This window comes from Castor canadensis, chromosome 10 (genome assembly GCF_047511655.1).
Source record: "Castor canadensis chromosome 10, mCasCan1.hap1v2, whole genome shotgun sequence".
Taxonomy (NCBI): Eukaryota; Metazoa; Chordata; class Mammalia; order Rodentia; family Castoridae; genus Castor; species Castor canadensis.
In genome coordinates this window covers 67,700,253-68,276,968 of record NC_133395.1, presented here as the reverse complement: position 1 = coordinate 68,276,968, position 576,716 = coordinate 67,700,253, and the positions used below count along the sequence as shown (strand labels likewise).

The window sequence follows — 576,716 nt, the reverse complement described above, 5'->3', positions numbered from 1 at the left end:
GTATCTTCAGTTTTCAAGACTGTTTTAAATAAGAAACTTCTTGTCAGAGTGATCTTCCAAATATGCAAATGTGCTCAAAGCAAGATAGCTGCCTAAAATCTTTCAGTATATTTTTATTACTCTTGGTATTACGATTAGATTCTGACAGGACATATATGTTTCTCATAAACTAGTCCTGCTTTTTCCTTGATCTCATCTGTTATGTCAACCTCATTATTCTCTTTAAATTCCAGCCACACAGAACTCTGTGTTAACCTTGATTTCTTTTCCCCCACAGTTTCTCATGTCTGTAGAAACATGATAAATGCTGTCAACTCTGTCTCCAAAACTCGGAATCAAACATGCAATCACTCTTTGTCCTCTCCTTGGCTTCCACTGTAGACCAAATTACCATTATCTCTACCCTGGATGACTATTACAGGCTCTAATTCACTTCCTTGCCTTCATTGTTACCTCTGTAGAATCCTTCAAGAGTAGAGCTAAAGTAATTTAAAATGTCGAACATTATATACCTCTCCCGTCTAAAAAGCCACTATGGAAATCAATATGGAGGTTTCTTAATAAACTAAAGCAACTACCATATGATCTTACTATACCACTCCTGGGCATATATTTGAAGGAATGCAAGTGAAAATACAGTGGACATACCTGCACATGTTTATTGCAGCACTGTTTAGCTGAACTATGGAATCAGCCCAGGTGTCCATCTGTTGAGGAAAAGATAAAGAAAATATGGTATATATACAGAATGGAGTATACTATCCAACCATAAAGGAGAATGGAATTATGTCATTTTCAGGAAAATGGGTAGAACTAGAGGTCATCAGGTTAAGTGAAATAAGCCAGACTGAAAAAGACCAATATTGGAGTCGAGTCTTCAAAAAAATTATAGGAATGTAAAACAGATTTTGTTGGGGATGGATACCAGCAGGAGGGTAAAAGGAGAGGGTTTCGGGGGTTGAATATGGTTGAGGTATTATATAAACATGTATGAAAATAGAACAATGGAATCTGTTGAAGTTGTTTTTGGCAGTATTGGGCTTTGAACTCAGGGCTTTACACTTGCTAGGTAGGTCCATTACCACTTGAACCATGCTTCCAGCTCTTTTTGGTTTTGCCTGGGCCAGCCTGGACTGTGATACTTGGGAACAAAGTAGCTGGGATGTCAGGTGTGTGCCACTGCACCCAGCTATTGGTTGGGATGGGGACTTGCAAACTTTTTTCTAGGACTGGCCTCGAACCACAGTCTTCCTGATCTTAGCCCTCATGTAGCTAGGATTACAGGCCTGAGCCACCACTGAGTGCCCAATATGAAATTGTTTTAAGAAAGGGAGAAAGGGAATGAGGGGCAGTGATAGAGTAGTTAATTTAATCAGAGTGCATTGTATGGATGCATGGGAATATTGTAATGAAATCCTTTTGTACAACTAATATAAGGTAATAAAAATGGGGGAAAGAGAAAGAAATTCTTACTCTTATTAATAAAGTCCTGTAGCGTCTGGTTCCTGTCCATGTGTCCATATTGCATAAAGCCACCCTTCTCCTTGGCAAAGCATTCCAGCCACTTGCACAATTCTTTGTTCCTCACACATCTCAAGCTTTTGTAGTTTCTCTTCCTTGAATGTACTTGGCTCCACCAGAATGTAGACAGATGAGCAGAGGACTTGTCTGTCTTGTCCATGGTCTATTCCCAGTTGTCTTAGGGTTCAATAAGTAGTCGTCAAATAAATAAGTGAATGAATTTCTTTTTGGTTCCTCAAATGTGCTGAGTTCTTTTCTTTAGTTCTTGCCTAACATGACATCATTCTCTGATTCTATATCACAATATATCCCACCTTGGCTAGAAATGTTATTATCTACATATTAGTTTGATTTCATGCTCTGGTCAGCTTCCCTGAGCTGCAATCTTCCTCGTGGAGTACTGGGCCTAAGAGTTCCTGATATGTAACCTTGGATGCCATGTACACCCCTACTTTATTGTTGTCCATGGTGCATGTTTGCATTCGCTGTATTTAGCGCTGTGCATTGCTCAATGTGTAATTACGCCTCAATATCTGATAAGTGAATGAAGGAGTGAGTGAATGACTAAATCTACTTTGAACTCCCACATGCCTTCTATTTCCATTTCTTTCTTTTGTCTATGTTCCAAAATACTAGTAGTATATGAAAAATAACCTGTAGTGAGCAGATTGTTATATTTTAATGTTTTTTATCCAAGAATTTCAGAGAAGTTTAGAAATATTTGAATAGTCTAGGTTTCTGACTTTGCAGTTTATTCTTTTTCTTTACTTTTTATATTTATATTTTACATATGAGTATAATTGTTGTTAGGAAAATATTGAATGCTTCCATGGAACTAAAGTACTAATCTCTGACATTTTTAATCCCTCAGCAACACCAACCTTTTAAATGCCTCTAGACTGTCCTAACCTTTGGATCAGTGAGCAATCTTGTTAGAGTAAATGATGTACAAGTTTAGATCAGCATTGCTCTGAGTTTGATATCATTCCTGTATTACCTGAAAATTTTCTCTAGTTTGATCCTGGCTTCTTTCCTTCCCCCTGGGTTTATACTCTCTTGTTTCTCTGAGTGCTCCCGCTTACTTATCTGTTGAGGATTGTTTTAAGACATTTGTTCACTTATCACTGACTCTTGTTTCTTACACTCAAGCTTGGAACTCAGCCATTGTTATTTTCTATTCCTCATAAGGCAATGAGTTTTCCAAAAGGAAAATGAAAAAATATTTTAAAACCTACATTTTAAGAGCTATGTCTTTTTAACTGTTACTTTTATAAAATTGACTAAACAGTTACAGTTTCAAAAATCTAAATAGGAAATGTCCCATGGCAGTTTTGTATAACAAATCACGCTCATCTTGGACCTCTGAAGAGTTTATATCAAAATGATTATAGATAGATCACATTTAACAGTTAAATAAGAAGGATTAACAAAAAGAATAAGTTGGCAATTAGAAAGAAACTGAAAATCACACAGAACTGTGTGAGAAAAAAATTATTTCTAAACCATTTTCCAAATCAAAAAAAAATGTGAGTTCAGCGATGATGACTAACTAGTGTGACACTTGTTTATGAAAACAAGTTTAGTCCAATTAACATTTTGCTTTCTTGACATGTTCAAATATGGCATGCTGGGGTTGTTTTTACTTGGCTTCAGCTGAAATTGTTCTTTCCAAATTCAAAGTTGAAATATTTGCCAGGAAACAGATTCCACAGCCCAAGAAGTTTACTTTGACCAGTGAACCAATTTTTCTTTAGCTTAAGTAATATTTTACAATAATATTTAAAAAGCACAAAATTTGTTTAAATTGCTCCTTTTATATTTTACCGGCCTAACAAATTTACCTCATGTTATAAACTAGGTTAGCCTGAGAATAGATTCAATATAAGCTTTTCACTTTAAAAATTGCCTACTGGTCTAAAATGCAGTGGTATATGATTTTCAGCTTAGGGGAGGTGAAGCATCAGAGGATATAATTTGCTCAGAAAGTAGTAGCAATCCTTACATCATTAATTACTGTTATTCATTTTCTTTAATTGCTCAATAAGTAGTAGCTATTGCTGCATCATCAACTACCATTATTCATTTTCTTTAATGGCTGTCTTCCAGCTGAATTTCCATAAATAAAGTTTCTGTAAGTAGTTGCATTTTGGTATTCATATTTGATAAATGGATAGGAAAAATTTCAAAATCATGCATACAGTTGAAGCACCTGCAACACTTCTGTGTCAGGGGTGGAAAGAAAAGCCGAATAGAAAGGGGCAGTAGAAATTTGCATTTACACAGCCATTTTGGCAGAGTGATTGGGGAATGATGACTTCAGCACATGAAAATAGGTAGCCGAGGATGGGTTTTTAAGAAATTACTTATTTATCCATTTTATTAGTGTGTATTAATTATATGAAGGGGTTTCACCATGATATTTCACACATGGATGTAGTGTATTGCACTTTGATCACTCTAATTCCCTTTATTGCTGTTTTCCCCACCCCTCTCCTCTCTAGTTTTATCAGCTTTCAGTGGGTTTCCTTTTGTTATCTTCATAACAAAATGTATTCTAAGAGTATTCGTCTCCCATCATTCTCTTTTTCTTTCCCCTTTCTCCCTGGCCCCCACAAGCAGTCCTACAATTACATTCATTACACACACACACACAATCACATTTTAGGTGTGGATCTGTACATGAGAAAACATGCAAACTTTGTCCTTTTGAATCTGCCTTAACATTCTCTCCAGTTCCATTCACTTTCCTTCAAATGACATAATTTCATTCTTTTTTTTTTAAGATAGGAAATGCAAAATCCTGGAGAGCATTGATCCAACTGTTCCATTTCCAACGTCTTTTGTCATTGATCAACTGAAAACAATTATAGGGACATTTAACATCAACATAATTTGTGTCTTCCTTCACCTATACTCTGACTCTTGTTTTCTACATGTTCTTAGGGCATTGTTTCATGGATCATTATCACTGTGTTCTGTATCTGAAGCATCTTTATTTTTATAACTTTGTTTCAGATCATAGGCATTGTTAATGTGCCTCCTACCAAGTAAACTTTACATCAACAAATCCCACTGTTTTCCTTTTCTCCTTTTTCCTTCTATTTAGCTCTATCTTCTCTTTTTATTTGTTTTCCTTTCAAGTTCAAATGTAGTCGATTCTTTGTACCCAGAAGTTTTAAATCTGTGGATTCAATTCACTATAGATCGAAAATATTTTTTAAAATGATGTCTGTACTGAAAATGTATAGGGTGCTTTTCCTTGACATTATTCCCTCAACAATACAGTAGAACAAGTATTTGCATAGCGTTTACATTGAGTTAAGTATTATAAGTAATCTAGAGATGATGTGACGTATACAGGAAGTTAAATATGGATGGATTATATGTGAACACTGCATCATTTTATATAAAAGACTTGAACATCCTCAGACTTTGGTATCTGCAAGGGGTACTGGAACTGATCTTCTGTAGATACTGAGGGACAAGTGTACCTTTTGTTTGCTTTGTCTTGTCTTATTGCATTAGCTGGTATTTTGAGTGTGAGGTTGAATGGGAGTGGTGAGAAAGACGTTCTTGCTTTGTTCTTGATGATAAGAGGAAACCATTTAATTTTTTGCTATTAAATAGTATGTTAGCTGTGTGTTTTTTCTTTTTTTCAGTGAAACTAAGAAAGTTCTATTTTCCTAAGTTCACTGAGCGTTTTTAACATGAATTGATGTTGAAGTTTGTTGAACTTTTTCTCAGGATTGATAAAAATCATATTGTCCTTCTTTAGCCTGTTGATGTGATGGATAACATTAATTGATTTTCTCATGTTGAACCAGCCATGTGTACTTGGAGTAAAGGCAATTGGCTGGGCTGTACAATTCTTTTTACACGTTATTGTATTCTATTTGCTAATATCTTTTTGAGCATTTATCTTTATATCTATGTTCATAGAGATATTGGTCTGTAGTTTACCTTTCTTTAAAAAATAGAACTTTCTCAACGAAACCCCAGCAGCACAGCAACTAAGAGATAGCATAGATAAATGGGACCTCCTCATAAAGCTAAAAAGCTTCTGTTCATCAAAAGAAATGTTCTCTAAACTGAAGAGAACACCCACAGAGTGGGAGAAAATATTTGCCAACTATACATCAGTCAAAGGACTGATAACCAGAATATATAGGGAACTTAAAAAACTAAATTCTCCCAAAACTAATGAACCAATAAAGAAATGGGCAAGTGAACTAAACAGAACTTTCTCAAAAGAAGAAATTCAAATGGCCAAAAACACATGAAAAAATGCTCACCATCTCTAGCAATAAAGGAAATGCAAATTAAAACCACGCTAAGATTCCACCTCACCCCTGTTAGAATAGCCATCATCAGCAACACACCAACAAGTGTTGGCAACGATGCAGGGAAAAAGGAACCCTCTTACACTGTTGGTGGGAATGTAAACTAGTACAACCACTCTGGAAAAAAATTTGGAGGCTAACTTAAAAAGCTAGACATTGATCTACCATTTGATCCAGCAATACCACTCTTGGGGATATACCCAAAAGACTGTGACACAGGTTACCCCAGAGGCACCTGCACACCCATGTTTATTGCGGCACTATTCACAATAGCCAAGTGATGGAAACAGCCAAGATGCCCCACCACTGATGAATGGATTAAGAAAATGTGGTATCTATACACAATGGAATTTTATGCAGCCATGAAGAAGAATGAAATGTTATCATTCTCTGGTAAATGGATGGAATTGGAGAACATCATTCTAAGTGAGGTTAGCCTGGCCCAAAAGACCAAAAATTGTATGTTCTCCCTCATATGTGGACATTAGATCAAGGGCAAACACAACAAGGGGATTGGACTATGAGCACATGATAAAAGCGAGAGCATACAAGGGAGGGGTGAGGATAGGTAAGACACCTAAAAAACTAGCTAGCATTTGTTGCCCTTAATGCAGAGAAACTAAAGCAGATACCTTAAAGCAACTGAAGCCAATAGGAAAAGGGGACCAGGAACTAGAGAAAAGGTTAGATTAAAAAGAATTAACCTAGAAGGTAACACCCACGCACAGGAAATCAATGTGAGTCAATGCCCTGTATAGCTATCCTTATCTCAACCAGCAAAACCCCTTGTTCCTTCCTATTATTGCTTATACTCTCTCTACAACAAAATTAGAGATAAGGGCAAAATAGTTTCTGCTGGGTAATGAGGGGGGGAGCGGGAGGGGGTGGAGTGGGTGGTAAGGGAGGGGGTGGGGGCAGGGGGGAGAAATAAACCAAGCCTTGTATGCACATATGAATAATAAAAGAAAAATGAAAAAAAAAACCATAACAATCAAATATGTCAACTAACTCTTCTTGGGTTGAACCCCCTCAAGCATTTAATCTTAGATGTGGTCTAGGGATTTGTTTTAGCCAAATGTTCTATAATAAACAGATAGAAATTTAAGATAGTATATATCATTCATTGCTGGTAAAAATTTACTACAGAACTTGCACAACTGTGTTAGTTTTCTATCACTGTGATAAATGCCTGAAATAAACAACTTCTAAGGAGGAACATTTTATTTTGTCTAATGGTTTCAGAAGTTTTAGTCCATGGTTGGTTGACTTTGTGGTGTTTGGGTTTCTGGTGAGTTGGCATATCATGATAGAACAAGTAGTGGAGCAAAGCTGATCACCTCATGGTGCTGAGATGCAAGGAAAGTACAAGGAGCTGGAATTTTATATCCCCTTTGATGACATGCCTGTGATGACTTAACTTCTTCCCACTAGACCCCACTTCTTAAAGCTTCCACCAGCTCCCAATAGGACATAAGCTTGAGATCAAGCCTTCAACACATAGCCCTTTGGGGGACCACTAATTCAAACCACAGCAACAAAAAACTTTTTTTTTGGTATCACATTTCTTTGGGTCATAAACCTTGGAGTTGCTTAGTTGCAAGTTCTGGCCCAGAATCTCTTATTGTATTGCAGTCAAGGTGTTGGCCAGGGGTGTGGCCATCTGAAGTCTGAAGATCATCCAAACTGTGGGTGGGTGGAGTCTTTGGTTTCTGGTGATTTTTGTTAGGAAACCTCAGGTACTCACCATGTGGGCCTCTGCATAGGACAATTCAGAACATGGGTGACTTCTCCCAGAGCCAGGAGAGAGAGAGAGAGAGAGAGGGAGAGAATGAGAGAAAGAGAAAACTATGTCTTTCATGGTCTAACCTAGGAGATGACATGTCATTCCTTCTGTATTATATTGCTCACAGACCAACTCTGATACAGTGTGTGTGTGTGTGTGTGTGTGTGTGTGTGTGTGTGTGTGATTGCAGAAGGCAGGGATCATTTGGAACCACCTTAGAGGCTGACTGCTATATGTTGTATGCATCTGTATCCTTCTTTTCCTTCTGGCATTGTGCTTTATACCATACAAGGCAGAGATATTCATCTATTAGTCACTGAAAGATGGACATGTAGCATGAAGAAGAAATAAATCAGCTTTGTTTTAAGACATTGATATTTTGACATACTATTTATTGTTGTATAATTCAGCCTGACATTCCTGTCAGATTGTCTTCGTCGCTTATTCAATATCCGTCTTCCCTTTCTTCTTAAGTATAGAACTGCCATTTTTTTAGCTTAGAATATTACAGTTTGGTAAAGCCTTGTAAATATGTTCTGCTCAGCAGAATGCAAACTAAGAAGTTGAATGACAGTTTCCTAAAACCTTTGAAAGAATAACTGGCACACCTTCTGCTCCCATTTTCTTCATTCTGCCCTCTGTCTTGCTGCATGGCATGTGCTTGTGATGGTTAGAACTCCACCAGTTTTAACCATAAATATCACATTTTCTTAATCCATTCATCAATGGTAGGGTATCTTGAGATACAGAATAGTTGGCAAAGACTAATACACATAGCTCCCACTTCCTCTCAGCTAATAATATAGAATTTAAGAGCAATGATATGACTAATTTAACAGGAACAAACATAGACAAACCTCTCAGTCTCCTTTTTAGCTGATGTCAATTTCCAGGAAGATAGCATCCTACTGAAGTTAGCAAAAAAATCTACTTCTTGCACTGCCCCTGCTTGACTTTATCATACAAAACAAGTCTAAGTTAAATTGTCATTGCCAGGATACAAGCTTTCCTTTCTTGCTTATAATGTAGACAAGACATTAAGATATTTAGATCGTATATAGTAATACACCAGGGGACTTGTGAGGACTTGAAACAAACCCAAAAAAGAATTTATGGCAACTGTTTGCCATATGATTATTTTAAAATCATGCCTATATTGTTAGGGGGTAGCTATTTAGTATTTTTTGAAAACACTTATCACTATTATACTCTTATCAAAGTCACTTGTTTCCTGTCTTATTAATGATATGAAAAAAACATAAAGTTTTCTGGAAAAACAATTTATGTAGTTGATTATTAATTTAAAAATCTTGTCTGAGTGGGGAGTCCAATTAGATATTCTTATTTGGTAAATGAGTTTTAGAAAAGATTATTAGAGAAAACAAGGATCAATCATGTTTGTTGTGCTTTACTGTTGGCATTTTTGAGATATATAAACAGAACATTGTTAGAGTGTAGGTGGAACACTTTGATGTTCCAAAAGAAAGTCAGAGGCATGAAAATATCCAAGGAATTACTTAATAGAATTCCTTTTAATTTTAATTTTTTCATGGCTTCACATGTCTAGGACTCAGCATGGTGCCCTTGAATAATAAGAACTTTTATCTTTATGAATTGAAAAATGCACATATACTAACCAAAGTGTGTGAATTCATATTTTGAGAATACAAATATATTTTGATGTGTTTTTTGAATGTTTAAAAAATTTTAGCATATACTAATTGTATAAAGTAATAGGTTTCATTATAAAGTTTTCATGCATATATATAATGTACTTTGATCACATCCATCCCCCTATTCCTCCCTCTCATCTCCCTATCCCTACTGTGTCTCTTCCTCATCCCTAAATTCCTTTCTACTTTCATGTCTTTAAAAAAAAATTAAGACTCCGCATATGAGGGAAAACATGAAATATGTCTATTTTTTTGAGTCTTGCTTATTTTGCTTAACATGATGATCTCCAATTCCAGCCTTTTTCTTGCAAATCATTATTTCATTCTTCATTATGGCTGAGTAAAACTCCATTGTGTATAAATACCACATTTTCTTTATCTATTCATTTGTTGATGGGCACATATGCTGATTCCATAGCTTGATTTTACTGTGAATAGTACTGTGATCATAATGGGTCTGCAAGTATCTCTGTTGTATGCTGACTTTGATTCCTTTGAGTATATACCCAAATATGGTGGCTACTTCTATTTTTAGAACCAATATGGTAGCTATGGTAGTTTCTAGTATGGTCATTCTAGTTTTAACTTTTTGAGGATTTTTCTATACTGATTCCACAGTGACTGAGCTAACTTACATTCCTACCAATAACAGATAAGGGTTCCTTTCCCCTGAATCCTCAGCAGCATTTATTGGTTGTTTTCTCTTGATGATAGTCATTCTGACCTGAATGAGATGAAATCTCAGTATCATTTTTATCTGCATTTCTCTGATGGCTAAATATGTTGAGAAATTTTCATGTATTTATTGACCATTAGCACTTTTCCCTTTGAGAATTGTATGTTTAATTCATTTGCCTATTCATCAATTGGATTATTTCTTTTGGTGTTTAACTTTTTGAGTTCTTTATAAATTAAGGATTTAATACCTTACTAAATGAATAGTTTGCAAATTTTTTCTCTCATTTGGTAGGCTGTCTCTTCATTTTGATAATTGTTTCATTTATTGTGCAGAACCTTTCCAATTTTATATCACCCTTTTGTCAAATCTTGCTCTTATTTCCTGAGCCATTGGAGTCCTGTGATTAGGTATAAGATATTGTAAGGTGATTTTATGAATTTGTTCAAATATAGGGTATAATAAATATCAGAACATCAGTATCCAATAATAATCCATATCCCTTTTCAAACTTGGTACCTATGCTTTCATTGTTGTCATGACTTGAATGTTCAGGTCACTCAAAATCATACATTAAAATCTTACCTGCCATGTGATGGTATTTGGAGATGGGACCTTTATGAGTTTTGATGGAACCCTCAGGAGTAGGGTCACTGTGCTTATTATAAGTGCTGGGCAGTTAGCTTGGTCTCTTTCTACGATGTGGGGACACAGACTGTGGACATCTACAACTTGCTTACTAGAACCTGGCCATGCTGGTATTCTGATCTCAGGCTTCCACACTTCAGGATTGCGAGAAGTAAATTTCTGTTGTTTAGAAGTTACCCAGTTTATGGCACTTTGCTAAAGCAACCTACACTAAGATAATTTAAATTCATTAACTCACTCACGTATTAACTTTAAAACTATTTCTTTGAAATTGCATAATTTATTAGTCAACAAAATCAGAAATATGAAAGAGCAATACACTAGTTTTGTAAAGAAATGGACTTAGAGAACCACAGTTTGGTAAACATTTAAAAATGATAATTTCATTATGTCTTCCCTGTGCTGAAACCTTCCTGCAGTTCCATTGCTTTAGGATAAAATGTCATGTTTTTAACATGACTTCTAAGTCATCACATGATACAACTCTTCCTTTCTTCCTCCTAACCCTGCACTCCAGCACTGAACTACACTCTAAGTTCCTTATTATGTTTTGGATACAGGACACTTTTCAGGGATTGCTACATTTGGTTGATGCACTGGAGTACTCTCTCTTCTTCCCCTGTCATATTTCCCCTGACCTCAAGATTCTTGCTTTCTTGAGCCCTTGGACCTCTATCTTAGCCTTTGAAGAGTCCCAGATTGTATGACTTTCTCAGACAGTTCAGTGACCTCCAAACTAAGCTCAGTTTCTCTGTGAGATAGCCACATAATATTCCTTATTTATCCTTTCTGCATCATGTTTCACACTTAATGATTATATTCTTTGCTATGTTATAAACACAGTATGGGCTAAGGCTATCTTCCTTGTTCTCTGTGATTTGTCCGGCTCTTAGATAATGTCTAGCACTTGGGGCGGGGAGTACAGTCTGTCACAGATTCAACAGTAGGAACTATGCCTGCACTTCATACATATTTCATTTAATTTTTGTTACAATGTCATGAGTTAGATGATATTTCTACTTTGTAAATGAAAGAATTCAGAGTCTGAAAGCCAAGAATTGGAAGCTATGATTAGAAAATCCAGATTGGTTTGGATATATGTTTGACTCTACTTCTTTGAGAGATTAAATAAATTTGGGAAGTAGTTGGAAAAATTGTTTTAAAGAAACCTGGGGTTAAACTTCAGGTTTGAGAATAGTGGTAAAGGTCAAGGTGGCATCTGGAGCTGCAGAGAAAAAAGATGTCAAAGAATGGGTAGAAGGATTATCTAGCAGTTTGGAAGGCCTCTTTGGTATTAGAAACTACAGTTTTGAAATGGTATCAGCCAGGTCATCAGGTGATATTCTCCAGGAAACTCTGGCAGTTTAGGAGCATGATACCAAGAACCTTGTGTTTATAGTCCAATCCTGGCTGGAAATAGGTGAGAGGGTGACTTGGAAAGAGTACATAAGAAAGAATGGTCATAGATTCAGGTGATGTAAGGAGTAAGAATAGGAGTGGAGGGGTTGGGAAAGTATCCATGAGCTTGGAGATATTCTGAGCTTGAAACATTGTTAATAGCTCCATAAATATCATCCTTTTGTTCAAAAACCTTAAAAAAATTTCCTCAATTTTAATAGCATTATAATATCTAATTCTTTACCTAACCACACTTAAACACATTTTGGATTTTCTTGAGGTTACCCCGGATTAGGTAAATCCAATCAGTATTGGCTTGTTAGTTTATGAGAGAGCTAGTTGAAAAGGGAAGGAATCTCTCTAACTGAGAACTGGCCCTTGTAGAATTCTCGCTCATTATGTCTAACATGGAACAAGAACTATAGATCAAATAATTAGATCAAGGATTTCTGACTTTCTGTGCTACTATTTATTCATGTTTGTGTCTTTGATAAGGTTGTATATAAATGTTCATTTGAGTACTAAGTTATCAGATTGATCTTTAGTGCAAAATATTCGATAAACCATACCACTTTGACTATATATGTTTATATATTGTTTTGAGAAAATAAGTTTTAAGTTGAATCTTATCTCTTAAAGCCTTTGGGAATTTAAAATGAAAGGAGAAATGCATTTAGCAGCAGAAAAATAACATAAAACCAAAACAAAGTTAGCATTCTTAGAAAGATATGGGAAATAAAGTAAAATATTTTAAAAGTGTAAGTAATAAAGTGGACCCTTATCCAAGAGTATACTGAGCTTTTCACAGTTTTGCCAATAATAAACCATGCTCAGTAGAGTAAAATAAAACATTGAGAGACCACATTCATATAAATTTTATTATATTATAGTTATTTTTGCTTTGCTACTAGTTTTCATTAATCTCTTATTGTGTCCAATTTATAAATTAAACTCTGTCATCAGGATGTTTGTATAGAAAAAAACTTTACATTAAGAGTTCAGTACAATCTGTAGCAAACAGTCCTCTGGGATTTTTCTTTGGCAGAAGAGGGACTACTATACTGAGTAAAATGAAGACATTAAGAGCAAGAATGAAAAATTTAGTGAACTTTGGAAGACATTAAAGAAATGTCTTAACTAAAACAAGAAGGCCAAGCCAGGGAGCCTAACATTCGACTAATCATAGTTTCAAAATGAAAATAGTTATTGTGGAGAGAAACAAAATTCTACTTCTAGTAGTATTAAACATAACCTATGCCATGAGTTTTGAGGTTGAGTGGTCATAGCAATGATCTGGCATAGCAAGTGAGAAACAACTTGTGTTGTACCTCATCCTTGTAAAAGTCCAGAATACCAAGGAGAAAGAGAAGATTTTAAAACCTTCCAGAGAAAACCAAAACAGCACACATGTACAAAGAAACAGAAATTAGGATGACTCAGATTTCTTAAGAGCAATGTTGGTAATGAGTGGACAAAGAATCAAATTGGTAACAGCTAGGCAGCAGGGGTAGATGACAACAGGCTGCAGCAGATGAGACAGTTCTGGAAAAGCCAAGGAAGATAAGGTAGAACCCATAGATTAGGATGTTTGATTATATTGGAAGGCATTCTATAGTTCTATTGGAGAATTTGGGAATGAATTAGTGCTAAGCATACAGGGAAAAAAAAAAAGAAAAAATTGGCAATTAGTTCCAGGAAAAATAAAATTTGGGTATGGTATGGGTTAGCTGTGGTTGATATTTGAGTTCTAGTGAAATGAGCTCTGAGAGCTGACATCGTGACAGTGGGAAGGATAGTGTCAGGGAGGGGAAGAAGGAGTTTGTGGGAACATAAACCAGTAAAAATCCTTATCTTTCATAAAAGAAGACTGATAGATAATATCTGAAACTATCTAGTTAAGAGGAGATACGTAAGTCTGTGATTTAGAGAGAGAAAGAAGAAATATGTATTCTTTTAACATGTATCAGAACAGATAGCTACAAAGAGTTGAAATTGGTTCCCTCTAGAGAAAGCCCTGGGATGTCTGAGTGGGTGTGGTAGGAGATGCAGGATTTTCTTTATAAGTTTTCCAGTATTATCTTTATAAAACTAGGCATGGAGATAATCTTGATATTTTTTAAAACAATAAAAGATTGAGGGCAACTTGTAGGTTGTTGGTCTGTGTTTTGTTGCCTCTGGTAAAGTCTCTGAGCTTGTGTGGTGGTTGATTATTGACTGGTTTCTTTTTCTTCTTTTTTTTGGAGGTAGTGAGATTTGAACTCAGAACTTTGTACTTGTTAGGTAAGCACTTGCTTACTTGAGCTACATGTCTAGCAAATGGGTGGTTTCCTTTAACACTCTGCCAATGAAAGAGAGGGTTCACAGTGTAGACTCTCCAGTGAAATTTGGCTCTTCTATATTCTGCATGACATTGTCATGCATGAGGTGTAACTCTCACCTCAGACTCACATCCACAGGGAAGTGGTATTGCACTGTGGCAATAAAGTGACACAGAAAATATAGATTTGTTATCTACATGGGTAGATCTATCCAGTTGTGAAAAGTATGGTTATGTTCACTTTAACACCTTTTCCTCCAATAACACAGGTCTTACTACTTTGGGAAGTTATTTGGTATGAAATGAGCAGGCACAAAAAGGAACTAATCTTGCTTCAGCACCCTGGTGTGGAGTTTAAGTGGTGTGCTGGACGCAATGCATGAAAACTGTTACTGGTTAAGAAAATGATGTCTTCTATTTTAAGCAGAAAACTGATCAAATTACCACCACTAACTACAATCTGGAGCATTGGCCTGATGTCCCAGGTTAAATGCACAGTCACATTGTCAAACTGCCATTTTCTTCTATAGCTAGTACTTTTCAAAAGGGGCAAAAAGTCAGTAGGAGAAAGGTTGGAACTACATTTTCCCAGTAAGTTGTTCTTTTGGCTGCTCCCAGAAAATAAAAGTTGAAAGATGCTCCCAGATTAATATATTGTAGTAAGTGACTGTGATTCATAAAATTGAGTTTTAATATTGGTCTGAGCTATTAAAATGAATAATAGAGATAGTTGCTAAAGCTGGAAGCAAATGAGAGAATGCCAAATTTTCCAGAGTTCAGATATCTGGTGATAGATAAAGGAGCATGCATCTGAACCATCTTTTCTTGAAATTAAAATGAAAGTGTATCCAATTTTTTTTTTTGAGGCAAGATCTTACTGTGTAGCTGAGACTGGTGTTGGACTAGTGATCCTCTTGCCTCACCCTTCGGAGCAAAAATCTAAAATTTTACCTTCAATTAGCAAATGATTACTGCATATCTTGAACATTAATAGAATTTAAAAGATTTTTTGCATTGTAAAATTAAATTTTCATGATGAAAAGAAGCAAAGAAGAAATCACTTCTAAGTCATGAGTTCAGATATAATCACTAACAGAATTATACATACATATATATATTTAAAAAACTTCATTCTAGAGGCTTGGAGCAAGATGGTGGCTGAGTGACATTATCTAGCATTTGTCCCCATGGACATACTGTGTTGAACAGCTATTCTCACACTAAACTCCCTCTAGAACTGCTAATGATGTCAGGACTGGAGGCACAGTAGATTTGATTCCATCAGCATCCCTCAAGTTCACTGGTAGGTGCTAGCAGGGGCAGATCCATAGACAATGAAGTGTGGAACTGTACACAGACTGCAAAAGTGATAGGGAGAGAGCTGGGGGAGGGAAACTGATGAGACCACGCCAACCACATCACGGAAATCCCTGCAAGAGAAAAGATAACATCCTGAGGACAAGCATTACCCTGCTATTAGTCATAGCTGGCTACGAAATCTTGGCAGTGTGGACTGAACCAGTTAATCAAGGGGAATGCCACAAACCCAGAACACAGTAATAAATGACCTGAGTACCTAACAGTGCCTGGCTAGAAGAAAAGATACTATCAGATGGTAGGGGCCTGGGAAATGGAGGATTCCACATGTTGGGGGGAAGGGGGTGTTTGTGAGCCCAGATTCCAGAAGACACCAGCTTTTAATCACAGCTCTACGTTTACTGCCCTGGGGGAAACAGCAGTGGAATTTGAGCATTCTTACCAGGTTGCCTTTACTAGACTAACTAGTTCAAACTTAAAGAAAAAAAAAATTAAAAAAAATAAATAAAAATTAAAGCTGTGTTGGAGAGCAAAGAAGAGTACTGATTATTTTAGGGATTTTTTTTGTCTTTATCTGTTTGACTTTTGTTTGTGTCTGTCTTGGGTATTTTGTCTTCTCTTTCTCACTTTCTTTTTAGTTCTGCTTTTCTCCCTTTCTTTTTTTCTTGCAGTCATTATATGCAAGTCACAGAACCTGCCTTTCAATATTAAATCTTCAACCACATGTTCACCCTCCCTCTCCTATCACCAATTTCTACTTTCTTTCCATTTACAATTAGAGTACTTCTCTCACTCATTTTTTCTCTCTCTCTAGTTCCCTGTTCACAGTCTTTCTTTGTTGTAACTACCTAGTTGGTAGTTGAATTGCCATATCATTTTTGGTTTGTTGGTTTGGTTTGGTTTTTCTTCCTTTTTTTTCTTTATCTTTCCTTTCTCAATATATTTTAGCCAGATATTTTCTACCTATCTCATTCCTCTTTCTTATTAACTCACTCAATTGACCCTAATCACCTCCCTTGCCAGCTTTGTAACACCTCATGTCTTGTATTGTTTATTAGATTATCTCTCCTATCTTCTTCCTATTGCTACCCTTATTAATTAACTAAGGTCTTTCTGGTTCATAAAGTATTATTTTTGCTTATTTATTCCTGAAAACATTCTGGAGTAGTGACAGTGATTTTTCTTTAATAGGGATTGTTATATCCATGGTGGGTGTGGATTAACAATGATGGCTTTTATAGTTAAGTTCCCTCTTCCTGAGTGGAATAGGGGATGGACCCAATGTCTTGAACACTGTGGTTGAATGACTACTGAACCATTCCCCCAGTCTAGTTACAAGAATATACCATCAGCTATTATCCAATCTTGCTTAACAATGTGAAAATACCAACTTAAAAGGCACAGGGGATAAAACCTCCAAACAAAACATTTGGCTCATATATGTAAATCCCAATGCAGAAATGCAAGTATATATAAAAAAAGACAACATGTCTCATTCAAAAGTGGACAAGCCCACAGTACAGAACTTAAATAGCAGTGAAGTGGATGAAATTGCAAACAACGAACCCAAAAGAACAATGATAAGAATAATCAATGAAATTAAAGAGAACCTGTATGAAACCTGAATAAATTCAGTGAGGACACAAATAAACAGCTGGATGAATCCAAAAAGAATACAAATAAACAACCAAAATAAAGAAGACAATGCAGGGTATGAAAAAGGAATAAAATAATGGTATAGGAATACTGAAAAAATCAAACTGAAATACTGGAATGAAGAAGCTAAGTAGCTCAAATAAAAAACACAGTTGAAAACCTTACTAATGGTGTGGGACAAGTAGAAAAGAGATTGAAGACAAAGTAAAGAAATTAGATCAATCAGACAAATATAAAAAAATAGTAAGAAAGTAAAATTGAAAAAAGAAAGACCCTTGGGACAGCATCAAAGGTCCAAACCTATGAATTACAGGTATAGAAGAAAGAGAGGAAGTACAAGCCAAAGGCACAGACAATATATTCAATAAAATAATAGTGGAAAACTTCCCCAATCTCAAGAACAAGAGGGTCATTTAGGTACAGAAAACTTTGAGAACAGCAAAACGGCAAGGTCAGAAAAGAAATACACATCAGACATATATTATAGTTTAAGCACTAAATATATATAATATTAGAATCTTCAAGAGAGAATGCAAATCCATCATAATAATAGCACAGTTTTCAAAAGAAACTCTAAAAGTAAGGAGGTAATGGAATAATATATTCCAAGTGCTATAAGAAAATAACCTATGTTACTATATACAGCACATGCATCTTTCATAATTGAAGGAGAAACAAAAACACTTCATGATAAAGAAAAACTAGACAAATTCATGGCCACTAAACCATCATTGCAGAACACACATAAAGGAATCCTATACACAGAAGAGGAAGAAAAACACAACCCAGAAAATACAGGAAACCGTAAATCACACCAGCTGAGTAGACTAACAAATGAGGATTAAGAAAGAAGCAAGCATCACAAAAACAACAAAATTACAGGAAACATAGATATATTTCAACAACAGTGACTATTTATGGACTTAATTCTTTAATCAACAGATATAGAATGGCAGGTTGGATTAAAACAAGAATTGATCATTGTTGCCTATAAGATTGGCTTAGAGTAAGAGGATGGAAAAAAGATTTTCCAAACAAATGCATCCCGAGCAGGTAGAAGTAGTTACATTCACATCTGACAAAAAAGAGTTCAAACCAAAATTAGAAGAGACAAAAATGCCACTTCATATTAATGAAGGGAAAATCCTTCAAGTGGAGGCAATAATTGTTAACCTATACACACCAAACATTGGCACATTCAATTTCATAAAACAGACATTACTATACATATAAGTACAGATAGAACCCAACACAGTAATAATGGGAGATTTTAATATTCCACTATCACCAATAAGCAAGTCTTCCACACCAAAAAAAAAAAAAATCAACAAAGAAACTTCAGAATTAATGACACTATAGACCAATGGACTTAATAGACATTTACGTAATATTACATCCAGAATCTGCACAATACGCATTCTTCTCAGCAGCCCATGGAATTTTATCTAAATAGATCATATTTTACTACATAAAGCAAGTCTGAACATATAGAATAAAATTGAAATAATCTCCTGTAGTCTATCAGTCCACAATAGAATAAAGCTGAAATCAGCAGCAAAAACTGCAGAAAATATTTAAACAGATGGAGACTGAAAAATATACTGTTGAAAGACTAGTGGATCACTGGAGAAATAAGGAGGTATAAAAAATTCCTCAGATCTAATGAAAACTGAAATACAACTTACTGGATGCTCTGGAATACCGTAAAGGTAGTGCTAAGAGGAATGTTTATAGCTGTGAGCACCTAAATCCCCCCAGAAAACCCCCTAGAGATCAGAAATAAATAACCCAACAATGCACTTCAAATTACTAAAAAAAAAGAGCAAGCCAAACTGAAAATTAATAGTGGAGAGAAATAATAAAGATTACAGCAGAAAACTAATGAAATGGAGATGAAAAAATACAAAGAATCAATGAAATAAAAAGTTGGCTCTTTGAAAGGATAAATAGAATTGATAACACCTTTAGTTAAACTAACCAAAAGAAGGAGGAAAAGGACATAAGTTAATAAAATTAGAGAAGAAAAAAGGAATATCCCAACAAATACCAATGAAATCCAGAAGATTATTAGCAAATACTTTGAAAATTTATATTCTAAAAAACTGAAAAATATAGAAGAAATGGATAAATTCTAGGTACATTTGACCTACCTAATCCAACTAAAGAGATATAAAACACTTAAACAGATCTATGATAAGTAATTAGATTGATCTTTCAACTAAAAAAAGGACCAGACTGATGCACTGCTGAATTCTACTAGACCCTCAAAAGAACTACCACTAATGCTCCTCAAACTATTCCATAAAATAGAAAGGAAAGGAAAGCTACCAAACTCATTCTATGAAGCCAGTATTATCATGACATCAAATCCTAATAAGGACACAATGAGAAAAGAAAGTTATAGACCTATTTGTTTAATCAATATAGACACAAAAGCTCTCAATAAAATACTTGCAAACTGAATTCAACAGTACATTAAAAAGAACATACACCATGACCAAACTGATTTCATTTCAGAGATGCAAAGATGATTAGACATATGCAAATCAATAAATATAATTCAGTACCTAAACAAAATCAAGGACAAAAATCGCATGATCATCTCAATAGGTGCAGATAAATTCTTTGACAAAATTCAACAGTCTTTGACAAAATTCAAGCTGTGAAGAAACTAGTAACATAATGGATGTACTTTAACACAGCAAAGACTATATATGACAAACCTCTAACCAACATTATAGTAAATTGAGAAAAGCTGAAATCATTTCATCTAAAGTCAGGAATGAACAAAGGTGTCCAGTCTCCTCATTCTTACACAACGTAGTGCTTGAATTCCTAGGCAGTGAAATAAGGCAAGAGCAAAAAATAAACTGTATACAAATAAGAAAGGAAGAAGTCAAAATATCCCTCTTTGCAAATGATATGACCTTATGTTTAAAAACCATAAAGATTCAATTAAAAACTAGTTCTGATAACCACTTTTGGCCATATAGCAAGATATAAAATCAACTTATAAAAATCGATAGCTTTTCTGTATACCAATAATAATCCAGATGAGAAAGATGACAGGAAAATAATTCCATTCACAGTAGCTTCAGAAAAAAAAATACCTAGGAATAAACTTAACTAAAGAGGTGAAAACTATAAAACTGTGGTGAAAGAAATGGAAGCAGACATCAGAATATGGAAAGATCTCCCTTGTTCATGTGTTGACAAAATTAGTATTGTGAAAATGACCATACTACTGACAGCAATCTACAGATTCAATGCAATTCCCATCAAAATCCCAATGTCATTCTCCACATAAATTTTTTTTAACATTTATATGGAACACAAAAGATCCCAAATAGCAAAAAATAATCCTGAACAAAATGAGCAATGCTTGAGATATCGCCATACCAGACTTCAAATTATTCTACAGTGCCATAGTAACAAAAACAGCACGGTGCTGGCAATAAAAAAACCCCCAAAATCAACCCACACAGCTACAGTCATCTGATTTTTGACAAAGGAGAAAAGCATACATTGAAGAAAAGACAATCTCTTCATCAAATTTTGCTGGAAAAATTGGATATTTACTGTAGAAGATGGAATTACCAGAATGAAGAGACATTCCACATAATGGGAGAAAATCTTTGCCAGCTCTTCAACAGATAGAGGATTAGCAGAACACATAAAGAATTCAAAAAATTAAACACCAAGAGAAAAAAATAGTCTAATTAACAAATGGGCCAATGGATTGAACAGAGAGTTCACAGAAGTACAAATGGCTAAGAAATACATGATCTCATGTTTAACATGAGTTCTAAACAACATTGAGATTTCGTCTCATCCCAGTCAGTGATAGGATGGAAAAAATTCTATTTTTCCATTGCAGAATATAGGCCTAAAATGATAATAGTAGTAATAATAATGAAACTCACAAATACTGTTTGTTTGAAAAAGGGGAGGTGGGGAGAGTGGGTTAGGGAGAATAACAGAGGGGGTGAATCTGTTGAAGGAACAGTGTACACATCTATGGAAAATCACAATGATCCCCTTTGTACAATCAATGAATGCTAATAAAAACTATCCTATTTAACTAACCAACTTTTTTCAAGATCTATGCATGCTTATGTAACATTGATTATCTTTTTTACTTTTGAATGCCAATTCCATTCTTTATGGATAACCATTTCAAATGTGATTCAGGTAACTAAAATGACATCAACGATTTATTTATGAGGTTATTTTTCTTGTGCTGCTTAGAGGAATTTTCTTTTAGGATGGAACATATTTTTTTGTAAGTTGTAGTACAGCTAAGTTGAGAGCAAGAGTAATTTTGCAGAGTATCATTGCAAACATAAGAAAGTTTCTGAAGCACTTGTGATACCTAATTTCTGTAACTCACTTTGGATAGCTTACTGATTACCCAGATTATAAACCCATATTCTCTATTTCTCAGTGGAATCAACTGGGTAAGAATATTTTTAATCTGAAAAGAAAATTTTCATGTTAGGTATTGAAAAGATCTGTGCATTCTACATTCCCAACTTATGTTTAACTTTAAGAAACATGAGGTACTGTAATGATGTCATCACTGGATGAATATGCTCTCTAAACAGCCCTTTCCTGAATACCAGGTATCCTGGAATTAAAAAAAAATCATAAAAATATGTTGACTCAGAGTTTTCCTGATAATCCTCCTTTACTTTTATCCAAGAGGTTCTATAGATATGGTTAGATATCCTCTCTCTCTCTCTCTTTCTCCCTCTGTATGTGTGTGTAACATTATTAAAAATACTTCTTGGGTGATTATTGTCTCTTGTGTTTTATTTCCTTTCTTTCCTTAAATGTAGGGTACTTGGTCATTTAAAAGAAGTTACTTTTTTATCCTCTTTGCGCAAACCACCTCTCTTTCTCTATGCATCAATTAATGAGAATCACATGCTATCATTCATTTATTCAACAAATATTGACTGAAGGCTATATATCTGGTGACCAATACCACCAAGTAGAAAGACATCACTTTTAATGCCTCCTCTCCTGGAGAAGATGAAGAAAGAAGTGCTTGTTTATGGGAAAATTAGAGCAGAAATTGACTATGTGAAAAATTTCTTTATTTTATATTGGTAGCAGCAAGAAATAATTTGAAATAACTTTTCTTATACTAATGATATTCTAAGCTATAATGTAATGGGATGTAATGCACTAATGTCTTTTGGACAATATTGTGATCAAATTTTGTGTGTGGTGTTATTTATTAATATTAAGTATATCAAGGAATGAGTTTATTCTTTTTACTTAGTTCTTACACACTTATTTTTTTTCAAAAGTCTTATTTCTTGTGATGTATTAGGATAGGATGATGATATCTTGTACACTACTAAAATGCTGTGGTGACTTCAGCTCATATGTTATATGATATTTGCCCTAATTCTTAATATTACTATAAATTAAAAATAATGAAGTCAAGTTATCTTAGAAATTTGCAATTCACAGCACACATTTTCTTTGGATGGTTTTGAATTTTGCAACATGAGAACATAGGTCCAGAGGGAGCCAGAAAAAATATATTAGTCAAAGGATGATGGAATATTGGATTTTAAGTCCATGTAGATTTCAAATCCTGATGGCAAAAAGGGAAAAAAAAGGATTATCCCATGTATAGGCCAAATGTGAGGTGTCAGTGACACTTAATGTTATGTTAAATAACAAATTCTTTTGCACGACATTTAATGTCCTATCTTACTCTTCTCAGAAGTGTGAATCATTGCTGGGTGAGTCCCTAAATTGGGGCAATGCCAGGTCTCAGTCTACCTGCAGGGAAGTCAGCAGCCATGTAGTGCTAGCAAACCTTTTTCCCATTGCTACACCGTTAACAAACCTTGTTTGGGTGGTGGATGGATAGCAAGCAGATGGGGAGTGGGTTGCTGCTTGCCATCTATTGGTACCATGGGAGTAAGTTATACATTCTACTGCTGCTTATTTCCTTGGGTGTCCTACCAAGGTATTTCTGCCTGAATCCACTCAGGCCAAAGATTCCATATTAGAGGGAAATTTATTTTTCAATAAATTACTGCACTTTTTACTGGATTTCAGCTCTGTAACCACGCTAGAGAAGGTTGTACATAAGGGTCTCCATTGACTCCTCTTCCTCTCTCTGTAGATCCACCTTTAATAATATTAGTTCCATGAACTCCCTCTTCTCTCTGTTACTTGCAGTTCTTTTGTCTTCTGACTGAGAGTCAAACCAGAACAAGACAATGTTTAAACTTACTAGCCTTACTATTTCCAAGACTTGGTTGGAAAACGAAACTTGCATCTGTGGTTAATTTCTCTATTGGTTTTTCCTTCACTCCAGGTCTCAGGACTCACCTGGGGAAACAGCATAATTTTCAATAGGCAGTAGGCTGCACAGGAAATGGCAACCAGTCTCACACCCTGAGGTAAAGCTATGAGAACAGGGAAGTGCAGGTGTAGACCCACTGACCTTCCTCAGAAAGGCAGACCTTGTGCTTTGACAAATGTGCTTTTTTTTTCAGGAATTCTATTTTTTTCATAGGATTTTATCCATATATCACCTTTTTTTGTATTTTTTAAAATTATTGTTGTGCTCGGGTGGGGGGAGTCCACCGTGATATTTACAAAAGTTCTTAAAAGATATCATAATTGAGTTCACCTCATCCCCCATTCTCCTTTGTCCTCCTCCCTTGAAAAAGTTCTCAATATGTGGAATACTTAGGTGGAAGGAAGACAGTGACCTCATCTTGGGGCAGGCTTATCTCTAAAGGCAACTGGAAGGCAAAGGTGGAACAATTTAGATCAGCTCCTTTTCTCAATGTTCTCAGTTGGATTAGTCAGTTCTCTTGAATGCAGGAGTAAGCCATGTGTTGATGAAGGGGAAGAGATTTGAAGCCACCCTTCAATACCTTTTTGTGATCTTTCCATTTTATGGTGAAAAATCATGTAGAGAAGGAAAATGAGGTGCATTTCCATATTATATTCTTCAATCATCAACTTATGTTGGGCTCTACAGAGTGTACAACTGTTGTAATTGCATTTAATGTTACCCACCAGAGTAAGTGTGCTTGTAGAAATATGATTGTGTCACTTTCCCCAATAAAATTTCTCCATTGGTTTTTGGCAGTTGTTTGGGTATAATCCGAAAATTCTTGCTATCTTGCCATAGCACTTTAGGCTTCTTTATAATCAAGCCCATGATGAAGTATTCAGTCACATTTTTCATCACATTCTTAAGTCAACTTTTGCTCCAGGTTTATGAAACTCTTTGCTCTTTCTCAAATATCTTTGTCTTTCCCTACCATTTTCTTTTCATTTATTTCTGTTCCTTTTTTGAGAACTACTTCATTCAGTTTCTTTACTGAATCTTCCAGACTCAATTTAGGAATAATCACATCCTACTGGGCACCCTCACTGGATTATTGAGCCGTGCCCATTCTCAACATGGATTAAGTCCATTCCAATGTGTGTCATAGAATTTCAAGCTTTTATGCTGAAATGGAAAATGCATCTTTCAGATCTGTACATTCATACTTAGTGTAGAGCCTGGCATATAGTAAGTAATTAATAAATACTGCTAGCATCTCCCACATTGCTTCTTTTTTAAAAAAAGCCATGTTTTTGATATTTGTTAAGCTCTAAATGTACATTACAACATGAATGGGCTTAATTTTGATAGAAATAGACATACAGATCCTTTTTTAAAATAGCCAGGTGCTGGTGGCTCATGCCTGTAATCATAGCTACTCAGGAAGCAGAGATCAGGAGGATTGTGGTTCGAATACAGTCTGGGCAAATAGTTTGAGAGACCCTATCTTGAAAAAACCCTTCACAAAAAAGGACTGGTGTTGTGGATCAAGATGTGAGCCCTGAGTTCAAGCCCCAGTACCACACACACACACACACACACACACATACACACACACACACACACACAATCTTGAAGATGGCTGATTACTTACAGGCACCACTTCCCTGTTTCTCCATGAATCTGAAATAAAACCTCAAGTAGCTGGCTTTGAAGGGAGGTGGGAAAATTAGTATGCTAAAAAAGGGGGTGCCAGTATGAGGACACACAGTAGCTAGAGATACCAATCTTTAAACTTCTAAAAGCATAAGTACACTGTAGGCGAAAGGGCACAGACCTGGACAGGCTACCAGGGTCACTAGACAGAAGCTGACCAATGTCTGTGCACCAACATTTGGTACAATAAAAGAAATGCAAATCAAAACTACACTAAGATTCCACCTCACCCCTGTTAGAATAGCCGTCATTAGAAACACCACCAACAACAGGTGTTGGCGAGGATGTGTAGAGAAAGGAACCCTTATACACTGCTGGTGGGAATGTAAACTAGTACAACCTCTCTGGAAAACAATTTGGAGGCTTCATAAAAATCTAAACATAGACCTGCCATTTGATCCAGCAATACCACTCTTGGGGATATACCCAAAGGAATGGGACACAGATTACTCCAGAGGTACTTGTACACCCATGTTTATTGCAGCACTATTCACAATAGTCAAGTTATGGAAACAGCCAAGATGCCCCACTACTAATGAATGGATTAAGAAAATGTGGTATTTATACACAATGGAATTTTACTCAGCCATGAAGAAGAATGAAATCTTGTCATTTGCAAGGAAATGGATGGAACTGGAGAATATCATCCTGAGCGAGGTTAGCCAGGCCCAGAAGATCAAAAATCATGTGTTCTCCCTCATATGAGGACATTAGATCAAGGGCAAACACAACAGGGGATAGGACTTTGATTACATGATAAGGTGAGTGCACAGAAGGGAGGTATGAGGATAGGTAGGTAACCTCCCCCCCCCAAAAAAAAGATAGCATTTGATGCCTTCAATGCAAAGGAAGTAATGCAGAAACTTTAAAACAACAGAGGCCAATAGGAGAAGGGGACTAGGAACTAGAGAAAAGGTTAGTTCAAGAAGAATCAATTTAGAAAGTAACACATATGTACATGGAAGCAAAACTAGGAATCTCCCTACATAGCTATCCTTACCTCAACTAGCAAAACCCCTGGTCTTCCCTATTAATGTTTATACTCTCTCTTTAACAAAATTAGAGATAAGGGCAAAACAGTATCTGCTTGGAAGGGAGGGGGTAGGGGGAAAGGGTGGGTGCGGGGGAAGGGGGGAGTAATGACCCAATCATTGTATGCACATATGAATAAAGGAAATAAACAAAAAAAGAAAAAAAGAAACACTGGAACGGAAACCTACCAGATGGGCAAACCAGTTTCAGTTCTGAGGCACAGGCCAGCTCATTATGCAGTAGCAAATACTTCAACCCTGGAGAAAACCTTAGTCTCAACAGGCTGATCACACTTTTGTCTAAACAGGCCCTCACACTTGTCCCCAGATAGCAGGGTAAAAGTGAAGTCATGCAAAAGTTAATACAGTCACTGCTACCACTGAGGGCCACTGCTCAGCCAAACCCAGTGTGCAGACAAAAACATCTGACCCCTGAGGAAATTTTTGGCTATGCAGGCTGATTCAAGTCTCCTGGAGTCGGGTAAAGATGTTCAGCCCAGGGTCTCTATTCAAAGGAGAGGTGGAATGTGAACAGGCTAGTTGTCTAGAGTTTAACATCTCAGTCTCTATTCTAATGAAGTTGCTAAATGAGCTAGCCAGAGTCTTTAACCTACCACCCAACCCAGCAGTGTACACACACACAAATGGCAGGGCTATTTGCTCCTTATTCCTTACATTAAACTTGAGGCCAAGGTGGAAAAGGTGTAAAAAAAAACCCTCACAGTGGATAAGACAGAGCAGCCATTGGATTTCCTGAACAGGGAAAAGTGCAGGCTCTGCAATCAGCAGAGTGCTTATGACTCACCAGCTATGTTTGGAGACCCCACCACCTACCCCCCAATTGCTACTCAACATGCCTGGAACTGCCTCACCTCACTCCAGCAGCTGCCCTAATCCTGAGCACCCCCTTCCCTGTCCCCCCACCTAGGCAATCAGGAGAACTGCAGACAAAAACTGAGGACAAGAAATTATATAGGAGCATTCAGTGTACTTAGAGAGAACAGAAGACAGTCTCCCTTCTCTTCAACAAGGAAGAAATACTGACTTTTTCATTTTTTAAAAAGTTTTAATTTGTTTATCTTTTTGATACTGTCATTTTCTTTCCTTTTTTTTTTTCTCTTCACATCTATCTTATTGTTTATAAGCTATTGTTTTGGGGGGTTTTTATGCTTCTTTCTTTTATTGCTCTTAACCTTTCTATCCTTTTGCAATCCAATAATAGCACTCTTTTCTACAGCAATTGAGCTATTTCCATACACACTAATGTTCTGCCTGCATGCAGCCCCCACATTTCATTCCCCTTCTCCCTATTTTTCTTCTTCCTTATTTCCTCCCTCATGCCCCTATTTTTACAGTCTAAGTTTTAACTTCTATGTAAAGAAGATTAATTTATAGTTTGTTTCTGCAACAATTTGAGGATAAGCTGGAGATAATTGTGAAGATACTGTGCTGTTACAATAACTCTTGTATATTTGGTAAAATTATATTTTCATATATTATTGCAGTATAATTGTTGAAATCAAGTAACTTATCATTAGTGCAATTTTATCTAATCCACAGCCCATACTCAAATCACATCAATTATCTCAATAATTTCCTGCAGTATGTACTGTTCTCTGTGTTTCCAGCCTGCTGGTCTGTCCTGTCAGTTTCTATAATTGTATGTCAGTTTGATAAAATAAATTTATCTTTTTCTCTTTGTACACATATCTGTACCTGTACCTTTCTTTATCTTTATCTATATACACTCATTGTTTCTGTTTCTCTGGAGAACTCCAATATACCTTTCTGGCCTAAAATTCCTAAAACATAGTTTCAGAATTGTTAATCCACACTGCTGTAAAAAGTTACTCTCTAACTCTAGAGTTAGCATTTGTTTATAGAATTTTTAAGAGGTAAAATCCCAGAAAGTCAAATGCACAGATCTTCAGAATGCACACGTGCATGTGCACACACACACACACAAACACACACACACACACACACACACTGTGACAGTAAAGAAGAGTTTCATTGCCTCAGAAAGTTTCCTTAAGACCTAAAAGCATATATTAACTCCAACACAGTGGTCGTGGGAGACTTTAACACCCCCTTATCATCAATAGATAGGTCATCCAAACAAAACATCAATAAAGAAATCCTAGATCTAAAATATACAATAGATCAAATGGACCTAGTTGATTTCTACAGAATATTTCATCCAACTTCTACACAATATACATTCTTCTCAGCAGCCCATGGAACCTTCTCCAAAATAGATCATATCCTAGGGCACAAAGCAAGCCTCAGCAAATATAAGAAAATAGAAATTATACCACGCATTCTATCTGATCACAATGCAATAAAACTAGAACTCAACAACAAAAATAAAGACAAAAAAACATGCAAACAGCTGGAAACTGAATACTCATTGCTTAATGAAAAATGGGTCATTGATGAAATAAAGGAGGAAATTAAAAAATTCCTGGAAATCAATGAAAATGAAAACACAACCTACCAGAACCTATGGGACACAGCACAGGCAGTCCTGAGAAGAAAGTTTATAGCCATGAGTGCATATATTAAAAAGACTGAAAGATCCCAAATCAATGACCTCATGATACATCTCAAACTCCTAGAAAAACAAGAACAAGCAAATCCCAAAACAAACAGGAGAGAAATAATAAAAATAAGAGCTGAAATCAATGAAATAGAAATCAAAAAAACCATGCAAAGAATCAATGAAACAAAAAGTTGGTTCTTTGAAAAAATAAACAAGATTGACAGACCCCTGGAAAACCTGACTAAAATGAGGAGAAAAAAAACCCAAATTAGTAGAATCAGGAATGCAAAAGGGAAGATAAAAACAAACACCATGAAAGTCCAGGAAATCATCAGAGACTACTTCGAGAAACAATATTCAAATAAATTCAAAAATCTTAAAGAAATGGACAGATTTCTAGATACATATGATCATCCAAAACTGAACCAAGAAGATATTAATCACCTGAATAGATCTATAACACAAAATGAAATTGAAACAAAAATCAAGAGTCTCCCCAAAAAGAAAAGTCCAGGACCTGATGGATTCTCTGCTGAATTCTATCAGACCTTTAAAGAAGAACTGATACCAATCATCCTTAAGCTGTTCCATGAAATAGAAAGGGAAGGAAAACTGCCTAACATATTTTATGAAGCCAGTATTACACTTATCCCAAAACCAGGCAAAGACACCTCCAAACAGGAGAACTATAGGCCAACCTCCTTAATGAACATTGATGCAAAAATCCTCAATAAGATAATGGCAAACCGAATTCAACAACACATCAAAAAGATCATTCACCATGACCAAGTAGGCTTCATCCCAGGAATGCAGGGGTCATTCAACATATGAAAATCAATAAACATAATAAACCACATTAACAGAAGCAAAGACAAAAACCACTTGATCATCTCAATAGATGCAGAAAAAGCCTTTGATAAGATCCAACACTATTTCATGCTAAAAGCTCTAAGAAAACTAGGAATAGAAGGAAAGTACCTCAACATTATAAAAGCTATATATGACAAACCTACAGCCAGCATTATACTTAACGGTGAAAAACTGGAACCATTCCCTTGTCAGGAACAAGACAAGGATGCCCACTATCTCCTCTCCTATTCAACATAGTACTGGAATTCCTAGCCAGAGCAATTAGGCAAGAAGAAGGAATAAAAGGAATACAAGTAGGTAAAGAAACTGTCAAAATATCCCTATTTGCAGATGATATGATCCTATACCTTAAAGACCCAAAAAATTCTACTCAAAAGCTCCCAGACACCATCAATAGCTATAGCAAGGTAGCAGGATATAAAATGAACATAGAAAAATCATTAGCATTTCTATACACTAATAATGAACAAAGTGAGGATATATGAAAATAATTCCATTTACAATAGCCTCAAAAAAAATCAAATACCTAGGTGTAAACTTAACAAAAGATGTGAATGACCTCTACAAGGAAAACTATACACTTCTGAAGAAAGAGATTGAGGAAGACTATAGAAAGTGTAGAGATCTCCCATGCTCATGGATTGGTAGAATCAACATAGTAAAATGTCGATACTCCCAAAAGTAATCTACATGTTTAATGCAATTCAAATCAAAATTCCAAAGACATTCATTAAAGAGATTGAAAAATCTACCATTAAATTTATATGGAAACACAAGAGGCCATGAATAGCCAAGGCAATACACAGTCAAAAGAACAATGCAGGAGGTATCACAATACCTGACTTCAAACTATATTACAAAGCAATAACAATAAAAACAACATGGTACTGGTATAAAAACAGACATGAAGACCAGTGGAACAGAATAGAGGACCCAGATATGAAGCCACACAACTATAACCAACTTGTCTTTGACAAAGAAGCTAAAAAGATATGATGGAGAAAAGATAGCCTCTTCACAAAAACTGCTTGGAAAACTGGTTAGCAGTCTGCAAAAAACTGAAACTAGATCCATGTATATTACCCTATACCAATATTAACTCAAAATGGATCAAGGATCTTAATATCAGACCACAAACTCTAAAGTTTGTACAGGAAAGAGTAGGAAATACTGTGGAATTAACAGGTATAGGCAAGAACTTTCTCAATGGAACCCCAGCAGCACAGCAACTAAAGGACAGCATAGATAAATGGGGCTTCATAAAACTAAAAAGCTTCTGCTCAACAACATAAATGGTTTCTAAACTGAAGAGAACACCCACAGAGTGGGAGAAGATATTTGCCAGCTACACATCAAAGGTCTGATGACCAGAATATATAGGGAACTCAAAGTAAATTCTCCCAAAATTAATGAACCAATAAAGAAATGGGCAAGTGAACTAAACAGAACTTTCTCAAAAGAAGAAATTCAAATGGCCAAAAAACACATGAAAAAATGTTCACCATCTCTAGCAATAAAGGAAATGCAAATTAAAACCACACTAAGATTCCACCTCACCCCTGTTAGAATAGCCATCATTAGCAACACCACTAACAACAGGTGTTGGTGAGGATGCAGGGAAAAAGGAACCCTCTTACACTGTTGGTGGGAATGTAAACTAGTACAACCACTCTGGAAAAAAATTTGGAGGCTACTTAAAAATCTAAACATTGATCTACCATATGATCTGGTAATACCACTCTTGGGGATATACCCAAAAGACTGTGACACAGGTTACTCCAGAGGCACCTGCACACCCATGTTTATTGCAGTACTATTCACAATAGCCAAGTGATGGAAACAGCCAAGATGCCCCACCACTGATGAATGGATTATGAAAATATTGTATTTATACACAATGGAATTTTATGCAGCCATGAAGAAGGTAAATGGATAGAGTTGGAGAACATCATTCTGAGTGAGGTTAACCTGGCCGAAAAGACCAAAAGTGGTGTGTTCTCCCTCATACGTGGACGTTAGATCAAGGGCAAACATAACAAGGAGATTGGACTTTTAATAAATCTTAGAGTCAGCAATTATGAGTCCTTCAAATTTGTTTTTTTATAAGATCATATTACCTATCCATTTCCATGTAAATTTGAGAAGCAGTTTATCAATGTATATTTAAAAAGTCCACTATGTGCTATTTCTGAGTCAGTTTGAGAAAGACTTTCTAGCAATATGGTGCTCATCAATCAATAAACATGATATATATCTCCTTTTATTTAGATCTTTAAATTCTTTCAGAAGTGTTTTATTGATTGCTTAGAGATTTTATTTGTATATTTGAAATTCATTTTCAAATACTTTTATTTTTCATCATGTGTTAAATAAAATATTCAAATTTTGTTTCCTAAACATTTAATGTTGGTATATATGAATATAATTATATTTTATGTTAATCAGGTATCTTGCATTCCTGTTAATTCACTTATCAGTTTTACATGTCTTTTAAATTCCTAAGAATTTTCATGTTATCTTTAAACTGAGAAAGCTTTATTTTTTCTAATCTCAATGTCTTTAATTAGTGAGCATAATGTTGCTTGTAATACTACTACCCTTACAGTATTTATAAAAGATCTATATTACCAGCTGCATGGATGTTCGCATTTCTTTCTTTTTTCTTTACTAATCTTTCAAAGGTTTTATAATTCTTTCAGAGAACCAACATTGTTTGTTTTCTATTTTATACAATACTCTATTGTCTTTCTTCTGTTTAATGAGGGTTTAATTTGCTTTCTAATTTCTGTAAGAAGACACTTAAGTAATAGATTATAAACTTTTCTTCTTTATAAAATTAGCACTCAAATCTACTAATTTCTTTCTGACTTAGCAGCATCTCACAAATTTATGAACACATACACAATTTCTTTCATGATTTCTCATCTCAAAATATTTTAAATTTTCTTTTTTGACTTATGGGTTACTTAGAAATTAATTATTCAAATTCTGAATGTTTGGGAGATTTTCCAGATATATTTTCATCAATAATTCCTAGTTATTTTTGTTGTGATTAAAGAATGTGGTCTGTAAAATTTAAATCTTTTAAAATTTACTAAGAAGTATTGTTGAGGCTGAGGATGTAGTTCAGTGGTAGATTATATGTTTAGCATGTGTTAAAGTTTTGTTTCAGTTCCCAGCATCAAAAAACCAAACTCAAACAAACAAACAAAACAACAACAACACAAAACAAGAAGAAGAAAAAAATCCCTAAATAAAATAAAACCCAAAACAAAATTGCTCTTATTTTGTAGTTTAACACATTTCTATCTTGCTGAACATTCCTTGTACACTTGGATAATGTGTATTCCATGCCTGCTGGATGTATAAAGCTGTTATTTCATAAAAGTGATAGATTTTATATCCTAATGTTTTTTGGTTTCATTATCCAATAAATTACTGAATATTTTAATTTTATTTTTTTAGAACATAGTCCTTTTTTTTTATTGTGCTGGGGGTACCTTATAGCATTTATAAAAGTTCTTACAATATACCAAATATATCATAGTTTAATTCACCCTCTCCATCATTCTCTTTATCCCTCCCCTCCTCCCATAGAACATAATTCTTGTGTGCATGTGTTTGGTTTGGTTTTGGGGAGGGAATTTTGAGGGCAGAGGCCTAGATCAAACTCATGCTAGGCAATCACTCTACCACTGAGCTACACCCTTAGCCCTTCAATTTTTTTAAAGAGAAACATTCAAAGTTGAGTCCAATGACAAACATTTAAATGCCATATAAGTCAGCTAGTATATGATTATTTTAAAACAGATCTTAATGTCTACTGACTTTCCTTTTGACAGAGACCATACATTCATATTAAAAATTATCTAGAATATCTTTAAAGACTTCATCTATTACTATTGATTTATCTAGTTTCTGGTTTACAGTTTTTTAAAATATGACAAAATGAGTATTTTATGGAAATGTATGGTGGCTTTTAGCATTGTTCATACAACAGACAGTGGTTAAACACATTAAACACTGATGAAACACTCCATTGTTGTGTCAGTCACTGCATTCATTTATACATCAAACCTTTTTAGAACATCCTTTGTGGCAGGGCACGTGGTAGATACAGGTGACACACATGCTACCTACCATTGAGAGCCCCTCTGCAGACAGATAAGAAAATAATGTAAACTCTGAAATACAGTGTAATGTATTCTACAACAGAGCAAATAATCATTACAAAATTTAATAATTATATGTCTTTAAGTAAGTAATCTTTAAATAACTCTCAATTTATTCTAAAACCAGAAACAAAGCTTAGGCATCACATGTCTGACATACAAGAACTATCTTAATGTTATGGAAATGCTACTGGACTTGGGGTCAGTGCCAAGTTTGAGTGCAGGCTGTCTCACTGGTTGTTTACTGTGGGAAGTCATCCGACTGAGTCTCAGTTTCCTCAATTATAAAATGAAGCAAATATTAATGCATGTGTGAAGTAGTTTTTAAGATTAAGGTAAGATTGCTTAAAAGTTCTGTGTAAAGTGCTACCCAGTGTAAGGCATTATTGATAATCGTTAGGCAGGTCACTCTATAGTAGTTTCAATTCACAGGCTGTGAACCGGTTTATGCATTAATAATACATTGTTTATAGCTTTACTCTTTACTTTGGCTTTAAAACAATAGATAATTAAATAATATACTCAGATAAAATGTGTACTGTACTGAGGTGATTAGGATTTGGCTGAGCTGGTGATGAATTTAGCATTGTGTGCTAGAGCTGAGGCTTCTAGAGTTAGGAGAAACATTAGGGACAATATATTTTAGCTCCTTCTATATCAAATAATGAACCAGACACTTAAATCTCTTAAGTGACTATCCACATTTTCACAATTAGGTAATGTAATGTCTAGTAGTATAAGGGTAGGTATGACCCAGATGTTCAAATCTAAGACCAATGAGATCTTCAATATACAATTCTATCTTTCTGATTTGTCAGTAATTATAAAGTATGTTAATAGTGTTGCAACTTATGTGACAAGCCTAAAACTCTGGGTCAAGAGTCTTGTATTGGTCTACTTTCATATTAAGAATTCCAGAAAATGGCTATGAATGAGTTTGAAGTGTTGCCTGGAAATATACTAATTGAAACGGAATGATGAAAAATGTCAAAGTACTTGTCCATCTGCACGTGAAACGATAATGATCTCAGTTGTTTTGGATAAGACTTCTAGTTTAACTGGAAACATGTAGATAAGGGATAATTTACAGAGTTTTTTTTAATGACTTGACAGCTCAATTTGGATACAGCCATCATCTTATCTCAAATTTAATGTACCCGAACTTGAACTTATTATTACAGCCTTTTAATTTAGACACTTTATGATGTATTTGATTTTCCTTTCTCCTCTGGTCCCTAGACCTTTATTTTCCTTTTTGCCTTCATGACCTACTCTCCATTCTGAGGACTGCATTTTGAGTGAGGCATTCCATCGTGTTTCCTCTGGATTATTCGGGCATCATTTATATTGTGCTCTTAGAATTCTCCTCTGAGAAGTATTTCACTAAAATTTTGCTTTCACCACTTCTCTTAAAAAACTCTTGTTCTCCTAGAGTCAGTTATTTGGCTTCTGGGGCACTGAATAATCTGTGCTGGTCTTACCTATTCAATAGTATTTTCTATGATTCCCCAACACCTATCCTCCTGATTATCTTCTGTTTACACCACTGCTTACAGATACAGTGATGCCCTGTCTGAGAACAACTTCTGACCACTGGCAGAGTCTTGTCTCCAGAGCCTTTTTATCTTTCTTATTCATCTGTGAATTTTCTCAGTATTACCCAGGACAATATTCAACCAGTGATTAGGCCTAAAAATCAGTGCAATATATCCAATCCCCCATCCTTGGTGGTAAGCAAATTATTTTGAAGTGTTTTCATGTGGTATCTGTGACCACAAAATAATAGCTCATCCAGAAATATCCATATCCTAAGCCTCCAAACCTGTGACTGTTGTTACTTTACATGGCAAAGGGGACTTTGATGATCGATGCAATTAAATTAAAGATTTTGAGATATGAAGAATTATTTTAGTGGTCCCAGTGTAATCACAAGGATACTTATAAGAAAGACATATGATGATTGAAACAGAGTGATGCCATTTGCTAGAAGAGGCCACAAGTCAAAGAATGTGAGCAACTTCTGGAAGCTGGCAAAGGCAAGGAAATGAATTTTCCCATACAGCCACTATAAAGAATACATGTCTGTGGACACTTTGATTTAGCTTTTGAGAACCCATTTTTTTATTTCTTGTATTCAGAACTATATGATGCTAAATTTGAGTTAGGTTAAGTTGTTAACTTTGTGGTAATTTGTTGCAGCAGCGATAGTTAACTTATACAGTGTCTCAGGGACTCCAGGAGAACTGACCTTCAGTCAACCACAGTGGTTTCCCACTCATTCTTATATACTACTTGGCTCTTGTTCCTTCTCTGTGTCACTTTCTCTCCTTCCTCACTTGTGCTTCCTGGAATTATATGCAAATAAACTATTTCTACTTCAAGGTCTGTTTGTGGAAAAATCCAAACTATTAAGACACCATCATCATTGGTGTATAGGGAATCTTTTTCTTCCCTGTTTGTGAACTCATTTTCTTCTCTCTCATTCCAGTTCTGTTGTCTTTAATGGCAAGTTAAGAGGCACTTCCTTCTCTGTGAGGCTTTACTCTACTTTATTTCACAGGCCCTTTTCTTTTCTTATCTTGCTTTGTTCCTGCTATAAGTATAATCCTTATTCTTTCAGTCCATATTTCAGATGCTGAAAGTCTCATTTTTGTGAAATAGACTATGTTAGATGAGTGAGGTTTCCTGGACTGAATGACAACTTTGGTTTACACCCAGACAGGCAGGTAAGTATTTGTTGCAGGCCTTCTGTGCTTTCCATTGCTGGGACAAAAAAGGCCCTTCCCCAAATCCCTGTCCATAGAGAACTTACAAATTGAATGTGCATGTAAGAACATAGACAACAGCTAAATATATAGGGCAAATGTACATTGGATAGTGATAATAGATAAAGAGAAAAATGAGGTTAAAAAATTATAAAGATTAGGCATGTGGGCCAAGGGAAAGTAAAGACTTGGAGATAAGGGAGAAAACTGAGAGAATATCTTAGAGAATAATGTTTAAGGCACAGAATGGATAAAGAGAATGAAGTATATATACACAATGGAGTTTTGTGTATATATTTATACTCATCCATTAAAAAGAATGAAATTATGTTGTTTACTGGAAAAATGAATGGAACTGGAGGTATGTTTTCTGTCATATGTGGATGTTGCAGGGGAACCATACAAACAAACAGAGGTCATGAAAATAGAGGGTGGACTACTAGGGAGGTGGAAGGGAAAGGGAAAAGGGGAAAGAAGAGGAGGTTATAATGAGTAATAGTAATGTCATCAAAGTATACTGTACACATGTACAGAAAGTCATAATGAAACCCCTTACTATGCAGTTAATATGTACCAATTAAAAAGAGAAAGAAACCATAGATGAGATGGTGGAGATTGAGGAACAAGGGGATAGAAATGGAGATTTGATAGATTTTCAAATATTGGTAAAAGCAAGTTCTAGGTTATGACCATAGGAATGAGTGGTTGAAGTAAGGAAACAGACATGGTCATTGTGGAGGAGGGAGTCAAGGACCTGAAAGCCAGTGTTGAAAGGACATCTACTGCCACACAAATAGAACTAAAGTCATGTTTGAAGATCTCTATGCTGAAAAGAAATGGAAATCAACAATAAATACTCTTTGCTACAGACTTTAATTGTAAATATGATTTTCGATGTGTTATTCAAATGCCATCTGTAGATAAAAAGTGTTTTAAGTTACAAATGAGGGATCAAGGGAGATGGTACGGTGTAGGATTAATTTTTGTGTCAGCACAATAGATCAGTCAGTAAAATATCCTCTATAATTAACATGCATCTGTACTGGCTCATTATAGTTTTCCTTTAAAAAACCTGGCAGCAAAAACATAAGAAGGATTGGGTTTAGTTTTCCAGAGTAGTTGCATACTATGATTTCATTTCTAAGCAGACTGCTCTGACAAGTTGGAAAAATAAGCATGGCATTAATAAGTAGACTGTGTTATGGGAAATCATGACTATTGTAAAGGTCAACAGTATCTTTTATAATTTATTGAATTACTGCATGCAAGATTAATGTGTTTCTGCAGCATTATGTTACCATAAACAATGTCCGAGGTATGTTCATCCTCATTTGGCTGATAAGCTAGATAAGTTTCTCCATGATTCTCTTTTTCTAAATTACTTATTTATTTAATATTATTTATCATTTAATAATTACTATTAATTTAATAATTATTTGTTATTTAATTATTTAATAAATAAGTTATTTTTAGCAGTACTAGGGTTTGAACTCAGGGCTCATGGTTGCTAGACAGGCACTCTACCACTTGAGCCACACTTCCAGTCCTTTTATGTTGTGGTTAAGGGAGGTAAACCAGACAGACAGACTACAGATGACAGAACCAGGGGACAGGTAGAGACCAGGATAACTTTTAGGTGTATAGCTTTTGTTACTGCATGGAGAATGGTGTCATTTTTGAGATGGAAAACATTGTAAGAGGACCAGATTAGTGTTCAGGATAGAGCTGTGTTAAACTTGGGAGGAGAAAATGGACTTTCACTTTTGGACGATTAATTTTAAGGTATTTTTGAGAAAATCACATATACAATTAGAGGTCTGAATATCAAGGAGGGGTGTGATGGTGAATATGAGTGAAATGCTATTCATCTATTTGTAGATGGTAATTGGAGTTGTTAAAAAGTAAACTGAACGGAGCTCCAGTGGCTCATGCTAGTAATCCTAGCTACTTGAAGGGAGGCTGAGATCAGGATTGCAGTTCAAGGACAGCCTGGGCAAATAGTTCACAAGACTCTATCTCCAAAATAACCAGAGCAAAATGGACTAGAGGCAGGCTCAAGCAGTAGAGAGCCTGCTTTGCAAGTGCAAAGCCCTGAGTTTAAACTCCAGTCCCACAAAAAAAAGTAAATGGAGGCACAACAAAATATTAGAGATTGTTTAAGAATGACTCATAAATTGGGAAGCTCCAAGCCAGAAGTGGTTTGGGAGCTCCATGGTGGGAACGTGAGGAGGTGACTTATAACAAAACACTGAAAATACTCAGTTGGTTACAGTTATACAGTTGTCTTATTTGATTTCTCCTATTGAAAAGCCCCTATTATATAAGTTTTGGTCTACTTTAGATTGAGCTTAAATTCTGTTTTTCTTTAATGTAGGAGTTTATAAGAAAGAGCTCAAGTTAATCATCACTTATGTTTGAAAACCAAGCAGGAATAAGGTGATTTATGAGGGCCAAATTTGTCTGTTCAGGGATTCTTTAGGCTTGGTTCTCCACTTTACTTTGACAAAGTCATGGACATGGATGAACTTGCCTAAGAGAAGTTCCATAGTTCAAAGAGAATACACCATTCAGTCTTCAGGTGAATCAATATCTCAAATATAACAAGGCTAAGCACTCTTATTGTTCCCAATGCCATACAAATTCTGGTCTAAATTGCAATATTCTCTCATCTGGTTTACCATTAGTCTTTTAAAAAAATCATCAGTCTTAGTCAGTTCAAACCTCTGTTATAAAAATACCATATCCTGTGTGGCTTAAACAAAGAAGTCTATTCTTCCCAATTTGAAGACTGAGAAACCCAAGATCAGGGTGTTGGCCAATTCAGCTTTTGGAAAGGGTCCTACTCCCGGTTCACAGATGGATGTCTTCTTGCTATGTTCTCACATAGCAGATTGAGACAGCATAGCTCTGTGTCACTTCTCATAAGGTCTCTAATACCATTCATAAGGACTTTACCCTCATTCTGAAGGCTGAAGGCCCCAAAGGCCCCATCTTCAGATACCATCGCACTGGAGATTAGAGTTCTAACATATGGATTTTTTGGTGGGAGGTTGTAAACATTCAGAGTATAACATCATTCCTTCTGCATGCTGAGTATGTATATAAATCATCATTTGAGACAGTAGCAGGGAAGTAGTTATCTTCAGACAATTAAGGATAACATGGAGTTGGGGGTGGAGAAGCTAGGAAAAGAGTTAAGGACTCAAGGGATTTTTTTTTTAATCTGTATAAAGGCAATTTCTGAGTTCCCAGTAATTGGTTTTGTAGGTGAGGTTGGTATGATTTCAACTTTTTTTTTTTTTTTGCAGTGATACTGGGGCTTGAAATCAGGGCCCCATACTTGCTAGGCAGGCACTCTACCACTTGAACCACTCCACTGACCCTTTTTTGTTTTGGGTTTTTTAGAGATAGGGTCTTGTGAACTTTTTGGCCAGGCTGGCTTTGAACCATGATCTTCCTGATTGCTGCCTGATTGCTGGAGCAGCTAAGATTACAGGTCTGAGCCATTGGTGCCTGGCCTAATTTGAACTTTTGATGATAATCGATGAAAATAATAACGAAAGGGACCGTGACTTAGTATCATCTTCTCCTTTGAGAGGAAATACCATGCTTATTGCCCAAATACCGTTTTTGGTGGTAAGTTTGAATGTAATTCTTTTAGATTTTATACATGGGATTCCAAAGTCATTAAACATCTACCAAGTAACTTTTCTGTTAGCAGTTATAAAACCTTAGTATGCTTAAGAAACATATGGGAAGCTTATTAAAGCTATAGGTTTCTTTGATCCACCTAAAAGTTTTTATTTTAAGGTCTGAGGGGTGAGGCTTACAAATGTGTAGCTGTACTCCCTGTGTGATTCAGGGTGGGTAGTTACACAGTTCTGGGAAGCAGGCACTATATTGAATCTGGTATTACTCATGTGAATAAAAATGTTTCTTTCTCTCAAAGGACTTAAATAATTTTAATATGAGGTGATATTAAAAATCTTTCCAATATTTCAAGTGAACCCAGGAAGAATATTTATTTTGAATTAAAGATAGTTAAAATATGTCATGTGTAATACAATTATTTGTTTTACACCTGTGTAAACTTTCCTGCTACAACTTCATTTTTAAATATTCTATTATTATTTCTGGTGTTATTATGAATATGGGATCCTGTCACCACCTGATTTTTTAAAGTTTTGGATATTACTACTAAACAAACTTGGCATTCTGCATTTAGTGCCTGTTCCATTTTCGTGCCTTTTGAAAGGGACTAATTTGTGATTTGTATTTGCTTTTTGGTTGGTTTCTACTTTACACATTCTTTTTTTGTGGTACCGGGGTTTGAACTCAGGGCCTTGTGCTTGCTAGGCAGGTATTCTACCACTTGAGCCACACCTCTAGTTTATTATTATGTAAAATTTTCAAAAGTTAAAGAAAATCTCACTTAGACATGGCTATGTTACAGAGACAGACTAATAAAGAGTAGTTTAAATTATTTGGCTTTCTTCTTCAATAAATTAATTAGCTACCTTACCACCTGGAATTAGGTCATGCTAATGCTAAAGGAATCGTCTACACACGTTAGTGGAGGAAGTTTTTTTTTCCAGTCATGACTCATTCAGATTGGCAAATGACAGGATGAGAAATTTCAAACTAAATGTGGTTTTAAATGTTAATCAGTTTAAATTCCTTGGAAAAATAACTCTATTCATTAGATAGAGATGATTTTTCTCATCATTAAAATAATTTCCTTACTGGGAAGAAAAAAAATAAACAAACTCTAGTTCTGAAGAATTCTTCATTTGAATTTCTCATGAGAGGACCCAGGAAACAGACGGAAGCTGGATAAACTGAAAACTGACTGGGGAGTAAATGAGGAGGGGTGATGATGATAAATGTCCAAACATCTGGACAAATGTGTCTGGGAAATGAGAGAACTCATATAATGACAATAATAATTTGGAGTATAAGAAAGAAGAGTTGGTAGGGACTGGAAACATTTTTAAATCAATTAACTTCATTTTGATGAATATTACATTACTTTCAAAGCATGTTACTTTTCATGAGAATGGTGTTACTTTCTCATGGTAGAGTTGGCCCAGAGATAAGAAAGAGGCCTGGACTGTGGCCTGACTGATATCAGGATGGTTTGAGCCCAGTGAGTTAGTTATGGGTGAACACAATTGACATTTAAAAACATACCTTCTGCAGATAATTTGGAGGTGATTATAACATGAGCTATTGATGCATAGTCTCAATGAAAAGTTAATGTGATGTGTTTCATTAATTGGAAAACTCATTACTAAATTGTCAGTCATTACTACTTAATTGACAACTTCACTACCAAAGAGGGAATGTTATGGGTATCACACATATGGAACTCCATTCCTCTCTCCTCCGCACCCTTCCCCATGTCTGGTTCTAAGACTCATTAGCCACACAGTACAAGTCCATTACCAAGTAGTCCCTGTTTTGAGCACCTCCCCAGAATGTGTTACTTGCTTCAAGCATCAGTGAAAATGATTTAACAAATCTTTGGGGATGAACTACTCTCTTAGGACATTATTGCTAGCCTGATGATCTTCTTATTTTTACTTTATGGAGAGCTTGCCTTCCTTTAAGTAATCCCATAGCAGAAACTTCAAATTATTTTTTAAGTCTAGGAAAGTTAGCTAACATAAATATTAGGTTATTATAATATATTTTAGGCTGAATGTTACATTAATATAAATTTACCTTTTTGAATGAAGCTATCTAACTTTTCAAGTTTGTCATTTTCAAGAGTTTAACTTCATCAATATTTCCAAAACAAGGCAAACTGCAAAAAGCCAAACAAAAATCAAAACATAATACAAGGACATTCCATTATGCAATGGAATTTTTATTACAGGAGAGTCTAAAAATCTCTTATTGACTATGAATGTGTATATGCAAACTATATACCCGTGCTGTTTAATATATACTACAGTGGCAAGTATATCAACCACTAATATATGTTTTGTACTAAAATAGTTTTATAATCTTGTACAGGTCTCCTGTGAGAAAAAAGTTAAAAATCAATCATTCAGACATTTCTTTGTTTCTTGTTGCCCATACTTTGCTGGGACAAAGATTTAAAATTTTTATGTTTATAATGGACTTTGAGAAGTTTTGAAATACAGTAAAACTAATTATATAAAAATACTTTTATGAGGTTGCTCTGAAGGAAACAGGCTATATGCTGACAATCTGAGATTTTAACTCTTCTTCTGAATCAGAGTCTTGTACACTTTTCTATCTCTATTCCATGGAGCTCTCATGAGTTTTATGAGTTATCAAATAGTCAGTTTAAGGTAAAGACATGGTACTTATGTTACTTCAGATTCACAGATAAAAACCCATTGTTTTCTAGGAAAAGACATTGGTTATTGAGTTCACCATTCTGATCACTAATTGTCCTGGTAATTCTTCTAACATTCTGGGGTCCTTTCTTTAAAGTATATCCTGATGGATCCTGAGTTTCTTTTGTTAAGGCAAAGGGAAGTCCCTTTTTCTTCACAGAGGTGCTATAGGGAGTCATTTATTATGTTTGTGCCTTTAAGAATATTGGCATTTTAGCTGGACACTAATGGTTTATGCTTGTAATCCTAGTCACTTGGGAGGTTGAGATTGGGAGGATCATGGTTCAAGGAGAGCTTGTGCAAATAGTTTGTGAGACTCCATGTCCAAAATAATCACATTTTAGACTAGAGGTGTGGCTCAAGCCATAGAATACAAATCCCTAACTCAAAACCCAGTCCTATCAAAAGCAAAAATGAAAACACAAAGAACACTGGTGTTTTTCAGCCTGGGGTACATAGTGACATAACATAGATATTTTAAAAGTAGACAGAAGGAGGACACTTTTTTAAGTCACTGACAATGGTGGAATATCAGGAAGATGAAGACTATTGGGCTAATTATTATTTTTTTTGTGAGGGTTCTCCAAATAATATCAAGTAGGCAAATGAGTTATGTAAGTCAACACTGCTTGATGTGTAATGATTCTGATCAGGAAATCTAGAACAGATGGAGAGCAGTACAATTAGTTGAAATAAATGAGAAATATACATTACTTGCTATATTAATACCCATAAGTTGCTTGTATCAGCAGCCACAAGTTACAAGGATATGGCAGCTCGTCTTTCTTTATGAGTTATATTCTTAGGAAATGATTTAGATATGTAATTCATTAACAATTCGAACCACCTGTATTTAATTTTCTATAGGAAAAGAGAATCAGGGAAATAAGCTACATTCTTTTCCCATCTGTGAATGTGTTGGCATTCTTAGTCTCTGAGGCTTGCTTGTGGTTTTGCCAGAGCTGCATTTCTGATAAATCTTTAGCCACTATTCTCAGACAGCGGCATGTATTTTGGAAGCAGAGCTTTGTACACCATTCAGATATTTGTGGATGTTAAAACATTCTTTAAGCCTTTTTGATTTTTCCTTCCAAACTTTGTTGTCATTTTGGGTGGCTTAGGGACTGCAGCTAACGTTGGAATAGGAGAGTTTGGTATACATCTGTGTTCTGCAACTGCAATCTGTCTTTATCCCATCCAAACACTTAACATAATGGCAATTCTATGAAAAAATGAAAACAGACACCAGCACAGTTGCAAAAAAGATTTGAAATGGCAGAATTTATTGAACAGAAGTTATTGTTTTATCTGGAAGCATTTTTTGTGTGAAGTAGTTTAAAAATATATATATTAGCATAATTTCAAAACAATTTTTCAAATGGATTTTATAAAAATTCTGTTAAAAGTTTGTACATATATTACACACATTTCCATTTTGTGATGAGAAGGCACGCAATGTGTTAAACAGACAAACCCCATAGGAATGATTGTGAAAGCTTGGATCCAGACACATGTGGGCTTACTTATGAAACCTGTGTTTTGCTGAAATGTTTGTTTGCCAGAATTGTTATTATAATTCTCTTCCTTCAGTTAAATGATTTCTAGGCAGTCCGATCTGGCATTCTCTAAAATTTTAACTTTACACCTAGCTCCTGATAGAAGCCATAGCATCCTCTCCTCTTCCTTTATTTAAAATCAAGAGCTCCATCTTATCTTTGTTTCATTTTAGCAATGACAGGGCAGGAGCTACATTCAAGGGCTCTGAATCAGGCAGCTGGAGACTGAATTTCAGTTTGGTCTTTTATTACCTATGTCACATGGGGAGGTTATTTGATTTTACCAAAACTGAATTTGCCCATCTGTAAAATGTAGCTGGCAACAGTTTTTAATTCTTAGAGTTTGGTGCGAATCAAAGCATTGCATATAATGTAATGTAGTGATTGGCAGATATAATTCAACAAATGATATTAATCTTTAATGATCATCTAAATTAGTATATTAACACTGTTGGGTTATTTTCAAATTTGTGGGAACTATATGTCATTACATTGAATTTGTTTAGAATGGTAACAGCCAGTGGCTTACAAATGAAATTGTGACACATATGCCATATAATAATAATACCTTGTTCTTAAGATTTTATAATAAATGGACACATCGAAGCTTTTATTTATAATTTTCTAATATTGAGCCATCTATGAATCTGAAATTTAGTAAGTAGTACACAACATTTATTTTGTCATTATATTACTGCCTTTGTCAGGAAGGGAAGAATGAAGAGAAATTATCTGAAGGCTTAAATGAACATTAAAGTGATTTAGTCAACAAGTTTAACCTAAAGAAGTAAATGGAAGAAGAGTTGAATAATTATCTTTGAAAACAGAAATAAGCTTATTTTTTTGAATTCTCAAGTTGTGTTAGCTACTTTAGTAACTCTAAAGACATTAGTGATACTGTTGACCTCTGCTAACCAGACAGGACCTTGCCATCTCCATTTTACTTTCCTAAGTTGAAGAGATTTGATTGAACAATTAAATTCCTGTTTCAGATTTGAGTTTTCCTTTAGGGAAAGAGGTTGTATCCATACAACATGGTCAGCTACCACCCTCTAAGTGCCTTACATTCATTGTTGAATGAATTAGTAGTGGAGTCTAAATTTTTGTTAAATATTAAAAACCATTGTAAAATTTAAGCTAAATCATTTCAAAAAAATGAGTTGTATCTAATAAATATAAATAACTTTCATCAGTAAAAAGCAATAAGTTAAAAGCCAGCTGAAGATTTTTAAAAATTAATTAAATTAATTAAAACACTGGTTATTTAGATCATTTAGGGAAATCTTAGATTAAGTACTTAACATCTGTCTGGCTTGTGTGACAGCCAATCCTTCCAGGAATTGTACTTCACAGGCAATTGGATTTTAAAATCTATAATGAATAAATTATTGCAAAATGATTATATTTTGGTGGATGGTGCTTATTTATACCAACTGTATTTGCAACTTGAGTCATAAATACATTGTAGTGTGATTCATGTTCTATTAAAAAATACTTCAACCAAATTCTGTTTTCTTACAACAGGAAAATTATTTCCTTGACATAGTTACAGGTGATATGTTGGGTAGGTCTAACTTATGTGGGCTGAATTTGTGCTCCTTCTTGAAATGAAGGAATATATATTTTTGTAACTATGAATTTTATAAACATTTTGCTTGGTTCAGATACAGGAAGTCTGTTCTGTGAGACTAATGATATATTTATAGTTTTAGAGTTTACCAGTGTCTGTGACAGATACCGGAGGTTCTCATTTTCTAGGTCAAAGCAAGGTTCAAATCTCCTCTGCTGTCCTCATTTCTCTTATTTATGTGCCTGTTTTTCACCCAGATTCAAAATGATAAGTGATGCTCCCATTTTATTATCTCTTCTTCTCCCATTCTGTCCAATAAATTGATCCTGTTGAGAGATGATGTGTCCTATTCCTGTGCTCTCCTCCCTGGGGAGAATTGGGATGAAACAGAAAATAACCACAAATTATATTAGGGTCATAAGTGTTTTTTTTCTCTCATTCTGCCTCTTTCTTCTTCCCTCTTATCTTTGTCTCAACTGCATTTTCCTCTAAGAATCAGCTTCAGCCTTTGCAACTACTCATGGCCTGCCTCTGAGAAGACTGGAAAGGTGGCTGCTCTCAGTTCAACCACTCCAGGAAAATCTGTCATTCAATATCAGAAAAAAAATCACTTTCAAGGAAGCACCTCATTGACCTACTGGGTTACATATCTATTCTGAGTAATTGCTGCATGTAGGGAACCCTGTAGTTGAGCACCCCTTGTCAAACCAGAGAGATTTCCTGCTGGTCTGTGTTTGTGTGTGTGTGTGTGTGTGTGTGTGTGTGTGTGTCTGTGCGTGTGTGTGCGCATATGTGTGTGACTTTACAGCACACCAAATAGTATTAGAGAATATGTATATAAAGTCAAAGCTGAAGATAAATATTTTGTGTTCCACTAACTCTTCGAAATAGTTTTGATAGTAATTTATTATGTGTGAATTAAAAATAAAAATAATTTGACATATGCCAGTGGTATTTAAGGATAAATATCAATTTATTATAAAAGTGGATACTCAGTTATAGTCATACAACTTACTGATCAAGGGTACAATTACACTAAAGAAGTCTTTTCCAGGAAATGTGCTTGGGAATATAGTGTAGGTTACTATAGAGAAAGGGAAGACTCAAAAGTTCTGACAGGTAATCTTACTCCAATTTATAGGAAGAAAATGTCTCTGTGGATTAACACTTAAAGCAAAACAAGTTTCATATACAGTCATGCATATCTTTTCATGGAAGTGTGTTTTATTAACATTTAAGTTTTAGATAGCAGGACATCTAAAAAGTTTGGGGGAATTATAGCTCCAGATTAGGATTGCAATTATTATTGTGGCTTCTCGTGCTAGAGCTGTTTTTAAAAATGAAACCTTCTTCCTAAGAATGATTGCTCACAATACATAACTGCATTGTGTAAAGAGAAGGAGGGTGTTGGTCAGCATTCTAGATACTGATTTGTATGTTGGAAATAGGGTTTGAAAGGTTTTTAAGTTGTCTTTTAATACAATACTTGTTTCAAATTAATGTCATAAGTAACCAAGTTGGAAAGTTTTGAGGTGATCTCAATAAGATGAATGTGGCATGACCTTTACAAGCAGGAAAACAATAGATCATGTAAAGAAACTAAAACTTTCCACCACTTTTTGTCAAGGCATGATATTTTCCATGAAAAACGATTCTCAGCCATGGTTAAGAAGATGCTAGAAAACCAAACCTGAAAACTAGACTGTCCTGGAGAAATCATTAGACTATTGTAATTTTGGCTAGTTGCAATACAGAGAGCATTTTTTTTGTCAAAATCATGTCTGGACTGTCTGACATATACTGGCAAGGAAAGGCATCTACATGTATAAGCAAGATCCATTCTTTTGAGCAAGATCCATTCTTTTGACTTAAGACCGTGGGGCATCATCTGGACTTATTTGAAAAACAATTCAAGATATAGTACTAATTTGCATATGTTTAGATATGTATTTGTAATTTCATACATTTTTAGTTGTAAGAATATTTCATTAATAATACTTTTAGAAATCCAATTTTATTGACCCTATAATAACTAAAATATATGATATACACATAATTCCTCTTTGGACTGATTGCTATTTAATTATACATTAACATATTTTAGTATAATTGTATTCTCTTATAAATAATACTATGATAAAAAACTAACAAATTCATTCATTGAACAGATTGTGATATTCACAATGAATATATATTCAGTTCATAATATTCTATCAAGCATTGTTCTAAAAAAACCCTGTAAAACAAAAATATACCTATGATCATGGAGCTTTGATTCCAGTGTGCAGAAAACAACAAATGATGCCTTTACAAATATGTAGCACAAATGGTGATCATTGATAATTAAAATCCTGCAGTGTAAAGAGATTAAGAGACCACCCACAAAGTGGGAGAAAATATTTGCCAGCTACACATCAGACAAAGGACTGATAACCAGAATATATAGGGAACTCAAGAAACTAAATTCTCCCAAAATTAATGAGCCAATAAAGAAATGGGCAAGTGAACTAAACAGAACTTTCTCAAAAGAAGAAATTCAAATGGCCAAAAAACACATGAAAAAATGCTCACCATCTCTAGCAATAAAGGAAATGCAAGTTAAAATACTAAGATTCAACCTCACCCCTGTTAGAACAGCCATCATTAGCAACACCACCAACAACAGGTGTTGGCGAGGATGTGGGGAAAAAGGAACCCTCTTACACTGTTGGTGGGAATGTAAACTAGTACAACCACTCTGGAAAAAAATTTGGAGGCTACTTAAAAATCTAAACGTAGATCTACCATATAATCCAGCAATACCACTCTTGGGGATATACCCTAAAGAATGTGACTCAGGTTACTCCAGAGTCATCTGCACATCCATGTTTATTGCAGCATGATTCACAATAGCCAAGTGATGGAAACAGCCAAGATGCCCCACTACTGACAAATGAATTAAGAAAATGTGATATTTATACACAATGGAATTTTATGCAGCCATGAAGAAGAACGAAATGTTACCATTCGCAGGTAAATGGATGGAACTGGAGAACATCATTCTGAGCGAGGTTAGCCTGGCCCAAAAGACCAAAAATCGTATGTTCTCCCTCATAGGTGGACATTAGATCAAGGGCAAACACAACAAGGAGACTGGACTTTGATCACATGATAAAGTGAGAGCACACAAGGAAGGTTTGAGGATAGGTAAGACACTCAAAAAACTAGACAATATTTGTTGCCCTCAAAGCAGAGAAACTAAAGCAGATACTTTAAAACAACTGAGACCAATAGGAGAAGGGGACCAGGAACTAGAGAAAAGGTTAGTTCAAGAAGAATTAATTTAGAAGGTAACACACGTGCACAGGAAAGCATAGTTATTCTTATCTCAACTAGCAAAAACCCTTGGTCCTTCCTATTATTGTTTATACTCTCCCTTCAACAATATTAGAGATAAGGGCAGAATAGTTTCTGCCTGGTAGCGAGGGGTAAGGGGGGTTAAGGGGGGGAAGGGAGGAGGTGGGGGGAAGGAGGAAGAAATGACCCAAACATTGTATGCACATATGAATAAAATAAAAATTAAAAAAAAAGAGTGGCCAGCACCACAAGCCTTTGCCTGACAGATTATCTTCTCCACAGGCAGGCAGCCACATCCAGACTTTGATGGGATCCCAAAGCCTTCAGCATCGCAGCCGGGAACAGCAGCCATATGAAGGAAACATAAACAAAGTGACCATCCAGCAATTTCAGTCACCATTGCCTATTCAGATCCCCTCTTCACAGGCCACCCGGGGACCTCAACCTGGACGGTGCTTAATTCAAACTAAAGGGCAAAGAAGTATGGATGGATATCCAGAGCAGTTTTGTGTGAGAATAGAAAAGAACCCTGGCCTTGGATTTAGTATCAGTGGTGGAATTAGTGGACAGGGAAATCCATTCAAACCTTCTGACAAGGGTATCTTTGTTACTAGGGTTCAGCCTGATGGACGAGCATCCAACCTACTGCAGCCTGGTGATAAGATTCTTCAGGCAAATGGACACAGTTTTGTACATATGGAACATGAAAAAGCTGTTTTACTACTGAAGAGTTTCCAGAACACAGTAGACCTAGTTATTCAATGTGAGCTTACTGTCTAAATATTTTTTATAAATAGTGAAGATACATCTAGCCAGAGCTAATGTTCAAAAATAAATTTATACATAGAAACTAATTTTGCCAATTGCTGGACCAATGGCAAACATTAGTGCCAAATGTATAATACCATATGTTAGCACTGATCATCCTTAAAAATGTTAACTCTATAAATATGATGTTCATGTGGTTATGTATTAGTTTTAATTGTCAGCCTCTGGCTGTGCATTGGTGCAGTTTTGTTTTTGTTTTTGTTTTTTAATCAAATAAGTTTCTTCTCAAAGTGGATTTCACATAATTTCGGAGCACAGAAGCACACACAAGCTCTTTACAAATTCTGCTCTCCATCAGAAACACTGCCTCAAAGTTGTATATGCCTTTATATAGAAAATACAAATATAAAGAATTGTAATTCCCATTAAATATTTCTAGCACAAGGTATATGTTGGCATATATACAAAAAAAGAATATAGAGAAAAAATATTTTCATAAACTAAACATCTTAGATTGAGAAAGAAAATATATCTTAAAATAAGACTTTACTATAATGAATCTTTTTCAATAAAAATTACATGATAATGCCTTATGAAAGTAACTGTATATATGGTATAAAGTGTTTATATCTGGTTCCATATTCATTTGCTAAATTCTCATAACACAGAGTGAAATATTTCAGAAATTATCCATTTATCTCTGGGACCTGAATAAAAATAGTACAAACTAGCTTGTTCAATGCCTTTAGCTAATTACAATACAGGGAGAGGTAAGAAACAGACTAAAGGTCTTTATAGATAAGTCTTTCCACCACAAATTTAAGCAGTGAATGATGGGTGGCAGGAAAGGTATTGCTTTATTTATTTCAAGTTTATGTTAAGTATAAACTTGTAGCCCCTGTGATTTCTTTATTTGTAAATGTGGAATTTCTTTGTGTGATGCTTTAGTTAATTTGCTACTTTTAAGTCATTTAAAACAAATTTGAGGAACTGATAAAATTCATTATTAAGAAAGACTTGTTAGAAAGTTATGGTGGATGATTTAAAAACTTTGGTATTTAAATATGAAACTTCAAATATGATTTCTCAGAGCTGTGTACTATCTGTACTATTAATTTCAATGCCTGTTTTCTTAACAGAAAGAGATAAAATACTTTTTTCCAAAAAAAGGTTCAAGGTATATAAAATTCTGAATGCTGTTTCACTAGAGAGAAAATTAAGTGGAGTCAATGTAGAATTATTTACTTTTACATTAGAACTGTTTTCCTCTATAAGTGATCAAAATTCATTTTATAATCCTTTGAAGTATTTCTTTATATTAGTCATTAAAGATTAAAATATTAATTTGAAATTCAAAAAAAAAAAAGAGTGACTTGATGCTCTTTATATAGAGTGATCTGATGAGATGGGACATGAATTCAATGAACTACACCAAATTAGCATCTGGGTGAAGAATGTGTCAGTTGGAGAAGAGAGGAAGTACAATGATGATGAGGCAAGACCATTTTTGGTGGATTTGAAAAGCAGCAAGGTGGTTGATCTGACTGCAGTAGAAGGGAAAGAGGGCATGAGGGCATGAAGGGATATCTGAGCACTACTAGTAAGTAGATTATGTAGGACTTTGTATATGATCATAAGAATTTGTAGGCTAAAGTTATGGAAACAGCCAAGATGCCCCACTACTGATGAATGGATTAAGAAAATGTGGTATTTATACAGAATGGAATTTTATGCAGCCGTGAAGAAGAACAAAATGTTATCATTCGCAGGTAAATGGATAGAACTGGAGAACATAATTCTGAGTGAGGTTAGCCTGGCCCAGAAGACCAAAAATCGTATGTTCCCCCTCATATGTGGACATTAGATCAAGGGCAAACACCATAAGGGGATTGGACTTTGATCACATGATAAAGCAAGAGCACACAAGAGAGGTATGAGGATAAGTAAGACACCCAAAAAACTAGATAGCATTTGTTGCCCTCAAGGCAGAAAAACTAATGCAGATACTTTAAAGCAACTGAGGCCAATAGGAGAAGGGGACCAGGAACTAGAGAAAAGGTTAGTTTGAAAAGAATTAACTTAGAAGGTAACACACATGTACAGGAAAGCAATGTGAGTCAACTCCCTGAATAGCTATCCTTATCTCAACTAGCAAAAGTCCTTGGTCCTTCCTATTACTGCTTATCTGTCTCTTCAACAAAATTAGAGATAAGGGCAAAATAGTTTCTGCCTGGTAGTGAGGGGTTGGGGGGGTAAGGGAGGGGGTGGAGGGGTAAGGGAAGGGATGGGGGAAAGGGGGAAGAAATGACCCAAACACTGTATGCACATATGAGTTAAAAAAAAAGAGTTTGTGGGCTAATTCAGAGTAAGATGGAAAGGAATGGGAGGAAAAAGTGTGATCAAAATGTCATCTGATTTAGTTTCTGCAAAGCTGCCTATAGTGTGGAATGGGGGTGTGGAAAGCAGAAGTTGGATAAAAATATGGCAGCAATTGCAATAGTTAAAACCAAGAAGAAAATTTCCTTGAGTTAAATGATTAGTGCTGGAATGAGATGAAATCATTGGATTCTGAGTATACTTTAAAACAGAGCAAGAATATTTGCTGAAGACTTGGATATAGGATATGAAAGAGAGGAGTCACAATAACTCCAGGATTTGAGTTGACATATGAAGTTATCATTTGCTGTTATGAATAAGAACAAAGAAAAGTAGTCTGTGGGGAAATGATTAGGTCAGTATTTCATTTTGGGTAGGCTAAATTACAAATACTCAGATTCAGACAATCCAGTCTTTTAAGTTGAAGTCTTTGAATAAATAGTTGGGTTTGAAAGTCTGCAAATTCAGGGAAGAGGTCCACCTAGAGTGGGAGTTGTCAGTTGATAGGTGGTATTTAAGACTTGGAACTAGATTAGGTCACTCAGAGGTCAGAGAGCATGATCTCAGATGATAAGTCTAAGTAACAAAAAAGTATGGAAATAATATGCTATCTCAAGGACTCATTCATTCACTCACTTCCTCACATTTATTTAAATATATTTAATGTCTGGCCAGACTCTGTGCCAGGTACTAGGAACACAATAAAGTCAATTAGGACAGAGCCAAGGTGGCTGAATAGAGTGTCTTGCATTAGCTCTACCACAGAGCAGAGTTAGGGCAGCAGAATAAACTGTATTTTGAGGACAGTAACAGATGGAGAACTCTGGAAACTAGCAAAGAAGTGGCAGGAACCCAAAATAGCATGGACAATCAAAAAGGCAAAGTAGAGGAAATAAAAAGCAATTTGCAACTTCAACTTCTGCTCTCTAACCAATACCGCTGCATAAGGTAAGTGGGGAAATGTCAACAACCTGCTCATAGTAGCTGACTAACAGTCATACTACAGATTTCCACAGTACTTATAAGCATTAAATCCAGTTCAGAGAGCTGGCTAGTTTATAAGCAGCTCCTCTGCCTGAAGAAGTTACTCACTTTGGATCTCTTCCAACCCCTGATACTCAAACTACTACTACAGACATTGCTAGAAACCATCTTGACATAGGGAACAGCAGCTGAACCTTTGACCTGGTAAGAAGCTTGGGACCATAACACTTTCCCTAGGTGAAAGACAGCCCCCTCTGCATTGTGCAGTTTCATGGTCAGTGGTGGTCATAGCCACAAGCCCAAGTCCCATTCATGGTTGCCCTGGTGAATCTAGGGAAGATACTCTTCTCATTTCACAAACTTGAGACTGTAACTACTGTTGTAAAGTCCTTGCTTCACCATGCTTGTCCACTGGGGGCTAGAAAAGCTCCAAGTCCAGCCCAGCAACTCTAGGGATGAAGTCACCAGTAGCCCTAACTTCTGACAACAACTGTGGTTACTGTGTGGGAACTAAGGAAGGTCTTCTTCCTAGGCTATGACCTTGTAGCTACAGGCCCCAAAAGTCTCAGCTTCATTCAAGCTTGTTTCTAGGGAGCAGGAAAAGGGACTAAATATTCTTCAGTTCCAGAACTTGTAACTACCAATGCAACAAGCCTGTTTCTACCATAAATTGCCCTGTGTGGCCTAGGGGCATTTTTACACACACTCTGTAGCCACAGGACTGCAATATCAAAGTCACAAGATCAAACACTGCCCATGCCCAGCCCATGGGACATAGGGGATGCTTGTCCCATGCCCTGCACCAAAAGAACATGGATATCAGTACTGCAGACCAAAACTTACCTGGAAGACCAAATGCCCTGGAAAACTTGTGAACATTCTTCAGGCAACAGCAGTGATACCAAAAAGTTCTGCTATCATTTATTCTTGCTGTTGGGAAATTCTTTCCTCTACTTGATCTAGTCAACAACCATAAGATATTTTCAGTGGATGCATGTGCTGGTTTTTCATCATTGTGACCAAATACCTGAATAATCAACTTAAGAGGAGAAAGGTTTTTTTTTTTTTTGGCTCATGTTTTCAGTCCATAGTCCTTGCCTTCACTGCTTCTGGGCCTATGGTGAGACACAGAACATAATGGTTGGGGCATGGTGTAGAGCACAGCAGTTCCCCTCATGGTGGACAGGGAGAGAAAAAGGGGACTGGGACAAGATACAACTGCCAAGGACTCCCCCAGTGACTTATTTTCTCCAATGAGGTCCTTACCTCCTAAAGTTTTCAGAGTCACTCAAAATAGATACCATCAACTAGGTATCTTCAACAGTGATCCTGTGGGGATCATCTAATATCCAAACCTTAACAATGTAGAAAAACTCTTTGCTATAATAAAATATCCCATTATGAAAAAAACTCTCACCAAATCAGGTACAGAGGAACATATCTTAAATTTGGCCATTATTGTGCCAAATGGGAAAAAAATTAAAAGCATTTCTTCTAAGACTGGAAACAAGACAAAGATGTCTATATTCGCCACTTTTATTTAATATAGTAGCAGAAGTCTGAGCAAGTGCAATTAGGGAAGAGAAAGAAATAAAGGGATTCAAATTGTAAAGGAAGAAGATAAATTAACTTGGTTTTGTATATAGGAAAACTTAAATACTCCACCAAAAAGCTGTTAGAATTTATAAATGAATTTAGTTAGGTTCCAAGATACCAACATATGAATATATCAACATATAAAAAGTCCAAGCATTATGTAACCAATAGTGAACCTGCAGGAAAAGATGGTAGATGTGGACCACTGGCACACAGTTAAGAACCAATATTCTCAAAATGACTGTATTATCCAAAGTGGTGTACGGATTCAATGCAACACCCATCAGAATACCAATGATCTTCATAGAAATAGTAAAAAAATCTAAAATTCATATGGAATCACAAAAGACCCAGAATAGCCAAATCCTGAGAGGAGGAGGAGGAGAAAAATAAAGCAGTAGGTATCAAAATATTTTATTTCAAAACATACTACAAAGATATAGTAACTAAAAGAGCATGGCACTAATATAAAAACAGACACAGACTAATGGAACAGAATATAGAAGCCATAAATTAATTCACATTTGTATAGCCAATGAATTTTTTGACAAAATCACAAGAACATACAATGGAGAAATGGAGGGTCTTTCCATGTTGCTGACACAATTGGGTACACACATACAGAAAAATAAAAATAGATCCCTTCCTCTCACTGATCACAAAAGTCAACTCAAAATGGATCAAAGTCTTACATGTAGGAGATTATAAATTACTATCAGAAAACATAGGGGAAACACTTTAAAACAAGAATGTAGGATCCCCAAGGCACAGGCAAGAAAAAACAGACAGGATTATGTCAAACTAAGAAGCTCCACCACAGCAAAAGAAATAATAAGATACAGAGACAACCTACAGACGGAGAAAATATTTGTAAACTTTTCATCTGATTGATTTATATTTAGAACATATAAGGACCTCAAAAAGCTGAACACCAAATAACCAAACAATCAAATTTTAACTTGGGCTAAAGAAATAAACAGATACTTCTGAGAAGAACACAAATGAATGGCCAAGAAAAAAATGTTTGATTTCATTAATCATCAGATAAGTGAAAATCAAAACCACAATGAGATATTATCTCACACCAGTTAGAATGGCTGTCATTAAACAGATATAACAAATGGAAAAAGGGGAATTCTCACTTTTTTTTTTGAAACATGGTCTTGTTATGTAGCCCAGGCTGGCTTGGAACTTACTATGTAGCTCAGCCTGGCCTCAAACTCTCCATCTTCTTGCCTCAGCCTCCTATGGGCTACAATGCCCAGCTAAAGAAACAGGTAAACCTCTGGGGTCTTCCCTCCTTCCTTCCTTCCTTCCTTCCTTCCTTCCTTCCTTCCTTCCTTCCTTCCTTCCTTCCTTCCTTCCTTCCTTCCTTCCTTCCTTCCTTTCTTCCTTCCTTCCTTCCTTTCTTCCTTCCTTCTTTCCTCTTCCTTCCTTCCTTCTTCCCTCCCTCCCTCCCTCCTCTTCTCTCTCTCTCTTTTTCTTTCTTTCTTTCCTCTTTCCTCTCTCTTTCTTTTTTCTTTCTTTCTGGTGTAGAGGGCCTCATGCATGCTGAGTAACATCCCCAATCCCACACCATTCATGGAAGTATAAATTATTATAGCTGTTATGGAAAATAATGTGAAGATTTCTCAAAAAACTAAGAGTTACCATCTGATATAGAAATTCCACTATGGGGTGTATACATAGGAAAATGAAATCATACCAAAAAATACTTGCACAACCATGTTTATTGCAGCACTATTCTCATTAATTAAAATATGGAACCAATCCAGATGTCCTTCAGTGGATGAATGGATAGACAGTGTGGTGTATATACATGATGGAATTGTATTTGACCATAAAAAAGGCAATCCTGTTATTTGCAGCAACATGTCAAGCAAAACAAATCTTATACATAAAGACAAATACTATATGTTCTTACTCATTTGTGGAAACAAGTCAAGCTTGTAGAAGAACAGAATGGAATAGTGGTTATGAGGGATAGGGAAGTGGGTGATAGAAAGAAGGGCAATATGGGACACCAAAATACAATTAGAGAAGAGGAATCAGGTCTGATTTTTCTTTAGCACAGAAGGGTAAAAAAAGTCTATGATATGTTTCAAAATGTCAAGAAAGCAAGAATAGGACATTCCAATACATAAAAATGATTCACGACTGAAGAGGTAGAAAGGCTTTAACTTGGATTTGTTTATTACCCATGTGTTGAATTACCATAATGTCACCCATAAAAATGTAAAAATACTATACCTGAATAAAAAATTAAATTGAAGAAGAATGCAGTGAGGAACAGCAGAGATGCATTTATTTGGACAGTTCTGTACTATAAAAACCATCTATGGTATACTACAAGGTACCAAGACCATCCTACCGAGGAGTAGTTTTAATGCATATTTTTACCTATAATTTGTATTTCTTGCTGTTAATCTAAAGAATGGTTATAAATAACATTTTTAGTTACATGATGTGTGGCTCTACATGTTTGCATATACATATAGGATACAGTGGAAATCAGATTTTAAAGACTCATAAGGCTGAAACAGGACTTTCATTAAAAAATGCCCTGGTACTCTCAAGTATTAGAAAATAGAATATATATTTGTTGGTCTCCCAGATACAGAATGCTGAGTTGGAATCCTTGGCTAGTATTAATTGAAATAAAATTCAGGGAAAAATGGAATAATCCATTGTATATAGTCCAGGAATGAGTGAACATAAGTTAACTATATTTTTCCATATAGTTTGTAAAATATAGTTTGATGACTTTAGTAAGTCCATGGGGTTGCATAAAATGTGAGTTTCTAAAAGAAATGGGGTTATGGCAATGAAGAAATGTTAATGATGATGTTTATGTAAGTATAAAAACCTGCGATATTCTGGTTGAGACTGACCCAAAGCCTGGTCTTTTTTCTCTTGTAACATGGTTGTTTCCTGAGTGATGGCCACGCTCAAGGGCAGAGTCTCCCCAGTCATACTGTTTTTTTTTCCCCTGGCTTCGAGACGCTGCCATCCATTCCAGTCCAGAAAGTGCAACATTTATGGTTTTCACTTGAGTAGTTATAAAATTACTGGAAAGAGAAATTGGACAGATGCTCTGGCTCTTTTCAGACATTTACAAAAATGAAGTGCCGTGAAACATCTTCAACAACAGGGCCTTTACGATCAGTCAGAAACCACCTCCATCTGATTTCAGCTACAGGCCATGTATCCCTTGTTATCTGCCATTTTAATCAACCCAGGCATCCAAGCAGTCATTGCAGTATGTCAGAGAGAAATAAGGCGCACACACAAATAGAAAAACAAACAAAAATGGTCAAGATGTTTTTTGATTGAATTGCTTGGACATTTACTTAGGCTCAAGTCTGTGTTGTGAAGGAGGTAAGGAGGTCGGCAGTCTAGTCCAGTGGGTTCTGCTGCTGGGGAGTAGGGTTCTGGTGTTTCTCCTATCTGGATGATTTTGCAAATTCTGCCAGAATAATGATCCCAGTTTGTCCCCAACCCTAAGACACACAAGCTAAGAGCTCTTTACTATCTCCCTGTTGCCTATACAGTAAAGATAAACATTTTGGTTCAGCATTCAAAAAACTCTTTACAAGGTATCCATTAAGTGCCTCTTATTTATTTTAAATTTTGGCATCATGCTTATGCTGGGTGTAGAGCAGTGAACTATGGTGACATGTCCTCAGGAGACCCTATGTTCTCTTCTGAGAAGGCAAGCATTCAACAGTCACTCAAATGATTAATTACAAAGTGAAAACAAGGACATGTAAATAAAATGGAGAGGGCCCTCAGCCTTAGCAATTAGGTCATTGACTTTAATCTTTTACGAGGATTCTTTGAGAAGAGGAAAACCAGTTTTAGTAATATAAAGAAAAATCTAGAAAACACATAGTCTTTAGGAAGATAAGAGAGTGAACACTGGATAAACCAGTGCTTGAGTGATTTATAGCTCAGTCCTGGTTATTCCTTTTCATTTTCTTTTGCTATAGCACTCACCTTATAGTCACCATTTTGTAGTTACACTAAAAGGATCAGCATTCTATAAAATGGTTTCAATGTGGGACAAAAACAAATCTACAGTCTTTCTGTTCAAATTGTTGTGTTGCAGAGACTGTGATCGCCCAGAAACCTCAGTACCTGGAATACTTAGTTCCCAGAATTGTCCTGTGTTCTCACTTGCCTTGGGTCAGATCATTCAAGATACACCCTCTTAATTCAGTGATTCAAGTACTTTGAACATTGGTAAGGAATACTCTTGATGCTTTAGACATTTTGGGCAGCTATAGCAAAATACTACAAACTGGGTTGTATCAAGCTACCACCATTTTTTATAAGTCTGTCTTTAAAGGTTAACGTTTTGGGAGATGGTTTGCAAGAAAATGGACATGGTAAGTACTTTTGTTGAGTAAATTGTATTACAATCTATAGTATTTAACCAGTATCCTACTTTCTAGGTGATTGAATAGGTTAATCTTTCTACTCGTTTGTATACAAATTTCTTAAGATAGGATTTTTCCATTGGTACTTCTAAGTGCTGAATATTTGTCATGTTGTGAAAATATTTTGGAAAAATATTTGAAACTTTTAAAATAAGTTGTCATCTAATAAAAGTGTGTGTATGGCATAAATTCTAGGGACAGAAAATTAAGTATCTTCTGAGTGGGTAAAGCCTGGATCTAACTGGAAGAGTTTTTTTTTCTTTTTCTTTTTTTTTACATTGCAATGCTATAAGAGTTGTGTCCATGATTATAATAATAATAAAATTGTATTTGTCTGCCTTAGAGGAAAAAAAGGTGCAATTTCCACTGTTAACTAGAAGGCTTCATTTTATTTTTCAACCTTTCTCTCCCCAGTGACCCCACATAGAGTTGCAAGTGTACCTCCCATCAAACTCAACCTCAATCTAGTTCCAGATACTGGAACTAGAATTCAGAGTTACTGGGATGATCCCTCGTCACTTCTTTGATTTCACTACATTTCTCCTTCTCATTCTATTTTTATTCTAATTGAAGAACAGGTGCTTATTTGTTCATTAGGGACTCGAATCCTGCCTAACTTTTCCAGTGAGCCTATTATTTTCTATTACCTCTTTTATTGGACCAGAGTCCTTCATGAACTTACTCTTGAGGCCAATATTCTCCCTATTATTTTCCTTAGTGCTTGACTCTTGAATCTTCAGGGCCGCCTTGACTGGATTAGATCCTCTCAATATTAATAATTTGCAAACCATATCTGAATTCAAACTGTGCCAAACAGTAATGGAGAGTTCATTCTACTCTCTTTCCTTGATTATCTCCTAATGTTTCTAAGGTAGCAGAATGCCTTGTTTCTATGCTCTGGAAGTTGAGGGAGATACTCTAGAAGTAATCAGTATCAGAGTATACCCAGAATTTCTAAGGATTTTGCAGATGTGGGATGGGAAAAATCTCATTGACGAAAGAGATAAATGATAAAAAGAATAAGGGAGTTAAAATTGTACTGGTAAATGAATTTGTAGGCCCTTGGTGGTCAATGTGTTTTGGTAGCAAGGCAAAAGCTTTGCTATGAGATAGATCTGGGATTGAATTTCAACATAGCCAATTTCTCATTTTGTGACTTTGACAAGCTACTTTGCTACTCTGAGCCCTAATTTACTCATCTGTCAATAGGAGGCTTATCATGGCTAGATATTATGACTTAGAGGAAAATTAAATAACATAGCTCACAAGTTCTAAGCAATTTTATTGCTCCATATTTGTCTTTTTGCTAATCTGGAGAGATATCACTAGTGATGAATCAGGCTTTGGCTATAAATTTGCTCAGTATTTTTACCAATGACTTACATGAAAGCATGCTTATCACATATTTAGATGATATGAACACATGGTTAACAAACTTAGACTGGAATAATGTCATATAACTGAAGGAACAGAAGTCTTGGATCAAGAAAGAGAAAGGAGTGGCATGGTTTATTTGTAAGTAAATTAATAATATAGTGAATGTATTTAATATTACTGGTTTGCTGAAGGTTTTTCTTTATATAATCCTTCCTTGGTATCTGTGAGGGATTGGTTCCAGGGCCCCCATCAGATAACAGTTTCCGTAGATACTCAAATAAGTCTTTTATATAAAGTGGAATAATGATTGCATATAGTCTGCACATATTCTTCTTTCTTTAAATACTCTCCAGATTACTTATAATACCTACTACAACACAAATGCTATGTAAATAGTTAATATACTATATCGTTTAGAGAATTGTGACAAAGTAAAATGTCTCTACACATTCAATACACATGGTTTTTTCTTTTTCTGAATATTTTTAGTCTGCAGTTGGTTAACTATGCAGATGTGGAGCCCATGAATGTGTAGAACTGACAGTATACCTTACACGTACAACATGAAATGCATTTGTTTCTCCCATTTCTGACATCCACCTCTATTTTTCAACCTCTTTACCTTCTGTTGAATAACAGGTCCTGTAAGAGGATTCTGTATAACAGCACATATGAGTAACAGTGAATTGCTCGCTTAGAGAAGTCCAAGAAGGTTCACTCTGTCAGGAGTGTTGAGAAGTGTTACATAAATTAGGCAAAGATGACCTCTGTGTACTGACCTCTAAGTTGTTAACTTCTTCGTGGTAGGCTTTCAGATGTTAGCTTAACAGCCCATCAGTTCCTGGCTCAATTTTTATCCACATTTAATGATTTAAAAATAGCCAAACTAGCAGATTTTTAGCCATTTAGAGCCTGCTTGTTTTGTTTACACTGCAAAACCTCACTCCACATTTGGTAGCTATGGATCAGCCCTAGGCCAGAAAGATTCTGACTGCTACTGGAACTCTGCTCAGGAACTCTGGAATTCAGAGATTTTCCACCATGTTGCTGAGTACATGTAACCCAGACACATAGCCCTCTGTCCAAAGCCTCCTCTTTCTTAGGGTTCTCTTTTCCTCTTCTATTTCTTCCTGGGATGCCTATGCCATAGCATAAGGACAGACTGCTACTGGGAGGGACTTCCCCACATATGGACCTGTCCAATAAAGCTTTATCTAATAAAGCTTGTCATATGCTATTGCCTCTCCTAATATCTTTTTTCCTTGATCAGCTCACAAATCCTTCAAACCTCCTATGGGAGGTAAGGTTAGAGAAGAAACAGATGTTAGCTTGTTGAAGGAACCTCTATGGTAAGATGTGGGGATGTTGTGATTTATAGAGACTATAAACAAAGGAGGGACATGTTTCTCTTTATATTTTAGGAGAACTCACTCTGGCTTTAGGAGGGAGAGTGAGTTGAAAGGACCAAGAATGGAGACAGAGATGCTGTGGTCATAATCGAGGAAAGTAACACTAAAGATAAGCTCTAGGAAGAAGCAAGGCGTGAGGCTTGGTGACTGACTGGAGAATGAGGGGTGGTGGATGAAAGAGAGTGAAGAATCAAAGTGACTGTGACATTTCTGACTTGGGTATCTAAAATCTGGTGTTGTTATTAAGTCTGGCAGGGAAAGAGCAGGTGAGGTGAGAAGAATGACAGGTTCAGCTTAAAGAACCTTAGGAACCTTTGGAGCCTAAGATTTCATAGAATGAGGATAGCTGAAGTTTTGGAGTGAATGAGTCTTCTCAGAAGAGTGTGCAAAGCCAGATGTTAAGAGGACAGAAGACAGAAAATTTTTGAACACTGGGAATTTAAGAAGCCTCCAGAAGAAGACAAAGAATCCACAAGAGAGGCTGCAAATAAAAAATGTGAAATGAAGGAGGGAGTTCAAGGTACTGTGTCGTTGCAGAAGCCAAAAGTATAACATTTCAAAAAGGAGCAACAATCATAGTCAAATGCTAGAATTCAAGTCACAGAGGACTAGGAATTCCATGAAACTCTGGCAGCCCTAAATTTTTCTGGACATCAGAGAAAGAATTCATATCTCTTATTACATCACCTTGAAAGAGATATATGATTAACATTCATGAATAAAGAGGGATACAAATAATTATTAGAAAATGGGCTATTTAAATGATTACATTAGTTATAGGAAGCAAATATACCATATGATGATAAGTTTACACATGTGTAATTTCTTGCATCTGAGAAAAACAACACAGAACTTATTTGAACTTTGCATTTGACCTGATGAATTAAAAACTCCATGGAGATACTAGGCAAGATGGAAAGTATGTTGTTTTTTTTTTATGTTAACATATGTGCCTAGTTATGATTATTGCTATAAAATATGTTTGAAATAAGAATTTTCCACAAGAGTTTATAATATTTTATGTCAGTACACATAATAACTGCTGCTATAGCTATTTAGTTTTAATAAAGCGATTTCAACTTTTTACACTTAAGCAATGAAAACTACTTAATATTTTTTCTATCCAGTACTCACTGCATTAAGTGAAGTATTTACACAGATTCATATTGTGTCAAAAGATATTATAATGTGTTTTTTTTCAAAGAACAGTATGTAGACACCATCTCCACATGGTGCCTTATCATTGTTTGTCATGTCTCACTCAGAAATTTGATTATATAGTAGTAAATATCCCTCTGTACTTAAAAATCTATGGTGGGTGTTGTCTGTGTGTTAGCTACAAATCACATATTAATTCTCATTTTTCTTCCAGGGGAGAAATTGAATCATATAAACTAGAAAGATTAAACCAAAAACACTTGATAAACATCCAAGTTGCAAGGGAAAATAGTCCCAATATCTGACTGGAACATCCTCTGCATGTTCCACCATTCCTCACTCTTTAATTAACAAATCTGCATTTCTTATTTAAGAAGACAACACTAATGTTCCGTTTCCTCTGTAGTACCTACCTTGTCTCACTCAGGTGGTATAAGTTGTCCTGTCTCTTCTGTTACAACACTTGCCCTTGTGTGTCTTAAATTCCTTCACACTGAGATTACCTTGAGGGCAAAAGTGTTGTATGTATCTTTGTGTTTTCTTTCTTTTTCTTAAGTACTGAGGATTAAACTCAGGGCATTATTCTACCACTTGAGCCATACTCCCAGTTCTTTTTGCTTTTTAGTTTGTTTTACAGGTAGAGATTCATACTTTTGTCTGGGCCAGCTTCAGACCATGATCTCACTGTCTTTTCCTCTCAAATGACTGGGATTATAGGCATGTACCACCATTTCCAGATCACATTAGAGATTTTTATCTTTGGTAAACTATTTCCATATCAACTTGGGGTCCAAGAATTTGGATAGGAAACGATGACATGACATCTTTATTTTCACTCATCTCTAACCTAACCTTGCCATTCCCTTTGATGATAAATATAAGGAAACAAACCACTAAAGTTAGTAGAATCTGTGACTTGTTACCTACAAATCATTGGTAATGTCATTTAACATCACTGTTGTTGAAGCTATCTTAAAATATTATTTATGCTCATCACTCACTACTTTGATGTTATGGAACTCATTAGATCTGTTGCTAAACTCTTATGTAATGATGGGGACATGTTCTGAAAATGCATGATTATGCTATTTTCCTGTGTGTGGACATTGATGAGTATACTTACATAAACTAAATTGGCTATGATGTCTCTAAACAATATAATCTGAGTGTACCACCACATATGTTGTTCATCGTTAACTCAAATGTAATTATGCATTGCATTACTATACTAATTAAGGAGCCTATATTTTATTTATATTTGTTTATACTTAATTTGTTTACTATTTTTATAGCATTATTTCATTATAAATGCTTTTTAACTTTATGTATGTTATTTTCTGCATTTAAAAATATTATTCCAAGAAGAAGGACAGATGTTACAACATTGTCATTTTGACACTGCTGTATGGTAACATGACTGCTACGATGGCAAACCATCATTATATTTCTTCGTGGTGAGTTAATGAAACTGGGAATGTGCAGTGAAGGCTGTGATATGCCACTTAGATTTCTTATCACAGTGGTATGTGTGTTATGTCCTTTGACAGGGCAACAGCTCTCAGCCAATGCTCCCAAGAGTGGTCCTTACTTGAAAATGGCATTTGGGCCAACAAATACACACTTCCTGGAGAACCTGAATCCTATAACTGTCTGGTGAAAGGCTGTAAGTGCCCAGTCATTCCCTCCCCAAAAGGAGGACAACTCTGAGGTGCCACCCTGGTTTTAATAAAGGCATTATTATATCTAGATGCACTAACACATCGTTAGTCTAGGAATTCAGTTTCCACCTCTGCCGATCTCTTAAGTGTTCTGCACTCTGGGAAATATATAATATGGAGAATGGTACTGAGGATTATACCAATGCCTTGGTAAGAGGTAACAGATTGAGTATATTTAGAGAACATCTCACATTTCCATGAAGGCTTTGTTTTAGCTTAAGTTACAGAGTGACTTTTCCAGAGAGTATGTGGCTGGAGCAGAGGAGGAAATGAAATATTGAAGTTTGGTGGGAGTGATAAAGCTTTGTGACTTCCAAAATGTAAAATATGAACTACTATTTTAATATTTTAGGAGAACAGCCAGGACATATATTCAATAAGATAAATGTAGCCTACTTTCTCTGAAGCCAACATTAAAAAAAATTAGTTGTGAAATCAAACAACTCTAATATGCTGCTTCCTGTCACAGACTCAACAAATGGACCATAATGATAGCCTCTTTGTTTTTAATGTTGTTGCAGACTAGTAGAAGCTTTCCCACAAAGAATGTCTTACCAAAATGTGTGTCAAAACCTACCAAAGTAAAAAACAACAAAAGTCTATCTAATTAGTTTAAATCATATATTTTGATCCAATTGGCTTTGTGACTTTTGACAATGGCACTTGTTAAGTGATAACAAATAAGCTGACATTTAAAATTCAAGAGTAATAGATGACTTATGTACTAGTCAAGCACTCAGTTTATGACCTTCATTCTGAATCTGAAGAATAATCAATATTAAGTTTCTCATAATTATGTTTGGTGATATTTATTTCTAGAAGTAGTTTTCGATGTGTTTCTATATCAAATTGGCTTGTGGAAAAAAGACTGAGTTTATTAATATACATTTATTTTCAGTAGACTTTTTTTGGATCTAAATGAGTCAAGGTATTATAATCACATTTATAACTCTTCTTACACTATTTACTTTGTGGTGATTATTTCTTCCATATTTCCAATGTGGTTGGACTTACACCACTGTGATTACTTGGTCCAGAAATAACCCCAGGTATTTAACTTTTTGCTTGAAGGTGTTAGGACCTGAATACAGAAAATTCTTTCACCCATGACCTAAGGTGACAGTGAAATATATCACTGTTAGATAGAATGGATACATTTTAAAAGAAAAATAAAAAGTACTATCCCAGATTCCTAGAAATAAAAGTGTAAAATTCAGTAAGTTGAAATATGCAGAATTGCTAAGTGTTTGTCCACCAACACCCATTTTTCAGACTGGGGTAATGATCTTTATATTTCAAAAACTGACATTTCTATTCAGCCAACCGTCCAATGCAGTTAGTCTTCAAAACATATGACTAGTAACCCAGAACTTTTCTGTTATAATATAACAGCAGAGGAGTTTATGTAAATTCTGAGGCATGAAAAGGAACAAATTTAAATATTTCAATTTTAAAGGCATGTGGAATTCATTTACCAGTTCAGCAGGGTTGAGGTTGGAGCCCTAAAGAGAAACTTTTTTTTTCTTTATTCATTTATACATATGTGCATACATTGTTTGGGACAATTATACCCCTGCCCCCTGCCCCCCACCCCTTCCCTCTCCTCCCCACCCCCTTCGCTTCCAGGCAGAACCTGTTCTGCTCTTTTCCCCAATTTTGTTGAAGAGAAGACATAAGCAATAATAAGAAAGACATAGCATTTTTTGCTAGTTGAGATAAGGATAGCTACACAGAGAGGTTCCTAGCATTGCTTCCATGCGCAAGTGTGTTACACTTGTAACACACTTCATCTCTACCTGACTTCTTCACTACTTCCAGGTCACCTTCCCATATTGACCTCTGTTGCTTTAGGGTTACTGTATTAGCTCCTCTGAAGTGGGGACATCAACACTTTCATGTTTTGGGTTTCCTACCTTTCCCTATTCCTCCTGTATGTGTTCTCCCCTTAGTGTGTGACCCAAGTCTAATAATATTACTGCATTTGTTTGAGATCTAAAGTCCACATATGGGGGAGAACATCAAATTTTTGGTTTTCTGAGCTAGGCTAACTTCAAGTAAGATGATGTGCTCGAATTCCAACTATTTACTTGCAAATGATAAGATTTTATTCTTCTTCATGGTTGAGAAAAATTCCATTGCGTATAAATACCACATTTTCTTAATCCATTCGTCAGTGGTGGGGCATCTTGGCTGTTTCCATAACTTGGCTATTGTGAATAGTGCTGCAATAAACATGGGTGTGCAGGTGCCTCTGGAGTAACCTGTGTCACATTCCTTTGGGTATATCCCTAGGAGTGGGATTGCTGGATCATATGGCAGGTCTATGTTTAGTTTTTTAGGGAGCCTCTATATTGTTTTCCAGAGTGGTTGCACTAGCTTGCATTCTACCAGAAGAGTATGAGGGTTCCTTTTTCCCCACATCCTCACCAACATTTGTTCTAAGTGGTGTTTTGGATGATAGGTATTCTAACACGAGTGAGGTGGAATCTTAGTGTGGTTTTGGTTTGCATTTCCTTTATGGCCAGAGATAGTGAGCATTTTTTCATGGGCTTTTTGGTCATTTGAATTTCTTCTGAAAAAGTTCTGCTCAGTTGCCCATTACTTTATTGGTTGATTGATTTGGGGGCGGGGAGTTACTTTTTGAGCTCCCTGTATATTCTGGTTATCAGTCATTTGTTTGATGTATAGGTGGCAAATATTCTCTTCCACTCTGTGGGTGGTCTCTTCACTTTACAGACCATTTCTTTTATTGTACAGAAGCTTTTTAATTTTATGAAGTCCCATTTGTCGATTCTTTCTCTTAGTTGCTGAGCTGCTGGGGTTCTATTGAGGAAATCTTTCCTTATACCTATTGCTTCCAGAGTATTCCCTGCTCTTTCCTGTACTAACTTCAGAGTTCCAGGTCTGATATTAAGGTATTTGATCCATTTTGATTTGATACTAGTACAGGGTGATAAACATGTATCTAGTTTCAGTTTCTTGCAGACAGATAACCACTTTACCCAGCAACATTTGTTGAAGAGGCTGTCTTTTCTACATTGTATATTTTTGGTGCCTATGTCAAAAATAAGGTGGGTATAGTTGTGTGGCTTCATATCTGGGTCCTCTATTCTGTTCCACTGGTCTTCATATCTGTTTTTGTGCCAGTACAATGTTGCTTTTATTGCTATTGCTTTGTAATACAGTTTGAAATTGGGTATTCTGATACTTCCAGCATTGCTCTTTTTGATGAGTATTGCCTTGGCTATTCGTGGTCTCTTGTGTTTCCAAAAGAACTTTGGGGTAGATTTTTCAATCTCTGTGATGAATGTCATTGGGGTTTTGATGGGAATTGGATTAAACATGTAGATTGCTTTTGGTAGTATAGCCATTTTTACTACGTTGATTCTACTGATCCATGAGCATGGGAAATCTTTCCATCTTCTATAATCTTCCTTGATCTCTTTCTTCAGGAATTTGTAATTCTCCTTATAGAGTTCATTCACATCTTTTGTTAAGTTTACTCCTAGGTATTTGTTTTTTTTAGAGGCTATTGTAAATGGAATTGTTTCCATATATTCTTTCTCAATTTGTTTGTTGCTGATGTATAGAAAAGCTAATGATTTTTGTAAGTTGATTTTGTATCTTGCCAACTTGCTGAAGTAGTTTGTGGTGTCTAGGAGTTTTAGGGTAGAATTTTTTGGGTCTTTAAGAAATAGGATCATGTCGTCTACAAATAGGGATATTTTGACAGTTTCTTTACCTATTTGTATTCCTTTTATTTCATTTCTTTCCTAATTGCTCTGACTAGGAATTCCAGGACTATGTTGAATAGGAATGGGTAAAGTGGGCACTCTTGTCTCCTTCCTGATTTTAGGGGAAGTAGTTTCAGTTTTTCACCATTAAGTATGATGTTGGCTGTAGGTTTGTAATATATAGCTATTACAATGTTGTGGTATATTCCTTCTATTCTTAGTTTTCTTAGAGCTTTTATCATGAAGTATATTGGATCTTGTCACAGGTTTTTCAGCATCTGTTGAGATGATCAAGTGGTTTTTGTCTTTGCTTCTATTAATGTGCTGTTTATAGATTTGTGTATGGTGAACCACCCCTGCATCCCTGGGATGAAGCCAACTTGGTTGTGATGGCTGATATTTCTGATATGTTGTTGGATCTGTTTGCCGTTATTTTATTGAGGATTTTTGCATCGATGTTCATAAAGGAGACTGGCCTAGAGTTCTCTTTTTTGGAGGTGTCTTTGGTTTTGGGATCAGTGTAATACTTGCTTCATAGAATGAGTTAGGAAGTTTTCCTTCCCTTTCTATTTTGTGGAACAGTTTAAGGAGAGTTGGTACTGGTTCTTTAAAGGTCTGATAAAATTCAGCAGAGAATTCATCAGGTCTCAGACTTTTCTTTTTTGGGAAACTCTTTATTGCCACTTCAATTTCATTTTGTGTTATAGATCTGTTTAGGTGGTTAATATTCTCTTGGTTCAGTTTTGGATGGTTGTAAGTATTGAAAAATCTGTCTATTTCTACAAGATTTTCAAATTTATTAGAACATAGGTTCTCAAAGCAGTCTCTGGCGGTTTCCTGAATTTCTGTGGTGTTTGTAGTTATTTCCTCTTTTGCCTTTCTGATTTACTGATTTGGGCTTTTTCTTTCCTCATTTTACTCAGATTTGCCTGGGGTCTGTCAATCTTATTTATTTTTTCAGAGAACCAGTTTTTGTTTCATTGATTCTTTGTGTGTCTGTTTGTTTGTTTTCATTTCATTAATTTTGGCCCCTATTTTTGTTATTTCTCACCTTCTGCTTGTTTTGGGTTTTGCTTGTTCTTGTTTTTCTAGCAGTTTGAGATGTAGCATTAGACCATTGATTCGAGATCTTTCTATCCTTTTAATATATGCACTTATGGCCATAACTTTCCTCTTAGGACTGCCTTTTTGTATCCCAGAGGTTCTGGTAGGTCGTGTTTTCGTTTTCATTGATTTCCAGGAAACTTCTTTTTTTCATTTATTCACATGTGCATATATTTGTTTGGGTCATTTCTCCCCCCTTCCCCCCACCCCTACCTCTCACCCCCATCTCCCTCACTTCAAGGCAGAAACTGTTCTGCCCTTACTTCTAATTTTGTTGAAGAGAAGACATAAGCAGAATAAGAAACACAAAGCATTTTTGCTAGTTGAGTTAAGGATAGATATACAGAGAGATTCCTAGCATTGCTTCCATGTACACATTTGTTACAATCCATGTTGATTCATCTCTAACTGACCTTTATACTGGTTCCTGATCCCCTTCTTGTGTTGAACTCTGTTGCTTTAAGGTTTCTGTATTAGCTCCTCTGGAGTGGGGACATCAAACACTTTCATGTTTTGGATTTTCTACCTATGCCATACTCCTGTATGTGCTCTCCCCTTGTCATGTGACTTAAGTACAACAGCATTGCTGTATTTGCCTTAGATCTAAAGTTGCATATGATGGAGAACATATGATTTTTGGTCTTCTGAGCCTGGCTAACCTCGCTCAGAATGATGTTCTCCAGTTCCATTCATTTACTTGGAAATAATAAGATTTCATTGCTTTTCATGGCTGAGCAAAATTCTATTGTGTATAAATACCCCATTTTCTTGATCCATTCATCAGTAATGGGGCATCTTTGCTGTTTCCATAACTTGGCTATTGTGAGTAGTGCTGCAATAAACATGGGTGTGCAGGTGCCTCTGAAATAACCTGTGTTGCATTCCTTTTGGTATATCCACAGGAGTGGGATTGCTGGATCATAAGGCAGATCTATGTTTAGTTTTTTAGGGAGCCTCCATATTGTTTTCCAGAGTAGTTGCACTAGCCTGCATTTCCACCAGCAGTGTATGAGGGTTCTTTCTTCCCCACATCCTCGCCAACACCTGTTGGTGGTGGTGTTTTTGATGATGGCTATTCTAACAGGGGTGAGGTGGAATCTTAGTGTGGTTTTGATTTTCATTTCCTTTATGACTAGAGATGGTGAGCATTTTTTCATGTGTTGTTTGGCCATTTGAATTTCTTCTTTTGAGAAAGTTCTGTTCAGTTCAGTTGCTCATTTCATTATTGGTTCATTGATTTTAGGAGAGTTTAGTTTCTTATGTTCTCTGTATATTTGGGTTATCAGTCCTTTGTCTGATGTACAGCTGGCAAATATTTTCTCCCACTCTGTGGATAATCTCTTCAGTTTAGAGACCATTTCTTTTGCTGTACAGAAGCTTTTTAATTTTATGAAGTCCCATTTGTCCATCTTTCTCTTAGTTGCTGGGCTTCTGGGGTTCTACTGAGGAAGTCCTTGCCTATACCTATTACTTCCAGAGTGTTTTCTTTTCCTTCCTGTACTGACTTCAGAGTTTCAGGTCTGATATTAAGGTATTTGATCCATTTTGAGTTGATACTAGTACAAGGTGATAAACATGGATCTAGTTTCAGTTTCTTGCAGACAGATAACCAGTTTTCCCAGCAACATTTGTTGAAGAGGCTGTCTTTTCTCCATCGTATATTTTTGGCACCAATGTCAAAAATAAGGTGGGTATAGTTGTGTGGATTCATATCTGGGTCCTCTATTCTGTTCCACTGGCCTTCATGTCTGTTTTTATGCCAGTACCATGCTATTTTTATTGCTATTGTTTTGTAATATAGTTTGAAGCCAGGTATTCTGATACTTCCAGCATTATTCTTTTCATTGAGTATTGCCTTGGCTATTTGTGTTCTCTTGTGTTACCAAATGAACTTCAGGGTGGATTTATCAATCTCTGTGATGAATGTCATTGGGCTTTTGATGGGAAATGCATTGAACATGTAGATTGCTTTTGGTAGTATAGCCATTTTTGCTATGCTTATTCTACCATTCCATGAGCATGGATGATCTTTCCATCTACTGTAGTCTTCCTTGACCTCTTTCTTCAGGGGTGTGTAATTCTCCTTGTAGAAGTCATTCACATCCTTTGCTAAGTTTATTCCTAGGTATTTGATTTTTCTTGAGGCTATTGTAAATGGAATTATTTCTATATATTCCTTCTCAGTTTGTTCGTTGTTGGTTTATAGAAAAAACAATGATTTTTGTAAGTTGATTTTGTATCCTGCCCCTTTTTATAGCTATTTACAGTGTGTAGAAGTTTTTGGGTAGGGCATTTTGGGTCTTTAAGGTATAGGATCATAATGTCTGCGAATAGGGATATTTTGAGTTTCTTTTCCTATTTGTATTCCTTTTATTTCTTCTTCTTGCTTAATTGCTCTGGCTAGGAATTCCAGTGCTATGTTGAATAGAAGAGTGATAGTGGGCACCCTTATCTCGTTCCTGATTTTAGGGGAAATGGTTTCAGTTTTTCACCATTAAGTATAATGTTGGCTGTAGGTTTGTAATGTATAGCTATTACAACGTTGTGGTATAATCCTTCTATTCTTAGTTTTCTTAGAGCTTTTATCATGAAGTATATTGGATCTTGTCACAGGTTTTTCAGCATCTGTTGAGATGATCAAATGGTTTTTGTCTTTGCTTCTATTAATGTGCTGTGTTACATTTATAGATTTGTGTATGGTGAACCACCCCTGCATCTTGGGATGAAGCCAACTTTGTCATGTTGGCTGATCTTTCTGATGTGTTATTAGATTTGGTTTGCCATTATTTTATTGAGGATTTTTGCATCAAAGTTCATTAAGGAGATTGGCCTGTAATTCTCCTTTTTGGAGGTTTTTCTCTGGTTTGATGAGAGTAATTTTGGCTTCATAAAATGAGTTAGGTGGTGTTCCTTCTCTTTCTATTTTGTGGAACAGTTTAATGAGGGTTGGTTTTAGTTCTTCTTTAAAGGTCTGATAGTGTTCAGCAGACTATTCATCAAGTACTGGACTTTTCTTTTTTGGGAGACTCTTTATTGATGCTTCAATTTAATTTTGTGTTATAGATCTATTCAGGTATTTAATATTCTCTTGGTTCAGTTTTGGATGGTCATTAAGTATTGAGAAATCTGTCCATTTCTTGAAGATTTTCAAATTTATTAGAATATAGGTTCTTAAAATAGTCTCTGATGATTTTCTGGATTTCTGTGGTGTTTGTTGTTATCACCCCTTTTGCATTTCTCATTTTACTGATGTGGGTTTTTTTCTCTCCTCATTTTAGTCAGGTTTGACAGGCATCTGTCAGTCTCATTTATTTTTTCCAAGAACCAGTTTTTTGTTTCATTGTTTCTTCGTATTTTTGTTTGTTTGTTTCTGCTTCATTGATTTCAGCCCTTATTTTTATTATTTTTCTCCTTTTACTTGTTTTGGGATTTGCTTATTCTTGTTTTTCTAGCAGTTTGAGATGTAGCATTAGGTCATTGATTTGAGATCTTTCTGTCCTTTTAATAAATGCCCTCATGGCTATAAACTTTCCTCTTAGGATTGCCTTTGTTGTGTCCCATAGGTTCCAGTAGGTTGTATTTTCATTTTTATTAACTTCCAGGACCCGACCCTTTCATTATCCTCTTTTATTTCATCAATGACCCATTGATCATTGAGCAATGTGTTGTTTAGCTTTCAACTATTTGCATGTTTTTTACTGTTGTTTTTGTTGTTGGTTTTTAATTTTAATGTGTTGTGATCAGATAGAATCATGGGATTATTTCTATTTTCTTATATTTTCTTTGGCTTGCTTTGTGTCCTAATATATGATCAGTTTAGGAGAAGGATCGATGAGCTGCTGAGAAGAATCTATATTGTGCAGAAGTTGAATGAAATAGTTTGTAGACATCAGCTAAGTCCATTTGATCTATGGTGTGATTAGTTCTAGAATTTCTTCATTGATTTTTTGTTTGGCTGACCTATCTATTGGTGATAGGGAGGTATTAAAATCTCCCACAACCACTGTGTTGGAGTCTACGTGTTTTTAGATCCTTCAGAGTATGTTTGATGAAATTGGATGAACTGACTTTGGGTGCACATAGGTTGATAATAGTTATTTCCTTTTGGTGAATTTCTCCTTTTATTAGTATGGAGTATCCTTTATCTCATTTGATCAATGTAGGTTTGAAGTCTACTTTGTGTGAGATAAATATTGCTACTCCTGCCTGTTTTTTTTTTGGTGGGGGCACTGGCTTGGTGTGTCTTCTTCCAGCCTTTCACCCTAAGCCAGTGCTTGTTTCTGTCAATGAGATAGGTCTCTTGTAAACAACAGATTGTTGGATCTTCCTTTTTAATTAAGTTGGCCAAAAAGTGTCTTTTGATGGGGGAATTAAGTCTGTTAACATTCAGTGTTAATATTGATAGGTATGTTGTGATTCCTTTCATTTAATTGTTTTTGTTGTTTAACAGTTTGATTGTGTGCAGCTGAATCAACGTTATTCTGATTCCTTGTCTTTCCTTCTCTTGTGGTTTGGTGCTGCGTGTCCTCTCATGGTTTTGTTTGCTTTCATTTTTTGTGTGCAGAATTCCTTGGAGATCTTTTGTAGTGGTGGCTTTGTGGTCATATATTGTTTTAATTTCTGCTTATCATGGAAGACTTTTATTGCTCCATCTATTTTTAATTATAGTTTTGCTGGGTAGAGTATCCTAGGGTTGAAGTTATTTTCATTTAGTGCCCAGAATACCTCACTCCATGTTCTTCTTGCTTTTAGGGTTTCCATTATGAAATCTGCTGTGATTTTGATGAGTTTACGTTTGTATGTTATTTGTTTTTTCTCTCTTACAGCCTTCAATATTCTTTCTCTATTCTCTGTCCTTGTTTTAATGATAGTATGTTGTGGTGAAGTTCTATTTTGGTCAAGTCTGTTTGTTGTCCTGGAGGCTTCGCATACCTGAATGGACATAACTTTCCCTAGATTTTGGAAAATTTCTGTTATTATTTTATTGAATATATTACAAATCCCTTTGGCTTGGACCTCTTCTTCTTCAATGACCATGATTCTCAGGTGTGGTTTTGTTGTGTCAATGAGTTTTTTCATATTCCTTTCACAGGTTTTGAGTTGTTTGGATAATAGTTCTTCAGTTTTTCCTTTAATTTCCATTTTATCTTCAAGTTCTGAGATTCTGTCTTCTGTTTGTTCTAGTCTGCTGAAGTGGCCTTCCATTGTGCTTTGTATTTCTGTTTCATTCTTTTTTCTGAGGTTTTCCATATCATGGGTCACTTTCTCTTTAATATTGTCTATTCTCATATTTAATTCATTTATCTCCCTATTTACAGTGTTCTTTGTTTCACTTTCATGTTTATTTAGGGTGCCAATGAGTTTATTTATTTGTTTTTGTGTCTTCTTGTATTCTTTATTTTTGGTGGCTTGTAACTTCTTGAGTGCCTCTGGTATGTTTTGGTTTATTGTGTCTACTTTCATGTCCATGAAATTCTCAGTGATTACTTTCAGGATTTCTTCTTTGAGATTGTTCTGTGGACATTTTGTGGTCCTTGGTATCATTTATCTTTGTTTTGTTGGAGTCCAAAGCTGGGTATCTGTTTTCTTCATTTCCCTCTAAATCATGTATTGAATTATTTTGGGGGGAAGAATGGTTTCCATCCCTTTTTCTTCTTTCCATCACTCCACTTTGTATGTGCAACTATGTTCTTGATAGGCTAGTTGGTGGTTTCAGGAACCTGTTTTCTTTCCCTTGATTTAACTTTTTTTTGTGGCTGTCTTGGGATTTTAGTTAAGTGTGTGTGTGCTATTTCTGTCACTGGTCTGGGTGTAATTTAGTATTGACTATTTCGCAAGTTTAATACCTGACCAGTAGTTTATGTGTTCTACAGTAGACCCCTTGGTAGTAATATTTATAAGCTGTGGGAGTTGGTGTGTTAACATTTGTAATGCTAACTACAGAAATTTGGTGAGTTGGGTAGGGTGGCACTAATGGTAGAAATGGGAAATGGGGTAGATGAGTGGGGAAAGCAGTGTGGGGGCTGCTATTTTTGTGCTCCTTGTGTTTGTTTGGGTATATTTCTGCTGTGGTAGAAGAAGTTGTTAGTGTTAGGGATTTCAGGGGTTTGGGGTTGTGTAGAGTTGGTATAGTAGGTTGTTCACTGGGTGGTGAGTGTAAAGGAGGGAGGGTTCATCTGGTGACAGGTTAAAGGAGAATGGGAGGGGAAGGTGAGGGCTGGGGGAAGAGAGTAGCTAGACAGGGCAGAATGAGTTGTTGGATAGGAGAGCAATGGGTTTTAGTGCAGGAGAAGGATGGAGAGTAAAGGGGGTGAGAGCAGGAATGAGAGGATGATGATGGTTAAGTATAGAAAGAGAATAGAAAAAAACAAAAATAAAAGATACTAGGAGTAAAAGTAAAAATAGAAAACTCTCAATAATAAAACTAACAATAAACAAAACAAAACAAAAAAACCCCAGAGAAACAAAAACCAAAAAAAAAATCCAGAGAAATCAATGGGGAGTGATGAACAAACAAACAAACAAACAAACAAAAAAACTCCAGGTTCAGGAACAATAGAATTTCAGTGTTAGTTTAAGTTCTGGTGTTACTTCTCCAGCATCCAGTCCTGGTGTTGGTATTTAAGGAGAAGCTCTGTCATAGTCTCGCCAGGTTGGCTTGTGGGTAGTGTGTTTTTCTTCTGTGTTTCAGTTGCAGCTGCTTGGTCAGCTCCTCTCTCAATGAGATGTGGCAACTTAAGTTTGCATGTTGTCCTCAGGTTCAAGAGATCAGCTCTGTAGTCCACCAGCTGTCCTGCTTTGGAGGTGGCTTTTCACTGTATTTGTTTACTGGGGGCTTGTTTCTTTGCCTTGCCCCCTTTCTTTGGGGCAAGGTCAGTGATCCATCAGCCAGCCCCCTGCCGTCAGTGTGTTGTGATGGTTTGCTGTTTGTTTTTCAATTTTGCAGTGTCATTTGACTTTGGATGTTGCTCACTGGCTCAGGAGATGAGCTTTGTGGATCACTACCTTCCCTATTTCAGGCAGTGACTTATCACCCACCTCTCCTGCCTTTCCAGCTGTTTGTTTACTGAAAGTTTGTTTGGAGATTAGCTCCTTGCCTCTTCCCCCTTCTCTGGTGCACTTTCAGAGTTCCTGACCCCTCTGCTGTATGCTAGTTTTCAGTTTGTTGTTTATTGTTCAGTTTTTTTTTTTTTTTTTTTTTGCCAGTTGGGGGAATGGTTCAGTCTGCCCAGTGGGTTATGTTGGTTTATCCTAGGGGTGGTTGAGGAAATACCATATGATTCTTGGTGCTTACCTGTTTGGTCTGCTGAATGTCTCCCAAGCAGTTTTGGAGCCAGAGGTGGCAGTGGCAGCAGCTCACCTGTTTTATCTGTGTAATGTGGCATGGAGAAGCTTTCTATGGGCTTGGGGTTCAGGGTGTTGAAGTTTTGATTCTCCTTGGTGCTTTATTTCCACCAAGGGTGGCTCCAGCATTTCAGCAAGGTTTTGGAGTCACAGATCTTGTGCTTTCTGGTTCTGTACCCTAGTCACCATCTTGGATACTGCCTAAAGAGAATCTTTATATCATCTCAAGTCAATGACCAAGATACATTTGTTATGAGTTGTAAATAGGAGTATATGGGTATGTGTGACCAATTTCCTCTCTCTCTCCTCTCTTTCTCTTTTCTCTTTCTTATATAATCCAGTAAGATAACATATTTGATTCTAATGGAAGAAACAATAACTTAAGCTAGAAATAGAAGATGCAACCTTAAAAAGGTAGTGAGTATAGAGTAAATGATTAATTCTTGGCCCAACAAAGAAGAGCAGCCTTGGTGTAAGATGTGACAGAATGTTTACACCTTTCTTTCCTGAACTGAGTTCTGACTTCCAATGAAAACTAGTTTATTGTTGCATGGATTATGCCTGAAGATCAGGGACTTTATTTGGTGCTCAAAAGTTTACTTGTAAATCTTTTAAGGTTCAGGTTGAAAAAAATGAATGTCTTAAAAGAGAAATGAATTAATGTTAAGAACAGTTTTTTTCTAATCCTACTAAGTTTATGATATTTTAAGATATTTGATATAATATATGGTTTCTTTTATGAAAGGAGTATTATAGCAGATGGTAAAGTGTTTGTAGTTTCTGCTACTCTTCCTCATTTTCTCTTTCTTCTTCTTGATTTATTTTATTTGTTTTTGTATGTCCTAACATGGAGAAATTTACATACAAATATAAATTTAACAGTATATATATATATATATATATATATATATATATGAAGTATATATATATATATATGAAGTATATATAGTTCATAAATATTCATTGTTTTCCTTTCTTTAAATACTGGTTCATGAAATTTAGAAGCATAGAAAGCTCTGATCTATTCTTAACAGCATAGGTTTCTGATAAATATTAGTTAGACTTGTTGATCTATACCTAATTATTTATATGGAGCTAGGCTTATTACTTTAATGAAAATAAGTTGTCAATAAAAAAGAAAAATATTTGGATAGATTAGTAGAAGAAACAGATAAGATGACATTATAAAGTACTTAACATAGTGTGTGGCTCTAGGTAGTTTTTCAGGGACTTTAGTTTCATTTCCTTCTTTGGAAAGGTGTCAGAAGCAGTAGAATTTCCTAATTTGTTAGTATGTCTAAGTACAACTCCCCTATACCAAGGAATTCTAAATGTAAACTCACTAATGACTAAAAGCATGAATGTTACTTTTAGCTTAAATGCTGGCTTAATCCCTTCCCCTTCTTGTTGCATAATCTTGAACAAATTATTTAATTACTCAAAGCTTTTTCAGAGTTCTCTAAAAAAATGGAACAACAATAACATTCATTTATAGAACAAACAAATAATTTTTTTTATCTGAATCAGGACCAGCTCTGTTTTCTTCATAAACCAACTATCTTTGGAACAAATTACCTCTTTCTGACTCCACCAATGTGCTTTTGGTGGACAGTATGAAGCAGAACTTTGCCCTTAAGCTTATGCTTCAGACTACCTAGTTGTAAAATTCTGTCACTTTGGCCACAGGGATATAATGGAATCCCAAGCAAGGGCCAAATTATACATCTTTCTGTGGATTTTTCTACACAGAGCTAGTGAGAAAAGGTACTTGGAATGAGATGTTGAAGAATGGCATTTTGGAGGAAACTTGTGTCTACATTCTTTATAATCTTGAGAAAGTCAAAAGAATGAAAGAAAAACAAAAGAAAGAAAAAGGAAGGAAAGACAAAAAAGAGAAATAAAAAGGAGGGAAGGAAAGGAAAAACAAAGAGTAAAAGAAGGTAATCTACAGAAATAGTGAGAAAGCAAGAGAGAGTGAACAGATAGAGGTGTAGTCCTTCTTGTAGTCTTCAGTTATTCAAAGTGACTTGTGTTCCTATGGCTCTTCCTCAAGTTCTGTGAACTCTAACAGCACCTTTCCCACAAGCCCACATGTAGGCTAAGCTAGTGCTCCCTGAATTTTAGGCATAGGCCCCAAGATTGTCCAGACCAACAAGTGCTAATTTTGAGGATTACATGGTGTAATGCATACATTGGACAGTAGATGTTCCATGATGGGAAAATGAAAGGACAGTGTAGTGGTTAAGAGTAGAGATTTGGGGACAGACTATCTGGGTTACAATCTTGGCTCCACCACTTACTAGGATATGTCCTTGCCCTATTTACTTCATATGACTATGCTTACTTTCCTTATTTTGAAACCAGTTTATTGATAGTATCTACTTCATGGTTTTGTTATGTGAATTAAAGATCTTTTAAAGCATCTGCATAGTAGAGAACATAACAATATGTACTGAAATCTTTTGAATAATAGGGGGTAGCAGGGAAAGAGTAAGGGAAAGAAATAGAGGATGTTGAACTGACCAAAGTAAAGTATATTCACAGCTGAGATAAATTGAGAAACCACTTTGAATATTGACTTTGGAATTAAAAATGGAAGACAGGAGTGTAAATTCAATACAGTATGTGTGTGTGGGTACTTGTGTGAGGAAGGAGGGTAAATGGTGGAGATGAAGATAAGGAATATGGTTGATGAGTTTACATACATATGAAATAAAATGATGAAACATCTTGCAATTGCCTTCAGTGGGGTGGGGAGGGAACCAAGGGGGAGAGATGGTGGGGGCAAAGGAACCAATATACAATGTAAGGCTACTTGAAATTGTCACAATGAATTCCTACTATACTATGAATATATGCTAATAGAAATGGGAGAAAAGCTTCTGCATGGCAAAGAAAGCAACAGAGTGAAGAGACCACTCAAGGATTGGGAAATAGCATTTGCCAGCCATACATCTGGTAAGACTATAGAAGGAACTCAAATAATAGCAAGAAAACAAACTAATAAAAAACTGGGCAAAAGATCTGAATAGACATTTCTCAAAAGAAGATACAGATATGAAAAATTGCTCAATATTTCTAATTGCTAGGGAAATGTAAATTAAAATTATAATGAGATGCCATCTTATTCTTGTTAGAATAGCTGTTATGGAAGAGATGAACAATGACAAGGCTGGGGAGGAAACAGAAAACAGGGAACACTGATACATTGTTAGTATAAATGCAAATTAGTGCAGCCATTTTGGAAAACAGTGTGGAATTTCCTTAAAAATCTAAAAATAGAACTGCCATTTGATCCAGCAATCCTACTTCAGGGTATGTATCCAAAGCAATTGAACTTGGTGTGTCAAAGAGCTCTACCTTGTCCATGTCAGCACTATTCACAATAATATGGAATGAACCTATGTATTCATCAATAGATAAATAGATAAAGAAAAAGTAGCATATATAAACTATGGGATACTATATAGCCTTTAAAAAGAAGGAAATTGTCTTATTTTCAACAACATGGACAGAACTATTAAGTGACATAATCTGGGTGCAGAAAGACAAACACCACATCATCCTACTCATATATGTAATCTGACATTGTTCTCATAGAAGAAACAGAGAGCAGACAGGTAGTTACCAGAGGGGGGGAGTGAGAGGGTTGGGGAAAAGAGAGATAGTAATAAAATTCCACTTAGACTAGAAGAATAAATTTTAGTAATCTGTTGTACTGTAAGGTGACCACAGAAAATAATAATATACTATAAACTTCAGAGTTGCTAAAAAAATAGCTTTTAACATTATTATCAAGAAAGAATGACATTTTGATACTATGGTTTGGATATGGTTGTGTCACATGGGTTCATGTGTTGGAGACTTGGTCCAGAGCGTGGTGAAAGAGAGGTGGTGGAACCTCTAACAGGTGGGACCTACTAAGATGTGCTTAAGTCACTAGGGTACTGCCTTCAAAAGGGATTAAGATTTTTTTATGAGATCCCTATGAGTTCTTGTGATAGTGAGTTGTTGTAGAAGACCAAACTTGACCTGTGAATTGCTGTGTAGGTTTCTATATCACTATGACATGTCTGTTCTCTATGGGCTCCCGCTATTCTGGTACCATCCACCATGAGGGATTCGCCAGAGTTGTCAAAGAGATGCCAGTGCCATGCTCCTGAACCACCAGAAGTGTGAGCCAAATAACCTTTTCTTTGAAAAGTATCCAGTGTCAGGTATTTTGTTACAGCAATAGAAAATGGGCTAATAGTGTTGGTAAGGTAATAGATATATTAAGAAGTTTGATTTAGCTTTTTATAGCATATATGTAAATCAAAACATCACATAGCACTCCATAAATATATGCAATTATTATTTGTTAGTTAAAAGTAAATAAGTGGAAATATTTTAAATGTTAGTATTTATAAAGTGTTTATGACAGTGACTATTAAGTAATAATATTAGCTTATTTGTTAAATAAATTACTAACATAATGATATTAAAGCAAGTAACCAAGTGACTAGTGCGTTGTGAAAACTCAAGGTATTATAGCATGCATCCTATTTACAGGAAATGAATCAAATGGTTTCATTTCAATACAAAGGTTAATTTAGAAATAAAGGTAAGGAAATAATGAAAGGCACTCTACAACTACAAAACATTTTTTTTACAAACTTTCAATTTGAGTCTTGTGTGAGATAAGTTTCTTTTCAAATTTCTCATCTCAGAAAAGGAGGTAGTAATGAAAATTTGCTTTCAACTCCCTCCCTCACCAAATAGAACTGTCCTGGTCTTTTTGAGAAATGACCGTAAGGTGAATGTGGCTTTTAGAAATGAGGTTTTGCAGACTTTGTAAAAAGTAAGGGCCATTTTATTATGCACATGAGTGAAAAGATGGAAAGAAAAAAGAGATGTTGAGAGAGTTTATAAGTTAATTTTATGGGCATAGGTGAGGTTGGGAGATAAACTTTATAATTTTAATTTATTTAAGACATGTAGTGCCATGGTAGCTAAATGAAAAGTAGGAAAGTGTGGAAAACCCCTTCATGCATTCCCACAGGAGCTTACTGCCTGTGTTAGCTTGAAGTTTTCCATATATGTGGCTCTGGCCACATTATCTACAACCTGTTTTGAACCACTCCTTTAAGTAGAAATCTGTTAAGAATTCAGGTCACTAATATAAATATTTAGAAATAAATTAAATAGAATTCAAAAAAATTAGAATGCTTAAATATCTAGATTTATGAAGATAGTTAACTGTCATTTACTGATCTTGACTCCTTTGGGAAAACTCCACAGCTAACTGAAAAGACAAAATGAAAAAAAAATTATTTTAATGTGAAAAAGTGTTTATGCATTCCATCTCAACCCCAGACTAAACAAAACAAGGAAACAATGAAAGTAAGCAATTTGAAAGTAAATAAAGACTGTACATAAAACATCATATAATCAGAGCTCATTGGACTCTCAAAGGAAGATGCAAATATGTATCGTTATCTTGGTTAAGTCTTCTTTGGGTTGTCTGTTATGTTATTCTGCTATAACAAATTGTCACAGTTAGTAGTTTTATATGAAACAAATTTATACACCTATAGTTCTACAAATCCGAAGTCCAAAATCAAGGCTGTCAGTAAACCTGCAATACCCCTGGAATATTCGGAAAGAAAATCTATTTCCTTATCTTTTCCAGCTCCTAGAGATGGCCCAGATTCCTTGGCTCATGGCCATGCTCCATCTTCGAAACCAGCATTGACTTATCAAGCTTTTCTCTCACTGCATCATTCTGACATTCTTCTTTGTGGTAAAATCTCTCATGGCCTCCCTTTTATATAAATCCAATGGTGACCACCTTATGATTGCATTGGGATCCAGTTTAATGTCTCTCAATGTCTTTAGTGAAATCACATTTGTAAAGTCTCTGTTCTACATATTTACAGGTTCTGGGGATTAAGTTGTGGGCGTCTTTGGAACACCTTTATAATTCTACCAATCTTAAGGTTCTCTTGCACTCAAATATCTCTTAAAGAAATTACAGTATTAAAAAAATAAAGGCTATACATGAATATTCTCTGATATTTCTTTTTTTTTTATGGTGGTGGTACTGGGGTTTGAACTTAGGGTTTTGCAATTGCTAGTCAGTCAGTCTACTGCTTGAGACACACCACTAGTCTCTAAAACATATTTAATGTGATGAGACTCAAGAATTGCATGTATACAAGACAAATATCTAGAGTCCATCACAACAGAATATGATTGAATTTCTTTCCATGAGATATCCACTAACTAGATATTTTTATGTGAATAAATTGGTTGGTCTTTACCTAAATATATCATGTTGAACTACTTCTTTCATACTATAGTTACTGAATATAATTTTTTGTCAAAAAAGTCATTATACTGAAAAATGAGTACTGCCAAAACTTAGTCTAGCTTTCCAAATACTCTTTTGATGAACATATGTAAATCGGTCAATTATTAAATTAACTCAAAATGTTCAACTAAATACAAAAAGCAATCCAAACAAACACAGCAGAAATAGTATTGACACTTTATTTTAAAGCTCTTAAATATGCTGTATTTTCAAATCACTATTGCATCTGTGATCTGTAAGGAAAAGTCTTTATAGCATTTTTATGGGTTTTCAAAAAGAATTCTAGAGATACAAACCTTTACCTCCAACAGTGCAACCCACATTATATTCTAAGCAAAATTCTCAGAGACATCTCTCCACAATTCCTGTGGAATGTACTCTAATCTCTATGACCATATCCCTTCCTGTTCTTTGCTTACAACTGGTTGGAGCAAAGGATGAAGCATAACCTAAATTAGGGCATTATGTTTCTTTTTTTTGCAGTACTGGGGCTTGAACTCAGCCTCACCCTTTCTAGGTTTGCTAGGAAGGCATGCTCTACCACTTGAGCCACTCCACCAGCTCTAGGGCTTGTATTTTCTTTTCCAAGAATTTGAATTGTAGTTTGGAGACATTTGGTCATTTTGTTGTGGGCATAGGACTTACAAGGATTTCTGAGTAAAGATGGTCATATTTAGGGGCACATGTTGATAAACAAATCAGTAGGGCTCTAGAAGTCAGAAGAAGAAAAGAAGAAGGAGGAGGAGGAGGAAAAAAAGAAGGAGAGAAGAAGAAGAACAAGAGAAGGAAGAGGAGGAGGAGGAAGAGGAGGAGGAGGAAGAGGAGGAGGAGGAAGAGGAGGAGGAGGAAGAGGAGGAGGAGGAAGAGGAGGAGGAGGAAGAGGAGGAGGAAGAGGGAGAAGGGGGAGAAAGGAGGAGGGGGAGAAAGAGGAGGGAGAAGAAGAGAAGAGATGGTAAGAGAAGAGATGAAACATTTGATTTCAGAGAGTGAAAATGAAAACTAAATACCTTGGTTTCCAACAATCTATTTCCTGGTTCCATTCCTTGTGCTCTTGCTGAAGTTTACTTCTTCAGATTCTGTGAGACACCCATTTAATCTTCCAATAAATGTATTTTTATATAGATTTATGTGAATTCAACCATCTCCTGAATAATATATACAGGAAATCTAAAGTCCAGACAGGTTAAGTATTTGGAAGGTACAGAGCAAGCTATTAGAAGATCTGGGAACAAATCCAGGACTTGAAGCTTATGTTCTTTGAATTCTATGCCATGGAGTGGTTGGCAGGATTAGGGGCAGGGAAAAAATTTCTCCAAGCATCAAACAGGCCCTTTATGTAGAGCCCCTACAGAATTATTTGAATGATATTTATGAATGCATTTTCTCACTGATATGTAAATATTTGTAGATGTCTATTCCTCAGGTTGTTATTCTTAGAGATAATTTTGTAATGGAGATAAAATGTGTAATCATAAGAACAGATGCATTCCTCTCTTTAGTGTTTAAAGTATGTATATTCCTAGCATTAGTGAATAAGAAAAGGAACATCAAAAATTAAAAATGTCTATTATATAAGGAAATTTTTAATAATAGATTCTGGCATACTCATATATCTCTGTGTATATCCTGGTAAATATATTTTGATATATAAAACATTTATTGGAAAACAAAGTGGATATTTTGGAGCATCCAAAGAAGTAAAATATAGCAAGAACTGAAGGATTGACACCAGGAAATAAACAAGATATGGTAGGTTTAGAACAGTAAAAGTAATTTCTTTTACTGTACTTTTATATGTAATATTTGCAGTTTCTTTAATATGCATTCCTGAGATTTTCCATATTAAAATAAAACATTAAAGCAAGGCAAAATTCAATTAGTCTATTTTTCTTTTACTTATTAAAACAAAGTCTACTAGGCTAATTAAAAAAATAGCTACCATCTGAATTCCTGTTGAGGTATTTAAGAGTAGTTTTAAAAATGAAAGTGTAATAAATGTACTATTGAATCTGAAAAATAAACATGTAGAAAAATAATTTATTCAGGAAGAATTTATTTTTCCAAAAACTTTTTCTAAAATTTTTAATAGCTCATAATAATTTTACATACTTATAGAACACAATAAGATAGTTCAGCTCAACATGTAATGAACAGATGAGGGTATTTGGAATATCCATCCCCTCAAGCATTTATCATTTCTTTGTGTTAGGAACATTCAAAATCCTTTCAGCTATTTGAAAATATAAAATTAATTATTGTCAACCATAATTATCCTACTGTGTCATAGAACATTGGTAACTTTTTCTACTATCCATCTGCACCCTCCATACCAGTTAACCATCCTTTACTAATCCCTCCTACACTTAAATGTTTCCCAGACTCTGATAACACTATTCTATTCACTATTTCTGTGAGATCAATTTCTTAACCTCCTCATATAGGTATGTGAGTGTTCAGATGCAGAATTTTTCTTTCTGTGTCTGGCTTATTTTGCTTAGCATAATGCCCCCCCCCCAATTACATCAGTGTCACAGCAAGTGACAGGATCTCCTTCTTTCCACAGCTGGATCATATTTCACATTATTTTATCCATTCATCCATCAATGGAAATACCTTGGTTGATCCCATATCTTGGCTCTTGTGTACTCTGCTGCAATAAATATGGGAGTGTGAGTATCTCGTAGACATACTGGTTTCATTTCCTTTGGATATATATACCAAAGTAGAATTTTGGACCATATCCTGGTTTCTAGTTTTCTGAGGAACTTCCTCACTGTTTTCCATAATAACATACTAACTTACTTTCCCACCAAGAGTGTATGAGAGTTCTCCTCAGAAAGCATTTCTTAAGAATGATTAGAAATGTGCTTTTAAAAGTCAAAATTGTAAAAATCAGCTAAGAGTTTTGATCATTTCTTCTTTCTGAATTAGAAGCTTAAAAGTTGTTTCTTTCCATTTGTTTGCAACTGCCTGTTGAAAAAGTTAGCTCCTCATTCAGAAAAATACCATTTTTCAACCATATTACAGACTTCTTCCTATTTCTCTAAGCTATATGCCTATCTCTAATGAAATCTGAACAAAATTTGATTTGACATTAAATGTTTCAAGCATTAGTAGAGTTTTTGTATTATGTTTTCTATTTTTATGTCCAAATTCTTCTTCCTCCTCCTTTTTTCTCCTTTTCTTCTTCTTCCTCTTCCTCCTCCTCCACCTCCTCCTCCTCCTTTTTTTTCTTCTATCATCATTATTATTATTATTTCAAAACAGAGTCTGACTATGTAGCCCAGTTGGCATGGAACTCGCTATGTAGCCCAGGGTGGCCTTTTGGCTCTGCCTCCCAAGTTCTAGGCTTGCAGTCATGAACTAGCATACCAAACTATTTAAAATTAACTGTCACTGATTTTTAATTTTAATTTAGTAAAGAATAAAGAAGAAAAAATGTTTTACATAATCCTATGACCTGGACAAATCTACTTACATTAAAAAATCAATTTAAGTTTATGACTAAAAATTCCAAACAGTTCAGAATGAGTTCATACATTTCAAAACTCCAAAAGGTCTGGACTTATCCATATTAAGCTAACAAAGTTTAAAAAAAAAACTATGGGGAGATTCCAAGATGGTGACTAGAGGGAGGAAGCAGAAATCGTGCTTCCTAAAGTAAAACCCTGGAGAGATGCTGGAGATACACCTTACAGGAAAACCTCTGAAAAGAGGCAAAACTCTGACTCCTCTGATTCCTCCATACCCCCAACCTGTGCAAATGGAGAAGCCAGGAGGGCTCCTGTGCCGCCAGATGCCAGCTCCTCATCTGCTTCATAGAATCAGACCTTCAGGTGAGCTAAGCAGCACGCAGAACTCCCACAGACAGCCCTGGGCCAAATCAGCATAGCCCCCTGGACAGACTGACCCCCACCCAGGGAAAAAAGAGAAAAAAACAAACTGAATAATAAACTAGGAGCTGAAAAAAAAAGACATGTAGCAAAGAGAGTGGGTGCCCTGAGCTCCAGAGAGTGGGGGAGGGCACTCCCCACTCGAACTGTAAATAAACAAGTCGGCAGGAGAAGGCAGGTAGCAGGGGCACCTGCCCAGCAACCTTGGAGAGGGGAAAGCTTGTAACAGTGACTAAAGTGTGGCATGCTCCACCAGGGGAGGAGGGGCACTCCTTCACGTGAACTGTAAACAAGCTGGCTGGAGAAGGCGGATGTGGCGCCACCTCCCCCAGTGTGCTTGGAGAGAAGAAGGCTTGTAACAGTGGCTAAAGTGTGGCACACTTCACCAGAGAGTGGGAGAGGGGCACCTCCCCATGTGAACTCTAAATAATAAAGACTGCAATTGCAACAGGTGGGTAGGGCTGTATACTGGAGAAAACAAAAGGGTCACATGTCCAGGAGAACTCTAAATAAACAAAGCCTGCAGGGCTAGGTGAATGTAAAGCTCACTCCTGAGATCTGCATAAATAAAGGCTGCAGCAGCAGATGCTTGACAGTAAGTGGCAGGTTAGCTGCAGCCTAACATAGACATTCACAAAGCTGTCTCCAGACTCTTTTTTGTTTTTGTTTTTGTCTTCCTTTGATGAGACAATGACAGAAATTCTTCTCAGACACCAACACCAGGACTGGAGCATGAAGGACTAACATCAAAATTATTAAGACTGAAACTTTATTGAATTTGAACTTGAGGATTTTTTTTATTATTATCCTCTCATGTCTCTCTAATGCCTGTTTAGCTCACTGTTGATTAGTACACTATCTCTCCCTGCTTATTTCTTTGGCTCTGTTTCTCTCTCTCTCTGTGTGTGTGTGTGTGTGTGTGTGTGTGTGTGTTTGGTTTGGTTTTTTTCTTTACCTTCTTTGCTTTCCCTAACCTCTCACCCTTCTACTCTAGATATCAACATTGTTATTATTACAAGCTAGACAATACTGAATTACACACAGTACAGCAACACTAACAATAGCAAGGGCAATAATGGGAAGATAGAAAAAAGAGGGAAACCATTTTCCCCCAAATAATAAATTAGTACAGGAACCAGAGGGAAATGAAGAAAAGAGATACTCAGATCCAGACTCCAACAAAACAGATAAACTATGCCAAAGAACCCAATGAAACCAACAAAAAGACTCTGAAAGAAGAAATCCTGCAAGTAATCAATGAGAATTTTATAGAGATGATACTGGATATGGTCAACCAAAATGTACAGGAGACACTCAAGAAATTACAAGACAACAAAAATAGAGAATTTGAGAAAGCACAAGAACAAATAAAAGAAACTACAGAAGCACTGTATAAACACCAAAGAGAAACAAAGAACATGATAAATAAAGAGCTACTAAATGAACTGGTGAAAATAAACAATATTAAAGAGGAAGAGACTCAGGATATGGAAAACTTCAGAAAAAAGAATGAAACAAAAATACAAAACAAAATGGAAGGCCAATCCAGCAGAACAGAACAAGCAGAAGACTGAATCTCAGAACTTGAAGACGAAATGATAATTAAAGATAAACAGAAGAACTATTAGTTAAACAACTCAAGACCCGTGAAAAGAAAATGCAAGAACTTACTGACTCCATCAAAAGACCAAACTTGAGAATCATGGGCATTGAAGAAGGAGAAGAGGTGCAAGCAAAAGGAATGCATAATATATTCAACAAAATTATAACAGAAAGTATCCCAAATCTAGAGAAAACTATGCCCTTACAGGTACAGGAAGCCTCCAGAACACCAAACAGACCTGACCAAAATAGAACTACCCCCACGCATATTATCATTAAAACAACAAGTACAGAGATTAGAGAAAGAGTACTGAAGCCTGCAAGAGAGAAAAAACAAATAACGTACAAAGGTTAAACCCATCAATACCACAGCAGACTTCTCCACAGACACATTAAAAGCAAGAAGAGATTGGAATGAGGTCTTCCGGGCACTAAATGAAAATAAATTCAACCCTAGGGTACTCTTTCCAGCAAAACTATAATTCAAAATAGATAGAGCAATAAAAGTCTTCCATGATAAGTAGAAACTAAAACAATATATGATCACCAAGCCATCACTACAAAAGATTCTTCAAGGGATTCTGCACATAGAAAGTGAAACCTAATATAACCATGAAAGGGCAGGCAGTACCAAACTACAGGAAAAGAAAAAGCAGGAGGTAGAGAGTAACATCAATTTAGCTACACACAATCAAACCCTCAAACAACTATGACAGGGATCACCACATACCTATCAAAACTACCACTTAATGTTAACAGACTTAGTTCCCCCATCAAAAGAGACTGTCTGACAAACTGGATTAAAAAGGAAAATCCATCAATTTGTTGCTTACAAGAGACCCATTCTATAGAAATAAGTATAGTCATAGGATGAAAGGCTGGAAGAAGATTTACCAAGCCAATGGCCCCCCAAAACAGGCAAGAGTAGCAATACTTATCATGGACAAAGTAGACTTCAAATCTACATTGATCAAATGAGATAAACAAGGACATTACATACTAATAAAAGAGAAACAGACCAAAAGGAAATAATAATTATCAACCTATATGCACCCAATTTCATCAAACATACTCTGAAGGACCGAAAAGCATATATTTACTCCAACACAGTGGTCATGGGAGACTTTAACACCCCACTATCATCAATAGAATAGGTCATCCAAACAAAAAATCAATAAAGAAATCCTAGATCTAAAATATACTATAGACCAAATGGACCTACTTGATATTAACAGAACATTTCATCCAACTTCTACACAATATACATTCTTCTCAGCAGCCCATGGAACCTTTCCCAAAATAGATCATATCCTTGGGCACAAAGCAAGCCTCAGCAAATATAAGAAAATAGAAATTATATCATGTATTCTATCTGATCACAATGCAATAAAACTAGAACTCAATAACAAAAATAAAGACAAAAAACATGCAAACAGCTGGAAACTGAATAACTCATTGCTTAATGAACAATGGGTCATTGATTAAATAAAAGAGGAAATTAAAAGGTTCCTGGAAGTCAACAAAAATGAAAACACAACCTACAGGAACCTATAGGACACAGCAAAGGTGGTCTTGAGAGCAAAGTTTATAGCCATGAGTACATATATTAAAAAGACTGAAGATCTCAAATAGTGACCTAATGATACATCTCAAATGCCTAGATAAACAAGAACAATCAAATCCCAAAACAAATAGGAGAGAAAAAAAAATTAAGGGCTGAAATCAATAAAATAGAAACCAAAAAAAAAAAAAAACCATACAAAGAATTAATGAAACAAAAAGTTGGTTCTTTGAAAAAATAAACAAGATCGATAGACCCCTGGCAAACTTGACTAAAATGAGGAGAGAAAAACCCAAATCAGTAAAATCAGGAATGCAAAAGGGGTGATAACAACAAACACCATGGAAGTCCAGGAAATCATCAGACACTACTTTGAAATCCAATATTCAAATAAATTTGAAAATCTTGAAATGGACAGATTTCTAGATACATATGATCATCCAAAACTGAACCAAAAGGACATTAATCACCTGAATAGATCTATAACACAAAATGAAATTGAAGCAGCAATCAAGAATTTCCAAAAAAGAAAAGTCCAGGAACTCTTGCATTCTTTTTTGAATTCCATCAGACCTTTAAAGAAGAACTAATACCAACACTCCTTAAACTGTTCCATGAAATAGAAAGGGAAGGAAAACTGCCTAACACATTTTATGAAGCCAGTATTACACTTATCCCAAACCAGGCAATGACACCTCCAAAAAGGAGAACTACAGGCCAATCTCCTTCATGAACATCAGTGCAAAAATCCTGAATTATATAATGGCAAACCAAATTCAACAACACATCAAAAAGGTCATTCATCATAACCAAGTAGACCTCATCCCAGGAATGCAGGGATGGTTCAACATATGAAAATCAATAAATGTAATAAACCACATTAACAGAAGCAAAGACAAAACCACTTAATCATCTCAATATATGCAGAAAAAGACTTTGATAAGATCCAACACCATTTCATGATAAAAGCTCTAAGAAAACCAGGAATAGAAGGAAAGTACCTCAACATTATAAAAGCCATATATAACATACCTATAGTCAGCATTATACTTAATGGTGAAAAACTGTAACCATTCCCTCTCTAAAGTCAGGAACGGGGCAAGGATGCCCACAATCTCCACTCCTAGCCAGAGCAATTAGGCAAGAAGAAGGAATAAAAGGAATGCAAATAAGTAAAGAAAATGTCAAAGTATCCCTATTTGCAGACGATATGATCCTATACTTAGGAGCTTTTGCTCCTAAGACACGATCAACAGCTATAGCAAGGTATCAGGATATAAAATCAACACAGAAAAATCATTAGAATTTCTATACACTAATAATGAACAAAATGAGAAACAATATATGAAAACAATTCCATTTACAATAGCTTCAAAAAAATCAAATACCTAGGTGTAAACTTAACAAAGGATGTGAGAGACCTCTACAGGGAAAACTGTAAACTTCTGAAGAAAGAGATTGAGGAAGACTATAGAAAGTAGAGAGATCTCCAATGCTTATTGATTGTAGAATCAAAATAGTAAATATGTCTATACTCCCAAAAGCAATCTACATGTTTAATGAAATTCCCATCAAAATCCCAATGACATTTACCAAAGAGATTGAAGAATCAACCATTAAATTTATTTGGAAACACAAGAGGCCACCAATAGCCAAGGCAATACACAGTAAAAAGAACAACGCTGGATATATCATGATACCCGACTGCAAACTATATTACAAAACAATAGCAATAAAAACAACATGGTTCTGGCACAAAAACAGACATGAAGACCAATGGAAGAGAATAGAGGACCTGGATATGAAGTCACACAACTGTAACCAACTTATCTTTGACAAAGGTACTAAAAATATATGATAGAGAAAAGACAGCCTCTTTAACAAAACCTGCTGGGAAAACTGGTTAGCAGTCTGCAAAAACTGAAACTAGATCCATGTATATCACCCTATACCAATATCAACTCAAAATGGATCAAGGATCTTAATATCGGGCCCCAAACTCTAAAGTTGGTACAGGAAAGTGTAGAAATACTTTGGAACCAATAGGTATAGGCAAGAACTTTCTCAATGGAACCCCAGCAGCTCAGCAACTAAGAGGTAGCATAGATAAATGGGACTTCATAAAACTAAAAAGCTTCTGCTCAACAAAAGAAATGGTCTCTAAACTGAAGAGAACACCCACAGAGTGGAAGAAAATATTTGCCAGCTACACATCAGACAAAGGACTGATAACCAGAATATTATAGGGAACTCAAAAAACTAAATTCTTCCAAAATTAATGAACCAATAAAGAAATGGGCAAGTGTACTAAACAGAACTTTCTCAAAAGAAGAAATTCCAATGGCCAAAAAACACATGAAAAAATGCTCACCATCTCTAGCAATAAAGGAAATGCAAATTAAAACCACACTAAGATTCCACCTCACCCCTTTTAGAATAGCCGTCATTAGCAACACCATTAACAACAGGTGTTGGTGAGGATGTGGGGGAAAAAGGAACCCTTTTACACTGCTGGTGGGAATGTAAACTAGTACAACCACTTTGGAAAAAAATTTGGAGGCTTCTTAAAAATCTAAACATAGATCTACCATTTGATCCAGCAATACCACTCTTGGAGATTACCCAAAAGAATGTGACACAGGTTACTCCAGAGGCACTTGCTATGTTTATTGCAGCACTATTCACAATAGCGAAGTGATGGAAACAGCCAAGATGCCCCACTACTGACAAATGGATTAAGAAAATGTAGTATTTATACACAATGGAATTTTATGCAGCCATGAGGAAGAATGAAATGTTATTATTCTCAAGTAAATGGATGGAACTGGAGAACATCATTCTGAGCGATGGTAGCCTGGCCCAAAAGACCAAAAATCGTATGTTCTCTCTCATATATGGACATTAGATCAAGGGTAAACACAAGGGGATTGAACTTTGATCACATGATAAAGTGAGAGCACACAAGGAAGGTATGAGGATAGGTAAGACACCCAAAAAACTAGATAGCATCTTTTGTCCTCAATGCAGAGAAACTAATGCAGATACTTTAAAGGGACAGAGTCCAATAGGGGAAGGGGACCAGGAACTAGAGAAAAGGTTAGTTTGAGAAGAATTAATTTAGAATGTAACACATAGTACAGGAAAGTAATGCGAGTCAACTCCCTGTGTAGCTATCCTTATCTCAACTAGCAAAAACCCTTGTTCCTTCCTATTATTGTTTATACTCTCTTCAACAAAATTAGAGATAGGGCAAAACAGTTTCTGCCTGGTAGCAAGGGGGCAAGGGAAGGGGGAAGAAGGAGGGAGAAAGGACCCAAACATTGTATGCACATATGAATAAAAGAAAAAAAAACTACGACTGAATATAAAAAGAGTTGAAAAATGTAATCCTGGATGAAGTCATTTCTGAAATAAAACAGTGAGAAGATACACTTATTAGTAAGTATGACAATATCTGTTTCTTTCAATTGGATCATTTAAATCACCATATTAACAACTTTTAATATCCTATTATAGGTTAAATTGTGGCCACAATAAAACCCTATTTTCTCCACACAGATTTTTCTGGGAAGTCACCCTCTCTTTGCTCTGAGGTGCCTCGAGGTTTTCCCAGACCTGTGTCTTCCTTCCCTTTCTGCCATTCACACTTCATCCAGGCTGGCCCTTGTTTTCTCAGCATGATTCAACACAATAAGTTATGCTCTTTTGTTTGAAACCTCTCTTACCCTCAGAGGCACTCAGTTTCCTGGTATTTATTTTCTAATCACAAGTCTCTCCTTCATAATCTCCTTTGATTTGGTAGAGTTTCCTCTTCTACCAAATGCTAAATGTTGGAGTTCCTAAGAGATTGTTTGTGGGTATCTTCTTAACCTCCTCTGTGGTGACCTCGCCCATTCATATAGTTTGATTATTAATATATCCTGAATTCACCAAAATTTTGTAAGTGCAACAATTACTTCTGACCTCAGGTCCAAATGGACATATTTAATTGCTTATCTGGCAGCTCCCTGTAGGAGTTTTAAATTTAATTTGTCCAAAACAGAATCTTTGACTTTCTTTCCCCAGTTATACTTGGGGTAAATCTAGTTTTTTCTGCTTCAGTAAGCATCCTCATTTATTTAAACCAAAAACTTGGAATTTTTCTTTGAAACTTTCCTATTTCTCACTTCTCACATTAAAATATTTTAAAAACTTTATTTTTAATTGACACAATTTTTTTGTATTTTTCGTGTATAGCATAATCTTTTGCTGCTTGTAGACATTGTGGAAAGGTTAATCTAGCTAACTGACATAAATTTCCTTACACAGTTTTCATTTGTAGTGAGAACATTTGACCTCCACTCTCAGAAGTTTCAAGAATACACTGCAGCATCAACTATAGTCTTGAAGCTCTCTCCTCCTGTTTACGTGACCTTCCGTCACTCCCTTAAAGAGGACCATTGTCCTCTTTATTAGCTTTCTCTCTTTATTGTGAGAGAATACCTGCAAGCAACCTAAAGAGAGGATTTATTTCTTTTGGATCACAGTTTCAAAGGGGTCAGTACATGGTTGCTTGGTCCTATGTGTGTGGGCAGTGTATCATGGAGGTGGAAGAGATGTGACAGAGGAGCTTCTTCACCTCACTGTGGACAAGAACTAGAGAAAAAAGGTAGGAAGGGACCAGAGACAAGATTCTCCCCAAGCAATTCTCCCCACCTATTTTGGGAGTTTCCAAACCTCCCAAAATAGCACCACCAGCCTGAGGACTTAGGCTTGAAAACAAGCCTATGAGGGACATTTTACATTAAATCATAATACACTCTACCCCAACCCCTGGTAACCATCATTCTACTCTATTTCCATGAGACCAGCTTTTTTAGATGCCATGTCAGTGTGGTCATGTGGTCTTTATCTTTCAGTGCCTGGTTTATTTCATTTAGCATAATGCCTTCCAGTTCATCCATGTTTTGCAAATGTCAGGATTTCCTTCTTTGTTATAGCTGAGTAATATCATATTTATTTGTTTATATTTTGGGGGTTTGAGGCAGGGTCTTACTATGTAACTCAGGTTGGTCTTGAACTTATAATCCTCCTGCCTTAGTCTTGTAAGTGCTGGAATTATAGCTGTGCATCTCCACATCTGGCTAATATCACATTTAAATCTTAAGAGTTACTTATTAGCCAGCAACATATACTGATTCTGTCAATTTCTCTCTACTTCACTGCTAGCATCTTGTTCGAATGAAAACCATCTCTCAACTAGAATATTGGAATAGATTAGGTTACCCTATAATAATGACCCTGAGGGCTTAGTAGTGTGTGACAATAAAGATTTCTTGGAACATGCTTATGTTCCATTATTAATAGGCTGAGGCACATCTTTTGACTTCAGATCCTGGGGAGGGGGGCAATGCATCAGTTATCATACCAAGCATTGCCAGTTGTTGTGGCAAAGGATAAAAAAACAATCCTGGATGGTCCCACATTGGCAATTAAATACTTCAGTGTGAACAGTGTCACACTTTCTAACCAACTTCCCATATAAGAATTAATGTATTTAGATCCTGTTTATCTTCTTTGTCTTATCACTAACTGCTCTCTACCTCCTTGATGATGCTCTCACTACACACTGGATCTGTTCCCAGTCCTTCCCTCCAAGGATGTGCAGAAAAGGATATCCTCTGCCTGACTACTTCATCATGTCTGTCTTCTAATCCTTTGTTCCTAAGCTTAAATGTCACTATTTCAAAGACACCTTCTCTAAACCACAATTGGATCCCATGTATTTCCTCTGAGACACTGCTCTGCCTTCTGAAATTATTTTACTTGTGAATTAATGATCATCATTGCTGGACTATAGCAGTAAAATACCTCTGCATCCTTATCACATAGCACCGTAAGTTGTATATTTTTATTAGTTAAATGAATAAATATATTCACAAATTCTAAACGTATGAAACAGTGATATTGGCCTAAGAGACAGTAGAAAGACGAATGGAAATAGAGTATGTAAGGTCTCAGGTCCCAAATCGTATTCTACATAGGTTAAAATAGAATAATTCAGAAAATACATTAATAAAAACTTTATGTTAAAAAGCTGTTAATGTATAAGAGAAACTGAAATGGAACATTAGATATCATCATATAAATAATTTCAATCTAAAAAGTACAAGATCAACAAAGGGCAAAGAACAAACCAAAAACTATTTCTTAAAAAATGATAAAAATAGTTGATATTTTATATGTATGTATTATTTACACATATTTTGTATGAATAATTTTTTGATGTATTATATATATATATGTATTTTAAAATATGATTTTTTTTCCCACTGGAAAGTTCAAAGACAAAAGAACTATACAAGCTACATTTATTACACTGTCCTTCAGCTAGGACTGTAATTATGACCCAGGTTTAGCCCATATGGACATTGCCATGATGACAGTCCTGAGTAAAATATTCTGGAAAAAATGGAGGCAAAGGAATTTTGTTGCTGGGCTTGAAGGAATAGCTTCCATGTTTGACTGCTTTTTGATCTCAGGGAGGGTCATCACAGCAGCTACTCCTTTTTTGGTTTATTTATTCATTTATTCATATATACATACATTGTTTGGGCCATCTATCCTCTACCCTCCCACCTCCTCCCTCTTCCCCCCACCCCCCTCACTTCCAGGCAGAACCTTTTCTGCCCTCTTCTCCAATTTTGTTGAAGAGGAGACATAAGCAATAATAAGAAAGACAGCATTTTTTTCTAGTTTGAGATAAGGAAAGCTATATAGAGAGATTCCTAGCATTGCTTCCATGCACATGTGTATTACAACCCAAATTGGCTCAGCTCTACCAGACCTCTTCACTACTTCCCAGTCACCTTCCCATAGTTACTTCTGTCAGTTTAAGATTAATATATTAGCTCCCCTACAGTGGGCACATCAAATACTTTCAAGTTTCTGGTTTCCTACCATTCCCTATTCCTCCAAAATGTGGTCTCCCCTTAGAGTGTGACCCATGTCCAATTATATTACTGCATTTGTTTTAGGTCTAAAGTCCACATATGAGGGAGAACATAGGATTTTTGGCCTTCTGAGCCTGGCTAACCTTGCTCAGAATGATGTTCTCCAGTTCCATCCATTTACTTGCGAATGATAACATTTCATTCTTCTTCATGGCTGCCTAAAATTCCATTGTGTACAAATATCACATTTTCTTAATCCATTGATCAGTAGTGGGGCATCATGGCTATTTCCATAACTTGGCTATTGTGAATAGTGCTGCAATAAGCATGGATGGGCAGGTGCCTAAGGAATAACCTGTGTCACATTCCTTTGGGTATATCTCTAGGAGTGGGATTGATGGATCATAGATCAGATGTACGTTTAGTTTTTTAAGAAAACTATACAAACTCCATATTATTATCCAAAGTGGTTATACTAGCTTACATTCCCACCAGCAGTATATGAAGGTTCCTTTTTTCCCCACATCCTTGCCAGCATTTGTTGTTGTTGGTGGTTTTGATGATAGCTATTCCAACAGGGGTGAGGTGGAATCTTAGTGTGTTTTTGATTTGCATTTTCTTCATGGCCAGAGATGGTGAGCATTTTTTCATGTGTTCTTTGGCCATTTGGATTTTTCCTTTGAAAAAGTTTTGTTCAGTTCAGTTGCCCACTGCTTTATTGGTTCATTGATCATTGATTTTGGGGGAGTTTAGTTTTTTGAGCTCTCTGTATATTCTGGTTATCAATCCTTTGATGTGCAGCTAGCACATATTTTCTCTCACTCTGTGGGTGGTCTCTTCAGTTTAGAGACCATTTCTTTTGTTGTGCAGAAGCTTTTTAATTTCATGTAGTCCCATTTATCCATCCTTTCTCTTAGTTGCTGGGCTGCTGGAGTTCTATTCAGGAAGTCCTTGTCATACCTGTTGCTTCCAGAATATTCCCTGCACTTTTCTGTACTAGCATCATAGTTTTGGGTGTGTTATTAAGGTCCTTGATCTATTTTGAGTTGATACTAGTACAGGGTGTTAGAAATGGGTCTAGTCTCAGTTTGTGCAGGCGTATAACCACTTTTCCCAGAAGCACTTGTTGAACAAGCTGTCTATTACCCATCATATGTTTTTGGCACCTTTGTCAAAAATAAGGTGGGCATAGCTGTATGGATTTTTATCCAGGTCCTCTATTCTGTTCCACTGGTCTTCATGTCTGTTTTTGTGCCAGTACCATGCTGTTTTTATTGCTATGGATTTGTAATATAATTTGAAGTCGGGTATTGTGATACCTCCAGCATTGTTCTTTTTGCTAAGTATTGCCTTGGCTATTCATGGTCTCTTGTGTTTCCAAATGAACTTTAGGGTAGATTTTTCAATCTCTGTGATGAATGTCATTGGGACTTTGATGGGAATTGCATTGAACATGTAGATTGGTTTTGGTAGTATAGCCATTTTTACTATTGGTTGATTCTACCAATCCATGAGCACAGAAGATCTTTCCACTTTCTATATTTTCCTCAATCTCTTTCTTCAGAGGTTTGTAGTTCTCCTTGTAGAGGTCATTCACATCATTTGTTAAGTTTACTCCTAGGTATTTCATTTTTTTTCCTTTGAGGCTATTGTAATTGGAATTGTTTTCATATATTCTTTCACAATTTGTCCATTGTTGGTGTACAGAAAAGTTAATGATTTTTCTAAGTTGATTTTGTATCTTGCCATGGTGTCTAGGAGTTTTTGGGTAGAGTGTTTTTGGTCTTTGAGGTATGGGATCATGTCATCTGCAAATAGGGATATTTTGACAGTTTCTTTACCTATTTGTATTCCTTTTATTTCTTATTCTTGCCTAATTGCTCTGGGTAAGAATTCCAAGAGTATGTTGAATAAGAGTGGGGAGAGTGGACACCCTTGTCTCATTCCTGATTTTAGGAGAAATGGTTTCAGCTTTTCTCCATTAAGTATGGTGTTGGCTGTAGATTTGTCATATATAGCCTTAAAATGTTGAAGTACATTCCTTCTATTCCTAGTTTTCTTAGAGTTTTTATCATGAAGTGGTGTTGAAGCTTATCAAAGACTTTTTCTGCATCTATTGAAATGATCAAGTGGTTTTTGTCTTTGCTTCTATTAATGTGTTGTGTTACATTTATATTTTTGCGTATTTTGAGCCAGAACTGCGTCCCTGGGAAGAAGCCGACTTGGTCATGGTGAATGAGCTTTCTGATGTGTTGGATTCAGTTTGCCATTATTTTATTGAGGATTTTTGTATTGATATTCATTAAGGAGATTGGCCTGTAGTTCTCCTTTTTGATTGTTTCTTAGTCTGGTTTTGGTATGAGTGTAATACTGGCTTCATAGAATGAGTTAGGCAGTATTCCTTCTCTTTCTATTTCATTGAAAAGTTTAAGGAGAGTTGGTATTCTTCTTTAAAGATCTGATAGAATTCAGCAGAGAATCCATCAGGTCCTGGACTTTTCTTTTTTGGAGACTCTATTGCTGCTTCAATTTCATTTCAAGTTTTAGTTCTATTTAGGTTCTCTTGGTTCAGTTTTGAATGGTCATAAGTATCTAGGAATTTGTCCATTTCATCAAGATTTTCAAGTTTATTGAAACATAGATTCTCAAAGTAGTCTCTGATGATTCCTTGGATCTCTGTGGTGTTTGTTGTTATCTCTCCTTTTGCATTTCTGATTTTACTGATTTGGGTTTTTTCCCTCCTCATTTTAGTCAGATTTGCCAGGAGTCTGAATGACAAATACTATGTGATTTTTAAATACATTTCTTGAGCTATTTTCTCAAAATTTTATTTAACTTTGAAATTATCATACTATTTTCATGTTCAAAAGTTTTTTCTGCCTTCTCTAGGGCAAGGATCAAGGTCTACAGAGCTCTGCACCCTCCCAGAAAGCCAGGAACTTGGACAATGGTTACCTGGAAATTTTAAGCAAATTAACATATGAGTTAATAAAGGATGAAGATACGAGAGAACAACAATGCAATAATCTGTCATTTTTTACCTAATTTTTGGTAATCATCACAATTTTTTTAAAAATAGTACACATAAACTTACCTAAAGTTGTTTAAAATATTATATTTTAAAAAGAATTGCATATTTTGTTTGCTAGGCTGGTTCTTTTTAGCCCAAATTTGTCAAATTGATCTACAGGATGTTATTAGAAATGGAATGGATTACACAACCATATTTTGAAGAAAAACCAGCAGGAATGGAGAAACTAGAATTAAGGAAAAAAGAAATAGACAGGGTTAGAGAAAACTATTGAACCCTATCTGACTTACATAACCAAATCCAGGTAAAATTACACATAAATCATTTTAGATTATTTAGAGTATGTTTACTTTTAAATAGATCCAACAAAAGAAACTCTGCAACATCTTTCCCAGCAAATCCTAGATTTGCAAAATGTCACTAAGAATGGTTTTCCAGTATTACATCAAAATTCCTCATTGTGGTAAAAGTTAAATGTGACCAATGGTACTATAAATGCCTTGGATTGATTGTTTCATTTAGTTTTCAAGGTGTTGTATCCTAGGAAGAAAAAGAGAAATCTACAGGTCATACTCTAAGGGGAGACCACATATTGGAAGAATAAGGAATGGTAGGAAACCGGAAACTTCAGAATGTTTGATGTGCCCACTGTACAGGAGCTAATACAGTAACCTTAAAGTGACAGAGGTCACTGTGGGAAGGTGACTGGGAAGTAGTGAAGAGGTCTGGTAGAGCTGAACCAATTCAGATTGTAATACACATGTGCATGGAAGTAATGCTAGGAATCTCTATGTATAGCTTTCCTTATCTCAAACTAGAAAAATCACTGTCTTTGTTATTATTAAGCACCTTTCCAAAAAATTGGAGAAGAGGGCAGAAAAGGTTCTGCCTAGAAGTGAGGGAGGGAGAGGATAATGGGAGGGGTCCAGGGGGGCAGGGGGGAGAGATTGCCCAAACAATCTATGTACAAATGAATAAGTGAATAAATGAACTAAAAATTATATTTATCCTTTTTCTTTCAAAATAATATGAATAAACACAAGAATAACCACAGCTTATTTGGCTCAGTCATACTTAGTCATCTACTTCTTTGGTTTTGATATATGTGGAAGTTCTCAAGACACAGATTTAATTGAATAGAATAGTTGCAAAAGTCCTAATACTACTTCTCTCAAGATGAAGTCACTATACATGAGGTGTTTGAATGGATTAATTTGAGGCACAGACCACAAGACTGATTAATACCAAAAGCAAAGAGATACATAGTGAAAAATATAAGAATTGTTCTTTGGAGCTTATTAACATTTTCTCTTTTGTTGGTGGTCATGGTGAGTAAAGTTTGATAAAGCTGTTTATCATCATGAAATAAGATAAAATGAAAAGTCATAAATGCAAAGTCATCAATGCAAAGTAACATAAGATTAGTTATTTTAAAAATTATGTCACCAGGCTAAATGTATGTGACTACCTGTGAGTCCTATGTCAGGTATGACTAATATCACAATGCAGGTGATACATTTTTTATCTTCAAAGAGGTCACAGATATTCAAAACACAGTACAACAATTCACACAAAAACAATTTTATGTGTTAGATGGTGACAAGGATGAATTTAGTGTGTGGTTTGTATAATATTTCACAGAGAATAAGTTATCTTATGCTTGAAGGAAGTCCTTAGGACTCTTGTTTCTGTCCATGCCTCCTCTAATAAGAATTTACAAGTTCACAGGTGCTTATGCTGCTCATGGCATAGATTAAGATACTGACTTCAGAGATCCTTACATAATAAACATGCGTGATAAAACTTCAAGGGTTATAATTCTAAAGATAAAGAAAAAGAATAAACTACATGTCTGTTTAAAAGGGGAAAATGGGATGAACAGAGGAAAAAGCCCAGTTAATCTTAAAATAGTAAAGGGAGAAAAAAGAAGCAACAATAGAAATCAAGAAAGAAAATAGTAGAACTTAATCACAATATACGTACATGTTCTCAATTTGGCAGTTAAAAGGTGCTAATTATCTTATGATAAAGTGCAAATTATTGTTATGTGCTACATTGAGAAACACACTTAAAAGAAAAATAAATTCTAGTGCTGATGTAAAAAATGAACAAAAGATTTTCCAGGGAAATGCTAAGTAAAAGAAATTCTGATTAATTACACTAATGTGAGGAAAAATACAGACTTCGTGATTAAAAGCATGCTACTATATGCAGAGACATACTATTTAAAAACAAACATTTTAATTCACTAGAAATGTAACAATTCTAATAATACGTTATTAAGAAACTATCCTCAAAATGTACAAATTAAAAACTGACAGAAATATCCTGGAAAAGTACAAATCTACTGTGATAGTGGGGGATTTCCACATATCATCTCAATGTTGATAGCTTATAGAGACAAAAATTTTTACAAAGATATAAAAAAAATACAAATTGAGAAACACTTAACAAGCATATATATATGTATATATATGTATGACACAAGGCAAATCATACACAAATGTACAGAAGTGAAAATGATAAGATTAATGGCTGCATGTGACAAAATGGTGGCTTTAGAACTCTAATGTTAACAGAGTTCCTGTGAGAAGACTACTTATATTATGATCCTGTTTTATAAAACTTTAAAATAAACAAAACTAAGACTATTGCTACGGTTACATTCATTTGATGAAGTTCTGTTTTTTAAAAGGCAATAGATAGTATAGCAACCTTGGAAAGTTGTTTGACAGTTTTTCATAAAGTTAAACAAATACTTATCATATTGCCAGCAATTTACATCTATGCATTTATGTAAGAGAAGTGAAAACATTCAGCACAAAAACTCAAATTCAGTGGTCATAGCAGTTTTATTCATAGTAACTTCAGTGGAAACAATCCAAATTTACACCAACTGATGAATAGATAAATGGTGGTACACTTGTACAGTGGAATACTACTCAGCAATAAAAGGGTGCTGTGGATAAACACAACAACATGGGTGAAACTAAAAATCATTATGGTAAGTGAAGTAAATCAGATATAAAAGGCTATATACTATAAATTACATTTATGTGAAGTTTGACAAAAGGTTAAATGATAATGACAAAAAATAAGTGTGTTTGCCATGTGCCAGGGGGTTAGGAGAATAGTGCAAAAAGGAAAAGAGATCTTAGTACAAAGGAAATATTTCTTATTATGGCTATGTTGGTGTATAAAATATTTGCCAAAACTCATCAAATCAATCTGATGCATTATATTATGCATAAAATTACTGTGCTAAACTTAATGAAAAAGAAAAAAATCGGATAGCAAATACAAAATTCAGAATAGGGGAAGAGACGGTAACAGAAGGAAAAAATAGTGATGAATACCCAGGCAGATACAATATTCAATATCTTGAATTGAGTAATGGGTTCTCAAGTATTCAGTTAATTATCCATTATGCCTCATAGCTAATGTATAATTTTTGCATCAGAAAATATTGCATAATAAAATTTTTGTAATCAAATTTTAGCTGTATAGAATGAATTAAAGTCTGTAGAAAAAGAAGGTGATAAATCCATTTAACAAATTATATCCTAATAGTAATTACGTTTTTAAACTTCAGTATGTATTAGATACATACTTCTACTGGTGAATCATATGTAATAAAGAACTTTCATCTGAAATATATAAAGAACTATTACAAAATTCAACAATAATAAGTACATAATCCAACTTAAAACATGGGCTAAAGACAAGTAGGCATTTCAAACATTTTGTTCTTTGGGAATTATTTCATGTAATTTGTTTACAAATAGCACACAAATAAAGGTACAAACAGATGTAGGGAGTTCACTGTTTACTACACAGAGATAAACTCATGAACTATTTCCCGTGATCTATCCCATGTGTTTTAATCATTTTTCCGTAAGACACACAGATAGTGTTGACTAACACTGGGTTTACCCTGATACTTTGGCATTAAGAAGGAGACGTTTAAGAAGAATTACTTTAGGATTAAAGTGATGTTGATGTAAACTTATAAACTTTCTTCATATTATCTATACTCAGGTCATGAAAGTGAAGTCAGTAATATGTTGAAAGAGAATGAAAGAATGAATATAGATTTCTGCTTAAGTTTCTCCATGGAAACCAAAAATATTCCTTGACTCAAAAATTTAATATACAACTCAATTTTCATTTATTCATAAATTCCAAAGAAAGAAATTTTTAGACATGGGTGGAATAACAACTTATAACCCGGATATGGTAAAAGATGAATAAATTTAACATCTCAAGAATCGAGAAGTGTACAATTAATGAATATGTATGCAAACATTGAAACTGAATGTTCAATGAATGCTCAACATTGAAGCTGAATTTATAAATGCTTAGTTAATAATTAAAGAACACAAAAACTTGCAGTTGACAATCCCAGATCATATGAATAAGCACTGTACAGTAAGACTAAGTGATTAGTCAAAGTTCAAAGAAGCAGAACTGAGAAGTATTCCTCTCTCTCTCTCATCTGTCTATGTATCTCTTTATGCATCTATCTGTGTATTTATCTATCATCTATCTATGTATCTATGTATCTAGCTATCTATGTATCTATCATCTGTCTATCTATCATCTATAATTCATCTATCCATATTAAAGGGTTTGACCTTATGTGATTATGGGAACCTCTAAAATACTTTGTACAAAACTATTGTCTTCTTGTCTGATGCTGGAGTTGATATCCAAAAGGCAAGTACTTGGCAAGCAAAGATTTATGTAAGTGAGAGAGAGAGGCAGAAGAGGTTTTAACAAATGTGCCATGTGAATTCAGTGGGTGAAAGGGTGGGGTTTTCAACAAGTAGCTCTAGAAGAACTAATGCAAAACAATAAACTTCAGTACTTACCACAAAATAAAGCCTGAAGTGGAACATAGAGCTAAATGCAAGAGATGCAATCTCTGAGAAAATGCATAGAAGAAAATCTTTATAAATTTGGTTTAGGCACAGGGTCCTTTTTTAAAAAAATTGTACTGCTGGGGATGGATCTCTGGGCCTTCAGTATGGTAGGTAAGTTCTCAGTAGAGATCTGAATTACATACCCAGCCATCACAGAGTTTTTAAAAGTAACAAAAAAAGCACAAACAATAAAGTTAACAAAAATTGGATGTCTTAAAAGTTAAAAACTTTGGTGTTTCCAAAGAAATTCTGGCCACAAACTAGACAAAACACTTGCAAATCATATAGTCAAAAATTTACTTGCATTTAAAATATATAAAGAACTCTCAGAACTTAAACAAAAGATCAACTCAATTTTAAAAATGGTCAAGAAACTTGAATAACCATTTCATGAATGAAGTCATTTGTATAAATGGCTGGTGAAAACATATGAAGTACTCAATGACCATAAATCATTAGCGAAATGCAAATCAAAAGCAGAATTAATACCAATACATACTTACTAGAATGGCTAAAATATGAACTCACTAGATGTGGAGAAACCTTATACATTGGTGGTGGGAATGCTAAATGCTACAGTCCCTTTGGAAAACAGGTAGGCATATCAGAAATGGTTATGTATAAACATACCACAGAATCCAGCAACCAGTCCTATGGATCTACCAAACAGAAATGAAGATATTTGGTCACAAAGACTTAAACACAAGTGGTCATAACAGCATTATTTAAAACAGATTAAAAACTGAAAAAGTCTCAAATGTCCATCAGCTGATGGATGTGTAAACAAAATGAGGCATATCCATACAATGAAAAAGAAAAAAATATTGATATGTACTACAATTTAGATGAACCTCAAAGCCACTGTACTAGGTGAAAAATCTCAAACACAAAACAATTGTATTTGCAAGGTGCTATTCATATGAAATATCTAGGAAAGGCACATTTATAGAGAGAAAACAGATCAATGTCTGTCTGTGGCTGGTGGTTAGAACTGAGATTTGCTGGAAATGGGCTGAAGAAAAATTTGTGGTAGAAATATTCTGTTGTTCTGATGGCTGCATAATATTATACTATTAGATGCCTACATAGGTAATACAGTGTTATCTGCAGGATCATTTATCTCTTTAATTCTGTTGCAGTGATAATCTTCATAATTTGAGAAAACTTTGACTCAAAATGAGAAGTTGAAACAGTTGAACTATCAGCTATAAATCTTAAAGGGCTCCATGGACATCTACCATCTTTCTGTACATTTGAAGAACCTATCTATGTAGAAGCCCATTAAGAAAGTAAGGAATTAAACATGTGAATAGGTGAATTTCATATTCGATACAGCTGTTAAAAATAAGAAAACCTGGAGACCACGAGCATAAACTGAAGCCACTAGGATGGCCTGAAACCAGTTAGTTTTGTGCCTCTGAACTTGAAGGTGTGAGTGTCTTGGAGACACTAGGGCCTTGGTCACAGAGCTAAACACATACTCCTGACCAATGAGTAAAAGAAGCTGAAGGAAAATACAGACTAAGGTAGAGAAAGTGCAGGTCACTCACTGTCTCACATCAGTGAGGTGAGCCAGCTTATAAATGACAAAGTATAAAGTAGCTGCTGATTCAGTTCTTCCCATCAGTCCTTACACAAGAATCCTTTGGTCCACCTGAACCAAAATCATATAGGAAAGGGGGATCCAAGAAATCTAGTTCAGCCCTGCCAACATTGTGAAGCCACCATAGTAGGACAGGGAAGAGGGAGGCCAAGGTCTCGTATTCTCTCTCTTTCACCTTCTAAGGGGCAACTTAAATGGTGTCTATTCTTTATTTTAAAAGTGAGAGCAGTACACTGAAATCATTTTTCAGCTTTACTGACATGAATTGACAAAAATTGTATATCTAAGCTATACAATTTGATGTTTTGATACACGTATATGTTGTGAAATGATCAGCATGGTCAAGTTCATTCACATATCCATCACTTCACAAATTTGTTGTTTTCTTCCCTTCCTCCTTATGATGGGAGGCCACAGAGAGAAGGATCATGGTCTGAGAGAAAAACACGAGACTCCACCTGAATAATTAAAACAAAAAAGGGCCAGAGGCATGAATCAAGTGGCAAATGCCTGCCTAGCAAGTGAAAGACCCTGAGTTCAAGCCCCAGTACTGCTTTGAAATGGGATCATAAAATTATATGGTAGCTCTATTTTTAATTTTTTGAGGAATCTCCATATTGTTTTACATAGTGGCTGTGCTAATTTACTTTCCCACTAACAGCATACAAAAATTTCCACTTCTCCACATCTTCGTCAACATTACCATTTGTCTTTTTGATATAGCCATGCTAACAGTTGTGAGTGATAGCAAGTTGTGGTTTTGATTTGCATTTCCCTGATGATTACTGATGCTGAACATTTTTCCTATACCTTTGCTCATTTGGCAAATGTTTATCAAAACAATTACATTAGATGAAGAGAGCTAGAGTCTCAACAAATTCAAGAGCATATTTTATATTGGTCATTTTTAATCAGTTTTTAAAAGATATTTTAAGAAGATGGAGGAGGAGCCTTGCTTTGGTATATGGGGCTGGCTCCAGTTGAGATGCTAGGTTAATTCAGCAGCAAATCAGGAAGATCCTGGATTGCTCATTGGTCAGCTTATTGTCCTCTTCCAAACTCTGCCCATGGAGGAGGTAATGTGACTATCCTTGGAATCTTTGTCTACTGCCCAGGAATTACACTTCCAAAGGTCTCTGAGCTGAGGTCATGTAACAAGGCTTAGGGGCATGAAGTTGAACTTGTCATTACCTAAGGCATTATCAATATGTCAGCATCTTTGATTTTTCTGTTTTACTTTTGAACAGCTGGCATAAACATGAGGATAAACCGCAATTTCACCCTGTGCAGCAACAATGACTTCACTTGCAATTTGTCTGCATAACCATGCAAATGTAATTCTTATAACACACATATTTTAAAACCATAATGAATTTCATGTGATCTGGTCCTCTTTCCCATGAAGCAAGTCATTGAAGATGTGAAATTAGGAATGTGTAGAAGGAAATACTTCTTCAAATACTTCTTTAGGATTTGAGGCAAGGTATTCTGAATTAGATCTTCTTTTGATTAATCTTCCTATGGGTCTCCATAATCACCTCAGCAGTTCTGTCCTTACTGTGTCATTTCATTTCATGTAGACCTAGCACATATTAGGAAGATGTCAGTACCCTGCATGTATTCAACCTAAGAAATGAGAATTTAGCTACATACATGTGGCTCTGACAATTATCAAAACTTCATATTTCAGATACATCTAATTCAACATATCTTTATATAGTTTTTCTATGGCCTGACTGCTAACTTTGGAGAGTGGAATTGAGGGTTGTCTCTATGGATAAATTAGATTACTGTTAATATCCCTGCTAACTTGAGCTTCCATGATTCTATGGCTTTATATTTAACCCACAATTTCCTCAAAATATATTTCAATTGTTTCCTCCCTCCCTCCCTTCCTCCTTCCCTCCCTTCCTTCTTCCTAGATTTACCTTATTCATCAATAAATAAATAACAAAAAAGAGTTGTTATACTATGTCTGGTTACATGTAGTTTATGTGGACATTTCTTCTCATGTAAAAGTTAGCATCTAGAGTTCAGGCTTATGTATGGGAGTCTAGGACTCAGCTGCTGTGGGACTTTTATAATGCCATTCCTAGAGAATACTTTTCATTCTCTTGCTCTACACTATAACTCCAGCCATCAAATTCACATTCTAGGCAGGGTTCAAGAAAAGGAGAAGAAACTGGGTATAGTGGCATAAGTCTGTAATCTCAGTACTTGGAAAGCTGAGGGAAAAGGATCTCAAGTTCAAGGTGAGCCTGAGCTACACAGAGACCCAGTCTTAAAACACCAATGGCTGGGGTTGTAGCTCATAGTAGAGTACTAGTTTAGCATGTACAAGGCCCTGGATTCCATCCCCAGCACCGTGAAAAAAGAGGTGGTGATGAAGGTACAGCTTGTAATTTATTTAAATCATCTTTCCCAACATAATACTGAATAGGCCACAGTTAGCTGAAAGGTTATCTTTTTGACCACCCTGAGTGGTCATGTGCTTAGCTTAAATTGAATATTTCTAGCATTGTTGGAAGAAAGTTAGGATGCTTATTGAAATATACACAGACCTCTCTCTCTCTCTCTCTTTCTCTCTCTCTCTCTCTCTCTCTCTCTCTCTCTCACACACACACACACACACAGGTTTTCCAGAAACTCATTATTTTTCACTGTATCAGAATGATGCATATATGTTTTACCAGATGCCAATTAAAATTTGATTCAATGGAAATTAATTGCAAATCTATGAATTGCAACTTAACCTTGTATTTAATCACCTTCTTCACCACTTTTGGTGGGTATTTGTAGTGGTATCAATTACAACCTGCTTGATACTAGCAAGCTAATCTCTGGAATTCTCCATTTCCTCACCCCATATGATTTTGAGCAATTCAGTTCTCTTCAGTCTGTTTTCATTTTTAAAATGGAAACAATTATAATGCAAATCATATCTTCATGAATATCAAATGATATAATGTTTTTTGAGATGACGTACTTGGAAATTTCTAACACATGCTTTTAATATGAGTAATGATACAACCACTATTAAGCGGTTTCACTGCATCCCAAAATTGTGATGAGATCTTTATATGTAGAATCTCACTTGATCTGTTAATGATCCTTTAATATTTGTATTATTAATTCCACTACATCAAGAAGAAAAGGAGAGGTAGAGTTCTAAGATAACACCATATTATTTTGGGGAGATAAAGGATCATAGCCAGATATGTTTATATCTGCAAAATTACACTGCAAATCACACTTTATGGTGTTTCTAGTAATGGAGTCTTTCAGTGGATAGGGAAACCATGCTGAGAAGAGTAGATGGTTTAGTTTTCCCAGATCATAGAGAATAGAGTGGAATATGGAAGTCAAGCCTGGAATGCAGGCCAAGAGGCATTTTGGAGAACTCTGAATGTAATGGTGAGATCAATATTTAATATGAGGATATGGAACATTTTTATGAATGTGCAAACTGACTTAGAAAGGATGGAAAAATGATTAAAGGGAGAAATAAAAAGCAGAGCGATGACCAAGAGGCTATTTTAGCATTCTACTACAGACTAGAGCTACGATACTAGTAATTGGAATGCTGCATAGTGAGTTTGTGTCTAGGAATGTTAAAGTGGTCATTTATTAGGCAGTGTGTTCAGGAGGAAATTGTTCATGTGCCACCTTATGATGACCCTTTCACATTAGCAGGAGGGTATGAAAGGCATATCAAATCAACATTCTGGGTCCTGAAGTTTCCTGATCCAGACCTTTTACTCATTATTCCTATTTGTGACTTACCTCGTTTTCTCTTGCTTGCTTCAAACCCATTTCTGATTTTGGCACTTTTGTTTTCTTAGACTTCGATCTCTGTGTTGCACATCTATGTTTTATTATTATTACTCAGCTATGATGAGACGAACAGATCAGGAGATGATTATCATTGAAAAGATAGTTTGTTGCTAAGACTTCTCAAGAGGAGGGGGCATACCATGCCATATAGGCCCACACACAGAAGCAATTAGGAGGGGGAAAAAGTCAGAGGAAAATGTTGGATTATCATTGTTTCTTCAGGAAGGGATGACAAGACAAGGCATGCAAACTTAAAATTATCTAGTCTGAATAATTTCATGGGGCCCTGGGATCAAGCTGCTATCCTTAGTTGCTTGGTACTTGTCTCTCATCTGACTAGGGTAGATGGATAGTAGCCTAAAGTGTAAGAGCCTGCTATAGAAGTGGTTCAAGTGTGGGATCTAGGCAGGTTGGTTGTCATATGAAAGATACACGCATAGTACAGTCCTTTACTATCTATAAGAATTGTTTAGCTCTGGTAGGAGCACTCCCACCTGAGCCTGTAAGATCATAAATTGTCAAAGCATCAAGGACAGAAACTCAACAATGTGACTATTATACTGTGGCCATTGCTTTTCTCCTACCTCATAATTGGTGTTTTCTTCTTGACTCAGCAAAGTCAGACTTACTAACAGATGTTTTTTGAGCTCTCTTTCTTAGCCAAAGGCATTCATTCACAGGCAGGAGGAGGTAGATAAGGCAATTCCCATGAGCAAAGTCCCAGAAGGATGTAATGGCTAAATACTTAGGACTGCAGAGGTCAAGATAATGAGAAGAAAGAACTCATTTGTTGGAAAGGTTGTGACATGATCTGTGTTATATGGAACTGATGAGTAGTTAACATCAATGAATGTTCTATGCATTCCTCTGAGTAGTAAAGTAATGCTGCATTGGAGATCAGGAGATCTATATCAGTTATCTATGGAACACTGAGCAGTTCCTTTGCTTCTCTGGTTTTTAGTTTTTTCTTTTTGGTAATGAGGGAATTGAATTATGTAACCTTTAAAGTCCTGCTAGCTTTGTATTCTATGGTGCTAACACAAGGAATACATATGGTACCATACTTATATGGATTTCTTCTCATATTTTACTTAATATGCCAACTAGACAAGTTCTTAGATTTTAGTTCAAGATATTCCATTACATCCCTCATCCTTCCCTTCAAAAGGAGTGCAATGTGAGGGAATTTATTACACACAACATAACATGTGTTTATGGTTCAGTAGGAAAGAACCCACTAGGTTTTTTTGTTCCCCTAATGTTGGGTAAAAAACAGCAACTTAATCAGTGATTATGAATTCTGAGCTCAGAGTTCCATTTACAAACAGTAAGGCTGAAAGCTATAAACATTCTGATTTCTGCCTAGGGAGAGTTGAATGTTTCAGCAAATGTAGGTTACTCTGGAAAATCCAGGATTAGTTTTCAATGTCTCTGTAACATGCTGTTTCCACAATTATTCCTCAAGTTAGCAAAATGTCCTCCAGTTTTTTTGGTGGCAGTTTGCCTGATACTTACCAGGACTTATTGCAGCCTCAGAGCTTTGGCATAAAGTCCTCATGGAGTGAAGAACTTGTACATCTGTCCTCACTTTTAAACCTCTTTTGCTTGTAATGAATTAAATAAAATAGTCTGATAACTTGTAAAATATTTACCTTAAAAAAACCACACTCAATACATATATTTTTCTCTTGAAAATAAGGACAAGTAGGGTTGCTTATTTATGCTACATGAGTAGAAATTTTAAATTCATGTTATAATTTTAATAGCTAGAAAAGGGGAAAGAAAGTACATCATAGAGTATGTGAATGGTGAGGTTGGAAGAATCAGGAAGAGGGAAGGAGGAAACCTAGGCGAATTCCCATGGAACACTGATGTGGTGATATTTTATACATTTGAATTATAGAAAAACTCAATAAAATTACTTCTTCACTTATAAATCAGTAAGTGGGAACTTTAAGGACAAGTGTTCAGGAATGCAAATTAGTGGACTTTTAACTGAGCATTTCCTTAGGAATAGTTTTGCTTCATGTTTCTCAATACTCACAGGGCAAGAACAGTGAGCCAAAGGTCTGATGAAGCTAGAGATTAAACACTTCCATCACTCACCTTTCTGGAATATCAGGTTTTACTTGTAGACAATTCTTACATTAAAATAAACATCATGAACATTCAAAAAGTATCTGTATTTAAAATAAAACATAAAATTTGAATAACATTTCTATTACTGATGAGGGACAGTTTTGGGTCATATTGCCCCACCTTCTGAGAGCAACTACAACCTCTTTGTAGATAGAAAAATTTAAAGGTTGTTGATCTTGACCATTCCTTTAGAGCTTAGGAAATTATGGCACAGAGGTGTTAAATTGTCATGGTAACCAGATCTATAAACTCTGAATGAACATCAGTTCATTCAAACAGTTGCTACCTTCATTGTCCTAAGATGATAGGAACAGCATCAGCTTTACAATGACTCATTTTCAGGTCAAAGATGAAAAGCAAAAATCTGTTTGCTACAAATATTAGGAAGAATCTCTTAGCTCTCATTAGGTCTGATTGGATCATGTGCTTATTGAAAAACCAATCACCCTTTCTGGGGAATTATAATGCTTAGCTTGGATTATGCCAAAATGCTTCAACTCCTCTGTGGGTGGGGGGTCCATTCAAAGCACATGGTTAGAAAAAAGGGAATTAATTGATTACTATTTGGAAAAAATGGTTATGACTATGAAAGGAAGAGTGACTCATAATAACAATGATTATTATTATTTTGTAAGTTAAAAAGTACAGATGTTCATAGTACTGTGTTAGAGGTGTAATTTGGCAATTCTTAGAACAGATTTAGCCTGCATAGTGTTCTTAAAGGTGAGTTGAGTGGATTTTAGAGAAAGGAAGCTTTCCACCTTTACTCTTGTCTTCTTCTACCAGTGACTTCATTCACACACATTGCTCATGATCTCTGACTATATTCAAGACAGACTCTGGAGAACTTTCAGTCAGATCGTAATTAACTAACCATAATTTTAAGAATGGTTGTCATCCTACAGAAAATAACATGATATTTTCTGTGTTGTATGTGATTTTTTGGTAACTTCTGTCTCTCTTCCATGACATTTTATGGATCATGTGTCAACTCTATTTTGAGGTATATGAAACCATTAGTGCACACTGAAAAGTAGGTCCCATGGGAAAGATTCAAACTTTGTACCAGAACATACTCTCATCTCCCTGATGTTTACTTCCTGTAACTTTGACAGCTTTCAATAGTCTCTCCAGAGCATAGCATCCCTTAACCTACAGATATTAAGAATATATTCCTAGTAGAAGATATTCCTAGTAGAATGTCAGCTCCAAGGCTTCAATAATCATCATTAAGATAAATGAATTAGGAACATGTGTCTAGTGCACGAGGCCCAAGTAAACATAAGCTAGTGAGTTTCCTTCTCTTGCTACTTCCTTTGATTCTCCATGTAAAAACTTGGCAGTTCTCTTTCTATTCATTTTCCTCTGTAGCTAGCACAAATTTTAGAGAGTAACTGGATAACTGATCCATGACTGTTCCATAGCAGTTATTTCTGGTATATGCTGGCTAGTCCGGATTAGTGTGGGGACATTTTTATCAATGAGAACTCTGTTCATGCCTTAGGGTGCTGGACCACATTGTATCTTGCAGTCTCAATGTTACTGTAAAATTCTGATATTAAGAGGTTTGTTAAGACCAGAAGGAGTGGTCTTCTACAGTATTTACAGTTGTCTCTGTGGTGAGTTACCTCACCATATTTAAAAAGATATACCTATTTATGAACTGGACAATAAGTACTGGAATTTGGATTTCAGAAAGAGAAAATGCCTTTGTCTTTTTGACACTTTGCTTCCATTTAAATAATCCTGGTGTGGATTTTGGGATTCAGAAGCTTTTACCTCACTCTTGGGCAGTGTCACTGGTCTGCCTGTCTAGTACCCTGAGAGCAATGACTGTGATTTTCAGATCAGTAAGCTTGTTTCTGTCTAACCAGATTATGCTGTGTTTGGTAGTTCCATCAGTCCAAGCCTGCAATTGATATTTTTAATGCAGTGGTTGTATAGCATGGCTAATTTCCCAAGAGACTGTGAGGTAACCTTATCTTAGCCAGTTCCAAACTTTCCTTCTCTCTTACATTCAAGCAATATGGACACTGTTTTATTGGATGTAGACTAAAATAGGAAGTAGTTTGTATAAATTTCTCATTATAGATGAAGGAACTAAATCTAGCAAAAGAAATTTGAGCTGGGCATTCTAATTTTTTAACATAATAAATATAGTGTAGTTATGTCTACTTTTAACATCATGTGTCAAACATTCAGTTTTGTTTTGGAAATGAATACAGCTCACAGAAAATACGTTTTCTTCTAAACATGGTATAATACTTTTATATTTTAACTTTGGAAGAGAAAACGGACATGTTTTACTTTGTTTATACCACAATTCTAAGTAATGGTATTTTAAGGGAAACAAAGATAATTGACCACAAACTTGAATGCAGAATTCCTTTCTGATAAAACAAAGCCACTTTTGTGGATTAGTGGAAAATAAGTAACCAAATGCTTCGAGTTCATATTCTTTTAACTTATACATGGAAATGACTTCAATGCCAATGAAAGTAGTAACCCCATATAGAGATTCTTGCTCTGTTAGCTATGTAGTGAATCAAACTACTGAAATTAAGAAAGTGACTTTTTAGATCCATCATGTATGAATTTAAAATATAGTACAAAAATAGCTTTCAAGAAAAATACTAGATAGTGAACATAACTGGTGTTCATAAAACCAATCTTTCAAACTAACATATACTTTTATTTCTTTCTACAAGTAAATGCTTTTCTTCCAAGTTGAAGCTCTAATTATGTGTTTATAAGAAGATATATCAAAGTTTCTGAGTAATATGCTTTTAAACTCATATTACTCAGAAGTAACAATTGAGTGAATTCCCATTATGTCCAAAGAAAGAAATGACCCAGATTTCTGGGCATCTTATGTTCGGTTATTATTTCTTAAAGAAGTATTTCCCTTCTAGTTGAGGAAGTTTATAAAAAAAAGAAGAAGTAAATGGGGTCAATGCTGTGGTGGTTTGCCATTAATTTAAAATTTTTAGTTTGCTTTCAATCTGATCATGTGTTCTGTAGCAGTGGCTTGGGTGGGGACTGAAGAAGGGTTGTGGGTTGTGGAAACTGGAAATTGTGGGAAGAGAAATGCATAGAAAGGCAAGAAAGAGTTCCACAAAATTGGAGATGGCATCAGCGTGGATTGGGAAAGTGAGGGAGATCCAGCGTTGTATGTGTGTTTTCTTCCACCATGCCTTTGTGTGCTCATTGTTCCCACACAGTCTTGGATGCATAGCTCTCATTTTTTAAAAAAAAAGCCTGATTCAAGGGAAATTCTAGATGAGCTTCGATGTTCACAGGACACGGCTAATACTTTCTGTCTCACTGTTCTTCATGCCCAGTGTTTGCTCTGTATGCAGATATTCAGTTCAGCACTCATGTGTGTAGCTATGTGTGCTGTTTTCTCTTCGGGGTTAAGTTTAAGTAGAGCTTTTTCAAATTGGTATGTGAAGACATATAAAATCTTGACAGAAGGTGAAAAGTTTTGCCAGTGTACTTCTGGTTTGAAAATGTCTGATTATACTTCATCTTGTAGCCTAAATGTCTGCATGGTGGACTGTTCTTTTCTGCCTCCTCATTTTTAAAATTTCATATATAGCTACAAACTTTAGTCCTTGCTTTAATCATTCAGTGTAGAAGAGATTCTGTCAGATTTTACCACTTGTATCCAAGTAATGTGAGTACCTAGAAACTATGGATTATAACTAACTAACTAACTAAATAAATAAATACATAAAAACAAGTAAGTAAATAAATTGAACCTTATTCTACTTACTCAACTTGACCTGGGTTTAACTCAAGCCTCAGATTGAAGCTAAATCCCCAAGAGCTAATCTATTTTACAGTTGTTGATAACTATGTAACAAATTTGATTGTAGACTCAGAGAGTCAGATAAATTTTTATGTTAATAATGTGAAAAAAATTTGGGTAAAATTTATTTAGAATTCTCAGCATAAAATAACCAAGAGAGAAATCCCTTGGTTCTCTTGGTGGAATTTCTCAACTTCCTTTCCTAACTTATAAGGTTATGAATCAGGGCACAGAAGACCATTCCACCTTGACTCCATGTGTGACCTTTACTCATGTCCTCAGTTTTCTCTCTACTGAAATTCAAATGTTATTCTATGATAATGTTTATCTCAAACTTTCCCCTCTTACCAATAACTATTTATAAAGCCTTTATTTTGTTCTCACATCTGTTTGTCTTTCAGTGTCACCATTTTTGATAATGCTTAGTAGCATAGAAGTTTCTATTTGGTTGGAAATAGTGTAGCTTTTGCTTGAGTTGTAGAACTACAGTTGTGTGTAGCACCCAGCTCAGGCCACACTTCCTGCTGAAAACTTCAGAATATACAGAGAACTATGCTTTAATATACTTAATACATGTGTCAAGCTGGAAGGAAGGAGGGAAGGAGAGTAAAGGAAGAAAGGAACACTTTTACATGAACACAGAAAAATATTGTATGTGACTCATTCTTTAAATATTACTAATATAATGGTTTTAGATGGAACATAATTAAGAATTCTATAGCTTTAGAAGAATGGAGAAATAAAGGATGATTTCCAAAGAGAAATCTTCATTGAAAGACAGTATGTTTAAAGTGGCTACTGGAAAGTAAGTAACATTTCACCTTAAATAGAAGAAACTTCTGTGTGTAGTGCATAAAAAGATATGGCATTGGGAGAAGGGATTTGAACAGTTCAATGAACCTGAGTCAGTGATATGGAATAGTGTGGTTATAATGGGTAAAGAATGGCACACAACACTGTGGAAGACTTTGAATACTGGCTACAGAGTTTGGAACTTAGTGGACAAACTTTAAGGTTTTGGAGAGGGCAGTGCCATGATTTGATCTGTTTTTCAGTGAATACTTTTGGTAAGTGTATCATTTAGAAAACAGATGGCATATTCAAATTGGATAAGTTGAAGAGAGTTTAATAAAGGGGCTCTGCAAAAGATGATGAAATAATGTATATAAATCAAAATAAATTCCACTTCTAGGACTTGAAACTGGAGCAGGGGTGGGGGCAGGATCACATTATTCACACCTCTAGATAAGAAAATGGGGGAGAATGAGCTCTGGAAACACCTACAGGTAGCAACCTGATAAGATTAAAAGCATGAGGAGGGATAATTAGTCTGGATTCTCTCTCACTTGCCCATTGAACTCTAGTATATTTCCCAGTGGCCAAATTCTACTGGAATTTTAATTTTTTTTGAGACAGGTCTCACTATTATATAGCTCAGGCTGGCCTCAAACAATCCTTCTCTGACTCAGCCTCCCATATTCATGCATATGCTGGAATACTGAGCTGAGGACAAGAACTCTTGTTGATGTCTTCTACACAGTTCAGCTATCAGGAGAACAAATCAATGTGTAGAAGTTGCAGTTTGAAAAATTGGGATGGCAAAAAAATAAGATAGGTAGTAAAGAGAGTGAAAGAGATTACTGTAACAGTACAGGCTAAGATACCAAGATTCTGAACTAGATCATCACTAATAATAAAAGGGAATGGAAAGATGGAAGGTAGAGATGGAATTATTAAGACACAGCTATGCTTTGGAATATGGGAAGGAAAAGAGGGGAATAAAACAAAACTGACTGGGTAAGTTACTTGTGCTTTTTCCCAAGATATTAAAAATAGAAGAGAGAGAAGTAGTATATTTAGACACTGCAGAGAAGCCAGCTCCATGTGGAAGGACATGAGCCCCTCCCTGCTGGGACAGGCACCAGCCTGGTGTGACCCAGTTGCATCTACCAGCCTACCAGGAACCCTGCCCCTCAGGCGGAGCCAGCCCCAGCTCTACAGGCTTCCCAGATAAATGCTACACCAGGCTCCAGCTTGGGCCTCCACTAGAAGGCTCCAAGCGTGCCTAAGAGACACACACAGACTGGACTGGACACCAAAGAACTAAAAACAACTAAGCCTGCAATCCTAGTGTTCCAGAACTGGTGATTTTTTTCTCCCTTTTTTAGGGTTTGGCAGCCTGGTTTGCTGTTTGATCACTGACCATTTTTTTAAAAAAATTCTTTCTTTCCTTTTTTCTCTCTTCTCTCTCCCTTTAATCTTTCCTTCTCTTTCTCTTTTTTTTATTGTTATCTCATGGTTTTATTATTATTAATATTGTAACCAAGCTAATACCAAATTACACATAGTCCAGGGACAGAAACAATACCTAGTGGAAGTACGGGAAGAAGACAAAGGGATGGAAACCATTCTTCCCCCCAAAATAAAGTAGTACAGAATTTAGAGCAAAATGAAGGAAATAGATACCCAGACCCAGATTCCAACAAAACAAAGATAAACTATACCAAGGAACCCAACAAAGACCACAAGAACACCTGAAAGAAGAAATTCTACAAGTAATTAATAATAATTTCATAGAGATGTTAACCCAGGATATGGAAAACCTCAGAAAAAAGAATGAAACAGAAATACAAAACAAAATTCTATTCTATTCAGCAGAATAGAATGAACAGAAGGCAGAATCTCAGAACTTGAAGATGAAATGGCAATTAAAGGAAAAACTAAAGAACTATTAGTTAAACAACTCAAGACCTGTGAAAAGAAAATCCAAGAACTCACTGACTCCATAAAAAAACCAAACCTGAGACTCATGGGCATTGAAAAAGGAGAAGAAGTTTAAGCAAAAGGAATGTGTAATATATTCAACAAAATAATAACAGAAAATTTCCCAAATCTAGAAAAAACTATGCCCATTCAGGTACAGGAAGCCTCCAGAACACCAAACAGACCTGACCAAAATAGAGCTACCCTACAAAACATCATCATTAAAACAACAAATACAGAGACTAGAGAAAGAATATTGAAGGCTGTAAGAGAGAAAAAACAAATAACATACAAAGGTAAATCCATCAAAATCACAGCAGACTTCTCAACAGAAACATTAAAAGCAAGAAGAGCATGGAGTGAAGTCTTCCAAGCACTGAATGAAAATAACTTCAATCCTAGGATACTTTACTCAGCAAAACTATCATTTAAAATAGATGGAACAATAAAAGTTTTCCTTGATAAGCAGAAATTAAAACAATATATGACTACCAAGCCACTACTACAAAAGATTCTCCAAGGAATTCTGCACACAGATATTGAAAGTAAACAAAATCATGAAAGGGCAGGCAATACCAAACCACAGTTGAAGAAAAGGCAAGAAAGTAAGGAGTAACATTGTTTCAGCTATACATAATTAAACTCTTAATCAATAAAGGCAACTACATGACAGGGATCACCATGCACTTATCAATACTAACACTGAATGTTAATGGACTAAATTACCCCATCAAAAGACACTGACTGGCAAACTGGATTAAAAAGGAAGATACAACAGTCTGCTGCCTACAGGAGACCCACCTCATTGACAGAAATAAGCACTGGTTGAAAGTGAAAGGTTGGAAGAAGATTTACCAAGCCAATGGCTCCTGAAAACAGGCAGAAGTAGCAATACTTATCTTGGACAAAGTAGACTCCAACCTACATTGATCAAATGAGATAAAGAAGGACACTTCATATTAATAAAAGGGGAAATACAACAAAAGGAAATAACAATTATCATCCTATATGCACCCAATGTTGATGCAGCCAATTTCATCAAACATACTTTGAAGGACCTAAAAACATATATAAACTCCAAAACAGTGGTAGGGGGAGAACTTAATACTCCCCTATCACCAATAGATAGGTCATCCAAACAAAAAATCCATAAAGAAATTCTAGAACTAAACTGCACCATAGAACAAATGGACCTAGCCGATGTCTACAGAATATTTCACCCAACTTCTGCACAATACACATTCTTCTCAGCAGCCCATGGAACCTTCTCCAAAATTGATCCTATCTTAGGGCACAAAGCAAGCCTCAGCAAATATAAGAAAATAAAATTATACCATGCATTCTATCTGACCACAATGCGTTAAAACTAGAAATCAACAACAAAAGCAGCAGTAAAACACATGTAAACAATTGGAAGCTGAACAACACATTGCTCAATGATGAATGGGTCATTGATGAAATAAAAGAGGAAATTAAAAGTTTCCTGGAAGTTAATGAAAATGAAAACGTGACCTACCAGAACCTAGGAGACATAGTAAAGAGGAAAGTTTATAGCCATGAATGCATATATTAAAAGGACAGAAAGATCTCAAATCAATGACCTAATACTACAGCTGAAACTCCTAGAAAAACAAGAACAAGTAAATCCCAAAACAAGCAGAAGGAAAGAAATAATTAAAATAAGGGCTGAAATCAATGAAATAGAAACAACCAAAAAAAAAAAAATACAAAGAATCAATGAAACAAAAAGCTGGTTCTTGGAAAAAATAAGTGATATTGACAGACCCTTGGTAAACCTGACTAAAATGAGAAGAGAAAAAACCCAAATCAGTAAAATCAGAAACGCAAAAGGAGAGATAATAACAAACACCATGGAAATGCAGGAAATCATGAGACTACTTTGAGAACCTATACTGTAATAAATTTGAAAATCTTGAAGAAATGGGCAGATTTCTAGAAATTTACAACCACCCAAAACTGAACCGAGAAGATATTAATCACCTGAATAGATCTATAACACAAAAAGAAATTGAAGCAGCAATCAAGAGTCTCCCAAAAAAGAAAAGTCCAGGACTGGATGGATTCACTGCTGAATTCTATCAGACGTTTACAGAAAAACTAATACTAACTCTCCTTAAACTGTTCCATGGAATAGAAAGGGAAAGAACACTGCCTAACTCATTCTATGAAACCAATATAACTCCCATCTCAAAACCAGACAAAGACACCTCTAAAAAGGTGAATTACAGGCCAATTTCCTTAATGAATATCAATACAAAAATCCTTAATAAAATAATGGCAAACCAAATCCAACAACACATCAGAAAGATCATACACTATGACCAAGTTGGCTTCATCCTAGGAGTAGAGGGATGGTTCAACATATGCAAATCTATAAATGTAATACAGCACATCAATAGAAGCAAAGACAAAAACCACTTGACCATCTCAATAGATGCAGAAAAAGCCTTAGACAAGATCCAACACCACTTCATGATAAAAGCTCTAAGAAAACTAGGAATAGAAGGAATGTACCTCAACATTGTAAAGACTATTTATAACAAAACTACAGCCAACATCATAACTTAATGGTGAAAAACTGAAACCATTTCCCAAAAATCAGGAATGAGACAAGGGTGCCCACTATCCCCACTCTTATTCAACATAGTACTGGAATTCCTAGCCAGAGCAATTAGGCAAGAAGAAATAAAAGGAATGCAAATAGGTAAAGAAACTGTCAAAATATCCTTATTTGCAGATGATATGATCCTATACCTTGGAGACCCAAAAATCTCTACCCAAAAACTCTTAGACACCATAAACAGCTACAATAAGGTGGCAGGATACAAAACCAACCTACAAAAATCATTAGCTTTTCTATACACCAAAAACGAACAAACTGAGAAGGAATATATGGAAACAATTTCATTCACAATAGCCTCAGAAAAATCAAATACCTAGGAGTAGATTTAACAAAAATGTGAATGAACTCTGTAAGGAGAATTACAAACTCCTGAAGAAGGAGATCAAGGAAGATTACAGAAGATGGAAAGATCTCCCGTGCTCATGGATTGGTAGAATCAACATAGTAAAAATGGCTCTATGACCACAAGCAATCTACATGTTTAATGCAATTCCCATCAAAATCCCAATGACTTTTATCACAGAGATTGAAAAATTTACTCTAAAGTTCATTTGGAAACCCAAGAGACCACAAATAGCCAAGGCAACACTCAGCAAAAGAAGCAATGCTGGAGGTATCATAATACCTGACTTCAAACTATATTACAAAGCAATAGCAATAAAAACAGCACGGTACTGGCATAAAAACAGACATGAAGACCAGTGGAACACAACAGAAGATCCAGATATGAATCGACACAACTATGCCCACCTCATTTTTCACAAAAGTGCCAAAAACATAGTATGGAGACAAGACAGTCTCTTCAACAAATGTTGCTGGGAAAAGTGGTTATCTGTCTGCAGAAAACTGAAACTAGATCCATATCTATCACTCTGTACTAGTATCAACTCAAAATGGATCAAGGACCTAAATATCAGACCTGAAACTCTGAAGTTACTACAGGTAAGAGCAAGAAATACTCTGGAACTAATAGGTATAGGCAAGGACTTCCTCAATACAACCCCAGCAGCCCAGCAACTAAGAGAAAGGATGGACAAATGGGACTTCATAAAATTAAAAAGCTTCTGCACAACAAAAGAAATGGTCTCTAAACTGAAGAGACCACCCACAGAGTGGGAGAAAATATTTTCCAGATAACCAGAATATACAGGGAACTTAAGAAACTGAACTCTCCTAAAATCAATGAACCAATTAAAAAATGGGCAACTGCACTTAATAGAACTTTCTTAAAAGAAGAAATTCAAATGGCAAAAAACACCTGAAAATATGTTCACCATCTCTAGCTATAAAGGAAATGCAAATCAAAACCACATTAAGATTCCACCTCACCCCTGTTAGAATAGCCATGATCAAAAACACCACCAACAACATGTGTTGGTGAGGATGCAGTGAAAAAAGGAACCCTAATCCACTGCTGGTGGGAATGCAAGCTGGTACAACCACTCTGGAAAAAAATTTGGAGGCTTCTTAAAAATCTAAATATTGACCTGCCATATGATCCAGCAATCCCTCTCCTGGGGATATATCCAAAGTAATGCAATACAGGTTACTCCAGAGGCACCTGCACACCCATGTTTATTGCAGCACTATTTACAATAGCCAAGTTATGGAAACAACCAAGATGCCCCACTATTGATGAATGGATCAAGAAAATGTGGTACTTGTACACAATGGAATTTTACTCAGCCATGAAGAAGAATGAAATCTTATCATTTGCAGGTAAATGGATGGAACTAGAGAACATCATTCTGAGTGAGGTCAGCCACGCTCAGAAGACCAAAAATCATGTGTTTTCCCTCATATGCAGACTTTAGATCTAGGGCAAATGCAGCAATGTGGTTGAACTTGGTTCACATGATAAGGGGAGAGCACATTTGGGTGATATAGAAATAGGTAGAAAACCCAAAACATGAAAGTGTTTGATGTCCCCACTCCAGAGGAGCTAATACAGAAACCTTTAAGCAACAGAGGTTATCATGAGAAGGGATCAATAATCAGGGTAAAGATTAATTAGAGATGAAGATGATTCAACATGGGTCATAACACGTGTACATGAAAGCAATGCTAGGAATATTTTTGTATAGCTAACCTCAACTCAACTAGCAAAACCACTTTGTCTTCCTTACTAGGCTTATCTCTTTTCTTCAACAAAACTAGTGATAAAGTTAGAACAGGACCTGCCTGGAACTGAGGTTGAAAGGGGGGAGATGGTGTGTAGGGGGGCAGGGTGGAGAAATAACCCAAGCAATGTATGCACATGTGAATAAAAGAATAAAAAAAAAGAGAGAGTTATGAATCAGGATCCAGACAAAGTTGTCAGGAGGTGTTGGAAGAGAGCAAGCAGGCACAGAAGTCAAAGGCATGTTGTGGATGAAAGTTTCATACACTGCTGGTGGGAATGCAAGCTAGTACAATCACGATGGAAAACACTATGGAGGCTTCTTAAAAAATGAAAAATAGATCTGTCATACGATCAAGCAATTCCACTCCTAGGGATATACCTGAAAGAATGTGAGTCAGGTTACAACAAAGGCACCTGCACAACCATGTTTATTGAACCACTATTCACAATAGCTAAACTATGGAAACAGTCAAGGTGCCCCAGTACTGAAGGATGGATTAAGAAAATGTTATATTTATATACAATGGAATTTTGCTCAGCCACAAAGAAAATGAAATTTTGTCATTTGCAGGCAAATGAATGGAACTGGAGAACATCTTAAATGAAGTTAACCAGGCTCATTTTCTCTCTCATAAGTGGAATATAGACCTAATACAAATACAGGAATATCATAAAACACTGATCACACTAAGGGGAGGTCATGTATGGGAAAGGTAGGATAAAAAAAGGAAGCTAAGAACTTGAATATGGTTGATATTCTCTCTATACAAGAATGAATATAGAAATCTTAAACTGGCTGAAACCACCATAAGAAAGGGACTAAGGTAGAATGAAGAAAATTAGAGGAGATAAACCAATTGGAATTATAATACATATATAAATGGAAATATCACAAGGAAACTTCCTGTGTAGCTACCTTTATCTCAAACAAGCAAAAATGTCATTTTGAGGCCAGAACATGTCCTGCCTAGAGGGTTGGGGGGAGCTAGTGGGGAAAAGGGGTAGGAGAATGATTATGGTGCAAATAATGTAAATGCAAAAATGATATCAATTGAAACTATTTCAGGAATCGGGGACAGGGAGATAAAGGAGAATCATGGAGGGGGTGAATCCAAGTATGATATATTTAATACTTTGTAATAACCTTTGTAAATGCCACAATGTACCCCCACCCAGCACAACAATAAAGGGGAAAAAAAGAAAGCTTCAATGGTGAAAAGTAATAACATTTTATATGTATATATTACAAATGTTTTGTCGGTAGAGAAGTCTTGGGGTGTAGATTCAATCTTTTTTCCTTTGTAGAATACTGGATTATTTTTTACGGTTATGATTATTTGATATTTCTCTTAAGAGAGTAGTAAATAATTTAATCTTTGAACAAATTTGTGGTGAGTACTGAGGTCTGAGTTAGGCAATACTGAAGATATAAAATTGATAAGGAATTAACAGTAGCTTTTTAGAGACTTAGAGTCTTTTTAAAATTACTGGAACACAACACAAACCAATATAAATATGAAGTAAGTAAACTGAGTATTTTGAGGGGGCCACCTACCCCCCCACTGCTTCTGGGCGGAATCTGATCTTGCACTCTTGTTCTCAATTTTGTTGGAGAAAAAAACATAAGAGATAATAAGAAAAACGTAGCATTTTTGCTAGTTTGAGATAAAAATAGCTATACAGAAGGATTCCTAGCATTGCTTCCATGCAGATGTGTATTACAACCCACTTTGGTTCATCTCTGCCAGACCTCTTAGCTACTTTTTGGCCTGCTTCCCATAGTGGCCTCTGTCAGTTTAAGATTACTATATTTGCTCCTCTACAGTGAGCACATTAACCACATTCAAGTTTCAGGTTTCCTTTCCTTTCCCTATTCCTCCCATGTACTTTCTCCCCCCAACTCAGTGTGTGACCCATGTCCAATAATATTACTGCATTTGTTTCAGGTCTATAGTCCACATATGAGGGAGAACATATGATTTTTGGCCTCTGGGTCTGACAAACTTTGCTTAAGATGGTGTTCTCCAGTTCCATCCACTTGCTTGTGAATAACAGGATTTCATTCTTCTTCATGGCTGAGTAAAATTCCATTGTGTATAAATACCACATTTTCTTAATCCATTCATCAGTAGTGGGGCATCTTGGTTATTTCCATAACTTGTCTATTGTGAATAGTGCTGCAATAAACATGGGTGTGCAGGTGCCTTTGTAATAACCTGAGTCACATTCCTTTGGGCATACCCTTAGGAGTGCTATTGCTGGATCATATGGCAGATCTATGTTTAGTTTTTTAAGAGGACTCCATATTGCTTTTCTAAGTGATTGTACTAGTTTACATTCCCACCAGCAGTGTATGAAGGTTCCTTTTCCCCCACATCCTAGCCAACATTTGTTGTTGGTGTTCTTGGTGGTAGCAATTCTAACAGCTGTGAGGTAGAATCTTAGTGTGGTTTTTGATTTGCATTTTCTTTATGGCCAGGGATGGTTAGCATTTTTTTTCATGTGTTTTTTAGCCATTTGGACTTCTTCCTTTGAAAAAGATCTGTTTATTTCACTTGCCCACTTCTATATTGGTTCATTGATTTGGGGGGAGTTTAGATTTTTGAGCTCCCTGTATATTCTGGTTATCAGTCCTTTGTCTGATGTGTAGTAGCAAAGATTTTCTCCCAGTCTGTGGGTGGTCTCTTCAATTTCAAGATCATTTCTTTTTTTGTGCAGAAGCTTTTTAATTTCATGTAGTGCCATTTGTCCATCCTTTCTCTTAGTTGTTGGGCTGCTAGGGTTCTATTGAGGAAGTCCTTCCTTATACCTATTGCTTCCAGAGTATTCCCTGCTCTTTCCTCTACAAACCTGATCTGATATTAAGGTCTTTAATCCACTTTGAGTTGATACTAGTACAGGGTGATAGACATGGATCTAGTTTCAGTTTTCTGCAGACAGATAACCACTTTTCCCAGCAACATTTGTTGAAGAGACTGTCTTGTCTCCATCCTATGTTTCTGGCGCCTTGTCAAAAATAAGGTGGGTGTAGCTGTGAGGATTCATATCTGAGTCCTCTGTTCTTAAACTGAGTATTTTAAATGATAGCATATATGGCCTAGAGAATTCTATGGTCAGTCAGACAAAAGGAAGTAGCTAGTTTTATGTGGAGATATAAAAAATGTTGTATTGGGATACTGGTTCATAATTTACTAGAATATATAAAGGTTCCACAAAACAGCATTGCTAATATTTTGTTTGTGTGACAGTGGTTTCTCTTTCATTACAAAATTTGAGAACGGCAGAAAAAACATGAATTAGTGGTGGAACTGCTTATGATGAATGAAATGAGAATAATGAAACTGGATTTGGAGCATTACAGTTTATTCTTATTAATCAGGATAGTTCATTATATAGTAATTATGACAACTAAATTAGTAAACACTGAGCTATTGCTCCAGGAAGAAATATAGGGTTAAGGTCCTGGGAGATTCTGTTCAGGACATTTTTATCAACCAATCAATACACAATCCTGTTTTATATGTATTTCTGTTTTATACCTTATTTAATGTGTATTATTGATTCATTAACATTAAACTCCTGGCCAACAGCGCTGTGATTCAGACATGAACAAAGCTTATCTACATATGTATTTCCTCATTGCAGTCTTCTTACACTTACAACACTAGACAGTACTTCAGCCAAATGCTTGTGGACCACCACCAACACCCATAAAATGTGAAAAATGTGCCCCTAAGTAGACCATGGGAAAGACTCCCTGCTTATAATACAAGAGCTGAAACAAGAAGGCATTCCCTAAGGTAGACATGTGCAGGACAACAGACTCATATGTTTCAGTGTTCTGTGCACATCTGAGGAATATTAAAAGCACTGCAACTAGTGATTTGGGGGTCATAAACAAATTTTTAATGAATAGGTGCATTTCCAAATGGAATCTGTAAATAATGAAAATTAACTAGATTTGGTTAAAGTACAGATGATGAACTTAAAGATGCTGAATGAAGTGTGCTTTGTGTGTCTCTGTGTCTGTGTGTATTGTACTAGGAACTGAACCCATGCCCTTGCACATGCTAGGCAACCACTTGTCCGCTTGAGCCATGTTCCCAGACATTTTGTTTTTGGGATGAGTCTCACTAACTTTGCCAGAGCTGGCCTCAAACTCATGATTGTCCTCTTTCTGTCTTCTGAGTAGCTAGGATTCCAGGCATGTGCTACCATACCCACCTGCAGTGTGCTTTTATGATTTGACTGTTTAGCAGCATAAGTCTGAAATTATGTTACCATTCAGTCTAACTTTACACTGCTTAGCAAATTCAGTCATTCCTTGATGGGTATCTTGTTCCAGGACTTTTTGTGGATACTAAAATCTGTGGATGCTCAAGCAACATATATAACCTTTGTACATTCTCCTGTACACTTTAAATCATCTTTAAATTGCTTGTACTATCTAAGACAATGTAAATGCTGTGTAAGTAGTTGCTATATTCTATTGCTTAGGGGAAACAAAAACCAGAAAAATTTCTATAAATATCAATATAGATGAATTTCCCCAAATATCTTGATTCATGGTTGTTAGAGTCTATATATGCGGATCCTGCAGATGCAGAGGACTGACTGTATCTACTAAGCTAGACCTTTCATTAGGAGTTGGACATAGAAAAACAAATAACACATAGTCTCTTCTCTCATGTGACTTCCATTCCAAGGATAAGGTATAATAAGAATGCTTTAAATGCTATTAGAGAAATAATAGATACAATTATAAGAAGCTAAGGAAACACCAGTGGAGAATTAGTTAAAGCAATCTTGGCAGAGTCTCCTTACAAGAGGTGACCTTGAGGTGAAGTTAATGGAATAAGGAATAGAAGTTGTCTAGAAGGAACAAGAGGGATGTCCATGCAGGAGGAACAATTGAGTAAAGAATGGAGCTGAGGAATAGTATGTGTAGGTGAGAAGAAGCAGAGTCTCTGTCCACAGAACATAAATTTGAGTCAGAGGATCAGGATTAGAAGCCTTGAGAGAGGTAGTAAAGGGCTAGATCTGGGAGATCATTGCATTCCAAATTAATGAGCTATGTCTTTATCTTTGCCACCAGCATTCAATCTTTTATCTATTGTGCATCTGTGGCCAGTGATATTTTGTGCAAGGACTGCATCCAGAAGTCTGGGCTGCTGGTTTTGTGCCACTCTTGATGCACCAGTGAAATGTCCTCACTTTGTTCCTCCAGGAAGACCATTGGAAGTACAAACAAGCAAGAAGAGCATTTTCATAGGGATAGCCTTTTGTTATCCTGATTTATATAAAAGGGTAATTTATTTGCAATCTTAGATATTCTAGCAATTGTTAGGAACAAATTACATCCGATATACTTTTCAACTTTTATTTCACATCATATGCTATCACACTGAGGCTAAGAGCTGCAGCTTTCCATACATACATAGCCTTGGATTATCTTATCTGTTGTGGTTGAATTGTTCCCCAAAATTCATATGCAAAATCCTAACACCCTGAGTCTCAGAATATGACCTTATTTGGAAATAGGAGTGCTGCAGATGTAATTGAATAAAATGAAGTCATACTTAAGTAGGGTGGGCTCTTTATTGGCTGGTGTCCTTATTTATTTATTTAAAAAAAAAGAGATTTGGACTGAGACAGTACTCAAGGAGAACTCCATGAGAAGGTTGGAGTTATGAGGCCAAAAGCCAAGGAACTTCTGGAAGTAGAGAAGCTGGCCTGGAGCAGATCATTTCCTGGTACCTCCAGAGGGAGCATGGCCCTGTTGACATCTCCATCTCATACTTAGACTTCAGAATTGTGAGACAATAAAATTGTGTTATTTATGACACTCAAGTTTTGGAATTTTGTTACAGGATCTTGTTTTATATAATCTTTCTGCCTCCAAGGTTTCAACAACTGTTTTCCAGGAAAAAAAATTCCGAAGTGTGCATTTTCAGAACACTAGTCCCTGAAGAGTGTCAGCAAAAAAAGTTTTCTGGCCAAACACTTCCTGGAGTTCTATAACACATTATAAAAATTGCCTCTGAGGACTCCTGCAGCCAAGGGCCCAGAATTCTTCTCAGATGTGAGCTAAGAAAAACACTTTTTCTTTATAACATCTCTTGAGACTTTTGCTTCTTGTACATGCAGCTCTAGTATATAAACTGCAGCTTTTCAAATTTTGTCATTTGATTTAACAAATGTCGCATCCCAAAACAGTTGATGTCATGAGTGTATGCTTCAAATATACATGACTAAAAAATTGGGACAGTTTTAATATCCTTTAATACCTTCATCAAAACATATTTTTCTCATTGCTGCTCTAGAGACAACAAAGAATCCTAACTTCAAATGAGGCAGGCTCTAAAATATAGAACTACATATTTTGAACTTCCAAAAACACAAAGTTTTTTACTTAAGGAGTAATTTTCCTCAAATTATTTCTGTAAATAAATTGGGCAAATTGTAATAATTTTGGGTGGGCACATTGACTTAATAATTACAGTTCTCTAGTTGATTTTTGTTTTACAAACACTGCTTTAAAAGAAGCATATTATTGGGAGGAACCTCAAGTGTCAAGTTTTCCTTACTGCAGAATAGCACAAACCACTAGCCAGAAATTTTGTCAGTCATGATTCTGATTATTAGTAGATTAAATGTATCATGCTTTTTCTTGGGAACATTTCATTTTGTTGTCTTTAGGAGGAATTACTCATTGTTTTTGGTTTGAAAGTGTTTATGTGTATGGGAGCTATCTGATACATTCTGTCTGCTTACACTGACTGCTAATTTGCTCTATTGCCGTATGCTGTTTGTATGACAACTCTTCTACAGACACTTAGATGAAACTTTTGAATAGAATAAGCAGGCAAACAGGACCACATAAACATGGAAAATAAGTACAGCAATAACAATCAGCCTTTAAATCAGCCAGAATTTATTCTTTAGGTCATACCTTTTGTGTTGTGTCACAATAATAATTTATGAGAAATATTTGTACTAGAATTAATAAGGAGATGTCTGATGCCCATAATTGTGACTATTTTTTACCTCCTAGGAAGGATTTGACTCATGAAGTCAGCAGATTTGGATTTACTGCAGGCAAAATTGCTACTTACCACCCATTCTTTCTCATGACAAGTGAGAGTAGCTTCAGAAGTCTAGCATTGCCTCACATATAGTAAATGATATTCAAACAGAAAAATAATCTCTAATTCCACTGCTCTATGGGTGTCATGCTTATAAAGAAAGATATCGTAAAGCCAATGAAACAAATGTTATCTAAAACTCTTCACCTTTTATGCACTAGCACTTGCTATTTGGGAAGAGAAAGGTAACAAAGCTTGTACTAAAACCTAACTTATCACTAAAGGTCTGACTCTGAGGTCTAGGATTTTCTTAACCAAACATCTTTAGACAATACAGTCCTTCCTAATCGTTATGTTCTGTCCACAGAGAGGCTGCTTTTCCTCTTCCCCACCTACACATGATTCAAGGTTGGCAGGGTTGCGAGGATGTTCCTGAGCACATATCGTTATAATTTTTTGGTTCAGAAGTAACTTGTACAATGTCTGAGTACTGGGGCTTAATTTATGCATTTGGGGTTTCCTTGGGTCCATTACGTTCGTCAATTGTTTGTTTGCTTTGCTATGGGAGCAAACTTTTAAAATATAATCAGTTCTGATCTAGTTCCTAGAACAAGTAAGGGGCTTGGCAGTTGTTAGAGGCCAACCTTCTCAACCTTCCACTGTTCCTCAAGTAGTTCTCGCGGAATCTCCAACAGGGTGGCCGAAAGTTTGAGGTCTCGTGCAATGGAGTGAGAAATCAAGAACCTTACCTCGCCTATCGATTTGCATTTTAGTCTTTGTTGGCAGAGGTGAATTCAGCATTTTCTTCATTTTGTCAATCTATCTCTTTTTAAAGAAATATGCGGGCCAGGTTACAATGTACTTGTTGGTCAAATTATCTAGCTTTTGTTTTATGTAGGATAGTGAAGAAAATGGATGGATGTTGCAAGGGGGATTGTGTGTGTGTGTGTGTGTGTGTGTGTGTGTGTGTGTGTGTGTGTTGTTGAGTGCTTGATGGAGGGAGTAAAAGAAGAAGAGAAGGAGAGAGGAGAGAGAATAATAAAGTGATAACTACAATAGTAAGTGGAAGTTGGATGAATGAGAATAAATGAATAATTGGTATGTTTGAAAAGTCTGTTCCTGCACAATATGTTTCCTAAAGTAAGAATCATACAGATATATGTTTTATTATTTTTCTTCAGTTTCTCATTTTGAAAATTTGAACATCTTCCTGATTTTCATATAGACTCACTGTTTTTTATAATTGTGTCACATTTACATTTACATTCTTTCTCTCTCTCTCTCTTCACACATATTATTTGCTAAACCATTTAAAAGTGAGTTTCAAGCATCATGATATTTCAACCCCAAATACTTAGTGTGTAACATCTAAGAATAAAGATTCTCCTATATAACTGTTATTACTAATAAGAACATTAGCAAAAATTCAAAATACCAAATAATGGACATCACATACTCAATTTTTTCCACTAGTCCTTAAAAATTTCTTTTATAGCTAGTTCTTTTTATTTAATCCTAGGGCCCAATCAAGATTTCTGTTTTGCATTTGACTATTATGATGCTTTCCATATGCAACTGTGTTCTACCTACTCAGTTTTTTTCTGACATTGATTTGTTGAGGAGTTCAGAAGAACTACCTTGCACTCTGCCTCACAATCTAGATTTATGTGATTGTTTCCTTATGATTAAAGTTAAATTTTTTGGCAAGAATTCTAGGTGATATTGTGCAATTTTTATTATGTCACATAATGGCCTGATGTCCAGTTGTCACTTACTTGGTCAAGCTGTTGAATGTGAGATCTCTCCAGGTAAATGTGTAAAAATTTTGCTTTAAAAACATTTCAACCAATAGTTTTATATCCTTGATGAATTAATTATTACATGGGAGGTTGTAAAATACCATCTAAAATACAGTCATTCTTTCTACATTTATTAGCTGGTATTATTCTGCAAAGGAAATAAAGAACTCTGTGAACTATCCCTACTGACTCATGTCTTCTCTGTGTTATTAATATGGTATTTTCATCTTTTAGATGCTCAAATTATGAAAAACATTCAATTGGGGCTTTCAAATCACAATAATTTTTATGGTAGTAAAAAGTGTAACAAAATTTTCCATATTCACTATTTTATGAATACAGTATAGTAGTGTTAACTATATGCACACAGATGCACAACAGGTACCTAGGCCTTTTTCATCTTGTAAAACTGTAACTCTAGACCCATTGAGCAGCAGCTCTTCAACTTCTCTTTTTTCCTCTCCTCTCAGCACGTGACAACCACTTTTTTTTCTTTGATTTTGACTGCTTAGATATTTCATGCAAGTGAAATCAAACAGTATTTATCTTTTGTGATTGTTTGATTTCACTTAGCACAATAATGTCTTCAAGGTGCACTCCTGTTGCAGTAATATGACAGATTTTCATCATTCATTCATTGATTGGCATTTCTTTGTGTTCCACTGTCGGACTATTGTGAGCAATGCTGAAATAAATTTGGGTGTACTAATGTCTTTGAAATCTTGTTTTTGATTTGTTGGATAAATATCTCAAAAAGTAAGTTTTCTTGATTATATGGTAAGTCCACTTTAAATTTTTTGATGAATTTTTATTTTATATTCTCACTAGTAGTGCCCAAAGCTGCAATTACTCCACATCCTCACCAACACCTTTTACTTTCTGCTTTTTTTTATGGTATCCATCCTAATAGGCATGAGATGATACCTTATTGTGGTTTTGTTTTACATTTCTCTAATATTTAGTGATGTTGGCATCTTATCTTGTCTTCATTGGCCATCTGTGTATTTCTTTGGATAAATGTCGATTGTAGTTCTTTGTCCATTTTTAAATTAGGTTATTTTGGTTTTTTTTGTTGTTACTGTTGGTGTTGTTGAGTTGCAGGAGGTCTTTATATATTCTGGATACTAACTCTTTATAAAATATATGGCTTGCAAATATCATCTTCCATCCTATAGGTTGCCTTTTCATTCTATTGTTTCTTTTGTTGGAGAAAAGCTTTTTAGTTTGGTGCATTTGTGTATTTGTGTATATGTGTGTGCCGTGTGTGCACGTGTGAGTCTGATAATCAACAAATCAGTGTCAAATCCAATGTAATGAAGCTTTCTTCCTCTATGCTTTCTCTTAGGAGTTTGTAGTTTTAGGTCTTACAATTTTGTCTTTATATCATTTTGATCTGTTTTTAAATTATGCAATGTAAAAGACCAATTTCATTCTTTTGCATGTGTACATCCAGTTTTCCCAACACCATTCATTGAAAAGACTATTCTTTCTCCATTATGTAACTTTGTACCATTGATAAAGATTACTTAGTCACATAGGACTTCATTTGTGTACTCTCAATTCAGCTCCATTGATCTATATGTCTGCACTTATTCCAGTATTATGCTGTTTTGATTATTGTAGCTTTGCAATGCATTGAAATAAGGAGGCCTCTAGCTTTTTTCTTCTTTCTTAGATTTTTTTTTATAATTTATTTATTTGTTATTGTTATGAGGGTGCATTGCAACATTCACAAAGCTTCTTACAATTTATGATAGTTGATTTCACCTCCTCCATCATTCTCCTTTATCCCCCTTTCCCCCCTTCCTGGGATAGATTGAACAGGTCTCATTTTTCCATTTGCATACATGTGTAGATTGTTCTATTTGGAGTCCTTTGTAGTTTCTTTTGAAAATTGTTTTTTTTCTATTTCTATAAAGAATTCCTTTGGAATTTTGATAGGAATTGCATTGAACGCATAATTGCTTTGGATAGCATAGACATTTTAACAACATAAAGTCTTCCAATCTAAAAACACAGTTTTATTCTTATTTATTCATGTCTTTAATTTCTTTCAGAAATTTTTTGCATTTTTCCTTGTACGCCAAGTTCACTGAGTATTTTTTATTTTTAGGTTTTTTTTTTTTTTTTTTGCAGTTGTGAAGTTTGATCTCAGGGCCTATACCTTTAGCCACTCCACTAGCCCTTTTTGTGATGGATTTTTTCAAGATAGGGTCTCACAAACTATTTCCCCAGACTGTTTTCAAACTGTGATCCTCCTGATCTCTGCCTCCTGAGTAGCTGGGATGATAAGAGTAGCTGGAATTATAGGAGTAGCTGGGATTATAAGAGTGAGCCACTGGTGCCCAGTTTTATTTTTATTTTTACTGTTTTATCATGGAAATCTTTTGAATTTTGTCAAGTAATTCTTCTGAATGGGTGATCAGGGATACTCAGCTACCATTTTCATATCTTATAATATCTTTGTTTTGGGTATCATGATAATGCTGATTTCATAAAATGAGTTTGGAAGTATTTCTTTGTCTTTAAGTTCTTGAAAGAATTGAGATGGCTTGGTATTAATTGTTTATATTCTTGGTAGAATTCCCTGGTAAAGTCATTCAGGTCCTGAACTTTTCGATGGTGGGAGACTTCTAATTACTGATCACTGTCCTTATGACTTATAGGTTTGTTCAGATTTTCTATTTCTTCATGAATCAATCTTGGTAGGTTTTGGAAATGTATCCTCTTCTTGTAGATTATCCAATTTCATGGGATATAAATTCTCATCACAGTCTCTGATGAGTACTTCTATTACTGACATGAATTTCAATGTTTTTTCTTTCATTTCTGATTTTATTTTTGTCTTCTCTCTGTTATTATTTAATCTAGTTAAAGGTTTGTCAGTTTTGTTAATGTTTTCAAAAATACAACTCATAACTCAGCACCTTTATCATTAAATGTCTATATGTGTACATTTTGAGCCAGCATTGTGGAGAGAGGCCAGGTAGCACACAATAGTTCCTGGTACATTGGATTATGCATTTAAAAAATTCTCTCTTACTTTTTCTTAAGAAGTAGATGAGATGACTGTCACATGAGTTCATAAGATATCAAACAAATGCTGGAAAAAAATGATCAAAAGCAAAGTGATGCTTTAGAAAATATACAATGCAAGAGGCTATATCAAGTCAGTAGCATTATACCAGTTGGAATCTCAGAAAAGTGTGCTAGTTTGCAAATAATTGTCAGGACATTTTATTTTGTGTTTTCTGAAAATTATTTCACATTGCCTCTTTTATGCTATGATGACTGGCTTTATACAACCTATGCTTCTATACACATGCATTGCCAGACTCTTTCAAAATTCTTCCTTTCACCATTGATGTATCGTTTGAGGTATTTTCTGTGCACTGTGATTGGATTTTGAAATCTCTATAAAGAGTCCTAAAAGTAACTTTATCTATCTGAGATACTATTTCATGGTCCATTTGTAAGATTTTCCTTTCCAGTGTTCTGTTATAGACTCCAGTGTATCCAATTTGCCATTTAGTTGTTTCACATCCCTCTTGAAGCCTTCTTCCAGCACAAGCCCTATTTCTGTTCTCTTCCAACTATTTGTCCATGTTTGGAAGTTGGACAGAAAAGCCAGGGGCCAGATTGTTAGAGGTCTTGAAAGAAATGGTAAAAATTTGGATTGTTTTTTCTATTCGGAGTAATAGAAACACTTAGAAAGGAGCACGGTCTGTGCCACATCATTTCTCCCCTTATAAGGAATGTAACAATAGAATAACAGATAGAACCCTTTGAATGAAATGCAGTTTGGAAACCTTTAAGAAGGAACCATGATGTTTTATGAAATTTGGATTGGGTTACATCTGGGGAATCTCCAAAGATGATCTGTGTTCTGAAATATGGCAGGCCAAATATGTTGTCAGCATAAGTAAAACTCTTATTCATAATGCTTACTAAAGATAAAGAAACGATAAAACAAGAAGACATTTTCAAAACCTTTAATTCTAAGCTCAAGATGTGTGTGGGAATACATCTGTGTACAAAGGAAGGAGAGAAAGACATGATGAATTGCTGCTCAGTGAAACTTGAAAGGCAAAATCCATGTAGAAATCAAATACTCGTAGCAAGTATCCACTTGTCTGCTAAGATTGTGAAAAAATAAGGCACCATTAAGCAAATAATAGTAATAATTTTAAGAATTAATAATACAATCTTAATGTAAGTATGATTCATCTACCAGATTAGGATTACAGAAATATTTCTGATGTTTATTGTGTTTCTAGTCACAATCTAATATTATAAAGTGTAAAAGGCAGGGGCAGAGGTTAATAAACTACAAAATGTTACATATTTATGCAAGATAATTTCACTTCCACAGTGATGCCTTATATGTAATAAGAGCTACGCAAACATTTTAATTATAATTAAGTGCATATCCTCAGAAATTAGACATTATAATTTAATTTGGAAATCAGATTTCATGGGCTAATACTTTCTTAATCCCTGAACTACCTATCAGAGTTATGGCGAACTGGATTTTGTATTTATGTTCAATACACACACACACACACACACACACACATTGCAGCAAACATTATACTTCTAAACATATAATGCAATGACTTGAAGAAGTACAAGGAGGAATAAATGAATCTAGGATGGATGCAAAGAGGCTTTCACATATTATTCTCAGAAAATGATGAACAATAAATTTAAAAATAAAAGCAAACATATCAAAGATTAAAATAATCAGTAAATTGACATATTTTCAGGTCACAGTCATTTATCTCAAGTTCACAAGACCAGTAGAATTTAGTTTTTTGTACTATAGAAAAATAATAAAATACATGTCTACACAGTATGTAATATCCCTGGTGGAATGTAGCATATGACTCCTTAATCAAATATTAGTATTTCTGCAGCTCAGGAAGAAAATAATAAAGACACTAGCCCATCAGTTTAGAACAGGCTTTGGTCGCTGATTCATTAAGGTTAAGTCAGTTTTCTCTACCATGAGTTATAAAAATCATAACTTTGGAGCTTTTTGGGTTTTAGAATAGCAAATGAAGCATTGCAGTTCTCCATTTTATATATAACTTTGCATCTCCAAATATAAGAATCTATAATACTTTGAGCACACATTGAATACTTATAAAAATTGGCCTTGAGTTAGTCTTATAAAAATGTTAAATTATCCAAACAGATCATGATTTTTGGCCTCACTGAAACAAAAGTTGAAGTCAGTAACAAATGGATAATTTAAAAAAAATCAACAAAGTCACATGCCTGGTAATAAATTCTCCACTAGAATAGGAAATTGTAAGCTTTTTATAGAAGTCAATGTAACAGAACTTAAGAGTATGTTTATCATTTCACATGTATTTAGAAGAATATAAATATATCAGACCAGTATGGTGTTCACCCCTGTAATGCTGGCTTCTCTGGGGGTGGAGGTTGGGACTATCATGCTTCAAAGCCAGCCAGGGAAAAAAATTAGCAAGACCCTATCTCAATAAATAAACCAGGTGGGATTGTGTGAGGCTGTGATCCCAGCTATGAGGGAGGACATAGGAAGGACTGATGTCTAGGCAACCTTGGGCAAACATGTAAGACTTTATCTGAAAGATAACCTCAAGTTCTGAGGTCCTTTGGAGGTCAGCTTTCCTTTGCTTACTTTTCAGGGTCCACCTAAGCTTGTTGTGTTATGTCCAGAGATTTTAGTTGCAAGAGAGAGGAACACTGTCTTGACAGAACTAGAAGTTTCCCAAGTACTTATATTGTAATTATATTGTTGAGGAAACTGTGGAGTGCTACACATTCCCTTTTCTGTGGAACATTTTATTGGGGAAGGAGTTCTAAATCATGCTGATCTATTGATATTTTTAAAAGAGATGTCAGCAATGTTACTTTCAATTCCTACTTTCTCCAGGACCCAGGATCCTTCCAATAAAGAAGGGTGCTGTGTTGGAAACAAACATAGCATGTTATTACATGTTCAAAAATGTCCCTGCCCCAAGTTTCTCTTTTACTCTAGAGTGAATTCTTCCAGGAGAATTCTCAGCTCTCATGCAAGTTCTGTTAAGTTCATAGTTTCTAAATCTCAGCCTACTGATATTTTGAACCAGATAATCATTTGCTGAGGGTGTTGTCCAGAGATTATAGGAAATTCAGCAACATCCAGTAGTAATGCTCTCTTCCACACTTCTTCCCCAGCAGTTGTAACAACCAAAATGTCACTTGACGTTGACAAATGCCCCCTGTAAGGAAAAACTGCTGAGTGGGAAACACTGGTCAAAGTTGTTTTTCAGACAGGCTCAATTTATCTGATAACCATTTGAGTCCAGGGTGTTGTCTCCTTTTAGTGAACTTTGCAAACGAAAAGTTACTCTTAATTTATCTTGCATATATATTCTTACTGTTTTCAGCAGAGGAAGGAGATGGTTATTTAAAAGAGCCCACCTTCACTTTAGTAGAAAACAGTTTTTCAGTCATCGTTTAAGTGGTTCCTGAGACCAAGGTTTTTTTTTAATAAAAATGATTCAATACAGCCAGTGATCATTCTGAGCAGAAGAGCAGTTTGGGTTGTGTAATGAGATGGTACCAAAGAACAGATCTGTAGACAATTCCCTGGGGAATTGTCTGTATGCAGCCTGGGAGGTCCTAAGAGTGGTTTCTCCCATTAGGGATAGACCTAATTGGGGAGAGGGGGAAGTTGAAGAAAATTTTAGTTCCTTTCTTATTTTTGTTGAATTCATCGCTCCATCTACAATGTATGCATTGGATGGAAAGAGATTTTTGTCTGATGTTACATAAGCTTGACTCCCAGGAACCCCACTGCCTCTTCAATGATCCTTCCTGCATTTCCTCTTTTCTTTCATTAATTTAAATTAAATTTAGGGTGGGGGCGGGGGGGAGAAATGAACCAAGCCTTGTACGCACATATGAATAATAAAAGAAAAATGAAAAAAAAATTAAATTTAACAGATATGTAAAAAACATAAAAATTGTTTATATTTATGAGAGATCATATGATGTTTTGGTGAATGTATCTATTAATAATGCTTAATCAGGGTCAAATATCATCTTCTCAAACATTCAGTAAAAATATCCAAAATCTTTTCTACTAGAATTTTGAAATTACAATACATCACCATTATCTATGCAGATGTCCACCGGAACTCCTGCTCCTGTTTAATTATAATTCCGCACTCATTGATCAGCCTCTCCCTATCCCACTTCCCCAGCCTCTGGTAACCATCATTCTACCCTTAACTTGTATGAGATCAACATGTTTATATTCCACATGTAAGTGACAATGGCTGTCTGAAGGCTCAGATGAGGGTCCTTTTCCTCTGCCCAGTAAGGAATTAAAAGGCAGGGAAATAAAGCAAAGTAGTGTTTATTGAAACCAAAAGTATTGAAACAAAGTCAGTGACCATGACCGTGAAGGGGAGCTGGGAATATCTACCCGAGGGCACACATAGACTAGGTAACAAAGAGGCAGACAGCAAAGTCGGAGAACAAAAGCGAGAAAGGCTTCTCAAACAAGAAAGGGGCGCAGGAAACCCTCACCCCCCAAGGGCCGGAGCTTTCCTTTTTCTTCCCCTCTGGCCCCTCCTTTCTCTGTGTCCACTTGGAGGTCCATGAAGAGTGACACCTGTGTCCTGCTCCTGGATGGGTGGAGGTTCGTGGGCTGCGGCCTGCAGGGAAGTTTTCATCGTGGTCCCCACACCCAGGGCGGGGATATCCACAGGTGCCTCCGCTTCAGTTTCCCGCCATTCAGATGTTACCAGGAGCGCTGTGCTCTGGACCCATTTTCCCTTCAGGATTATGGGGTGTTTGTTTTTCTGTGCCTGTCTTATTTTACTTAATATAATGGCCTCCAATTTCATCCATGTTGACAGAATTTCATTCCTTTTTAATTTAATTGCAGAATAGTATTCCGTGGTATATGCACATTTTCTTTTCCCATTCATTACCTGATGGGTACTTACTTGTTTTCATTTTTTTTTTTTTGTTATTGTGACTAGTACCGCAACGAAAATGGGAATTTAAGTGACATAAATTCTGGATCATGTGGTCGTTCAATTTTTAATATTTTGAGGAACCTCCATACTGTTTTCCATAATGGCAGTATTTATTTGCATTACTACCAAGAACCTGCAAGTGTTCCCTTTTCTCTAGTACTTGCTTTGGCCACACATACACTAAGAAAGGGATCCCTTTTCTCCACATCCTTGAAAGCACTTGCAACCTTTTGTGCTTTTGATAGGATATGTTCTTACTTGAGAGAGGAGTTATCTCATTGTGGTTTTGACTTTCATTTTCTTGCTCACTAGCGAAGTTGAACACTTTCTCTTGTACCTGTTGACCATTTGTGTATCTTCTTTTGAGAAATATCTATTTAGATCTACTGTCATTTATATGGGATTGTTTCTAGAAGGTAACACACACGCACAGGAAATTAATGTGAGTCAACTCCCTGTATAGCTATCCGTATCCCAACCAGCAAAAACACTTGCTCCTTCCTATTATTTCTTATACTCTCTCTTCAACAAAATTAAAGATAAGGGCAAAATAGTTTCTGCTGGGTATTGAGGGGGTGGGGGAGAGAGGGAGGGGGCAGAGTGGGTTGTAAGGGAGGGGGTGGGGGCAGGGGGGAGAAACGACCCAAGCCTTGTATGCACATATGAATAATAAAACAATAAAAATAAATAAATAAATGGGGTTGTTTGGTTGTTTGCTATTGAGTTTTTAAGTTCCTAATATATTCTAGAATTCACACCTTGTTAGTCATATAGTTCATAAATATGTTCTCTTATTCTGTAGGTTGTTTCTTCACTTTAATGGTAATTTCTTTGGCTGAATGAAACTTTTTTAAATTGATGTGTTTACACTTGCTTATATTTGCTTTTATTACCTGTGCTTTTTGGGGTCTTGTACAAAAAAATCCTTGCCCATTCTAATGGCCTAAGGTAGTTTCCCTATATTTTATTCTAGTATTTTCATAGTTTAATATTTTAGATTCAGTCTTTAATCCATTTTGAGTTAACTTTTGCAATTGGAAAGAGACAGGTAATTTTATACTTTTGAGTATGAATACCCAGTTTTCCCAATGACATTTATTGAGAAGACTGTCCTTTTTTCTAATACATGTTCTTAGCACTTTTGCCAAAATCAGATGGCTCTGAATGCATACATTTACTCCTCAGTTCTCTATTCTGTCCCACTGGTCTGTGTGTCTATTTTATGTCAATACCCTGCTACTGTAATAACTACAGTTTTTGTAGTCAGGTAGTGTAATGTCTCCTGCTTTGTTCTTGTCACTTAAAATGGCTTTAACTGTTTGGATTTGTTTTTGAGAGGGTTTCATTTGATTGTTCTGGTTCTGTGAAGACTGCCATTGGTATTTTGGTAGGAATTACACTGAACCTGTAGATTGTATTAGGTAGGACAGACATTTTAGCAATATTGATCATTCTAATTCATCCACATAGGATGCCTTTCTGTTATGTGATTTAGTCAATTTATTTTACCAGTCTTTACATTGTAGGGATCTTTTATCACTTTAGTTGAATTTATTTCTAGGTATTTTATTTATCTATTGTAAATGAGATTATTTTCTTAATTTCTATTTTAGAAAATTTGCATTGGGTATAAAGTAATGTTATTGATTTTTGTGTTTTGTATGGTGTGACTTTTCTAAATTTATTAGTTCTAATAGTTTTTTGTGGAATATGTATATATATATATATATATATTTATATGATCATATTATATTATCTGTAGTAACAATTTGACTTCCTCTTTTCCAATACAATATACTTTATTTTTTCTCTCTTTTGCCTGATTGTTCTTGTTAGCGCTCAAATACATGAAATGCATGTTGAATAAAATCAGTAAAAGTGGGCATTCTTGTGTTGTTCCAGATCCAAGAAAGAAAGCTATCAATCTTCCCCATTCAGTGTAATGTTAGCTCCTGGCTCATCACATACGGATTTTGTGTCAAGGAAATTTCCTTCTATACCTATTTTCTTGTGAGTTTTTATCATAAATAAAATTGTTCCTTGCACCTTTTGAGGTGATCATATGGGTTTTGCTCCTTCTGTTCATGTACTATATCATGTTCATTGATTTGTGTATGGTGAATCATCCTTGCATCCCTGACATGAATTCCCACTTTGATGATGCTGCATAAAATTTGTTGTTTCATGATTCTTTCTTGGTAAGGTATATATGTCCAAGAATTAGCCCATTTCATTCTAGGTTATCAATTAGTTAATGTGTAGGTCTTCATAATTGTGTCTTTGTATATCCTAGGTGTATCAGTGGCAATGTCTCCATTTTCCTCTCTGATTTAGTTTGTATTTTCTCTCTCTGTCTTTCTCTTTCCCTCTGTCGCTCTCATTTCTTTCTCTTACTGTTTAATAAAATGTTCTTAGATGTCTGTCAGGTCAATTTGATCTAAGGTATAATTTAACTTCTGTTTCTTTTGTTGTTTTTCTGTCTCTCACTAGTCTAGAACCAGGTCTTCATGAAATTGATCTTTTATATTTTTTAGTTTCTATTTCATTTATTTCTGTTTTTTCTTCCCTTCAACTAATTTTGGACTGAATTTTATTCTCATTTTTCTAGTTCCTTGAGTTCTAGTGCTAGGTTGTTCGGGATTTTTTTGATGTAAGCATCGATAGCCATTAATGTACCTCTTATTACTGCTTTTGCTGTATTCCTTACATTTTGGTGTGCTCTCTCTCCACTTTTGTTTGTTTCAGGAAATCTTAATTTCCTTCTTGGTTTCTTCCTTGACACAAAAGTTGGTTGTATAATTCCTGTGCATTTGTGTGGTTTCCAAAGTTTTTCTTGTTACTGATCTTTAGTTTTATTGCAATGTGGTCTGAAAAGACACTTGATATGATTTCAGTTTTTAAAAATTTGTTGAGACATGCTTTCTCTGCCTATCAGATGATCAACCCCAGAGAATGTTCCCTGTGCTGATGAGAAGAATGTTTTCTGTAACTGGTGAATAGAATGTTCTTAGATGTCTGTTAGGTCAGTTTTATCTAGTGTGTAATATGACTCTGCTGCTTCTCTCTCTGGATGATCTGTTCACTGCTGAAAGTGTGATGTTAAAGTTCTTGACTCATGTATTGGAATCTGTCTTTGCTTTGAGGTATATTGTTATTTGGCTTGTACATTGAATGCTTTAATATTGGGTACATAAATCATTATTTACTCTTGGTGAGTTGGCCCCTTTATCATTATATAATGACCTGCATTGTCTCTTTTCTGCTGCTTTTGATTTGAAGTGTACTTTATCTTAAATAAGAACAGCGACACTTGCTTTCTTTTATGTCCATTTGCATAGAATATGTCATTCCATTTCTTCTCTTTCAGTCTATACATGGCCTTGGAACTAATGTGAGTTAGGTCTTTTCATTTTTTATCTACTCAATCACTCTCTCTTCATTAGATGATTTAACTTATTTACATTTGAAGTAATTATAGGTAAATAAGGTCTTACTACAGTAATATTGTCATTTATTTTCTAGTTTTATAATAGTTGTTTTTATCTTCCATTGTGGTTAAGTGATTTACTATACTAGTGTGTTTTGATTCCTTGCTTACTACTTTTCACTTTGTTATAGATTTTTGCTTTGTGACTTCCATGAAACTTCAACAAACACATTTTGATTATAACAAGCTATTTTGAAGTGTTAACAACTTAATGTAATAGCAAAGATAAGAAAAGAATCCAAAATTAAACAGGGAAAGCATAATTATAAAAAACTTGACACTTGCATTCAATTTCTTCCAACATTTTGAACTTTTGATGCCCCATTTTTCATAGTTCTATAATATTTATCACTTAACATATTAATATAGTTATTGTTTTTAATTGTTTTGATTTTTTAATCTTTATGCTAAAGATATGAGTGGTATATGTACCATGTGTACAATATTCAAGTACTCTCAATTTGTCTATATAGTTATTTTACCACTTTTATTTTTTGCTGTTTTTTAAAATTCATTAATATATTAGTTTCAAATAATTAGTTTTAGCATTTCTTTTCTTTTTTGGGGGGCATGTACAAGAGCTAGAACACAGGGTATTATACTTGTTAGGCAGGCACTCTAACATTTGATCCATGCATCCAGCCAATTTTGCTTTAGTTCTTTTGAGGTAAGAGCTTGTGTTTTTGCCTGGAGTCAGTCTCAAACCACCATCCTCGTACCTCTGCTTCCTGCCTAGCTGGTTTTAGAGGTGTGAACCACCACTGCCCAGCTTATTGATTGAGATGAAAATCTTGCTGATTTTTTTTGCCTAGACTGTCCTCTGATCCCTGCCTCTTGAGAAGCTGGGGTCGAAAGCACAAATCACTGCTCCTGTCCTTCTTTAACATTTCTTTTTTTTTTTCATTTTTTCTTTTATTATTCATATGTGCATACAAGGCTTGGTTCATTTCTCCCCCCTGCTCCCACCCACTCCCTTACCACCCGCTCCGCCCCCTCCCTCTCCCCACCCTCAATACCCAGCAGAAACTATTTTGCCCTTATTTCTAATTTTGTTGTAGAGAGAGTATAAGCAATAATAGGAAGGAACAAGGGTTTTTGCTGGTTGAGATAAGGATAGCTATACAGGGCATTGACTCACATTGATTTCCTGTGCGTGGGTGTTACCTTCTAGGTTAATTCTTCTTGAACTAACCTCTTCTCCAGTACCTGTTCCCCTTTTCCTATTGGCCTCAGTTGTTTTTAAGGTATCTGCTTTAGTTTCTCTGCGTTGAGGGCAACAAATGCTAGCTAATTTTTTAGGTGTCTTACCTATCCTCACCCCTCCCTTGTGTGCTCTCGCTTTTATCATGTGCTCATAGTCCAATCCCCTTGTTGTGTTTACCCTTGATCTAATGTCCACATATGAGGGAGAACATACGATTTTTGGTCTTTTGGGCCAGGCTAACCTCACTCAGAATGATGTTCTCCAATTCCACCCATTTACCAGCAAATGATAACATTCCATTCTTCATGGCTGCATAAAATTCCATTGTGTATAGATACCACATTTTCTTAATCCATTCGTCAGTGCTGGGGCATCTTGGCTGTTTCCATCATGTGGCTATTGTGAATAGTGCCGCAATAAACATGGGTGTGCAGGTGCCTCTGGAGTAACAGTCTTTTGGGTATATCCCCAAGAGTGGTATTACTGGATCAAATGGTAGATCAATGTCTAGCTTTTTACGTAGCCTCCAAATTTTTTTCCAGAGTGGTTGTACTAGTCTACATTCCCACCAACAGTATAAGAGGGTTCCTTTTTCCCCACATCTTCACCTGTTGTTGGTGGTGTTGCTGATGATGGCTATTCTAACAGGGGTGAGGTGGAATCTTAGCGTGGTTTTAATTTGTATTTCCTTTATTGCTAGAGATGGTGAGCATTTTTTCATGTGTTTTCTGGACATTTGAATTTCTTCTTTTGAGAAAGTTCTGTTTAGTTCACGTGCCCATTTCTTTATTGGTTCATTAGTTTTGAGAGAATTTAGTTTTTTAAGTTCCCTATATATTCTGGTTATCAGTCCTTTGTCTGATGTATAGTTGGCAAATATTTTCTCCCACTCTGTGGGTGTTCTCTTCAGTTTAGAGACCATTTCTTTTGATGAACAGAAGCTTTTTAGCTTTATGAGGTCCCATTTATCTATGCTATCTCTTAGTTGCTGTGCTGCTGGGGTTTTGTTGAGAAAGTTCTTACCTATACCTACTAACTCCAGAGTATTTCCTACTCTTTCCTGTATCAACTTAAGAGTTTGTGGTCTGATATTAAGATCCTTGATCCATTTTGAGTTAATCTTGGTATAGGGTGATATACATGGATCTAGTTTCAGTTTTTTGCAGACTGCTAACCAGTTTTTCCAACAGTTTTTGTTGAAGAGGCTGCTATTTCTCCATTGTATATTTTTAGCTCCTTTGTCAAAGATAAGTTGGTTATAGTTGTGTGGCTTCATATTTGGGTCCTCTATTCTGTTCCACTGGTCTTCATGTCTGTTTCTGTGCCAGTACCATGCTGTTTTTATTGTTATTGTTTTGTAATATAGTTTGAAGTCAGGTACTGTGATACTTCCTGCATTGTTCTTTTGACTGGGTATTGCCTTGGCTATTCGTGGCCTCTTGTGTTTCTATATAAATTTCATGGTAGATTTTTCAATCTCTTTAATGAATGTCATTGGAATTTTGATGGGAATTGCATTAAACATGTAGATTACTTTTGGGAGTATAGACATTTTTACTATGTTGATTCTACCAATCCATGAGCATGGGAGATCTCTCCACTTTCTATAGTCTTCCTCAATCTCTTTCTTCAGAAGTGTATAGTTTACCTTGTAGAGGTTGTTCACATCTTTTGTTAGGTTTACACCTAGGTATTTGATTTTTTTTGAGGCTATTGTAAATGGAATTGTTTTCATACATTCTTTTTCCGTTTGCTCATTGTTAGTGTGTAGAAATGCTAATGATTTTTCTATGTTGATTTTATATCCTGCTACCTTCCTATAGCTGTTGATGGTGTCTAGGAGCTTTTGAATAGGGTTTTTGGATCTTTAAGGTATAGGATCATATCATCTGCAAATAGGGATATTTTGACAGTTTCTTTACCTATTTGTATTCCTTTTATTCCTTCTTCTTGCCTAATTGCTCTGGCTAGGAATTCCAGTACTATGTTGAATTGGAGTGGAGATAGTGGGCATCCTTGTCTGGTTCCTGATTTTAGAGGGAATGGTTTCAGTTTTTCTCCGTTAAGTGTAATGCTGGCTACAGGTTTGTCATATATAGCTTTTATAATGTTGAGGAACTTTCCTTCTATTCCTAGTTTTCTTAGAGCTTTTATCATGAAATGATGTTGGATCTTATCAAAGGCTTTTTCTGCATCTATTGAGATGATCAAGTGGTTTTTGTCTTTCCTTCTGTTAATGTGGTTTATTACATTTATTGATTTTTGTATGTTGAACTACCCCTGCATCCCTGGGATGAGCCTACTTGGTCGTGGTGAATAATCTTTTTGATGTGTTGCTGAATTCGATTTGCCATTATTTTGTTGAGGATTTTTGCATCAATGTTCATTAAGGAGATTGGCCTATAGTTCTCCTTTTTGGAGGTGTCTTTGCCTGGTTTTGGGATAAGTGTAATACTGGCTTCATAAAATGTGTTAGGCAGTTTTCCTTCCCTTTCTATTTCATGGAACAGTTTAAGGAGGGTTGGTATCAGTTCTTCTTTAAAGGTCTGATAGAATTCAGCAGAGAATCCATCAGGTCCTGGACTTTTCTTTTTGGGGAGACTCTTGATTTTTGTTTCAATTTCATTTTGTGTTATAGGTCTATTCAGGTGATTAATTTCCTCTTGGTTCAGTTTTGGATGATCATATGTATCTAGAAATCTGTCCATTTCTTTTAGATTTTCAAATTTATTTGAATATAGGTTCTCAAAGTAGTCTCTGCTGATTTCCTGGGCTTCCATGGTGTTTGTTGTTATCTCCCCTTTTGCATTCCTAATTCTACTAATTTGGGTTTTTTCTCTCCTCATTTTAGTCAGGTTTGCCAAGGGCCTATCGATCTTGTTTATTTTTTCAAAGAACCAACTTTTTGTTTCTTTAATTCTTTGTATGGTTTTTTTGGTTTCTATTTCGTTGATTTCAGCTCTTATTTTTATTATTTCTCTCCTTCTATTTGTTTTGGGATTTGCTTGTTCTTGTTTTTCTAGGAGTTTGAGATGTATCATTAGGTCATTGATTTGGGATCTTTCAATCTTTTTAATATATGCACTCATGGCTATAAACTTTCCTCTCAAGACTGCCTTAGCTGTGTCCCATAGGTTCTGGTAGGTTGTGTTTTCATTTTCATTGACTTCCAGGAACTTTTTAATTTCCTCTTTTGTTGCATTGATGATCCATTCTTCATTAAGTAATGAGTTGTTTAGTTTCCAGCTGTTTGCATGTTTTTTGTTTTTACTTTTGTTGTTGAGTTCTACTTTTACTGCATTGTGGTCAGATAGTATGCACGGTATTATTTCTATTTTCTTATATTTGCTGAGGCTTGCTTTGTGCCCTAGGATATGATCTATTTTGGAGAAGGTTCCATGGGCTCCTGAGAAGAATGTATATTGTGTAGAGGTTGGATGAAATGTTCTGTAGACATCTACTAGGTCCATTTGACCTATTGCATATTTTAGATCTTGGATTTCTTTATTGATGTTTTGTTTGGATGACCTATCTATTGATGATAATGGGGTATTAAAGTCTCCCACAACCACTGTGTTGTCGTTTATATATGCTTTTAGGTCTTTCAGGGTATGTTTGATGAAATTGGGTGCGTTGACATTGGGTGCGTTCAGATTGATGATTATTATTTCCTTTTGGTCTATTTCCCCTTTTATTAGTATGGAATGTCCTTCTTTATCTCGTTTGATCAATGTATGTTTGAAGTCTACTTTGTCAGAGATAAGTATTGCTACTCCTGCCTGTTTTCGGGGGCCATTGGCTTGGTAAATCTTCTTCCAGCCTTTCATCCTAAGCATATGCTTATTTCTGTCAGTGAGATGAGTCTCCTGTAAGCAACAAATTGTTGGATCTTCTTTTTTAATCCATTTTGTCAAATGGTGTCTTTTGATGGGTGAATTAAGTCCATTAACATTAAGCACTAGTACTGATAGGTATGTGGTGATTCCTGCCATTTAGTTGTCTTAATTGTTTGAAGGTTTGATTGTGTGTACCTAACTTGATGTTACTCTCTACTGTCTTGCTTTTTCTTTTCCTGTGGTTTGCTGCTGCCTGTCTTTTCATGGTTAAGCTGGGTGTCACTTTCTGTGTGCAGAATCCCTGTCAGAATCTTTTGTAATGGTGGCTTTGTGGTCACATATTGTTTTAGTTTCTGCTTATCATGGAAGACTTTTATTGCTCCATCTATTTTGAATGATAGCTTTGCTGGGTAGAGTATCTTGGGGTTGAAGTTATTTTCATTCAGTGCCCGGAAGATCTCACCCCACGCTCTTCTTGCTTTTAATGTTTCTGTTGAGAAGTCTGCTGTGATTTTGATGGGTTTACCTTTGTATGTTACTTGTGTTTTCTCTCTTACAGCCTTCAATTTTCTTTCCTTAGTTTCTGAACTTGTTATTTTAATGATGATATGTCATGGAATAGTTCTATTTTGATCTGGTCTGTTTGGTGTCCTGGAGGCCTCTTGCATCTGTATGGGAATATCTTTCTCTAGATTTGGGAAATTTTCCGTTATTATTTTGTTGAATATATTACGCATTCCCTTCGCTTGCACCTCTTCTCCTTCTTCGATGCCCATAATTCTCAAGTTTGGTCTTTTGATGGAGTCGGTGAGTTCTTGCATTTTCTTTTCACAGGTCTTGAGTTGTTTAATTAATAGTTCTTCGGTTTTTCCTTTAATTTCCATTTCATCTTCAAGTTCTGAGATTTTGTCTTCTGTTTTTTCTATTCTGCTGGATTGGCCTTCCGTTTTGTTTTGCAGTTCTGTTTCATTCTTTTGTCTGAGGTTTTCCATATCCTGGCAGTTTTCCTCTTTAATCTTGTCTATTTTTGTCCTGAGTTCATTTATCTGTTTATTCATTGTGTTCTCTCTTTCACTTTGGTGTTTATACAGTGCTTCTATGGTTTCCTTTATTTCTTCTTTTGCTTTTTCAAATTCTCTATTTTTGTTGTCTTGGAATTTCTTTTTTATTTTTTAATCTTTTAAAGTTTATTTGCAAGAAAAGTGTGCAAGGAAATCCAGTCTTTAGAAGAACAGGGTCACAAAGTAGAAATTACAACTGTTTAAGTGAAAAACTACAAAATTCCAAGTTTATAGAATCTAGAAATTGTTCAGTGTGGAAACAATTCTCACACTGTTGTCACATTTTCAAACACCAGCATTGAAAAAGCTGTTTCATTGATTTTAGGGAATGTAATTTTACGAGAAGGCTTAGGCTCAAGGTTTCATTTATATGGGGAATAGAACTTCATACCATAACCCTGATGTGTACTTGGTTGTGGTATCACTATTGTCACTTTATTTTTTCTTGTGGTGCTGAGCATCAATCTCTGGGCCTTGCACATGCTAGCTAAGCACTCTATGACACCTACATCCCAAGCCCTTTTGTCATTTTTGTTTTACCTCAGGATGTAAGGCTTTTTCCCCTGATTTTGGGAACCACTGTAACTCAGTTATTCAGAATGACAGCAGGGTATGAAGTGAGCTTTCCTTCTACATGGTAGATGTAGGGACTGTTAAAAGATACAGCTAGATAAATCAAATTGAGTTTGTTTTCTTGACTCATTAGGATAGGAGATTTTAAATGCTGGCAAAAAGAAAAAGATGTGGGAGAGAATTGTCATAATTGCCAACCTTCTTTAGGGGAAACTAAAACAGAAGGGTTGGAGTATTGCTGAATAGGTTCAATAAAATGGCCAAGGGCCCAGGTAATGGCACAAGGGTTAAGGGAATGTTAAAATTGATGATCACAAATCTAGCTTTACAGGCAACACAAAGGGGAAAGAATGAACATGCCAAAGGATTGTATTGTTGCTGTGGTAGTAATTAGGGAGTAGGAGTGCTAGAAAAACATAACTGTCTTCAAAACATGAACCTTTGGAATTTAAGGTTTTAGAAATGGGCAATTCTGAGAATAAGGCATAGTCATGAAGATATCTGAGTAATAAAACCAGAGCTAATGTTTATAGCACATGTACATATTTTTTCATGGTGAAAAGTCTGAGAAAAAATTTTAACCAAACATTTAACAAGTTTCACTTAGCAAAATACACCCAAAAGGAAACTGCAGTACAAAGCAAACTCTAAGTGAAGCCCTCATCAATTCTTACAGTGTTAATATTGTGTCTCAATTCTTAAAACTAACTTTGAAAAAGCTTAAACTTAACCTAAAAGATTTTAAATGAAAATATAAACTAGAATGGATGAGAAATGTTTCTCTTTGAATTAGGGATCTAACTGGGGGAGTGGCTCAAGTGATAGAGTGCCTAAGTAGCAAGCACAAGGCCTTGAGTTCAAACCCCAGTATTGCCAAAGACCACTATATATAGATATATATACACACATACACACACATGAATATATATACGTATATATGTATATATTCATGTGTATATATAAATTAGGGATCTAGCACCTTTGAGTTCTCAAAAAAAGTACGTCTCCCCAATGTGCTCATTGTGGTGTGGTGTAAAAGATCCACTTTTACCATACTTAACTCGGATAACATCACTAAAGTAACTACCAAAATGTTAATACAGAAAAGCAGAAAAAAATGTTTTTAGTTCACTTAATATCACATGCGAGAAGAAAGGTTTGCATGAGAAAACACTGAAGATGTAATTTTTTAATCTAGATTTCACAAACTCGGTGCAAAATGGGTCCCACAGCTTCCTCTAGAGTTATAAACTGCTCTTCACTGCTTATAAAAATTTGATTGAAATAACTCAAATGCTCCTAGAAAACTAGTCATATCCACCCATGCTGTTCTGACCGCTATAGCTGGCCCCGTAACAGCCACTCACTGACTGGCTCTCCAGGCCACTGTAAGTGGCCTGGGCCGCAGACACCCCCATGCCCTGCATCACTTGGCTGCTATAAACTCCATTGCTGGCCCCTGTTGTTGAATTCAGGAACAGTTCTATGTATCTGTGCTGCATGTTGGCCCTGTCTTTTGACATAGCTGCCACAGCTTCTTCATGGATGGCAAACTCAACATCAGATTCTCCTGTTACTCTTCCATCAGGGCCAATCTCAATATGAACTTTCACTGGGTTAAGTGGAGAGAAGAAGTTGTAAATGTCGTTCTTGGTCGCTTTGTAGGGCATCCCGCTCATGTGAACACAGTGGCCAGTGGTGCTCTGCACTGTGAACTCACTGTCTCCGTATCTATGGTCATACATTCCCAAGAGACAGTAGTTGAGGTCTCTTCCAAACAGGTCAGTGAAGCCATAGCCATAGTTGAGGCCGCTTTACTCCTTGTAGCCTCCATAGTTTGCACTGTAGGCACTGGATCTCATCCTCTCCAGGCCTGCCTGTTTCACAATGCCAATATACCTCCGGGCTGTGCCAGGCCGATCATAGGGCCCTGGCCGCTGTACAGACATGAACTTAAAAGGAGAATCTGAGTATGATCTAACTTCCTCCTGACTGCTCTTGAGCACTTCAATATACCTGTGCCCTATTCTCTCCTTGTGCTTCCCTAGAGCCTTATCAGCTAACTCCTGTGAGGCAAACTGTACAAAGGCCTCCCCTGTAATCTTGCCCTCTGGGTCCACTGGTAATGTGATCCCGTTTGGCATGATTTCCAACCCTGAGAAGAACTGAACGATTTCTTCCTTTGTGCATCCAAATGGGAGTCCTCAAAGCCACACGAAACCATCGTTGGCGCTGTCAGCACTGTTTGGACCACTGTGTTTCAACACCCAATCCATCTCGGTTCTGTGTGACTTGAACACCTCAATGTACCGGTGTCCCATGCTTTCCCTGTCTTTTTTCAGGGCCAATTTTACATCATCTTGTAATTCAAGTTCAACAAAAGCCTCACCACTCTGCCTGCCTTCTCTAGTATAAATGAAATGGACACCTGCAACCCCATTGTGAATTGTGCAGTTGGAAAGAAAGTTCTGCACGTCCTCAATTGAACAGGACCAGGGCAGACTACGAAGTTTGACCAGGAAGCCTTCACCTCCCTCGGGGCCCAGCATCATGAACACTTGACAGGGCAAATGTCAGACAAACTTGTGCACAGTTTTTTGTAGCTTAAAGAACAACTAGAGGTGTGTTCAGTAGGAGACACTTATGATAATAATGAATTGTTCACTGAGGAAGGTAGAACTGGTTTCTGTTTTCATCCAGTAAACGTAAGCTACAGCCAGAGAACCCCAAATTCCACCTGATGCTTAAAAATACAGAGGGTTGGGAGGGAAGTCCAGGTGCATCTTCTTTTTGTTCTTAATATCGAATCCAAACCCAGGTGAGAACTACAGACTTGCAGAATGGTCTTAAAAAGGGCAAAGACGCTGGAAAGATGTGCTTCAACGGTTCACGAAGGGCGGGACCAATATTTCGGCCACAAAATGAGGTTCCTCGGGTCAGTTGCCTTAACCCTGGGTCGCGCTACGGAACCCTGTCACGTGGCCAGTGCAGCCCCGCCCCCCTACGACCTCCCATGATGATGCCACACGTCAGGGATGCTATGTCCATTATGTTTCCAGCACGTCAAACCCACTAAAAAAATCAAAGAGTTCCCTTCAGGAGTCTCCCACACTTCATATGTTCAAATTTTTTCCTGTTTTTACACAGTTAGGCTTCTCCTTCTCCTCTTTCTTGCCCTTTTCTCATGGCGGCTGACTAGCCTAAGACAAGATGGCCACCTAGCTAGCCTGGTGTCCTAGAGAAGTCTTGGAATTTCTTGAGTGTCTCCTGTACATTTTGGTTGACCCTATCCAGTATCATCTCTATAAAATTCTCATTGAGTACTTGTAGTATGTCTTCTTTTAAATTATTCTTGTGGGCTTCATTGGGTCCTTTGGCATAGTTTATCTTCATTTTGTTGGAGTCTGGATCTGAGTTTCTGTTCTCTTCATTCCCCTCTGGTTCCTGTACTAATTTTTTGCTGTGGGGAAACTGGTTTCCCTGTTTTTTCTGTCTTCCCTTCATTGTCCTTGGTGTTGTTACTGTCCCTGTACTGTGTGCAATTAAGTATTTTCTAGCTTGTAATAATAACAATGGTAATATTTAGAATGGAAGGGTGAGCTGAGATGGAAAGCAAGAAGTTAAAGAAAAGGGGAAAACAAATATACAGACGAGAGGGAGAAAGCAGAACAAGGTATCAGACAAGAGAGTTTCAAAGGTATAAACAGAGAGTGTTAGTGTACTAATCGACAGTAAGTTGAACAGACATTAGAGAGACAGAGAGAGGATTGAAAATCAAAGACAAAAAAATAAAAAATAAGTAAATGAAATAAATATCTATATATAAAAATGAATTAAAATAAAATGGAAAATAGAAAATTAAAAAAACAAAAAACAAAAAACTTCCAAGTTTATATGCAATGCAGTTTCAGTCTTAATAATTTGGATGTCCGTCTCAATCTCCAGTCCTGGAGTTGGTGCCTCAGATGTTGTTCTGTAGTTGTCTCATCAAAGGGGATGCATAAAGTAGAACAAAACTGCACACTCACACACACACACACACACACACACACACACAAAAGAAAAAACAAAGTGTTTTTTCTTGCCCCACCAAGTGTCCCCAGTTCAAATGCAATACAGTTTCAGTAAGTTTTTTGGCTTACAGGTGTAATTCGGTTGTTCTCTCATCAAAGGTAGGGAGAAAAAGAAAAAAACAAAAAAGAGTCTGGAGACAGTTCTGAGAGTGGTATCTGTAACTTTGGATTGCCTGCCTGCTGCTCTCAGCCTGCTGTAGCTGGTGGCGTTATTTATGCAGATCTCTGGGGTGAACTTAGGACTCACCTGGTCCCACAGGCTTTGTTTGTTCAGAGTTCTCCTGTGTGGGAGCCTCTGCTACAAGCTTTCCCCTTTCCAAGCACTGGGAAAGGTGACACTGCCCCCGCGTTGTCAGGCCTGTGTGTTTATTTACAGTTCATGTGGGAGGTGGGTCTTCCCCCCTCTCCTGTGCAGTTTTCCTCCCACTGCCACTTTCACAAGCTTTCCTGCTCCTGATTACTGGGCAGTGCTGCTGCTCCTACCAGCCGCCATGTTTGTTTATAGTTCACGTGGGAAGTGGGTCTTCCCTCCTCTCCTGTGGAGTTTTTCTCCCTCCGCCACTCTCACAAGCTTCCTGCTCCTGGTTGCTGGGCGCGCGCCCCGCTCCTGCCAGAGCCTCTCCGGCCCATCTGGCTTGTTTATTTACAGTCCCGGGAAGGATTCCCTTCCCCCAATCTTCAGCGCTCAGGGCACCCCACCCTCTTTCCAGTGTGTCTTAATTGTTCTTATTGCTTATTACTCAGTTTCTCTTTTTTTTTTTTTCCCTGGGTGGAGGTCAGTCTGTCCAGGGGGCTATGCTGCTCTGGCCCAGGCTTGTCTGTGGGAGAACCGTGGTACCACGAAGCTCACCTGGTCTGTGTCTTCCCAGTGGGTGCCGGCCACTGGCAGCCCGGGGGCCCTCCTCGTTTCTCCGTTTAACGTGAAGTGGAGATTCTCTGCGCCAGCTGGAGGTGTGGAGGGGTCAAAGTTATGCCTTTTCTCAGTGATTATGCCTGCAAAGTGTGTCTCCAGCGTCTCTCCAAGATTTCACTATAGGAGGCTCGCTTTCTGCTTCCTCCCTCTAGCCACCATCTTGGAATCTCTTAACATTTCTTATAGGACAGATCTGGTGAAGATACATTCTCTTGGCTTTGGTTTGTTTGGGACCATCTTTATCTTTCCTATATTTTCAAAGGTTTGCTTGTTTGGTACAATATTCTTGTTTGGCAAGTTTTTGTTTTTAATACTATGGAAATCTTGTAATTCTCTACTTCTGCCCAGTAAAGTTTCTTCTGAGAAGTTTGCTAGGTGAGTTGAGATGCCCTTATGTGTTTTTTGTTTCTTTGCTCTTGCTGCCTTAAGAATCTTTCCTTTATCTTTGGGAGAGCTTGATTACAAGATGTCTTGGGGAAGAATTGAGTTGAATCTGAATCGTTACCTTTGACCTTCCTGTATTGGGGTATTTGTGTTCATCTCTAGGGTTGGAACATTTTCTGTTATTACCTCTTTGAATAGGCTTTCTATATGTTGGTATGCTTAAGCCTTTGTTGGACTCCAATAATGTAAATATTTTCTGTCCCAAAATTCCCATAGGCTTTCTTCATTCCTTTTTTTCGTTTATGAGTATATTTTCAAGTAGACTGTCTTTGAGCACACTATTTTTCTTCTTTTTGATCTATTCTCCTATTATTGCCTTCTGTAATGTTCTAAGTTGCACTTGGTGTATTTTTCATTTTGAGTATTCATTTGATTTTTTTGAATTGCTACTATATCTCTGCCAAGTTTCTCTATTTGAATGTTGAGTTATTTTTCTGTGTTTTCTTGAAATTCATTCAGTTTCCTTTAACAGCTGTTTGAAATTCATCATCTGAGAGTTTGTCCATACCTATTACTACATTGTCAGTTTCCAGTGCCTTAGTTTGACCATTACGTGAAGTTCTCTGAAAGTTCTTTATTATTTTTTGGTATGTGACATCATCTCACTTGACATCTTCCTAATCTGGCTTTGTTTGTTCCTGTCTTTCCAGAAATTCTTAGCAAGCTGCTATTTTCTCTGAATCCGTTGTCACTTCTGTTACTGAAATACTAGATAATACCCAAATTGAGGTTTGCTACAAGTCTGCTGTTGGAATGTTGTTGCTGGTTCAGCACTACAGGGTGATCCAAGTCCAGGTTTATCTCTAAACTGCAGTTGAGGTGTTCACAAGACAGGGAGAGTACCTAAAAAGGCTATCCATCAACCCAAGCCTTTTTTGGGCCTTTGTCCACATTTGCAGGCCAATAGTGAGATGCTGCCTGATTCTGCCTGGCTCTGGGCAGAATGAACATGGATGGACAAGTCAATGAAAGACATAGTTCCTCTCTTTCTCTTTTTCAAGTGAAAGCAGTCTCTCCTCATGTTAACTGGGGTTGTGGGAGGGGTAACACCACACTCCACACTGGCAAGTCTTTCCTTCCTACCTTCGTCAAGGGACATTTTCCTTTTATTATACTAAAACCTGGTACCGTGGTCTCTCACATTGCTTCCTTATCTCTTGTAATTTTGTGCATATACAGCTGTTCAAACTTTATTATATACAGTATCTGGTGTTACAGAGAAATGATGGAGCAAGAGGGTCTTAGCTGGAATCTTGCTCTTCCTACCTTTGCTGTCTTCTTTGAAAACTAGATCATTTTTAATACTTGAAAAATTTTTATGAAATTTCATTTTATTGTCCAAAGAATTCTACTCATATCTATTGGCATTCAAAAACATGACATCATTCTAAATCAATGTGCTTATATTGAATTAAAATATAAAAATGAACATAAAGCCATAAACACAATTCATTCTAAAATGATATGTATAATTGATTCTAGAAAAGAAACAAAACATATTGAAGCACAATTTTTGCCCTCTGTCTCCTACAATAAAACACAGACATCACCTAAGCCTTTCCCTCTACCTTAGTGCTAGCAGTCAGGACACTGTCTTAGGATACTCTGTGACCTCAGAGAGATGGAAACTGAGAGGTCCTTTGGGATAATCAGGACCAGCAGGCAGCAGAACCTGGAAACCAGGTCATCTTGAGGTAGCATGGGGACTTAAGCACTTAAAAAGATCTGAGTTATGAGTGGTAGCTGAGTTTTGCAAGACCCAATACTCCAGAGCACATGGCAATGTATATTATGCAGTAATTCAGGTAGCAGGCAGTCTGATATTTGTAAGTATTTAGGCAGCAGAAAATGGTGCTGATGCTCTTGCTATTAGGATGAAAGCAAAATTCTTTGTAGAAGTTGGCACATAACAAATGTAAGGTTCATGAACTGAGATTTTGTCCCTCATAGGATTAGAAGATGGAAAGTTCAAGGAGTAATAGGATATTAGGTAGGTTATGGGGAAAGAAATCTTACCAAATGAAGTCAAATGATATATCCAGGGGTTGGAATGAGATGGAGTGTTATTCTGAAAACAATGTAAAAATCCCATTATATAATTATGCGGTTGAAGTAAACCCATTGTTGACTCATGTGATGTATTGAACTGGGATTTGATAACTTCCCAACCTCACATTGAAGATCAGATTGATGTCAGATGAGATGATGACCACTATTGAACCTATATGTGGGAGTCATGTTTTCCCTAACCATAGAGGGAGAAGCCTCCAAGAAGGACCAAAAAAAATTGCAAGCGCAAGTTAAGCAGGTAAGAAAGAATTTATTCAAGACTATTGCAGCATGGTGAATATAGCTAATAACAATATGCTATACAATCAAAAAATGTTGAAAGTGGAGTAAAGTGTTAACAAATAATTCACAATGATAAGTATGTGACATAACACATGTGTTAATTACTCTGATTTAGTTATTAGATAATGCATACATTAAAACATCATTTTGCACATGATAAATGCATATAACTTTATTGGACAATTTAAAAATAAGATGAAACAAATTAAAAATTTTAAAGGCTTGTGAAATTAAGGAGAATTAAACTCCAATGAACAAAAGGCAAGAGGACTTTCTAGTAGAAAGTGATTTAGTGGAGAAATCTTGGAGGACACCAGAAGGGGAATCACTTGATTAGGACATTTATGTTTGCTAATTGCTTCCTATAAAAAACCTGGTGAGAGGGGCCTTATCTTTCTTGACTACATTTCAAAAGGAAATCCCTAGGTGCTTAAGCAAACATTTCTGGGTTGCAAAACTGGCTAGAGGCTGGAAGAAGACTTATAACTCAAAGGGACAGAGAAAGAAATAATACCTGGCAAATTTTCTAAAGTAAATGCTTTAAGAAATGGATGGGTCGGGGGCACAAGTTGGGAAGGAATCTGTGTAAAGTTTTGTCAGAGGGGAATGTCAAGGCAGTCTTAGTGTAATGGGATGGGAAGAGGAGGGAGATACTCTCATATGCTGAAAATAAATCTTTTGAAGGAGACATTTTTATTGTTTCCTTTAAAGCACTGAAATTAAGTTGCAGAGAGATTAAGAAACTCAAGTTAGATAGCCAGTACACAGAGCAGAGAGTATCTGAACTATTGCTCATTATTTCACTATAATAGATGGATCATCTTAAGTCTTATGCATTTGAAAACCACCTTCTTTGTTTTCTCATCTATTTAAAATGGAAATTTCCTGAGTATTATAAATATATGATATATATATATATATATATATATAACAATATAATACACTTATCTTTTGTTATTTAAAAACTTTTTTTAATGTTTCTGGACAATTTCTTACTCTCTTTACTCATGGTGCATGCTGGTTGAGTACCCATGAACACTTACAAAGTATGCTTCTATCTAGGAAAAGTCTGTTAACAGCTGAATAGATATCTTAGGACCATCAAGGTTGTTGCACTTTCTCATCTTGTAGATCAGAAAAAGGAGAAAATGACTTCAATTGGAAAAACTATTCTGCTAATACAAACATGTGTTTCATTATAATTCTATTGCAGACATTCAATGATGATTGCTCACGGCAGGGCATGCTATAAACTCACAGAACAGCATGGATTTCAAGCAAGAAAATAATTATTCCCACAGGCATAATGGCTGAAAACTGACATACCCAGTTCTTCTTCCAAAATCACTATTGTATTTCATAGGGCAAATGAAAAAAGTATGGCCAACATTAAGATAAATTTCCTACAAGTGCTCTAGAGTAAACTGTTTACACATTTTCATGTTGCCCTTCCATAGTTATTTAAATAGAAATCAAGTGGGGGAGAAAAAGAATTTTACAATAATCACATGTCAAGTGTAATTTATATCATGGTGTCACCTAATTTGTGAAGAGTATCATAACCAGACACAGCTGTCTTTGCCCAAGTATTCTATTACTAATGATATACAGAGTCACAAATAATGCAAAAACATATCACTCCTACAAATATTTTGACTTTATGGAATTTCAGTAATTAAGGACACATATATTTAATGTTTTGATTAGTGATAGATAGCCAATTTTCACCTAATTTTAGATAAACACATCTAGAATACACTATTTTTATTTATTTATTTTTCTTTTATTCATATGTGCATACAATGTTTGGGTCATTTCTCCCCCCTTCTGCCCACCCCCTCCCTTACCTATCCCACCCCCTTCCTCTCCCCCCACCCCCTGGCTACTAGGCAGAAACTATTTTGCCCTTATCTCTAATTTTGTTGAAGAGAGAGCATAAGCAATAATAGGAAGGAGCAAGGGCTTTTGCTAGTTGAGATAAGGATAGCTATACAGGGAGTTGACTCGCATTGCTTTAGAATACACTATTTATAAAAAACGCCTTTTCTATTTCTAAATAAAGTCTCATATTGTTTTTATTTTAGGTGTTTGTACTTAAATAGATCCTTTTTTTATCCTTGAAAGGAAATTCTCCACTTAATACTTTTTTTTTTTTAGTTCATAGTAAGTTAATGAAATGATTGCAGGTTACAGTGTTTTTGAGTCATCTTACCCCATTATTGTATGCTTGCTTTCAGTGCAGAACATTAGGGGTATGGCCTGTGGCTTTTTCCATTCTTTGATGGAGTAAATTAACAGCTTACACACTCATCAGCTGTGGCAAAGGCCTTTGCTGAAGGACTGCCAAATCTCCAAGCCCAGATCCCATGCAATGCCATGTGCACAGTGCACATAAGGAGAGCAGAAAGCAGGGGACTGGAAGCTATGGGAAAGCCACAGAAGCTGTAGGAGAGGCGGGAGTGATACAGGGACATCAAACAATGAGGAACAATATAGTGGGACTGGTCACCACATCACAGAGGACTGGCTAATTTTCAAATATAGACACTTATATTCTAGAATGAAGTTTGATGCTGGCAACTGGACAGAGAGGGACATGAGGTTGAAGTTTTAACTTTCCTCAGCTATAGCTTTCTTGTTTGTACCATAAGGGGTGGGAATGAGTATCTACAAGGTAGGTCCTAGTGTTTGTTGTTAACAATTCTATAGGTGTGTAAGCATAATAATTTGAATCCGTATTTAGATTTAGATTTCACGAAATGCATTTTTACGTTCATTTTGTAAGGAGATGAGTAAATAGATTCTAAGCTCTGATTTTTAAATTTTTATTAGTGTATATTACTTGTACAAAGGGGTTTCATTGTGATATTTTCATACATGCCTTCAATGTACTTTGATTAAATCCACTCCCTCTATTACACTTGTCCCTCCCCTCTTTTAAGCAATTTTAACAGGTTTCATTGTTTTATTTTTATACATGTATATGAAGTACTTTGGTCATAGTCATACTCCCATCACCCTCTATTTTTGCCCTCCCCACTTCCACTGATTTCTACCCCTACAGAGTTCCCATTTTACAATATGTCATTTATTTTTTTTAGGTCTGGATTCTACATATGAGAGAAAACATGAGATATTTGTCTTTCTCAGTCTGACTTATTTTACTTAACATGATGATCTCCAGTTCCACTCATGTTCCTGCAAATGGCATCATTTCATTCTCCTTTATGGCTGAATAATACCTTATTGTATATATGTACCACATTTCCTTTATACATTCATCAGTTGGTGGGCACCTGGTCTGATTCCATAGTTTGGCTATTGTGGATAAAGGTGCTGTAAATATGGATGTGCAAAATCTCTATTGAATGCTGACTTATATTCCTTCAGATATGTGCCCAGGAGTGGTATAGCAGGATCATACAGTAGTTCTATTTTTAGATACTTGAAGAACCTCCATACTGTTTCCATTAGTGGCGATAGTAATTTACATTCCCACCAACAGTGTATAATAAAGTACTCATCACTCTTCACGCCCTCCAGCATTTGTTGTTTGTTTTCTTAATAATAGCCATTCTGACTGGGGTGAGTTAGAATCTCAATGTTGTTTTGATTTGCATTTCCTTTATGGTGAAGAATGTAGAACATTTCTTCATGTTGAGCCCTGATGTGTATATGTGTGTGTGTGTGTGTGTGTGTGTTCTGTTTATTCTTTTCCATCTTCTTCTGTTTTTCTCTCAATTTCCTTTTCCATTTTTGAAGTATGGTGTTTGTAAAGAATCGAATGTTTATTTTTTGTGTTGTTTTAAATAAATTATTTGGCATTTTATTGCTAGATTTCACTCAATTTTTTCTAGTTCTTACATATTTTAGTTTCTGAGTATAATGTTAAGCCCAGAATTAGGTGTAGAATCAATTCTGGATCATAGATTTGTCTGGAAGTCATACATACACATGTTGAATATTTAGAGTTCATTGTCTCTTACAATAAGCATGTTTCTTCTTTTTATTACTGTTCACGTTGTAAACAGAGCACTCTTTTGCAGAGGTCTTATTCTATGCTAAGCTAGGAAATGATCCTGTTGTATCTCTATGACTTTGCCATGTCAATTTGGTTCAACTGGCTAATGTATAGGTAGTCTATTTTTTGAGACAGGGTCTGGTTGTGTAGCCCAGGCTTGCCCCAAATAATGATCCTTTAGCCTTAGTCACTGAGTGTTGGCACTTAAGGTGTGTGTCACCATGTGTTAACTTTCAGTCATCAGCCAAGTATTAACTTTTGATCATCTTTCTCATTACCTTTTACCTAAAATTCAACTTCTCCTTCCATTTACAAATTAGAATGGGGCATAAATCAGCAACATTATCCATGAAATATATGTAAAAGAATAACTTAGGTTTAGAATGGAAATTCTTTCTAATATATCTAAAAGAATAACTTAGGTTTAGAATGGAAAGTCTCTCTCTCTGTGCTGTGTGTGTGTATGTGTAAGTGTATATATGTGTGTATGTGTAAGTGTATATGTGTGTGTATGTGTTTATGTGGTATATGTTTGTGTGTGTGTGTGTGTGTGTGTGTGTGTGTGTGTCTGGCTTGCTACATCCAAGAAAGTTGTCAAGTCTGATAATATCTACATTTCTCTTGTATGTTTCTATCTGCTCTATGCCATTCCTGTAGCCTTTTTCAGGATCCCTTTGCCTGTCATTCAGGTCATTTTAGTGAATATTCAAGCTATGACTTTAGATTTTCCCTTTACAATTAATCCTGTATAATGATTCCAGATTCAAGTTCCTGAATACCTCTGACAAATAGAAAATCATCAATGGTTTACTATTTTGATATAGAAAAATCTCTGAAATTTAGGCCAACATTAAAGACTCAAGTTTATCTTTTACATTGGTTTCTCTCATCTGAACTAGAGCAGTCAAATTAATTATACCAATTACAATACCTCTGCATATTGTGTGCCATTTTCTACCTCTGTTTCTTTGCCCAAGTTCTTTTCTTCCTCTAGAAAACTTCTCTCTTCTTGTGCCTTTTTGTCCAAATCATAACTACAATTGCAGTTCAGATTGCATGCAGTCCCTGAAACCTGAAACTGCCTATGGACTTTCAATATTGTATTCTTTCAATTGTGGCTCTAACAATATTACTCTTAATGATATGCAGAACTTTCTGTAATCTATATTAATTCCTTGTGTATAGAAAGACTTTCTCCTGAGAGGCCATGACTTCTTTAATTTGCATTTGAAATTGAGACATACTTATTTGTTATCTTTTAAAGTGCCCACATAGAGTCAATGAATGACAGAGGAATAAATAAATGAGGAAAGAAAAATTTAAATGGGCTTTTGAGGATGTTTTAAAGGATGGTCTTGTTTTTCTCCCTAAAGTAGTTTTGATGTCTAATGATCTCTTGGGAAAGAAGGAATATGGAGAAAGAAGTTTTAGGCAAGAGCTGACTTTTTAAAGAGCAGAGATAGCTTGTGACCACATTGTATTTAGTAAGGGAATAACAGAAAATTCTGCTTTCCAGCATGGTTAGGGAAGAGGTGGAAACTGAAATGGGCTATGTCATCTTGGTTTCTAAGTTTGTTTCCAACAGTATTTACTTCTCAGGCTCACAATTTGATGCAGTACATGGCTAAAGATGCTTATAAGCTTTAATTACCTTGCCTTAGCAGAAAATATAATCATTATAGAGATTTAAAATAACTGCAGACAAGTGATATGGGGGGATATAGTCAGAGGCCAAGAGAATATAAATAATTACATTAAAACAAAACCCTCTCAATCATCAGACACTGGTTACTAAATTTGATTAAGTATGAATGTACATGGCTATCTATGTTGTTAAAGGGGGGTTAGGACATGAGATGAACTATTGAATGAGATCCAGCAGTTAGCAAGGTTTATTTATTATCAGTGGAAAAACAAATTCCTTAAACAGAGGACATGAATGATCTCATCTGGAGAATCATCTGAAGTTACTATGAGATAAGTCATGTGTCACTATTTCTATCTAAGGACAATGTATTATATCTTAGTGTTTTGTTTCCTTAAAAACACCATGAAGATGGTTAAAAAATGAACTCTATATATGCAAATGGTATAATAGCTATGCCATTTTGAAAGTCAGAATTAATCCACTATAAATTACAAAACCCACTGTATTGACCAGTTTGGGCCAGAATTGTGCTTTACTGTTGCACAATACTAACTCAGCTGATACTCAGATAATTCTGTTTCACAATTACCATTTTATAAACAAAGAAACTCAGAAAGTATGGGAAATCATGAGGAAAGAACAATTGCATTTTTATTGTTCATACTGTATAACATTTACATGGTGCTTCCTTATTCCTATTTTCTTCTGATCTTGGACTAATCCAAAGGGTAGGTTTGACAGGAATTTTGCAAATCAAGAAACTGAAAGAGATGTCAGTGCATTTTCCAAGTTCATCCAATGGATAAGTGACTGAACTTACAAACAAATACAGATCCTTTGGTTGTTCAATAGTCCTCATCTCTCAATCACACCAAAGTGATTTCCAACAAACAAAGCATAAGAGGACAAAAGGCAAATTTTGAAGAAGAAATCCTGGACAAAGTTATACCCATCATATATAAAACTGGTCTCTGGATTGGGCTTCTTTGGAGGGGATGTAGGTATTCACAATGTCCCTGCATAATAATAGGTATTTCCGCCAGAAGTGGGAGTCAGGACTCCACTTGAGCTTTGTAGTTTGGCGCTATGTACTACAGTTTAAGAGGGACAAAGGACACTGGGATCAGAGAAGAAGCTAGCTCTGTGAAAGACTGAATGTCTTTCATATCAAGAACGTTAGAGTCCTAAAATGTTCAGGCCAAGGAATGGAAAGCTTTGCTGGGAAGAATCAGCATCATGTGGACGTTTTCCCCTGCTGTAAAGTATAGGATAGTTGAATGAAAATTATAGGGAAGGTGCTTTCATTTTAACCCAGAGTAACTAAAATGTTTTCAACTGCTCAAATGTGAAAATGGCTTTATAGGAAGGTGACAAGGGAAAGTTAAACTTCATTAACCACTACAGTTATAGAAAAAAATAATATCATTGGGCATTATTGCCACAATTATTGAAGCAAATCTAACATAAATAATAAAAAAAAATATTTGTAGTTATAAGTGAGATACAGGTTCAAAGAGGTCACACAACTTTCTCAAACATGCAGATAGCAAATGACTGAGAGTGGTGTGTGTCATATGTTTTAACTTTCAAAAGTAACATTATAATTCTATGAAATGCTGTCTCTTTTTAAAAAATTGTTTTAATTATGATACAGTCATTGTATGGAGGGGATTAATTGTGATAATTCCAAATATACTTATTGTACATTGTTTAATCACTACCACTTTCTTTCCTTACCCTACTTAAAGCAATTGCAAGAGGTTTCATTGTTTTATTTCATATAACTATATGAAGTCCATTAACCATATTCCCTCTTTTTAATCTCCTTCATTCACCCTCCCCCTCCCAGAAGTACCCCTTCCCACTGTACCAATTTTATAATCCTATCTTTCATTATTAATTTCTAAGTCAATATTTAAAGTGATTTCTTGAAGTATCCCAGCTGTGAGTATACTTTACTTTTGTCCATTCAACCCCTTCCATTACTCTGTCTTACTTCTTCCCTCCCACCTCTCATTTTTCAACAGCTTTCAATACATACCATTATATACTCTACCTTCACAGATACTATATTTTATGATATTGTTGATGCTCTATCATTCTCTTTTACTTTCCTTCCTCCCCTGAGTTCCATAGAGCAGTTCCACTGCTACAAACATTAATGCATGAAGAAGTCTAAATGATACCTGGGGATCTGACAAGTAAATAAGACACTATTGACAGGGGGGAAATACTAACTCCATTCACAAGACAAATATAGGAATATATATAGGTTCTAGAAATTAATAAGAATAAATTGATAACCATCACTTGCCTCATTCCCCAAAATATGAAGTGAGACAAGGCATTAAATTGACAAGGGTCACTACTGAATCATGAGACTAGCTTTAATTAGGAAAGAAGATATTTGATTGAAGGTTTAATAAGGAATAGATAAGGAAAATACATAAGAAATCAGATAAGGGAAACTCATAAAAATTATGAGGCATGTACATTTGAAATTTTGCTTTGGATAATTCTTTATATGTAAGCAGGGCAACATAGCAGCAGAATGATCACTGTACCAGCTGTGATTCAAGAGACCTCGACTTTTGCACCTGGTAAAAGTTGGCAAAATGTCTAATCCTGATTCTCTGATTATGTCTGTGAACTGACCCTGGTCCAGCACCCAGACTCTTCACTCAGGCCCATTTCCATCTTTCTTTGTCTTTGTGTAAAGAAACAATAGAATTCAGTGCTACTCAGTACTGAAGCAGTTATTTTAGAGGTTTCAGCTTTAAAGTCCAAATGGTTCAGCCAAAAGTGTTAGTCAGTTCCTGAAAGCAATAAACACATGAGGTTTATCAGAACTATGTATGCTGTGACTCTCAGATGTCTGAAGGCCTCATCCTGGTGATTTTTCGCAGCTTGTTTCTACATCCCTTTTCCAGGAAGAAAGGAGGAGGGGGGAATGGCAGGGTTTGATACTCCATTTTGAGTTGCAGACATCCCATTAGCCAAAACACAGTAACATGTCACATACATCTGCAAGGGACACAGAAATGCAGTCTTTATTCAGAGTGGCAGGTAATTCAGGTAAAAATTGTGTCACTCTGAAAGGAAAGAATGGATTAATGAAGTCAACAATTGTGTCTATGGAAACCTGGCCACCTATGCATGAACACACTCTATGTATCTCTTTCCCTTTTTACCACTATAATTTTCAATGAAACCACACTCTAGTCATTTGCCAAGAAGTGCACAGTAGTGTTCTTACCATACAGACATTCTCAATGTTTCATTTGGCAAATTTAGTAAAGGCATTGTTTGGGGCAGGGCACATGGGTGTGTTTTGCTGTTGCAAAGCAGTTTTTTTTCTGTAAAGGAAATGTCTGCACAATGGAAGGACACTGTTGGGAGTGCCATATGGGCTCTGATGAACAAAAACTGCACTTTGCAGATTACATGAAACACAGTGATCTTCAAGAAGTAAGGAGTCAGGTGGGGGAATTGCTGTAATTAGGAAACTGATGAAGCATTTTAAATTTTTAACTAATGTTCTCAAATAGGCAGAGAGAAAAGGATTTTCACCACATAATCATGAACTCATCTCAATCTCAATGGTAGCCAATTTATTGACTGTGTAATTATTATAAGATAGAGAAGGGAAAATATGAAAATACTGAAAAGTAGTACATAGCATTAGCTGGAAAAAATAACTGAAAATGGTGGTAATAATAAGAATGAAGAAAAACAAGTGATTCACTAGAGAGTCTGAGATTGGCAAGAATGTCCAAGTTTTTCTCAGAAACATCAAACCGATACAGTCACAGATGAAGGGATATTCCATCCCATGCTCTCCACAATATTTTTCTGTTCTCTTCTTTTAACCTTAGAAAGTAATAATAGCTGCATTTTGAACAATGGTTCATCCTGAGTGTAGTCAGACTTTGGCAATTATGCAGCAGCATTTTTTAGAAGAATGCTGCATTTCACTATGGTATCATCAGAATTTGGGATTATTTAAGATACTCTAGACACTATCCTTCATATTTTTGAACATTTAAAAAGAACTCTTTCTTGCCAGGGAAAGCACCTGAGAAAATAAGAACCTTTGATATTTATATAGGCCTTCCCAAATATTTTACTGCCAATGAGATTTTATTGATTTTGGATTCAGTAAAAAGAGACACAAAGATGGCTGTCATCCTGTACACACCTACATGAATCCATTGCATACACGTGTGTGCTTATGTGCAGATGCCACACAAATGGCACATCTGTCTAATTATTTGATGGTTGTTGCACATTAACTTGGCTGAATATATCTAGAATGGTTGGCTTTGCAGATTGCTTAGTGTGTTGATTTTTGTTTGAATTATAGGAAGCAAGTAAGTCTCCTGTGACATTTGAAGAAAACCAGCACTGCTTTCTCCTCAAAACTTTTCAGTTTTAATGACTAAAGAATTAGGATGAGAGCCATGCTTGTCTCCCACTATGTGCATTTTAAATCAGCTGTTAAGTAAATAATATTTTGAAGAGATTTTCAAATAACCACTAATCAAGATTTTCTTCTTTGTCCTTAAGTGACGACAGAAGCTACTAACAACAGTTCTGTTTCTCTCTAACCCTATGTGTACATGTGCAATAGATTGTTTCAAATTCCAGAAGGTGTGAGTATTTATTATTGCTATCTTGTTATATATCTTTTTAGAAAAAATTTATGATCATGGCCAAGTTTGTTTTTGATTAAGGCTGTACTTTAATTTAAAAAAAATAGAGAGTTCATTGTGGCACTCTGGAGCATTTTCTGGAAGCACTTAACTGGGAAAAAAGAGCTGAGAGCAATTCCAAGTTTTTGGCCAGCATCTTTAAAATATAAGGACATCACTTCCCTCAGGGAAACAACGAAGCCAACAAATGGTAAACTCATTTAATAAAAAACTCAACAGAGAACTTCACATACTTTTAACCATAAAAATCAAGTTTGAAATTTTACTAAGTTTGTTTCACCAAGGCAATGTGATATGATTTAAAAGTAAAAATTACTGAAATCTTGAGCCTCATGTAGATAGAGTTTGAGATTGAAGGAGAGTGAGGCAGGAAGAACAAGCCAGTCTTGAGAAAGCAAACCTCTTTCTTATAGGTTAGGTTGCTTCAAGGTCTGAAAAAGAAGCTTCCCCTCAACAAGGTTCTGATATTTTCTAAAATGCCTTAGAAAGAGAGATTTTTGTACACTAAATTCAGATGTACTAAAACAGTCACTTCAATGATGTGTTCTTTGCTTGTTTGTACAAGCAAAGAATTAACAGTCTTAAGATTGACTCAGTCCCTATCCTTCCCCTTATCCCTCTGAAATCACTGTTGTATACAAATGAAAATGCAAAAGGAACCAAAATCTCTGCTGGAAGTCAATTATGGCACTGCCCAATGGGTGCAGAGTCTTCTTCTCATGTCTCAGAATGTCCTCTGCTCACATGGGTTCCTTAGTGAGGGAGGCTCTCTTTACACCTATGCAAGGGCCAGACCAGGTTAGCAAACACTAATTGTTTTCTATTATAGTTATCAAAACCACAGTAGCCATGCCTAAATGTCTTTGCCTTGAAATATTGATTCTTTGGTTAAAATGGACAAATATCACCTTTCTCCTGATGTCTTGACTCTTGCTATTGAAAGAAGTTCAGTGAATTTATAAAGTATGGGTTCTTCATTGAAGAGCTGCCTGGCTGTTTTCCAAGCATCCTTGACTGCAGAATAATGCAGCAGAATAGACAGAATAGAATCCTATCAGAGATAATGGGATTGTCTCTAGAGACAGTCTAGACAGAGATCCATTAGCCCAGGCATAAAGGCCTATCGTTATTGAGAAAACTTCACTAACTATAGAATTCCACTCCAAACTCAGTGGTAATGTGTTTGCAATGAGAGGATGCAAATATGTAAGATGATATTAAAAAATAAGATGACAATATTAGCTATATTCTTTTCAGAGAAAGAATGTGAGGTTTAGTTGCCACAGAAAGAGTCTCTTTGCAATCCAGTGTCTAATGTTAAAGTGGCTGATGTCCTGCTCTGTTGTGGGCCCATAGAAGGGAGCTCCCTTGCAGCTGATCCCCCTCCAGCAGGAATATTCTTGTTTGTTCTGTGTGTATTATGTTAGGAGAAATCTTGGCAGATAGCCATGAGGTAATACAATATCTCTCTCAAAAAGAAGCAGAGTTACTTATAATGGGAAATGTTTGAGTTGTAGAAACTATCAAAAGACCAAAAGATATGATTTTTTTTGAGGGCTCACTATTTTGTTGTCCTCAAGACAGAATGAAGATTGATCCCTATGTTGGTATACACACACACCCCATAGACACACACACCAAAACTCACCTCCGACTGTATTGATCATCAGCACCCATGAAATAGTTGATATCTGAAAAACATCTGACACAGAAGCTACCTTCATCTTTGAAAAAAATGGAGAAACAAAAGACTTCACCATTTCATTGGTGTTTTAATTACAAAACATTAGCTCTTTCCTAGGGATGGGGTTCCTTGTGCAATTGAAACATCCCCTTTGAAATGACCATTTTGGAACTGATTAATGTTTTCAGGGAGCTGGGCAGATTCTACATACTATTTGCCTCCATTGAGTGGAATGAAATTTCAAATTATTTTCAGTTTATTCTTGCGACAGAGATGTGATATCAATATTTTGATAATAGAGAGAAATTTCCCCTTTAAGCCATGGATGACTTAAAGATGTAAAAGGTCCAATGTAGAACAAATCTAATCCTGGTCCAATTGGTTTGAAAACTGTGCAGTGGCAAACACTGGTGATTTAAAGCTTTCTCTAATCCTCACTTCCTATCATACATGAAGGGCTGTCACTATATTTATGCCTGAGAAAGACCATGAGTGATACAACCAGGGTAGAGCTAAAAGAGTGGTAAGCAAGTTTTAATTTTTCAAATTATCCAATACCCTCTCTTGAGAAAAGCTAACTATCACCGTTTTTTATTCAAATGCATCAGAAGCTTTTGAGATCAACGGGCCAACTGTAAATTCTTACATTTGGGAGATTCCACAAGATGGTGACTAGAGGGAGGAAAGCAGAAAGCATGCTTCCTAAAGTAAAATCTTAGAGAGACGCTGGAGATACACCTTGCAGAAAAAACCAACAAGAAGAGGCAAAACTCTGACTCTTCCACACCCCCAGCCCACACATAGCATCCCCACTCCACATTAAACAGAGAAACCAGGAGGGCTCCTGCACTGTGAGATGCCAGCTCCCAGAATGCTTGGGAAGATGCAGAGCACCAGGTGAGCTAAGTGGCACAAGGTACTCCCACAGACAACCCTGGGCCAGATCAGCACAGCCCCCTGGACAGACAGACTGCCACCCAGGGGGAAAAAATAAAGAGAGAAAAAAACAAACTGAATAATAAATAAGCAGCAGAAAAAAAAAAGACACATAGCAAAGAGGGCGGGGTGCCCCAGCCCCAGAGAGTGGGGGAGGGGCAATCCTTCAGGCAAACTGTAAATAAACAAGCTGGCCAGAGAAGGCAGGAGGGGCCACACCTGCCCAGCAACCTTGGAGAGGGGAAAGCTTATAACTGCAGCTGTTGTGTGGAAAGTGCCACAGAGAGGGAGAGGGCTACTCCTCATGCAAAAAAGTCTACAATTGCAAAAGGTGGGTAGGGCTGTATACTGGAGAAAATAAAAGGGACATGCATCCAGGAGAACTCTAAATAAACAAAGCCTGTAGCAGCAGATGGCTGACAGCAGCAGGCAGGTGAGCTGCAGCCTCAGATAGACATTCATAAAATTGTCTTCAGACTCCCCCTTTTTTTTTCTCTTCCTTTGATGAGACAACAACACCGGATGCTGAAGGACTCACTCAAACTGTATTGCATTTGAACTTGGGATTTTTTGGTTTGTTTGTTTTTGTTTTTTGTTTTTTTCCCTTTTGATGAGAAAATGACAGAACTACTTCACAGACACTGAGAAGTCTTCAGGACTGGAGGCTGATGGACTAACACCCAAATTATTAAGACTGAAACTTTATTGCATTTGAGCTTGTGGGTTTTTTGTTTTTTTAATTTTTTAAAATTATTTTCATTATCCTTTCTCTGTCTCTCTAATGCGGGTTTAGCTTACTGTTGATTAGTACACTATCTCTCCCTGTTTATTTCTTTGGCTCTGTCTTTTGTTTGTTTGGGTTTTTTTGTTTGTTTGTTGGTTTTTCCCTTTTTCTTTACCTTCTTTGCTTTCCCTAACCTCTCACACTTCCATTTTAGATATCACCATTGTTATTATTACAAGCTAGAAAATACTGAATTACACACAGTATAGGGACAGTAACAAAAACAAGGACAATGATAGGAAGATGGAAAATAGAGGGAAATCATTTTCTCCCAAAAAATAAATTAGTACAGGAACAAGAAGGAAATGAAGAAATCAGATACCCAGATATAGACTCCAACAAAAGTAAGATAAACTATGCCAAAGAACCCAATGAAGCCCACAAGAACTCCTGAAACAAGAAATTCTGAAAGTAATCAATGAGAATTTTATAGAGATGATACTGGATATGGTCAACCAAAAGGTACAGGAGACACTCAAGAAATTCCAAGACAACAAAAATAGAGAATTTGACAAAGCACAAGAAAAAGTAAAAGAAACCATAGAAGCACTGTATAAACACCATAGTGAAACAAAGAACACAATTAATAAACAGATAAATGAAATCAGGATGAAAATAGACAATATTAAAGAGGAAGAGACTAAGGATATGGAAAACCTCAGAAAAAAGAAAGAAACAGAATTGCAAACCAAAATGGAAGGCCAATCCAGCAGACTAGAAAAAGCAGAAGACAGAATCTCAGAACTCAAAGATGAAATGGTAATTAAAGGAAAAACCAAAGAACTATTAGCTCAACAACTCAAGACCTGTGAAAAGAAAATACGAGAACTTACTGACTCCATCAAAAGCCCAAACCTGAGAATCATGGGCACTGAAGAAGAAGAGGTGCAAGAAAAGGAATGCGTAACATATTCAACAAAATAATTACAGAAAATTTCCCAAATGTAGAGAAAACAGTGCCCATACAGGTACAGGAAACCTTCAGAACTCCAAACAGACCTGACCAAAATAGAAAAACCCCACAACATATCATCATTAAAACAACAAGTACAGAGACTAGAGAAAGAATATTGAAGTCTGCAAGAGACAAAAAACAAATAATATAGAAAGGTAAACCAATCAAAATCACAGCAGACTTCCCAACAGAAACATTAAAAGCAAGAGAGCATGGGGTGAGATGTTCTGGGCACTGAATGAAAATAACTTCAACCCCAGGATACTCTACCCAGCAAAACTATCATTCAAAACAGATGGAGCAATAAAAATCTTCCATGATAAGCAGAAACTAAAACAATATATGACTACAAAGCCACCACTACAAAAGATTCTTCAAGGAATTCTGCAAAAAGAACGTTAAACCCAACATAACCACGAAAGGGCAGGCAGCACCAAACTACAGGAAAAGAAAAAGCAAGAAAGTAGAGAGTAGCATCAATTTAGGTACATGCAATCAAACCCTCAAACAACTAAGACAACTAAATGACAGGAATCACCACATATCTGTCAATACTAACACTTAATGTTATCAGACTTAATTCGCCTATCAAAAGTCACCATTTGACAAAATGGATTTAAAGGAAGATCCAACAATTAGCTGCTTACAAGAGACCCATCTCACTGACAGAAATAAGCATAGGCTTAGGATGAAAGGCTGGAAGAAAATTTACCAAGCCAATGGCCCCCGGAAACAGGCAGGAGTAGCAATACAGATTTTGGATAATGTAGACTTCAAACTTACATTGATCAGATGAGATAAAGAAGGATACTCCATACTAATAAAAGGGGAAATAGACCAAAAGGAAATAACAACTATCAGCCTATATGCACCCAATGTCAATGCACCCAGTTTCATCAAACATACCCTGAAGGACCTAAAAGCATATAATCACTCCAACACAGTGGTCGTGGGAGACTTTAACACCCCACTATCACCAATAGATAGGTCATCCAAACAAATAATCAATAAAGAAATCCAAGATCTAAAAAATACCAAGATCAAATAGATCTAGTTGATGTCTTCAGAACATTTCATCCAACTTCTACACAATATACATTCTTCTCAGCAGCCCACGGAACCTTCTCCAACATAGATCATATCCTAGGGCACAAAGCAAGCCTCAAGAAATAAAAGAAAATAGAAACTATACCATGCATTCTATCTGATCACAATGCAATAAAACTAGAACTCAACAACAAAAATAAAGACAAAAAACATGCAAACAGCTGGAAACTGAATAACTCATTGCTTAATGAACACTGGGTCATTGATGAAATAAAAGAGGAAATTAAAAAGTTCCTGGAAGTCAATGAAAATGAAAACGCAACCTACTGGAACCTATGGGACACAGCAAAGGCAATCCTGAGAGGAAAGTTTATAGCCATGAATGCATATATTAAAAAGACTAAAAGATCTCAAATCAATGACCTAATGCTATATCTCAAACTCCTAGAAAAACAAGAACAAGCAAATCCCAAAACAAATAGAAGGAGAGAAATAATAAAAATAAGAGCTGAAATCAATGAAATAGAAACCAAAAAGCCATGCAAAGAATTAATGAAACAAAAAGTTGGTTCTTTGAAAAAATAAACAAGATCAATAGATCCCTGGCAAACCTGACTAAAATGAGGAGCAAAAAAACCCCCAAATCAGTAAAATCAGGAATGCAAAAGGACAGATAACAACAAATACCATGGAAGTCCAGGAAATCATCAGAGACTACTTTGAGAACCTATATTCAAACAAATTTGAAAATCTTGAAGAAATGGACGGATTTCTAGATACTTATGATCATCCAAAACTGAACCAAGAGGACATTAGTCACCTGAATAGATCTATAACACAAAATGAAATTGAAGCAGCAATCAAGAGTCTCCCAAAAAAGAAAAGTTCAGGACCTCTTGGATTCTCTTTTGAATTCTATCAGTCCCTTAAGGAAGAACTGTTACCAACCCTCCTTAAATTGTTCCACAAGATAGAAAGGAAGGAAAACTGCCTAACACATTTTATGAAGCCAGTATTACATTTATGCCCAAATCAGGCAAAGACAGCTCCAAACAGGAAAACTATAGGCCAATCTCCTTAATGAACACTGATGCAAAAATCCTCAATAAAATAATGGCAAATCGAATTCAACAACACATCAAAAAGATCATTCACCACGACCAAGTAGGCTTCATCCCAGGAATGCAGGGGTGGTTCAACATATGAAAATCAATAAATGTAATAAACCACATTAAAAGAAGCAAAGATAAAAACCACTTGATCATCTCAATAGATGCAGAAAAAGCCTTTGATAAGATACAACACCATTTCATGACAAAAACTCTAAGAAAACTAGGAATAGAAGGAAAGTACCTCAACATTATAAAAGCTATATATGACAAACCTACAGCCAGCATTATACTTAACGGTGAAAAACTGAACCCATTCCTCTAAAATCGGGAATGAGACAAGGATGCCCACTATCTCCACTCCTATTCAACATAGTACTGGAATTCCTAGCCAGAGCAATTAGGCAAGAAGAAGGAATAAAAGGAATACAAATAGGTAAAGAAATTGTCATTATATCCCTATTTGCAGATGATATGATCCTATACCTTAAAGATCCAAAAACCCTACTCAAAAGCTCCTAGACACCATCAACAGCTATAGGAAGGTAGCAGGATATAAAATCAACATAGAAAAATCATTAGCATTTCTATACACTAATAATGAACAAACTGAGAAAGAATATATGAAAACAATTCCATTTACAATAGCCTCAAAAAAAAAATCAAATACCTAGGTGTAAACCTAACAAAAGATGTGAACAACCTCTACAAGGAAAACTATACATTTCTGAAGAAAGAGATTGAGGAAGACTATAGAAAGTGGAGAGATCTCCCATGCTCATGGATTGGTAGAATCAACATAGTAAAAATGTCTATACTCCCAAAAGCGATCTACATGTTTAATGCAATTCCCATCAAAATCCCAATAACATTCATCAAAGAGATTGAAAAATCTATCATTAAACTTATATAGAAACACAAGAGGCCACAAATAGCCAAGGCAATACTCAGTCAAAAGAACAATGCTAGAGGTATCATAATACTTGACCTCAAACTATATTACAAAGCAATAACAATAAAAACAACATGGTACTGGCACAAAAACAGACATGAAGACCAGTGGAACAGAATAGAGTACCTGAATATGATGCCACACAACTATGACACACTTATCTTTGACAAAGGCGCTAAAAATATATGATGGAGAAAAGACAGCCTCTTCAACAAAAACTGCTGGGAAAACTGGTTAGCAGTCTGCAAAAAACTGAAACCAGATCCTTGTTTATCACCCTATACCAGTATTAACTCAAAATGGATCAATTATCAGACCCCAAACACTAAAGTTGGTACAGGAAAGAGTAGGAAGTACTTTGGAACTCACATGTAGAGGCAAAGACTTTCTCAATAGAACCCCAGCAGCTCGGCAACTAAGAGATAGCATAGATAAATTGGACTTCATAAAACTAAAAAGCTTCTGCTCAACAAAAGAAATGGTCTCTAAACTGAAGAGAACACCCACAGAGTGGGAGAAAATATTTGCCAGCTACACATCAGACAAAGGACTGATAACCAGAATATATAGGGAATTCAAAAAACTAAATTCTCCCAAAATTAATGAACAAATAAAGAAATGGGCAAGTGAACTAAACAGAACTTTCTCAAAAGAAGAAATTCAAATGGCCAAAAAACACATGAAAATATGCTCACCATCTGTAGCAATAAAGGAAATGCAAATTAAAACCACACTAAGATTCCACCTCACCCCTGTTAGAACAGCCATCATTAGCAACACCACTAACAAGTGTTGGAGAGGATGCAGGGAAAAAGGAACCCTTTTACACTGCTGATGGGAATGCAAAGTAGTACAACTACTCTGGAAGAATATTTGGAGGCTTCTTAAACATCTAAACACTGATCTACCATTTGATCCAGCAATACCACTCTTGGGGATATACCCAAAAGACTGTGACACAGGTTACTCCAGAGGCACTTGCACACTTATGTCTATTGCAGCACTATTCACAATAGCCAAGTTATGGAAAACAACCAATATGTCCCACTACTGAAGAATAGATTAAGAAAATGTGGTATCTAAACACAATGGAATTTTATGCAGCCATGAAGAAGAACGAAATGTTATCATTTGCTGGTAAATGGATGGAACTGGAGAACATCATTCTGAGTGAGGTTAGCCTGGCCCAAAAGACCAAAAATTGTATGTTCTCCCTTATATGTGGACATTAGATCAAGGGCAAACACAACAAGGGGATTGGACTTTGATCACATGATAAAAGTGAGAGCACACAAGGAAGGGGTGAGGATAGGTAAGACACCTAAAAAATTAGCTAGCATTTGTTGCCCTTAATGCAGAGAAACTAAAGCAGATACTTTAAAGCAACTGAGGGCAATAGGAGAAGGGGACCAGAAACTAGAGAAAAGGTTAGTTTGAGAAGAATTAATTTAGAAGGTAACACACATGCATAGGAAATTAATGTGAGTCAACTCCCTGTATAGCTATTCTTATCTCAACTAGCAAAAACCCTTGGTCCTTCCTATTATTGCTTATATTCTCTCTTCAACAAAATTACAGATAAGGGCAAAAGAGTTTCTGCCTGATAGCGAGGGGGTGGGGGGTAGAGGGAGGTGGTGGAGGGTAAGCGAGGGGGCAGGAAGAAGAGGAAGAAATGACCCAAACATTGTATGCATATATGAGTAAAAGAAAAAAAATTCATAAAAAAGTTAATAAATTCTGACTTCATTGCATGTGGATATCAATGGGAAAATTGGCATTCTTTTAAGGGAATAAAATCATAGCAGCAGGGCACCTGCAAGGATTAGGATTGGAGAAGCAACACTCTATTATTTTGTCCTTTAAATTTATTTAGTTATAGTTTATACTTACTTTTATTTTGTTAGGAAATTGTTGCTTAGAAAGAGGAGCTGACTTACCATTACTCTCACAAGAGCCTTCCCCTAATAGTTGTGTTTAGAATATGAGTGTGCTCCACCTACAGCAGGATTCACATTGTAGGTATATAGGCTGCGTGCTTGGGTACTGGAGACACCTTGATGGGAGTCTAGTGATGAGGATCCCCATTCTGCCCAAGACAGTTTCATGTCTTTTTAGCATCAGCTGAAAAGTCCCAGAGTCAGAGGTTGCCTTGCTTAGGCTGGATAGTGGGAAAGAGGTCAAGCTTGTGTGAACCTCACCCAGACCTTTGTCCCAAAGGCAGTGTTACAGTATTTATGAATAAGGGGATGATGAGCTCCTTACATTTCTCATCCTGATGTATAGACTGAGAAATCAGCCTAAGACTTTTTTCCCCCTAATAATCTTTGCTAGATGAAATAATTCATTTGGAACTAGATCCCATCAGCACGGAAGAGGTGGGCAGGTTTCATGTGTCATGCACATATAGAGTCCCTTTAAAGGTTGTGTTTGCTTTTATCTCCTTCCTGCCTATCCTGTCAGAAATATGCATAATTCCAATTATGCTCCCTAATAGCTCTCATTCATGTCCTGTTTTATAATGGCCAGTTTCCATATATATCTTTTCGTTTAAACACACTCATATGTGGGCAAATATATTGTCTTTTACAAAGGCAGAACATGTAGGGCAAGGATTCTGGTTGTCTGTGCACCATCGTGTGCCAGTGGTCTGCTGTATTGTAGGTGCCAAGTTTAATCTGTTGACTTAACTAGTAAGTGATGTGCTCACTTCATCACAATAGTGGCCCATTGTTATTGATAAGCTGTTATTCAACTTCTGCTCAAACATATTCTATGATGAGAAATTCACTACCTTCTGAAGTAGCTGTGATGCACGTTCTGTTTAAATTAACTTTATTTTGTTTTTATATGCACAGCTCCTTAGTGCCCTCTTTTCCACTGTGAGTGATTCAGCTGATGTAGTGGTTGCTGAGCTTTTAGAGATAAATTATCCAGTGTGGGTTTCTCACAGCATCCATCTGCCTGATGGTGAATAGTCCAGGAAGTGACTGCTTTGGGAATCAACTATGTAATTCACAAATGGAAGCAGAAGAGAGAGGATTGCTTTCTTTCCTGTGTGATTTCAAACTCTGGTAAACTTTTTGCATCTAGGGGTCCTCCTGACTCTTATGTATCAAAAGACTGTCTGAGCAAGAAATCAAACAGAGAAGAGACCAAAGTCCACACTTGGAGAAATATGATGATGACTACTTAAACTTCCAAATTCACAATGTCTGAAACTTGTGCCACCTTTGGGCCTCTCAAGTGCAGGGGATTATCTCCCCTTTCTTTTGTTGTTTTCCATTTATAAGGAAGAAAGACTGAATGACTATGACCACTTGTTCCAAAAAGATAAAGTTTTGACTTAAAAATATTTTCATTATATGGAATGAGGTTCCTCCTTTTGGAGCGTGGTAAAACAAATATGACTCTTCTTTTGTATGACAGTGTTTCTAACACTTGGAGAACGCTACTCTCCCTTTTCTAGGGTGTTTGCTTAAGTCATTTCTCCAGCTTCAACTTCTCTTCAAATAACCTGTATTATATATCAGCTTAACATTTCAGTATATCCCATTTGCCCTCGGCTATCCTAATGTGAGGAAGAATTAAACACATTGATTAGGGTAACATAACATGGGATGGCAGTTTTCTTTCTTTCATAAACTGTATTCTTTCATTGTTTTTGAAGGTCTCATTGGTCTTTTTTTCTTTTTGAATGTAACATAATTGACTTGTAACAGAAGTATCTTAAATTGAAACCCCAAAACCTAACCCCTTTGTTGATGTCTCCCATAATCTTCAGCATTTTTCTTTATAATTGATCTTACATTTATTTCTAGCTAACTTCCATTTACTTAGAAAGTTCTGTTCTTTCAGTCTATTCATTAATATCTATTTTGAATTTATAAGCAAAGGTGTTTTTTATTTTATTTGACTTTATATTTTCACAAAGTTGTTAAAAATTGTGGTTATTTTACTTTGGTGATAGCATCAAGCAAATTCAAAACTTCTATGGTGGACTGCTACTTAGGAGTCCACGAGACCATTTAATAATTTTCTTAGATGAATGCATAAACTATTTATTAGTAAATCTTTTACTTTCCTAAGTCTTTATTTAGCTTGAAGCTCTAGGGACTATTAGTAGAAAGATTGTGATTTTCATTCAGTTCCTGTCTGAGACACTAGAAAAACAAAATAACCCAACTGCTGCCTTGTTTCATTTGCCAAATATTTTATACAGTGCTTATTTTGTATTTTTTCCATATTGAGTATAAGAGAAGATTCATTGGCACATTGTAAATAATCAATTAATGCTGAAAAGGGTCACTTCCAAGGCAGCATTTCCCTAGGAAATAAAGGAGAGTTGTCAGTACCTTAGAAACTTCATGAGGGTATCATGGCTTCTGTCTGTTTCCTTTCCTCTCTTTACAGGATAAAATAAAACACTGAGATGATTCTGATCACTGAGGTATACCTACACCACCTTAGTTAACTTTATTTTTCATACAAAGAAGATATATGGTTGGCTTGGTTTATGTTAATAACTCCATGTTTTAATCATGGTCATTGAATTTTAAAAGAAGAGAAAGGCAAAAAAAATTAAGTGAAAGACATTCTGTAGTGTGTGTGTGTGTTTGCATATGAAGAAAGGTCACATTGATAACGCAGCAACAGAAACACAGCTCAATCCACTAGCTTCAAAAGTATCTTTTAACTTAAACATGCCTCTTTAACAGATGATTAACTTTATTCTAAACTGTATTAATTTTAGAAAACTAAAGATTACAAGTGTTTTTAGGAATTGGTCTTGAGATGGTGCTTTTGGGAGAAAAATTATTCTAAGTAGACTTTTTGTAACAAAAATAAACCTTTTGCCAGGAGTGGGGATGCATGCCTGTAACCCCAGCACTCAAAACACTTAGACAGGAGGGTCATGAGGCCAAGGCCAGTGTGGGCTACACAGCAAGACACTGTCTCAAAACAAAACAAATTGCAGCAACAAAAAACTTTTGAAAGAACAAAGACAATAACAAGTAATCAAACAAAATAAGTCATAATATGAGATTGTCAAAGATGCCAGAAAAAGTCTGAGTCCTGCAGAAATGATGAATCATTTTGCATGTTATTTCCATCATTAATGTGCAATAGAAGGGATGGTTTTTTAAATTGTGCTTCAAAGGCTTTTCCATCAGCTCTTGGAATACTTACATAAACTGTCCAATTCCGTTTCAATGGTTCAAGTTTTTCCTCAGTCTGAGATACATTCTGGTGGTGGATATGCATCCATGCTTTGCTGAAAATGGAGCTATGTGAATCTAAATTATTCTAGACTTCATCTAAAAGTAGATGGTATTAAGTCATGTTGAATGAACTCATACACTCATGAAGCTGACTCATTGGAAGAATTGTGAGTTGAGCCATGACTCTGGCCCATTTTGCTTTATGTTGTTTTTCAGATAAGGTCTTACTTTTTACCTAGGGCCAGCCTGGGACCATGATTCTTCAACCTAAGCCTCCCACATAACTGAGAATACCAGGTATGAGCCACCATTTCTGGCTGGTTTTGTTGAGATGTGATAGAAGAAACCATAACAAAGATAGAAAAATAAAACTAATTTTTGCCTTGAATCATGATCTGCCTAATCTCTTGCCTCCCAAGTAGCCTGGATTACAGATGTGAGCCACCATGCTAGACCCCATTTCATACTTCTTTAAGGTCCATATTGAATATAATTTGGGACATAAGGTCCCTCCACACCACATGTTCACCAAACACATGTGGGATCTAAGATATTATTTAACACAATTTTGAATTAGCAATTGAGCAAAGGCTACAATGTTGTTCTCCCAAATTTATAGGCCAGAATTGCTAGATAACCCTACATCTCCTTTCTAAAGAGCCAGCCTGTATAAACCTTACAAAATAACAACTCTTAGTAACAAATCTTGCATTAAGCACTTTAACATTTTTGGCTATTTTATGGCCCATAGAAAGTTGAAATGTTTATAAGGAAAGTATACAATAAGCCTTAATTAGCTTATCAAAGCAAAGATTGTTCTATGGTGATGGGTCACACAAATTTTCATTTCACTATAACCCAAATTAAAGCTTTTTACTCTCAGTCCTTGTTTCTGCTCTTTCGGGGTGAATTTTTTCTTCCTTTCATAGCTAGAAAAGGACATTTTCATGCCTCCTCATTTCAAATCCTCTTGGACAACAGTGATGCAGATGTAAATAAAGATGTAGTAGGAGAGAGAAGTGACACCTCTCATAAACCTTATCTCAGGTTTGGTTTGTTTTCTACAAATTCTTACCTCCTTCACACTACCACTACTCTTCCTTATCCTTTCTTGGGTCACTTGATGTCTCTCACGTCTTTGTGCTTTATTTTGTTATCTAGTCTTTTTCTTGGAACTTGCTTGTCCAGAGCAACCTCCTCACAGCTTTTGGTTAAGTAGGTAATCTTTTTTTTCACAATTGCATTGTAGTTTTGATGTAGGAAATTTTCTTCTAAATAAATACAAGACCTTCTTTGAAAAGAAATTTATTTTTATTTTTCTATCTTTGTTACTGTTTCTTCCATCACATTACACAATTCTGTAGTTGGGGAAGAATTATAAAAACTAATTTTTAAAAGCAGGGACCTGAATCCTATTTCTCCAAGCTTGTTAACATTACTATCCTGGAACATTAAGAAATTTACTGGTGTGGAGCCATCTATGGCAATAAAATATTGGGAAATTATATTTAGACCATGCTTAATATTTGGTAGTAAGTATAAAGGCTAAAAATAAGAGCTAGTCTAGACTCCATTGAAGATAATTTCTAACATTCTATGATTTCCACTCCAATTACTCTTTCAAAAAGAGAGGAAGAAAATTCGTGACTTGGTAAGGACTTTGCTTGAGACCGATTGCTTCCAGGTGAAATTGACTTAAACCCTAGGTGCAGGATGTGTTAATATGTAGGCTGCTTCAAAGATCACCAAACTATAAGAAATAGGAAGAGACTTTGAAGTAGACAACTCCTATGTTTTTAACATATTCCCTTGTGGAATTTTACTTTCGTATTATGCTCTTCCAAGTTTTCCTCCAGATGTTACATCCTAGTCTTTTTCCTCAGGGAAATATGGGTTGGAGTATAATAGCTTAGACATCTTGTACACAGACATCAAGATTATAAAAAAACAGAGGTATCAGCTCAATTTTACAAAAAAAAAAAGTCTCATAGTGTCTTATTGCAGAATTTCAGATCTGTTCAAGACTTTGGTTCTATCTACTTTCCACACTGTTGCAATATCCTCCTCAAAGCCTTATATTAAGTTTGGTCTAATGCCCCAAAAGTGGACTGGTAGTTAAAGATTTATCCATATTTTGAAATTTACAAATTATTGGTCAGTCAGGGAAAGAATCAATAGAACAATTATTCTCTGTATTATTTATTGTATAATTAATTATGAAAGTAATAGAATGCCTACCAATCTTTTTAATAAATTATAGGATTGCTTAGTCCACAGTCTGTGGAAGAGTGTTGTTAATACTATAGTGGCAGATGAAATCATACCTCTAGTTCCCATGCTTTTCTTGTGGAAGAGAGAGATAGCTGTGAGATTTCAAATCACTCAAGACAGAGATCCAAGCAAAGGCAGGAAGGATTTGAGAGAAAATAAATAGACAAATCTGTCTAAGGAGGATGGTAGACTAGAAGGTATTGTAGGGTTAGTGAAAATAGATTAATTCATGTTAGCTGGAAAGAGATGATAAGAAATTAATCTATCTCCTCTCTCTCCCATTTGAATCATATAACTAGATAATACTTTTATATTATTTAACCAATTTAGTTTAGTTGTATTAATGAAAACTATCACAAAAGGAACCAAGACATTAACTTTCAAGTCCGATCTTGTATAATTAAAATGTTTTAATGGGAAGTTTTAGAGAAGAGTGAGTTATCTTTAAATGGGGAAGAGAAAGAAGGAAGAGACAATTACCGTTCTTTGACTATAGCTCTGTACTAGGCTGTGTACCAGTACCCTCTCCACATTAACTCAATCACCATCTCATTCAGAAGCAGCATTAGCAAAAATGAGTGGGTCCTTATGTGTGACTTACCTTTGCCTTGCCAGGACAGGATTGGCAGTATCCCAGGAAGTCTCTAAGAAGAAAGGACTCTGAAGGCTTTCTCAGTTTGTGAATAAGAAAGAACTGAAAGAGGCATTTGGTAGAATACAATTTTTACCCTGGCAGGAAGAACCAGCAATTTCAACAAATAAACGCATCCATCTGTGAATAGATTGATTATTGGTTTTTCTCTGAAGTGATTAAGAGCCCAGGACAAGTTTAATTAGTAGCTGATAAAAGAGAGAAAGAAAGAGAATGAGTTAGTTCTATTGGTGTTCTTATAGCAAAACTCAACTAGGCCTAAGGGTGAGGAAGCAAAAAGAAGATACATACTTGTAGGGAAAAAATGTTGGAAGGACAAAATAAATCTGAGATCTCTGAAAATATTTTAGCCAACTGAGATCAGATATATTATTAGACTCAAAACACCATCTTCACCCATGTAACCCTGATAATTTTAGCTTATCATAACTGGGTAGGATTTAAGTATAAGAAAAAAATAACACTATTTCATGGTTCCTAGTCTGTCAGCATTGGTTTATTTGCCAATTTATTAATCAAACAAATACTGAGCATGTCCCAATACCAGGCACTGACTGTAGACAATGAAGACAGTAAGAATAAGGCACAAGACAAATGTGGCCTTTACAGAATTTATATTTTACTGGAGGATTTTCAATCTCTACTGAAAAATTCTCCCAAATGTGGTAAAAGTAGCTGTGTAATCAGCTGAGTCAGGTGCTCTTATGGGCAAGCTTCTGTATTAATGTACCTTCAAAGTGTCCTCTCCTTCTATCTCAACTAAAGCCTTTTTTGGGATAAAAAAGCTAAGCATGCCCAGCAGTTTTCCTGCAACCATTTTAACCTCTCAAACGTGCTCCCTGACCTTCAGGTAAACATGCTCAGGAATGTGTCTGCCATTTTCCTCTGTGACCTTAAGTTGAGCATGCTCTGTAATGTGCCCATACGAATAAGTACAGGTTTCACAAATCAAATTCCCACACTTCCTCTTCCTTTGTAGTAGGTGGGCACTGCTTTAGAATAACTCCTAGTTCTGTCCTTCCCTGCTGCAGGGGATAAACATTTCTCTACTCTATAATCTTCAGGTTGTTCTTATTAAGGCTTTGCACTCTTCAGGAGAAGAACCCGTTGTGTTCAATTCAATTCAGTTCAGTTACAGTCGCAATCTATAGTTTATATTTCTTTCTTGTTCCCGTAATTTTCTTCCCACTTTTGCCAATTTTAATACAATTTGGAAATATTTTAAAGACAGAGAAAGAGGATTTGGAGTTAAGTACTAAAGTTTAGTACTTAACTTAAAGTTTAGGGCCACTGACTTTTTGTACTTAAAGCATAAATCTTTTCTCCAGGGAGGAGCACCACATTCCTGCGATCCTGGCTTACTGAGGAAACACTCTCACAGGTTTAGCTGCATCTGGAAGATGGTGAGAGTTAGTGTTCCTTTTTTGGTCTGTGTTGCTTATCTCCCTGGGCCATCCTGTGCAGCCACAGTGCTTGCCTCCTTAAATAGGCTGCTGATTCCAGACTCTATTTCCAGCCTGGAATTCCCCTTCCCATTGCCGTCAATTCTTTCTACATTTTTCCCAAACACTGGGGAAACTCAGAGATGGAGGGGAACGTTAGCTCTAAATGATTGTATCTGTTGTTTTATAGTTAAATATATTAATTTAGTGCCTGCCATTTTTCTTCATGGTCTTCACACTGGATTAGATCATAGTTTATATTTTCCATCATGGACTGTATTTTTCTTTGTACTTGAGGTAGTGTTTATGCTCTCAAATCATGGGGAGAAAAATGATCAAAATAATTCACTTGCTGCTCAAGCCAGGAAAGAGTTGTAAATTAGAGGCAATATAATATAGTTGTTAAGATCAGTGGCCATGAGCCATACTGCTTTGGTTTAAATCCCACCTGAACTTGGACACAGTTTGTTTGTCTATCAGTGGGAATAATAATACCATGTACTTCCAGGGTTTCTATGCAGATTAAGTTAGTTGTTACATGTGAAGTGTTTAGAATACAGCTTAGCATATAAGAAGCTCTGTTTATTAACAAAGTTATTTTCATTATTAGGGATAAGATTACAGTCCAAAATGGGGAAGAACATTCCTAAATTAAGAAGATTAGAAGGTTAAATTTTTACAAAATAGATCGAATTTTAGAATTGACTTAAAACTATACATATGATTGCTTGGAAAAAAAGATTTAGCATGACACCAAACAGAAAACTAAATTGAATTAATAATGTGATTTCATAATAATAAATGGAATGTTGAATGTCAATTTTGAATTAGGAATTTCAAGATTGACAGTTTGAGTTTCCTTTTCTGTGAACTGCCTGCTTGTATTCTTTGGCAATTTTCATTTCTGCTGGGTTTTTTTCATTGACTTATAGGATTTTTTGTGTGCTTGGTGTATTATGAAAGAGCCCTCAGTACTGTGGTTTTATTTTTCTATGCAATGAAATATCTTCAGAGTTAGCACCCCTAGTCTTTTGTCTCATCTCTCATTCCTTTGTCTGAACAAATTATTTCACTTTTGTGGTTAGAAATATCTGGCATGCTGTGTGTGACTCTTTCCAGGGGTCAGGGGAAGGACAGGACATGTGTGTGGGTCTGCTCTGTTCTATCCTTCAAATAAAGAGCATGTGTTAACAAGAGATGGCATGATTTTATTCCAAATCAGAGGGGCATGTATTACTTTTTCCTTACTGAAGTTTGCTAAAGACTTCACACAACCTGCCTGTCTGCCATAAGCTCTTTCAAAATTACTGAGTCTGTGATGATAATTCTCCTCTACATATATCATATACATATGCTATTCATATGTCTCCAACCACCTACCCAGACCCCGCTGAAGTCTTGAAACTTTGTTATGGGTTATCTGTTGTATAGATCAGAACAGCAGACTCTAAAATGAGCATGTTGCCTACCAAATCTGCCAGCCATTGTGCTATTGTCTTCAGGTGGGTATTTCAAGGTATAGCAACATGTCTCTCATTTTAAAGAAAATATTCCAATTTTCCCTCAGATTTCCAGACTCCTAGCAAGTATACAAGCACAGCAGCCCATGGTTTTCACAGTTTATCTCCCTCCAGTCTTCTAGTATCATGTAATTTAATAAATAAATTACCTGGGTTTTATAGCCAGTAGGCTATTTCATGTGCACCAGGGTCATAGATGTAATGGTTTCAGTAAAGTTCTCTGGGATATTGTGATTACCAAAGTTCTTCTAGACTGTATTATGGTAGAAAGCAGGAATATTGATAAACCTCTGAGCAAAAGCATTAGAGATGACAGCACATTTTTCTGATTATCTTTTCTAGTAACAGACTATACAAATGATCCCTGACATATGATATTTATATTTTCTAATGGAAATGAGAGGGGCATGGATAAAGCATATAATCTGATAAAAGCACCTGGATTTGCTCTAGTAAAGACACTGCCACTGTCATCATGACTTTGATTATCTTTGATGAAATTCATACTCAGCTAGTCTCTAAGACCCACTTAGTTCTTGAATAACCCAAATGGGTGTCCCATTGGCCTTTCTCACATGGATCATGGGACCAATATGGGAATTCTGTCAGCCACTAAAAGTGTTCATTTTCACTATAACTCCTGGGACTGGGAAAATAGCCATGTGGAAGACTGTGAGAAAGCTTCAGGCCAAGACTCTAAGCTCCATAAGTCAACATTGATTAGGCAGACCCAATATCAGTTTTCTGCATCAGATAGACATTTTACTGTGGGATTCATGTCTAGCCAGACTTTTTATTGAGTCAAATTTGATAATTACTTTTTCCTATAAAATTAACCATTTCAGCAAAGTTTTCAAACTTCCTGATAACCAACTATACTAGTAAATGCTTATATTTTTATTTGTCAATGTCACATCATTTTAATCCCCATATTGTTCATTTTTCTTTAGAATTTAGTCTGTGGACAGTCATTGAAGAGATTTATCCAGTTTTCAGTTAGTACTTTAAAAATAGACTTTGGTTTAACTATTTCTGTTCTTTGTTTTAAATTTCATTAACTTTTGCTACTATCTTAATTATCTCCTTCTCTCTCTCTCTTTTTTTTTTTCTTTTTCAATACTGGGGATTGACTTTAGGGCTTTGCACTTGATAGGTCATTGCTTGACCACTTGAGGCTTGTGCTCAACCTTTTTTTGTGTTTTGTTTTTGAGATAAGGGCTCACTATCTTTGTCAGTGCTGACTTCAAACTCATGATACTCCCACTTCTCTCTCTTGAGTAGATGAGATTATAGCAGTGTGCCACCATGCCTGGCTATGTCCTTTCATGGAAGTTATTTGTATATTTTCAAAATCTTAATGTGGAAACTCAGCTCTTATTTTTCTGCCTTCTTCAGTAATGTAAGTTTTTCCCAGCTTTATCTTTATGGAGTAACAATTGGCAATATATTATATGTATATGTACACGTATAAGTACATAATGAGATGCATGGTGTGGCATCTTAGTATGCAGCATTCATTGCGGAATGATCACCACAATCAAGCTAATATACATATCCATCACCCCACCTTTTGTGTTCACACATGTGTTAGAACATTTGAGATGTACTCTTATCAAATTTCAAGCATATACGACACAGGTAACTCCAAAGGCACCTGCACACCCATGTTTATTGCAGCACTATTCACAATAGCCAAGTTATGAAAACAACCAAGATGCCTCACTATGACGAATGGATTAAGAAAATGTGGTATTTATATACAATGGAATTTCACTCAGCCATGAAGAAGAATGAAATCTTATCATTCGCAAGTAAGTGGATGGAACTGGAGAATATCATTCTGAGCAAGGTTAGCCAGGCTCAGAAGACCAAAAATTGTATGTTCCCCCTCCTATGTGGACTTTAGATCCTGGGCAAATGCAGCAATGTTGTTGGACTTGGGTCACATGACAAGGGGAGAGCACATACGGGAGGTGTGGGATAGGTAGAAAACCCAAAACACGAAAGCGTCTAATGTCCCCACTGCAGAGGAACTAATACAGAAATCTTAAAGCAACAGAGGTCAATATGGGAAGGGGATCAGGAACCAGTGTAAAGATCAGTTAGAGATGAATCAACTTGGGTTGTAACACATTTGTACATGGAAGCAATGCTAGGAATCTCTCTGTATAGCTATTCTTAACTAGGAAAAACACTTTGTCTTTTTTATTATTGCTTATATCTTCTCTTCAACAAAATTAGAGATAAGGGAAGAACAGGTTCTTCCTGGAAACAGGGGGGATGGGGGGAGGGAAAGTGAGGGAGCAGGGGGGAGAAATGACCCAAATAATGTATGCACATGTGAATAAATGAATAAAAATAATTTCTGCACTACAGAGGCATAAAATATGTCTACCTTCAAAGATGATGCATTGTGATATTTAAGACCTCAGGTTCTGGACTTGGCCTGCCTGCAGTCAAATCTCAGCTCCAGCACTCAACAACGTAACTGGGCAGTTGCATAAACCCTCTGATTTGATTTTGGTCATCTACAAAATGAGGGTAACATCTACAAAATGCTGTCATTAAAATGATTGAATCAGTTCCTATTTATAAAACGTTCAGCTAAGCATCTGATATGAATAAATACCCTCCAAGACTTATACAAAAATTTCAAGCATATATACACTATAGTATTATTAATTATAGTCACCATGTTATACGTTAGTTATCCAGAACTTACTGGTAATGCAAGACCATTATTTTCACTCTGATTATATCTTTAACTACATCACAAGTATTGAGAAGTAGTGTTTTTCTTATCAATCAATTCTGTTTTCACTGTGATTTCTCTTTTTGACACAAGTTATTTAAATGTAGAGTTTTATTCTTTTTTTTTTTTTTTGCAATTCTGGAGATCCATCTCAGGGCTTTGGTGCATTTAAGTGCTCTACCACTGAACTGCATCCCTTCCCTGAAGTATAAGGGTTTTAATTTCCAAATTTGTGGTTTCATTTATTTTTTGTGTTCAAATTTAATTGATTTGTGTACTTTTGTTCAACTCTTGATTTTGCAATCATTGAGGATTCTTACAGTTTTAAGAAAAATATAGAGATCTTGGTTACTTTCAATGGTACACAGCTTTTCGCAAATGATAGTACAATTTGAAAAGGACTACATTCCCACTGGTTTATCAAGATACAGAACATTTTTTCCACTGGAAGGATCCCTCACATTGTCCTTTTGTAACCACATCCAGTTCTCTCCTTCCTTTTCTCCCTGTCTACCCCATCTTTAAATCCTGGCAACTACTAATCTCCTCTTCACTTGTATAAGTTTGTCAAGTCAAGAAGGCTATACAAATGCAGTCATATTGTATGAAAGCATTTGCAGTTTTCTATATCACTCAGCATACTTCCTTGAAGATTTATTCAATGCGCTGGCATGTATGAAGTTTGTTCCTTTTTATTGCTGACTAGTATTCCATGATAGGGGCATACCAAATTTGTTAAGCATTCTCTGTTGAAAGATATCAGATTATTTCTAGCTTGCCACTATCATGATTAAAGTTGCTATGGACACTCATGTACAGCTTTTTCTGGGAACGCATGTTTTTATTTCTCTAGTTTAAATACTCAAAGGGGCAATTTTTGAATGATACAGTGCTTGATTACTAAGTTTTTTAAAGCAACTGCCAAATGGGTTTTCAGAACAGTGATGTTATTCTATGTCCCACCAGCAATGTATTAGTAATCTAATTTTTCCAGTCTTTAGTGTTGCAATATTCTTTCTTTTTGCCATTCTTATACATGAATATTTCATTGTAGTTTCAGTTTGCCTTTCTCTAATAGCTAACGATAGCAGTTTTGCTTCTCATGTACTGGGTATTTATTAATTTTTGTTACTTAATCAAAAAATAAAATGCATGCATTAATCAGATGCAATATGACATTTTGAAATATGGAGCTCAGTTGAGCTAATTAACATGCATAGTGCCTCACATACTTACTAGTTTTTGTGGTGACAACACTGAAAATCCACTCTTAGGAATTTTCAAGAATGCAGTTCAAGGGCTGAGTGCTGTGGCTCACTTCTGTAATCCCAGCTACTTGGGAGGCAGAGATTATGAGGAAGGTCGTGTGAGGCCAGCTTATGGAAAAAGTTTGTCATACCCCATCTCAACCAATAAGCAGGGTGGGGTGGCACACGCCTGTCATGCCTGAAGCTTAGGTAGGAAGATGCTGGTCCAGAAACCCAAGATCCTATCCAAAAATAACTAAAGCCAAAAGGGCAGGCAGAATGACACAAATGTTAGAGCACCTGACTAGCAAGCATGAGGCCCTGAGTTCAAAACCTAGTATTGCCAAAATGCAATTCATTATTATAAACTATTCTCACCAGGTTGTACAATAGCTCTCTTGAATTTATTCCTCTTTTCTAACAGGAATTTTTGTATCCATTTGCTAACATCTCCTCTGTAGAGCCTCCCAGCCACTGATAACCACCATTCTACTCTTAATATCTTTTCATGGGCTTATTATCTATATATCTACTTTGAGGAATTGTGTCCAGGTGTTTTACCTATTTTCTAATTGGATTATTGCTTTCAATAATGTTTGAACTCGGCCTCATGCTTGCTAGGCAGGCGTGTTACCATTTGAGCCATACCCTCAGCCGCACAATCACTTTTTATCATTAGCCAATGATTATTCAATAACTCCAGTACCATTTACTGGAAAGGCTATTCTTCCTTTATCAAATTGCTTTTGAATTTTGTAAAAAGTCAGACATATTTTGTGGATCTATTTCTAGGTTCTCTATTGTTTCACAAATTCCTGATTAATATATAAATAATATATGTTGAAATTAGGAAGGCTGATATGTTTGTTTTCTTTTTCAAAATTTCTGTGTCTTTCCATAAAATCTTCTGAGTGATCTTGTCTATGCACACATATGTACACATATATTTAAGGGATCTTGTGAGGATTGAAGTAAGAATTGCATTAACTGTGAGTATCAGTTTGGTGAGCAATGACATCTTTATTTTCTTTCAGCTTCTAAGCCTCATTTGTCTTCCCATCTCTATCTTCATTCATTTCTTCCATTGTTTTGTAGTTTTTATTCTCCAACTGCTTTATTTCTACTAATGCTTTTTAAAACTCTTTTTATTAACATAAATTAATTGTACAAGGGGTCTCATTGTGATATTTACATATATGCTTGTTTTTGGTGGCACTATGGCTTGAACTCAGGACCTACACCTTGAGTCACTCCACTAGCCTTTTTTTGTGAAGAGTTTTTTCAAGATAGGGTCTGAGGAACTGTTTACCAGGCTGGCTTTAAACTGTGATCCTCCTGATCTCTGCTTCCTGAGTAGCTAGGATTACAGATACGAGCCCCACTGGTGCCTGGCTATATTTAAGCTTTTAATATTATTTTATTATTTTATTATATTATTTATTATATTTATATTACTTACATAATATACTTTGCCTAAATTCACTCTTTGTTATTATTTAAGTCCCCTTTTACTCCCCCCCATATCATTGTAGTTTTAAGTATGCAAGTACTGCTAGGATTTAAATGTGTGTCCCTATTGAAATTCATGTTGAAATTTAATTGTCATTATAACAGTATTAGGAGGGTGATGGATTTTATGATGTGATTAGGTCATGAAGTCTCAGGAATGAAATAAAGCTGTTTTAGAGGCATGAGTTAGTTATCACTAGTGAGGTTTGTTATAAAGCAAGTCAGCCTCTCATGCTTTCTTTTTCTTGCCCTCTTTTTGCCCTCTCTCCTATTCCCACAGGATGTAAGAAAGCCCCTCCAGCACATGCAAGAACCAAGCTCTTTGATGTCTCAGCCTCCAGAGCTGTGAGAAATAAATTTCTTTTAAAATAAATTACTTAGTTTTGGGTATTATATTACACCAGCAGAAAACCAAGACAAGTCCCATACAAACATTTTGTTTGATTCACATCTAGTTATTTCATGTCTAGTCTGATATCTGAATTGTCTGCTTTGGCTTTTTTACTGATAGGATAAGTCACACTCCTATTTTCTATTATTAAGACATAGCTATGACATGCAAGAGGCAAATGACTCCCCCTCCCCTCCATAATTTAGATAGAGTAGTTGGCAAACATTTCCAAAGCATCTGGAAAGTATTTGGATAATGTGCTATTGTCTTATTATTTATCACAGTGTTTTCTTTTCTCTCATTATCACTTATGGAAAAAACCTCATTAAACACTGATTTTCTTCACTGTCTCTTCCATTACATTGATTCTTCCTGAAATAAAATAGTTATTGAGCTTCCTCATTTTAAAATGAGGAAAATATATATAAAATATATATAAAAATGTCCCTATAAATCATACTTTTTTCTGGAAAATTTTGATAACTAAGTTTCAAAATATCCCACATGTTTGAGAGGAAAATGACTAACAAAAGACTTTCATATCTAGATTAAAGACTGAATAAAAGTTGAAAATTTAATGTTCATAATTTCAAAGATTTTTTAGTTGTTAGCTAATGAACATGCGAAAACTGCATCAAACAAACTCCTTAATAGATTTCATTCCAGAGAGATTACCGTTTATCTTTTAAGATCAAAAATGCTGTTAATGTTTATTCACTACTTTTTCTCTTATTCCTTTGGGATGTCATAGTCAGACACTGAACACTCAAAGATTCTGCTCATTGTCTCCTTCTTATTTTCTGTCTCAAAGTTCAAATTATTTTTTAGCTAATATTATGGCTAAGTTAATATGGATGAAATTCACAGTAATTCTTGGCTTTTCAACCATCAGGATAACAATTAGAAGTCCTGTTCTTTACCGGAGCTCTAAGTATAATAATAATAATAACAGTGATAATATGATAACTATGTATTCCCTCATGTTTAGAGATAGGTAATGGACAATAACACGTTTCTCTTTATTTTAAATAAAACCATTTGTAATGATGTAGATATTAAATTTTTCTTGTAAATGTTTTAGATTTCTTCTGATTCCTTAAAATTTAACAAATCAGAATTTTCAACGTTATATTAGAAATGACAGAATGGAATTTTTAAAAAAATCCCGATGCACAATTAATTCTTGAAATGACCTTTTACTTTAGTGCAAGGCTGATGTATCTAAACTTGAATACTTTGATATCATTGTTTGTAATGTTAACCAGCCTAGTACAGAAATTTTCTAGAACATTGATAATGCAGTTATTTTAAGACTTATTCTACTTCCTTTAAAGAAATAAGCACAATTTATAATTAAAATTTAAATCAAAGTATAAACTTAACATCCATGAAAATAAAAAGAAAAGGGAAGTAGAAAGGGACAAATACACTTTCACTTTAAGCAGAAGGCTTAGACCAAATGATGGTTCTGAACTCTGGCTCTATCATTTACTGATTGTGAGGTGGACAACATACAATTTTCCTGAGAGTAAAGTACATCAACTGTTACTGAAGCATATTTGATTGAGGGAGAACTCTGGAAATCAGCAAGGAAAAGGCAGGAACCCTACATTACACAGAGAGGAGAGTCAGAAAGACAACCTAGAGACAATAACAAAGCAAATTGCAACTTCAACCTCTGCTTCCTGGGAGGAGGCGAGGCAACCTTATACAGCCTGGGGAAAAGGTAAAGTAAGCAAGAAAGTGTCAGTGGCCCCCATCATAGCAGCCAACTTGCAGTCCTAACTGCAGGAGAATTCCCTAGTCCTCCAAGCTTTTAATTTATCTGTAGAGCTGACAGACCTAAGAGTGGAAACCAGTACAGGCATCCCCTCAGCCCTAGAATCCAAGCTGCTACAACAACAAGAATTACATGCCATTTTGCCATAGAGGCTTGTAGTCAACCCTCTGATGCTACCAGAAGCCTTGGGCTAGTGTATGCCTTACTGGTTGAAAGACAGACCCACCAGCGTTCTGAAGCTTTGGATCAGTAGCTACCATAACCACAAGCCTGAGTCCCACCTATGCTCACCTTGTATGAACTAGGGAATGCCTCCTCCCCAACCTACAGCCTGCGCCTGTAGCCTGTAGATAAAGATCTGTGAAAGGTCCCAGACACCCCACAGCTCCAGGAATGTGGCTACCAAGAGCTCTGATCCCTGGCACCACCTGCGCTCACCTCTCACCTAATGGGAAGTCCTGCTTCCCCAGCCCATGGCCTTGGGACTTCAGCTACTGGTGCAAAAATCCCTAGGCATTACTCAAACTTGTTGCTAGAGACCAAAGAACAAGTTCTATCCATGTTCTACAGCTACAGAGCTGTGGCTACTAACACCATGGCCTTGTCTCCATCAGAACTTGCCTTGTGTGAGCTGGGAAAATTCCTATCCACATTTTGTAGCTCAGGGAGTGCAGACACCCCAAGCTGCAAGTCCCTGCACTATCCATGTGCCACTCCTGGGACCTTGTGAATTCTTCTCCACATTCTACATATCTAGGACTGAGACTATAAATGCCATAAACCCAAGCTTTACCCACACATGCCCCAGGTGACCTAGAAAGTTCTCTTCCATAGTCCTCAGAAGAACCCTAGAAGATGGTATCAAAAGCCCTGATGCCACTGTGCTTGTTCTTTGGGACTTTGAGACAGTATCATCTGGGTTCCACAGGTCCACAAAAATGGCTAATAGACCTGTCAGCCCATAAACCCCTATGGGACATCTGGAAGGTCGCTTTTGTATTCGCAGTCTTAAGTTTGCAATTAACAGTAGCATAGATACCAGCATTACCTGTGCTGATCCTGTGGAAGATGGCAAAGGCCCTATCCTACTCTGTGGTTCCAGAAATGTAGTTACTTGTGCCACAGGACCAGTCATCTCCTACATTCATCCTGAGGGTCCTCAGGAAATTCTCCTTCACATCCTATGGCTTGGGTACCATGGCACCCTTGGCATTGCCTTGCTTCTCTAGAGAACTGGAGAAGTTCTCTCCACATCCTGCACTACCAAACTGTGGCAGCTGCTCTGCCAAGACCCACTGCCATCAGGGTTCAACTATATGCAGCCAGAAGTCACACACATTTTGAAGCCTACCTCCTCTTCAAGGTCATACAATTACCTTCATGAAGTACTGTTGACTAAACTATGGATGCTCTCGTAGGCATAGCTGACATCAATCAAAGGCAAAGGAATCACAATGAGACTATGCTTTTGATCTCCTTATAACCAAAGGCAAAGCATCTTCCTATTTGATGTTGTATATCCCTTCCAAATGAAAAAACAAAAAACAAACTATTCCTACATAATCTACTCTGTAAGATTGAAAAACAAAAATGCTCCACCAGATGGACAAACATTAATATAGGGATATAAGAAACATGAAAGGAGACATTATAGTTGCAAGGGAAAATAATTCTTCAGAAATAGACCCTAATTTAAATGAAATCTATGAAATGCCTGAAAAAGAGTCTAAAATAATGATCTTACTCAGTGAGATCCAAGAGTATTTAGAAAAACAATACAAAGAAGTGAGACAATAATTCAGGGTATGATTTTGAAATTCACCAAAAAGATGGTAATTGGAAAAAAGAACAGAAACCAGGCCCTGGTGATTTGTGCCTGTAGTCCTAGTTATTTGAGAGGCTGAGATCAAGAGAATTGGAGTTTGAGGCCAGTCAAGGCAAAAAAATGTTCAGGCCATCTCATTTCAACCAATAACAACCAGGTATGGTGATATACTCCTGTCATTCCAGCTATGTGGGATGTGTCAATAGGAGAATCACAGTCCAGTCTGGCTTGGACATAAACATGAGATCTCATTTGAAAAACAACTAAAGCGAAAAGTGCTAAGGAAATAGCTCAAGTGGTAGAGTGTCTATTTTGCAAGCACAGGGCTCTCAGTTCAAATGCCAGTGCTGTCCTCCAACCCCTCTCCCAAAAAAAAAACAAAATACAAAGAAATAAAGAAAAGCCTATGAGCCTTCTGGGTCACTGTTATGTAGATAAATATTTGTATTATGGGAATTTGAAAAAGTGAATGAAAGGAGAAAGGTTTTAAAAACCTATTTCATGAGATAATAGCCAAAAACCTCAGAAATTTCTGTAATGATATGGACATTAAGATACAAGCAAAAACCCTTGTTCCTTCCTATTATGGCTTATACTCTCTCTACAACAAAATTAGAAATAAGGGCAAAATAGTTTCTGCTGGGTATTGAGGGGGGGGAGAGGGAGGGGGCGGAGTGGGTGGTAAGGGAGGGGGTGGGGGCAGGGGGGAGAAATGACCCAAGCTTTGTGTGCACATATGAATAATAATAATAAAAAAACATGGCTATTGAAAAAAGTTAAAAAAAAAAAAGAAGTTCAAAGAGCTCAAACTAGATTCAACCAAAATAAAACTGTGTAAATGTCTAAAGCACAAGGCATAGAGAATCCGATGAACAGTAAGAGAGAACCAAGTCACAATAAAAGGGAATTTCCATGAGGATTATAGCAGATTTCTCAGCAGAAAGCTTACAGCCAGAAAAGAATGGGATGACATATTCAAAGTTCTAAAAGGGAAAATAATAAACTATTATACCCTATAAAATTAGCCTTTAATTCTGAAGGAGAAATAAAGTCTTTCCCAGATAAGCAGAAGCTGAGGGAATTAATCACCACCAGACCAGCTCTACAATGAATAAAGGAGTCCTACAATAGAAATAGAAAGAGGATAACTACCATTATCAAAGCATGTGAGAATATGCAACTCACTAGAACAGACACATGAAAGAGAAAGAAGAAAATCAAACCTTAGCATGACAGAAAATTATAAATCACAAAGATGAATAATAAATGAGGTGGAAAGGAGCAAAACTTAAACAAATAAATGACAGGAGGAAGTTCATACCTAACAATAATAACCTTTAATATAAATGGATTAAATTCATCAATCACAAGACACTGACTTATTAAAAACAATGAACAACATTCCATGCTTCCAGGAAACTCACTTCATATATAAAATAATGATGAAAGTTTGGAAAAAATATATCATGCAAATGGAAATTAAAAGCAAGCAGAAGTAGCTATACTCTTTTCAGATATAGCAGACTTTAAATCAAAAACTATAAAAAGACTTCTGTGGTAATATGAAGTATCCTTCATGCAACTCTTGAATAAGAAGAATCAGGGTAGCAAAGGAGACTGTGTTTAAAGAAAAGAGAAAGAGGAACAGTGTTGGGAATTAGGAAAGAAGTGACAGGACAGCTAAAAAGCATGGAGAAACATATGGTACAGAGAAAAATAGGAAACAGCTTGTAATTCCAACCTTGCTTCTCTCCCAAGCCAAAGAAAAGGAAAATTTAACCATAAGGTAAGCAAGACAGCCCTGATAATAATAGACCTGCAGTTGTAGCTTCAGGAGAAACCCATGCATCTCACAAGCCTTAAACCTTGTGCAGGATTCAGTGTGACAGTGACTCATCCTGCAAGGCAGGTCAGTATTAGAGAAGAAATCCATTACATAACTCCCAATAACTTGGAGTGTGATAGCACTTGAGAGGTGGCATATTGGGCAGTGAGCTACTCAGGGAACCTGAAAGTAAGGAACAATCACAAGTCAGGGAACCTGGGAACACCTGTCACAGTGTTTGGGTGAGAAATGGCCATGACAGGCAATCATGGAAAGGAGAAGGGTCAGATATGAACCTGCTATGAAGTTTAAGAAACAGGGAGTTCCACCTGCAGAGGGTTCAGTGGTTGGTGGTAGCACCTCTGTAACAAGAAGTGAATCCCATCCTATATGGATTTATTTGGAAACTAAGAGCTCTAAATCTGTGTCCTGTGTATTTCTCAGCTTCTGAATCTGCGTCACTGCTCTGTGCAAATTGCTACTGGAGTGTGGGAGCTGGGAGGAATGAGAGCTCTAATGCCAGGCATGGTAGATGATTTAGTTTCTCCAACCTCCTTCCTCTTACAGGATTGTTACTGCTGGAAGTGTTCCAAAAGTGTTGGAATAAGCAGGAAGATTGCTGGATTCCCGTGGTTCTCCTCCCACAGTGCAGAACTTAGTGGTCTGTCCACCCTGCATTCTCTGATACACTTGAAGGACATCTCCCAGCCTGTTTGTTTCCTGCCATTGGATGCACAAACCAGGGGTCCTCAGAAATGAGTGGGAACCTCCCAACCCACAGGCCACAAAGCTCATTGGGGCCAGGAATGGTTCCTAGTATGCTAATGGATGCTTTCAAGTGAATGCAGCCCTGATGCTGACAACATAGCCTTGGCTGCTTGGCCCTCAGCCTATATACTGAATCAACCTGACAGAAGACCTACAATAGACTCCAGAAATGATTCATTACCCTACCCCCAGACCTGGAATATTTCAACATTAAAGGACCCAGAAAGAAGATTTGCCAAATCTTGCTTTTAAAACATTTTTCTTGTTAATATTTTAAGTTTTTAACTTTATTTTAAAAGTCTCTTATGTTTTTATCTTTTATTCCTCTGATAACAATTATCTAATTTTTAGTATTTGCTGTATTTTGTAACCAAGGTTTTTTTTTTTTTTTGGTACTGTGGTTTGAACTCATGGCCTACACCTTGAACCACTCTGCCAGCCCTTTTTTGTGATGGGTTTTTTCTAGAGAGGGTCTCACAAACCATTTGTCCAGGGTGGCTTCAAACTGTGATCCTCCTGATCTCTGCCTCCTGAGTAGCTAGAATTATAGGTGTGAGCCATCAGCACCTGGCTTCGTAACCAAGTTTTTAAAATATCTTGCTCTTTTATCTTTCTCTTTATTATATTATTTTTCTTCTCCTTAACATTGCTTCCTCATTTCCTGCCTTCTCTGACTCCTTATTTTTTTATATTATTATTATTATTATTACATTTATTAGTTTTTAACATCCTGGTTTACTCTCTTTTACTTTTTCCACTTTCATTTTGGTGGCTACTTTTGGTAGCCAAGTTGTCTTTAACTAGATTTTTCACTGCATCTGGATTTATTGGTGTAATTGCTGGTAGGAAGTAGTACTGGAGATGTAGCTCCAAGAGCTACATCTTTTACAAGGATCTCTTGTAAAACTGGAAGAGATATACATTAAAAATAGATGCACAAATCTCAGCATAGAAACACAAGAAATATGAAAAAGCAAGACAAATTTGACTCCTGCAAAAGTTCATAATTCAGTGACTGAATCCAAAGTTACTGACATACCAAAGGATTCAGAAGTCTAATTTTTAAAATGATCAATGACTTCAATGAGGATTCAAATAAACAGATGAATTAAATAAGTCCATTAAAGATCTTGATAAGAAATTAAAGAGATAAACATTCTGAAGAAAAACAGACATAAAACAAATGAACATAAATCTTAGTCATGAAAAGTGTAAATCAAATGAAAAACTCAAGAACTCAACAGTAAATTGGACCAGGGAGAAGAAAGAATATTAGGGTTTGGAGTCAAAGTTAAATAATTATTACCAGGGGATCCAAGATGGTGACTATAGGGAGGAAGTAGACAGTGTGAGCTCTGTGGACCAAAAATCTTCTTGAGAATCTGGAGCCACAGTTGGCAGAAGAAAAAGAAAAAACCACCAGTAAAAAGCAAGACTCCACCCGACACCCTGAACCCCCAGCCTATACAAAGCGTCTCCACCCCACATTGCAGTGAGAAAACAGGAGGGCTGTCACACTACCAGACACCAGCTCCAAACCTACTTGGTAGATGCAAACCAACAGGTGAGCAAATAAGTGGCATGCAGCATTCCCACAGCCTCCCCTGGGATAGAACAGCATAGACCCCCTGGACAGACTGACCCCTGCCCTGCAAAAACAAAAGCAAGCAAACAAAAAAACTGAATAATAAACAAGGAAGTAAAAAGGGCACAAAGCAGACAGGGTGGGGTCCTTCCAGCACAATGTGGTGGGGGAAGAGGCAGCTCCTGGCACAAACTTTCAAATAACAGAGCCTATGGGAGCAGCTGGCTGGCAAGCCCTGGCCCTGGAGAAGGGGAGAAGGGCAGTTCCCTGCATGAACTTTCAAAGAACAGAGCCTACAAGAGTGTCCAGCTGACAGCAGGTGGCAGATGAGCAACTGCCTGAAACAGGACAGATAGTGGTTCACAAAGCTCATCTCCTAACCCCACCATTTGGCAGGACTATGACAGGGCTACTGCTTAAATACCAATACTACTTAGACTGAAATTCTATTGTTCCTGCACATGGAATTATATATTTTTTTCCACTCTAAGTGCTTGTTTTGTTCATTGTTTGTTAGTCCACTATCCCCCCTGTTGATTTCTTTGGTTTAATAATAATAATTATTTTTTCTTTTTACCTTTTCCCATTTTTCTCCTTCTCTCTAAGTGCTTGTCTTGTTCACTGTTTGTTAGTCCACTACCCCCCTGATGATTTCTTTGGTTCTCTATTTTTTTCTTTTCTCTTTTTCCTTCTTGATTTTATTAGTTTTAATATTGTAATTTAGCTAATACTAAATTACACACAAAACAAGGACAGAAACAGCACCAAGAGGAATGATGGGAAGATGAAAAAGGGATGGAAACCATTCTCCCCCCCAAAATAAATTAGTACAAGATTCAGAGAGAAATGAAGAAAATGGATACCCGGTTCCAGACCAAAACAAAAAAAAAGATAGACTACCCAAAGAAACCCTATGAAGCCCACAAGAGCATCCTGAAAGAAGAAATCCTTCAAGAAATCGCTGAGAATTTCATGGAGATGGTATTAGACAAGGTCAAGCAAAAATATAGAAGGCATGCAAGAAATTCCAAGACAATAACAATAAAAAGTAAGATAAAACACAAAAACAAATAAATGAACTCATAGGAGCCCTAAATGAATACCAAAGTGAAACAGAGAACACTATAAATAGAGAGATAAATGAATTAAGGATGAAAATTGACAGTATGAAAGAGGAAGTGACCTATGATATGGAAAACCTCAGAAGAAAAAATGAAACAGAAACACAAAACACAATGGAAGACCACCAGCAGACTACAACAAGCAGAAGACAGAATCTCAGAACCTGAAGATGAAATGGAAATTAAAAGAAAAACTGAAGAACTATTACTTAAACAACACAAAACCTGTGAAAGGAATATGCAAGAACTCACTGACTCAATCAAAAGACCAAACATGAGAATCATGGGTATTAAAGAAGGAGAAAAGGTGCAAGCAAAAGGAATTTGTAATACATTCAACAAAAGGATAGCAGATAATTTCCCAAATCTCGAGAAAACTATACCCATTCAGGTACAGAAAGCCTCCAGGACACCAAACAGACTTGACCAAAATAAAACTACACCATGACATATTATCATTAAAACAAATAGCACAGAAAATAAAGAAAGAATATTGAAGGCTGCAAGAGAGAAAAATCAAATAACATACAAAGGTAAACTCATCAAAATCACAGCAGATTTTTCAATACAAACCTTAAAAGCAAGAATATCATGGAGTGAGGTATTCCGGGCACTGAATGAAAATAATTTCAACCCTAGAATACTCTACCCAGCCAAACTATCATTCAAAACAGATGGAGCAATAAAAATCTTCCATGATAAGCAGAAACTAAAACAATACATGACCACTAAGCCACCACTACAAAAAATTCTTCAAGGAATCCTGCACACAGAAAATGGAAGCATACAAAAGCATGAAAGAACAGGAAGCATCAAACCACAGGAGAAGAAAAGGCAAGGAAGTAGAGAGTTACATTGATTTAACTGGACACGATCAAATCCTTAAACAACAAAGACAACAAAATGATAAGAATCACCACATACCTATCAATACTAACACTGAATGTTAATGGACTTAATTCCCCCATCAAAAGACAGTGTTTGGCAAACTGGATTAAAAAGGAAGATACAACAATCTGTTGCTTACAGGAGACCCATCTCATTGACAGAAACAAGCACTGGCTTAGGGTGAAAGGCTGGAAGAAGATTTACCAAGACAGTGGCCCCCCCAAAACAGGCAGGAATAGCAATACTTATATCATACAAAGTAGGCTTCAAACTTACATTGATCAAATGAGATAAAAGGACACTCCATACTAATAAAAGGGGTAATACACCAAAAGGAAATAATAATTATCAACTTCTATGCACCCATTGTCAGTGCACCCATTTTCAACAAACATACTCTGAAGGACCTAAAAAACATACATAAACTCTAACACACTGGTAGTGGGAGACTTTAGTACTCCCCTTTCATCAATAGATAGGTCATCCAAACAAAAAAATCAATAAAGAAATCCTAGATCTAAACCACACCATAGATCAAATGGACCTAACCAATGTCTACAGAATATTTCATCCAACTATTGCACAATATACATTCTTCTCAGCAGCCCATGGAACCTTCTCCAAAAATGATCACATCTTAGGGCACAAAGCAAGCCTCAACAAACATAAGAACATAGAAATAATTCCATGCATTCCATCTGATCACAATGCATTAAAACTAGAACTCAACAACAAAAACAACAGTAAAAAACATGCAAGCAGTTGGAAGCTGAATAACACATTGCTCAATGATCAATAGGTCTTTGATGAAATAAAAAAGGAAATTAAAAGGTTCCTGGAAGTTAATAAAAATGAAAACATGACCTACTGGAACCTATGGAACACAGCAAAGGCAGTCCTGAGAGGAAAGTTTATAGGCATGAGTGCATACATTAAAAGGACATCAATGACCTAATGCTACATCTCAAACTCCTAGAAAAACAGGAAAAAGCTAATCCCAAAACAATCAGAAGAAGAGAAATAATAAAAATAAGGGCTGAAATCAATGAAATAGAAATAACAAAAGAAAACATACAAAGAATCTATGAAACAAAAAGTTGGTTCTTTGAAAAAATAAATAAGATAGACAGACCCCTGACAAACTTGACTAAAAACAGGAGAAAAAAACCCCAAATCAATAAAATCAGAAATGCAAAAGGGAAGATAACAACAAACACCATGGAAATTCAGGAAATCATCCAAGACTACTTTGAGAAATTATATTCTAATAAATTTGAAAATCTTGAAGATATGGACAGATTTCTAGATACTTATGACCATCCTAAATTGAACCAAGAGGACCTACAACACAAAATGAAATTGAAGCAGCAATAAAGAGTCCCCCCTCAAAAGAAACATCCAGGACCTGATGGATTCTCTGCTGAATTCAATTATACCTTCAAAAAGGAACTAATACCAACCCTCCTTAAACTGTTCCAAAAATTGAAAGGGATGAAAAACCACCTAACTCATTTTATGAAGCCAGTATTACACTCATTCCAAAAGCAGACAAAGACACCTCCAAAAAGGTAAACTACAGGCCAATCTACTTAATGAACATCATGCAAAAATCTTCAATAAAATAATGGCAAGCCAAATCCAACAACACATCAGAAAAATTATTCCCCGTGACCAAGTCGGCTTCATCCCAGTAAAGCAGATGTGGTTCAACATATGTAAATCTATAAATGTAATACATCACATTAATAGAAGCAAAGATAAAACCATTTTATCATCTCAATAGATGCTGGAAAAGCCTTCAACAAGATCCAACATGATGAAAGCTCTTAGAAAGCTAGGAATAGAAAGACAGTACCTCAACATTGTAAAGGCTATCTCTGACAAACCTAGAGCCAACATCATACTTAATGGTGAAAAACTGAAACCATTTCCTCTAAAATCAGGAACTAGACAAGGGTGCCCACTACCTCCACTCTTATTCAACATAGTACTGGAATTCCTAGGCAGAGTAATTAGGCAGGAAGAAGAAATAAAAGGAATACAAATTGGTAAAGAAACTGTCAAAATATTCCTATATGTAGATGATATGATCCTATATGTTAAAGACCCAAAATAATCTACCCCAGAACACCTAGACTCCATAAACAGCTTCAGCCATGTGACAGGATACAAAATCAACTTATAAAAATCCTTAGCTTTTCTATACAACAGTAATGAAAAAACTGAGAAAGAATATAGGGAAACAATTCCATTTACAATAGCCTCAAAAAAAAAAAAATCAAATACCTAGGAGTAAACTTAACAAAGGATGTGAATGACCTTTACAAGGAGAATTACAAAACCCTGAAGAAAGAGATTGAGGAAGACTACAGAAGGTAGAGAGATCTCCCGTGCTCATGGATTGGTAGAATCAACACAGTAAAAATGGATATACTACCAAAAACAATCTACATGTTTAATGTAATTTCCATCAAAATTTAATGATATTCAAAACAGAGATTGAAAAATCTACCCTAATATTCATTTGGAACACAAGAGAATGTGAGTAGCCAAGGCAATACTCAGCAAAAAGAGCAATGCTGGAGGTATCACAACACCCAACTTCTAACTATATTACAAAGCAATAGCAACAAAAACAGCATGGTACTGAAACAAAAACAGACATGAAGATTGGTGGAACAGAATAGAGGACCTGGATATGAATCCACACAACTATGCCCACCTTATTTTTTACAAAGAAATAAATGTTGCTGGGAAAAGTGGTTATCCATCTGCAAAAAACTGAAACTAGATCCACGTTCATCACCCTGTTGTAGTATCACCTCAAAATGTATCAAGACCTTAATATCAGACCCCAAACTCTGAAGTTGGTATAGGGAAGAGCAGGAAACACTGGAAGTAATAGGTATAGGCAAAGACTTCCTCAATAGAACCCCAGCAGCTCAGCAGCTAAAAGAAAGAATGGACAAATGGGACTTTATAAAATAAAAAAGCCTCTGCACAACAAAAGAAATGGTCTCTAAACTGAAGAGACCACCCACAGAATGGAAGAAAATATTTGCCAGCTACACATCAGACAAAAGGTCTGATAACTAGAATATACAGGGAACTCAAAAACTAAACTCTCCCCAAATCAATGAACCAATAAAGAAACGGGCAACTGAACTAAACAGAACTTTCTCAAAAGAAGAAATTCAAATGGCCAAAAAACACATGAAAAAATGCTCACCATCTCTGGCCATAAAGGAAATGCAAATCAAAACCACACTAAGATTCCACGTCACCCCTGTTAGAATAGCCATCATCAAAAACACCACTAACAACAGGTATTGGCGAGGATGTGGGGAAAAGGGAACCCTAATCCACTGCTGGTGGGAATGCAAGCTAGTGCAACCACTCTGGAAAAATATTTGGAGGTTTCTTAAAAATCTAAACATAGATCTGCCATATGATCCAGCAATTCCACTGCTGGGGATATATCCAAAGGAATGAGACACCGGTTACTCCAGAGGCACATGCACACCCATGTTTATTGCAACACTATTCACAATAGCCAAGTTATGGAAACAGCCAAGATGCCCCACTACAGCTTAATGGATCAAGAAAATGTGGTATCTATACACAATGGAATTTTATGCAGCCATGAAGAAGAATGAAATCTTATCATTTCCAAGTAAATGGATGGAATTGGAGAACATCATTCTGAGCCAGGTTAACCAGGCTCAGAAGACCAAAAATCCCTCATATGTGGACTTTAGATCTAGGGCAAATACAGCATTATGGTTGGACTTGGGTCACATGCTAAGGAGAGAGCACACATGGGAGGTAGGGGGATAGGTAGGAAACCCAAAACATGAAAGTATTTGATGTCCCCAGTACGAGGAACTAATACAGAAACCTTAAAGCAACAGAGGTCAATAAGGGAAGGGGATCAGGAATTAGTGAAGAGGACAGTTAGAGATGAATCAACTTTGGATATAACACATTTGTACATGGAAGCAATGCTAGGAATCTCTCTGTATATCTATCCTTATCTCAACTAGTGAAAATGCTTTGTCTTCCTTATTATTGCTTATATTTTCTCTTCAACAAAATTAGAGATAAGGGCAGAACAGGATCTGTCTGGAAGCAAGAGGGGTGGTGAGGAGAGGGAGAAGGCATGGGATGGGGGAGAAATGACCCAAACAATGTATGCACATGTGAATAAATGAATAAAAAAACAGAATTATTACCTTCAGATAGTAATCAACAAAATATAAGCAACTATGATCACACCATTCAAAATCTATTCTATATAACTAAGAGACAAATCTATGAATTTGTGGTGTAGAAGAGGGGATTGAGATTCAGACTTAAAATAGAGAAAACCTATTTGAATGATATTATTGCAGAAATCTCCCTAAAATTAGGGAAATAAATGACTACTTAATTATGGGATGCCTGTAGAACACCCCAAAAAAACATTAGAAAAGAACTGTTCCATGTTTTATTTTAGTTACAATGCCAAGAGTATAAAACAAAGAAAGATTATTGAAAGCTGCCAAAGAGAAGAGCTAGGTTAATTGCAAAGGTAACCAATCATTATAATAGCAGACCTCTCAGCCTAAAGCCTAAAGGCTGGGAGAACATGGACTGACATATTTAAACATCTGAATTTAGTTTTTTAAGTTCCCTATATATTCTGGTTATTAGTCCTTTGTCTGATGTGTCGCTGGCAAATATTTTCTCCCACTCTGTGGGTGGTCTCTTCAGTTTAGAAACCATTTCTTTTGTTGAGTAGAAGCTTTTTAGTTTTATGAAGTCCCATTTATCTATGCTGTCTCTTAGTTGCTGTGCTGCTGGGGTTCCATTGAGAAAGTTCTTGCTTATACCTATTAATTCCATAGTATTCCCTACTCTTTCCTGTACCACCTTTAGGGTTTGGGGTCTGATATTAAGGTCCTTGATCCATTTTGAGTTAATATTGGTTAAAACCACACTAAGATTTCACCTCACCCCTGTTAGAATAGCCATCATTAGCAACACCACCACCAACAGGTATTAGAGAGGATGCAGGGAAAAAGGAACCCTCTTACACTGCTGGTGGGAATGTAAACTAGTACAACCACTCTGGAAAAAATTTGGAGGCTACTTAAAAAGCTAAACATTGATCTACCATTTGATCCAGCAATACCACTCTTGGGGATATACCCAAAAGACTGTGACACAGGTTACTCCAGAGGCACCTGCACACCCATGTTTATTGCAGCACTATTCACAATAGCCAAGTTATGGACATAGCCAAGATGCCCCACTACTGACTAATGGATTAAGAAAATGTGGTATCTATACACAATGGAATTTTATGCAGCCATGAAGAAGAACGAAATGTTATCATTTGCTGGTAAATGGATGGAATTGGAGAACATTATTCTGAGTGAGGTTAGCCTGACCCAAAAGACCAAAAATCATATGTTCTCCCTCATATGTGGACATTAGATCAAGGGCAAACACAACAAGGGTATTGGACTTTGATCACATGATAAAGCAAGAGCACACAAGGGAGGTATGAGGATAGGTAAGACACCTAAAAAACTAGATAGCATTTTTTGCCCTCAATGCAGAGAAACTAAAGCAGATACTTTAAAACAGCTGAGGCCAATAGGAGAAGGGGGCCAGGAACTAGAGAAAAGGTTAGTTCAAGAAGAATTAACATAGAAGGTAACACACATGCATAGGAAATCAATGTGAGTCAACTCCCTGTTAGCTATCCTTATCTAAGGTAGCAATAACCCTTGTTCCTTCCTATTATTGCTTATACTCTCTCTTCAACAAAATTAGAGATAAGGGCAAAATAGTTTCTGCCAGGTAGCAAGGGAGTAGGGGGGGAGAAGGAGGGAGCAGGTTTGGGGGGAGAAAGGGGGGGAAGATGGAGAAATGACCCAAACATTGTATGCACATATGAATAAAATAAAAATTAAAAAAAAATAAACATCTGAAACAAAATAACTGCCAAACAAGATTACAATATCTAGCAGTTATTTTTAAAATCAAAAGAGAAATAAATAGTTTCCATGATAAGCATAAACTAAAGCAACTCATGACCATTAAGCCAGCATTGTAGAAGACTCTTAAAAGAATACTACACACATAAGAGAAAATATATATATTCTGGAGATCTGGAAGAATAAACCCTAGTAGAAGAATTGATAAACAAATGAGAATTAGGAAAGAATCAAACTTACTAACTCAGTAAATGAGCAAGCCTCTAAGACAAAGTACATAGCAGTAGCCATAGTCTTTTAAATAGCAGACTTTAAACCAAAGTTAGTCAGAAAGTTTAAAGAAAGTCACTTCAAAGGATTAAAGGGAGTAACACACCAAGAAGATATAATAATTTTAAATGTATATGCACTAAATTTTGGTCCATTTAATTTAATAAATCAGTTTAAGATAGACCAAATACCTGAAACTTTAAAACAAAGATAACAGTATAGAAAAACACTTCATTATATAGACCTAGGTGTATAAAAATAGAACTCTAACATCTCAGGAAATAATAGCAAGAACTGAAAATGGGTTTCCATCAAATTAAAAAGCTTCTGCACAATAAAAGAAATATCGACTAGAGTAAAGAAGACAGACTACAGAATGAGAGAAAATCTTTGCAAGCTATTCATCCAATATGGGGTTAATAACCAGAACATCTAAATATGTAAAAAAAATAAATACCAGAAAACCAATAATCCAATTAATAAATGGGAAAATGAATTAGATAGGCAGTTCTGTTAACATTCTAACGAAAAATAGACTACCCTTAGATAACACAGAATTCTTATCTATACTCTGTGGTTTCTAGACACACTGACCTAGTCTCAATTTTTCCCAAGACAGAATGTTAAGAGTGGAAACACTGCATCGGTTCTCATTTCTCATGCACATGTTTCTTTCTACTTGGTGAGTGCTGCTTTCAGTTTTGGATGTTTTACACAATTGTCATTTGGTAGCCAAAGTACTTGGGAAGAATTATTTCCACTTCTTTGCTTTCACACATCATTTTAACACAGAGAAAAGAGGACTTTCAGTCTTACGCAATCAAATCACTGAAGTTTAAGTGTTTTTATTTCTCCTGCTAGTGCTTTGCTTTTTAAATTTAATTTTTGATACCTAATAATTGTAAGTCTTTATGATGCACATTGTCATGTTTCCATACATGTTTTAGACAATGCATAAAAATTAAATCCAGATATTTAACATCCCCAACACCTCATACATTTATTTCTTTGTGATGAGAATATTAAAAATCCTATCGTTTAGATGTCTTGAAATATTCAGTGCAATATTGTTGATTATAGTTACCTAACTGTATAATTGAACACCAGAACTTATTACTTCAGTTTAACCAAAACTTCATCCCTACTGTCCAACATCTCATCTCTCTTCCTTCTCTTTTTGCTACTTCTATGAGACCGGTTTCTTTATATTCCACGTATGAGGGAGATCATGCATTATTTGTTTTTCTGTGCTTGACTGATGTCATTTAGCATAATGTCCTCCTGGTACATCCATGTTGTTAAAAATATCAGGATTTCATTTTTCATTGTGCCTGAATTTTCATTTATAATTTTTGTTACTTCCTCCACTCTCCCATTGGCATTTATTATGGTAGAAAGTTTTGTTTATATGCAATTATATAATTTTATATTGGCTTTAAGATTCATAAAGACAATTTATTGGGTATTTCAGCTTCACATAAAGAATTCTGTTTTGAACTTCAGTTTTCTTTTCTGTGATGTAATTTTAGTCACTTTGTGAGTAAAGACCATGTCTTATTAATGCCATCTTAATTTAATCAAAATTGATGAGTTTTTAGTATTAACTTGTTTATATAAATTATTGAATTATAGGTTTATAATATTTGTTTTTATTAATGTCAACTCAAAACTCAGTTTGACAAATAACTTTCATGATTTTCCAGGAGCCAATTCAACCATGTCCCTCTCCCATGTCTACTTTCTTGTTTTCACTGATTATGCAGTTGTATTTGTGCATGGATCCTCTAGTTAACATGTTTACGGAGTGGATCAGATTAACACAAGTCAAATTATGTAACTTGAATGCTACGTGTTAACAACAAACAGGAGCCTGATTATGTTAGCAATATCTTTGCAATAAAAGGTAAAAATATTCTGTGTAAATAAATCATAGTAGCAAGTTAGTTACAGTATTTCCTTAAATCAGGACACTGTTTAATATATTTGTCGATCCAAACACATTTTTAAACAAATTCTGGATGACTGTTCCTTTTCATTCATTTATTACATTTTTAAAGATCTGTACTATATAACAAGCACATTGCTGGCTTTAGATTTGGATGGGATTTTTAAATATTCATCAGTGTTTTCATTGTACCTTTGATTATTTTTTCTGATTCAACTGTTCCATTTTCCTATAGGAACTATAGAGTCTATTGTCCTATGGAGGCTTAGCTGGACAACACATTCCATGAAATACTTAATTTATCTTGTTCCCTATTAATTTTGTGCAACTGCCCAACTGGCCCACACATTTGAAAGGTTTTATACTTTATATTTCATTTCTCATGTATTTTCATTTTAATTTGTTTTACCAACTGAGCTCAAATCCACTGCTTCACAATTGTTGAATGACTCTAATCTAGTTCAAAATTTAAAATAAGCCATAGATCTTTAAGAGAAATACAGACATTATACATATAAAAATATTAATGAAAATATCCAAGCAATAATGACTGACTGTATTATGAAACCAATTCTTATTTCATACTTCTTTCCTTTTTTTTTTCTTTTTGGATGGTATTGTCAATCCAAGCACCTTCCCAAATTAGAAGCACAAAATACCATTAGAAGAAGTCAATTTACCCCATATTGTGCAATGTGGGTTGGACTTTCTCATGCTTAGTAAAATCTGTCAGGGAGAAATGTAAGAAAGTAGCTTATAACTCATTAGAAATGCAATTTAGCTTGGTTTTGACTCAATTTGCACACTCTGGTATGCCAGTTCATCCTTGTTTTAAGGGAAAAACATAAACACTTATTTGAACTGGAAGCTTGGTCATTTAGCATTTGTTATAGTTAAGCATAAAAATAATCTTGTATTGATCAAATATTTTGATTCTGTTGAAAAATATTTTGATGATAATCTAATACTTTAGAAAGTTGGCTAACTAAAATCATTGAATTTATTTTATGAAGTACACTTCAATTTTCCTTTGTAACCTCCAAAGCACATCTATTTCTCATCCATTTTTACTTCTTCCCCTCCCATCTCGAAGGATTGGAAGTTAGCCCCTGATGGCAGTGCCAACTTTAGCCTTTCTCTGGGGTTAGTAATGTGAATTTTGTTACTGGACAGACTTGGATTCAGATCTTGCCCCAATAGTTTGTAATGTATATCACATGGGCAAAAGATTTAACCTCCCTCAGGCATGGTTTCCTCATCAATAAGTGTGTTCCTTTCAGAATTGGCTGAGATGTGTCTGCAAGGAGGGAATATAACACTGCATGTCTTTTCTGCATATTTGGTCACATAACAGGAACTTGATAAGGTGTGAATATTTAGTTTCACCTTAGGATATTTTTATTTGTGAATAAATGAAGAAACAGTTTTGTTCTTCCTCTCTCTGTTTTAACCATTTGCATTTAGTTTAATTTATTTAATTGTTTCATGGAACAGTTAAAAGTATATTGTTAGTGCACAGTTTGTCAAGTATAACAAGTGGTAAACATTCTACAGATGAAAAACAGTATAACAAGTGGTAAACATTCTACAGATGAAAAACAGATGAAAGGGGATCCTATGAACAAAGTGTTTTTATATTCCACTTTTGGGAATTATCAGTACTGGAAATTTCAAAATAGAACAATATTTATGTTTAGAGCAAACATCTTCATGATGACAAAACAGGCATCAGCTGAGTATTAGTGCTCACTCGCCCTCTGATTCTAACTGTGCAGGTCCCTGGAACATATGCTGAGATATTTCTAAAAGGGCATTTGGGAGGATTCCAAGATGGTGGCTATAGGGAGGAAGCAGAAAGCATGCTCCTAAAGTAAAATCTTGGAGAGACGCTGGAGATACACCTTACAGGAAAAACCACCGAGAAGAGGCAAAACTTTGACTCCTCCACACCTCCAGCCTGAGCATAACATCTCCACTTCATGTTAAATGGAGAAACCAGGACAGCTCCCATGCCACTGCCAGATGCCAGCATCCAGGTGGCTTGGGAAGACATGGACCACAAGCTGAGCTAAGCAGTAGGTGGTACTTCCATAGACAATACTGGGCCAGATCATAATAGCCCCCTGGACAGACTGACCCCCACTCAGGGAAAAAAGAGAAACTGAATAATAAGCAATAATAACAAAGACATGTAGTAAAGAGGGCAGGGCACCCTGAGTGCCAAAGAGGGGGAGAGGGGAAATCCCTCACAAGCCAGCTGGAGAAGGCAGGAGCAGCGGCCAATGCCCAGCAACCAGGAGTAGGAAAGCTTGTAAAAGTGGCGGTGGGAAGAAAACTCCACTGGAGAGGGGGGAAGACCCACTTCCCACGTGAGTTGTAAATAAACAAGCTGGCCAGAGAAGGCAGGAGAGGCAGCAAACGCCCAGCAATCAGGAGTGGGAAAGCTTGTAAAAGTGGCGGTGGGAGAAAAACTCCACAGGAGAGGGGGGAAGACCCACTTCCCATGTGAACTGTAAATAACCACGCAGGCCTGAGAAAGTGGGTGCAGTGTCACCTCCCCAGTGTGCATGGAAAGGCAAAGCTTGTAGCAGTGGCCGTTGTGCCCAGGAGAACTCTGAGTAAACAAAGCCTGCGGGGCCAGGTGAGTGTTAAGCTCCCTCCTGAGATCTGTATAAATAAAGCCTCCAGCAAAAGCAGGCTGACAGCAGCAGGCAGGCAAGCCACAACTGCAGATTGCCATTCATAGAACTGTCTCCAGACTCTTTTTTTCTCTCCCTACCTTTGATGAGACAACAACCGAACTACACCTGCATGCTGAAAAACTTACTGAAACTGTATTGTATTTGAACATGGGACACCTTGTGGGGTTTTTTTTGTTTTGTGCTGTTTTGTTTAGTTTTTTTCCCCTTTGATGAGACAGTGACAAAACTACTTCTGAGACACCATCTCCAGGATTCAAGGCTGAGGGACGAACACCAAAATTATTAACACTGAAACTTTATTGCATTTGAACTAGGAGATTTTTTTTTTATATTTTAAATGTTTTTTTTTTCATTTATTTATTTTTTATTTTTATTTTTTTTTTTTAGTTTTTATTTTCAATCCTCTCTCTGTCTCTCTAATGCCTGTTCCGCTTACTGTTGATTAGTACACTATCTTTCCCTGTTTATATCTTTGAATCTTTTTTTGTTGTTTGTTTGTTTTGTTTTTCTACTTGCTTGTTTATTTCTTTTTCCCTTTTTCTTTAACTTCTTTGCTTTCCATCTCCTCTCACCCTTCTATTCTAAATATCACCATTGTTATTTTTACAAGCTAGAAAATACTTAATTGCACACAACACAGCAAAAATAACAACACCAAGGGCAATGACGGGAACAGAAAAAAACAGGGAAAACAGTTTCTCCACAGCAAAAAATTAGTACAGGAACCAGAGGGAAATGAAGAAAACAGGTATTCAGATCCAGACTCCAACAAAATGAAGATAAACTATGCCAAAGGACCCAATGAAGCCCACAAGAACAATCTAAAAGAAGAAATACTGCAGGTAATCAATGAGAATTTTATAGAGATGATACTGGATATGGTCAACCAAAATGTACAGGAGACACTCAAAAATTCCAAGACAACAAAAATAGAGAATTTGACAAAACACAAGAAGAAAAAAAGAAACCATAGAAGCACTATATAAACACCAAAGTGAACAGAGAACACGATTAATAAAGAGATAAATGAACTCAGGACAAAAATAGACAACATTAAAGAGGAAGTGACTCAGGATATGGAAAACTTCAGAAAAAAGAATGAAACAGAATTGCAAAACAAAAACGGAAGGCCAATCCAGCAGAATAGAAAAAACAGAAGACAGAATCTCAGAAGTCGAAGATGAAATGGTAATTAAAGGAAAAACCAAAGAACTATTAGTTAAAGAACTCAAGACCTGTGAAAAGAAAATGCAAGAACTCAATGACTCCATCAAAAGACCAAACTTGAGAATCATGGGCATTAAGAAAGGAGAAGAGGTGCAAGAAAAGGGAATGCATAATATATTCAACAAAATAATAACAGAAAAATTTCCAAACCTAGAGAAATCTATTCCCATACAGATGCAAGAGGCCTCCAGAACACCAAACAGACCAGATGAAAATAGAACTACCACATGGCATATCATCATTAAAACAACAAGTACAGAAACTAGGGAAAGAATAGTGAAGGCTGTAAGAAAGAAAAAACAAATAACATACAAAGGTAAACCCATCAAAATTACAGCAGACTTCTCAGCAGAAACATTGAAAGCAAGAAGAGCTTGGGGTGAGATCTTCCAGGCACTGAATGAAAATAACTTCAACCCCAGGATACTCTACCCAGCAAAACTATCATTCAAAATAGATGGAGCAATAAAAGTCTTCCATGATAAGCAGAAACTAAAACAATATGTGACCACAAAGCCACCACTACAAAAGATTCTTCAAGGGATTCTGCACACAGAAAGTGAAACCCAACATGACCATCAAAGGACAGGCAGCACCAAACTACAGAAAAAGAAAAAACAAGAAAGTAGAAAGTAACCTCAACTTAGATACACACAATCAAACCTTCAAACAACTAAGATAACTAAATGACAGGAATCACCACGTACCTATCAGTACTAACACTTAATGTTAATGGACTTAATTCACCCATCAAAAGGCACCATTTGTCAAAATGGATTAAAAAGGAAGATCCAACAATTTGTTGCTTACAGGAGACCCATCTCAATGACAGAAATAAGCATAGGCTTAGGATGAAAGGCTGGAAGAAGATTTACCAAGCCAATGGCCCCTGAAAACAGGCAGGAGTAGCAATACTTATCTCTGACAGAGTAGACTTCAACCTACATTGATCAAACAAGATAAAGGAGGACATTCCATGCTAATAAAAGGGGAAATAGACCAAAAGGAAATAACAATTATCAACCTATATGCACCCATTCTCAATGCACCCAAATTCATCAAACATACCCTGAAGGACCTAAAAGCATATATTAACTCCAACACAGTGGTTGCAGGAGACTTTAATACCCCATTAAAATCAATAGATAGGTCATCCAAACAAAAAAATCAATAAAAAATTCCAAGATCTAAAATATACAATAGATCAAATGGACCTACTTGATGTCTACAGAACATTGCATCCAACTTCTAAACAATATACACTCTTCTCAGCAGCCCATGGAATCTTCTCCAAAATAGATCATATCCTAGGGCACAAAGCAAGCCTCAGCAAATACAAGAAAATAGAAATTATATCATGCATTCTATCTGATCACAATGCAATAAAACTAGAACTCAACAACAAAAGTAAAGACAAAAAACATGCAAACAGCTGGAAACTGAATACCTCATTACTTAAAGAACAATGGGTCATTGATGAAATAAAAGAGGAAATTAAAAAGTTCCTGGAAGTCAATGAAAATGAAAACACAATCTTCCAGAACCAATGGGACACAGCAAAGGCAGTCCTGAGAGGAAAGTTTATAGCCATGAGTGCATATATTAAAAAGACTGAAAGATTCCAAATCAATGACCTAATGATACATCTCAAACTCCTAGAAAAACAAGAACAGGCAAATCCCAAAACAAATATAAGGAGAGAAATAATAAAAATAAGAGCTGAAATCAATGATAGAAACCAAAAAACCATACAAAGAATTAATGAAACAAAAAGTTGGTTCTTTGAAAAAATAAACAAGATTGACAGACCCCTGGAAAACCTGACTAAAATGAGGGGAGAAAAAACCCAAATTAGTAGAATTAGGAATGCAAAAGGGGAGATAACAACAGACATCATGGAAGTCCAGGAAATCATCAGAGACTACTTTGAGAACTTATATTCAAATAAATTAAAAAATCTGAAAGAAATGGACAGATTTCTAGATACATATGATCATCCAAAACTGAACCAAGAGGAAATTAATCACCTGAATAGAACTAAAACACAAAATGAAATTGAAACAAAAATCAAGAGTCTCCCCAAAAAGAAAAGTCCAGGACCTGATGGATTCTCTGCTGAATTCTATCAGACCTTTAAAGAAGAACTGATACCAATCCTCCTTAAACTGTTCCATGAAATAGAAAGGGAAGGAAAACTGCCTAACACATTTTATGAAGCCAGTATTACACTTATCCCAAAACCAGGCAAAGTCACCTCCAAAAAGGAAAACTATAGGCCAATCTCCTTAATGAACACTGACGCAAAAATCCTCAACAAAATAATGGCAAATCGAATTCAACAACACATCAAAAAGATTATTCACCACAACCAAGTAGACTTCATCCCAGGGATGCAGGGGTGGTTCAACATATGAAAATCAATAAATGTAATAAACCACATTAGCAGAAGCAAAGATAAAAACCACTTGATCATCTCAATAGATGCAGAAAAAGCCTAAGATAAGATCCTACACCATTTCATGATAAAAGCGCTAAGAAAACTAGGAATAGAAGAAAAGTACCTCAACATTATAAAAGCTATATATGACAAACCTACAGCCAGCATTATACCTAACGGGAACGGAGAAAAACTGAAACCATTCCTTCTAAAAATCAGGAACTAGACAAGGATGCCCACTATCTCCACTCCTATTCAACATAGTTTTGAAATTCCTAGCCAGAGCAATTAGGTAAGAAGAAGGAATAAAAGGAATACAAATAGGTAAAGAACCTGTCAAAATATTCCTATTTGCAGATGACATGATCCAGTACTTTAAAGACCCAAAAAACTCTACTCAGAAGCTCCTAGACACCAGACACCATCAATAGCTATAGCAAGGTAGCAGGATATGAAATCAACATAGAAAAATCATTAGCATTTCTATACACTAATAATGAACAAACTGAGAAAGAATATATGAAAACAATTCCATTTACAATAGCCTCAAAAAAATCAAATACCTAGGTGTAAACTTAACAAAGGATGTGAAAGACCTCTACAAGGAAAACTATCAACTTCTGAAGAAAGAGATTGAGGAAGACTATAGAAAGTGGAGAGATCTCCCATGCTTATGGATTGGTAGAATCAACATAGTAAAAATGTAGATACTCCCAAAAGTAATCTACATGTTTAATGCAATTCCCATCAAAATTCCAAAGACATTCATTAAAGAGATTGAAAAATCTACCGTTAAATTTATATGGAAACACAAGAGGCCATGAATAGCCAAGGCAATACACAGTCAAAAGAACAATGCTGGAGTTATCACTACCTGACTTCAAACTATATTACAAAGCAATAACAATAAAAACAGCATGGTACTGGCACAAAAACAGACATGAAGACCAGTGGAATAGAATAGAGGACCCAGATATGAAGCCACACAACTATAACCAACTTGTCTTTGACAAAGGAGCTAAAAATATACGATGGAGAAAAGACAGCCTCTTCAACAAAAACTGCTGGGAAAACTGGTTAGCAGTCTGCAAAAAACCGAAACAAGATCCATGTATATTACCCTATACTAATATTAACTCAAAATGGATTACGAACCTTAATATCAGACCCCAAACTCTAAAGTTGATACAGGAAAGAGTAGGAAATATTCTGGAATTAGTAGGTATAGGCAAGAACTTTCTCAATGGAACCCCAGCAGCACAGCAACTAAGAGATAGCATAGATAAATGGGACTTCTTAAAACTAAAAAGCTTCTACTCAACAAAAGAAATGGTCTCTAAACTTAAGAGAATACCCACAGAGTGGGAGAAAATATTTGCCAGCTACACATTAGACAAAGGACTGATAACTAGAATATATAAGGAGCTTAAAAAACTAAATTCTCCCAAAACTAATGAACCAATAAGGAAATGGGCAAGTGAACTAAACAGAACTTTCTCAAAAGAAGAAATTCAAATGACCAAAAAACACATGAAAAAATGGTCACCATTTCTAGCAATAAAGGAAATGCAAATTAAAACCACACTAAGATTCCACCTCACCCCTGTTAGAATAGCCATCATCAGCAACACCACCACCAACAGGTGTTAGCGAGGATGCGGGTAAAAGGAACCCTCTTACACTGCTGGTGGGAATGTAAACTAGTACAACCACTCTGGAAAAAAATTTGGAGGCTACTTAAGAATCTAAACATTGATCTACCTTATGATCCAACAATACCACTCTTGGGGATATACCCAAAACACCGTGACACAGGTTACTCCAGAGGCACCTGCGCACCCATGTTTATTGCAGCACTATTCACAATAGCCAAGTTATGGACACAGACAAGATGCCCCACTACTGACGAATGGATTAAGAAAATGTGGTATCTATACACAATGGAATTTTATGCAGCCATGAAGAATGAAATGTTATCATTTTCTGGTAAATGGATGGAATCGGAGAACATCATTCTGAGTGAGGTTAGCCTGGCCCAAAGACCAAAAATTGTATATTCTCCCTTATATGCGGACATTAGATCAAGGGCAAACACAACAAGGGGATTGGACTTTGATCACATGATAAAAGCGAGAGCACACAAGGAAGATATGAGGATAGGTAAGACACCTCAATGCAGAGAAACTAAAGCAGATACTTTAAAGTAACTGAGGCCAATAGGAGAAGGGGACCAGGAACTAGAGAAAAGATTAGATCAAGAAGAATTAACCTAGAAGGTAGCACACATGTACAGGAAATCAATGTGAGTCAACTCCCTGTGTAGCTATCCTTATCTCAACTATCAAAAACCCTTGGTCCTTCCTATTATTGCTTATACTGTCTCTATAACAAAATTAGAGATAAGTGCAAAATAGTTTCTGCCGGGTATCGAGGGGGTTGTGGGGGAGATGGAGGGGGTGCGGGGGAAAGGGGGGGGAGGAGAAATGACCCAAACATTGCATACACATATGTATAAAAAAAAAAGGGGGCATTTGTGGGGAGCAAGCCAGCCTTTCGCTCTTTGACAACAGTCTCTCTTTACACTTGTGGCAGCAGAATCCATACCTTCTGCATCTGATAAAATTGGCATGGAATTTTGTTCAAATGATGCCTTGTTTCAAAGCAGGATGAGGTAAATTAAACTGTTTTCCAGATCGTCTATAGTGATGTTATTTAGGGAAATTTTTGCAAATGAAAATTTGTTTCTAATTGAAAAAAAGACCGTTTGCATAAAAATACTATTTCAAGCTGAGTATTTTAAAGTAGACCTTCAGAGTAATCAGTTTAAGCCAAATGTTGCTCTGAAGAATTCCATGAGTCAGTCTTTCACTGTAAAATCATCTATCAAGGCAATGAATGTGTAACTTTGCACAGCTTTTAGAGACACAGACAAACATACACACATGCACATACAGTACAGTCATACATGTGTCTTAATTATATGTATGTTTATGTATCTTAATTATGAATGCATACAATTAACTGTACCATTAGCAAAATATATACTTAAGAGCAGTTTGTTATTAATACAAGCTTACATAAATCTGTGTTCTAAACATTCTTAAAAATGGCAACTGGTTCAAAAATTTTTCCACAACTACCATTTTTCTAACTGTAGCATATAGCTGATGAAGAAACTGTACTAGGAGTTAGAGATCTGTCAATGTTAGCATTTTATTATTCCCTTTTAATTTTAATACCAGGATTATCTTTTTTAAACTAAATTTATGCATGAAGGAACAAATATCATATAGATTTTAAAGCTTCTTTTCCATGGATGCATTCATAAAATGTCTACCTGCAGCCTCTATAATGGTGATACATCTCCACAATGAATGATGAGAACATTTTGTCATACACATTTCTCTCAGTATGCCTCTCCTGTTGACTCTGACATGTGACCCTTGGACATATGAACTTAGTGAAGGTATGGATGTCAATCTGCATCATAACTCTTGGTAAATCTAATATATGTGTTTCCTTTCTTTTAAAAAATGAATCAAGTTCTGAGAAACCTTTCCTGTAATCCAATAGGTAGTATTACACATACTAGGGTGTGCATCTCCAATTTTGAGACTATTACTTTGCAAAATAATTATGACACCTAATATATAAATATTGCTGATCCATTAGGAGTATGAAAAATTTAAGCATGCCTATAAGAACCACAAGATCCAGAAGAGATGATTATTGAATCCTCTGTGCATTTGAAAGGAAATATTCATGTGCTTTACTGCTAATTATATTTTAAGTCATAGTATTTATTTTTAAATAGAAAATTGTGCTTATTTTTTCTTCTTTCTTTCTGTCCTTTTACTCAGTTCATTCAGATTCTGATTGCACTTTATTCTGAGCTTTGGCCACCAAGTTTTCCATTTTGAGAATCATTTTCTAACACAGAGATTCTCAATGGGGGCTGATTGTTACCTTTCAGGGGATGTTTTGAAATGTGTGAAGACACTTTTGTTGTCACTACGGGAAAAGAAGTTACATCTTCTTGGTAGAGACCTGGGATGCTGGTAAACACCCTACAATACACAAAATAGTCCCCAACAAAAAGAATTATCTGGTCCAAAATGTTAAAAGTACCAAAGTTGAGAAACCCCATTCTAATGGAATATTCACTGACTTTGTGATTCATGGAAAGACACAGAGAGAGCAAGCTATTCATGAGAGAGGACTAAATGTCTTCCCTAGAGACAAGGATGCTGATGCATCCAGGGGCCAGTGCATCTCAAAGTTCAATATGAATACAAATTCTAACAATCATGTTAAAATACAGAATTCAACTCAATATGTGTAAGATAATGCCTGATATTTTTCATTTCTAACAAGGTCTCAGGTGATGCTGACACTTCTGATCTGAAGCTCCACACTGAGAAGCTGGGAGCTAAATAAATCTGTATATAGCTAATTAGGAAGGGTAACCTGAAAAAAGGATTATAAGAGAAATAGTTCTATTATGTCTCAAGTTTGATCTGGAACTATCATGAAAGTTTTATACTAAATTTAATTTATTTAAATACAATTTTTATTGTCAATGTATATACAAAGTTTTAAAAAGGCAAATAAACTTTCCATGAAAAACAATAGCCTCTGGACTTTACTTCCAATTCTGACTTTACAGGAACAACTAATTTCCACTACTCTGGTGATTCTTCTGAAACTTGAATCTTAATCCATATCATTAAATAGTATTTAAATACTTTCATTTCTTAATTTTTTGTTTGAGATACTTAATAATTTTATGCAATAGAAAATAAAAATTAAGCTTTTCTAGCTCAGTCTACTTTCTTCACGTATACACACATACACACACATACACACACACACTTCTGACCGTGATTCTCTGAAGGACTTTCATCCTAAACTGTATCAGCATAATTTTGTGAGTATCTGGCTATAATTTGGTTAAACATTGTCAATAGTTATTTTTCCTGAACAAAATTTTATGTTTCATGGGATTACTAATTGTTTTTTTTCATGTCTTAGTATATTCTGTACACAGTGAATCTGGACTTTCTCTGATGGATGATGACTTCCCCTGTAATCTTCAAGAAGAGATCCTACCTGGAGTCCTCATCTTCTACTCCAATCTGAACATATCATTGTTCTCCAGATTCACTAAAGAGCTATTTGTGTTGAATGACATTGAATTGCTCACTATGAAAACACTGATCCATTATCTTCTAGATTCTTATATTCCTGTTGGGAAATTCATATCTGTGTTCTCATTTTCTAAGTCTTTCTGTACTTTGGTGACAGTCAACTTGTGTTTAGGCTTTCTTGGTTTATAGAATTTGGCATTCATCAATAGACGAGGCAGATCACTGTTATTCCAATTATTTCACAGCTTCCAACTGCTACTGGCATATTGCCTCCTATTGCCTCTGTCCTCATGCCTTTCCCATAAATCTGCAAGGACAGTATGGATTTAAGAAACAGTATTGAAACCATGAGAAGCAGAGAAAGTTGAAGTTTTCAGGAAATCAAGTATCTACTCTGAGCCTCATATGTGACTTTGGTGCTATAAGTCTGTCAAGTTCATCAATAGAAAAAAAACTAATATTATTTGAACACCAAATGTTGTTTAGTCTCACAAATGTTTTAAAGTAAGATACAGGAGTTCAGAAAGACTTGGCAATTTACCCTAAGAAAGTGCCAGAAATTGGATAGAGATTCCTTTCCTAAAAGACTAGAATATAAATCAGCAGTGTAAAGGGAAACACAATGTTAGGAAGATGAAGATGAAATGTTCATTCTTCTCTACCCAGTCATGACACGTGTGTTCTTACCAGTGCTACAGAAATTTTTGTACCTTCATTCGTTGGTCTAGTTTATTTAAAACTTTCTGACACCATGTATTTCTTTGTCCTCAACTTCATAGACTAGAGACATTTCAGTTCTATAGGCTTCCTGAACTAGCAAAAAATATTTTTTACAAAAATTCTTTTTTTTTTTAAAAAAAAGAAAATCTTGACATTTTTGCTCATTTGAGATAAAGGTAGCTGCACATATGATATTTCCATGCATAGATATATTGTAACCCCTATTGGGTTTCTTTAAGGCAGTGATAATATTCTATGGCACTAACAGTGGTAAGGGAATGTGTCCATTGGATAATATGTTGTTACTTTTTCCTATTCCTTTCAAACACTAGATATGAACCTAAATTCCCATTAATAATCATCAGCCATGACAGTGACGTTGCTTGGAAGAATCTGTTATGAAGTAAGAAAACCAAACTCACGAACTGTAAGATCATATCAAAAGAGAAAGACAGAAAAAGAACCTACATTCTCAATTCAGAGTAAAGATGATGTTTGAGAAATAAAGTAACATGCCTTCTTCACATGGGTGGAGGTTTGGGGAAAAGGTATGCATTATGCATAGTACAATCAATAAGAAAACAAACCAATAAACCATGGATACCTGACCATAGACTGTCATCAGGCACTCATGGCCATCTGCTAAACCCTTGTGGCTAGACAAAATGTGTTTCCTTGAGTGAGACACCTCAGGCTTTATGTTCAACTTATGATTCTTTTTTAGGTATCATGTTATATCCCACAAAGCTCTAGTGACTTTAAAAGGAGCAATCTATAGATTCCATAGACAAAAGGGTTGAGTTAAAAGCATAACTAGGAGTAAATGTTTAAAAATTTTTAATTTTGTTTTTTACTTTCTTCTTGTCTGATATTTTTCCTAAAGGAAAAGAATACCTCAAAAATTCAATTTCCCTGAGTTCTTAAATGATAAGATATTTCTGACTTTTATTTTTAACCTATTTATTACTTGGTCAGGTATATTCCAATTTTCCTTCTTTTGCCTCAGCATTATGACTATGATATTAGTATCCAAAATAAAACATGATTTCTGTTAAATCTAAATGTATAAAAGTAAATTACAAGTATAATGATTCAATAGATAGGTCACAATGTTTTCCCTCTTTCTCTTGATATAGCTGTCCTTCATGTGTCTGTATTTGTATGTGTGTGTGGCAAGAAAAAAAATAATTCTAATCTAAAGTAAGGAAAAAGAAAATTTCCTATTAACAAACTTCAGAAAAAATGCTGAAAACATTTGTATGCTTTTTAAAGGACTCTTCAAAATATGATTAATTCATGCATGCAAGGAGAAATTTGAAAAAATATGTGATTTATCCAAACCACATATGAGGTATTATTATTATATTTACTGTTATGCTCCAAAATGGAAAGTGAGTAAAAAGATATGGAGGCTAAAAATTATAGATTAGACAAGAAACTTCTTAAAGATATAAAATAGTATTATAATATGAATTTTATCTTAAAAGTGCTATATATTCAAGCTGCAAAATAATTGGCCATTTAACAATTCCCCTTGGCTTACTGAGTAACCTTAGTGAAAATTCAAGTGGTCTCTCTCTTCTTCCTTCATATTGCAATGGGAGTCACACTGGACAACTTGGACAATTTAGAGCCTCTTGAACTTTCTACTCTACATTTGAGGTTGATCACTAAAATATTAACCATTATTGAAGGTGTGAGATGAGGAGAATGAGTAAATAAGTAGATGAGGAGACTTGGACACCAAAAAGAAGCTACAAGCTACAAGCTAACCAACAATAGTAATAAGAATATGCATTCCACAGTTTATACTATAGTCAGCCATCACCAGGGATTGATCAATTCTGAATTCTTGAGAAGATGTACATTCTTTTTTTGTTTAGATATTTAGAGAATCTGATTGAAAGCATATGATCCATTTGAGCAGAATCAGAAATTTGGGGGTCAACTTATGGAGCAGTAATGGAAATTGACTTCACTGTCCCCAGTATGAAAATAAGTATTTCTAAGGATGTCATTGAATTGGCTGCAAAAGGATAACAACAAAATTACAACTTGAGGGTGTCTTTTCTTTCACTGTGTTGTTGCAGATTTAAAAAACACATTAAGAACTTTCAAACTTGGTGGGTAATGTAGCTATCTGTGATATTGTTCTCAAATGAATGTTAGCCCTTAGTTTATCCAGCATTCATTTCTTTTCTTTTTTGATGCATGAACACTACCATTTTTGAGAGAAGTTCTCACTTTTACAAATTGCTTTTTAGTTTAAAATAAACTATAGCAACAACTTTTGGTTATCTATTGTGAATGGAATCACACTGAAATGCTGCTTTTGATGATTCATGCTATGATCTCTGTCTTACTAGCACTGTCAGCATTGGCAGTGTAATTTTGAGCCAGGTTGAAGAACAATGGGATTTGAATAGTTTTTCTTACTTAATAAAGTTCATAAATGCATTTTTTCTCTAATTGATTACTTGGCACAAGGAGTTAAGTGTAAGTGTCCAGGATATTGATGTGTGACACCTTTAATGATAGCCTTGCTTGACATAGGAATCTGTCACAAAAACCAAATGTACTTTGAAATTTGTTTTCTTCTAAGAACAAAGCTGGATTTAGGTTTATAAGGTGTACAGTTTTATAATACTGGGAAAATATCAATACTAATACTGGGAAAACATAATATGAAAAAACCACTTAGGAATAGCCCTTGGAAGAAATCTGCACAAATGACATACCCTAAATCTTGAATTTCCTTAACTTTCCAGTAAATATACCCTTCCTGGAATTTGGCACTTTCCCCTGTTGTTGTTTGCAATAAAAATGAAATAAAGTTTCCAACATACAGCCATTTTCTGTACTTAGAATCCTTAAAGCATTTTCTTTTACTATATTTTTTTGCCAGTGGGAAAATTTATCTTCTACAATTATTTGAAATGCTACTCTTTTAAAATATTAATAAATAACAGTTGTACAAGAAGGGCTACATTGTGGCATTTGCACATGTGCTTGAATATATCTTAATTAGATTCACCAGCACAATTGCTCTCCCTCATCCCTCCTCCCATCTTCTTAGAACAATGTCTACAGATTTCTTTGTTATATTTTCACACACAAATACAAAATACTCCAAATATTTGCCCTCCATCATCCTCTCCTTATGCCCTCCCCATCACACTAGTACTAACCCACAGACAAGACCTCTTTTACCTTCCCATCCTTCATTTTTTAAGAGTACATCTCAAGGGGGTTTTGCTTTGATATCTATATATTTCAATCTGATTAACTGTCTTATTCCTGCTTCTTTCTCTATCACCCTGATCCCCTATTACTCAACAGTTTATGTTTCAATGTTTCAATATTTTTCACTAACATTGCCTTTCCCTATCCCACCTCCCCCCCATAGTCCCACTAATACATTAGGTATCTCTCTCTCTGTCTCTCTCTCTCTCTATGTATATATATGTATGCATATATGTGTATATGTATATAAGATCACATATGTATTATGTGTGAATATGTGTTTACAATATATCTTAGATTTAACCCCTCTATTGTTCTTCTGCCCCCATCTTTTTAGAACAATTTCAGCAGGTTTCATACTTCTATTTTCATATACGAATACAAAATATACCCATAATATTCACTCTTATTCAACCTTTCCTTATGCTTATCCCTCCCATTTGGTACCTACCTGTGAAAAAAGACCTGTTTTCCTTTCCCGCACTTCATTTTTTAAAGTACGTATTGATGGATTAAGGGGATTTCACCTTGGTACTTCACACCTGTATATAGTGTCCTTTAATAAAATTAGCATACTATTACTTACTCTTTCTCTATCACCATGCTCCCTTAATAGTCAAGAGCTGATAGTACAGTACAGTATATTATATTCATACATAGAGGGGCTGTTTCAATATTTTTAATTCTCTAACATTTTCTTTATCCAATCACCTCCCATAATCCCTTGAGACAGACTCACTAATACATAGAATTTTGTTCTCTCTCACACAATATACAGGTATGTATATATGTATGTGGATATATATATATATGATCATATATATATATCTGTATACATATAATTTATAGGTCTAGTTTCCACATATGAGGGAAAACATGCAACCTTTGTGTTGAGTCTGGCTTAACATCACTTAACATGAAGCTCTCCAGTTCCATCCATTTACCTGCAAACAACATAATTTCCTTCTTCTTTAAGGCTGAATAAAAATTGATTGTATGTTCATCATCAGTTGTTGGGCATCTGGAATGTTTCCAAAGCTTGGCTTTTGTAAGTAGTACTGCAATAAACATGGTGTGCAAGTGGCCCTATCGTATCCTGGAGCACATTCCTTCAGATATATGTTCAGGGACAGTATGGCTGGATCGTATGGTAGTTGTTTGTGTTAAGTATTGTGATAAGTATTTTGACAGGAGAGAGATGTAATCTCAATGTTGTTTTGATTTACCTTTCTTTATGGCCAAAGATGTTGAACATTTCCTCATATGTTTATTGGACACTTGCATTTTTTCTTTTGAGAATTGTCTTTTGCATTCATTTTCCCATTTATTCAATGGGTTGTTGATTCTTTGAGAGGTTAGGTTTTGGGTTTTGATCTCCCTGCATATTATGATTATTAATTCCCTTTCAGATAGATAGCTGACAAGAATTTTCTCCCATTCTGTAGGCTCTCTCTTCAGTTTTGTGGCCATTTCCTTTTCTGTAGAGAAGCTTTTTACTTCAGGCAGGCCTATTTGTCAATTCATTCTCTTACTTGCTGAGTTATTGGAGTACTATTCACAAAGTTATTATCTATGCCTGTATGACCCAGTGTGGTCACTATTGCTTCCTGAACTAATGTCACCATTTCAGATCTTCCATTAAGATCTTTAACCCACTTTGAATTGATCCTGGTGTGAGGTGAGAGACTGAGATCTAGTTTCAACCTTCTGCAAGTGGAAATTCAGTTTTCCCAGCACCATTTGTTGGAGAAGTTATCTTTTCTTCAATATATTTTTGGGGCTCATTTGTCGAAAATCAGATGGCTATAGTTGTGTGGGTTTGTGTCAGTGTCTTCTATTCTACTGCATTGATCTTCATGTCTGTTTTTATGCCACTACTATGCTGTTTTTATTACTATGGCTCAATAGTACAGTTTGAAGTCAGGTATTGTGATACCTCCAGCACTGCTTTTTTTGTTTCAGGATTACTTTGGCTATTTGAGGTCTTCTGTGCTTCCATATGAATTTTATGATCGATTTTTCTATCTCAGTGAAGAATGTCCTTGGAATTTTATAGGAACTACATTTAACTTATAGGTTGCTTTCAGTAGTGTAGTCATTTTCACAATACTGATTCTGCCAATCCATTAACATGAAATGTCCTTCCATCTTCTGATGTCTTTGTTAATTTCTTTCTTTAGTCACTTATAATTTTCATTGGATATGATGATCACCTCCTTCGTAAATTTATTCCTAGGTATTTAAAATTTTGAATCTATTGTGAATGGGATAGTTTTCCCAATTTCTTTCTCAAATTGTTCAATGTTTTAGTATAGAAATACAGCTGAGTTTTGTATATTGAGTTTGTATCCTGCTACTTTGCTGAATGTGTTTATGAAATGTTAGGGTTTTTAGTTGAGTTTTTAGTTTTTCAGATACAGGATCTTACCATCTGCAAGTAGGGACAATTTGACTTCTTTGTCCCTTATATTAATTCCTTGTACTTCTTTCTCTATGTTATCGCTCTGGCTAGGGATTCTAGCACTGTGTTGAATGAGAGTGGGGAGAGTGGACACCTTTATCTTATTTGAGATTTGAGAAGAAATGTTTTCAGATTTTCCCCACTAATTTGATGTTGGCTTTAGGTTTGTCATTTACAGCCTTTATGGTGTTGAAGAATGTACATTCTACTCCTAGTTTCCTCAGAGTGCATCATGATAGAATGCTGAATTTTGTCATTGGCCTTTTCTGCATCTTTTGATATATGGTTTTTGTCCTTGATTCTGTTTATGTGTTTTATTACATTTATTATTTGCATATCTTGTACTTACTTGCATTGCTGACATGATATCTACTTGAAAATGGTGTATGATATTGTAAATGTGTTGTTGGATTCTGTTAGCAAGTACTTTATTGAGGATTTTCACATCTATGTTCATCAAGGATATTGGCCTACAGCTTCCTTTTTTGATGTGTCTTTAGCTGGCTTTGGTATTAGGGTAATATTGACTTTGTAGATGTGTTTGATAGCATTCCTTACTTTTGTACTTGGGAATAATTTAAGGAACATTGGTGTTATAGTTCCCCTGTAAATGTCTGGTAGAATTCAGTAGTGAATCCATCAGGACCTGGGCTTTTCTTTGTTGGGAGGTTCTTTGTAACTGTTTCCATCTCATTGCTTGTTATAGATTTATTTAAGTTTTTAATGACCTCTTAGTTTGATTATGGTGAGTTATATGTGTCAAGAAATTTATTTATTTATTCTTCATTTTCCGGTTTGCTGGAAAATAAACTGGCTTTTAAAGTATTCCCACACGATCTTTTGAATTTCATTGGTGTCCACTGTAATATTCTCCTTTTCATCTCTGATTTTATTAATTCAGGTAGTTTTCTTTCTTCTTTATTTAATTTGGCTAGAGGTTTAGTGATCCTTTTTATTTTCTCAAAGAAACAGCTTTTTGATTCATTGAACTGATTTTTTTGATCTCCAGTTCATTGATGGCTGCCATAATTTTTATAATTTTTTTATCTATTACTTTTTGGATCAGCTTGCTCTTGTTTTCTAAAAGTTTGAACTATAGCATTAAGACAGAATCTCAGAACTTGAAGATGAAATGGAAATTAAAGAAAAACTGAACAACTATTACTAAAACAACTCAAAATCTGTGAAAGGAATATGCAAGAACTCACTGACTCCATCAAAATACCAAAACTAGAATCATGGGTATTTAAGAAGGAGAAGAGGTGTAAGCAAAAGGAATTCATAATATATTCAATAAAATAATAACAGAAAATTTCCTAAATCTAGAGAAAATTATGCCCACTCAGGTACAAGAAGCCTCCAGGACACCAAACAGACTTGACCAAAATAGAATTACCCCACAATATATTATCACATAGAGAAAGAATATTGAAGGCTGCAAGAAAGAAAAAACAAATAACAAGGAAAGGTAAACCCATCAAAATCACAGCAGATTTCTCAACAGAAACCTTAAAAGCAAGAAGGGCATGGAATGAAGTATTCCGGGCACTGAGTGAAAATAACTTCAACCCTAGGATGCTCTACCTAGTAAAACTATCATTCAAAATAGATGAAAAGATAACAGTCTTCCATCATAAGCAGAAATTAAAACAATATATGACCACCAAGCTACCACTACAAAAGATTCTTCAAGGAATCCTGCACACAGAAAATAAAAGCCTACAAAACCAGAAAAGGACAACAGTACCAAACCACAGGAGTAAAAACAGAAAGAAAGTAGAGAGTAACATTGATTTAGCTGCACACACTCAAACCCTTAAACAACAAAGAAAATTAAGTGACAGGAATCACCACATACCTATCAATACTAACACTGAATGCTAATGGACTTAAATTCCCCCATCAAAAGACACTGTTTGGCCAACTGGATTAAAAAAGAAAATCCAACAATCTATTCCTTACAGGAGATCCAACTCATTGATGGAAACAAGAACTGGTTTAAGGTGAAAGGCTGGAAGAAGATTTACCAAGCCAATGGCCCCCCGAAAACAGGAAAGAGTAGCAATACTTACCTCTGACAAAGTAGACTTCAAACTTATATTGATAAAATGAGATAAAGAAGGACATTCCATACTAATAAAAGGGGAAATATGCCAAAAGGAAATAACAGTTACCAACCTATATGCACACAATGTCAATGTACACAATTTCATCATACTCTGAAGGACTTAAAAACATATATAAACTCTAACACAGTGGTAATGGGAGACTTTAATACCCCCCATCACCAATAGATAGGTCATCCAAACAAAAAATCTATAATGAAATCCTAGATCTAAATCACACCATAGAGCAAATGGACCTAACTGATGTCTACAGAATATTTTTTCCAACTTCTAAACAATTTACATTCTTCTTAGCAGCCCATGGAACCTTTTCCAAAATAGATCATGTCTTAGGGCACAAAGCAAGCCTCAGCAAATATAAGAACATAGAAATAATCCCATGCATTCTATCTGAACACAACACATTAAAACTAGAACTCAACAACAAAAACAACAGTAAAAAACATGCAAATAGTTGGAAGCTGAACAACACATTGCTCAATGATCAATGGGCCATTGATGAAATAAAAGAGGAAATTAAAATGTTCCTGGAAATTAGTGAAAATGAGAAAATGATCTACTGGAACCTATGGGACACAGCAAAGGCAGTCATGAGAGGAATAGCCATGAGTGCATATATTAAAAGGACAGAAAGATATTAAATTAATGACTTAAGGCTTCCTCTCAAACTCCTAAAAAAACAAGAGTAAACAAATGCCAAAACAAGCAGAAGGAGGGAAATAATAAAAATAATTCAAATCAATGAAGCAGAAACAAAAATCCATACAAAGAATCAGTGATATCAAAAGTTGTTTGTTTGAAAAAATAAATAAGATTGACTGACCCCTGGGAAACCTGACTAAAATGAGGAGAGAAAATACCCAAATCAGATAAATCAGAAATGGAAAAGGGGAGATAACAGCAAACACCATTGAAATCCAGGAAATCATCAGAGACTACTTTGAGAATCCATATTCTAATAAATTTGAAAATCTTGAAGTAATGGACAGATTTCTAGATACTTATGACCATCCAAAATTGAACCAAGAGGACATTAATCACCTAAATAGATCTATAACAAAAAGTGAAATTGAAGCACCAATAAAGAGTTTCCCAAAAAAGAAAAGTCCAGGACCTGATATTCTCTGATGAATTCTATCAGACCCTCAAAGAAGAACTAATACCAATCCTCCTTAAACTGTTAAACAAAATAGAAGGGGAATGGAAACTGCCTAGGTAATTTTATAAAGCGAATATTACACTCATCCAAAAACCAGACAAAGGCACCTCCAAAAAGGAGAACTATAGGCCAATCTCCTTAATGAACATTGATGCAAAAATCCTCAATAAAATAATGGCAAACCAAATCCAACAACACATCAGAAAGATCATTCACCATGACCAAGTTGGCTTCATTCCAGGGATGCAGGGGTGCTTCAACACATACACATCTATAAATGTAACACAGCACATTAATAGAAGCAAAGACAAAAACCACTTGATCATCTCAATAGATGCAGAAAAAGCCTTTGACAAGATCCAACACCACTTCATGATAAAAGCTCTGAGAAAACTAGGAATGGAAGGAAAGTACCCCAACATTATAAAGGCTATATATTACAATTCTACAGCCAACATCATACTTAATGGTGAAAAATTGAAACCATTTCCAAAAAATTAGGAATGAGACAAAGATGTCTACTATCTCTGCTCCTATTCAACATAGCACTGGAATTCTAGTAGTGAAATTCCAGAAGAAGAATTAAAGGGAATACAAATAGGTAAAGAAACAGTCTAAATATACCTATTTGCACACAATATGATGCTATACATTAAAGACCCAAAAACTCTACTCAAAAACTCCTTTTTTAAAACAAAATTTATTCTATTTATTCATATGTGCATACAATGTTTGGGTCATTTCTTCCCCCTTCCCCCACCCCCTCCTTTACCTCCCCCACCCACTCCCTCTCTCCCCCTACCCTCTCACTACCTGGCAGAAACTATTTTGCCCTTATCTCTAATTTTGTTGAAGAGAGAGTATAAGCAATAATAGGAAGGATCAAGGGTTTTTACTAGTTTAGATAAGGATAGCTATACACAGAGTTGACTCACATTGATTTCCTGTGCATGTGTGTTACCTTCTAAGTTAATTCTTCTTGAACTAACCTTTTCTCTAGTTCCTGGTCCCCTTCTCCTATTGCCCTCAGTTGCTTTAAATTATCTGCTGTAGTTTCTCTGCATTGAGGGCAACAAATGCTATCTAGTTTTTTGGTGTCTTACCTATCCCCATACCTCCCTTGTGTGCTCTTGCTTTATCATGTGATCAAAGTCCAATCCTCTTGTTGTGTTTGTCCTTCATCTAATGTTCGCATATGGGGGAAAACATATGATTTTTGATCTTTTGGGCCAAGCTAACCTCACTCAGAATGATGTTCTCCAATTCCATCCATTTACCAGCAAATGATTACATTTCTTTCTTCTTCATGGCTGCATAAAATTCCATTATGTACAAATAACACATTTTCTTAATTCATTCATCAGTAGTAGGGCATCTTTGCTGTTTCCATAACTTGATTATTGTGAATAGTGCTGCAATAAACATGGGTGTGCAGGTGCCTCTGTAGTAACCTGTGTCACATTCTTTTGGGTATATCCCCAAGAGTGGTATTGCTGGATCATATGGTAGATCAGTGTTTAGCTTTTTAAGTAGCCTCCAAATTTTTTCCAGAGTGGTTGTACTAATTTACATTCCCACCAGCAGTGTAAGAGAGTTCCTTTTTCCCCGCATCCTCACCAACACCTGTTGTTGGTGGTGTTGCTAAGGATGGCTATTCTAAGAGGGGTGAGGTGGAATCTTAGTGTGGTTTTACTTTGCATTTCCTTTATTTCTAGAGATGGTAACCATTTTTTCATGTGTTTTTTGGCCATTTGAATTTCTTCTTCTGAGAAATTTCTGTTTAGTTCACTTGTACATTTCTTTCTTTGTTCATTAATTTGGGGAGAATTTAGTTTTTGAGTTCCCTATATATTCTGGTTATCAGTCCTTTGTCTGATGTGTAGCTGGCAAATATTTTCTCCCACTCTGTGGGTGGTCTCTTCAGTTTAGAGACCATTTCTTTTGTTGAGCAAAAGCTTTTTAGTTTTATGAAGTCCCATTTATCTGTGCTATCTCTTAGTTGCTGTTCAAAAACTCCTTGAAGCCATAAAGAGCTACAGCAAGGTAGCAGAATACAAAATCAACTGAAAAAAATCATTAGCTTTTCTATACACCAGTAATGAACAAACTGGGAAGAATATATGGAAAAAATTCCATTTACAATAGCCTCCAAAAAAGTCAAGTACCTAGGAGTAACTTAACAAAGGATGTGATGACCCCTGAAGAAAGAAATCAAGGAAGACTACAGAAAGTGGAGAGATCTGCCGTGCTCATGGATTGGTAGAATAAATTTAGTAAAAATGGCTATAGTACCAAAAGCAATCTGCATGTTTAATGCAATTCTCATCAAAGTCCCAATGACTTTCATCACAGAGATTGAAAAACCTACCCTAAAGTTCATTTGGAAACACAAGAGAGTGCAAATAGCCAAGGCAATACTCAGCAAAAAGAGCAATGCTGGAGGTATCACAATACCTGACTTCAAACTATATAACAAAGCAATAGCAATAAAACCAGCATGGTACTAGCACAAAAACAGACATGAAGACCGGTGGAACAGAATAGTGCCCCTAGATATGAATCCACACAAGTATGCCCACCTCATTTTTGTCAAAGGCGCAAAAAGCATATGATGTAGAAAAGACAGCCTCTTCAACAAATGTTGTTGGGAAAATTGGTTATCTGTCTGAAAAAACCTGAAACTAGATCCGTGTTTATCACCCTGTACTAGTATCACCTCAGAATGGATCAAGGACCTTAACATCAGACCTGAAACTCTGAAGTTGGTACAGGAAGAAACAGGAAACACTCTGGAAGTAATAGGTATAGGCAAGGACTTCCTCAATAGAACCCCAGTAGCTCAGCAACTAAGAGAAAGTATGGACAAATGGGACTTCATAAAACTAAAAAGCTTTTGCTCAACAAAAGAAATGATCTCCAAACTGAAGAGACCACCCACAAAGTGAGAGAAAATATTTGCTACCTATTCATCAGACAAATGTCTGATAACTAAAATATACAGGGAACTCCAAAACTAAACTCTCCCAAAATCTGTGAACCAATAAAGAAATGGGCAGTGAACTAAACAGAACTTTCTCAAAAGAAGAAATTCAAATGGCCAAAAAACCCATGGAAAAATGCTCACCCTATCTATCCACAAAGGAAATGCAAGTCAAAACCACATTAAGATTCCACCTCACCCCTGTTAGAATAGCCATCATGAAAAACACCACCAAAAAACAGGTGTTTGCGAGGATGTGGGGAAAAAGGAACCCTCATATACTGCTGGTGGGTATACAAACTTGTGCAACCACTCTGGAAAAATATTTGGAGGCTTCTTAAAAATCTAAATATAGATCTGCCATATGATCCAGCAATCCTATGCCTGTGGATATACCAATAGGAATGCAACACTGCAACACAGGTTAGTCCAGAGGCACCTGCACACACATGTTTATTGCAGCACTATTCACAATAGCCAAGTTATGGAAACAGCCAAGATTTCTCACTAGTGATGAATGGATTAAGAAAATGTGGTATTTATACAAAATGGAATTTTACTCAGCCATGAACAAGAATGAAATCTAATCATTCTCAAGTGAATGGATGCAATTGGAGAACATTATTTTGAGTGAGGTTAACCAGGCTCAGAAGACCAAAAATTTTATGTTCTCCCTCATATGTGGACTTTAGATCTAGGGCAAATACAGCAATGTGGTTGGATTTGGCTCACGTGCTAAGGGGAGAGCAAGTATGGGAGGTATGGGGATAGGTAAGAAACCCAAAAGATGATAGTATTTGATGTCCCCAGTACAGAGGAACTAATACAGAATCCTTAAGCAACAGAGGGAATCAGGAATGAGTGAAAAGGTCAGTTAGAGATGAATCAACTTGGGATATAACACATTTGTACATGGAAGCAATGCTAAGAATCTCTCTGTTTAGCTATCCTTATCTCAATTAGCAAAAATTATTTGTCTTTCTTATTATTGCTTATGTTTTCTCTTCAACAAAATTAGAGATTAGGGCAGAACAGAATCTGTTTTATAGCGAGCAGGGGTGGGGATGAGAGGGAGGTGTTGGGGGTAGGGGGAGAAATGGCCCAAACAATGTATGCACATATGAATAAATGAATAAAAAAAAATCTGAAGTGTTTGTTTTATGAACTTGGGGCCACGAATGTTTGGTGCATATGTATTTAGAATTATTATATATTTTTGCTGAATTGTTCCCTTTTTTAGTATGTAGTGATCTTTATCTCTTTTGACTGATTTTTGCATAAAATCTGCTTTGCTTATAGAGGCTGGTTAACCTTGCTTGCTTTCAGTTTCTGCATGCCTGGTAAACCTTTTTCCATCCTTTTACTTTTAGTTTGTGTGTGTCTTTGGTTTTGAGGTCTGTTTCTTATAGACAACAGATTGTTGGCTCTTGCTTTTTGAGGTAATCTGAAAATATGTGCTTTTTGATGAGAGTGTCAAGTCCATTTACATTTATGGTTATGATTGAGAGGTGTTTACAGATTTCTGTATTTCTATTGCTTTTATTTCAGATTGAGTCTCATATTGATTGTGCTTTATTTTTGGCTTTGTTCATCTTTGGGTTTTGCTGGTTTTTTGAGTTGTTTTCCTGGTTCTTGTAGGTTCATTCTCCTTGAGTTTTATTCTTTCCTGGCCTCTTGTATTTCTGATTGTTTTTTATTATCTTCCATGTAAATTATTACTTTGAGTATCCTTTGAATGCAGACTTGGTAGACATGAACTTCTTTAGCTTGTCCTTATCTTGGAAGGTCTTTTTTTCTCCCTTGAGGTTGAAAGACTGCTTTGCTGGATATAGTATTCTTGGTTGGTAGTTATTCTCTCTCAGAGCTTGAATTATATTCTCCATAATTTCTGGGCTTATAGGGTCTGTGCTGAGAGGTCTGAGGTGATTCTTATGTGTTTACCTTTGTATGGAGTCTTTCGCTTGAAGCTTTCAGTGTTTTTTCTTTGCTCTCTAGATTTGATGTTTTAATTATGATGTGTCATGGGGTTCTTTTCTAATAATGTCTATTTGGATTTTTAAATGCCTTCTGTATATCAGTGTCTATATTATTACATTCATTTGGGAAATTTTCTGCTCTGATTTCATTGAATATGTTTCCTATGCCTTTACTTTATATTTCAAATCCTTCATCTTATTTGATCTTATTTGACTGTTTCTCTCCTCTTTCTTTCATTCTGTATTTCCCAGTTATAAATATCTAGAGGTTTCTCATACCACTATCTCTTATACTTACTTGCCCCTCTTCCCATCATCCCTCTCCACTCAATACCTGACAATATTCAAATTTCCAATCTTTATACCCTTCAACCAGTGGTAAGCTTCCAGGTCATCCTCCTAGAAATCAGAATTTTCTCCCATACAATTTTACTGGCAAAACAGATGAGGACTTCAATTGTTCCTCACATATTCAACACTTGATTTAGTGCTAACTTCAGTATGTTCTCCACTCACCCAAGGAAGTGAAAGGAATATTACATCAACAGGTGCACAAAACACAGACCAGTGCCATCCTTATCAAAACTTCAAAGACATTCTTCACCAACATAGAAAACTCAATCCTCAAGTTCATATGGAAGCATATAAGACTTCAAATAGCTAAAGTAATCCTGAGCAGAAAGAACAATGCTAGTATCAATTCAAAGTGGATCAAAGACCTTAATATATGATCCAAAAGTGTGAAATTACTCCAGAAAAAATAGGAAATATTTTTTCTTTTAAAGAAAATATTGAATTGTGGCTTTCTTACTACAAAGATGTTTTCTTCATTAATATCAAATTAAGTTCCCATTAAAGCAAGTAGTAAAATAAGTGTAATATTTTGAAAATATTTTAAATACAATGATCTAAAACATGTTACACCAACACAGCATGTAACTCAAATGAGTAGATATCACTAAATTCATTACAAGTGAGAACTGAGTAGTGACATTTTTTATCATAATGGTTCATGGGTTATAGTTATTATAAACACTATTGGTTATAAAGTACTTCCTGATTTCAAAGATGTTAAAATATGAAGAATTTGTGTATCTTGTAATTGATGGGATATGATAATTCTCTTTGTGCTGAATTTACAGTGTCTTTTCTATTGAAATTTCAAAATTTTAATGATTATTTTGGAGCTTTATTGAGACATTTATATCTCATCAAGTTTGTCCATTTAAGTGTTTGATTTAATGATTTTTAGCACATTTACATACCTGTGTAATCATCACCATAATCTAATTTTAGAACATTTTTATCATTGATTAAAAGAGCTTTGAATCCATCAGCAGTTGGTCCCAATTCCCCTGCCTTTCCATCCTTTATGTTACCATATTTATTTAAATAATTTTATTTTATTTACATGTCCACTTGTTTGATTTTGGGTGATTTTTCTTTTACAATGTTTCTTAAATAAAAACATCCACTATATGAGAATCCTAAACTCTTGTTGATATTGAATTTATTTGAGAGGAATGAATTTCCTCACTGCTGATTTTGTTGTCTTCTTACTTAGCATGTGTTTTGAGATTTGAGCGTGTGTGGCATGCTATCTTCTGTCACAGTATGGTCTTCTCTCTCCCTTTTCTCTTTGAATCCATCCTTGCCTCTGTGTTGATCTTAGAACTTACTTTTGTATTCCTAACTTTATGTCCCATCTGAAAATGATAGCAGAAATGTAGACCCAGCACTGAAACTCTGGGTAGGTTGGCCCAGGTCCTGGTTATGAGGCCACCTCCACTTCCTCTAGTTTAGACCTAGATTTATTTATTCTATAGCCCTAATCTGGCCACGCTATTTAGCTCCTTCTTATGAAGAAGGAAGCATTACTCTAGACCCTAGTATCACCCACTAGATGTAATTCTCACTGCAATTTTAGTCTGCTTATCCCATAGCAAATGAATTTCTGGTAATTTCTCTTGATTTCAGACCTAGAATTGAGCTCCCGGGCTTTAGCTTCAGTTCTGCCTACCACCTTAAATTTCCATTCCATTTCTGGTCTTGAAGATATTTATCTTGTTTTAAAATGAATTTGTGTCTCTTGAATTTTAATGATGCTACCTATTAATGTTCTGTGCATTATTTATCATTGTGTGTGTGTGCACACATGTAGAGAGGTCATCCATATCTGGACTTTGAAAGCAACATTAAAACACAATCTTCACATTAAACCAGGAAAGTTACTAAGCTGTCATATGATCCTTGAGCTACAGGGTTCTTTTTGCTTCTGGAATGTTTTAGATCTGTTATGTTGTTGGTATTTGAAGAATCATGTCTTTGTTTTAAAGTCTAGTTTGAGTTTTTGGTTCTGGTTTTGGAGTGTTGAAAAACAAAGATAATGTAAAACATTTTATGTGGGGTCTGACATATATAACTTTGCTCTTTAATAAATGAATATTATCAGTAATATGTATGGTATATTAAACAAGAAGAATTTGCTAAATTGTTATTTTGGTAATGTGAATTACCAGAATCTGGAAAAAAGTAATAGCAATGAAATGAAGAAACTGAATATCCTAGGTCAGAAAAAGATTACAGTAATTTTATCCTAATTGGTGTGTAATTATCAGTGTGTCTACTATTTCACTTATTCATTTCTCCTATGACAGTATAAATTCACTCAAAACAAAAAAGTAAATTCTCAACTCATTGAAAGTCAAGATTAGAAAACATGAGAAACAGGTTTGTAGGATCCAGGATTGAAACCAGGTAATCTGGCTTAATGTAAAATTTATTTCACTATTCTATGAGGCTTTTTAAAGGGTTTTATTTTTTAAAACCCCTTCTATCCAACACCCTAGAATGCATTCCTAATTCTGTCACATTATTCTGCTATATAGGAGCTGTTACCATGACTTTTAACAGGTTATACTCTCTGACTTACATGGTTTTCCACTTAAGGACGTTTATGTCAGTCCACATTGGTGTAAGAACCTTGAACATGGAGATATTAGAGCATTTTACATTTGGATGTTTCCATTTCTTCAGAGGGGTAAGTCAATCTTTCCTCATGATATTTGTGGGGTTTTTTAATCTTTAATGTTGTTTTGATTCTTTCTTCATTTTCACTTTCGGGTTGGGTTCTATTGACTATTTTCCTAGGGACAAATTACCTGCTTCTTGGTATTTCTAACAATTTTTGATTTAGTACTGTCTATTGATAATGTTGTTTATTTGAATGTTTGTGTTTTTCTCCCTATCACCCCCCAAAAAATTGTTAGGCTTTGATCCTGCAGGGAGATGAGTACTTACATGTAAGTTTTATCTTTCCGAGTTTTTAAGCATTTATAGGCAGGACTGTAACAGTCTTATTCTATGCATCATTAAATCCTATGGTTATGTGGCAATGCTTTTGCTAAGCGCCCTAGAGATCAATAAGGCCTCCCACTCTGATTAGTTGGAGTCTAATGTCTCTTTGCCCTCTGCTACCTCTGGAAATTTATTTAACATATCATTCCTTAGTGATGATTTTCCTAGCCTTATAGAGTTTATGCTGTGCATATCTGCTAAGGATATAATGCAGGCACAGAGAGCTATATATTAATTTCTGAAGCTTACTTATTTTCCTTCTGGAACTTTGCCTCCCTTCATGACTTGGTTCAAGCATAAAATTTATTCTCATTATTATTCATTTTTAAATCAATTTCATTGACAAAATTATATGTGTGTATATATATATACATATACATGTCATGTGTAGCATGATGTTTAGAAAATACACATTGTTCAGTGGCTAAATTGAGGGAATAAACATATAACTTGGTTCTATTTTTATCATGTATTTTACTTCAACATATAATACAAAATCATCAATGTATTTTTGTTTTTGTTTTAAAAAATCGAGTTTTAAGAATTTAAGAATAGAAATTAAAATATTATGTTGTATTTGTTCACATACAAAGTATTGTCAGTTCACTTTATTCTTACATGTAAGTTTGAGTAGTAAGTTTTCATTTTTACTTTCCATCATAAAAATTTTCCCTAGTGTTTTCACAATAAACATACTGGTGACAATTTTTGTAGTTTTTTTTACCTGAAAATGTATCCTTTTTCATCCTCTATTTTTTTATTGTTTATACATTTATTCATATGTATATACATTGTTTGGGACATCTCTCCCCACTGCTGCTTGCCCCACCCCTACCACCTCTGCTTCCAGGCAGAACCTGTTCTGCCCTCCTCTTCAGTTTTGTTGAAGAGAAAACATAAGAGGTAATAAGAAAGACATAGCATTTTTGCTAGCTTGAAATAAAGATAGCTATACAAAGACACTCCTATCATTGCTTCAATGCCCATGTGTATTGCAACCCGAATTGATCATCTCTACCAGACCTCTTCACTACTTCCTGGTCATCTTCCCATAGTGGCCTCTGTCAGTTTAAGATTACTTTATTTGCTCCTCTACAGTGAGCACATCAAACACTTTCAAGTTTTAGGTTTCTTTTCCTTTCCCTATTCCTTCTGTATACATTCTCTCCTTAGTGTGTGACCCATGTCCAATAATATTACTGCATATGTTTTAGGTCTATATCTGCATATGAGGGAGAACATATGATTTTTGGCCTCCTGAACTTGGCTAACTCGGCTTAAATTCCATTCATTTACTTGCAAATGACAAAATTTCATTCTTCTTTGTGGTTGAGTAAAATTACATTGTGTATAAATACCACATTTTCTTAATCCATTCTTCAATAGTGGGGCATCTTGGCTAGTGAACAGTGCTCCAATGAACATGGGTGTGCAGGTGCCTTTGGAATAATCTGAGTTACATTCCTTTGGGTATATCCCTAGGGATTGCTGGATCACACAGCAGGTCTATGTTTAGTTTTTTAAGAAGCCTCCATGTTGTTTTCCAGAGTGGTTGTACTAGCTTACATTCCCACCAGCAGTGTGTGAGGGTTCCTTTATCCTGCATCCTTCCCAACATTTGTTGTTGGTGGTGTTTTTGCTGATAGCTATTCTAAAAGGGGTGAGGTGGAATCTTAATGTGGTTTTGATTTCCATTTTCATTATGGTGAGGGATGGTGAGCATTTTTTCATGTGTTTTTTTGGCCATTTGGATTTCTTCCTTTGAAAAAGCTCTGTTTGGTTCAGTTGCCTACTTCTTTATTGGTTCATTGATTTTGGGGGAGGTTAGTTTTTTGAGCTCCCTGTGTATTCTGGTTATCAGTCTTTTGTCTGATGTGTAGCCAGTGAATATTTTTTCCCACTCTGTGGGAGACCATTTCCTCTGTTTAGAGACCATTTCTTTTGTTGTTCAGAAGTTTTTAATTTCATGTAGTCCCATTTGTCCATCCTTTCTCTTAGTTGCAAGGCTGGTGGAGTTCTATTGAGGAAGTCCTTGCCTATACCTATTGCTTCCAGAGTATTCCCTGCTCTTTTCTGTACTAGCTTCATAGTTTTGGGTTTGATATTATAATAAGGTTCTTGATCCACTTTGAGTTGATACTAGTACATGGTGATAGGCATGGATCTAGTTTCAGTTTCTTGCAGACAGATAACCACTTTTCCCAGCAGCATTTGTTGAAAAGACTGTTTTTTCTCCATTGTATGTTTTGGCACCTTTGTCAAAAATAAGTTGGGCATAGCTGTGTGGATTCATTTCCAGGTCCATTATCTGTTCATTGGTCTTCATATCCGGTTTTGTGACAGTACCATGCTGTTTTTATTGCTATGTCTTTGTAATGTAGTTTGAAGTCAGGTATTGTGATACCTCCAGCATTGATTTTTTTTGCTGAGTATTGCCTTGGCTACTTGCAGTCTCTTGTGCTTCCAAATGAAATTTAGGGTAGGTTTTTCAGTCTCTGTGATGAATGTCATTGGGATTTTGATGGGAATGGTGTTGAACACATAGATTCCTTTTGGTAGAATAGCAGTTTTTACTATGTTGATTCTACCAATCCATGAGCATGGGAGATCTTTCCACTTTCTGTAGTCTTCCTCAATCTCCTTGTTCAGAGGTTTGTAGCTCTTCTTATAGAAGTCATTCACATCCTTTGTTAAGGTTACTCCTAGATATTTGTGGGGTTTTTTTTGAGGCTATTGCAAATAGAATTGTTGTCATATATTCTTTCTCAATTTATTCATTGTTGGTGTACAGAAAGGCTATTGATTTTTATAAGTTGATTTTGTACCCTTCTACATTGCTGAAACTGTTTATGGTCTCTGGGAGTTTTTGGGTAGAGTGTTTTGGGTCTTTGAGGTATAGGATCATGTTGTCTGCAAATAGGGATACTTTGACAATTTCTTTACCTGTTTGAATTCCTTTTTATTACTTTTTTTTGCTTTACTGATCTGGCTATGAATTTCAGGACCATTTTGAATAGGAATGGAAGAGTGGGCACCCTTGTCTTATTCCTCATTTTAGAGGAAAAGGTTTCAGTTTTTCTTCATTAAGTATTATGTTGGCTATAGGTTTGTCATATACATCCTTTATAATGTTGAGGAACATTCCTTCTATTCCTAGTTTTCTTAAGGCTTTTATCATAAAGTGTTGTTGAATCTTATCAAAGGCTTTTTCTGCATCTATTGAGATGATCAAATGGGTTTTGTTTTTGCTTCTATTAATATGCAGTATTACATTTATTTATTTGCATATGTTAAACAACACTTGCATCCCTGGGATGAAGCTGGCTTAGTCATGGTTAATGATCTTTCTGATATATTGTTGGATTTGGTTTGCCATTATTTTGTTGAGGATTTTTGCATTGATATTCATTAAGGAATTTGGCCTATAGTTCTCCTTTTTGGAGGTGTCTTTGTCTGGTTTTGGGATGAGTGTAATAGTGGCTTCATAGAATTTGTTAGGCAGTGTTCCTTCCCTTTCTATTTTTGTGGAAAAGTTTAAGGAGAGTTGCTAATAGTTCTTCTTAAAGCTCTGATAGAATTCAGCAGGGAATCCATCAGGTCCTGGACTTTTCTTTTTGGGGAGACTCTTAATTGCTCCTTCAATTTCATTCCATGTTACAGATCTGTTCAGATGGTTAATATCCTCTTGGTTCACTTTTGTATGGTCAAAAATATCTAGAAATTATCCATTTCTTTTTTTCCAACTTATTGGAATATAGGTTCTCAAAGTAGTCTCTGGCAATTCCCTGTATTTTTTTGGTGTTTGTTGTTATCTCCCCTTTATTGTTTCTAATTTTACTGATTTGGGTTTTTTCCCACCTCATTTTAGTCAGATTTGCCAGGGGTTTGCCAATCTTGTTTGTTTTTTCGAATAACCAGCTTTTTGTTTTGTTGATTCTTTGTATGTTTTTGGGGGGTCTCTATTTCATTAGTTTTGGCCCTTATTTTTATTATTTCTCTCCTTCTGCTTGATTTGGGTTTTGCTTGTTCTTGTTTTCCTAGGAGTTTGAGATGTAGCATTAGGTCATTGATTTGAGCTCTTTCTGTCCTTTTAATATATGCACTCATGGCTATAAACTTTCCTCTTAGGACTGCCTTTGCTATGTCCCCTAGGTTCTGGTAGGTTGTGTTTTCATTTTCATTAACTTTCAGGAACCTTTTAATTTCCTTTTATTTCATCTATGATCCACTGATCATTGAGCAATGTGTTAGTCAGCTTCCAATTGTTTGATATTTTCTTCAGTTGTTTTTGTTGTTGATTTCTAGTTTTAATGCATTGTGATCAGATAGAATGCAAGGGATTATTTCAATTTTTTTATATTTGCTGCAGGTTGCTGGATGATATGATCAAATCTGGAGACAGTTCCATGGGCTGCTGAGAAGAATGTATATTGTGGGGATATTGGATGAAATATTCTGTAGACATCATTTTGGAGCATTTAAATGGTGTGATTTAGTTCTAGAATTTCTTTATTGATTTTTTTGTTTGGATGACCTATCTATTGGTGATAGGGTGGTATTAAAATCTCCCACTACCACTGCATTGCAGTCTATATGTACTTTTACTGTTCTTCAGTGTTTGTTTGATGAAATTGGGTGCACTGATGTTGGGTGCACATAGGTTGATAATTGTTATTTCCTTGTCGTGTATTTCTCCTTTTATTAGTATGAAGGGTTCTTTATCACATTTGATCAATGTAAGTTTGAAATCAATCTACTTTGTCAGATATAAGCATTGCTACTCTTCCCTGTTTTAGGGGGCCATTGGCTTGGTAAATCTTCTTCCAGCCTTTCACCCTAAGCCAGTGCTTGTTTCTGTCAATGAGATGGGTCTCCTGTGCACAATAGATTGTTGGATCTTCCTTTTTAATCCAGTTGGCCAAATGGTGTCTTTTGATGGGGAAGTTGAGTCCATTGACTTTCAGTGTTAGTACTGATAGGTATGCTGTGATTTCTGCCATTTAGTTATTTTTGTTAAGAGTTGGATTGTGTGCAGCTGAATAAATGCTACTCTTCGATTCCTTGTCTTTTCTTCTTCTGTGGTTTGATATTTCCTATCCTTTCACGGTTTTGTTTGCTTTCATCTTCTGTGTGTTGAATTTCTTGGAGAATCGTTTGTAGGGGTGTCTTGGTGGTCATATATTGTTTTAGTTCCTGCTTATTGTGGAAGATTTTTATTGCTCCATCTATTTTGAATGATAGTTTTGCTGTGTAGAGTACCCTAGGGTTGAAGTTATTTTTATTCAATGCCTGAAATACCTCACTCCATGCCCTTCTCTCTTTTAAGGTTTCTGTTGAGAAATCTGCTGTGATTTTTGGGTTTACATTTATAAGTTATTTGTTTTTTCTCTCTTACAGCCTTCAATATTCTTTCTGTGCTCTCTGCTGGTCATTTTAATGATAACATGCCATGGGGAGGCAAAACTTTCTTGAGATTTGAGAAATTTTCTGTTATTAATTTATTGAATATATTTTGAATCCCTTTTGCTTGGATCTCTTCTCCTTCTTCAACGCCCATGATTCTTTGGTTTAGTCTTTTGATGGAGTTGGTGAGTTCTTGCATATGCCTTTCACAGATTTTAAGTTGTTTGACTAACATTTCTTCAGTTTTTTCTTTAATTTCTATTTTATCTTCAAGTTCTGAGATTCTGCCTTCCACTTATTCTAGACTGCTGGAGGGTCTTCCACTGTGTTTTGTGTTTCTGTTTCATTCTTTTTTCTAAGGTTTTCTATATCTTTGATCACAGCCTCTTTAATATTTTTTATTTTTATCTTTAATTCATTTATCTCTCTATTTATAGTGTCCTTTGTTTCACTTTGGTATTTATTTAGGGTGCCTCTGAGTTCATTTATTTATTTCTGTGTCTTCTCATGTTCTTTATTTTTGGTGTCTTGAAATTTCTTGAGTGCATCTTATACATTTTGGTTAACCATGTGTAGTATCTTCTCCATGAAATTCTCAGTGATTTCTTGCAAGATTTCTTCTTTGAAGGTGTTTTTGTGTGGATCGCTGGGTTCCTTAGTGTCATTTATCATTGTTTTATTGACATGTGAAACTGAGTATCTGTTTTCTTCATTTCCCTCTGAATCCTGTATTGAATTATTTTTGGGGGGAGAGTGGTTTCCATTCCTTCAACTTCTTCCCATCGCTCCACTTGGTGCTGTGCAACTATGTTCTTTATAGTCTAGTTGGTGGTTTTAGTCACCTGTTTTCTTTCCCTTGATTTAATTTTTGTGTTGTTACTGTCTTGGTTGTTAGCTAGGTTGGTGTGCTGTTTGTGTCCCTGGCCTGGAGGAGAAATAAGCAATAATTAATTCACAGGTTCAGTAGCAGACCAGTTGTTTGTGTATTATAAGGAAGACAACTTGGTGGTATTATCTATAAACAGTGGGGGTTGGGGAGTTAACATTTGTTAGGATAGCTATAGAAATTTGGGGCAGCAGGAAGTTGGGTGGGTGAGTAGGAGAAGTGATGTGAGGGTGGCTGCATTTTGTGGCTTCATGTGTTTGGGTGTATTTCTGTTATAGTGTAGGGTGCTTGTGTTAGGGATTGCAGCAGGGTGTGGTTGCATAAAGTCAGTATAGTATGTTGGTTAGCAGGTGGTGAGTGTGTAGGAGGGAGGGCTAGTCTGGTGGGGAGGTTGGCTGGGGAGGTGGTGAAGGCAGGGGGAGAGAGTGGATGAGAAGGGGCAGAAAGAGTAGTAGGGAAATAGAGCAATGAATTTTAGCACAGGAGAAGGAGGGAGAGTAAAGGAATAAGAGTAAGGATGAGAAGATATTGATGGCGAAGTTAATAGTACAGAATGAAAACAGGATTAAAAATAAGACAATAAAAAAACCACCACGTTCAGGTACAATAGAATTTCAGTCTTCGTTTAAGTTCTGGAATTATTCCTCTGTCAACCAGTCCTTGTATTGGCATATAAGCAGAAGCTCTGATGTGGTCTCACCAGGTGACTGGCTTGTGAGTAGTGTTTTTTTTTTTTTTGTCTACCAGTTTAATTGAAATACTTAGGTGAGGTAGCTTTGCCAGATCATGTAGGATGGTCAGAGGTATTGATTTCCCCAGGTGATAGTTGTGTTATCCTTCAGCCGCAGCTGTTTGGTCAGCAAATTCCCCAGTGAGGTGGGGCAGTTCAGTTTTGAATGCTACCCCCTGGTTCAGGAGATCAGCTCTGCAATCCACTACCTGCCATGCTTTGGAGGTGGCTTATTGTTGTGTTTGCTTACTGAGGGCTCAGTGCTGAGAGTTAAGTTCTTTGCCCTGCCTCCTTTCTCTGGGGCAGTTTCAGTGTTCCACCAACCCCCTTGACTGTCAGTGTTTGATTACAGCTTGCTGTTTGTTTTCTGTTTTGTGGGGCAGTTTGGTTTTGAATGCTGCTCCCTGGCTCAGGAGATCATTCCTGTGATCCACTACCAGCCCTTCTTTGGGGAGAGGCTTATTGCCCACCTGCTCTCATCCTTTGCTGCCTTTCCTGTGTTTATTTACTGAGCGTTCAGTGTGAGAGTTTAGTTCTTGGCCCCACCCCCTTTCTTAGGTTAGGTTCAGTGTTCCGCCCACCCCCTCCTCTGTCCATGTTTGATTACAGTTCATTGTTTATTTTTCAGTTTTCTTGGGGGAGATCAGATGGCCCAGGGGCTTACTGGTTTATGTTCCCTGGGATAGATAAGGGTGGTGCTTGGTGTTCACCTATTAGCTCTGTCATTTCATGCTCAAGCAGGTTTGGAGCTGGTAGGGGGCAGGGAGAAATTATGCCAACTTTTCTCAGTGCAGTGTGGCATGGGGTGGCTTTCCATGAGTTAGAGGTTCAGGATGTTGCAGGATTTGATTCTGGTTGATGATCTATTTCCATTTGATGGAGGAAGGAGAAGAGAAGGAAAGAAAAAAAATTTCCTTGGGGAGGAGGGTTTCTTCAGGGCTTGACCCGCCTTGCTGGCTATACCATGGGTTGCAGGAATTAGGTGAAATTAAAGGCTGATTTGAGGGTCAGTCTTTGAATATTTTTCTGCACCTAGTGTGATGGCAGTTATTATTTTGGCTAGAAGCAGTCAGAATTACCTAATTGTGGCTCCAATGTCTCAGGGAGGTTTTTGGCATTATGGAGCTTAGACTTTCTGCATCTGTACACTAGTTGCCATATTGGATCTTCCCTTATCATCTTCAGCTTTCACAGGTATTTTTCCTTACACAGCCAGCCCTCCTCACCACAGATTCAACCAAACTTAGATCCAAAATGTTCAGAAAAAATTTGTTTATTGTATGGAGCATGTTTAGACTTTTCCCCCTTGTCATTACTCTCTAAACCATATAGTATAGCAACTATTTTCACAGCATTTACTTTGTGATGAAACTATTATAAGTCATGTAGAGATGTTTTAAAGTATAAGGAGATGTGTGTAAAGTTATGTGCAATAACTCTACCATTTTGTAATAGGAACTTGAACATCCTTGATTTTGGTGTTTGTGGGGGAACTGGAGTTACTCACTTTCCTCTGTACTCCAAGAGACAACTGTATAAAATTCTAGGACAAACTTTTTGTCTTTCAACACTTAAAAATATCTCACAGTTGTCTTCTGCCATTTGTGTTTCTGCTCAGAAGTCAGATGGCATATTTTATCACTGTTTTTCTGTTTGAAATATGTATTATGTTTTTGTTTGTTTTTAACATTTTGTTCTTTATAAAGGTTTGATAATTGAACATGACTATCATTTGTGTAAGTGTAGTTTTCTTTGTAATAATTTTGTTGAGGTACAATTGAATTTCTTGGATTTGTGCATGGCACTTTTAATTAAATTTGGAAATATTTCAGTCAACATTTCTTCAAAATTTTTTTTTCAATTTTCTATCTCATTTCTGCTGGAAGTACATGGGTTGTTTCTTCTTTTTTTTCTGATCTGTTTTCTTTCTTGGATTCCAATTACCCTATCTTCCTAATTACTTATCCTTTCTTTTGCTATATACTGTCTTTTCTATTTTCATGTGACAAATTTCTGATTGTGGACATTGCATTTCGAGTTACAAAATTTCCATTTGATTCTTTTTTGATTTGTTTTGTAGCTCTGTTTAAATTTTCTATCTGTACAAGTCTAATGTTTCCAAATCATTGAAGGAACATTTAGTTACCCTATGACAGTATGCTTAGGCTGGATGTGTTTGTTATTGCTGTGTTGTAAAGATTGAGTATATAGAGACATAAAATATGGCTAGCTATGAAAGTATAGTGAAATTGTCCTGAACATCAGTTTAAAAACTTTGGATTTAACATGTAAATGTTTGAAATTTTCTCATGACTTTTTTTTTCATTAAACCATTAGAATTATTGGTCTGTTATGTGCTGTGTTTCTTTATATTGTAAGAGTAAATATAATGGATTGTTTTCCTAGATTATTTCTAAGATTATTATTAATTACTGTGAGGACATTATATTTATATTTGCATATAAATACATTTTGTATTTTGTTTATATTATCAGTTTATATTTAACTAAGTATTATGTTATTTGCTATATTATTATTGATCCATACTTATATAATATCAATATATGACATTATTTATTATTGGGAAAGAGGACAAGGAATAAATATGAGGAATCTAAAACCAGTCTAACAAAAATTTGAATTATTTATATAACATAAAGATGTGAGGTTAAAGCTCAACATTGAGCTTATTTTAAAAAACAATTAATGGACATTAGCTTACAGATGATGACACACTACATAAGGAATAGCACAAAATAGTTAGATTAAGATAATAGACCAAGAGATCCAAGATGGCGACTAGGGTGCAGAACCAGGAAGCGTGTGCTCCGTGACTTCAAAACCTTGCTGTGATGATGCAGCCACACTTGGCAGAAATAAAGCACCAAGGAGAATCAATACTTCAACATTCTGAACTCCTAGCCACATTACACTGAGAAAACAGGTGGGCTGCTGCCACCGCCACCACTGGCTACAAACCTGCTTGGGAGACATTCGGCAGAACAAACAGGTGAGTGCCAAATGTCATATGGTATTCCCCCAGCCACCCCTAGCATAAACCAGCATAGTCCCCTGGGCAGACTGACTCCTCCCCACCCCCCAGGAAAAAAAAACTGAACAATAAACAATGAACTGAAAGCTAGCACACAGCAGAAAGGGCAGGAACTCTGAAAGCACATTGAAGAAGGGGGAAAGGGCAAGAAGCTAATCTTTGCATGAACTTTCAGTAAACAAACAGCTGGAAAGGCAAAAGGGCTGACAGCTGGTAGATGATAAGCCACTGCCTAAAATAGGGCAGGTAGCAGACCACAAAGCTCCTCTCCTGAGCCAGTGAGCAACACTCAAAGTCAAATGGCTCTGCAAAATTGAAAAACAAACAGTGAACCATTACAATGCACTGACAGTAGGGGGGCAGCTGACGGATCACTGATCTTGCCCAGAGAAAGGGGATGAAGGAAGTAAACAAGTACAGCAAAAAAGCCACCTCCAAAGCAGGACAGCTGGTGGACTACAGGGATAATCTCCTGAGCCTGAGGACAGCATGCAAACTTAAACTGCCACACCTCACTGAGGGAGGAGCTGACCTGGTTAAACAAAATGTACAAGAGACACTCAAGAAATTTCAAGACACCAAAAATAAAGAATATGAGAAACACATAAACAAATAAATGAACTCATAGGAGTCCAAAATAAACACCAAAGTGAAACAGAGAACACTATAGAGAGCTAAATGAATTAAAGATGAAAATAGATAATATTAAAGAGGAAGTGACCAATGATATGGTAAACCTCAGAAAAAGGAATGAAACAGAAACACAAAACACAGTGGAAGGCCACTCCAGAAGACTAGAACAAGCAGAAGACAGAATCTCAGACCTTGAAGATAAAATGGAAATTAAAGGAAAAACTAAAGAGCTATTAGTCAAACAACTCAAGTTCTGTGAAAGGAATATGTAAGAACTCACCAACTCCATCAAAAGACCAAACATGAGAATCATGGGCATTGAAGAAGGAAGAGAAGTCCAAGCAAAAATTCATAATATATTCAATAAATTAATAAGAGAAAATTTCCCAAATCTGGAGAAAATTATGCCCATTTTGGTACAGGAAGCCTCTAGGACACCAAATAGACATGACCAAAATAGAACTTTCCAATGACATGTTATTATTAAAATGACAAGCACAGAGAATAGAGAAAGAATATTGAAGGCTGTCAGAGAAAAAACAAATAACATATAAAGGTAAACCCATCAAAATCACAGAAGATTTCTCAATGGAAACATGAAAAGCAAGAAGGGCATGGAGTGAGATATTCCGGGCACTGAATGCAACCCTAGGATACTCTACACAGCAAAACTATCATTCAAAATAGATGGAACAATAAAAGTCTTCCACGATAAGTAGAAACTAAAACAATATATGACCACCAAGCCACCACTACAAAAGAGTCTTCAAGGAATTCAGCACACAGAAAATGAAAGCAAACAAAACCATGAGAGGACAGGCAGTACCAAACCACAGGAGATGAAAAGACAAGGAATCAGAAAGTAACATTGATTCAGCTGTGCACAATCAAACCTTTAAACAACAAAAATAACTAAATGACAGGAATCACCACGTACCTATCAATATTAACACTGAATGTTAACAGACTTAAGTCCCCCATCAAAAGACACCATTTGGTCAACTGGATTAAAAAGGAAGATCCAACAATCTGTTGTTTACAGAAGACCCACCTCAGTGACAGAAACAAGCACTGGCTTAGGGTGAAAGGCTAGAAGAAGATTAACCAAGGCAATGGCCCACGGAAACAGGCAGGAGTAGCAATACTTACCTCAGATAAAATAGACTTCAAACTTACATTGATCAAACAAGATAAAGAAGGACACTCCATACTATAAAAGGGGAAATATACAAAAAGGAAATAACAGTTATCAACCTATATGCACCCAATGTCAGTGCACCCAATTTCATTAAACATACGCTGAAGAACAGTAAAAGCACATGTAGACTCTTTTTCAAAGGAAGTAGTCCAAATGGCTAAAAAACACATGGTAAAATGCTCTCCATCCCTGGCCATAATGGAAATGCAAATCAAAACCACACTAAGATTCCACCTCACCTCTTTTAGAATAGCTATCATCAAAAACACCACCACCAACAAAAGTTGGTGAGGATGTGGGAAAAAGGAACCCTCATACACTGCTGGTGGGAATGTAAGCAAGTACAACCACTTTGGAAAACAATATGGAGGCTTCTTAAAAACCTAAACATAGATCTTCCACATGATTCAACAATCCCACTCCTAGAGATATACCCAAAGGAATGTGACTCAGATTACTCCAGAGGCACCTAGACATTTATTACAGTGCTAGTCACAATAGCTAAGTTATGGAAACAGCCAAGATGCCGCACCCTGACGAATGGGATAAGAAAATGTGGTATTTATACATAATGGAGTTTTACTCAGCCATGACGAAGAATGAAATCTTATCATTCCCAAGTAAATGGATGGAACTGGAAAACATCATCTGATCAAAGTTAGCCAGGCTCAGAAAACCAAAAATCGTATGTTCTCCCTCCTATGTGGACTTTAGATCTAAAAGAAATGCAGGAACTTTATTAGACTTGATGCAACACTAAGGGGGAACACAAGCAGGAGGAATAGGGACAGGTGGGAAACCCAAAACTTGAAAGTGTTTGATGTCCCCATTGCAGTGGGGCTAATACAGTAACCTCAAAATGACAGAGGTCAATATGGGAGGTGACCGGGAAGTAGTGAAGAGGTCTGTTAGAAATGAATCAATTCAGGTTGTAATACACTTGTGCATGCTAGGAATCTCTCTGTATAGCTATTCTTATCTCAACTAGCAAAAACACTATGTCTTTCTTATTATTGCTTATGTCTACTCTTCAACAAAATTAGAGAGAAGGGCAGAACAGGTTCTGCCTGGAAGCTGGGGAGGTGAGGGGAAGGGAGGAGTTAGGAGGACAGGGGAAAAGGCCCAAACAATGTGTGCACATATGAATAAATGAATAAAGAAAAAAAAGGATAATAGACCAAGATCTTAAAGTAACATTGAAATCCACTCAAAAAATTTCAGGATAAATAGTGGAGTATCACAATTATAGTATGCATCTAAATGATACAACCAGATTTTCTTCAAGATGCATCTGGAGATTTAGAAAGAAGTATTTGGCTTTTGTTCTCCTCGCTTTTAATTTAAATGATTCTAAACTGTGATCTTGCCTCATTAAACTAACATATACAGCTATCTTTTTAGAAATATTTTCCATTAAGACAATAGGAGGCTTTCCGACTCTGATATGTGCCAATATTTACTAGTTTACGCTGAAACTATGAAATACAGCCAAAAATAAATAATGATTTTTTAAAATATTTGAAACATCATTAAAATAGTATTTTTGAAGTATTGATATTATCATGGGAAGATGTTTATTCACAATGTCAAAAAGTGAAAAAATATAAAAGTGTTACATTATGATTTTGTATTATATATGTGTATGAATTGTAAAATTTGAAAATATATAGACTAAAAATGTGTTACTGCTGACTAGCTTAGTAAAATTATGATTGATGTTTAAAAATTTTTCTTCTAATTTTGGAACATGCAGACATCTATTATTTTTTACTATTTAAATATTTTTATTGAAGAACAGTGAAGATATACAAAAATACAACAGCCATTAGTGCATAGGTTGGTGACTTTTTATGTGAATATGCCAATGTACTTAACACTAAAAACTTAAATATTAAGAAAACTCAAATATGGACATTGACATTATGAACATATTAGAAGCAGCTCTTACCTCAGACCCCTGCCATTTACTACCCTATAATAAATTTCTTAAAGGTTTTAATGTCAGTTATAGATAGAAGTGTTACATCAATATATGACCCTCTTTCTTGAACAAAGTTCTGAAAACTGAATTGTATAAGTATTTTAAGTTTACAAAGTAAGCATGAAATCCAAATGCTGGTAGTTATTATTTAAAATTTTCTGACTTGATGAGTAAAGCTCATTAATTGTCTTTGCTTATGACTTCGTCCCTCCCTCTCTCCCTCGCTCCTTCCCTCTCTCTCTCCCTCATTCCCTCCTTCCCTTCCTCTTTCCCCTCTCTCTCTCTTTCTCATTTTCCTCCTTCATTTTTAGTTGATTAGCATATATTTCACACAAGCTTACATAATCAGGCTTTTGTGCAGTTCACAGTATCTAACAGAATATGACTCAAGTTCACTGTTACAACTCAGTGACTAGATTTGGCCATGTTTGTCCAAGTGGTTGAGTAACCTGGATGGATTATAGTTTACTGTGGATTCTCTTTTATTAGAGAATCTGTGCTTGTCAGCTTCCCAAACTGGTCAAGCCAGAGGACCAAATCTTCCCAAGACCGTGCACACACGTGAATGATATTTGTAAAAGCTCTTAGAGTTAATGGATGTAAAATCCTTAACAGTGCCTCAGCTGGGGAACTGGCCTTCGGGATGGATGTCAATTTTAATACAGTAATTACTTCTCTGGACTTTTCCCAATTCCTTTGAAAGTAGAGCATTTTCTAAAAGAAAACCATACATTATTTCAAATCATGATTTTCAGACTTTGAGTTAATAAGGGACAACTAAACTAATTATGCCAGTTTTTAAAATGTATTAAATTATTATATGTGGTAAACTTTTAAAAAATTCAGATCTGAGACTATTTAGGATAGTGATCAATAACTAAATTTTCCTTTTTAATAAGTTTATTTTACATGACAATAATCAGTCATATCCTGTCAAAGAAGATATTTCCACAGAACTGAGGAGGCTTTGAAAATGATGAAGTAGCTCTGTATATATTGATATGAATAATATTCACAATATTAGTATTAAAAATTGGCATGGAAAAGAGCTTTAATGTGCTACCTTTGATTTGTAGAATGGATAGTCCTCATGTATGCTTAGTATATATTATTTTAGTTGGTACATGATATTTGTACATATTCATGAGGTACAGTACAATAATTCAACACACATATGCAATGTATAATGATCAAATCAGACTAATTAGCATTACTAATCCTTAAACATTTATCATTTCTATGTGTTGGGAAACTTCAGACTCTGCTTTTCCAGTTGTTTTTTAAAGATATCATAAATTATTATGGACTGTATTTTTTATGACAGTGCAAGAATTTGGAAGGAATGACCAGGGACAAGAAGCAGATTTATTGTTTTGCCATTTGGTGATCTATTTTCTGTATTTTGTGCCAGGTATATCTATTATCTCTATAAAACCAAATTTTGAACAAAGAAAACAGCACTCTACTATACAACTTGGAACCCAAAGAACAAAATTAAACCTATAGCCCCTTGATTCAAATGTTTAAACTTTGTTACTTTTTTTATTGTTGTGCAGGATAGGAGTACACTGTGGCATTTACAAATGTTTTTACAACATATCAAATATACTATACTTGAATTCATCCCTTTCATTATTCTCTTTTATCCTCTCTTCCTCCTATTCCTGGAATAGTTTCAACAGGTATTATTATTTTTCCATCTACATACATATATACACAGTATTTGTACTGCATTCACTCTCCCATGCCCTTTCCCCACTTCTTCCCCCCCCCTTCAACTGGTTCCAATTCCCCAGACAGGATCTGCACTGCCCTTCTGTCCTCTGATTTTTGTAAATAAAAAAAAATGTCACTTTTGTTCATTCAAGACGTTACTCAGGGAGTTTCCTTGTGACATTTCCATGTATATAGGTATTATAGCCTGAATTGCTTCATCTCCTCTATTTTCCTTCTTTCTATCTTAGTCCTTTCCTTATCGTGTCTTCCAAAGGTTTAAAAATTCTATATTCATTCTTCTATAGAGAGTACATCAACCATATTCACCCTCTTAACTTCCCTCTTTACATTCCCCCTCTCAAATATGAACTCACCTTAGTGTGACCCATTCTTCATAATACTGCTGTATTTGTATTTGATCTGTATTTCTCATATGAGAGAAAACATACAGCTTTTGGCCTTCTGAAACTGGTTAACTTCACTTAAATATGATGGTCTCCAGTTCCATCCATTTACCTGAAAATGACAAAATTTCATTCTTCTTTGTGGTGAAATAAAATTCCATTGTATATGTACTCCATATTTTCTTAATCCATTCATCAGTAGTGGGGCACTTTGGCTGTTTTCATAGCTTAGCTATTGTGATATTACTGTGTATTATTATTGCAATAAGTGTGGGTGTAGCAGGTGGTTTTATTGTAACCTGACTTACATTCCTTTGGGTGTATCCCTAGGAGTGGTACTGCAGTTCTATTTTTAGTTTTTTGAGGAGTCTCCATACAGTCTTCCATAATGGTTGTACTAATTTATATTCCCACCAATATTGTATGAGGGTCTTTTTCCCCCACATCTTCATCAACATTTGTCATTTGTGTTCTTGATGGTAGCCATTCTAACAGGAGTAAGGTGGAATCTTAATGTTGTTTTGATTTGCATTTCCTTTATAGCCAGGGATGTTGAGCATTTCTTCATGTGGTTTTTAGCCATTTGGATGTCTTTGGAAAAGCTCTGTTCAGTTAATTTGCCAATTTCCTCATTAAGTCATTGATTTTTTGGGTAGTTTAGTTTTCTGAACTGCTTTTATATTCTGCTTATTAATGTGTTGTCAGATGTACAGTTGGCAAAGATTTTCTCCCATCCTGTGGGTGGTCTGTTCAATATAGAGGCATTTGTCTTGTTGTGCAGAAGTTAAGCTTTGTTTTGCAGAAATTTTCTTCTTTTCATTTTGATGTACTGCCACTTGGGGCCACAGATCTTTCATAAATCATTTTTAATACCTCGCTATTATATTTCCTAATGCACATTAGTTAGTATCTGTGATTAACCATTCATGTTGTAGGGATTATAGTTTTAAACTTTAGGAAAGACAATGGGCTCAATTAATGAAGACACTTTGTATTTAGGAAAGGCTTTTGTTTTGTTTCAAATGATGCCAGAACCTCTATACAAGTTGGCAAATCATCATGTAAACAGTTTAAATTTTCCATGCATATTATATTGCACAGTGAAATGGGGGTTAGCACTTCCATGTCCCATAGGTTTTGTTCTGGATTATTCCATGGTGATAACTCTGGTATTGTTTTTGACACTTGATATTTTGCTTTGTAAGAAATAATCAAACTTAATTCTAGCAGAAATTTTTATTTACTATTTCTGGACTATTTTTGTATAATAAAATGACTCAATAAAAGATAAATCATCAAACCAAAACAAAGAATAAAATTTAAGTTCTTGTGCTCCCTGTTGCTTACTCTTATGAACCTTATTTTTCTATGTCATTGTGCTCTCTCCTCTTTAATCTGTTTTTTCATCCAGTTCTTAGCTTTATGTCAATTCCATAGAGCCTGTAACTTTACTTTTCTAGCATGGTTAACTCTCAAACACTCAAAATTTCTCTTATTCCTGCTATCTCAATTACACAAATTTGTCAAATAAACTTTTGTCTTGCTTCTTGTCTGCTAATAAGTTGATGAAAAAGTTTTGGGATTGTTTCCAGTGTAAATATGTGATCTAAATTGGAAAGTGATTAAAACAGAACACTTACAAGGAGGAAGAGACTCTTAAAGGCCATAATGGCATATTTGATTAAATGTAATTAAATATTGAGAACACTAAGATTACAAACATATATTAGTTTGGTTTGATAATACAAATCATAAAGTGCCAGGCTCAAAAAAATTCCAAAGCTTAAAATATTTAGATTTACAAAGGTTATTACAATGCATAAAATATATCAAACATGGATTCAGCACCTCCACCACGCTCCTTTATTCCCCTTTCCCCTGATTCAACCTTTGCACTGTATTCAACCTTTGTAACTGCCACAATGTACCCCCACCCAGCACAATAAAGGAAAAAATAAATTAATTAAAAAATACTATAGCTAAAAAAAAAGAATGAATATAGAAATCTTAAACTGGCTGAAACCACCATAAGAAAGGAACTTAGATAGAATAAAGAAAATTAGAGCAGATAAACCAATTGGAGTTATAATCCATAGATACATGGAAATATCACAAGGAAACTCCCCATGTAACTACTTTTATCTCCAACAAACAAAAATGTCACATTTTCTTTTTATCTTTCTTCTTTTTTCTTCTATAAAATCAGAGAACAGGAGAATAGAATGGGTCCTGCAGGGGGGTTAGGGGGAAGGCTGCTTTGGTACCAGTGGAAGAAGGAAGGTGGCAGGGAAAGGGGGTAGGAGGGTGAATACAATGCAAAAAATGTGTACACATGTATGTAAATGCAAAAATGATACCTGTTGAAAGTATTTCGGGAATCAGCAGAAGGAGGGGATAAAGGAGAGCAGTGGAGGGGGTGAATTCAAGTATGATTATTATAAGAACTTTCGTAAATGTCACAATGTATCCCACCCAGCACAACAGTAAAGGAAAAAATTAAAAATAAATAAATAAAATAAAATATTTGTACCAAGAACTTTTATTTTTAGGAGAGATGCAGTCATTGATCCCAGACCAATATTTCCATTAAAACAAAAATTAGATAAATTACATAGATCATATTGTACAGACAGCTTTAGAGAAGATGAGCATGAGATGAACTAATGTTGCAGAGAGCGGAGAACCTTTGTGTTCTGATAGTTTCCAATTTACCACCCTGCTTCCCTGCCTACTGCCCCACACCCCCCAACCCACTGAACTCCCAGGAATATTCGCTGATTTTGTGGGCAAGCTAATGATTGGGCTTAGTTCTGAAGAAGTTTCTTTTTTTCAGGGAAAGCTAGAGTAGCAATTTAGTGGTTGCGTTAGGCTCAAATGACAATTTGGAAACTTCAGGCTATTATCCAGAGACATTTGCTGACTCTAGACCTCTGCAGAGGCCGGAAAGTAAGAACTAGCCTTGTAAAAAGGCAGCTTGAAAATCTACAATCACATGTAGTTTTGGCAGCCAACTCTATGTGGAGAAGGATGACAGCCTGAATCACCCTGCCAATATCCACCTCAAGACATTTGTCATTGTTTAAAACCATGTTGGCAAGAAGTTGGAAAGCTGGGTTAGAAATCTTTGACAGTCAAACCTCAGTCTTCTCCAGTATTTCAAGACTGATGAGCTATACCTCTAAGTTTCTCTATCTAAAGCAAAGAAAGTACATACAAAAACAGTAGGCTTGACCCAGAAATAGGTCTATTTAATCTAAAACTCTAAGGTAATCTAGAGTCAGCTTATTCTCAGACTCAATTGGTTTGATCAGCCTCAGCTAGATAATTGCCTAACAGAGGAAAGGAGAAAGACTTTGCAGGAAGATAACATCATCAACAGTCTCTGAGGTTCTTTTGTACATAGTGTTTGTCTTATAGTCACACATTTATTACAACTAGATAGTTACAAAATAACTACCAGTGGAAAAAAATTAGGCAAGAATACATGCATAAATAATTGAAATGTCATTAGTAGTGAATGATTTTTGAAATAAAACATGATTGATATGTTCAGAAAAATTGGCCAAAAGTACAGAATAAATGGGACCACAAAATGATGTCAGACCATTAGTTATAGAATGAATTAAGTTGATACCCCACTAAATTCGCAAATAAATAAGCAAGCTTACTGCAGATTGAATGACTGAGAAGACAAGATTGGTGAGACAGAGAAGAAACCAAGTCAACACTTGGTTGCACTGAGAGTAAAAATCATGAGACCCCTCAACACAGCAAAAGCATCAGACACACTAGAATAATGTAACAAACATCTAATGAAATGGTAGGAAAGGAAGAGGAAGATTAAGACCTAAATTATATTGAAGAGTTAAAGGCTAAGCATGTTTTTAAATGGCTGAAAGATATCAAGCTACATATTGAAAAAGCTCAGTAAATACAGAGTAGGCTAAAAAAAAATAACTATAGCTAGACAGAGAGTAATCAAATTGCTGAAAATCAAAGACAGAGGAAAATCTTGAAAGCAGTCAGAAAAAAAAAAATAAGATATATACCATGATGAAAGGAACAAATATTACTAACTTCTCAACATAAACATTGGAGACTAGAAAGTTATAAAATAAAATCTTTAGTTACTGAAAGAGGAAAATTCCCAATTATAATTCCATATATGGTTAAGATATCTTTCAAAAAATGCAAGCAAAATAAAGCATTTTTTGACAAACGCAAATTTAAAAAGTATATCAGCATCTGGCTTGAACCAAAGAAAATGAAGCATTATTTATTCAGGTAGAGAAAAAAAACCTAAAAACATGGAAAAAAAGGAGAGAATAAAGAATGAAGAGAATAAATAATTTGGTAAGCATAAGTGAATACTGATGATACAAAATAATAATTGTTATGTTTAAGTTATAGGTAGAATTAAAATGCATGATGATAATGAAAAAAGTGAAAGTGTGAGGAAATAGAGATTAATGGTTCTAAGATTTTAGCAATATTGACAAATTGGCAACTTCCTTCAGTGTTAACTCTGTACCTTCTAAACATGAATTGTTGCTTTCTATTCATAAAAATTATTCTGTTTTTTCATTTGGTGGTTCATTTTGATAATTGCTTTATAGAATTGTAGACAAGCATGTCTGTTTTTCTTCAGAGATGGAATCTGGGGAGGGGTATGCATTTGTACACTGGAGTAATTTATAATACGCCTTTGCATTATAAACTCCTAGCAGGTCCTGTTTCTTTATCTTGAGCTAAAGCCAGACATGTTCCCAATTGATGTTGGCTTTCTTGAGGTAGTTTCCAGACTTTTCACTTTTTGTTTGTTTTTCTTATCAGTGTATTACCAAAAACATTGATGGCTTTTGATACAGACTTTCTTATGTTTTCAGGGTTTGGCTTGAGTAGGGTACTGTATGGCATCTAAAACCTGGAAGTGATTAATATATAACCCTGTACAGATGTTATCAAATAATGTTTATATTGTCTTGATCCCAAAGGAAACATCTCAGAGTTTTCTGATGATGGTTTGTGTAACTTTGTGGATGTTCAAAAGTGATGTGGTTATTTTTTCACAAGACAGGAAAGGGGATCCAAACCTAATTATCTAGATGTTGCTTCTGCATTTTGGAAAAAAATTCATGACTTGAAAACATTTTACAGAGCTTATCATGATAATTGGTCAAGTAGAGATCATTACACTACTGTCTCATGAATTCCTCTGCTTTTTCCCCAGTCTTTCTTCTTTCACCATTGAAACAGAAAACCAGATTTAGTTTAGATTTTTAAAATGTAAATACCATAAATCATCCATTTTACTTCACTACATTAAATGTGATAAAAATTTAATACAATTTTGAACAGAAAAAAACAGTATTTTTAAGAAATCAGTGCTTTTCTGATCCATATCCAGGATGGTTTAGGTATCATGAATGGAGAGTGAGACAGGGAGAGGTTTGACCAAACAGATGAGGTGACTTCAAGGGAGGTGAGGATTAGATTAATTCACCCAGACATTTCAAAAATAGGAAGGCAGGAAAAATAAAAATCAATTTGTTTCACTTTAAACACTGTAGCTGTAGAATTATATTGTGTGATAGGAATTTCTTTTTAAGTTTTCCTATAGCATGATGGCATGTCCTTTCAGAAACAGATTCAGCAAGTATATGATTATGATAAATCATTCATAAACTGGCAAGTTCTGTAAATTTAGGAGCTGCAAAACAATCAGAAGACAACAGAATAACAGGCAAATTGCACTTTTTCCTTTTTCTCCTCCTTACATGGCAAACTGAGTTGGGGCAGCAAGTCTGAGTGAATTTGTAGCAGGCAGATGGTTCTGTCACATTTATTTGTTTGACAAGAACAACAAAAGGTATAGATAATGTGAGAAGGGAAATGCCTTGCTAAGAAAGGGTGAATAGAATATGGATTCTATTTTAAAACTTAATCAGTTTTGAAAATGTATACACAGGGCTGTGTGAAAGATTTTTTGTCATTGTTGCTATTTTCTGTATTATTTAATAGGCAAAGCCTTTAGACTTTTCTCCTTTTAGACTTAATAGTAAGATAAAAAATATTCCTTGGATTAGCAAACCATAGGGAGTAACAGTTTTCTTCAAAAAATGTGCAGCTTATTTTTAAGCAAATATGGTTATCATTAATGTTACTTTTTATTTTCCTCCAATCTTCTATCTGGTTCAAGTAGTGAATTTAAAATTTTTTGTTTGGTAAGTTTATTGTAGATGTGCCAAAACCTGACATCTGCAATTCTTAGTATATGCTATGTTAAGAAAAACAAAGTGTTGTTTTAATTAGGTATGATTTCAGATTCAGAAACAAGACAATGAAGTAACTTTTTCCTTTTGCTTCCCAGGAATGGACATTCACCCAAAGTAGTAGTTCTCAAATAAATTTGTGTATTATACTTAAGATTTACTTGGGTATCTCCCATAATTTGTAAATCCTTCTCTCCACCCCAATATTCTTTGTTAGCTTCCTTTCAGATATTTTGCTGTACTTTATGCTGTTTGATTGCTAGACATTACTCTATGTCATGGAATTACAAAGTCTATGAATGATTATCCTTCCCTTAAAGGACCTTCTGGTGTTTTCCAGTTCTGCTAAGAGAATCAGTAATGTTACATGGATGGGTACTATTATAGGTAAAATATATTTTAGGGAATGAGATTTTAAAATAAACTGATGGGTTAAGGAAAACATACCAGAGGATGTGACATTGGAGTCAAGGGCTGAACGATGACTGGATGTTAAATTGATGTAAAAAGGGATTTTTATGTGTGAGGGTACATATATTTAGGAGTGTGATGTGAGTTTAGGGATTGTTGCAAAGAATATTCTAAGCAAATGGGCATTCTGAGCCTATGTAAAAATACGAAGGAGTGAGTCAGAATACATTGAGCACGCAGTTTGAGAAGGTGGAGTATGATGAAGTAAGAAAAGATCAGGAGTTGGGCTGATTATGAAGAGCTACAGTAAGGAATTTAGCTTTTATCTTGACATGATCATATTTGTAGTTTTTAAAGACTACTGATAACAAGGAAGAAAAGCTAGAGTCATGAAGAGGCTAGTGTAGTTTCCATGTGGGAAATTATTGTATACAAAATAGTATCATGAGAGTGGTAATGAAGAAAAGATGGTAGGAACAAATACTAAATCTATATTTACTTCAACTAAATATATGGAAGATTTTAATAAGATCTTTTAGATATATTTTTAAGTTCTTTGCCTTCCAGGAAATTTTCATGGACAATTTGAACATGAAGTACATTGCTTCATGTATACTTATAATTTATATTGATTCCTCTTTATGGAATCATTCTAATAAACATTTGTTTTGTGGTACTGGGGATTGAAACTCAGGGCCTCACCCAAGCTAGGCAAACACTCGATCACTTAGGCCACACCCACAGCTCTTTTGTTTCAATTTTGATTTTGAGATAGGATCTTGCTAACTTTGCCCTGCTTCTGCCTCCGAAGTAGCTGGGATTACATGGGTGGGGACCACCATTCAGGCTAATTTATTTATGTATGTTTTAATTCCCTTCCTTTTCATTTACTCATCCATCCATTCTTGGCTTTTGTTTTCAATACTCTCCTTGCCAGGACCCACAATGAGGTCAATGTTGAAATAGTCAGTGAATACATTTCTGTCATCACCCTTCTTGTCCTACAATTGACCAATACATCTAACCCCTCTGTTCCTCTCAAAACATAACAATCCTTTGAAACTACGATTTTGGTTCCTGTGCCATCTCTCTTGCTACTCCATCTCTACCCCTAATTCTTCCTCTTTAATCTGGAGCTACTGAAGTTCTTCAAAGTGCACATCCCTTCTTCCCTCTCTCTAGTTTATCTATTAATTTAATCTACTTCATCTTTGCAGAAGGTATCTGTGTGGCAGTATGCACATAAGTTATATTTTCTACTCTAGTTAGAGTTTCTCCTTCAAGTTCTAAATTCCTATTTCCAAAAATTTATTTGATATATGCACTTGGTTGATTATAGAGAAACCAAGAGTTTATAAGAGTACTAATCCTATTCAGGATTCTTCACCCTCATGACCTAATCACCTCTGCAAACTACCTAATTCCATCCAATTGGGATTAGGTTTTAACATATGAATTTGTAACAATGTAAATATTTAAATCATAGCAATAAATGACAGCATTCTATTAGGCAGTCACTATTTTGTGTATGTTTCAGTTTTTTGCTTAACATAGATTTGGTATTCTTTGAAAATTTGCCTTTGAGAAATTAAATCCCTGTTTATGATGACAGGTTATAAAAATAAATTCCAAGTACTTTTTAAATTATTAAAGATAATTTTCCATTTCAATTATATATATATATTTGCATATATATATATATTCCACTATTAGTTTATATCTGAAAAATAATTTGATAAGAGTGATTTTTAGATCACTCAGACATAGAAAAAAAGACATCAAGTCATGAAAGGGGCTATATAAGACTTTGATAATTTTTGATAATTAATGTATATTTTCACATACTTCCTATATTTCTAAAAGTGATTTGTATTCTAAGAGATACATTCTGCTTTAAGAGATACAAGAATATGCAGGGCCCAGTGGCTCATGCATGTAAACCTAGATACTTAGGAGGCAGAGACCGGGAGGATTACTGTTCAAGACCGCCCAAGCTAATACCTTGCAAGACACCATCTCAACCAATAGTTGGGCATGGTGGTGCACAGCTGTCATCCCAGCTGCACACGAGGCTAATGTTAGGAGGATTATGACTCCGGGCCAATCTTAGCAAAAGAATGCTCCTAAGACCCCATCTCAATGCAAAAAAGTTGGGCATCATGGCCCTTACCTGTCATCCCAGCAATGGCAGGAAGTTTAAATAGGAGAATTGTGACCTAGAGCTGCCTGGGGGAAAAAGTGAGATCCTATTGCCAAAATAACCAGAATGAAAAGCCATGGAGACATGGCTTACATAGTAGAACACCTGCCTAGAAAGGATGAAACCCCTACTACAAAATAAATAAATAATAAAAAAGAAGTAAAGAAATTAGAATAAAAGTTGTCCTAATTCATATTGAGATGAGATCTTTCCTGGATCAAGGAAATGTATGTAAATAAAAAAAGTAAAGGAAGATGCAAGAGACATCAGGTAAGGAGACTACTGATGCGGACTGGGAGCAACACACACTGGGGTAGGCAGCTACAGAAACCTCCAGCACATTCCATATCTTGTTTTGAGAAAATACTTGAACTATTACTAACTCATTGGTTACCTAGGAACTTAATTTTACCTAACCATCTATGTTGAAATAGTATCACACTATTATTAATCACCCATGTTGTTCACCCAAACTCCTATTTCTATGAAGCAGGGGCTGCCCTGATTATTCTTCTATATTACCTTGCTCTTCTCTGATGACTTAAGCACAGGAGTCTTTTAACACATTACTAATTGTTAAGCATTGTGATATTGTGGTAGCTGCTTTATAAAGGGTGTGGGTCTTAATAAAATTATATAAAATCATACAACCACATTGTCCTGCCCACAGTGATGGATACAGAGAGCGAACATCTACCTTATGGACAGCCATTGCTTTCTTTACTTGCCACTGAAATATAAAACCTTATTTTCTTGATTTTCTGGACTGATATTATCAATAACGATGTTCCACACTATGGAAACACAGAGACAAAAAACAACCCCTCCCCCAAATACCGAAACAACAACAATTTAAAAATCAACAGAGACAGAGTTTATTTGCATTGAGTCCTTCATTCCCATTCCTCAGTTCCTGGCCTGTGGTTCTTGAAATTTACAGGTTATTTGAATATACTTACTATTATATAAACTTTAAAAATTTATTATTTTGTTCAGCTTATTATGGTTTGGTTTTATGTTGCTTTTAAGCCAATGGATCCTGAATAATAAATACATGAATATTAAAACTGAAAAACATGCTAATATAATGTGACATTCATTTACTCCATGTAAGAGAATAACATTTAAATAAAACTTTCTCTACATCTTATTTGTAATGAGTCATAGGATTGAAAGAAATGGTCTCCTATATTAAATTTAGCTCAATTGTGCAGGAGAAAAATGGAAGAGAGGAGCAAATTGAGGCTATAATATAAACATTCAGGGAAATGTTATAATGAAACTCCCTGTGTAGCTATCTTAAACAAGCAATGTTTTTTTTTTTCAATAACAAAGGCTGGGAATGTAAAACAGGTCCTCTCTGTGAAGGTTGGTGCCAGCGGGAGGGGAAGTATATAAGAAAGGAAGTAGGAGGCGAATGTGGTGTAAATATTATGTACTCATTTATGAAAATGGAAAAACGAGACTTGTTGAAGCTATTCTAAGAGGCAGAAGGGGACAAAGGAGAATGATGGAGGGCATGATTTTAACTAAAATACGTTGTAAGCACTTTTGTAAATACCACTATGTCATAGCAACAGTACAACAATAATATGATAAAACAATACAACAATAATATAATAAAAAAAGAAAAACAATTCTGCATTCTGGGTCCATTAAATTGTGTGTACTCTACAGAGATCTGACAAGTATTTATAATTATGCTTAAAAATAATGACAATTGCAGTATTTGAATAGTAAAACTCAACAGATTATGAATTATCAAAAGCTTGTGTCTGAATGGGGTCTGCATTTTTGAGATTAGTTTCATAATGGGGCAATCATTTTGCCAAATGCAATCACTCATTAACAACACACTGTAAAGAGCTAAATAACCCCTCAGAATCCCAAAATGGACAAAGTATGCCACAGTTTCTAAGCAATATTTCTGACTTGAGGGAAACAAGAAGTACATATGCAGTTCTTAAAATTGTGTTCAACCTGATCTCGATTATGGGCTTTCTCATTTTACCAATGTAAAGAACAAGCAGGAAGCAATTTTTTATACATGGAAAGGGGTAGTGTAATCAAAGTCTCATAATGGTTGGCCCATGTGAAACAACTTTGAAGGAGAGCTTAAATAAAACTTGTAAACTCTCAGTCATCTTCCTGTGACTAATAACCACTAACAGATGTGTACAGATGAACAACATCTTGAGGAGGTTCTGAGGCCATTTTTTCCCTCTAAATGTGTTGTTTACAGCCTTATTGTTCAGGAATGATTTTTAAGATGGTGAGAAATTATATTAACTCATAATTGAAGACAGTACACTTTTGATTCAAGAGAAATAGTTGAAAGCATTCAACAAAATACATGAGCAAAGAAATGAACTTATTTCAATCACCATGCATCAAATATAATCTAGATGAAACACATTTTATTGGGAGCCACAGGATACAAAGATGAAAATATAACACTTTAAAACTTTAAATTTTGTAGAAATGATTGCAGGAATATGTAGGTTCATGTTTGCTAAATGGGCTAATTCAAGAGAGAGATGTGAGTGGCTATAATGAATGACAAAAGAGGTATTCCACCAAAGCACTATGCTTTCAACATGAAGAAGAAAGAAACTTGGTAAATATTGTACAATGCACATTTAGGAAATCAGAAGTGGTACAATTTGGGTCTGTGTATAAAGTATCCTTCAAAATTATCTGTCACATTCCTTTGGGTATATCCCCAGGAGTGGGATTGCTGGATCATATGGCATATCTATGTTTAGATTTTTAAGAAGCCTCCAATTTTTTTTTTCCAGAGTGGTTACACTAGTTTGCATTCCTACCAGCAGTGTATAAGGGTTCCTGTTTCCCCATATCCTCACCAACACCTGTTGTTGGTGGTGTTTCTAATAATGGCTATTCTAACAGGGGTGAGGTGGAATCTTAGTGTGGTTTTGATTTGCATTTCCTTTATGGCTAGAGGTGGTGAACATTTTTTCATGTGTTTTTTTGGCCATTTGAACTTCTTCTTTTGAGAACGTTCTGTTTAGTTCAGTTGCCCATTTCTTTATTGGTTCATTAATTTTGGGATTAATGAACAGTTTAGTTTTTTGAGTTCCCTATATATATATTTTGGTTATCAGTCCTTTGTTTGATGTATAACTAGCAAATATTTTCTCCCACTTTGTGGGTGGTCTCTTCAGTTTAGAGACCATTTCTTTAATTTTATTTAGTCTCATTTGTCCATCCTTTCTCTTAGTGGTACACCCATGTTTATTGCAGCACTATTCACAATAGTCAAGTTATGGAAATAGCAAAGATGTCCCACTACTGATGAATGGATTAAGAAAATGTAGTATTTATACACAATGGAATTCTACTCAGCCATGAAGAAGAATGAAATCTTGTCATTCGCAAGTAAATGGATGGAACTGGAGTCATATGTGGACTTTAGATCTAGAGCAAATACAGCAATGTGATCAGACTTGGGTCACATGACAAGGCGAGAGCACACACGAGAGATACGGGGATAGGTAAGAAACTCAAAAAACATGATAGTATTTGATGTCCTCAATGCAGAGGAACTAATACAGATACTTTAAAGTGACAGAGGTCAATAGGAGAAGGGGATCAGGAACTAGCAAGAAGAATCAATTTAGAATGTAACACATTTGTACATGGAAGCAATGCTAGGAATCTCCCTGTATAGCTATCCTTATCCCAACTAGCAAAAATGCTTTGTCTTTCTTGTTACTGTTTATACTCTCTCTTCAACAAAATTAGAGATAAGGGCAGAACAGATTCTGCCTGGAAGCGAGGGGGTAGGGGGGAAAGGGAGGGGGCAGGGGGTAGGGGGGAGAAATGTGCCAAATGTATGCACATATGAGTAAACGAAAAAAAAGGGTCTGTCAAAGTGAGGTTAGGTTAATGTTGACTCTAAGGATATTTTCTATGCTTGACTAGAAGTCTAGACTTTCTTCTACAGTTGAGTACAAGTAAAAAGTCAATGAGCAATAAGGGGATGTAACTAAAGCTGGGTTTTAAGAATCAAAATGAGTTCAATGTTTACAAATTACATAAGACAAAGAGATACTAAAAGTAGGAATCCCTGTAGCGAAACAGTTGGTATAGATCAGAAAATAAATCATAAATATCCAAAGGATAATAATGTGATTAAAGGCTACCTTCAGAGAAAACTGAGGAAAGAGGTTCAATAAGCTGGAAGACCAGGGTGGACATCAGACCCAACATTAAGACAGTCTCTATCTTCATGTGTCCCCACCCATGTGTTAATCATGCTACCAGGATTTTCAGCCACATTTCTACTAAGAAAAAAAAGCATTAGGAGAACAGTACTTTTAAAACAGGAAAAAATGCAGTAATAATGAAAACCAACATTTGCATACTAAACTAAGGAAATTAAAAATATATTTCCATCTTTTGATGTTAGCAATTTTCCCACTACATTACTAAATGTGTTATATGGAACCTGTAGATAAAACTTTGAACTCTTCATGAAAAATAGACAACTTATGGAGTATCAAAAAATTGCCAATCAGGATATTCAAGTTAAGATTTTATTTATATAAAATTAAAACCAACAGATATATTTGATGTGATGAAATTCTTGAAGATTATAGAATTGATTAATGCTTTTGGTTTTGCTTTCCCACACTGAAAAGTTGAATAATCTTAACATACTAAGCAGCTGATCCTATTTGGCTCAAAAAATAAGATTAGTTCTTCCAGATGCACTGAGACTGTTTCTTATTAGAAACCATGCATTAGTACACAATCCTAATAGTTATAGCCTAAATAAATCCATGCTGCTGTCCAGAATGCCACCAACATTATTGCCAAGTGTTTGGCCTCTAACAACTTCTGTGTTAAATAAAAGTAAAGCTCACATACTTGTGAAAGAAAGACACATATACAAATTTTTATCTTTATATTGTGTTATCATTTTCAAAGTAACATCTTCAAAGGAAAGTAGATAAAGTCCAGTAGAATGTCTTTCTCTTATAGCCAGGGCTCATCCTTTTTATTACATGAATAGTGACATCTCCTGATGCCTGAGGATACTCTTTCCACCAGAATTCAGTCTCTTTTGCTTCAAGCATTAATATTTTAGTGCTTAGCATGTGATTAAGAGCTGAGATTCTAATTCAATACTATGTGGATTCAAATTCTGCTTCTTCTCCTCACCAATCTGGACAAGTTATTTAAATAATCTGTAATAGATTCTTCTTCTCAAAATATAGATAAAAATCATACCTACCTCCTAGAATTTCATGGGGATCAGACCGTTCTCTGCTCCAAAGTCACTCCATAATGTATAGTTCAGTAGCTTTCAGGTTGAGCCTTGCCCTGGGTGACTCCACTCAATAGGTCATACTTTAGATTTTATACAGACATACGCTTTCTTCTGTAATCGTGTTGCTTATTCTAAGCATTGTGTAATGCACTGTGTAATTAAAGCATAGATTCTTGTCTTTATGAGTGCTAAGAAGTCAGTGTTTTATGTAGGGAAGTTATCTATAGGATAGATGAAACAAGGAAGGGCATGAAAGTATAGAGATGTGTAGCATAGGGAGCTTTCGAGCACAGAAGATGGGAAGAAAGGAAAGACTTGTACTCAAAGGATGAAATGAGCTATTAATATGTTAATTTAGGAATTTTAAGCCTAATAGGAGGGGAGAAAAGTGGAGGAAAAAGGAAAATTAATTGAAATCATTGTTGACTGAAATCAATAATGAATAAATTCGGCAGTCTGAAGGCCCATTGATGTCTAAAAAAGGCTTGGAGTCTGTTATATGTAAGAATTTATACTCTTACAATTTACTTGATTTTTCATCAGTAATATCTTTTGAATAATATATGTACAAATATCCATTTCAAAAATATTACTTTTCTGATAATATTGGTGTTAAAAAATTTAAAAGTACATAATATTATGTAGGGATTATAAAACTCCCATAAATCTATCCTTACTAATATTTTGGATAATAGTCTTCCAAAATTTTTATACTTATTGTAAATAGACTGTATATAAATTTATTCACAAATTGAATATTGAGAATTAATGTGTGAAACCTTAGTTTTAAACATTGTGGATACAGACATGTATATCCACATGTGTGGCTCGTGGAAAGGAAACTCTAGTAATGGGGAAAAAATAAAACACATCAAACAGTATCAATAAATAAAATTTGAAGTGTGTTTGGGGATGATAAATTCCATGGGAAAAAGAAAATATAGAGGGTAAAATGGATTTTTGAAGGCCAATAATACATGGCCAATCTGCAATTTTAGCTGGGGTAAATAAATAGTTTTCTTTGAGGGACAGGCAAATTCTTTAAGTATATGAGTGATATTTTATGTATTGTAAATTATGCTGTTATTATGCACAATATATGTTACACTATGGAAATAATTGATTTAATATAATGTATTAAAACTTGTATTTAATACAGATTTTTCTGTCTTTAAACATTGTTGAAAACCAAACTGCCCAAATTAATTTGAATAATCAGATACTTTAAGAACATGTTTTTGTGGCTATATAAGATGTTAATATTAGGAGAAATTAGGAAAAGTGCAAACAAGAACTCTGCATTACACTTGAAACTTTTCTGTACATATAAAATTATTGTTGATTGAAAATATTTTTGTTAATATGCATGATTAGCACCCATAAAATTTTGTTGTAAACACCATTTTAGCGTTAGAAGTTAAATAGGTCAATAAAGGTAAATTTCAAGCTATTTTTGATACAAATTTCAAAACAGATGTGCAAACAATGCACCAATATATATCCATTTTCATCAAAAGTTAGCATTATTATTTTTAGCATTTTCCCAAGTTTAACATTATATTTTGGATATTTGCCCTTTGGTGATGACTATGTATTTTATTTTCAGATTTTCAAAGTGGAACTGATAAAACATCTGTGAGCTTCTTTCAGCCAAAGAGAGACATGCTTGAATATATCACTCTGTTTCCAAGGAGAGGTGGTGGGGTAAGGCAGCAGAAGTGCTATGGGTCACATGACTGGTGATAAGGTGGAATATATACACCTCAGCATATGCCAATGTGGAACTGATGAGAGTTGACCAAATCAAAGATCCAGCCACCTTGACATAGCTAGGGTCCAATTTCCACGGTCAGTCCCCTTTCTGCATCCATTAAAATTACTTCATAGATTAACTGGAACTTAGTGACTATTCTGGCTCCCTGAAAACTAGGAAGAGAAGACAACAGCATTCATCTGTGACAGTATTAAGAATATTTGTAATTGTCCAAATTTAATTTTCTATACCATAAAGAATGTAGCTAGAAATATAGACTATGTTAAATCACAAATAAGAAAATTTAAGTTATATTTCTTGATCTGAGTTGGAATGTCTGTATGCATATTTCCTGATATAGAAATGATGTTTCAAAACAGTCTACATTTTTAAAGGTGCAGATAGATGAAGAATGCCATTCCCTCAGAATGCTATCACTGGCTTACCTGCTGTATGATAATATTTTCCAGAAAGAATTGAGTTACCATTTCCTGAGGCTTATTGATTATATGCAAAATAATTTACTTTAATGAACACATTGCTATTCCTTTTTTAGTGTTAAGAGTGCATAAGAATTTCTAATGACTAGAAATGAAAGCTAGAGTCATCAGTGTGGAAATCTCTTCAAAACAGGACAACTTTTGTAAAAGGAAATTATTTCTACATAACATTTAGCTATATAAATTTCTAATTAGGTAGAAAATTATGATTTCACAACAGTATTATGAGTTGTGCTAAATACAAAATTATACAAATAATTCCTAATTTGGCATCTATACCTGAGGTCGCATATTATTTCTATTAAGGATTGATAGCATTTTAGATTTGGTGGGCTATATGGTCTGTGTCACAATACTTCACCTCAACCCTTGTAGTACAGAAGAAGCTATGAATAGCATGCAAACAAAAATATATATCTGTGTTCTAATAAAACTTTATTTACAAAGATAGGCCATTGGCCACATTTGGCTGGAGGCTATAATTTGCTTATCATTTAATATATATTTAGATTTAGTTATTTTTTGGTTTAGCTTTTCAAAAGTGTTACTTATTTTAAAAATTTCTTAAGAAACTAAAAGTAGAACCCATAATTACATTCAGGATTATATCCCTTTTGTATTTAGACAGACTCAATGTACCAACTGTCTTATTGCTCTGAACTATCAAAAGACAAAGCTATAAACTGAAGTAGTCACTTAAACAATTTAGAGATAAAAGTATTCCTTGGTCAAAAAATATTGTTGCATAATCTGAGTTTATTTTGCTTTACAGCCTTTCAATGCATTTTGTATTAATATTTCAAATGTAGTTCTTATGTTTGCCTATTAAATTGGTTAGAGAAAATACCAAAATCATTTTCTTTTTATCATTATGTTCATTTTTCTGCATGTCTATTTACATTAGGGCTAAGAAGATGGTGAATATGGGAGGGCAGCTTTTAATCCATAATATCCATAATTATGCATATTTCTGGAAAGGCATTTACCATATTTGACTGCAGGCAAAATACAAGGATGCAATCAATATAAAGTTGTTAAAATAGAATATAAATGTACAGGCATTGCAGCAAAAGAGACATAGAAATTGTGGTCCAAATACTTGAAACACAAGTATCAGTGATAGTAATGGACTTCAGGAAAAATTTAATTGAGATCTGTTACAAAGGATAAATTAGTGTCTTTCATTTTAAATCAATTGCTGTATTGTTTTCATAAATTAAGAAAAAACTAGATTAATTTTTGCAATAAAAACAGACTAATGAACAGTTTCTCAATTTTAAATACATTAAACTTGACTAATTTTTAGGAATAATTAATCCAAAAACCCTTTTCACTGAGTAGCTCTTTACTTTACATATTGTTTATTGATCGTACTTCTTTTTCAGTATATATTTATCATTCTTATGGAATATTTCTTATAATCTCAAGTCTTTTGTTGTTATTGTCAACTACCAAGGATTTAAAGAATATGAGATTGTTTGATTCATCCTACATGAAGCTTCCTAAACAGATTATTTCAGATCTTTCTTTGTTCTCATAAATTTTTGTGAAACTTCACAAAAGTTTAAGAAATGCAATGGTTAGTTGCTGTTTTGTAAAACATGAAAGCCAGCTATCAGCCTTATTCACATATGGTCTCATTTTCAAAGTGTTGTTTTGGAACTTAGGTTGACTAGGAAATCACCATTATTTCATTTATAGTCTAGAAACATCATAAATGAATATTTATTGCATATTGTGTAAGACTCACAGAAGTGAGGGCAATTATTCTATTTTCAAGAAAAAAGTACTTAAAATCTCAAGAAATATCTTTCCAACATTTATAAATAAAAAGAAATGACTCTTCAGATGGTTATAAAAAGAAATCACAATAAGCAAAATTCAGATATGGTTTTCTTTTGGGCAATTTCTTGTTGGATTATGTGTGACTGGGTGTGTGCTTGTGTAGCAATAGTAGCCTCTATAAGATACAGCCTCTGTTTAACTATTTAGCTCTTCTTATGATTAGCATTTTTTAGTTGGTTGCTATTATTTAAGCATGCAATTCATGATTATGGAATGGAGTTAATATAATTAATTATATGGGAAAGAATCTCGTGGGAAAGAAATGAAATAATAGGGACCAGATTCATTTCCCTGATTGAAACAATTTTTAAAAGAAACATAAAAAATCCAAATAATGACTCTCAAGACACTGGGCATCAGTTAAGAAGTGACAATGATGCCTAGGTGATGGGAAAGACCGTGACCATCCCTGCTTCCAGAGGTCAGAGAGGAGTTGGAGCTGGGTGTCAAAGGAGTCCAAGAAGTCTGGTTCACAAGACAGAGAACCAGAGGGAGATAGTGAATGGAGTGAGAACTCTAGGATCTCTAGAGGATCTCCTTAAGTTTTCAACACAATACTGATCAACACGTGCATGTGTGGAAGCAAATAAACCTCAGAGAAACAACCATTTGAAAGAATTAGAGGGACTAGTACTTCACACTCATGCAGAACCTGAAATGGTACCTATTTCCTCCATCCAGATTGAAGAACTTCATAATTCAATTGGCTTTGGGAATAGACTCTGAAGAGTCTTGCTGAGTAGCAGGAAAGAATTATTCCAGATGATGGGTAGATCTGATCCTTTCTGATATATCGTAAAAGCAATGTCATGTCCAATGAATAAATTCCATTGGTTTAATAAGTTTTCTCAATGTTTATCATGTACCTTTCATTCCATGCCTGCATATGAATGTAAGAGAAAGCTGGCAAAAACAGGTTGCACACACTGTATGATTCAATTTGTATAAAAGTAAGAAGATTCAGTTGTCTGTAGTGTTGAGAAATCGATCAGTGGTGTCTGAAAGCTGGGGCATGTACAGGTAGAAACATGGGAAAATTAAGGGGATATGAGGAAACCTTTGGGTTAATGGTTTTCACAGGGTTATAATATGCATAAACTTATTAATCTACACACTTAGGTATTTGCAGCTCATTGCAATCCAGTTGCACTTAAAACTTCTTAAAAAGGGGGAAACCCCCAAACTTCTGTGTTTATAAAAACCATGGGCAAAATTTGTTCAATAGACTCTTTTTATAACTTATTTTTAGTAATACATAAAAACATAATATTTTGTACATTAGTGGGGTAACATGATATTTCAGTGCATGCACACATTGTATAATGTTTAAAGTAGGTTAAACATATCTGTCTCTGTGGATATTTATCATTTGTTTGTGGTGAAACCTTTTAAAATTTTTAAGCTTTTTGAAATATATAGTACATTACTATTATCCATAGTCACCCTACTTCTCATTCTACCTCACTGTAACTTAGTACCCACTGATCAACTATCTCCCCATTTTTCTCCTTAGCCTATGGCACTACTCAACTCTCCACTTCTATCACAGCTTCATTTTTATGTTCCTCCTATGAGTGAGGTCATGAAGTATTTGTCTGGCTTATCTCATTTAACATAATGATCTCCATTTCCATTCATATTGCTGCAAATGACAGGACCACATCCTTTTTATGGTTAAATTAGGTATTCTAGTGTGTATGGGTACTACACTATCTTTACCAATTCATAGTTTATGTTGATTCCATGAAACTACTCTCTAGTTTGGAATGGACACCCAAATCTTCATTTTAATGTAAGACTCTTAGTGGATCCTGATGCAGAATGTCACAGTCCTAACCTTGAGAAATAATACTTTATAAGAAGATTTCTGCTATGACCTCAGTTGTAAGTTCAATATTGTGCAAACCAAAAGTCCATAGCTCCTTTATGCAAAAAAAAAAAAAGAGCTAAAATCAGGTCCAGAGAGTCAGAATGGTTACAAAAAATGTGTTTGCTATGCCTAAGTTTCTACTTATTGAGTAATGGACACCATGTGAGTTGATTGATGGCATGATTTAAATGTAAAAGGCCAAAGAAAAAAGAAAAGTTATATAAACTTGATTAGTCTCATTTTTTTCATATGAACCTAGAGACAATAAATCTCCTCAGATTTTGAAGATTATTCTGTGTAACAGCACATGCTATGCTGCCATCTGAACTTTTAGAAAGTGCTTGGGTAGTATTGATATTTATTTATCTTTGAAAATCTTTATTTTAGGGTATTACATTATTGTTCCTTATCTTCTTACATTTTAATCTTGTATTGGTATTATTAAATTTATTTCTGTTTTTAATAGATCCTCTTTATATTTTGTTTGAAATTTTATTTGCATGTGTTACTTGAAAGACTGTCTTATGAGAACAGCACACTAGATTTATGTATGCAATCTAGCCAATGCTGATTTCTTCCTCCCACCTCTTGTTTTAAAAAAAAAAGAGCTTTTAAATCTTTAAGCAGACTTTAACATCCATTTCATTGTACCATATAACATGTTTAAAATCTACTTATGAGACATCTGGTTCATTATAACATGAAAATCCTGAAGGGTTAAATGAGTGAATTTATGGCTTGTTGTATGCAATTTACTGGTACTCCACTGTGGGTAACATGTGACTGTTTGGAGTACCCATTTGTGTTGATGATGTTTTAATCTATTTTACCAGCACAAATCTACCTCTTCTGAATCATCTTGAGAAGCTCAAACCACATCCCTTCCAGCTGAGATTCTATATATGGATACAGAGTTCATAGGATATTTCTTTTCTGGCAGATTAGAAAGAACTCTGTAAAACCAAAGCTATTGAGCAATTCTTCAGTAAATGACACTTTCAGAATTTTTATCACACTTCCTCACCCCAACCACTGTTCACATAAAATAATCTTTAACTAATAAGCTTTCTCATTCCCTTGTTCTTTAGTGCTGAGCCCATTTTTCCCTGATCCACATTGGGCATCTACTATCAAGTCTGGCCTTCCTCAGTTTTAGTCTCTGCTCTCAGACATAGTATAATTTTATCAACAATCCCTACTCAGGGTCTCACCACTATGGATACCATCCTCTGAATGCTCTTATTTATTTCATCCAGTCCAATCTAAGGATGGCAGTCATTGAGATCTGAGTACATCAAGCCAATTTCTGTATCATTCGCTGCAAACTAACATTTTCTTCCCTTCTTTTGCCACACAGTGGACTCTTAGGTACTTTATGTCTTAGTGAAAGAGATCTCTCTGACTCTTAGTGTGCTGAGCCCAGAAGTGACTAACTGAGGCTTTGCGCAGAACTGCTTATTCTTCTGTTATAACCAGTGGTGCATTATGAGTAATTCGTTGCCTCTACCTATTGAACAAAGTAATTGATTCATCTTTTAAATCCTTACACCTTAGCACAATCCTTAGGTTATATTAGTGCTCTGTTAATATTTATGATTGTTTCATTATGTAATCATTTTATATAGCAAAATAGATTAAGAAACTCGGGAACACTAATTTCATTCAATTTCCTTTATTGAGTACTTGTTAACAATAAAAGAGGTATAAAGTCCTGTTCCCAAGTCCAAACAGCTTTTTAACTTAAACCTTGAGTTTTTATGAATTACCTATGCTGAAGTAATCCTCTTTATACCTGAAAATGGTTTTATTGAAATGTTTGAGATTAAAAATATGTGTTGCAAGAAGCATAAGACAAACATTTTGAGAGTATAAAATTACTTGTAAAAAATAACATAATTTACCAGTAAACCCACATTGTATTAGAAATATGTAAAGCCTTTGGATGCAAAAAAAATGTTGTGTTTATTGGCTTGTTATATATTGAGCACCTATTTATGACTTAGCTTCCCATGGAGAAGCTTCTGGTTTCTCTACTCCTATGTTCAAGGCTCAATTTTCTCAACAAGATAGCAGAGCACCACTCTTAGATTTGAATTGTAATGATTCAGAATGATTCAGGTTGTGGGAACTTTCTTTGACGGATTCCAAAATTAGCCAGAACTTTTAATGTCAAGATTAAAAAAGAAAAACCTGAAAAGTGTTATATTTTCTTCAGTTCCTATCCCATAAGAAGCTAACTCCAACTTTCTTTGTTTCTCATTCAGAAAAAAAATGTATGTTTAGATTGTTTGATGGTTTGTTTCTTTGTGCTGGTGTTTAAGTTTCTGAAGTCAACATGTCTGTCATGATTTTCCCTCAGGTCAGGTTGTTGATTTAGGATTATATGAACTTTGTTGTGCGGCTTTTGGATTTTCACTGAGAGCGACCTTCCCTTGATCGTCTTCTAGATCCTGATTAGAAAAAGAGAAATATAAGTGTAAATATGATGAAACTTCAGAGTTTAAGGACATAATAGTCTGTGCATAAGTTTATTGATCAAAGGTCATCATTTATTATTATAATAAGCTATATTTAGATTATGTTTTTTATATACAATCCTCAGTTTATGGTAACCATGACTGAGATTATGTTTTGACCAATGATGTATCAAAATAATAATTTCAAATTTGATTATTTTAGTTCTTTAGAAATTTTGAATGTTTTTGAATTTTAGAACCAATCCCTGGTAAATCCTTTACTTAAAAATATTTGTATGATTAGCCCTTTCATTTCAAAGTTCTGTATACTGGATTAGCTTAAAATCAGATTTTCCTACAATGCATTTATAAGTCTAGTGACTTCTCTTTACTGTTAATATGTGATTATCTCAAGAATGAAAAACTTGCAATTCCAAATTTGTAATTACTCGAGACTCTACAAAGAAATTCTTTGCTCATTCAATGTTTTTGGATATAAAGTAACCTAAGAGGAAAAATTAGAAAATGCACATAATTGTAGTTATGAAGAAAATTGTAGTGCATGTGTTACATGTGATATATACAAATATGTATATAAACTATAAATGTACATAAAAATTTGTAAATAGTTATATTAACAGTTTTCTGTATGCACAGTTTCTAATTTTCTTATGTTTCAAATTGTAGCCTTGTTTCACATAATATTTTTAATGGTTAAGTCTACTGGCTCTTGGCTCTGATATTTAAGTATGTGTTTTTGACTTAGCTCTACTTGAGTTTACCTCAATAGTTCAATATGTTTAACCATTTACATGAGTTTATTTGTCTTTCTTTCAACATTTACTATACTTAAATCCTACTAATAGTACAGAAAATGAGTCACTTATTTCCTGATACTTATCACCAACATGCTTTGCATCAAAACTAGTTAACTATTCTCCTTGAAAGACAGCAAAGTTCAATAAACAATTTCAAGCATTCTTTCTTTGATTTCTCTTATCACATGATATGCCATCTACACACATTATTGTCAATACATTTACCTTGTACCCTTTTGTTGGCTTGTATTTTCCTCACAGGTGTGTCTAAAATTAAAAATTAGTAGTTAGGTACTTTGAAATCATAGGTACAATCAGACAGGAGACCATAATTAAGTAGAAAAATATGAAGTTTTAAATAATTATAACATGAACATATAGATGCTTTTTGGAGCAGTCAATGTTATGGTCTTTAGAATTGTATTCTGACAAAGAACAGTTATTTTTTCTCATATGTCAAAATAACTGTTCACTAATTGCAAAATACATGTTTCATTATGGCTTTTGGAGCCCCATATAATGTGCCATTTTTGCCTAGAATAAATGACATATAATTTTGATCTTTTAGTAAAAAGTATTGCACCATGATGAAAAGATGTATGAAGTTTAGCATACGTATCTTTCCAGAAATAGCCATCCATCTTTGCAACCATCCCTGTTTATAACCTATGCTTCTGTAAATTCTCATCATAAATCAATTTATGATTGCTTTATTATAAAAGAGGAAAACAGGATCTCTCTAGAAACATGGTAAGCAATTTAAGAAAAATGTTCCACCATCTCTTCTTCCCAATCAATTGCCAGTCTGTAAGACCATTTCAAAAATTAAAGACAATAAAAGCTTTCATATTTAAGAACTACAAGTGTTTTGTAACTATGCAGTTTTATTTTCATATAGTTGCAAAATATTTCTTAGTTCCCATGTTTTTCTCCTAATTCATTGACCAAGACTATATGAGAGACCTAAAATTATATTTTCATTCTATTATGGGAGTGTTTGGGATCAAAGAATAAACTTGATTCTTACAGTGACTTGATTGCATTCTCTGCTCACCTTCATTTTTCTCCAAGTTTTGGCTTCTTGTTTTCTATATTGTCAACACTCAGCAATAATGTCAAAAGTTTTCTAATGTACATATTTTTTCAATTCTCTGATATCCCATAAAATGCAAGTAATTGAATTATTACTAAGAGAAGTTTTCATTTATCTGACACCAAACAAATGAAAAATAGTAGTTTTCTTTAAAAAATTATGAATTTTTTTCCTGTCTAACTTAGCACATTGCCACCACGTCTTTTTTCCACAAGATATATAGCCATTTGCCACATCATATCGATACTATAGTAAAATACAGGACAATAGAAAACCTTACTAGAATAGAATGGAGGAAAGTCTATGTGAGAAAGGAAAGTTTGAATTATGGAATGTTCTCATACAAGTATATTTTCCTTAATTCCAGGTTTATTTGATAATAAAATACTGATCATAAAATATTGTTAAGATGAGATGGATCCAATCTTTAGTTAGTGAATAATAGCACTATAAATAATGAGCTGATTAAATTTCATACAGCAGTTCACTGTGCAGCTGAAAAACAGAGTCATGAAGAGTTTCCAAAATTACTTTTCAAAGCAGGCAGGTGCATTCAGATTTCCTTCCAGGGTTTGGCAGCGTCTGATAACAAGGTTTTGCCAAGTTATCACTATTTTTCTACGATATTAAGTTCAACATGGCAAACACCTTAGAAGAAAAGTGTGCTGAAAGAGCATAAGCTAGGTTTTCTTCTAGTGGTTCTCAGCAATTTCAAAATGAATGAGAGTCCTATGAGGTTACTTTTAGAGAAATAAAATGTGAGACGACAAGCCAGTCACCCTAATCATTTGGCACAAATGACCCTCCCCCACCACATTTTCTAAAACATGTAAAATATTTCATCCCAATTATTTGCAAATTTCACTTCTATTTTTATCTATTTTGTGTTACTACAAGGCTATGACTTTGTAAATTTGCGGTAGGGTGTAAAATATGACTTTATTGATGTTGTAAATGTTAATCAGCACTGATAATGATAGCAATATTTCCTATCAACTATCAGTACTATGCACACTATGTGTGAATGTTATTCCAAGAGTTTTTCATATGCAGACTCACTTAGACGTAGAAACATTACTGTCCTCATTTTCCAGAAGAATAGACAAAGTAGAAAACAGTCAACTAACTTAGGTTCAAGTCATAGCTCAGCCTAAATGAATGAAAGTAATATGAATTGGGACAGCTACTAATTAATTCATTCTCTAAAAAGCACTGGCATTCTACAAAGCTGCTTGTTAAGGCAAGGAGTAAAATGTAAAAAACAAAGAATTCAATTTAATTTGCATAATGTATTCACCATTTCCTAAAAATTCCTTTATGTTTTTGTAGCAGAGTTAAGCTTTTGGGGATAGATTAATAAACTCTGTATTAGATCTTCTAAGAATATTTGGTTTTATTATGGCTTAGGATTTTAGGATATGCCATACACTCACTGTGTTTTGAAAGGAAATTTGTGTTTTTGAGACATATGTACTTCTATTGAGAAAAAATCATTCCTTGAGCAATTTTTTACTGTTACATGTTTGGAAACATGATATAAGAGATATTATCTATAATAAAATAAAAAATACAGAAAATAATTTTGAAGAAACACAATGTCTCAGAAGGATTTATATCTTCTTGGACATAGTGATATAATTTTTAAAATTATAAGCAGAAAAACCACTGGACTATATTTTGGAGAGTTATCAAATTTCAGTTGTCTTTCCCAATTCATCAGATATTGTGAAAAGTGTACTTTTTTCTACAAATATTAATTTTGTTTCTCTAAACATAATTTGAGTCTAATATCTTTATTGTAAGTAAATTGAACTGCAAATTTATTTATTCAAATGCCAGTGATATTTTATTAACATTTAATATTTGTTTGATTAACTATTGTTTAGAGTTTCTGTAATATTTGAATTCTTTTTTTTCTCTTTTGCTTTTGAAAATAGGTCCATTTAATGCCATAGATGGAGAATATTCTATTCTTTAAGGATTACTTTCACAGTCAACATTATTTACATTTCCAGATATAGATTATCACTCAAATGGTTAGAAGAAACAGATACTCATTCACAAGAATATAGTTTGGGAAAAGAAAGTTGCTAAATGCATTTTTGGCTATATTTATGCATTTAAACATCCCAAAACATGCCTTTCATGTTGTTCTGGGGGCAGTGAATAAATTTTTTGAGAATATAAAAAGTATTCAAATTTGAGATTGTTTTATAACAGTAATTTAAAAATCATTCCCCTTTCTCAGCCTCAAAATATTCTCACAATTATCTGTATCAAAGCAAAAAAATATTCATTGCTCCCCACATTTATACCATTAAACTTTTTAAAGACTGTATAAATACCAATCATTTCTTGATAGCTAGTACATAAACCAACCACTTGATTTGTTAAGATGACAACTGGTATTGTCTTTTTTAACATAACCGAGGAAAAACCTGCAGGGTCAGTCTTTAAAAAGCAGATGAAGTCAACCAGAACCTGTTAAGGGGTTAGTCTTTCCCTTTTACTAACCTCCCTGAAGCAGTCTTTTAATTTCTTCGTCTTCAAATAAATGACCATCACCACCTTCAATGAATTTGGTGACCTTGGTGACCTCTAAGAGGATACATGTTTATAGCAGACATTGGTTTATATGACAAGAAAGATAAGAGGCTTGATGTGATAAATACTGACATCTTCCCAATAAAGAATTCCAGACCAACACTCAGTTCCTTCTCAGTTTTAGTGTTGATACTTCATATACTATTTTTTATGAAGATGTGAATCAATAAATAACCAATCAATATGACTATCATTGTTGCTCCCTTCCATGTTTTGGACTTTTTCCCTAATGTTGGTATGGAACTTGAACATTGGAACTAGATATAGTAGACACTATATACAACAAGGTCTTAAAGAATAGCACAGATGTACATATCGCTTAAAGTCACATTCTTATTTTTCTAGGCATACTGACCTTCTTGAAACAGTTTCTTCAGAGTTTCTTCTGTTTCTCCAACTCCAGCAGAAATCCTAGTATATTTTATTTCAGGACCTAATGAAAAGACAATTAGAAAAGGTCTACAACAGGGATGGGCAAACTACTTTGTGGGCCATGTGGTCTGCATCACAACTAGTCAGTTCTATTACTATTTTCTGAAAATAGCCATATATATTCCATAAATGAGTGGACATGCCTCTGTTCTGTAAAATCTTACTTACAAAAATGTGAACCACAGACCATATTTGATGACCACTAGCTAATAAACACCGATATCTGATTTTAGAATTTTATGTTAATTCAGAAAGTTTTGCTAAAATTATGAATCCACTGTTTTATACAAACTTGTATGCATTTTGGAATGTAGATGTACAGGCCTTAAGATTAATGGAAGCTCAAAGAAGGAAATGCTATTTCTTCTAGAATTAAATAACTCATTGCAAAACAGCAAAAAGAAGCTGGTATATTATGCAGTCCATATGCATACACACAATAAAAATACATGATTATAAACACGTCAGCAAATTTCCAATTCAGAGTAAAACATAGATTAACTATTTTAGAATAATATTATTTTTGCCAAAAATGGAAATGAAGTAACTTTTGTAGCTACCATGAAAATGACTTAGTTTCTCTAATGATCCTTTCAGAGATATTTTAGGATTAACTTTCATTTAAACTGCAACTACAGTTCCATGTATGGAATTAAAATTTACCTGTAATGATTCGTTCTTCCCGTGTCTGTTTTTCAGTTATTTCCACAGGCACGCCATCAATGATTTTGGTGTACTTTTTAATAATTGGCTCTGAAAGTAGGGGAATAAAAAAAATATATACCTTATATGGTGCCTGTACTTCCATAAGCTAAACATTTTAATAATGGAATATATTTTTCAAAACATTACAATTTAAAATTCACCCAGTTATCGTTGGAGCATATCACAAATGAATCCAGATCAAAAGAGTTCTAAAAGGTAATAGTTATATCTCGAATCTGAGGCATGGGAGAGGGCCAGCTGGCAAGACGGTTTTCCATTACTGGAAAGGGAATCCTACAATCAAACCTACTAATGACTTATTACAGTCATACAAAGGCCATGTCCCCTTTCTACTTGTGAGTCAAATGTGTCCTTTTGCATTCATATTATTTTAATCATTATATTTCATAATCATTTACATATGCAGAAGCAATGACACTTTGATTGGGTCTGGGGACTTAATGGCTACATTAATTTTAACAGGATCTACTAAAGGTAAACTATATTTTATCTCTAACTGGTTAGTAAGAACCCATAGCATATAAAATGACTCCGTCAATGTATATAAAATCAAAACCAAGATAAAAATTTAGATATCCAATAATTCCAAACCAACACCATTTTAAAGTTGTCATTGTGATGCTACCTAGGTACCAGGAAAAACAAGAAATGCACCTCCATGGATCACTTTGGTTTCTGTTTCACCTTCTTTAATCAGTCTGAACTCAGGCTCGCCTTCAATTTGAATCGTCGTTGCAGGTCCTGAGACATTGTTTTAGGAGACAAATTATTGTGTTAAAGCAGTCCTTTAAGTTTACCAGAACAGGAAATTGATTTCAACATTTGGTGTTACTCAAACATCAAAGTATTTCAAACTTTATGAAATCAGTTTTAAATATTTCTCGTTGTGTTTTAATTAGTTGGTAGTCATAAAAACAAATTGGCATACTACACAACTACTTTCATCTATTTTAGCATTAAAGTGTTGATAAATCCACCCATTCACTAGTGGTTGTAAAATACGGTTACATAAAAGTATTGCAAATGACTACTTTATGTGAATCATATGATATATACAAATTTAAGTTGTTCTAATATTGACTAGTTTAGATCTTAAAAAGTTTGCCATATTGATATCAACTAATACTCTTTCCTTATTAAAATATTCACTCAAGTTTTTAATCACTTGGGACCTTACCTTTTGATTTAATGAACATAGGACTGAAAATAAGAAAAATCCCAATACTTACCTTTAAGTTGCTGAGTTTTGGGTTTTAAGGGAACATGGACTTGAGTACTTACCTTGTATATGAAAATTATGAAAAATTAACTAATTAATACTTATACAGTCCTTCAAATGCAAAGTTAAACAAGTGTTGCATTTGACTTGCAAAATGATTTTGCTTCTAGAGAAAATCATTTTGAATGTTAGGAAGCTTACTACTACATCAGTTAATCAAGAATATTTTGTAGAGGAGTAAGACAAATTAGCTTCAGTACATTTAACTCATACTGTAATACCTTTCAATAGTTGAAGATAGCTGTATTTGCTTATCTTTGAGAGAATTTATTTGCTTATCCATGGTCAATGTGCACCATTACCCAGAATTAAATAAAATCATCTAAAATAATGAAAACAGACTACAATTCTTTCAAGTCTTAAATATTTAAGGCCATAATATTTTATCTATGAGGTGAGTAGATATTGAATATACAACATGAGGTGAAGTTTTTAAGGTGAGAAATCTCAAAAAGAAAGCATGACTAGGAAGTTTTAGATAAAGAAATGAGCTACTATAATAAATGATTTTTCTTTAGAAAAGCCAAACTGAAATTTCAGAAATATTTTGTATAATTAAACTCTAAGAAGGCAGAAATTTTACCATATTTGGTGTTTATTCATGGCATCTAGGAGAATAACCACCACAACAGGTGTTTTATAACTATTCATTGAATTGCATTTCAGATGATCTATTCCAAATTCTAAAATTTGCTTAAGTACTTTTTGAAAAAAATCTTAAAATTATGTGTTATAGTTTAATGCACTTAGTAAGACTTAAAAATCTTCAATTAATTCATAAAGTGCAAACAGTTGGAAGGAAATTTGAGTAGGAGTCTTAGGAGATGACAATTGTGTGTGCAAAGATGAATATTAGTTTCCTTTGCTATGTTACTAGAGGTAAAACTGACAAAGCTTTGAAGAGTTGTTAATGAATAGGTGACACGTTCACATTTTTTATCCATGTTCCTTTATAGGAAGAGTCCAGGTAAAGTTGTTGCCCCACTGTGCTCCTAACTGAAGAAAGAATAATAGAATAGACTTCTGCTGACAAAGATTGGGAGCATAAGTGGGTTGGATAAAAAACTTGAAAGAATGGAAAGTACTCCAAAAATAATTACAATGGAGCATTTGAAAGATTTCAAATGGAAGCTGTGTATTAGTTGTACTGAAATTTGGGAATCTGAGTTTTAAAAACAATGGCATTACCAAGATTCTTTTGGTCATTTTTCATTAAGATGATGAAGAAATACTTCTCAACAAAAATTCCTGTGATTTAATTTCTTCTTAAAACTCCAAATTCTCTTCATCAACATGTAAACACAATGAAATAACTAGATGTATTGTATTTAAAATAAAACTAAGCACAGATTTCAAAGAATAACACAATTTTAGTTATCGAGAGTGAATTATAGTATAGATTGTTAATCAGGAAATCCATCTTTACATGTATTTTCAATGACTCAATTTTAAGACATGACTCACTTTAAAAGAAATAGACAAGTATATGGGAAGAACTGCCATCTCAGTCCACAGAAGGAGAAGAAATAGAAAAATCAAAGATGTTTACAGCAATAGTCTTCATGAAATTCAATCCAAAGGGACAATCTATTTTTTTGTAAGAGTTTCTATATTTTTATAAAATAAAAAAGACAACCAGGTCTGTTCTATGTGGTAACTTAATACATCAAGATACTTAAATATAGAAATAAGAAATGCTTAAAGATTGATCCATGGAGATAATTGAGGTATATGGAATGAAGGTAATGTTAGAGATGTTGAAGATAGTCCACCTACACAGTAAGTGTAGAGAGAAAAGTGACTGCTTACTGAGTCTGAAACATGAAGAGAGAACTTATATATGTACATAAAATAGGTGGAGGTCTGGAATTTAGGATTCTAATGATTAACTCACTGAACAAAGACATCTCCTTTTCTGTTTCCGGAGATCTAATTTTAACAATCTTATCTGTGTTTGCTTATCTTAAAATTCCAATGGAATCTTAAAATTCCATCACATTACGACCATAACTGGTCGAACTTTTGGATATTTCCTTTGCTGTATGTTTTCTATGCTCTGCCAAATGGGAAATTCCTGAACACTTTTTTGAGCAAGTTTTTTATAATGGTACAAAATATATCACGTGGAGGGACTGGGAACAAAACTACAAAACTCCACACTCCCTGAAAGAATCTAACTACAGTAAAAATGTTAAGATTTATTTGTTTAGTGAGTATCTGGGTACCAGTGCTAATATAACATCAATCAAATTAGTGTGAAATCAAATACAAGCAAATGTACTGAAAGTATTAGGGATGCACCATCTACGTTGCTAAATAATTTGCACTCTACATTCTCTAATTAAAAGAGCATGCTACTGGTATAGAAATATTTAGCATGTTAGTTTCAAAAAGAATGTAGATACATTCATAGAAATCAGTATATTATGTGATTCTTTTTCAAAATAAAAGGAACCATGTATAGCATTGATTTTTTTTTACCTTCAGTTTTGATAATAGGCTGAAGACTACCTTGAATCACTTTAATTTTTGGTTCCACAACTTTGGTTATAATTTTAGTTGCTGAAAGTATAGAAAGTTGAATATGAATGATATTTACATAAAGCAACATGAAAAAAGCTTTTCTTTTTCTTTTGAAGGGCACTAAGTTATCAGATATGGTAATATGCTCAGGCAGTCAGATACAGGAAATAATCACAGTACATAATTAATATCTTCTTATGTCCAGATGTAGAACTCTGAAGTCCAGTGACTTGGATTTGTTCCAGTGAAATCAATACTCACTAAATTAGGAATTCTATCTAGAAATCTAACTTTTTGAACTGTACCCCTAAAGCTTTTTACCTTCTTTTGTACTTCTTGAAAATACTGGCTGCATAGCAACAGAAGACAAATAAACATGATTAATTCCATAATACCTTAAATTGCATTGTTGATTCTTTCTCAATTAAAAGGACATTGAAAGAAAAAAGATGTTTAAAATGTTTCCATGCATTTGATAATAGTACAGAGAAAGGAAAATATGAAGAAGAGTTCAAAATATTTAAAGGTAACAGTTAATTTCAACCAGTCAGACATGAGCTCTATGCAACAAATATGATATGGTCAGCATTTAATTTCAAGTTTAAAAGGTATTTAATTTCCAGATTCATCATAATCATTATTTTTCTTCATTTAAGTGGTGACATATTTTAAATGAATGATGACATATAAAATGTGTATAATCTACTCAAGTGAGATAATAAAGTACAAAATTCATTAAAAATAACAGTTGGTTGACTAGTTGTACAGGTTAGCTGGAAGAAAATGTGTCACTGAAACTATGCCAATAGAGCTGCTGTTTTTTAAAAATTTCTAATTAGAAGCCTTTAAAGCTAATACCATTAAATGAAGAGCTGCACTAAAGCTGACTGTGCAATCACAACACAATGCTGACACCTTAGAGTTGAGATGATAGCACAACATGGGTATCTCATCTTCTGAGATGTTTAGCTGTGTCATGTGTGGAAAATGGTAGAACTGACATGGATATAGTATGAAAGATAAAGAAATGTGTATATACCTTTGGTGGAGAAAGATGACATAACATGTCTGATGAATAGAGCCCATTAGGATCATTTCATTTATTGTAAAATATATTTTTAATAAAATTATGTATTCCCAGGCTAAATCACTATATTAATTAAATCCTTAAGACCATGCTGAGCTAGGCTGATAATGGAAATTTATATATTATCATCACATAGTTTAAATTCATAAGAGAAACAGACATTTTGTTTTGCTCCTTATGCTGGTTTTGCTCCTTTTCCATATCTGTGTAAATCTTAAGGAGAATGCTATCACTTAAATAACTGGATATTCATGATCTAAAATAAAATAATTTTCTAGCCAGAATAAATGTAAGAATTGAAGTAATGTTTTAGCTACTGATATATTTTTAGGGTTTAATTGTAGAGCCAAAACAAAATGAAAAGAATTTTTGCTTTGAATGATACAATGAAAGAAAGAAAAAAGACAAAGGAAGATAAAGTTACAATAAAAAAGATGTCCTATGACTGACATTTATGAGAATAAAATACCCATTACACTTATTAAGTAGTAGAGGTTTAACTTTGATAATCTGGTAGTGTCAGGGATGAAATAACCTTGGAATCTAAAAACCTTAGGTTTATCACCTAGAGGATTTTGTGTTTCTTTGTCCAATTATGGATGGGGAGAGTGTCTGGATTGCCACCTCACAAACATTGGGATTTTTTGGCACACCTTCCTATAGCTCAGGACTTGATAGGAGAATGAGTGACAAGTCCTTTGGCAATGTTGTTTCTATGTCCACACATTTGAATTTTCAGATAGCTCTTGAATGTCTTTTAGCTATGTTTCCTTTTGTTTTGTACTTTTAACTTTTTCTGTTTCTTACACTAGGGTTTTATTTTACTGTCTCATATCCTATCACTCTCATTTTTCCACTAACAGGAAAGTGGAATTGAAGGGTATGGTCAAGGCCAAAAGGTCTCTCCTAAACCTTGAGCCCCATTTCAAAGAGAATGAGATTTACCAATGTCTGGAATTCTAAATACCAGATTATCAATAGTCTGTTTGTCAATTCAAAGAAAATTAATGTTTTTGGTTTTGTATCTTGTTACTTATGTGTAGTCGATATTCATCATATACTTACTATAGACAGTCATGGGAATTTCTTTGAAAGTGCTACCACGAACAAACTGAAAATAAAGGTTTATGTTTAGTAACATGAAATGTAATGGCTGTATAAACAAAACCATGGCACCACTTTAATTTTTACCAATATAAAAATTGTTAAGTTCTCATTGCTCTTAATAGAAATGAAGTCCTCATCTAAGTCATGTCCTAATTCCCTGCTGTCATGCCAGATGTCATAAAATCATTGGATTTATTACTCAGCATTATAAAATTACAGAGTAATTAATTCAAACTTAAGTATATTTATTAAAGATGATTTCATGTTTTCTGCTACTTTGACTCTATAAGGGGAAAGATGAAAAATATTCTTTTGACTTTAACTTGTGATTAGTGACATTGTATATGAGTAAATTCCTTTTATTTATTTTTGAAACAGGGTCTCAAACTTGCAATCTTCCTGCCTCAGCCTCTGGAGTTCTGGAATTATAGTACATTCGATCAAAGTTGACATAATAAGTAAATTTCTTATCTTTCTATCATATTTAGTAGGAAGGATATTTGGTGATATAGCCTTGATGGCATAACTGTTGTAATTATTTAAGTATGTCTTATCTCTCTAACAGGACTGTAAACATTTTGAATTAAGATAATATCCAATTATACTTAAATTTCCCATGACACTGATATACTACTTTACCCCAAGTAGCTTTGAAAGATATTTGTTGATCAAAACCATGAAGAGATAGTCATTTCTTTATTGGTGGGCCAGTGATGCATAAGCAACAAAGAACAATCAAAGCCCAGTGTATATTTACTTAATGTATCCATTTCTAGTCTCTTATTTTAAACCTACAATATCTGTTCAACATATTAGAAATAAATCTTATGCCATTCCTTACCTTAATTTGGATGTATTTGATTAATTTATTAAGTATTTCCAGCAGCCGATCATTTCCAACAGGTATGTCTATGAAGAGGAATATTAAATGAATGTTAGCAAGAAAATGTGAAATAAAGACCTAGATTTATATTGAAAAAGTCTTAATCTATCCATATGTTCAATAATTACCAACCTGCAGGATAGAGCAGTTTATCAACAACATGAATGACACCATTTGTTGTCATGATGTCAGATTCTTTGGATTTCAGTTCATTCACCAGAAGTGTTTCATTTACCTATGGAAATATGGGGAAATGCCAATGTGAAATTTAATGAAGAATGGACATTAAGATAACTTAATGATGGATGATTACTTTCATAAACTCATTCTAGCCAACTTACTCCTTTCAGATAGATTTTGCTTCCTTGTGTGGTCTTTAGAATGTTAGTAACACCAGGTTCAAATCCTTTTCCGATGTAAACTCCTGGTGTCAAGTGGTAAAGGATGATGTTTTGAAGAGCATTTTTGTCCCCTAGGGGAAATAATATATAATTATTTAATAATATGTTTTATTTGATGACATTTGGCAGTACAAGTACTAAGGAACAAACCATTTCCTTGTCATTATTCTCCACACTATTTTCCCATAATGTCATTGTTTTCTGAAGGTGATACAAATGATACAAATGCTATATCAAAACATTCATTCATTTCAATGAAATCAATAAAAATATGACCATACTCACTAAGAGAAAAAAGCCCAAGTTAGTTTTAAAATTATGACTTTTTTCCTTTTCTGCCATGTATTTGTATATCTTTCAATAAACAACAACATGAGAGAAAGAAATGTATGAACAAATGTTAATGACTGACCCTTCACACGTCCCAAGTGGGATTAAAGGAAACTGAAGCTTGCCAAAAGTATGGGAGAAGGGACCATTTTAGGCTGACATCTGGGTAGGAAAGTTTGAGGAAGAACTGAGATCCTGAAATCAAGGAGCAAATATCTAGCATTCACTTCTACTCACTAATCAGAACTTCTTTTTCTTCATTTGTCATTCCCTTGAAGGCATCATTGGTTGGTGCAAATAAGGTCCAGTCTCCAGGTTGTGTCAGCAGATCTTTCATATCTGCAGCTTCAAGTAGGCTGAGGAAGACACTAAGCAAGAAGAAGGTAGCTTAATTTTATTAGCTTTAGATTTGGGTATCTAAAACCACATGCATAGAGTAGAAAAGAATCCATGTTTTGTGGGAAAAAATGAGAAACCTCCTCAAACATTTTCATGTTTCAGGTACAACTTACTTGTTAAGAAAGTTTTATCCTGGGAAATGATTTAAATATATAATATACTTTAAATTTTTTCATCTCTGTTTTTGTCTAAAACTTGACAAGTTCACACTTTATAATGAAATAGAGGCAATTTTCTTATTTACTATTCTATCAAATAGTCAGTCTGTTAATATTACCATTTTTAAAAAACCCCATTTTAAGAAAAGTTGCATGGAGTAGTTTCATCTGTTAGACTGAAATATATGGTGTCTCAGAAAGCAAATCAAATAGCACTGAAAATGTAACAACTTTAAAAACATTTGTATGGATTTCTTATTTTAAAGTTTATTTTTATCATTATTAGAAATTGAGTGCCTTTTGGGATAGTAACTGTGAGACATAAATATGTCAATAGCTCTCATTTCATTGTGAAGATGTTGCTAGTAAGCTTACCTAAAGCGCTTATCTTGTTTTAGCTTTTCATGAAGGGATTTCTCGGCTGGTTGGATAATTTCTCGGAATATATGAATAGCACCATTTCTTCCTTGCTTGCTTCCCCTGACCATGCATGAATTTTCAATGCAGACAGCCTACAAAATCAGAAATGATAAATGATTTCTTTTTCTTTGCTTGAAATTTCCTATTGAAGGTAGCTGATTGATTTCTGGATTGGCCCTTCAGAGGTAAAAGGAAACAGCTTCTCTTCTCCATTTTCAACGTCTGGCACCATCTGATTAAATCCTTCTCATTCTATCAGGTTTTCTACTAGTAGTTAAACTACCCCTACCTGTCAGGTCTGGAGTCTTATCACTAAGTTACTAAAGTTCCAAGAATTCTACTTCCACATTTTTCCTTTGTTTAGGTCAATATTACATATACAGTTTCTTGACTTCAGTGCCTCTTGTAATCTTCACAAATGTTTACTATATTTTCTTGATTGTTAAACCAAATCAATTCAAAGTAAAATTTTTTATTCATTTGCAGTTTTTGAATAAAAGCAATATGTGTATATGTATAATTTAAATTTGAAGTTCATTTACTGCATTACTTAAAAACATGTGCCTTAGAATTGTGCTATACTGAATGAGTGGCCACTGTGTACTGTTTAACAGTTCCAGGCAATGCTTGTCTTCTTGTGAAATCTTTTAGATATAGCTGAGTTTGTTCTGTGGACAGAAACTGAATTAGTACAACTGGTTGCACTGTAATTTTGATAAGCAATATTTCTTGAAATTTCTTGCTGAAAGTACTTTATAGTCATCTTATATAATCCAAAAATATCTATGTGCCTATAAAAATATAACTTTAAAGTCATTCAAAAACAATTCCTTTATTGAATGGTTCACATTACAAAAAAACTCATCATTTGACTCTCTATAAAAAGTATTTTGTAAGGCATAATGTACTCTACAAATCAAAAGTTTATTTTAGAGGGCTTTTAGTGCTTTCTAGAATAGAATTAAAATAATTAGTGCTTTAGAACATACTAATTTAATGAAATAAATGCAGGTTATCTGACTTAATAATACATAGCAATTTTGATATACATTTTTCAGTTTTTCACCCAAGCCACACCCTTTCCTGATCTTCCTCTGAGTATTGGCTATTAAAATCACTTTGTAAAAAATTCTGGGAAGCATTTGTTGTGGCAATTCTTTGACAAGTGCATGCCATGTGACATTTATGTCAATGTGAATGTTTGATCTTTTTCTGATTCACTTACTGTACGGTAAACGAAGACTCTGAGCTGCTTGCCTCCAATGGTCTCTAGTATCTGCCCATTGTAGAGATCACTAAGGCCAACTTTTACTTTCAATATGTGATTCTGCAGAATTAATTTAAGAAGGCGCTGATCCATACTCAAAGTATCATCTATGATAAATTCATTAAGAAAGAGCATTATTTTACATGGAAAATATTTGTATTTCCTGGTAAGAGAAAAAAATGAAAACGGATAAAACCTAACACTATTGATATGGATCAAATACAATATTTGAGTCAGCTAAATGATCAAAGCCAGCAATTTGATTCACCAATTAGAAACTGCGACCTATGGCATAAAATTATTATAACATGGCGTTATGCAGTTCAGACAATAAGCTTCATCTCTGTAAGGGTTCCATACTTTCTACTGGTCATTGGGAAATAATGCTTATAGTGGGCAAAGTTTTTTTCTGACAATCAGAAGTCTATTAGGCCTAAGAATGACTATTTGTCAATCATTTACAAATTCATCTTATTATTGGAAAAAGAATCAAGTCATATAGCCTTGTAAATGTAGGTTAATGTCAAAACATATGGGCATCATTATTACAAGGAAGACAAACAGTATTTCTACAAATCTGAATTTTTTTAATTAATAATTTTCTATGTTACAATTCAGTACTTGGAAAAACAAAAATGTGTGATTTTTAAACTTAGTAAGTTTTATCTAACAATTGAAATATTTTCTTATGGAATCATTTTTTTTGGAAAATGTCAATTTGCATTAATCTAAACATTTTTAATAATAGCAACTACTAGGTGAAAAACATAATATTTCACATCATAAAATGGAATAGTAGCCTTTTGCTTTATTATTTATTTATTTATTTATTTATAATTTGACCAGTGTCAAATTATAACTGGGGTGCAACATATACCTATTGATCTCTAAATATTATTATTTTGACATCAAATAAATAATAAGATTTATTTTTCTTAAGGTATATTAATGCATACTTATGTGTGCTGTAAATACTAGATTCACAGAATAACTGAGTATTCCTTATGACAAACTTCCATTCCCTGTACACTATCATCTTTTTTAAGGGAGCCATGGAGATGTGTTTGATACATTGTAAGAACCTTTGTAAATACCACAATGTACCCCCACCCAGCACAACAATAAAAGAAAAAAATAGTACCATGTTTTGAAATGAAGGATATTTTAGTAACGACTATGTAATAGTAACACATTATATGTGTACCCAATGCAGAAACTAATCAACACTTTGTCAAACATCTATTATTTCTTTTTGAAAATAATCATGGAGAAGAAACAAAGGTCTCTTGTGGGGAGAGCAGGAGCAACAGTGTCCAGTACATACCAGAAAATGCATTGTTCACAGGTGCCAATAAAGTGTATTCTCCATCTGGTTTCAGAGAAGATGCCAAGCCTAACTGGGCCACAAGGTCTGTGAAAGTGGTTTGCTGTTTTCCAGCCAGCTCCATGACTTGTTTGGCTGCAAAATAAACCATCACCATCTCAACAATTTCATCATTTTTATTATCTTCATCAGGGAATTAGTAAATTAATTTGTGGTTCTCTTCTAATATTATAATCTATTTACTGCAATGTCAAGTTAGTAAGATATCCTGAACTTCCCTTATGAGAAGATTTCCAGTTTCCACTTAGGAAGTTTGATAACCACAAAGAATTTAAGAAGCAAACTTTCTTATCTTTCTACTACAGTTTTAATTATCTGTTGCTCTCACCTTTCATTTCTTTCTGCCCTTGTGAATGTCACAGCTTTCTCCATTTATCCTTTTGTTGCCAAGAAAAACTCTGACACTGTGAGAACCTTTATAAATATTTGATGTTAGGCAAAGTCTGTGCATGGAATGCCTTAACTACACAGGACTCCTACTTATTACTCAGCTAGCTCACTGTTCCCTTTGTGTTTGTTCTTCACATGCCATTCTTTGTACTGCACATTTATTTATCATAGACTTACTCTTGGACACCATAATTGGTAAAAAGAAAAAAAAGTTAGCAAAAATTATGAAACCATTGCTCACCAGAATCTGGAACGAGGACCTCGTCAATCAAATGAATCACACCATTCTTTGTCACAATGTCTTTTTTGTTCACCATTTTGATTCCATTTATTGTGATGCTATCACCTTCACATCCTATCTCAATTGTATTTCCTTCCATGGTCTCAAATACAGCTCCTCCCGTAATAGCCTCAGAACATTGGAGAGTATTTAAAATGTGGTACTTCATGAGAGCTGGTGGACAAATGAAAAAATCAAGATTTCACATCAAGGAAATATATTTTGATCTGTAAAAATGTGTTTCTTTGTGGAACTAAGTATGCCTAAGAAATATAACATATATGTTAGCCCTAAGGATTGACCAAAGATTTAAAAATCTTAACTGTTTGTGTTCTAGGAATGTTTTTTCACCATCAGTTCTACAATAGAAACAGTTCAACTTGGCAGGAAGTAGGAAGAAATTTAACTTTAGAATCAATTTTTGCAGTACTAGCAATGTGGTAATCCAGTTCCAGCTGTCATAAGGAAGTAATTCCTCATGTGAAAGCAAGAAAAGTTAGTCCTTTTAGAAGGTGTGTGAAGCTGTTAGTGACACATATTCTAAAATCCCCAAGTACTATATTGTATTAACTACTCCAAATAGAATATCTGTGCATAATTTGTAAGGAGGTTGATAGGGGCAGAAGGTAAGATGAATAATTCCCTAAAGACAACATCTAGAAAGTAGCCCAAATAAAGATTTCTTGAAATGCAGTTTAAGAGGTCTCAGCCTCAAAAATTTCTAGATTGACATCCTTAAAAATTTGTCTTTTTAAAATGGTAAATGTATTTTGGGATAGGCTGAGTATATGAAACATGCTTGCACAATGTGAAATTTATTTGACCATAGAAGGGATATTGGAAAAGACACAAAATTTGTTAAGTAGTTTCCCAAGAGAATGATTAAATTTTCTCAACTCAATTATATCATTTAGCATGAATTTATAATTAATCACATTGCAGCAGTATTAAAATTTGATGATATAGTATTTTTCACACTTCACCTATCTATTTACTTGGAAAGAGCACAAAAGGTTGCAATCTTAAGGATGTTCTTATTATTTAAGGATTATTCCTTGCCCAATTTTTCAAGGACTATAAAAAATGATTGCTATAGTGTATCACAGAATATTTTTTTTTCTTTGCTGTTTCTTCTTAGAGCTGATGTTATTGGAAAGAACTAGCCTCTCTTTAATTTTCTTCTTCCCAGATTTCTGTGAGACTTCTCAGAGAGGAAGACAGTTTACTACCTTCAGAAGCCACTTTATCTCCCATGATCCGTTCTAGGACACCTCGTGGGAGTTTCTCAAAAGCCTCATTTGTAGGAGCAAAGAGTGTAAAGTGACCATCTCTTCCAAGGGATTCCAATAAGTCAGATGTGATGGCAGCTGCCTGAAACACAAATGTGATTTCAGAGGATTACACATTGCAAATCCAGAAGAAAATCATAGCACACTTAGCTCAGTCAGTCATGAGGGAGTTGATAGCTTGCTTCATTATAGATGTTTGTTCTTAGTAGATCTTTAAAACAATACTTTCTGGCACAACCAATTAATTCTTTTCCAATTTCTCTCAAACTGTGTTTATTTGAAATTTTGCCAATGTTTGCTAGATTATGATAACATAATCTAGCAGTAAATACAATAACTGAGAAAGACACACTCTAAATGCACTAAAAATACTATAGTTACATAATTAATCATTCATTATCAATCTGTCCACATAAATATAATTATTTCATATAAGATGACTTCTCCCATGTAAAATGAAAACTGTCATTTTATGAAATGTATTGGTTACATTTCTTCCAGGTTTAGTTAGTAGCATTTTTATTGTTCTTAGATTTTGACAAGGAAAGAAGAGAGATTTCTGTGATCCAAGAGAATCAGCTTTTGTACTTACTCTAAAAGATGAAAGTTCATCTTCTACTTCAATGAAATCTTGGATCGAGGTACCAATTTGTGTAAGGACACGGTCAATGACATGTACAACACCATTTGTTGCAATCTGGTTCCCATGGATGACTCGAGCACAGTTAACAGTGACAACCTATAATTATTTGGGAAAACCAAAGTACTAAAGTCAGAGCTATCTACTAATCATGGAGACAGCAAAATCATTGCCAGTTTTACATTTATTCTAAGTGTAAGATGAAGGAACCTACGTTCTGAATGTAAATGCTGTAGATTAAGATTTACACATTACTGCATCTAAAAACAAACCACAAGAGAAAACAGAACGAAGCTCAGAACCCAAGTTAGTTACATACACATAGCATATCTGAAAACAAGGCAAAAGCATTTTTCATTTGAATTATTGTTTTTGTTTTTAATTTTCTTTTTAAAGTCATAAATTATTCCTAATGTATATCAATGGATTATATAAAGAATTATTTTGGGAGCTGGTGGCTGGTGGCTTGCACCTGTAATCTTAGCTACTTGAGAGGCTGAGATCTTAAGGAGCACTGTTCCAGGCCAGCACAGGCAAAAAGTTAGCAAGAACCCACGTCAATTTATAGCTATAAGTGGTGGCCTGTGCCTGTCATCCCAGCAATGGCAGGAAGTGTAAAATTAAGCTCTGTGGTCTAGCTGAGCCTGGGCAAACACAAGACCTTGGCTGGGTGCCAGTGGCTCACGCCTGTAATCTGAGCCACTCAGGAGGAACAGATTAGGAGGATCATGGTGGTTTAAGTCAGGCTGGCAAATAATTTGTGAGACCTTATCTCGAAAATACCCAACACAAAAATGGGCTGATAGAGTGGCTAAAGTAGTAGAGTGCCTGCCTAGAAAGTGTGAGGCTCTGAGTTCAAACCCTAGTACCATCAAAAAAATAGAGACCCATCTACAAAATAACCAAAGCAAAAATGGCTGGAGACCTAGCTCAAATGTAAGAGCACCTGCCTAGCAATCCTGAGTTTAAGCCCTAGTACCACCCAAAAATAAAATTAAAAAAAGAATTCTGATTAGCTATAAAATAAGTTCCAGAGAAAAAAATTATTGTAAAAGTATAATTAGTTTTATTGTGATGACATCCTAAGTATTGCTTCATCACTGACATTTTTATCCCTGGGAATATGACTTTTGAAAGAATCCTATGACCCTGTTGGCAATTTACCACAGTCTTATCTAAACACACAAGAACTTCAATCAGTATAGTAGCCGGAGAGTGAGTAAAAGAACATTCATTCTCTGATTATCCTTTTTTATCTATAAAAATTATTTAAAATCCACCAGCTACTAAGTTTCACTTTTATAGAGTATGTAAATCTACTGTCAATGAACTAAAAATGTAATTTATCATTCACAATCTTTAGTAGAACTAGTAATCAGATTGAAAATGTACTTGTCCTAGATTTGGGAGAAAGTCATGATATAAGCACTTATGTTATATTAACTTATCATTTATGTATAGATTACAGGAAAGGTACCGATAACATTAAGGATGACACCACTCAGAAATGTTTGTTTTGTAAATCAAACTTACCCCGTTAGGATAATGATTAATGAAAAGCCCCAAATTGTTGTACATTGAAGGAATAACCATGCCATGTTTTAAATCCTTGGTCAACAGTCTCTTATTAACCATGTGGCTGTGTAAAGCATTCAGTAATTCAACATTTACATTGTTCTCCAAACCTCTACGGATATCCTAGGAAAAATTGAAATTGAAGTTCATTTTATTGTCGTTCACTTTTTGAAGTTGTCTTGATTATCCTATTTCTACTCTTGCTACTGTCTTATTGCATTATCAGTTGATAATATAAAATTGATTAAAAAATAACTATTTCACTTAAATAAGAAACTTTATAAATTCAAGAACTTTAGTTAAGTGTCTTGAATATGATAGGAGTACTTGGATATTTTTAGAGACAAAACATAATTTTAAGTGACTATATTGATGAATAGACAATCGATGTAAGTTTAAGACTTAGTGTGATTAGACATTATCAGATAACTAAATATTTTAAGTGGGAAAAAATTAAACTTACATAATTGCATAAACACTTTAGTTTAAGAAGAATTTTATGCTTATTCCATAACACATTCAAGAATTCAACCACCAGTGCCTTTTAATGTCCCAATACCACATATTATATTATGCTACACTTGATGTTCCAGGAAATTCAGTAGTAAATAAGGTGAAATCTCAACAATTACAGTACTTATAGCAGGAGGTGAATGGAAATATAGTAAGATATAGGGTAGTAGGAAGAAAAAAATGCTTTTAGAGGTCAATGGATGAATGTCAGATATTCTTAAAGTGATTTGGAGATAAACATGCAAGAGTAGAGGAGATGTAAATGGATAGGAATGCTGGGATATCTTTCGGAGTCCAGTGAATGACATAGGGCAATAGTTGAGAAGGCAATGTAGGCTGTGTCAATACCTACTTTTATGTTTCTCAGATGATATTAAGAAAGATTTTCAGAACTAGGAATAGAAGGAAAGTACCTCAACATTATAAAAGCTATATACGACAAACCTACGGCCAGCATTATACTTAACGGAGAAAAACTGAAACCATTCCCTCTAAAATCAGAAACAAGACAAGGATGCCCACTATCTCCGCTCCAATTCAACATAGTACTGGTATTTTTAGCCAGAGCAATTAGGCAAGAAGAAGGAATAAAAGGAATACAAGTAGGTAAAGAAAGTGTCAAAATATCCCTATTTGCAGATGATATGATCCTATACCTTAAAGACCCAAAAAATTCTACTCAAAAGCTCCTAGACACCATCAATAGCTATAGCAAGGTAGCAGGATATAAAATCAACATAGAAAAATCATTAGCATTTCTATACACTAATAATGAACAAACTGAGAAAGAATATGTGAAAACAATTCCATTTATAGTAGCCTCAAAAAAAATCAAATATCTAGATGTAAACTTAACAAAGGATGTGAAAGACCTCTTCAAGGAAAACTGTAGAGATTGAGGAAGACCATAGAAAGTGGAGAGATCTCCCATGCTCATGGATTGGTAGAATCAACATAGTAAAAATGTCGATACTCCCCAAAGTAATCTACATGTTTAATGCAATTCCCATCAAAATTCCAATGACATTCATTAAAGAGATTGAAAAATCTACTGTGAAATTTATATGGAAACACAAGAGGCCACGAATAGCCAAGGCAATACTCAGTCAAAAGAACAATGCTGGAGGTATCACGATACCTGACTTCAAACTATATTACAAAGCAATAACAATAAAAACAGCATGGTACTGGCACAAAAACAGACATGAAGACCAGTGGAACAGAATCTCCTCTGACCCAGATATGAAGCCACACAACTATAACCAACTTGTCTTTGACAAAGGAGCTAAAACTACACAATGAAGAAAAAACAGTCTCTTCAACAAAAACTGCTGGGAAAACTGGTTAGCAGTCTGCAAAAAACTGAAACTAGATCCATGTATATCACCCTATACCAAGATTAACTCAAAATGGATCAAGGATCTTAATATCAGACCACAAACTCTAAATTTGATACAGGAAAGAGTAGGAAACACTCTGGAGTTAGTAGGTGTATGTAAGAACTTTCTCAATGGAACCCCAGCAATACAGCAACTAAGAAATAGCATAGATAAATGGGACTTCATAAAACTGAAAAGCTTATGCTCAACAAAAGAAATGGTCTCTAAACTTAAGAGAATACCCACAGAGTGGGAGAAAATATTTGCCAGCTACACATCAGACAAAGGACTGATAACGAGAATATATAGGGAATTTAAAAAAACTAAATTCTCCCAAAACTAATGAACCAATAAAGAAATGGGCAAGTGAACTAAACAGAATTTTCTCAAAAGAAGAAATTCAAATGGACAAAAAACACATGAAAAAATACTCACCATCTCTAGCAATAAAGGAAATGCAAATTCAAACCACACTAAGATTCCACCTCACCCCTGTTAGCATAGCCATCATTAGCAACACCACCAACAACAGGTGTTGGTGAGGATGCGGGGGAAAAAGGAACCCTCTTACACTGCTGGTGGGAATGTAAACTAGTATAACCACTCTGGAAGGAAATTTGGAGGCTACTTAAAAAGCTAAACATTAATCTACGATTTGATCCAGCAATACCACTCTTGGGGATATACCCAAAAGGCTGTGACACAGGTTACTCCAGAGGCACCTGCATACCCATGTTTATTGCAGCACTATTCACAATAGCCAAGTTATGAAAACAGCCAAGATGCCCCACTACTGACGAATGGATCAAGAAAATGTGGTATCTATACACAATGGAATTTTATGCAGCCATGAAGAAGAACGAAATGTGATCATTCGCTGGTAAATGGATGGAATTGGAGAACATCATTCTGAGTGAGGTTAGCCTGGCCCAAAAGACCAAAAATTGTATGTTCTCCCTCATATGTGGACATTAGATCAAGGGCAAACACAACAAGGGGATTGAACTTTGATCACAAGACAAAAGCAAGAACACACGGGAGGTATGAGGATAGGTAAGACACCTAAAAAATTAGCTAGCATTTGTTGCCCTCAACACAGAGAAACTAAAGCAGATACCTTAAAAGCAACTGAGGCCAATAGAAGAAGGGGACCAGGAACTAGAGAAAAGGTTAGATCAGAAAGAATTAACCTATAAGGTAACACACATGCACATGAAATTAATGAGTCAACTCCCTGTATAGCTATCCTTATCTCAACTAGCAAAAACCCTTATTCCTTCCTATTATTGCTTATACTCTCCCTTCAACAAAATTAGAGATAAGGGCAAAATAGTTTCTGCGGGTATCGAGGGGGTGGGGGGGAGAGGGAGGGGGCAGAGTGGGTGGTAAGGGAGGGGGTGGGGGTAGGGGGGAGAAATGACCCAAACATTGTATGCACATATGAATAATAAAAAAATTTAAAAAAAGAAAGATTTTCAGAAAGGTATTTGGTACAATAATTATAGGACTTTAATGTCTGATTAAGCAGTAAATGAAACTGGCAGTGAGGAACCACTGAAGATTTTGTGACATTAAAATGTAATGATTATAACAAGAAGAGTTATCAAAAGGAAGTGGACAAGACATTGAGATGTGGGGTAGGTAAGAGAGAGCTCTGTAACTCAAGCAACTAACCACACAGATAATGTAGCAAAAAATGACAATAGGACTATGCCTATGCCTATATTGACCAAAATAGGAATTGTTAATTCTTCTTTAAATCAAGTAGTAGCGATGCATTCTACTTCTGGTATTTTTATACCAGTTTTACAGACTTGGAAGTTGAGTCATATTTGTTGTGTGTTGTATATTAGACTGTACACAAAAGAGTCTAAAAATCAAATACATTGTCTGCAATGCTTCACTTAAATATACATAAAAATTTACAAATCTTAGAATCTCTGAACTGCCATATACATTTACATGCAATTAAACATATTTAATAAAGTATAGCTCTGCAATATAGCTTATGATAGATTTCAAATTTAACAAGGTTTCTTAACTTTGTTTTAGATATGTCATTTAAAATTACATTTTTTAAGAGGAAAGGAGTAAAATACAATAATAATAATTGTCCTATCAGTTTATTCCTGTTTTCCCATTTTATAAATTATTCTGTGAGTCTGGGGAAAATCCATTCATGGTTGTATGAACATGCATTATTTCCCTTGATAACTCATTCTTTTGTATATTCTTATATATGCACAGTAGCAAGACAGAAAGTTCTATTAATATTCAAGTTAATGAAACAATAGCACACTACAAATATATTAATAAAAGATGAATTACAGAATCCAAGTTGTCCCAAGCCTCATTACTCGGTGCGAAGTACGTGAATGACCCCTTTCCTTCAATTTCTTCCCTGAGTTTTGAGACATCAGAATAATGCTGTGTTGTGGTGGCTCCTACCACACCCAGTGTACCGTAAACATGGTCAATAGGCATAACTGAAAGAATAAAGGAATGAATAAGTACTTAGGATACTATTCCCAGAATATTATCTCACAGTCCTCTAAACATTACACTAAGGACCCTAATGCTTTTAAATAATAGGAATACATTCCACGAAGCATCAAATTCTTGAGGGAAAGTTGAAATACTTTAATAAGGCTTCAAAATAGGCTTTTATTGTATTATCTAGCATCCAGTGTATAATAGTGTTCTAGTATTTTATCATTATGACAAATACGTGATTTATAGAAGAAATTTCTTGGATTTATGCTGGTGCAAAATTGACACACATAAATGCTCATGCACACAACTGTCTTCTCCACAAAACTCTCAATTCTGTCTCCTTACACCAGACAAGTTCTTCATGCACTCAGAAAATTTAGATTTTTACCTGCTGGACAGCCTTTCATTCCTTCCATTCTCATATAACCAGGACAACATTCATACAACACAGTCCTGTAGATGGACAGAAAATTAATATTAAAATGGGTAACTGCAGAGGATACATTTGACATAAAGTTTATTAAGAATGAAGGCAATTTTTTTCCACCTCTGGCACTGCTATATTTATATTCATTTAATTTTCTTCTGCAGCCTCATGGCATTGGTGAAAAGTTCCAGGATCTTGATCCAGAAGAATGAAATTTGTGCTGCAGTTTCACTACTTGATACACAAATGACCTTAAGCAAGTCACTTAATAAACTGGAGTTAAAGTTTCCTCAATTATTTAATGTAAATGTAGTAACAATACTTCTTACTAACAAGGTAGTTTTTCTAATCCATAAAATCCTATCTCATTTCTAACTCAAATAAATAATGACATTTTTGTTTTGAATTGCCAGTAGAACTACTAATTTGATAATGTTAAATATAAGCTTTAAAATCTTCTGTTTTATTTTTATTTTTGTAAAGTTCAAAAGAAAATATTCTAGCATAGAATATTGGCTGAAAATAGTAAAAATATTTAAGAAGATAAAGACAAAATAAAATGGGAAATACTAAATTCTAACTACTCCCTCATTTTAATATAATTTTAAGCATATGTATTTTGAGAAACACATATGAACTGTATGGGAATTTATGTAAATCTTAACATGCTCCCCTAAAGAAGTTATTTTTATATATATCTCTCTATAAATAATGTTTATATGCAAAGGAATTGATTAAAATCATCATATATTAGATTTAATGCATATTATAAATAATAAAAATGAGACACATCTAATTATTCCATAGTCATGAAGAAAAATAATGAATGGCACATAGAATTTTTTAAAGAGAAAAAATTTTATAACACATGCTAATGTAAACCAGGGATCAATTCTAATGTAGAGAATTTAATTTATTAGAAATAAAATTTCAAAAAAAGGTGATAATTTCAGCTGATAATTCAACAATGTAGTTATCTAAGAAGATATTTTAAAAACAAAAATGAGATTTTTTTTCAAAAGTACATTTATGTCACACAAAACTCATTGTTTTCATATGGTCAGTAGGATAAAGCAAAAGTACACAAAACTCTTTACTATGCATAGTTCAAAACTTGGGAAATTCATCTTCATTTTCAGAATAGTAACTAAAATTCATGGAATTCCAATTGAAAATGTCACTGACATTTTCTACAGGGAGTCAACTGGGTAGATGTATACTGTGGACAATATCTTAAACCTAGGAAATTTCATGTTCTATATTAGGTCTGCCCCTTTACTTCCCTCAAATTGACAAAGCAACTGTTGAACCGGAAGGCAAACATTGCTGTCAACTGATACATAAAGTCTTAAAGATGTCTCTTGAAATTGTAACAGAAGCAAACAGATGGCAAACCAGGCATTCTTCTTGTCAATATTATTGATTACTTTGGTGGTTTGGAACTAGCAATTACATTAATCTCTGTGCACAGATGTAAATGTGTTTGGGAAAATGAAGCTACTGGAGGGAAATTAGCTAATGTAACTGAACAAAGAGACACTGTTACATTTCTGGTAAAAAGCCAGGCTTCAAAGGAGGGATTTCTTTTAATGGAAAGCAAGAAAGAATTTTGGCTTAGATTCTGTAAAAATTTTGGCATCTCTAATATATTTAGATGGTTAAAGAAAGATTATAGCATACTTCCTGAAATTCCAGGATGTAATAAAGATTTTCTGTAGATATTCATAGAGCATGTCCTTTCTTTTCTAGTTAGTATGCATTCCAAGTATCTCTCATGGTATCCAAGATAAAAAGAACAAAGGAGAATTCAGAGCCATAAAGTTCTCAACTGGGGACTGATTTGCAGCATGGGAAGATCATTGTAAACACTGACTTGCTTTATAATTGTGTGAATGACTCACAAGTCTACCATATGTCTGCAGACTAATAGGAACAATGTCTAGGTCAAAAAATATTATCAAGTTGCAATTCTACTAAGTCAATGAACAGTAAACCAGCAACAAGTCCTGTGATATCCTATATGTGGTTGTCATGGGGACATATAATCAAGCTACAGCTGTATGCCTTTATGCATGAGTATTGCTTGGAAATAAAGATAGCCATATGCATTTCAAGTAGGTACCTGGTGACAACTCCTTTTCCCATTTATGTATATGTATTTGCTTTAAAAGAGTTTAATTTTAAAGATAATCAATTTTGTTTTGTTACTTAGTAAATTCACATTCATCAATTCATTTATTCTCTCAGAAACCCTACAATGTAGGTAAATTCTCCAAGAGGTTGTGATTACATATTTAGTATTTGTTCCAATAGCAATAGGTTGTAAATAAGTTTTTAACCAATTCTTCCCCTTGTTTAGGGTAAGTAAAGTTCAATATGATGTGCTAAGCAGTTTCTTCAGATCCTCTAGTGCTTAAGACATCCCTGCTGAATGTAGGGCCCAAATTAATGGATATCAGGAAGGACTCATTTCTATTGTTTGTTTCAGTGGGAATGGCATCAAAATCCATTTTGATTTAATAACTTATCCTAGCTCTAGCTCAGCTTCATTATTGCAAAATGATTTTGGACCATGTAAGTGGTTCTTACAATTTATATGTCCTAGACTTTTATTTTTCCTACCAATATTTATGCTAGAATAAACAACTATGTATGTCTACTAAGTAATAAATAGTACTTTCCAATCTTAAGTTAATGAATGACATCTATAAATAAGTTGGAGATTGATCATCCTTTTAGATATTGAAATATTAAACAAAGTGATGGGATTTCATCATCATCTTTATGGACCCCTGTGGATCTGGCAACTTGGTCTACTAATCAATGAGTTAACGAACAGATGAAATTTAAGTTCTTTTCAACCTTGAGCTTTAATGAAGCCTCTGTGACAAGCTGCAATACTTCACATAATTTCCAAATGACTAGAAGCAAACATTCATTTTTGCTCCAAAAAATCCTATATTTCAAATCCATTTGTTCTTCTGAACCACTTTTTTGAAGATGTAAAATGAGGACTTGAGGCACAGAAGTTAACTGACTTGCTTAATATACAAGAGGACCAAGCAATACAAAGGATAAAAGAGGAGTAGAAGCAACATAGTAGTCTCCCACTGCTTCTATACCAAATCACATTGCCATGTGACCTGCCTCCGTTTGGACATGTGGATTCAGGGAGAAATCTGAGTCCCACTAGTAATAGCGGAGAAGAAGGGGAAGTTTCCTTATTCACATTTGATTCTTTCTTTAAAAAGCTCACAAAGCTCACAATTTAAAAAAAAATGTATGTATTTGTATGTATGTAGATATTTATTTAGTGGTACTGGGGTTTGAATTCAGGGCCTTGCATTTGCTGTACTTGCTAGGCAGGTGCTCTACCATATAGGGCACTCCACTAGCCTTTTTTATATTGGTTTTTATTTAGGTCTTGCTTTCTGCCCAGGTGAGCCTGACCTCGATTCCTTCTATTTGCACTTCCCACATAGCTGGGATGAAGACACAAGCTACTGTGCCCAGTCATTGGTTGAGATAGGGTCTCCTGAACTTTTTTCTCAGACTGGCTTTGAACTGTGATCCTTCTGATTTTTGTATCCCATATAGCTAGAATTATAGACTTGAGCCACCACACCCTGCCTTGAACAGTATTTTCAAGAGTGGTGTGTATATCAGGAGGAGGCATATGAATCATTGTGTTACCATTGGAACTGGCAAATGATGAAAAAGAAAAGACTCACGTTTTCTTTCCACAGATGGCACCTTGATACCAGTTCTTACAAGAGCTGAAGTATTTCTTTTTGGTACCCAAAATCTGTTGAAGGGCGCAGACATTTGGGCTTGAGGATAGAGGAAAGAGAAAAGAGTTAATGTCTTAGTTGTGACTACCTTTTCATAGTGAATGCTATTTGTAAAGGTTAAGATATGGGTTTAATAGTCACAGATGTGATTTTAGCCTTGCACAACCCTACCATAAAACTTAAGTTTATGAGAGGGAGAGAGAGAGAGAGAAAGAGAGAGAGAGAGAGAGAGAGAGAGAGAGAGAGAGAGAGAGACAGAGAATTATACAGAATTATATATCTAGGAGAGTAAAATACCAAATATATAAAAATGTTGACTTAGTAGGAATACTCAAACAGAATTAAATATTAAATTTAACAAAATTGTTATGTGTCTTTTAATAGTGGACAATCCACTGACAATTTTGACAGCAAATGTACTCATTTGAGGAATGACAGTGGCTTTAGGACTCTGTGGAACAATGAGAGATCACAAAGCAAAAGAGACAAGTTTTATTATGCACAAACTCTGCTCTGTAATTTTCTAGGTAACTGCAGAAGTAAATGAACACTATAATTAACTTTTAAACAAAACGTAGCATAAAAGACAATTTACTTCTTTGAATGGAAGTAATAGATCTAAACATCCCCTGCCACAATTGTTTATTTATTCTTCCTTTAAGAGAAGGAAGTTTTATTTCTAATGTGAGACAAGGGAGCCTTTGAATGTTATAGACATAGGAAAAAGTGACAAGATCTACATAAAAGTATAAGTGTTTGTTTAAGTTATAAATTATGTCTGAGTTATGCCTAATAACTAAAAACTGATAAATGTACTTGAACTTATTCTATGAAATAAAAATACTACAGAAAACTCAGAGACCTAGCAACATCATCCAATAATTTAAATGAAATTTGCTCTATCATGTGAGATATTTCTAATTGCTTTGCATAATGATATACTCTAATAGATATTTTAATTTTGAAAACTCCATTTCAGTGTTGTGTAAAGAAATAAAAGCACAAACTGAATCACAGAAAGTGCCCTGATGAATTTTGTTAATTAGATAAAAAATACATAGTATTTCATAAAAAGTAATTACACTCAAGTTATTTTGATAGCAATTCTTCAATAAAAGGCATATATAAATCATAAAATGCTCATTCTTTTCTCCTTTCTTATTACCTTATAAAACATTCTGAAGTGTATCTGTAAGAAGCTATATGTATTCTTGCACATATAAAAGTTAAGGGGGACAAAGTTTATAAAACAAACCATTAACTTACCCCTGATCCCGGCCTCTTATGCGGCTATGAGCCAAGACCTTGTCATAATAGCCATTGGCATTTGCAGGGTTCACAGCCCACAGCAAGAGCAGAGCAAATGTGGATAAGAAAGGAATCATCTTTGGTCTCTCCGCTGCAGTTAGTCCACGAAGAGAACTGGCAGTGGGCTTCAGAGAGCTGAGTTTATATACATGTCAGGGGTGTGGGAGGGAGCACTGTATCAACCTGGGAATCTGAACTCTCTCCAAGAATCATCAGCAACTTCAAGCTGCCAGAGAAAATCTGTTTAGGTTCCTTGTGTTAAGTGAGCACTCTGAACTTCTCTTTCTTCTCATTATAAGAAAGTTATTTGTTTTTAATCATATGAACAACTGACTCATTGCATGCTTGTATTTCAGTTTCATCTTGCAGAAGTTTGAAAGTTTGTTATGAAAGTGATTTTTGTCTTATTTTAAGGAATATTCTGAAATCTATCCCTTTCATAGTACATGTTCATGTGCTGAAAAATATTATGATTTGATCTTATCACAGTTGTCACAGTCATTCTACATGAGGGCTGCAGGGCTATTTTTCATAAGGAAAGAATGTTAATTCTGATAATCACAAAGGAGATTAAAAACAAATTCTAGTAGGTTTAAAACTTGCATGAAATTAGAATTCTAACTTGCTGAAAAGTCTTGTAGGAAAGTCCACATTTCCTTTGCAATCTACTGAAATGGAGCTAAAGCTCCAGTTTCCTTTCTCTTTTCAATTTCCAAAGAATATACAGTGTGCAGAGAATATATAAATCTACATCTGGCAAGTTTCCCTAACTTTTGAAATGAAGCAGAAAAAAAGAAAATTAAGCTTTGTCTTTTTTTTTTATAACATACTTCACACGGTGTTGAGTGTCTCTAGGCAGCACATCTACTGATAACCCCTGGACAAAAACATCTCCTAATAGAAACAAGTATTACTAATCCAAAAGCAATGGAATAATTAAATGCATATTAAGAAACAGGGTCATTGCTAAAATTATTCTTCCTCAGATTTTATCAAGAACAACTAAAGTCTCTTAATGTTACACTATGCAATTCCCAGCCAAGGGAACATGCGTTTTATCACTTCATACATGATATATCAAATGGTTCAGAATGATCTGGATTAAGGAAATCAGAATGTCAAATGTCAACATCAGGCTGAAAATGGTCGCTTCACTCCATTTTCTTGAATACACTACTTTCTTGGCATCCTAGAGTGTAAGTGTTATTACAATCAATACATTTGGTTCCAAAGTGTTCCTTCTGTACGCACATTGGTGGTTTCTCACTGGCAATATACAGACTGCCTGAGCTCTTTATGTTGTCCACTTGGACTGGTTTTAAGAGGAAGCTGGATTGGGCAAGAGTGGATTATAAGTATCACAAGAATGATATTTCAACTTCCGGTGGGGTTTTGCCCCTGAATGTTAAAATAATTCTGCAACTTCCTGCTAGTTTATTAAGAAGGCATACAAGGAAACATCATTCTGAAATATGATTTAGAGGTTTCTTTTTCAATTTTGAAATCTTGGTTTTAAAATTTTGAAATCTTGGCACAATTCACAAGGAGAACTGGAGAGAAAATAGAAATAAAGGGAAAGTATATTCCTTCCCTGGTCCCTTGTGGGAAAAGAAAGTCTAACGTTTATAGTTCCATAAATGGAATCATTCTAATTTTCTCTGTATATCTCTGGTTTGCCATATATAAAAGCTGTGTATTACTCTTATGTTGTACAAATGGTAAATGGTCAGTGCTGCTTATTGAATTGAACAGATAAAAATTTTATGTTCTATGAAAATAAATTCTACGTAATGTCAGTAAATTAGCTGCTAGAGTATTCTTGATAATATAGTTATGTGCAAAGATTACTTATCTTCTGACAAGTGGTAGAGTTTTACTTTTTATAAAAAGCATGATGTATACTCATACAACTAATAGAATCTCTTAACTCTTTTCAGAGTTTTGAATAATAGAATTCTATCTATCCTAAGGACCATCTTGTAAAAAGACCAATGGAAGTCATCAAATGCCACCCTTCAACAAATATTTACAGTTAGGATTAGTAATGACATCAAAGAAAGTCTTGAAAATAAGAGCCAGACTGTGAAAATTAACTATTTGCAAATTTAAAAGTTGGAAAACAACCAAAGAGAAAGAAAATTTTAGGTAAATGCAGATTATAAAACTGTAGTGTGATATTATATGTCAAACAGTGGAAGAAAACCCAAGGCTAATGTTTGAACTCTGACCATAGCTGATGGTTTTAGTTAGGGTGAGGGAAGGAAAGTTTCAGAAAAAGGGAAGGAAAGACAGCTCAAGTTATAGGAAAGACAGGAAAATCTAGGGAAGAATGCAATTGTCCTCTTTCAGACTACTCATCAAAGGTCAAATTCATTCATTCATTCTCTCTCTCCTCACAGATCCTTTCTCTTCTGTTCCATGAAAATATTTTGACCTTGGGTTGACTATGTAATTTTCCTAGCAATTGTGAGAAAGATGGAAATCATGACAATTAAGTTTGACTTTCCAGGGTCACAAATTTTGATCCAGAAATGTAAATCATTCATGAAAAAAGAAATGGTTTCATATGTAACTGAAGAATAGTGATGTGTCTGAAAGACAGGGTCATTTGTCTCTATCAGGATGCTAATTTAATGGCAACTTGCCGATTAGCTAGGGGATTTTGTGTCATGGCTTGAAGCCTCTGGAGACAATGAAATCATTGTAATAACATGATTACTGTCACCAGCATGTAACCAACCTTGAACTTACCTTGCACTGCCTACAACTGGACATGGACTATGAATTCAACAAACCTGGATGCTCAAACCAAGAGCAAATGCTTTAAAGCCAGTATTTCTTTGGCTTTGAAAGATCCAGAGTGGTCATTTGTGCAATAATTTTTTTAAACATCCACTTTACAACACATGGTTCATGGGATCTTGAAAACAGTCCTTGTTACTTTGCTCTCTAACTGGTCTGTGTGTAAATTACATATAACAGAACTCACTTGTAAAACATGGTAAGGTGTTGAACTTGATATTTCAGTTTCATGAGGGAAACACTCCTCATGCTTAAGTAAGTAGGCTAGGGAGGATCCCAGCCTTCCCCTGCACCTAGTTTAGCTGCTAGCTGCTAAAATAAATTGAAATTCTGCAAAACATCCAGTGGTCTTTGTGTTGTTTGAGTGAAGGAAAATGTTTTCTTAGAATTATTAGATTCAAATAATTCAAAGTAAGTAATTTTTGCATAAAATATGCATGCAATTAAAATTAAACTGAACATCAAGGAACAATTTAAAGAGGTCAAAAAAACAATAAATAAGCTTGAATATTTCTGATGACACATTGTAAAGTCAACAGGAAATGTGATATGCTGAGACATTCTCCCAGTATGGTATTCCTCACTCCATTCCAATTAAACTTCTAAATGAGGTCTGGTCTAATACATTGAAGATAATGAATCATATACTGAGAAAGATGTGATTAACTGTACCCCAAAATGAACAGCATGTGATATTTATTTAATGTTAACTCATTTAGAAGCAGGGCAGAATCCTTTTGGAGATAAATGTGAGTAGAAACCATCTTCCTTGTGTAAATTAATACTTTCATTTCTATTAAAAGCCTGTTAAGTGGCAGACCCACTCTCATTTTAAGTAGTGAACCAATGTAACTATTTGACTCTCATTAAGCAGGTTCTTTTGCAATTTAAAAATTGGATTCTTATTGATAGTATTTTCTATTAGTACTGTTTACTTGTATTTCTCTGGAGACATCTAGTGGACAAAGAACAGTATGCAATATTGCCACAAGCACATATCTATTACATTTTGATTAAAATAACAATCAGTATGAAATTCATGCAAAAAGTCTTAACTATTTTATACACATTGCAAAACACCAAGAAATTGGAGATTAAATGGTGTCCTCCACGAAATCTTTTAAAGCCAATATAGATGGACACATTAAATTTGAATGACCTAGTGGGAAAAAACAGCCCTATTGTGGCTGAAAATTGAATTACTTCACTTTTTGAGTTTTTTCTACACTGATATGTGAAAAAATATGACTGATATTTTACTTCAAATAAATGATTGGAAATGATCACTTCCACAGTTCTGCTTTCACGCATTGGGTCCCTCGCACATTTACACACTGGACTTCTCACCTCTGGCACCTCTTGATGCTGTTGACAGTATGCCTTTCATCTTCTCTTATAATTGTTTGGATCCTGATAACTTTGTTTCGGAGTCATTAAGACTCCAGTCATCGTGTTTCTCTGAAATACAAATAACTTCTAATATTCTTTCAGATCAGACTGCAAGATGAAGGGATGGATAATTGCTGCAATTTAAACTGTATCCATTTCTTACAGTTGTAGAATTTCAACATCCCACCTGACACATTTGACTTACTGAAACATTGGTCAGAACTATGATAACTCTCACAATTCATAATTATTCGCTTACCCATCTTGGATGATTTCCCACTGAAACAGGAATGCTCTTACGTCCCTTGTTTGGATCTCTGATGCTTTCTATTTGCTGATCTGTTAATGTCCAACATTGCCTCAAATCCCTCTTTTCATCTATTTGCAGTGATGTAATACATGAACTATATGCTTTTTCCCTACATCTGAGAAGATTTTATGCTTCTTTCCAGAAAAGGTGCCACCTGATCTTATTTTGTTAATCAAAATATTTCTGTGATCCTGAAATAAATCGTGTTCTGTTCTGAATAATGTATGTGTGTCTATTTCCTCCTAATATCGATGTTTAGTGATGAATTTCCAATTCAGACACTGGCTATTCCCATTCAAGCTTTCTTCTTCTGGTCCTAGCTATGAACATATGTTACTGTTTCTCTAAGATATATGCATCTGGCTAAAGATTTTTTTTTATTCATTACAATTGTTTCATATGGGAAGCAATCTTGGGGTACTGTGTTAGTACTGTTGGGGGAGGTCTATGATCCTTTTTATGTTGACAAGTGTGCAACATTTTTTATATTTTCATTCTTGTTCCAGAGGCATGTATAACTGTGGAAAAAATGGGATTAGATGAATTACAGGATCTCATGCCGATCTGTATCTATGTTCCGTCCAGTGGCTGGGATGTCATAGCTTCCTAGTATACATTGAACTATAAAGATGGTGACTTCAGTAAAGAAAATTTTAGGGGTGGGGTAGAAAGGAAACTACATAGGTGGACACAGGCACTAATTCTGTGATTCTTCCAAAAAGGAAAACATTTATAGTAGTCTTGGTAATTTTGGCCTTTAAGTGAGAAAAGAATCTTTAATTCTTGGAGTCTGGTTTTAAGTCTCATACAAATAAACACACAGAGAATTGTACATTTTTGCCTCTTCACTTTAATTAAAATATTATTTTAATTAAATAATTTTTATTTTAAGGAAAATAAACCCTTAATTATGCAGCAGTTTCTTAAAATAATAAGAAAAGTAAAATATGATTGGAAAAAACATTATTTTGGGTGGGAGTTAAGAGTGTTGGTAAAATAAAACTTACTTTAATAGACAGCAGTGTAGAACCACTGAGCTTGTACATCAATAATTCTTCAACATAAGTGATTATCTGGGAAACTCAATTTTGAAAAAGGTTATGTCAATTTTTCAGTTGTTCTTAAACATTGATCAGCATATACTTTTACCATTCAATAACTTTTTTCTTTCTTCCCTTTGAAGATTAGTAGCCAGAGAGAACATGGAAACACTTTGAAACCAGCCAAGAGCTACATGTCTATGGCTACCTTATTTTTCCTTAGCTTTAGAAACTAATTTTACAAATAACCCTGCTGATGGTGTTCCACCCTTTTGTTTTCCTGGATCACCTTTCTCTTTGGAACAATGTATCTTGAATTAAATACAGTGTGAAACATCTATTCACAGAAGCAGGGCTTTTGAAAGGAAAATGACTTTCAAGAGTGAATGAATATTTAGAAAACATTTTGAAAATCAGGACACAGAAATGTAAATTGAAATGAATTTAGCATTTGAGAACCTTATAGCAGATTTAAATGTCTGACCTCTAGCGGTTGTAAATAGTTTCTGCAATTGTAGAAACATTAATAAACATTTTTAGCCATACTTCTTTGGGAACTGTTTTATGCTTGTTTGATGCTATCACAAATGGTAGATTTTATTTAATTTTTTTATTCATTTATTCACATGTGCATACATTGTTTGGGCTACTTCTCCCCCATACTCCCTGCCCCCTACTCTCCCTCCCATTCCTCCTGGCTCCCAAGCAGAATCTGATCTGCCCTTATCTCTAATTTTGTCCTATTTGTATTCCCTTTAATTCTTGTTCTGGATTTCCACTACTAGAATTCCAGTGCTATGCTGAATAGGAACAGAGATAGTGGGCATCCTTGTCTCGTTCCTGATTTTTGGGAAATGGTTTCAGGTTTTCACCATTAAGTATGATGTTGGCTGTAGAATTGTAATATATAGCCTTTATAATGTTGGGGCACTTTCCTTCTATTCCCAATTTTCTTAGAGCTTTTATCATGAAATGCTGTTGGATCTTGTCAAAGGCTTTTTCTGCATCTATTGAGATGATCAAATGGTTTTTGTCTTTGCTTCTATTAATGTGCTATATTATATTTATAGATTTGTGTATGTTGAACCATCCCTGCATCACTGAGATGAAGCCAACTGGGTCGTGGTGAATCATCTTTCTGATGTGTTATTGGATTTGGTTTGCCATTATTTCACTGAGCATTTTTGCATCAATGTTCATTATGGAGATTGGCCTATGTTCTCCTTTTTGGAGGTGTCTTTGTCTGATTCTGGGTTGAGTGTAATATTGGCTTCATAAAATGAGTTAGGCAGTGTTCCTTCCCTTTCTGTTTTGTGGAACAGGTTAAGGAGGGCTGGTATTAGTTCTTCTTTAGAGGTCTGATAGAAATCAGCAAAGAATACATCAGATCCTGAAATTTTCTTTTTTGGGAGACTCTTTATTGGTGCTTTAATTTCATTTCGTGTTATAGATCTATTCAGGTGATTAATGTCCTCTTGGTTCAATTTTCGATGGTCATAAGTATCTAGAAATCTGTCCATTTCTTCAAGATTTTCAAATTTTTTAGAATATTGGTTCTCAAAGTAGTCAATGATAATTTCCTGGATTTATGTAGTGTTTGTTGTTATCTCCCCTTTTTCATTTATGATTTTACTGATTTTGGTTTGTTCTCTCCTTATTTTAGTTAGGTTTCCCAGAAGTCTATCAATCTTACTGATTTTTCAAAGAACCAGCCTTACGTTTCTTTGATTCTTTGTATGTTTTTTTTTTCTATTTCAGTGATTTCAGCTCTTATTTTAATTATTTCTCTCCTGCTGCTTGTTTTAGGACTTGCTTGTTCTTGTTTTTCTAAGAGTTTGAGATGAAGCATTAAGTCATTGATTTGTGATCTTTCTGTCCTTTTAATATATGCACTCATGGCTATAAACTTTCCTCTCAGGACTGCCTTTGCTGTGTCCCAAAGGTTCCGGTTGGTTGTGTTTTCATCCTCATTAACGTCAAGAAATCTTTAAATTTTCTCTTTTATTTCATCATTGACCCATTGATTATTGAGCAATGTGTTGTTCAGCTTCCAACTATTTGCACATTTTCTACTGTTGCTTTTGTTGTTGAGTTCTAGTTTTAATGCATTGTGATCAGATAAAATGCTTGGGATTATTTGTATTTTCTTACATTTGCTGAGGCTTGCTTTGTGCCCTAAGATAAGATCAATTTTGGAGAAGGTTCCATGAGCTTCTGAGAAGAATGTATATTGTGCAGAAGTTGGATGAAATAGTCTGTAGACATCAGCTATGTCCATTTGATCTATGGTGTGATTTAGTTCTTGGGTTTCTTTATTTTTTTTGTTTGGATGATCTATCTATTTGTGTTGGTGGGTATTAAAGTCTCCCACTACTGCTGTGTTGGAGTCTATATATGTTTTTAGGTCCTTCAGAGTATGTTTGATGAAATTGGGTACATTGATGTTGGGTGCATATACGTTGATAATTGTTATTTCTTTTTGGTGTATGTCCCCTTTTATTAGTATGGAATGTCCTTTTTTATCTCATTTGATCAATATAGATTTGAAGTCTACTTTGTCTGAGATAAGTATTGCTACTCCTGCCTATTTTTGGGAGCCATTGGCTTGGTAAATCTTCTTCCAGCCTTTCACCCTAAGCCAGTGCTTGTTTCTGTTGATGAGCTGGGTCTCCTGTAAACAACAGATTGTTGGATCTTCCTTTTTAATTCAGTTTGCCAAATGGTGTCTTTTGATGGGGGAATTAAGTCCAATAACATTCAGTGTTAGTATTGATAGGTATTTGGTGATTCCTGTCATTTAGTTGTCTTTGTTGTTTAAGGGTTTGATTGTGTGTAGCAGAATCAATGTTATTCTCTACTTTCTTGCCTTTTCTCCTCCTGTGGTTTGGTAATTCCTGTCCTTTCATGGTTTTGTTTGCTTTTATTTTCTGTGTGCAGAATTCATTGAAGAATCTTTTGTAGTTGTGGCTTTATGGTCATATATTGTTTTAGTTTCTGCTTATTGTGGAAGGTTTTTATTGCTCCATCTATTTTGAATGATAGTTTTGCTTGGTGAAGTAGCCTAGGATTGAAGTAATTTTCATTCAGTGCCTGGAATACTTCACTCCATGAGCTTCTTACTTTTAAGGTTTCCATTGGGAAATCTGCTATGATTTTGATGGGTTTACCTTTGTATATTATTTGGTTTTTCTTTCTGACAGCCTTCAACATTCTTTCTCTATTATCTGTGCTTGTTTTTTTTAATGATAATATCTCATGGGGTAGTTCTCTTTTGGTTAAGTCTTTTTCTGAGGATTTCCATTTCACGGTTCACTTCCTCTTTAATATTGTCTATTTTTATCCTTAATTCATTTATCTCTATTTATTGTGTTCTCTGTTTCACTTTGGTATTTATTTAGTGCTCCTATGTGTTCACTTATTTTTTTTGTGTCTTCTCATATTCTTTATTTTTGTTGTCTTGGAATTTCTTGAGTGCTTCCTGAACGTTTTGGTTGACCTTGTCTAGTAACATGTCCATGAAATTTTCAGTGATTTATTGCAGGATTTCTTCTTTCAAGATGTTATTGTGGGCTTTTTTGGGTTCCTTGGGATAGTGTAGCATTGTTTTGTTTTAGTCTGGAACTGGGTATTCATTTTCTTCATTTCCCTCTGAATCCTATACATATTTAATTTTTGGTGGGAGAATGGTTTCCAGCACTTTTTTGCCTGTTTCTGTCCCTTGTCTGTTGGTCTGCATCTCCGAAGCAGATTTGGAGCCAGTGTCTGGCAGTGTGAGAGCCCTCCTGTTTTCTCAGTGCAGCATGGTGCAGAGTAGCTCTGTATGGGTGGGGGTTTGGGGTGTCAGAGTTTTGCTTCTTCTTGGTTTTTTTTTTCTGCTTAGTGTTGCTACAGTGTCTCAGCAACATTTTTTATTTACAGAGCTCATGCTGTCTGCTTCCTCCCTCTGGTTGTCATCTTGGGTCCTTCTCCAAATGGTAGATTTTAAATTTAATTTTCCAATGCTACTACATAGAAACAAAATTGATGTCATAAATTTATCTTGTACTATGCACCTTTGGAATATAAATATATACATGTATGTATACACATATATATGGAATATTTATATATAGTTTCATTGTAGACATGGGGCATACTCTTTATGATTTCAATCCCTTGATATTGTGATTTTTAATTGCCTATTTTATGGCAACTCAGATTAACATTATCTGAGTTGAGGAATGCATATCCTACATTTGGTGGATCAAGTCTCTATGTTAATTAAATTGGTGGATGTTGTTCGTTAAATCTTCAATATCCTTAATTTTGTGACTCATTACTTTAAAAATTATTTCTTGGGAGAGATGTGTAGAAATCTGCTCTGATCAGCTCTTCCAGAGGCAGGTATAATGGCCTACAGTGCAACCAGTGAATCTTGATAATCATTGCTTCATTTTCATATGCTCAAGAACTGCTAAATTTAACAATGAGACCCTAAATTGCCTAAGAACAAGCTCTAAATTCACTTTCTTCTTAAAATCTGAATTTCAGTAATTTTATGCCATTTTCCAGTAGGTCTCTTATTTATAGTAGTTCATTACAAATCAATAACATTCAGTTATTGGCCTCCTTCCATTCATTGTTAGTAGTGTGAAATAGAAGTTTTTATGGTCAATTTAAACTTCATTAAAGGAATTAGGTACTCACTCACTCTCTTGGCACCTCTCTTAGATTATCAAATTTTTATAATGAATGTAGTCTTGTTTCCTTACCAGATTGAGGATAATTCTAATCAATACAATAAATGAACACAAAGATGTTGAGAGGAGCTTTATGTGTACAAACCATTAGTTACTAAGAACAGATATCTTTCTTTCTTGTTTGTCCTTTTTCTGTAACAATAAATAAGAAAGACTTCTTTTGCTACATATGCATCTTTCCACCATCTTCTGCTCACTTTGACTTTTGACTTTCTTTACACCTTCTTATTCTTTCATAAAATGTGTTCTCTAAAACAAGAATTCTCTAGGCAACTCTCTAGTTGCTTTAAATTCCTTTCCTTTTGCCTTGATGGAATATTATACAATTTACCATAGAGGTTATATTTTGAGATGTCCTTTCTTGAACTGTGTTCCATTCCAGAATCTTTGGTCAGGGAATATTGTTGATTTTTATTCTGAACTACTAAGTACAGATTCCAATATTTTGATTCTTATCTGATTGTGTTTACAGAGATGGCAGAAGTTAACACAATATGGCACTTTCTCTAAGCTGTCTAAAACTTGAATCTGACAATTTTTTTAGGCCAGAATTAGAACTCTCTTGCTACAAGTGAATTCTTAGACAGCATACCATATATTCATGCCAATTAGAAACCTAATATTTTCAGATCACAGCATTCCTAATTATGTGCCCTGCTATTGACTTTATGGTAGTGATCAGGAATATACTGAGAACATTTATACTTTAAGTATTCTAAACATTGCTATCTAGCATAAATATCTGATAAATTAAAGAATAAAAATAATCTGTTTTTAATTTTGTCTGTAGCATCATGTGACATCTTGATTTTTGTACTTCCAAATTATTACTTTCATTTAATACTCTCCATTAATGTAAGCTTTGGTAAAACTAAAAACAGTGATTTGTTTTTCCTTTCAAAGATTGAAGAAGATATTATTCAGACATAGCTAACCTAATTCCTTGGAGAATTTGTTGATGTAAAACAAATACAAGAGGTAATATATGAATTTATTTGATGATTGTGGAATTTGGACTCAAGGCCTCCCACTTACTAGGGCAGGTGCTCTATGACCTGAGTCACTCTGCCATCCTTTTTTTGCATTGGTTATTTTTGAGATAGTTTCTTGCTTAATGCTTGTGTTGGCTGACCTGTGATCCTCCTATTTATGCTTTTCACATGGCTGATATGACAGGCATGTTCCACACATTGGTTGAGATGTGATGTCATGAACTTTATGTCTGGGCTGGCCTTGAACCATGATCCTTCAGATCTTAGCCTCCAAATGGTTAGCATTACAGGTGTGAGCCATATGCCCAGTTTGAAAATATTTCTTAATTAAGTTACTAAAGTTCTTGATTTTAATTACATTTTAGATCTGTGTTAAACTTTAAAAAGTATGAGAACTTTATACTCGCATAGGGAAGAAAACATTTTTAATATCATGCAGCTAATTTGGGCTCTAATATACTGTCATATGAAATATGTAAATCAGTCATCATCAAACTCAGTTAGATATTAAAATAATCTGAAGAGTTTTAAAAATACAGATAACCAGGTCACCACTCAGTAAAAGCTTAGGTCAGTACTTCCCCAGGAAACAGTAACAACCAGGACTGAGAACAATTGGTTCACACAATCTTGACAAAAATTGTACCAGTTTGATTGTATTGCTGTTCCTTTTTACTTATTCAAATAAATGCTTTTAATTACTAGTTGATTTGGTTTATAAAATTCTGCTGAATAAATAAAATATTTAGAACTAAGGATAAAAGTTGTGTTTTTTAAGATTAGTTTAAAATAAAGCAGTTAGATTATTCTTAATATTGCTTTAGAATAAATAGTGCTAGATAACTTGAAGCAGTTGAAGCATAAGTGGTGAGGTGACATGAATGATGTTTGAGTTAAGCCTATAGAATGTTGACGGATGAAACCATAAAATCTAAAGCAAAGATGTTTAAAAAGCTTCTGCACAGCAAAAGAAATAGTCTCTAAATTGAAGAGGCTACATATACAGAATGGAAGAAAATCTTTGCCCGACAAGGGACTGATAAAAAGAATATAGAGGGAGTTCAAAAACTGAACTCCTCCCAAAATCAATGAAAAAGCAAAGAAATGGGCAAAGGAACTGAACAAAGCTTTTTCAAAGGAAGAAATCCAAATAGCTAAAAAGTACATGAATAAAAATGTCTGGCCATAAAGGAAATGCAAATCAAAATGCAAAAAAAAACAGGAGTGAGATTTCACTTCACTCCTGTTAGAATTGCTACCATTAAGAATACCACCACCAAATACTGGCTGGATGCTGGGAAAAAGGAACCCTCATACACTGCTGTTGGGAGTGTAAGCTAGTATAACCACTATGGAAAACAGTATGGAGGCTCCTTAAAAAAACTAAAAATAGATCTGTCATATGATCCAGCAATACCAGACCGAGGGATATACCTGAAGGAATGTGGGTTAGCTTATAACAAAGTCACCTGCACAGCCATGTTTGCTGCAGCACTATTCACAATAGGTAAGCTATGGAAACAGCCAAGATGCCCCACTACTGAAGAATGGATCAAGAAAATGTAGTATTTATACACAATGGAATTTTACTTTGCCACAAAGAAGAATAAAATTTTGTCATTTGCAGGTAAATGGATGGAACTTGAGAACATCATCTTAAGCGAAGTTAGTCAGGCTCAGAAGGCCAAATATCATGTTCTCCCTCATATGCAGATTATAGACCCAAAGCAAATGCACTAATATTATGGGATGCAGGTCACACTATGGGGAGGCATTTTGTGATAGTGATGGAAAACTCACTAACACACACACACTTTCTCTGAGAAGCAGGAGTTTAATCTATTATCAGCTGGATTTTTTTGTTTCTTGTTTCTTTGTTTTGGTGTTGGGTATCAAACTCAAGGGCTCACATATTTTTAAGGCTAAAATTATTTTATGACCTTTGCACTTGCAATCACATTTTTACGAGGTAAGAAAAGTGAGGTAAAACACTATGCAAACCTTCAGATTGGCATCATGTCTATTCTTTAGCAAAATTATTTTCTCCACATTTCTCCTCTTTCATTTCTCTCCATGATTTTTATCAGACCATTCTTTTAGGGAAACATATATGATAGCTAAAATTTAAAGGAATATATGAATATTAATAAAGGTAAAAAGGCTTGTAATAAACAAATACAAATAAAAAACTTGAAGAGGCTCCTACTTTGGAAGTTAGAGGGGCTGGGCTGACCCTTCAAGTTTCTAGTCACCAGTCTTGAGAGAATTGGGAAAACAGCTTAACATCTCTGCTCCTTAATTGCATTAGTTGAAAACTCAGCTAATAATATCTGTCCTTTCAAGTCCTCAGAGATGTTTTAAGAGTTATTTTTGAAGTAGGAGAGAGGTTTTAAGTAAATTGCCAAATGTAATCAATCTTACGTCTCATTAAAATTGACAGAAGTGAACATCACTTTCAAAATTGCTGATTCTGTATTAATAAGATTATGATTCTGTATTTATGAGGCTCACAGTGGTCTCTAAATAATGCCTATTTTTCAGCATTGATAGGCACAGTGATTGATCTGATGTAACTACCACGCAAAGACAATGGAAACATTCAGAGTTATTTCTTGTTGACAATGGAATCACCTGTGTGTAAAAGTGTGTGTAAAGCTGTAACGTAGACGAAGGAAGATTTGTAGTTATTGGATTGAAGCACCTCTGAGGGGAGGAAACTATGTAGAGGCATCTGCTAAAACTATTCTAGAAATAAACTCTAGGGAAATTCTGAGAGAGCCTGTTTGTGGAGGAGAAAGAACAGGCTGAAAGGAAAAAAAGACAAAGTAGTTGCTCAGTGATTTACTGCAAAGATTATATGTGAGATCATTAGTAATGAGATTGATCATAGGGAGCATATCTAAATTAAAAAGAAAAAGATATGTACATATAAGAATATTATCCAAACATATCAGGGTGGTATATGAGAACTGTTCATAGTTATATGTAAATATGTGTAAGTTGATTTTTTTTTTCAGTACTAGGATTTGAACTCCAGGCCCTATGCTGTTTCAGCAGGAGCTTTACCACTTGAGCCAAACTGTCAGACCTTTCTTCTATGGTTATTTTGAAGATATTGTCCCCTTTTTTGCCCAAGTCATCCCAGGCCACCATCATTTTATTTATGCTTCTTGCCAATGCCTAGCTTTTTTTTTTTTTGAGATGGGGGTCTCAGAAACCACTTTTGCCACAGCTAGGTCTGAAACCACAACTGTCTCAATTTCAGCCTCTCAAGAATAAATTGAATTTTTAAAATTCATTTTTAGCATCTTCTCTCTACAGTACAAGATATTTTGTTGTTGCTCTTGTTTGTTTTCTGATGTTTTGAATTTGTCAACCAAGATACATAGACATTTGCAACTGGCTTGAGAGAATACCTGACAGTTTTTCTCTTATTAGGGGACCCAGGGAAACAACTGTGTTGTGTATCCCTTATCAACATGTAAAGTGCACATTCCAATAGGAGTCTCTGATGATCTTGCATGGTGATTTTAAGGGTGAAGCCTTATATAATCTCATTACGAATTTGCTTTAGATTGTATGTAGTTCGGCTTTCAGCTTAACACCTTTGCAGCTCTTATCATTATGCACTGTGGCTTATCAGGAGGAAACTAATCCCATGTGTATCTCAAAATCACTGTTGCTATTTCTGTTGGGGATCATGTTACCATAGTAATACATCTCCTGTGGTTTAGAAAAGACTTATTTTGCTTAAGTGCTATTTTTATTTTATTCAAAGTGAAGTAAAGATAAAAAAACAAGTTGTTTTCTGTTGCCTTCAGATTTAATAATGACATCAGGTGGAAGGATGAAGGTAATCAATGCATATCTTTTTTGGAAACTTTTCTTTACAGCAGCATCGTTACTGACCAGGAGGATGGAAATGAATGTCTGCGTGTGTTTCATTTTCCCTTTTAACTTGTGATTATCTTGCAGGGTGTAAGGATGAACTCTATACTTAAAATTTGGTCTGAATGTCAAAACTGATGAGAACACATGTGCATCAAAAAGATAGACATTGAATGACCTATATAATAAGGCTTTCTCTGGAGAGCGAGAGATGCTCCTAAGGAGCCTCAAACATAGCTTGAGAGATCAGGAATGGGGACTGACCCTGGTTTTTATTGAGAGTTGTGGACCACTGCTCAGGGCCTGGCTTTGCTTCATTTGAGAGTTTGTGGGCTTTCTTAGTTCATGTGAGGTATGAGGCAAGAAAGGAAAAGAGAGGGCAGGGACTTGAAAGCTGTTAGCTGTTAAACATCGAAAATAGAATCAGATTATCTATAGTCTTTTTGTTATACCTTTTTCATCCAAGCAGACTGAAAATATATGAATGGGAATTGTGTATAATGGATTATGTAAATATTTTATGTGTTGGGTGAGAATTATTTGTACATATACATGTGTATATATGTATGAATACTGACCTCAATAAGCAAAAGCAGCCATCTGAGCTTGCTAAAAATGACTGTATTACTGAGATAGCTACCTGGAACCCTTGTGGGATGCTCTTCTGTAGTCCAGTGAAGAGAGGTGGAGCTATTTATAGCAGTATTTCCTGCTATCCTAGTCCTCTGATTTCTTGCTCCTCTTTCTTTTTTTTGTCATGGGGTTTGTGGATTGGAGGAGGCAATGATACTCCTTAGTTCACAGAATGACATGCAAGGAAGATGAAGGTGTCTCTTTTGTTTTATATTATTTTTAAATGTCACTACACATGGAAATCCTTTTTCCTATAGAAACTCAGTTAATTGTAAATGTATACATATATACACACACATATACATATGTATGAGAAAAACAGTATAATGTTTTGTTTTTTATATGTGCCATTTGAAATTACACAGATAGTATTTTGCTGTGTTTTAAAATCTGTCCATATAGCTATATTGAGTTCATCGTTTTAGAGGACCAAATATCATTCAATCTTGTGCTCATAGAATGTAATAGATATTCATTCCCTTAGTGATACATGACTAGAAATTTATTCTTCAACCTGTGTTCCTTCACTTATGTCCTAGGCTACCATTCTGTCCTCAAACTTTCATGTGGAAATAACCATGTTTTCTTTTACAAGGGTGTGTTTGTGTGTGTGTATGTGTGTGTGTGTGTGTGTGTGTGTGTGTGTGTGTGTGTGTGTAATCTATAAATTGATTCCAAAAAAGATATCTGGCAGTCCATGTTTCTTTACCACACTGTTTGCACTCCCAAACAGTTCTAAACACTTAATTTCAGTTGCTTCTCATACTTCAGTAAATCAACTGTTATGATTGCCTTCATTTCATTTTATTGCTAAGACAACTGAAATCTTGGTGATGATAAGTTAGAAGAAGATCTAGATGACAGATTCTGGAATAATACTAAAATCTTATAAATTTTACACTAACTTAGATTAGTTAAAATAAACAAACAGAACACTAATAGCTATACTGTTTTATGAAAGTCTCCATACTGGACAAGAGAAAAGAGGATTCATGTTGATTTGACATTGATGAGGTGAGATTCTTGAATAAGTGATAGAAGCAGAGTAGTGTCTTTTCTGTCCCTGCAGGCAAGAAGGATCACCCATCCTTAAGGGTTTCTGTAATTTCTTTCTCTGGAAACATTATCATATTTAAACCCTAGCTGCCTATAAGCAAAACTGTACAGAAAAGAACAGGACTTAAAAACACAAAACATGAGATATGTAAAAGAAATACGGCAGAGAGAATATTTGTTTCTTTGTTTACCAGTGCTGGGATTTGAACTCAGGGCCTCCTGCCTGGTCGGTAAGCACTCCACCACTTGAGCCATGAGTCCAGCCTCAGCTAGTTATTTTTAGTTATTTCTCAGATAAGGTCTCCTGTTTTGCCTGGGATAGTCTCAGACTGTGATTCTCCTGTCTCAGCCTGTAGCTGAGATTACAGGTGTGAACCTACCACATCCAGCTTGTTTGTTGAGAAGTGGTCTTGATAACTTTTTTTTGTCCTGGATGTCCTCAAACTGTGATCTTACTGATGTTTGTCTCTTGAGTAGCTGAGATTCCATGCATGTACCATAATACCTAGCTGAGAGCTTATTTTTAATATGACAGAGTATGTGATGTTCTTCAACAATACTCAAGGATCTGTGTCATGAAACAAAGAATTTGAATCCTGTTACAGTTCTACTGGCTATGGAACACTGGTAACTTCTCAACCTATTGGAACCTCAGTTTCATCATCTATATGGTGGGAATAATAACACATGTTGTTTGGGAAAATATTAGAGTCACTATATGTAAAATATTTATGGTGCCAGAATTAATTTTGTAGCTTTTCCTATTGTATTTAGTATTAATACCGCCCATATGGAAACCATATGGAACCAATAAACAGAGAGAGGGGAAAATTCATAAACTGGTAATTTCTCTACAGTATGCTTGTATCATTACTGAGTTTATGCCATTGCCATCCTCAGGGACAGTTTCCCTTGAACATAGAGCCAGGCTGTGGTTACCCTGCAAATGACATAGACATGCATGCAGCAATGCACAAACTCATGCAGGGAAGTGTTTTCAAAGTCCAGAGTTAGTTTGAAGTCATCTAGTGCCACTCATTCCTGACTGATGTTCACAGTTCTCCCTTCCATACTCATGAGTAAAAGGCTTAGGACTTGGGCACTCCTGGTCTCCGGCACTCCTGGTCTCATTCCTGCACAGATGTCAACTGTCTCTCAGCAGAGGGTGAAAGATTAGAAAGAAAGAGAGTGCTATTGCCATGGCTTGTGCCAGAAGAGCTACAGCTGTCATTATTTTTCTATTTGAGTTAGTGTCAAAGGACATTCTGAAATGAGGTAAAAGCCATCATGACTCTTGAGAAGTAGCAAACCAAGTGGATAAGGTGATGAAGGAATGTAGCAGAGAGGAAGAGACAAAGATCACATATATATGCCTTTACTTGTTCCTCTTCCTATCAGCCCATAGCCAATTCTGTTCCAAAGCTGAACTCATTCTGCCCAGAACACTGCAAGAATGTAATAGTCATCATATTTTTAAAGTTGGACAAAAGAACACACATCAAAAATTTTATAGCAGAAGTCTTAAGTAGCATGCAAGTTTGTGTTCAGCTTAAATTTATGCAATTAACCTTTGTAAAACATCATATCCTGACATTACAATCTGCAATTCTCTCTCTCTTTCTGTCTCTCTCTCTCTCCACACACAAAACTAATTTCAACTTCTATAATTCTTGCATTTCATTTATTGCAATTATGTGCATCATTGACCCAATAATCGAATGACAGAAACATTCATCAGAGTCTATCATGATTATTATTGGTGGTAATATAAGTCAGGAGGACATAGCCTGGAGGTTCAGGAAAGGTGTAACAGATGTGACACTTTAGAGTAAGCATAGCTTATTTAAGTTGTTCTCCTGAAATAATTCAAATACATCTTTAGTGAAAGTAACTTAATGCCACACTGTACTCAATTTTTCATTGCATAGATCACTGCTGGGCTAATTTCAGGGTGATTTCTTTAGAGTTTAATGATGATTCTATTTCTAAGTGCTTTGTAAAGGAGGGAACAAGGAGGAAAAAAGCCTTCATTTTGGTTTTCTGTTTACAATGGTTCTTTTTTTATTTCCTGTTTATTCATATATGCATTCAATGTTTGGGTCATTTCTTCCCCCTACCCTCACCCCATCCCTTTCCCACACCCCCTCCTTCTTCCCCCCTACCCCCTCTCTTCTAAGCAGAAACTGTTTTGCCCTTATCTCTAATTTTGTTGAAGAGAGTATAAACAATAATAAGAAGGACAAAGGGTTTTTGCCAGTTGAGATAAGGATAGCTATACGGGGAGATTCCTCACATAGCTTTCACGTACATATGTGTTAAAGTCTAAGTTGATTCTTCTCCAACTGACCTTTTCCGTACTTCCTGATCCCCTTCTCCTTTTGGCCTCTGTTGCTTTAAAGTTTCTGCATTAGTTTCTTTGCATTGAGGACATCAAATACTATCATGTTTTTTAGGTTTCTTACCTATCCTCATACCTCCTTTTTGTGTGCTCACCTTATCATGTGACCAAAGTCCAATCCCCTTGCTGTACTTGCCCTTGATCTAAAGTCCACAAATGAGGGAAAACATTCGATTATTGGTTTCTTGACAGGTCCTCAAATGTGAGAGGAAACAATTACCCATGATTGTAATTATGTTTAAGGAATAATAGTTTAGTATTCATAATTTCCTCAGAATTTTATTTTTAGTATATTAATATGTAAATGAAAACATTGTGACTACAACTAACTGGAGTGTGGGGACTTGTGAAAAGGAAGAAATGAAGTTACATTATGTCTTTCAATGTAGCATGACTGCAAGAATCCTCCTAAATGCAGTGTTTGTGTAATCAGTCTCAGCTCTAAATGAACCTGAATATATTCTGCCTTTCTTTGCTCTTTTCCTGTCAAAATTGATATAATCAGAAGGGCAAGACTTCATTATTCAAAATACCCAAGTTTAAATCCAAGATTCATAGTCTCTTTACCCCAAGATGCATTAATTTTTCTTCTGCCCTCTTCCTCCTACTTTCTCCCCCTCCTCCTTCTCTTTCTGTTCTTCTCCCTTCCCTTTATTGATCCTCTTCTTCTACTTCTCCTTTCTTCCTCTTTGAAGTGAGATGCATGCTAATATCAATCTTATTCCACAAACATGTCATTGGAAATTTAGCAAAATTAACATTTTCACAATCTCCTTTTCCTTCATTGACAAAACTGGTTTATTAACTTTTATGGATTATACCTACATAATATACATGTGACATCTCCTGGTAAATGTTCAAAGTAGGTTTCAGTTTTCCCTTTATATAGTCTCAAAGATATAAGTCTTTGCTAAAGTTTCTATAAACAATGTGGTTTTAGGAAAATAAGAAATTATTTTTCCATTCCTACATTTTTTCTTTAACTTGTGGAAGGAGGAAATTAGGATGGCAAAGGAACTGATAGCATGAAGGAATATTTCAAGTACTTTATTGAAAAATACTTATTAGGTATACCCTGATAACCAAAGCACTGTTCTACAATGGAATTGTAACAATGAAAGGATAAACAAGGCCCATGCACTAATAGAATGGTATTTTAGAGAGGAGAAGGCAGAAAATATTCAGAGAAACAACAAAAAAACAAGTTTCTGGCTAAAGAACAATGTTATCTACTGATATTCTGAAAACTATCCTGAAAATTGAGAATAGAATTAACTTGTCTTAATTGCACTCAATTAATTACCCACCCCCCTATGTCCCCTGGTGTTGTTCTAGACTGAATCTGGAGCTTCATGCATGCTAAACAAGTGGTCTACCACTGAGCTATACTCCCACTTAGTCCCATTATCCCATTTTTGAATAAACTTACATCATTGTATTAACAAATCTTATTTTTTTCTTCCTAGTCTGCAGTAATAATTCTCAAGGCACTGTTGCTTCTACAAAGCTAGACCCTATCTCCAAAAGAAAAAAAAAGAAAACAAACACAACAAAAAGAATGTGGCAGGTTTCCCCCAGATAATACAAGTAATGCTTCCCCTCTCTCCTAAAATCTACCAAGAACTTGGGAAAGCAATTATTTTAGGGCGTTTTGCAACACATGAGAACAATCCTGTTTTATATCTGTGTTATGTGGTTAACTACTCTTAATGTTATTTTCCTAGTCATCTGTTCTCTCCTGTCATTTCTTCCCTAAATACTTCCATATCAAACTGTGGAACAACTATTTCTTATGGTAAAGAAATGAGTTTTAGAAAATCATCCTTTACTTTTAAAATAATTTCCAACAACTTTTTACACCTAAACTTTGGTCCGATCTTGAGGAGACCACCTCAAAATGTAGCTCTGTCATGAGAATGTTGTTCATTTATCTTAGAAGCCCAAAAATTAGAAGCCAAATCTTTTTCAGTTTTAAATGTGCCACTTAGATCATTGCTCTTCCATCTTATGAGTATCATGTTAACTTGCTCTAACCTGTTCTGTCTTCCCTATTCTGTTGTTCTCATGGAAATCCTTTGTTAAAGAGTTCTAAACTCTTAGTTATTTATTTAATTTAGTTTTTTTTTTTAATACAGAATCTTGCTTTGTAGCCCAGGCTGGCCTTTAATGCTGGACTTTCCTGCTTCAGCTTCCCAAGTGCTGGGATAATAGGTGTGTACCTAGATCCTCTCAGAGAAATTCTGTCTTTATAATTATTTGATCCCTTGAAGCTATTGCCAGTGTAAGCCATCTTCTCCTGAAAATCCTTTCTTACCTGTCCAGATTTCCCACTATCTCTCTGGTATGGCTGCTTAGGTTTTTGGTTATTTCCATTTAGTCTGCTTCTTGAACTATTTATTAATTTGGGCTAGAGACATGAATATTCTTCTTGACTTCTCCACTCCTAAACACCTGCTAGAGCTGGTCTTTAAAATTATGCATACATTTTATTGGCATATGCATTTAGTTTCAACTCTGTAAATTTCAGAGTTTATGTAAGCTCAAATAGATAATATTTGTAATCCTATAAATTTTTGTGCTATGATTATCACATAAACCAGAATGTATAACTAAATATTAGTAATACATTTGTTTCAAGAATAAAACTTATTTAATGGGGTGCTTCACTAGGAGTATCAGTCACCTCTATCTATAGGCCATAAATGATCCTAGTCCAACTGCTAAAAATCTTTCTTCTTCCAGGGCAGAGGTGAGGGGGAATTGTCAAAACTGGCCTAATACTCTCTTCTCTTTTTAATGGCATTTTCACAGACTATGGTTGCTACTATACTCTGACAAATACTTTTTTTGTTTAGCCACATTAATGTATTAGATTAGTTGCGCCTGTGGCTTGTGCATCTTCCTTAAGGTGATTTGCAGTTTTATTTGATTCAAGTTGTAGAAGCAGGAACTTACATACCACTTAATCCTTAGATCTTTGCAACTCTTTTATCCTCGTGTAGTGGAGAAAAGTGATGCATATATATTTCCTAATACTAGAAAAAATGCTTTTAATTTATTTTTCCATTTTTTAGTCATAATAATACCTAAGCTTCTTGGTCCAGAGTAGAAAGTTTCTATTTTCTCATTTCATAAATGAACCAATAAAAGCTTGAGGATAAAGCTGGAAATTGAATGTCTTACTTCCAACTCCAGTTGCTAAAGAAGATTCTTGTTTACAAGTTTGAGTTTACGGGTGGCTTTAGCTATTTTCATGCATTACACAGGATTATGATCAAATTCCCTCTCAATTTAGTGCCCTTTCCATGAGTAATATTCTGGTTTATAGAATAACCATATACCATAAAACAAGACACAGGTATCTTGATCATAGAAATCAAGCTACTGAACTAAACTAACTTGAGTAGGTGGAGAAGTAGACCATGCTATCAATGTTGACAAGGCTAGATTTCAGGATATATTTATATCCATGATTATCATATTTGATATTTTTTTCCAAAACACCTTTTTTCCTGCTCTTTAAATTGTTGTTGATGGGGTCAGGAGTGAGCAAAGGAGTGAGACACTGCCAGCCATATCAACCCTAATCCTTCTTTCCCTTAGAGTTATGGGTATAAAGCTGTGTTTGTTACCTTATTCTTTCTTCCTTTTTTCTCTTATCAATAGTGAAATCGTCATCTTCAAATACCATGGATCTAGTTTTCTCACATGATCCACTCTGTCTTTGCTTTTTCATTTCACTTTTTCAACTAACATAACCAATTGGTCTGATAATGGCCTTTTCTAAGGAAGCAATTTGAATACTAATTCTCTAAAGTGACAAGATTTATTCTTCTTCTTGTCCTATATAGCAAGATTAATGGAATAAATTGATTCTACAGGTTTGTTTTTTTTCTTCTTTGACGGCACTGGAGCTTAAACTCAGAGCCTCACACTTGCTAGGCAGGTGCTCTTTCTGGTTGAGCCACTTCACCATAAAATAATTCTAAAAGCTGGTAAAATTTATAAATTACCCAAAGGAATACTAAGTAGAGTAAAATTTATTCTTTTACTAAGTAGAGTAAAATTTAAAATATGAAGAACTATAACAAGTAGTAAAAATTAAATATGAAGAATTATAATAAGTACTTTAATCCATTTGTGTATCTGTCATTCTCATTAACTACTAAAATTATGATTACATATTTATGTGAGGTATGCCATAATGGTTACTTAATGTATAACAACCTCAAGAAGTTTCAGCATATACATACGTAAATCCTAGTACAATTTGAAAGTTCTTTCTTGAAAAGGAATCATGGGAGGCTTGTGTTCACATGTGGTCTGAGGTTGTAATGCTAGCTTTCAGTGTAAGTGCAAATTATTAACACATAAATATACAGCAATTTAAATTGAGAAAATTTATTTAAGTACTATGTATTGTAATTAACATAAGACTATTAAGTAGAAAGCATGTGGAATTGTATTCATAAATAGATAATTGTATCTTTAGCATTTATATATGCCACCATCAAAACAATTGGAGTAGTTGAATGGCTTTCTTAATAAAAGCTATTTGATCTTCAGAACTTGCATTGTTAGCTACTAAAAGAGTCTGAAGAAATAGGTGACAGAAATTTCATTTTACCCAGGTTTTTTTTTCTTCTTTTGGCAGTTCTGGGTATTGAACTCAGGGCCTTGCACTTGCCAGGCAAGTGAGCCATGACCCAGTACATTTCACTTTTACTTTGTATTTTAGATAGGGTCTGTCACTCTTGCCTAGGCTAGCTTGGACTGCAATCTCCTTCCTTTTCCTCCCAGACAGCTGGGAATAAGGTAGGTACCACTACACCTAGACTTGATCCAGTTTTTAATTATTGTAGTTATATTATTGATGCATCCCTTTATATGCATTTGTACATCAATAGTTTATGACTTTTGGGAATGTGAAAGATAATTGCAATTCTATTCCTAATAATATCAAAATGGAAAAAATAAGTAAGATATAAATAAATGGGAAAACATCCTGTGTTCATGGATGAGAAGATACAGTACTCTTAAAATTACAATATTCCCTAAACTGACCTATATGTTCAGTGAAATCTTAATTCTAATCCTAGAAAATTTCATTGTTGAGATTTAAAAACTAATTCTAAAATTCATATGGAATGCAAGGAGTCCAGAATACACCTTTGCATAAGGGGTGTACATCTGAATTCCCATCACTGAGCATAGGGTGAGGCTGGAGGTTAGGGAATTCAAGACCAGCTTCGGTTATGTAGTGTGATACTGTATTAATTAACTATTTACTAATTAATTTAAAAAAACAAAACTCAAAAAGTACAGAATAGCCAAAACAATCCTGAAAAAAGAATAATGTAGGAGGATTCATACATCCTGATATTGAAACTACTACAAAGGAAGAGTTATCAAGACAATATGGAGAGATCATAAGGACATAAACAGAGATCAATGAAACAGAATTAATATTCCAGAAATAAGGGCACACATAATTCACCTATAGTCAACTGATTTTTCTCTTTTATTATTATTAGTAATAATATTTATTTTAATTGGCAAAAGATAATGGATTTATTATATATTACATGACGTTTTAAAATATGCATACATAGTGGAATGGCTAAATCAAGCTAATTGTCGTATGTATTATCTCACATACTTATTTTTTTATGGTGAGAAACTTAAAATCTAGACTTATAACAATTTTCAACTACATGACATTTGGTTATTAACTACAGTCACCATATTGTATGAGATCTTTTGAACTCATTCCTCTGTCTAACTGAAATTTTGTATCCTTTGACAGAGTCAACTGATACTTGACCAGGGGTACCAAGACCATTCAATGAGAAAATAACAGTCTTTAAACAAATGGTGCTAAGACAGCTGCATAGCCACATGCAAGAGAAGGAAGTTGGATCTTCCATCAGAACATATTCAAAAATTAACACAAAACAGATAAAAGACTTAAATATAAGAGAACTAAAACTATAAAAATACAAAATCTTCAGAAGAAATATTGGGATAAATATATATTTTTGAATTTGGCAAAAGTTTCTTATATCGACACCAAACCAATCATATGTAAAAAAAAGAAAAATGGATAAATTGGACTTTATAAATATTAAAGATCCATGTGTTTCACAGGACACTATCAAGAAAGTGAAAGGATAAACTTTCTTTCTCAGAAATGAAAATATTTGTAAGTCATGCACTTAAAAAGGGACTTTTGTTCTCAATATAGAAAAACTACCAAAATTCAATAATAAAAGATAAGTAACCCAAGATTATTAAGATTAGATAAAGGGCAGAACAGTAATTTCTACAACAAAGTTATACAAAGGCTAGTGAGCACAGGAACAGATACTTGACATCACGGGTTATCAGAGAAGTGCAAACAAAAACTCTGTTAGATTTATCCACTAAAATAGCTAGAATCAATCACTCAAAGAATAAGTATTAGTGAGAATGTGGAAAAATCAGGATCCTCATACTCAGTTGGTGGGAATGTAAATTAATGCAGCCTCTGTGGAAAATAATCTGGTATTTCCTCAAATGATTAAACACACAGTTATTAAATGACTCAGAAATACCATTCATAGGTATTTAACCAAGAGAAATGAAGAAATATGTACACATAAAATACTGTGCACAGTGCAGAGATGACAACAAAAATGTGTAAATAATTCAAATGGCCATTAACAGACACATGGATAAACAAAATGTGATACAGTTATAGAATGGAATGTTCTTTGGCCATGAAAGGGAATGAAGTACTGACATTATCACATGGGTGAACCTTGGGAACATGCTCAATGAAAGAAGCCATTCATAAAATATGGCATGAATGATCCCATTCATATAAAAGTCCACAGTAGAAAGTCTTTAGAGACAGAAAGGAAATTAGCTGCTACTTAGGAATGGATGAGAGCTGGAGAGGCAAGATAGGATGGTGATAGCTAAAGGGCTGAGGGTTCCATTTTGAGACAAAGAGAACATTGTATAATTGATGTTGCGATGATTATATATACCTGTAAATATACTAAAATAACTTTGAATTATATATTTTAAGTGAGAAAATTGTACAAGATGATACATCTCAATAAAGCAATAAAAACAGATAATTACTCTTCAAATGATTAGCATTGGCCAGAAAATTCCTTATCATTAAATATAAAACATACTCACTTTTAAAATATAGAATACAAACCTAGTTAGAACTGTATTCATTTGCTTTGCATTAGAAAAATTTATTTCTTATTTATCATTTGCACATTGGAGGTTAAGTTATTAAAAACCATTGAGTAAATTCCTCCACATCCCTTTTTCAGAATTGGAAGGATTCACTTCTTTTTAGTTTTGTGGTGCAAATGTGATGATTGTTTGTACATCTAATTCCATCTATTCTTCAAGTGAATTTTGTCAAGATAAACTTGTACATGAAATTCTTTAATGACATTCAATTATGCCTAGGACAAAGACCAATGGCTGAATAACTGTTTTTCATCTTTAAGACACAGTGTAGATTTCTCTTATTTTCTGTACCCAGTCCTGGGATAGATGCTCCTCAAAGCTTTTCCCATGGAACAACATTTTTATCATACATAACTTTTATTCTAGAAGACTGACCTCTAGTTCAATGATTTTGTGTTTTATTTTATTCTCAGTATGTATTTACAATTTCCTGTCACAAATTTATGCTTAACCAATATTTGTGTATAAAAAAGTAACTTACCAGGTTGTAAAATAAAAACTATGAAGATGCTAATTGATTGACATAACACCAAATAATTTATTCTAGCCAAGATATTAAAAATGGTGCCCTTTCTGTATTTATTACACTTCTATTTCAAAGAAAATGAAAATGTATGCCTCATTTAACAAAACAGTGTCTTTTTACATGGCTTGATGGATGATGAGGAAAAGAAGTACAGTCCACAAATTCTATTAAGTCCAGCTGTATGAAGAGCAATATTATACTTCTAATCTCCCACCATTGACATGTAAGTGACACTTTCCAGACTTGACTTGGAGACTATGATTTTCTATAGAAAGCATACTTCATCTTTTTGTCCCCACTGTGTACCATGCAGTGTATAATCACTTGGGAGAAAATGGGGAAGAAAAGTTAAAGGCCCAGATATCCTACAAATTGAGTTAGAATTTGCAAAGCATTATATAAAGCATAAGTCCACACTTATGCTTTGTAAAATGTGGCAAATTTAGTTTTAGAAGAGAAGAATTTTAATTGCTTTTGTTGATTAATTACTTGCCATATTCTCACCTGAGAAAAAAATATTGTGATATGAGGTCTCATAATGGCTTGACCAGAATTCTATTCCAGAACTTTAAAGAAATTAGAGACAATTTTCCTCTCTAGCGATGATTCTAATTAACATGGTAATTTTTTGACATACTCCTTCTTCCTAAACGACTATACTTTTGTTGTTCACTAAGATATTTTGTTTAATGGCTTGCGTATATTTACATATGATTATAATTTCATTATTCTAGTTTGATTAAGTTTATGTTAGTGAATCATGCTGTTCTTGCTTATTAAAACCCTTTTTTTCTTCTGTTGTGGTGGTATGCTGTCAAAGTCAAAAAGAGCAACCATTTTAAGCAAATGATTGGCAGTTTCAAAGATTACTACATATCAACTTCAAATTTAATGCATCATTATTTTTATATTTTAATAATCCAAAACTTTTTCAAATACCAACTGAGGGTCATGAAGAGTATTGTCTATTTTAGTCAATTTGTCCTTACAGTGATAAAATAACTGAGAGAAAGAAAGTTTATTTTGGCCCATGGTTTGAGAAGTTTCAGCTCATGGGCAAGACCCTGTTGCTTTGGGGCCTGTGGTGAGGTGTGGAGTGCCTGGGTGGAGGAATCTACTCACCTCATGGTAGCCAGGAAACAAACAGAGAAAGGAAATAGTTGAGGTTCCAATATCTCCATCAAGAGCATGCCCCCGGTAACCTACCTTCCTCTCTCTAGACTCATCTCCTAAAAGTTCCATCACCTCCCAACTGTGCCACAGGTTGGTGCCAGATCTTCAACACATGGGCCTTTGAGGGATTTTTTTTAACATTCAAACCATAACAATTGTATTTGAAATACATTTATTTTTGTGTTTCTGGCTTCTAGTCTCATCACAGTAGTTTTTCCTCATCGTTATTGCTTCTTCATCTGGATCAGGAAGAATGAGAATAGAATTGAAAAATCACCTGAGATTTTTTCTTTTTCAAGCTTCAGTGAAGTCTGGCTATAATTCTGTAAGTGGGTCAGTTTTTATCTGATAAAAATGACTTGTCTTTCTTCTTGTCACCACAATTTCACTACTCCCACATTTGTCTGTCAAAACAAGTCTCCTTATTTCCTTCTGTGTGTATGTGTGTGATCCTACTCCTCAGGACAACTTTTCTTCTGCAAATCTGTTTATAGGCTACTTGGCTTAGAAGAAAAGAAAGGTGAAAATAATATGATTAAAGATAAAATTTTAAAGCATAAAACTTAGAAAGAAAAATCATAGGAGAAAATGTTTTTGATCTAGTCCTAGTGAAAGAGTTCTCAGAATTTACATGAAAACTAAGATTGAAAAATTTGACTTAATCAAAATTTAAAATTGCTGCTTTGTGAAAGACACTATTTAGATGATAAAAACAGAAGTCACAGACCAGTACAAAATATTGGAGAGCGACATAGGAACAAATAGTATCTAGAATGTAAGAATTCTGTAACATTAACAAATTCAATAGAAAGTAAATATATAGGAAAGAATAACTCACAAAATTCAGTGTTAAAAGCAAACACACAAACACAGGAAAATCTAATTTAAAAATATACAAAAAACATGAACAGGCATTTCACCAAGATGCCACATAGATAGCACATAGGCATCAGAAGTGGGGTTTAAAGTCATTCTCTGTTAGGTAGTTACAAATTTAAATGACACGAACTGCCATCATATACCTAACAAGGTGGGTAAGATAAAAATGTTAGTGACACCAGATGCTAGCAAAACACAGAGAAATGGAATGATTTACGTGTTGCTGAAGTGTATGTAAATTGGTATAGCCCACTGGAACATATATTGGCTGTTTCTCATAAAAAGTATTCCAACAAACAAACAAAACCCATAATCAATCAACTACCACACTACCCACATACTCTAGACCTGGACATTTCTCCCAGAGAAATAAAGTTGCATTCATATAGTAGCCTGTACAAGGATGTTCACAACAGCTTCAATTGTAATAACTAAAAAATAGACAAAGAGTTAAACAAATTAAATTATATCCATACCCATAGAATAAGCCTCAGTAACATAAAGGAACAAATTATTGATAGGTGTAATAACTCAGATGAATCACCAGAGAATTTTGTGGAGTAAAAAACACAATCTGGAAAGGTTACTGACTGTATGATCCAGTTATAGAACACTGACAAATGTTTGTTTTGAAATGACCATTACAAAATGGAGCACAAATTAGTGGTTATTGGGGTTAAGTGTGGGTGGGCATAGGGACTAGGGGGCCAATGTGGTTTTTTAAAGGACAATACTAGGGAATCTTGTAGTGATGTACAATTTCTGTGTCTTGAGTATGGTTGAGGATACATACAGTATACATTTGGTAAAATCATACAGAATTAAACACACAGGAAAACCCCACACACAAGTACAAATAAAACTGTGGAAATCTTAGTAAGTGGACAATAGCCATATTAATATCTTGTGATCTTGTACTACAAAATGTTTCCATTGAGGGGAATAGATAAATGGAATAAGAAATATCTTTATTTTATTTTAGCTGAATGTAGATCTACAGGAATCTCAAATTTTTAAAAAGATCAATTTTAAAAAGAAATTGATTAATACTTCTATCATTAGAAATGTGACTTAGCATGGTTCCACATTTTAGAAGTAGATGGGATATTTTCATCCAGAAATTTCAAATGCCCAGCAATCGAGGTCTAAGAGAAGTGCTATACTTACAATCACCCCACAGCAGCTGTGAAAAGCTATCAGCTTTCTGCCTGACCTCTGACCACAGGGCAATTTGCATTCTGGATGTTAAATCAGCACAGTGAGTTATTTCCTGGGAGTAGATTAATCCTTTCCAAACACATTGGTGCCCTGAAAGCACACCAGTACTGATCACCTCTTATTCCCATAGTGGGAAACATGCCTTATTATTGGTAGTTAAAGCAATCTTTAAGAAAATGATTAGTTAAAATAACTAGACCTGAAAAAAATCACAAAATAAGTCAATTGCAATTAGTTAAAACACTGAATCAAAGAAAGTTTTTTATGTAATAAAATTTTGGTACAATTCTATTCAAGGCTGAGTAATCGTCGTTTGCAACTGTTGGTGAAAAAAAGCAATAATATTAAGACTTAAATAGCTAAATGAAGTTCAAATGGCTGAAGTTTAGTGTGTATGAGAGAATGATGCTGAGAAATGGTGCTAGTACAGTAAACTGCAACCACTTTATTCAAGTCATGCTGTGGGATTGGTACTTAGTCACAGAGAAAAGGAACACCCTGTAAGATGGAAGAAAGAAAGGAGCACATTTGCTTTTCAGAAGCACCTTGTTGTCTATCACCTACTCTTCATCACCGAAAAACATCCCGTTCTCTAATAAGAAGCTCTGTTAAAAATAGTATGAGATTATATTTTGTAAGTACAGTAGCTTGTGAAGCAATTTTTTGAATGAATTCAAATGGCTTTGTTATATTAAAATTATTTTAGAAAAGGTTTTCATAACACACAGATGACAAATGCTTACCTAGTTATAAGTATAGAGTGATCCAATCCTTAATAAAATTAATAATAAAATATAATATATATGCATATGTATTTATATACTAGTATTTTTGTAAAAGCAAAGTGAAAAACTAGCAAATTGTTAGCAGTGATTCTATGAGGAGGTGAGGAACCAGGAAGGTGAGAAAAATTTCATTTCATTTGAGCCACATCGACCTTTTTTGAGTAGTCAAAATACAAAAATTTTATCCGTGTAATTCAAATGAATGAAACAAATGAGTTGAGTGAAACCAATACAAATGTTCCAGAACTGCCCTGTTCAACAAAATTGGATTCCAACTAACAAATGCAAACCCATATATATATTTCAGATTTCTGGCAGTCACATTGAAAATTAATATATTTTAATTCACTATACCCAAAATAATACTATTTCAACATGTAAGTAAACCTAAAATATTCATAACATAGTTGACACCATTTTCGTAGTCTCTAGAACTTGGCATATTCTTACACTTACATGTCTTACTTCACATCAGCCCCATTCCAAGTGCTAAGGGGCCATATGTGGAGAGTAGGAGCCTACTGGACATCATGGCTGCAGCGGGCACGGCTGGCTTTCCCCAGGTGCGTTTTGAGTGCAGAACCCTCAGTGTGTGTCAGCCCAGGGATGTCAGGTCTGTATCCTGCTCTGGTCTCATGGTATCAATTTTGGTTCAACTTTTCATCATCCAGTGTTACCATTTTTCAGTTGAGACATGTCAATATTATTTAATACAATTTGTTGTCACCAGTGCAAATGTAGAATTATTATAAAACCTACATTCAAAGTGAAATGAACAGTTTAGTTTTAGAAAACAGTAAGACATCAGCTTTTTAAATTATCCATTAGGACAACTTTATAACAAAGCAAAAAGTAAGATGATATAAAGTTTAATTTTAATTGTGGAAAGCTTATACAACTCTTAGTATCTTCTGCTTAAAGAGACAGTAGTAAATAACAAAATTGCTCCCAAAGAATAATTAGTCAAACTATTTATAACCTGATGTCTTATCTGAATACTACATGGAGAGGGTTTTTTTGTTGTTTAAGCTCCAACTCAATTACAGAGCAGTGGATATTTGGCACGAATCTCCTGAACATCAATTTCCCCAGTTAATGGAGAACTTATTTAACACCATATGAAAATTTAAAGAAAGTAATGTATGTGACAATACTTCAAAAGCAAAATGCAATATATTGTAAAATAATTATGGTGATATTTTTGTAGTTAAATCTAATAAGATTGCCAGAGGTGTTATAGAGCTAAATTCTATCTTTACTGGTAGGACTGAATTTTGGAGAACCTAGGACAAGAAGAAACATGAAGAAATAGTTTTCAGAATGGTGCAATATATTCAGAGATTTGGCCTTTTAGAAATTTGAGTCATTGTAAACATATTTACAGAGATAGGTAAGTGGTTTTTGCTAGGCTGATTTTTAATTATGGCGAGCACGGAAGGCAGCTGATGACATTAGAGAAAATTCTCCTACAAAAAACAAAGCACAGTGGCTTAGAATGGACAGATTTTAGTTCTTGGTATCTGCTCTTCAGTGAAGAGTCACAGGACTGGACAATCACTTAATCAACTGAGACCAAAAATCATGAAGGATTATTGCATACTAGAAGAGTACATTTTTATGCCATTTCTGCCTATATTCCCTCTATGATTTCTGTAAAATGGACTTTGTGTCTGTGAGAATAGCACAAAAGCTTTACTATCCTTGACTTTTCATCACTTCCTTTTATTACTACCAAAAAAGTTACCCACAAAATTGTATGGTTTGTATTTGGTTTGAACAATGAAGTATATCAAGTCACTATCCATGTCAAGGCAAGGAAGTGAAGATATTATTGTACTATTTTTAAATTAAATATCCAATATTTAATTTAAATTAATTAAATACCTAAATTAAATTAACCAAATTAAATATCTAGTATGAGAAAATTTGATATCTACACATGCAACTTATTAAACAGATATATTTTAAGGGTAATAATTCCTTTAGAAAATAATTGATTGCCATTTTTAAATAGCCAGTTTCCCTGCTGAAGTTCATGTAGTTAATTTACTCAGAAATTTTTAGGTAGCACTTATCGCAAATGGTGAGGTACAATTTTATAGCATACTTTCTTATAAATGGGACTTCCAAACACCATTGATAAGTTAAATGTTGAGAAATTAACCTCAAATCTCTTAAAGATCAACCAAATTTTCAAGATCCTCCTTCACCCGATGTAAGCCAGAAATGAAAAATAATGAATGTTTTTACAGAGTAAGATGACATAAAATGTGAAGAGAATATAATACATATAGCAAGAGAATATAATTATATTCAGAATATAAAGAGAAATATAATGAAACCCCAAATTACTCATTTGAAGACCCTAAAGAAATACTTCCCTTTGCCTGCAAGGGGCTTATTCTATCCTTCCTACTCACCTACATTAGTGCTACAAAACATTATTGCATATTTTGAAAAAATATTTATTTCTAGGACATCTGGTACTAACAACATCCAATACTTTGTTCAAAAGCATCTGTTTGTGACATCTGAGGATTGTGAGAATGAACAATTCTGGGACACCAAAAAGCAAGGTGTTACCTGCTCCTCATAAATGCCTCTATTATTAACATTTCACCTGTAAAATGTCAGTAACCTAGCTCTGTTAGAAACAAGTGACTGGAGAAAAGTTTGTTGAAGTTTTTATTATTGTTTGTATCTGAAGGACAAAGAGAATTTGAAATTAAATTCTGATAAATTATGTAAAATAGTGATGCAGAGGATCCTTACTTTAAATACACACACATACACACTTACACATATAAAAAAGGCAAAAAAAACCCCTCAAATATAAAGAATAAGCCTATTGTTCTTCTACCATTGAATGTTTAACTGAAAACTTGGGGTATTTCATTAGCAATAGAGTTTTCTCTGAGTCCTAATATACTGGAGAAAAAGGTGTGCTTGAAACAATATGAACATTCATCTAGCTTGTGTTTCTCCAAATCTATTCAACCCACTCCTAAATTCCTAGGATAAAGGCAGATTTAAGAGGGAGCATGAGCTTATTGTCTCTGGCTTTTCTGAAAACTAATAGTCAATATTTCAAGTCAATAGTTGAGATCCCACACTAAATTTTTTTTAAATCTTTTAACTTCTTTGATGCAATTGTGTTTAAAGAATCAAATACAGCACAACTTTAATTTTGTGCATGCCTTTTGTGCATATCACATTTTGTGCACACCACGTTTATGGAGCTTACCAAACTCATTCTCTCTCAAAGTACAGGACATGAGAATTGGCAAATGTAATGCTCTATGTAGAGTACACATTTTTTTTATCCTGGTCTGCTTATGTCTGAGAGCCAGTATGGTCCAGTGGTGAAGGGGTTGGCTCTGAGATCACATCACGGTTCCATCACTAGCTTGGATGCATTTGGTTTCTGTTTCAGTTTCCTCTTATGAGAAATAGGGATAAAAACAGGAGCTACTTGAGAGCATTTTATGCATGTTAATCTGTATAACACACAAAGAACGGTGGCTAGCATTTGTTATTGCTCTTATTCTTTATTTTCGATCTACAGTAATCAGAAACTGGGTTTCATGATATTATGCAGTTTTTGGTTGATGCTAAAGTTATAATTTCTGTAGTCCACAGAGGTGATTTTTGAAGTAAAATAGACTCAATGTTTTTCTATTGATTTGAAATAAATGCTAATTGCACATAATGAAGAATTTTTCCATGGGGGCTTAAATAGATGCAAGTAATATCTAGTTACCAATACCATTTTTATATGTGTGAATATGTGTGAACTCTTTTCTTTTAATAGTTCAGCGAATAAATATAAGTAAATTACCTTGCAAGCAATAGAAAAAACAAGGAATTAAAAATGTCTCAGTTGGGAAAACTATATACTCTATTTATGTCCTTTTCTGGTGATTTTTAATATTAAGGAAGAATATACCAGTCACTGAGGAAAATACCAGGAAACTAGTAGGTTTTTGTAATTTTCTTTTTGCATTAATGACAATATTGTGTTATTGAAAATGTTAGAATTCCACTTTGCTTAGATTTAGGTTGTTATAATAAATTCATTTTCACCTGGGTATTATGATTATGCACTCATGTTGCTTTGCTGAAGTGCTCAAACTATTATGATTTATTATTATTTTTCTATAACTGAGAACTTTTGCCACATTTTTGAAATTTAGTTATTTACAAAGGCTCACATTTATGCTAATATTCAGTTGAAATTGAAATAGGTAATTATTCTTTTTTAAACCAGAGATGCAAATTTTTTTAATGACAAAATGTCATTAAAATCATCAACCGTCAAAATTTATTAAGACAAACTTTTCTTTAACTTGCTGAAAGGACATACCAAGACAACCTAAAAATCTACAAAATATACCTCTTATTTTCACTAAGAGAACATTGGATCATGACCCCATGAGTAAAAGGCTTACTCTCTTCCATTGTGTACGATGTGTACATTATTTACATGTTCTTAAGAAATAATTTGGTAACAGTTGTGTTTTAAAGCCATCTGTAGGACTTGCTGGAACTATGCAGTGAGTGAATAATCATCTCTAGAGATTCCCCCCAAATTATGAAAAGCTTAATATTTCAGCTACATTGATTTTTCATATAAAAATATCTATTATAGGAGTCAACTACCATGTGAAATAAATTGCATTTGTTTTAATTGAAAAAGATAGCTAAAAATTTTCTGTGGGTTATTGCAACAGTACAAGAATACAAGGTGCATTTATTGATTAACAAAAACAATTGAAAAACAAATTGTGAAAGCAAAAGCTGGCGACAAAACACAAAGGTTCTTGACTGCCTTTGCCTTTTAAAACATGTTGCAGGCTAATATGCCAGAGTTGGTAAATGCTAGAAAGTGTAAGTTGGCATTTGCTAATTTAATGTTAAACATTTTCCCCAGCTGGAGCACTATGGCAAGTATGTATATGTATGGTAACCACTGCCTCCTTCAAGCATCACAACCTTGTGGTCACATAATCTTCGTGGGTGACTGTGCCCATGAGGTCCAAATCATAGTCTATGCTAGAGTCCTCTTCCTTGGCATGTTTCTCCTTTGGTATTATAGGAACAGTGTCTTCCACCACCACCGTCTCTGACTCGAACGAACACGCTCTCTTGCCTACCTGCAAACCCAATGAGTCCGTATTCCTTTCTCTATGGTCTACTAACACACACTGTTCACTGAGACCAGGAATGCTCAGGTCACCCCGTGTAGCTAGTCCGCGGGATTCCAGTTGAATACTTCTCTCAAGTGGTCCTGCCGCCTGTTGACGAGCAACTTCTTCTGAAACAGAGAAGATTTGGTTTGCATTTTGCTCAGTAGCGTTTTGTTTTGAACGTCTATGAAATAACCCGAAGTTTTTGATATCAGCCACAAAATTCACTTTTCTCTGCTTCTCCCTCGGTTGCCCCTGCAGCACCAGGGCAGAACCATTGCTTATGTTATGTCTTTCGGAGGCAATTGCTGCTGACCTCGGATGAATCAGAGTGGTTAAATCAAAAAGGCTGAGATTCTTTTTCTTGTCCTTGCAATTACCTTCATTATCACTCTTTTCGTCAGAGTCTGCTGAATTCGGAGACTCCTTGGTGGCATTTGCAGACTGTATTGTAGAAAGTTTGCTTCCTCTTAGTAATCCCAGAACTTCAAAACGGAAACTAGAAATGTCTTGCTTTAGTTCCTAAAGGAAATTTAAAATGTCAAATTAGGTTGGGACTTAAATAAACATTAGGAAACATTATTTTCTAATTATATGATAGGTCTGAAATGTTTTCACTCCTTTTTAAGGACATGGATTATGGCTAGTGTGGTTCTATTTTGAATTTTCAGTTCTGTCCCTGGCACCTGGTGTTATTTTCATGTCTACTGATTTCCTTATTGGAGGAACAGGGAAAAGAAAGTAAGAGGAATTATCCTTTCTACCTCTGTGTAGTCGAGTATTTTGGTTTTCTTTGGCACTGCAGTTTCAAATACTTCCTCTCCAAAGTATTCATCTGTAGTCAAGTCACTTCACATTCTCTCAAAGATGAATTTTTTAATATTGCAGATCTTTTGTATCCAAAACAAAATAAAGTGGACCTTACCTTTCTAAGAACTGGCAGTTACTTTCATTTATTTACTACCTTGGTGAGGACCTTACCCTAACCTCTGTGCCAGCCTCTTAAATCCTACGAATTGCTTCACATCAGACATTTCCAAGGTTTGTCCATTTCTCTTATCTCTTTGGGCAACTGAGCTCTCTCTTAACCTGGTGGTGGACTTCTTGGTGGTGTTCTTGCTCCAACCTACTTCCCAAGGCAACGTAAATCATTTTAACTTCATAATTTGGATTTTTGTAGTTGCAAAGAACATTTTAGAGCTTTGTTCATTTACAATCTGTACTTTAAGCTTTGCAATTTATCTATTTTCTTACATAATTGGCTGCTTGTAGTTATTCTCTTTGCCAAACTAACTGCTTTCTCTTGTAAAAGTCTCCTATAATTCTTTTTTGTTTTATTTTTCTTTGTCATTACGATCTTATTGCCCTTAAAGCAGTCCTCCAAAATTTTTAAAGACTGTTTATTTATGCAAAATAAACAAGTTAATATCAATGTAAATATATAATAATATTAACATATAGAGAGCACGTGTACTGTACTTATTTCCTCTGATAGAATTTTTCAAAAGAAACTCAAGTAGAAAGACTAAGGTTATGAGTTACAATTAAACTCACAACTTGAATTCCCTGCTACAGTACTGGTACAAAACACCCACAGGTTTTTTTCGTCATTGTTAGTATGTTAGTTTTTAAATGTTTCAGATTTAGAAGTCAGGTTGGAATATCAAACACTAAGCCTCACTCAGCAAAACACTGCTGGGACCAGTGAGTAGGAATGCCACAAGACACCAGGATTTTCTCTGCCTCCAAGTAAGTCCCTTTGACATTTTGGGCTAAGTATGTTCCAAAACAATTTATTTTGAGAAGAAATTTCACCACTTGCTGCTGCTTACAAAAAAAAAAACCAAACATTCAATAGAACTTTAATTTGAAAAGCAGAAGACACACAAGCCTGCTAGAACACATAGGTGAATTTCCAGCTCTGATTTTCAATATGCTGTGACTACTTCCACATTCTGCAGACTGTGCCTCATTGTGATAAAGATCGAAAGGGTTACCTTAAAGTTCTCTTCAGTCAGCCCTTCTTCAGTTTTAGCATCTCTAATCATGGCTGCAACATATCTCTTCACCAGGTTCCTCATAACTTCCTATGGCATTTTAGAACAACAGTATTAAGATTCAATGCATAAACAGGATTTCTCTCCTGCATCACTTCTGTATTTTATTTTAATGCAAATTTCAAAATAAAATACGAGGATAGCTTACTTGATATTGATGATGTCTTCTCAAATTGTCAGCAGCTCGCCTCTGAAAAGGAAAGGGACATTTATGTTATATATGGATATATAACCATTCTGGAAAAGAATTAACTTTTTTAAAAAATTAAGAATGTTTTTAGTCTCGTTTACTTACTTATGTGGTAGTTTTACTAGACAAAGGGCAATGGTTACAGAGGGCTTCAAATGAGTCCAAAAATGGGTGAACAGAAACAATTAAGCTTATACATGCAACCCGTGGGACATTTAAAACACAGAATAAGTTAGTGCTGGTAGAAATGTGGTTCTAACAGAAGATAAAGAGTGAAGAAGAATTAGTTGGTCATAGCTGGTGCACATCCAAATCACTAGAAATGTTGCTGAGCTAGATATCTATCATAATAAAATAAAATAACATAATAAAATAAAGTGTCTGTCATAATTTCATTTTGTGTGTTTTAATAAAGCTAAGGAAGGCTACTAGCCAAATAATCAAAAGTACAAATACTCCTATAATAAAGGAATTAACTTAGCAAATTATAAGAAGGCAAAGGGATAATATATCTTGGTTTTAAATAAATCTTTTGATGTTGTTCCTTACTAAATACTTAATCACAGGCTGATACAGTTAAGTTTTGAAAAGAGTTGAATGCATCACTGTGAAATTACATTTAAAAAGTTAAATAAGACAAAAGAAACCCTTTTTCTATTCAGAAACTTAAGAGAAAATGCTATTTCCACTGGCTATCAGAAGAGATTTGGATTTATGATTAGCAGTGACCTATAGGCACAGATGAGAAATGCTTTGTTTCTTAAAGGCCACTAATTATTTTAAGCATCATTCACTTCTGCATGACAAATTTTGCATTTTCAACATGAATAGAGCATTAATTTAAAAATGAGGAAATGTGAAGCTTAATACAAAATTAGAATATCTAATTTGGGTTGTAATACATATATGCATGGAAACAACACAAGGAATCTCTAAACCAGAGTGTAGCATGGGCCACCAGGTGGGGGTGTCTGACTTTTGTTGAGACACAACTCAGCTGAAATCTAAGACAAAAAGCATTTCTAGAAGGAAACATAGGCTTTCTAGATCTCCATGGAGTTACTTAAAGTAAAAAAAAAAGTACTGAAGTGAATTGTGCACCAATTTCTTTAACATTCTCTAAAAGCATTATTGAGAAGACATGTCTTCCATGATTTAAGTAGATAGAAACTCTTAATTCAATATCAAAGTAATTTATTTAGTCAGTTTAGTTTTTTGGGGGAGTCCTATAGCATTTTGCTATTTGATTTTTAAATCCTTTAAAAATTTACTAAGAAAATTTCAACAAAGAACACGTTTTTTAAAATTATTGTTCTGGGTGGGGGTACATTGGGATATTTGCAAAAGTTCTTACAATGTATAAAATATATCATACTTGAATTCACCTCCTCTGTTGCTCTCTTTCATCCTCCCTTTCCCCAATTCCCAGAACAGTCTCAACAGGTATCATTTTTGCATTTATATACATGTGTGTATATGTTATTTGTACCACCTTCCCCCACCTTTCGGCCTTCTCTTTCTCCAATTTTGTAGAAGAAAAAACATAAAAGATGGTAAGAAAGACATGGCGTTTTGCCAGTTTGAAATAAAGATAGCTGTATGGGAAATTCTTGTGTTGCTTCCATGCACATGTGTATTACAACCTAAATTGGTTCATCTCTACCAGACCCCTTCACTACTCCCTAGTGCCCTTCCCATGGTGACCTCAGCCAGTTGAGGATTACTATATTCTTTCCTATACAGTGACTACATCAACCACATTCAAGGTTTTGGTTTCCTTCCCCTGCCATATCCCTCTCATGTTCAGTCTCCCTTTAGTGTGTGACCCATGTCCAATAATATTACTGCATTTGTTTGAGGTCTATAATCCACATATGAGGGAGAACATGTGATATTTGGCCTTCTGAGCCTGACTAACTTCACAATATGATGTTCTCCAGTTCTATCCATTTACCTGTGAAAGACAAATTTTCATTGTTTTTGGCTGAATAAAATTCCATCAGGTATAAATTAGCACATTTTCTTAAGCCATTTGTCAGTAGTGGGACATCTTGGTTGTTTCCACAACTTGCTATTGTGAAAGTGCTGCAATAAACATGGGTGTGCAGGTGCCTTTGTAGTAACTTGAGTCACATTCTTTTGGGTATATTTCTAGTAGTGGTATTGCTGGATCATATGGCAGATCTGTTTAGTGTTTTAAGAAGCCTCCATTTATTTTCCATAGTGTTTGTACTAGCTTACATTCCCACCAGCAGTGTATGAGGGTTCCTTTTTCCTGCATCCTTCCCAACATTTGTTGGTAGTGGTGGTCTTGATTCTAACAGGAATGAGGTGGTTTTGATTTGCATTTCCTTTATGGCTAGGAATGGTGGGCATTTTTTTCATGCATTTTATAGACATTTGGACGTCTTCCTTTGAAAAAGTTCTGTTTAGTTCAGTTGACCACTTCTTTATTGGGTCATTGATTGTTTGGAAGTTTAGTTTTTTGAGTTCCCTGCATATTCTGATTATTAGCTCCTTGACTGATGTATAGCTAGCAAAGATTTTCTCTCATTCTGTGGTGGTCTTTTCAATTTAGCAACCATTTCTTTTGCTGTGCAGAACATTTTAATTTCATGTAGTCCCATTTGTCAATCCTGTCTCTTAGTTGCTGTGCCACTTAACTTCTACTGAGGAAGTCCTTGCCTATGTCTATTGCTTCCAGAGTATTCTCTGCTCTTTCCTGTACTAACTCCAAGGTTTCATGTCTGATATTGAGGTCCTTAATCCACTTTGAGTTTATCAACTCAAATGCAAGGTGACAAGCATGGATCTAGTTTCAATTCTGCAGGCAGATTATCACCAGTTTTCCCAGCAATATTTATTGAAGAGGCTGTCTTTCTCACCATATGTTTTTGACAACTTTGTTGAAAATTAGGTAAGCATAGCTGAGTGGAATCATGTCCAGGTCCTCTATTGTGTTCCACTGCTCTTCATTTCTGTTTTTGTGCCAGTGCCATGCTACTTTTATTGCTATGCCTCTGTAGTATAGTTTGAAGTTGGGTATTGTGATTCCTCCAGCATTGCTTTTTTTTGCTCAGTATTGCCTTGGCTATTCATGGTCATTTGTGTTTCCAAATGAACTTTAGGGTAAAATTTTCAATCTCTGTGATGGGTGTTATTGGGATTTTGAAAGGAATTTCAATGAACATATAGTTTGCTTTGGTAGTATATCCATTTTTACTATGTTGATTCTGGCAGTCCATGAGCATGGGAGATCTTTCTACCTTCTGTAGTCTTCTTTGAGCTCTTCCTTTAATGGTTTGTAGTTGTCCTTGTAAAGGTCATTTACATCCTTTGTTAAGTTTATTCCTAGGTATTTGATTTTTTTTTGAGGCTATTGTAAGTGGAATTGCTTTCCTATATTCTTTCTCAATCTGCTCATTTTTGGTGGATAGGAAAACTACTGATTTTTGTGAATTGATTTTGTATCTTGCAACTTTTCTGAAGCTGTTTATGGTGTTAGGAGATTTTGGGTGCTGTTTTTTGGGTCTTTACGATATAAGTCACGTTATCTGCAAATAGGGATAGTTTGGCTACTTTACTTATTTGTATTCCTTTTATTTCCTCTTCTTGCCTTATTGCTCTGGCTAGAAATTCCAGGACTATGTTGAATATGAGTGGGGAGTGTGGGCACCCTTGTCTTTTTCCTTAGTTAACAGGAAATGGTTTAAGTCTTTCCCTATTAAGTTTGATGTTGGCTATAGGTTTGACATATCTAGCCTTTATAATGATGAGGTAAATTCCTTCTATTCCTACTTTCCTCAGGAAACTTTATTCATGAAATGGTGTTGAATCTTATCGAAGGTTTTTTCTTTGTCTGTTGAGATGATAAAGTAGTTTTTGTCTTTGCTTCTGTGCTGTATTACATCTAATGATTGGCATATGTTGAACCATCCCTGCATCCCTGGAATGAAGCACACTTAATCATGTATGATCTTTCATATATGTTGTTGGATTTGGTTTGCCATTATTTTTTTGAGGATTTTTCATCAATTTTCATCAAGGAGATTGGCTTGTAGTTATCTTTTTTGGTTGTGTCCTTGTCCAGTTTTTGGATGAGTATAAAATTGGCTTCATAGAATGAGTTATGCATTGCACCTTCCCTTCCTATTTAATGGAAAGGTTTAAGGAGCGTTGGTATTAGTTCTTTAAAGACATGGTAGAATTCAGTGGGAATCTGTCAGGTCCTGGATTTTTCTTTTTGGTAGACTTTATTGCTACTTCAATTAACAAAAAGCAGTTTTAAGTCATGGTTGTACTTAAATTTCTTTAGTGTGAGACTAAAATTAAAGATGACAGAATCAGAATTATGAGTAATAAGTAAAAATTATCATGACAATTATAGTGAATTGTTCTTTGCCAACTGATTTTTCTGCATCCACATATTAATGATATAAGATAGTTTCTAGTCTTCCAACTAAAAAAAAATTCAGCTAACTGAACTCCAACATCCTGGCTAGGAAAATGGGAATAAATGAAGCTAACAAATATCAAAATTAAAAATAAATGCAAAGCACTCACCAAATGATGAATGTAAACTATTCTGTTTATGTAGTCCTCATCTTTTTAATTTCCCCTCTGTAGCTAGGACCTCAGAATAGATCCTTGTTTTAGTCACTGTTGTCATTATATTAACCTGATTCTACTGTTGGGAGATAGTGTGGTATAATATTAAAAACATGGACTTAGGACTTATACATGGGTTAGAAGTTAACTAAACCTCAATAGGGAGTTTATCTCTGAGATTTCTAGAAATCATGAAGATTACATGACCTAAAGATTTAAGGCATCTGTCATTAACTAATGTTAGTTTCCATTCTCTTTGCATTTTTTACTTTCTGATTAATAATGTGATTTACCTGTTTTAAAAATACTCATGAATCACAAAACTGCATAGGTTGACATGTAAGGATTACCTCTAAGGAAGTAAGGGAAGATAACTGCAATGTAATTATCTGTCTTTGTGTGAATTTCATGGTATTTCATACTTGTGGAGAGTATTTATTTCAGCTAACTAGTTAGATGCATTTAGTCTTGACAATAGAAATGTTTAAAAGTAGGAAATCTTTAATTTCAGTACTTCAGTGAGGGGATGGTTCTGGTAAACATTGATAACTGCAACACACACTCATCTTTAGGGAGATCAAAGTTCTATGAACCTTTCTCCATGACATTGAATGTCTGCTAGCAACTCTGAATTTTGTCTTGTTTCTGCATCATGGTTCTAAATTTGTAGGCTTAACTGAAGACATATTTCTTAATTGACTACATGTTCACACAATACAATATTTTTGCAGTAGTCTTCACTTAAATGGTTAAAATAAAACACAATTAAATGGCATATAGTTGTCTATAAGGTGAAATGCCAAGCACATGAATCACTATAGATGAAGGCAAAATACAGCCATAATCATGGTGAGGAATGTGAGTGCTATTTGAGTACAGACAGGAAAAGGTGCAATGAGGAATGAATCAGTAACAGCTTGCAAATCAGCAATGGGTTTCACATTGCACATGATGAAATCATAGGATTTTGAAGGTAAAGTTGCAGAGGTGCTCTGGAAGATTGGGAAAGGGAGAACAAATATGTCAGAGCTAGAAAGTGATAACCATATTATGGGAACTTCTAGTCATGTGGTTGAATAATATATGGGGTGGGGGGTCAGGGGGCAGAGGGGCCCAAACAATGTATACACATATGAATAAATGTATAAACAATAAAAAAGTAAACGTCACTTATAAAGTGCTGAGATCACAACTGAGTGTTTAAAAAAAGAATGTATGGATCAGACCATGTTGGGAAGTTAGTGTGTTGCTTCCTTCTGTGAAATCTTAGATGGCACAGTGAAATTCAGTGGTTCCTACGCACTTGGGGTATTTGACTAGTCAAGTGACAAGAGATGAAAGTTTAAGCTCTGTAATAATCATTTAGCAGTAGCATTAGGTAGGGAAGAAGCTTTCTAGCTTCTGGTAGTGGATGTTAATCTTTGACATTCTTTGGCTTGCAGCTGCTTCATTCCCATCTCTATGACCATCCTCACCTGATTCCCTCCTTGTGTCTCTGCATCTTCATATGACCATGTTCTTATAAGGACCTTATTCCAGTATGACTTCAACTTAACTAATTACACCTACATTGATCTATTTACAAATAAGTTCACATTTTGAGTTACTTGGAGTTAGGATTTCTACCTATTATTATAATTTTTTTTGGTGGGTGATGGACACAATTCAACCCATAACATATATACTCTTTGCAATAAACATAACAATAATTTTTGGCAATTATCTATATCATTGAATACTATATAATAGAACTAACATCTATGACATTTGAGATATTTGTAACCTTTTTGATGGGTAAAGATCAGCTGAGTTTTCAAGGGACTTTAATATCTTGAGGGAAGGCATTATATCATAATTATCACTGGAAAGACCAAGAACAGAAGAAGTGATCAATTTGTGTTCATAAAAATGTGGGTAAGGGGTAATTAGTTTTCTTTCAAGCCATTGCAATGTTCAGAGTTGCATTTTGTAGATGTTTTAAGAAAAATAAGATTGGTTGTCAGTTGTGTGTAAAATAGGAAAAATGGATCACAAGTACTTTATTTCTTTAGCAGTGTGTCTAGGAACAAAATTTTGGAAGAAGCACACCTTATGTTGACACTTTTCGTTGTAAATTATATCAGAAGTTTATAGGCTGTGTGTGAAATGATCCTTTGCAGATGGCTTTCAAGACAGGTGCTGAGAGCATACCTGTGTGTCACGTCAGCATAAACCACAGTTTTCAGGTTCCTCCTGGTTTGTTAGCACAGGACAATGGCATTTGGATTACAGAAAGAATAGTAAAGAAAAATAACAACTTGTGTGAAACCTCCATCTTGTAAGGAAAGAAGTGCCAGGTTGCTTTAGAAGGTTTGCAGCTAGGACAGAGGGCTATTGGGAATCTGCTGTGACATTTTCTGGCTTTTTAACTCTAATTCTGTCCAGGTCCACTATGTGGCATGTCCACTCTGTGCACATAACTGATTCCTTGCATTCAATTTTCCGTGTCATTTTTTTCTCATTTTTCATTCTAGTTTTTGCCTTTCACTGATTTTCAGCCCATGAATAATGGCCTTTAGTCTTTGCTTCACACAGTGAATTCTTTAAAGGATGCAGCCTGCAGTGTTCTCCTTTGAAAAAATAAAAAGGCAAGGGTCTATTTCAGGATAGGATCCCTTTTCTGAAAATTGCCCTATGGCTCCATTACAGATGGAAGTACATACTGCTCTCCATTCTTATGGCAAGGATCTCCATATTGTTAATCAAAAACACCATTTCTAAGCATATAAAAAATAAATGGTGCACAATGCTTGAATATCATATTGTCAAACTAAATATTCAGAACCTCACACTTGATATATCAAGTATACCAGGAAGTTAATTCTTAAACATCCCCATTTGGAAAAGAAAGTTTAATCAAAAAAGCTCTGCCAGCAAATCTTCCAGTAGTAGCTGAGGGACCCAGCTTTACTCACAGATGAAAACTGTCATATTTGTAAGATTTGCAGTTAGCCCTACTGAGAGTCATGAAGATTAAGAGACTATACATTTTGCAAAATTCTCACTAAAAGTGAAGTCTGAGGCACATAGTATTAGTATTCTTACTTTTCAGATGATATGTGATGCAAATGCACTCACAGTGTTCAAATCTCTTGAACTGATTTATTTATGCACATTTCTATGGCAACTGCTTAGGCTGGGATATCACATCTGTATCCCAGGGCTGAGTGATGCTTATTGACCCTGAGACAATGCCTCATTTTCTCTTTCCTGTAGATTCTCGAGAGAAAACTAAAAAGTGAAAAACTTAAAACTGAGGAAGTTAAAAATCATTTTCTTATATTTTACAAAAAGACAGTATTTTTCTCGTTCTGTACATTGGCCTATTATCTTAAGTATTCCATTTAGAAATGTAACCTGTGTCATTAAAAATGTTTCATGTTAATTAAACACATTTGTGAAGTATTGCATTAGCATCTTTGTAGGTTAATTAAATGATTGTAATTAAGTCTTTTTGAGCAACAAGCACAAAGGTTAGTTTTTAGCTTAAAACTCTGAGATAGATCTTAGTCCATATTTCAATAGAAATTTCTAATTCAAGCTTCAATGTTGGAAAGAGATTCTAGATGATTGCTGTATGCCCTGAAGTTGGAGAATCAGTGCTTTAATACCAAGAAGGAATTCAGCAAGAAAACTGATAAGAAGTGTATCAAAAATCTTGAGTTAGAGCAAATTTCTTGTTTTATTATTGTACTCTCAGCAGCTGACAGGCTAGGGGGATTTCCATGATTGCTCAGAGTCAAGCCATTTCTCAGTAATGGGGTTACTTTCTGTCATAAATGTTTTGCACAATACTAAAAGCATTTCTGCTTCATGTATGCTTTCCTACATAATGAAAGTTACATGACAGATTAATTTACCTGGAACTCACAAACACCCATTGAGGAAAGTCCAAAGTTAGAGCTAATGAGTTTTCAGGGCTAGTTGTATCAGGATTACCAGGAAACCACAAATAGCAAGATCACATCCCCAGGAATGAATTCCCAGACAGTGACCAATGCAACAACTCTGGGAATGTGCATGGAATGACCTTCAGGGTGGCATTCATACAGCTACTTGGTGACAAGAATTAGTGAGTCAACCACAAATGGGAAGGTCTGAGAGAATGCCTCAATCTCCACTTGAACTCCAGTCTCCTGTGTGGTGTGAACACAAGTAAGTTGAGGTGAGATTAGAATGCAAGCTAGTCCATTAAATCAGGGCTTTGGGATATGGGAATCTAAGAGGCAGCTGAACACAGCGAGAAGATCTACAAAAGCCATTGAGAAAAATCAAATGATATATGTGCCATGCAGCCCCATTGCAGTCATCGGACTTTTTAGGGAAACGAGAGAGCAATGGAAGAACATTACATTGGTAACAGAAAGACTCAGGGTTTTCCACAGTTTTGTCCCTAAAGGACCCTGAGAAACTGGGCAAAATAAACACAACATTCTCTTTTAAAGGAGATGGTGGAACTAAATGATATCTAATTCCCTTTGGAATGTAATTCTATATTCTATATTTTATTTCTTTTTTTTATATTTATGTACTGGGAGTACATTGTGACATTTACCAAAGTTCTTACAAAATATCACAGTGGGATTCACCCCCTCAATCATTCTCCTTTATCCTTCTTTTCCCTATTCCTGGAATAGTTTCTACATGTCTGTTTTCCATTTTCATACACAAGGACATAACATTTCCACCATATTTGCTCTCTTATGCCCTTTCCTTATATTCTCCCCTCTCCCACTGGTGCTACCACCAAGACAGAACCTGTCTTATCCTCCTATTCTCCATGTTTGGAAAAATATATTTTTGTTTATATAAGATAGCTATATAGAGAGTTTCATTGTGACATTTCCATGTATATATGTATTACAACCCTAATTGGTTCATCCTCTCTATTTTTCTTCTTTCTACCTTAGTCCCCTTCTTATGATGATTTCAACAGGTTTGAGAATTCTATATTCATTCAACAAGCATATTCACCTTCTTAACTTCTTATATTCTAAGCTGTGTTTTGGTTTTTACAAAGTGACTATCATCTGTCCTTCAGCATCACATTTTGTTTAATGAAGATGTGTACATCTCCTTGTCTTCATATGTCTACATAATGAGCCATCAGTAGGATTAACTACACTGAATTAGGTTCACAGCAAAATAACTCATTTTTTACATTATTTCCTCATTCAATCCCTCTATCAGTATTACAGCCATCTAAATTTATTTTTCACTCATTAATGTTTTACAAGCAATAGCTTCTTTACAAATAATACATATATATTTCCATAAAAATAATAAATATATAAAATTCAACCTAGAGAATGCAAAACAAAATATTATGCCCTCATTCTGGAAAAGCAGTTCAGAGAAAGTAGATGTTCACTGAAGAACCTACCCTGGAGGAAAAGAGGCAGGATTGATGATAGGAAGAGGGTGGAGAAAAGAGATATAACTCAGTATGTTTATTTAGTTTGCCATTTATTTTCAAAGCATCAAAACATCCACTGTCAAAGGTTAGGAAAATGTTCATGGCAAAGGAAGAAAGGAATGGTTTGCAATTAACTTTGAATTTAACTTGTGGTATATTGGATTGGAGCAGAAGATTCAAATTTAGAAATAAAGACATCAAAGCCATTTATGTTTGAAAACAGAATAAGTAGAAAAGAAAGTTTTTAGCTTACACCATTACTGTCTCCCTCTGAATCACTCTTTTAAGAGAAAGTCCAATTGAGTCTACAAGTCATAGCACCCTGAATGTGTCTGATCTTAATAGGTATCAGCAATAAGCAGGGTTGGGCGTGGTTAGTATTTAGATGGGAGAAAGCATATTTGAACGTCAAGCTCCTCTTTCCATCTAAGAAAAGATGGCAATGTATTTCTAACCACCAGTTAAAAATGAGAAGCTTGAAATCTCTCACTTTTTGAGTCAGTTCTTGGAATGTTCTCCATTGTTTTTGTAGAGAACACAGATGGATGTTTTAAAGCATGAGAGGGAGGCCTGGTATCTTGTAACAAGTTGCAAAGCAACCGAAAACACAAGATTTTTTCTGTTGTTGCTTAAACTTAAAATATAAAAGACAAATTTCTTTGTTGAGTTGGTTTTTTTGTTTAAAATAAAAATACCCTTGTGATAGGTAGAATATTAAGATGATGTTAATTATAAATATTTTTCTGGGATCAATTTAAAAATTGCCTTTGTAGCTCCTTTCAGTCCCAGGCCCAGTTACTGGCATGTGGAATACATGTGATAATTGCCTATTAAATTTAATAAGGCTTATCTGTTCAATAAATTTATTCTACAGCCACTTTTTAAAAACAGTTTGAGTTTAACATCATTTAACAGACAAATCAGATATTTGTAGTAAAATATTTTCACTTCTTTCTAAGGTCAATGGTAAAGACCATAAAATCAGTATGAGGTTTGCATGAGAAGGCACCATCATAATCTGACTTTGATTTCTAAGATCAAGTATGTTCCCAAACTGCAGTCCTCCTAAGTTCAGGGTCAATAGCTACAGGAAAGAATGTAACTGCCTCTCCTAAGCACCTTTCTATAGTACAATCCTTGCTGGCCAGTCAATTTCTCTTTAGAATTGGAATTGTTACTAGGCTGACAGGAAAATCCATGCCACTCTCAGTAGGAGAGCTGGATCTAATAAGAATGCTTGATGAGTGATGGGGTTAAATAATGAGAAGGACTGCTTAGAGCATGACTAGCAGCTATCAGTTATCTTAAATAAAATTTTAAAAAGTAACATTTTTTAGTTTTATTAAATATTTAATATTACTTGATGTTTCTGATATTGAAACATTTTTAGTTCTTCCAAAGCAATTTATCTGAGAAGGTCAAAGTGACTAATGAATAAACATTCATTGTTAATTCCCGAAACATTATTATGAGTATATTAAAAATTGGGGTATGCTGGGCACTGTAGCTCACACCTGTAATCCTAGCTACTCAAGAAGCAGATATCAGGAAGATCATAGTTCAAAGCCAGCCTGGGCAAATAGTTCCATGAGAACTCATCTTGAAAAAACCCTTCACAAAAAAGGGCTGGTGGTGTGGCTCAAGGTGTAGGCCCTGAGTTCAAGCCTCAGTAAAGCAAAAAAAAAAAAAAATTGGGATATGAAGTGAGAAAAAAATGGATAATGACTTGTGCCAGGTCAACGGTTTGTTTGGAATAAACACCTAAGTCTGGGTATTTTCTTCTGGAATTGCTTAAACCCTTGACCTCCAATATCATAGAAGTTTCCAAAGGAAATATTACCTGCTAGTATATCAAGAGCATGGGTCTAAGAAGGCTTAATATACTTTTAAATACAACTTCTTGGCATCTAATAATAGAAACAGGTTGCGATCTAAGCATATTCTAAAGTCACAGCTGACAGCTGCCACAGCATTCACTCAAGTCATTTCAGTGGGAATTTTGTCAAGCACAACATGCTTTGTTCAGGAATCTCTATTAAGCACTAGGGATATGAAGAATCCAAAACAGATATCCTCCCTCATGGAGCCTACAATCCAGAGGGAGAAACAGACATGAGTTAGCCATGCATGCCACAAATACCTTTCAGTTACAATTCTGAAAACAGCTAGAAAGAACTAAGAGAGAGTGCTGGTTTCTCAAGCAGGCCTCAGGAGGCCTCTGTAAAGAAAGTGGCTCCTTTGAAATAGCATCTGTGCCTTTGGTGCAGGAAATAGGCTTGTGAATGAATCCTAGCTACCCTAACAGTGTCATGGACATGTCAAATGTAAAATTAATGTTCATCAGTTAAAAAAAATGTGAAATAGTTGATTGTATTCAATAAAGAATACAACCACATTCAAACATACAATTTAAAAAAGAGTAATACTAACATGCTGTATTCTTACCCCTATTGTTCCAAAACTTTCTGGCTTTCTTCTCATCTTTTTCTTGCATAGGTGTGTCCATATCCATTTGACCAGGTACCAGAGGGACTTGGGACTTGGGATGACATTGAAAGGAGTAGGCAGTGTACCTCCTTCTTCAAAATAACTCATCCAAAGCTTTGTTCGAGCAAATTTCCATTCTATATCTGCATGGTCCTGAACAGAAGAACATGACAACTGCTGACAGGTTTTTTAATTAATAAGGTGAGAGAAACCTCACAAAGAGTCTGAACCTGACTTTGAGTGGTTCTTAGAACATTAATTAAATTGCTTATAAAAACACTGCTAACTCCCAGAGATAGTCATCTAAATATTGCAGACAATGGCTGACCCTGTAAGGAGTCACTTCCTTCTTTGATGCAATAGACATCTTAAAATAACTGCATATTAAAGAGACTGAAGTGATCAGGTATGACTCAAGGTAAAGCTGCCTCTTTGGTACTCACATTAGCTCAGGTTCATTAGGTTCTGGGCAGAAGTGGCTTTATGTCTTACATCCTTGCTTAAATGGATACACCTTCACAGATGGTCATAACCTAGACTTTGGTGCTACCAGTAAGTGTCTTACTGGATATGTTCTATGTGAATAATTCTTGCCTACTTTCAGGAAATGAACATAAACTCACAGAGAAGTTCCTCTAATAAGTATAAAACGGAGTCTCTCTGTCACAGCATTGACTATAACTTGAGAAAACCTTTGCCAAATGTCACCAGATAAGAGTCTGTCTAGTGGTTTCCTATAAGCCAGAGGCAATACCCCTCATTATTTATTACACACTTTCAGTTAACTTTATCATTTATTGCTCATTCTAATTTATTAACCTCATAGGAAGACTTTGGAGCATCTATGGCAATGAGATATAGGGCAGCCAGGTCCTTCTTAAATTGGCTATAAATCTGATTTAAGCAGATAATATGGGAAGTTGAAAGTGGTAGAAATTGAGCATGCATTCTTTTTAAGAATTAAAATAGTTTATTTTAATCAATTAATATTATAAAAGAGAACACAGATTCTAGAGTAGGAGAATAATTTTAGACTATGCTAATATACTTAAATTGCTGTGTGATATATATATATATATTTCTACCCTGCATAACAAGAGTTTCCTGTAGATTGTAGACACCGGACAGATCATAATTCACTCAGTATCACCATACCTAGAAGATGCGTGGCCTTCATTGTTGCTGATGAAATGGTTGCGTGTATTAATTGATAGACAGAAATATAACAGCTATAGTTCCTTCTCCATTCCTGTCCCTTTTCTATTTTGGCTTATTTCCCCTCTTCTTTCTGAGCACACTTACAGGTTAGATCTGGTTATGCTACATTAGCGAAGAGAACTGCATCCTGTTTGCTCTAGTCCTAGAGAAGGGAACTCAGTAGAATTGGCTCAAAGGTATAAAAAGGCAGACATTTACATAAAGCATTGGCCTGTGAGTAGCTCCTTCTCATTCTCAGGGAGTCCCTGGCTCTCAAGGAGTCATGAATTGAGGGTTAACCTGACATTGTTATGTTCCTTTGTTGCTACCACTAGGCAGTGGTAGCTGGTTTGTGGTTTGGGATTCTGAGAAGGGCTAAAAATCTGGAGATGAAAAGTTCTAAGTTGGTGATGACCAAACTCCCTTCCTCATTCATCATCTAACTTCTACTCAACATTTTAACCTTCACTTTCATCTCTCCCAAGAAGCCTGCATTCACTCCCACCATCTTTAACTCTCTTCTCTCCCTAACTTGTCAAGACCTTTTCTTCTGTACTTTCATAACATTCTCAAAATTTTTGTCAATATTGAAATTCTTTATTGATTTTCTGTCACTACTACATTAATTTTCCTTGAGAGCAGGGACTTTTAAGCTCCTTCGTATTCCTAAAAGTCAAGCTTATGTCTGAAAATATAGTCAGTGAGCAACAAATAAGTGATCAATTGAAAAATGTGTGAGTGGGAAGAAGGCTTTAGTTATGGCTTGCATGATTCCTTCTGTTCTTGCTGTTGTTAACTTTTCTTCCCTTTTAAAGACTTGTCATATGGCTCTGAGTTAGGGGTATCTCTGAGTTACTTCAGAGTAAGATCTGCTATTCTGGAACAGAGGAGAGTCAAATGCCAAGGAAGCTTCACACACAAGGTGCTGAGAGGTACAACCGTCTCAGGTTCTCAATGCCCATTCTTCTCCCATTACTTATAGTGTTTATCTAAACAAAAAGAGTGTTTTAAAGATGATTTTCATATCTGTGATGAAGTTTTCTAGAAAAACATGTCCTACAAAGAAGCAATAAGAAAATGTTACACTATTCTCAAATACTGTTCCCTTTTTGATGAAATTAGGACATTTAATCTTTTATAGGGCCTAAATTGTTGGCAGCCTGTCTGCACATAGTATGACAAGTAGAGGCTTTTTAATTTAATTTCGTTGTTGTTGTCATTCTGGAAAAAAAAATCTACATTTTTGAATTGTACTGACTAGATGAACACAGAACTTCTGAAATAAATATAGGGAGACTGTAAAGTTTCAGATCGCAAATGCTTAAATGAAGCTATATACATCTACAAATTGAAATATTCCCTTCCAAATCCTAGGACTTCAGTAGAGCTAGAGGAGTTAGTATGTATTGCAAATACTTCTGTTTGTGAACCAGTAAACAAAAATAATGGATTCTTATGTCTTATGTAGTTTTTCACCAGTGACAGGCATCTCTTAAGAAAAATTTGCCTCCATAAAGAAAGCTTAAGTACAACTGAGGCTGATAGGAGAAGGGGACCAGGAACTAGAGAAAAGGTTAGATCAAAAAGAATTAACCTAGAATGTAACACACACACACAGGAAATTAATGTGAGTCAATTCCCTGTATAGCTATCCTTATCTCAACCAGCAAAAACCCTGTTCCTTCCTATTATTGCTTATACTCTTTCTACAACAAAATTAGAAATAAGGGCAAAATAGTTTCTGCTGGGTATTGAGGGGGTTGGGGGAGAGGGAGGGGGTAGGGTGGGTGGTAAGGGAGGAGGTGGGGGCAGGGGGGAGAAATGACCCAAGCCTTGTATGCACATATGAATAATAAAATAATAAAAAAAAAGAAAAAAAAGAAAGCTTAAGTAAAACTCAGAGTGCTGCTTAATAAAAACAATCCTAGTTACACTTCAATGAAACAATCCAGTTATAGTTATATATGGAAAAATGGATGATCTATAATTGTGTTTATCAAATACTACTTATCTAAAGTATAAATATGAAAGTCTTCAGAAATATATTTCATACCAGTATGAATTTCGTTTATTCAATTTATTTTTGAGAAGTACTGGAATTTGCACTAGGACCTCCCACTTGCTAAGCAACTCTGGACCACTTGGGATATGCCTACAGTCCTTTTGCTTTAGTTATTTTTCAGATACAGTGTCATGCTTTTTGTCTGGAGCTGGCCTTCACTGTGATCCTTCTGCATCCTGTGTAGCTGGGATTATTTTAAAATGACATCTTACTACCATTCTGTGTGGACTAGCCTCAAACCTTGATCCTTCCCAGCCCTCTTCTAAAGTATCTGGGATTATAGTATGCACCACTGCACCTGAATCATGAGTTTTATTTTGTTATTACAGATATTAGCCATAGTCATAGATCACTAGTTGTGATCAAGTGGTTAAAGGACTTTGTCTCATTCTTGGCAGTATTTCTAGCTCCTTGAACAGCACTTTGCAACAGAGTATTACTCAATCTGAATTTTTAAAATTGATGAATAAATTAAGCTGTTTGCATTCCAGAGTTTCAAATGAACATATATTGTAATACAATATTTTCCTAGAGCATTCAACATAACTTTTATATTTCTTTATCTAAGATTTAAGACATAAAAAGCCCTATTTTTTTCTCTGCCAGACCTCTCTGTGGAGTTCCTTTTTATCATGCCAACTTGGCATGAGTTTGGTAATGGCAAGATGGCAGGTCAAATGGCCAGACATAATGCACAACCCAATGGGTACTTCATAGAGATGGGCTGCCAGTTGTTGAGTTGCACTTCACCTATTGCTCGTCATAGCCAATGATTCCTTGACAAGATAAATTTGTTTTATTTTTTCTAATGATATGTGATGTGACAAAATTAGTCATATGGTATAATATCACTCAGAAATGAAAGGGTAATCACTTATTGTACAGTTGTGATCGTGTGTTAGATCGTGTGTTGCTTTAATAAGATATAATATAGCTAGGAACAATATATTCTAGAAGGAATATGGAATTAACATAAAGTTATTCAACTTACAGCAATTAGTTGGTAAGAATTATTCATCATAGCTATTAACATGTTGAGTAGGACAACCAGAGAGATGACATTGTATGTCCCAAACATGGTGGCACCAACAAACTCAGTGAACTCATGCTGAGCTTTGACGTTGGTCACATATAAATTGATGAGCCCAAATATTGACCAAAACAGGGATTGGAGTGTTTCAAATAACCTGGAATAAAGATAAAATGACACAAATGGCTATGCTGAACCATTATATAGTAAAGTATAGCAATAGAACTCGGTATAACTATATATATATATATATATATAGTTATATAAATATAGTTAATTTAATATACATATCAATAGCAAAATAAAATCTTATGACAAGTGTCAAAGTAAACTTAACAAAAACAATTAAAGAAAATTGCTTTAATCAAACTAGCAATAAAGAGTCTTAATTTTCATAGATATATCTAATTTTCCCAAGAGCACTGAAAGCCACATTTAGTTTCTTAGGGGAAGGACGTAGAAAAGATACTTGGATCCTATTTTTGCATGATTACTGGGTTAAGAATGTTTTTTGCTTTTTCAAATGGTTAGGAGAAAGTCAAAAGAATAGGATATTTTGAAATGTGAGAATTATACAAAATTCATGTTTTAATATTCATAAATAAAATATTATGAAACATAATGATTCTCAGTCATTTATGTATTTTCTAGGGTTTATTTTGTGCTAGCCACAATGGCCGAAATAAATAGTTATATCAGAGAACATGTGACTCACAATGCCTATTTATAATTTGTTATTTTTAATACAAAGTTTGTTGATTTCTGTCCTAGGCTCTTGAGGGATAGTTAATAAGTGATAGATCCTAAAGCCTAGGTTTTTTCAGAAGTCTGGTCTTTTACATAGTTTTGCCTTTGGTTGTAGGAGGACTAAAAATAAAATCATCATTATAGATTTTTCACATTTACAATTAAAATTGTATGTAGTACATCCTATAAGATGATGGTAAAGGGTCTAAGTATTCTTAGGTAATAAACTTTGCAATTTTTTTGTATTTCATGACATATTTTATTCAGTGTAGCCAATAAATGAACTCTGGTGACTTTACTGACAGTAAATTTAGTTTCCTTTTATGTACTCTGAAAAACAGAATAATCTGAAGAGCATTTGAACCCAAATGGATGTTTGTTTCAATGGGACGATTACAGTGCATCAATATAATGTAATAGAAAGATGACAGCCCTTTAATGTTCTTTGAAAATAATTAAAGTAAGACTATATTTAAGTTATAGTGTAAAAACACAAAGACCTTTTCATAACTGGCATGCTGAGTAAGGAGGCAGGATTTTAGTCTTTAGGGAGATTAGCATTAGAGTGGAATCAAATTGTGGAGCCAAGTCAGTCATGTTTTCTGGTGGATCCAAGCTCCTGTGACTTTATTACACATCCTTTCATGGAGTGGCAGTCCTGATATAAGTAGCTAGAGTTCTTCATTCAGTACCTCAATGGATTAGGTCATCCATGGTCAAGTGACCCAAGGAGAGACAATTCAGATGAGGCCAGTAGCCTATGGTCTGGACTAAGGTGAAGAGGATCAGATTTTCATTCTAGGCAGGTTTGCCTGGAATATGCTTAGAAATATCAAGATAATGAGATAGTGGCCAAAAGAAGCTGAGATGAAAGAATTTATGATGCATAGTCAGGGCAGTTGGAATAAAGGAATGCCAAAAGTTTGAGACAGTTCACACAAAGAGGCAGAGAAATGAGGGTAGATAAGCCATGCAATAAGTAAACACCAAGGAAATATGCAGAGTAGCTGAATCATATCAATGTACAGAATAGAAATTCCATGGTCCTGCTTTATGTCAACTTCTGTCTTCCTATGCCTTGCTTTAGACTCTGTCCTTGCTAAGATCAAACCTTGCTTGGATGATCAAAGGGCTATAATTCTCTGCATGATTCTGAAACAAAATGAACTTGAACTAAGCCATAAGTTTCTGGCTCACATGTCCAAAAATGTCTAATTACATATGCCTAAATTGACATGTATGACTTATTTCCCCAAATTTATTGCTTTTACAAAAAAGTAAACAGTTTGATAGTTTTAATTGAGCAATAGATATGAGATGAAATTTAATTTTTATTCCTATAGCTGTTAAATGATGCAACACAAATTATTATAAAATACTACAGATATGATCTGTTCACCGTCGATCAGAATAAGGAATGCTGTGCATTGTGTGAAAGGGTGATGACACATTTCTAAAAGACAATCCAGAAGTCAGACCCCAATAATATCCGTGTTACTGAAGTTAAATTTAATTTTTCGACCCTAGACAAAGGTCACTAAAACTTATTCTTTGAAACATTCTCAGGAAAAAGTAAATTTGGACCATGATCATGATTACTTCATTTTTACTAACTTTCAGGCATCCTTTGTGTTTACTACGAAATAATTATGTACTGTCTTTCCACATATTGTATATTTTTACTGTTAATATACAACTATAATTCATCTGGTTTTCTCCTGATAGCAATAGCAGTTTTGAAAAAGCTACAAGCTAACTGACACAAATTATATAATAAATTATATAAAATATTAACACATAAATCCCATAACAGTTGCTCAAGTGTTCTAATAAAAACAGTGAGGTTGTTATGGATGAATAGTGCTTATTTGTTTCTGTTTAAATAAGAACTACTAATACCAAGGGAACTTTGGTAAATACTTTGACAAATATTGATGGACATTTTAAAATTAGAATCTGAGAAGGGGAAATTAAAAATAAAATGACATGTTTTTATTCACTGCAGATTTTATTCTTTCTTTAATATTCCTTCTTTCAGTGGAATAAATCACTGATGAGATTTACAGAATATTTCCACCTAACTAAAATATGTATTCTTCTCAGATGAATTAATACTTTGGTGTTGTTATTTCTAAATGAATCATTCTATTATTAGATGAATTTTTAAAAAAATCAACCTAGGTTAACATTTCAAATCCATTGCTTCCAGAAATATTTGATCATCTGTGATTCTCAAATCTATTGAGACCAACATTGCCCATAAATTTATGAATCATTAGCTGCATCACATTTCAGAATGCCTTTACGTGACTAATATTTTCCTTGGTCTGTAGGGTAAAAAAAGCCTACAATTTCCCAAGATAATGCCACAGCTTAATTAATGACAACACAAAATCTGTGTCTGTAATGAAGCCTAAACTGAAGACTAACTCTGTATGGGTTGAGGTTCTTCCTTCCTCTCTCCCTCCCTCCTTCCTTCCTTCCTTCCTTCCTTCTTTCTTTATTTTTATGAGAGTTCATGCTTGTAAAGCAGTTGCTCTACCACTTGAGCCACACCTCCAGTGTGTGGTTATTTTGGAGATGGGGGTCTCTCAAACTATTTGTCAAGGCTTTGCCTCAAACTGTGATTCTCCTGATCTCAACATCCCAAGTAGCTAGGATTACAGGCATGAGTCACCAGTGCCTGGCTAGAGGTTCTGCTTTCTTAAAGATAGTATTTTACCTATTGTTCTTTGAAGATATTTTCCAGCCATTACTTTTTAAAAATTAACTTGTTATCTAAATATTTGCAACTTGAGAAGCTGCACAAGTGAAAAATATAATGTATTCCTCAGCTGAGGTTTTCCATTAATGAGCAAATATAAATTAATACTTATCTGAATATGTTATCTTTATTTTATAACCAAAAGTATAATATTAAAATAAGTATGATCCTATTTAGTCAGTTCCAACCATTAGAAATTCACCTCCCATCACTATAAAAGAGTCTTTCCTATTGAGATAACTGTCATAATGGTCATGCTCATCTCTTCAAAGAAGAGTCCCTTACCAGGACTTGTGGCTTAAAATTGTGTGTGGAATAATTTCAGTGACTAAACATTTGGTGTCTTTAAGAGACATGCAGTTCTTCCCATGTTAATGAAAAAACAAACTGGAAGCATGAAAAGCATGGGAAGAAGTATCCCTTCTATGATGAGAAACAGAAAGACATAGAAAACACAGACCATTGTCTCTGCCCACAGGTAGCTCACAGTTATAGCCAGGTAGGTGATCTGGAAGGATATCCTGGAAAAGGTATATCTGAGAAAAGATTTGGAAAAAGAATATGATGTTACTAAGTGCAAGGGCGTTTCTTGGATGAAGATTATAGAATCAACTTAGCAGTGTTGAAGAGTAAACTATTACTGGGGAATTGAGAAAGATGTGACTAGAGGCAGAAGCAAGGGGCAGATCACTGAAGGACCTAGCAGGTCAAGCTAAGGGCTATGACTGAATCTGGTAAGAAATGGAAAACCACTTTGGTTCTCTACACAGAGGATTCTTAGATTTTGGTTTAGAAAGATCATTCAGAAAGCAGCATGGGAGATATATAAAAAGAAGCAGAACCCAGGGAAAGGGGTACTTTGACTTGGGCATGGGAAGTAAGCAAAGGAAGATAGTGCCAACATAATAAAGATCAGGAGGAAGCATTTAATGACTGATAACATTTGGGAAGTATGAGGAAAGGAAAGATCTAGATTAACCCCAAGATTTTCATTTTATTAACTAGGCAGTTTGTGGTAATTGACAAAGGGATTTGAAGATGAAGAAGACGAGATTTTGAGAGAGAATGGTGAGTTTTTTACTGATTGAACTTGTTTTTAAAGGACAGGTATGGAGAGGAGGCCAAAGAACAGTTAAGCCTTCTGTACGGTGTAGGAACAAGGATCTATGCTAGTTATGGAAGCCATTTCTTAGACACAAACAGCCAAATTTATATGCATAGATGAGTGTGCACGGAAAGTCTGTAGTTAGTATGCAGAGAGAGAGAGAAAGAGAGAGAGAGAGAGAACACTATTTAAAAGCAATAATTGAAATACAGTTATCAGAGAAAAGTCAGAGAAATAAGAAGTAAAGTGGAAAAATATTAACGTGGAAGTTAAAGGACAAGTTCTCAAAAATATGGAAGTGTTAAATAGGGTGAAATTAAGAAGACACATTGAGTAAAATGTAAGCAGGTAGATATCCACCAGTAGTAGTGAAAAGAAGGCCCTAGTTTATATTTCCCAGAGGGGTTTTAGTGGAGTGATGGAAGCAGAAGTCAAATGACAACTGGATGAATAATGAATGCTAGTTATAGAAAGGAGATTTCCTTAAGTGTTGATTGGATGAAAGGAGGAAGAAGCACAGGAATGGTAGCAATGAGAAACACAGCTTACAAACTCTTAGCAGACATTTATATGCTGAGTGGAAGGTGTAGGAATTTTATGAAATTAGGAAGAAATAATACTCTCCTATTAACAGTAATGACAAGGAAAGGAATACCTACCATTTTTGATAATATTACGTGCATTGTGTTAGGTACTTTACATGAATTGTGTTTTTTAAACCTCATATAGAATAAGATCTGTAAAGCAGTATGTAGTGAAAAATAGCCTGAAATTTATAGAAGGTTCACAATTACAAAAATAAAATTGAAAACCAACAAATGCATCAAAATAAGATGCCAAGCAGGAGCCCTGAAGCATCACTCTACATCCTTTCACAGTGGTTGATTTCATTAAGCTGAAATCAGGGTCATTAAAGGACAGGGAACTTAGGACTACTGTATTCAGTTTAATAATGCTAGGAGTTAGTAACATAACTTTTTTATTTTTGAATGTCTTTGAGCAAAAATAAATTGTTGCTTGCAGATTTATATTCCATTACTTGGAAAAAATAATTTAGATTATTTATTTGGGTTGAATGATTTGTGCCTATAAGTTGAAATGTGCAATTATCTGCTGCTTTTCATGATGATGGAAGAAACCATTGACAGAGATTGAACTAAAAAATATATATGATCCAAACAATCCAATATACTTATTCTTGGACTACAATTTAAGTATTTTGCATAAGACTTGTTGAGCCACAATCTTCTTGGACAGATATTATAATTAGTTTGTACTATGTAATTATTTACCAAGAAGCCAATAATAACAGTAAAGGAATTAGTGGTAATTTTAAGGCATCACAAATCAAGACAGTGTTAAATGTGACCCTGTGGCTTGGTGAGGAACTGGGGGATGGGAGAAGGACTGTGACATGAAACGAATCTTTTCCCTAAGGTAAAGAGAGCATGGGAAGTAACACAGTTCTAGGTGTTGAGTGGAAGTTCTTTCTGGAAGCATGGAATCCAAAGGATATGGGAACAGCCATTATGAGGTGGTGCTGTAAAGTACTTTGCATCAAATAAAGTGACAAAAAAGTTGTGAAAGATGGAGCATATAAAAGGACTGTGTCAGAAATCCAGGAGACCAGGCAGCCAACAGACAATATCCAGAAATGTTGCTAGAGCCATAATTCTCATTTGTGAAGAGAGAGGTTAGTAGGATCTGACCATTGTAAATCCCTAGTCCTAAAAGTTTTGGGCAAGTTAGCAAAGCAAGGAGCACGAAGGGAAAAGGATAAGTTCAGACATCAGCAGTGAGATGCCATCTAAGATCATAAGGAATGTTACTGCAGGAAGTTGCACTGTGTCTCTCCTGTCCTGGGTCAGAAAAGAGCAGGAGGAGGATGCCAATGCTGAGTAAGCTGGTAAGGCTGATGGCCAGCTGCTTAAGAACAGAAGGATAAAGTAGCTGGGAGCCAGGGATGAAGTGACAAGGGGGAAGCTGAAATGATTTTATGGTTTTTTCATGACTCATGTTTTCTATCAAATCTATTTCTGAAAGGAGTTTAAATACTAAGGCTGAGATTAAAAATTACCAGCAAATAAACAGATGTTGGTCAATTAAAATGGAGTTTTAAATATCGTGATCAAAGATAAAACAGTTGTCTGATTAAATCAATAAAATAATTTTAGCTATAGCTGATTTAAGTTAAACTATTGATTTCCTCCCAGGTGAGAAATTATTGTCTTCTCTTACACTACCTGCAATCCTGTGATGGCCTTCAAATAAGGTCCAGCTTTTAAAGTCATCTACAAAATGACCATATATTCACATGTGATTAATGTGTGCAGGAAAATCACCAAGCTTCTTAATCTGTTAACTACCTGTTTATTACCATGGGAGGGAAATGGGCACAGATAGATAGAAGTGGACTCTGTGTGAACTGAGGAAACTCAAACATGGTGCCCATGAACCTGTGCTGTCAGCAAAACTGGTTATGAGAAACTGCAGAGCTTGATTGTGGATGTTGACAGTTGCTCATTCCAATGTAAGAGCACAGAGAACTTATTACGCATAATAACAATGGTTAGGATACTCTTGGGTTTCCATTTTGGGTTACTTTTGGATGCTTAGATTTTTTTTGTTGGTATTGAAGTTTGAACTCGGAGCCTGTTGCTCACTAGGCAAGTGCTCTGCCCCCTGAACCATGTCCCCAATCCATTTTTGTTTAGTTGTTTTCTCAGATAAGGTCCCCATGGGGCCTGCCTCAGATCATGATCCTTCTACCTATGCCTCACATGTGGCTAGAATTATAGACATGAGCCACCACGACTGACTTATTCCAGGGCTGACCTCGAGCTGCAGTCCTCTCATCTCCACTTCCTAAGTAGCTGGGATTACAGGCATAAGCCACCACACCAAAACTTCAGATACTTATATTTTTGTGTAGGGAGCTAGAAAATGAAAGAGATGTGAAGGAAATCTGGAAATACATGAGGAAACATTGGGAAGCAATTGGATTTTCCAACATGATGGATTTTATATATATTCTATCTTTAAATGTACTTGTAAGTTGTCAATACTACATAGGCTTCCGTTTTTATTCACATTTAAAAACCGTATATATATATATATATATATATATATATATATATATATATAAATAGCTTTCATTTTCATGAGTTGTTTAAAAAAAAGGATGATTTATGAAAACTTAAATGTAGAGGTAATTTTTTAATGTCAGAGAACTCATTTCTATTCAAAGCCATGTTAATTTTGTTTTCTGCATTATGCATAATTTTAACTTTACATTTCCTTTGCAACCATTCGTCATGAATTTTTCAAGTTCAGGATGCAGTGCACTCTAAATTCTGGCCAATGTTACTATTAGAAATATCTCTCCAACTTACGTTGAGAATGCGTTGTTCTGCTTTTCACACCGTATGCCTTTGCAGCTCAAACCTTTAGTTTCTTCATAATAGAAGTATAATTGATTTAGGCCATTTGCAAATGCTAGCAATACAAGGCAGTATATGAATAGAAACTTCAAAATGTCCAGGAGCATTCTTCCCAGAGATATTTGTAGAGGTCCCAGGTGAGAATTTGCAGTAAACAGCGAGATCAGACGCAGAGAACTGAAGATGTTTGCAATAGCAAATAAAGCCTCAGCCACCAGCGTGGGATGCCACATGTCCCATGACTCTCGCGGATTAAGAGCACTGTACTGGAGAAAAACAGAAACAAAGAGAAAGTAAGACTTACACATGCTATGCCTATGTCAAGTTCAGGCCTGGGATGCTTTTTCCAGTCGATCTAGCACCATGGTCTATCATCTGCAAGCTGACGTCCTCTACAATGGTGTCAGCAACATGAATCTACTTTGTAGATCTACTTTGCAGGCCTGTCCTTGTCATTTATGGTTGTTGTTGATATGTTAATCACATCTGCCTTTGAACTTTCCAACAGAACTTAAACAAAAAAAAGGGAAATGTTATATAGAGAAAAATAGCAGTATCAAGGTAGTAAAGAACACTATATTGTTAATGAGGACAAAGTTTTGAACAAAATAATCAATAACCTTACTCACGTTTGACACACTTGCCAATTCTAGAAGTATACATGTAGATACATATCCTACAGGAATGGGTGGGGGGTTTCCTTTTGCCTTGGAAATAGTAATGTCCAATAGGCACAAATATCTAGAATATCCTCTGTATAAATACAACCTAACTTGGAATCTTATTGGTGGTCACTGAATTGCTTTTTTCATATTTAATGTGTAGAAAATTCTGACTTTCATCCAATTTGTTAATTAGAAAAATATGTGACTTGAGAAAAAATGTTTGCTACTTTAAACATTAACCAAAAGTTATTTTAAAAGTCAATTAATTAAAATGTTAGCTGTGTGCTATCTTGATGCTGTACCATATAGAAAGCACAGAGAAGTTTATCCCTGTATTATTGAAATAATTTGTTTCTTTGTCAAAATGAATCAAATACAGTTTTTAAATTACTGTAGTACAAAACCTATAATTAAATCTGTATTAGAACTGAAGAATTAAATTCTCTTCTTCATACACATCACTGAAAAATGGAAAAAAGGAGGAAATTTTACTTCTATATATTCAGCATCAGAATATCATCATTCTTTTTATAGTTCATTATCATGAGGTGACTTTTATATATGTTAAACAATTAATTCTCCTTGAATCTAATAGATAGCAATGTTTAATTTCCCTGGGGAGAGAACACATCCCAAGCTATCAATCTTACTAAACACTTAGACTCTTGCTTGAATGACAGTGTTTAACAAGCAAGTTTGAACTAGAAGAAAATTATTTTCTATTTTTAAATCCTGATATATGTTCTTGAACATTTCTAGGCCTAACTTCATTATAAAATAGCTAATGACCAAAGATGCAGAAGAAACAGTTAGCTATGTCTTATTCATCAAAACAACTATCATCGTGAGATTTCGGGTACAAAACACCACTAATTTGTTCCCCTTAGCTTCCTATGTGATGTTTCCCTTCAAAGGCCAGGATCACATATTCCTTTCTTCATTTCTCTCTTGAAAGACACACATATTTAAGTAGAAAACAATTCCCCTTATGTTGATAGTTAATACTATTCCTTTTTTAAGCTTTTTTTATAACTTAGAAATATACCTCAAAATGTACAAACTATAAAACATTAAGTATTCATAGGGATGCAGTAATTTTTTGAAAAAATTTCTCACAATATTCAATACAATGTATTGCATACAGTGGATACTTAAAAAGCATTTTCTCCCATCAAGTACTCATAGGCCAGTGACAGAGACAGACACAACTAATTATAATAAAAATGCTCTGAGAGGGTAATACAAAGGGCTGGAGGAGTGATTAATTCTGTCTGGGGCTTATGAGGTTAAAATTGAGAGTGTATATGACAACATATAAGTATTCAGAGTTCTTCAAATATAGGGCAGATGCTCTGCCTTTCTGTAGCTTTGACATCAATTCGTGGCAGCCAGATTTAGAATCCATTATCACATTGTGATAGAGTCCAGCTCTACTACGTATCTAGTATGTATAGATACCTCCTTTTTAGTAAATTATCTCAGCTGGTGAAATCTTAAAAAATATGAGATGCTAGATTCTGCCCTGTAATAATTACCTACATTGTATTCAGAGTCTAATGTTTCTGGTAATGTTACATGAATACATTCAAGTTATGGATAGTCAAGGCTTTCTGAGCAAAATATTGCTGGTATCTGGGTTAAATAATGTTTCAATGGCAAACAGTCCTTGAAAGTTAAAGAGAGAGACTCCTGAGAGACTTAAAAATATCCCCCCTGGAGCTATCTGTTTACATTCTCAGGATAATAAACCTAGGGATCTTGCTCCCCAGAGATAACGTATTTACTTAATAAATTTAAGGTCTTTTTCTTTCCTTTGTCAGGGGAAACATGGGCGGCTGGCTCAGCTGCATCATATAAATTCTAAGATTCATAATTTCTGGTTTCCTCCCTTGTGGAACAAAGCCCTGCATACACAGGGTACCTCTGGCTCTCATCACGTCCCCTAGTCGGGAATTGGGGCATGGGGAACTGATGTTAAGATTGCAATGTAAGTAAATGACTTTCTGTTCTCTAATCCAGAAACCTCATTTCATGTCTGAGATAAATAAAGATGTAAACATTTAGTAATTATTTCTTGATTTCTTTCCTTTAAGCTTTGCTTTAAAATTTTTCTCTTGTTCTTCATGTATACATTTTCTCAAGTTTTTAAATATAGTCATTGTTTTATGAAGCAATTAAAAAATTCTAACAAGTCATGATGTTCTTTGAATTTGTAGAGAATAATCATAATTTTCCAGTCATTAATTGTATTTTTAAAATCTATTAGTGGGTATTAAAATATTAACTTGGAATTTAAGGTTTTTTCACCTTTGTACCTTCACTTCTCTGCTGTGTTTTCACATATCCTTTTCAGGTTGCTCTGTTTCACCTGCCCTTAAATGCCGAGTTTGCTTTTCAAGCCTCTTCTCATTTCATCAGCTTTCCTCGATATTTTCCCATGGTTTAATCTTCCAGAGATGCCTCCTTCTCCACATCTGTCACCCAGACCTCTCATCTTACAGCCCAATATTACATTCCACTCTCTGGTTGACTTTTCTGTTGGATATCTCACAAGTATCTCAGACTCACAGACTGAAAATAAAACCCATCACCTTTGGATCTTCTACCCTTTCTCCATGTTTGCCTTCTAATCTTAATAAATGGTCACAAGTCAACCAACCCAAAATTTTCTGTGCATTCTCAAATCTTCCCTCCAAAAATCCCCTGAACTCAAATCTTGCGCATGGTCTTCCTTCTCTCCCATGGAACCCTCACTGCCTTAAAACAGGTTCTCTTCTTTGCTCAGTTGATACGATTGCTTCCAAACTGTTCTCCTTGCCTTCAACCTTATTTCCCCAATCATTTATTTCTCCCAAAGTGACATTAAAAAGAGGAAAATAGACCACGTCAAATATTTTTTACTATCTTTCAGGACTGCATTGTCTTTAGAATGACATTTTGACTTCCCTACACATCAAAATAAGCCCCTGGAATCTATGTTCTGACTTTTTAAAATTGACTTGTCACTTGTCCCCAGTTAGGAACCAAAGCTGTGGCTCAAACTTTTAGTAGTAATGATTCCCCATATTATTACACATTTTGGCAAATTCTTACCAAAATCCATCTCTTGAATGTTGGGCACTTTGCTTAGAATGAATTTAAATTCCAATTATTTTGATTCTTCAGCTGTTATTCATTCATCAAATATATGTTGAGTACCTACTCTGTGTCAAACACTATCTTCAGATTCACAGTAACAAGAAAGGAAGATACAGTTCATGATATGGATTTAGAATATAGTTAAGGAAGCAGATATTAATTAAGTAACGCTCATCTTTCCCTTTGAGCAGTGGTGAGTGGACACAAGGATACTGATGATCAGAGCTGGTAGCCTCCTGTAGAAAAATCCTAGATAGAAAATTCCAGGGTATTCTAAACACTGTGAGGATTTTTGATCACCAAGTCTATTTTTACTCTTTCAAGTATTTGCTTTTCACCTAACCCCTGCTATAATGTAGTTTTTGCCCTGACCCTTCTTTCCTGTTGAGATTCCTTTCTAAGAGAATGGCTTTTTAATAACATGTACAATAGTATATAGACTGCTGAATGACTAGTAGTTTTTTCTGAATGGAGCTTTGTCCGTGGGTTTTAAAGGCTGGACATGTAGCAGGGTGCCTTATATTTGTTAAAAGCTCCAATATCACTCTAGGGAAAAGAGTCACAGACATATTCAAAGACATGGTGTTTAGAGACTGCATATCCTTTGTAGAAATGTGTGTAGCTTGATGCAGTTGGAACTCAGAGGGTTTAGGAACAATAAGATGAGTCTGAGAGGGAGCTGGAGCAAGGTCTTGAAGACCTTGGCAGAAGTGTTAAAAGAAGATGGATTGAATCATAATACTGGATCATAAATTCCTTGAGGATAGAAAAATGTGTTAGTTCATCTTCTCATACTTTATAACCTCTGATGGATACTTATGAAAACTAAGGAGTCAATCAAAATGAGTAAAACTTAAGTGAATATAGTATGAAAATATTTGTGACTATAGCTGGATTTGGAATGTCCTCCAAAGGTCCATGTGTCGAAGGCTTGGTCTCCAGCTTGCTGCCATTGGGAGGTGGTAGAACATTTGGGGAAGCAGTGGGAAGTTTGAAACCAATGAGTGTCATGCCCTTGAAGAGGATTATGAACCCTGTTCTCTTCTGTTTTTCTTTCTTTTCTGACTATGAGGCGAACAGTTTGCATACCTCATGGTTTCAGATGGACAAAGACCTCCAAAAGTGCCAAAATAACTCTTTATAAATCAGTTATATCAGGTATTTGTTACAATAACAGAATGCTGACTAGCACATTTGTCATATGAGATTGGGTAGAAAATATGTATTAGTTTTAATGAGTATTTTATAAGATGAAAGTTTTGGTCTTTGTGTAAATGTGTTAAGTAGTAAAAGACAATAGGAAGGCATAGGATTTTCTTCTGTAGCAGAAAATTTTAGATTAATCAAATAGGATTCAAATCTCTACAGTTCTCTTCCATATCTTAGAAAATCCCATACTTTGCAAAGTAGACTCTGCTTACATCATTCATAAGATGTATGCAACAGTATTTGTATCCTTCCTAACTAATAAAAGGAAGAATCAATGAGAGATAGAATCAGAACTGTTTAGAAGAATGAAGTTGTTTATGCTATAAAAACCCATCATGACTGTTAAATGGTTTTATTCACATTTTAATTTTTTAAAAACTTTCTGACTTTTTAAATTACACAGCCAAAAGGTATAGAAATTTAATCATTTCTGTCAAATGACTGAAGAAAAACATAAGTGATAAATCCTACATATGGAAAATGGACTGGGTAATATTTAGCAGTAAACCAGCCATAATGAGGCTGAGATAACTTTAAAATTCTGTCCCCAGACATCAACAAGCTCCTGATTACATATGGTGAGAAGAAAAAAATGATTGACCAACTTTCTTCCTGAGAATTAGGAGCAAATTTAAAAAACATCTACAGTCCAGGAGCTGTAAAATGCCAAGGCATCAAAGTATTCAAAGAAGCACCATAAAATCTTATATGTAAGAGGAGAAAATTGAAGTCATATATAATTTTATGCTTGCTCTGCATGTTATAATGCTGTTGCATTGTATATACAAATTAAAAGCTGCAACTGAATGCTTATATTAGGTTCCCTTTATGACATCAAATTTTTATTGATTTAATCTTCACAAACATTCTATGGGATTTCATTATTATTACCATTTTTCAGAAAAGAAATTTGAGGCATAAATTAAGTAACTTGCTCCAAAAAGGACAAGTACAAACAGTACTTGGATCAAGTATGGATTCAGAGTCTAAATTCCACCATGGCCTTGGATAAAGGGCAATGTTATAGTTTGGATCTAGAATGTCTTCCAAAAGCCCGTGAGCTAAAGGCTTTGTCTTCAGAGTATGGTGGTATTGGACGGTTGTGGAGCCTTTAGGAGGTGAGTCCTGGCAGGAAGTCTTAAGTCATTGGGGTGTGCCCCAAAGGGATTGTGTGAAACTTGTTTCTTTCTCTCCCTGGCCATAATGTGTTGCCTTAACACATTATGTTAAACAATAAAAAAACAACAAAAGCCATTGATTATGAACTGAAGCTTTCAGATCTGTGAGCCAAAATAAATCTTTTTGTTTAAAAGCTAATCTCAGGTATTTGTTTAAAATGACAGAAACTTGACTAACACAGGTTATTCTGTATTTATTTGTTTGTGGTACTAGGGTTTGAATTCAGGGCCTCATGCTTGCTAGGCAGCTGCTTTACCACTTGGGCCTTTCTACCAGCCCTATTTTGTGTTTCTTTTTAAAGAGATACCCCCAGTCCACTACAAGTGGATGAATTGCAAAAGGATGAGTGCCATGGGCTGCCTTTACTTCCCAAACTGATATGACCACCTCCATCCCAGTGTGATGGTCACTTTGAGAGAGTCCCCTTGGGAGGTAAGTAAGTATAGATGAGGTCATGAGGGTGTGGCCTTCATGATAGGATTAATGTCCTTATAAGAAGATACATCATATAGGTAAGACACCTAAAAAATTAGCTAGCATTTGTTGCCCTTAACGCAGAGAAACTAAAGCAGATACCTTAAAAGCAACTGAGGCCAATAGGAAAAGGGGACCAGGAACTAGAGAAAAGGTTAGATCGAAAAGAATTAACCTAGAAGGTGACACATACACACACACACACACAGGAAATTAATGTGAGTCAAATCCCTGTTTGGCTATCCTTATCTCAACCAGCAAAAACACTTGTTCCTTCCTATTATTGCTTATACTTTCTCTTCAACAAAATTAGAGATAAGGGCAAAATAGTTTCTTCTGGGTATTGAGGGGGTGGGGGGGAGAGGGAGGGGGTGGAATGGGTGGTAAGGGAGGGGGTGGGGGCAGGGGGGAGAAATGACCCAAGCCTTGTATGCACATATGAATAATAAAACAATAAAAAAATACACCATAGAGCTTTTAATCTCTTTTTTTCTGTCTCTTTATTTGTCTGTCTTCCTGTCATGCAAAGACACTGGAGAAGGCGACAGTCTAGAAGCAAAGAAGCCAGTCCTCACCAGAAACTGCTCATGTTAGCACAGTGACTCAACAATACAGCCTCCAGAATTGTGAGAAATAAATTTCTATTATTTAAGCCACCAGGTCTATGGCATTTTATTATGCATCAAAAAAATTATTAAGGGTGGCCACTGTGCCAGACATATTCTGAAGCTGAAGGGCTCTCCATTGGAATATAACAATTATGAAAAAAAATTTCTTGGTAGGATGACACAAGGTTTCTGTGATCTGGGTCACAACTTAGTCAAAAGTTATACAACTGGATTTTGTTCCTGTTTATGCACATGTGCATATCAGCAAGGAACTGTATAATCCCAGAGAGGCTCTATTATAACTATTTGCTAATTTTGTTTGAAGAACAATAAGTGAACCTAATATTTAACTCAGAAACAATATTAGGATGAGTCCATCGACTTCATACTTTATATTTATTATATCACCTTGTGGATCTTACTTCCTGAAGTTTTCTTAAATACAGTCTATTATCAGCATTCTCTATATCTACTGTTCTATTTTAAGTGCTCATTATCATTTGAACCATTCTGTGTTTGAATATCATTAATGGATCATCATCATTTATAGGGTAAAACTCAATTTCTATATCTGGATGTAGAAAGTCCTCCCCATTCCCTCCCTGTCCTATCAATTTTGGGATCATCCCTCATAGATATTGAACTCTGTTTTAAGTACTTTGACTTTTTTCACATTGTGTCTTTTATCTCTCAGATTCCTCTGCATGTTCATGAAGATGATAGATGTCTATTCACTCTGTCCTCTATATATTTCCATTCCATTCCACTACATTTCCATTGCTTCCATAACCATAAAATTCAGCTCCTGATATACCATTACCCTGTTGTTGACCTGAACACCTTCTAGGGACCTTATATATATTCATTTGTCTTTCATCCATTTGACTGTGAGCTACTTGAAGGCAGTGCCTACATCTCAAGAATGCTTCCATCCTCAGAAACAAGATCCAAACCTGACTTCCTAGTATGGCCCAATCAATGGCTATTGATTGAATTATCTACCTAGATATAATAACTCTTTGCTTTCATTGTATTAGAATCTTAGGTAAGAAAGGATGAATTAGCAAGTACGCATGACATCACAGACTCCCATGGTATGCACTATTTTAACTCTCAGCAACACTTTAAAGATAATAAAGTTGAGACAAATATTAAAAAATTTTCTCCCAAGTCACAAAGATTAGACATGGTAAAGGAATGTGTAAATCCAGAGCTCAAACTCTTTTTTGATTGAAAACAAGTGCGGAGACACAGCAAAGATATTACAAATCAAGAACACAGGAGTAAAAGAAAAAGAAGAGACACTAACAAAGAGTATTTACTCTGTAGCATGTACTTATCATCTCATTCACTTCTCCTACCAACAGCCTAAGGTATAAATTACTATTTCCTTTATTTTGGAGATGAGACAAAAATCAGTGAAGATCTAGATTAATCTAAAGTCATTAATCTAGTGAATGATAGGGTAAAAAAATTGAGTTCAGGAAATGTGACTCTAAAAGTGCATGCCATTAAATCTAACCATACAACTCAAACACACGTACTATAATAAATGCAAATCTTCAGAAAGAATTTTTCATAATCTATAGTTACAACCATAGCTGAACTCTTATGACTAGTACGCAAACCAAGATCCTAAAAATTTCATGTTGTTTAGTCATTATCATCTGTGATAATTACGATAATTGCTGTGTACTGCTCCATAAACTTTGCCCTCTTCTGCCCTTCTTCTTCCATCATTAGGGGTGCTCACCTACTTGGGCTTAATTCTAAGCATAAATCTTCCCTATAGTATAAGAAAAAATATTTTAATAGTAACATAGTTTATAAATTTATTTTTTATGTGTGGTACTGGGGCTTGAACTTGGCCTACACCTTGAGCCACTCCACCAGTCCTTTTTAGGAAGGGTTTTTCAAGGTAGGGTCTTGCAGAACTATTTTCCTGGGTTGGCTTCAAACTGAGATCCTCCTGATCTCTGCTTCCTGAGTAGCTAAGAATTACAAGCATGAGCCACCAGCACGCAGCATAGTAAAATATTTTGTTATGTATAGAATTTATAGCTTTTAGACTAAGTTGGAATCCCATATCTATAGATTGTTAGAAAAAAGACCCATATAAATATCATATAAATGTAACAAATAAAATATTACATATCTTAAACAGAAAAGTCAAAGTTGTTTTGGATATAACTTTACACTTCTTTGAGCTATTAAATAGCAACAATTTTCTTTCAATAATACAATGTTATTTAAAGCTATTGAATAGTACAGCATTCTTCAAAGTGTCATAAAAAACTGTCAACAACATAAACCAAGTAATCCAACTTAAAAATGGGCAAATGATCTGAATAGATAGTTCTAAAAAGAAGAACTACAAATGGCTAACAAGTATGTGAAAAAAATGTTCAACATCACTAATTATGAGGGAGATGCAAATCAAAAGCAAAATCATATATCATTTCACTCCAGTCAGAATAGCTATAATCAAAAAAGCAGAAAATAACAAATGGTGATGAGAATGCCAACAAAAGGGATCTCTTAAAAACTGCTGGTTGGAATATAAGTCAATATGACCATTATGGAGAACAGTATGGAAGTTCCTTAAAACACTAAAAATAGGTTTATCATAAAACCCAACTATCCCACTTCTGGGTATATATCCAAATGAAATGAAATCAACATATCAGTGATATTTTCACACTCTGTGGCATAGATACTATACTCAATGTAGTACAGATACATAGTAGAATATTATTCAGCCATAAAAATTAATCTAATATTGTCATTTGCGTATACATAGATGACTGGAGGATATTATGTTAAGTTAAATAATCCAGGCACAGAAAGACAAATATTGCATGTCTCTCTCATATATAGAAGCTAAAAATGACAATTTGAAAGTAGAAGAGAATAGAATAGACATTACCAGAGGGTAGGAAAGGTAGGAAATAAGGGGGAGGGGTTTTAGGGAGGTTGGAAAATTGGTACCAAAATATAGCATATTTATATACAATAGGAAATATTTATATATATATTTGTGTATATGTATACACATACATATATTTGATATGTGTATGTTGATAAAATGCTATTTATCAACCATTGGAACTACTGCATTGCCAAAAGCAGATAGGCAGTAAATAATTGAAGTGTTTCTTTTCAGTTATTACCATTTATGAAAAATATTTCTCAATTTGAACTTCTAATGTTCTACAGAACAGTAGGGTGATGACAGTTTGAAATAATCTAATTTTAGGAAGAACCATAAAAATGGTCCTTAAAGACTCCAACACAAATATAAGGATATGGAAATGATAATTACTCCAATTCGGCCAGTACTCATTGCATGCATGTGTTGAAATACACATTGTACCCCATAAATATGTGCAATTATTACATGTTAATTAAAAATAAATAAAATAAAACCAAAAGAATAGTAAGTGCCATCCTTAGATTAGTTATGCCAAAAACACTTGTGAGTTTGTTAAAGGGAAAATTTTAGATCTCCTAATAGTCCTAATTTAAAAGCTGGGGATGGAGAAAAGAAATAAATGTTTAAGCAAGCCCTCCTGATGATTCTTATGCACCTGGAAGTTTGAGAAGAGCTGCCACTGTCAAATTATCCCAGAATTTCATGATAGCATAGGGCCATAAATAACTATATGCATTAGTTTTTAGTAGAGGAAGATTAAAAAATTTCATTGATGTATCTAAGGATCGCACAACTATACACATAAAAACAGATGGACAATCTGCCATATATATATGGATATTCTTCTTGGGATAAATTATTTTCTTCTACAGTCTTAATAAACTGTTCAAGGTCATATTAGCATTGATGTATATAGTTAGAAACACCAAATTATGCTTACATTCTTAAAAGAGCACGCTTTCCATAAAATTGATAGAAATTGCTTTCCTTACTATTTTGGTGAGCATTGGTAACATTTTAATTTTAAAAAATGATTGGAACTCTGGCTTTTCCAAATGTGGGCAGTTTTGATCCTGTTTTATCTGAATATTGCACAGAGGCTCAGCCCACTATTTTAAGAACTAGACTAAATGAATGAGAATTCACTTACACATTAGTATTTACTAGTTCAGATCATTTAATTGCATGCATTATTCATGTGGTACCCAATTACGTATTATCTCTTTTTAAACAATTCACTACTCATTTTCAAGCAAATTATTTTTAAAAGCAGAGCAAAAGAAAGAGACAAAACGAAGACAGGGAAGAGGGGATGATAATACTGTGGTTTGAAAACTCCTCCAAAATATGCAATGATCCTGATAGTCATTGCAGGACAAAAATGTTTTATGTAAATTATGTGGTTGGGAAAAAGATTGATGTTGTACAAAGTCTGGGGGCATAATGAGTGTGTTAGATTTCAGGCACTGTCGTGTTGAATGGGATGAGGAGAAAGAAAATATAATCTGGTCTAATTATATCAAACTATATTAGTTTAAACTGAAATAATAATTTCAATGCTTTGAAAGAGTAATATTTTGATCTGGCTGTGAGGTTTTATCAATTAGTTATAACTGATAAAAACAGATTTTGGTTGACAAAGTTTAAAAGTGTTTGAGTTAGAATTTCATTAGAAGTAGAAAGTAATAGAACTAAAAAAGCAGCTATTCTGAATAATTTTGAGGCACCATTTTATTTAGAGGCAAGGTGATTGGGTGGTTACTCTAAGAGTATATTAAAATTTGTTTTGTGACTATTGAGTATACCTTATCTTTATATTTTATTTCTACCTATAACACATAAACTAATGAATACTACATACAAAGATATAGCTAACTTAATAAAATTAATAGAAGTTGAAGGAATATTCTTAAATATCAGACTTCTGCTTTGCCAACAATATAAATAGAAGTTACCTTGACAAATGCGACAATCTTCAAGGAGATTGTTGCTAAATACAAGGAGTTCATCACAAAATCCATTAGATTCCACCAGTCATGGATGTAATCTTGAAGTCCGCCATCCCACATCTGTTTAATTTCTCCCCATATAAAACCTGCAATTATAGAAACTTCATTGTAAGTGTGGCTTTCAAGCAAATCACTGAAACACCAGGTATGCAGTTTAATAATTGTTGATCTGAATGCTCCAAGAGATCATTTATTTATACTAGATAAAATATCTGCTTAATAGATAATAATATTGGGTCCCAAACACTTTCTAAGACGTTGAGGGTGCTAAGATAATTCTAGAAGAGGCTATAAGGTCAGTCTCACTTAATTTTATCCTTTTGGTATGTTCAGAAAAGTATAATGTTTTAATTAAACTTGAACTCACCTATAACTATACATACATATTTTCTTATGGAAAATGTCATAATATTTTCCTGTAGGAAAATACCTTGAGATACATTTTCCCCCAAGTCAAAAATACTTAAAAATTCATGGTAAACAGTGTATCTTGCCACATACTTGGTTCCAACAATTAATCAAGTTACCCTGCTGTGTTTCTTAAGCAATTAATACTTTTGGAGACCTGACTTCAGTCTTAGAGAAAGAATATATCATTCATGACAATTCGTTAAAGTAATTTATATCTAGAAATGCTTCAAAGTTATATCCAGAGAAAACTAAATACTTTTCATATATTATGGTTCTATTTTAAAATAAAGTAATTCATTTAAATATTCAATGCAGTGCTTATAAAGTATTAATGTAGGTCATTATTTTATTTCCATGATCTTATTAAAAATACATAAAGCTATTTTTTAGATTCTAATGATGAAAGTGACATAAATAAGAAATCAGGAATCTAGATTCAGGAAATTTCCTGATTCTAGAATCAGGAAATATTAAAAAGATAAATATGATATATTTACAATATAACTGTATTAATAAAAAGCAAGCAGTAAGACATCCTTAAGATAATAATAGTCTGGAATGTAAAATGTGTAGTATCATGTTTATAACTGCTGAAAATGTAGAAAGTTGGAAAGAATGCTGTCCCTATACTAACAGCAAGTTTATATCATATTAACTGTAAGAGTAATAACTTTTCATGTATTTATCGAGAGATAGAAATCAAGGGGCCTAAACTTCAAGAAGAAGCATGTTCCTATAAACAAATATGTTGTGAGCCTTTAGCTCACAATGCACAGGGCAAAGACCCACTGGCACCATGCAAGAGAGTAAGAAGAATTCAGCAACACATTTTAAATAAATTTCTAAAGACTGAGTGTGAGCAAGCTTAAGGTGGACTGAGCCCTGGGAGGCATAGACACAGAGGGGTTTCTATCCATTTGCATGCTTTTCTCCACAGTCTCAAACTACTGCTCAAGAGAAAAATTATAGTGTAAGCCTGGCAGTGCAAAGAGGCTGCTTCTGTGGGAAAGGCACAGATCCCTGTCCAGGCTCCTGTCTCTTAAGGGGCAAAACATTCTGGGGAGACAGAAGAAAGAGTCCTGGACCTCAGACTTAAACCAATACCACTAGAGGTTTCTTATCACTAGTGGAGGAGAAGGAAACTCTGTAGTGTTTATTGCTTGCAAATTCTAACTGCCATGAAAATGAGGGTATGTATCATGGAAACATCTCTACCACTAATGCACAGAGGACTTCCTAAGTCTGGCTGGTTCAGGATAACAGAGAGTTTTTCTGCCCCTAATCATCAGACAGCAATTTAAGGCACAGGTATATAGAAAAGATTAAAAGTTGTGGATGAAGTAAGAATACTGAGAGTAATCCTCATTGCCAACAATGGTAGAAGCATCTGGCATACTGAAACTGACTGTAGCCAAAACAGAACCCCAAATCAGCTCAACTTCTAACTGTATTGCCCGAACCTCCTACCACAATATTTTAAAAGAAGTCATGTACACTTTTCCATGTCAGTTCTGGGTGCGTCTATTGCTTCCTGCTGCATAGACAGGAAAAATAACCCTGCAAAACTCACACATGCACACATGTGCACACGTACATCACACAATGATGCATCGTATTCATGACTAAATAAAAAAGCAGCCAAGAAAATAAAAATATAATTTGCATGCAAAGAAGGATGCATAAGACCGAAGACAAACTTTTGTCAAAATCTATCCAAGACAGAAGACAATGAAGTGACATCCAGACACAAAAAAATCTATCCAAGACAGAAGAGAATGAAGTTAACCCAGAATTCTGAACATAGCACAAATAGCTCTCAGAAATGGTGAGCTAAAGTTTTTTTTTTCAGACAATCAAAAGCTGAGACAGTTTATTATGATATTCAGGCTATAAGAAATACTGAAGAAATGTCTAGGGAAGATGTATGTTATATTAGATAGAAACTAGAAACTTAGGTAAAAAGAAAGAAATATGTAACTCCAGAAATGATCAAAATGAAAATAAACATAAAATATATATTTTGAATTTTTGTAGCAGACTATCTAATGCAAAACAGTAGCTGTGAATTATAGCTTATATATAACATATGTAAATATGTTTAGACATTAGCTTAGAAAATGACAGCGGGAATTAGAAGCATACTGTCTCAGGTTCTTGCACTACACATAGAGCAATATTGTTTGAACTTAGAATATGATAAATGAAAGTCTTACAAATAGTAGGGAACCCTCTTAAAATATTTTTAAACATATTAAATAAAGGGCCAGAAAAATCAATCAATAAAACAAAATCTAGTTCTTTGAAATGGTCAATAAAATTGATAAAATTATAGCTAGAATGATCAAGAAGCAAAGGACATCTAATATAAATTACTAATACCAAATATTAAAGGAATATCAGTACAGGTCCTACAGAACTGATAAGGATAGTAAGTGACTGACCAACTTGAAGCCCAGAAATCCCACAACTTCAATGAAATGTAGATTTTTGTCTGAGGCATAAATTTCCAGGTTTTCTCAAGAAGATAGAGAATAACTTGAATTATCTGATAACTTCTTAAAGAAAATGAATTTATTGTTAATAACCTTCCAACAAGAAAGCCTCAGGTTCAGTTGGCTTCATGGGAAGTCCTACCAAACATTTTTGTAAGAAATAATACTAAGACTAATCAAAATCTTAAATGAGTACAGCGGGAAAGAACACCTAAGTGAAAAATTACTACTCTGGTTTTAAAAAGATAAAAGAAAACTACATGACAACAGCCCATATGAATATGCACAGAATATTCAATAAATACTAGTGAGTTAAACAGTAATATATAAAACAGTAATTTATATATTAGTGACACATAAAATTGTGATGACATAACCAAATGCTGTTTTTCCAAGGAATGCAAGGTTGTTTTACACTTAAGCAACAATAATTTACCCATTATTGCTGAAAAAATATTATTTCAACAGATTCAGGATAATCGTTTGACAAAATTTAGCATTCATTCATGAAAGAAACATTCAGCAAAATATGAATAGAAGAGAAATTTCTCAATCACATAATGGACATTTATAAACATCTGTAGCTATTACCACTCACTTATTCTGAAAAAGACTTGAAAATAAATAATTTAAACTTTGAAATTAATGAGGGAGCATGACTATGTTCCCATGAAGCTCTCTAGAAAAACTCACCAGGAGCCCACTATAACTGGGTAATCATAGTTTGCTGACCTGGTAATGATTACATGGATTTATGTGCTAATATTTTATGTCCTGGGACAGCCCTCCCAAAGAGTCATGCTATAACTTAATTTTGAATATATGTAGTAAAAGTTTTAAGACTGATATTGATGAATGGATAAAAAGATAGATAAAAATAAAGTAGTAGCTGTCATGCATTGATTATAGATAATGTATGAGTTACTTTTCCTTTATTTTTTCTGTATGTTTGAAAATTTTGATAATAAAACTTTGAAATAAATAAGAGTAGTAGATTTATAGTACATTGCTAGTAAAATTATCAATAGCTATTTAAAATTATCCACAATTTTGCTTTAAAATTTCAAGTTGCATTTAAGTTTATAACACAAATGAAGACTGATTTCATGTAAATTAAATGTAGTCTCTATTTTGAAGTTAGTTGTAGACCACTGCTTCAGTCTACATTTGATGTTTGCATCTTAGCCTTCCCTTTGAGGCTTAATTTATTAATAAATCACTCCTGAACATTCAGCTAGAAAATAATTGGGGATGTAATAATATTCTCTCTTATGTTTAAGAAAGGAGTTTGTCACAATTGAATGAGGAATGATTCATGTCCTGGATTTTAGAAATAGTGGAAAACTTAGAATATATTTTATCCAATGAGGAAAATTACTGAAACACATGGAAATACTTTCCTCTATTACAGTTTTGGTGCTTTTTCCTACTACCTTTGGAATATCCTTAGATTCTAGCAGATAACCATAGATTACCCAAGAACACTAAAGTCCAAGGAGGCAGTGCAACTAATGCTATGCTACTAGTTATTGGAGAAATCAGGATTGGATCTGAATTTCCTACATGCAGTGTACTTGTGCAACACTTGCTTATTCTTAAGATCTTGCAGTGTAGCTTATTTTTGTTTTCTTGAAGTTTTCCTGATTTCCAGATATTAGAAGAGGTATGTATGCAGTCATTGAATGGCAAAAGCATTTTAAGTTCAGCAGAAGGCACAGTGATAAGAACTGGACTGTCAGGTGAGGGAGGTGCCTGGCTCAACCTAATATCATTAGCTCTATACTTAGCCAAGTAATCTTTTCTAATCTCTTTAGCTTTCAGGTACTACACTTTGAACAGAGGTTTGTATTATATGACTTCCAATAAAAGCCTAGTGCCCCAATTGTATAAAATGACAATTGTTGCTTCCTGTTCATATTATCAAAAAATTCACCAAAATTGATTATCATGGTCGCTTAAATCTGTTGTGCACAAGAGGACACAGATTTGGTCTGCTCCAGAAAACAGAAATTGATAAGAAAGATATAGAAAAAGAGCCTACAGTTCAAAGTAAAGAATAATCTGGCAATTTGTGTTACTCTAAAACTGGAATGGAAGTACAGAGTCCAGTCCAAGGTCTAGAGTGCATTCCATCATATGTACTCCAAAGAAATTTTGGCAATGAATGGAAACCTGGTCAGTCACTTTCAAGTTTGTACTATAAAATGAAATATATTTTAAAGTGCCTGCTAAACAATAAAAACATTTTTGTTTTATAACTCCTTATAGGTAAATTGCACTATCACTATACCTGCTTTCACCAAACTAGAAAGCCAAATGTGATTATTAACATTCACAAAAATGGCTAACTTCAAATATTTTGAGTTATTAGGCAGAGGAAGAAAGGCAGTAGAGCTAATTGCTTTAGACAGCAGAAGGCCCATTGGGAAGGACTTGTGTAGAAGCAGCCATGAATTCCGTGCAGCATGATATTTTAACTTGCAACTTACTTAATATCTCAGAAGATTCTGTTCTTAGGAATGACACTTCAATTGGAAGTGTAGACTAGATGACTTCTAAGCGTTCCTAAGAAGACTAATAACAGACTCGTAATTCTGATATACTGCCAGCTTTTTGTGGGGAGGGTAGAGGAGTCTAAGGAGACATTAAATATGCCTGTCTTGACTACCCATAATCTTACCTCACTTCTGACCTTTGAAAGGCACGGAACAGAGAAAAAACAGAGTCTGATGAAACTAAGAACTCATGCCATCGCTTTTTATTTAATTTGAACTATAGATGCTTATTAGATAATGGGTTAGATTCTTTTTTATAACAGCATATTGGAATATCATTTCAAATATTTCTATGTCACCACATAACCTGTTTGATTGCTAGGCTACTGATTTCTATCTGAAACAAGCATGTTAGTGTAAAAATAAATTTTGTCTTTTGCGGCAACAGTCATTAAATTTTTAAAAAAACAAGTCATTTGAAAAACTAGAGGGTGCTATTAACTAAGTGAAAATACATCTAGATAGTAAACTATTCATGGTAACTAAAAAGCCTGAAGAAAACAAAGCTTGAGGGAGCTTATGTCACAAAATGTTTGTTCTGTTCCCACAATGGGAACATTTCAAAATTTCTCTTTCTGTTTATAAACAGATGACATGATTTCTCAGAGTCAAAGTGGAAGCCCAATTACATGCATTAATGTCACTATGGTAGGAACCAAGGAAGGAAAGATCATAGTGCAAATGAGTCAGAGAACTTCTTTTTAAAAATATTTGTGGATGACTTGGAAGTTCTTACTATTTTTTCCTACCTCTCCCATAACATTTTCACTCAGGGATATTTGAGTGCTCTATCATATTCTGTCCTGTGATGCTGGCTCTGAGGATGTGCCACACTTAACAGATGCCACACTTACCGGCCTGAATTTCAAGTGACAGATGTGCACCTCTGTAAAGAGATCTCTTGTCTTGCCCTCTGTTACTGTCAGTACTTACTCAAATACTAAACAACACCCCAAACAAAGAGCAAGTCACCTTATAACCAATGGCAGCCTCCAAGGGTCTATTATTCAGACCTCAAAGCTGTCAGGGATCTGAACTTGGAAGTCTCTTTGTAAAAAACAGTTCTGTGTGAAGATACCAAATCAATGAAGATGAAAAGAAGAGGACAAAGTCGCCCTTCCTGCTGGACTTCTGCTTTGTTTGTTTTGTTTTTTTACAAATCAGGGAATAAAACAGCAGTTTCTAGTCAGAATTCTACTTCTCTTCCAAGGAAATACCAATACTGTAAGCTATTTTCCTTAGTAGAGAGTCATATTACACTGGACCCCTAAGAGACACTAAGTTAATGGTAGCTCCTCCTGTGTTCTCAGCATATGCTTAAAACCTAAACAAAGATAATGCTGAGAGCCCCCAATCCACTTTTTGATGACAGCTTACAGGATATTATAGTCAAACATTTCCTGCTGGGGCTTACTAAGAGATCTTACAATTATTCTTTTTAACAAACACCTACCCATCCATCCTCATGGTCCATAATGAGCAAACACTGGGAAGGCAGATGGGACAAGAGCTATGATATCAGGGCAGTGCTGCCTTGGTGTTATGTGGGAATAAATAACAGAAAGAGATAAGGGTGGTGTACCCCATAGCATTACCACCCCCTTAATTGAAATGAAAGAAACTGCATAAAAATCCCTCCTAAAGTCTGGGGATTTATCCTGGTAAGAACTGCAGTCTCATTCCTTGCTGGGGCATCTACTTGACCAATTGGCTTGCTTATCTCTCCCTGAGTCTAGTTTACTAGGAAAAAGAGAAACAGTGGGATTGGCAGTGGGGTTGTTGGTGGCAGTCTGGCTTCTTACCATTTGATGTGGCAAGGTCCTGTGGTTCTCTGGTGGTCAGTGCATGTTATAGGAAAAGACTGAACCTGAGTCATCTTGCCAGAACTCAGTAGGGAAATGTTCAGTTCATAGGTCCCAACAGGAACTGCTTGGTTTACAGAAATTGAGGCATGAGGCAGAGCTGAATTTCCTCAGAAAACCATGCAGTGTAGTAGTGTAATACAACCTTCTATAGATCACTCTCAGGACAGTCAGCATGTCAATGCATGCCACAAAGGCTACTCAGGTAATATCCAGAGATTTAGGATACTCAAGAAAGATCTGGGATGAGGGAACCAGCTAAGTAATAAAGACCTTTAACTTCTCCTCTCATTCCTCTTCCTTGAAGCAATGGGAGTGGAGAAAATGTAGTCTGTGTTCCCCCTTCCATTCCAGGGCTAGAGTTGAAGCACAAACAAAAGAAGGACCAGTCTAGGTCCTTTAAGACATGGTGTTGATAATTCAAAATCTGAATTTATCATAACAATTCAGAGTGGTCATGATTTTAGTCAGCAGACCATACTCAAGGGAAGACTGACTTAATGGGATATTAAATGTTTATTTGTTTGAGGACATTTAAAAACCCTATACCATTATGGTTTTAACACCATTGTATTAACATTTAAAATTTAGGAATACACAATTAAGTAGGCACATATTTATTTTCAAAGTTTAATATGGAAGGGTGCTATGTTAGTTTTAGATTAAGATTAGGGTGTAGAATGTTAGAATTCTAGATTATCTGATGCTTTATGACCTAAATTTAGTTAGCTAAAATTATCAAACAGGAAGTTTCTAGCAATGCAGTACCATTCTTTTTATAGGATTTTGTTTAATTTAAAATTTTCCATGAAAACTAAAGCATAGAATACTTTAGCAGACTGGAGAATCACCTTTCTAATGAGTAGAAATAAGCTGTTCAGTGTATATTTTTTGAATGAGTGAATTTTTTTCACTGTGGAGATTACCACATTCCACTTAAGATAAAATTCTGATTATTTTAAAAAACAAATAAGAACAATGAAGTGTATTTATCACTTCGTATTGTCTCAAACCACCCATCCGTCTTCCCTCCCTCCCTCCTTTCTTCCTCGCTCCCTCCCTCCCCCTCTCCTTCCCTCTGTCCCTTCCGCCTTTCCTTCCTTCCCTTTACTTCCTACCTTCCTTCCTTCTTCCTCCCCCCCATTGGAAGCAAGGGAATTTAACCTTAGTGTCTTACCAACTGATAAATGAAAACCAATTTGTCAAGATCATATCAAAGGATATTATTCTTTTGTTTTTAGAACAGATTGCTTCTTTCAGTACTAGAGAGCTGTACAGGCTATGTTCTAGACTGGAGACCAGGTTACTGCTGATGACAGCAGTGATAATGTGCATGTTGGTAAAAGTGATATTTAGAGTAAATCATAGCAAATAGGCATCTTAGAGAGTGTTTTGCCTTTAAGGAATCCTACTCACATTTAATCTATGTCAAGATCGAAGAGGACAAATAGGCAAAGCCATATGAGCATGGATATTTAGGTTCCTGAACAGTTTTTGCATCATGTACCTCTGTTCTCTCCCAATTCTGGGTCAATATTTCATAGAGAATAATGGTTCTAGCTCTGGAGGTACTGGAGTTTGAATCTATTATCACCTACTTGCTAGGTCCTTGCTCTTGGATAAGGGCTCTAACTTCTTGAAACCTGTTTCCTCTCTGTGAAATGAGATGTTGATATCATTTAATATGGTTAAATGGAGTAGTTACTCATAAGAAAATGTGTTTAAATCAGCACAGTGTCTCTTTAGTTTCCAACAATGTTATTTCTATCACTAATTCCACTGCTGTTACTTCATATTAATGAAAACATCCCTCAAGTCTTGGACTTTCACCCTTGCTTTTTTCTTCTCTTTTTTTATCAGCACATACTAATTGTACAAAGGGAGTTTGTTGTGATATTTCCATACATGCCTATAATGTACTTGGGACTCTTGAATTTTTATATTTGGTTATCTTTTCCTATCTTTCCCCCTCTTCTTTGGACCATATGAACTATGCTGCCATCCATGGCCTAAAGTTATTAACTTTATCTCCAATAAAGAAGTCAGTTATTCAGTGTTAGTAAGTACACACACAATAATTTAAATCTTTCTAAATATTGTATTGTGTGGTATTTCCTGTGTTAGTGTTTAAAACTCCATAAAAGTGATCTTAAAATATTTCCCCCTACAAGGATCATATATCATCTTGTAATGATTATCTGGTTTTCTTGAAAATTAAGATGGTTCTTTAAAATTAATAACTGAATTTTCTGTAGCTATGTATGTCTGCATATGTCTATAGTTGGTTTTCTAAGATTGAGTACTATGCCAAAGGAGAGAAGGAAGAAAATCTATGTGCTAGTTTCCTATTACTGCAGGAATATTTTGGAGTGCTGATTGAGGACATAGGTAGTTCAGGAATGAGGCTGAGAGGATGAGTACTTAAGACACATGATTTTAATGACCTTTAGATAAAAGATGAGAATAAAAGGTTCTTGGGGATATAGCTCAGTGGTAGAGCACATAGATTCACTCCCTAGCACCAGTAATAAAAATGTTCACAAGATAGAAAGAATTTATATACATATATACATATATATATGTATATATATAGTTGGTCCCTATGAATGTCAAGATGAGAATATGATCACCATTTTTCCTTCCACATCTTCTTTTTGGCAGGCCTAGTTGAAAATTTTAGACTTGTTAATATCAACCTTTAAAAATATAAAATAAATCATGGAAATGAGAAGCCAATGTTGCTAAAGAAGAATTAATAAGTAAGTGTGTGTTATAGGCAAGATGAATAATCTGGATATTATGAGCACGTCTTATGCCTAGGAATTCAATAGGCTCTATTTTTAACAGAGCTTAGATCTCTTCCTATGTTCTATCTTTCCCTCAGTTCACCCATTTCATTTTCATGCTCACTGCGCATAGAGTCACACACTCTTTAATCCTGGCATATTGATAGGCAGACACACAATATCAATCACTTCAGCAGCTATTTTGTCTCCTCATGGGTAGCAAAGTACTTACTATTGTATTAATGTGACAATTCTCACCAAAGTTTTATTTCTTTTATAAAGAATATTATCAATTTCACAATTATTTTGCTAAGTTGGTTACATAAGTCTATATCTGGAAGTTATATATATATGTACACTTTTTTTGTGTAGGGGAATAAGCTATGACATGAATTTATTTGTTATAAGTTAGTTATAATGGATTCTGAAGAAAAATCCAAGTGGGGCTTTGGGAAAACCTAAAAACTAGGATACAGAGGCACCTGCACATCCATGTTTATTGCGGCACTATTCACAATAGCCAAGTTATGGAAACAGCCAAGATGCCCCACCACTGACGAATGGATTAAGAAAATGTGGTATCTATACACAATGGAATTTTATGCAGCCATGAAGAAGAACGAAATGTTATCATTCACTGGTAAATGGATGGAATTGGAGAACATCATTCTGAGTGAGGTTAGCCTGGCTCAAAAAACCAAAAATCGTATGTTCTCCCTCATATGTGGACATTAGATCAAGGGCAAACACAACAATGGGATTGGACTATGAGCACATGATAAAAGCGAGAGCACACAAGGGAGGGGTGAGGATAGGTAAGACACCTAAAAAACTAGCTAGCATTTGTTGCCCTTAATGCAGAGAAACTAAAGCAGATACCTTAAAGCAACTGAGGCCAATAGGAAAAGGGGACCAGGTACTAGAGAAAAGGTTAGATCAAAAAGAATTAACCTAGAAGGTAACACCCACGCACAGGAAATCAATGTGAGTCAATGCCCTGTATAGCTATCCTTATCTCAACCAGCAAAACCCCTTGTTCCTTCCTATTATTGCTTATACTCTCTCTACAACAAAATTAGAGATAAGGGCAAAATAGTTTCTGCTGGGTATTGAGTGGGGGGAGCGGGAGGGGGTGGAGTGGGTGGTAAGGGAGGGAGTGGGGGCAGGGGGGAGAAATAAACCAAGCCTTGTATGCACATATGAATAATAAAAGAAAAATGAAAAAAAAAAATTTTACATAGAATTACCATGATCCATCAATTTGACTTCTGGATATGTGTCCATATACAAAATTAAAAACAAGGTCTCAAAAAAAAAAAAAAACTAGGATACAAAGGTTTTTCCCTTTTTCCATATTTTGTTCAACAATATCTTCAGAAACCAATAACTTCTACTTGAGATGAAACTGCTGCTAAACACATTACACATATAACTTGCTTTTCTAATTTACATATAAATTTTTATAAAATAGAATTGCTTTTTTCGTTTACATGTAACTTTTTATAAAATAGAATTTCTCATATGAATATTCTACCCATTTCATATCCCAGTCTTATATGTTAAAAACAGAACCCTGAATAAGTTAAGAGTCGGAATCAGTAGAACAAGTCTTCTCTCCTGGCCCCAGACTTCTTCTAATCCATTATTCACTCTTTCAAGTGAAAATTTCCATTTTAGATTCTACAAAGTACATCTCTGTCATTGACCAATTTGAATATTTGGTGATACCAGTGTTTTACTTTTTCTCTAATTTAAATGAGTAATTGCACAGTTTGAGAAGTACATTGGTATTTATATATCTGGCATCACCTGTTTTTTGGAGCAGTCTAACAGATTTATCTATGATTTGGTTTTTGTAGGTCAGGATGACCAGAATCATAACTTGATACCTATATGAGACATTTGGATTTTTATATGCTAAAAAGTCATCTTGACTACAAATATTTGCTGGAAGATGTCTTGACGTTGTTTGATGAAACAAAAGAAGGTTCAATAACCTTCAATACAAGCAAGTCTGAAAGTAATTCTAAAGGATGACGAATTACAACTTATAAATGAAGCTACTGCAGAGAGGTAGAAGAGCCGTTCTATACTGCTTTCTAAAGGCATCATACTCAATAGATTTCAATTTTAATAGTCAACACAATGTCAAGCTTCATAAGGAAAGATATTGAAAGGAACATAGAATTATTATTCTGAATTGTACTGAATGGCAAGTATTTGGATCTGAATTCCACTTGAGGCTGAGTACAGTTATTATGTGTGAAACAAGGTAACAACTCATACTTCTGGAGAAAGAAGGATTGATTAGAAAAGATAAGCTTTAAAATTAGAGAACCTTTCTATTAAAAGGAGTGAAAACCTAGGATAATAAATATGGAGTTGTTTGTTTCATTGAGCAAAGTCTTTTTGCTGGGGTAAATATGCCTCCTGTTTGGAGGAATAAAGGTGAGTATTTCTCCACAGGAGGTACCAGGCCTGAGGAATACCCTCTGAAAATGCATGAAAGGTAAATTTAGTACAAATAAAGAGGTATCACTTTATACAACACAGAGGTTACATGGGTTGAAAATTGAAGTCAATTTGGTACAACTTGAGTTAAACATGAACAGAATCCTTTTTTCTCAATGTGAAATTAGCATTATAGGGTCACTCTGAAAGGCCCTATCTGTTTCCACAAGTGTTTCAGTCTTATTAGTATAAATCTGGAAACTTAATACCTATGAATTAGGAAGTAAAGAAATATTGATGATTCATTAATATAGGTATCAGATCAGACCAAGCCTTTCTGTCTATACACTTTTGATAATAGGTTAAAACATTCCTAACCTCACATCTCCACCACCCCCAACAAATAGCACTTTTTTTTCTTCTAATGATGGTAGGACTTAGTAGAACTTGAGATCTCATGCACTCTTAAACTTTCATTTTATAGATAGGACACTGAAAATCCTGAGTTTGTCACTGTCCATAATTTAATAGTCTCTTAGAGGTAGAACCTAACCTAGTACATGTATTCCTATCCAGTTTTTTTTTTTTTCTCCCACAGCAGCACTGTTATACAGAGGACCGCCACATAATCACAAATCTATTTGAGCACTTAGAACTCAGTCTTAGCTCTGAGGCACTCATAGTTCACTAGAATTTCTGAACAATATAACTGTTTTGATAGATCTAATTGATATATAAACATTCTTTTTCTCATGCCCTACTGCTTAAGCAAGATAATCATTCACATGCATTTTTTTTCTCATTCTAGGAAATATCTTTTCACCCTAAAAATTCCCAGATAAATTAACTCTCTACAGTCAGAGTATCTTGAGAAAATGTTGCCTTCAGCAGATACATCTCTCTGCTGGAATTATAATTCTCATAGTTAAATCTATACATTATTAACCAAGTGTCTGTAGTCTAGATGTGGTTTTTCTCAGGCAACTTTCAAGGAGTACTTTGTTACAAAATTAACATGTTGGAGGTTGTCAATGACTTTTAATTATGTAAGTTATGGAAAGTTTCGAACTTCCATTTTCTACATTATTTACTATTATCTGTTATTATGACCATGGACTTGTTTGTTTATTACCAGTTTGCTCCAGTAAAAGTTATGTTTCATGAGGCTAAAGGCTGTTTTGTTTGTTTTGTTGTTGTTTTTTTATATCACAGTCACACTACTCTGATGTACTGCAATGAAAGTCCTAACACATTGCTACGGAGTGCATAAAGACCAGAAATTCTATGTGTGCTTATGCTGAATTTTTCCTAAAACATTTTTCTGTGTGTACTCCATTTGGGATGTCAGGATTTTCTGATATTCAATGCAGATTCTCCACAATAGAAAACAACCCCATAAACTCTTTTGTAAGAACTGTTTCAAATAAATTTCCTATAAAGAAAACTCACATAAAAACATGTCCCTCATGTAAAGTAGTTCATGTAAGTGGAAACAGAAGAGTAATTTTATCTCTAATATGAACTGTAATGTCATAATTATTTTATTCAAAAAGAAACTTATGGATGATCTCAACTTCCCTTCTAACTTAAGCAAGATCACATTTTATATACTTCAGATTAACTAGAACCTACTCTGATCTAAAGTTCACTTGAGAAGATTTCCTTTAAAAAATTAGTAACAAGTAGAGTTTTTTGGGTCTTTAAGGTATAGGATCATGTCGTCTGTAAATAGGGATATTTTGACAGTTCCTTTACCTATTTGTATTCCTTTTATTCCTTCTTCTTGCCTAATTGCTCTGGCTAGGAATTCCAGTACTATATTGAATAGGAGTGGAGATAGTGGGCATCCTTGTCTGGTTCCTGATTTTAGAGGGAATGGTTTTAGTTTTTCTCCGTTGAGTATAATGCTGGCTGTAGGTTTGTCATATATAGCTTTTATAATGTTGAGGAACTTTCCTTCTATTCCTAGTTTTCTTAGAGCTTTTATCATGAAATGATGTTGGATCTTATCAAAGGCTTTTTCTGCATCTATTGAGATGATTAAATGGTTTTTGTCTTTGCTTCTGTTAATGTGGTTTATTACGTTTATTGATTTTCGTATGTTGATCAAAAAGAATTAACCTAGAAGGTAACACCCACGCACAGGAAATCAATGTGAGTCAATGCCCTGTATAGCTATCCTTATCTCAACCAGCAAAAACCCTTGTTCCATCCTATTATTGCTTATACTCTCTCTACAACAAAATTAGAAATAAGGGCAAAATAGTTTCTGCTGGGTATTGAAGGGAAGGGGGGGTAGGTGGTAAGGGAGGGGGTGGGGGCAGGGGGGAGAAATGAACCAAGCCTTGTATGCACATATGAATAATAAAAGAAAAATGAAAAAAAAATAAAAGAAAAAAATAGTAACAAATGTGAAACAGAAAATCTTGTTACTATGAACTTTTCTTATTGTCATTACTTAAGAGTATTTATAATCTTCAGAATTAAAAATTTGTTCTATCTCAGATTCAGACAGGCTTTTTCTTTTACTTTTTTTTTCCTACTCTAGCTTTCCCTCATTTTACAGTCTCCTCAGTACTTTTGAAGTTAAGCCAAACTGATCTCCTGAGATAGTGAATCATGTAATCTGTCATATATTTTCTAAGAGATGAGTATGATATCACAGAGGTTTAAAATGATGATCTAAATGGAGAAAATGGGATTTATCAGCAAACAATGGTAGGATACAGAAAATCACAACTAAAATATAAATATCAACCATGGCTACAATAACAAGAAGAAAGGGAAACAATGTTTTCGCTAAATTTCTACCTGATTATTATATGCAGCAGATCTAAATAATTTTTCTCCATGGTAAGGGCACACAGAGTTGGAAGATGGAGTTTCATTCCTTATTATTTTGACTAACTAGAAATTTCAAAGATACACATAAATGAATTAAGATTTTTAAATGGTTGCAGTTACTTTATGGTAGCATCACTAATTCTTCAGAGTGATTTAGACTTGTCATTTATCATTTCTATTAAGAAAATTTATATGATTATACATGGTCCATGAGACATATTGTAAAACTTTAAAAGACAAACAGGCCCAAAGAGTTATTTGTAGGTTATAAGTTCATTAAAATTTGGAGTTCTAAAACTTAAGGTCACCTTTCATGGTCTGCATTTGGGAGCAAATCCACCACAGCTTACAAAATATTCTTTTAGCTTTGGGGATTAAGTGTTGGAGGTACCATGGACATTCTTATGTCCCAAACATTAATAAATATTATTTTGTGAGCAACAAAATTCCATGGCAGTAACACGTTTTATTATATTTTCTATAGTAACACATTTACCCAGGACCCATGGTAATATCATCCACTCCACGATGGTTGGTGGTGGACCTTGTCTGTTCAAGTCTGACCTGTCGATGTGCTGAGAGGCAAGCAGCAGCAGGAACAAAAAGGTCAAATAGGAGGCTGTGTGGCAGATAAACTTGATAAATGGCTTTCTGATGAACAGTCCAAGTGGGCTTTTAGGAGCTATCAGGTAGCACACAGAGAAGACAGGAAAAAGAAGTCCTATTATGAAACAGGTCACCATCTTCACTGCCCAGTGTCTTCTCCTCCAGCCTGGGAACTCATCGTACCACCGAGAGGCAAGAAGTTGTTGACAATTCGGCTGGGCAACAAACTAACAGGGAAGGAATGGAAAAGGAAAAGCAAGTCAGTGTCACACATAAAGGTTTCAAGCCATTAGTAAGAACACAGAGTAGTCTTTTAAGAGAGAAGTTCTGTTTCACTTAATTTTATATTTACACAATCAAAGTGTTTAAAGACATTTATTGAACATTATTATACTAGAGGCACAGTACTAAGTGCTTAATGAGACTCAAACCAAATCAAAATACTATGGCTTCACTTGAAGATCGGAAAATGAAAATGTGCACTAGGAATATGCACAGAATATGTTGATGAGGGAACAAAGTAGCATATAAAATATACACATATACATACATATATGAAATGCTAGTATATTTTTGTATAGTATAAAATTTAAATGTTGATGTCATTATTTCTTGGTTTAGTTCTTTCTTGATTATAACATTATGCTTAATTTTCTTTGCTTTACTCCTTAATATTTTTATTGTTGCACTGGGAATGGGTATAGCGTGGCATTTACAAAAATTCTTACAAGATATCAAGTGCATCATAGTCAAATTCACCCCTCCATCATTCTCCTTTATCCCCACTCCCACCATTCCTGATATAGTTTCAGCAGGAACCATTTTTCCATTTACATGCATGTGTACATAGTACTTGCATTGTATTCATCCTCCTATACCCTTTCCCCACCCTCCACTTCCACTGGTAGTGACCTCCACACCCAGGCAGGACCTGTTCTGCCCTCTTGTTCTCCAATTTTGCAAAAGAAAAAAAACACAACATTTTTGTTAGTTTAATATGGATATACAGGGAGTTTCTTTGTTATATTTCAATGTATATATGCATTATGTCTTTAATTAGTTCAACCCCTCTATTTTGAGTCTTTCTACATTAGCCCCTTCTTATGGTGATTTCAACAGGTTTAAAAATTCTATATTCATTCTTGCATACAAAGTACGTCAACCATATTCACCTTCTTAACTTTCTTCTTTTCATTTTAGTAGTTGAATGAACTTTTAACATTTTCTACAATGTGTAATAATTTCACCATCAAAAAAGAAAATGTACATTTAATTGAGTTGAATCAATATGAAAAGTGCACATGAAAAAATGTTATGACCAACAGAATGCAAATCATAATAGCTGAATTTGGTTGAAATAATTCCTAAATATAATCAACTAGTGCATGTAGAATATTTCACAAATATCACTTTGCTCTGCTAGCATGTTTGAGATGTAACATAGATATTACTTTCTTTATTTTAAGGATGAAGACAGAATGGGTAATAAGAAGTCTCTAGATTTATCCAAGGTCACATATGTAGTAAATGGTTAAATGTTTAAATATCTTATCCAGAATTTATCTTCAAAACATGACCTTTCTTATTAGGACTGACCGCTCAGAATTATATGGAATTGGGAGGAAGTTTTCTCTTCTAGAAGGAATGGTATAGCAATGCTTACCAGTTGGCACATTTGTAGAAAGGAAAAAAAGAGAAGCAATTCAAGGCAAGCCATAGTGGGAGAGCAATAACCTATAGTGGTGGAAAAGTGGGTAATGGGTTTAAGGAATGCCTCTGGGTAGTTCTGATGGAAGTAGAACTTTAAATCCCTTGAAATGGACTCAAGAAAGTTCTGTTGGCGTCATAAAATAAGCTTCCTCTACGTGCAAACTGAATACTTGTTCTCTCACAGGAGTTCCCACCTTCCCCCACTTCTCATTATGCCCTCTTAATTGTTATTCCTGCTTTCATCAAGACTCTATCCTTTCACTTTTGATGTATGCAAGCACATAATCCCTTGGCAAACAGAACGGATGGATTGTTTAAGGATGAAAGAAGAAATGGGATGGCTGCTTGGAAGAGCAATTCAATAGCTGGAGTGTTCAATCATTCAGATTAGTGGGTTCTCACACAACTGTTTCTCTTCATCATGTATGCCTACTTATAAAAGAAGACAGTGGGCAAAGAACACTTATGGTAATGGGTTAAGTAAATACAAAGTAATGTGAAACAGTACTTCCCCAAAGCTGGGATCAGAAGGGCACTCACTCTTCATTACATTGTAAATAATTTATTTAAGTGAATTTCAAGCTCTATAAATAGTAAAGCTAAGCTCACAATTCAAATAATAACTCTTCTTGAGACATTCCTTGCCTTATTTTTTCCTAGTCACAATCAAGCATCCAAAAGTCAAAATAGATTTCTTACTGGTATATCTGCAGAGTACTGACACAAAAAGAGTGAGAATGATCATTTACAAGCTCTGTTCCTTTTATTTTTCTTACATAGTCATTCCTATCAGTATTTAATAATCAAATAATCGTCTACTATTTTTTTCTTTTCTTTTTCTTGAGGTAGTGGGGTTTGAATTCAGGTCCTAGTACTTACAGACAGGCACTTTACCATTTTAGCCACACCCCCAGCTTTTTTGCTTTTTGCTTTAGTAATTTTTCAGGTACAGCCTTGCATTTTTGCCCATGCCTGCCTCAGACTGCAATCCTTTTACCTACAGCCTCCCACACAGCTGGTACTGCAGACACGAGTCACAATACCCTACTTGTTGATTGAGATGGGTTCTTGCTAACTTTTTGCCTGGGCTGGCCTTAAATTGTGATTCTCCTGATCTCTGCCTCCTGAATAGCTGGAGTCACAGATGTTTTCCACCTCACCCAGTTCCTAACCATCTTCTGTCTTTTCATTCTCCATGGAAAAATATTCTTAATAGTATTGGAATTCAGCACAGTTTAAAACTTGTAATAGGAGAAACTTAAGCCCATGGAAGATTTCAGATGTATCCATTAACTGCCACAGTCTCAATAGTCCTTACAAATTAAAGAAACAGAAGAATAAGTAATAAATTTTACAGAAACATAAATGTAAAAGAAAGGTATAGAGTTTTTCAACATATTCTAAGTGAACTTTAGAATTCACAAACTCTACCCATCGTGGTAAAAATCTCACCTCACATTTAATTTCACTCTGTTTTAGGGATTTTAGTCCAGAACCAGGTGGCCCCTTCTTTGGGGCCTATGGTGAGGGACTCATAGCAGAAGTGCATGGTGGGCAAGACTGTTCACCTTATGGCTAGGGAGCAAAACAGAGAGAGAGAAAGAAGAAGGGTTGGGACTCTCCTAATCCCCTTCCAAGGCATGACCCTAGTGGGCCTAAAAACCAGTGTGACCCACTTCTTAAAATTTCTACCTCAGGAATAGCACCACTTTTATAGTATAGGAAATTTAAATCTTTAATTGTTAAAGCAGATTATATCATTTCATGAATACTTCCTCCCTCCCTTCCTTCCTTCCTTCCTTCTTTCCTTCCTTCCTTCCTTCCTTCCTTCCTTCCTTCCTTCCTTCCTTCCTTCCTTCCTTCCTTCCCCTTATTCTTCCTTCTCTGTATCTTTTTCTTGTCTCTCAGTGTTGACTTGGATTATCTGGAGAATACACAGCTTTACTCTGAGTTCCTCTGAAGAAACCCTCAGAGAAAGGCCACCAGCCTCTTTGACAATAGCTACTGGTCCATTCCAGCAAAGTTCTAGGTAGTCATCACCTTGTCTACAGCATGCTGAGAGCTTGCAGTTCCTGCCTCCTCTACTCCATCTTCCTACTGTGTAATCAGACACAGGAAACGCCATCTTTTAACCACTCCAGGTCGGGGGGGAAGTGAGGTTTCCTTACAAGCAAACTATACAAGAGCCTCTTCTCTTCCTACAAGTGGTAGTTAATTATAGTATTGCTACCACATCAAAGCTTATACTGAAACATTATAAGCAAATTATATACAAATTCACATTTATGAAAGACGCAGTGCAAAATATTTTAAAATTTCCTATCTTTCTATTTCAATAATCTTTAAAAAGTTTCAAAATCCTGGTTTTAAGATTATTTATAGAGTCATTAATTCATAGGATTCCATATACTGAAGACACTGAAAATTATTAAATATGATCTCACTTTTTACAAATAAAGTGTGACCCAGTATTAGTAAACTAAAAACTGTTCAAAAATACTAATACCCAAACACACAAAGGCAAGAAAGAAAACATGTGAGAAAGAAGATAAATCTAAAAGATGTATTAAAAAAAACTACTCCAATCAACCAAATAAAAAGTCACCACTACATAGAGAGGAATTAAAATATTAACTGGATATGGATAAAGCAAACTGAAAAATTTTAAAAAGTTAGTGTAACTATAATGATTAAAAGTATTATGGATCAGACTTACTTGGTATTTGCCCTTTTTAACCTTTTCTACTTTCAACATACTTTTCTAGTTTAAAAGCTTGTATCCCAAGTTTATTTTGCAGCTATATTTTCTATAAGATTCTAGGAACAACCTGGCCTCTTTAATCATCTTGACTAAATCAGATAGTTGCATGGGAATCTCAACACACTGTTAGCTGATTTAAAGAGATTTGAAACTTTTGGATTATTTGTATTAATGTGATTTATTTAAGAGCTATCTGTTTCCTTTGTTCAAAAGTGATTCTTAGGATATAGGAGATTATGTTCATTCAACATGAAATGAACAGGGAAAATTTAAGAGATGAAGTAGAATGTGTTAAGCTTGAAACGACAGGTAGGATTTTGACAGACACAGCTTGGTTAGGGATGGTATTTTGATTTAAATTTAGAGAATATCAAATTGAAAATATGGGGATAGAGATAAGTATGTTCAGAAGAGAAATCTCTTGTGCTAGGTTATAGTTTGTGATGAACATACTAGCAGTAGAGTGTAAAGGGAAATTGCAGCCAAGTTTTCGGACCTAAGTTAAAATGTTTGTTGAGACAATGCTGGAGTCTTAGTCTTTGGTACTCATATAGAGTGGGCCAAGGCCCACAATGTTGGCATTAACTGGAAGCTGGTTAATATCAGATCCACGCAAAATATCAGACCCAACTTTAAATCTGCTAAGTATAATATGATTCCCATGAATGCTAAAATTTTATGAATACTAGTTTAAAGGACTTGATGTCTAATAAAGATGTTTATAGTCTTGTTGTATCTGATAAACATTCAAATTGTAAATATACATTCCAATGATGATTAAAACAGCTGATCATGAATACTGTGAGTGTATGCCTTTGTGTGTTTGTGTGTGTAAGTGTGCACATAAGTATGTAGGAGATTGTTTTATGCTAGGCCCAGCTGTGGTTAATATGAGAACTTCAGTGATAGAGTCTAGTGATTGAGAACTAGTGGTTCTTAAAATGAGCAGGCAACAGGATTACCTGGAGGCTTGTTAAAACACATCTTGCAGAGTTCCATCCCTGGCCTTTTTGATTCAATAGATCCAAAGTGGGCCTCTAAACTTTGTATTTCTATCAAGTTCCCAGATGACTCTGTTATTTCTGGCCAAGGGACTAATTTTTAAGAATGACTGCCTTACAAAGAAGGAGCCCTATATACTGGTGGAAGAAATGTAAATTAGTCAGCCACTATGGAGATTAATATGGAAATTCCTCAAGAAACTAAGTTTGCGTGGAAGTCTCTTGCACCTACAATCCTAGCTACTTAGGAGGCAGCCATCAGCAAGATCACTGTCTGAAGCCAGCTGGGGCTAATAGTTTATTAGACACTATCTTGAAAATACACAACACAAAAAAGGACTGGCAGAGTGGCTCATGTGGTAGACAGCCTGCCTAACGAAGCCAAACCCTGAGTTCAAACCCCAGTACCACTCAAAAAAATTAAAACAGAACTCCCATATGATCTGGCTACAGCACTCTTGGGTGTATATCTGAAGGAATGTCATTCAGCATACAAGACAGATATCTGCACACCTATGTTTATAGCAATACTGTTATAATAGCCAATCTATGGAATAAACCTAGGTGCCCAAAAACTGGTGATTAGAAAAAAATGTGATACATATATACAATGGAGTATTATTCAGCCATAAAACTGAATGAAACAATGTCATTTGCAGAAAAAAAATGTATGGAACTAGTGATCACCATGTTTGGTTAGTTAAGCTAAGCTCAAAAAGTCAAATATAGCCTGTTTCCACCCATTTGTAGAATCTAGACTTGAAAAAATAATAACATCATATAATTGGACAAGGGGGGCTGTTTGTTTGAAGGAACAAATGGGTGAGGGGAAAGTGAAAAAAAAGGATGATGGGAGGGTGAATTTTATAGAAATATTATATATTATGTATGTATATATGTGTTAATGGAAATAGCATTACAAAATCCACCAAAAACTTTAAAAGGATAAGGGGGAAAGGAGGAAGGGGGTTAAGAAAGAATAAGTATAGATGGGGTAAATTTTTTTTTGTGTGGTACTGGTGTTTGGACTCAGGGCTTCATACTTGCTAGGCAGGCACTCTACCACTTGAGCCATGTTTCCAACCTTTTTGCTTTAGTTATTTTTCTTAGGTATAGTCTTCCTCTATCCCCAGGCTGGCCTAGAATGTGATCCTCCTATTTGTGCTTCCTGCATAGCTGGGATGACAAGCAAGTAGCACTGTACCAAGTCATCTGTTGAGATGGGGTCCATGAACTTTCTGCCTAGGCTGGCCTCAAACCACAATCCTCTAGATCTCTGCTTCCTAAGTAGCTAGTATTACAAGTTCAGCTACATGGGGTGAATTTGAACAAAGTACATTACCTGTTATAAATATCATAGTTTGTACGATTTGCAAAAATTTGTACAAAGCACCACCCTTTGAACAATTCATGCTAATAAAAAATAAAAGTAAAAAATATTACTGTCTTACAGAAAAAGACAGTTTTTCTATTTTTCTATTTTTTGCTTTCATATTTAAAGTCAGTTCTTTTATTGAGGTTATGATCAAGTCCATTTAATTGAGTAAAGAGGCTTTAAATTAAATTGCATAAAAATCACACATCAAGCAGCTGTCCCATGACACATATTAGTGTAATATCTAACTGCAGAAATAAACACAAACAATCAAGATAAATGCCCCCAATTCACTGCACTCTAGTGCAGGTGGAAAAGATGAACACAGTTTAACAGCAGGTAGAGAATATAAGATGATTAACTCACCATTAAGCATGAAGCCAAGAGGGGATGATGTCAGTGTGAAACAAACTGGGACACAGTCAATATGAGAAACAGGAAGATGATAAAAAAATCTTGGCAAAAAGTGAAGAAAATGCTTACATCTAGTTTGTCATGGATAATTACACAATATACCTCCTCATCATGACTCTAAGGCTATGTGGCAAGTCCGTTGTGCCTTATGTCAAATATTTGGATATTGTGGGGATTACATAAGCAGCACATATGCCTGTTGCAATTGGAATCCTGGATCATGTGCTTCACTTCCAGATTGGGCAAATTTTAATAAATTAATAAATTCTTCATGTGTGTTTTTCCCCAATCTTTAAAATGGACATAATGGAAATATGTATCTCAAAAGTTTGTTATAAAATTAAATGAATTAATATATGAAAGATACAGTGGTTCTTAGGTTATAGAATATATTTAATATTAATTATTACTGTTACTGTATAATACACATATCACATTTATCCATACAAGAATGTATGTATACTAGATATAAACTTGTACATATATAATCACACAGATATATACAAATAGGTAATACACACTCACTTTCATCATCTTAAGAGTATTTCAGCTATTTTTGTTCATACATGCAGTTGGTTTTCTTCATGTACAGAGTCTACAAACCAATGATTAGAAATATTGGAAAACACAATATTGAACTGCACAGACTTTCTTCTTGTCATTCACTAAATAATATAGTATAACTACTTGTATAGCATTTTCATTGTATTAGGAATTATGAGGTAAAGTAGAAATGATTAAATTATACAGGAAGATGTGCACAGATTATATGCAAATACTATATCATTTTGCTTAAGAGGCTTGAGTAGCTGGGTTTTTTTTATCCCCGGGGATCCTGGAACCAACCTCCCATGGATGCTGAGTGATATTTTACATATTGTAGAACCTAATTTCCATTAATATATTCTCACAAAATGAATAATCTTGAATATTTTCTGCAAAGAAATCACAATAATAATGATGATGATAATAATAATAATAACTCAAGCAGGGCTGCAGGCATGGTATAGAAACAGGGTATAATCTTACTTCATAAGAGCAAGGTTCTCAGTTCAAACTCAAGTACTACCAAACAAACACTCCAAAATTTCAAGCATAAGGAAATATTAATGAAATAACTAGTTGGCTCATTAAGTTTTCATCAGCTTTGTGAACAGGTAAAATTTTTAAAAAGGTTTAATGATATCTGAGAGTCAAGAAGACTAATTGGTAAACTTTAGATTTAGGGTTCACAGGCCCTATGCCTCTATCCAGTTCAAACAGTTACCTACCCAGTTAGCAAGATACCAATAACTTTCCTTGAACCTACATGAAATAATTAGATTTTCAGATCAGTACTCAAGGAATAGCACATTACTAAAACACCACATCTGATGTGTATATCAGAAGAGGAGAACTCCATCTAATAGGGTTTGTGATACAGGGGCAGGATTAAATTCCTGAACTTAAATTCAAAACTGGTTTGGTAACCAAGCTGGAATGAGGAGTGGGAAGTAATGGGAAATTGTCAAATTTTTTTTTTTAAAAAGGAAAAGATGATAGAGCCAACATTAAATGCATTAAACTATGGAACTGAACAAAGAAACAAAGTCCAAGCAGGTGGAGAGAATGTTGAATTAGTAGATTTAAAAATCGCAAATGGCAACCTTTGGTACAAACTCTACCTCTATTCAAAAATAACCTTCTGAAGGCATATATAAAGGATTGTTTCAAATCATTATGGAAAATAGATGAAAATGGCAAATATTTCTAGGTTGCTGCTTACATTCTTTGTTGAAAAATGTGAAAGCAGAAAACTGTATAGTATTGAAGAAAACATCATTTGACTATTAATTCTTATAGGTGAATAGTGGATGAGAATGAAGAAGGAAAGCAGAGAGCAAGGTTTGGTTCAGAATCTGGCCATCTCTGAGTGGGCTGGTTATCAGTTTCTAATGAGCTATTAACACCAATATTTTCTGCACAGAGAAGTAGCATGTCCAGAAAGGGCACTAATGAAAGTCTCTAGAGAGACTCTGACAGAAGATTGAGCTATATGTGCTCTGTCTTTCATCAGGGCAAGAATCCAGAAAGGAAAAGAAAGACAGATGTGCATGGATATTAATCATTCTTATGAGATAAAAAGACATAGTAACTCTTCTTTTCCTTTCCCTGTCCCTATCTAGACTTAACATTTCAGTGAAAATTAAGCTGTACAAGACCTTGTAAAATAGGAGACCAATTTCATGCTGTCTTTCCAGGATAAAAAGCTGATGTAGCATAGTAGATAGAGTGCTTTCACTACCCTGCCAATTTATATGGATCAGTAATATAAGTTAAGGGTTATAATTGCTTAAATGTGCTGTATCCTATAAATAGACAAAAATTTAATTCTAGATTTAAGGTCAAAAATAAGATCATTTCCTTTTATGCTCTCTGATGTCTTTTCACTGAAGTCCTTTCTGTTTCCCTTATAACAAACAGCTTTGCAGATTATCTTGGGTAACAACTTTCCTGGGCATCATCATAATTATCATCATCATCATCATAACTATAACATTCAATTGTTAATTATCTGCTAACTGAAGATAAAATGAAACTAAGTAGTTTTCAATAAAGAAAGAAAAATTAATGAGTTTTGGAAACAGCAGTGCCCACACCATAACTGACCACTTAACATTACATCTGCTCCAACTTCTATGGCAACAGAGGAGGCAAGTGAACAAAACAATAAAGGAGCCAAAAGTAAAAATCAATTCCTTATAACTCTTCCAGCCTTTGGCATCACTTTCAAAATGTAAGAAAAAATAAAGAGTAAAGTGCCTGTTAAAAGGAAATTATTCTTTGGTGGTGATTTTATTCTTTCTCATTTAATTGTCACTAAAGTCTGTAGATTGAACACCTATGGCATTTCTTTCTTTTTTGTTGTCCAGTCTCTCCAGCTTCTTCCTTATACTTTTACTCTAGGTTCCCAAGAAGCCACCTTCTTTCTTCTTTCTTTTGAGCAATCTGAGTTACATTCCTAAAAATGAGGGATGTATCATTTCCTCTCCCTCATCATCATTTTCAGGATTTTCACTTGCCATTAATACAAGAGCTGCTATTCAAATCCTATTCTGAGTAGTCTTGATGAAAGCCTCCTTTGAAAATGCAAATCCCACTGCCTAAGCACAGATTACAAAGAATGGGTATAGGAAGATATGAGAACAGAAAATCAACTTTTGTTCATAGTAAATTAATTACCAACAGTTTGTACCTACAACCATCAACAGAACTCTTTAAGGAAAATTGACCTGTTACCCAAAAGATCTGAATGCAAATAAAACCTTCAAGGATGATTTCTGAGCCCAGGGAGGATCCAAGATGGTGACTAGGGCACAGAAGCTCTATATAGTGAGCTCTATGAACCAAAAACCTTGCTGACACCCTGGAGCCACACTTGGCAGAAATAAAGCACCAAGGAGAATAAAAGCTTTGACAACCTGAACCCTTAGTCTTGAGAAAGCTTCTGCATGCTACATTACACTGAGAAAACAGGAGGGCTCCTGCCACCACCAGATGTGGTTTCCAAAACTGCCTGGGAGACATTCAGCAGACCAAACAGGATTCAGAGGGAAATGAAAAAATGGATGCCCAGTTCAAGACTCAAAAAAAAAAAAAAAAAAACCAAGAAAAAAAAAAATAAACTCATAGGAGCCCTAAATAAACACCAAAGTGTAACAGAACATTATAAATAGAAAGATAAATGAATTAAAGACAAAAATAGACAATATTAAAGAGGAAGTAACCCATGATGTAGAAACCTCAGAAAAAAGAATGAAACAGAAATACAAAACACAACGGAAGGCCACTCCAGCAGACTAGAACAAGCAGAAGACAGAATCTAAGAACTCAGAAATAAAATGGAAATTAAAGGAAAAACTGAAGAGCTATTAGTCAGACAACTCAAGACCAGTGAAAGGAATATGCAAGAACTCAATGACCCCATCAAAAGACCAAACCTGAGAATCATGGGCATTGAAGAAGGAGAAGAGGTGCAAGCAAAAGGGATATGTAAAATATTCAACAAAACAATAACAGAAAATTTTGCAAACCTAGAGAAAACTATGCCCATTCAGGAACAAGAAGCCTCAGGACACCAAACAGACTTGACCAAACTAGAACTACTCCATGACATATTATTAAAACAACAAACACAGAGATATAAAAAGAATATTGAAGTCTGTAAGAGAGAAAAAACAAATAACATACAAAGGTAAATCCATCAAAATCACAGCAGATTTCTCAATGGAAACCTTAAAAGCAAGAAGGGCATGGAGTGAGGTATTCTGGGCACTCAATGAAAGAAACTTCAACCCTAGGATACTTTACCCAGCAAAACTATCATTCAAAATAGATGGAGCAATAAAAGTCTTCCACAATAAGCAGAAACTAAAACAATATATGACCACCAAATAACCACTACAAAAGATTCTCCAATGAATTCTGCAAATAGAAAATGAAAGCAAACAAAACCATGAGAGAACAGGCAGCACCAAACCACAAGATGAGAAAAGGCAAGGAATAAGAGAGTAAATTTAATTCAGCTGCACACAATCAAACCTTTAAACCCAGAAAATAACTAAATGACGGGAATCACCACATACCTATCAATATTAACACTGAATGTTAATGGACTTTACTTCCCCATCAAAAGACACCATTTGGCAAACTGGATTAAAAAGGAAGATCCAACAATTCGTTGTTTATAGGAGACCCACCTCATCAAGAGAAACAAGCACTGGCTTAGGGTGAAAGGCTGGAAGAAGATTTACCAAGCTAGTGGCCCCTGAAAACAGGTAGGAATAGCAATACTTATTTTGGACAAAGAAGACTTCAAACTTACATTGATCAAAAGAGATGAAGAAGGATACTCCATACAAATAAAAGGGGAAATACATCAAGAGGAAATAACAATTATCAACCTATATGCACCCAATGTCAGTGCACCCAATTTCATCAAACATACTCTGAAGGACCTAAAAGCAGATATAGACTCCAACACAGTGATAGCAGGTAATATCCCCCTATCACCAATAGATAGGTCATCCAAACAAAAAATCAATACAGAATTCCTAGATCTAAATCATACCACAGCTCACATAGAATTCCTAGATCTAAATCATACCATAGATCATATAGACCTACTGGATGTCTACAGAATATTTCATCCAACAACCACACAATATACATTCTTATCAGCAGCCCATGGAACTTTCTCCAAAATTGATCATATCTTAGGGCACAAAGCAAGCCTCAGCAAATATAAGAAAATACAAATAATCCCATGCATTCTATCTGATCACAGTGCATGAAAACTAGTACTCAACAACAAAAACAACAGTAGAAAACATGCAAACACATTGCTTAATGATCAGTGGGTCATTGGTGAAATAAAAAAGGAAATTAAAAGGTTCCTGGAAGCTAATGAAAATGAAAACATGACCTACCAGAACCTAAGGAACACAGCAAAGGCAGTCCTGAGAGGAAAGTTTATAGCCATGAATGACCTCTGCAAGGAGAATTACAAACCCATTGAAGAAAGAGATAAAGGAAGACTACAGAAGAAGGAAAGATCTCCCGTGCTCATGGATTGGTAGAACCAACATAGTAAAAATGGCTATACTACCAAAAGCAATCTACATATTTGATGTAATTCTCATCAAAATCCCAATGATATTCATTACAGAGATTGAAAAATCTACCCTAAAGTTCATTTGGAAACACAAATGCAATGCTCAACAAAAAGAGCAATGCTGGAGGTATCACAATACCTGACTTTAAACTATATTACAAAGCAATAGCAATAAAAACAGCATGGTACTGGCACAAAAACGGACATGAAGACCAATGGAACAGAATAGAGGACCCGGATATGATTCCATACAGCTATGCCCACCTTATTTTTCACAAAGATGCCAAAAACATATGATGGAGAAAAGACAGTCTCAACAAATATTGCTGGGAAAAGTGGTTATCTGTCTGCAAAGAACTGAAATTAGATTCATGTCTACCACCCTGTTCTAGTATCAACTCAAAATGGGCCAAGGACCTTAATATCAGACCCAAAACTCTGAAGTTAACATAGGAAAGAGCAGGGAAAACTCTGGAAGCAATAGGTATAGGCAAGGATTTCCTCAATAGAACTCCAGCAGCTCAGCAACTAAGAAAAAGAATAGACAAATGGGGATCCATAAAATTAAAAAGCTTCTGTACAACAAAAGAAATGGTCTCTAAACTGAAGAGACAACCCACAGAGTGGGAGAAAATATTTGCCAGCTATAAATCAGACAAAGGACTGATAACCAGAATATACAGGGAACTCAAAAAGCTAAACTTTTTAAATCAATGAACCATTAAAGAAATGGGCAAGTGAACTAAACAGAACTTTTTCAAAAGAAGAAATTCAAATGGACAAAAAAAACATCAAAAATTGCTCACCATCTCTGGCCATAAAGGAAATGCAAATCAAAACCACACTAAGGTTCCATCTCACAACTGTTAGAATAGACATCACCAAAAACACCACTAACAACATGTGTTGGCAAGGATGTGGGTATAAGGGAACCTGATATATTGTTGGTGGGAATGCAAGCTAGTGCAACCACTCTGAAAAACAGTATGGAGGCTCCTGAAAAAACTAAACGTAGATCTGCCATTTTATCCAGCAATCCCACTCCTGGGGATATACCCAAAGGAATGCAACTCAGGTTACTACAGAGGCACCTGCAAACCCATGTTTATTGCAGTGCTATTCACAATAGCCATGTTATGGAAACAGACAAGATGCCCCACTACTGATGAATGGATCTAGAAAATGTGGTATTTATACACAATGGAATTGTACTCATCCATGAAGAAGAATGAAATCTTATCATTCACAAGTAAATGGATAGAACTGGAGAACATCATCCTGAGTGAGGTAGCCAGATTCAGAAGACCAAAAATCATATATTCTTCCTCTTATGTGGACTTTAGATCTAGGGCAAAGGCAGTAATGTTGTTGGACTTGGGTCACTTGCTAAGGGTAGAGCACACACGGGAGGGATAGGGATAGTTAGGAAATGCAGCGCTTGAAAGTGTTTGATGTCCCCACTGCAGAGGAACTAATACAGAAACCTTAAAGTGACAGAGGTGAATATTTGAAGGTGACTGGGAAGTGGTGAAGAGGTCAGGTAGAGATGAATCAATGTGAGTTGTAATACACTTGTGCATGGAAGCAATGCTAGGAATCTCTCTGTGTAGCTATCTTTACCTCAACTACCAAAAACGCTTTGTCTTTGTTATTATTGCTTATGTCTTCTCTTCAACAAAAGTGGTTCTCTTCAACTGAACAGGTTCTGCCTGGAAGTGAGGGAGTGAGAGGGACAGAGCGGGGGCAGGGGGTATTGGGGAGACATGACTCAAACAATATATGCATATGTGAATATATGAATAAAGAAAAATAAAAGAACAGCCCAGCTCACTATTAAGAGAGGCAAGGATCCAAAAAAAAAAAAAAGATGATTTCTGACCTAAGGCCTGTCTATGTTTGTGGATTTGAAAATTTTTATTATAAGATATATGTTGTTAGGATGTCTGAGATTTAATAAAATGTATTTTCTCATTGCATTAGTCTAAAGTGATATCACAAAATGTAGCATAAACTGGGTTGCTTAAAATAATAAAAAATTATTGTATGGTGGTTCTGGAGGCTTGACATCTAAAGCCAACTATTGGCACAGATGTGCTTTCTCTCCAGCCTGGGTAGCAATCCTCCTTGGGTCTTCCTGCTGTCTGGTATGTGACTGTCAATTCTTAGCATTCTTTGGTTTACAGCTATATCATTCCCTTCTCTGCTTCTGTCATCACATGGTGTCCTCCCTGTGTGCCTCACTTCATAGCATCTTCTCTCTTCTTATAAGGTCACCAGTCATATTGGAACAAAGACTCCTCCTACTCCTCTATGACCTCATTGTCATGAATTTCATGTGCAATTATCTTATTCCAAATAAGGTTACATTCTCAGGGACTAGGGGTTATGATCTTAGCACATCTTTCTGAAGAACACAGTTCAAACTCTAGCATTCATAACACATATTCTAGTAGCTGCCTAGAATGTACCTTTTGATTCTTTATGCCAAAATTTCTGTTCCACATGCTCCAAATACATTTCAAACACATAAGTCATTTTTAAAAACTCCATAACTATTTTGTAAACACTTTTATTAGATAAGATTGTTATCCCAATTCCATGTTCTTGAGGAACTAGAATATATATCAGTGGGAGACTGTGGCAGTAGGTCCCTGTCTTCACCTTATCTTTACTCCCTTTCAGGATCTATTCCATTTTTCAGTTTTTTAAATTTATTCTGTCATGGGGATTGATGACAAATGGCAATATATATCCATATGATGCAATTTTAAGAGTGATAAAAAGTCATACCTAAAGCCAATTCCCAAATCACTCTGTCACAATTAAATCTTCTTAGGGACTTTCTGGAGACAAATTTAACTGGCATAAGACATTACAAAACTCAGTAAGTTCACAATTCAATGATGTTGCAGCATATTGCTTAACCCACCTGTTTGCATTACTTTGCTTACTGGCACAAGTTATGCATGAGACATGAATCCTTTCCCATGCTCTCATGGACTAAGTTAAGATTTAGAGACATCCTGCCATCAAAAAATTTTATTGTGAAAGTTGACCTTACTTTAGCCTTGTATATTCAACTACCCAAGCACAAAAGCAAGAAAATAAACATCTCTAATTAAAATATTCGTCCCAAGATTTGTTCAGACATCATTAAAAGACATTCAGAAAGCAAATAAGCTCATAAAAAGATGCTTGCCGTCATTAGATAGTAGCAAAATACAAATCAAAACCACAAGAATATATCCCTACATACCTATTACAATGGATAAAATTAAAAAGATAAGAAGACTAATCATAACATTTGTGGGTAGAGTTGAAAAAACTAGAATTTTCATACATTGCCAATTAAAATGTAAATGATCAACTATTTTAGAAAAAATATTTAAAAAAATTAAAACTATTGATGATGCAGCCATTCTAGCCCTAGGTTTATATCTAAAAGTAAAGAAAGCATCAGTCCCCGCAAAGACTTACACATAATTCTATGGTAGTTTTACTTGAATAGCCCCAGAGTAGAACAAGTGAATTATCTACAGACCCATGAATAGACAAACAAAATATAGTATGTCCATGCAATAGAAGAGTACTCAGCAATTAAAAGGTATGAATTATTGTATCAGTACACTCATAACATGGATGAATCTCTAAAATAATTATTCTGAATGACAGAAGGCAGAAGAACAGACAGCACATAATGTATAACAATAGTGTTATACAGTATAAACTTTAGAAAAAGCAAACTAATCTACAAGGTCAAAAGTCAGATCTGCAGTTGTTTGAGGAGTGGTGGGAAGGCAGAGGGGAATTACAAAACAGCAAAAGGAAACAAGTGGAAGTATTGGATACGTACACTATTTTAATTATGGTGATGTTTCCACATATTACAAAAACTGAGCAAATGTCCAATTTATATCTGTCCAGTTTATTCTTTATCAATTTTACTATAATAAAGCTATTAAAAATTAAGTCTCTCCCTATTTGTTGGGAGCACAGATGCTTTGAGGATAATCTACTATCTACCTTATCAAGCAAGATTTTTAACTTTCTCTGGTATTCCTGTCCTTATTTTATTTCAATAGCACCCTTTAGTTTATCTTCTCTTGAGTTAGCGTCATAATATAATAACAGATAGTACTTATATAGAAGATAAGAAAGTTAGTGTATTTTCTGCCATAGTCTGTTAGCTTCTAAGTTCTTCTCTTTCTAATGTACCAATGATACTGTTGAGATTTTGAACCTTTGAAAGTCTTATTTAACTGCATCTCTTTCTCAGATTTGCCAACAGGAGGTGAAAAGGCTTCCTGTCCCTTGTGCTCCCACCATGATGTAGTTACTGCCTTGTCTCAAGTTTATGGAAGGCGTTCAATGCACTTAGTTCTTTCCCCACCATCCACCTTTCTCCAGGCTTGCATATATATAATTCAGATATGCTGATTACTTCTACTGTTCTAACCATAGCTGGGCTACTCTTTCTTTTTTTTTTCAGTACTGGGGTTTGAACTCAGGACCTCAGCCTTGTTGGGCAGGCAATCTATCACTTCAGCCACTCTTCCAGCCCTAGCTGGGCCTTTCTTGCCCTCAAAGATTTATTTATTTTGATGTTTTGTCTGGAGTCATCCATGTCTCTTTTCTCATGGCAAATTCCTATGGATCTTTCCACTCAGATTCTAATTCTTCTGGTTCCTCCTGAAGTCAATTATCCTTTTTCTCAGTAATTACTTTGTATCTTCAACAGGTATACATATACATACATGTGCACACATACACACACACATGAACATACACACACACACACACACACACACACACACATACACATACACGCACATACACAATGGATCCATTCCTGCATTTTAATTATGGATCATAGTAAAAGGTTTTTCAGTTTTTATCATTTGATCCCTAGCACCAGTGCCTGGCTCTGAGATGTCAATGATGCTTTCTCAATTAGATTAACTGCTGAACACAGCACAAGGCGTCTGGGTCTATTAGTGAGGTAATGGTTCCACAGGGGAGCCTGGTTGAAGTCACCAAACTCAGCATTAAGAAGGATGCTTTATGTTCTTGTACCAATTTCCAAAAGTTGCAAAATTAGATGTATTTCCCTCTTCCTAATGTAATGTAATGCAGTTCAGGCAGTTTTCTAGGTCATCCACTGTGCTGCTTGAGTGTAGGGTAGAAGGATGCTTAAATCTAGGCTAGAAGTTAATAATCAGAAGTTGTTAAAAATCAAGTTTTTCCTATAAAATATTACTTTATGAAGAGAAGAAAAGAAATTCTTTTAATTGTCAAGTTTGTATCTTAAATGTTCTCCAAATGTCCATATGTTATAGAGTTGGTCTCCAGCTGTTGAAACATTTAGGAGGCAAGCCTTATTTGAGGATGTTAGGTCATTGGCAGTATGCTCTTGACCCAGGCCCCTTCCTTACTCTCTCTCTTTCCCTTCCTCTCTCCTTCTGTTTCTTGGCTACCATGAGGTTAAGAGGCCTCCTCTGCCATGAGCTCCCATCAAGGACTAAAACCTCTGGAACTGTGAACCAAAATAAACCTTTTCTCTCAAGTATTTTGTCACAGCAATGAAAAGTTGACCAACACATCAAGAAAATGCATTTCAGAGAAATATATTATAATTTTACAAGAACTGACAAAAAAAGGGGTAAGACTTAGAAGTGACAGAGATGGTCTTCATACTCTTTCATCCTCTTGATACTGCTTTAAAAGAAGACACTAATGTTAATCTTTCCTCTATCTTGTTTCTTTATGTAAACAGAAAGAACTATGCATGGCTAATAGAAAATGTAATCTTAGCAAAGACAAATAAGAACTGAATAAGTTCTTTCCTTGAATATAAAACCATTAGTTGTGCTCAAACATTGAGCAGAAAATAGTAGCATTGGACTTTTATGCAAGAACATGTTGATACTGGCCAGGCATTGTGGCATATGTCTGTAATCCAGCCACTCAATAGGTATTGGTAAAAGTATTGTGGTTCAAGACTGGCCCTGGCAAAGGCACGAGACACCATCTAAAAAACAATCAAAAATTAAAACGGAGTGGGTATGTGGCTCATGTAGTAGAAAGTTTGCCCACCAAGTGCAAGGCCCTGAGTTCAATCTCTAGTACTGAAAAAAATTGATATTAAATATGGATGCATATGAAATACAGTTTTATAACATTTAGTTTCCATAGTGAGGATGGGTGATATTCACTATTCACATACAGCAATAAGAAGTAGGTACTTTACATGTAGAGTCACATTTTTGTTCCCTTACATTCAATGAACTTATGCCACAGAATGTATACAATAGATTAAAGCAGCTTGCATGTTTTGACTTGAAATTCTCAACACTCAATACCAAATACTTAATATCACAGTATTCCAAAGTAAATTTATCCTCAAGTTTCATTTCACCATGTAAAAGGCACCTTTAATACAAATTGATTGTAAATATGGGATTGTCTCTAAAAGGCTTTAAATAGTTATCTTTAAACATCAGAAGACATGAACAGAGAACTTAAGAGTTAGTTATGCATACAACATCTAATTACAAAATGAAAGGAAAGTTTTAAAATAAGCTTAATGTATGGAATAAGTATAATATCTATTTAGTTTCCTATGGAAGCAACATTCCAACTCTTCCTCTTCCACCATGACTCCTACCATATATTTCAGGCAGTTTGATGGAAAGCAATCCAAAGATTCTCAAGTCCTCTGCTACCTTGGGATTCTCAAAATTGCATGTCTGATTTCCCAGTAGTGAAACTAAGACTATCACTCTAGAGCCACTTATACCAGCTAGAAGTGGCCTGGTTATGGAGATGAAAGAATGCATACAGAGTTATGGGTGGTTTTTGGTAATCTTTCACTTGCACATAAGAAATCACAGAAAATGGTGAATGCCAGAAATTTAGGTCCTGGAGTGGAAGGAACAAGCAGGCATCATGTCCTCACCTTCCATGCCAGCACTGTCTTTGTTCTAATATAAGGATTCTATTTCTCAATCTACACAGACAACAAGACTCCACACTTGGTAACAATCTCATCAGTATTGAAAGTAATCATAAGTATACAGAATGCTTTCTCTTTTGAGCCTAGACTTTCAGTGGAAATAGATAAAAGCCATGAGAAGGCTTACAAATGCCCAAAAATTTCTTACTGAATTCTTCTCTGGTGGTGGAAAGTCCATTTGATACCAACCAGAACCTATCTGCTTCATATCATCCAGACATATTATTGCCAACTGTGAGTAACTATTTCACTACCTCCAAACATTTATAATGCAATTTTGGGTGCATCATACATATGAGAAATGTAGTCAAAATATTTACTTGTGTTTGCATGAGGATAATTTTACTTCATCTAAAACATTGTGGAAAGCTGAAGGCAGTCTGATCATTTTTCCTTTAACTAAATTCAGTACTGATACATACTCTGGACATTTCTATAGAAACATGTCAGAACAGGGCATATATTCATATTTAATCACAGAATCTAAGAATAGTGATGAATGGTCTATAAAACATAATATTTAAATTGAAAGTCTTGACTTTTAATAAATCACGTATTCAGTTTGTTGAAAGTAAAAAAGCTAAAGTTCCTGAAAGTGGGAAAAAGATTTCTGTTTCTTTTATTCATAAAAAGACTATCTACTGTCCACCTTCTCAGCAGGTTGAGGAAGAATCTCTTATGCACAACATGAAGGGATTGGGAACCATTCATGACACATTTTGGGGGGATTGATATATTCTCACTATTCTTTATCTACAGTACCTTCTGCCATGTCTGTAGAAGTTAATCTTCTAGGGAAAAGATTGTCCACCTCTAACTGAAACTAAATCCAAGACAAAATTTTGCACTTCAGGATGGTCTGGAGACAGAAAAACACTGGGCATGGACAGGAGTCAGTTCTTTATAGTGTCATGCTGAATGTTTAAAGATTGACAATAATTTTGAGCTGGGGATTTGAAACACTCAATCATTATCTAAATAGATATTAACTTCCAGTACCATATCTTGTCAGCATTGAGTTTTCTGTCTGATACCCACATTTGAGGGAAAATCTAAACAATATAAGGATCTGTCAATCACATTGGAAGAATATTAAATGAACATAAAACACTGATAGCACTGCAATTGTAAATAGTATAGCATTACTACTTAGTAATCATGGTACCAACAGTCAATCACAATGGAATTATTAACTGGGGAAAGCAAAATTTAGTATGTGGAATGACTAGAGAATAAGAAATTATATTCTCTTTCACCACTTATCTTTCTTTCCTCCATACATACATTCTCAGCTCCAGTGAACCCTTGTCCTAAACTCTTCCTCCTTCCTGTCCAATCACCCAGTCTGTCCTCTATTCTCTTCTTTGGCCAGTTTTTACCCTGAAAAAGTCCTCATGAACCCCTCTTTAGAGGCTGGATTTTTCTCTATAAGCACCTATGTCACCGCATCAATAATATATAATGTAGTTAACCACCTTCATATTTATCTCTGCATTCCCTTATGCTGATTTGATATTATTTACCTCTATACCTATAATTTCTTCCAGATATTCTTGCATAAAGAAAGTTTTGAGAAATACTTGCTTTAGGATAAATGAATAAACATAAGTGGTAACAATAGAAAGATAAGCTACCTTCTCATAGCAAAATTTTGCCCAGGTTATTTTATGACTTGAATATTGCTGTGAATGATAGAAAATAGGATGAATATAAACACAGAGCTGAAGACAGAAGAAAGAAGTACAAAAGGCAAGACAGTCTTTCTAAAAGATGCAAAGACATCTGGCCCATTATATGTAATGCACACATGTGCATATAAAGGATTTATATTTACATATAAAGCTTTATCACTTTATCTGAAGTATTAGGAAGATAATTATTTTCTCACTAAATTAACATGAACATGATATAGGGAAAAAGAACTATTTGCCTTTATTCTGTGGCAAATTAATTACTGATTTCTAATTTACCAGATTATTAGATTTCCATTTTTCTGATGTACTCAACCATTAAGAGAAATATCACTGATCCCCAGCTCATTCAATGAGTCTTGAAGGTTGAAGGAAATAAGTGTTGGCAGAGGCTATGCTTTAAAAAGGCAGCTTTTGAAGAATAAAGTATTTAATATTGGCTATGGGTCTTTAGTTTTGGAAAGAACTGCTTACTGGCATTTTCTGACCTCCTACACCCTATATGAACAGTTCTTCCTGAAGTCTTCTCATTCTTGTTTTTCAGCCATGGTAGGATAGATCTCCCAGTTTTAACACAGAAGTTGTTGGTTTTCACATTAAGAAGGGCATAGCTTAGACATATAAGGTTTTTATTATTGTTGTTATTATTATTATTCATTTATTCACATGTGAGTACATTGAGTAATTTCTCCCCCCTGCCCCCCTCCCCCACCCTTTTCCCCACTTCCCCCTTCGCTTCCAGGCAAAACCTGTTCTGCCTTATCTCTAATTTTGTTGAAGAGAAGACATAAGCATAATAAGGAAGACAAAGCATTTTTGCTAGTTGAGTTAAGGACAGCTATACAGAGAGATTCCTAGAATTGCTTTCATGTATAAATGTGTTACAACCAAGGTTGATTCATCTGTAACTGATCTTTACCCTGGTTCTTTATCCCCTTCTCATGTTGACCTCTGTTGCTTTAAGGTTTCTGTATTAGTTCCTCTGGAGTGGGGACATCAAAAGCTTTCATGTTTTGGGTTTTCTACCTAACCCCACACCTCCCGTATGTGCTCTCCTTTGTCATGTGACCCAAGTCCAACCACATTGCTGTATTTGTCAGCATATGATGGAGAACATACAGTTTTTGGTCTTCTGAGCCTGGCTAGCCTTGCTCAGAATGATGTTCTCCAGTTCCATATGATCCAGTAATCCCACTCCTGGGGATATACTCAAAGGAATGCAACACAGGTTACTCCAAAGGCACCTGCACACTCGTGTTTATTGCTGCACTATTCACAATAGCCAAGCTATTGAAACAATCATTATGCCTCACTAATGATGAATGGATTAAGAAAATGTGGTACTTGTACACAATGGAATTTTACTCAGCCATGAAGAAGAATAGAAATATAAAGTTTCAGATGACTTTTCCTTACTAAATGTGCTACTAAATACATATATTCAACTTGCCAAACACATTATTTATCCCTTCTGTTAGAAAAATCTTACCTGGAAACTGACCTTACAGGTCTTGAATCTCTCTTACCTATAAAGTTTAGTATCTGTATGAATAAAGAGTTAGATATTAGTCTATGGATTTAATTAGCTATAGATTTTTAAATAAGGAAATGGGACAAAATAAATGAAGGCAAAGAATTTTTAAGAGAAAGAGAATATCACTTTCATATAAGGTAATTTATTGAGAAGTACAATTTTAGGGTCTATAAAATGCTATAAAATGTATAATTAATAATGTCTCATATATGAGGCAAAAGAGTCGATTTTGTTTTCTAAAATGAGATTTTACAAAATCTCATTTTAGAAAATAACTATAAAACAGACTCTGCTACTATGGGTAGAAGAATACTCAAGTTATTGTTCTAAAACGTTACACTGAATCTGTTAAGATAAACCATCACAACATGTCTTTTGTTAAAAGATCTGTGTTTTTGTACTAAAGGTCTATTACTTCTGTCCATGTTAGGACTTCCTGTCATGTGCCGTGTGCATATTCACAAATAAAGATATTATGTTGCATTAATTATTTGAATATGAGTTGCAATGGATGACAATGGTAATAGTTACTTTAAAATACCTCTTGCATGGATTTTGAGCACATGATAAAAGCGGGAGCACACAAGGGAGGGGTGAGGATAGGTAAGACATCTAAAAAATTAGCTAGCATTTATTGCCCTTAACTCAGAGAAACTAAAGCAGATACCTTAGAAGCAACTGAGGCCAATAGGAAAAGGGGACCAGGAACTAGAGAAAAGGTGAGATCAAAAATAATTAACCTAGAAGGTAACACACACGCACAGGAAATTAATGTGAGTCAACTCCCTATATAGCTATCCTTATCTCAACCAGCAAAAACCCTTGTTCCTTCCTATTATGGCTTATACTCTCTCTACAACAAAATTAGAAATAAGGGCAAAATAGTTTCTGCTGGGTATTGAGGGGATGAGGGGAGAGGGAGGGTGTGGAATGGGTGGTAAGGGAGGGGGTGGGGGCGGGGGGAGAAATGTATGCACATATGAATAATAAAATTTTAAAAATAAATAAATAAATAAAACAAAACAAACAAACAAACAAAAAAATACCTCTTGCAGCATATTCTACTGGTTCATAGTGGAGGGAATACTAATACTTCCAGAACTGTTAAGTAACACAAATGTCACTGGGACATCCTAATTATAATTTTATTTAATTTGAGGTAACTAATTAATTAGTATAGAATGAGCAAACCCTGATTATAGTTTAAAGAGCACAAAATTCTATAGCAAGTGAAGTTTATATGTCAAGAAATCCAAGGTCTACTTTGATTATTTCTCTACAGGTCAATATATGAATATCTCTATAAGATGTAACAAACCATACTTTAAAAAAGAAATAGATAATTTGTGAGGACATATAAACTAATGACTTATATTTCTTTATACGTGCTTTATCTTATAATCTTGGCTGGCTTACCTTGTCCAATAAAATATAGACATTTAATTTCCTTAGTATAAAGCAATACTATCCTAGGAAATAAGATGTGAGCCATATGTATAATTACATATTTCCAAATATACTTCATTTTGTCTTACTTCATTTTGAGAAAATGCCCAGGGTAGCATTCAGGATGCTCCTGCCTTAGCCTCTGAGGACTAGAATTGTAGTTGTGCAATACTACACCCATCTTAAAGAGATACATTTTAAAGGGAAAAAAGCCAAATGTGTGAATTTTGGTATTAGCTTTTTGTTAATCCAACATTTCTAAACTTTTATTTTAAGACATGAACAATATAAATCTTTACTATTGAGATATTTGGCCCTTTCCTTTTGTCCCTAACCCCTTCTCTCTTCTCATTTTTGAAGTGAGCTTTGTAATCTGTTGTATATATTGCACCCTTATAACATATACCTCAGCTTGGAGTATCTGCATTTAAAATGCAAAATTGCCTCATATAGCAATTGTATTTTACAATAGGCAAAAGTGTTTTTCAAATCATAGAATGATGGATGTCTTCTGAAATTTCAAAAGAAATCTCTAAGAGGGCCCTGTTTCTCTAGCTGTCCTTCCTTCCAAAGCCTGACAAGCAGGCAGCAACTAAATTTAATAATCCTCACACTTTCTTCTACCCCCTAAAAGCACATAGTGCAAGGGACTCACATCCCTCTCCTTTACAGTGTCTCATACTTCTAATGCCAAAAGAAGATTAAACAATGAGGTTATGTAAGATCTCAGGAATGGAGTGTCCTGTCATGGACATCTATTGTCATGATGTACTTTGAAGGCAGATAGCCCTGCCTGGATGATGATAAGTGCTCCCACACATTTTGTTATCACTCAACCAACAATCAGTTGTGACAGTAGCTCGCATTTTGAACTAGAATTAGCACTGGGGTAGTATACTGTCTCAGTCAATGACATCTTTATTCATAATATTTTTAATAGCAAATCAGATTTGTTCCTTGCTAAGTTTATCTATAGGAGCATGGAAGGGCTGTTCAGTTTTGATTTGGGAGTATTTAATCAGTGTGTTGGCCTGAGAGAAATTCTACCAATAGGGACTTTGAGCACCTTAATGGCAATAAGTATGTCCTGAGATGGGTGAGAACTGAAACAGATGGGAAGGGGTAGACAGAATGGCCTTCATATTAGCACACATCTTGAATGACTCACCTATTGTTTATTTGCTTTTATTTCTCAGAATAGAAAAATGCATGAGGTTTATTTCTAACATTGAAGATGACTGAAAAAGGATAAAAATCATGTAGATGTTCAAACATGCATACTGTGTGATAGATTTATGAATATTTGTTTTTCTTAGAAAGTTAGAGGTGGAAAGAAATAGAACAATCAGTAGTTTCAGTTTTTCATTTTATAAGTAGGAAATTAAGCTCCAGGAAGGGCAGGTACATTTTCTAGGGATACAAAACCAGCAGCAGAATTATCTCCCTATCTGATATACTACTGCTTAGGACGTCACGGGGTAGGACTGGAGATTAGGATTGAATTTAGCAACAAAATGAAGTCAAAGGTGTGCCTATTACCTCAACTCAGTCATTATAAATTTTGGAAGCTAACAGTATCACTCACATGATTGTGTACCATTTTCCATTCTTATGTGTAGAAAATAAGAGTCATAAGACAAGAAATTCTGGTTTAATTAGGCTCTCTATATTGGAAGAAACAAAAGGTAAGCATACAGTTCTAAACTTTATGTTTAGTCAACAGGGTGTTTCTTTTATTTTCCTGATTTTGAGTCCCTGGGATTGTTGTAGACTGTTGCTCACATTCTGAATAACCAGCATAATTCCTCCAAAGAGAAATCGGTATGCCATCCTTGTCCTCCAAGTCTTACTTTGTGTTTTATAAAGGGAATTAAGAATGTCTCAACATTGTTGAACTAAAGGAAAGCAGTAATGTTATGTTAAATAGGATCAGGGGTAGTAGTATAGGCATATATTGGACAGAGAGTGATGGAGAGAGATTCCCTACCACAAATCATTGGGTGCTTTGCTTTAGAGTTTATTTTAGTGTTTATCAAATGTCCAGACAGGAAAGAATAGTCTAGAGTGTCAACAGAGGAATTACTTATTGATTCTAAGTATTACAGGAGCAAATTTCCCTGCTTAAAAAGAGGTGTACCTTGGAAGAAGAGGCCAGGTACACAGTGAACAAGAAGTGGCCATATTAGTAAGAATCTATGCATTCTTCACTTTGAAACTTTATATAAGAAGTCTTACGTTTCTCTACTTTCTCATTCTGTGGCCCAAACTACTGTTATTTCTTGCCTGACACACTTCAGTGATTAGCTCCACTCTATTTTAAACACAGAATTTAATCTGATCTTTTCAAATAAAAATTTTAACATAATGCCTTATATCAAACCTTATAATGTCTTCTTGCAGCTTTTAAGATTAAATTCTTAAGGAGAACATGGCCTAACCTGGCCCTGTATACTGCTCACCAGGGTATCTCAGGTTGCTGGGCCTGCTGTTCTCTGGTCTTCAAGGTCACTGGCTGCTCTCACCATTGAATCATCCCACACAATGCCTCCACTATCACCATTTCTTCTCATAACCCCTCAATACTCTGTTACCTTGTGATCTCTCATTTCTGTTGATAGTAGCAAGTCTGTTACATCTAGGGCACTTCTGATCTCATCTGGCATTGTCATATAGCTCCCTGTGTTCATCTTATAATGTAATTAATTTTTATTCTATTCTCCCATTAGACTGCTAATTATACAAAGGCAGAAACTCTACTTGTCATATTCACTTCTGTGTTACCAATGTATAAGATTGCTTAGCACATTTGGGGTACAAATAATATTTGTTCAGTGAGGAAAAATAAAGGCATGTAGGAATGATGAAACCAATGGGATTCTTGTGTCTCCATCCTAAAATAGTTCTCAGTGCCTCAAAGAATTTACAAGTGTCTCATGAGCAAAAGATTTGGCAGCACTTGTCTAGACTTAACTTCTAGACATGCCCACCCTTTTCTGGAATATTAGCTGCATATAGCAGATAAGGTATATTATGAACCTCTTGTTGTTGCCAAAGCTGAGAGTAACATGCCATTTGCAGACTAGACATGAATATCACATAGGTCAACATACAAGCATATCAAGAGTGTAGCATAGTGTCTCATCTTTGCTTGAGGTGAGTGACAGCAAGCAAATAAGAGAATCTCCTGTTTTATAGAGAAAGCAATGAGGTACCATATGAAGACTTCAGGCTCCAAAGACAGAAAGACCTATCTTTGAAACACAGATCATAAAAATAACTGCCTTTTATTTGTTTTGAATAATAGCATGAGACAATTATAAATTGTTTATTGCAGTACCAGCTGCAAAAGTATTAATTTATTTCTTCTTTCCATCTTAATGCATGTTCCTGAAACTGGGCATTACACAACTCAAATCAATTTTCAAATATTTCTGTATTTTCAAAATATAACTCTGTAGTAAGATAACTGGGCTCACCAAGTTCAATCATGTGTAGTTTCTCTGGGCATTGAATCTGATCTCATAAGAACTTATGATATACTCAGAACTGCATAGGCTGTTTTGTCAGACAAGATACTTGAAATAGGGTCTTGGTTATCTGCAGAATTGGTACATACCACAAACTATCCATTTCTCTTCTCCCATAACTGTATATGGAGGTTTGAATTGCTGGCTAGGAAGTAGTCTTGCCAGCCTATGACCCATAAAGCAAAGTGACTCATAGAAGCGTGGGAATGTGCCTCAGTGCCCCACTCCAGCACAGGAGCCAAGGCATGCTTAAGACTTCCTTATTTTTTTGCATACAGATTTTTTTACACTTCTTCCTTAAGAGCCTATACTCTTATAAAACTTTGTTGGAATGAAATGTGTTTTTGTGTGTTTGGTTGTACTTTTACAGACTAAGGGGAACATGAAACCTTCTTTGTAGCTGCATATCAAAGAAATAGAATAAAAACTGTAAAAACAATCCTTGTTTGTTTTCTAGGACAGAGTAGCGTTAGTAGTTGCTCTGACTTCTGCCTGGTCTGTTATGTGGGGTAATGCTTGGGTTACACTTTACCTATTGACAGCTTCTAAGTATTGCAGCATATGAGAATTGCAAGTGGGAAGATGAGCTGCTTCATTAATGATCAAGTGACTTCATTAAGAAGGAGGAAAGAAATAGAAAATTTTAAATATGTGAATGTTTCTGATTAAATGACAGCCTTCCTGTACATTTCTATATTACCTCTAAAAAGGTCAAGTAAATACTCATTGTTTAATTTGCTTCTAAGCACAACTTTGAATTTTAACAGTACAAATAAACTTTAATGTTACTCATTTGAATTTACACTTCTGTTTCATACTAACATTTCATGAAAGCTTATGAAAAGATAATTGGCTTTGAGTTCCTACTCAAGTTTTTATACAGCAAAACTCTAAAACTTTGAGTTATTTTTTTTTCAAAATCAAATTGAACTCTGAACCTAGAGTCCTGAGGAAGTTGTTAGTTCTGTGATTTTGTATGTCAGTGGGGTGGGGGGCAGTTATTCTAAGGATTTATGAAACATTACTGGTGAAATATGGATGTTGATTCTTAAATATTTTTGACATAACATATCAGAAAAACAGATCTTAAAAACACAATCTCTCTACTTAAGAGCTATTTTTAATCATTACAAGTCTCAACAAGTGTGGTATTTTTAAACAAGGAAGCTGGAAAAAAACATTTTTATTTTTAAATTGTCCTTTGTGACTTTACTTTCTTCATAGCTGTTTCTCTTGGGTATATTTAAGTTCTGTATGTGTTTTTTCTTAAGTTGATATAAAAGACTGAGAGAGAAATCTGGTGGGGAAAATAGTGAAATACCAAGGACAGAATGTATATTTGTGCACATGCACTGTGATCTGGAGACATTCAGTGATCATTTAATAACACAGGTGGTTAGAGAACAAAAACCTGACAAGTGAGGCTGTCTAGGAGATAATAACTTATTTCCACTGTAATATTTACAATTCAAAACATTTTTAGGAAGTTATAAGATAAATAGATTCAAAAATAATTTTCAAAAATTAACAATAATTCACGTTATCATTGGATTACTTTGATTAAGAGATTTATGATAGTTTTTACTAGAGTTCTTCACAAAAAGTGAACAGCTAATATATGGAGATATCAGAAAAATAGTTTGAGAATTACTAAAACAGAACAGAATACTCTTGGAGTACTCTTAGAATGAGAATGCATTTAGGTAGCAACACAGACTTAATTTTGGAAATTAGCATTATAGTTAGTGCTGTAGACATGGATGGTTTGAGAAACAAAGATGGAAATAGGTTTCCCTTACATACTAACATGAATTTGTTAGTAAAAGAGACCAAGAGCATATACTGAACAGGAGTCTGATGCCAATTTCGAATTCAGAAAAGCTCATCTTGCCTAGTTTCTCTGTCTATGACTGATAAATTTCCTTGTTGACTGTTATGGGCTGAATTGTATCAGTCCTAAGTTCCTGTACCTCACGATGTGATTGTAGTTGGAGAAAGGGTCTTTATAGAGGTAATTAAGTTATGTGAAGTATAGAGGTAAGACCATGTGAAAAACAAGGAGAAGAGAGTCACCTGTCTGCACCTCTATCTCAGACTTCTGGCCTCCAGATTTGTGAGAAAATAGATTTTTGTTATTTAAGTTACCTAGTTTGTGGCATCTTGTTACACCTATTCAGCTGAGCTGAAGAAACACATGTATCTCTTGAAAGAAAAGCATCAATGTTAGAAGGGGGAGCATCTAGCACATTGTTTCCCTGTGAGAACTCAGTTAATTTGTGAAAGGAATACTACCTGCCAGTCAGGGTTTTCAAGGTGGAGAGAAGTTCATTTTGTTCCGAATAGACCTATTCAGCTGAGTTGAAGAAACACATGAATCTCTCGAAAGGAAACCATCTATGTTAGAAGGTGGAGCATCTAGCACATTGTTTCCCTGTGAGAACTCAGTTAATTTGTGAAAGGAATACTACCTGCCAGTCAGGGTTTTCAAGGTGGAGAGAAGTTCATTTTGTTCCGAATAGACCTATTCAGCTGAGTTGAAGAAACACATGAATCTCTCGAAAGGAAACCATCTATGTTAGAAGGTGGAGCATCTAGCACATTGTTTCCCTGTATGGGAGCTTTAGCAGATGAAGATACAGATAATCCTTCTGACCCTGAATATAGCAATCATAATTTTGGATAAAATAAAATAAAAACTATCCTATAATGAATAAAGATGGAGATTCTGGAAAAGAGTCAAAACTTGGAAGAAAAGACAGGTAAAATTAGCCTCATATTTACTTGTTTGTTGTTTAAATAAGGCTGTCAGCCTGAGAAAGGCTACCACTGTGGTATGATGTGGAAAAAACTCTGAAAATATGAATAATCTGGCATACAGAAATAGAGGATACTATTTGGGGCAACCACATCTGGAAAGGGAAGAGAAAATTCTAGAAAAGAGAGAACAAGTTCTCTAAATTCTGTGCAGGGTCTTGAACCAGGTGTTTATAAGGCAAACTGCAAACACAGCTAAAGAAAGCTTGGAGAAGAATTGAACTGAGATTTTTAAGCAAATTGACATCTAAATTTAAAAAAAGAAACATTTTAAAATGATTGTAACAGAATTTAGAATCTTTACCACATAACTTTTACAATATTCAAGATATAGTGCAAAATTTCCTCCATATAGAAAGATCAACAATTTTTTTTTCTTTTTGTGGGACTAGGTTTGAACTCAAGTCTTCACACTTGCAAAGGAGGTGCTCTACTGATTGAACCACACTTCCAGTCCATTTTGCTCTGGTTATTCTGCAGATAGGGTTTCGTGAACTATTTGCCCTGGTTATCCTTGAACTGCAATCTTCCAGATTTCAGCTTCTCAAGTAGTCCAAGTAGCTAGAATTACAGGCATGAGCCACCTGCACCTGCCTAGAAGCCCACATTCTAGATCCAAAATCTTATAGACATATGTCACATGGCAAGTGAGAATAAAGGTTGCCAATCAACAGCAAGCTAATGGTGGATGACATTAAAATAAGGAGTTTATTATGGATTATCAAGGTGAGCACACTGCAGTCAGGAGGGTCCTTAAAAGAAGGAAGGGGAAGGCAAAAGAGGAGACCACCAAGACGCTGCTGAGGATTTGGCTTGCTTCTAATGCTGGCTCTAAAACCTGGAGAAGGAGAACCAATTACCAAGAAGTGCAGGAAGTCTTTAGAAGAAAAATCAAAGGAATTTCATCTCACTGTGAGCATGCAGAAGGAAAGCAGCCCAGTAAACATCTCAATTTTAGCTCAGTGAGACTCATGCCATGTTTGACAGTTAAATGTAAGGTAATAATTTTGCATCAATTTGAGCTATCATATGAATATTTGCAGCAGTAGCAAGAGAAAAGTAACAAAGGTATATATTGCAATTATTTTTTAATTGCAGTGCTGGTGATCAAACCCAAGGCATCATGTATGCCGGGAGAGTGCTGTACCACTAAACTGTATCACCAGCCCAGACCTATAATCCCAATACATTGTGATTCTAATGGGAATCACTAAAACAGAATACAAAAAGGTATAACTATCTGCTGTGTGTTGTACAAGTAAAGAGTTAGCCAGACACGTGTCACTCCTAACAGTAAAGTCAAGTCTACCATTTAATTAGGCTTGAGAAACTGAGCAATGAGGCATTTTTTCTTTTCCCTTAGAATTCTCTCTCCAATACTGAAATTATTTTTCTGAATTATTTAATGAGAAACAGTTTAAAATTTTATTTTACTTTTGTATTAGACCTTCATGTAAGAAAGCTCACTGAAGTGGTATAAAGTTTACTAATTTAAAAATAGGGATGATCAGCATTGAAGAAACACACAAATAAATGTTTATGTCTCAATGTAAAATTTAATGACAAACGTGCATAAGTACTGACAAAAATCAGTATTTCATACATAATTTTACTTAGAAGTGAATTCATTTTCTAATTTTGAACATATTTCCCATATTACTAATGAGAGTTTTACGTGTGTTCATTCTGAATATATTTCATTTTCAATTTTTTGGGATACATATTTAACAGTATATTCAGATATAGCTCAGGAAAATTATGCAATTTAACAATTGGTGGAGTCTAATTTTTAAACATGAGGATTTGCCAGTGATTTTGAAAGAATTTACATGGGCCAGTATAAAGACGTCTGCTTCTGTGGCAGATTATATATTTTGAGTGTTTGGAAGAATTTGAGAATAGGACCACAAAGAGACACATCCTAAACAAACAAACAAAAAAGCTTCTTCCTAATCTCACAGACTGAATACAAAGCTTTCTAAGAGCCAGGCTAGGAATAGTTCTATTTGATAAGAAAGGAGAGAAGACCCTGATTGACAGCCCATACCTTTCCCATTTTTCATAACTGCTTATCTAGAAAATGTTTATTCTACAAGAAGACCAAAAAATATCTCTAGTTTCTCCAAGGGTTTTCCCTTTATGTTAGTCAGCTCTCTGTCAGTGTGACAATTAAACAACATAAAGGAGGAAGATTATATTTATATGTTTATTTGTTAATTATTTGTTTTGAAATTTTTAAAAACTTGTACAATGAGTCATTTCTGAAATGCAATAGACTGTTAAATGATAAATGATATGTCCTTAGGGATTGCTGCAAAGTGACATTTAAAACACATATTTCGCTATTAATGTTAAAAGCTGGGACTTTCAAAGAGGGAGTCTTAGGGTTCACACTGTGTTATTGTTTATTTGATAATTACAAAGGAGTTTCTGCCCATTGCCCTTGGTCCTACACTGTATCCATGAGCATTCTAGAATAATTATTCAATCGGATATGTAGATTTGGCTGAACATTGAAAACTCTATAATTCACCTGTGAAAACAGAACTTAATGTTCAAAGATTTCTCAACTTAATCTCTGAACTAATTCCTATATATTCTAAAGACTTCTCCAATTAATTTTATCAGGCTAAATATCATTTTCTCATTTAGCATTTCAATTTCCCACTATAAAAGTAGTGCAATGTGTAGGTTATTTTAACTCATGACTTTTCATGCAGAGAATTCATTCAGAATGTTCTTTCATAGAACTTTTGCAGATATTACAGTAGAAGATTATGAATTACTCTCTGATTTAGCAATTTCAGAATGGAAATATGGATCTATGTGCAAGGTAACATTGAAATATTCCATTTATTAAGCCCCTCAATATTCTACATGGTTTAGATGCTTGTGTATTCTCTTTCCAACAAACTTACAGGATGAAGTTTATTTATTTATTTAAACTGTCTCAGGTTTTATTTATTTATTTGGAGGGAGGTTGACAGAGCTTTGTGCTTGCAAACACCTCCAGTCTGTTTTGCTCTGGTTATTTTGGAGATGAGGTCTCACAAACTATTTCCTCAGGACTGTCTTGGAACTGTGATTCTCCAATCTCACCCTCCCAAGTAGCTAAGATTATAGTCATAAGCTACTAGTGCCCAACTAATTGTTCTTTCTTGGTCTTCATTAGCTGCTTCTCAGGTCTCACAACCAGGTAATTTTTAAATTAAATTAAATGCTTAACTGATATGTAAAAACATAACTGTACATACCAATGGGATACCCTGTGATGTTTTAACACATACAAATGTTGTATAATGTTTAACTCAGGTTAAACATTTCTATGTGTAACTTTAATACCCATTGATCAAGCTTTACCCATTCTTCAGTTTTGCAAGATTAAAAGGGTTCTGGAGACAGAGGGTAGTGATGTTTGCTCTACAATATGAATGTAATTAGTAATACTGAACTGCACATTTGAAGGTTTAAGATCCTAAGTTTTTTGTGTATTTAACCATAGTGAAAAAAAATTTTAAATAAAAAAATAAACAATGCACAGTTGCTAAGGACCCCTCAGTGACCCTGTGGCATCTGTACTTCCTTCAGAATGAGGAGGGAAAGTCAAACTAGCCTTGCAAAGGAAAGGTAGGATAACTTTTAAAGACTAAGTTTTAACATCTTAAAGAAACAGCAGGATCTAGTCAGAGGAAATGGCTGTATTTCATTCTAATAACACAATGAAAAAAATGCAGAAGCAGCAAACAGAAAGCAAGAATAGGAGAGGAAATAATAGCTTTCTGAAACTGCTGAGCATAAAATGAAAGAGTTGAGGATGGACAGTGAGGGTCCACATATGATGTATCTGATTACTGAGCTTGGAAGTTATTTTATACAACACACAAAGTAAAGTTTAGATAACCAGGCTAGGGCTGGTTATGCATACGTATGGATATGTGTATGTACATATGTACATATACATATATATATAATTCACTGTTATTGTTTTAAAGGAATGAAATTTTAATGCATGATACAACATAGGTGAACTTTGAAGACATGTTTAGTTGGCTAATTAAACAGGGTCATTCAAGTTTCCAGGAGTCTTATATTTTGAAAACAAAAGATCTCTAAAATTTCAGATCTGTTTTTAAAAACTTAGTTTACATTGAGTAGTGTAGTTTACCTTGAAAGGTTAGTTGGGGAACCAACAGTATCTTTTATTATTATTGTTTATAACTTATAAATTCATGTTACCTATTTTCTTCTATATGTGTCTATATGTGAAAAAAATCCATTGTTAAATTTTGTTTATAATTAAATTTTCTTGTAAATGTTAGCAGCATTTCTCCTAGTTATTCCTCTGTTGAATTTTTTTGATAAAATTATCTTAATTTAATAAAAGTTTTTACAGGCTTTTCATAAAGTCTATTGAAACAACTTATTTATATTAATTACATTTGAATCTTAAAAGGTTGAACATTTCTTTTCCATGGTATCATGGCTATTTGTACAAACGCAAACATGGATGCACACACACAAAGATATTTATTTTAAATATTGACACATAGTCTGTTAGCTAATTTGGTCTTTATAAAATCAAAGAAAGTTTTTTTTTTTAAAAGTCTCCATAATGGTAAAATAAATGTCACAGTATGACACATTAATTTTTTTCTGGCAGTACTGGGGTTTGGACTCAGGGGTTTGGACTCAGGGCTTTGTACTTGCAAAGCAGGCACTCTACAGCTCGATCCATGCTTCCAGCCCCTTTTGCTCTGGTTATTTGGAGAAAAGATTTCTGGTTTTGCCCCATTCAGTCCAGACCATGATCCTCCTATTTTATACTTCCCAATATAGCTGGGATGACAGGTCTTCACTACAACACCAGCTATTGGTTCAGATAGGTCTCACTAACTTTTTGCCTAGGCTGGCTTCAAATGGAATCTTCCTTATTTCTGCCTCCCAAGTAGCTAGTATTATATGTGTGAACCATGGCCTGTCTTCATGCATTAAATCTTATGTGTTATGTTTATAAATGAGTACTCATTTTCTAGAGAATTTTTAATCTTCCCACAACTTGACCTGAAGTAGTTATTGGACTGTCTAATTTAAGAATGATCAAAATAAGTACAAAACTATAAAAAGAAAGCTGTACTAGGCTAGCAAGCAGAGATAGCTGAAGGCTTAATAATCAGGAATGAGACTTCAAAATAAAGAAAATTAAATTTCTGCCATAATTTCAGATAGGCAAAAATAACCGTTAATATGAATGTTTCCAAATCCTCAACTTACAGTCTACCACAGAGGTAATAACTACAGTTCATTCTGGAGATCTGAGTTATTAAGAAAAGTTTACCTACATTTTGTTTTAAAAGGGGTAACACACAGTACATTGTATTCTTATTCCCAAATGATATTCCTCCAAACTAAGCTACCCTATATGTAAGAACATATTGGTGATTGAAATTCAGCTACTTGGAATTATGAGCACTCTTTTTAGATCTCTTTGTTCTGCAGGATCCCTAAATAACATATTCACTCACTGTGTTCTCTGAAACAGTTGGCCAAAATTCTAAACTCCTCAGTTCACAGAATTACAAACAGAAGCTGCGTTACTGGCCTTACCTCAAAGGCCAGCACTACTCATATTCTTTCTTAACATAATTGATCATTCTTCTTTAACAGATATCGGTCATTCTTCCTTAACAGAGGAAGCTACCAAAATCAAAACTCTGCCTCTGGAGTCTGAGTGCCAGCAGAGACACATCAGTAACCAGTAGTCCATGAAGAAATGAGGAAACACAAGGAAAATCTGAAAGGGAAAAGATTCAAAAGTACAACACTAGCCATTATATTTTAACAGGTATTGCAGCTTCTAGGCACCTAAACTTGGGTTTCATGACCAATGCTCCCTAATCACGATGCCAGCAACACTTGTATGGACAGATAAGCTGCCAAACTGTATATAGAATAAAACTGAGAATTAACATCATTAAAAATTCTATTTAAATTTACAAATAATTTATTGCCTAATTTTTTTCACTAAAAATTGAAAGAACCCCATACAAAATACGCATTTTACATGTTTGTCTAAATATTATTTAAGTAGTACTCCCTACCCTGTCCTCATTGGAACTATAGACTGTTTCTCTTATCTTTCCCTGTAGAATAACCAGTGTTTTAATATATTTATAGGGGACAGTGAATAAAATTATACACAAAGTTTTGTTATTTTCTTCTCATCAATGTCAGGTTATTCTGTAACATAAAATACCTTAGAAAGACTATCATTGTGGCATTACAAAAATGGATTTGACATGAAGAAAACAGAGTAACATCAATTCAACAAACATTATGGAGCTCATACTATGTGTCAGTGCAACTGTAGGTGCTAAATATAGCAAAAATAAGAATCACAGTTCTTTATCATCAAGGAGCTGAGAGTCTCATGAAGAGATGAGACCTACAACAATTAATTATAATATGATGGGGTAATAGTATTTATTCTAGAAATAGAAGGGTGTGAAACAAGTTGGCCTCAGAGAGTAAAAGTGGGGATATTTGGAAGACTGAGTCTTAATATCTTAAAGAAACAGCAGTGTCTAGCCAGAGGTAGTGGCTGCATTTCAAACTAATAAAAAGGATGACAAAATATGGAGATAGCATACAGAAAGCACAGCGTAGGAGAGGAAATACAAGAATTCTGAGACAAGTAAGCATAGAATCCAAGAGATGACATGGTCCACATATGATGTATCTGGTTGTATTATTATTTTATGGAAAACAGAAAGTAAGTGTTAGAGAACCAGCTTACGGTTTAGAAATATTCACAATAACTGGAAAAAGGAACTAATCTAAATGTATATTCATGGAGTCATGGATAAGCAAAATCGGGCATGTATTGCATTATATATGTATGTATGTATGCATGTAATGAAATTCTGACACATGCTACAACATGGGTGAACTCAGAAAACACTGTAATAAGTGAAATAAGCCAGTAACCAAAGACAAATTCTGTAATATTTCACTTATATACGGTACTTAGAGTAATCAAACCCATATAGACAGGAAGTAGAATGGTGCTTATCAGCAACTAAGGTTGGGGTAAATAAAGGGCTAGTTTTTCTACAGTGTGCATAGACTTTGAGTTTGACAAGATGAAAAAATCCTGTTGTACAGAAATGTAAATGCATTCAGTGACACTGAAATGTGTCCTGAAAAAATGTTTGATGGGTCATTTTATATTATACATGTTTTACCATAAAAATAATATGCCATTATATTTTAGTATAAGGATTTTTAAATGGAGCAATATTTATGTGTTAGATATTCTGGAATGGTGTGTGAAGTCAGATGGAATGAGACGGAGCCATGGAGCCAAGGAAACAGGGTGACACACATTAGTCTAAGTTCTACTAATTAAAGGCAGGATTGTGGGGCTGGACTTAGTGGGAATATTGGCCAGCATGCCTGCCCATTGCTTCTCCAACACAGTGGACTGAGGATAGGCAGACTTTTACATGGCAGCTCAAAGGCTCCCAGATAGCCTAGATGGAAGCTTGAAGCCTTTATGACAAGCCTTGGAAACCACAGAAAGTTGTTTCTGTTGCATCCTATTGGTTAGATGAGTCACCAAGGCAGTCTCTTATTCAAGAGGAAAATTACACTACACCTCACAATTTGCAGACATCCCACATCTATCCAATCAAGCTTCATGAGACTATAGATACAAAATAATCAAAGATAGTTCTTAGATTTCTAACATGAGTAACTGAGAGTGCCTCCTATGTTAACAGAGATGACAGAAAAAGGGTCAGGCTTAAAGAGAAAGATAATTAATTCATCTTTGGATAAAAGGAATTTGGAAAAATAGTGAAGATCATAGTTTTATATATTTAAATCATGATTAAATATCATAGCCCCACTAATTTATGATTATTTATTTAGCACTTACTATATTCTAAGAAGCACTATCACAGGCATAGGCATTGGAATTCCAATAGTATCAGGCAAGAAGACACTTAGATAAGGAGGGGGGAGACAGATAAGTAATTAAACAGAAAAATTAATAAAATTGTTTTGGACTTTGATAAGTCATGACGATACAAAATTGTGACGTAACAGGGAACTGGGATAATGTTTTGGTGTGTGATGAAGTTACTAATTAGATTGGGTGTTGTGGAAATCTCTAATGAAAAGATTGTATTATGAGCTGAGACCCAACAAAGAAACCACCTATATCTGCCAGCAGAGAGAAGAGCTGGAGCAGAGGCCATGGGGCAAGAATGAGGATAAAATGGAGGCTACTGAAGGCATTTTCCATATACCTTGCTCTTTTTTTTTTTGTTTCCATGAATCTACAAATAGTCCTTCTTTCCCATAATCATTTCTCTAACATCTTTGACTCAATGAGTCCTAATTTTCCAATAAAACTCATTTAAGGTGCTTATTTTTCCAGGAAGTTTCCCAATAAAGACCTCAAGCAAAATTAGGAACCATTTTTCTGGGCTTCACGATGTAACTTTTGAATACGTCATGCCATTATTTAAGCAAGAGTAAAATTCCAGGTTCTTGGAAACTTCTGAAAGAAATCCAAATTTGGCTTTGGTCTTGCAGTCTCCTCATTTTCTGTCAGAATCGACATTCTATAAGCACTTGCACAACTGCATTTGAAAAGGGGAAGCATCTGTGTAACTACAGGGACGCTCCTGGCAGGAGTCCCTAATCCTTTCCACAAGATTTCTCCTGTGTCCCCTGCCTTAGCACTGCCAACAAGATGTCCAGCTTCAGCCCAGGGCTTAAAGGGAAGAATATGGACCAAGGAGGTGCAAAGAGGCTCCAAGGTTATGTGTCCTAGACCTGCCTGGGAAAAATCACTGTGCTTGGAGCATGCCATGGAAAATGACAATAGTGTCCCACATTTATACACTAAATAGGGCTGCTAAAAATAAAAAGCAAGCTTTTACAAAGATGCAGGGAGCTGACAGAGGGGCAGATGAAGGCAGGAGAACTATGGAAGAGGAAGGCTTTAGTTTTCTCTTTCTGGTGCTGCAGAGGGCCTGCCACAGTATGCTCCCTAAAACTGAAAGGAAAGGAGGAAAGAGTGTAATGCAAAGAATAAAAAAGTAATTGTACATGATGTTATACCCATTCTCTACCAGCCATCTGTAAACATGGCTTCAGAACTCAGCTTCAGAATCACAAATCACTAAATTATAGTATGGGCATTATCAGTCCTGCAGAGTTTTACTGTAGATTTCTGTTTCTAAAAATTCAAACATAATTAATATGAGGGGAAATTCTCATATACACAATTCATAAAGAAACTCAAGTGGGTGTTTCTTGAGAATTGGACTGTTTGTGTTTCATCAATTTCCAAAAGACAACCTATTGGCTTTTTTTGTACTTTTCCAGGAAATGGAATAAATCCTTGACTGCAAAAATTGGCAGTTCTTAATTTTGTTTAGTAGTGAGTGACAAGGATAATATGGTCTGTGAAATAATAACCACAGAGAAAATAACCCTGAAATTTAAATGTGAGCACTTGTACAAAAGAAACAAAAAATGGTTCTTTACCATTGGCAAACTAAATGATCGTATCTGAACAATAAAAAGAGCTGATCTAGCTGCCAAACCTTGCTTGTTTATCATCATGGAGTCAGAAGTACCAGTTTATTGTAGAAAAGCAATTAATCCAAGGATCAAGAGAAGGGATCCAACATACAATGGAATTTTTCAAAGATATTATCACAAGCTTAATGTTTTTAGTTTTTGTCTATGACAAAGTCTGAATTGAAAGAGCTGCTTATGCACAATGAATACATTTACCTCTTGGAAATAAATTGCTTAATCTGCTCTCTATTTGTATAATGCAGTATAAAATATAAACTATGTTTTATATCTAATTTAAAGCTAATCTGCTATTTAATGTCTTATACATATATCTGTCACTTTTTAATTGGAACAGTTTAAAAAGATAAATTTACACAATGTTTTGGACATACATGATTTCAAATTTAACTGTGGAAGGAAAAAAAACCAAATTCAGATAAGAATTAGGAGAAATTGGTTACATGTCACTTAATTAGCTGCAAAGAAACTCAAGGGGATTGAATTCCTAGCTCTAAAAGCCAAGTGTTAAATTAAATACCTAATGACCTGTCATAGTTCTGTCAGCAGGCCGACAAGTCCTTAACAGGCATTTACTTCCTCCATTACACAGTGGCATGCCCTGAAATGTTTGGTCCCTAGGAAAGAGCTGGGGTGAAGCATCAGGCGATCTGTAATACATGTCACCTTTGCCTAGCAACAGCAGGTGTATGCACACCTGGAGGAAAGAGATACAGGGATTCATCAATTGTTTAGTGAGTGCCCTCTGCAGAACAGCGAGAGAAGAAGTTAAATGAGAAGAAGGCTGCACTTTATCCCTTTTTACAGGTCTTGTGATTATTTATATCAATCAGTATAGTTTCATGTATTAAAATCCTAATATCTGCCTAGCATTTCTGTAAGTGTTGCTGTGATAAGACATGATTCTGATCTGAATCAGTCAGGTTCAAAGAGCATACATAGGTGATGCCTAAAACATATTTTAAAATGCAAGTCAAAAGGACAAGCAAAAATCAAGTGTACAGTATACAGTGCAACATGCCTTTGAAAGCCTATTATGGGAAGAGTTAAGGAATTAACAACCTTAGAGACTAGGAAAAAATTAATATGTTATACTTTTTGGTGACAAATGTATATCTTAATATTGGTTTAGAATACAGATTATACTAATAGAATGTAAGAAAGGTAAACTTTTTGATATTCAAAATGGTAATGTAACCCATGAGGCACAGATGAATATTCATCACAAATATTAACATAAGTGATGAAACCAACTTTTCTACTGTCTAGCATTTTTCTGTGTGTACTTAGCCTTTTGAATTGGGGACCTGCAAAGTCACAGGCAAAAGCAATGGTATTAATAATGACAATGGACAATAATAGCTTTTCCTTCATGGGCAAATATGCCAGGAAATATACTAACCGCTAGACTTTCTTTATGATGTTTGCAAGGCAGCCCGTTTTAGTTGAGAACATAGAAAGCAAAGAATAAATTGTCTAACAGTATAACCCTGCTTAGGAATGGAAAAGAGAATTACTTCAATCTATAGAACTCATATTTTTAATACAACACTTAATTTCTACCACACAAAGATGAGTTGCTTGACACCAATAAGACAAAATTCTTCCAGTATATGCTTAGATGATAGGAAATGTGCATGGAAGAAGATATGGCTGTGGTATGGTATGGACTGCTTCATCCCATGCTTTTAGGTTCCTCATCAGAGGACAGGGAAAATATCAAAGAGCCCTTCCCTTCTGTGTGCCTTTAAGGAGCCATCAGCCACTCACTGCTAGGTTATCTTTCCATTCCCCAAGCCCACTCTCCTCTTTTAAATAGGCTATTAGTTTCCTATCAAACTCTGGGGCTTTGTTTTTTCAGATAAATGAAATATAGTAATGAAATCTTGAGACAGGAGCAGTATGTCCACTAGAGAGCTATAATGACATCTGTTTCTGGGCAACCATTAAGGAATGAGGAAGATGGAAGGATAGGTAATGAGGTGAGGAGAAAGAGGTCAGAAACTTACAAGAAGTTTTGTGGGACACCATGAATGCAATAACTTGCTGAAGACAAATTTTTGCATGTGGGGTAAAGATGGATGCCATTTAAAAAAACTGTCCAGATGATCCTGATGACCAGCCATGTGTGGGGCCACTGACTTCCTTACCTGAGAAAGTCAAGGAATTCTAAAGACAGGGTTGCAAGTTAAACCTTGATGAATCATTTCATTTGGTGCTTATCTTTGACTGCCCATTGGAATAATCTGGTTAGTTTATTTTTAAAAAATTTCCTCCACACTTCTAGGTGTTCTGATTGTGCTGGTTTGTGGATGGGTTGGAAGCAACAGTGTGTTATTGAAAAACTACTCTTCCCATGACCCAGGTGAAACTCACTGCAATAGGTAAACAAAGTGAAATTCCGCAGAGCCCATATGTTAGACACTTCTGGGTGTAAAAAGCCCAAGGTGGTAAAATAGCACAGCTGTGTTTTAAGAGCTTCTATTTGCCTGAAATCTGGACCACAAGCAGTGACAGTGACTGTTATGAAAGATGAGACTGTAGATCTAGGAAGACTGTAGTAAGCATACATATTTGCTCTTCACATGGTGTACACTGATGCTTTACACAGAACTCATGTGCTAGCTTCACAGTGACTGAGCTGAGGAGTTTCTTAGGACATGGGACTGGGAAAATTCTTCCTAACTTTGCTTTTTCTAAAGAACAAACTGAAACAAAAAACTTTTAGTCATGTTGTGGGCAGCAGATAGCAAGAGGTACGATTAAAGGTAAGGTGCTTGAATCAGCAAAACATTAAAACAGACAACAAGAAAGAATGTCAACATTTACAAAAAAAAAGAAGCTGTGTTGCTGCTATGCAAAACAGAAAGCAATTGTTAATTTTCACTTGGGAATGGATAGGTTAAGGGAAGACTTCCTAGAAAAAGTGATATTTGAGTTGACATTTGGGGGACATAAATGAGTTCAAAATAGCTTAAAACATAGAAGAGGCAAAAAGAAGAAAATATCATGGTGTAGCATATGTTAAATAAGTGAATCATGCTAGAAAATGCCATTATTAACTTAAATGATGGAAAGATAATTCAGATGAAAAATCTTATATATAAGGGTAACTACCATGGACTATCTTTTCTCATTTTTCTCCTTATAATTGCTCTCTTTGCTATATTTCTATAAGAGTTATTTGATGTCTCTGAGACAAAATGTCCATAGTGTGGAACATATTATACTCAAATTATCCACATCTGATGTGGAATTTTTCTGGGCCCAAAAGAACATGAACAGTGAAATTTAGAATCTCCAGAGTTGAACAAGAGTAAATCAGAAAAAAATAAAAATAAAAATAAAAGACTCAAAGACAACCAATGATTAAGAAGGATCAGCTATTCTGTGTGATTTGTAGTTAGTGCAAACAGGTGATTGGCTGTTGAGTAGCCAACAGAATCCAGTGTTTACCAACACTTTTACAAGGATCTGATGCAACAGCCATGCAGCAACATTATCTTAAAACTATTTGGTTTGTTTTCAATATGAAGTTCATACCACAGCAATTTTAGGTTTAAACTATCAATTTAATAAAATGATGATTAATTTTTAAATGCTATCTAAAAACAATTTTGGCACAAAAAGCTATCAGTATAGAGTTTATAAAATAAAATGGAAGGCTATGAAATACAGATAAGACCAGCTCTAGACAGTTTAAAGAAAATACAATTTCCTCTGTCTCTGACCTGTATTCATTATTTAATGACTCTCGTCATTGCCTAACACTTTGTTGGTACCCTCCTCTCTGTGGTATTAGGAGTTCCTCCTTTGTGGTGCCTCAGTTCCTTGTGTCTCCTTTAATACCAGTCTTATTTCTTGATCATGTAGCTTTGAATAAACCCAGAAACATAAAAGCATAAAATTCGGGAGCCCTAAAGGAGCTTTAAGAAGCTGTAATTCTGGAATGTTGGAACTAATTCAATTCACCATGCTATGGAAGGCATGTGATTGACATCCTTATCTTCACATTTTCTCCTTCAGTTTCTCATTCTGTTTATCAAGAACAGATAAATGGAATATAAGGAGAATTTCAGTAGAGGGGCTGGTAGAATGCTGATTTTTCTCCTTCTTTATAAGGCAAAATTCAGATTAGTACCAAATGTTAAAGCTAGTGTTACAAAGTGGCTGACAAATGCTAGTGAAAGAGAAAAGCAAACTAAAAATATACATGCATGGTATTTACTATGTAGAAATTATTTCTTCACCTGAATGTGAAAAGCTATAAAGAGATTGAATTGTCATGCTTTCACTCAAATTGACTTATTTCACTGCTTCTAGGCTACCTTGTCTGTGGATGAGTTACTTCACAATGGTATCAACCTTGTGTAACCGAAGCTAGGTAAGATTTTTGCAATAAAAAATATTCAGAGAATGCCTCATGCTCTCCATACACATTCACTGATCTTATAAACATTAGGCACGAGGAATGACAGCTTGGAAATCATTTTAACTGTCAGAAATCCTACATCCACAAAGTCATGCCAGAGACCAAGGGATGAGTTCCTGGTCTAAGACCTGTCTTTAGCTATGCCTCACTGTCAGCTAACACACAGGAGGGGGATCAGTGCTGGGCACATAGTACACAGTGCTGATCATTCCTAGCTTCCTTGATGCTCTTTGGTTTGCCAGTGGTATTGGGATGTGGGGGCTGGCTTCGAACCCTGTTTCATCTCAGAACTGGACAAAGAGATTATTGCTTGACACACACTCACAAAAGTAAACATGAGAAAAGTTTTAGAGTTAAGATCTGGACTTGCATGCTAGCCCCAACATTTCACATTGTTTAACACTCAGTGACTCAGATTCCTCACCAAAACTAAAACTCTCTCCCTCTCTCTCCCTTTCTCTCTCTCTCTCTGTCCCTCTCTCTGTGCCTCTCTCCCCCCTCTCTCCCTTTTTCTCTCTCCCTCTTCCTTTCTCTCTCTCTCTCTCTCTTTCTCTCTTTCTTTCTCTCTTCTCGGTATTCAGGACCTCATGCTTGCTAGTAAGCCCTCTACGTCTTGAATCACATCTCTAGTCTTTTTTGCTTTAGGTGTTTTTTCAGGTAGAGTCTCATTGTGCTTTTTACTTAGGATAGCTTTGGATGGCTGTCTTTCTATGTATGTCTTCCACATAGCTGGGACTTGTTTGTTGAGATAGTGGTCTCACCAACTTCTTGCTCAGGCTGTCCTTGGATCAGGATCCTCCCGATCTCCATCTCCTGAATAGCTAGGATTATATGTGTGAGCTACTGTGCCTGGCTGAATCAAATATGTTGAAGTCAATATTTCCTGAATAATCTTGGAATATGTTTCATGAAACACAATTTACGATTTAAAAGTATATATATGTGAGTAAAACCTTACTCTAGATGTTTTGATAATGTGGTCAATTGGACAGTGCTACATTGCTTTGGGAAAATCATCAGCCCAAGTGAAATATGTTCTTTTATACTGAATGAAAGATTCTCCAGACAAGTGTGTAAGAATTTCGTTTTAATATTTTTGCTCTATTGAAATCTCAAAAGATGAAAGGAAAAAAATGCAAATGTGAGAGACTTTAAAATGTTTCTTTTAAGAGAGGTAATGGATTCTTGTTTTCTTCTTACATGTTATATGTTTTTTGCTAACTTTCATCCTATTGTATTACTAAGTTTTCTCTCCCTCCAAAACTATAACTCCATAATAGAGAAGTTGTATAAACATCGTGAAAGAAGTGTTAGAAATGATCAGATGCCTTTGGTTACTTTGCTTCTGACATAACTAACTAAGAACTCAATTTGTGACTTTTTGCTCAATAAATAAACTTTGAAGTTGAGCTCACTTTGCATATTTATAAAGTATACTGAACAAAGAAACAAATGTTCGGTAGGGATGAGCACTCATTTTTAGTGCACCGGGAACAAAACAGAAAACAATATGTATTTAATCTCCTTGTAGACAATAAGCTATGTAAGAGCAGAGACAAGTCTCCTTTCAGTACTAAGTGCTTTGCACCCTTTCCCAAAGAAAATTAAAATTAAACAAAGAAAATCACAATCCTGTATTAAAGATGGATCTTTAAGAAGTTCTAGCCATAATTCTGAGGTCACATTATAATCTTAACTCATGTTATCCACTACAATGCATGCAATGATTTTTAATTTTTTTTTTTTTTTTTGCAATATCAGGTTTGAATTCAGGGCCTCACACTTGTTAGGCAGGAACTTTCAAAATCTTTAATCATGTGAACTTTTCATCAATTTATCTTATCATTGCATATTAAAATTATTCTAGACCCTTTGTGATATTAGGTACCTGAGTCCTAACTACATAACCTAAGACAATGAGTTAATACTCTTTCCATGGACTCCACTTAGCATATGTGATTTTGGTGTCAGAGGAAGTGCACACAAAAGAAATTGTTCCCTTGATTGTAAAAAGAAACATCAACTAGTTTTGGGCTCTCATGATAACTGGATTATCCCATCTATTCAATGAATTACAAGAAAAACTCAAGGCCATGAATGCAGGTATTTGGAGCCTGAAGTATTTATTAAGTAGCAGTAGACAAAGAAGTCAGGGCTATTATTCCATCAGAAATGAATTCAGAACTTCCTTTTCCTTTTTTCCTCTCTTGCTTTTTGTAGCTTTTCAACTATTGTTCTAGAATAGAAAATTATCATTATTCAAGAGTGAATAGAGGCCAGGTATGGTGGCTCACACCTGTATTCATAGCTGCTTGGGAAGTAGAAATAGGAAGGATCCTCGTTTGAGGCAAGCCCAGGCAAAAAGTTCACGTAATCACTTCTTAATCAATGGCTGAATGTGCTGGCATGCATCTGTCATCCCAGCTAAGTGGGGAAGCACAAATAAGAGGATCACTATCCAGACCACCCAAGGCATAAAACAAGACCCTATTTCAAAAACAACCAAAGAGTGTAAGGCCCTGAGTTCAAACCTCAGTGACAATGATTAAAAAAGTGAACAGAGAACCAATATTTTCTGGAGATAGAAATAAAAAGTCTGTTGATAAACACAGATTGTAATGGAAACCCAAAACAATAAAACTGGGTGATAAGTGTAGGTTGTCTGAGACTTCTCTGTTAAATACTTCAAATATATGACAGTTTCCATGAGAAGTTAGTATTCTCCTGCAGTTACCTTATTTAACACCTTATTCTTACAAATCAAGAAAGTAAGCAATATATGAAGAAAGTTTTAGTAGTTTCACCTATTGTTAAAGACTTTCATTGTTAATTCTAATAATGTGCTTTTAAAATATTATACCTTATAGTTTGTTAGGGGCCACCATACAAATCCACATATATTAAATTCCTATGAATATGTAAGAAAAATATTTCAAGTGCATATATATATATAGATAGATATAGATTGAATATAATAAATTTTAAGTCCATTATCAGATGAGAAAACTCAAAGAGATCTATGTGTGAGCCTCTAAAGTTATAAAACTTGTTGTACAGACTGAGACAGAACTCCGTCAGGAGATTCTAAAATTCATTAGTTTTCCATTTTATCACATGTTGATGTGTGCTTTTTCACACAAATGCCAAAAACCACGACCAATTATTAAACCACTCATTACCACTCTTCAATGTGAAGATAATAATTAATCTCAAAAACAGTAAATGTCACCCACTTAGAGGTGAGTGGAAAATGCTGTAAAACTCAATACCGTTTTTGTGAGTTGCAGCTTACTTTGCTGGGACTCAATTCCATAGCATTTTGATGGACCCACTTTGACAACACTCACCTCTTTTTGACGGTACTTAATGGCCAATTTTAGTCTTGCAAGATCATTTCCACTTTGTTCTTCAATCAGACTATTGTCATCTCGATAATTAAGAATGATTTCCAGTTCTCTGGAGCTTCTTGTCTGATCCAGGAGGTCCTTTGCAAACTGTTTGCATTGTCTTGACAATTCCTCATACTCTGACTTGAATTCATTTTCTACCTTGCTCAGTTCCTGAAGCTCCCAGCTTAACTGGAAGGCTGTGAGGAAAGGATCCTCACTTGACAGTGCAATGAGAGAGGGACTGGCCAAAGCCTTGTAGATGTTCAGTCTGGACCGGGAGTGGCGGAGACTGTCCACATCTGAACTGGAGACACATTCCACACAGTTACAGCGGACCTCATGGGGTCGGGGCACAGAGACACCTTTCTGGACCAAAAGTTTTATAATCTCATAATTATTCGTATGGGCAGCCAGAATGATTGGTGTTATGTCTGGAGTGAATTCAGAGAACTGCTTATCAAGGAGTATGGGAGGCACCTGGAAAAACAAAAGAAGCAGAGGTGATGAATATTTATTCATTTGTTCAAGCCTGTGGATTTCAAACAGTATACTACAGCAATGTTGAACAAGGTTCATAAATCTTTTGCTAGTCTTTTTTGTGGGAGAGAAAGATACATCTTTTTTTTTTTCAAAAGACAAGAAAAAATTAGGGGGAAAATGACTTTCCAAAATTATTCTTTCTGAAATCTGAATCGTGCCATTTTGTGAAATCTTAATATAGGTGACCATGAGAAGTTTTTACTTGATAACAGCCTTTCTTGCTCCCAACTTGTTTTCTAACTGCTTGTCTTGCCTTTTGTTTCTCAGAAATGTTGACTTCCTAAATAATCAAGAAATACATTGAAAAATAGTTAATGAGTCATTTTAATCCTGATGTCTTCCTCATGTTTATCCTCTTCCTTCCTCAATGAAGCTTTATTTGCTTGTTTTTGCTGTGTTTTATCTTTCTGTTTTCCTAACATATAGCCTAGTGATTGGAATTGGAATCAGAAATAAGTGGGCTACTAGCCTCATATTTTCTCTCTGTATCTGTCTTTCTGAAATGTTTTCCAGATAACAAGAGATACTCCATTGCTGACCAATATCTAATAAATAAGCTATAAAGAGCTTTTCAGTATTAAGTAATTTTAATTATTTGAAAGTGTTCTTTTGTCTAAAATATGGTCTAAATTCAACACTATGATGCTCAATTAGTACTGTGGGAATGGGTGGTTCTTACAAAGCAAGTCACCCCCGGTACCAGTCTCCTTTGCATTTTCTGCATGAGGCTTTTTCCCCTTTCTATTTCTCTGCTATGAATTGATACAGAATGACACCCCCCAGAGAAACTGCTGAAGTCATAGCCTTAAATTTCCCTTCTTCCAGGATTATGAGATAAATAAACTTCTTTTGTGAATACATACCCAGCCTCAAATATTTTCTCATATCAACACAAATGAACCAAGACACTACACTCTTGCATGTAAAAATGCACACTTTTTCTCCTTTTTATTATTGAATATTACTATGAATTCAGAACTTCCTCCTTTATTTTATAAAATGTGTTGTGATTTACTGCCATAATTGTTTATTTTATACTCATTATTAAAGTATGCCATATATACAGAAAGATGGACAAATATTAACATTCATACTTGATAATGTCTAAGTATTAATGTCACTCAAATATGGGGGATCAAAACCAGGGCCTTGCAAATGTTAGGCAAGTGTTCTGCCATGGAGCTACATCAAAAAACGTTTTGGATTTTGAATCTGGGTTTTACTTTGCAGCACAAGCTGCCTTAAACTTGTGATCTTCCTACTTCTACCTCCAAAGTTTTAGGATAATAGGTGTATACCACCAGACCCAGTCTCTAATAATATTCTGAATGATGAACTAAAATTTGGAATGTTAAGTATTATATTCTGAACTATAGTTGTAGCAATGGGAAAAGAAAAGCTGAGATTGTACATTGTCAATCAGGCCAGAGAGATAGAAACAGAGAAGGAGGGAGAGACGGAGGGAAGGAGAGATGAGAGAGAGAGAGAGAGAGAGAGAAAGAGACAGGAAGAGAAAGAGGAAGTGAGAGGAGGAAGAGGTGGAGGAGGAGGAGGCAGAGAAGGCAGAATGAGTCAAAGCAAAGTTGTCAGAGGAGAAGAGAGGTCCAGTTCAGGTGCCCTGAGATTCCTTTGGGTTCATATTTAAATTTTCCTCATTCTCATTTGTCCGGGAGAGGGAAGTAAACATTATGAAACTCAGAAGTTCAGAGATGCTCCATGCAGGAGGCGTCAATGGCATTTTGGCCTGTTCTTTCACAGATGTCATAAATACAAGGAGGCCCAATAGCCCTTCCACATCTCTTCTGTCTTTTAGCTGTTGTGAATAAAGATTGACAAAAGGACATTTCTTTAAAAAGTTATTTGTATTGATTATTATCTTATTTATATGAATTTATGGGATAATGGGGCAGGGGATGTAGCTCAGTGGGAGAACATAGTTTGGTAATTCAATGCATGCACACAATGTGTAATGATTAAATCCAGCTAGTTAGCATTTCTTTCTCTTTAATTTTTAACTTTCATTAATAAGTCATAGTCATATGTATTTGTGAGACACAGAATATTGAGAGAAGTACTTTATATTGACATTCTGGGGAAGGTTTAGAAGCCATCTCCAGCTACCTCCAGCCAGGGAGAACAGGCCATGCTGAAGCCATGAAGAAAGCAGCAAATGCCATCAACTCAGAGACTCCACCTCTACCAGCTGCTGCAGCTGATGCGTTTAGCAGTGGATTATCAACTCCACTATCTATCGAGTTACCAGAAATTTAAAGAAGTCTAAAATATAAAACTCTCAGAAACATTTAGAAAACCAGGTGTGCAAATCACAACACAGAACTACAAGAAATATGGAAAAGTGAGACATGACTTCAAAAGTTCATAACAGACATTAGTCTGAAGGGATAGGAAGGTCAGTACCTTTGATAAAGGGAGCAATCTATCACAAAAATATAACTATTGTAAATATATATGCACGGGATGTTAGTGCACCCAATTTCACAAAACAGACACTACTGAACATAAAAAGAACAGGTAGAGTAATAGTGGGTTGTTTTTAATATCCCAGCCAACTCTCATCAATATATAGATCATAAAGACAAAAATTAAACATAGAAAGTTTGAAATTAAGCTGTACTATAGATCAAATGAAATTAACAGACATCTCAAGAACAGTCTACGCAACAGCTACAGATTACATTCTTATCAGCAGCACTGTTACCAAAACTAGATAAGGATGCAACCAAAAAGAGAAAGCATATATGGAAATGTCACAATGACACCCCATGTACAACAACTACGTGCTAATAAAATGTTAAAAAATGAAAAAGAAAACTATTGACTGATTTCCTCTGTGCACATAGACATAAAAGTCCTCAATAATATTCTTGCAAACTGAGTTCTTTAACACATTAAAAAGATCAAGTTGGATTAAAAAGATCATGATCAAGTTGGTTTTATTCCAAGAATTTGAGAATAGTTTTTTTTTCTTTTATTATTCATATGTGCATACAAGGCTTGGTTCATTTCTCCCCCCTGCCCCCACCTTAAGAATAGTTTAACATATGAAAACCAATGACTGTAATTCAGCACCTAAATAGGATCAAGGATAAAAATCACATAATCATCTCAATAAGTGCAGTAAAAGCCTTTGAATGAATTCAGTGTCTGTTTGGGGAAAAAATTCCTGAAGAAGCAAGGAATAAAAGGATCATACCTCCACAAAACAATGTCTATGCATATGAGTTGGTAGCCAACATTATACTGGATGGAGGAAAAGTAAAGACACTTCCTCTAAAGTCAGAAATGAATAAAATTTAACAACTCTCTCCACTGTTATTCAATATAGTGTCTTAATTCTTAGAGCAATAAGACAGGGGAGAGAAATAAAATTCATACAAATGGAATGGAAGAAGTCAAATTATGATGATTTGCAGATGATATGATCTTATACTTAAGATAACTTAAAGACTCACACACAAAAACCCTCTCAGATTTGATAAACACTTTCAATAAAATGGCAGGATAGGAAATTATCATAAAACCCAATAGTTTTTCTATATATCAATAACAAACATGCTAAGAAAAAACATCTGGAAAACAAATATATTCACAATAGTCTCAATAATACCTATAAATAAACTTAATGAAGGAGGTAAAAGACCTCTACAATCAAAACTATAAAACTGTGAAAAAAGAAATTGAGTAAGGCACAATAAGAGGAAAAGCCTCCTATGCTCATAGATCAACAGAATTATTATTTTAAAATAGACCATATTACTAAAAGTGATCAGCAGATTCAGTACAATCTCCAAGAAAATTGCAAAGACATTCTTTAAAAAATTAGAAAAAATAATTGTATAATCCATATGGAAGCACAAAAGACCCCAAATAGCCAACATATTCCTGAGAAAAAGAGCAATGCTGGAGGATTCACAAAGCTCAATATCAAATTTTATTACAGAGAAATATTACCAGAACAGCACGGTACTGGCAAAAAAAATAAAAATAAAAAAAGACACATAAACCAATGGAGTAGAATAAAGACACAGAAATAAGCCTACACAACTACAGCCATCAGATTCTCAACAAATGATGCCAAAACTATACATTGGAGAATAGATGGCCATTTTTTCATTTTAACAAACTGTGCTGGCAGAACTGGATATCCAAATGAAGAGTGTAACTTAATCCTTATCTCTCACTCTGTACAAAAATCAATTCAAAATAGATCAAGTACCTTTAAAAAAAATCTGGAAAATTTGAAACTACAAGAAGAACTAAGGCAAAATAGTTCAAGATATAGGTATAAGCAATAAATATCTAAATATGATACCAATAGCTCAGGATATAATCACAAGAATTGATAAATGGAATAAATAAAATTTGAAAGTTTCTGCACATGAAGAAAACAATTAGCAGAGTGAGGAGACAACTTACAGAATGGTACATAATCTTTGCTTGCTATTTGCTAGGGGATTAATATCCAGGATATATCAGCTGAAAACAATAAACACTAAAAACACAAATAATTCAGTTAATAAATGGGCAAATGGATGAACAGTTATCAAAAGAAGGGCCAATAAATGCACAAAAAATAGTCAACATCTTTAACCATCAGGGATATGCAAATCAAAACTACATTGAAATTTCATGCCACCCCAGTCAGAAAAGCTATCATCAAAAAACAACAAATGTTGATGAGGATGAGGAGGTAAAGCAACCTTTACATATGCTTGGTGGGATATAAATTAGTCCATCTACTATGCAAATCCATATGGAGGGACCCCAAAAAACTGAAAATAGAACTACCACATGATCCCGCTATATCGCATCTATATATATGCCCGAAGAAGTCAAGTAGAGTTATCTGCACACCCATGTTGCAGCACTATTCACAAAGGCCAAGTTATAGAATCAGTCTAGGTGCCCATTGGTGAATAAATGAATAAAGAAATGTGATACTAACACAGTATGGAATATTACTTGGCCTTCAAGATAGTTGAAAACATTTTGTGTGCAGGAAAATGGATGGAACTGCAGATCATGATGGTAAGTGAAATAAGCTAGACTCAGGAAGACATATATCACATGTTTTCTCTGGTATATGAATTACAGCTAAAAATGAAGACGTGAAAGTAGAAAGGACACTTTTTGTGAGGAGGGAAAGCATGAGCAGAAGAGGTGATAGAAAACAAGAGGGGGTAACGGGAGTGAGTATGATCAAAGTGCTTTGTACACATGTGTGAAAGTGTCTTACAAAACCCACTGTTTTGTACAATTGATATAGACTAATAAAAATCAGAAACAAGAAACATTATTTTAAAAAGTTAAAAATACTTATAAAGTCAAAAATGTAAGGCAAGGTTGATTTATTATTGGAAAAAATGTTTTGAATAAATTTGGTGAAGCCTGAGTCTATAGTGCTTACAAAGCTTACTGTAGTGGGCTAGGCATTCCTGTACCTTTCCCCCTGGATTGCCCAAGAGCAACTGTCAGGTCTGAAAATTCAATTCCTGATAAATGCCCTGTCTGGTATACCTTTATTATCTCTTGTACCATATTTTCCCATATCTTTCACTATTTACATGCTCACATACCATTATGTTACAATTGTCTTCATCATTTAGTACAATAACCTATTTTCTATGTTCATTACCTAGGTTTGTAGTAGGCTATGCCATTGAAGTATGTTTAAGTATTCTCTATAATGTTCACATAACCATGAAATCACCCAGTGATGCATTTCCCAGAATATCACCATCATTATTTGACACAACTGTACTCTATTCATTTTTCTTTTAAATCTGAAGTTACAAATAAAAATCTTCTATGGACAGAATGTTTGTCATTTCCCCAAATTCCTCTGTTGAAGCTCCATCTCCTAATGTAATAGTTTGTGAAAGTAGGGCCTTTGGGATGTGATTCAGTTAAAAGCCCTGAGTGTGGGATTCCCTGTGATGCAATTCCTTATGAGTGGGAGAGAACAATGAAGCATGGTGGCTCATAGCTATAATCTGGGCACTCAGTAGTCTGAGACAGGTGGATCTTGAGTTTGAGGCCAACCTAGAAGATATAGTGATACACTGTCTCAAAAAAACCCAAAAAACATAAAAGAGAGAATAGAGAGAATAGAGTCTAGTTGCTCTTCAACATTTGGTCCTCACCTTTTCAGCTTAGGGGAACTGAACTTACTGACACCTTAATCTTGAACTTTCTCATCTTCAGAGCTGTAAGAAAAAGATGTCTGTGGTTGAGGCAAAAAAAAAGTCTCCAAAATCCTGAAACCTAATAAATACCTACAACGCTGTACTACCATCTATTCATCTACTCATATAAATGAATATTTACTTAATATCTTTTTCCCCACTTAACCACAACACGAGTTACATTACTACCTGAATCATTTTAACATCAAAGAGCATTAAAATTACTGTTATACATAAGGAATCCATTAACTCATAACCTGATTGTTGTTTTTAGAAGTCATCCACATGGTTCTCCTGGAAGTGACTCAGTACCAATTTGAGGCAGATTTTGAAATGTAGAGCATGATATTTTCCCAAATGTAGAAATGTCTCTTTGTCACATTTTGACAAAGGGTATACATTTTGAATTACTAATACTGCAGTATAAAATTTAAGGAGTGAAATTCATCTTGAAGAGAAATTCCTCCAATTCAAGGTTATTTGTTCTATTAAATTCAGTATTTATTAAAATAGGTATTATTGTTTAAAAGAGATTTACTCACATAGCATTGTTTGGTGCACCCAAGATGTTAAAAATAAAAAGATCCATAATCTAATCAGAGTTTTTTCTGAATTACTTATATTATATGTGAAAGTCACTTAAAATCTGTTATATGCAAAATAATATCCCTTACAACATAAAATTTCTAATTCAAATACCTTTGTCACATTGCAAGGTATAACACAATAACAGAAATTTTATGAAGCACAATTTTCAAGTGCTTCATTGAAACTTTTTTTAATTCTATAGTTTTACTTTGCTCTTAGCTTCCATTTTTAATCTCATGTGCTAAAACACACTAAAAAATCTCAGGATTATAACATCAATTTTTCTCTCTCATACATGTTCATTATTTGACATTCCAATTCAAATCAACATAATAAAGTTAAATTTATGTTTTAAAATTCATGGCCACATGTGGTAGGTCATGTCTTTAATACTAGCTACTCAGGAGGTGGAGATCAACAGGACCACAGTTCAAGGCCAGCCCAGGCAAAATGTTTGTGAGACCCCACCCCAAGTAACCGCTGGACATGATGGCACATGCCTGTCATCTCAAGTACATGGGGAATTAGAAATAGGATGACTGTAGTCCAGGATTGGTCATAAACATGAGACTTTATTCTCAAGAATAACCAATCCATATGGGACTGGGGACATAATTCAAGTGGCATTTGCATAGTAAGCATGATACTCTGAGTTCAACTCCAAGTAATGCCAAAAACATTTTCATTTAACAGCAGTTATTTAGAATTTGAAATTTTTCATATACATGCAAATACCTCAGGAATAAAAACAGGCACATTCTACCTGAAGTACTTGCACAAAAACAAGTGGCTACTATTTGAATGAATGAGTCAATAGACAGATGAATGGATGGATGGATAGATGGATAAATTAAGTTACAATCTTATCTAAACCAGTTTAAGCCTATTAGGCTTAAACTGGTCCAAAGATTAAGCAGCATGCAAATTTCCACTTATGCAGAAACTGAACTCCCTGGTTCTAGCCTAAAGTTAAGGATTGACCAGTAGGTATATCTAGAGTAGATTATAAAAGCAAATACTTTTATGCTCTTTGCTATCTCTAAATGGCTACAACTTTAAGTACACTAAAAGTTTAATTGGACATCTGCTGAAATATTCACCTGGAAAATAATTACAAAATACAGCATAAGAGGAATTGGTCACCTTTACATGCATATGGCTCTAAGTCTAGGGTCGTTGAACATTTGTGTGGGTGTGCTCTTTGAGGCATCCTATGGGCCCTAGAATAATATTTCTAAACAAAAGAGATAGTACTATTCAAAAAAATGTATTTAAGTATTTAAACTAGATCTAAAACCACATGCATAACATAGTAACATACACATTTTACTATTGATGCACTCAAAAAGATTTAGTGGGAGTTAATTAGACTAGTTTTGAAGTAATGGTGAACATATAAGAACAACAGATGTAAAGTGTGACAGTGATATGGTAAAAGCTTATTATTTAAACTATTGACCAAAACACAAGCATTGCCATCAAACTTGAGTTTGACCTACATTCATCATTGAAGGGAATTACATATTTTCATTCTGAGGATATTAAAAATAAATGTGTAATATTCCTCACTCAATTTATAGATATGTTTGATTTTATCTATCACATCCTTAAGAAAGAATCTCTTTAAGTCCAATTAAATTACAATTGAAAGAGTCAAAGGAGATTTTTAACAGAAAAGCACCACTCAGATAATTGGTTTTTAGGAGAAGTAACAGGAAAATTAGAAAACACCGACATATGACTAGACATATTCTGGTGAAATCCCAAACTTCTGAGGTATAAAAGAATAAAACAAATACACTTGAGTCACTATAGATAAACAATAAGTAAGGAACAAGAGAAATGTAACTAACATCAAACATCTTATTTGGGCCTATTAAAATCTGCAAGACAGTGTCATTTCATCTATATGCTACTGTCAGTAAAAGATTTTCAACATCCAGCCAAGTTGTCATTCTCCTGTTTAGATAGACAGACATCTATGGGTCTGCTAAAATTCAGAGCCCTACATACAATGGAGGAAATATTCCAGAAGGTATTATCATTAAATATTACATGAATCACCTCTAGATAGATGGGAAAAGGAGGAGAAAAGTATTGAGATGAATTCCACAATATCCAAAGTTAAGTCAAATGCTTATTTGTAGCTTTCATGGAGTCTAGTGATGTGGATGACAAGTAATGATACTTGAAGCAGAAAAGACATACTGAAAGACACTATCTAATAATGCTCAGAATTCATGTTCAAACGACTTCACTGAAACCTAGGAACTTCTGGGTAGAGTTTAAAGATGGTGAATAAATATTTTATTTATGTTTATGCAGCATGAATTTTCTATAAGTTAGCAGATACATGGTCTTTCAATTAGAGCCAATCAATCTATTTCCTTTAGTATACCAATAAATATTCCTGATTTATGGCTTTTATATTACTTTATAATTCTTCTTCTTCTTGGTTGTAGTCTTTCCTTTACTTTTGTATTTTAATTGAGCAATAAATAACTAAAATCTGTACTATTAACAATGAAAGAGGTCCTCTTTTAAGTAAGCAAGCATCAAAGGAAATGAAAATATTTTAAGTTCTCTAGAATACAGTCTACTAAAATAATTGTTAGTATGTGTCATTCAAATGTCTCTAAGGAGAACAGAACGCCATGTAAAAGGAAGATTCATTTCAGAAATGAACATTTCTTTCATTGTTATATTATATTACAATGCTATAATTCATAACAACTATATGTAATAATACTGTACATGAAAAGCTATTTGGTGAAATTCATCACTACTCTTAAATAAAAAGGCCACTTATGAAAAGTCAATAAAAATGTTCTAATAAAAAGTGAAAACAATGCTCATTAAGATTAGGAATAAGATTGAAATGATGCCTATTTCACCATTTTTACTCATCATGATTTTAGTTTTTACCTAATAGAATAAGAGTTGAAAATAAAATTATCAGCAATATATTGAGAAACATCATCCATAAAAAAAGAATTAAACCCTGTTATTCTCAACAACTTGGATGAATGTGGAAGACTTTACATTAAGCAAAATAAGCCAGGAATAGAAAAACAAATACTTCATGATGTCACTCACTTGCAATCTATAAAACACTTATCTCATGAAAGTGTAGAATAAAATAATGATTATCACAGAGTAAGCCAGATAGGAGGGAGAGAGGAGGTGAAATTTGTCAATGGGTACAAAGTTACAATTAAAAGGAATAAGGTTTGATGTTTTATTGCACAATAATTTGTCCAGAGTTAATCATACTATACCATACACATCATAATAACTAGAACAGAGGATTTTAAATGCTCTTAAAATCAAAGAATTATAAATATGTGAGGTTACATGCCCTGATTTTATCATTATATAAGTGTATACACAAATAAAAAAATCACACTGTACACCATAAATATGTATAATTATTATGTGTCAAAAAAACAAAATAAAACTTGTAAAACAAAATGGAGTGCATGGTCTTATATTTTGAAAAGACAAGAGACTCCAAGTTGGAAGCATTACAACATAAATATGCAAAATTTATGCTTTTCTGTATATTAGCAATACAAGTTATAAAGAGAACTGAGTACATGTACAGAATTTTAAAAGGATTTTATTAACAATGGCAAAGTACACAATAATTGTGAATAGTTAAAAAAATAAAACTTATTGGAAGAAAATTTAAAACCTTATCATGGGATCTAAAATAAGATCCAAAAGTGGGGAAAATGTATCTTGAAAAGGAAGACTTAATACCATAATTATGCCAATTTTCTTTAAGATACTATTTCAACACTAGCTTATTAGATTCTTTTTGTGTGTATGACATTTAGCAATTGATGTAATTATTATATTGTTAACATGGAGGAATATACCCAAGAATGACTAAAACTTATGAAATGGAGAATATTATTCAAGAATATAGCAAGAAATATAAATCACTGGAACAGAATTTTGATCAGAATTGTTACTTTTAATTAAAAATGAGAAATTCATATGTGAAAAATAAGAATTTCTGTTCAGTTGGGAAAGCAATTCATTTATTAAATGACACTACAATAATTTTCCTCCAACAGAAACAAAAATTGCTTGTAGCTCACTTTACAACAGTGAATTTGAGACTGAGTAGATACTTAAATGTTAAACAGTAAAAACAGCACAATTTTAGAAAAGAATAAAGAATAGTTGTATAGCTCCAGGGTTGAGGTGAACTCTTAAAGCAAGATTAGAAACACTGAAAATAGAAAACTATATGTTATATTATAAAATCCTCAAAAAGAAAGACCCAAAATACCACATACAAACTCATAAAATAAACAAATAGACAATAACAAAATACATTTTCAATATATGAAACAAATACTATTCCTTTTACATAAGAAGAACCTATAAATCTAAAAGAAAACAATAAGCAACTATGGATAAATGAACAATTATAAATAGGCATTTGACAGAAGAAGAATAGCAGAGGTCAGAAATAAGAAAAACAATGATCTTTTTCATTAACAGTCAAGGAAAGGTAAATTAAAATAATAAAGAAATACCACTTTTCTCCCATCATTTTGCCAAATTTGAAGAGCTGTGGATACAGTCTCCCTCATTATTGAAAATTAGATATAAATTCCTATGCTCTTGGCATAGAGTATCTTATGCTCATATAATTCCATAGTCCCGGGGTTTTGCATTCCTGGGGACCCTTCTGACAGAATAGCAGGCATACTGAAAATATTTCTTCACACAGTTGACCTTCCCTATTCCCAGGTACTACCATCCACATTTTAAAAAATATGTCCAGATTGAAAAACTACAGACTGTTTTCTGTTGTCATTATTCCCTAAGCAATACACTGTAACTGTTTACATACAATTTACAATATATTAGGAGTTATAATTAATCTAGAGGTAGTTTAAATTAGATGGGAGGATTGCATAGTTGATATGCAAATGCCATGGCCTTTTATGTAAGATACTTGAGCATCCTTGGAATTTGGTATCATGAGGGGTCCTGGAACAAATTCCTTATGGAGACCACAAAAGGACTATATATTTCAGCATTGTTTGTCGTGATAGAAATTTAGAGATCACCTGGAATGTTTTTCAAATGATACACATTTGAACAAAGTGTTCAAATGTTTGAAATATGTGTGAAATATTATGACGGCATTGAATATTTGAAGTAGAAAGAATGTTGTTTGTACCATTCTGGAAGGATGCTTTTGAGGTCTCATTTTGTCACACTGGAGAGTTGTAGCATAATTATTTATATAAAGGCTCCTTATTTTAGGTTGTTTAAACATCGGTTGAAAATCTAGTTTATATCAGATGCTGCTCTTGGTATTATCTCATTATATATTGATTACTTTATTTGGTGAACAGGGGACGCTATACATTAAAATCACACACTTGTATGTATCCTGTGGCCTCATCATTTAAGAATCAAACTTTCCATTCACAGTTTTCTGGTTGTTTTATGTCTTTTTCCTCCCACTTATCCAACTATATCAAGCATTCAGAACCCAGTGCAAATATTATAATTCCTATGATGTTCTTTTGCAAAGTCAAACTGTCATTAAGCTACTCTTTTGTCTTTAATGGAGACAAGGGAAGAAAAGACATTCTTAATTGTCCACAAGAAAAAAGAAATATCACTTTTCAGAAAAAGTAGTTTGTGAAAATAATGAAGAGAGCAAGTGCATATTACAGAATTCCTGATTCCCTTATATCCGCTAAAGATTCTTATTAAAATACTCAACTTTACCTAAGGTATGACTAGTGATGCACCCATTACAAATATTGATAACTTATTAGCAATGGCTATTTTTACTTTGGGTAAAGTTAATTTACTTTAAATTAGACTGGCTATATCTTCTATTGTACTTTGAATTTAAAAAGACATATAGTATTGACTTGAAAAAGAATATGAGGCATTCAATAAATAAAACACTAAGATAATTTAAATGATAGATTTATTATACAGGTACGATATAATACTTGAGCCAAATGAACAAAGGATATGTCAAAAACATTTCAACTAATTGATACAATAAAAACATGCTTAGAGTCCAATAATAGTGACATCAACAAAAGCTAACACATATGAAATATTTGCCATGTGTTCTGTGCCCTATGCATGGAACTTGCTCTACCTCATTTTGGTTAATCCTAAAAATCATTTTTTGAGGTATCATAGTTAAGTTCTTTGTAAAAAAAAAAATGAGAATGTCAGATCTTAGGGGAAATGAATAACTTTTCCATGGTCACACAGAAATTCATATTGCCTGATTCAGAGTCTAAATTCTTTGATAGAATATGTGTCTTCTAGCTAAGGCAACTGTGACATTCTTGGAATAGCTCAGATACAAATAGAAAGAAGATGTGCATTAAATCCTGCCTCAACCATTTTAGCTGTGTGAAAAATGACAAGGCCAGTTAACTTCTCTGCATTTCTGTTTTCCCATTTTCGAATGTAGACATTTATTTCAGATATTTCTCATTATGGAATAAGAATTGGAGAAACATACATGAAAGACTTCTCAAAATTAACTCCCACAGGGTTGTGCTACAGATTAAATGTGAAAGTGTGATGAGCTCTATAAATCACTAAATAACTGGGAGGTACTAGTGCTACGTGAAAATCCTGGAATTGTTTGGAGAAAGAGCAGAAAACTATCTTGTTCAGTTTTGCCAGATTCATTTGTTTGGCCTCACATAAACACGCTCCCAATAACAGTGCTTGAAAGGTAGAACAATAATTTCCCACTGGGTAGTTTCTTAAGTGTCAAGGTTTAGAATATGTGTTTTTTGTTACTAAAATTTAAGCTGTTGTCTCTTGAAATGGCATATGCCTCTTTATTTTGAACCACTTTAGATATATCTTAAATAACAATTATTAAATATTAGTAACATCTTGAATTTAAAAGAACTAGAAATATACATTTTAATTACTAAGAAAACATCAAACAGCAACTTCAAATCACATGGAAGGCAGTTACTAGGTTGAATAACTAAAGTAATTAGAAGATTGTTGTTACTAACTCCCATGTTGTTCAGATCACAAGCTACATTTTTATTTTGATTAAAAATATATATGTATACATATATACAGAGAAAATCTATTAAGTTACATTTAAGTAAATTGTTTATTTGTTGATGGCTTACACTCCATATTTGAATGCAATTTCCTATGAATTATGAATTATATTCATTTTGGCCAGTGATCCTAGTTTTACCTTCATATTATGATATTTTTATCTTTTTTTCAAACTCACTGGCCCTTTGACTTCCATGACTATTTTACTCTGGATGCTAGTGTGTAGACACAGATATTGATTGTTCAATAAGTGGTCATATGGGAATGTCATATAAGCATACTTCGCCTCCAAGCTTTAGTTTTCAAATCTATAGACTGGGATTATTGTAGTCTGTCTTTGTTAGGATTTTTGTAAGGACTAAAAGCAAAGTTGGATATAAAAGTGTTTTGTACATAATATTTTCTAAAAACACATTCCATTAGGGGGATTATTATAATTATTGCCACAAGTATCATTATCATTTTCTCAGGTAGTTCTTTGTCAGTCTTACTGGATTCCTTGCTCCTGTTCATCGTTTGAACATTATTCCTTTCCAGATTCACACTTAAGCCTAGTATCCTCACTCTTCTTATATTTATTCTTGGCACAATACTAGCTTGTGTTAATTATAGTCTGCATATACTAATTTTTATCCTTCCAGGTATTCAAAAATACCTTGGAGCATACATTTTATGCCAGTCAGTTTTCAAATCTTTGGAAACACTGCAATGTGCACAACAGACAAAATCATTGCATTAGTTTCACTTAAATTCTACAGGGAGAAGAAAATGAATGGCATGTGGCATGAATGAATAGGTGAATGAATGCATACCAAATTGTAAAGGTCATAGAGAAACATACAATAAAGGAAACAGAAACAGTATGAAAGGTAAGGAGATTGTTACCATATCTAGGCTTGACTGGATTTCTTACTGATGAAGGGAAATTTGAACAAAAGGCTGAAAAATTTGAGGGATAAAGCTAAGCTTGTATCTAAGGGAAGAGTATTCTTAAAAGAGTGTAGAGCAAGTGCAAAGGTCCTGTACCATGAACATGCATAGGGTTTTGCCCTATTTAGTAACAATACAAGTCAGATGAAAAGATATTGGAGCATTCTAAGAAGAGGCTGACATTGTATGACCATCTTTCTCTATTTGGTGACCAAAGTGCTAACAGAAGCACTGTGGCTATTGTATTAAGAATGGACTAGGGAAGAAGGACAAAACTATGACTGGAACACTGCAACAAATGAGCCAAGAATTGTTTGTGGTTGAGAGAAATTGCAGTTGAGAATCTGAAAAGTGGTCCAATACTAGATATATTATGAAGGCAAAGTCAACAAAATTCACTAATGAATTGAATATGGAATATGAAAAATGACATCACAAAGGCAGGTCAAAGATGAGTGGATTCCTGTCTTGGGCAAATGGGCTGCAACCTACTGAGAACACACTCAGAGGAGGCTTTGCAGATACAATAAAATTAGGATTTTTTAATCAAATTTGACATAACATTGAAAACATGGCGTTATCAACATACAAATAGTATTTAAAGCATGAGCCTGAATGCCCTTTAGCAAGTGAGAAGTGAGTGTAGATGAAAACAAGTAGATGGAAATTTGAACTCTTTGACATTTCAAAATTTAGATTTTTGAGAAGAAGAGGAAGGACCTATAAAGGGTATTGAGAAAATAGACAGAGAGGTAGGAGAAAAACATGGAGAGTGTGAAATTTGGAATGCTAAGTCACATATTTAGGTAGGTTGGGAGCTATAGTGTAGTTTCACAATTGATTAGTAAAATAGAAACAAGAGGCGTTTGCTGAGAAAGTAGAGGGGAGAAGAGCTGTAGATTTGTATATTTGAGGAAATTAAAAAACAAGTAACAATGGCAGAGGAAAGTGGGAGAGTACATATATCTAGAAAAGGAGGAAGGATTTCTGTGCACCACACCCACTTGAAATGAGTGATCATAACTTTAGAGTGAAATTCGTTCAAATGGTTATATGCTTTTCTTAAGCTCTCTCTGGCTACCCCTGTACAAGACACAGTAGACAGAAATTGAACTAAACCTGAAATAGTTTTACAACTTAGTGTTACAAAAGGAATGCGTTAATCAGCTGCCCTATACTGTACCAAATATCAGAGATCATTAACAAAAAAAACAGAAAAGTTTATTTTGTCTCACAGTTTTGGAGGATTTAGCCCATGACCAATTGGCTCTGTTGCTTGGGCCAGCAGTGGCACATCATGGTGGGAGCAGGTAGTATCAGAGGGCCAGAAAAAGAGGAAGAGACAAGTATTCCACAATCCCCTTCAAGAGCACCTTCCCAGTGACTAAGGACCTTACACCATCCCCCTCCTCTTAAAGGATCCACCATCTCCAAATAGCACCATGGACTGGGGACCAGAGCTTTAACACATGGGCTTTTGGAGAACATTCCAGATCTAAGATATAAGGAGTGAGGGAAAAATTGCTATTAGAAAGATACCACAACAATGGACTATTGAACTTTGACAAAAGGAAGTGTCATTATAAGGTGTGAGAGCCCAAGAAAAGGTTAGAATTTGAGAACTAGGTAGAGGAAGCAGGGAAGAAATCATGACTTTGGAGGTAGTATAGATAATTATGGCAGTTCTAGGTTTGGACAGGGGTGTGTGGCTGGACCAAGGTAGAATCAGATAGTATTCAGGAAGAAGAAAGCAGGAACTTGAAAAAAAGTAAGTTAAGAGAAGCTAGGAATATTCTAGGATAATCCACGTGTTTAACCAGAGAATTTGGAGGAGATAATTGTTGAGGAGTATGATAAAATCTGAATCTAAAATCTTGAAGCATGAAAATATGTAGAATACTTTTACAGGAGTGGATATTTAGAAAAAAACAATGATATGGAAGAAAGAACTTATAAGAAACATGGTCAAGTGATATGACAGATATCCATAAAGGAGACTCAGATGTCAATTAGAAATGAAGGGGTTTTCAATAAAGCTTTATAGTTTTCCAATTCAAACTTTTACTCTTTATGGATAGATATTAATTTTATAAAATGCTCATTTTTGCATTTAGTAGGTTAATTTTTATTTTTTCTTTTTAAGGTAAGAATTAAAATAATTTTTTTATATATTTTGCTTAAGATTTTGAATTTATATTTTTGAGTGAGGTGAACAAAATTTTCCATCCTCATGTTGTCTTTTGGATTTTGAAGAGAAGACTATAATAGGTCATAATATTAGAAGTATTTATGAAAGATTGGAGTAGTGTGTTTCTTGAAGATTAGGGTTCATCTACTTTTTTAAATTACTATGTCTTAAATACATTATTCATTTTGCCTATCATATTCACTCCAAGTATTTTCCAGATTTTAAATTCTGTGTGCATTTTTATTTTAAACAGTGCTAATATTACTTTCATCTTGGTAATCAAATCTATTTTTCACCCATCATTGCTCAGTATAACTAGGTACTAATTCATTAAAGTATAGCAGTGACCTGTGAGAATTAATGGCAACCTTAAAGCATGCCATAAGGTTTTACATAGGTTAGAGATCTGCTTACTTTAAGCTTTATAAAATCCTGTCTATGTACAAACCACAAGCCTTTCAAAGAGATTTAGTGTTCACATTATATTTTAAAATGATTACAAAATTATCTCTTTAATCCATGTGAGATTTACTTGCTGTTTGATATGTGTTTATACTGAGCTCTGAAAAACATCATTGTGATCTACAATATTTTAATTAAAAGTATCATTAACTTACTTTAGAGGGTATAATATTGCCACCATTTTTAATTTCTTGTCCTTTCCATTCATTATTATAAGAATATAATTTAAAATATCCAAAGATACAACTCTTAAGTACATATTTGTGCTCACTCTGCTAGTATTTGTCATGATTTCCTTCTCATATGTCTACTTTAGCTGTGATGATGTGTACAAGTATATGGTCCTTGAGACAGCATTGACTTTTCCCTATTACAAAAGCCATTTATTCTATTGCTTAAAGATTTTGAAAAGGTCAAAAATTAAAAAGGAGAAAAGAATATTTCTCTTAAATTTATACTCCGAGATGTTCATTCAGCATATATATGTGTATGTGTGCTATACATATACTGACACACACACATTCAATGTGAATGCAGACTCTTATGGGAACACTGGGACCATTGTGAGGAAGACTGCATTTTCTATGTGCGAAATCTACTTTGCCAAGCTCCTCACAGTGCTATACTCCATCTATAATCTCATACAGCACTGTGATGAGGTACAGGCCAAATTGCAAAGGAAATATATGCCCTGATCCTTTCTAAGCAAATGTTAATCTTGTTTTCAATATGAAAGTGATCTAAATCAGAATTGTTACCTAAACTAAATCTCGTAAGATCTTCAATGTTTGACTTTATCTTTCCAGATTCTCTGTTGCCTGCTTCTAGTTTCATGAATAACTGTTTTCTAATCTGTCATAGTTTGTGACCCAATGAATAATTCTATTTCTTACTTTATTCATCTACCTATGTAGCTCAGAAATGATTATTAATGTCTATAAGAGTACATAGAATTTGTAGCTAGGGGAAGAAAAGAGAAAAGAACAAGATTTTCTTTGGAGTGTAACTGATGCCTATTGAATAGACTGATGCAGGTCTTCATGAGTTTGTGAGAAATTAAATCGACAAATATTATCACAGTATAACATACTAAAGTGGCTTTATTTTAAAAGACTCAAACACAACCTCAAGAGCTATAAGACTACTTATGTTTATATATTAATAATCATAGAGGGAAAGAAATTGAAGGGAAAAGTATCTTTTAAGAAGAATTAATGAAGTAAGTGACAATAACAGCATACTCCATCAACATCACATGGTGTAATGATTGGTAAGGAGCTTAGGAAAAGTGAGGCTGCAAAAATTTAGTCTTAGGATGAATAATAGAGATGTAAAACTAATGACTGTCATCAAATTAGTTTTTTTTTCAAAAGTTTCCCTCAGAGATTACACAAAAACAATTGAAATAACACATGGAAAATTTCTAAGTATCAGTGGTGCAAAGCTAATGAGAAAAAGACACACTACAAGCCATGTGATCAGGCTGTGGAGATTTCTAGGTGAGAGAAAAGTTGGTGGATGGGCATCCTCAATCCTTTGAATGGAATGATGACTTTACTCTGTTCAAACCAAAGAAAATAACATAGAGATTTTTTACATGATGCTAAGAAATGCACATAGAGCCTATAACACAAGGTACTTGGGAAGCAGAAATTGAGAGACTCATGGTTCAAGGTCAGCCCGTGGAAAAAGTTAAGAAGACCCAAACTCAACTAACAAGCTGGGTGTGATGTCATGTGGCTGTGTTCCCAGCTGTGTGTGAGGCAGAGATAGGAGGATCAAGATTCAAGATTGGCCTGGGACAAAAGCAATAGTACCTATTCAAAAAATAACTAGAGCAAAATCGACTAGCTCAGGTGGTAGATCACCTGCTTAGCAAGTGCAAGGCCCTGAGTTTGAACGCAGTGTTGCCAAAAATTGAGAAAGAAACGCACATAGAAATGTGGCAGAAGAGTTATTTTTCCCTACTCTATTTATTGCCTTTAGCAGTGAATTCAAATCATTAGAAACAAGAATAAAACACTTTTTCAATTTATGAGTCCTTATAGCAACTAGTTAAGAAACTCTCCACCCCACCATCTCTCTGCTTTAGTTATTTTTCATGACCATGCCTGGTTTGTTGGTTGAGATGAGGAGTCATTAACTTCTTGCCAAGGCTGGCCTCAAACCACAATCCTCTCAATCTCTGCCTCACAAATAGCTGGGATTATAGGGGTGCATCATCATGTACTGCATCTGATAGACTATTTAACTTCCATTTTAATGCATAATACGTAAATGAGTACTAAAGAAGCAAAGTCCTATGCAAAATCAAGACAGACTCCCAGTGGAACACCAGATAAGCACTGAAAAATACTTCTTCTGATTTTGCTTCTTCAATAAGATCTGTAATGAGTGGAATATATTCACATTATAGTAACCCTAAAACATCATTATTTCTGATTTTGCTAGAAAATTAGATTTAAGGAACTATAGAATATCATGATGCTTCTTAAGCTTTTGTTTCCTTTTTTTGGTAATTTTTAATATGAACTAGATAACTGACAAAAGATTCATTTGTACCAGTTAACAAATCAGGTAAAAATGGACCACTTTCACAGAAACTTATGATTTTATGGTGCTCTAACAAAATCTTTGCTAATATTGCACAGTGAAAAACTTGAAGTCTACAGAAAAATAATAGAAAGACTATAAAGTACGTCTCTAATACTTTTAAGTTCATGTGGATGTTGTAAACTAATGCATGGGTTTTAATCCTCCAAACTTCACAGAGTGGCAGTCTTTTCCTTAATCGTGGTGAAAACAAATATTTGTATGTTCAATGCAATCCCTATCAAAATCCCAATGACATTCGTCACCAAGATAGAATAGTCAATCTTAAAGTTCATTTGGAAACACAAAAAAATCCTGAATAGCCAAAGCAATCCTGATCCAAAAGAGCAACACTTGATGTATCACAATACCTGACTTCAAACTAAATTATAGAGCCATAGTAATAAATAAAAACAGCATGGTACTGGCACAAAATCAGATGCGAAGAGCAATGGAATAAAATAGAAGACCCTGACATGAACCTACACAACTGCAGCCATTTGATTTTTGACAAAGGAGCCCAAAATATGTGCTGGAGAGAAGATAGTCTTTTCAACAAATGGTGTCAGGAAAACTGAATATCCCCTTGCAGAAGACTGAAACCAGATCCCAGTCTCTCACCTTGCACTAGCATCAATTCAAATTGGGTTAATGATCTTAATGTGAGAACTAAAACAGTGAAATTACCTCCATTATTAAAAGACACAGAGTGACTCGGGTGAACAGACTGTTTTCCATGCTGACAGCACTGAATTTTAATTCCTGTCTCTTTAAAACATTACACTTAAAACACACTGAAAGGAATCTGTTTATTTCCTATGAGGTCATCACTGATCATCTTCCTTTATCATGCTTTCCATTGTCTGTCTCTTTAGTAAGGGAGAAACCACTATTATTTGTTGATTTATAACAAATCGAGATAGTATTTATTCAAACGTTTTTGTAGTTTTATAAGTCTAGTCCATTCTTTTCTCCTGACTTTTAGTCAACTCTAAGTTCATGGTGAAGCTTTCTGTGTCCATCCAAACTCCCATAGAATCACAACCCTCCTAATCATGATGCAGATAGCTAAGAAGCCTGTCCTCAGAGGGTCTGTCACCACAATTCAACAAGTTTGCTCCCTATGTTCTGCATAAGCATGTCATGATGATTTACAGAAGTATGACACAAATGTGAATCCTTAGACAGAGATGAAAACAGCACACTTGGTTCTGAAATTAGTGCTCAAGATGAGAACCCTGATCAAATGTACATACAGTCATACAGTCGGCACTTTGCAGGAAGCATTTCAATATCCTAAACCTCGTTACTGTGAAATCTGGCCATTATCACTTTCTGTTTCAAGTTAAATAATCACCGTTCGGTCACTCAAGCAATAAGTGGTGGAGTCAGTATTTGAACCCATTACAAAACTGATAGTTTTCACCATGAAACATTCTTTAAAACAAAAATTCATGGTAATCTTGGGTAAATTTTCTCAATGTCTCTGAGCTTCACTTTTCTAATAGCTGTAAAAGGTGGAGGCTCCACAGGTTAGGTTAGTGTGTGTGTACTATCAAAATGCTCTTTAGTTTTTCCTGGTTTCAAGGTTAGACACTGATCCTTAGCTTTTTTTTCCCTTTATTCTTGTGATGGGTGAGGATACATTGTGGCATTTGCACAGGTTCTTGCAATGTATCAAACATATCATACACGACTTTTTGGATGACAGAATCTGCACTGTGGGTTGAAAAAAAAATCATCCAAAATGAGTGCTTCTAGAACACATGACTTAATACACACAACCTCCAAATCAGGCATTACAGTTTATGTAAAAATCATGAAATGGATAGATTTAATGTTTTCTTTCCTAAACCTGATCATTTAATGCCAGGCAAAAAACAAGCTGCTCCTCAGATGCTAAAGGATGAGTTGGCTCTGGTACTCTAGTAGAAAGGATGTAAGAGAAGTGTTAGTTAGCAACATTTAATGTATATATAATTCATCAAATACTATTTTTTAAAGTTTAAGAATTTCATTGATAATTATATCTAACCATTTATATGTGTGCATGTCAAGAATATTTTGTATTGATTCTACTCAGGATGAAGCATATATCATGTAATTCTACACTGGAAAATCATATGATATGACTAATGTATTAAAGTGCCCCCTAAACCACTAAACAGTTTTTTAAAATACATTTTCACCATATTTATAGAAACAGAATGTACTAATTTCTATTATCTTGTATTGATGTTGAATTTCTTCATTTTCTGTATCTTGCATAATTTAATATGGATATTTCTTAGGCATTAGATATTACTCCCTTACTCCCATAAAACAGAAATATAAATGTGACTGGAAAATTAATATTGCAGAGGAAGCAGAAAAAGTGAAGTTTCACCTTAAATACAAATTAGATTTTTCATGAAGCCAGAATTGATTGTGAGATTATTTTCCTTGAGGTCAAGATTTTTCTTGAAATTAACAATGTTTTGATGGTCATTATGATTTGGATAAGTGTATCCCAGAGGCCTATGTGTTAATGGCTTGGTTGCCAGCCTGCAGCACTACAGGGAGGTGGTGGAGTCTTTGGGAGGTGGAGCCTGGTAGAAGGACTTTACGTCACTGGGAATGTGCCTTTGAAGGGGATGTTGGCACCCTGGTTCCTTTCTGTCTCTTTGTCCTGGCTGTCATGAGATGACAGTTTCCTCTGTCACATATATCCATCCTGATGAGCTGCCTCACCCCAGGTCCAAAACCCATGGAACTAATTGTCACTTTACTGAAAACCCTGAAATTCAGGTAAAACATACCTTTTCTCCTTATAAGGTTTTATATCAGGTATATTGTCACAGTGATGGAAAGCTAACTAACACATTTATAGTAGGCAGCCAAAAGTATTTTAATGATGAAAGAATAAAGACAATAAATGAGGCAATGCATGATCCCATCGTTGAATCTGTGTTGTCAGCTCTCCATCACTTAGAGAACAACATACTTTTTGGCTCACAGTTTCAACGGTTTCAGTCCTTGGTCACTTGGCCTTCTATCTTTGGACCTGTGGCAAGACAGCATCATAGCAGGGAGTGCATAGTGGGGCTATATTGCTGGCCATGTACACACACACAGAGAAGGATATCAAGGTCTCATTACCCCTTCAGAGGCATGTCCCCAATGACCTAACTTCCTTCCACTAGATCCTACCTCTTAAAGTTTTCATTAGCTCCCAAATGTGCAATCAGCTAAGGACCAAACACTCAACATATTGTCCTATGGGTGAAGACTCAAACCATAACACTCACCCAAACTGCTTTCTTCCTTTCCTGTTTCCATCCCAATGTTGAGTTATTCATGTCTCTCAGCAATGGAGAAGGTGAGGAAGGAACAAAAGAGTGTGATCCTATGCCGAGAATGTGAACCACAGGTAATGGACATGGCATGTCTGACTGCCCTGGGTCATCTTTAGAATCTCTTCCAAACCTAAGAAATTATCTATGATTTAAGACAAGCATTTTCTTTTTTTCTATTATTTTTATTATGAAGGTGTGTAGGGTATGTGTGTTTCTATGTAGTGTGCATGTATGCATGTATGTGTGTGTGTGTGTGTGTGTGTGTGTGTGTGTGTGTGTATCCTAGTAATCACAATGCTTGCAAAATGGGAGAAAATAATACGTATTTTCAGCGTAGTGCTCTAGAGGTAAAAAGAGAAGTATAGGATATGATGGTAACAAAGAGGACCATTTAACTCGACCCATATTTCATAATCATTCTCACACATAAATGAGAAAACGGTCTTGTGTTGTTTGAAAAATAATCTCTTCCAGCACAGGAGACATCATCTGTCTCTGAGAGTCTTAGCTGTCGGGTTTCAGATCAGAAACAAATTCCTGGCCATCCCTCCCCCTGCTGTGTTAGGCTCACCATAGGATGGTACTGATATGTGTGTGGCTTAACATTAATCTAAGTTCTTATTCATTTGCTGTTTTCAACTATCTCTTCCCAACAATTTCTCAATGTGCCAGCAGTGTCACTCTCATTATTGCCAATCTCTTCCTACAACAATCTAAGAGGAAATTGGACAGCCAGTTTTCTAAAATCAATTATTTTCATTCACTTCTGAATATCTAGGAACCATGGTCTGAGGGAATTTCAGGACACTTCTGCAAAGCAAAGGACATGGAGAGATCTTTGCTGCTCAGGAATCATGCTTAGGCCATGTGTAGTGGCTTACACCTGTAATCCCAGGTATGTGGAAAGTAGAGATAGGAATATGGAAGTTTGAGGCCAGTCTAAGCAAATGTTAGTGAGACTCTATCTCAAAACAAGCCAGACATTGTGGCACATGCCTATTATCTCAGCTATGTAGCAAACACAGGCAGGAGGATTGTGGTCTGACGCTGGTCTGGGAAAACAGTGTGAGACCATAAATGAAAAATAACTAAAGAAAAAAAATGGCTTGAAATGTGATTCAAGTGGTGAGGTCCTTAGTTCAAAATCCCAGTATTGATAAAAAAAGAAAGTTTTTCTTCCCAGGTTCTGATGTGATATGGTGATGTGAATGATGTGAAGATGACCAAAGAAGCCAGGCAACTTGGCAAAGGAGTAATAAAAGTCCATGAAACCTATACTCACATCTCACTTGGCCAAGTTATCCTACCAATGTCCCTATCCTTAACAGTCTGTACGAGAGGACAGAATCAAATAAAGAAATGTGAAAATCATACCAGGCAGTCAGAAACATACTTTATATGGTCCTTACTCATGTACATACACTTATTCCTGGATTATTTAACCCCTATTTTTAGCAATGGCTGCTTAGACAAGTGGCTAACTAAGTTTCTAAGGCAGCTGCGAGAGTCAGAGGGAATTAACTGTACAGCTTGGTAGAGCTGGAGGGGAGAATTGCCCCCAAATCTGTGGATTCAATCAAATATTGAAAATATTTGAAAAAAAATTGCCCCTGTACTGAACTTGTATATACTATTGTGTTGTTACCACCCCCAAGCAATACCCTATAACAACTGTTTATTCAATGTTTACATTGTCTTAGGTATTAAATCAGTTAATTTTCTGTTATTGTAACTAATACCCCAGATAATCAACTTAAAAGGGGAAAAAGCTTGTTTTTGTTCATAGTTTTGGCAGTTTCAATCCAGGCTTGATTGGACTATTGCTTTGGGCCTATGGAAGCTTATGGTGTAGTGAGCCATTCACCTCATAGCAGGGAAGGGAAAGAGAGGAAAAGGAAGGGCTTGTTCCCAATGACTACAAGACCTCCCATTAAGCTTCACCTCTTGGACATAAATCAGATGAGCACAGTTTAACATATGGGCCACTGGAGGGCATTCTAGATCCAAGTTAGGCATGATGTTTAAATAACTTAAAGGTGATTCAATGTATACAAGAGGATGTGTGTACATGATATGCAAGTACTACCCTCGTTGTCTATAAGGAACTTGAGCATCCACAGAACTAAGAGGGTCTCTGTACCAATGTCCTACAGATACTAAGGGATGAATAGTTGTACTGTGGCACTAATGGTGACTTTCATTAGGTAAGCCTCTCTGTTTTGTGATACTGGTGTTTGGATTCAGGACCATGTGCATGCTAGGTGAGTACTCTTACACTTAAGTCATACTTCCACCTTCTTTTGATTCTTTCATTGATTTTTTTGGTGGAGTATGGGGGTTTGAAGTGGCTTACACTTGCTAGGAAAGCACTTTACTATTTGATCCATGCCTGTAGCCCAACACTTTTACTTCTTTTATTTTTCATATAAGGTCTTGATTTTTCCCAGGCTGACTTTGGATCATGGTACCTCCCATGTGGATAGAATTAGAGTTTTGAACCACCAAGCCTGGCTTATCTGTTGAGATGGGGGTTTCACTAAATTTTTGCCAAGGTTGGCTTTAAACCAGCATCCTCCCAATTTATGCCTCCTGAGTACCTGAATTACAGATATATACCACCATTCCCTGCCCAAATTAACTTCTCTTTTTAAAATGGCAGCAATGAAAGAACTTATCGTAAAGATTATTATGAGTTTTAAATAAGACAAAAATATATACTGACCCAGAGAAACACAAATAGACTATAATGCTCAATTACTGTTTGCAACTTTTATTGTTATCATTTGAGCTATAATGGCTATCATAAAGTTTAATAGTATAATATATATTTGTAATCAACCTATACCTGTTCTTTGAAATTATGTATTATTTTTAAGAAAAGTATTCTCTATATCACTAAGTGAATATTCACTGATATTTTGGAGATGGGAAATACACAGAATATGAAGTCTAAATAAATTCATACTTCTTCTAATTTATACTTTATTTATTATGATATTATTGTATCAAAAATTCACATTCAAATATAGAGGTAGTAGTGTTGCACAATGATTAAGCTTGAATCTCCAAGGCAAACAAGTCTGTATACTTTCCCTCAGAGAGTCCTAAAATCAAGATGGAAGATTTTAATTAGGTTACAATGAGAAGAGGTGAGAATCCTGTACTGTTAAAGCCCCTGCCTTCACCCATCATCACCTCACTTAAAGAGAAGAGAAAGGGAATCCAAGATGGCTGCTAGGGTAGGGAATCAGAAATCCTAAACTCTGTGGCTCCAGAAACCACCTTGAGATGTCAGAGCTACACTTGGGTAATTCTGATTGCTTCTAGCCAAAACAATAACTACCATTACATTAGGTACACATAAAATTCAAAGACTGACCCTTAAGTCAGCCTTTAATTGCAACTAACAGCCACAAAAATCCTGTGCAGCACAGCCAGCAAGGCATGTCCTGTCCTGGGAAAAAAGCATCTCTTTTTTTCTTTCTTCTTTTTCTCCCAATAAGCAAAAGACAGACCATCAATCAGAATCGACTTCTGTGACATACTTGACCACTAACCCATGGAAAGCCTCCCTGTACTGTGCCATTTCTCCCTGCCGGCTGGATCCAAAGCTGCTTTGTGAATCTGCAGAACAAACAGTTGGGCATTCACACACTATGGAGGACTCCCCTACCAACCCCCGGGAACACAATCTAGTGCAGCCTGTGGCCAGACTGAACTCTGCCCCTAACAAAACTGAAAAACATAAACAGCAAACTATAATCTAACACTGACAGCAGAGGTAGGGGTGGAACATGAACCTGCCTCAAAGAACAGGGTTGGGGCAAGAAGTCAAACTTTCAGTGCTGAAGTCTCAGTGAAGAAATGTAGATAAAGCAACAAAGGCTAATAGCAGGAGTGGGGTGACAAGACAACCTCCCAGAGGAGCTGCTAGCACCTAGTAGAGGCCTGGAGAGGCACAAAGGCAGAGAGTGGGGTCTGGGCGACAAGCCAACCTCCCAGAGGATTAGCTATCACTGAGCAGAAATCAGGAGAGGCACAAAGAATGAGAGCAGGGGTGGGGCAACAAGTCAACCTCACAAAGCAGTGCCAGTGTTGGATTCTTGAGCTGTTCTTGTGAGGCAGAGTGCAGTATTCAAAACTGAATTGCACCACCTTGCTGGGGGAGGAGCTGACCAAACAGAGATGCAGCTGAAGGGCAATGCAAGTGTAACCTGGTGAAAACAACAGCAACTCAGACCACCTGCATGAACTAGCAGACTTAGCTCACCTCCAAATTGCAACTAACCCTGTGGACAGAAGGAACTAAATACTACTCGCAAGCCAGCCACATGGAGAGACCACATCAGCACTCCCACTTGTACAGCAATACCAGGATTGGATGTCTAAGGAATGACTCCAGAACTTTTACCAAAAGATTGAACTTTTTGTTGTTCCCATTCTTGCTGTTTTTTTCTCCTACATTATTAACTTCACCATCACTATTTTCTTATCCCTATTCTTACTCCCATCACTTTCCCCTTTTCCTATGTTACAATCCATTATTCTGCCTCCCTACTACTCTTTCTGCACCTTCTCATCCACTTTCTCCCATCTTCATCTCCCACTTCTATCCTCCCAGAACCAGTCACCACACTACCTCTCCCTCCTATACACTTGCCACTGCTGACTATCCTACTATACCAACTGTATGCAAACCCAGCCCCCTGTGATCCTTGACACAAGCACCCTCCACTACAACAACAGAGATCTACCCAAACATGCATAAGGGTGACAAAATGTAGAAGCTCCCATACCTCTACCCCACCCACACACCCACTCCTTTTCCTGCCCCTGCTTTAGTGACACCTTTACCAATTTCCCAAATTTCTATATTAAGCCTAATGACCATTAATACCCCCCAACTCCCACTGTTTATAGATATTATCATCAAGGGGTTTTTCTATATAATATGTAAATAAATGGTCAGGCATTGAACCTGTGAATATGTTATTGCTAAATTACACTTCCATGCCAGAGACAGAAATAGCACATCAACCTAGCTAAAAACCAAGTCAGTCACAACACAAAAATTAAATCAAGGGAAAGAAAACAGGCAATTAAAACCAATAACAAGCCTATCAAGAACATAGTTGCACTGTACCAAGTGGAGTGATGGGAAGAAGAAGAAGGGATGGATACCAGACTCCTCAAAAAAAAAAAAAAATTCAATACAGGATTCAGTAGGAAATGAAGAAAATGGATATCCAGTTCCTGACCCCAACAAAACAGTGAAAAATGTCACTAAGGAGCCCAGTGAGCCTACCAGAAAACCTCAAAGAAGAAATCTTGGAAGAAATCACTGAGAATTTCATGGAGCAGATAATAGATATGGTTAACCAGAATGTAGAAGATGCACTCAAAAAATTTCAAGACACCAAAAATAAAGAACACAAGAAGACACAAAAACAAATAAATGAACTCAGAGAGGACTTCACAAAACACCAAAGTGAAACAACGGACACTATAAAAAGAGAGATGTATGAATTAGAGACGACATCATAAACTATAAAAGAGTTGAACAAAGATATGGAAAACCACAGAAAAAAGCATCAAAAAGAAATCCTGGAAATAAAAAGTCCCTTTAGGTAAACAAAAAACACAGAGGAAGGCCACTCCAGCAGACTAAAACAAGTGGAAGACAGAATCTCATAGACAAAATAGAAAAGAAAGAAAAAACAGAATAAATCTTATTCAAACAACTCAACAGCTGTGAAAGGAATATGCAAAAATTCAGTGACTCCATCAAAAGACCAAACCTGAGAATCATGGGCATTGAAGAAGGAGAAGAGGTGCAAGCCAAAGGGATACATAATATATTCCATAAAATAATAACAGAAAATTTCCCAAATCTAGAGAAAGTTATGCCCATCCACGTACAGGAAGCCTCCAGGACACCAAACAGACTTGACCAAAATAGAACTACCCCCTGACATATTATTATTAAAGCCACAAGCACAGAGAACAGAGAAAGAATATTGATGGCTATAAGAGAAGAAACAAATAACGTATAAAGGCATACCCACAAAAATAACAGCAGATTTTCCAATGGAAACCTTAAAACCAAGAAGGAAAAGGAGTGAGGTATTTTGAGCACTGAATGAAAATAATTTAAGCCTTAGAATACTCTACCCAGCAAAACTATGATTCAAGAATCAATGAAGCAATAAAAATAGTCCATGATAAGCAGAAAGGAAAACAATATATGACCACCACACCAGCATTACAGAAGATTCTATGAGGAATTCTGCACATAGAAGATGAACAAAAACAAAGCCATGAGAGGACAGGAAGTCTCAAACCACAGGAGAAGAAAAGACATGTAATCAGAAAGCAGCACTGATTCAGCAGCACACAATCAAATCCTTAAACAACAAAAACAACTACATAGCAAGAATCACCACACACTTATCAAACTTAACTCTGAATGTCAATGGAATCAACTCCCCCATCAAAAGATACCCTTTGACAAACTGGATTAAAAAAGGAAGATCTGACAATCCGTTGTTTACAAGAGACCAACTTATTGACAGACATAAACATTGGCTTGAGAGAAAGGCTGGAAGAAGATTTACCAAACCAATGCCCCTGCAAAACAGGCAGAAGTACCAATACTTACATCAGACAAAGTAGACTTCAAACTTACATTGATCAAACAAGACAAAGAAGGGGACTTCATACTAATAAAATGGGCAATACATCAAAAGGAAATAACAATTATCAACCAGTATGTACCCAATGTCAGTGCACTCAGTTTCATCAGACATACCATAAAGAATTTAAAAGGACATATAGACTCTAACACAGTGGTGGTGGGGACGTTAATACCCTTTATCACCAATATATAGGTCATTAAAATGAAAAATCAACACAAAATATTCCAGAAATAAATGACACCATAGATCAGATGGACCTAACTGATGCTCACAGAATATTTCAGCCAACATCAGCACAATGTACATTCTTCTCAGCAGCCCATGGAACTTTCTCCAAAATAGATCATAACTTACAGCACAAAGCAAGCCTCAGAAAAAATAAGAAAATAGAAATAACCCTCCTGCGTTCTATCTGATCACAATGTGATAAAACTAGAACTTAACAACAAAAACAACAGCTGAACAACACATTGCTCAATGATCACTGGGTCATAGAAGAAGTAAGACAGGAAATCAAAAGGTTCTTGGAAATTAATGAAATGAAAACAACCTACCAGGCCTATGGGATGAGAAAAGGCAGTCCTAAGAGGAAAGTTTACAGACATGAGTGCATATATTAAAAGGACAGAATGTTCTTAAATAAATGGCTGAATGCTATATGTCAAACTCCTAAGAAAACAAGAACAAGCAAATAAATAGAAGGGCTGAAATAATAAAATAAAAATGATAACAAGTAAATAAAAATAAGGGCTGAAATTAATGAAATACAGACCAAATATATATATATATATATATATATACATATATATATATATATGCATATATATATATATTTGATAAAGAATCAATGAAAGATAAAGCTGGTTCTTTGAAAAAATAAACAAGATTGACAAGTCCCTGGCAAATCTGACTAAAATGAGAAAGGAAAATATCCAAATTTGTAAAAATAAGAAACAAAAAAGGGAGGATAATAACAAACACCAAGGAAATCCAGGGAATTATCAGGAACTACTTTGAGACTGTATATTCCAATAAATTGGAAAATTTTGAAGAAATGGGCAATTTTCTAGATACTTATGACCATTCAAAACTGAACAAAGAGGCTATTAACCACCTATACAGATCCATAACACACAATGAAATTGAAGTAGCAATAAAGAGTCTCCCATAGAAGAGAAGGCCAGGACCTGATGGAATCTCTGGTGAATTCCACCAGACCTTTAAATAGGAACTAACACCAACACTCCTTAAACATTTCCATGAATGGAAGTAATACTGCCAGCTCATCCTATGAAGCCAGTATTACACTCATCCCAAAACTAGACAAGGATACTTCCAAAAAGGAGAACTACAGGCAAATCTCCTTAATGAAAATTGATGCAACAATCTTCAATAAAATAATGGCAAAGTGAATCCAGCAACATATTGGAAAGATCATTTACCATGACCAAGCTGGCTTCATCCCAGGGATGCAGGTATGTTCCAACATACACAAATCAATAAATGTAATATAGGACATTAATAGAAGCAAAGACAAAAACCACTTGATCATCTCAAGAGATGCAGAAAAAGTCTTCAATAAGATTCAATAAAAACTCTAAGAAAACTAGGAATAGAAGGAATGTACCTCAGCATTATAAAAGCTATATATGGCAAACCTATAGCCAACACCATACTTAATGGGGAAAAACTGAAACCATTTAGCCTAAAGCCAGGAATGAGACAAGGGTGCCAACTCTCTCTACTCCTATTCAACACAGTCCTGAAATTCCTAGCAAGAGCAATAAGGCAAGAAGAAGAAATAAAGGGAATACAAATAGGTAAAGAAATAGTCAAAGTATTTCTATTTGCAGATAACATGATCCTATGCCTCGAAGACCCAAAGTACTCCACTCAAACTCCAAGACTTCAAAAACAGCTTCAGCAATGTAGCAGGATACAAAATCAACTTACAAAAATCATAGCCTTTTTATACACCAACAATGAAGAAATTGAGAAAAAATATAGGAAAACAATTCCATTTACAATAGCCTCCAAAAAAACAAACACCTAAGAATAAACTTAACAAAGGATGTAATAAGGAGAACTACAAACCACTGAAGAAAGGGATCAAAGAAGACTATAGAAGGTAGAAAGATCTCCTATGCTCATGGATTGGCAGAATCAAAATATTAACAATAACTATATTACCAAAAGCAATCTACATGTTCAACACAATTCTCATCAAAACCCAGTGACATTCATCACAGAGATTGAAAAATCTACCCTAAAGTTCATTTGAAAACACAAAAGATTGCAATACTTAGCAAAAAGAGCAACGCTGGAGGTATCACAATACCCAACTTCAAGCTATACTTACAAAGTTAGTATAGGAAAGAGCAGGTAATACTCTGGAAGCAATAGGTATAGGCAAGGACTTCCTCAGTAGAACTCTGTCAGCCCAGCAACTAAGAGAAAGGATGGACAAATGGGACTACATGAAATTAAAAAGCTTCTGCACAACAAAAGAAATGATCTCTAAACTGAAGAGACCACCCACACAGTGGGAGAAAATATTTCCTAGCTGTATATCAGACAAAGGACTGAAAACAAGGATATACATGGAAAGTGAAAAACTAAACTCCCCAAAAATCAATGAACTAATCAGAGCTTTTTCAAAGGAAGAAATCCAAATGGCCAAAAAAACACATGAAAAAATACTCACTATCCCAGGCCATAAAGGAAATGCAAATCAAAACCACACTAAGATGTCACCTTACTCCTGTTAGAATAGCTTTCATCAAGAACACCAACAACAAATGTTGGCAAGGATGAGGGAAAAAGAACCCTCATATACTGCTGGTGGGGATGTAAGCTAGTATAACAACTATGGTAAACAATATGGAGGCTTCTTAAAAAACTAAACAGATTTGCCCTATGACTCAGCAGTACTATTCCTAGGGATACACCCAAAGGAAAGCAACTCAGGTTATTAAAAAGGCACATGAACACCCATATTTATTGCAGCACTATTCACAATAGCCAAGCTATGGAAACAACCAAGATGCCCCACTACTGACCAATGGATTAAGAAAATGTGATATTTATACACTATGGAATTTTGTCATTTGAATGTAAATGGATGGAACTGGAGAACATCATCTTAAGCAAAGTTAGTCAGGCTCAGAAGGCCAAAAATAGCATATTCTCCTTCATATCTAGATTACAGACCTAAAACAAGGCAGTAAAGTTATTGGATATGGGTCACACATTAAGGGGAGATCATGCACAGAAGGAATTGGAAAGGGGAAGGAAACTTAAAACTTGAATGTGGTTGATGTGCTCACTGTAGAGGAGTGAATACCGTAATCTTAAATTGACAGAGGCCATTATGGTAAAGGGACTAGGAAGTAGTGAAGAGGTCTGGTAGAGATAAACCAGTGTGGGCTGCAATACACATGAGAATGGAAGCAATGCTAGGAATCTCTCTGTATAGCTATCTCTACCTCAAACCAGCAAAAACACTATATATCTTTATTATTATCTCTTATGTTTTTTCCTCAACAAAGTCGGAGAAAAGAGGGAGGAACAGGTTCTACTCAGAAGCAGGTGGAGGGGCAGGGAGGTGGCCCAAGCAATGTACTCATATGTGAGTAAATGTAAAAATGATAGAATTTTTAAAAAGGAGGAGAGATTGTGTATAAAGTTAATAAATGTGCAGATGTCAGTTTTTGTCACCCTCTAAAATCCACCCACCCCTTCCAGGTGGGTTTGAGTATTCTCTCAGAAGGTTGTTCTTAAGTCATTCGTACATCAACCTCACAGTTTGGAATTATTGTCAGGTGTTTCTAATAAATGATTCAACCCATAGTGACACGAAACATTGACATCTCCAAATTAACTGACAGAAAACATGTGGAACTTAAACTATGATCATGAATATGAGACTTTCTTTCTAAATGCTTTACAAGCAGGTTTGTGTAAGGAATGTTTAGAATTCTATACCACCTAAATCATCACATTTGTGCTTCTCATATTAGAGAAAATAAAACTCTCCTCATTTTGCCTCTACCAGAGAGTAAGTCAACATAACAGGGTGAAAGGAAAGGCCTTTTTGAAAACAGTTACAAGGCATTCTACTCATAAGATGCATTTTATAATTCTCATTTCTATTAACACCATATGTAGTCAATTAATTACAATTATTAAATGACTCACTGTTATTCCTGAATGACTAATTTTTCAGAGCATTATATATAATTAGTGAAGAAATTCTATTAATATATTGCTCATGGAAACAATGTTATTATTGGTAGGTTTAATCAAGACATTTGTAGTGGATTGGAAGGATCTAATAAAAACAACCCTGAAATAGCTTTTCGGCAAAGCCCACATTTGCAAGACTGGTTTCAATGCTTCTTACCATAATGTGAACTCACATTTTTTGTACAGTGCATTTGCTTTGAGGAATATTTAGCATCCTCTTTGAACATAAACATTTTAATTAAATTACATACAATAAATATATTTGGGCTTAGAATTATTGTAACTTTCAAAAGGCATTAAGATGGAGGGACTTACTTTTACTGAGATCTTTTAATGCGAGACACTTTGTGTGTGAACTATTTAGTCTTCATAATAACCTGGTAAGCAGAAAGAATAATCTCCTTCTTATTTATGAGAAAGTCAAGACTCAAATGCCTAAATGATTTGCCTGACACCATAACACTGAGTATATATCCAAATCTTTCTCTCTGTAAACTTGCATCACAACTTCTCACTCCCTCTATCCCAAAGGACCTGAATGACTCAATTTTTCACCCTAAAAGCAGAGATGAACCTTACCTTATATTTTTTACATTGTGAAATAGAAATGCCCAAACACTTAGAGGTTAGTTATATTGTTAGAGCTACTTTTTTTGTTGTTTTGTTTTGGTTTTTTTATCTGATTTTTCAGAAGGGGATGAAATCCTTTTACTCATGACTTCCATACACATTGAGTGTTTTGACTTTTGTAATTAGTGTGCTATGGTGATAGGAAAGAGCAAAAGAGCATGTTTCAGAGGATTATTTACAATTTCTGATCTTCAATGTGACTAATCATAGGCCAATGGCATATGATTTATGAGTTAGAATGACCATTTACCTTAATCTACCATATCATATTAAAAGTGTTGCAAAGTGCACCTTTTAAAAATCCTTTTACTTAGCATTATTCAGATCTTTCATGATTGCCATTTGCCAACTGACTGAACACAATCTCTGCTCTGTGTTATAACAGCTTTTAAATTCCCTGCTGTAGAATAATAAGAGTCAATTTAATTTTTAGACTTTCAAAGTGCTTGTTTATATCAACTACTACTTTACAGGAAAAAAATCAAGTTTGTAGATGATTTTCAACTTTTTCGTGTTAGTGTTGGATTAAAAAGTATTGTAAACACCATTTTTACTGATAATTTGCATCAGAATACAGAGACAGTATAACTGTCTTCTGTCTTCTTTGGCTATGTCCCAAAATGGGAGAAAACAGTATTTTTGATACTTTACTATGATTCTCTTTTTCTCCCTCTCTCTTGGCCTTTCTGAATTTTGATGGTAGCTGACTAGTGGTTGTATTGATTGTTAGGATCATTGACTATCAACATTCAGATATACTGTCTGTCAATATCTAAGACTTGACCTAAGGCAGGATGTAATATGAATGAAAAGAAAGAAGAAACCTCAGCTAAGTTAACCATGAAAGAAAGTTCAAAAGTTTTCATTAAACTCCAGGTCTCTGTGGACTAAAATTTATGGACTGACTGTCTTGGTATACAGGTAATTTCATTACCACAGTATAAAATCCATGAAAATATAGAAGGTAAATGACTTGTTCCAAAGCCACTGAGGAAAACTCAATAATTGCAGGAGTCAATTATAGAGAACCTTTTCAGAGTGTCCATTTCTTGAAGCAAGAAGTAAATGGAGTCAATCTGAAAGATTTATTTAAAGAACATAATCTGTGCCCAGTAACCAGGGATATATTTATTAGAATCCATATCAAGTAAACAATGCTCTGTATTTTTGGTTAGCAAGGCACATTTTTGATTGGCTATATATCTGCATTCACATGCTAACAACAATTTTCTATTTCACAGTCTCTGATTTTCTGGTTTCATGATAGATAACTTTTCTAAAGTCACAAAATTGTATTAGCAAATCTGCTGAAACTATAAAAAAAAATATTCCCTGTATGCACTGTGATGGAAAGAAAAAGAGCAAACCGAATTAAATCCACTGCTCTCCCTAAACTGGGTTTTTGTCTCCAATGATTGTTTTTTTCAAATGAACAAAGAAGCCCTGTACTCAAGTGGGTAAAACTATCAATGCTTTCTCTTTCCAGCATATTGTGAGGTATTAGTATATATGTTTGTAGATAGGAAGGCTGAGATAGTAGCATGATATAGGTATAATACTGGTATGGTTAGGTTGGTGTCATGTAAAACAATTTTACAAAGTATGAACATTACTAGACTTGGAGAAGTCAGTAAGATCAAGACTGCCATTCTAATTTGCAGCTGTAAAACCCAAGCTCAGAGAGATTCAGAGACATTTATAACTGGCAAGTGGTGAACAGGGCCTCCAGCCAGCATTTTTAACACTTCCCTCCTTGCTGTTTGCAACTTGTAAGAACTATGTTGTACCCTAATACATTGCTATGTCAAGGAGTGTTTAGGGTCACAATTGGTATTTATCAAACACATAAACTAAAAATGGCATTGAAAAATTCAGGATAGAGATACAGAATATGTAGAACTAGAGGTTCTTTAAAATCTGCCTAGCTCACATCCTAAATTAGAATAATTAACTAATGATTTGTTGATTGATTGATTTACTTTTTATTTTATTGCCATACTGGGGATTGAATCTAGGGCTTTGGACTTTCTAACTAAGTGCTCTATTACCTAAGCCATGCTCCCAGACATTTTGTTTTAATCATAGGGTCTCACTAACTCTGCCCTGGCTGGTCACAAACTTGGATACTCTTGTCTTCCATTTCCCAAGTGCTAGGATTACAGGCATGAACCAGCATGATCAATATTGATCAATGAAAAGCTAAATATACTCAGTCTGGCCCCTTAAAGCTATTCTCATAGTCTCTATCTTTGTTGATGGTGTTCAATTTCCCAATGTATAAGCCTGCAAATATTTTTTCTTTTCCACTCAAGCTCCTTTCCTGCTCTCTATGCTCTCTGCCCAGCAACTGTGTATCAACCAAATTAAATCACTTAACTTCACAGTAATTATAAGATTTTCTTTGTTTCCATTGTTACCACCTTTACTCATATTTCCTTTCTTCCTGTCTTTCTTCATATCTAGACCTTAACGCTCTTAAATACAATAATGATATGTCTTTTGAATCCAACACAAGGCCTGGCAGAGTTGCTTCCCAAAATTGTTCCTTGTTAAAGAGGTCACAAATTCACCTGAAGTCATCCAGCCCCTGTGATTTGAGTATGCTATTGAACGTTGCATCTGCTTCCAGAGAAAGAAAGTAATATGGGCAAATTTGTAAAAGAAGTGTATATTTCTAGTATACTCTTACCATATTTTAGGATCTTAATAGTGTTTTAATAGCTAGCTTTGGATGGCTTTTATATTAGATCCTCTTTGTTGACTTTATTTTATGACGAGTTACATTTATTGTACACAGTTGGGCTGGGGTTCTTAATGACAATATGTTACAGAGTCTTTAGGGATAAATACCTATGAATATGGAAATTGGATGATTTATAATAATACACAAAATGCTTTCAATAATCACAAAAATTACCTAAAAACATACTCTGTATAAAAGAAGAATGCCCTGTCAAGAACATATTTGCAAACTACATCACATTGATTTATGGAAATTGCCATTTCAAAAGATGTTGGCTTTGCTTAAGAGATATGTTACCAAGAACATCATAGATTCTCAGCCAAGCTCTAATGGGTTTTGACTATCCAAGTCCTCACCACATCTTTTGTGTGCTGTGCTATGTACATTTCATGTTGCCAAAACCTTGTATAGTATACCAGGAATTCTGAGGTTGATTGAAATTCTGAGGTCTTTCAAAATTATAATATTCAAGCAATAAGATACATTTTTTCCTGTTTTCTCTGTGCCTTCACTGAGGAAGAATGTACAAATAGAAAAGGAATTCTTGGCCAGCAGACTGATACATGAGAAACCTTCCAGAAATCCATGGTCTGGGATACTTCAGAGTCCTGGCAGATTACAAACCTTTACTGCCTTTTATTAATAATCAGGGTCCAGATCAAGTGCCTGTAAGGAGCCAGGACTACTTATGAGACTAGTTTAGCTCAGAAGTTGAACATCTTCCAAGAAACACTCTCATAATAGCAGATCTCTTTTCCAGACACACAAATTTCTCTGGTCAGCACAAATGTCCTTGTCTAAAGAGACATTGAAATGTGTGACCAATATTCTCTAGAAAACAGAACTAAGAAGATCCTTTAGTAATAAACAGGAGAAACACCTTTAGTGGGAGTTTTGTTCTAAAAACTTCCTCCCATCTAAAATGATCTCTACCACAGTCTCGACGTCAGTCTTGTGGTTGCTCATACATAAAACAAGAAGGTGCACAATATAATAAATTGCTTTCAGAAAGTGCAAATGCTTTAGGGGTGTGATTGTGAAAGTTATTTTAAAATTACAATGTGACTGAGTGTCATGAATGTTCTCCAGAAGTTCATATGTTGAAGGTTTGGTCCACAATGCAGCAGTGCTCACAAGTGGAGTCTTTGGGAAGTAACTGGACAATGAGGACTCTAACCTCATGAAATTACCAATCCATTCTATGGATTCATAATTTAATGGAGTAACTACTAACCAGTGACAGAAACTGTAGGGGGGAGCTATTAGGAGGGAGCAGGTCACTGGGGGCAAGGTCTTGAAGGGTATACTTTTTTCCCATTCAGGCCCTTCCTCTTGCTCTCTAGCTCTGCTTCCTGGCTGCCATGAGGTGAGTAGCTTTGCTCTGCCACATGCTCTTTGCCAGGTTGTTCTGCCTCACCATAGGCCACAGCAATGAAACCAAGTGACCACAGACTGAAACCACAATGCACCTTCCCTCCCTTAAATTGATTTCTGTCAGTCATTTTGTCACAGTGATGCAGAGCTGATTACACACTAACACAGTAGCTCCTTAGCTTACACAGATAAAAACAGACTCCTACCCTTTTCTGTCTAAGTCTTCTGTGTCTCTTAGTGTGAAACACTGGTTATAACATAGAATATGTCTTTAGATATTACTATTACTTGTCAACCTAATTTAGCTTTGCTTAAGTTTGCAAGGGTCAATGGGAAAAGCAGATTTTCCTATCAGTAAAGTTTAACCAATATAAAAAAGGAACTTACATACAACTATATATGAAACAAACAACAAAAAAGCAACAACCAGAGAAGTGTTGTTATTGTGGAGTGTTGTTTTATCAGCCTTGGTTCCTTCCTGTAAAGGGAAAAGATGGATGAGGACGAGACGTAAGAATGGACCATGGAACACAGGCTTCAGAGAAGACAGGGAGACAGTCAGCCACAAAGTTTTCATCCTAATAATGGCAAAGATTTTGATAAAAGTCCTCCAAGAAAGTAAAGATAAGGGTAGCCACAGCAGAGCTACTTTAAAAGAATGTCACGCCTCCTAGTAGTCTATCATTTGCAGAAAGAGATTTGTGTATTACCAAATAGGGCAGAAATTGCTAGAACTGTAATAATACAGATTTTATAAGATTTTACATTCAAAGGCAGATTTTGAGTCGCAGCAGCATCTGAAATGTCTTTTAATACATTAGCCTGGATGCAGGGAAGTAAAGAACTCAGTGTATAAGGAATGGGATAAGACAGACAACTCAGACAAAGGGCAGTGGTTAAACTGAAGGCTCTCAATACACAAAACCACTTTCCTTATCCATCCCTGTCTCTGATTTCTCAATTTTGTTAGTGGTTAAAAAAAAAATGGGGAGACAGAAAAACATAACACACTGTATTTGTAATTGTGTGCCATTTCAGTTTATTTTCTATTCACAATAATAAGCTAAAGCTGTACTTTTGCCATTAGTAAATTTGATATAAACCTACAGTCAGAGCTCAGTTGTTATCTCAAAATCATTTTGGGTTCTTTAAGTCTCAATTTAAAAGAATCCACAGAGTACGTTAAAGGACAAAATCAAAATTAGATGGTGTAATTTTGAAGTAAGATGTAGAAGCCCAAAACAGGCAGGCAGATTAAATAGGCAAATAACCAAACAAATCACAGTTTGATAGTGTAGAATGTTAGAAAATAAAAGACCAGAGGAACAAACACCCACACATGCACATTCAGACACAAACAACATAACAGATTGTGCATTACATTGAGATGCTTGCAATTCATCAGCAGTGTACACAAGTTGCTTTGTTTTCCTTTACTTCTCTCAATTTTATTTGATTTGCCAGGGCAGGAAGCACAAGGGGAGGTGTGAGTTGTAGGATATGAAGGATACACTTAACAATAGTTCTCTATGATAATAGTTCTGATTTCGATGCTTCTATTTCTTAGAGTTTCTGGGAATTTGAACATCTAAAGATACTTCCTGCAGGCAAAATAAATTACAAACCGTATGTTTGCATGTACCTGTTTTTCTCCACTTGGCTTTTTGTGGTTCAGTAATAGCTCCACAGCTCCGACGACCTCTTTCCTGATAGCATGTAACAGAGCATCTCCCACGTAGACATTGAAGCTTAGGAGAAGTTCAATGAGCTCCAAATTCTCATTTTCAATTGCAATGAGGAGAGCAGTTCTTCCAAGAGGATCAATGCAATTGATATTGATTTTAAAGTAAATCTCAGCTTCCTCTAGGGACTTCTTGACACTCGCATAGTCTCCCTTTTCCACTGCATTCAAATAGGCTTTTTCTGATGGTGAGAGTTCAGATTCAGCTCGGACTATTCTCAGAGGGATGCGGTCTCTGTAGGGGGCATTAACATTTCTTTTGTAATAGAACTGAGCCATGTTTCATGCCATGCTATTTCTTTATCTCTGAAAGTACACACAAAAAACACAAGGGTTAGTGTTAATGTGCTTTTTTTAGTTTTGTACATCATACTTCTTTTCCAACTCAGTGATCTCAATGACAACAATAATATCATTGCTATAACTAATGAGTTAAGGATTTTTTTCTTAAACGATGGAAATAGATTTAATATTTATTTAGCTAACTGGAAACACAAGTTAAAGATTCCTAATCTAAGAGAAATAAAAAGATGTTAGCATTTGGCAAGGTATTATAAACATTACAAGAACATTTAGGTGAGATTGCAACTAGAGAGTTTAGGAAATTATTTACAAGCTTCATCATAAATATATATAGTTTTTGGCAAAGTGCTTGAAAATCAGAAGTCTTATCCTTAAGGTCCTCAAATTGGACCTGGCACATTCAAATATATATTTCATTGTCAATTTTGCTAATCACAAAGATATTACTGTGTTTATGGAGTAACTACTATGTTGGAAAAAGACTTTTCATTTGTCATATATTATATTCTTCATAGCAGTATCAAAAGTTAATGTGAATTAATAGTATTAATGCCAATAAAACATCATACTGAGACAAATTAACATTATTTTTGCCATTTGTAAATGAATTCATTGTGGGAGAAAAAATACATACTGATGATATTGATTATAAAAATGAATCTATATAACTCAATTTCCAAATGAAGGACTTGAAAAAAAATTAAGTAGAGAAAGAGTAAAGTAAGAAAATACTACTTTTAATTTTCTAACATTTACATAACGAACAATAACCCACAAGTTAAGAATTTATTCATTAAAAAATTATTATTGTTTGGAAGTTTCAGTAACAGAGGTGAAGATGAAAAAATTATTTTAAATGGGTAAAATATAATCTTAAATTAATAAAGTACTGGGATCTGTATTGATTTAGCATTTCACTAGTGATAAATATTTATAGAAGTTGCATTTCACATATAATTTCTTTATGGCAGTTAGTTCCTCATTTCACACTTGTTATGTGAACTATTAGTGTCTATGTTAGTTAAGTTACACATGCATATTTACTTACATTTGCTTTATGAAATTGAAGTGAATGGGTCATTTTAATGGCCAAAACTTCAATATTCTTATTAATTAATCTTTATAGACTTACTCATTTTATGAACAAATTAACCTATTTGAGTAGTGGTTTTACCATAAATTAAACACAAATCACATTAACGAATATTATACTTGAAGTATACTTAATGCAATGTTTTCAGTTTGAGAAATTCAGGATAGTCAGAAGGCTACCTCAATTTCTTGATGATTTTAATAATCAAGTAGTTCAGTTTCATTCTTTCATGACTTCTCAAATATGTAAGTAGAGGAACTAATATACAAAGCCATTATTTTGTAATTCGTTCCTCTCTGGCACACTGAGTATTTTGTTCAAGTATTTTCATAGATTAAGCAGAAAGTGGATATTCCAAATATATTAATTTTAGAGGTATAAATTGCTTAAGTAAAGTTTAATTACAGCTTAAGTACTTCCCTATTATCTTACTTTGTCCTTACCCAAGAGTTTTGGAAAAAAACATGAATTTTTTGTTTAGAGTTGAATGCAAGTTCTCACAGTTTTTGCTTGAGACAAGAGTTTGAATGTAGCTTACTCACAATATAGTTTAAATTGAAAATATATGCACATTTATACACACACCTTCATGTATGAAGGCGTACATAATATCAGAACGTCATGTGAATAATGATTCACCAAGACTGGGGATCAGTCAGGCATCATTGGCTCACACCTGTAATCCCAGCTACTCAGGAGGCAGAGATCAGGAGGATCACAGTTTGAAGCCAGCCCAGGCAAATAGTTCCCTAGACCCTATCTCTAAAAAGTGCAACACATAAAGAGGCTGGCTGAGTGGCTCAAGTGGTTGAGTGCTTACCAAATGTGAACACCATGTTCAAACCTCAATAGCATCAAAAAAATTTTTTTTAAGATTGGGAATCAGCCTAGAGAATGGAAAAACTATTTGGTTTACTTAATATCATTAGTGATGTTATCAAACAAAGAATTGGGTAGAGAACACATTTTACTTTTCACTTTCAAAATGCATCATGTTAGTGACAAGAAGAGATACATGCACACCAACAGTAGCTTCCGGAGAACTTGGGGTGAGATGGCAGAAGAGGAAGGAATAGACTTCATTAATCCAGATAATGTCCATAAATGTAAACTACACAACTTCATTTTTAGAAAACAGAAACTATGATGAAAGATATTCTAGGCCAGGCACCAGTGGTTCATGCCTGTAATCCTAGTTAGGCAAGAAGCAGAGATTAGGAGAATTGTGATTCAAAACCAGCCCCGACAAATATTTTGTGAGACCCCCGCCATCGCAAAAAAAAAAAAAAGACAGAGAGAATGGCAGAGTGGCTTAAAGTGTAAGCCAAAGTTCAAACCCCAATACCAAGTACCGCCAAAAATAAAAAGAAGGTATTTTTATCAAGAGGGCAACTGAGAAGAATGAGATACATAACTTGTGTCTCCATCCAGTGATGAAATCAACACTTACCAAGGAATATAAGAATCAATGAATCAGTACTGAGAAATGTCTTTCATTGAACTCTTTCAGTCTCTGGAATTTTTTTACATTTATCCATTTATTTATTTCTTATCTTATCATTTTTACATTTACTTACATGTGTATACATTATTTGGGCCACCTCCTCCCCCTACCCTCATGCTTCCTGATAGAACCTGTTTCCCCCTCCTATTCTCAGATTTTGTTGAAGAGAAAACATAAGAGATAATAAGAAAAACATAATGTTTTTGCTAGTTTGAGGTAAAGATGGCTATACAGAGAGATTCTTAGCATTGCTTCCATGCACATGTGTATTACAATCCATACTGGTTCATCTCTACCAGACCACTTCACTACTTCCCAGTCCCCTTCCTGTAGTGGCCTCTGCCAATTTAAGATTACTGTATTCACTCCTATACAGTGGGCACATCAAAGACTTTGAAGTTTTAGGTTTTCTTCCCTTTCCCAATTCCTCCCATGTGTGTTCTCTCTTCATGTATGACCCATGTCCACTAATATTACTGCATTTGTTTTAGATCTATAATCCACATGTGAGGGAGAACATGAATTTTTGGCCTTCTGAGCCTGGCTAACTTCACTTAAGATAATGCTATCCAGTTCCATCCATTTTCCTGCAAATGACAAAATTTCATTCTTTGTGGCTGAATAAAATTCCATAGTGTATAAATACCATGTTTTCTTAATCCATTCATCAGTAGTGGGGCATCTTGGCTGTTTCCATAGCTTGGCTATTGTGAATAGTGCTGCAGTAAACAAGGGTGAGCAGGTGTCTTTGTAATAACCTGAGTCGTATTCCTTCAGGAGTACTATTGCTGGATCATATTGCAGATCTAGTGTTTAGTTTTTTAAGAAGCCTCCATATTGTTTTCCATAGTCATTGCACTAGCTTACATTCCCACCAGCAGTATATGAAGGTTTCTTTTCCCCCACATCCTCACCAACATTTGTTGTTGGTGGTATTCTTGATGGTAGCAATTCTAACAGTGTGAGGTATAATCTTAGTGTAGTTTTGATTTGCATTTCCTTTATGGCCAGTAATGGTGAACATTTTTTCATGTGTTTTTCGCCATTAGGACTTCTTCCTTTGAAAAAGTTCTGTTTAGTTCAGTTGCCCATTTCTTTATTGGTTCATTAATTTGGGGGAAGTTTAGTTTTTTGGTTATCAGTCCCTTGTCTGATGTATAGCTAGCAAAGATTTTCTCCCATTCTGTGGGTGACCTCTTCAATTTAGAGGCCATTTCTGTTTGGTGTGCAGAAGCTTTTTAATTTCATGTAGTCCCATTTGTCCATCTTTTCTCTTAGTTGCTGGGCAGGTTGAGTTCTACTGAGGAAGTCCTTGCCTATACCTATTGCTTCCAGAGTGTTCCCTGCTCTTTACTGCACAACCTTCAAGGTTTTGGGTCTGATATTTAGGTCCTTAATTCACTTTTAGTTGATACCAGTACAGGGTGATAGGCATGGATCTAAAAATATATAAGAACTTATAATAATAAGGCCAGACATATTTCAAATGCATATAAAATATATGCATTAAATAAAATTTAAATATTTATACAGGAATACCCAGAGTGTGGAGGTTGGAGAGACAAAATAACCCTGATGGCTAAAACCTTAAAAGAGTAAGGAGATTACATAATTTTTTAGTACATAGACTTGTCCTCTTACTTGAGATGCAGGGATACTAACAGAAGGACAAAAGCCAAGTTCAGAATTTTAAAATGTGCTGCTTAAATATACCAGCAAGTGCAAGGTACAGATAAGGCTATGGAGCTCCTGAGCTGACATACTTATCACAACAGCAGGATTGCTACTGGATAGAAAGTCAGCAAAAGAACAGGGGACTGAGTACAGGAAACACCTTGAACTGAAATGTCCAAATGAAAGCCTGTTCCTGATAACACACTTTTGCAATGAATTTTCTGGATCAGAAAAAAAATTCCCAATAAGTTTACAGAATTAGAAAGAATCTTTCATTTTAATTCCCTTTTATAACCACACAAATGAAAAATTCCTCATCTGGTTATCTTTCCAAGGTTCAGAAAACACAGAAAATCACAGAAAAGAAAAAAAAACCCTCTCAAATTCTGAGATGTGACTTTTTACATAACTTAAATTCATTTTCTCTCAATGTTTCAGAGATTAAAAAAACAAAACTGTAGAGAAAGCTACACTTTGATACTGATCCTAAGAGAAATTTTAAAAACTGCCACTGAATATGAAAATCACAACTATCTAAGTAACATGAAGAGATACAAGAAAACAAAAAGTTATACACACATTGTGTGTGTGTGTGTGTGTGTGTGTGTGTGTGTGTGTGGTGTGTGTGTGTGTATGTGTGAAGAAGCCAGGCACCAGTGGCTCACACCTCCAAAGGCAAAGATCAGGAAGATCATGGTTCAAAGCCAGCACTGACAAATAGTTTGAGAAACTCTACCTTGAAAAAATCCAGCACAAAAAAAGGCTGGCAGAATGGCTCAAGTGGTAGAGCACCTGCCTAGCAAGCAAGAGGCCTTCAGTTCAAACCCAAGTAGCTCTAAAAGAATAGTTTGTGTGAAGTCATATTTCCTAAAACATAAATTATTTTTGTACTTGTACAGTGGAAAACAGAGTGAATTTGGGTTCTGTGGAATACAAAGGAAACAAACTTTATGTGGAATATAGAAACTTGCACTATTGCTGATGGTAAAATGAATTTCCCCTATCTTGTTTTTTCTTCTTTTTCTTCCATAGTTCACTGTCAAAAGATGTGTTCACAGGCATGATCTCATGACACCATGGAGAAAAACAACTTCTATTTATTGTTAGGACACAATTAGCCACATTAAGCTTCTTTTGTACTTCTTCCAGAGCCTGACATGAATAGCAACAGCAACAATAATTCACTTTATTATTTTAGTATTATTATCCTAGGATTTTAAAGAAGGAAATCAAGATTATACTACTGTTTAAAACTAAAGTCCCTTACTTCTGACAGGGACCAAAATTAAAACTAAATAATATCCAAAATTTTTAATATACATATTGATAAGAATGTCATATGAAAGCAACAATTTCCACTTACCTGTTTTAATAAAACGTACATTTTAGAAAATGTATGTAACAATCAAAGTTTGTATCTCTACTCTGAGAGTTAAAACTTAGACATCAATCTATTTCATTTTTTTCTCTCCTACTGCAACGAAAAAGATGTTCTCTTCTTACTCTGGCTGCTAATCCTTCTGGCTGAGTGTTCATCCAATCCAACTTTCCTGACAAGCTACCTTGGTCTTTTGCTGCTGTGTGAGGTGTTCTCAGACACTCTTCTCTAATGCTCTACTTCCTCCCTCAACATGACCTCCTCCCATCGGATTACACGGACCCCTTTCCTCCTATAACATGGAAATGTCAGTATTACCATGGTTCTACTTGTGGCTGTTTCCTCTTTCAATTTCCTTATTCTAATCAGTTACCACTTACTTAAAATGTTAATTTATGTTGTAAAATGTACATTTATGCTGTAAAATTTGTGTTTCCAGATTACAACTCTCTCTCAAATTCTAGATCTCTGCTGCCCAACAGGGTAACCAGTAGTCAAATATGGCCATTTGCATATACATTAGCATAAGTAGCATTAAGAATCATTTGTTTTCTTAGTGGCCATATTTCAATTCCTCAAAGGCTTTCCCTCTGCAGTATCACCTTACTTTATTTCCTCACCATCTTTTACAAAGGCAACACCCTTCTAAATAATCTCACTCCTATTATGCTTATATACTTTCTACTTTTCTTCTCAGTACCAAATACCTAATCTTTCTAAAATACAGATCTGGTTAAATCACTTTCTCACAGATAGTCCCTCAAAGGCTGATTTCATTCATAGGAAAATTGTAACTTATTATGGAATACTGGTCCCTTAGTGATCTGGCTGCCAAGACTGCCCCTGGAAAATCCTATTTTGTGCTGACAAGAACACCAAGCTATTATGACTTCAAGCCTTTTTCCATACTGTTATTTTCAGCTTAACTATCTTTCCTCCCTTTGAGCCTCTAGCAATTCCTGCCAAGTTTTAAAACCTTATCTAAGGCATCATAACTTCTGAAGATTTTTCGTGCTTTCCTCTAAAGGCAGGGAAGGCTTTTTGAATGTGCCTTTAAATCTTGTGGATCATTAAGATGTAGTACACACTCCTTACTGGTCTGCAAACAGAAGACCATGACACATAGTTTTACATCAGTGACCTAAACTTACTACTGAACCAATACTTTTAGAGTTGTTCTACTGCCATTTTAGATAAAGAAATTAAATAAAAAGGTTGGATTGCTTTAACCACTTATAGTTAATAGCTATTAAGCTAGGAAATAGCTCATGCAAAATACCTTTTTTTAAATCTACTTTTCCTGTCTGCATATCTTTACTTCCAAGCTCTTGTCAGCTATATGAAGAATTACAATTATGGCACATAACATATACCTTGCTCACAACTCTGGAACATGCTTCATATCTTCACTGTCTAAAATCTTCAGAAGGGCATAAGACTGTAGGCATTTTTTATTCCTTCTGGAGGAATATGAGCACAGGGGAAAAATACAAGACATTCTGCAAAAACAACTTAAATATCTTACAGTAGAAACAGTAGAGTTAATGTACCAGATAACAGGAGCCCTAAAATGTGTGTATTAATTTCTACAACATTATCAAAAAGAAAAAAAAAACAGGAACAGGAAGTCATTAAGAAGTAATTGGAGATTCTTCTGTGGAATGAAAGAAGAATGAATTAGTGATCTGGACATGAAACTTTCTCAGTTTGTAAATGACAGAAGTTAATAGAAATAGAAATTAGAAACAAAAAGGTAAAAATCCATAAAATAGAAATTGTACAAATGAGAATGATGAAACTATTTTTAGGAATATTGACTAATAATTTTCACAATTAAAAATAATGATATAAGACTTCAGGTTTCAAGAATTCACATTGCCAACAAGTATATGCAAGAACACCATCTTTATAGACAGAAAATTATGAAAGTGGGATGGATATCCCTTGGAGCACTGCTACCACATGTCTCATTAGGAATAGGTATGTCATCATTAATTACTTATTTGTTACAAAAAAAGTTTGCCCAGAAAAAATTTCAAGCCAATATATAACATCAATATTTTACTATTGAAATTAATAAATTGCTGCATATCTGTTTATCTGAGATAACGTTTAGCTGAGTCAACTGGTATTCACTTTTACTGCTGTTTTAATGAATAGCTTTGCTTTAAGAACATTTTAAGTATATCTTTTGTGGAATTCAAAACATAAAAAGGATGAAGAGTCTGGTTAACAACAGATCTCTTAAAAAAAAAACAAAACACTTACATATATATACATTATTTGGGCCACCTCTCCCCCTATTCCCCAACCCATCCCACTTTCAGGCAGAACCTGTTTCGACCTCTTTTTGTCCAATTCTGTTGAAGAAAAAAACGTAAAAAATAAAAAGAAAAACAGCATTTTTGCTAGTTGAGATGAAAAAAGCTATATAGGGAGATTTACTGTGCTGTTTCCATGCATATGTGTATTACAATCCGCACTGGTTTGTCTCTACCAGACCGCCTCACTATGTCCTAGATCCTTTCCTGTAGTGGCCTCTGCCAGTTTAAGGTTACTACATTCACTCTGATACCGTGAGCACATCAACCACATTCAAGTTTTTGGTTTCCCTCCCTTTCCCTATCCTCCTGTGCCCTGTATCCCCTTCGTGTGTCACCCATATGCAGTGATATTACTGCATTTGTTTTAGGTTCTATAATCCACATATGAGGGAGGACATATGATTTTTGGCCTTCTAACTTGGCTAACTTCGCTTAAGATGATGCTATCCAGTTCCATCCATTTTCCTGCAAATGACAAAATTTCATTCTTCTTTGAGGTTGAATAAAATTTCATTGTGCATAAATACCACATTTTCTTAATCCATTCATTGGTAGTGGGGCATCTTGGCTGCATAGTTTGGTTATTTTGAATAGTGTTGCAATAACATGGGTGTGCAGATGCCTTTGTAATAACCTAAGTCCATTCCTTCAGGTATATCCCCTAGTAGTACTATTGCTGGATCATATGGCAGATCTAGTGTTTAGTTTTTTAAGAAGCCTCCATATGGTTTTCCATAGTCATTAGACTAGCTTATATTCCCGACAGCAGTGTATGAGGATTCCTTTTTCCCCACATCCTCACCAACATTTGTTGTTGGTGGTATTCTTGGTGGTAGCAAATCTAACAGGGTAAGGTAGAATCTCAGAGTGGTTTGATTGCATTTCTGTTATGGCCAGTAATGGTGAGCATTTTTTCATGTGTTTGTTAGACCATTTGGATTTCTTCCTTTGAAAAAGTTCTGTTTAGTTCAGTTGCTCACTTCTTTATTGGTTCATTGATTTTTGGGAGAGTTTAGTGTTTTGAGCTTCCTGTGTATTCTTGCTATCAGTCCCTTGCCTCATGTATAGTTAGCAAAGATTTTCTCCCATTCTGTGGGTGACTTCTTTAATTTAGAGACCATTTCTTTTTTGTGTGCAGAAGGTTTTTAATTTCATGTAGTCCCATTTGTCTGTCTTTTCTCTTAGTTGCTGCTCTGCTTCAGTTCTACTGAGGAAGTCCTTGCCTATACCTATTGCTTCCAGTGCATTCCATGTTCTTTACTGCACTAACTTCAAGGTTTTGGGTCTGATATTAAGGTCCTTAATCCACTTTGAGTTAATACTAGTGCAGGCTGACAGGCATGATTGTAAGTTTCAGTTTTCTGCAGGCAGATAACCACTTTTCCCAGCAATATTTGTTAAAGAAGCTGTCTTTCCTCCATTGTACGTTTCTGGCACCTTTGTCAAAAATTAGGTGGGTGAGCTGCATGGATTCTTATCTGGGTCCTCTATTCCATTCCTCTGGTCTTCATATCTGTTTTTGTGCCAGTACCATGCAGTTCTTATTGCAATAGCTCTGCAGTATAGTTTGAAGCCTGGCATTGTGATATCTCCAGTGTTGCTCTTTTTGCTCAGTATTGCCTTGGCTATTCATGGACATTTGTGTTTCCAAATGAACTTTAGGGTAGATTTTTCAATCTCTGTGATGAATGTCAATGGGAATTGTGTTAAACATATAGATTGCTTTTGGTAATATAGCCATTTTTACTATTTTGATTCTGCCAATGCATAAGCATGGGAGATATTCCCACCATCTGTGAGTGTATCTCTTTCTTCAAAAGTTTGTAGTTCTCCTTGTAGAGGTCATTCACATCCTTTGTTAAGTTTATTACTAGGTATTTGATTTTTTTGAGGCTATTGTAAATGGAATTTTTTCCTATATTCTTAGTCAATCTGCTCATTGTGGTGTATAGAAAGGCCACTGATTTTTGGAAGTTGATTTTGTATCCTGCTACTTTGCTGAAGCTCTTTATGCTGTCCAGGAATTTTGGTATAGAGTTTTTGAGCCTTTAAGGTATAAGATCATGTCATTTGTGAACAGAGATAGTTTGACTATTTTACTTATTTGTATTCCTGTTATTTCTTCTTCTTGCCTTATTGCTCTGGCTAGGAATTCCAGGACTATGCTGAATAGGAGTGGGGAAAGTGGGCACCCTTCTCTCCTTCCTGATTTAAGGAAATGGTTTCAGATTTTCCCCACTAAGTATGATGTTGGCTGTAGCTTTGTCTTATATAGCTTTTATAATGTTGAGGTACATTCCTTCTATTCCTAGTTTTCTTAGAGCTTTTATCATGAAATGGTGTTGAATCTTACTGATGGCTTTTTCTGCATCTCTTGAGATGATCAAGTGGTTTTTCTTTGCTTCTGTTAATGTGCTGTATTACATTTAATGATTTGCATATGTTGAATCATCCCTGCATCTCTGGGATGAAGCCAGCTTGGTCATCTTCCTGATAAGTTGTTGGATTCAGGTTGCCATTATTTTATTGAGGATTTTTACATCATTGTTCATTAAGGAGATTGGACTGTAGTTTTCCTTTTTGGATGTGTCCTTGTCCAGTTTGGGATGAGTGTAATGTTGGCTTCATAAAATGAGTTATGCAACATTCTTTCCCTTTCTATTTTGTGGAAAAGCTTAAGGAGTGTTCTGCTTTGAAGGTCTGGTAGAATTCTGCAGAGAATTCTTTAGGTCCTAGACTTTTCTTTTTGGGAGACTCTTTATTGTTGTTTCAATTTCATTACGCATTATAGATCTGTTTAAGTGGTTAATGCCCTCTTGGTTTACTTTTGGATGGTCATAAGTATCTAGAAATTTGTCCATTTCTTTGAGATTTTCCAATTTATTAGAATATATGTTCTCAAAGTAGTCTCTGATGGTTCCCTGGATTTCCATGGTGTTTGTTGTTATCTCCTCTTTTTTCATTCTGATATTACTAATTTGGGTCTTTTCCCTCTTCATATTAGTCAGATTTGCCAGGAGCTTTTCAATCTTGTTTATTTTTTCAAAGAACCAGCTTTGTTTTGTTGATACTGCATGTGGTTTTTTTTGGTCTCTATTTCATAAATTTTGGTCCTTATTTTTATTATTTCTCCCCTGCTTATTTTCGGTTTTGCTTATTCATGTTTTCTAGGAGTTTAAGATGTAGCATTAGGTCATTTATTTGAGATCTTTCTGTTCTTTTAATGTATGCACTCATGGCTATAAACTTTCCTCTTAGGGCTGCCTTTGCTGTGTTCCATTGGTTCTGATAGGTTGTGTTTTCATTTTCATTAAATTCCAGGAATTTTTTATTTCACTTTTTATTTCTTATATGATCCACTGATTATTGAGCAATGTGTTGTTTAGCCTTCAATTGTTTGCATATTTCCTGCTGCTGTTTTTGCTGTTGAGTTCAAGTTTTATTGCATTGTGACCAAACAGAATGCAGGTGGTCATTTCAATTTTATTATATTAGTTTAGGCTTGCTTTGCGCCTTAAGATATGATCTATTTTGGAGAAAGTTCCATGGTCTGCTGAGAAGAATGTATATTGTACTGTTGCTGGATGAAATATTCTGAAGACATCAGTTAGGTCCATTTGATCTATGGTTTCCTTTAGGTATAGGGTTTTTTTGTTCCATTGATGATAGAGGTGTATTAAATTCTCCCACTGCCATGGTGTTGGGGCATAAATGTGCATTTAAGTTCTTTAGTGTAGGTTTGATGAAGTTGGGTGTGCTAACATTGGGTGCATATAAGTTGATAATTGTTATTTCCTTTTGATGTTCTGCACCTCTTATTAGTATGAAGTGACCTTTGTCTCATTTGACCAATGTAAGTTTGAAGTCTACTTTGTCTAATATAAGTATTGCTATTCCTGCCTGTTTTGGGGGGGAGAGAGGCATTAGCTTGGTAAATCTTCTTCCAGCCTTTCACCCTAAGCCAGTGTTTATTTTGTCAATAGGGTTGATCTCTTCTAACAAGAGATTGTTGGATCTTCCTTTTAAATACAGTTTATTTAATGGTGACTTTTGATGGAGGTGTTGAGTCCATTGACATTCAGGGTTAATATTGATAGTTATGTGTTGAATCCTGTCACTTAGTGGTTTTTGTTGTTTAAGGATTTGATTGTGTGTGGTTGAATCAATGTTACCCTCTGATTACTTGTCTTTTCTTCCTTCAACTGCAGTTTAATCCTTCTTGACCTCTTGTGGTTCTGTTTGCTTTCATCTTCTGTGTATAGAATTCCTTGTAAAATCTTCTATAATGTTGGCTTGGTGATCATATATTGTTTAAGTTTCTGTTTATTATGAGACTTTTATTCCTCCATCAATTTTGAATGATATTTTGCTGGGCAGAGTATCCTAGGGCTGAAGTTATTCTCATTCAGTGCCTGGAATACTCTCCATGCCCTCTTTGCATTTAATGTTTCTGTTGAGAAATTTGCTGTGATTTTGATGGCTTTACCTTTCTATGTTATCTGTTTTTTCTCTCTTACAACCTTCAACATTTTTTCTCTGTTCTCTGTGCTAGTTGTTTTAATGACAATATTTTGAGGAGAAGTTCTATTTTGGTCAAGTTTATTTGGTGTCCAGGGGACTTCCTGTACCCAAATGGGCAAATCTTTCTCTAGGTTTGGGAAATTTTCTGTTATTATTTTATTGAATATATTATGTATCCCTTTGGCTTGCACCTCTTCTCCTTCTTCAATGCCCATGATTCTCACATTTGCTCTTTTAATGGAGTTGCTGAATTCTTGCATATTCCTTTCACTGTTCTTGAGTTCTTTGCCTAAAAGTTTTTTTTGTTTTATCTTTAATTTCTATTTTATCTTTGAGTTCTGAGATTCTGTCTTCCACTTCTTCTAGTCTGCTGGAGTGATCTTCCACTTTGTTTTTTATTTGACTATAGGGACTTTTTATTTCCAGGATTTCTGTTTGATTCCTTTTTCTGAGGTTTCCATATCTTTTTCAACTTCTCTTCTATATTTTGTGTTGTCTTCTTTATTTCATATACCTCTCTTTTTATAGTGTCCTTTGTTTCACTTTGGTGTTTGTTGAAGTCCTCTCTGGGTTCATTTATTTATTTCTGTGTCTTTTCAAGTTTTTTGTTTATGGCATCTTGAAATTTCTTGAGTGCATCTTGTACTTTCTGATTAACCATGCCTAGTGTCTTCTCCATGAGTTTCTCAGTTACCTCTTCCATAATCTCCTCTTTAAGATTTGTTTGTAGATGTGAAAGACCTCTACAAGGAAAACTATACACTTCTGAAGAAAGAGATTGAGGAAGACTATAGAAAGTGGAGAGATATCCCATGCTCATGGATTGGTAGAATCAACATAGTAAAAATGTCGATACTCCCCAAAGTAATCTACATGTTTAATGCAATTCCCATCAAAATTCCAATGACATTCATTAAAGAGATTGAAAAATCTACTGTGAAATTTATATGGAAACACAAGAGGCCACGAATAGCCAAGGCAATACTCAGTCAAAAGAACAATGCAGGAGGTATCACAATACCTGACTTCAAACTATATTACAAAGCAATAACAATAAAAACAGCATGGTACTGGCACAAAAACAGACATGAAGACCAGTGGAACAGAATAGAGGATCCAGATATGAAGCCACACAACTATGAGCAACTTATCTTTGACAAAGGAACTAAAAATATACGATGGAGAAATAGCAGCCTCTTCAACAAAAACTGCTGGGAAAACTGGTTAGCAGTCTGCAAAAAACTGAAACTAGATCCATGTATATCACCCTATACCAAGATTAACTCAAAATGGATCAAGGATCTTAATATCAGACCCCAAACTCTTAAGTTGATACAAGAAAGAGTAGGAAATACTCTGGAGTTAGTAGGTATAGGTAAGAACTTTCTCAATGAAACCCCAGCAGCACAGCAACTAAGAGATAGCATAGATAAATGGGACCTCATAAAACTAAAAAGCTTCTGTTCATCAAAAGAAATGGTCTCTAAACTGAAGAGAACACCCACAGAGTGGGAGAAAATATTTGCCAATTATACATCAGACAAAGGACTGATAACCAGAATATACAGGGAACTTAAAAAACTAAATTCTCCCAAAACTAATGAACCAATAAAGAAATGGGCATGTGAACTAAACAGAGCTTTCTCAAAAGAAGAAATTCAAATGGCCAGAAAACACATGAAAAAATGCTCACCATCTCTAGCAATAAAGGAAATGCAAATTAAAACCACGCTAAGATTCCACCTCACCCCTGTTAGAATAGCCATCATCAGCAACACCACCAACAACAGGTGTTGGCGAGGATGTGGGGAAAAAGGAACCCTCTTACACTGTTGGTGGGAATGTAGACTAGTACAACCACTCTGGAAAAAAATTTGGAGGCTACTTAAAAAGCTAGACATTGATCTACCATTTGATCCAGCAATACTACTCTTGGGGATATACCCAAAAGACTGTTACTCCAGAGGCACCTGCACATCCATGTTTATTGCGGCACTATTCACAATAGCCAAGTTATGGAAACAGCCAAGATGCCCCAGCACTGACAAATGGATTAAGAAAATGTGGTATCTATACACAATGGAATTTTATGCAGCCATGAAGAAGAACGAAATGTTATCATTCGCTGGTAAATGGATGGAATTGGAGAACATCATTCTGAATGAGGTTAGCCTGGCTCAAAAAACCAAAAATTGTATGTTCTCCCTCATATGTGGACATTAGATCAAGGGCAAACACAACAAGGGGATTGGACTATGAGCACATGATAAAAGCGAGAGCACACAAGGGGGGGGTGAGGATAGGTAAGACACCTAAAAAACTAGCTAGCATTTGTTGCCCTTAACACAGAGAAACTAAAGCAGATACCTTAAAAGCAACTGAGGCCAATAGGAAAAGGGGAACAGGTACTAGAGAAAAGGTTAGATCAAAAAGAATTAACCTAGAAGGTAACACCCACGCACAGGAAATCAATGTGAGTCAATGCCCTGTATAGCTATCCTTATCTCAACCAGCAAAACCCCTTGTTCCTTCCTATTATTGCTTATACTCTCTCTACAACAAAATTAGAGATAAGGGCAAAATAGTTTCTGCTGGGTATTGAGGGGGGGGAATGGGAGGGGGCGGAGTGGGTGGTAAGAGAGGGGGTGGGGGCAGGGGGGAGAAATGAACCAAGCCTTGTATGCACATATGAATAATAAAAGAAAAATGAAAAAAAAAAAAAAGATTTGTTTGTTTGTTTTTCTGGTGGGTGTTACTGAGCTCATTAGTGATTCTTACCCCTTCCACTTTCCCCTTCTTTTCTTGTGCTATAATCCATTATTCTCCATTCCAACTACTCATTCTGCCCCTTTTTGTATACTCTTTCCCCTGTCTTCATCTCTCCTTTCTACTCTTCCCCACCCGTTACCACACTACTCCTCCCTCCTACACACTCACCACCTGATGACTAGTCTACTGTACCAACCATACACACTTTCTGTCCCCTGCAATCCCTGACACAGCACCATCTACTACAACAGTGGAAATACGCCCAAACTTACACTAGGGGCACAAAACCCAGCAGCCCCCATACCTCTTCTGCCACCCATCCCTACTTTCTGCCTCCCCTTTTAGTGCTACTTTTACCAATTATCCAAGTTTCTATGCCGAGCCAAACAACCATTACTGCCCCCCCAACTCCCACTGTTTATAGATGTTATCACCAAAGGGTTTTATAACCAGTAGGTAAACAACTGGTCTGGCATTGAACCTGTGAATTTGATGTTGCTAGTTTACACCTCCAGGCCAGGGACAGAAATAGTACAACAACTTAGCTAACAACAACAAAAAAATTAAATCAAAAGAAAGAAAACAGGCAATTAAAACCACTAACAAACCAATCAAAGACAAAGTTGCACAGCACCAATTGGAGCAATGGGGAGAAGAAGGGAAGGAAACTAAACTCCTCAAAAGAACAATTCAATGGAGGATTTAGCAGGAAGTGAAGAAAATGGTTACCCAGTTCCTGACCCCAACAAAACAACAGATCTCCTAAAAGAAAATTTGGAGATAAGAATATTATTTTGTTTTCCTTTAAAAACTGGGAAGGAAAAAAACTCTAGAACTTAGAAGATATAATTTCACATCTCATTAAAATTATTTAAATGGAAAAAAGAATGTAATTAGTCTCAGGAATGCAGGCTCAATTTTTCATGCAAAAACAGTATTTTTTTTGTAACTGTTGTGCTGGCTAGGGTACACTGTGGCATTTACAGAAGTTCTTACAATTTATCAAATTTATTATACTTGAATTCACTCCTTCCATGCTCTCTTTTATCCCTCCCTCATGCTGTCTTTTATCCCCCACCCCATTCCTGGAATAGTTTCAAAAGGTATAATTTTTGCATTTACATTCATGTGTACACATTTTTTGCACTGTATTCACTGTCTTTCCTCCTTTCCCCACCACCTGTCCCCTCCCACTGGTATCAATCCCCCCCACACTTATATTTGTATAGAAAAGAAGTGACAAAACAGTTTTCTCTTACTTAAATAGTCAAGATATTCTTATCTGCTTGGGCCACTGATAAAGCCATGATGCTCTACTATGATCAATGTTCAATAAATATTTGTTAAATTAGCAAAATATTTATTGAACATCTACATGTCAAGAAATTGTGAATTAACAATGACAATATCAGCTGGTTAAGAGCAAACATTCTTATATTTGCATATTTTATGAGCCATTGGAAGGGACCCACAACAAATGGTTAGTGAAATAATTTTAACTTTTTTTTAGTAAAAGTAACAGTAAAGTTTATTAGGAGAGGAACAGGGGAGAAAAGAGAGGGAGAAGCATCTCCTGTTCCCCATGCAGGAAGTGGGAACAAAGACTTCTTACATCAGATCTTTTTTTTTTTTTTTTGCACTACTGGGGTTTGAACTCAGGGCCTCACTCTTGCTAGGCAGTTACTCTCATAGCTTGAGCCACTCCACCAGCCCAGTTGTGATGCGGGCTATAAATGAAGCAAATGGTGAGATGAGATGGAGTAATATGTCAGAAAGGGGTAGAAATGGAGTGCTACATTAGATGATGCAGACAGGGTTAGCCTTTCTGACACATGAGAGATTACAAAATGTTAGCTTATGAAAAATTAATTGTAGAAAACCATTATGTTACAGGCACCTGAAAACAGAAAATTGTGATTCAGGAGGAACAACAGGAAGTGAGTGATAATGAATTGTGGAAGAATACAAGTTTGGAGACCATCTGTCAATAAATACACTGAGTGCCATCAAAGTGGAGACATGGACCTTGAACCTCTAAATTTCAAAATGCAAAATGCACAGACTTCACGGTAATAAAATAGCCATGGAGATTTAATTGCCTGTTTATATTTTATGAGTTTATTAATGTTCTTATTAGTGCTTGAGTATGAACATATTTTAAGTAATCTTACACTAATCCTTTTCATCTATCTTCTAGTACTTTTCATGATTCTGTAGAATTTGAAATTTTGCAGTATATATCTATATAATTTTAAGTTATACATATACATATTTGATTAGTAGTACACCAGAAACCATTTTACTAGGTTAAACATGTCATAATTATAACAAAAGTATAATTTGCTGTAAGGAAAACAGTATTAAGAAGAAATGAGGACCAATATACTTTTCAAATAAATGTATTACAAGGTCAGACAAAGACAAAATAACCTCTTTCAAGAATTACATATTCAGCCAGGAGCTGGTGGATTAAGCCTGTAATCCTAGCAACTTGGGAGGCTGAGATCTGGAGGATCTTGGTTCCAGACAACCCCAGGAAAAAAAGTTAGTGAGACAGCATCTCACAGTAAAAAAAAACTGGGTGTAGTGGTACATACCTGTTATCACAGTTAAGGGAGGACACAAAAATAAAAAGGTTGTATTCTAGACTGGCCTGGGCAAAGAGCGAGACCTATCTCCAAAATAAGCAGAGCAAAAAGGTCTGGAGGTATAGCTCAAGTGGAAGAGCACCTGCTTAGCAAGTTTTAAGCCATGAATTGAAACCTCAACCTCAAAAAAAAAAAAAATCACTTAGGAAAATATATTCAGTGTGAATCACACTAGGCCTATAGTTGTCCTGTAGTTTCTGAAGTGTGTGTGTATGTGTGTGTGTGTGTGTGAATGGTCACATGGTCACAGTCTTCTGTCCAAAGCAGAAGGAAATGTATATTTTAACAATAGAAAAATAATATAAAATGCTTAAATTTTAAAATAAATATATGATATTTCTATTTAAAAATAATACATAGACCAATCAGAAGATTCTTGGAAAGGTAATAAAAGATACCACATGGCTTAGGTGCTGTTGTTTTTATTTTTGTTTTTGCTGCTGACAATGGTGGCAATGGTGGTGGAGGTGTGCATCTTTGCCAGAGACAGAGACAGAGACAGTCAATATTGCCAATATTGCAGAGTAGCATATTGAGAAAGAAGCAAATCAATGAGGATTACAGAATGAAAAAATAATAAATGATATTTTAATAGCTGGTAAGAAGTTTTGGAAATGATTAATTTTTGGTACTATGAAATACATTCTAAATGAATTTTAAAGGTGAATATTGAAGCAAATAAAATGATACTGCATTTTAAGTAAATATTTGTCTAGCCTTTTGATAAGGAAGAACTTTGTGAACAAAAACAATGGAGAAATACTTATGAGAAAAACTCATGATATGCATACATAGCTTTTGAAAATTCTTAGTACTATTATTAAAACATAATACACGAAATTAAAATAAAAAATAGGTAGGAAAATTTTTAAACTGAATATGTCAGAAGGTTCCTAAGTAAAAAGAAAAACCTCTAAGGCTCAAATGGTAAAGTGAACAGCGCCCTCAGAAAATGGGAACTACAAAAAGAAAATATTAGTAAAAGCATTCAGGTGGTGCTCACATGGAGTTTCAGCACTCAGGAAGCAGAGGCTGGAGGATCACTGAAAGTCAGGCTAGGCTATGCAGTGACCCCGGTCTGGAAAAAAAAAAAAAAGCATCTAACTTCACTGACTGCTAGAAAGTGAGAAGCGTATCAGTAAGATAAAAGATACCACAAACTACATGTGATTAGGTTGCTGACAAAAGTATACCCAATGCCTGAAATCATGCAGTGAAAATATTTCTCTTATAAATTGCTGGTATTTCTTTAAACTGAAAAGGAATTGGAAATATGTCTTTTGAAAGGTTTAAGTCATTTACCGAGGAATACCTCTTCCAAGAATCTACTCTAGAAGTTATATTTTACAAGGCAGGCAATGTATGCACTAAAATAAACATAACTGTTATTTATTATTGGGAAAACAGAGACTAAAAAGCCAAAAATTGTCTGCTAGTTGAATCAAGTGCTGAATATTTACTTAAGGAAAAAGTGCCCAGGTATTAAAATAATATGCGTTGAATCTTACTGTCATGGAAAAATAATCATAGCATGATATGTGGTAATCACAGATAAAACCTTAAACACAAGAATGAGTCTGTAACAATGGAAAAGTGTATACTAAGGAGTTAACTACACTAGTCATTAAGGACATTTAATCAGTGATTTTCTTGTTATCCATATTAAGCTTTGATAGTGTGAACACAATATATTTTGATAAAAACAAACACTGTTTCAATCACAAAAGTAAAAGTTTGTGTTCTGGAAAGACCTCAGCCATCCATAATACTAAGCTGTGCTATCATAGTAAAAAAGATTCTAAAAGCTAGACTCAAGATGAATAGATAGAAATGATAAAGTCCAGGCTTTCATCTCAACAAAATGTGACCTTTTAATACTAAAACTTATCTATTTGAGAAGTGTAAACTCTCTGTTGCTGGCAGTATTCAAGAAGAGACAAAGCAAGTGTGGTAGAGAGGATTCAAGAGCCAGGGGCGATTAAACTGAATAATTTTATGATAGTTGGAACTGACTCTGATTCTATCATTCTCTGCTTTTGTCGTTGTCTCTGTCAAAAATTATGTGACCCTGAACAATTATGAACTTTTCCCCTCTTCTCTGTCTTCCATTAAAGTTACATGTAAGGACCTCCTCGCTACTATCATGCTCCATACATTTTTACTGAATTTTTAAAAAAATACTCGTGTTCTGGTCTGGTCCATGAATTCCCTGCTCAAGGTCACCATCTGAGTATCTCGTCATTACATACCTTTGAGGTTTCCAGTGATACCATTTCCAAAATAGAGTACCTGTTCAGACAAACACAGCTAAGAGAAATAGTTCCAAATGTATTTCTTTTTTGTAATTTTTATTTTTGGCAGTACTGAGGTTTGAACTCAAAGCTTCATGCTTGCTAGGCAAGCACTCTACCACTTGAGTCACTCTACCAGCCCTAAATGTATTTCTTTTATAGTAACTAAAAGAAGAAATTAAGTTTTTTAACATTGTACAGTAAGAAGTTTCTCTGATATTTCTCATCTAAACCTTTATTGTACTGTGAAATTAATTTGGCTATTTTTATTTGCAAGACCTATGACTTTTATTATTAAAAGTAAAACAATATTGTCATGGGTAAAACTGGAGGTTATCATATTAAGTGAAATAATCCAGCAATAGAAAGATAAGTACCACTTGATCTCACCCATATGTGAAGTCTAAAAAAGTTGATGTCATAAAAGTTGAGAGCATTAATGATGGTTAGTAAAGTCTAGGGAGAGTAGGATGGAGGGGAGATTGACCAACGATTACCAAATAACACCTAGGAAGGAGTAAGAAGTTCTGGTGTGCCATTACACTGTAGGGTGACTACAGATAATAGTAATGTAATAATAAAAAAGTAGAAGAAAGAATTTTGAACATTTTCCTCATGAACAAATGATATATGTTTAAGGAGACAGCTAGGTTATCAAAACATCACATGGTACATAGCAATGTATACAGATATACAATTTTTATATTTTATGTATATACATGCATACAATTTTATATCAGTTGAAAGAAAGTTTACACTTTAAAAAAATTACATATCTTTGTTTAGATAATAGAGCATATATAGGTTTATAAGTCAGTTGAATTTAGACAAAAATTCTTATTAAGGATAAAATTACAAAAATTCATACTTGTACTTTATTTATTATAAAATAAGTAAATTGGTCAAAAAATTTAGTGAGGCTTATTCTGTGTTGTATTAACTGTTTTATGGATGAAGGATTAAAAATCACATAAAAATAAACCCCAATGGGTGAATTTTATGACATACACATATAAAATAAGACTGTTAAAATAAAAACCATCACCAATCCCTGATCTCAGGGAGATTATTATCTAGCTGGGAGTAACATTGTTGATAAGCACAAGTAAATGCCATATGGCAATCCTCCAGGATAGATTTGTGCAATGCTTCTTGGAGATTCAGAAGAGAAAGTAATTATAGTAGTCCATCCATATGAGACCTCCATCATGGGCAGTACTGAATCCTGCCTAGACCATGTTTTATTCTTGCTTTAGATCATAGCAATGCCATCATATTCTTCCCTTTTTATTGAGAATGTTTACCTTTTCACTTAAAAGAAGCACTTTATGACTTTCTCTTTGCGTATGAGAATTACCATCATAGCTACTCTTGCACTTTGAGGCCATTATCTAGTAAAAGAAGGGCTACCTGAGTACAAGCTCTGCAATACCAAGATATCTTATATGATATCAGAGATGACTACCACATGACTAATAGGCAGGTAGCATATAGAGTATAGGTACAGTGGACAAAAGGATGCTTCATGTCTCAGGTGGGATGGAGTGAGTGAGATCTTACAAGATTTCATGAATGATTTATTTCTGGAATTTTCCATTTAATGAATAGAAACCTCAGAAAGTGAGACTATAGATAAGCTTGAAAAGTAAGAGACTACTGTCACTGTACCTAGGGGGAAGGAAATGTTTGCTAGAGGAGATGTGACTTTATCTACATATTTAACTATCAGCACATATTTTCACACTGACTATGTGGAAGAAAGGAATTCCCAGAAGAGAAAGCAGTATTCTTAAAGTGACAGAGATGAAAAACAACTCTACAACCTATGCTAGCTTTTGGTTTATTTAGAATAAATGTCACTGCTCATAACTAGTCCTAACTTTATATTGTGACTTTCCTGTTGTATCTCCTAAAGCTTTTTTGTTATATCATAGAATTTACTTAAGGACTCTTCTTACTTTCCATCAATTGCCAAACTTTTTAGTGATTATCTGAATTTGGAGTTTTGAGATCATTATAAAAAGTCATAAGAAAGATAACAAGAAGTTTCTGTGGCTCAGAGAAGTTTCATGATTTCCACAAGGTGAATCAGCCACGAAGTGTGGCATACAGAAAACACAGCAAAAAGATAAGTAATGAAATTCCTGATGGTTTCAGTAGAAATCAAAATCAAACATGGCAAAATCCTTCAGGTTAAATTCTACCCCATATTCCTAGGCAACTTTTGGTTAAGACAAACAGGACCAAGAATTTCCTCAATGAGGCTGGTCTCTAGGAACTTTATTGCTAGATCTCCAGAGGTTTAGATTCTACCTTAATCTCAGTAACCTGAGTCAATGACAAAATGCATTTACAGAATACTTAGTCTGCAGCCACTATTCCATGTTCTATGTGTTATGAGTTCAACCAATCCTCAGGAGAACCCTTTTGTGTAATACTGCTACCCATATCCCATGGGATAAGTACAGGGATTAACTAACTTGACAAAGGTCTCATTGCCTTTCCTTATTCTATGTTCAGTTTTTCTTGTCCTGTGTTATACCTTGAGCCTTTTTCTATGCTACTGAACAGCTATTCAGTTTCCCAGTATCATGTTCCCCTGTGGTGCAGTGATGAATTACCTGTGTAGTGGGTTCCTTGATTCCGCTCCTCAGCATCCTCATCACCAGCTGTCAGAGAGTTCTATTGAGTCCTCGGCAACACTTCTGGACCTCTCCTAAATGTCAGTCCCATGGAGCCCCAGCTGCAGTACTGATTTATACTCACAGTAATAACAGACTCAGTCCTATTTGTCTCTCTTTCGTTGACTTTTCTTCTCTTTGGGGAAATATTTCCAGGCTCATAAAGGCCTGCTGACATGTGTCTAAAAAAGATTCACTGCAAGCCTGAGGCACCTAATCTTCCCCCACACTAACTCCCAATCATAGTCCCCTGCAGTTGATCTGGCACAATTCACTACTGGAGGCAACCAAAAAAGGAAGCAATGATAAGTAATTAAGTCTGGGTTTCATTCCCAAAGGAAAACAAAGATTAGGAGGTTAAAGTTCAGCAGAATTGTACTGTATGGCAACCCTCACTCCCTTTTCTGTTCACTGAATATCAATTTAGATGGAGTTTTAACATCCATAAAATATATGATTAAAAGAAAAGTAGAAGGTATAAATATTATAAAAGACAACCCTATAAACTGGGCATGGTAGCTCATGCTTGTAATCTTAGTCACTCAGGAGACTGAGGATGGAGGATGGAGAGTTCTAGGCCAACCTGGGCAACATAGCTAGACCCTGTCTCAAAACAAACAAAAAAGAGAAAAACATACACAAAGAAAAAAAAGCAATCTCATGCGTAACTGCATATCCTTCTAAACTGAAGACCACTATCTTCTGGGTGCTTAGGAGATATGGTAGGATTATTCACATAAATAGCACATCTTATTTTTTCATCAAATCTTCATTTACACTTTAACAAGAGAAAACCAAAGTCATCTTTTATCCTAAGAGTTGAAATAAGCTAACTTAAAATATTGTCTTAAGAAATGAGAACACACTGTGGCCTAGAGAGTAGAACCATCTAAACAACTCCTGCCCAATAGCAGCAGTTCTCAGACTCCAGTTATTTCTCTCTGCTTCTTGGGGATTCAGTTGCCTTCAAGACAATGGAGGAAGTAAACTACCAGCATGCAGTCTAATTCTAGTAGATGTGATCCTACGTCACCTTAGGTTTGTTAATTCTGTAAATAATTCCTGATTTGTGAAAATTATAAAATCATTGACTTCTCTAGGGGAGCTGGTATTTGATACTTGTGAGTTTTTCCATTTTCATTAAAAATTAAAATCCCAAAGCATCGTGATACTAAATGCCTCATAGGCTACCATCATGCAGTGATAAACATTTAAATGAAAAGTGGAAAAATTTCATCGATCAATCAAATATTTTGTCTATATCTTAGTACCTCACATTGGAATAGCGATGAATATTTGATTTTCTTACTTGAAAAAAGATGTTTGACATATTATAATTACAGCCTAGTACAGCTAAAATCAACAATATAAGTGCTAAGAAGTAAACTAGTTATTACAATGTGAATTCCACATTTTGTACATACAATAAAACTGAAGATAAGAGATCTATTAGAAATATAGTTAATAAAAATTGTTTTAGATGTTTTTGTTTTTTGATGGTTTCACAATATTGTTAATGTAATTAATGGCATTGAATTTACACATAATGATTAAAATGATACTTTATGTTACACAGTAATATTTTATCATAATAAAAATTTAAAACCATAATACTATTGAGATTAAAAAGAGAAAAAAGAGTTATATAAATCAATATTGTATTTTTCCTTATTTATTTTCAATTAGGTTTCAGTCACTAGAAACTAAAATTATTGTGGTCCTATAACTTCAGGCATAACAGCATACAATCATGAAGGAAAAAAATGAGTGTGACATATAAGATGCTTTTATTAAGTGTAATATAAAGAGTGAATATAGTGAAACATCATCTTGAGAAATGGATATGATTATTTGGAAGTGTCAGTAAACACATAGTTGAAGATGAAAAAATTATTTTAAATAAATACAAGATAATAATAAAGTCATGAGAAGCTACAGGGATCTTTCACCAAATCAGTGACATTTACAGAAAATGCATTGCATTTTACATATAATTTCTTTATTGCTATTAGCTGCTCATTTCACACTTGTTATATGAACTATTTTATTCTTCTATGTTGTTTCCTCATAGACTGTCTTTCCAAACACCAAGGTAAATAATGATGTCCACATGTAGGACTGGTGCTGTGCAAAGGTGATATGAAGTACACAAGGTGGCAGATATGTAGGCATTTCGTCAATGGTCATTAGTTTCATTGTATTTGCTGCATTTCTAGATGTAAACTTTTGAAAATATTTTATGTGGTTAAATTGCACATATATTCCTTTAAATTAAAAAAAGTGTAAACTGAAAAGCATATACCATAGTTGATACACATCTCTCCACAGTTTTGTTTCAATGCAGGAAGTAATTAATATCATAAAATTAATTTCCAAGATATTTGAGAGAGATTGTTCAGCAAGATTTAGAGTTTATAAGATGATCACAGTTTCTAAAAATCTACTACCATGTCATATATTCAATATTTAGTTCTTTCAACCTTGGCTTGTAAGATTGAGTATGTATAACAGTATCTCATAATATTAGTAGAGGCACAAATAAGTTACTAATACTAGAGAAGCAATATATATGTTTATGTAAATTGATAAAATCTGTACCTGTACATAGAAATGCATGCAATTAACTAATGTATGAATAAAATAGAACAGGGCATTAAATAAAAACAATGGGTATATCATCAGCAAATATAAACCATAAAATTAACATACAACATTGATATTAACTTCATAATCTAGAACTCAGTAAAATATTTTAAATAAAATATACTTTTTGGTAGCATTGAGATTTGAACTTATGGCCTCCTACTTGTTAGACAGGTGCTTTATTCTTGACCTCAACCCCAGACCTTTTGGCTTTAATTATTTTTCCAGATAGGATTTCACCTATTTGCTCTGGCCACCTGGACTGTGCTCCTTCTATTTATACCTCCCATGTAGTTGGAATGACAGACATGGGCACATCCATGGCCCACTTACTGGTTGAGATGAGATGTCAAGAACTTACTGATTTCTACATATCCAGAGTAGCTGAGATTACAGTTATGGTCCACTGTGCCTGGCTAAAATAAATATTTTCAATATTTTAAATTTATCAGTAGAGTAATGTATACTAATAAATCATGTATACAATAATAAGCTATTGATTTCACAATTCTTCAACTGATCAAGCATTTTATCATCTTTTTTAAGAGGAACTATTTGGAAGAATATGTATCTAAGTGAGAAGCTATTCTATTTTACTTTTGCCATACATAAAAAAAAGCAATCTGCTCTAAATGGAACATATTTTATTGCTCTGAGAAGTGCAGCTCATAAAAGATTTCTGACATTGTTTTGCCCAAATGGTAAAGACAATTTCAAAAAAAAACCAAAACACCTTAAAAATTAGGCATGCCTGATTTCTGGCAGAGGATATACACAAGTTACCTAAAGATAGTGCCACATGCCTCTGAAAACAGTCAGAATGAGTTAAAACATCACAGTTCTAGTTCTTCATCTGTCACTCGACTTCACCATTCTATTTGAGTTGCAACTGAGAACCATAATTGCGACTAAATAACCTGTTTAAATTGGGCTTCCTAAAATGAAACTTTGTTATGGGACCTATTAAGTTAAGAAGGAAAAAAAGGAAATGAGAAGAAAGAAGAAAGAAGAGGTAAATAAAGAGAGAAGGGCATGAATCTTTTAGTACATTAGCACATAACTAAGTATGATAACCAAGAGAAACACTTAAAGCAAAATAATTATTCATTTGTATATTCATCCAGGGAAACTTCACTGAACGTCTCCTGTCATGGGGCATTAAAATGAGTGCTAAAAAAATAAAGATATGACTCTCTCTTTTAGGAAGTTCCTATTTTTAGGCAGGAGAAACACATAAAGAAGCAAGTATCATATCATAAATGTTAAAGTAAAGAATTTAGAAAGATTTATAGATACTTGTGAAGCTAAATGGAAAGGTAATATTTGAGCTGGATTTTGAAGTAAGAAAAGCAGAAGGTCATTTCGGAAGATGGAAACAAGAAAATAAAAAAGCCTGAAAACTTGAAATCACATATAAATCTATGAAGATAATTCTATACTATGTGAAAAAGACATTACTAATCAAATGCTCTGATTATTTAAAAATATTTGTTGGGTTGAGGATGTAGCTCAGTGGTAGAATGCTTGCCTAGTAATATAAATAAATAAATAAATAATAACTTTGTGAGTGGCTAATCTGGGTTTAAGATACTTGTATTATTTTCTTTACCTTTTTTTTAAATTTTGGAATGAATTTATATTTGCAGAAGTGTTACACAAAGCCAGTACAGAGAATTCCTTTACTGTCCTTAGTTTTCCCTACTGTTAATATGTTTTATGAACATGTTTCTTTTTTCAAGTATAAAAGTTAGAATTGATAAAATGCTCTTAAGTGAACTACAGACTTGATAAGGATCACAACTTTTTGGTGTGGATCTAAGTTCTTATTCTCTTCCAGGATCTACTCTAGGATACCCCATTGTATCTAGTTATCATGTTTCCTAATTGTTCCCACTATTAGACCTTGATAGCTTTGCAGATTATTGGTCAGGTATTTAATAGAGTTTCTGTTTATGTAGGTTTCCCTGACTTTTTCTCATTATTGAACTGAGTTTACAGATTTGGGGTGATGTGGCCATCTCACTGTATAATTGCACAGCATCACCAAGATTCTTTTTTCTGGTGATTATAACTGTAATCACTCAGTTAAAGTCATGCCTGCTAGTTTTCTCCATGCTCTTTAATTTCATAGAAAAATATCAACAAGTCCAGGCCATTCTCAGGATAAGGGGAATTAAACTTCATTTCCTAGAGGGAGGGTTGTTAAAGAGGTTTTGGATATCTGTTACAAGCATAGCAATAATTAATGCAAATTTGGGAGGGATACTTTGAGTGAGTGCAAATATCTTTTTCTGCCTTAGCTTTTGGCCAACTGATTTTGGCATTCCTCAGAGGATCGTTTCTGAAACAGTTTTTATTTGGTGTTTTAATGATGATTTGCTATTTCCTTCATTCTTTCTACATTTATTATCTGGAATTCTACCTTGAGGATAACTGGTCTTCTTCTACCTCCATTTATTTATCATATTATCATTATGGATTTATGGATATTTGTCTTATTTTTGAATTATAATTTACAATGCTATTGTTTCTTTGATTGATCAAACCGTATCAGCTTTGGCCATGCAAACTATTCCAGGTAGGAACCTATGGTCTTTTTACATGCTTCCATCCTTTTTACTTACAGATACGCATTTGAGTACTTGCTTTTTGGCCCTCCTTCACACTCATCTTCAATTTCTCCTACCTCAGTCCAAGAAGCAACAAGTTCTCAAAGGAGCCAAGTTCCTTTCATTAAAAGGATCTTTCAGTGGACAGAGAGAGGAAATACATAGTAGGGATACCATATACACAAACATATTTATTTTTGTTTCTGTCTCTACACACACACACACACACACACACACACACACACACAAAGACAGAGTGAAAGGTTTATTCTAGCATTTCTTTTTGCTTATTTGTAACTTCTTTTTCTGACAATAAGAAATCTATTTCTTTTTACCTACAACCTATTGGCTTACCTGTATACATGCAAAAGTTTCAGAATTGCTTAAGTATACCCCTGTATAATATGATTTACAGGTAACAATAAAGTGTGTGTCCAGTTCTTTGTGCCTTTATCTTTATAATATCTAGATAAAATATTATTTTCTAAAGATATTTAAGTCACCTCTTTTTATCCCCATTATATTTTAAAGTTCCCAGTCCAGGGGATACTGACCATTAATTAAGGTATGGGACAAAATATACAAAGTTTGGGCTATATTCCTTAAAGAGAGGTAAAGTTATGTTAACAATGATAAAAAAGAACAGCCCTACCCAAAATCCTAACATGTCAGTATTATAGGGAATTTGCACACAAATCAATTAATATTTGCAACAAAAGTACAATTAGTCATTTGATAAAATATTTATTCATTACAATAATATTATTGAGACTTTTGTGGATTTTAGACAATGTACTGGTCAGGTTTCAGGTGGGTAGAATATTTTTCTTTGCCAAAGGAAGTATTCACATATTGATGGTGGCAATTCTAGAGACAAAACAGTGGCTATGAAATGTGATCCAGTGTCATGAGCACTTAATAACTTTGAAAACTCTCACAGCCTAAAAGGCTTAAAGGGCCAATAACTTTTGCACAATGGAGTTTATTTTCAGGATGGACCCTGGAAATTGTTGTCTCCCTGACAAAGATCAAAACTGTTGATATCTTTTCAACATTGAGACACACAACAGGAAAAATGTGCTCACTATGTTTGTATATAAAATAAAAGAAGAGGACCTGGGAATGGAAAGTCAGCAATGTGTAGAAAACATCAGCATTTGCAGCATTGTGCAGCTCTTTTCAAGTAGCTTTTGTTCTAAGAGCATAATTATTCTTTCTTCTACGAGGAATATCTTTTCTTAATTTCATTATCTGCAAGTCAACTTGGCCTACTTGGTTCTCTCCACCTGACTCAAGAGTCAACTCAAGCACCACCTCATCTTGGGAGAGTTACCTGACTCTCTCTACCCCAGGAATGGTTGTTTTACCTTCTTTCCTCTACATTTCATTGCTCTGAGCCAATAGCTATTCTTACCACTCAAAAACTCCACTATATTCTCTAATTTCTTATCTTTCTCTTCCACCATACTTTAACATGCTCTCTTTAACAGCAAGGACTTCTTGGTTTGTTCCTGAATTCCCACCACCTCCTTGATAATAACTGACTCTGTTTTATCAGGTAAATGAATGGACCAAGATTACATAAGTAACTATTTACAAGAACAGATGGATATTAAATATTCTCACAGTTTATGTTAAACTAGTCTGGACAAAGAGAAGGCCATTCCAAAGCAGAATTACATGGGCTACTAAAGGGGATAAACAAATAATAATAGATTGTTAAAAGTAAAATCCAGGTTTCATCAGAAATATTTTTGTAATATTTATGAAAGGCTTTCCTCAAATTTCAACTAAAAGCAATTAGATGTTTCAAAGGTACATATTTTGTTTTTATAGTTCTTAAAAGGTTATATAAATATGCTTGCTAACAATATAATAAACTCATGCAGTTCTTTTTCCATAATGTGAACAAAGAAATTCTTAACTTGTGTTCACTAAACTAAAGAATCCCTTTGAGAGCTGTATAAGGTGGATTTCATCAAAAAATTGTCATCAAAGCTTCAGCCCAATAAGGACCAAGAAAGTAAGTAGTTCCTCTTATTAAAAAGTTACTTGATAAGAGCCTTTGTGTGTAAGGGAGCTGTACGTTATAGGAGTGCGAAGGAGGAAGACACTAATTTTTCCTCTGTGAATTAGATTTTGCAAATAAGGAAAGTAAGAAGGATAGTCAGTATATTTGAAACATGTTCTGCCATTCTTTTGGAAGTTATCAGTTCATTTATCCAGTCAATAAGTATATATAGGTAGTAATGGATATCAGACACTATGAAATGCTGAAAGACTATTGGAAGCAAGTAAGTCAGATATGCTCATTGCTTTTATGAAACTCATATCTCATAATGCAAATTTGGCAGGACAGCTACAAAATCCATTGTTGTGTGGAGTGGAGAGTGGTGAGCTGATTAGAAAGGAGTGAATTCTGAGAAAAATCAAAGGAACCACAGCACAGGCATGGGAAGGAGGTGGAACCAAGGCTTGAAGACAAAAAGGGGCTTGACTTATGCTCTGCTGGGTCCAGATGATCCAGAAACACTGGGGACATGTACAGTAGGTCATTAAAAAGACCCCCCTGTATTCACTCGTTAAGGCTGGATTTCAGGTTCTCTGCCTGTGTGTGACTCCTGATGATTGCAATCTAAAAGTAAAAATTGGCTGGAAGGTCATTAAAAAGACCCCCCTTGTATTCACTTGTTAAGGTTGGATTTCAGGTTCTCTGCCTGTGTGTGACTCCTGATGATTGCAATCTAAAAGTCAAAATTGGCTGGAAGGGTCAATTCAGATAGAAACATTCTTGATGGTCCAGATGCTCAAGACATGCTTTATGCATTAGGAGGCAGGCACAGTCATGGAGGAGGGAACTGTTTAGAAAATTCCAGAGAAGGACCATCATGGCGAAAACTGGTATTCGCTGTACTTAGTATGTTCTAGGCACTCTGCCAGGTGCTTTACATATATTATCTCATTTTATTTTCACTGATCCCAAAAGAGGTAACAGTGTAGCAGAGGAAACAGACCACTGAGAGATGGAGGTATTTCCCTAAAGTCACACAACTACTGAGGGGTGCACTGGGCTTGGATGCAAGGCTGTCTGGGCCAAGGAGTCCTCAGAGTCCACACACTTCACTCCTGCAGAGGTTTAGACTTCAATCTGAACTGCAAAGAACTGTGGAAAGTAGATAACTGTTCTTTGGAGAAATGAAAAAAGAACTTTTGACTGATTTATAAAAGGACATTATTCTTTTAAGAGAAAAAGTTTTAACTATGAGAGTTTATACTGTATTTAATAGGTTAGAAAGCATTTCTGTATCTTAGATTTTATGTGATGAACCTATAATAACAGCAATGTGCTTTGAGTACTTTGAGTAACAAATATGTACATAATTTATAAACAATGCCTCACCCTTTCAAAGTGTTTTGAATATATGGATTCTTCTATCAATCCCGGGTGGAAGTGTACCTGTTTTAGATGTGAGGAAATAAGTTTGGGAGTAATATGTCCAATATTTCACACACATGAAGAAATGCAAAAGATATTTTAAATGTTCCCACAGGTGTCCCAACAACTAAGAACTATATAAGCAAACTGTGAAAAATTAATTACATACAATTAGTAATTACAGGTGGCATTATATTTTTACATATTGTATATTACTATAAATATATAATGAATAGATGACAAAATTTCCTATCTGGAATGTAAATACAGAACATTTTATCTAACCTCCTCAGAATACTCTGTGCAAAATTGCAGGTCCATAACAGAGCTCTTACTGAAAAAATTTTTGCTGTTTTTACTGTATGAGGCAAGGAACACTACTGTTTATTACTTTTTGTTCTATGCTCGGGAAATAATACCTTTGGGTTGTGTGCAACTTAATGGTAATGAATTTTGGTAATGAAAACACACTATGAGCACCCTATTTCCATCAATGAGAAGCTAAATGTCCACTTATACAATAAGAAAACATACCTGTAGTGTTTTTACCACATTGTATAAACACCTTCTCTCCTTTCCTTTTCTTAATGCCTTCACTAGAGTAAGTCTTGGATTAGTAGTTTCTATTCCTTTAAATATAAGTCTGTGATTTTCTTTTATACTTACGGAAGAATACCTCCAACGAGCATCAAGGTCCTAGGGCCTGGGTGGTTGGTTGAGAGGGACTTTTCTTTCATATATTATCAGACCCTGAGGTCGTTCTCTTTGGAAGGCTATATTTCACATTATTTTGGAAAGTATGCTTTTCTAGCAGAGTGTCTGGAAAATAGAAACATTCTCTGGCAATTACTACAAACATTCAAAATTTTGAAACCTATGACTTCCAGTTTGTTGTCAAGGGCTTTGTACTTCACATGTGTATCATGACAGCAAGTCAGTAACTCAAGTGCGCTGAGTGAAATTCTTCAGCTGGTCCTTCTGAGCAGAGATCTCAATGTTTGTAACTCTGATAAATTCCACTGATTAAGCACTGTTTTAGTGAAAAAAGAAAACCACTGTTTGCATTTCTAAATAAAACTGAGAAGAGTCAGAGATGTCACCAAGAAAGAGATAGAGGAAGAATAAGGTAAAGTCACATAAAGAATAAATCTATAACATAAAATTGGGAAAATGGAATTTTCCCAGAAAGAAGGATGCTTTTGTTGGGTTTCATGAGTTCAACTATAAGCCTAGTGAACATTGATCAGGAAAAAATAACTCCTAAATTCATGACATTGAAAGATTCCCAAGGGAGCTAACTATACAAAATTGTCAGTGTTTACAAATACCAATTAAGAATGTCACATTTCAGAGATAAGCAGAACACTTTTTAAATTTTGTGTCTTTTTTTTTTCTTTTTTGAAGTAGAGACTCACTATATAACCCAGGCTGGTCTCAAACTCATGATCCTCCTATTTTTGCTTCCTGCATACTAGAATTACAGTTGTACATTAGTGCCCCTGGATTGACAGCATACTTTTTACCTCTCCCATGCCAATGGCAATATTTTACACAGTGTGATCTCCATCTGTTAACTTCAATTTTAGTACAAATCAAAAGATAGCCTCATATATAGTACATGATTATTACCTTGTCTAAAAACAAAAGGAAATGCAAGTTAAAACCTGCCTTCTTGGTGTTGTTACTGTTCCCCAGGGAATATTTAATATTTCACTAAGCCCTATCAACAGTAAGGAAGCCTAGAAACATAATTGCAAACACATATTTCAGGTATTTAGAACTCCTTGGCAACTGCATGACATTAGTGTATCTGTATTAGCTTTCTGTCACTGTGACAAAATACCTGACAAAGACAAATTATAAGGAAGAAATGCTTACTTGGATTCATAGTTTCAACCCATGGTAGGTTGGTTCCACTGCTTTTGGGCCTGTGATGGGGCAGCACATCATGGCAGGAGTATGCATTTAACAGAAGCAACAGTTCCCCTGTGATAGCCAGGAGGCAAAGAGAGAGACAGAGGGGCCAAGCTCCCAGTATTCCTTCCAAGGGCCAGCTTCCTCCCACTCAGTTACACATCTTAGAAGTTATACTGCCTCTCAATAGTGTCTCAGGCTGGGAACCAAGCCTTCAATATTTGGATGGTATTCAAGACCCAAAATATAGCCGTATCTGAAAAATTCTTCCCTTTGTTCCTATTATGCATCAATTTAGTGCATCTTAAATATGAAAGATTTGTGTTTGGGAATAAAAAGAGAGTTAATTTAGTCTGGGTGGTCTTCAAAGGAAAAGTAGGAGGTCAGCAGTATAAGTATAATCATTGTTCTTCACTGTTTTCTCTGAGGAACTGAGGAGGGGAAGAGAGAGAACATTCTGTGAATAGCAAGACTGAACATAAAATCCTGTGTCTTTTCTCCTCATACTGCTTGAGTGGGCTTTGACTCTCTCTGACAGTCTGTTGAGTTCTGGATCACTAGGATGTGACAGCATACTACCGTATTCTTCAAGAGGGCTGAGATTTTCTTAAGTCTTCAGTCTCAAAGAATTATCTTATGAAAACTCAAACTATGAAGGAACCAGTGGAGCTGTTCAATCAGTATACAAAAAATGATTTCTGGGGCAACTTACAAACTCAGATGTGCTCTGAAAAATAATGGAGTTACTATATGTGTCAACTTCTTTTTCTGCCCTTTCTCCACATTTGATAAGAACTTCATGAGCCAAACACACATTTTCTCTGGTCCCTCTATACACAGAAATAAAATGCTACAACAATTCTTCCTAAACCTCCAGTCCTTCCTGACCAACATCAATGCTCATAAATAAATATATATCTACAAAGAAGAGTGAGTGATTCTTGATTCTTATTCAAGTTTATTCTTTGAGCATTTAAATTAGAAATTGATAAACAATAAAGAACCTTACAACATAAGACATTTAAGTATCATACTCATTTTTCAGACTCTCAAATAATATTAATAGTATTGTTTAATTAATTGAAATTCAAGAACCTTACCTTACTAAACATGAGTCATAATCATACATTTTAGTATCTTCTTAAAGAAAAAAATATGGTAAATTGCAAATTCTTTGAGGGCATGTGTGACATATGGTTTCTCTTCCACTGCCACCTGCACCTCACCATGGAAGTCTTAGTTCTGGTCCCACTCTAGTGTTTAAAGGGAGAAAGTTCACTGAGGATAGCTGACCAGATGCTCAGTGCATTCCCATGCCCAAAGAGAAGCAACAGTGATGTACACATTTCTCCACCCTTTCAGAATGAGTCACAGGTTAGGCTTACATTTGTGTCAGTTGTATTTCTGAAATAAGTGACAAACTGATATGAGAAAAAAAGTTTAGGGTGATTAAGTAAGACTTTTAAAACACCCCCACCATTTATGAGATCATCAATTGAATTATATAAATATGTTTTCTACTTATTTTCAAAACAAGATTTTGACACCCTTTTGGTCACAGATCTCTTTCCATCTGACAGGTGCTGAAAGACCCCTGTCCTCTCACTTCTTTTCCTTTGTTTTCCTGTGACTTATTTATCTTTCTTTAGAGTTGAAAAAAGGCAGTGAACATAACTATGAAGAAAATAATGTTCTATGCATTCAAAACTGTGATATCAAATTTTAGTCTTAGTGTTAGATTTAAGTCATTCACTGAAATGACGAAAGGTCATGGCCCTTTAAAAGATCTTTAATGAAACTGAGAAGAAAATCAAAACAGTAGCAGATGTATTTCATAAAACACATTGGCTTATGCTTTTTTAATCATCAGGAGTGGGAAGGATTGTACCTAGTGCAATGACTTTTGTAGGAAAAAGAGGGGTGCATCACATTAACAAATGACACTGGAGAGGCCATGGTTACTGTAGCTAAGAGTCTCAGAAAATATTTTGGCGGGGCAACTCCTGTACCAGGTCTTTTTACTGAAGGCACCATTGCTTCAACAGCTGGGAGTGTGATCAGAGACAGCTTTCAGTTGCTTGCCAGATCCTATAGGGATCACCTCAATTCACAGAGCCACTACACCAAGGCTTTACCTGTGGGTATGGGGACACATCAATGACTGGCTGATGCAGGAATACAAAGTCCATTCATCATGTTCGGAATCAAGGAAATCTGAAAGGCACCCAATGGGATCAATCAATATCACACAGACATTGAAACCACAATCACCCTTTTTTGGTGATATTGGGTTTTGAATTCAAGGTGTCATGCTCACTAGGCAAGAGTTCCACCACTTGAGCCATGCCCTCTGCCCTTTGTGCTTTAGTTAATTTTCAGAAACAGTCTTGCTTTTGTCCCGTGCTGGCCTTGGACTATGATGCCCCTACCTCTGCCTCTCACATACCTGGGATTCACACACCTGGGATTACAGATGTGCACCACTATGATTGACTTGTTCTTTGAAACAGGGTCTTGCCAACTTTTTGTCTTGGCTGGTTTTGAATGACAATCCTCCTATCTCCACCTCCTAAATAGCTGGGATTACAGTTATAAGCCATTGTACCTAGCCCTCAACTTCTTATCTTTGCCAAACTTGCTTTCTTTTCTCTCTCCTCCACGGATGCTGATTACAAAGGCACTTCTTAATAAATGCTTCACCTGCTAACTTCCCTCTCAGTGTCTGTGTAACAAACAGCTCAGTCTGCAGATGCCATCCATGTGGAGTGAAGTTCACATGGCATAATGGTAAGACTCTCAAAAGAATATCATGTAGAGTTTTCTTTTAAAAAGAGATTTTCCTTATACTTTACAATTTATATTATTTATAAAATTTGTTTCTGTTACCAGATAATATGTTTATGTACTTGAATTAAAGACATGTGATAGGAAGCTATGATAAAGATTCCATTTTAGTCTTATTTTCTTCTCATTCACAATGGTAACTTGACAAGAATCCTGCTAGCAGTGAACACTGTTGGAAGACAATCAACCAAGGACAGATCTTTCAAGCCTCAGAAAATTGAGAGGAAGTCCTTACTAACCTCAGTTATTTAGAATATTGAAACCATGTGAGAAAAAACTTATATTCTTTAATTTAGTCAACAGGAAAAAAAGTACTTTCCCTTAGTACTTCTATATTTTTTTTAATTTACCTTTTTTCAATGAATTCCTTCAATAACATTTTGGTGGAAAGAATTACCAAAAAGTTTACTTCTTAGTAAAGTTCCTGAGTTTTATTTGAACAACTGAATCACTCACTTGTGTGCTATAAAAATACTGCTACAAAGATTTCACATATCTCAAACTTCCGGCACAATAACTTCAGGCACAATAAGAGAAGTAACAAGCCTGCAGGTGGCAAAGGCACAGGCTGCTCAAGACAGCACTTATGTGCTGACCCAATTCATAACTTGAATAGGAGCCATTGACAGACTAAAGTAACAAAAAGCAAGGATCATGTCTTAATGAGCCTGACAGAGTCCCTCAGCTGGACAGTCAAAGCTGAGAATCTGGGAAGAGCTCCAGGGCCAAAGCTCACAGGCTAGCATGGCAGAGGGGAGATGGTGCATAAACAAAAACCCAGAGATCTATAGAGGGGCAACCACAGCTGTTCAACACAGTGACATCAGCACAAGCACATGTTCTCTGAGGTCAGGATGGAGTCCTCTGAGCCGATGAGAGAGAACTGTGCTCAACTCTCACACAGGGCCAGGGATAGCCTGTGCTCCACCTGCCAGAATGGAAAAACTTAATAATGCTTGGGGTTTGGGCAGACTACACAGAATTCTGCTTTGATAGCAGGAAATAATTAGCTAACTGCTAATTATTAGCTAAATGCTGATCTAGTTCTGTCAAATAAATATTCAAATCAAAACCCAAAGAGATCCATTTTTCTAAGTAATTCAACTGTGTCATAGAACAAAGCTGAAGAGTGTTTACAAGAACACAAAAATGTCTAGCTTCCAAAACCTGAAAGACTTATAAGTAAACATTATAAGTAAGATTTATATCTATCACCTAACCAAAGATTGTTATATATATAAATATGAAAGAAAATAAAACCCACGATGAGGAAAAAAATATAATGCATTAAAACTGATCCAGAATTCACAAAGATACTAGAATCAGCAGAAAAGGTACCATAGGCATTGTTACATTTATATCCTAGAAAATAAAAAATATAAACAGAAAAGGGTAATAATTACAATATGTGAGAAGCAAAACACCTTGGATGGAACAAATCACCACAGATTGAAGCTAAAGAGAGAGAGAATAATAGAGGGGGTTATGCACATGCAGATGTATATTCACAAATGTGCATGTGTGAAATGCTGTAGCAAAACCCTTTTGAAGAACATTTAATATACACTTAAAAATGAAGGACAGGAAGGTAAAACAGGTTCTGTTAGAATGTGGGTACCATGGGAGGGGTAGGGGGAAGAGAGTATATGTGTTTGAAAACAGACAATGGAATTCTACTCAGCCACTTACATGTGGACTTTAGATCAAGGGCAAATACAACAAGGTGATTGGACTTTCTTCACATGATAAGGCGAGAGCACACAGGGAGATATGAGGATAGATAAGAAACTCAAAAAACATGATAGTATTTGATGTCTTCAATGCAAAGGAACTAATGCAGAAACTTTAAAGCGACAGAGGCCAATAGGAGAAGGGGATCAGGAGCTAGAAAAAAGGTCAGTTCGAGAAGAATCAACTTAGAATGTAACACATATGAACATGGAAGCAATGCTAGGAATCTCCCTGTATAGCTATCCTTATCTCAACTAGCAAAAATGCTTTGTCTATCTTATTATTGTTTATACTCTATCTTCAGCAAAATTAAGGATAAGGACAGAACAGTTTCTGCCTGGAAGCAAGGGGGTGGGGGGAGAGGGAGGAGGTGGGGAGGAAAGGGAGGAGGCAATGGATATGGGGGGAGAAATGACCCAAACATTGTATGCACATATGAATAAATGAAAAAAAAAAGAAAGAAAGAAGAATAATGAAACCTGTTGAGATTGTTTTAAGAAAGGTGACAAAGGAGAATGATGGAAGGTATGAATTTAATCAAAATAGATTGAAAGCACATATGGAACTGTCACAATGAAATCCCCCTGTACAACTAGTGTATGCTAATAAAGTGTTTTAATTACTGACCTTAAAGAGAGTAAAAGAAACTGCACATATAGAGCACAGAGAGAAAGAGAATATTTTAAAGTATTGAAAGAGCAACAGGCACATCTAGTCACCCAAATATATGTTTAATTACTGTCTTCATAAGGGAGAGGGTTAAGTGGAAAAGAGGGTTTCTTTTTCCAATTTTGATATGAATTTTAAATGTACAAATACAAGAAATGCAATAAATTCTAAGGCCAGGAAATATGACAAAAACTACAACAAGGTAGTGCTAATCAAATTGTTGCAAATCACATAGAACAAATCTTAAGATAGCCAAATGCCCCTTCAAAAAGACACTATTTGTACAATGATACAAAGATAAGAGATAACAGCAAATTTCTCCTTGGGGAAAAATTGCTAATGAGAAAACAGTGGAGCAATATCTCTAAAATACAGAGAGAGGAAGAATGTCAATCTTAAAATTTTATACTGACCTAAAATATCTTTCCAAATATCCACAAAAGAATGAAATTAGAAATGAACAACAGAAGGAAATCTAGGAAATTTATATATGTACTTACATATGTATATATACCCTATATTACATATTTAATTGCTATACAGAAATCTATCTACATGTATACAGCAATTAAATGATATACTCTTAAATACTCTATAGATCAAAGAAGAAATCATAAGGGAAAAGAGATAATTTTTTGAGATGAATGAAAGTAAAAAAAAGCCTACCAAAACTTATAGGATGCAGCAAAAGCAGTGCTTTGAAGGAAATATATGTTTGAAAATGACTGTTTAGAAAAGAACATCCTAAATCAATAACTTCAGTTTCCCCTTAGTAAGACACAAATATAAGGTAATTAAACCAAAAACAAGCAGAAGGAAGAAAATCCTAAAAAGTATTTAGTATATAAGTGAAATAGAGAATGGAAACAAAACAAGGAGAATCAACAAACCCAATGTTATTTTTTTAAACTATCAACATAATAGACAAGCTTTGAGCTAAACTGACCAAGAGAAAAAGAGAGAAGACACCAAATTATGAAAATTAAGAATGAAACAGGGGCTGGGTTTGGTGGTGCATGCAGAATCCAGAGTCATGGCCAACCCAGGCAAAGTCAAAGACACCCTATCTTAGAAACAAAGAAGGCTGTGGGTGTGGTTCAAATGACAGACTGCTTTCCTACCCTGCAAGAGGCCATAGGTACAATTCCTAGTACCACAAAAAAAAAAAGAAAAAAAGAAAAAGAACAGAGAATACTACCACTGATATTACAGAATTTAGAAAGCATTGAAAAGGAACAAACCTATGCTAATAACATAACCTAGAGAAACAAATTACTACCAAAATAAACCAAAGAAGAAATAGAAAGTCTTCACAGGTTATGAATCCATAAGTAGTAAAAATGTGATTACCAAAAAAGAGAAAAAAAACTGAAACATTCCACCAAAAGGAGGCATCACTGAAGAATTCTGTAAAATATTTAAATGAATACCAACTCTTAACTCTTTGAAAATGGAAGGAGGAACACTTCTCAATCCATTCCATGAGGGCAGTATTAACCTGACACCAGAACCAAAGACATTACAAGAAAAAATTACAAACCAAGTCTCTGTGAATGTAGATCGAAAGTCCTCAACAAAAAGAAAGAAACTGAATGCAAAAACACTAAACATGATTATACACCAAGGATTAGTGGAGTTGTTCTAGGAATGCCCGTTTTATTCACCATATGAAAAATACATGTAATAGAACAAGTGGAATAATGGGGAAAATCACAAAATAATCTTAGTAAACATAAAGCAGACATTTGACAAAATTCAATGCCAGTTAGTGATAAAAATGCTGGACAAATTGGACATCAGAAAGGACTGTCTCATCTTTGTAAAATGCATCTGAGAAATGCACAGCTAAAGTTGCACTCTGAGCATTTCCTCCTCAGATCAGAATAACACGAAGATGCCCATTTTTATCACTTCTACTTGACAACGTACTGGAGATTCTGAGAGAAATTAAGTAAGAAAAAGAAATAAAACACACCCAGGTAGGGAAGAAAGAAGGAAAATTATTACTAAATCCAGATGACATAATCTTTTTGAGAGAAAATGGTAAGGAATCCATAAAAAAATCTATTTCAACTAAAGATACACAATGTAATGATGATTTAAAAAAGTAAATCATGTTTGTATACAATGACACTGAATAATTTAAAAATGAAGCATGACATCAATTCTGAAGGCCAGGTGTGGTGGCTCGCGCTGGTAATCGCAACTACTCAGGAGGCTGCAATCAGATGGATCAGGTTTGAGACCAAACTGGGCAAAAAGTTAGTGAGACCCCCCCCATCTCAACAAATAAACTGGGTGTGGTGGCACAAATCTGTAATCCCAGGTAGGTGGGAAGAGTAGGTAAGAGGATTCTAATCTGTGGCTGGATGTGGGCAAAAATGCAACACCCAATCCCCAAAAAAGATTAAAAGTGCTGGAGTTATGGCTCAAGTGTTAGGGCACAAGTCAATTCAAGCCCCAAAACCACCAAGAAAGAAAAAAATGAAAGAGAACTATTTAATAGTATCAAAAACGAATAAAATATTTATGTGTGGGTTTAGCAAGTTATAATGGATTCTTTCATAAAATTTGTAGTGAAAGACTTTATGCTAAAAACTATAAAATATCATTGAAAGAAATTATAGGCCACCAAAATAAACTGAATGACACTCTGTGTTCATAACAGACTTAAAATGACACTATTCATCAAACTGATGTTAGATTCAGTTCCATTCCTATCAAAATCCCAGCTCAAATTTTTGAAGAGCTTGACAAACTGATTCTCAAATTCATAAGAAATGCAAGGAACTCAGAAGACCCACAACAATCTTATTTTTATGGGAACTTTGGACAGCTTGCACTACCCTATGACTAAAATTACTAAGAAACTACAGTAACCAAAACTGCATAGTACTGGAATATGTTAGAGATATTGCTCAATGCAGTAGAATTAACTTATATGGAGTAGAAATAAACTCATATACTTATGTCTATGAACTGATAGAGAAAAGGTGGACTATCTACCCAATGGAATATGATACCACCAAAAAAAAAAAAAAAAGAATAAGACAGTGTCAGCAACATGGATGAACCTGGAGGACCTCATGACAAGTGAAATAAATCGAGCACAGAAGGAGAAGTACCACATTACTGCGATCTAGGATGTGAACTCACAGAGGTACACAGTAAACAGTGATTACCAGAGACTGGGTGGGGGAGAGGGTTGGTATGGATGAAGAAAAGGGAGACATTAATTGAAGGTTACAAAGTTTCAGTTAGGCAGCAGGAATGCTTTCTAGTGATCTGCACAGCATGGAACTGTAGTTCAAAATTATTAAAAGAGTAGGTTTTGAAAGTTCTCACCACAAAAATAGATAAGTATGTGAGGTGATGAATATGTTGATTAGGCTGATTAACTCATCCCACACAATATGCATGCACTGTAGCATCACACCCTAAATATATGTGACTATCATTTGTCAATTAAAACAAAATTAAATTAAAGACAAAAGTATTACTGTTTTTAAGTCAACAAATTAAAGAAAATAGAATAACGAAAATATTCAATTTGTCAAAAAGAAGGCAGAAAAAAGAATAGAAACAAATAATGAAGCAAACCTGAATCTAACACCAAGATACTTCACTTAAATCTAACCAACACTGTAAATTATAACCAAACGTAACAAAATTTAAAAATGTGCAACAAAAAGGCAAAGATTTTCTGATTGGGTAATACGAGGCACCAAATCCCATTATATGCTGCTTACAAAAACATGCACTTAAAATATAAAAATACAAATTCAAAGTAAAAGGATGAAAAGGAGGCACAATACATACTCTGCATGACACAAAGCTAGAGAATATATGTATTATTTTACATCTTTTTTGCATATTTCTTAAATGTTAATGTGAATTGTTCTCATTTTATATTTTGTTTTCATTTTCCTACTGTTAAATTACTTTGTTTTTAACAGCGTATAGTCCTCCTTGCAGTTTTTCTCCGTTTTTGGTTTTCTTTCTTTTCTGAACTCTGGTAGCTCATGCTTTTTTCCCTCTCCCACAAGTCTCACCATCATTGCCACAGACTTTTTCATTATTAATTTGTGCTCTTCTTTTGTTTTAATTCATGGTAAGATGCTAATTTTTTCTGGTCTTTGTTATACATTTCTGGTATGAATTCTTTATATACTTCTTTATTTCCCTTTTCCCTAATTTTTTGTCATTATTCATTTAGTACCTGCATTTGTTTTTTTTTTTTTTAACTCACCATTAAATAGTGCTGTTTGGCTTGGGCAAGCTACTTGCCTGGTATTGACTTGACAGAAAAGTAGTACAACTATTCTCAAGTTCACGTGGACACATTCTTATGACACATTCTTATTATACATTGCACGCATAATAATGCATTCAAGTGTCAGCACCTTTCCAGCCAGTGATAATGGGCACCTGTGGGATTTTCAAAATGGAAAGATTCTTTCTTTCTTGCCTGTAAAAGGAAGACTCACTTCCTGTGAGTGGTCCTTTCTTCAGTCTTGCCTGCAGGTGCACTTGCAAACTTAAGTTTATGGGTTGGAAGAAGAGATCCTTTTGGTATTTTGGGCTTCATGTTGCACTGCAGCAAGAGTATTTGAGCTGAGTCTTTCTAAGGTCCATGGTAGCTGTGATTCTCTCAATATACCCTAATCCATCTTCACAGCTTCCCTCAATCCTTCCATCCATTTAGATGTCTGGGGTCTTAGTTGTTTTCTATTTTTAACAAAATTTGAGGTTATAATTTTTCATTTTTTTCTTAGTATTCCAGGTAGAAAGAGTAGCATAGTGGTGTGGCCTTTATCATATAATCAAGAAAACCCACAAAGTGCCATTTACTATAAGTTACACTTATTTTCTATAGCTGAACTAAATCATGATATCTTATACTTTTTATCTGCCAGAATACTATTTATCTTCATGTTCTATTTGTATTTCCCTAAAAAATTTAATAGTTATATGGAATGTATGCTATTATTTTAAATATGATAGTGTTAACTAAAACTTTTTAAAACCCAAACTACTCAAAAGAGGAAGCTTCAACACTGAACTTTTTATTTTGAACTTTTTATTTATTTGCATCAATTTATACATTGCATGAAATCATTAAACAAACATCAAAAAAACACATTTGCCTCAGAGTCATAACATAAAAACTCTCTTTTGAAAAAAAGAATTTTCACAGAATAGGTTATGAAATTTACATTGGAAAATGAATATGACTGAGTCTTGGACATCAGAACTACATCACTTGAATAAACAAATGACATTAAAGATTATATTGTCATTTCCCAGCAGGAAAAGGTAGATGATCAGAAGGAATTAGAGGGATAGTTAATGAAAAAGCTAGTATGTTTCATGTTTCTATCCAAGTGCGACTTTTCAGAAGAACACTTAGATTTATAAACTTTATCAATATTATTGATGCTATTAACATGCATCCATACTAACAGTCCATCTGTCCTAGATATCATATAAATATCACCATATATTTCATGTAAAAAATAAAAATTGTTTCTGCATGTTCTACATAGCTGCCTAATTTTCAAGATTCTAGTGATATAAATGAAAATTTAATTTTGTTATTCTTGTCCATTTTTCAAAATACTTATCATTTTCTATCCTAATACTGTAAGCCCAATTTACTTTCAATGTTTTTATTTGAGGGACACAAAAACTCAAAAAATTAACAAATAAAAATTCAAAGTTTGCCTCTGGCTTTGTGTTCAATGTACGAATTATGTTACTTACAATGGGTTACAAACTGACCATGCCATCTCAAGGAAATTTTTTTTACAGACTCTAAACCATATACAGTTGCCACCTTGAAATAGATGACTTTCCTTATTTCCAAATAAGTTCTAAGACATGCAAGAATGTGTCCTTGCCCTATTTCTTGTGTTAAAGTTTTCTACCTGAGTCCAACAATTGACTTGGCTTCCATGACAGTACCTTTAGGTAAACACAGTGACTCTCCCACACCTGGACCAACCCTACTATTTTTCTTGTTTTTGTATATATGCTGCATAGTGCTGATGGAAGAAAACAAAACAAATTAAAAATTCATGAAATGTTTTCCACCATGAAACTTGCTTTCCAGTGACGCTTATCTTTTCTCAAAGTTCACAGCTACTTTGGCTTCTATCTGCTGACTTTTCCATTCTATTTAGTGACTCATGTGCATGCAAGACAAATAAAAGGTAAATTGAGCATAAATGAATCATTTTCATACTTTTCTCAAATAGGTAAAAATTCTAAAATCTTTGTTAGAAAGGACAAAATAAAGAATAAACCATTTGAGCTATTTCATTCAACTGACATATTTCTCAGAATTTATTAAGTGTAAGGCAATATTTATCTAGACTGTATAACCCAAGATTACTTAGTGAGAAAAACAATATCCCTAACCCAATGTGAACTCTATCTCAGTGACTTTGTACTTCAGTATCTTCTTTCTTTTGTATATTGAAACACTGAGTTTATTTCTCATCATTTTCATGCCTGACCACCTCTATTTCTATGTCCTATTACAACATTCCATACATACACAAAAGGGTGGAGTTTCATCTTTTAAAACTTAACAGACATTTGAACAGCACCTTTTTGGCAATGGAATCTGGACCGCATTTGTCAGCCATGATAGGGCAAGTTCTCACTTTGCATTATAAAAAGGACAGCCAGATATTAACTTTTACAGAAAAGAAGACAAAAAGTTTTAACAAATTGTTTAACCTATTTTCTTAAAGAGACTTCTTCTACTGCCAGACATGTTGAATAACCTCCTGGTCAGAACTTTCTTCTACTTTGGGAAAAGAACTACCCTTTTCTACACTTGCCTACATTTTTGCTTTAATGTCTGCTACAGAAGTTGGTCCTTTTGGTGTTGTCAGAGTTTTTTCCCTATTTTTTGAAGGATTTTTTATCATTTGATCTTGATATTGATGGTTTTGAGTTTCTCTTCTGGTTTGATTTTTATGCATTTCTGTTTAGAATGTCGTATAGATTTCTTCACTGTAGCATTTTCTTCAGTTTCCTCACTATCAAAATCTCCTCCTTTCAACCTCCCCTTCCCTCTCCCATCCTCCTTCTCCTCTTCTTCCTCCTCTGCAGTCAGCAGCAAGCTTTATATTTTTCTGTGGAACTTTGTTACCACTTCCAGGGGCAGATTCCTTTCCATATACATTTAAGAGTTTTGCATTCTGCTTGTCTTCATCTTCTGTCTCTGCATCTTCCTCCACAACTACTAAGTGCTGTTTACTAACACATACTTCAACCTTAAGACCATAGGTGGTGGATTTCAAAGCTCAGACATCATTAAATTTGCCAGTGTTAAGGTCATGACCTCACAATTTATTGCCTCTGCCTTGACAATGTGCAATTCATCTTTGCACCAGCTCCTACACTGACCATTCTTAATGATAACTGGTGCTCATAATACCATTATTCAACTTTATGTAATAATCCTTGTCGGCTTTAGTTCACAACTGAAAAGAGAGTTCTAGGGCCTCAGAAGGTTCATTGTCCATGTCCATCAAATTTTCCATGGGGCTGTTGCACACAATAGGTAGGAGAGAAGGTAGATGGAGAAGATCAACTTCTGCTCCTGAGAACAGATATGCAGGATGGAATCATGCTAGGGCCAGTGTTTTCATAAAAGGTCTAAGATCAAGATCAATAGTGATTAAACTTTAGAGTACACCAGATTGCTGGGCTATTCTTCAGAGTTTTGGGTCAGTAGGTCTGGGGTAGAGTGTGTGCATTAGTTTAGTTTTTTAGTCATTGTGACCAAAATACCTGACACAAACAACTTAAAGGGAGTACAGACTTATTTTGGCTCATAGTTTCAGATATGTGATTGTAAAGGGTGTGTGACAAAGCAAAGCAGCTCACATCATGATGACCAAGAAAAAGAGAAAGGGGGTATGGAAAGGAGACAGGGAAAGATATATCCCCAAGGATATTTCTCCATTGACCAACTTCTTCCACATGTCCCACTTCCAACATTTCACAACCTCTCATTAATATCATATTACTAACCCATCAATGGCATGATCACTTATTGGATCAGAGCTTCCAAAAAATTCAATTGATATATTAGGCAACAATTGCAAAGATAATATTTGTATGAAATTTACTTTAATATGATTTAGACACGTTTCTGTTCATGTTATACTAGTTATACTAGTTCACTTACACTATCTTTCCTCTACCTCTTCCCTTTAATGTAGCACTTGATTGGATCATAAGAAGTAACATGTTTATAAACAAAAATGGTTGAGTGTAGGCAGTTTCATATTGCCCAAATTATTGTATATTTTAGAATACTATTCATTAAATATATACATAGATTTCTATTTTATGCTCTCTTTTCATCTTAACTCTTTCTTTCCAACTGAAGTAGGCTATAACAAACCTTCAGATGCCCTACAACTGATGAATAGATCAAGAAATTGTGGTATATATACATGGAGTTTCACTAAGCCATAAGGAATAATAACATGTGGTTTGAAGGTAAGTTGATGCAATTGGAAGTCATTATGTTACATGAAGTAAGCCAGGCTTGGATAGACAAAGGCTGCATGTTTTCTCTCATATGTAGAAGATAGAGCCAAAAGATAAACATATACACAAAAACAAGTGTATATAAACTCAAATGTAGAACATGTTAATAATACTGCAACTACTCTATGGAACTCAGAGAAAGAGGGAAAGGAAAAGAGAATGGTAGAGCATGAGTAATATGGTAAAACATAACATATGTGTTTTAGAAGATATAAGGATGTATATTGAAAGCTATTGAAAAAGTGGGGGTGGGAGGTAAAGGGATAAGGGAGAGTAATGGAAGGGGTTGAATGGACCAAAATAAAGTATACCCACAGTGGGGATACATACAGAAACCTATTTGAACATCAACTTAAACATTAACAATGAAAAACAGGACTGCAAAATAGGTACAGTGTGTGGGAATGGAATACTAGTGAGAAGGGGGATGGTGAATGAAGGAAGGAGAGTAAGATGAGGGTATATGGTTGATGGACTTCATATATTTATATGGACTAAACAAAGAAACCTCCTGCAATTGCTTTAAGTGGGGTGGGGAGGAGGTTGAGAGGCAGAAAGTATGGGGATGATCTAACCAATATACAGTATAATCCTGGTCAGAACTGTCACTATGAATACCCCCCAAATAACAAATATACCAATAAAAATTTTTATTAAAAAATAAGCTTTCAAGTTTATAACATTTCTAGTACATTCATTCACTAAAAGCTGGCCTCCTATCTTTTGCCTAAAGTTTGATTCTACAGTTGGAGATCACTGAAAACCATTTGCACTAAAATAACCACATGTATATTGCTCACTGCAGAGCAAAGTACTGATCCAGAAATCTATTTTCTTCTCAATAAATTCAGTGACAAATGTACCAAATTCTAATCACCAAAAATCCAAAAATTTTGTATCAGTCGATTGAGATAATGCATACTTTTGAAATGATATATAATCACGTAAAATGTAGCTGAAGTTGTATTTAATTGCACATAATGGCAGATGATTTACAGAGGATCACAATAAGCAAGTGTGCACTAAATCAAGAATATGCAAGAAAACACTGTAATTTTATGTCAACAGAAATGAGAATAGTCTAGGGAAAAGCAATTAGAGAACCAGAAGCAAGTGATGAAGGCAAAAAACTCATTTTCATTGCTGTAATTTGTATAAACCCCTTGTTTTAGTCTGGGCCTTTTACCTTTCTTTTTAAAAATAAAGGTGAGAGCTGGGACTGTTGTAGTGCTAAAGCACTAACCAAGGAGCCCAAGAATCTATGTTCCACCATCAGTACTGCAAAAAAAAAAAAAGTAATGGAAGGGAAAAAAACCCCTATGTTGGATTTAATCAATATTTAATATATTTCTTTAAGCCATCTTGTTAAAAAGATAAAAATGATACACTAACTACAGGCATGAAAATATTTGCCAACCACATATTTTATAACTAATGTGTAGAATATATAAATAATCTCAGACATAAGCACTAAAAGTTTTGAAAATGTGCAAAAGACAAAAAAGAGACATGAAGATGAAGATGAATTACAGATGACAAATAAGCATATGAAAAGATGATTAACATCACTAGCCACTTGAAAAATACAAATTAATAACACACTGAGGTACCACAAATAGAAAACTGGCCAAAATAAGAAAATAACAATGAAGTCAGGCATGGTAGCACATTCCTGTAATCTAAGCTATGGAGGAGGCTGTACATAGATTGATCATGGTCTGAAGCTGGCCCCAGGCAAAAATGTGAAACTCTATCTGAAAAATAACTAAAGCATAAAGTGCTACTCATGTGTTAGAGTGCCTGCCTAGCAAGCATGAGGCCTTGAGTTCAACCCCTCTGTACCAAAAAATAAATAGTAGTAACACAAAATGCTGCTGGTAAAAAGGTGGAAAAAAACTGGATCATTCATGCATTGCTGGTAAGAATGTAAAATGGTACAGCCACTCTGGAAAACAGCAGTTCACTAAAAAAAAAAAAAAAAAAATGAAACTACCTTATGATTCAACATTTATACATTTATACTCTGGGCAGGTGTCCCAGATAAATGAAGACATTCATACAAAAGTCTGTACACAGATGGTTATAACAAGTTTATTGGTAACAGAAAAAAAAAACTGTGAATAAGCCAGATGTCTTCAATGGGTGAATGGTTAAACACAGTGTGGTTCTCCCACATTCATCACTAATATGAAACAAAGCACTGATATATGCAAGATAATGCTCTTTGATGACTCTCAAGGGAATTGTGTTAATTGAGAGAAACCACTCTAAAAAGTTTATACATTATATTTCATTCATTCATATGCTATTCTCTAAGTGAAAAAAACTATAAAAAGGGAAAACAGATAACTGATTTCTAGAGGTTAAGGAAGGGATCTAGTCAAAATATAAATCATGAAACAAACCTTAGAATAATCTTGTTTAATATACATGTAAAAAGGAAAGAAAAAGATTTGGTGATTCTTCCTGTCTTGTTCTGTTTGGGCTGCTGTAACAAAACATCATAAATTATATGACTTACATACAGCAGAAATTTATTTCTATTACATTGGGGGTTAGAATTTCAATATTTGTGCAAGGCATGGAGGATATAAACATTCAAATTCTAGGACTGCTTGAAATTGGACAGTTATAAATAAGGATTAAGAAATGAACAGGAAGGCACAGGGACAATGTTTCCACAGACATTGTACAACTGCACCTAAATCCAGTTGCTCATATGTTAATACTTTAACAAGTATTATAAAGTCTTAAAAACCTTGGCAATACTGTGTCATACCTGCCTCATATTTCAAACTTACAAGTAGGATAATTAAAGAGATTTGAGTTTGGCATTTGTCAGGTTTGGATTTAATTCAGACCACTATCAGATACATATTATGTGACCTGGGAAAACTATTTAACCATTCTAACTCTTCAGTTTAGGCCTTTTGTTTCTTTACTTATAAAATAAGAATAATAGCTGCCATGAAACTAATAACTTAAGAAACCATTCAGCATATCACAAACTAATCACACATTAAACGTTAAATTTAACATTTTTGCTATGATTTCATAAGTAACTTGAAAAACCCAGTTAAAGCTGCCATCAGAACTCTTTATATGTCCATACCCTTAGCTGATTGGAGTCCCAAAATTATTAAATACCAGCTAGAAGCTTAGCGTGATGATTGTATATTTGGGAACTGCAATATGACTGTAAACTCCAATACAGTACCACAGAATAAGAGACTAGAAAAAGGTTTTCAGAAAAGCTATCATATTTGGTATATGATCTTTCACAAAGCATCCAAGAAAATTGAACTCAAAAGGAATAAAGTCTCAGCTTTTTAGCAACTCAAAGAGAATTTCACTCTTAGGCATCTGCAATTATATAGTTACCAAATTATGCCTTGAAATTAACATTTGTTAAATATACATATACACATATATATGTACATTTATATACATGAATACATACACACAACACACTTTTCTGGCCATCAAAAACTCTAATACTAAATCTTCATATACAAATCACAATCACAGGACTAACTATCCATGGAGCATCATGACAGACATAGGGAGGATGGGGATAAGGGAAAGAGGGATACATGAAGAGGAAAGGGTATTCAGATTCCTCACCTCCTTTCTCCACAGCTATTCTTTTTTTTTTAATTTTTCTTTTATTATTCATATGTGCATACAAGGCTTGGTTCATTTCTCCCCGCTGCCCCCACCCCCTCTCTTACCACCCACTCCGCCCCCTCCCTCTCCCCCCCTGCTCAATACCCAGCAGAAACTATTTTGCCCTTATTTCTAATTTTGTTGTAGAGAGAGTATACGCAATAATAGGAAGGAACAAGGGTTTTTGCTGGTTGAGATAAGGATAGCTATACAGGGCATTGACTCACATTGATTTCCTGTGCGTGGGTGTTACCTTCTAGGTTAATTCTTTTTGATCTAACCTTTTCTCTAGTACCTGTTCCCCTTTTCCTATTGGCCTCAGTTGCTTTAAGGTATTTGCTTTAGTTTCTCTGTGTTAAGGGCAACAAATGTTAGCTAGTTTTTTAGGTGTCTTACCTATCCTCACCCCTCCCTTGTGTGCTCTCGCTTTTATCATGTGCTCATAGTCCAATCCCCTTGTTGTGTTTGCCCTTGATCTAATGTCCACATATGAGGGAGAACATACGATTTTTGGTTTTTTGAGCCAGGCTAACCTCACTCAGAATGATGTTCTCCAATTCCATCCATTTACCAGCGAATGATAACATTTCGTTCTTCTTCATGGCTGCATAAAATTCCATTGTGTATAGATACCACATTTTCTTAATCCATTCGTCAGTGCTGGGGCATCTTGGCTGTTTCCATAACTTGGCTATTGTGAATAGTGCCGCAATAAACATGGATGTGCAGGTGCCTCTGGAGTAACAGTCTTTTGGGTATATCCCCAGGAGTGGTATTGCTGGATCAAATGGTAGATCAATGTCTAGCTTTTTAAGTAGCCTCCAAATTTTTTTCCAGAGTGGTTGTACTAGTCTACATTCCCACCAACAGTGTAAGAGGGTTCCTTTTTCCCCGCATCCTCGCCAACATCTGTTGGTGGTGGTGTTTCCACAGCTATTCTTGATGTCTAGAAGAGTACATGATCTTAGAGAGAAAACCAAGTCAGAAAGAAATAAATGAGCTTTGATGTCTACATTGAGAAGACCATATTTACACACACCATTATCTGGAAAAAGAAAGATTTAGTTAGGAGTTGACTAAACTGTTCTTGAAGTCATTATCCAAGAAAGCCTTCAATCACACAATGGGTGTCTATTACAAAGCCCTCTTGGTCATTAGTATGCAGAAAAATAGTGGCACAATGGCATTCTAGCAATTCTATAACGTAGAGAAGAAACAAAAGAAACAAAACCTAAGTGCAAGAAGAATAAACTAAAGTAACCACTTTCTGTTTTTTTCTTTTCTTTTATTTTACAGACCTGTAGAGATGATCTTTTGGGACTGAGGATGAGACATCCTCAACACGTGCTCTGTCCTTAAGGACTATCTTGAGTGCAGATGATGGTCTCCAGCTCCTTCAGATGGCACTCCCCACCTTTGGGGAAATCTTGTTGTCTCCCTGAGATGTGCCAGGAGCCTTAGTATGGTTCCACTGCAGTCCATCACTATGACCTGTTTTCCCACAGTTAGGTGAAAGCCATGAGATTTCTGAGGAGACTGGCCATGCAACCATGGAAGCCGAGGCCCTTGATAAGGGTAAACAAGATCTGATTTGATTCAGCTCCAGAGTGATTGTGGCTTCTAGTTTGTTCAGGTTTTGTTTTAACTGATTTGACAACTCTGGTTCATACATATCATGGAAGACAATTGAGCAACAAACAGGAACAACCACTTGGATGAATCTTGGAGTTGGTAGACAAGATATTCCACTAGAAAGGAAATCTGGCTTTGGCTTGGGTTATCCTGAAGCTCAGAGATGGTGTACTTGTTGGTTGCCATGCAATGAGTTCCTTCCCATGGAGGTAGACGCAATGTTAAAGACCATGCTGACAGTCATAGCATCACATTTTGGGCTGAGGACAGGTTAAGAATGTCAGCCCAAAACACAGATGTGGATCTTCCTTCTGGCTCATGACCAGCTTGCAATGAGTCTAAAATTGGAAACAACTCCTCTCTCTCTTCTGAGCAAACCTAAGTGATCCTTCATTCAGGCCATCCACAAGGGCCTTATTGTACTTGAAACCAATCTTAAAATGGAAGGTGTGGTAAGAAAAATTTGGATTCTCCAGCTTGATAATGTTCAATACTGACACCTAACCTTAACTTCATCAGAGTGGAGCTGAGACCATGTAGTAGTGGGATGCAATCATGGTCAAGCCTTTATTACCATGACAGTATGCCTTCACTCTTGCTTCTCTTTAAAACAATCAAATAAGCTGAAGACATCCCACATTTCACACAGGGTAAACAGGATCTGATTTGATTCATATAAAAACATGTACACATACATTAATCACTTGTTGCAGTGATATTGTAGGCAAAATCAGGGAGCTCTTGGAAAGTTTGGATGGTTCTTTGGACTATATATGATCTGGATGTAATATAGTGTTGGATACATCTGCAAACTCTTTGAGGAAATATGCTCTATCAAGCCTTAGGCAGTATTAGTAACACCAGTTATAACTGTACCATAGAGTGGTGAGCTATATCACTTTCCCTTCTTTTTTATAATGAACTTCAAGTGGGAGAAATGAAGAGAACTCAGAAAACCCCAGACCTAAAAAACATTACCTCGATGACAAAGAGATCAGATTGCTACTGCCTTATATTGCCTCTGCCTCTATTTTTTGAGCAGTTATTAGTGTGCTTACTTTTAATTAAAAATAGCTATTAACTGGAACTTAACCAAAGTGATTTATGCCAGATTAATACATGGTTGTATTTGGAATTTATCTTTTTTTTTTCAAAATAGCTACAAAATGTTTGTTTATTTCCTGATATGAAGGACTTGATCATTTTTCAAGTTTGACGTGGCAATAAAAAAACCCCCACAGATTAATGATTCTAAAATTATTTTGCTGTTGCTCTTTTCATATATATGGGTAGAATTATGTATGTATATGGTACTGTATGAATATAATTTCTTGTCCCAAACATTTTGTGTATATGTTTCAACATTAGTGTGAAAAAATTAAAAAAAGCAGCTTATGCTTCTGACTCTGGTGGAATAACATACAGTGGACTGACATTCCTTCTGGAAAATGCTAGAAAAGCTGGGTAAAGAGAAACAAAGGTAAATTAATCTAAGCCTAAAGAAGAGTTGCAGAGTTAACTAGGACTGAGTAGCTAACATCCCAGATACAGAGAAACCATACATAGATGAAATGACCTTGAACAATCACTATTTTCCCTCCAGGCTTTTGTCAAAACCAACACAAATGTCCTGGTGAGGGATGAGACAGATGGAAGTAAGTGCCATAGTCAGCATGTACTTACTTAAGGCATTTGTTAAATTTGTAAGCTTTACAGGGAAAAAGGTGAGACACATAAGAAAACTGCTGAAAAATTAGAGTATTAAGCAATCTCACAATAAAATGAAGAGATAAAATTCATTTTTCTAGAATCATGCTATACTTTGAATCTGGAATGTCTCCCAAAGGTCCATGTGGTAAAGGATTGGTTTCCAGGCTACAGTGCTATTGGAAGTGGTGGAATCTGTAAGAAATGATGCTGAGTGAGAGTTCTCCAAATCATCAGGAGGAAGGGTTGCCTTGAAAGGGATTGTTGGACCCTAGTCTCTCCTCTTTCTCTCTTCCCAGACATGAAGTGAGCAGTTTTACTCTGCCACATATCTAAAGCACGAGGGACAACTGACCAGGACTGAAACTCCTAAAACTGTGAGCAAAGTAAATCTATTCCCTTTGTACTTGCTATTGAAGTGTTTATTACAGTAACAGAAAGTTTCTGGCACAAAAAGATGCTTTATTAAACAGTCAGAACTTTTTAATACTGATCCTACATAATGGTAGCAGGGTAAGAACAGGGCTACACAGAGCCTTGCAAGGTCTAAAACTTAGTCTCTAGTCACCCCAGTCTATGACTGGACTAAGATGATTCACTCTCATCCAATCTGCCTTCCAGAGGAAAAGTGTATCTTCCCTAAAGGAGGTGAGAAAGCTTTTATAATTTTTATACCTATTTTTCATCTTCAAATTAAAAGTAAAAATGGGCCAACATATAACCCTCTTACTGGAGTTACCACACTCAGACTTTAAGCTAAATGTGATATTTGAGAATATTTAGAAATTAGATGAAATAAGGAAAATATTTATGAAGTATCTAAACTCTAAGAGAAAGAATCAAATGGAAAAAACTATAAGTGGAAAACTCAATTATTGAAATTAGTAACTAAAAAAAATGTTTAACAACAGATAGGACAGAGTAAAAGTGAAAACTACCCATGAGTGGAAAGATGGAGCTATAAAAATATTCAGATTATACCACAGAGATAAAAAGAATGATAGAATGTGCAATAAAATAAGGATTAAAGGATACTAAGAATGTGACATTGAGAAAAAGATCCACATATGTGTAATTAGAGATCTTAAGAGCGAAAGAAAGGAAGGTACAAAATTGTGTCTGAAAACATAGTAACTCTGAATTTCCTAAAACTGATAAAATGTATCAAGCCCTATTTTTAAAATACTTCAATAGTTAAGCAGAAAAAATATAAGATCCTATCCATGCACATTATTGTACATCTGCAGAAAATAAAAGACTAATAGAAAACATTAAAAAAACACTAAAAATAAAACTAAAACAACTAAAAATAAATAATTCAGACAGTCAGCTAACTTCTCAACATAAATGATGGAAATCAAGTGACAATTGAAGGGGCGTGCTTAAAATATTGGGAGAAAATGAATTTCCAACTGAGAATACTCTAACAAATAAAAGTAACTTTAAAAGTGAGATAAGAAATTCAATCACAGAAAATTCAATGCTAACCTACACTGAAAGTATTTAAAAGAAAACTCTTAACCCCTCTAAAAGGTCAGATGGTCCTAAGAATATAGTAGGCATCTAAAATTACCATGTGTAGTATCTGTATTTATAAAAATGAAAAGAAAACCAAAATACAAAATAAAAACTTCTTTAATAATTGTTTTTGGAAAAAACAAAACAACTACATCCATCCAACTCAGGCTCCCCTCCCCCACACAAAATGCATTTGTGCTGATACATAAAAAATTTGTTTTTTTAAAGAGACGAATATACTGTCCTTCCAATTTATTTTAAGTTACTCTTAAGGATAAGAAATAAAGAAAAAAATGTTCATAAAGGATAGTTATATTTATATTTCAAATAATTGTTAAACACTAAAAATTTTCCTAAGCTTCAGGAAAATAAAATTAACATACTTATTTTATGAATTAAAATTGAAATCTTGGAGGATTTTTTATTTTGTTTTTTTGTTATGGCTGTGGTTTGAACTCAGGGTTTCACACTTGCAAAACAAGTAGTTAAGGTTTGAGCCACACCTCCAATCCATTTTCCTTTGCTTATTTCAGAGATGGAGTCTGGTGAACTATTTGACCAGACTGGCCTCAAACCCTGATCCTCCTAGTCTCAGCCTCCAGACTAGCTAAAATTACAAGCATGAGCCACCAGTGTCTGGTTTAAAGTGCTTTAAAGATCAATTAGAGATGAATCAACATGGTTTGTAACAAATGTGTACACAAAAGCAATGCTAGGAATAGTTCTGTATAGCTATCCTTAACTCAACTAGCAAAAATGCTTTGTCTTCCTTATTACCCTTATGTCTTTTCTTCAACAAAATTAGTGATAAGGGAAGAACAGGACCTGCCTGGAACTGGGGTGGGGAGGCTGTGGGGGAGGGGGGTAAGGGGGAGAAATGACCCAAATAATGTATGCACATGTGAATAAATGAATAATTAAAAAATAAAATAAAACAAACTGCTAACTATGAACAAAGTCAATAATATAACTTAAGTATTTTGGTATTCAGATAAAACATTTGAAAATATTTAAAGTGAATTTTTTTAGTATTTTTCTTTAGTATTTTAGCAAGCAGTAATTGCAGTGGAAAGTATAAAACTGGCTGGAAATCCCAGTACTAAACATGTAATAATTTTCCCTTTATAACAGAGCATAGGGAGCAATGCATCATTTCTTTTAAGCACTACAGACTTAATGCTTTCCCCTATACACCAAAGAACAATGTACAATCTAAAATTTCCTTCCTTAAAAGTATTTATTTAATCCTTTCTTCATATGAAGGTTTCTTAAAAAGACAAAGAATGAATTTCTATCTCCAATTTAAAGAAAACAAGATACTAATGATGGGATTTCATCAGAAGCCATGGTTCAAAAGAAGTTGCAATTACATTTCACCATGAGAGTTTGATCTTATACAATATTCTAAATGTTCACCATATCCCTATATATGAAAGAGCCTGTTACGGTTGAAGCAGTGGGGAATGTGGATTTATATATAGCAACTTCTCTGTCATAAGCCTCCTAGCAATGAGGGAGCAGCTTAATGTTAGGACCAACTAGAGAGTCAAAAATTCCCACCTTTAGGGAGAGGAGTGATGGCATACAAGGGATAGATATTACTAAATGTTGCCAATGAATCAAAAAGGTTTATGTAACCTTTTGAACAACCATTGTCTCTGGTTTACTTATATGTTTTATTTTTAATAAAGTAATCAAAATCAATTCTGGTAGACTCTGGAACATTTCCAAACAATTGAATTCCAATGCACTTTATGAGTAGTTAAAGAATCCTAATTGCTTTAATATTTAACACATAATCCTCTTATATATTAAACATGGGAAGATTTAATATTGACTCTCAGGACCAACAGAGTTGTAAGAAAGTAGCTCACCTTTTGAAAAACATTCTTTAAATAAATTGAAATGAATCATGTTTTCTGTTTCATATATATCCAGGTTATTCAACAATGGATCATTTTAAACACTCTACTTATTTACTTTTTCTCAATTGGGTTATATAATTATTTTGTAGCTATTCAATTTTTTAAAAATCAAAGGCTAAAATATTATAATTGAAAACAATTCTGTTTTGTGTTTCTAATAATTATTGCCCATTAGCTATTATGCTAAAGGGGGGGCAATTTTCAATATTTTATTGTATTTCAATTAAAGCAATGTAAAACTAGCAAGGAAGTACTGGAGTAGTTTATCAGGTTATGCTTTAAGTTCTGGTCTTACTGGTTCATTGCTAAGTTCAACAAAATGAAAAGCAATTTTTATTCTTCAGGTTGAAACTGTTGATGCTTTTACATGATGGAAAAATATTTAGCATAAGTACTATTATAATTATATGGTTTTTTTTTTTTCATTAAAGCTTCTTTTATTCATGAAAGGGCAAAATCACTTGCTGGTTCACTTTGTTCCAAGACCGTGCTGGAGTACTAAATGAAAATGTGCAGGTCAGCTCTCCAAGTAGCTTGCACACTACAAATCAAAATGTTAAGCTGTGAGGTTAAAATGAACCAGATAAACAAATAAGTCTTTCCCCTCTGCCAACATATTTTTTTCATACAGCACAGTCAGAGGAAAATAGCTTTAAATGTTCTTTCTCATTACTGTTAGGGGCTGTCAGACGCTTAGAGGTGGGCATGATTATTTGGCATGATGACTACTAAAATGGAAAAATTCTGGCAAAGTGTGTAATCTTTCACTCTTTTTTAAATTTACTATTATTACACATATATATATGCATAAAAATACATACCCATAGGTATATTTATGCATAGACAGATAGAGATATATAGTCCTACATAGATGAAATTTAACATGATCCAGCTGTGCTCTTCAAACTACAGCTACTACCAAAGAGCATTTCTTTAAAGAGTGGCCTTCAGTGGGATCTTCAGGATGTGCAGCTCCACTTTACCTCATAATGAAGGGTATCTTTATATAAAAAGATGCTCATAAACTATTATTGGTGCTCCATTCTTCCGTTAATGTTCACTGTGCCTCTCCTCTTATCCTCCCATTGTATTTGGGGGGAGTAATATTAATGTAACCAGTTACTTGAAACACCAACATATTAAAATAAAGGGGTTGAGCACAGCAGATGGCCAGACACCAATTCAATCATCCAAGCATTCATTTATTCTACTCACCCATTCAAAACTCATACATTGAGCAATAGTCATACTAATTCTGAGGAAATGAAAATCAAATGCACTGTGCTATGAACTATGATCCTGGTATGCACAACACAATGGCTCACACACTTGTATTGCTTCTCCACCACCATTTACAGGTGAAATTCAAAACGTATCAGAATATCAGCATATTTTTAATAAACCTTGATTTATGAAAGTTCCACTTTCAATGATATGGAATAAAGATACCAAAATAAAACAAAACAAAACTCTAACTACCTACAATGAGGTATCGTGTTCTGTCAAGTCTGTTACATGAACTCTCAGCTTAATTTGCCACATATAATTACTCCAAAGAAGTCTTAGAGCTTTCTCTAGACACAATCCTGAGAAATATTTGTATCTGTGTTCTTTCAGTGCTAACCTCTCTCCCCTGGTATAATGGAACAAAATCCTTACACACCACCATTTACACTAAAGCACATTAATAACTGATTACATTAATCCTGTGAAAATGAACATTATAGAGTAACTTGTTGACTAGAAGTTACATCTATTGAATCACATTGGTACAATTATTTTTTAACATAAATAATATGGGATTCATTGCACCATGTAAGAGCAATAATATTATTATAACTGACCTCATTATATAAATAATTATGCTTAAAAATCAGCCAAGTATGGATTTACAACAGTATGAAATAAATTAATTATGCTTAATTACAGATGCATAGTATTTGTGGCAATCTAATTTGGCTACCAACTCATACATTTTTGAACATCCTCTTTGTTTCTTAAAGCTGTTTACTGACTAGTTCTGAAGACAGAACTTTAACCACCTGCCACACAGAATATAACAGGGCTTTGCTTGTATTTATACTTGGGAAATCTGTAGGAAACTTTCAGAGTCAGTGATATCAGCTTTAAGTACTAACTAAGCTTTAATATTTCGAGAAGATTTTGACAGAGAGCAAAAAGGAAAGTTATTCTGGACGGAGGGCGCTCTGCCAGAAAATTCACTTACCCTGCATCATTCTGGTTATCCAATTATTCATTTACTAATATTCAACAAATATATATTTAAATGGATATCATTTTGGTGCTAATTTTCATAATGGTATTACATATATTCAAAAGCATTATTCCTTCAACTTCAGCTTCAATAGCTTTTGGACACAGCCATATCAGTATCAAATGCATGTACATGTTTTAAAAATATCGTGAAGTTAATAGTTGTCTTCTGGGTTATAAAAAAGATAGTTCCCTTTATTAAATGCCAAATGACATTAAAATAATTAGGTAATTAAAATTTCAGATAAAATTAAGACAAAAAACGTTTGTCTTAGTTTAATACTTATATAAAATTGATTAAGTTGTCTTAATATAACACTTTGTATAACATTGTTAAGATACAATATGAACCTAACATGTCTTAACATGACTGCTTTTTAAATAAAGAAGCTATTAACAGCCTGTAGATATCCTAACGGTTTGAATGAGATTTTTTAATTTAAAAACTATAATCTCAAATCTCATGACCAGATAAAGAAAATTTTGTAAGCTTTATTTTTGCTGTCGATGAAAATAAGTACTTTTAATATTACATTTATATTCAAGAATAAGAAAGGAAATAGGGGCCTGCCTGGCAGGTAGAGCTTAGTAGTAGCAAGTGGTAGAGTAATTGCTTAGCATATGCAGAGGGTTTAAGCATAAGAACAGGGTTTGAACCCTTACCTAGATTTGGGGTAAGTAGCTAACTTTCATCCGGTTTTGCCTGAAAGCTGAAAGAACTTTAAGGAACAGACTGCTGTTTCAAATCCTAGCCTCATGAATGGAGCAGTCGAGTATGTCCCAGTGTTTCAGTACTTGAAAAACTAAAGACACAAATAGCTTTACAACGAATTTATGAATCTTATTGAAAGATTGCTAATTTTATTTTAGAAACCACATGAATTAAGTAAAAATGTCTTTTTTTTTTTTTTAAGAGGCTTTGTTGTTGCTGTTTTGTATTTTGGAGACAGTCTCACTATGTAGCCCAGGGTGACCTGAACTCGAGATTTGACTGCCTCAGCCTCCCCAGTGCTGGGAACCCCAAAATGTGCGTTTTGAGTCAAATACACATCAGATCAAATCTGGTTCCCCACAAAGTAGCTTTGTGGTGTCTGGAAAAGTAGTCTTTCTTAGGTTGTTAAAATGTGTTAATAATACTTCTGATTCAAAGTCAATGTAAAGATAAAATTCTACAGCAAAGTGCTGGTACCCATAAATACAGGCCCTTCCCTTTCTTTTTTCATAATATTTCCTGTTTTCTATCTAACTGTTTCAATTTTTCAATCCTTGGTATTATTGGTTCAAGGAAGTTACTTAGGGAGAATTTTTCAACGTATTTGAAAAGCACAATAGCCAACTACAGACAAAATTTAGTGAGCTAGCTAAAGATATTCAAGGCATGTTTTTAAGCTAATGCTTGAATTAACCTTTCTAATTTTATGTGTGAAACTGTGCCCATACGTATTCTGTTGTCTCCCAACAAGCCATCACTCTATGACACTGCTGTATTTCAAAAAGAGACAAAACATTAGTGACTATTAAAGGGACGGAACCTAAAGTTTAGAGCAGTAGATCGAATACTCAAACTATTATGTCTTTCTTATTCCACTTAAATTAAACTGAACTTTCAGAAGCATCATTTAGATATTTTCGAATTTTAAATACATCACTGTGCTTGCTGAGTAGTTCATAGAACAAAGTACTTCTAAATTAATATGCTTTTTAAGTTTTAGCTTTTCAAATGAACAGCTTCTCGTCTTGAATGTATTTTTTCATCACAGTTATTTATTGGTTGTGCTAATGTTCTCAGCTATCGGGTCTATATTTGTTGTGATTTAAAAAACACAGCTATGATGTATCTATCTCTGGTCAAAATATTCTCAAATTGCTTTAAATATTGAGGGCTCAGTGCATCAGGACGGGTTAGAAATAGAAAACTAAGGGAAAGGAAGTTAGTTCTAAAGCAGTTCTTCACTCTAACTAGATGGAAATAAATGCCCAATTAAAGTTGGGTTAAATTGAGCCAGATTTAATGTTGACTGAAGGAAGGAGGGATAGAATATAAACTAGGTAAAAGACAAGGTTTTTATTTTGGGCTGCTCCTCAACCTCATGTTTGATGAGAACTAAAACCTCATGATGAGTTTTTCATGAGTATTAATGAAGTCAATAATGCCGATTTCAATGTAGTCCATGCTACACAGTTTAGGAACTCAAAAGATGTGCATTAGCTCTGATTTCTCCTTCACCTAGCTTGTTTCAGAAAAAAAACAACTGCATTTTCGCATAACATATTCAGCTCATAGTCCTTGGTCCTAGCTTCCTGCTTACTCTTTCTCATATACCTGTCATTGTTTACAAAAATCTCTTCTTTGAGCATTGTTACTTATAATGTTTGCTATTGAACAAGTGGGTACTTATTTTTATCTTTGCTCTGGCACATGGATTAATTAGAAAAGGGAGATTGTTTAAGTTTTCAGCTGATAAATATAATGTTGATTAACTGAATTGGTACAGATAGTCTATAATAAATTATACCTGCAATTGAACATGCAGTATACAAATATAACAGACTAGTTTCAAAAATATACTTGAAAAGTGTTGTTTAATTTATTAGGGTTAAAATCAGCATGTCCTAAATGGAATTATTATTATTTACCAGAATAATAATATTAATAACAATCAATTTATCATGGTAAGTTGACAGTACTTGACTAGATGATATTTTCATTATTTTAGCATTATAAAAATAAAAAACAATGATTGAACATTACTTCTATATTTCACATACAATTCAGAGACAGCAATTTTTTAAGGTTAATTATTCCAAATAGTGACACTTTTAACATCACCCAGTTCATGCAAATATAGATAGACTTTGCCATTCAAATATCAAAAGATAGGTTATCTAAATTCCAGATCCATTATAATTTGAAATGATGTCATAACTTATAAAACATGAGTTATCACTGTTTTAAATTTTTACTTGGCTTCAGTTTCTTGAAAGAGGATGTTGAACTAGGTAACTTTTTAGCCCTTGGATGGCTGTAGCTGTCCATGGAGCATAAAAATTTGTGAAATGTATGTACTGAACAAGACCTTCATTTGTTCCTAATCCGAAAGAATAAAAAGCATAACTTCTGCTATTTCTTATTTATAGTATGAATTGATTAATATTACTTTCTATGGGAAGTCATTTGGTCTATTTTAATAACTAAAATGGCCATAAAATTCTTACTTGAAATAAATGCAACAGAAAAATAACATAAAATTTGAAAATTTAAAAACTTTTAAGTCATAGATATTTGGTCCATCTCATATCTTTGAGAACCAGAAACAAGTAAAGTGAAATTTATGTCCTTTTTGTTAGATTAGAGGTTTTCATAAACATTGACAATATTTGACAGATTTTACTGAAGAGGCATGCTTCTTGTGTCTGTCTACCTTAGCTACTTTACGCTTTGATGAATGTTCATGTTTCTTTAAGATCTTACTGAAGATGAAGAACTTTTCTAAATTTGCTATGGTAAATCTTGTCATCATGACTTATCCAACTACATATTTATTCACTCAATAAATACTAAGCAACTCGTATGTTTTAGTCTCACCAGCCTGCTAGAATTTATTTTTAGTGCCTTGCTTGGCATAAATCTATCTGCTCTTCACTCCACAGCCTCAGCACAGGGGATTGTTTGAGTTCTGATCAAAACTCTAAGGTAAAGCAGCAGAACTCACTTTTATTCGGAAACAATGCTAGTGCTTTCTTCCTTTTCACCTGTACTAACTTTTATTATATTAATTTACACGGTTTTTTAAGTGTTTCTTTAACAATGTCATGCTGAATTTTGAATCTAATTCCAAATTTCTGGCATAGCTATTTCTATACTTTAATACGTTTTTCTTTGAAATAGTTAAGGTGGGGAGGGGGTCCCTGGCCTACTGTCCACATGAATAGAAGTAAGCATTACAAATATAACTGTTAGTAGCAAACCATAACACAGCAATGAAGATTTCAATGGTTCAAGACACCACCAACTCTTGCTCTCACTGTCTCATTCAGAGTTTTACTTTAAAAAAAAAAAATCCCCAAATGAACTTTTTTCTTAAAGAATTTGTAAAGTGCTTTGGGTTGTGATTACTATGATAGAAAAGCCAGAAATTGTACGAGCCCTTTGAGGCTTATTTTAGTTTTGTAAGTCTTTTCTAAATTTCTTTTCAATAAAACAAGTAGAGTTTGTTTCTATTTCTTCCTACTCCTCTGTGCTTACTTCTTAAGTAACTTGCTGCATTTTATAGCGGTGGAATTTAACTGGAAAGGGCCTCCCTAAGAAGCCATGTGAACAGAGACACACCACAGTAGATACAGAGTAGTGGATACAGGCGGACAAGATCAGAACTCCCTTTTCTCAGCCCTTCTAGGATTCTCTAGTCCAGTCACAAAACGCAGCTGACTTCACAGCTGGAACAAGAAGTTGCGCCATGAATCCTAGTGATTTATCCAAGCAGCAAACAGGGTCATTGACTAAATTGAAATCTCAGTTGCCAGGAGAGCTAGGAATCACTACACTGGGTCCAGCATGACGGATAAAGGTGTTTCTGGTTCCTGACAGAGAATGAAAATGACGCAGAGAGTAATCCATCGACAGGATATTGATCACTTTCCTGCCTTCATCCCCCACTTTGGGTGCCAGAGACTCACTTTCTCTGTGACCTGGGGCCACCCTGATCTCTGTTTTACCCCAAATGCATAAAAGGCTAAAAACAGCCACATTCCCTAGCACCGCGGCGTGGCTGCAGCTCCTTTGTTTACCATATAAGTCACACCAGGGGTTCATTCCTCGCCCTCTCCCCTGCTTTAAAGCCGGATAAGCTGAGAGACTGAGAAGCACCCCCCAAACTCCCGCTCAGCCCAGGTCAATCACAGAAAGCTTCACATATCTGTTCCCGAGCCCTGAAAAGAAATCAAGCAGCTGGAGCCTTTTGAACTGGTAACCTCCACCTAGGGATGTCAGCCTCCCAGGAGAGAGCCGCTTCCAGGAGGCTTGAGAAACTTACCCGAGATCCCAGGAAAGAAGAGAGGTGCATCTCCCGCGAAATGGAGCTCGCAGGCGACGCACTCTTTACCTGCAAAGTTGCAATCTTCCAGTGGAAGTGATCCGATTCGAGAACCGGCGGCAAGGGTGCTCTGCCCGCCGCCAGCACGACCGGTAAATTCCGATGGGATTTCCTTAGTGGCTGCCGAGTTTTGGAGCATTCCAAGGAAAACGCACGAAAAGCTGGAGCCCACGCAGCTGGCACCGAACTGGGCGGAGTGAGGATGCTCGGAGAGCGAAGCCAGGGGAGGCGGGGGAGGGGCAGACCAGAAGGAGGCGCGCGCCGGGGGAGGGGAACCTCGCCTACCCCGGCCCCACGGATCCCTCGGGATGAAGTTAGAGTTCCCACGGCTGACAGCACGGGAGCCCAGAAGAAGAAGGCACTCCGCCCCCGGTCCCCGGCTCAGCTGCCTAGCTCAGGGTCCGCAACCACCGCGCTTGGAAGGGGCAGACCTGGAAAGATGCGCGTCCCACGCACCGCTTGTCTAGACGCTGGAGAGTATCCGGGAGGGGCAGGAGCTGACACGGAGCCCCCTGAACCGCCTCCACCTCCTGGGACCAAGTACTCGAGGTCGGCCAGTGGGCATCACAAGCTAGCTGTCATGCAGCCAAGTTGGTGGCTGGAACCTACCCCCAGGTCTGGGATGCAAGCCAGACACACCTCCAAGCTTCGGTGCAGGGAAGCTCGGCAGGGATGTTGGACTTCAGTTTGTACTAGGACCCAGCTTTGGGAAGCCCTGCTCCTACCCTAGTAAACAAACACCCATGCGGCCAGTTGCCACACAGGAAAAAAAGTATCCTCCTCCCGCCTTCCACATCCCACACCCCCCGCAACTCTCAAAGCTTCTTCCACTAGCGCTGCTCTGGGCTCCTGGCACCCCTTCTCCTGGCCTCAAGGTGTCAGACTTCCCCTGCAAGAGCAAGGATGCAGCTTGGCACCTAGTGTCAACAATCCAGGCAGTCACAATGAATAAACGATGAGCCATCCGCTCCCACCCAGCTCGGTCTTTCCAACAGGCATAGAAAACCAGCAAGTTTCTAAATATTAAAACCCAAGATGCGGGGCCAGCCTAGGAGCGAAACGTTTGGTGGCTGCGTGTGTGTGTTATTCAAATCGGCGCATGGATCTTAAGATTTCAGGATAAAAGGTTATGGCTTGGTCATTCTCTTTGGTGAACACCCATGAAAATAAGATCAAAGTGCGGAGAGAGAAACTATTATGTATATATTGTCGACGTTAGCAATGAATGACTTACTAGCGGTGACTGCAACGCCTTGATACCCAGCTTGTCACTCGCAATCTGGAAGGCTTGATTGGTCATGACCTCGTAACCCAGAGACAGACTGCAGAGTCGATTTGTAAAACAGCAGCATCCAGAAGTGAATCTTAGTGAGGGAAAAAATTCCCACCCTGGCGACCCTAGGTTTCTACTTGAGCTCCTTTATTTTCTGAAAGCCCTGGGGTGAGCTGCTATGGCATTCCCTGCAGTGCCCGATCCAGTTTCTCAGTTGTGCAACAGATTAGTGGCAACTTTTTCCTGGTCTCAGCCACTTCTTGTTACACCTTCTTGGGAGGCAGTGCTGAGCCCACCCAGAGGAGGACCAGTTTCTTTCCATTAAATATTCCCTAAGGAATAGAAACCAGCAAACCAACACCCAAAAGGCAGACTCCGAAGCACAAAATCAAAGAATTTCTTCTCCTTTATTCCCCACTCCATAGTTGCAATGAGTTGAATTTTTTAATTTATATTTTTAGAGTGTTTACATGAGTAAAGAGGTTATCTATAGATCAGTGACATGCAGTAATGAAGGCTTTTTGTTTTTTCCTTTTAAATAACTTTTCTTATATTTCAAATGATCTTTTGCCCTGGCTAACTGCTCTTCTCCTGGGTTTATCCCTAGGTACACTTTACTCCTAAATTTTTAGGACTAGGGAACTCCAGGCCATCCCTCAAAAATACTGATATATGTACATGGAGGCAAAAACCTGGTTAGTTCCTATAGTGCTCCCTCCACTTGCCAGAAAAGACAGAAAGCAACAAAAAGATTTCTTTCCTTCCCTGAATCTCTTTTTACTGCTTATCACAAAAAATATGTTAACATCTTTATATGTTCTTTCGTAGCATTAAGCTATAGTTTTTACAAAACATACAAAGCACATCTGTTTGCAGACATGATAATGAGCAATTATCAATGCAAGTAGAAGGGAAACAATATATGTGGTAGCTGTAACTATAAGAATTTTGTACCTCTTTGTGAAACAACTTGTTTTCTCCATGATAAGTAAGTGTCTAAGAACAAAAAGTGAAAGTGACATTGATTGGTGTAGTGTTGCATTTTAAAAACTGAATACTCCATGTCAGGTTTGAGTATGCACCTTTAAAAATAAACTGGTAGATAGAATTCCACATACTGTAGTGAGTGTAGGCCTTTATAACACATTTAGAAATACACGCAAAAGAATGACAGCACATCATGCACCCTGTTTAGAGATGATGAACTTTACTTAGCAACTTTAGCATCTGAAATAAATTAAATGCTCCTCATGCCTCTCGTAGGACCTCTTCTTTATAGTAAACACCAGCTTTATCATGAGGTCAGTAAGAGATGTTTTACCAATTTCCCCTAATTTGTTATTTTGCCCATAAGAAAGGTGGCTATGAATCTGCAATAAAAACAAGATAGAAAAGAACATTGAGAACAGCATGATACACGTCAGCCCTCTGAGCAGGCTGTGTTCCCATGGAAAGAAAAATTTCTATTGATCACGGATCCTTGTTTTCAATAGCTTCATGTGATTATTACTGATGTCATGTCACTCACAAAACAATTAGCAATTAAAGGAAAAATATTTGAAGTCCAATGAAATGCACATTATTAGCAACCCAGAGAGGTTTGTTTAGTTTTAACAATTTAAAAATAGAATTGGCATCATTGCACAAATCGGAGTGCCATTTAAAATGCTAATCATTGAAGTCAAAGAAATTTACACTAAAATGTTATATGCTTATCTGGACTTAATCTTAGTACCTGATTCAAGAAAACAAAAAAGCACACTCTTGTATGAAATTAGCAAGAGACAAGACCCAAGAAATGAGAGCAGTAAAACAATTATCTGTAATGCCCACTCATAGCAAAAATACATTATGGAACTTGGATCGTAATTGTTTTAGGAACTCTATTTTCAGTTTACTTCTAAGAATAATTCTCTCACTTAGGTGCTGATATGTAGCATATGTGAAGTACTTCCTTCCGAAAAGTGGAAGAAAGAGGCAAAGTCACACATAGACAAGTACTTGGAAAATTTAGTCTGCGGTATGTCTATCAAAATTTAACATAATAGTAACACATTTGTATATGATGGCAATATCAACTGTTTGATAATGGCCTTTTTTGATCGCAGAAAAAATTAGGAAACAGGTGAGCATTGTTTCTGAAGCCTGTGGGACATGTCTTCTACCTATGTGAGTAGGACTCTTCCTCATCTGAACAAGGGCCACCCAAAGTCCCGCTCTAAGGATGTGAAACCCCAACTTACCTTTCAGATGGTGACTCTTGGTCCAGCTGTCTTAATCCCCTGTTCTGCCATCAACTAAAAAGATGGATGTTTTGATCCAATCTGCTTGGATCATGCTATAAACACAGCTTTTACCTGCCAGTTAAAAAACACGTATTTTTTTCTAAGTTGCCAACTTTTCTTCCAAAGTTTTAATTTTAATGAATCACTATACATTTCTATTAAACATTTAAGTATTTTAAGTCTTGAAAAGGTGGATTGTTTTTATACTTTTATTCCTATTAGATTTGATGAAAGCCTTGCACATGCAACTTTGCCTGTACATTTGATTATATCTTCAGAACAGTTTCCTAAAAATAGAGTTATGTATGAAGATGAAGGAGTATTTTGAAACTCATGCTACACATTATAAGGGAGTTTATTTCATGGACTCACCATCAAGAGAAGTCATATTTAATCTTCTTTTCCCTCTTTCTTCCTTACTTTTGCTGATTTCCTATTTGAAAAAAAAGTCATCTCAACTTAATTGAATTATTTTAGAAAGTGTCTTTTATATTTTTGTTCTTTGCTATTTGCTATTTGTGAGTTAATATACATTTTTCAATACTTAGGGATTTTAGTGTTTTCCCCATTTGATTTATAGTAGTTCTTTATATACTAACATTAATACTTTTTGATATTTTTGGAAGATATTTATCAAATTTTGGTTGTTAAACTTGGAGATAATAATGCTTGTTTTTTTTTAAGTTTTGATTTCTTACAAATATCAAACTATCACATTTTTCCTGAATGACTTATTTAGTACTTGGATTTCCTAAAGTCTTTTTCCCTCACATGTTCATTTTTTCAAGCTTTTAAAAAATGATTTTATTTTAATGGAATTGCCTAGTCATCAGTTTCATAGACCTTGGAATTATGTTGCCTATGTTTAGAATTCCAGTCTCAATGTTCACTTAGTAAATATTGGTGGACTCTGGACTAAGTGCAAAGCATTATATGAGGTGATTAATATACATCTATGAACAAAACAGACAGGCTAATAGCTTTGCAGATCATTTGGGGGGGAATAAAATTAATAATAAATACATTAATAAACTTATATGAAGTGGAAGCAGATTAAACATCTAGTCTGTAGCTAGATCTGCCAGAATGTTCCAAACTGTGTGTAAGAAGAGGTAAAGGTGATTATGAGATACCTGGCTTGAGTACACAGACAACTCAGAGTACATAATCTTTTGGGACAATGGTGATGAGCATTGGGATATGATTTTAGAGGGAAGATTAGGAATTCACTTGTGGATATGTCAAGTCTGAGTTGGCCATTGGAACACTTACAAGGTACTGTCCTTGGATAATTCTTCTTAACCTCTGTGTACCTTCCTTTTCTTATCTGTAAAAGCCTGAAACAATTGTCCCTACCACATGGGCTTGTTATAAGGACCCAAACATTTTTCTATGTAAAGTACAATAGCTATCAACAGAGTACGCAATGAGTAGGTTATGCTTCAATATTACTATTGCATTAAATTCTAACACACTTTGGGATCATTTAAACGTATCTTATTTAGTGAAAATCTCACTCTTAGAAAATAGCAAACCATCACTATTTATTATAAATGGAAATTGATGAATTAATTCTTCTTTCCACATTGATTGATGATTTCTCGCACCTTTATTATAAACCAATTTTTTTTTCAAATGCCTCTTCCTGAGCTTTCTGTCCTATTTACTGACACCTCCATTTTTATGAATTAGGCCCCCACTGTCATTTGCTTCATTCCTTGTCCTTTTAAGTGTTGATCAATTACTCATCACTACAGCTGAAAGCCTTGTGTTGAGCAGTTCTCCCATCAGTCCCCCATGTCTAAATGGGTACCACCATTACCATGAGGATGAAGTGAGCTGATCCACTGAAGTGCTTGCAACCCAGATGAGCACATATACATACTTAAAAATGTGACATGCTGTCAGCATAATCAGTACTTATGACTGAAAGAGGCTACGCTGGCCCGGAGTTGGAGAAATTGTTTACACTCCCACCCTAGTCTGGCAACTCATCCCATTCATATGTTAACATGAAAGATTCTATCCCAAGTGTGGACTACTTATCTGAGCACTTCTATTCTCCTCTCCAACCTAGAGACATCTGACAACATACAATTTACGTTTATTAACTACTTTCTTCCCCAAACTCCTGCTTACAGTGTCTTTCTAGGTGTACCATGAATTAGGTACCATTGGAGGACCAGAGGGAAATATTTGACTGCCTCAAAAATTTCCTATTAGATATTGAATATATGCTAGCACACTTAATGCATATGATTTTTTTAAAGTAAGGAGATAATGCAGATGGTAAAAAGACCTTCCTAGTGATTGCAGGAGGGCAGATTTTCACAACTCCTAAAGAAATGCATCAGTGTATTGGGGTGTTTTGATGTTGTTTGGAGTGTTTTCTTGTTTTGTTTTAAAAATCCATCTTGTGTTATCTTTGGCTTTAGTGGAAATTCTTCCACATTCTAATGAAACAACAACAGACCTGAATAATATCAATGTTTTATGAAATTTTTTTCCATGGATTTTGTAGGAATTTAAGTGAATCTGCAAAAAAGCTGCTAGTCAGATGACATTTTAGGCTGGAATATCTTACCAGAATTTTAGTATCAGACTTTAAAAAATAAAAATGCACATAGTATTCTTGTTTAGAGAAAGTTCTTCTCTTTACTAATCATATATCCCAATTTATCTGCACTTAATATTTTAGGTGCTGTCCTTGAATCCAAAGCCTTATGCATGCTAGGCAAATGCTCACTGAGCCATATACACCCCCAGATGTGAGTCTATACTTTTAAGATAAAGATTATAAGTTTCATAGTAAGTAAATAGCTATTAAATTGAGTGATTTTCTGCTTCCTTACCATATTAAATAAACTAATATTTCATGAAATGAAATTATATGTAAATAACATAAAACAGGGTGTCAATACTGAGTGATTAGCTTTTAGTTTCATTTCATTAATTTGGATATATCAACTGATAAAATGACTTTCAAAGTAGGTGAAATAAGCAATACAGCACAGTAGTTAGGGATACCAATTCTGTAGGCATATTTGGTTTGAATTCAAGCTTTCCCACTTTCTGTTTGTATAATTCTATGTGTTTTATTATTGCTGTGACCAAATACCTGGCAAAAACAACTTAAAGGAGGAAAGATTTATTTGACGAAAGGTTTCAAAGGGTTCAGTCCATGGTCAGGTCAGTCATCCCCATGTACTTGAATAGACTATCATGGTGGCAAGAGTCTATGCAAAGGAGGTCCTCTGCCTCCAGGACAGGAAGCAGAGCAACAAGAGGAAGAGACCAGGGCAAAATATAATCCACAAGGACATACCACCTCTCCCAGTGACCTACTTTTTACCACCATCCAATAATGTCAAAGTATTATGAAGCCACTCATTAGGTGAGTGCTCTCTGACCTCATCATCTTTGGAAATGCCCTTATAGACACATCCAGAGGTATGCGTTATTATCTCCTAGGCACTTCTCAATCCAATTAAGTTAACAATCAAGATTAATCACAACATTGACTTTGTATAGGATACTTAATCTTTCTTCCTCAGTCTGTTCATTTCTAAAATGGGAAATATAATAGTACATCTTTCACAGGATTGGTCTAGAAATATGTATAATGAGTATAAGTTGACAAATATAAATTGCTTATAGTCCATGCCATCATACATAATATATGTTGCTTTGTTTTTTATGTCAATATGCATTCATATTCCAATATTTTAGAAGTTTAAGGTATTTCCTAAAATGCTAATGAAAATGTGAACTATTAAAGGAAGTTAAAGCTTATTTTGATTGAATCTTCACCATGTATCAGTGCAGAACGAAGTAGAATAGAGATTTGCAGCTTGTCTGTGAGTTTAAGGAGAGAGAACATCAAATTCAAAGAGCTCTGAGCTGCATGAGCAATTCAGTTCTGGATTGTCTGGATTCTCTATTCTTCCAACTCTGATGGAAAAGCCTGTTTCCACTGTGTAGGCAATAGCACCAAACAAGGAAAAGTTGTGCCATAGAATGAGTTTTGGATTCTCAATTAACTCAAAAAACAAAACAAAACAAAACAAAACAAAAAAACAGATTTCAGCACAGAGATATGCATTTGTCCTAAAATGTAGAAATTCTGTGTCTTACATTTCATGAATTCTTTGTTTTGGAATTTTTTTTTTCATTTTCCTTGCCATTCATTACTATTGTATGGTGTCTATGTGCATGTACTCTAGAGTCAAAAGAGCTTGATTCAAATCTTGTATTACACTCCTTTCTAACAAAGTGACCTCAGGAAGAGTAACTTAACTATTCTGTGACTCCATATTCTTCATTTAGCAAATGGACGTAATGTTATTACTTGCTTCTATGGTTGTTATGACTATTAAATGTGGAGGTATTTATAAAGCACAAAATTAGAATTTGATAAATATAATGAATTTTATTCCTTCTTCTCAATGCAGAATACTTGCTTTAAGAGCTTCTAAAAGGAACAGTATATAATTTATAAGCCCAAATGCTGTATTTTTCACATGAATATGGATGATCTTTAAATGAAGAAAGCCATTGAAAATATAATCAGCTCTTCTTATGAAAGGGATACATAAATATTTCTCTGTAAAATATGATAAAGATAAGAAATGTAATGCTCACAATTGCTGAAAAGTAATCACCAAAACTTTGTCATTGAAATTAAACTTTCTGACCTGATAATATGGGTGTGTCTGTTTCATTGTGTATTAACCCACTTCCCCTACTGGAATTTGAGTGTCTCAATTTGTTTTATTCTTTCTGTCCAAAGGAAATGGTATTCTTCCTTCACAATTATATATGCTGTCAAAGAAGGACATCTTTTTTCACTATCCTAGTTGTGTCTCAGACGTCTCAGATCTTGGATTAATGCAGATACTGATATTTTTCTTTTTCATAAATCATGACCTTGCTTGATTTCAACTTTTTATGATCAACCCACCCTAGTTTTCCCAAAACTCTCCTAATTTTAACCCTGAAAGTCTTATATCCAAGGAAATTCCTTGGTCTTAGACAAATGGGGACAGCTGAGGACCTTACTGCTTTTTTGATAATCCCAACCTAAGGGAACTACTTTAGCTTTGGAATTCCCATGGGGCAGGCATAGCACATCACAATCATTTGCTATTCACAGAGAACTCTTACTATGTCATGTGAGAAGAGTTGTGCCACATCAGTAGACTTTAATTATCAAGAAGACAAAAAGGTTCACAAAAAATATGTATGAATTTTACATGAACATTGGGGCCAGTAACTGAATTTAAGCACTACTGATTATATCAGCTTGAGAATGCTAATTCTTGTTCTTTAAATATGAGGTTTTAATTGCAAAAGAATGACAGTATTTACTGTAGCAGGTATGGGTCTCAGTCCCACAAACTCAACTGAGAAAAAATAAAGGAAATAAATTGTAGGATCAAAGTACTGTAAGGTTTCAAATAGATGGCAATTCTACATACAATGTGAAACCCAATATTTCTTCATATTAATTTAGAAAAAAACTAGTCAACTAGGATATAACACATGTATGTAAAACTAAAAACTACTTAAAATTTTATGAATTTACTTAGCAATACATTTATAAATCTCATCAAATAATGCATTTAGAAGTACATTTTTTCTACTTTCATATTTTACGAAACAATTTAATTCAAGGTCTTCAGATAAATTTCAAAATGAATTTTTGTTTTAGTCATCTTCAGAACAATTTCTTTCAATCATCAGAATTTATGTCTTTTGGTTTGTCCTTTTGTTTTATTTTTGGCTGTACCTGGGTTTGAACTCAGGGCCTTGTGCTTGCTAGGCAAATAAGTACTCTACCTCTTATGCCATGTGCTGGCCCTTTTTGTTATAGTTATTTTTTGAATTGAGTCTTGTTTCTGCCCAAGTTGTCTTCCAACTGTGATCCTCCCAAAGTCTGTCTTCCGAGTAGCTGGTATTTGTGAGCCATGGAGCCTGAAACCAAACAGAGTTTTACAGAAAGGCTTATTTCCTTTTCCATTTAAACTCTTGGAGATGTATTGCATTCTTTGCACTGTAAGTGTGATGCCCTCCCTAGAAGGTTGATCTTGTGCCACGAGAGTACATCACAAAGCATAAGAGGTTTTTTTCCTTCTGTTTCCTTGATCATATATGAATGTATCACTGATCTCCATGAAAAAGACATGTAGTCTTGTTTATAATCTAAAGCTAATTTACAATATTATTGAATGCTTAAATTACAAAAACACATTGTTAGGAATAATTGTATCCATATTGTGTCTTCTATTTATCCATTTAGTTTTTACTGATGAACGCTAAAGCATTCAACACTAATTTTAATTGATTAAAATTGATTTTCATTTTTGAGATATTACTTTTCCCTTTAAAATCCGAATAAGATCATTAAGAAAATTTCCAATTCCACCTGTCTTTGTTCTTAGTTATAAAAGAATATGTAGATATGGTAATTTATAAGGAATAGAAACTTATTTTTCACAGTTCTGGAATCTGGGAAGTCCACAATCAAAGTGTCTTCAAGTGAAGGCCTGATCTCTGTTTCCAAGATTGTGCCATAGATGGTCCTGTAGTGTGGGCAAAGAGAGAACCCACTCTCACTGGATTTTTCTTAACACCATTAATCCATTCATGAGGGTAAAGACCTCATAACCAAAACACCTCCTGACACTCTTTCACTGGGGATTTAATTTCTAATCTATGAACTTTAGGGGATACATTCAATCCATAGCATTCCACTGCGTAATGCAAAAAAATACTTATGGCCTCTAGGTGACAGAGGATATTATACCTTCCCTGAGTTACAATTTAAGGATAGAAGTTGATATAGGACAAAGATTTAATTGGTCTACATGGTATATATAGTTATGCTAAAAGAAGTATTAAATGCCAAAGTGCCAAGGTAGCTACTCTCTGGATGATGTAGTTTGAGTTATTGTGATTGCACCAGTTTCATGTTCATTTGGGAGAAAATACAGTAGTTATAAGATGCTGCTCATGAGAGAAAGAAAGGATAGAGAGAGAAAAGAGAGAGAGAGAAAGAGGACTAGAATGAGGAGGACAAGGAAGATGAAGGAGAGGAGGGGAGGAGCATAAAAGGGGAATTGAGGGGAAATGTATATGCCCTACATATCCTAGAATAAATTTTCCTATACCTAATGAATCAATTTTCCTGAAACTCTCTTTTGTTGTGTTGTGTACCGTTTTGCTCTTTTGAGATAAAATCTACCTACATAGTCCAGGCTGACCTGGAACTCTGGAATTCACAGAGTTGCCTCTGCCTCCTGAATGCTGGGATTATAGGCACAAACTACCATGCCTGGCTAAATTCCCTGAAACTCTTTCAAAACATACAAAATAGAAATATTCTTATTTTGTACTGAATTGATGCATTTTATTATTCTTTGACCATGTACTAGTGGTTCCAGAACAACAGCATTGCTTTTTTGACAAGAGGTCTCTTGAGTTAAATTCAAATTGGCTGCTATAAATGTGGCCTCTCCACTTATTGTCACAGTCTGTTGCCAGAGTGAAGCACTTGTTGGCAAGATGTAAAATTCTGATACAGCTGAAAACAATAAAGCATTTCAGCCTCTCAGGAAAGAGAAATGTTATAATGATGCTTTAAGTGTTTGTTTTGGAGCACCTTTTCCTTTTATGAGAAAGTATAAATTTTGTTGTGTTCATTAAAAGACAGTCTTTAACCAGTGTTGTTTGGAAGGTAGTAGAAGTATATGTGTCAATAGCCAAAAAGAGTTGGCCTTCTCCAAAAAGAGAAGTTGTGTTTTTCTCAAGATGGATTTAAATACTATCTATAAATTTTATATAAGGACCTTATGATAACTTTTCTTGTTGAAATGTTTTGATTGTCAATAAAATAGTTGATTTTCTAGTGAATGGGAGTACATATTAGAAAGCTGCAAAATATATTTGTAAAGATAACAAGATCTTATTTCCACAAGTCATTTGGTATGGACAAAGTTTGGTCTATGACACATATGATAAGCCTGTGCGCCTAATCCTATTTACCAAACTTACAAAACCTCATATTTCCCACTTTTAACTTGAAAGCAAAGCAGTAGTATCATGTAAGATAATCTCAGAAAATTCTGATTATGTCAGTAAAGCATTCTTACTGAATATACAGAAATATATCTTTTCCTGACATTTATCTATCATCTATTTATCTATTTATCTATCAATCTATCTACTGACATATCTTACATTGAAATAGTTTTATTTCTTAGTTAAGCACATGAATTTTTGCTGTATCAAATTTTATTTCAGAAATATACATGTTTTTATACTAGAACTTGCTTCCAAGGCTTTTTTCAGTATAATGTTTATGTGTAAGAAAAATCTTACATATTAGGTGGAATACTTTCCACAGTGTTACTATTTTTTTCTTATTTATGGAAAAAAAGAAGCATAACGCTTGCCTTTATGAAGCTACACAAGGAACAATCTGGAAACATCTCTTTATGAATTATATAGTGGAAGTGAGTGGGTGATTAAGCATAATAATGGTTTATATAGAGATCGAGGATATAAGCTGTGAAATGAAGAGAAGATAGTGTATACCTATTTTATGGAATCCCCAAGTGTCTCAGGTGGAACATACTTGTGCTTCATTAGGTTAGAAACTACCCTAAGAAAAGAGAAGGTTAAACTGCTAGCCTGGAGAACTAAAAGAAACCTACCTCAAGCAGCTCCAACTAGAACAATCATATGTAAATGTGACATTAGAGTCTAGCACACCAGCTGTGCAGTGCGATCACTGAGTTACTGGCTTTGCACGGGGCATGTAACTTGTGCTCTGTACCAAATTCCAGAATTTTTTGCTTCTGTTTTAATACCTTTCAGTGTCTCTTCCCAATGTGACCTAAAACTTTCTTTCTCACCTCTGAACTGTTCATAGATAAGACTAAAATATGGAAACATTTAGTATTTAACTTTGTTAAAATGTCCTGTATAACACTGTACTTTTGATTGTCTTTTCCCCATTACAACTGCAATGGCCTTTCAAAACGCTATACACATGCATACCTTAACCAGACAAAATAGGTTCCAATGTAAGGTTACTGAGTCAGATTATGGAATCCAGATATGAAAATCTTTTCAATTTCACATCAAATGTGGGTATGTCCTTACAAGTGGAAATCAGGCAAGGAGAAGTCACTGTGTGATTACATGGTCTAAGCTACTCCACAAAAGTTAGAGAAAATAAACTCAACTTAAAGAAAGTTATTTTGATTCTATAGCTAAATAATTTCATTTAAAAATTCTTTGGCACTCTTTATAAAAGGACTACATGGAGTGTATACCTTTTTACATTTTTGGCTCTCTTGACAGATAATTTGTGAGTAATAGGCCTCAATTTTGTAATTTTTTCGTGTCATTAATATTGAGGCCAATTGCTTATTAATTTTCACAGTTTAAAATAAGAAAATTCTAGTGACAAACAAAAAATATTATAGTTAACTAATACAGAAAGCAAGCTGTGGAATGGGCTGACATGAGAAGACTCAATGTGCCCATAGATGGCACTGTGGAGAAAATTTATAAGTTTACAACTTTAGGTCCAGACATAGCTCTACACTGACACATATACAAGCACAGAAATTATAGAAATTAACAAATTAAAATAATTTATCAGCTAGAAAAAGCCCTAAGCTATTCAACTCTATCTCTAGATTTTATAGAGAATGAGCTGAGAATAACTTGACCAGAATCTACCATAAAACTTGTTTGCTCAGATGCCAATATTCTAAAATGGAGAAAAAAAAAAAAGTTGGAAAATTTTGACTGGAAGGGCATCTGTGAGCATAGGTGCTAGCAAACAGGCTGAGTTGATGAGCTCCTGGTGTGAAATACTACATTGCAAAATAGTTGAAGTTCCTGAGATACAGAAAACCATTATATAGCTTAGGTGATAACAAGAATTTGTTTTAAATAAGAACAAGAAAACTGGGATAATTGCAAGTTACCCCTTACCTCACTGCACCCTCCATTACATGCATACCATCAACTGACTTGTAGAAATAATTTAATGTGTACTTTCTAGAATAATACAAGCAACTAGCAAACAAGCCCATATATTAATTTGCTTACTTACAAAATAACATTTTCCTTATTACATAATTTCCTGCCTGCAATTAATACCAAATGTGATCTGATTTTCATATTAGCTTGGTGATTCCTGACAAACGTTAAAGTTCTCCTAAAGAAGACATACATTGTGACTTCTGCTATATTTCCTTTATGGATACACTAGGTTTCCTCTCTCCACACCAGTGTTTAAACTTTTACTGTTTAACAAAATCATTTTATGCTGCTTTTCTTCATTAAAATTAGCCCTTTTCAGCATAAGAAGCATCAAAGTAATAAAATATAACAAATCAATAGTTTTCTAGATCTTTTAATATACATTTTTAATTGTGCTGGGTGGGGGTACATTGTGGCATTTGCAAGAGTTCTTGCAATACATAAAATATATCATACTTGAATTCACCCCTTCCTTCATTCTCCTTCATCTCCTCTTCCCCCCATTCCTGGAATAGTTTCAACAGATATCATTTTTGCATTTACATACATATGAACACAGCATTTGCACCATATTCACTCTCTTTCACCCTTTCCCTATTTCCCTCCCACCAACTGATACCAAATCCCCAGGCAGGACCAGTTCTGCCCTCCTGTTCTCTGATTCTGTATAAGAAAAAATGGAGAAGAAATTGATATTTTTGCTTGTTTAAGATAGCTATGCAGGGAGTTCCCTTGTGACACTTCCATGTATATATGTATTATAGCCATTGGTTCACCTCCTCTATTTTTCTTCTACCTTAGTCCCTTTCTTATGGTGGTGTCAACAAGTTAGAAATTATATACTCATTCTTGTATAGACAGTATATTAACCATATTCACCTTCTTAACTTCCTTTTTCTTATGCCCCGCCCTGTTGTATGTGACCTCCCCTTAGTGTGACCTGTTTTATTTCTTTCTTTTTTTTTTTTTTTGGCCTTCTGAACCTGGCTAACTTCACCTGAGATGATGTTCTCCAACTCCATACATTTAGTTGCAAATGACAAAATTTGATTCTTCTTTGTGGCTGGATGAAATTCCATTGCATACAAATACCATATTTTCTTAATCCATTCATCAATAGTGGGGCATCTTGGCTGTTTTAATAGCTTAGCTGTAGTGAATAGTGCTGTGATAGACATGGGTGTGCAGGTGCCTTGGAGTGGAATTGCTGGATCATATGGCAGTTCTATTTTTAGTTTTCTGAAGAGTCTCCACACTGTTTTCCATAGTGGTTTACTAATTTACATTCCTACCAGCAGTGTATAAGGGTTCCTTTTCCCCCACATGCTTGCCAACATTTGTTGTTGTTTGTGTTCTTGATGGTAGCCATTCTAACAGGAGTGAGGTAGAATCACTCCTGGTTTTGATTTGCATTTCCTTTATGACCAGGGATGTTGAGCACTTCTTCATGTGTGTTTTAGCCATTTGGATTTCTTCATTTGTGACACCTCTGTTTAGTTCTTTTGTCCATTTCTTCATTGGGTCATTGATTTTGGGGGGAGTATAGTCTTTTGAGCTCTCTATATATTTTGTTATCAATCCCTTGTCAGAAGTATAGCTGACAAAGATTTTCTCCCATTCTCTGGGCAGCCTCTTCAATTTAGAGATCATTTCTTTTTTTGTGCAAAAGCTTTTTAATTTCATGTGGCCTTGTTTGTCAGTCTTTCTCTTAGCTGCTGAGCCACTTGAGTTCTACTGAAGACGTCATTGCCTATGCCTATTAATTCCAGTGTATTCCCTGCTTTTGTTCAATATACATTTTTGTTCTCTCTGAAAAGTTAAATAATTGCAAAAATGTCTGTGAGAATCTAGATTTACATTCCAAACAAAGTCTATCATGTGATCCATAATGACATGAATTTTTTCTTAGCCAGAATAAATCACATGAGCTCTTCAAAGTAATTCAGACACCATAGGAGGAAGAAGATGAGAGAGAAATGCTATTTTTTTCTTGGCATTACTGGAAAAGCACAAGGGCCTTGTGCTTGCTAGGCAAGCACTTGACCACTTCATCCATTCCTTCAACCTTTTTTACTCCAGTTATTTTTCAGGTAGCCTCACACATTTTGCTGGGGATGGCCATATATCTCCTACCTCTGCCTCCAGCATAGCTTGGATTTTAGACATTCACCCTTACAGCAGACTTTCTCTTTTTTATCCTGACTGGCCTGGAACTCAAATTCTCTCAATATTCCACTTCCAAGTAGGTTGACTTGATGCACCACATCAGCTGAGAGAATACTTGATAAGCAGAGGGTATAATGGGAATGAAGTAGGAATAGAGAGATGAGAAAGAAAAGTGATTAACCATCTTTCTGAATGGGGAAAAGCACATCTTTCTTCACTCACTTACTCAACCCCACTCTTACTACAATTAGTCAATGTTTTACTTTTATAGTAGACACTTGAGTCTGTGGTAAGGAATCTCTACATTCTGGATACAAGTTATGAAATGTAAGGGAAAAACTAGAACCCAGTAATGAAAAAATTGTCTGCTTAGCAGAGTTCCAACAGAACAACTTTCCCTAGAGTAGTGTACCATTCAGTTTGATTCTTTCATTGTATTTTCTAGATTATTGCCATATATTGGGTCACACCAATGAAAAACAAGGATATTGTTGGACTTACAAAGTCATTCCTAATAATCATATTCTCTAAACAAATTTTATCCTCAGTAAATAAATGAAAATTAGGAACTGAGGTCAGCAACTCTCCCTTTCTGCCTTCTCAACCTATCCTTTTCTTGCAATGACAGCCACTTTTCCCCCTTCTAAGTTCCAGAAACTCACCTGAAGCTTCCCACTATCAGCACAGAGAAAAGTACATGAACTCTTTAATGGTAGAACCAAAGGAGAAGCCCTTGTCCCAGAATGGCCAAGTTATTCCCTGAAATGTACATGTAATGAAATTCTCCCCGTCAGGACTAAGTTCATTTATGCTTATTTCTGCTGATAACAACAGCATCTCAAAGGACTCTTTTGTAGAGGAAATGTTCTTGATAATCATGACAGAAAGAGATCAAGAATAGCTTACATAGAAGAAAAGAGGTGGTGAGAAGTAGAGATGTACGCAGTAGAGATAAAGACAAAGAGAGAGAAGTAAAGATGGAAACAGTTTATGAAACCACTTGGGAAACTCTGTATCTGCCCATACTCTTTAGGGAATTCAGAGCTTTTCTCTTTCATTGTATTATTCAATGAAGTTCAGTTGTCTGGAAAATATGTTTGAGTTGAGTTCTTGTCACTCAAAAAACAAACAAACAAACAAACAAAACAAACCCAACAAATCCTGATCAAAGAACAAAGGTATGGCAATAGGAGTTAGAGGACTCTAAAGTCCATTAGAGTGTCAGTTCTGTTGTAAATTGGCAATTTATAATTGTATAAATTTATGGGAAACAAAGTGATATGATAAGTTATGACTAAGTTTATAATACAAATTTAAGAAGTAAAAAAGAAGTCAACAAAAATTAGTTCTAATATCACTTCCACCTCTTTTAACTGTGAAATGTTGGAGAAATGACTTATTTTATATTAGTTTCATTCAATTTATTAGTAGAATGAGGGTGTTAAGTTGGGAAAGTAAAGTCACTTTGAAGAAGGAAGGTGATATCTGGTTGTTCTGAATGGAACTGGAAAGTTCCTACATCAACAATGACATAGAACTGAGCTAGAAGAGAGAATGTACAGATGAGGGACAGAGTGGATTGATTGCTAGGATGCTGCTGGTCACCTTGGTGAGAATGCTTGGCTGTATGCTGTAAATGGCCTTTGAGAAATAGTTACTTTTTGTAATGGAAGCTTTGTCACCCAGAATAACTATGTCTACAATATGGAGCCCAATTTCCTCTCAGACAATCCCTATACTCTTCTTGTTTCCCTTCATCCTACCTACATTTTAACATTAATATACCCACAATGTCTTGTTCTTAATAACATTTATTTATTTTTGCATGCACTTTGACTCTATACCTCCTTTTAGAAAATGAGGACTGGAGACCCACTTTTAGCACTCTTAAGACAGTTTAGCTTTTCATTCATTTTCCTTTGTATTCTAATCTACACTACTTCATGTAGAATATACAAACTTTCTTTTATTTACTTCAATAAGTTTTTGACAGTTTTTGGGGGGTTTCTATTAATAATGGCTTTCATTAGGCTAAATATCAAAAGTGGATAAAGTGGGTGAATGTTTGTCATGTATCTCTGGATATATGCAACAAACCAAATATTAGTCCATTTTATGATCCCAGAGTAAATAGTAGCTGTGAAGCATAGGAATGGCATTTCATCTGTCATATTGATATCATTGTTAATGGTTTGATAACTGCAATAAAGCAGAATGCAGAGTGATCATAGTGTTTGCTCTAAGTAGTGTCTGCTTCAGTTTGTCTGGTCTTCCTGTTTATCTGCTGTAATCCTTCTGAGAAGAGGTTATTGCATTGATGTTAATACTGATTGGGAAAGGCAAAGACATAATAGGTATTCCCTCCATCAGATCACCTATTCTAGATTTAATTGTTTATCTTCTTTCTAACAGTATCCTTTTAGTCCCCTTTATGCATCCTAAGATACAATATCAATAGGTTCAAGAAAAACAGATGATTAAATAAGGAAATCTGCTATGATCCTAAAAATGAATAATTATGGATGAGTTCTCAAATGA

The 576,716-nt window shown here is 35.1% G+C and overlaps 2 protein-coding genes and 3 pseudogenes across 9 annotated transcripts; 1 reads left to right on the top strand and 4 right to left on the bottom strand.

Moving 5' to 3' along the window:
• Positions 1-38,041: 38,041 nt before the first annotated feature.
• LOC109675182 (leucine-rich repeat-containing protein 7 pseudogene) lies at positions 38,042-50,823 on the top strand (annotated as a pseudogene).
• Positions 50,824-152,217: 101,394 nt separating this feature from the next.
• LOC141411475 (heterogeneous nuclear ribonucleoprotein F-like) lies at positions 152,218-154,775 on the bottom strand (annotated as a pseudogene).
• Positions 154,776-279,812: 125,037 nt separating this feature from the next.
• Positions 279,813-311,854, bottom strand: Postn (periostin). Of its 4 annotated transcripts, XM_020151717.2 has the most exons (23): positions 311,567-311,854; positions 310,241-310,339; positions 306,471-306,535; positions 305,918-306,075; positions 301,656-301,820; positions 300,075-300,221; positions 299,423-299,564; positions 298,155-298,367; positions 297,464-297,598; positions 296,098-296,246; positions 294,828-294,964; positions 294,133-294,263; positions 293,506-293,636; positions 293,297-293,399; positions 293,123-293,190; positions 292,240-292,285; positions 290,046-290,126; positions 286,940-287,026; positions 286,223-286,312; positions 285,483-285,560; positions 285,038-285,121; positions 281,656-281,697; positions 279,813-280,606 (listed from the first exon to the last, which is right to left on the bottom strand). In XM_020151717.2, the coding sequence occupies exons 1-23, from the start codon at positions 311,683-311,685 to the stop codon at positions 280,569-280,571; spliced, it is 2,508 nt and encodes an 835-aa protein (XP_020007306.2). In that variant the 5' UTR covers positions 311,686-311,854; the 3' UTR covers positions 279,813-280,568. The 4 variants fall into 4 exon arrangements, with proteins under 4 accessions (XP_020007306.2, XP_020007307.2, XP_020007309.2 ...); XM_020151718.2 differs by lacking the exon at positions 290,046-290,126 and having other exon boundaries at positions 311,567-311,851; XM_020151720.2 differs by lacking the exon at positions 285,038-285,121 and having other exon boundaries at positions 311,567-311,850.
• A 24,324-nt stretch (positions 311,855-336,178) lies between these two features.
• On the bottom strand, positions 336,179-558,810 carry Trpc4 (transient receptor potential cation channel subfamily C member 4). 5 transcript variants are annotated; one of them, XM_074043503.1, is made up of 12 exons: positions 558,336-558,810; positions 528,898-528,976; positions 492,876-493,280; positions 451,569-452,087; positions 403,130-403,466; positions 387,179-387,318; positions 374,971-375,284; positions 366,924-367,119; positions 362,617-362,826; positions 350,082-350,123; positions 349,874-349,963; positions 336,179-348,398 (listed from the first exon to the last, which is right to left on the bottom strand). In XM_074043503.1, the coding sequence occupies exons 3-12, from the start codon at positions 493,251-493,253 to the stop codon at positions 347,676-347,678; spliced, it is 2,949 nt and encodes a 982-aa protein (XP_073899604.1). In that variant the 5' UTR covers positions 493,254-493,280; positions 528,898-528,976; positions 558,336-558,810; the 3' UTR covers positions 336,179-347,675. The 5 variants fall into 5 exon arrangements, with proteins under 5 accessions (XP_073899604.1, XP_073899607.1, XP_073899608.1 ...); XM_074043506.1 differs by lacking the exon at positions 528,898-528,976 and having other exon boundaries at positions 336,179-348,004; positions 348,257-348,398; XM_074043507.1 differs by lacking the exon at positions 528,898-528,976 and having other exon boundaries at positions 336,179-348,004; positions 348,257-348,398; positions 362,632-362,826.
• On the bottom strand, positions 538,453-558,534 carry LOC141411366 (nucleophosmin pseudogene; annotated as a pseudogene).
• Positions 558,811-576,716: the final 17,906 nt, after the last annotated feature.

What these genes read in the sequence shown, in the direction of transcription:
- Postn (XM_020151717.2), bottom strand. Translation starts at nt 311,685, where the DNA reads ATGATTCCTTTCTTATCCACATTTGCTCTGCTCTTGCTGTGGGCTGTG. An exon ending in TCAAATACATCCAAATTAAG is followed by an intron (nt 292,286 to 293,122) that starts GTAAGGAATGGC and finishes CTTTATTTTCAG; the next exon opens with TTTGTTCGTGGTAGCACTTT. An exon ending in GGAAGAACGAATCATTACAG is followed by an intron (nt 285,561 to 286,222) that starts GTAAATTTTAAT and finishes TCTTTTCATTAG; the next exon opens with GTCCTGAAATAAAATATACT.
- Trpc4 (XM_074043503.1), bottom strand. Translation starts at nt 493,253, where the DNA reads ATGGCTCAGTTCTATTACAAAAGAAATGTTAATGCCCCCTACAGAGAC. An exon ending in GATATTACCATGGGTCCTGG is followed by an intron (nt 387,319 to 403,129) that starts GTAAATGTGTTA and finishes CTATAATTGCAG; the next exon opens with GTTTTATATGGGGAGAAATT. An exon ending in GAAGACATCATCAATATCAA is followed by an intron (nt 349,964 to 350,081) that starts GTAAGCTATCCT and finishes AAAATGCCATAG; the next exon opens with GAAGTTATGAGGAACCTGGT.